This window comes from Scleropages formosus, chromosome 6, assembly GCF_900964775.1.
Source record: "Scleropages formosus chromosome 6, fSclFor1.1, whole genome shotgun sequence".
NCBI classification, from domain to species: Eukaryota; Metazoa; Chordata; class Actinopteri; order Osteoglossiformes; family Osteoglossidae; genus Scleropages; species Scleropages formosus.
The window spans coordinates 22,226,317-22,695,205 of NC_041811.1; the positions used below are offsets into that span (position 1 = coordinate 22,226,317).

Here is a 468,889-nt window from a genome sequence, read left to right on the forward strand (position 1 = left end):
ATAATGACGCCACTCGCAGATTGTTTTTATAAGTGTGCCGTAAACTAGAAAATACAGAGTAAAAGTGAAACAAACACATGATAGAGAGACGCACAGTGTATCCTCACGAAGGTGAAAAGTGAATCACGAATGTGTGAGTGGGACATGAATATGGAGGTTTGACGAAGTACTGGATTGGAACCCTGGACCTGGACAGGAGCACAAAAGGTAGATGTAGACAGGACAGACACTTGGGACTGGAACATAAACACCTATGGAACAAGATTTTGGAAATAAGTAACTAAGGTTTGTAAAGGAAATCGCAATAGAACATTGATTAAGAATCTGTGATATTGCCTTAGTGGTTTGCTCATTTTAAATGTGACTGAATATCATAACTGAACAGGTGAAAGGTGTACGGGTCTAGATTAGTGTAACTTGGTGGTGCCTCCTTTGGTCACTAGGGGTATTGCCCATTTCTTATGACAATAAGAGTTAATAAAAAAGGCTTTAAATTGGTTATAATACTTTTAATTATTACAGATTTTGGCATTTCTTATTGTGTTAAATTGTGGGAGAATGTGATAATGTGAAATATAAACCTTACAAATCAAAAGCAGATTTTTCCAACTACTTTCTCTCAATCTTTCACGCTTTGTTTATCAATCTATTATTTAATTAACACCTTAGGAACACCTCATTAACACATCATTTGCAGGGACTTTTTTGAAAACAATGGATTTTTTTTTTGCAACACAATAATTCCTTAAAGGGCTTACTTACCTGCAGGTTATTTCTGTCTTGGATTTCACCTCCTCTTCATTATATGACCAGTGAAACTCAACCACAAACAAGATCAGTTCAGACTGCATGTCACTGAAAGGAAACTTGTCTCTCCCTTTCAACAATATTGTGAAAACTTTGTCTAGTAAACAGGCAGCATGATGAGCTAATTACAAGTGTATAGTTTGTTAAAAAAAAAAAAAAAAAAAATATCAGAGAAAAGTATGCATTGCTCCATTAAAACATCGTAAAAGCTTTAAGGGTTCAAACAATCAGCTACAATACCTTGCACATCCCTCAACTCCTTGATTCCGTGTATACCTATGCCAAACAGCAAAGATATGTTCTGTGAAAACATCCCATTAGGTAAAACCCCATTGTATGAGGGGTTGAAAAAATGTTATTCCTTATGGGAAAGGGAAAAAAAATAATGATGATGATAAAAACAGTCCCCAGACAAAATTAAATAAATAAATTGAAAAAATGAAATATTTTTAGGTAATATGACAACACCTACATATTTTATAACTGTAAAAACTATTTTAGCTTCTCAAATGTTACATTTTCATTCTTTGAACATCAGTAACTATTTGATGGTTATTGATCTACCCAGTAAAGCCAGGGTGTGAGTTATGGTTCACAGTACACTGGATGGAGACATTTTGATAATTTGGCTCGTGAAAATAACAATACCATGAGGAAATAATGTTGCTCAAAACACGGCCTATGTAACTCTGCAAATCAAACAGATACTACATTTGAGAGAAAATGTTTGTGAAACCTGGGTTTCTACATGAATGGTTTGTAAAATGTTATCTGATCTTCATTTGAGTCATAATAATAAAGACAGTCTTTTTGTCACGGAGCAGTTGTTTGGCACACATAAAGTAACTTTTCTTTTTTTAAAATAAGCAAAGGTACAGTACTGTGCAAAAGTGTTAGGCACTTAGATGTTTCACAAAAATATTTGTTTTAGATGATTATTTAATGTGGGGGGCGCGCTGGTGCAGCGGGCTTGGCTGGGGCCTGCTCTCTGGCAGGCCTGGGGTTTAAGTCCTGCTTGGGGTACCTTGTGATGGACTGGCGTCCCATCCTGGCTGTGTCCCCTCCCCCTCCGGCCTTGCACCCTGTGTTGCCGGGTTAGGCTCCGGCTTGCCGCGACCCCACTCGGGACAAGCAGCTTCAGCCAATGTGTGTGTGTGTGTGTGTGTGTGTGTGGGTTATTTAATGTCTTCTACATTTGTGTCAATGGGAAAGAGCATATTTTAGATTTCCAAGCATTCCTTTTACAAAAAGTTACAGTAAAGAGGGGGGGGTGCGGTGGCGCAGTGGGTTGGACCACAGTCCTGCTCTCCAGTGGGTCTGGGGTTCAAGTCCCACTTGGGGTGCCTTGCGACGGACTGGCGTCCCGTCCTGGGTGTGTCCCCTCCCCCTCCAGCCTTACGCCCTGTGTTGCCGGGTAGGCTCCGGTTCCCCGTGACCCCGTATGGGACAAGCGGTTCTGAAAATGTATGTGTGTGTGTGTGTGTGTGTGTATTACAGGAAAGGTTTTGTATGTCATTAAAAAAGAAAGAACACACACTCACACTGTCTGAGACAGCTTGTCCTGAGTGGGGCGAACCTGAGCCTAACCCAGCAACACAGGGCGCAAGACTGGAGGGACAGGGGACACATCCAGGACGGGACGTCAGTCCAACGCAGGGCACCGCAAGCAGGACTCGACCCCCAGTCCCACCAGAGAGCAGGACCTAACCAAGCCCGCTAGGACCCAACTCGGGAGAAGTGGTTGTTGGCAATGGATGGTTACTAAGCTTTGCAGGACAATTATTAATTAAGAGCATTATTTTTGGAAGCACTCTCACTTCACAGCTTTTTTTCCCCAACCAAGTGCCTAAAGCTTTCGCACAGTACTGCATACAGTAAAAAAAAAAAAAAAAATGTTTTTGCTACATGTAAGGATATCTTGTTTCTAAGACTGTACATTGTAACTATGTTTTTAAAGAGTTGTTTGTTTTTTTTTTTTTTTGAGGAAGAAACCAGCACACACCTTACCTTTGGTCAAAATGGCAGCTTGATGTCCAAGATGACAAAAGGGGAATTGTGGGAATCTGAGTTCTTTAAGTAGCACTACGAATAATCCATTCACAAAAATGGGTAGCAGAAGAAAAGAAATTGATTTTGGGTTATTTGAATTAAACTGAAGACAACAGAAAGCACCATACTTAAATGTAGAGTGCTGGGGACAATGTTTTGGAGCAGCATGGAGGTTGGTCTGGTCAATCAAAACACAAAAGATTTTACATTGCTGTGTTTTTAATGAAAAAAAGTTTAAACAATCAAGGTCACTGATAAAAATGTGTGTGAAACTCTAGGATAATGACATCTTGAGGGTAATTGGTGTCATGTATTTCAATCAATTCATGTGTGGGTTTGATCAGCCCTGTCATATTAAAAAGTCACACAAGTTTGATTGCTTCTGCTTCATAACAGAATTTTGCTGGAGTTCAGCATTGCTTCATTAAAAGAGCTTTCAGAAGATTCTGAAGAAGACTTGTTGAAACTCAAAATATTGGGTAGGGTTACAAAAGTATTCTTAAAGACTTTGGCCTCCATCAGTCCACAGTCAGACATAGAGTTTACAAATGGAAGAAAATTAGTGCCATTGCTACTCTCCCTAGGAGTGGGATCCTGCAAAGATTAGTGTAAGGCCACACAATACAATGCTTGAGTAAGTCATAAAGAATCCTAGGGTGACAGCTAAGAACGTGCAGCCATTGTTTTCACTTGATAATACATGTGTTCACAAGTCTACCACAAGCAAAAACTATATGGTAAAATATAGTCTTCCCCACCTTATGAAAGTGTTCCTTTAGCTCTTTCACAGTTGTTATACCGGACATTTAATAAAAAACCAAATAAGTGTGTTTCAGGTGAACTGGTGGGACTAACTTGCCTCTAGTGTGTATGTGTGTTGCACTGCTATACTGTATAAATGGATGAATAATTATAGGGAGTTTATTGTACTACATCAGACATTGTAAGTCCCTTTGGATACAAGTGCTAGTTAAATACTAGTTGATAATAATTGTTACTTTGGAGAAAAATGTCTAGAAAATGAATAAAAGTAAATAATTTGCGCTCTTTAGCTCTCAGGAGCTGCACGAAATGGGTCCTTGTGAATACAAAGCAATACCCCATAAGATTAAGTCAAGGTATTAAATCACACACACACACACACACACACACACACACACACACACACACAGCTTGTCCCAAGCAGGGTCACGGAGAACCAGGACCTACTCTGGCAACACAGGGTACAAGGTTGGAGGGGGAGGGGACACACCCAGTCTATGACAAGGCACCCCAAGCAGGACTTGAACCCTTGACCAACCAGAGAGCAGGACCCAGCCAAGCCTGCTGTGCCAGCACACCCCACTCATCAGCTAAGTAAAGAATAATATATTATATGTATTTTTTTCATTCCTGCCTTTTATTATTTTATTCACATTTATTATAATGATTTCTCAATGATAAAAGTATGAAATGCTGGAACACAGTCATCAATGAAAAGCAATTATATAAGGATTTTGTCCCACTATCTCAGCATGGGGCACTTTTCTGAAACGTACACATTAATCTCTCATCATTTTGAACAAACTGCAGTCATTTGTCTAGTAATAGTAAGAAAATGAATGAATCTTGAATTTCACGTTTGTCTAAAACAATGGGAAAATAGATCCTTGACTTGACCTACAGCAGCAGTGTAAAATAGCAAATGTATCCATAAAATTAAGAGTTTTATACTGTATCTACTCTAATCAGGCCTGCTTTCTGATGGAAGAAAAAAAAATAGCCCAGTTTAATAAATAACAATTTGTAATGAGAGTTACTAAAAATTACTATGATAGTGTCTTTGTAGTATTTTACATTTTTCCTTTAGACTTATGTGTTGATGTATGCCACATTCCATATGTAATAATCTTATAATAACATGGGCGAGGCTGCACATACCCTTCAGGCTACCTCAATTCCTTTTCCTTGCTTTTCATCAGAATTCTAAGGATAACAAAAATAAACCTTATCGAAGAAATAGGTCAGTGCTGACTGCACTTATCACAATCCTATTCATTCAGACTTGTCTATATACTTCTTTTAATGTAGGCTGATGTCCACCCATTCAACTGGGGTAAAGCTTTTAAATTACTTCTTCCATAGCAAGTCCACAGAATGCTCATGATAAGGGAGAAACTTCACAACTAGGACTTTTCATATTAGAATTTCTAGGAGGACATGTTGAAAAATAATTTTTCCTTCACTGATCACTGGACACATCAGAAATATTTTGCTTCCAATTACATTAAGTAATAACACACAAACAGAAAGTCCTTTTTACTAAGTACAACTAGCAGTAATGATGCCTAACAGTATCTGAACTGTGCATTTGGATGTGGATTTCTTTGTGTAGTTGGCGTAGAGTTTGCATGATGCATTTCCTCTGGGTGTTCTGGTCTCCTCCTACAGACCAAAGACGCATTTCTCATGAGCTCATGAACAGCTGTAATGTAGTGGTGTGTGCATGTGTGTGCCAAAAAAAAAAAAAAAAAGAGAAGAAGGGGCGACTTGTTCCTCAAACGGTCAACTGTTCTCTGTTCTTAGGAGTGCACAGTGAGAAGAGATGGAGTCACCAGTCCCGTCGCAAGGCACCCCGACACCAATTGCACAGCACCAGTTGCTACAATGGGAAGAGTTTGTGAATGGGAATCTTGTGATATTCACAGCAGTGCTGCCCTCAGCAGTAATGTGCAATAAGGTTGGCTCAGCGAAAATGACTCCACCTGACTTCATGCTTTATGTGTTTCCATGGCTATACTGTATTGCACATGGTTTATCATGCATCACACTGAAAACAGTGCATTGGATTTACCCAAATGCAATGGAATGTTGATACAGTACTCAAAATGCTTCCTCCAAGTGTAGCATATAGTTGATATTTTGTGTTGCATGCACTATGACATACTAAGTAATGCTTAAAAAACAAAAAAAAAAAAAAAAAAAAAACTTTCATAACCCCCGAGAGCAAACTTCTGGCTGACCACCAGGTGTCCTTGCAGGAAATAAGACAGTAGGATTCAGCGCACCTGCTTTGAATGAACTCATCTGACCTATATTTTAAAGAAAGAAACACAGCCATAGAGTTTGTGGAATATCAGCTAATGCTCACAATCTTCTCTGTCTGCCTGGTAGAGTTTGTGGTACCCTGTGTCCTTTATCTGTTTATTCCAGCCCTTGGTTTACCTGTTTCCTTTGTGCCCTCTGTGCTTCAGTGTCCTCCACTCCTATGTATTCATTGTCCTTCAAGTCCCAGAGCCAGTAGAGGTTTCACATCCACCCAGTATCAATGCTTTGCCATTCACCTTTTGCACCTGTAAATAAACTGCACACTTGGGTTTACTCTGTGTGATCATGACATTAACCTTCTGAGTTAACTTTCCGACTTTTCCATCTTTTGGACAGATTTCAGATAAATTTCGTTATACTGATTTATTGTTCCATAAGTCAAAAATTGAGTATCCAAAAGCAAGAGCTGTTATACCAAATTTTCAAAGACAGTTAATATATTGAAGGATACCTGTATTTGAAACTGAGATAAAAACAGCAAATTATCCTTTTGATTCACTATGTTTTATGTTAACTTTTTTCTTCTACTCTAAATAATAAATGAAGAAATGAGTTAAAACTTTATACTTCTATAGTTGCTAATTTTTCTTTTTGGACCCTTTACTGCTGATAATGATGGTGTCAGGACTCCCCAAGGATGCACATTTTGGGTCTATGGGGTAACAGCATGCTATCAGAAAATTTCATTCATGAAGGATCTAGTATGTAACCCTTGGGTCTCACTCTCTGATGATTACACAGTACAATTTTCAAATAGTCTCAGTTTATTGCGTTGGACCAAATAGTGCAGCCCCAACCAGTAACAGCCAGTTGTATAAATGACATTCTGAACCTTTAAGTAAGTGTTAACAACCTTAGCCAGAGTAAAAACAACCAAATTAAAAAAAAAAAAAAAAAAAAACAAATATCTGGAGATTGAATAAAAAGGGTGGCTATACTAAGAATGTGTAAATATTTACATTTACATTTATTAATTTAGCAGACACTTTCTCCAAAGCAATTTACAATGCTAAGTTAAAAAAAACAGATGTGAGACTCATTTCACACTGGAATTTGATATGCACTCACTAAGTGTAAAACAAGGTGCTATGAGATTACAACTTAAAGAGCCATCCCTAGAAAACACCACAACCTCCACTTGATGTTTAAGAGATACACCAATTAACCTTTGAGTCCAGGGACACCCACAAGAATGGGATTCAAACCCACGCATCCAAAATACACCTGATCAGCAGTCCATAGCCTTAACCACTCAGCCATCTCATCACACCTCTAATATAAATGTAAATGTAATGTAAAATGTAAATAATTAACATTTTTTTAAAGCAGAGATGGTTTATGTCAATAGACATAGACATGCTGCTACATACCATAACATCACAGACTTGGAGGAATACGCAGAATCAGTGACTGGCTACATATACAAGTACGTAGATGATGTGACTTCCTTCAAGACCATCACCACACGTGTGGACCAGAAACTGTGGATGACTGCTGAGATGCGCTCACTGCTGAAAACCCAAGACACTGCCTTCAGGTCTGGTGACAAGGCAGCGTACCACACAGCAAGGGCCAATCTGTCCCGGGCTATCAGAGAGGCAAAGCGCAACTACTCAGTAAGAATCCACCATCATTTTCTAAACTCCAAGGACACAAAGCACATGTGGCAAGGCATTCAGGCTATCACAGATTACAAAGCTACATCACTTGTCTGTGATGGCGACGCCTTGCTCCCAGACGTGTTGAATGATTTCTATGCACGGTTCGAAGCACAGAACAACTGCCAGCAGGTAAGGCCACCCCAACTCCCACCGACTGGGTACTTTGTCTGCAACAGACGTCAGGAAGACCCTGTCCAGAGTCAACCCACAGAAAGCTGCAGGCCCTGACAACATACCTGGCCGGGTACTCCGGGAATGTGCTGTTCAGCTTGCAAATGTCTTCACAGACATCTTCAACATTTCCCTGAGCCAGACTGTTGTCCCTGTGTGCTTCAAGACGACCACAATCATCCCTGTGCCAAAGAAATCATCAGTGTCCTGTCTGAATGACTACCGACCAGTTGCACTCATGCCTATCATCATGAAGTGCTTTGAGCAGCTAGTCATGAAACACATAAAAAGCAGTGTAAGAGATGAGGCAGGAGACAGGAGACAAGAGGTGCAGTGCCCATTTGTGAGGGGTTTTATTTGCCCTTAGTGCAGGGAGAAGATAGGGGATGGAAAAGGGCAGCCAGGGAACAGGTACGATGGGGCTTTGTGCGGGTCAGGGGGGCTGAGAGCCTCGGGTTGGTCCGGATGCTGGCATCATCTGCAGGTTCAGGCTCGGGTTCATCTCTGTCTCTGTCTCTCTGTATTCGCTCTCCTCCTCTGTCTCTTCTCTCTACTACCGGGGACCGGGAAAGAAATAAGGAAGGTAATCATCCCCAGCTGTAGCTGCTTTGCCCCCATCTCCGCCCCCTTCCTGGGCCGCCTCGGCGGGCTACAAGCAGTCTTACAGTCACGTTGGACCAATTCCAGTATGCCTACCGTCCCAACCATTCAACAGGAGATGCCATATCTGCTGCCATCCACCTTTCCCTGACCCATCTGGACAAAAAGGACAACTATGTAAGGATGCTGTTCATTGACTTCAGTTCAGCATTCAACAAAATCATCCCTCAGAAACTGATTACAAAGCTGAGCCTGCTGGGTCTGACTACCTCCCTCTGCAACTGGATCCTGGACTTTTTGACTGGGAGACCATAGTCCGTCAGGATCGGCAACTCCACCTCCAGCACCACCACACTGAACATCGGTGCTCCCCAGGGCTGTGTGCTCGGTCCACTGCTGTTTACCCTACTGATTCATGACTGTACTGCAAAGTACAGTTCAAATCGTATCATCAAGTTTGCTGACAACACTACAGTTGTGGGCCTCATCAGCAACAATGATGAGTCAGCGTACAGAGAGGAGGTGAACCAGCTCGCAGAATGGTGTAAAGACAACAATCTATCTCTAGATGTTGACAAGACTAAAGAGATAATTGGTGACTTCAGGAGGACCCGAGTAGACAACTCACCTCTGCACATCAGTGGAACAACTGTGGAGAGAGTCAAAAGCTCCAAGTTTCTTGGTGTGCACATGACAGAGGACCTCTCCTGGACTCTCAACACTATGTGCGTAGCCAAGAAGGCTTAGCAGCACATCCACCTCCTATGAAGGCTGAAGAGAACCAAACCCTTCCCACCTGTCTCACCACCTTCTACAGAGGGACAATAGAGAGTATCCTGATCAGCTGTCTCACTGTGTGGTACGGGAACTGCACAGTCTCTGACCGCAAGACCCTACAGCGAGTGGTAAGAACAGCTGAAAAGATCATCGGAGTTCCTCTTCCCGCCATCGACTCCACATACAAAAACCGCTGCATCCGCAAGACCACCAGCATTGTGGATGACCCCTCTCACGCCTCTCATGGACTCTTCGCCCTGTTGCCATCTGGGAGGAGGTACAGGAGCATCCGCGCCACCACCAGCAGACTCCGCAACAGTTTCTTCCCTGAGGCAGTCAGACTAATCAACACCCAGCTACCTCCCAACGCTCACCTGGCTCTGCCAAGCAATTAACTCAACACTACACCACTCCACAACTGCCTACAGCTCGCAGCCATACTCGCGTCCACGTCCTGTCCTGTGTATTTATTTATTGTCTTGTGCTATGTCCTGTGTTGCACCTTGGTCTCCAAAGAAACGACATTTCGTTCCACTGTACACAAGCTGTATAGAGGAATGACAATAAAAACTACTTGAACTTGAACAAACAAGGTGAATTCTTAGTTCAAGTGATGAAATCAACTGGAGAACAATTGGTGAGCCCTCTGTTAATGCATGTGATTTAATGTGTTCTGAATTATGCAATACTTTTAAATAAAATCCCAATCAGGGCTGAGCAATTAACAGTTCAGCTGGGAAAATAAATGTAGCACATCCTTTGGCAAGCAGGGGCCAGGGTGTTGGTCCTTGTAATGCTGGATCATTATCTTAAACCCAGTGTTTACCACCACATTAAGCTGCACCATGCTCCACACAGCTCTCAGGTTACACTGTACACTGAACCCTGTAGTATTTCTGGCTCAACATCATACAACATCAAAAAATGTCATATGGATGGACATAAACTGTCAACAGCAGGGGCTTGTGAGATTATATAGTATATGTGTGAGCAGAAGAGAAGCACTTCTCAGATCAATATCACATCTCAAGCGTCAACAGACAAACAGCAACTGGTCTCAGTCTGGTAAATGTATTGCACTCACTACAAAAAAACAAAACATTCGGACATTAGATGAAATGCTTTGGTGAAAAACCAGGCAGTTTTATAAATTGGTAAATAAATGTACAGTATGTAGCTGAACATTTAAAAATGAATTCGTAAAAAGTGTCAGCTAAATAAATAACATGAACTACAGCATTTTAAAACATGTGACATAATTTCACTCAGAACTGCGGAAACTCTGTCTGCATTCAAGAAGGGTCTGAAAACTCACCTTTTCCGGACCCATTTTGCCCAAGATCTCTCCAGCTCATGTACGGTGTAAATGTTCATGCACCGTAACTTCACGAGCATCACCAGATTCAGCCACTACTCCGGCACTGTTTTTGCCTGCTTGTGTATCTTATAATATTATTAAAAAAAAAAAAAAGAAAAAAAATTTGGTATAAGGGTACCAGGATTGGGGGGCATGGTGGCGCAGTGGGTTGGACCAGGTCCTGCTCTCTGGTGGGTCTGGGGTTCAAGTCCTGCTTAGAGTGCCTTGCGATGGACTGGCGTCCCGTCCTGGGTGTGTCCCCTCCCCCTCCAGACTTCCGCTCTGTGTTGTCGGGTTAGGCTCCGGCTCCCCGCGACCCCGTATGGGACAAGCGGTTCAGACAGTGTGTGTGTGTGTGTGTGTGTGTGTGTGTGTACCAGGCTTTGTCTGTCCTGTGTTTTATGCACCTACTTGAACGATGAACCTCGGTGCAGCAAGTGGAAGGTAACAAACTAGGTTTACTTGAGTCACATGTCTGCAGCTATGTCTCTTTCTCGTAATGTAATGCATAAATTGTACTTTTGCTGAGATGTACATCGCTTTGGACAAAAGCGTCTGCTAAATGAATAAATGTAAATGTAAATTTAAGTTGCAAGGAATGACATTACTTAATACCATGGACAGTGCTGGAGTCCTGCTTTAGTAATCAGGGCTTGGTGTCATCTCAGTTGGGATTCAAGAACCAGCAACCATGCAACAACAACAACAAAGAGCTGAAATGGGCAAAAACTGTTATAGTACTCATGGTGCTGGTCATCTCAGGCAACAGCAATGAGGAGAGAGGATCCCACTCTGGTGATTGTCCCTGATCTACTGACTTTTTTCTAAATATCTGAACAATTACTAACTTCCGTTTATTGTATTAGGTGTTTTTTGTCAATGCTACTATACTGAGAACAATTTCAGTCCCTGCTATTAATTGTGGAAAAAAACAATAAGCCCAGGAGAGGTGGGCAACCACTGGCCTGTGGACCCCCAGAGGTTTTTTCTCCCTCAACCTTCACTTGGGAGTTTTTTTTTTCCTTTCCCCAGTGGCCAGTAGGTATACTTACAGCTCTGTAATAAGTTCTTCATTATGGTGGCCATTAGTTGACTGTCTTCTTTGTTTGTATCAATTTTTCTTGCTTTATGCCTGTGTTAAAGTGCTCTGTGTCACTGCGTGAGAAGAGCGCTCTATAAAAATAAAAATAAATAAAAATAAATAAATATTTCACAAACAAACTGCAAAGGCAAGATACTGGCAAAAGATTAAGGGGCAGACAGACAGGTGACGATTGCTTTTCCTCTGCAATAGACCAAGCTCATTACCACACACACAAACTCAATCACTGTGTAATCCTACACAACAAGTACTGAATTGAGTTAAATGAAAATACAAAAATTATTAATTTCATGGATTAAATGTGGCAGATATACAGATACAGCTACACTTCAGTCACAATACAAGAGTGTGATGTATTTATTTGTGTCTATTATTCACTATTTAGCTTTTTCCTCTATCACCCAATATATACTCTACATTCATCTGGACCACACTTACACAAGTTATCTTGAAAAATTTAGGCGTGTTTGCTCCATATTAACAAAAAAAGTTCAGATTGCTCTAACATCCCATGACAAGAATAGATTTGTTAAGCAATATTTCCATAGATAATGTTTAAACAGAAGTTTATAATCCATCCATCCATCAAATTTTTGTCAAATTCTGGTTTTAATCGAATTGCTGCTGTAAAATGCTACAGCAAGGTAGTTATATTGAGTTGATTCAATAAGAATACATATATACTGTAAATGAGTTCAGGACTGTCCAGAGACAGTCATGGGGAGCAAAGAGTACAAGACAGACTTCACCCTGATAGGATGTGTGGCCATCACAGGGTAATCACTTGCACAATCACATACTAAGGCCAGTATATGTTTCACCAATTCACCTGAAACGGATGTTTGAACTGCTCCAGAAATTGGAGCATCCAGAGGGAACCCATTCAGTCAAAATCAGAATATGTAATTTTGGTGTATTATGTATTCAGAGGGAGGGGGTGCAGTGGCACAATGGGTTGGACTGGGTCCTGCTCTCCAGTGGGTCTGGGGTTCGAGTCCCTCTTGGGGTGCCTTGCAATGGACTGGCGTCCCCTCCTGGGTGTGTCCCCTCCCCTTACGTCCTGTGTTGCCAGGTAGGCTCCGCGACCATGTATGGGACAAGCGGTTCAGAAAATGTGTGTGTGTGTCTGTGTATTCAGAGGTAGAAGTACATGTGTGAAATGAAGTTACATGACTCGTTATGGCTGTGTAGCTGTTTAGGATTGGAATTACCAACCCTGTACAAAAGGTTGAACTGCTGGTCTGCCCACTACAGAAGCTTGTTGAGGGTTCATCAAAACCAGCTGCAGCTATTTGCAATAACTGTCAATTAGTGGCATCTTTTTAATCTGACAAACACCAAGAGCACATTATTAACATAATTATAATTCCATATCTGATGGGCTCGTAAATGCATTTAAATAACCTGGACACCATTATACTGCTTAGAAAACACAATACCAAACACATATAAAGAAAGAAAAATATCTACTGAAAATGGGTAAGCAGGTACGATGCTCATGCACAGGCTTTTAAGCAAACTGTCATAAATTGAAACATAAATGGAAAACTACTCACTCACAGGTGTTCTTTCAGGCTTGGAAAGGGAGCCCTGTGAATTACAAGTGTGCTTGTTCATCTGCATCTTTATACATTTCAAACATAATTGTAGAAAATTAACATAACCTCATGTTGCTTTTCAACACTGTTGCTCAACCAACATGTCATTAACCTTCACTACATCCTTCTCATTTGCAGGACTGAATTTGGTTCATTCAGTATTGACCATTCTCTTCTTATTCCCAACTGGGTTGCTTCAGAGCATATGCCAACACTACATTCCTAGTCATTATATGATCTTTCCAAAAGATCATTTTTCTACAGTTAAAATCAGGATAGCATTAGTTTGGTGCTTTGGCTTCTTGCTGCTCTTACCCTTCACAATATACACACAAAGTCTTTAGAATAATTTAAAAGGATCAATCAACTATTAAAACCCGTAGGCTTCCGCGGTTGGTGTCAACTGACTGGGAGTTTTGTACTTCTGGATTAAACAGTGTCATGTGGGACATTGGTTCCAACATTTCGCTTCTCTTGTTGGAAGCATCATCAGGGAGCTGTGACATCTTCGTCCCACACAACACAGTTTAATCCAGAAGTACAAAACTCCCAGTCAGAATCAATAAACTCTTCAAACCAACCATCCATTGTCAACAACCACTTGTCCCGAGCGGGGTTGCGGTGAGCCAGAGCCATACCTGGCAACGCAGGCCACAAAGCTGAAGGGGGAGGGAACACACCCAGGATGGGATGGCAGTCCATTGCAAAGCACCACAAGCAGGGCCCGAACCCCAGACCCACCACTCAGTCGGCCCCATCTGAACCCGTTACGCTGCCACCACGCCCCCTTCTACCAACCAACCAATTACAGTCAAATTTATTTCAAAGCCCCCTTTCTTAGCAATTATACTGGAGAATGTTAAAATGCAAATTCAGATCATTAGCCTATTGTAGAGCCATTCATAATTGAAAAATATACATCAGAAGGATTTGCAAGAGAATGGAATCCACCACCAAACTAGACTACAGCATATTTCTGCTGCCAAAGACGCCAGCTACAGTGTCAGCTGCATGTTGTTCGTCAAGTATTCCAAGAGTAGGAATAAGGATGAGACATCCTTCCAGAGACATGGGCCTAAAAAAAACCACTTGGATAGCTGAACCCTGGACAAATACAGGCTGAAATGACATGTCATTCCCTTATAATCCTGCAGAACCCAGAGCAAGACAACAAGAATAAAGTGAGAAGAATGCTGAGCTGAGGAGTAAAAGTTTCACATTCCTAGAGCCAGCATCATTACGATAGTCCTTGACCCCAACCTTTTGTGGATGCTCTGCAATGATTCCCATCAATGCAGTACCATGCATGAGTTTTAAAGAGCTTATTGGGTATGCTGGGTACTGAAAAGTCACACTGGAGCTTCCTCCCAGACAGAGAACAATATGCAATAAACTCACACACACACATTGACCGAAACCAGTTGTCCCAAGTAGGGTCACGGCAAGCCAGAGCCAAACCCGGCAACAGAGGCCACAAGGGATGCCAGTCTGCCACAAGGAACCCCAAGCAGCACTCGAACCCCAGACCCACCAGAGAGAGTACACAGGCCAAACCCACCGCACTACCATGCCACGATATACTGGATGGTTTATATCATTAGTAAATTCTTTTTTACATCCCACCACAGAATACAACAAATTCAGCATTTTGAAGTAGCTATGCCACTCAGATGAGGTCTTCACAACCTGTAATATTATCTGCTAAGTCTGTATTTCACATTAGTGATGAACCATTCCTTGGTGCACTGATTGGGTTAGCAGAGTGACCTTTCCCTAATTCACAGGTTCTTGTTTCTCCAACCAGTTTGCTTCAAGGTTAAGCACTGTTGCAGGTACTTCTATTGGACTACTTTCTCCCTTTTTTGATGACCTGCCCTTCTTTGATATGGGAAAACTGGCTGCCACATCTCCTGAAGTGTAGGGGTGGTAGTGGTGGGAGCCATAAAACCTGAGGCAACATTGTCTTAAAAACTTTTCAAAACACATGAACATAACATTTCAGAGAGCATCGCAAAACAATGTGATTGTGAAAGTAACCACTCTAGCATTTCCCACAGCAGTAATGCGGACACTTTTTTTAAAACTATTTTCATTTATGTTTTCCTGTTTCAGGTTTTCAGCCATGATTTCTTCTACATGAATTGCTTTGTTACTGGAAAGTCCATGTGCATTTTAAAATGAATTTGGCCCTTGTCATCAAGCCAGGTTTTCAGCTTCTCTCCTGGTCATCAGTCATCCCATGTCTGGTTTCTGTTTGTTCATATTTCTCAGAACATCCTGCTGTTCAGGCTCCAACCACACTTTTAAGTTTGATTTTTTTAAATAGAGCATTTAGTATTGATGACTTACATTCAAAGGTTTCAAATCCTCATAGACAACTACATAACACGGAAAAAAGTCAATTACTCTGTCAGGGTTATCATTCGGCTGTGGTTAGTGCTCCTTCCAGCAAGAATGCATCTTCTACAGAGACAGATTCATACAACGATATAATTAAATGGGACAGAGAGAAACATTAAAACCTCAAGTTCATTTCACATTTGTAATGAAGAAACGCATATGCACTGTATTTAGATGCTGCTGCTTCTAAACACTGGTGACTTGACAGCATAGCCCAACAGAAAATTCTAAAATGAAGTAAAAAAGTTGTTTTAGTGTAGATAATGTGCTGTATGAACTGCCACACTGTAATGACATTCAGTGCATAAGTGGGAATTTTGATTTTAATTAGAACTCATTCTCATTTGTTTGAAAAATGTAGTTTGTCATTTGATGACATTATTCCTCTGCAGACAATAGCAACAACAATTCCAATGAATATTTTGGGCCTTACAATTTTTTTGCTTCCCATTTCCCATTTTGTCACATTATCGGTCTCTGTTCTTTGGTTAATAATTGATTTCCAAAAACAGGACCATTTTAAAATACATTAATTTGGTTTGTTTACACAACATGCAGTGACAGACTGCTAACAATGTCTTAAGCATTTAACTCCATTCAATAGCTGAATGTAGAGCCCCAATCATGCTGTAAACGTAACTTCATACTATTTCATAGGCACAAACTGTTATGATCATTGACAAAACAGATGCATTGTCAAATACTTTCTTCATTGTGCTGAAATATTTACTAATTTTTCCCTCATACTTCATGGGGTGTAGCATGCCTTAACTTCTTGCTCTAGTGATAAGCATAAGTATTATCCATCACTTCAAGAAATGGTGACTAGGTGTTGACTACCTCTGTGCGGGTTCAGAAAAACACAGTGTGCTGCAGCTCAAGGTGAATCACAACACTTTACCACATAACCTGATTATTGGAAGTTTTTTGCCACCCCTATTATGTATTTGTTTCAATAATAGAGCCTGTCACATACACTTATGGCTAATATTTGGAGAAGAACTTCAGTTTATTACATATGCATGTTTATGCTCTTATAACACTCTCGGTGTCAGAGCCATCAATGCAACAATTGCATTACATCTGGCTGATGTGTATGATTTATAATTCTGCATGATATGGCTTACTTTTTAATTTCAAGGGGACTTGAGGATAAGTAAACCTGCAGAAAAGTTACAACAACCTACAATGGTGCTTATATACACAAGCAGCTAAGAAGACTACAATGCAAGTCATGTAAAGCTGCAGTTAAAGGCAGAGGCTATGATGAAAAGTATTAACCCTATGATAACCTTCATCATTCTTCCCTTCCACAGACTGTTGTCTGCTGTGAAGACTAGCACAGATTTTTGAGATTAACTCAAATGGTGGTGCTCGTGTAGCTTCCTGTATGCCACGCATATCTATATGCCTATATTAGCTATTCTTACTTCGATCCATATCTGCTGATTCCAGCCACAGCTCTCAATTTTGGAAACAGTCTTTACAAGCTGAAGAAAGGCCAAGTTCAGAAATATCTTTGAGTGCAAATTAACAGCTCATCATTGCAGCGTTACAAAAAGTAGCACTTGCGCCTCAGCGTGGATGCAGGTTTGAGTTTGCATCATCTCCCAATGTTTGAGGGAATTCCTCTTCTAGATGTGTGGAAAAAGGCAATGTTCCTCCTTTACTGTGGAAACCATGTGAGTGGTCACCATGAATCTACTTTGACAGCAATCAATTAAAGCAATCAATTACATTGTATTTAGTGCAGAACATTACTAACTGCATGAAAAATGCTTACTGGTAATATCATAAAAGGAGCAAAACAGAACAACCATCTGCAAATATACAGCTAATTAAATTGTTAGCACTTGTTAACAATTTATAACAATTGTTATATTGTTACACATTGTTAGCGATTCCTTCTGGCTTGAAATCTGCACCTGCAGTACTTCAGTAATCCTGAAGAACATATGAAAGATTAATCATGTGTTTACTGCAATAGATTAGGGTTAGGGTTATCCAACATTCTTAGACAGATAGGTACTAGGTAGATAGATGGAGGTAGATAGATGGGCGGACAGACAGACAGATAGATCAGTGAAATATACTTATTTATTCATTTAGCTGACGCTTTTCTCAGTCAGTGCGAACCAACAACGTGAAGTACCCGCAATTATTTACAGTTTATGCAGCTTGGTCATTTTACTGGAGCAATGCACGAAATAAATGTTGTTATTTGACACAACGTACCAGGAAAAGGAGTTCCCGAAACAACCCGAGTGTGATCAGAATCAGAAGTGGTGTGAACGCACAGTGCGGAGTCGGGTTTCGCTCACTGTGACGCGCGCGCTGCGCGTTCCTTATTTTGCACCACAGCACCAGGCGCGCCGTGATAGGGGGAGGAGATAGCGGAGGACGGCGGAGGACGGCGGAGTTGGGGTTGGGGGGGGAGGCAGCTCCGGCACATAGGAAATAAACTGGTAGGCAGGCAAACCCACAGACCGCCAGCTCGTCTCCCCTGCCCTCGCGCGTTCTGGCTGCGGCCGCGGCGGCTCGCACTAACGGAAGCGCACTCGCGACGGAGGGGCAGAAAGAAACTGCGCCAGCCAGAGCGTGCAGAATAACAGCGTAAAAAAAAAAAAGGGGCACCGGCGGGGAAGTTCAGCGCTCCGCTGGAGCACAGGAATTTGCCTTTTGCTCCTTTGCTCATTCGATGATAAAGGCGTACGCGCGAAGAAGAAAGAGAATAACAACATAAGAAGCAGTGCACTTCGCCGCTCGGCTCAGCCTCGTGCGTCGCGCCCGTAAAAGTGGGACAGCGGAGAGGAGTCATTCTCACCTCACCACCTTCCTGGATCTTTTACTGCTCACCGACACGTTTCATTAAGTTTCCCCCACACAAATTTTATATTTTTATATGTATACATTCAGAATGACTATATTATGTGTGTGCAACATTTAGGTGACGAAGTATTTTCTTTTTCTTAAATTTAGACTGACTGAGTGGTTTTTTTTGAGTATGTACAAATATTTTCACATTTCTCTGACGACGTGTTAGAGATAAATTGCATATCTGAGGATATAATAATTTTAAAAATTCCGAGAGCGACGAAGCATTTCGCGTGTCTCACTCACCCGCCGGCGGTTGCTTTTTTTGGGGCTCGTTTTGTTCCGTCCCTTTTATCTACACAAGAAAGAGGAAGAAAAATGATGTTTGTCAATTGAGCTTCACCTCGCCCACGGGAAATATACAACGGAGGGATAATTACGAAACTAAGTGGATGAGAAGTGCTACAACAAGTACGTTTGAGATCAGCTCCTCCTCACCGGACCTGCTGCTGTCACATTCAGTAGAACTTAGTTGAGCATTTATTATTTATTTCTGTTTTATTATTTTTCCGTTTACCTAATCGTGGAATATTTTTTTTTTTTTTTCGTGAAGTGAAAGCCTTTTTCGTCTACAGGCGCTTTTTAAGGTTTCCTGGAGAATGGTATATGGGGAACCATGAACAGTGTTTCGGAACTCGAAGATGGACAGCGGAATAAAGCTCAGGTGAGCAACCCCCTGCCCCCAAGCCCCGCAGCCCCCCAGTCCCCCAGCAGGTGTTTCCCTCGCGCCACCTTTTGCGCACGTTCTGTCGTAGTTCGCGCTCGGGAGCTGTTCTCTGCGCGCGTGTACGGGGCATTTTCCCATTTGCCGTAAGAGCTGAACCACATTTCATTAAACGTTCCAGTCTGTGGTGTTTTGCGTGTGACGTAGGCGTTGTGTGCGTTTTTAACCCTGGTAAGCATCGTTTAGCCTCACCTTAGGCTAGGCTGGTAAAAAAAGGTTGTGAGATTCAGCGACACAACCTGTGTCCATTGGGTCACATGTGTCGGGGGGTGAAAGGTAATCAACTCTGCCAATTTACACGTGGAGATGACAGTCTCTCATTGGGCACAAGGTGGCGTAGTGGTTGGAGCTGTTCCCTTTGCACTTAGAGAGTGCGGGTTTGAATCCCCCCCGCCCCCGCTGTGGTACTTCTAAGCAATGCATTTATCCTGTTTCTTAACACTGCAAGTCATGCTGGAGAAAAGCATCAGACCTAAATGAATAAATGTAAATGCAAATTGAAGTTTGGTCATTAAAATTGAATGAGAGCTCATGTGCTGGTGGCCAGGATGGCTCCAGCAAGAGCTCCCGTCAGCCCTGCAGTATCAGGACCCGGGGACAAAGACCAGGCTGCTTTGCCTTGTGCTCAGTGGAGCCAAACTACACATAAGGCACAGATGTCCTCCTGGGCCATTTGGGTGCTACGCGAGGCTCCTTTCTCACTCTGTCTGCCCAACACCGCAGCTCGGGGTCTCACAGGTCTCACAGCTGTTACAAGGCTTCTTCTAGCCTCTGCTAATAAACCGACACATTTTCATCAGTTTGAGAGTGCTGTGGAGCATATGGGCCATAAGACCTTATATTACACCTGTGTTTAATTTGCACATTATTATTATTATTCTTATTATTATTATTATTATTATTGTTGTTGTTGTTGTGTATGTACTGTGCTTATATCTCAGCAGTGTGAGAGATAAGGCATTTCTCATGAAACCGATGAGCTCCTTAGCAGATGGTCTGAGATTCAGCCTCACTTAGGAGGGTCTTCATTGGAGGTAGAATGTTGAAAAAATATATGCAGCACATGATTGCAATTTATGTTTTTAATGAGGAGCTATTCGAGAAGGGGCCCTTAGGAACAGTCGCTCTTCTTTTAAGCTCGTGTTAATCAATAGACTGTTCCCCTGTGGAACATTGGAGTCCATGGATTGCTTAGGAGACTCTAGTGACTCACCTGTGTGGTTGACAAGAAGCATATGGTACGTGCAAGACACACAATACGTTTTCTGAGTCTGAATTTGGAGCACGTTTCATATTTTTTGCCTATTAAAAAGTGGCTTGCTATGCATCTCAGGTAGAATGCTCTTCCACTCATTTCCATGCAGGTACAGTCAAAGGTGTGATGTGAATAATATGAATTAGCCGTGTGACTGACTTAGTCTGGAGTCTGCCCTGCAGAATTAAATGTGAAATGTGCCATGCGATTGCATTCTTGTTACAGTCTATCGATGTCACCTGGTTTGTAGAGATAGTCTGTGTCTTTAACGTATGTTAAATATTGGTTTTGATGTTTTGGGATGTTCAGGACCACCAGCCTGTGATCCATACCTCTGGTGGAAAAAAAGTACATCAGAAAAAATCCCACTGTCAACATTCAAACATGCACAATATCTCTCTTTCTCTCTCTCTCTCTCTCTCTCTCTTACACACACACACACACACACACACACACACACACACACACACACACACACACACACACAGAGTGATATAGATGGTCTTGCTTTCCGAGCAGAGTGAACTAAAATAAATGCCTTCTTGCCTTAAGTAAGAACCAGGGAGACATGTATATAAAACTTCACACATTTTGCCTTTGCAGTCCCTGGTGCTTCTTGTTTGTTTGTTTGTCAGCATATTGGAGCTCAACAAAAATGTCAGCAGAGAACTCGCACAGCCTTCTGCGTTCTCTGTCACTGTGATGCGTTTTAAATATCACATAACACAAGGACTCCGCCGAGAACTGCACACTGCTTGTAGCTGTGTCTGTGGGAAGTGACATTAGCTTGGTTGATGGAAAAAATAGGCGCAGTACATGAGAAGACCTCTGTGATTTGAACTTGTTGGCGAAAGTTTGGGTTTTGCCTAGAAAGCCACTGAGCCGTTGTCTGAGTGTTGTGGAGAAGCAGACTGTCCCCTGACTCGGGACAGAGGCACTGTGGCTACTTGCACAAATAATAATCTCCCAGTAACTGTGTACCACTTTTGAGCACTAGAGGGCTCAGCTCCTTCCTTTTCCAGACTCTTCAGCTTTATTATAGGGGTATATTATAGGGGTGGTCACAGCATCTTATTAAATCAGAGGCTGTTCCGATAGATTTTTTTTGAAGAAGAAGATAGGTTAAATAAAATATATTTTATTTTTTTGTAAATAAACTGTATTAAATTTTGTCCCTTAATCATAATACAACTATCCATTCATCCATTTTCATTAACTGCCTGTTTTGTTCAGGGTCGTGGTGGTCCAGAGCTTTTCCCAGAATCCCTGGGTACATGGTGGGGGGGAAGGTAATTGTCTCAATGAAATATTTACTAAGATCAGTTAATAGTTCACGGCCACAGAACAGTTGACAGAATGCCTAGAAATATTCGTCTTGATTAGTTTAAATGCTAATTTCTACTGTTGGAGGTTGTGCATATGTTTACAGCATTGTTAATGTAACACATTAAATTTTCTTCTTCTATTTCTTCTTCTCTCAGTTAGACATATAAATAGGAATGTAGTCACACATTAGTAAAATATGTATAAACAGGCTGGCCACATTTAAAATAAGAAGAAGGAAAATGTTGGGGATAGTGCTTACTAGATAAAATCTGTTGTCTGAAAATGTAAAGTGATCTAAGGGAAGAGTGTGTGTTAAAGTGCTAATGGTACATGTAAAAGAAAAATGAAAACGCATAAATTACAGAGAGGAAATACTCTATGTAGAAAAGAGTTCTAAACAGATACTCGTTGCTGCTTAATGAGATTGAATAGTCATGTTCACGTTGTGTTTCTGCAATTCCTTCCTATAGGGTAGATTGTCTTTTAGTATGACTCTCACATCCAAAGTGTCGATGGCCACCCAGTGGTTTTATTAACATGAGGCAGATGTTTCTCCATATGCTATAGCCTTTCCAGTCACCAGATATGAACTCAGCTGTGCATTTTATGGTATTTTTGGCCAATTGCTGAGACAGTATTCCTGTTGTTGTTTTGTGCATGACAAGTTGATTGGAAGAACTGTGTCGTATCTGTTTTACAAAATTCCAGAAACCGATCGACTCTGTGCCACTCATGCACACTATGCGATTGATCTTAGTAAGTGCCTATATATTTTTAATGTTTACATTTTTGTCCATTCACTACAATTAATCATTTTAAATTTGGTGCAAATAATAATGAAAGAACGTTGATCCCATTTCTTGCAAAAATGTACAAGAGTCACAAATGATGTGACCTGACAGCTTAACAATGTTTGTGTTAGTGTCTGAGCAAAGTATTTTGGACATTCTTGGAATTGTGGTTGTATGTTTGAAATTGTGCTTATTATCAATTTGAAGTGGGGGATGTGGTGGCACAGCGGCTTTTGCCGGTGCCCGCTGTGTGGGGGGGGACTGTTGTTCGAGTTCTGCTTGGGGTGCCTTGCACCGGACTGGCATTCCATCCTGGGTGTGTCCTCTCCCCCTCCAGCCCTGCGCCCTTTGTTAGGCTTCGGCTCACCTGCGGGATGAGCGGCTGTTGACATTGGTTGGTTGGTTGGTTAAATTCGAAGACAGAGATGTCTGCTATTCACTGTGGTTTAGTGTCAAATGAGCAAATTTCAGTCTGCACAACCAAATTCTTAAAACGAGTTAGCCATTGTGTGCATTTCTTGCTAAGGGCTGGCAGTAGTTTACAGTCCAAGCAGGGCTGCAATTTGAGAGGCATAGATGAGTGATGCTGGTAAATGTACACATTCTTTGCCGAGTACTGGCCAAGTTCAAGAACTGATTATAAGTCTCACGTGCTGAAACTAACAATCTCTAAAAATCCTTATGTTGGTGCTTGGTGCTGGGAGACTGACAGGTCTGTTAGGCATTACAATAGATGTTTCTTACAGAGGCTAGTCTTATAAATCTAATAATCTAATAAATCTAATGAACCTGCTGAGGTGAAAGTCAGCAGGCCCTGGAACCATGCCTGGAGTACTCTGTGGTTCACTGAATCTCTGATTTCTCAAAGGGTTGTTGGAATAATGCTGAATTCATTATTATTCTCACCCAGTAGCACACAACCTCTGTGGCTGGCATGACTATCTCTCCTTCTTTGACACTGATATTAAATGAAAATTTTGAAGCACTGGTAATCATAAACCACAGTATGTGTACAACATCCTTCTTGAAAAATACAAGGGGAGAGTCTTATTGGTTTCAGTTCTTGATCATTTTAGTTTTGTATTTGGTACTCTGGCAATGCTTGGCGTAGGCGCGCGTTGGAGATGGGGGGGCGGGGTGATAAAAATGACCCCTGTTGTTATGACTACATTTTGAAAGCAATTTTGATTGTCAATAATAATAAAAAAAACTATTTAATATGTTGACAACAGTGGACAGCAGCTCTGGGAACATTCTGAGTTGCATAAAGTTCAGTTGTACAAATACGTAGGTGTAACTGGAGTATGGATTATGTATGTAAAGAACTGTATTTTGCAATCAGTAAATGTTAAGGAAACGGTGATGTGTTTCTCCGTTTAAAATCTAATGATATATAATTATCCAAACAGGCCAACCTCACCATTAATAGCAGGTTACTGAAAGCAATGAAATATTTGTTTTTATGTTAAGCTTTTTCTTTAGCTTCTCTTTCATTTCCTCTTGAGCTGGCATACATTCCAACATTTAAATCTGTGTATTAAATGGATTAGAGCCCTAGGAAGCTGAATACAGGTGAACTTTGTGTAAATAATAACTTTGTCTCAAAATGCTCTCAGGCCTTGAGCATAGTGTAGCTGCTCAATGATAGGAACAAACCAAGCCTTCTGGAGTACTGCACTTGCATTCCAATGAGTAGGAAAGTCAATTCACTATCAGATGCTGAAGATAATGTTTATTATATTTATCCAACCACAGGTAGTATTTTCATTTGCAGGTTACGTAACAAATGGATATGTGAACATAACAAGTCACCAAACTTCATTATGTCACATTCTTTTCAAACTCTTAATTTCAAGCATTTTAGTTATAGAACATCTAAAGCTGTTGGTAGCATAGTGGCTAGAGCTTCTCCTTTTGGACCCTGAAGTTGCAGGTTTGAATCTCACATTTAGCTGTAGTACCCTTAAGCAAGGAACTTGCTCTAACTTCCTCCACTAAAATCACCTAGCTTTTTCAATAGATAAATCACTGTAGGTAGCTTAACATTGTAAGATGAGAAAAGCATCATCTAAATTAATAAATTTAAAGCAGTTAGCAAGGGATGGCCGTGGGACTACTACAGCTCCTTCTTCTCTGATGTTCTGGCCTCTGCCATCAACCTTCTCTAGCTGATTCAGAATGCTGCAGCATCACTGTGCCCTATAGCTTCCAGTCTGTAGTTCTATGCTGGTTATGTCCTACAAGACAGTCAAAGGGTCTGCACCCTGATACCTACATGACCAGATCTACCCTGCAAGACAACTATGCCCCTCCACCTCTGGTGCCACATCAAAAGTATATAGGCTCTCAGTTTTGGTTTTGATGTGGTGTGATGAGTCCTCCCTCAAAACTGCTGAATCCCTTTCATCATTTAAGAACGGTTTCAAAGCACATGTCTTTAACACTCACTTTTCTAGTGATCACCAGCTCCAAAATTTGCATCACACCATCTCTAATGATGACTGAAATGATTTCGGCAGCTGTTTGTGTAATGTGCACTAGCAAAAACTATGGTATTGGACAATTGGACCAAAATACAATACAATAACTGTGTTTGAACAGTTGTATGTCTACATTTGAAGGCCTTTGCCTGTTGTGAGAGGTGTTTTTGTTTTCTGAGTTTTGGGCTGCTTTGGAAAAAAGTATCTGCCAAATGAATAAATGTAAATGTATCTTAAGGGCATTATAATCTCGCAGTTGTTGTTTTTGGTTTGTTAAGATAGCTAATAAAAACCATAACTCGGAACTCCGTCCTGTGCTGTCTGATCACTGGTGTGTCACAATCTAGTTACACTTAGTGCTTCCAAATTAAAATCCACTGAAACATAGCGCTCCAGAAGGAAAAAAAGGCCTCAAGCTTTCTATGCAAATTCCGTTCCAATACGAGCTGTTCCACGTACCTCCTGATTTTCTGCTTGAATCAACTGCGTGCACGAAGACCCGATGGGGACTTGGTGAGTTACGATGGAGCATGAGTGATGCTATGTCTACTCTGGCCGGTACACGATGAGAATAACACTGCCTCTCTCTGCAATAGTTGTCATGGAAAAGGGCATGCTTGAGCCGCTCACATCTCACAGTCAATATCAGCCAGTACTTAAATTGTGTCCAGCAGGTCAAACTGTGACTTATCTGTCAATAGGTGCTTCTCATTCAAGCGTTTGACCTGCCACATGCCAGTTTGCTGTCTGTCTCCACATTCACTGCTCTGGAGCTTTTCAATACTTGCGGTTCTATTAGTATGGATGCAGTGTCTGAAGCAGAGCTCAGAGATCTAAATAACTAGGGTTGAAAGGAGAGCATTGACGTTACGCTTTGATGTATGGAATTTTACTTGGAATTACTGTGCTATATCTTTCAGACTCAGGTGCACTTTGGTGTCTTCTACAGCTTGAGGAAAAAACTAATTAAGGGTTTATTTCAAATTACACATGTGGGTTTTGGATGTCGAAGAGTGTTGTGTCAAAAGCTGAAGGGACCCTGCTGCAGTGCTACTATAATTCTACACCCCTGCGTGTAAGAATGTACCTGCTGGAAAAACTAACAGCAAATGAAAAGTAAATTGCAGGCCAACTAAAGGAAGAAAATTAATATGACTCAGCATCAATTTTTGATGTCACATGGGAATAACAAAAATGAGATACTGTACGTTCAGAAGAATGTAACTAACATCTACATGGAACTAAAGATGAAAAAATTGTTTTATTGCCCTATTAATGCATTAGGATATTTATTCTACACAGCAGTTTGCTCACTCTCATTATCATTCATAACAGAACATTTGAAGAGAACCATTTGTCATCATTCAAATCCTGAGCTATAAGAAATGCTTTTAATGAACTCAACAAGAATGCAAACCTCTTGAATAATTGAGAATTCAATTTGAGATTAGTTTCCCATGAAGACTGCTAACTAAAAACCTATTGCAACCTATTTGGTTACATGTTCCCTTTACAAAAATGACTAAATATAAAGACCTGTGTTATCAGGGATGCAAAATGCCAGTTTTCTCATTTAGACTTTCTTTTGATCATGGTTTTTAGTGACTTGCACTCTTTAGGTATCATTATTTGGGTTCAAAAGTGCTCTGTTTGTGAGCCTCTTATATTTTGAATATTAATTTGTTCCCATTCATTACGAGGAAAAGATAATGCCATAATAATTAAGTTTGGTGTTTCATGGTTTACAATTTTAATTGACTTGGTGGGTTGTATTGAGATCTCTATTCTGTATTCTGTGCCATTATTGATGTCTGGAAGGAGTCTAATAAATGAATACATTTATGAACATAACACACAGTACTGAGGGTTTACTATAACACTCTATATGGCTAAGAATTCTGAGCAGCAGATTATAGCAAAAATAATTCAGCAATGTTCATTAACCAGTTTTGAATGTCAGAGTGGTGGCAGTCCAGAGCCTATACTGGAATCACTGGATGCAAGGCTGGGGAGGTATAGCCTGGAGAGGACACCAGTCCATCACAAGCTAGACATGCATACACCTATTCACACAGTACAGGCAATTTAGTTTTCTAACTTCACCTGAACTGCTTGTCTTTGGGCTGTAGGAAGAAACCAGAGCAGCTGAAGGAACCTCATGGAGAACATTCAAAGCAAACACACATTGAGCCAGTTTCAAAACTATGCCTGAACAGTGTAGGTGCAGTGAGGTGGCAGCACGACCCGCTGGGCCACTGTGCTGCCGTAGCAAAGAAACAAGTTATTTTAAAATTTTCAAAGTGACCTATCATTGAACTGCTCTTGTATGCTCTTCATCTGAGGAGTGTCTGAACTCAGTGATGTGCATCTCAACTTGCTGTAAAACGAACTGTGTGCTCCATTCTGTGAAAGGCTCAAGGTTCTCTCTGAGGAACTGCTCATTAAAAACAGATGGTGCGTCCAGCAAGTCTAACATCTGTTTGCGGCTGTGATTAACCATGAAGTTATTGTACATGTCTATTTAAGCTATATTGAAATGCAATGTTACAATGCAGAGGCACCTGTTAGTTTAACACCAATTAGATCACCCTCAGACCTCAGAAATCACAGGGAGGTGATTTGCTTTGTAAAACTGACATTCAGTTTGAACAGATAACACTTTCTGTGTGCTTACCTAGTACACAATAATGGACAATTAGTACCTTATACCCTTAAGACAGGAGACGATAAGCATCGAGGAAGAAGTACTGTATATATTTTTATTTCAATATATTTCATAAAAGCACTTTAAAGCATTAATCTCTCATCATGTATAAAACTTACAAGAAGCTAAGGTCTAACATACTTTGTTATATTCACTAATACATAATTTATAAAAACATAAAGTCCACCTTGCTCAGCATCATATTTCACTGTAGCTTGGGAAAATAATTCACAGTGACTCCTTTCGGATAAATCTAGGAGCTTAAGAAAAGAGTCTCAAAGCTTAAATGTATTTTGAAAGGCAAACTTTCATCAATGGAAACGCAAAAATGAATCAGACATATCAGGAGGGCACACATCCAATCTCAAGAAAGGTGGCAGATGCCGTTGCCACTTGTGAAAAATGCCCAGCCATTGTCTGCTCCCTTTAGCAGTCAGCAGGAGGGGAGGAAGGTCTAATGCTGAGGGGCACTTTGTCCTCCTGTTTATTTGCCAATCACTGTTGTCATGGAAAGGAAAAGCCTGAAAAAACAGCGTGTGTTCTAATGGGGAGAATAAAATCCTCGTTCTGACCTGCTTGTTGGGGCTTTCTTGTACACAGAGGCAGCTGGACTTGATTGCCGTTTTGGAGCAAATGGGCCACTTTTCCTGCGAGACTGTTGGCAGCACAGCATGAGCTCCTGTTGGTTTATCCAAGCCTTTTGTTACCCTGCTCAGAATGAGAACTTCATAGCATCGAGGCGAACGTAAATTGAATATGGAAATAAGAGCTCTGGCTTCCTTACTGGTCACTGCGCTTTTTGTGTGACACTCTTCACCACCGATGTAATTGCTTCTGAAAGAGATGTGTTGAAGAGTTCGCCAGTTATAAATGGATCTGCTTCTGCTGTGAGGATGGCGGGTCGTAAGGGGGTTGCCTTACTGTTTTGGCTGCTGTCTGTTTTCTTTGCACATGTAAATTCAGCAAGGCATAAGGTGGAAGTATGCCTGAAAGGCACAAAGTACAACTATCTTTGAGCAGTTACATTTTTTAGTTGTTTTATATTGCAAAGCAGGGAAATTACTGTTATTCTGTCAATGTTTTCCATGACGATTGAGGTCTTTTGTGCCTTTTCTACCCAGAGACTGCACTCCTTCCAGGTCTTTGTGCTATAGACTTGTGTTATTGCAAACATAATGAGATAACCAGGGACTGTTTGGGGAGGGGATAAGCTTTCACTCACTGCTGAATATTTGCCAAAATCTGCATTGTTTATCCATTAAATCTTTACACAAATAAACAACAACTTCACACGTACTGTTGCTGGCTGCTAATACTGCTGAAAAGTTGCAGAAATGTCACGTCACACACTTCAGCGACTAGCTTATTCCACCATTGCTAGTTTTTTTTTTTTTTTTTTTTTTCTTTTTTACTGTGTTGGGTTTTTGACAGACACAAGTGGATTTGTCAAAATGTGAGAAAGGCATCGTAAGTAGAAACCGATAATGCTCATGGCACAAAATACAAAAATATATGAGCTTTGGAGGTGCTTTTTAACTGATGGTAGCCTGTAAAATCCACTGTGTGTATTTTCAATTGAATTATGTAACTGAATTATGCAAAACGGCTTCATGAATACTGTTGTGTAAGAACATCCTGGTGGAGGTGCTTTTGATACTGGGCTGGTGGACACATAGCATTACTTTTAAAAATGTCATGTAAGCCTGTTAATGCACTCTTTACAGCGGTGCTCTGGGAGTTTAGCTGCCATGCCAGAAACTCACAGGTGGTTAATGAACATATTTATTAAACATGAAAAATGTCTTTTACCAGATGGAATGTGAGTCCTGCTGAGGAAATGGTGGAGGGCGCAGTGGTGTGATTCCTCCTTCTTCAGATGATCAGCTGTAAAGCTTCTCTTAGCCTGGAAAGAAATTTGGGACTTTAACTGGTTTTTGAGAAGGCTGTGGATCTTTAGCTGTTTGTAAAATACTTTGAAGACAGAGACATTTTTGCATTTATTCATAACATAACCCTCCGAAGGGATGAGTTAAACATTTTACTACATAAAAATAATCTTTAATAATATAAGTTTTTTTTTTTTTAAATTACATACGTTCTACTTCCTGCTTTACCTTCAGTCCACCAAGACTCCTCAAAAGAGCTCTTTAAATTTGGATCAAATTGGTAGCGCAGTACTGTAAAGACTTTTACTTAATGTCAAATGCCATTTGTGTTGTCTTTACTCAAGCATGATAACTGCTGCCTCTGATTTATACATATATAAATCCAAAGCAACACACACTAGAGTCCCACAGTGGGTACAACACCCAGTGGGTCCCTTACTTTTGAACTGTTGAGCAGTGAAGTTTCACCATTACAAACTTTTTTGACATTCTTTTGTGTTTTTCTCAAAAGAGAGCTAGAATACCAACTGGAATCATGCACCAAAGCTTCACCTAATGCACCAACACTGACTGTGAATAGTAAGGACTGCCTTGAATATTTCAAAAGAGTGGAGAACCAAAGAGAAGGTGAATAAGCTATAGATGATCCTATGGCAAGTTTACACTCCACACTTGAAAAAATTCCTCATATCTTTTAAACACACAGACATTTAGGTTCATGTATCAGAGCTGCTTTTGATATCCTATATTCAAAATCACTTTTACACATATCTCCTTTTAATATCCCTCTCCTTCTCAGCATTCGTGCTGCTATAATACGATTACAATATTCTTACTATTGTTGTAAAACAGCTCCTAAGTTGTGGATTCAGATGAGGCTCTGTCTATGTTGACATATTCCGCCTGCGTTTGCCTGGGTTTCCTCCAGTTGCTCCAGGATCCTTTAAGAAGTGTTTAAATTTAACTGGTGGCTCCAAGTTGCCCATAGTGTGTATATGAGTCTGTGTCTGTGTCACTGTCTTACATTGCTCTGCTCTATGACCGGTTGAATGATAATAGGGAGTTAATACACTCGATCTAGCCCTTTCAAGAGAAGTGTATTTTGAATTTAAATATCTGTTCTTCAAAAGTGTGTTTCGTAAGTATGATTAAGTATGTGACGCTTATTATGCAGATTTTTGGCTACAAATTACATTTGCTTGTTACTCTCAATTCTTGTAAAAGGTCCCTTTGTTGTACAAGGGTTACTTGTATTAAATCTGCCCCTGGGTTACAGAATACAACTGAAGAGCCAAGAGGCCTTATGGAAAACAAATATCTCTAACCAAGGATGCTGTAAGCAACCCAAAATGCTTTTGTTAGTATGATAGTAGGAAACAGGAATGAAAAAGGCACTTGGAGGGCTGTGGTGTAATGAAGCCATGCATGTTTTAGGTTGAAAATATGACTGATGCACTCAAAATGATGTTGTTTGCAACTCATCCAACAAGGAGATCACACATGTCCATTCTGTATTAGAAAAAACCCAGGCAGTCCATGGGGAATAAGAAACAAGCGAGTGGGATGCACTGACAGTGCTACACAAAAATCTCAATACCAATATATCAGCAGTTCCTGACAATGTATCCCAGAGTTCTCTGGGGAAAGGGTTTATAAACCTGTAAAAAATCTTTAGGCAGCTAAGGCTGGTAAGATCTATGAAAAATGAAAGCAAAACAGTGTTATTTCTGTCTATTAGACATGGGATGTTTTGATCCAAGAAACTGTAGGTCACTTTAGTGTTGGATGTTATTTTAAACACTATAAACACCTAGTACAAGACTGAGGTTTGAATTTTTCCTGGGGAGATACACACACAAACGTATATCAAATTTTGTAAGGTGATCAAAAGTGCTTTTGGAAAAGCCTTGCAGAAGAGTTGAGTCAAATCTGCTGCACAATATTATATATTTGGAGGTTCAAAAGGCTCCTGATGAAGTACTACAGAAATGAGTCATTATTAAGCTGACACCAGTAGGAGTTCCTGGTAAGTGGAGTCAGTACTGGCTTCAGTGCAAAACCCGGAGAATAAGAGGCAGACATCTGCACTGGGTGATACAGATAGCATTACCTCAAGTAGATCAGTGTTGTTAGCAATGTGTTTTGTTATCAACTGTACTTAAACATGGATAGGATATACATACTAACAATCAGAAGAAGTCAATCAGGCTATCGTAGAAAAATAATGGTGGAAAATTTAGTTTTCTCCTAAATGGGTTCACAACAGGCTAGTGAAACTAAATGCCTCTAAATGTAAAGCTATGGATAAAACTGGGATATAGTTTTAACTGGAAGATAACACTGGAGAACTGGTAGCTTGGAAATATTAGGTGTTCTTTGCTTTTGATAGGATCTTGACATAAAATACAGGCATTAAAGGCCAGTGGTGTACAAATGAGTGAATGCTGAATTATTTTCCTTCAGTACTCCAGTTAAAGCAGAATTACAGCCTAGTTTCTGCACTGTGAATAGGTCTTAAAAAGAGAGACAGATATGTAACAGAATACAGTGTATACTGTGTGCTTAAGTTAACAGTGAAGTAATATTAGAATTTAATTGAGGTGTCTTTTATACTTATTGATTTGTATTGTGATGATTGCTCTTACTTTAGAAGTTATAGTGAAAATAACACTGTTGTAATACTGTAAAAATACTTTAAAGTATGGATGCTACTCTTCCATGACAAATGCTTGGAACTTTCAGTATAAATTACCATGGTAATTGTTTTAATTCTGTCAGTGTTTTAATTTTGCATTGTGAATGCATATGCAAGGACCTGGTAGAAAAGAAAAGTGCAGTTTACAGTCCAATAAAGTGTGTCATAAGCAGGTTTTCCCTTTCTTCGAAATGGCATGTGTGACAATTAATTTACCACCTCTCTCATGCATTTAAATGTAATGCCACCATGTTTAAGACATTGTGACAATTGCAGCATGTTCAAGATCCTTAATGTTGCTATTCAGCATAAGAAGGCTAATATGCAGAAACTTAATATGTTGTATGACAAAGTAAATATTATTTTGCTATATTTTTTTGTAGTCCAATACAATAGTTTTTCTGATAGTAACATTAGACAGAGCTATTTAAACTAGAAAAAAGTAGCATAGTTCAGCATTACATTCAAAATTTATTTTGTATTCTCTTTCACTACACGGCTGAAATTTTTTTAGTCATCAGGATCTAAAATTTCATCAGCTGCAAGCAATGCAAAAATTTTACATCATTGTCATAGATTACACAACACTGGTGTCAGTCTATGCAGTTGATTGTGAACTTTCCACTTTGTTTAACAGTGCAAAATTCCATTGTCAGTACATGGAACATATTCTTATTAGATGTCTAACTTGCAGATTTCCTGAAAACCTAAACAGGAATTGTTTAACTAAAAATATGTTTGCTGAAAGGAGAAACAGCGTGATATTTGACTTGGTAAGTTTATTGTTAGCATCTGTCTACAAAAATAAAACCAAGGCATTACAAAGAAACAATGGTGTTTCTTGGGAAATTATTACTTGCAGCTTTTTATTTCATGGTATTTATTTTTTTTTAATTTCCATTCTCAGGCTACATTCTTTTTCTTTTCTTTTCAGCTGAAACTGAAATGCATTTGCCTCTTAGTTTCTGTTTTAATGCTATTTTTCTGCCCTTGTTATCTATCATCATGTATCTTTGGTTTGAAAAAAAATGAGGAAGAAAACATAACCCTTTGAAAAAATTCAAGTCTTTGGAAAGCTCATGATATGCTTACAAGTGCTATTATAATATTTCTCATGTAAAGTTAAAGTTCACAAGTTAAAATTAAAGGTCAGATTGATTTCTGTACTACTGTAACTTCATGGTAGTTTCCATCATTTTTTGAGATTTTCCTTCTTTTTTAAGATCTTATTTAATGCCTTGGAATTTAATAAATCTGCATTTCATGATATTACGTTCAGCCATGTTGAAATGTTTGTAGTACGCTCATTAAAGCGACATTGTTAATGCCGTTATATTTTTTCCCCATCTTAAAAGTGACTGCATAATTATCAACAGTTCTGAATTCAGTTAGTATTGTAATTACTTAAGGTCACACAAAATACATATATGAGAAAACACATGACCATATGATATGGTGTTATTGTGTATTCCATCTGAAGTCTCAGTCTTAATGACCTTTTAGATCTGAGGAAGCATGTTGAGTACATTCTGTTGATTTTTTCATCAATGAATTCTTATTTTTAAAAGAAGAACAGTAAAATGTTCATAATTATTACACTATTAGATGTAAGACTAGAAATATAAGGGATCATTATTAATTGTCTCCATAATTAATGGAGACAGATACACGATAATTCTGTATGGAAAGAGTTGTATTTTCTCCAATACGGAGCTGCATTTTAAAATAGGTGCTGGTGAGCTGAGACAGCCTAACCATCATCTGCGTCTGTGTGATGCCAGCACTTGCTTGACAAGGCCTGACAAGGCTGAGGACAGTGTACTAACTCAGTATGCCACTGATGCAAGTTGCCATGTTTTTGTCATGTTTTTTGCCTTCCCTTCTCAGCCTCCCTTCTCAAACTTTCTCGTGCTGTTAGCTCTCCAGAGCTCAGTGGAAACACTTTCAGTGAAGTCTCACATTCAGACGCAAATGTAAACCGGGGAAGGACTTTGAGTGAACATTTGTCATTGAGGTTTGACTATCGACATTAGTATTTGTGACCACAGTCTGTTCCTTTTGCACTACAATCTTTATTATCCTTCTTTCTTTATTCTGAATTGTTTACTTTTCAGACTGTGATATTAGAGATTTACTTTCAGAACAGTACTTTAAACAGCTAAGTAGCTTGGTAATGGTATCCTAAATAAAATAAAATTTTTTGAGTTCTTATTATTACTTATTGGTTTTCTTTGTGTTGGCTTTACTTATGAAAAATCTTCTGTCTTTTATCTCGTAATAAAGGATTCTCACAGGATCATCTTTAATTCTGATACAACGTTGTTCACGTGGGCTGCCTGGCAAATCTCATGGAAGAAGCATAAAACGTTCTGCCCCACTTTGAAAAACAGATCAGTGTAGGTCAAAAAGATGAAATGCATCTTCTAGGTCATTTTGAGAGACCTGCCCTGAGACATGATGAGGCAAAAACAGAAAGACAATAAATTAGTTCTTGTTCTTGTTTCATAATCCCATCCCATCAAACAACAACAATAATAATAGTTTAATGTGATCCATTCAAATGCACAATAATCCAAGTAATAAAATTATGCTGTGATACAAGGCATTAAAACCGCATAATTTACTTTGACAGACGAAAAGCCATTGATAGAATTTTTCTTCTCAGCAGATTTGTCACATGCCAGCCAAGATCACATACTGTCAAGACAATGGATGTGTGTGATGGAAACATTATTAGCTGCCAACAAGCTAATTAGGCTTTGTACACTGATTACTACACCATTATCAACAATTACAGTCTGTTTGAATGTTGCACATCATGTACAACATCTCTTCTGGCATTTCAGCAACAAATAATAAACAGAAATAATTACTGAATTTCTATCTCAGAAGTGTTTATGACAAGCACTACCAACACTAATGCTCAAATCCATGCCAAACACTCCAAGCTGTTAACTACAACCAAGATATCCTGCTGACTTTCAAATTAAGTGATAAAACACTGCAAACCATGTCTAACATACTTGCAATAACTAGTGGACCACAAAATTTTCATAAACATCAAGCTTATCAAAAGGTAGCATTACTGCAAATAATGTTGCACTACTTGCTTTCAGTCTCCATAGCAACATAAGGTAGAGAAATCAGTCACTTCTGCTGACAAATGGTAGATTAAGCGCTTCTAAATCTATAGAAGTCAGACTTAGATTTTTATTACAATCTTCCCCAACTTTACAAAAATAATGTGCCACTGAAAAACCCTTTTGAAAACAGAGACCTAGAGAAAGGAGCACACACACACACACACACACACACACACACACACACACACACACACACACACACACACACACTTTAGTTACATATACCCTGTATTTACACCATATTCTTCAAACCCTTTACTACTTTACTATTCATTATGCTTGTATAATACTGAATGTCATGGTCAAAGTATTTTTAACTGATGTGTTCACCTACAGACTACATTCATTATACAGCATGACCTTTTGTGCTGCAGTAGAGGTGGAGATGCTCTCTCGGATCAGGTTCTTTTAATTGCTAAATGTAGATCATTGCATAACTATCACAGACTGTGTATGCCCTATTAGCTACTGTATTTGAATTTGCATCTTACTGTAGTCAGCTTTAGTCTCAGAAGATATTCACTTTTGCATTCACAATATTTACTTCATACAGTTTTTTGTTTAATGACAGTCTCAATTCTTTCTTATACTGAACCTGCTTTTTTTACCTTTTATAATCACACACACATTTTCAGAACCGCTTGTCCCATACGGGGTCACGGGGAACCGGAGCCTACCCGGCAACACAGGGCGTAAGGCCGGAGGGGGAAGGGGACACACCCAGGACGGGACGCCAGTCCGTCGCAAGGCACCCCAAGCGGGACTCGAACCCCAGACCCACCGGAGAGCAGGACTGTGGTCCAACCCACTGCACCACTGCACCCCCTACCTTTTATAATCATTATTTTGAATTTTACACTGAAGCTTCTATGGAGTTTTCCAAAGATTAAAAGGAAAGTAATTCAACACATTTCTGTTGTGGTTTGTGCAGGTGATATTTTGCTGAAATAAGTTTAGCCAAATTTTACAGCATAATTCTAGTAATCTAGTTGCTCATATACAGGTTGTAACATATGCATTCATGGACCTGAATTATGTACAAACCATGTACTTTCTCTTGAAAAAGTATGAATCATGTATCATACTTTTTTCTGCTTAAAAGTATGAACTATTTCCAGAAAGTGAATCCTTTTGTTCTGATGGTAGCTCTTTAGAGTGTGTCATTGCAGTAAGGAACTTGAGTACAGAGAACAGATGTTTGGAGGAGGTAATAATATAAGGGATTTTTTTACTTTATAGAGCAAAGATTGTAACACGCTTCCACTCTGAATTGGGCAGAAAGGGTGGAAAGTAGCAAAACCGTCATTTTCGATTTGAGGCTTATCTGCATTTAAGGTCCTCCTACACAGAGTTAGGTAAAGTACCCAAACACAGTAGTGATGTAAAAGCCATGTTACTTGGGGGGGAGGTGTTAAATAAAAGTATTTACTCAAAAAAGCATTCAGTCAAAAAAACTACTCAAATACTGAAGTTACTTTGATTTACATGAAGCATTTAAATGTGAATCACTAATCACGATAGCTACTACACACACAATATATGGGTTTAATTACATTTATTCACTTAATAGACGCTTTTCTCCAAAGAGCCATACATTTACATTTATTTAGCAGACACTTTTCTCATGTAGTGTTACCAGCCCACGCACCTTATTCATCAAGGTGATTTACACTGCTAGATACACTACTTACAATGGGTCACTCATCCATATATCAGTGGAACACACTCTCTCTGTCACTCACACACTATGGGTAAACCTGAATAGCATGTCTCTGGACACCAGGCTAGGTAGATCTTGCACATTACAGGCAATTTAGGATTGTGGGAGGATACCAGAACACCCATGGGAAATGTGTGCAAACTCCACATAAACTGAGCAGGGACCTAGTCCCACACTGAGTCGTACAGCCCAGGTGAAGTAATGCTCCAGCATTACCCACTGTGTTACTGTGCTGCCCAGGAGATCAGTTATTTATATTATTTATTTCCTCTTAAGTGCCCAGAAAATGTATATGCAGTTCACTGATCCTCAGAGAAAGGGAAAGTATGTGATATGTATGAGTCCTTCCTAGTTTTTTTAATGTGACACTCCTGGAAACTTGTTCACTTGTATGCACAAATTAAATTACCCCTCTAACTAAGCTATGATGATGAATAGTTCATGCCATTATTTTCTTATTTTCCAGAGGATGCTTTGAGAAACACTTATAGGTCAGGCTCTGGGCAAACTGTTTCTGCTTCATTAGTTCTACCCACTTTATCCCTTTGCTCAAAAGCTCTTAACACCCAATACCAGCAGTCAAGCTTCTGCACTGTTGACATGGCAGCACCATGACCTTATCCAAGACATAATCGGGCAACATTTTCAAAAAAAAAAAAAAAAAAAGAACAGAGACAATTGCAAACTCACCTGTCTGAGTTCCCAGTGTTCCAGAGTGCCAAGCACAGCCATTCCTTAGGTAACAGGTTTAATTCGTTCTGTGGATTCACACCATTTGGCAGATACAATTGCGAGGGAGTCCTATTACAATTATTTTGTATGAAAATTTACCCAAAAAATGGTTCATCGACAAAAGATAATGTCACTTAAATTTAATTAAAATACCAAAATAAGATGTATTTCTGTGCATGAAAATGATAATATCTACAAAAGTTAAAATTTGTGTAAAAAAGAAGAACTTCTAACTTGCCTTTGATGTTATATTTTTGTAACCACTTGTCCCATGCAGGGTTGTGGAGGTCCACAACCTATCCAGGAAGCATAAGAAATTAGATAGTTTACACCTTTGATAAAAACATTTTTGTCATTTAGCTAATGGGTTACTGTAAGGAAACAGAATGCACAAGAACACAGCATATACTTTTCATTGTGCAAAGCACACAGACACTACACTGTTACAGGGTATATACAGTAGTCCTCCCTAATTCGAGGGGGATATGTTTCAAGAACTCCAGCGGATGCCTGAAACCACGGAAGGACCAATGCCCAGGTCCTCATAAGTGTTGATATTTTAATTTCTTTTTTAATTAAAACAAAATGGGATTATCTGAATACAAGCACTGCGATACCGCAACAGTCAATCTGATAACTGAGACGCTACTAAATGACTAACGGGCGAGTAGCGTATACAGTGGATCCACTGGACAAAGGGATGATTCACGTCTGTCACGTCCACACCCACAACACAAGCAACAACACCTGACTCCGCACTAGCTCAAGAGTAATCACTCACCCTATAAAGACCCTCTTCAGCTCCTGTACCGTTGCGGAATCTCGTTTGGGACAACCGCCCTTCCTCGTGTTACTACACTCTTGCTTTGTCCACGATCTCCGGTTTTTTGACTCCTGCTTCGTTCTCCGACCGCGTCCATGGATCCTCGTTCCTGTCCTGTTCGCCGATCGACTGACCCTTCGCCTGTCCCTAGTTTTGAGACCTTGCCTCTTCCCTCAACGTCTAACGGACAATGCTGCACTTGGGTTCAGCCATCTCGGCTCCCTGTGTTCCGCGTGACAACATCCCAGGTGGGATGCTGCGAGATTTCATCATGCTACTCAGAAGAGTGTGCTATTTAGAACTGAGTTGTTTATTTCTGGAATTTTCCGTTCAATATTTTCGGACCGCTGCTGAAGCGAACCCGTGGATAAGAGGGGGGACCACTTTACATTGTTACTAACAAATATTTGGTACCCTTGAGAAAGGCATTTACCCAGAACTTTTCTATTAAAAACTACTTAGCTGTATTATGGATAAATAATAGTAAGTGGCTCAACCCTGTAAGTTTAAGAAAAGGTGTCAGATAAATGTATTATTATTAATAATAGGCAGGAAGTATGCTGTTGGTGTGAGTGTGTTAAAATGTAGTACATTTTGCCAGAAAATTGCAATATTTATTGACAGCAATCAACCACAAACCCTTTTGAGTTTAATACTCCAAGTATGTCCTTCTGGTCCAAAGTTTCATAGACGCATTGGATACTCTCACGTCCACACCCGCATCACCATCGACAGCACTTGATACAGATCAAGCATCGGACACCAATCAGTACACACACCCTTAAAAGACCCTCCTCTGCTCCCCTTACCTTGTGGAATCTTGCTGAGAAAACCATCCCGTCTGAGCTATGTCCTCCTCTTCCTCATCCCTTGCTTCCTGTATCCATTCTCCGGCTTTCGACCCTTCGCATTGTCCCCTGACCACGTCCATTTATCCTCGCTCTCACTCTGACCATCAGTCGACTGACTCTTTGCCCGTCCCAACAGCGAGAACTCACCTGACCCCTTGGTTCCTGACGAACGATCCTGCACCTGGGTCCAGCTGCCCCGGCGTCCTCGTATCCATGTGACAGATACAAGCAGATCTACAGAGTAAAATACCCACTGTGGATGCAAAATGGGCACGGGCAAAAATATGGTTGTATGTGAATAATAAGGTCATTGTATAAGCCATAGAGGGGTGTTTTTCTTGTACAGGAAAATAGAAAAAATGACATTTATTCTAGCCAAAACTGGTCTTTAAATTAATTTTTAAGATTTCTTTCACTTGTTTACTTGAGTTTCTTATACAACAAAGACCTTTTTCAAGGGTACAACAAACAATGAACTTCATCTGACTTGACACAGAAATCTTCAGATTACAAAGCTGTGTCTTTACTCATTGTTGCTTTTTGCCATAATTCAGAATTCCATGGACTCCTGCAGGATCTGAAAGGGCTTTTTCATATTTGGGTTTCTGAGTGGTTTTAATTATCTATTTCACTGGAAATAAAATATAATTTAAAACTGAAAAAATGGCAAACATTACTACCCTGTCTGTAAGGTGTTATTGAGGTTTCACAGATATATTTGGAAGAGCGATATCTCCAAGCAAAGTGACATGTTTCGCCTTAAGTGTGCTGCATTTTTTATGATTGTCTTTGATGTGGGAGTAGTATCCCAAATGAGATTACTCTTGGTCTTTTCCATTGACTGGGATGACTGATCCCAGCTAAATTTGAGTGATCCTCACATATTTTTCTGTCTGCACAAAGCTAAAGCAGTAAGTATTGTATAAGGAAAGATGTTTGTCATTCTGGTCTGGGGTGCAGAGAAAACATACCATTCACACACTGATTTGTTTTTAATTATATCTGATTAAAATGTAATTATTCTTACATTTGGGGTGCGGTGGCGCAGTGGGTTGGACTGGGTCCTACTCGCCAGTGGGTCTGGGGTTTGAGTCCCGCTTGGGGTGCCTTGCGACGGACTAGCATTCCGTCCTGGGTGTGTCCCCTCCCCATCTGGCCTTACGCCCTGTGTTGCTGGGTAGGCTCCGGTTCCCTGCGACCCCGTATGGGACAAGTGGTTCAGAAAGTGTGTGTGTGTGTGTATTCTTACATTTCCTGTTATAAGATGTTAGACATTTTAGCAGAATAAATAATTTAATGTGTTTGTATGTGAACTTATCTAGTTTTATTTCCAATCAGATAATACCAAAACAAAATAAAAAAGAGGAGCATAACTATTTAATTAAAACTCATAAACATAAAATTTAAAAAAAAAGAAAAAAACATTACCCATAACCCCCTCCTTGAACCGCCACCTTACCGTGGTGGAGGAGATTGAGTGCCTGAATGATTTCAGGAGCTCTGTTGCCTGGGGCTATATGCCCCTGGTAGGGTCTCCCATAGCAAACAGATCCTGGATGACAGATGAGACAAAGTGCGGTTCAAAAGCCCCTTATGATGACAATTAAACCAAGGCTTTCGTTTACCCCGCCCGGTATGGGGCCACCAGGGCCCCACCCTGGAGCCAGGCCTTGGGGGGAGGCTCGCATGCGAGCGCCTGGTAGCCAGGTCTATGCCCACGGGGCCTGGCCGGGCTCAGCCCGAAGCTAAAACGTGGAGCCGCTCTTCGGTGGGCTCACCACCTGCTGGAGATACCGTAAGGGGCTGGTGCGCTGTGATTTAGGTGGTGGTCGGGGCCGAGTGCCCGGCCGACCCAAACCTCGGGCTCCAACTCTGGTTTTTGGGACTTGGAATGTCACCTCACTGGCGGGGAAGGAGCCTGAGCTGGTGCAGGAGGTTGAAAGATACCGTCTAGATATAGTTGGGCTCACTTCCACTCACAGCTTGGGTTCTGGAACCACTCTTCTCGACCAAGGGTGGACTCTCCACTATTCTGGCGTTGCCCAGGGTGAGAAATGGCGGGCCGGTGTGGGCTTGTTAATAGCCCCCCAGTTCAGCCACCATGTGTTGGAGTCTACCCCGGTGAATGAGAGGGTCATCTTCCTGCGCCTTCGGGTCAGGGAACGGTCTCTCATTGTCATTTGTGCTTATGCGCCTAGCGGCAGTGTAGAGTACCCGGCCTTTTTGGAGTCCCTGGGGGGTGTGCTGGAAAGCGCTCTCACTGGGGACTCTGTTGTTCTACTGGGGGACTTTAACGCTCACGTGGGCAGCGACAGTGACACCTGGAAGGGCGTGATTGGGAGGAACGGCCTCCCTGATCTGAACCCGAGTGGTGAGTTGTTATTGGATTTCTGTGCTAGTCATGGTTTGTCCATAACAAACACCATGTTCATGCATAAAGGTGTCCATCAGCGCACTTGGCACCAGGACACCCTAGGTCGGAGGTCGATGATCGACTTTGTAGTCATTTCTTCTGATCTTCTGCCATATGTCTTGAACACTCGGGTGAAGAGAGGGGCTGAGCTGTCAGCTGATCACCACCTGGTGGTGAGTTGGATTCGATGGGGGGGGAAAAAGCTGGACAGACCTGGAAGGCCCAAACGCATAGTGAGGGTTTATTGGGAACGTTTGGCAGAGGCCCCTGTCAGAGAGGTCTTCAACTCCCACCTCCGACAGAGCTTCAACCAGGTCCCGAGGGAGACTGGGGACATTGAGTCCAAATGGACTATGTTCCACATCTCCATTGTCGGGGCGGCGGTTCAGAGCTGCGGCCATAAAGTGTCCGGCACCTGTCGCGGCGGCAATCCCCGAACACGATGGTGGACACCGGAAGTAAGGGATACTGTCAAGCTGAAAAAGGAGTTCTATCAGGCCTGGCTGGCTCATGGGACTCCTGAAGCAGCTGACGGGTACCGGCGTGCCAGGCAAAAAACTCGGGCCTGGGAGGAGTTCGGTGAGGCCATGGAGGAAGACTTTCGGTCGACCTCAAAGAGATTCTGGCAAACCGTCCAGCGACTCAGAAGGGGGAAGTGTTCCGCCAACACTGTTTACAGTGGAAGTGGTGCGCTGCTGACTTCAACTGAGGATGTCCTCGGGCGGTGGAAGGAGTACTTTGAGGATCTCCTCAATCCCTCCGACACGCCTTTCGTAGAGGAAGCTGAGGCTGGGGACTCCGAGAGGGACTCGTCCATTACCCTGGCCGAAGTTGCTGAGGTAGTCAAAAAACTCCTCGGTGGCAAGGCTCCGGGAATAGATGAGATCCGCCCCGAGTTTCTCAGGTCTCTGGATGTTGTGGGGCTGTCTTGGCTGACACGCCTCTGCAGCATTGCGTGGAGCTCAGGAACAGTGCCTCTGGACTGGCAGACCAGGGTGGTGGTCCCTCTTTTTAAGAAGGGGGACCGGAGATTGTGTTCCAACTATAGGGGGATCACACTCCTTAGCCTCCCTGGGAAAGTCTATGCCGGGGTACTGGAGAGGAGAATCCGACCGATAGTCGAACCTCGGATTCAGGAGGAGCAATGCGGTTTTCGCCCTGGCCGTGGAACACTGGACCAGCTCTATACCCTCATTAGGGTGTTGGAGGATTCGTGGGAGTTTGCCCAACCAGTCCATATGTGTTTTGTGGACCTGGAGAAGGTATTCGACCATGTCCCTCATGGCATCCTGTGGGAGGTACTTCGGGATTATGGGGTTCAGGGCTCGCTGCTATGGGCTGTTCGTTTCCTGTATGACCGGAGCAGGAGCTTGGTTCGCATTGCCGGCACTAAGTCAGACCTGTTCCCGGTGCATGTTTGACTCTGCCAGGGCTGCCCTTTGTCACCAATTCTGTTCATTATCTTCATGGACAGAATTTCTAGACGCAGGCAGGGAATGGAAGGTGTCTGTTTTGGTGACCGCAGGATCTCGTTTCTGCTTTTTGCGGACGATGTGGTCCTGTTGGCTTCATCGAATCAAGACTTACAGCGTGCACTGGAGAGGTTTGCAGCCGAGTGCGAAGCGGCGGGGATGAGAATCAGCACCTCCAAATCCGAGGCCATGGTTCTCAGTCGGAAAAAGGTGGAATTCGCCCTCCGGGTTGGGGGGAGTTGCTCCCTCAAGTGGAGGAGTTTAAGTATCTTGGGGTCTTGTTCACGAGTGAGGGAAAAATGGAGCGGCAGGTCGACAGACGGATCGGTGCGGCGTCCGCAGTAATGCGGTCGTTGTACCGGTCTGTTGTGGTGAAGAAGGAGCTGAGTTGTAAGGCGAAGCTCTCAATTTACCGGTCAATCTACGTTCCTACCTTCACCTATGGTCATGAGCTCTGGATCATGACCAAAAGAATGAGATTGCGGATACAAGCGGCAGAAATGAGTTTCCTCCGCAGGGTGGCTGGGCGCACCCTTAGGGACAGGGTGAGGAGCTCAGTCACCCGGGAGGAGCTCGGAGTAGAGCCGCTGCTCCTCCGCATCGAGAGGAGCCAGTTGAGGTGGCTCGGGCATCTGTTCCGGATGCCTCCTGGACGCCTCCCTGGTGAGGTGTTCCGGGCATGTCCCACTGGGAGGAGGCCTCGGGGCAGACCCAGGACACGTTGGAGAGACTACGTCTCCCGGCTGGCCTGGGAACGCCTTGTGGGTTTCCCCAGGGGAACTGGAGGAGGTGTGCGGGGAGAGGGAAGTCTGGAGGAGTCTGCGGAGGAAGATGATGATGATTATTACCCATAACCAGTTGTCCAATCATAGTGGGCTGGGACCCACCTTATATATTTATTTTTTCATTTGTTTGATTATTTTATTTCATTTTATTTATTTTGACATATTTGTTTAGATGTCTTGCAACATTTATACTACAGGTAGTCCCCGACTACAAATGAGTTGCGCTCCTAAGTTTGTCTTTAAGTTGGATTTCTACGTGAGTCGGAACAGTTCCGTACAGTTCGTGTCTAATGTCAGTTAGTCAAATGTTTGTCTTAGTATATACTGTACCTTTTTCATGCACAAAAACATTAAAGAAACATGTCCAGATATACTAAAATATATTTAATATGACAATACAGTAATAATAATAATAGTAATAATAATAACTGTAACTATCTACAGTATTTATAAGAAAGAGACATAGAAAGAGATAATTGTCACGCGGAACTGAGGACGCGGGGACAGCTGGACCCAAGTGCAGGATCGTTTGTCAGGAACTAAGGGGTCAGGCAAGTTCTCGTTGTCGGGGACGGGCAGAGAGTCGGGCAATCGGCGGTCAGAGAGAGAGCGACGATCCATGTACAGGGTCAGGAGACGAGGCAAATGGTCAGAAGCCGGCGAACGAAGAATAGGAGCTAGGAATGAAGAAGAACGGGACATAGGCGTAAAAGAGATGGTTGTCTCACTGAGATTCTCCAAGTGTGAAATGGCTGAGGAGGGTCTTTTAAAGGAGAGTGCTTTGATTATCGTCCGGTGCTTGGTCTGTGTCAGGTGCTGTCAATTGTGGTATGGGCATGGATTTGACAGTACCCTCCTCTCTACAGGCGGCTCTGCTGCCCCGCGATGCCTGGGAGCGGGGCAGCCTCCTGGACGGGGTGTCGGCTTATCCAGATGGTCCCAATGGAAGTCAGCGAAGGGGGACGGGTCGGGGATATTGCGAGCCAACACCCAGCTGAGCTTTTCAGGGCCGTACCCCTCCCAGTACACAAGGTAGTACAGACCCCCACACCGGTGCTTGGAGTCCAGGAGGGGACAGTGTAGGCTACTTCCTGATTCACCTTCACCAGAGGGGGTTTCAGGTCTCCCCGGGTGGCTTGGAGCAGGGAGGTACTGTAGGGCTTAAGAAAGGAAACATGAAAAATGGGGCACATGCATAAATGAGGAGACAACTGTAACAGATAGGTGACTGGGGTGATTCGTCGAAGGATCTTGTAGAGACCTATGAACTGGGGGCTAAGTTTCTTGGAGGGCAGCTTAAGGGGGATGTCCTTGGTGGACAGCCACACCCGTTGCCCAGGTTGGAAGAGCAAGGTGCGGCAGTATTGGTCGGCCTGTTGTTTGTATTGGTGAACGCTTTGGCAAAGATGTTATCGCACTGCCAAGCCGCCTCGCTGTTCTGGAACCAGGAGTCCACAGCGGAGACCTCAGTGGAACCAGGGTGCCAAGGGAACAAGGGAGGCTGGTACCGGAGGATGCCTAGAAAGGAGACAGGCCTATGGAAGAATATGACAGGAAATTATGGGCATATTCGGCCCAGGGCAGGAAACATGACCACTGGTCCTGGTCTTGTCTGCAGTAGCTTCTGAGGAAGCAGCCTAGGTCTTGGTCGTTCTACCTGTCTGTTAGCCTGGGGATGGTATCCAGAGGTAATGCTAACCGAAACTCCAAGTCTCTGCCCATGTCTTTGCCCAGGAAGTCCACTGCTACATGTGACCAAGTCCTACATGGAACCGGAAGGGGCTCCAACAGCCCTGCAAGGTTTCTGGTTTGGGGTCTTAGCCTGAGCACATACCTTGGATGCCTCCACAAGCTCCTGCACATCCTCCCTAAGGGAGGGCCACCAGTACTTCTTTTTGAGCAGAGGAAGAGTCCGTCAATACCCTGGGTGGCTAGCGGCTGGGGCATCATGCACCCAATGGAGTAGCTGTGGGCGCATCCTGGCAAAGACATACTCCTTGTCTTCAGGACTGTCAACTGGACCAGGTTCCTCTGTTTGGGCTCTCTGGAGGTCCTGCATGAACTGCTAACGCATGGGAGCCACAAAGCAGGTGCTGGGCAGGATGGTCTCAGGTGCTTCTGGGGCCGGGTCCTTGTCTTACAGCCGGGACAGAGTGTCAGCCTTTGTGTTCTTGGAGCCAGGGCGATATGAGACTATGAACCGGAACCTGGTAAGGAAAAGAGCCTAACAGGTTTGTCGAGGGTTGAGATGACGGGCTATCCTCATGTACTCCAGGTTTTTCGGTGGTCCATAAGGACCAAGAATGGGCAAGTAGCCCCCTCCAAGCAGTGCCTCCACTCCTCCAATGCAAGCTTGGTCGCTAACAATTCCCTGTTACCGGTGTCATAATTGCACTCGGGGGACAACAACTTAAGTGAAAAATATGCACATGGGTGGAGCTTGACTGGACATAAGCCGGGTCCATTGCCATCTCATCTGGGCCAAGGATGAAACCCAGGAAAGACGCACGCTCCTGGTTAAACAGGCATTTTTCACCCCTAACAAAGAGGCCGTTCTCTAATAAGCAGCCGAACACCTGTCTCACGTGTATCACATGCTCGGTGATAGAATGCGAGAACACCAGGATGTCATTGGAGTACATGAGTGCACACTTATTCACCAAATCCCCCAGCACGTGATTCATGAAGGCGTGGAATAGAAAGGGAGCATTAGCTAGCCCAAAAGGCATAACCAGGTATTTATGGTGGCCTAGGGCAGTACTAAACGCTGTTTTCCATTTGTCCCTCTCCCTTATATGGATTAGATTATACACACTGCACAGGTCTAATCTGGTAAAGACCCATGCACCGTGGACCTATTCAAGTGCGACTATGATTAACAGCAAGGGATGAGTGTATTTTACAGTGATCTCGTTGGGACCTCTGTAGTCAATACAGGGGCGCAGACCACCGTCCTTTTTCCCCACACAGAAAAAACCTGCCGAGGTCAGTGCGGGACGGCCTAATACCCAACGACAGGGCCTCCGTCACGAATTCTTCCATGACCCTCTGTTTGAGTAGGGAAAGTGGGTAAACCTGGCCCCTCGGAGGGGAGGTTCCCGGCAGAAGGTCGCTGGCACAGTCCCATGAATGGTGCAGAGGTAGGGCAGACGCGTGTGATTTGCTAAAGACCTCTGCAAGATCCGTGTACTTCTCTGGTACAGTCAGACACTGTGTGGAATCAGGGCTCTTGAGCGATGTGGCTCTACAGGGCAGGGACAGGCAAGACGAGGCGTACTGCTCTCCCCATGATATCAGCTCCCCGGAACTCCAAGAAAACACCGGGTCATGTACACCGAGCGTTCATTAGTGGAACAAGACCAATCTCTGGTGGCGATCCAGAGTATGGCAGTGAAGCTCGCGTCATCTCAGGTCTTAGTTTTGTTTCCGGACGCAACAAACATTGGAGTGTCTTCAGAGCACTTTTTAGGTGTGTGATTGCTGCTGAGTCCATGTTTAAGGCGGAATCTTCTCTCACGGGGAACCGAGGACATGGGGACGGCTGGACCCAAGTGCAGGATTGTTTGTCAGGAACCAAGCGGTCAGGCAAGTTCTCGTTATCGAGGATGGGCGAAGAGTTGGACAATCGGTGTTCAGAGTGGGAGCGATGATCCATGGACATAGAAACAAGGCGAATGGTTAGAATCCAGGGCACGAAGAATAGAAGCTAGGAATGAAGAAGAACAAGACATAGGCACAAAATGGACGGTTGTCTCAGTGAGATTCCATGAGCGTGAAGGGGCTGAAGAGGATCTTTTAAAGGAGAGTGCTTTGATTATTGTCCGGTGCTTGATTTGCGTCAGGTGCTGTCGATTGTGGTGCAGGCGTGGATATGACAATAATAATAAATGTTACTACAGTATCAGTATTGATAAGAGAGAGAGAGACGACAAGGAGAGAGAGAGAGAATGTGTGTATGTATGTTAGTATAAAAAACATTAAAGAAACTTTAATGTTAGCTTTTCCAGTGTTTGTTCGTGTTTCACCTTTTTACGATCACTTTATTATTACCAGTTTAGTTTCAATCATGATTGTTTTCCTTTTCTTTGATGCAGCACAATCACTTGCATCACATTTATGCTTTTGTGCCATGGTTGAGAGGGTAAAAACAAAAAAAAAATTAAAGCCAAATACAGTAACACAGGAGACACTGTTAACAGCAACATGGTCCGTGTCATACTGAGCAGGTACGAGACTGAGGAAGGTGTCTAGACCCAATCACGGGAACTTTATTGTTGGTACACAAGGGAGTAGGTGAGATTCGTGGTCGGGGACAGGCGTGGATCGGTCGATGCACAAAAGTAGGTCTTGGGGAGAATTCAGTGTCGTAGTTGCAAGTGTCGGGAGATGTGGACATCAGGAGCCGGAACAAGGGACTTAGAAAGACAAGTAGCTTGTTGTGGGTTCACTCCAGAGCTCTGGAGAAATGGGTTTCCAAACCCACTTCCAAATGAGATTCCTCAACCCGGGTGTGCAGGTGTGGCTTTTTTATATCCTGCTGCTATTTCAGGTAGGTGCAGACGTTCCGGCCGAGGACATTGGTGTGACAAAGTCTTAGTCCTACCTCGGGCTCATGCGCCAACTAGCTGACGAAACGCTGTAGATGCGCAATGTTTTGATGCGTGTCGCAAAGTAGCGCCTATTTGTTAATATGAATTATTGTATGTAACTTGTCAGGGGTGCGATGGTGCTGCGGGTTTGGCCGGGGCCTTCTCTTTGGTGGGTCTGGGGTTCGAGTCCCGCTTGGGGTGCCTTGTAACAGGCTGGCGTTCTGTCCTGGGTGTGTCCCCTCCCCTTTCAGCCTTATGCCCTCTGTTGCCAGGCTAGGCTTCAGTTCACTGCGACCTCGCTTGGGACAAGTGGTTTCAGACTGTGTATGTAACTCAAATTTTTAATATAGTAGGCTTTATGGGGGACGGGATTCCTAACTACAGGTTTTCCGTAAGTCGGACACTTGTAACCCAAGGACCAGCTGTATATGGCGAAACAAACAAGTTAATTTGCTGGAGTACTAAGAATTACCTGAAGGAAACTTGAATTAGGTTTGTTATTTTCACTAAATTCAGTAAATTAGTACTGGTTTTGGTGATGTCCCTCCACAGATTGCTGAGCTTAATTTTGTCTCGGTGTGTATATCTGTCGACTTCTGAATCCATTTTAGGGTGACTGCCAACAATGTGTGGCAGCTAATTAATTATCAAAGTCAACTTTATTGTCATTCTGCCTATAGGTGAATTATGCGTATAGGAGAACAAAATTCTGTTTCTCTTTGGAACTCCTGCCCCACAGAACATACAGTGCAGTTTGTTAAAAAAGACAAATACAACAGATTAGTGCAGAAACTGATAGTGCAGTGCACAGGCCATAGTCAATCATATACACAACATTTAATATACACAGACAATGTACGCATATATGGGACATGTCATTTTGGTAATTTATTACCAAATAATTTGTTAAATTATTAGAAATACGGGGGCGCGGTGGCGCAGTGGCGCAGTGGGTTGGACCAGGTCCTGCTCTACAGTGGGTCTGGGGTTCAAGTTCTGCTTGGGGTGCCTTGCGACGGACTGGTGTCCCGTCCTGGGTGTCCCCTCCCCATCCGGCCTTACTCTCTGTGTTGCCGAGTAGGCTCCGGTTCCCCGCGACCCCGTAAGGGACAGGCGGTTCAGAAAGTGTGTGTGTGTGTGTGTGTGTGTGTGTGTGTGTGTATTAGAAATACTTATGGTGAGGTACTAAATGTTTATACTTTTAACAGTGAATATTAATGACATGTCATGCTTCTGTAGTTTATACTATTTTTAAACATAGCTGTAATATTTAGTCCTAGAGTAAGACTGATTATTGTTATAGTGTGGCAAACAGATTTTTAAAACACACACGCACACACACACACATCTTCTGAAGTGCTTGTCCCATATGGGGTCGCGGGGAACCGGAGCCTAACCCGGCAACTCAGGGCGTAAGGCTGGAGGGGGAGGGGACGCACCCAGGACGGGACGCCAGTCCGTCGCAAGGCACCCCAACCGGGACTTGAACCCCAGACCCACTGGAGAGCAGGACCAAAACAGTAGGAGCATATTTTAAATCAACTTTTTCAGGCATCCAGTAATTCCTCTCACGCAAAATCAGTAAACCCAAATCTTAATGCAAAAGCGCCTTTAATTGAGTCACGAGGTGAACTTAGCCGATGAGCCTTCTTGTCTTTCATCTCTAAACCTTATGAAGGGTGCAATTTAGAAGACATACACCAACACACACATACATACATGCATACATGCACATGCATCCACCAATCCATCATTATTAATTACTATTAATCTCATGGATGTGTGATCGGTTGAGGGTGAGAAAAATCTGATAAATGATCCTGAGTACCAAATTAGGCAGAACTTTATTTTTTCATTTTCTTTATTCAGCATATAATCCAGAAAACCATCACTGCTTGATGTGTTTTTGGTACCTTTTCCTTTGAAATTATGGATGTGTTACGTAAAAGAATGCTCTGCAGCAAGTGAGACTTAGAAGTCCCACATCTTAAAGAAGACATGTCTCTACATATGTTCAATAATATGTTCAAACATATTATTTCAAATTATTTTTACCATTAATGTAATAATAATAATAAAACAGTATAATTTCAGGACAAATTCAGTAATATGATCTGGAAAATTAAATTATTATGAAACGTTTGTTTCAGTGAGGATAGTCTTTACCCAATCTACTGAATTACTTCTTGATTAAATTTAAAATTAACACTCTCACTGAGATCTGAAGGCAACAGAAACAGCTGAATGAAATTTACCAGAATTTTACAGCAATGAATCCCGAAATCCTGAGACACCTTCTTACGCTTCCATGAAAGGGCGTGAATGTTGCCTATCAATTCTCTTGGGTAACTGAGCTGGTCAAAACTGTTGTCATGTGAAATTTTCTAGAGCATTAGGCAGAAGTTGGCGAACTACACTCCTCGGACTGAAAATATGCACTTAGGTGCATGCATATCTGAGGAGCTGTGTGCACAAGTTCACATTTCTCAAGTTGACATGGGTTTCTTGCTTTGATTGACAGACATTAGTATTTGGTAATTGGCCACAACTAACTGAGATAAAAATGGGTGAAATGCAAAAAGAAATTACTTTTAATCCTCTGTATATAAATGTCGCTCCCCAATTTGTCAGTGATAAAGGATACCGGTATTTGTCTGAATGTCACAATGATTCAGCTGCAAGGAAACCTTGTCTTATTTTTCTGTCAGTTATGTTCCATGGCCACTGCTAGCTGGCAATCGTAAGGTGTATTATTATAGTTCATTGAAGCAATATTTCAATGTGAGTTTTTGTCAGTGCCCATGCGTTTCTTTGGGCTGGAAGCACCCATCTTTTTCCAGGTAGCCAAACCTGCAGGAAGTTCCATGTATTTCAGAGGAAAGCGTGAATTATAAAGAACAATACTGTGAGTACAAAAAATGACAATGTCAATTACTTAACTACAGAGTCTCTGACTAAATTCACTTGGGGAAAAAAAGGAACTACAGTTTAATTGTAGCCTTATAGAGTAGTTCCCAACTGCTTGAGTGGATTGTGTTGTGTATTGTAGGGAGGATGGGGGTGGAGCTGCTGTCATCTCCTATGAAGAGCTCTCAAAGAAAAACATGCAATTTTGTAGCTGAAGGACTGCAGCTATTTGCTTTTTATTGCAGGGCTTAATTTGACAGTACTCCAATATAACATGGGGGTGGTATTTACAAAGCTGTTGTTCCTTTTTTTTCCTGTGGCTGAGATAGAGGAGGTACAAATGTTTGGAGAAAATAAAAAATTGTCAGGCATATATTGACTTTTGAGTCCTCATCTGTAAAAAAAGAGTAGAAGAAACAAGTTGCTATCATACATAGTTCAACACAAAGGTAGCTTATTGCATTCAAGGAGTGATCAGACAATGAGAATTCATGCCTGGACTTCCAACAGCTTTAATTTAGCAACTTCATTTAGACACAAGTTCATTTTATTTATGTACTATGTACTATGTAATTAAAAAAAAAATCTTGCAGCAAACAACTCCTACTTCCACCTTTCAGTCCACCCATTTGTAGATTTTTCAGTTGATTTATTGGCAGTATCTGGTGCATGTTATGCATTAATAAGCTGGTCCCGGGTGCAGCTAACAGTCTTGGGGAATATGTGTGGCTAGGCTGGAGCTCACCACACAGTGATATGTAATCATTGTATTTTTAAAAATTCATGATTCTGAGAAAAAGCTTGCAATTTAATACTCATTGAGTTTAGAAATAAGCCCCTGAGGTTTGCACGAATTGTACATGAAGGAAGATTTTTTTGGTTAAATACTGTCTGCTCTGAAAAGCTAAATAATTTTCTCTGAATGTGAATGCATGTCATTCATTTTTCATTCTCTTCTTCCCGCTTGCTACCTTTTCAGTTCCTTTCAAATTCATCTCATTCAGGTAGTGTGTGTGCATGTGTTTGTGTATTTTTTTAGTTTTATTTCACTGTAATTATTGCAAGTTTGAGAGGGGGTGCGGTGGCGCAGTGGGTTGGACCACAGTCCTGCTCTTCGGTGGGTCTGGGGTTCAAGTCCTGCTTGGGGTGCCTTGTGGTGGACTGGTGTCCTGTCCTGGGTGTGTCCCCTTCCACCCTGTGTTACTGGGTAGGCTCTGTGTGTGTGTGTGTGTGTGTGTGTGTGTGTGTGTGTGTGTGTGTGTGTGTGTGTGTGTGTGTGTGTGTGTGTGTGTTGCAAGTTTGGGGGGTGCAGTGGGTTGGACCAGGTCCTGCTCTCTGGTGGGTCAGGGGTTTGAGTCCTTCTTGGGGTGCCTTGTGATGGACTGGTGTCCCCTCCCCCTCTGGCCTTGTGCCCTGTGTGGCTGGGTAGGCTCTGGTTCCCTGTGACCCTGTATGGGACAAGTGGTTCTGAAAATGTGGATGTGTGTGTATTGCAAGTTTGAGCTGTTTTGAGTTTTCATGTGTGTCTCAGTGTTTATGACTGGTCACAGGTGGCAGTAACAGCCCCAAACTCCATCACCTCCAGCTCCTACCCACTACTGTCCCCTGCAGCCTCGCAACCTTCGGCTCTAAGGGTTTCAAGGGCAGTCATTTGTTTCTCAGGATCAGTGCCATGCTGCTGAGGACATTAGGAGAGAGCTGCTATAGCTCAGCCAGCTCTCTCAGACCAGTCCTAGACCTGGGTGAAAGCAACCCTTCTAGACACATGGACTTTCACGGCTTCCTCAGTGTCAGAAGCGGAAAGATGACTGTGTCCCTTCCTAGTTAACTAATAGACCCTTTTGTATTTCTTGGCCGTACAAAGGAAATGACAAAGCTGAGAGAAAATTCAAAGAACAGTCAAGATATATCTTTTGCTTTTATGACCATAACAACAGAAGTACAATGAAAAATGTGTGCTCATTAGAGGAAAGTCATTTACAGTGCTGTGAGGCTGGCAGCTGTTTAAATTTTATTTATTTATTTTTTTTGGTGATAATGTATGCTTCTGCCATTGATAATTGTATATTACAGAGGTTCTGATCCTTTCTTTTTGATTGCTGTGAACTGATAAAATCTCTCAGTGGGAAAACGGATAAAACCCTTCAAGTAAGAAATATAGATGACATTTACATTTATTCGTGTAGCACTTTTTTCCAAAGTGACTTGCAATGTTAAGCTACTTACCCATTTAGACAGCTGGGCAATTTTACTGTAGTAAGTGCCTCTTCTCTCTTCTGTTGTTGGTAAGATCTGAACCAGGAGCCTTTTGAGTCCAAAGGCAGCAGCCATGACCACTACGCTATCAAAAGACCCCCCCCCCCCCACAGATTTTTTTTTTGCAAATGATTACTATGTGTTTAATGTGAAGCTCTATCTATATGCCCATGTTGAAATCGGAGCCCCCAGGATAGTGAAGGTAAGTTTGAGAAAGTAGACTCTCATAATAGATTATGTTTGGGAAGTGTTCAGCAGCTGTGGGCACTACGAGACAGAAGATAGTGTAGGGAAGGGCCTGCCGAGGACAAGATGGATTGGCTGACTTGTCCTGTCATTCAGTATTTGTTGGCAACAGCTGCTTACTAGCAGGGGATGTCTCAAAGGCACTATTTTATCCCGCTACCCTCCTGATGCATCTTGACATGGCAGATAGAAACTATGTTAGAGAATGAAAGTTTCACACTGAGAATCATGTGATGTATTTGATTATAGATTTACAAATGTCTTTTTTATGGTGTGTTCCATACACGAACTTAGTAGTTTTTTCTCTTTTTTTTGGTGTTTGGTGACTTCTGAGGGTTTTTTCCTCAAATGTTGGTGTTTCTTACAATAAGGGCTCTGAAAGAAGTTCAGCCCAAAGTAGAAATACACACACACACACACACACACACACATTTTCAGAACCGCTTGTCCCATACGGGGTCACGGGGAACCGGAGCCTACCCGGTAACACAGGGCGTAACGCCGGAGGGGGAGGGGACACACCCAGGACGGGACGCCAGTCCGTCACAAGGCACCCCAAGTGGGACTCGAACCCCAGACCCACCAGAGAGCAGGACTGCGGTCCAACCCACTGCGCCACCGCACCCCCCAAAGTAGAAATATCTATATATAAAAAATATATTTTTTTTTCATCAGTGGGACCAGGGGTCTTGTCTGACAGCACTCATTTAGAAGGATGATATAGTTCATTTGGAAGAGTTGTTTTAATTACCCAGTCACTGGAGTAAACACACCGACATTGTGATGCACAGTCACACTGAGGTGTTTCTTAATGTTTCTCTCTTAGCACTAGATAATGAGGTTAATAAAGACACCACAAGGAGGCCATGGTGTATTTCTGTGATTTTTTTTTTTTTGTGTAGCTCTGGTTTTAGCTCAGTGGCAATGATGTGGCCTTATGAGCTCAAGGGAGCCCCCTGGGCTTTGCAGCTCACCTGTGCAGATGATTAGTGAGACCAAAAAGACACATGGCTGAAACCCTTGTCAAGATCAGCGCAATGCAGAAAAAGCCTTCATGCTTTTTACTCACTAAGCTTGCTCGCATCACTTGGTGCACTGACGAAATGCTTGATGAAAGTAGGCACTGGGAGTCATCGTTTGCCGATTAGCTTTTTCCCGAGAATGTCAGGACGAAAGACAGTTTTGGAGTTGAAATTCAGTGAACTTTTTGGTGGATCATCAGGTAGCAAAAATTCCACAGTTGCACTTTTGAATATGGCTTTTTCTGTGTGGATTTTGTACGTTTTCCCTCAGTTTGTAGGAGCTTATTCTGAGTGTTCTGGTATCCTTGCTCGGATGGAAATCGGTGACTCTAAACTGACCTTGGTGTTAGTGTCTGCCTGAGTACCCTGCAATGGACTGGTGACACCGCTTGGCTTTACCACACTTTACAAATTATTCTTCTACATTGGCTTGACTTCAAGCTACATTAAGACTGAAACAAATTTAAAATGATTGAAAATAAAGCTGTCTTCACAAATTCCTATTTAATGCCAGTTCTTGACTAATGTGTCAAATAAGCGAGTACAATTTTTATCTTGTTTTTATTGACCCCTAACACTCAAGAACAACGGAGAAAAACTAAATTCTGTAGAAGCACTTTGAAATAGTTGGTCTCACATTCCTACTCTTTTTAACAATTTACTGCTAACTAATGGTGGCTTGTGGAAATACAACTTGTGCTCACTTCATAACAAACACATATTTAAAAACATAGCTTGAATGTTTGTAAAATGAGGACCAAGTATGTTAAGAATGGGTAGCTGGAGTTTCTTTCTTTTTTACTGGAAACTGCCACTGTTTTGATTACTCATTGAGAGTCAGCTACTGGATACTTCTGCTTACAGGGATGCAGTCACTCTGAGTTTATTTGTCCTAAAGTACACCCAGGATTCTGATTTAATAACTCAGATTTGCTCCATCTCCATTCGGGCTTTTTTTATTTAAAAAAGAAAAAAAAAAGCTCCCGTTAATGATAATGATTTCAGCTAGTTTCAACAGAAGAAGGTTTGACTTTATGTTGTGGACTGTCACTAGATGCTAATAAATACACTGAAAATGTTGTTAAGCTTTGGCCGTTTTTAAATGTGGTTCTGCAAAACCGAGATTTTATTGAAGCAATGCCTTGAAATGTCGATGTGTATGACTAATACTGAGACTCAACACTCTCAGCACTCTCAGTGAACATTGATTTGTTCATTTTCAATTCAGTTACATTTTTAAGACCTAGTGCACTCGTTACCTTTACAACACCCTTGTCTTGCTGCATGTTAGTCAGGACGGAGGGAGAAAGACCTAGCCATGATTGTTTCTGTGTTGTTTTGTCTTCCTCCCTATGCAGACATTCTGTGATTGCATGCCTAACTCTGCTCAGCTCAAGCACCGCTGGTCAGACTCTGACACAGTCAAACAGACTCCACCTCAGGTAAGGGTTTCACTGCACGACATGACGCTGCACCCAAGCCTAGATAAGTGTTTCAGTACTCACTGCATGATACTGCACTGTACCTCAGGTTATGGGGCTGACATGCATTTCAGCTGAGGTAAGGGATTCCGTGCACTGGGTGATATTACACACTACCGAATAAAAGGGATTCAGAGCACTGCATGGCATTATTCCACTACAGAAAAGAGATTTAGAGCACTGCACTCCACCTCAGGAAAGGGTTTCAGATCATTTGAAAGAAAAATCTGATTTCCAGCCCATTAGGGCAACAGCAAAGTGTAGGGAATAAAATGTTAGCTGATACACTGGGTTCATAATAATGAAAATAATATTAAATACATGTCCGAAGATGTATTTCAAATGAACAGGTGACTCTAAATTGCTCTCATTGTGTGTGTGATTCCCTCTAAGTAGGGTACTGTAGTATATCTAGCAGCGCAAAGCACTTGGGCTGAAAAGGTGTCAGCTAAATATTGCAAAGTATTTATTATAAGTCACTTTGGACAAAAGTGTCTTCAAAATGAATAAATGTAAATGTGCTATTCAGATTCAATCACTCTACTATTATAAGGAAAGAGTTAAGACAAGATAAAATATTGAGAGAGTGACACACTGTGTTGATGATGGCTATGTTGAGCATATTGGTGTTGGGTCAAGATCTGATTTAATTCCAGGGCTGGGAAGTAACACACACACACACACACACACACACACACACACACACACACACACACACACACACACACACACACACATTTTCTGAACCGCTTGTCCCATACGGGGTTGCGGGGAACCGGAGCCTACCTGGCAACACAGGGCGTAAGGCTGGAGGGGGAGGGGACACAGCCAGGACGGGAGTAACATACACTCATATAATATAATAGTAACAATGAAACCATGTCAGAGGGGGTGCGGTGGCGCAGTGGGTTGGACCGGGTCCTGCTCTCGGGTGGGTCTGGGGTTCGAGTCCCGCTTGGGGTGCCTTGCGACGGACTGGCGTCCCGTCCTGGGTGTGTCCCCACCCCCTCCGGCCTTACGCCCTGTGTTGCCGGGTAGGCTCTGGTTCCCCGTGACCCCGTATGGGACAAGCGGTTCTGAAAATGTGTGTGTGTGTGTGTGTGTGAAACCATGTCAGATTAGATTTTTGCAAATGTGTCAATTGTCATATATAACACACACTGGCTATTAAAGAGCTCATTAATATCAGTTTAATTCTACAAAATTGCACAAAGAGAAACAGATTTCTGTAGTGTTTCAGAAAAAGTTAATGTGAAGCTTGTATTCAATGGAAGAAAGCTACTTGAGTGAGTTTTGTTTTATAATTACATACACAGGGATTATACTTTCTCTGACTGGAGACAAATAAGTTGTAAACCTATAAACAATTATTTAATTTGAAAAGCTATTACAATAAAGACCTGAATGCCAGGTCAGGACTGGAACAGAATGCTCATTAATAGTTGTCATGTCTGTATAGAAATAGAATACAATGACGTTGTTTAAATTTTAAATAAGGGGTGGGGATAAATAACTTACCACCTGAGTTCTGAGCCAAAACCTTACCGCGTTTCCCCTGTGAAGTTTTGTCTACTGTTTTTCTGGCAATTATAAAAATTATAATATTCCAAATAATATGATAAAAATGCCCAGACTGAGATTATGTGTCTTTAAATCAGTACTTTGAAATATATTTGATTGTGCTAAATGATGGCGTTGTGGTGCAGGTGCAGTGGGTAGCATTGGTGACTCGTAGCAACTGGGTCATGCATTTGAAGGTTTGACTCCAGCTCAGTCTGTCATTGAAGAGTATTATTTGTGTGTGTGTTTCTTTATGTAGCTGAAAGATTTGGCCAAAGTGAATGATGTGCTACAACTTTCCTATTAATATCTGCGAGGAAAAGTATTTATTAAAATAAACAGATGAACTCTCTTCTCCAGTATAAGAAATTATATTCACAAATATTACTTTTGAATTGTATTTCATTTGTAAGTTTTAGAAATGATTAAAACTGTAATTCATTATCTAATTAAGCACACTATTCCAAATCACACTTCAGTGTTCCATACCACTTATTTTTAGACTAAAATATGTTGAATCCAAATCTTCAGTTTGATTATATGATATATACTGTATATTGAATTTTGTTCCATGGAATAATCTCTTTCTACTGTGATTTTAGCTGTGAATACTAAATGTATATGTCTGAGTACCTTTTTCTTTTTATCATGGAAATGTCATTGATCATTCAAATAGAAACTTGGATTGTAGACATTTTTTCTGTGTTTCAGAGACATTGTTTATTTTTACTGAGTGGCACAGCGAGTAGCGCTCCTGTCTTACAGTGCCTGGGTGGTATGAGAGAATATGGGTTTGATCCCCACTCAGTCTGTGTGGAGTTTGCATATTCTCCCCATGTCTGTGTGGGTTTCCTCCCATAGTCAGAAAGCATGCTGTTCAGGTTCTGCCAGAGTGTGTGAGTGACAGAGAGAGTGTGTTCTGCTGATATATGGATGAGTGACCCATTGTAAGTCATATTGGTGAATAAGGTGTGTGGAGTGAGAGTAATGCTACATAGAGTTTGTTGAAAGTTGCTTTGGAGAAAAGTGTCTGCTAAATAAATAAATGCACTGCTATAATTCTTTCACAAAGCACATGTTTTTCATACATTCAATGATATAAAATCAAACTTGTCCAAAAGAGCCAGAAAGCATCTCTTAATTTCCACCACCTCTCCTTTCCCTCAATGAAATTATAGTCTTATGTACCTTGCCTTCTCTGTGAATCTACCTTGGTGACCTCTGTGTTTAGAAGTGTTCCTCAAGAGGGGCACTGGGGACAGTTGGCAGTTGATGCCATGTTGGTGTATAGAATGTACTGCCAGCTGATGTAGTCCAGATCAGTTCTCATTACTTGTGCCATCCAATGCACATTCATGGAGCCATCTGATATTGCTCTCTACTGGAAGTTTTCTTGGGTTGTGGAAGTTACCATAAGTGCAAGCACAGTCATTTCAACAAATCCCTCCTTCTAATGTCTGGAGGCCAAGAGCAGAAAGCTTTGGGGTCAAGATAGGAGAAATATTGCATTTAAAGTCAGTGGTGAGTGTCAGCATGCAGGATGCCTTCTCATCCTAGTCCTTCAAGGAACTGACACTGTGTACTTCGGTATGCAGCTATTTTCCAAAAAAAGGTGTCCGGGGTAACCAAAATAAATGCTGTTAATTCCTTCGTGCTGGAGGCATAGTTACTTCATTGGAACAAATCAGCGTTGGACTATTTCTGCCTATGTGGCTTTGAAAATGGGCTGGAGTCCTTATGTGTATTAATTATCTTTGAAATAAATATGACAGTGCTTGAAGAGACAGCCGGAGGGGCCAGTGGGAAAACACTTTTCCAAGAGGTTCTTCTCAAATATGAGATGTCTTGGCAACACAGTGAAGCACTCTGGTGACCGACAGCATCTGTGTCCATCTCCCATGCATCCCTCATCTCCTGGAGCAAACTTTCCATAAGACGATGGGAATATTAACACGCGACATCATACTGCATGACGTTATGCAGGTGGAGTGTGTGTCTCTGTACCCCCAGAGCACTGTTGGGTACTTTAGTGCAAAGTCCAGGTGGCTTATAAACTAGCAAACATAATTAGGAACAAGACACCCTTAGTGTGTGACTCAGAGGGTACTACACATAAGATTATCCTGTTTTCCCCCACTGTCATCCAGAGGTAGTCTGCACCATGTTTATAGTGGTTGTAGTTGGGGAAGGGGGGTAAACAGTCACACAAAGCTCTCGCTGTGTTCTGACCGATTTTCAAAGATGCAAAAGCCATGTCTGTGTCCTGAATACTTTCTGACACAGAGAAACAAGCTTTGCCAAGAATGGTGTAGAGGACTTCCTGTCTCTATCTAATTCCTTGCAAATGTGATTGCTCCTTTTAAAAGTATAGGATTTGGTGTAGCCAGATTTTGTTCTAAATCAAGTTGTGCTTCCCTCTAGTGATAAATTAAGGCCAGGATGCAGAGACTCTTCAAGTGTTTTCTACTTATGCTGTGGCTAAGCCTTGGATGTAAGGAGGGCCTGTCGACATGCCCAGGGTCATGCAAGCTCTCACATTTACTTTACATAAGCTCTCCTCCATTACTCCTGATAAATAATTAAGCAAGGATATGTCACGGATGGACATTTACTACTTAATGCAGCTGTGATTCCCATGGAGTGCGCTTGGCAATTCAGAATTAAAATGTTATATCAGTGCCGGTGTGCTTGCTGTGAACAGCAAGCTTTTAGAGTTCCTACTGGTTGACTCAGTGAGAAAACTCTGTACACTAATGTATGAAAATATTTAATAGTTTTTTTACATACCACAGGGCTGTGTGATGACTGGAGAAGCAGACCAGCTGATCCTCAGTAATGGAATTGTAACGGCCAGACATGACATAAACACGGATGTTTACGAATGTAACATCGGGGGGTAAAGTGTGAGGATTCAGATGTAAGGTTTATATTCAAGTGCGCAGTGAAGATTATAAAATGGAAGTGTGCAGGTTATATGATGAACATGGAATGAAGAGACATACAGAGTATTCTTACAAAGACAGTATGTGGACCAAGGATACTGAACCAGAGCTAGCACACAGAGACATGACGTAGACAGGGCTGGAACACTGGACCTGGATGGAAGCACAGAGGACCAGTGCAGAGAGGACAGGAATTCGGGACTGGAACAGATATACAATGGGAATGGAACTCTGGGAAACAGGAAGGTAAATAAGTTCATTCGGTCATCACAGGAAATGCAGCAGAGTGCTGATTTCGAATCCCCAACCTGGTGATACTCCTTCACCTCTTTCATAGGGCTGGAAATTAGTTAGGGTCTGGTGCGCTGATGGAACTGGGTGGACCTGGAGTGATGCCCCCTTTGGTCATTTTAATTGTTATTCTATAATAATAACAGCTGTAATAGGGACACGGTTAGCTGTTGCTTGTGGTCAGGAAGCCTGGTTGAATTTAGTTCTGCCAAAAGCACCTAGAAAGACTTGGCAAGTTATATTTTCATGTTGACTGTAGCATGAACCAGACCACTCAATAAACTGAAAACAGAAGTACAACTTAAGATGGGCAAAGGTAAAGGTTTGGCTCCACAAAGGCCATTTTTGTTTCTGAACTCTCATGTTTCCTTGAGGATTTTTTACTGAAGTGGTAAAGGGCCACATTCAAGAGGTAAGCCACTGTAACTATCTACTTGTGCCCACAAGTGGCTTCCCTCCTGGCACTTGTAATCTGCTCTTTGTAGGGGGATTTTCATGTGAAGAGGTATAACCACAATAATACATAATCTCCAACAGTTTCAGCCACTCCTCTATACCTAGCACCTCCCAACATGACTCATCCACCAATGTGCTGTGGGTAATCCTTATACAAGGAATCCACTTGATTATTTTCATGATACCCACTTCTGCTTGCACCTTGGGATACAGGAAGTTCCTGGGTTACGAATGTCCAACTTCTTCACAAATACAGTAACACTCATGAAAATGATCACGACTGAAACTAAAGTGGAAATGATAAAGCAATCGGAAAAACGTGAAATGTCAACAAACATTGGATAAGCAAACATTGAAGTTTCTTTAATGCTTTTTATACCTACACACACATTCTCTCTCTCTCTCTCTCTCTCTCTCTCTCTCCTCTTCCTCTCTCTCTGTTATAAATACTATAGTAACATTTATTATCTCTTTCTATGTCTCTATTATAAATACTGTAGTTACAATTCTTCTTCTTATTATTATTATTATTATTATTATTATTATTCTTACATCATTGCATTGTATTATTCTTACTGTATTGTTATATTAAAGATGTTTTAGTGCATCCAAAAGTGTTTCTTTAATGTTTTTTTATGCATTGAAAGGCACACAATGTACTATATACTAAGACAAACATTTGACTACTGACATTACATATGAACCGTACTGAACTGTTCCGACTTACGTTGAAATCCGACTTAGACAGACTTAGGAATGGAACTCGTTCGTAATCTGGGGACTGCCTGTACTGGTAAAAGTTTGAGAGCAAGGCTGATTTTTTGTTTCCTTTGCTGAAGTGTACTCCATCTAGCTAGATCGGTGCTTGAACTGCACATATATATGGACATTGTCACATGGCTGGGATGTAAATAAAAGTCTATTTAAATGATAAATGTCAATCTTTTAACAAGAAAAATCAACAGTAGTAGTTTAAAAGGAGCTCAGATGTCTGATAATGGCCAGACTGTAAAGGAAAAATAATGGGGAGCTGTTATCACAGCACCCGTTATATTTCCGCCCCCTCTCCATCCCTGAGCAGTCATAAAACAGCTAAGAAAAACAACATTAATCGACTATAAACAATCAAGCGTGTCCTAAAGCTGTCATATTAAACCTTCTTTCATTAAATGTTTCAGTGAAGAATGAAAACTCAGCTTTAATTGCTTCTAAGACATACATACCTGTCACAACTGAGAAGAATTTTCCTTATATAAGTACTGCAATCAACGAAGTACCTGTGTGTATACAGATTAGTGTGTGGTCTAATGACTCTTCAGAGGGAACGCTATAGGGAACTAGTATAAGCATGTTTACTGGATTGAGCATCAGTATGGACTGACGCTAAAGAGACAGATTGATACATATTTTTTCCCATACAAGTCATGTTTGATTTTTAACATGATTTTGCAATTTCTGTATTAACAGATTAGTAGATGAACATGATTTCGTTAATGTTGATTTTAAGGCTTCAGCTTAACAACTCAGGTTCATGTGCCTTATATATTCAGTTAATCGTGGTTCAAAAACCATGTTTGTCTATTTCTCCCTCTCTCCCTTGTCCAGAGGACGAGCTGCAGTTACCTCCTGTGCACAATCCTGCTCTTCGTAGCTGTGTTGCTGGCTGTCACAGTTACTGGCACCATCCTCCTCATGAACCACTACCATGCACCCCCAGTGTCAGATGGCCCCCCACTTGTCAGCACCAATCAGGGCGAAGGGAATGCCCTAGTGACAGTCGACCGTGGTGATGGCTCTCGCGTCAACATCTTTATTGACCCAAACTGCCCTGATTACAAAAGCAACTTCTTACGCCTGGAGGGTGTGCAGACCTCGCTGCTACATTCGCTTACTGACCATGACTCAGACCTTAAATCGGTCAAGGGTCAGGACCGTGCTCTGCTGGTGAACCTGGCTGAGGAAGTGGCCAAGCTGTCTGCACACGCTGGCCAACTGAGAATGGACTACGAGTCACTGCGGCGTGGCCAGGGGAACCTGGGACAAGAGCTGAACACCTTGCAGGAAGAGCAGGGTCGTCTCATTCAGGTGAGTTCATCCACTGCCTGCACATGATGCCCGTTTGCATTATTTTCATAGTAATACTACTCTCTTTACACTACAGCTTTTGTATGATATGCGGCACCTGTAGTTTTAGGAATTTGTATGAGAGTGAGCCTGCCTCAACTGCATCTAGTTTGGTGGAAAACCACCACTACTGCATGATAGTTGCAGAATAGTTTACTTTGGTTGGTGGTCTTAGTAGAAATTTCTGTCATCCAATTTGAACCTGAATACTTTATCTTTGTAACCATGGTTTTCAATGTTACATATGCAGCGCGCACACTATTTTTGTATCTAAGTTGTTTTTAGAAGGAAGGACTTATGATCCCATGTCATCCCATGGCTTTGTTCCATGTGTTCCAGTTTCCTCTCACAGTCCAAAGACATGTTTCAGGTGAATTGGTGACTCTAAACTGCTTGCAGTGTCTGCGTGAGCGTGCACGCGCATGTGTGATAGGTTCATATTTGAGTATACAGTATGTGTAGCTACTCTAGGATGGACTGGACTCCTACCACTGCCTTATGATTTACAGAATTTTTATATGACTCATTAACATCCTTCTCACTTTTCCTCCAATTACAGTCAATTGTATTAAAAAGCCATCTCATTATAGATGGACCATATTATATACGTAGCAAATGAGAAAGTGATCATAAACAATGTGACTCTTTATCTTATCACCACTGTTGAATCTAAATAAATGTTTTTTTTTTTTTTTTTTTTTTTTTTTTTGCAAAGTGAAGACATTTAATTGCATGATAAAATTAAATGGGAAGTTCTAGCTCATTGTCCTGTTTGAGGTATATTAGCTGAGAAGTATGTGGCTGCCTTGTGGTTTGACAGTGTGCTGTAAGAAGTGTTAACTGTGTGAACACAGAATTGCTTGCCTGCTGCCATCACCTATGATGAAATGCAATTATACATTTAAAGAGCACTGACTATTGAATCATTTTGTGTAACTACTTTAGGAGTGTGAAAAAATGCTGTTTTATTGAGGTCTCCAGCAGCTTTTTTACACATAAAATAAAGACTATTTCAAGTTCTTGTTATGTGGATTTCAGGATTAAATATGTAATGTTCAGTTATCACAGAAGGTTAATTTCATCACCAGAAGTTTTAACACACTTCCTTTTCTGTAAATAGTGGCATAATATATGACACTTAGAAGCACAGAAATAGTTTCTTTACACTATAATTCTCTATGTGTTTTTACTTTGTTATTACTTGGGCAGTAACATCTTCTTTTTTCATTGCTACACAGAAAAGAAGTAAATTTCTTAGAAGTTCACTGAGGGAGGCGATAATACATTGAGTCAGTCGAGTGCATGTCCACATCCTTTAGTGACATATTTTTCACTATTGAATTTTCAGAGGTTTAAGCAGAGAGATGTGATAGAATCTCAATGCAAACAGGATAATAGTCTGCCACTCTGCAGACATTCTTCATCTTGCTGCATTTGCTGCCAGCACTGCAGCACCTTTAGTCTTTCTCAAAATTAACGTTTTTTTTTTTTTTCTTTAGTGGGAGTTAGCTGAAGACATTTTATTGGAGAATGTTCGAAAAACAGAGCCATATCTTATAAAGAACTACCAGTGTGACTCTGTTGGTTATAGTGTTCATCCTATATGGAGAATACAGATAAGTCATGGGCAAAATGTGGACTGTGTAATTTTGCAATTTGTAACCAGGAACCCTAGCAGCAGAACAGATTGATACAGTTCATGAATATTTGCTCATTTCTAGTTACCCATTTTAGATACAGTACTCATTTTAGATAATAAACAGCAGAAATTAAGGTTAAGTACATTGCTTCAGGGTACTACAGCAGGGTTGCTTCTGGGTCTTGATCTAATAACCCTCAGGTTACACCCTTATTTTAATCCACTGTTCAACCTGTTGTACCTTATTGAAAGAGAAAAAAAATACAATTAGGGTGAACAAGTAATAATTTAAAAAGGGATAAATTCCCAAATGTTTAAAATTTTTACGTTACAAGCACCATGGGAAATAAATAAAAGTTTAATTAATGGAGGGAAAAATGAAGTCAGTTAGATAAACACCCATGAAAATTTGTTAAGTGCTAAAGGAGTGTCGTTCGTTAGGGTACATGAAACGCTGAAATACAGGCGTATTGCTTCTGACTGTGTTTCTTCAGCAGATTAAGTAAGGACCTAGGTGAAGTCAAACACAAGATTTTGTTGCCGTACTATTGATTCTTTTCCACCCTTTTTTAAGATCGCACACTTAAGTACTGGAATGATTTCATCGCTTTTCCCTAGAGCTAGTGGTGATTTCTCCCTGCTCTCGAAGGCAGAGCATCATTAGTGAGCACTAAGCTGCTCTCTTGTTATCTCAGCTGACAGCACCATACACAGGAAGTGGCTTTCTGAGGTGCTGGGTGAGGCTTGAGCTATTTAGGAAACAAAATTGAAATAAAAATACCCCAGTGGTCCTTGCTGTTTTAGGATGGAGAAAGTTTCACAGAAGGAATGTGGAGCACAAATGTTATTGTCAAAGTGAATAGAGCCAGAGATGTGGGGAGGGAAATGTTACTCTTGTAACATTCTAATATTCCAAAACAGCTTTACTCTTCAAATTGAATAATTTGAATTAAATGGTGCATTTGCGCCATGATCTGTGTTTTTCGGAACCCTATCCTTTTGCTCATGCCCCAATCTCTCTCCCTCTCTCTCTCTCTCTCTCTCTATATATATATATATATATATACAGTATATATATATAAAAAGTCTGCGGCTATAAAAACAAATGATGTGTTGATTAAGACTGAGTATTTATAGAACTGCTTAGCTACATCATGCATCGTTATTTGCTAGTCTCCCATTAACCATGGAGACTACTTTTAATGAGGCAATTTCCCTTATTTGTGGAGTCTCTCATTCCTGCTCACGACAGATTTAAGGTGTTTTTCAAACATTTATCACTCCTAAATATGTTATGCTTTCTCAAAATTTAAGCAATCGGAACTGTCAGGATGTGTGTCCTGCATTTGAGTAAAATGTAGTGATTAGATTAATATGCAGTTTGGCAGTATTCTCACTCAGAAGGTGCCCCAGGTCAACTGCTGTAGGAACATAAGAACAGTTTTTCTGTGATTTCTGAGTCTTGTGGTGAATTCAGTTATAAGCCATCGTAGTATAATCAAAAAGAAAGTTCCCTTCTCTAGTTTTGAAAAATTCACATTACAGACGATATGTACAAACATGAAAGTAATAACTTTGGTCATTAGGAGCACTGCAGTCGCTCTCTAAGAAAAAATCAGTAAGTTTCCAGCAGAAGGGAATTCATTATAAGTTATGAAAATATCTTTAATAAGTATTCTGCAACATATTGATGGTAGGCAGACAAACAGAAATTTAAGCATTGTGCTGTAACTCCCCCACTCTCCCACACTGTAGCTCTCTTACTCCCTCCATAATCACCGAACGCATACAGCACATAACTAGACAGACAGCGGCATTGGAAAAGCTTGTATTCATGAAGACAAATACCAATTCTTCAATATGCAATCATTTTAATACCATCTGAGTGTTCAGATGAGGGATTGCAAAACAGGCCAGAACTGAGTGAAATGTAGTGCTGCTGTTGTGAAAACACAGGCACATCACTGTCTCATTTAATCGAAGCAAAACCAATGCTAAAAAATAGAAGCAAATAAAACTGAAATGCTTAGTTGTAACGAATTACAAGAAGTAACAAACCGACATTTTGGATTACACTATATTGCATTTTTTTTTTTTTTTTTTACAGAAGAGCGACTGGGAGTGTAGGACCAGAAACTAGCTAAGGATGTGTCTTGCAGATGTTCAGAAGTCAGTTTACAACATGGCTTTCTGTGATACATCTTCATTACCCTAGTCTACGTTTTTGATTATTTATAATTTATTTTTTCTTTGTTGAACCGCGAAAGTGTTTTACTTTTCACAAATTTAAATTTCAGTCATTTAAATTATTGAGTCCAGAATGTAGGCACTATTATTTTTTACTATAATGAGAAAATTAAATAAGATCCCAGTGCCTTTGTTTTTGTTAGTTTTTCACACACATAAGCCTCCACCTCCACTCATTTACATGGAAGCCTTAAGATGAAGATGTCTGAGGGTAAAGGGCATGTGTTTGTGTTCCCAGCTGCTGTCAGAAAGCCAGGTCAACATGGTGAAGGTGGTGAACTCGGTGAGCGATGCGCTCAGCTCCATACAGAAGGAGTCAGGTGGCACTAAGTCACGGCTGAAGGCAGATCTGCAGAGGGCTCCTGTTCGTGGATCCCGGCTCAAAGGCTGCGCCAATGGTGAGATCTCTGTGGCTTTGCCCTATTGAACACAGCCATCTGTCATGCTAACTTTTCCATAACTTCTAAAATGCTGATAGACCCATTTCTTCCACTTCAGTGCATAAATGAAAACCAAATGTTCTGCAGCTACACCGGATGGGCATTTACATTTTCAGTCTAAAATGTGTTATCTTAGTAATATTACTTTTTCAGCTTATTGAATAAGGTGTACTTAGTAAGGTACCAAGTAAGGTGAAACTTCTGATAAAAGGGCGATGTTGGCCAGCTGTCTGCTTCTCCTTGCTCTCCTCAGTCATACACTGGCCTCACTGCTTTGCTGTCCCACTGCTTGCTATTGGTCTTCTTCTCGTGGTCTATGCATACCTGACTGCCCAGGGTTCCCTGTATTCCTGTAGTCCCCCCTACTTTCTGTTGCACTTAAGATGACAGCTGAGATTTGCATTCAGGTGAAGAAGCACTAATATCACCCAACACTCAAAGGCACTGGAGTCACATTCACTGTGGCGTGAAAACCAGCATCAGAGGGTAATATCAGCTGAGGTGTGAAGTAACCATCCTTCCTCATGCATATTTCATCAGAAAAATGTCACCAAGAATCCTACTATAGTTTTTTTTTTTAAATCTGGAAGTATGCACCTGTCATATCCTGGGCCAGAAGCCAAAGACAATGTCTTGAAAAATATTAGCCTGAAGCTAGAAGTGGAACAATCTTGTTCTAATCATCTTACAGTTTACTGTACAACACAGGCATGCTGTGCATAAACAGATTTTTTTTGTGTGTACCAAAACTATATACTGATTTAGTTCCAAGATCAATACTATCCATCCATCCATCATCAACAACTACTTGTCCCAAGCAGGGTATTCGTAAAACTTAAACTAAATAACTGAGTCAGAAGGTAGAGCGCATTGAGCTGTTTCCCTCCAACTGAAGGACCTGAGTTATAATTTCTAGGCCTCCTATAGTACCCTTCAACAAGGTATTTAACCTGTACTGCTGCAGTAAAATAATACCTAGTTATATAAATGTGTAAATAATTTTGAGTAACTTAGTATTGGTAACTTAGTAATATAGTAAGTGTATTTTAAGTAATTTAGTAGCTTAGTACTATGCACTCTGAATTACAACTTTTTGAGTAACAAATTGTTTGACATTACAAAACTCTTTTGTTTTCTTTATCTTTTTTGTTTTTTTTTTGGTCTAGCATATCAGTTTAAATAATGCATAGTAAGTGCTGACTTAAGTTTGTCAACACTCTACTGTGTCTCTGTCCGTAGTTCTTTGTTGTGTTTTCTTGTTTACAATTGGTCATAAATACCTAGCGGGGCACACCAACAAGGCATCCCCAGACAGGGGCTCTATGCCTGCCTGGTGTCCCTGAGCTGCTCAGTGGTAGAAAAAGAGTGAGAGTTTTTCATTCATTTAGCAGACCCTTTTCTTCAAAGTGGCTCACAACTCAGAATAAACAAAGTGCACTTGACCAACAGAGAGATAAAGATACAAACACAGGATTTTCAAAGTACTGTCAGTTTGTCAAGTAACACCATTTTTCCCAGCGCACATCACAGAAGTAAGTACACATAGAATTGACGATGAAACTCAACTTGCATTCAGCTAACAAATATTTTGTGTAATGCACCAATGCCTGGTACCAATTAATTTAGTAAGCAGGGGACCCACTGTTAATAATAATAATAATAATAATAATAATAATAATAATAATAATAATACACGATAGTGGAGCTCAGAGAACATCTGTAAATTGTACCTTTCATATAATATTTTTCCTCGGATCTCCTTCCTGTTCCATATGTCTTTCCTCCTCATACTCTTGTATTCAGTCTAGATTTTTGTCTTGTATCCCACCCCACAGTTTGGCAAACAAGAACCATCTTAGCATTATTAATGTGTTAGGTTGTATGGTCCAAGCAAAGGGCCAAAATAAAATGAATATGTCTTAAGTTTTCTTTTCATTAGCTCACAGAGGTAAATAATTGCTAAATTGCTAACATACTAGTTTGCTACCATACATATTCATTTTCCTCTCTCTGGCATGGTAAAAATTGCAGTACAAATTGTGTAATAGCACCTTATCCCTAAACTCTTTGCCAAATAGGTGCATTATTTAGGGACTTCACATGTGGCACACACATATGTAACATCCATGTAACACAAGAAAAAATTGCTTGTGTGAGATACTCTGTGTTTAAACAGCAAGAACATGCAAATCTTTCCATCTGTTATATCAGAGCACATTCTGGGTTTGAATATGAGAGCAATATTCATAATCAGTAGACATATGTAAATCGCAAAACCATTTTGTGCTTTGTAGTGGATGGGACATTGTCCCTTTTGACAGGAAGGCTTCCTCTAAGATGTTGTTCACTGTAAAATGTAGGGGTGGCTGTCTTCCTGGTAGAGGTTGCTGAGGTGTATAGTTATCGACAGAAGGGAAATACACTAGGTACTAGCGACAGGGGACGAGGGAGGAATGACATCAGAGCACAACAGGGAATGACATATTGTCTTGCAGCCTTTAGAAAGTACCTCCAGTCATATCTATAATCTGTGTCTCCAGTGATTTTTAGCCTCTTATCCGACGTTACTCTGCTAAACGCATCTGTAGCAAGTCACTGGTGGCTTCTGAACATTTTCTTTTTCCTTTTTGTTCTGTGCAAATTCCCCTGATTACTTACAACCTCAATTTCCTGTGGTCAACAAACACTTTTCCCAGCCTCCACCACTATGCACATATTTGTAAGAGTCATTCATGGGAATTTTACCCTGTGAGCGGTGCTGATGTCGTTATTGCCAAACTGCATTGACAGTGTTCAGGCTTTGGTTGGGATAATATCTGAAGCATATTAACCAAAGGATAAAGAATCAAAAGCAACAGCAGTGGATTTTTCCAAATATTATCATATTTTATTACACATTATAAATATACCATATATATATTTGTGAATTACAGTGGTGTATTTTCCATTTTACAAATGTAATTCATTAAATTTTGTCGTACTTGTAAAATATTTCTCTGTTTTCATACAACAACAGAACAGATTAATTTCTTCCCATCCTCCTCAGGTTCCAGACCTCGGGACTGCAGTGATATTTATGCGAGTGGACAGAGGGAGGATGGCATCTATTCAGTGTTCCCCACACACTTGCCTACCGGCTTTCAGGTCTACTGTGACATGACCACAGACGGGGGTGGCTGGACGGTGAGTCCAACCTGCTGCTTCATCTCACATTCACTCACCTGTGTATTTAGACACCTCGTTCAGTACAAAAGTTCATTTACAGACATAGAAAACTACTGTCAAAACACACACTTGTCCGCAAATGTGCATATGTTGCTCTGTGTGACTAAATTATTAAACAATAAGTATAAATATGCATTCTTACATGGCATGCTTTAGAATATGATAAAATTTTATTAGAGAATAAATTATGTAAACTCTACTATGGCTTAGATATTAATTTACTGTATTGTTTTCCACTTTCACGGTGCTTTAGTAAAGAATGGATGCAGAAGTCCTTAGTGCCCAAATATTTTAGACTATATAATCAATGTAAAAAAATGGTCCCTTCTGTTGGACCTCTTCACATGCTTATCCCCAGTTTCTTTTCACATCACTTCTGTTTTTTTTTCCATGGGCCAAAGATCATCAGCCACACAGTGTGGCAGCAAAAGCTGCCTCACTGTTGACAGGCACAGAACCACCTACTCTTTGTCAAGCGACAGAGGGGCATAGCTGTAAAGCCACCCCCTGGTTGCCAAAGGTTTTATTATTGCCACAGACTCAAGTGAATGCCCTTGTCAATGTAGATGCACTTGTGATCGAAACACCCACTGCTCTGGTTTCTCGGAAATTTAAATAGCAGTTTTGGCCCCTTGGCAGTCAGAAAGGGTTCGGTAAAAGGAGTCTGTATGGGCTCACTTCCTCCAAATTGCCTTAGTTTGATACACTGATGGAAAACTATGAATTTAGCCTTTACATTCATATGTTGTTTATTTAACAAGTGCTCTTACCTAAAGTAATGCATTGTACTCCTGCCATTAGTAAATGATGTTGGTGAAACAATGTGTGTGGTATTACTGCTTGTGCTTTTACTCAGTGCTGTACTGCAAGAGCAGACAAATTAGTATTTTCTCATTTGGTGTGGTTTACTCAGCCTGGGGTTCTCTAAGGCAAACATTTTGGTTGCTGTAAAACTAATAATACTGAGATAACTGTGGCAATAACAGAGAAAAAGCAAGCTTAGTGTTGATTTCTGGTAGCAAGTCTGTTAAGCATCTGTCTGTAAGTAATTGAAGCTACGTTGCACAGGTGAAGCCTCACGATCCCCTGCAGATAATGAGGTCCCAATTCGTATTGCTGGAGACAGTGGGAAGTGATCAGGAGAGGAGTGACATATATGTATCCAGGGTGGTGAAAACCCAGATTGGCATCTGTGATCTGTTGGAGAGGTCTGATGACAAAGACAGCCAGTGGAGCCCATAGAGACCTGGACAAGAAGTTGTGAGCAGAAACTTGTGAGACATAGACAGTTTTTATGGACAGTGTACGGGATGAACCTGTCCAAAGGAACTACCCTTATTGGGCAATCTATGTACTACTTCTCTCTGTAAACTTTAACTGTAAAAAGCCACTGGTAAGGTCTAGAACATAATAATGAACCTGCATGAACCACACTCTACTGTAGTGGTCTACACTACAGCACTACAAATGCATATGTATGAGCTTGCAAATTAAAGAAGGGCGATGACGAACGATCGGGGAGACACCCAATTTCCGGAGCTCTCCCATCGGCCGATGTTGTCATGAAAAGTTTCTGTGTGTCCGAGTGTATTTCTTTCAAGGTCTCCTATGGCTGAATGGGAAAAAGGAAAATTTCTTCCACACTCGCAAACATTTGTTACATTCTTTTTTTTTCAGAGTAGCTCATCCCAGCCAACAGCTGTATTAGACTTTGCATCCTTTATAAACTATTTCCACATATATGAATATGGTGTCCAATTTCACAGTGCTGCTACATGTTGAAATGAATCCAAACTTTAAACTATCATAAGCTTTCTTTTAAATATCAGGAACGTAGCCTGGTATCCTGATGTTGAGAACTCTGCATAGGAAATTTCTCATAGATAAATTAAATAAGTCTTTCTTCAAAGGATTCAGTTTCAATCTGTACAGTCAAAAGTTTTTTGTGGTATTAAATGTATTGATATTAAAAGTAATCAGAATAAACCCAACTGTATGTAGAAAGAGCAGATTTAAATTAAATAAAAAGTTAAAAATTATAATTAAAAAAGTATGATATTTTAAACTTCCAGTATGCCAGTTTGCAGCGTTTAACATACACTTTTTGCTTGATACAGTATACAACAGGATTATCCGCATGGCCTGTGGAGCAAGAAGGAAGTTGTTGCACGTGTACTATTCCACAGCTAGGATGGGAACATAAACGAAAACAACATTTGAGACAAAGGCATCTAATTTTATGACAAAATAGGAATTGAGGAGCAACTGTAATGAGAAGTGGCTTTGCATTTTCTAAAAAACAAAAATAATAGATGGCTGGTTTTAGCCAGATGTGACTTAAGATTTTGTTTTCTGTACCCTTGCTCTGATTGCATTTGATTTGTCTTGCTTGTACTCTCTGATTGCACTTAGTCTGCCATTCTTGGGTGAAAATCTTTTGCCCTCCATACCATAGCCAGTAAGAATTCTTTATTCTGCCCTTTTTATGCGTTAAGCACATCCCAGCGGTAGGGGTCTCGAGAGAGGAGAAAGCAGAGCTGTTATGGGGAACTAATAGTTTTGGGTACTTTATACATCATCTATTGCCTGCAGCAGTTTTCTGTTCAAGATGTAGACTCTTCTGCTGTCAGTATTGTGGGTCCTTTGGGGCCACGCAGCCTGTCATTCACCACTGCTGGTATCTCTTTAGAGCCTGCCACCTCCTCCCCAGCAAAAATAAATAAATAAAATACATAAATAAATAAAAATGCACAGGAAAACACACACACACAGTACGATCTACTCAAATACGCACACACAGAAACATACACTTGCAGACTGCTGTGAGACAATGGATGTGCGATACAGTGATTAGCATGGTAATCAGGAAACTTGAGAATCCAGCCGCCCCTGCTGTCCTCCTCCCCCATTTGCCTTACTCTGCCATCACTGTCACCGCCTCCTGTGGTCCCAGAGGGGAGTGACTCTGAAGGAAAAGTTAAGGAGCTGGAAAAGGCTTGAGCACAAACATTGATGAAAATGGGAAAGGGAGCAGATTGACTCCTCCTCCCCACCAGGACAAATGCAAACATTTCAGAAGCCAGTCTGAGGGGTGTTTGTGGGGTTAGCAAGGGGAAAGGTTGTCTGAAACAAAGTCAGTTCCCCTCCATTCACCCTCTACCTACCCTCCATTACTTCACACAGTGATCATGTCAGTACCAAGGTAACACCTCAGCAGCTCTAAACTCATGCTTATGCTGTGTTTTTCAGAAACAAGCAATTACTATTCATGGTACAATTCTGTATCAAAGGGAATGACTCTTGTTCTGCTGTGATTGCATATGGTTCTCTGGATGCCCACTAAAGGGTCAGTTTTGTCACTAGTGATTGGAAGATGAATCAGGAACTGATCAGTAAGATTCATAAATCTTTTTTGTGGCTTTCAAGCAAGATTGAGAATTTAAACGCAAACTACCCATCTGCCAGTGCTTATACATAAAGCACACATGGAGTATGAAATGTAAACAGCTTTAGTAAGCATGACTAAAAGGATATGCCAAGTAACTGAGATAATGTGTCACAGAATATAAATTGGATCAATATATTGGTCTCTACAACAAAAACTAAACCTCTTGAGCAAGATTATATGTAGGCACTATTATTACATTTATCAGCTCCGTATAATTTGGGACAGGTGTTGAAAAACCTGTTATCATTTAACAATATATATCTGTGGAGAGTGGAACAAGCAGCCCAGAAACATTCTTTGGGTGTAGATTCTTACAACATCTACTGCAGTTTGACTCCACTCCTTGAATTTCCCCAAGAAGCTCTGTCTACCATATAATTTGAACCCCTTTCTCACTGTCATGGTCGCGTCAGAGGGAGGCGGCGGACCCAAGTGCAGAGCGCTGATCGTGGTGTATTCGGGGAAATCCAGGAACGGAGGTCAGAGGACGGGCAAAAGGTCTTCGAGGTGCGAACGTCGTCACAGGGAGGATCCAAAAGGCGAGGTCAGTGTTCAGGCAAGAGGTCGATAATCCAAAGGAGGCAGTAGATTGGGGGAACGAGGTACGGGTTCGGGGAAGGCGTTCAGGAACAGGTAAAGGGCTGGAGATGGTCGCTAACTAGGAGGCAGATCAAGGTTCCGCATCAGCTGGCTGTCCGACGCAGCCTTTTATGCTGCGATCTGCGTTGAGTCACAGGTGTTCCGTGTTGGTCTGAAGGTGTGGGCGTGGCAGTACCCCCCCCCCGAGGATCGGTCCCGAACACTCGAGGGCGACCAGGGGGACGGCCTCGAGGCCGAGGTGCGGGCCGATCCGGATGACTGCTGTGGAAGTCGGAAACGAGGCTTGGATCAAGGATGTCCCGTGCCGCTACCCAGGACCGTTCCTCAGGTCCGTATCCTTCCCAATCCACCAGATACTGGAGTACCCCTCCACGACGGCGGGAATCCAGGAGTGCCCGTACTGCATACGCTGGTGCACCACCGTCCGGCAGGAGAATTGGGTCCGGAGGCGTGCTTGCGGGCTGGTGTAGGGAGGTGGCCCAGGGTTTGAGGAAGGATACGTGGAACGTCGGGTGTGCGCGAAGGTGTTGGGGCAGTTGCAGGCGATAAGAGACCGGGGTAACTCTGCGGATTATCTTAAAGGGTCCTAAGTACCTGGGGCTGAGTTTCTTAGACATATACGGTCCTTGGAGACCCCGGGTGGACAGCCACACCCTCTGACCGGGTGCAAGGGAGAGGTGTCGCCGATGCCGATCGGCTTGATGTTTGATACGGGTTTGTGATTCTTGGAGGTGTCGTCTGACAGCTGCCCATACCTCGCCGCTGGTTCGGTACCAAGAGTCCACAGCTGGCACATCGCTGGATCCCGGTTGCCATGGGAACAACGGTGGCTGGTACCCCAAGATGCACTGAAAAGGAGAGACACCTGTAGAGGTATGGGTGAGCGTATTGTGGGCGTACTCTGCCCACGGAAGGTATCGAACCCAGTGAGTTGGGTGTTCAAGGCAATAGCTTCTGAGGTACCGACCGATGTCTTGCTGTAGCCGTTCAACCTGCCCATTGGCTTGCGGGTGGTACCCCGATGTCATACTCACTGTGACTCCAAGTTTCTTCCAAAAGGCCCTCCACACACGCGATGTGAACTGAGGACCCCTATCGGACACTATGTCTTCCGGTATACCGTAGAGTCGGAATACCTGTTGAAACAGCAACTCTGCTGTCTCCAAGGCAGAGGGGAGTTTGGGCAAAGGAATCAAGCGACAGCCCTTGGAAAAACGATCGATCACGGTCAAGATGGTGGTCTTACCATCTGACAGTGGGAGGTCCACTAAGAAATCTAACGCTAGGTGCGTCCAGGGACGGTTGGGTACCGGCAGGGGTTCCAGGAGCCCGGCTGGACTCTGATTTGAAGCCTTGGACTGTGCACAGACTGGACACGCCCGGATGTAGTCCTGTACATCCTCCCGGAGGGACGGCCACCAGTAGAGCTGCTGGATCCTAGCCTGAGTCTTCCCAAACCCTGGGTGCCCTGCTGCTGGATGGTCATGGGCCCATTGTAGGAGAGTCGTCCTCAAACCTGGCGGAACATATTGTTTTCCAGAAGGTTTACCTGGTGGTTCGGGGTCCCCTTGTTGGGCTTGGGCCAGATCCTGGGTGAAGTCCCACTGAACGGGTGCTACAAAGCAGGACCTGGGCAGGACGTAGTCCGCTTCCGTTACCTCCTGCGTTTCGTCATGCAGCCGGGAAAGGGCGTCCGCTTTGATATTCTTGGGACCCGGTCTGTAAGTGACAGTAAACTGGAACCGAGAAAAGAACAGTGCCCACCTGGCCTGACGCGCGTTGAGGCGCCGGGCTGTTTGCAGATATTGTAAATTCTTATGATCTGTGAATACCAAAAAAGGGTGTTGTGCCCCTTCTAGCCAATGCCTCCACTCTTCTAGGGCTAACTTAATTGCTAGGAGCTCTCTATTTCCTATGTCGTAGTTTCGTTCCGCCTCCGACAGTTTCCTAGAAAAGAATGCGCAAGGGTATAATTTCATGGGCTTACCTTGCCTCTGAGAAAGGACAGCGCCCACCCCTGACTCAGAGGCGTCAACCTCCACCACGAATGGCAACTCAGGGTCGGGTTGATGCAGAATGGGGGCTGTAGAGAACTTGGATTTGAGGTTCTCGAAGGCTCGTTGGGCTTCTGGGTTCCACGGGAGACGAGGGGTTTTACTCACTGTAAGTGTTGTCAAGGGTGCGACGATCGTGCTGAAGTTCCTGATGAACCGGCGGTAAAAATTGGAGAACCCCAAAAATCGCTGGAGGGCCTTAGTTGTGGTTGGCCGAGGCCATTGCTGGATGGTCTGGACCTTACCCGGATCCATCGCAAGACCGTCTCGGGTAAGTATGAACCCCAAGAAGGAGACCTTCTGCTTGTGGAACTCACATTTCTCCAACTTCACATATAACCTGTTCTGCAACAGTCTCTGGAGCACCTGTCGGACAGTCAACACATGCTTGGACAACGTATCAGAATAAATCAGGATATCGTCAAGATAGACCAGGACGCCCTTGTGGACCAGGTCCCCAAGCACATGATTCACAAACGCCTGGAATACACTGGGTGCGTTGGCAAGACCAAAAGGCATAACCAGGTATTCGTAATGACCCAGGGTGGTACTGAAAGCAGTCTTCCATTCATCCCCCTGCCGGATACGAACTAGGTTGTACGCACTTCTCAGGTCTAGCTTTGTGAACCATCGCGCCTGCTGAATGTTCTCAAGCGCAGCCGAGATCAAGGGCAGAGGATGTGGATATTTCACACAAATATTATTCAACCCCCGATAGTCGATACATGGGCGTAACCCCCCATCCTTCTTCTCGATGAAAAAAAACCCAGCAGACGCGGGGGACGTGGATGGTCGAATAATTCCTGTCTTTAAGGCTTCGGTGATATAAGTCTGGAGGGCGGATTGTTCGGGTCTGGACAACGGGTAAATGCGACTACGCGGAGGCGTGGTACCCGGCAAGAGATCAATAGCACAGTCCCATGAGCGATGCGGTGGGAGCTCGGATGCGCGTTTCTTGCTAAAAACCTCCGCAAGATCCTGATACTCGGGAGGAACTGGCACCGGCCGTGCCGATTCTGAGCCTTCTATAGACGTAGCTCGACAGGGTAGCTGTAAGCAGGTTCTCTCACATTGGGGTCCCCAAGCCACTAATTCCCCAGTACTCCACTGGAACACTGGGTCATGCTTGGAGAGCCAAGGGAACCCGAGAATCAGGGGCAACTCCGGAGACGAAATTAAATAAAAACTCAACATTTCCTGGTGACATACACCTACTCTCACAGTTACAGGGGCTGTCTGGTGGTCCACAAAACCCTTCCCGAGGGGCTGGCCATCTAGGGCGGTCACTCGAAGACGCCCCCCAATGGGTTTGGAGGGTATGCCATGAGACCGAGCAAACCCAATGTCCATGAAGCACCCTGCTGCTCCTGAATCCACCAGTGCTTGCGTCTGTACCTGTCCATCTCCCCAGGATAACATTACAGGTACCGCGAGGCGGTTACAACTGAGGGTGCCACTCACCTTGATCTCGGGGCGGACAGGGCACTGGAGACGGAAGTGACTAGGGTCACCACAGTAAAGACAGAGGCGATTTTGTAGTCTTCGCTGTCGTTCGGGAAGGGACAGGCGCCCCAGCTGCATCGGCTTTGCTTCCTCCTGTTTGGGACCGCATCTTTCTGGAGCCGGTTCTGAGGCTGGTCCCTGGGTTCTGATCTGATTGTCTAATGTTACCGCGGTTTCTATGTACCGATCAAGGGTGCCTCTTTCTCCTCGGAACACCATTTCACTCCGGATGCGTGAGTTTAGACCACGGCGAAAACTAGCCCACAAAGCTTTCTCTCCCCAATCGCTGCGTGCTGCGAGAACACGAAATTCTAGGGTGTAATCTGCCACGGGTCGGTTACCTTGCTGAAGATTCAGGAGTCTTTCACTTAGCTGTTCCTCCGGTTGGGCCAGTCCGAACACGGCGAGGAACAGGCTCTTGAGCTGTGCATAAGTGTTGGGGAGGCCATTTGTCCAGACTGCTGTCGCCCATTCAAGTGCTCTGCCCGTGAGCAGAGAGAGGACGTAGGTGATCCGGCTCTGTTCTGTGCTGAAAACTAGGGGCATACTGGAAAAAACAAGCTCACATTGAAGCAGGAAGCCGTCACATTGTGCTGGGGTCCCGTCAAAGCGGGTCGGGGGAGACAAGTGAAAACCGCGTGAAGGAGAAGGAGTGGCGTTCGACGAGTCAGGCGCTGCAGGACCGGCTGCGCGTTTCTCGATGGGTTGTGTGGGCGCACGCGACGTCTTCAGCACGCTTACCACCTGGTTGTAAGAGGTGATGAGGTTGTGCAGCGTCTGTTCCATACCTGCCAAGCGCGCTTCACGCGAGTCCAACTCTGCTTGGAGGTAGTTCAGCTCCGCTGGATCCGTATAGATGGCGGAACCTTCTGTCATGGTCGCGTCAGAGGGAGGCGGCGGACCCAAGTGCAGAGCGCTGATCGTGGTGTATTCGGGGAAATCCAGGAACGGAGGTCAGAGGACGGGCAAAAGGTCTTCGAGGTGCGAACGTCGTCACAGGGAGGATCCAAAAGGCGAGGTCAGTGTTCAGGCAAGAGGTCGATAATCCAAAGGAGGCAGTAGATTGGGGGAACGAGGTACGGGTTCGGGGAAGGCGTTCAGGAACAGGTAAAGGGCTGGAGATGGTCGCTAACTAGGAGGCAGATCAAGGTTCCGCATCAGCTGGCTGTCCGACGCAGCCTTTTATGCTGCGATCTGCGTTGAGTCACAGGTGTTCCGTGTTGGTCTGAAGGTGTGGGCGTGGCACTCACAGAGTAATGTTTTGGTATCAGAGTCAAGATGCATGTCACCCAATGGCTCACATGCACTTTTTTCTAAGCGTGAATGGGGATGAGAGGCTGTGGAACCAAAAAGTGATGACACTAACCATCACATTTTTCGGACTTTTTATCCAAGGTTGCCTGGGGCCTGTTTCAGAACAGGTGTTGCTTAGCTGCGTGTTACTCTAAATGTCTGTTTTCGCTCTTCTCTGGTCTTTACCACTGTGATTCCATGTCTCATGTCACACATCTAAAGTCAGACAGAAAAAAGCAATTAAACAGCTGAGCACATAATTAGAGAAAGCAATGAGCCATAAGGAATTGTTTTCATCTGAGGAGCTCAACATGGTAGGATGGGGGTGATATTAATATCAATGTGCACAAAGAAGTGGGTGGCCTTTTTTTTCCTTTCATCTCAAATATTGTTAAAAAAGCTATAAGAGAAGTGCCAACTGCAGCCTGAGGCACGGACACTTGTTTGGCACTCTGTCAGTTTAGATCACATCAGTCTCCCCTGCCGTGCTGGCCATTAACAAGCTGCTTGCTGGTTTGGACTTATAATGTCTGGTGTGGTTCCTACAGTGTCTGTTTGCATCCTAATCAAGTTTATGCCTTCTTATGCCTTGATGTTATTGAAAGCTTCTCATTGTGTTTCTACAATGCTAAACAGTAGCATCACCTCTTTGATTCATCACCGGGGACCAATCATGTCGATGGATAACATGTACAATCTAACAAGACGTTTTGTCATGAACAACTTCCAGGGTTGAATAGTGGTAATAAATTCCTCACCACAAATGTAGATGTGTCATTTACTGCCTTTGCATTTTTTTCTTTTTTTTTTTGCCCTGGACTAATTTTGGTGTTGACAACAGTTGTAATAGAACATGACAAGGAAATAAGATACTTGAGTCCACTGAGCACTACAAATTTAAAAGTCTGTATTAACAGATCCTTTTCATCACAGTCTGCCAATAAAGAGAACTGTTCGTTCATGATCTGGTTTTTAAAAATTTTATTTTCAACAATCACGACAGACTCTAAAGAAAGTAAAATTAGACTACATTGGATGGTTGACTTAAAAGCATGGTGACAGATAGTAGTTACATTAATATTTAATCAGGTAAAAGTCTTATGTTAGAAGTGTGGATTTTGTTTGTTTAAGGTAGACTCTTTGCTTGATACAGTTGATGTTGAGTTCAGCAATTTCTTAGTTGTGCACAATTACTGTCACATAAAATGTTTTTTATTGCCGGATTCATTCAAGATTGAGAGCTGAATACGAGCCTAATCATTTTAAACAATGACCTGTTTTAAAATTTAAAAAAAATGAAAATGAAAAAAAAGATTATTCCAAAAAAGATTTTAGAATACAGAATATAGAATTTATAGAATAGGCTTTAACTTTATGAAGATATATAATATATAACAATCCAGGAATTCAGTTTTCTTTTCTGTTAGAGGATTTTAAATCACGGATGTATAGAATGCATACTATGAGAACAAGCAATACTTTACTAGAATTCTTAAATATTGACTGAGTATGCATAAATGTTTAAAGGGTAACAGAACAGCACTGCCACAGCATGACCGAGAAAAAAGTCAGTATTTTAGATTGAGGAGAGAGACCTGTCTTTGTTGTCTTCAGTTGTCATTGTTGCTATGAATTGTTAAAAAAATTAAATTGTGCATGGCTGTTTCCTGGATCATTCTAGGGAATAAAAACGCCGCTTGCCTTCACAACTACAATCCTTGCATGTAATAAACATCTGATTGGGATGTACCCTCAAGAGACTCTTTGTGCATTGTCCAGGATTAAAACAGTGCCAGGTTTGAGTACAGAAGCAGCAACATATTGCAGTTGCCCTGCTCTTATATTCTCGAGCCTTTTCTTTTAGAGCCCATTAACTACAGGGAATACAGTGAGAGAGACGAATTGGCTGTGATTCAGAGTCTCCTGTTGGGAGGACTGTTTGAAGATGGAGGAGATTTGTCCTACTGCGCTCAATTAAGGTTCTAAAGCTTTCTGCACATCTACAGGAGGTTTAGTAGAAAACTGGAGCATCTGGGAAAAAAGAGGATTTGGCTCGATAAGGCTTCACACTGTGGGAATTTAGTGCTGCTGGATCTCCTCTGCACAGCACAGTGGGTAAGAGGAGACATAGTAAATAAATATAGAAAGTCGGAAAAAATATAGCAAGGCAGAAAAAATAAGTTTTAAAAAGATTTTTCCAACTGTTGGAGAATCACCTTTATTACTTTATTCTGCTGGAATCTGCTGACAGTGACTGATACCCATTTTCCCCGCTCTCCCGGAAGTCTTGTTTGGCCAGTGTCAGCATCTGGAAGGGATGAAGGGGCCTACAGAGAAGTAGCAGGAGCCTGGTTTAGAGCGAATCCTCTGTGGTATATGAATTTTCTGTATTTCATGCCACCCATTCAGTCCGCTAGTGCTTCTCCACTGAGAATTTTTCTAATTTCAATGTTGGAAATCTGACATACAGCATCTGTGACTGAAACACAATTAAAGTAAATGTAGTGTTATTTTGTGGTCCTGTAGGATGTGTCCTGTCAGATGCAATTGTATTTAAGTAACTGTTAAGTCCTACAGGCATTTCAGACTCTGCTGTTATGCAGCTTTTCCTCAGAATGATATGGCATAGTAATTGCTTAATTTGTTGATTAAAGATCAAACATATGACTCTCATATTGATCTCCTCCTTTACTGCCAAAGCAGTAATGCTCAGTCTTGAGGTAAGACTGGAAACCAGAGGGATTTAATTCCTTCAGATGATTTAGAAATAACATTTCAGCTCCCGAATGTTAAATTTTCCCTCATTTTCTGTTTTTCTTGACTTAGGCAAGGTATTATAGCAGAAGCCCGCTAGCAAATGAACAAAACACATCTGTGTCTATGACTACAATTTCATGTAACTGAAAATTGGGCATTCTAAAGTCTTTATTTGTAATTATGACCTGTTTTATCTAAGCAGCTGTAATTATGATATGAAATTATCTTAAGAAATGTTGTTTGTTTAGAACCTCACTAAATTGAATACCTCTGATATTCATACCATTTTTTAAAGATGGTAGACCTTTTTCTGGCAGCAGAAAATAGAATTTTGTGTGTCGCAGTTAAATCACTGGGAATGGGCATTGTAAAGTGCTCTACTAATGAACTCTGCTAATGATGTGTGCAGAAATACTGCAGTTAATTAACTAATTTTAGGTGGTTACGAGGCCTGGCTGGTAAGGAATTCTGGTATCAGAATAACTTTTGTTCACTGATTTAGTTTTCATGAGCTGTACAGTATTTTGCAATTCACAACACAACCACTTAGACATTTTACAACTCATGCAATACTTCAGTAATGTTCTGCCTACCTCGATAGTAGCATATTATGAGACTTTCTTACATAGGTGTTTATGTGATGCTACACTTGTAGGAGGATATCATTTAGAAAGCACACGTTGTCCATAGAGTATCACGATTTTTCAAGTTTTTCTTCTGTGAAATTACCAAAACACTATATCTATGACAATATAGACATTACTGAGGATTTCATAAATTAGAACGTGGAATAAAAGCTATACATCAAAGAATATTTGAGCATCCTGTTGGAAAATACAGTTTTTTTCCTGCTGGGGTTTTTCTTTCTGACTTCATTTTATCCTCTTTACAGTTAAGCAATTTATCCATAGTTTTACAACCTACCCATTTATAAAGGTATGTATTTTAACTGATTGAGTGTTAAACCCAAGACATGTTAATTGGAAGGTGATACATTCTCACCACTACACTCCAACTTCATGTTACCTTAGGAGTATCTCACCAAACTAGCTGTTGCAAAACAGCTCACGCCGCACACAGGTGAGTCTTCGCATTTCCCCTAACACTAGATTAACATTTTTCTTTAAGAAAACCAAGAGGTTACACACAAGATACTGATACTGGAGAGGTTTTATATTGAATTCTAATCCATTGCTTATATTTGGAAATATTGTAAAAAATCTGCACCTTTGCCATAGGGCTTTGTGCAATATCAGTCCATAGCCATGTCACCACTAGAAAAGGGTAAGGTTATCACAAATGAACATGGATTTATGTGACCTCTGGTTCATCAATCAATCTTTTTCTCAAGTTCTCAAAAAGCTCTTTACAACACATTTTCCATAAGGAATCAAAAAGCAGAAATACTATTTGCCACAATGGAGAAAGCGAAAAATTATTTCCTATACTCCCAAACATTGGCAGAAAGTGATCATGTGTTTCTTGGTCCTAGATAGATTATTGTCAATTGATTTGGCTGTGGTGAGCAATAATCCAAATGGAGGATTCAAGGCAACCCCGCGTAAGAGAAGTATTCAGGGACTGTATGCAGAACAGTGGCTCCAGGTGTATCACACTGGACGTGGCTCCTTTCACTTGATACTATCTTTAAACTGGCGCCTGGGTCTCAGCCAGGATCTATGATGCAAGGATCAAATAGCCCCATGCATGAGGTAGTAAAGAACAGAATGGTTACAACTGTATTAATAATTAGTATGAGGAAAAACAGCAGCTGAGGTAGCAATACAACATAACCCTAGTGAGGTAAACTGTGACACACACACACACTTTAAGAACCACTTGTCCCATACGGGGTCGCAGGGGAACCAGAGCCTACCCGGCAACACAGGGCGTAAGGGACACACCCAGGACAGGATGCCAGTCCATCGCAAGGCACCCCAAGCAGGACTTGAACCCCAGACCCACCGGAGAGCAGGACTGTGGTCCAATCCACTGCGCCACCACTCCCTCCTGTAAACTGTGACAATACTATGAAAATATCTAGGAAATCACAGGCACTTAACATTGTTCTGCCTTTACACACACACATTTTCAGAACTGCTTGTCCCATATGGGGTCACGGAGCCTACCCCGCAACAGAGGGCGTAAGGCCAGAGGGGGAAGGGGACACACCCAGAACAGGACACCAATCCATTGCAAGGCACCCCAAGCGGGACTTGAACCCCAGACACACCAAAGAGCAGGACTGTGGTCCAACCCACTGCACCACCATGCCACCGCACCCTCCTTCTGCCTTTACATGTCAGGGATATTTATTTTTAAAATCTGTGAACTATTACCCATGATTTTCTTTATGTTACATTCATTACTGATAACAAACCTTCTAATCTCAAACATATCTTTTTCAGGGAATAAAACAGTTTATAGAATAAAGGTTCTATGTGCTTGTGAGATAAGTGGTGTAAAGAGGGCAACATTTTTTGAAGCAATATAACAATTGGACCCCTCCGTGAACTGCCACCTTACCGTGGTGGAGGGGTTTGAGTGCCTGAATGACTCCAGGAGCTATGTTGCCTGGGGCTATATGCTCCTGGTAGGGTCTCCCATGGCAAACAAGTCCTGGATGACAGACGAGACAAAGTGCGGTTCAAAAGCCCCTTATAAAGAAACTAAAACCAAGGCTTTCGTTTACTCCGCCCGGTATGGGGTCACCGGGGCCCCACCCTGGAGCCAGGCCTTGGGGGGAGGCTCGCATGTGAGCGCCTGGTGGCCAGGTCTATGCCCACGGGGCCTGGCCGGGCTCAGCCTGAAGCCATGACGTGGACTCACTTTTCAGTGGGCTCACCACCTGCCGGAAAGACCGTAAGGGGCCGGTGCATTGTGATTTGGGCGGTGGTCGGGGCCGAGTGCCCGGCCGACCCAAACCTCGGGCGCCAACTCTGGTTTTTGGGACTTGGAATGTCACCTCACTGGCGGGGAAGGAGCCTAAGGCTGGTGCGGGAGGTTGAGCGATACGTCTAGATATAGTTGGGCTCACTTCCACTCACAGCTTGGGTTCTGGAACCACTCTTCTCAACCAAGGGTGGACTCTCCACTATTCTGGCGTTGCCCAGAGTGAGAGGCGGCGGGCAGGTGTGGGCTTATTAATAGCCCCCCAGTTCAGCCGCCATGTGTTGGAGTCTACCCCGGTGAATGAGAGGGTCATCTCCCTGCGCCTTCGGGTCAGGGAACGGTCTCTCACTGTCGTTTGTGCTTATGCGCCTAGCGGCAGTGTAGAGCACCCGGCCTTTTTGGAGTCCCTGGAGGGCGTGCTGGAAAGCGCTCCCACTGGGGACTCTGTCGTTCTACTGGGGGACTTTAACGCCCACGTGGCACCTGGAGGGGCGTGATTGGGAGGAACGGCCTCCCTGATCTGAACCCGAGTGGTGAGTTGTTATTGGATTTCTGTGCTAGTCACAGTTGATCCATAACAAACACCATGTTCATGCATAAGGGTGTCCATCAGTGCACTTGGCACCAGGAAACCCTAGGTCGGAGGTCGATGATCGACTTTGTAGTTGTTTCTTCTGATCTTCGGCCATATGTCTTGAACACTCGGGTGAAGAGAGGGGCTGAGCTGTCAACTGATCACCACCTGGTGGTGAGTTGGATTCGATGGCGGGGTAAAAAGCTGGACAGACCTGGCAAGCCCAAACGTATAGTGAGGGTCTGTTGGGAACGTTTGGTGGAGGCCCCTGTCAGAGAGGTCTTCAACTCCCACCTCCGACAGAGCTTCAACCAGGTCCCAAGGGAGGTGGGGGACATTAAGTCTGAATGGACTATGTTCCACACCTCTATTGTCGGGGCAGCGGTTCGGAGCTGCAGCCATAAGGTCTCCGGCGCCTGTCGTGGCGGCAATCCCCGAACACGGTGGTGGACACCAAAGATAAGGGATGCCGTCAAGCTGAAGAAGGAGTTCTATCGGGCCTGGCTGGCTCATGGGACTTCTGAAGCAGCTGACGGGTACCGACGGGCCAAACGGAGCGCGGCTCTGGCAGTCGCCGCGGCAAAAACTCGGGCTTGGGAGGAGTTCGGTGAGGCCATGGAAAAAGACTTTCGTTCGACCTCAAAGAGATTCTAGCAAACCATCCGGCGACTCAGAGGGGGGAAGCAGTGTTCCACAAACACTGTTTACAGTGGAAGTAGTGCGTTCCTGACCTCAGCTGAGGATGTCCTCTGAGGGTGGAAGGAGTACTTTGAGGATCTCCTTAATCCCTCCGACACGCCTTCCGTAGAGGAAGCTGAAGCTGGGGACTTGGAGGGGGACTCGTCCATTACCCTGGCTGAAGTTGCTGAGGTAGTCAAAAAACTCCTCGGTGGCAAGGCTTCGGGGGTGGATGAGATCCGCCCCGAGTTTCTCAAGTCTCTGGATGTTGTGGGGCTGTCTTGGCTGACACGCCTCTGCAGCATTGCGTGGAGCTCGGGAACGGTGCCTCTGGACTGGCAGACCGGGGTGGTGGTCCCTCTTTTTAAGAAGGGGGACCGGAGATTGTGTTCCAACTATAGGGGGATCACACTCCTTAGCCTCCCTGGGAAAGTCTATGGGGTACTGGAGAGGAGAATCTGACCGAGGGTCGAACCTCGGATTCAGGAGGAGCAATGCGGTTTTCGTCCTGGCCGTGGAACACTGGACCAGCTCTATACCCTCACTAGGGTGTTGGAGGGTTCATGGGAGTTTGCCCAACCAGTCCATATGTGTTTTGTGGACCTGGAGAAGGCATTCGACCGTGTCCCTCATGGCATCCTGTGGGAGGTACTTCGGGATTATGGAGTTCGGGGCTCGCTGCTACGAGCTTTTCGTTCCCTGTATGACCGGAGCAGGAGCTTGGTTCGCATTGCCGGCAGTAAGTCAGACCTGTTCCCGGTGCATGTTTGACTCCGCCAGGGCTGCCCTTTGTCACCGATTCTGTTCATTATCTTCATGGACAGAATTTCTAGACCCAGCCAGGGAACGGAGGGTGTCTGTTTTGGTGGCCGCAGGATCTCGTCTCTGCTTTTTGCGAACGATGTGGTCCTGTTGGCTTCATCAAATCAAGATTTGCAGCGTGCACTGGGGAGGTTTGCAGCCAAGTGCGAAGCGGCGGGGATGAGAATCAGCACCTCCAAATCTGAGGCCATGGTTCTCAGTCAGAAAAAGGTGGATTGCCCCCTCCGGGTTAGGGGGGAGCCGCTCTCTCAAGTGGAGGCGTTTAAGTATCTCGGAGTGTTGTTCACGAGTGAGGGAAAAATGGAGCGGCAGGTTGACGGACGGATCGGTGCGGCGTCCGCAGTAATGCGGTCATTGTATCGGTCTGTTGTGATGAAGAGGGAGCTGAGCCGTAAGGCGAAGCTCTCAATTTACCGGTCAATCTACGTTCCTACCTTCACCTATGGTCATGAGCTCTGGATCATGACCAAAAGAATGAGATCGCGGATACAAGCGGCAGAAATTAGTTTCCTCCGCAGGGTGGCTGGACGCACCCTTAGGGACAGGGTGAGGAGCTCAGTCACCCGGGAGGAGCTCGGAGTAGAGCCGCTGCTCCTCCGCATCGAGAGGAGCCAGTTGAGGTGGCTCGGGCATCTGTTCCGGATGCCTCCTGGACGCCTCCCTGGTGAGGTGTTCCGGGCATGTCCCACTGGGAGGAGGCCTCGGGGCAGACCCAGGACACGTTGGAGAGACTACGTCTCCTGGCTGGCCTGGGAACGCCTTGTGGGTTTCCCCAGGGGAACTGGAGGAGGTGTGCGGAGAGAGGGAAGTCTGGAGGACTCTGCTCGGGCTGCTGCCCCTGCGACCCGGCCCAGGATAGCGGAGGAAGATGGATGGATGGATGGACAACAATTGGAGTTTGTGTTGCGGGGTGGAGGTGCAGTGGGTTGGACCAGGTCCTGCTCTCTGGGGGGTCTGGGGTTTAAGTCCCGTTTGGGGTGCGTTGTGATGGACTCGCATCTCATCCTGGGTGTGACACCTCATGCCCTGCGTTGCTGGCTCTGGCTCCCCACAACCCCGTATGGGACAAGCGGCTCAGACAGTGTGTCTGTGTGTGTGTGTCACGTAATCAGGCAGTGTTAAATGATCTCTTTGATCAAAATGTGACACAAGATTAATTTTTTTTTTTTTGCATTTAGCTGGCATTGCAGTTATATCTGCAGAACCCTTGTACTTGATTCATAACCTTCTTTGCAGCTTCTTATTTTCTTGCTGCTGGACTAATGTTTTCAAAGGTCTTCCTGCCATCAGCCTTTGCAGTGCACTATCCAGTAGGCTTCAGATGACCCCAGTAATCCCTGTTGACTCCCTTTAATGGGCGTGTACCTTCTCCTCTGTCTCTGCCCTTGCCGTGGTTTGCCAGCCCTTTGCTACCCCTTCTACTCCTCCTGTAGTTCACTTCCAGACAATCTTCCCAAGGAACTGTCAGCTTTTGTGCAATGAGCCATTGGAATCATCTATAAAACCAATCCAAACTGGGTTTTAGTAAAGTTCTTATGATTTGGCAAGTGGAACTTAGAATTAGCATAGCAGACGAAGGAATGTTAGCATAGCAGTTAGTGCTTTCTTGCTTCTCTACTCCTGTACACTTGGTCAACTCCCACATCCCATTTGTGAGGAAAAATAATTCTTTGTTCTTTATTCTTCTTTATTCTTTTAATTTGTATATCCTCAGTACTCTCATGGTTTCTTCAATTTCTTCTTGTAGTAATTATTATAATTTTGAATTAGAAGCATATCAGAGGAAAGTTGTTAAATCTGTGACTGTGGGACTGTATGTTTTACATTGTTCTTTTGTATGCTTGGGTAAATGAGTGTAGGTAATTTAATAATATAGCCACTTCCATTCTACATCCATTCGAATTACACACAAACACACATAAATTTGCTGAAGCCACGAACCAAATTTGAACTTTGCACAGGAAAGGAGGGGGGACCCAAAAACCCTGGTGAGGAAGACTGTAATAAAAATCATTGATTTCAGGGGACTGAACAATAGGCTAAGTCTTGTTGCCACAACAAAGGCATGTATTGAGGCGTTCTTCCTTTCCTGTTTCAACTAGACTTTGAGAAATAATGTAATGTCGAATATAAAGTAATATCCTAATTTGCAGTTCATGTAAATCAAATCTAATAATTTAATACATAAATTTATTGATTATAAATTGAAAATGCTATCTTATTGCAGTTTATACACTATTCAGCATTAAACACTTTATGTGTACTTAAATATGAGAGAGAAAGCAGTTGCATAAAATTAGGAACTGAAATAATCTGGTGCTGTTTAATTAGAAATTTCAGTAATTTCTAATTCCTTCTCCACTAGTTGGTTTCTTTGCTGATTCTCTAAATTCCTTTTTGTTATCTATGTTGTTGAAATATTCATGCGTTAATTATTCCAATACTAATTAGGTCAGTCCTTACAAAGCAATATTATTGTTGTTTTCATTGTGGTAAATAATCAATTTTTGAGTGAGGATGCATTTTCCCTTTTCTGCTGTCTAACTTTTAAGCACAGCAGTATTGCTTCTGAAATGGGACAAGCAGAGAATGCACAGGCAATCTTTTCCTCTAAATTGGAACTGCAGCTTTTTAAATTATTTTTTTCTAGTTTCTCTGACCTACATATATTATTTGGGAAAACTAAAGTGAACACTGTTGGATCAATGGGGCTGTTTTGGAACATTCTAACTAACAAGCTTCTGAAAGGCTTTTACCCAAAGCAACTTACATTTAATATATCAATGTGCAGAAGAAATTCTTCACTAAATATGTTTTTCTTTTTCTCCTGTCACTGTCCATGATAGAATTACAGGATCACAATTTCTTGTTTAGTGGTGTCTAGAAATGTGGCTGCACTCTAACTGAAATATATCACTCTTTCATGTCCAACAAGACGTTTTTCATGACCTAACCTGAGTAGGAACATGCAGTCTTCCGCTTCTTTGTCCAAGGATATATAGACAGTCCTACTCACTAAATGGACCAAAGTAGCAATGGGGATGGGGGGGTCCAGGAATGACTTACATTACATTTACATTTACATTTATTCGTTTAGCAGACACTTTTCTCCAAAGCGACATACATTTCAGCAAAAATACAATTTGTCCATTACATTAGGAGAAAGAAATCGTTGCAGACATGTTATTCTTAAGTAAACCTAGTTTGTTTCTTTCCACTTGGTGCACCAATGTTCATCGCTTGAATAGGTGCATAAAATGCAGAATAGATGAATCCTGATAACCTTCCTACAAAATTTTTTACATTGCATACATTACATTTATTCATTTAGCAGACGCTTTGCTCCAAAGTGACGTACATCTCACTAGAAAAACAATCAGTGCATTACATCAACAGAAAGAGAGACTTGGATGCAGATGCATGATTCTAAAGCACATTTAGTTAGCTACTTTCCACCGTATGAACTAATGGACATCAAACAAGTAGCTGCGTAAAGGTTATCCAAACAATCGATAATTTCTAATCTCAATTTTTCAACATTTTTTTTTGAAGAAACATTTACATTAAATGAGTAGCTGTGTGAAAGTTTACCCGTTAGTCTAATTGGAGTGTAGTGGATGATCAGGTCTTGTAGGTATCTGGGAGCAGTTCCATTGATGCTTTTGAAGGACATAACCAGAGTTTTGTATTTGATCTGGGCAGCTAATGGAAGCCAATGCAGAGAGACGAGGATGAGAAATATGTAGGAATGCTTCAGCAGGTCAAATACAACTTATGCAGCAGCATTCTGTATCACCTGTAGGGGTTTGATAGCAGTAGCTGGGAGGCCAGACAGGAGAGAGAGTCTTGATTTCATCCTCTCTTAAGATCGACAGTCACGTCTGATGGTCTGCTGTCAGACACCCCGTACTCCTGAACTACAGAACCACCACCACCACCGTGCAGTGTGCTCTCTGTTTCCTGTCAGATGGGGGTATCTTCTCTGACACAGAATTGAAACCAGTGCTCTATCTCAACAGACTTGCACCCAGGTAGTTTAGTCTTCTTTGTCTGAAAGGTAGCTGAGGCTGGTGGGGTGTGTGACTGAGTGATTTTCAGAGGCTTGCTGTGGATGCATTTTCATTTTTTGTTCTTCTAAAACACTGTGCAAAATTTTAAAATGGCATAACAGCTCAGTGAGCCCCAACTCAATACCCCTCACCCTACGGCACCAACACCTCAATGGCAACCACAACACAGAAAACCAACTCTGAGAATAAATTCTAATTTGTCTTGTGGAGAAATATTTAATGACTCGGTGAGCCCAAGACTTTGGCTGCAGGGGTCAATAGGCAATTAAAGTTGAAAAGATTGATCGATGTTGCTTCAAGTTGCTGAAAGGTGTACTAGAGTACTCCCTCAGTACGTTATTTTGTTAAAGTTGTGTGAGTGATGATATGTCAGCTACTGATAGGCAGTAGTTATGACTGTTCTAGCACTAAAAAAAACAAGACTATTGCTAGTTGCGAGATACATCACAAAACCATACAAATATTTCTCAGAGGCCCTTTGGGTGCTTCAAGAGAAAGTGACATTAGATAGTGGTGTGAAGCTTTCATGTCTAAAGATGCATCTTTTATTTTCATTGAAGTCTTCATTGTACTGTTGGATTTATTAATAAAAAGGAAAAATCTAAAGCCTTGGGAAATTACAGTCTGAAAGATCTTTGAAGACTTGAACGCAATAATTATTTCATTGCGTTGCATCTTTTTGATAAAGCTCAAAACATCTTACATTTGAATACAATATATTGTACTTTGTATTGATCTTCAAAAATTAATATCTTGTTAGGTATTCAGTTCAGTTCAATTTCATATAAAAATGTATTTTCCCTGCATCTGCAAGTGACTCAGACAACATCACAAAGAAAAGAATATTAAACAATGAACATACTGTGGCCAATTGTGGAGCAAAATAATACTGTTAATAGATGAGAAGTCAGTGTCTTGTGTCATAGATCAAAACGTGTATTTGAATTTCCCCCAGAAAACAGGGAAGTTGGTGTATACCACACTTCTGGTTATTCCTTGGTAGATTCAACAAGAATGTGGGAGCTAAATTGTCAACCCCTTCAATATGGTAAAAGTATGTACTCCTGTTTATCATATGGAAACAGACACACAGTCAGACAGAGAGATAGATGTGCATGCATACATACATACATACATACATACATACATACATAAATATATACATAGTGCGATAGATAACAGACAAAAACAATGTACACCACTTTTTCTTCATTTCTTGTGCTTTATTTTATTTGTTCATTTTTTTCTCTCTGATTAAAAAAATCCTCTGAGCTTTAGTCTTGAAATAAGGGTATGCTGAAATTCAAAGTGAGGAGAAAACATCTCGTCCTGCTCCAATATTCAATTTTCTTTTTTACTTTCGTTCTTTATTTCATGTCCATTTTGTAGAAATGTATTATGAAAGGGATGCCACCACTGAGAATTCACTGGAGCAGTTAATAATTTTCCACCACCTCACAAGAGGCTGTTCTCTGCTTAGCAACAAAGGCAGGAGACAGAGTGGTACACAGTTCCATTGGTTATAGAAACAAGAATAACTGAGTTGATTTTGTAAATTTTTATTTTTTTTTTTTTTTTATGTAATGGAGTCTGCTGCAGGAACTTCATACAGCTTGAACATGAACAGCAATTATCTTATTAACATCTGGGGAATTATTCTTTAAGCTTGCAGATTCTTTAAACCAGTGTACCTTCACAGCCACTGGAAAGACAAGCAAGGACCGATTCTGATCCAGGGAGACACAATAGCATGCAAGGAGCAGAGTCAGCATTAAGTACAGATGCATGGACTTTTCAGCAGAGCGACTGCAGCACAGACCAGCATTTCTGGAGGAACTTTTGTCAGAGGAAGGGCTGTTGAAATATCTTGGGGAGACAGGAAAATTGACTTTTATTTGTGTAACACTCAGAATAATTGAAACATTTGGTTCAAAACTGATTCAGAACACTTACTTAAGTTGGTTTCATACTGCCTAGAGTAGCATGGTTTGACAGAGATCTAAATGATGACAATGATGGCGGTTACAAAAGGTGTAAAGAAGAAATATGACAATGTTGCCAAAAATGTGGGTGGCCTTTTACAGTGTATTCCTTATATACCTTATCCCTGCACATCCTGGATGATATATTACAATAGTGTTTTATAGGCTTATGCACCCTAGTAATGTGTATTTGCTTTTGTGCAAATCAGATATGGCCATATTTGTTACAGGAAAACATGTCCATAGCATGTTTGCATAAGCAATACATAAGTTGCTATTCTTTGAGCCTTTCCTATACTTAGCATTTTTCTCCAGAATGTATTTTCCTATTTTGTTTACCTAGAGTTCAGAATTTGAGAATCAGCAGTTTTTCTTGGGAATTTTTAGTATACATAAACACACAAGCATGTGTGACATTTTAGTGAAATTTCTCTTTTATATTTTTTCTGGGTGCTTTTCAGTGTATTGGCTTAGGTATGAAACTGATTTTCATCTCAATGCTATTTGTGGTGGGGGGTGTAGTGGTGCAGCGGGTTTGGCCAGGGCCTGTTCTCTGGTGGGTCTGGGGGTTGAGTCCTGCTTGGGGTGCCTTGCGACGGACTGGCATCCTGTCCTGGGTGTGTCCCCTCCCCCTCCAGCCTTGCGCCCTGTGTTGCTGGGTTAGGCTCTGCCTTTTCGCGACTCCGCTTGGGACAAGTGGCTTCAGACAGTGTGTGTGTGCGTGCGCTATTTGTGGCTTTTGTTTTTTTTTATTTTTTTTTTTTTTGAAAACTGAAGCTTGGTCACCAAAAGAGGGAAAAAAGACAGGTACAGTTTTCCAATGACACACACTCTATGTGGAGATTACACTGTACTTACCTGATTACCCTCTTTCGAGGAAATGCTGAGCAACAGCAGATGTGATGTGTGTATGGGTGGTATGGTGAAACCTGGGTGGTAAGAGAGGATATGGGTTCGATCCCAGCCCAGTCTGTGTGGCGGTTGCATGTTTTCCGCATGTCTGCATGGGTTTCCTGCCACAGCAGAAAGACATGCTGTTCAGGTGTGTGAGTGACAGAGATTGTGTGTTCCACTGATGTATGGATGAGTGATCCATTGTAAGTAGTGTATCTAGCAGTGTAAGTTACCTTGGTGAATAAGGTGTGTGAGCGGATGACACTACACAGAGTTTCTCAGAAGCTGCTTTTAAAGAAAAGCATCTGCTAAATAAATAAGTGGAGTAATTAAAAGATTTCTGATTAAACTTAGGATATGAGACTGATAAAAAGCAGCCAGGATGGCATTCATTAACTGGAAAGGAACAGCAGCATGTTTTATCGAAAGGAGCAGAGGCAGCCTTTGCACTTAAGGTCAAATAAAAGGTATTTCTTAAACCAACTAGAGAGATAAGTAAAGGAATAATTAGGACATACCATGACTCTTTGAAGGTTCAGTACATCATTTGGATGGCTTTCATGAATTTCTGAATTTTAGTTCAGTCATAGCAGAGTCTTGACCCATCCTTTGTGGGTTGGGCATGTAACACATTAAATCTCTAACGGGACACCTTTGCCTGCACCATGGCATGGTCTGTGCTAGAACTGGATAATGTGTCCAGCTCATTTACATGGACAACATGTCTTGTCTCTGCTGGGATTTTCAGAAGCCATTGGTAGACTACCTGCTGATTACTCTCCAGTAAAGTGACTGAGTCTCAGTTATTGCTTGAAACTCTCTTTGCATGAAATCCCAGCAGCCCACCCTTGTGAAAGGGATAATAATGTGTCATTGCTTGGATATCAGTTATCTCTGAAAGCCTAACTCAGTATCCATCTGTATTTACATCCTCATAAAACATTTTCACTATACATTCACACAGACTCACAATTAATAAAATCTAAAAAGGGAAAAACTGGAAAAATGTTGGGTATACAAAATCTTATTGTTTATACTGCCCCTTTTGTTTTATTGTTGTGTCTGCATTTTTAGAAAGTGGAATAAACAGGGCTTGAAAATTGTGTGGAAATTACCTTTCAAGACAGCTCAGCAAAATGTCATTGACTTCACTTGAGAACCAGTATATCCATGTGATGTTAAACACTAAATTTTATTCAGTAGAATATGTACATTATCCACGTAGAAATGTAAAAAAAAAAAGTTAATTTTTATGCAACTAAACAAGTTGAATTTGGTCTTACAAATGAAGCTTTGAAAATTAACAAATAAACCTTGTCTTGGCATGTCATTTTTATAATTTGCTTTCCACCATCAGGTGATTCAGCGCAGAGAAGATGGATCGGTGAACTTCTTTCGAGGATGGGACTCCTACCGGGAAGGGTTTGGGAAAATCACTGGAGAGCACTGGCTGGGTAAGTCCAAAAGCCATGAATACTTAGCAAAATAAAGACACCTGTAATGTTCATCATGACTTCAATGAATGCTTTGATAAAATGTGTCATTATCTGCAGTTATAAGGTGAGTTTTTCTTTTGTCCTTTCCTTACACAGCTTCTTGCTGTGTAGTTATTTTTTCTTGGGGCAGAACAAGTGTCATAGCCTAAATCCTGCATCAGAAGTAAAAATGGAAAGTACTGTAGTGAGATGGTATAGGAACAAAAGGTAAAGAGAAGCCTGACATTCCAGCAACTTGTATGTTAACCTTTGGACCCAAAACAAAATGTAACATTTGCGGAATAAAGATCTGCACTGCTCGGAGCAACAAACTTGCTTTTGAATGCAGTCCAACTGTGATGGGAAGGGAAATGACATGAAAAATCGAGACAAAAATTAAGTAGCTGGTGTGTCATAAGAAAACAGAGTGAACAACCATTCTTAACCTTGTTCATTGTTGTTTTACTTCTTGTTGCTTTGTGCCATGCTCTCTACTAAAAAAGGTTTTCTAGTAAGCAGCAAAACCTGAAGAAAGAGGATTCATAATCCATTGCCTTTGTGCTCTTTGCCCCAACTAACTGTCTTATTTAGATAGAAGTAAATCATTTGAGAAGAAGTAAAAATTGATTATAGTTACATGCCTATTGCAAGTGCCTAACAGCAACTCTTTCTTGGTAATTCTCCTATAGCAAGCAATAGTCAAGCAAGCAATAGTTGAATGTCTTTTATAATTTTGAAATCTTTTTATAAATTATAAATATTATAAAAATTAGCAAAAGAATGTGTGGTCACTGCAGCTGATAAAAAAAAAAAATATTACAACGCATGCGTCATCATTTAAAGATAGCAGAAATAGAGTAAGACAGCATGCACAGTTGTCAATGTATGTTACTGTATGAAGTTTTAACACTGAAGTATTTCAGATCAAGTCCTTCTTCTGCTGCCTATGTAATATATACTGGTTTAAATGATGCCATGAGAAAAATTGTACTTTGAGAATTACACCTGCATCTAGATCTTTACATTTTTTGGTGAAATGCACTTTTGTTTTTGGTGTTATACATCACTTTTAGATAAAAGCATCTGCTAAATGAATAAAGAGGGAATATACAATATCATGTGACTCACAATTTCACACACACACACTTTCTGAACCACTTGTCCCATATGGGGTCGCAGGGAACTGGAGCCTAACCCGGCAACACAGGGCATAAGGCCGGAGGGGGAGGGGACACACCCAGGACGGGACGCCAGTCCGTCACAAGGCACCCCAAGCAGGACTTGAACCCCAGACCCACTGGAGAGCAGGACCTGGTCCAACCCACTGCGCTACTGCACCCCCTGCATTCACAATTTCATGTATGAGAAAAATCATTGGACAGAGAACATGATGATGAATAAATAACTCAAAACCCCAGATACTACATCCTCAAATAAGAAACAATGACAAGGGTGCAAAGGCGAGGACCATAGTAAATTTTAATAATTCACTTAAAAATCTGAAAGTCTCCCATTACCGGCAGTGACTTCTAGCTAACAGCCTTGGAGTGATCAAGCAGAAGACCAAACTATATTAAACCAAATTTAAACGGATCAAATAGTCAGAAGACTATTCCTCCTTTTACCAGATTAGCCTTAAGTTCCGAGGAGGTTCACTCACCAGACAGAGAATTCTGAAAATATAGATCTTTGGATTTGGACAACATGGAAAAAATGGTATTTTTATCAGCTAGTTAGAAATGTGGATTTTTCCTGAAATTACATTTTGCCCTGCAATTCTCCATGCTTCTATGCAAGAGAGCAAAACAGTATGTTTTATGTTTGCCTCAGCTAAGTCAGTGTGTTATCAAAAAGGATTTGAAAGGGCTTCCATACACTAAGTGGAGTTTTCAGATTCTAATGAACACTTGACATGCTTATAATTACAGTGTTCTCAGCCTTATAAAACTTTAAATTTATTATATGAAGGAAATATTCATAATTATTTCAGCATTTGTATAAATTTTAATGAACCACAAGTTAAAGGTCAGCAGAGTACACTAGTTACAACAAGTTGTGATAAGGAATGGAAAACGTATTAGGACATTTTCAGGTAACTTGCTGTCTTCTGAAATCTCAAAAACTTCAAGAAACATGTAATTTCTACTTTTCTGAACAACAACAGCATAACTGTTATGAGCGACACACATTGAATTTATTCAAGACATTTTTTACATAGTGATGTGACTTGCAAATCTCCAGTATCATCTTGATCTCCACCCTGGGTGTGATAGCTGGCAATACTCTGAGTACCTCAAGAGAAAGATGTCTCAAGACAAGAGGATAACAAGCCCAGCTCAACCCCATTGTCTTCCTCATTAAAACACTTTGGCGGGTTTAATCAACAGGAAAGAGAAATGTTGAGAACCAACACACCTCAATCTTTGGGCATTGAAATCAAAGAGGTTTGTCACACTTGAATTTTAGTTTGTTCCCTCATCATGGCTGAAAATGCAAATAATAGTCAACATGCAAACTATTATGTTCATGTCTCTAAAATTCCATGTCACTGAGTTTTGCCCAAGGTGTGATTGTTTAAATGGGACTAACGATAAGAATTCCTACCTTTAAGGTGCATTTACAATGGTTGTGTAGTTCTTTGAGTTAAAAAAATTGTTTTATGTGGAAAGCTTTGGTTGAATTTCTCTGTTGCCTCTATGACACTAAATGATGCTCTTCTTGTATACTTTATTTAGAAAAAGGAGTAAATGTCATCAAGGCACATTACAGAATTAATGAGCTAGATATACAAGGTCAGTTTTCTTTTTGCATTTTATTTTAGTTTGAGGATATTAAACAGCAATAACTGGGTACAGAGTGCCTGACACTGATGATGAGAGCAAGTAATGGAGGTCAAGGAGAAAGGAAAGTTTCCAGCATTAAAAATTGGACCCCAGCCTCCTGTTTCTCACCAGCATAAATGAATGCACTTCCTTCTCATTCCTTCTTTGCCTTTTATTTTTTGCTTTCAGTTTTCAAGTCGTGTGATTTCCATATGCTTAGATAAGCAGTTTTGCCCACGATGTATACTTCACAGTGGCTGCCCATTTCTATCCACTTGATTTTAAAAACTTGCAGTAACACAGAGCCTCTTCTGGGATGGTCTTCTCAGGGGATTGTACTCAAAGTCAGTAGATAAAGTATGAACTTTGTTAAAACTATGGTTTCTTGCTTACTTTGCAGACAAACCTGAGTGATATTCAGTATGTGTATTTTGTTGCTCAATCTCAACTTCCATCTGGTGATGAAGTGAAACTAATTACCTATGTCAGGGTTGACCAGTTGTAGTCCTCTGCAGCCAAAATTCTAAAGATTCATTAAATACATTTTAATTTGTAGCTGATCTGCACATGGGAATCCATGTGAAATTACTTACTATGAGAATTATTACTAAAATAAAACATTTTAAAGATTAAGAACACTATAAAACAGCACACCAGGGTTGGCCACATGCGGTTTATACACTTACTCAGCATGTAGCTGTGTCACTACAACAGCATCAGAAACTGGTGACCATAGAATAATCTTTTCATTTTTTTAAAACATGTACTGAATACCTTAAATTGCTTCACAGCTACTCTTACATAATATTTATCAATGATTCTGCAACAAGGCTTCAGATCCCAGCACAAACAGCCCTTTTTCCTCTGGTTCAAGCTTTTCCTACCCGTCCTTCTACATGTGATACCGTTTACATCATGTTGTATGACCTACTTTAAATCCCATTACTGTCAAAAAGTGTTCTTTCAATCTCTGAAATACAAAGAAAAGTAGAAAAAAACATTGGAAAAACTAAGTCACACAACTGTCAATGATCACTGCTGTAAAGCATTTTATTTAAAAGTCTTAAAAGACCCACATTACTTGCAGCGCTCTATTTTTGTGACACCAACAGTTTTGCAGTCCAAGAAGTCTCAGGCACAGCAGTGTACATTTCTGCTGTACATCTTGTATAATAATTCTGTTAAAACATCATTAGCTCACTGTAGATTCTTTCTTGCATTTGTTCTTTCAGGAGTCATTCAGTTTAAAATGAATATTTTTTCAGCTTTTGAAAAGGCCACAAAAGTGAATTATTATGGCTTTATATAAAGGCTTTTCCATGAACAGAAAAGCACCCTATGGACATCCCATAAATAACCCACTCCAAATAAATAAATAAATAAATAAATAAATAAATTTTAAAAAGCAACTGTGACAGGCCAGTGCCCAAATAATTTTCCAGACATGGAAACCTTTCTGAGATTTGTGACCAAAGCTGTGCTATTCTCCAGCACCAAAAATTATAAATTTGACACTTATGCTGCCTAGTGGGCCACTAGAAATCTTCCATAGCACCCAGCTCTTGCTCTGGTTTTAAACAAAATCCTTCCTGTCATCCATAATCCCTACTGTCTGTTTCCTTCTTCTCTGATTTATCTTATAAAACACTGCTTTTATCCTTGTCTGCATAATACCACCTTTCCTGTCCCACTTCTGTTGGTTATTGCACTAAGTCAAGCAAGCATTTATCAACTGATGCTATCCATATTTGACTTCTTAGATGTGGCGTGTTTAAAGTGCATATGAAAAGCCATCCTGGCTACAGGAAGCTCAGGTTTTGTGTACACATTTTATTATTCTTTGCATAATATGTGTAGGCATAAATATTTATTTCTTCCATCAAAGAAGTATTTTACTGTAAGTTTTAAATTAATTTTGCTAAGCTTTACAACATTACAGATCTTAGAGCAAGAGTATTAAACTGTAAACTTGTTGGAATAAAACCCAGAATACCCTCTTGCCCCCAGGTTATGGAGCTGAACACTTCTGCCCTAAAACATATACGTTTCCAGAATAATGAACAGAATGAGAGACATAAAAGATGACAGGAAGAGAACCTATAATTTAAAGAAAGCACTAGTGTTTTCAGCTAAGACTGACAAAAAACATTAATTATTTAAAATCTAAAACTGGCCTCCAGTGTTTTAACACCTTCCATGTGAGAAAGCAAAGCAGAGTCCTGCTCCAAAGCTTACAGGTAATGTGAGCTTCCCCTCTGTTTAGCCTTAGTTCAGAAGATGCCAATAGCACATACAATACAGCTGTATATACACTCACCGGTCACTTTATTAGGTACACCTTGCTAGTACCAGGTTGACCCCCTTTTGCCTTCAGAACTGCCACTCACTGGATATTTTCTCTTTTTTTTAACCATTCTCTGTAATCCCTAGAGATGGTTGTGCGTGAAAACCCCAGCAGATCAGCAGTTTCTGAAATACTCAGAGAAGCCCGTCTGGAACCAGCAACCATGCCACGTTCAAAGTCACTTAAATCATTTTTCTTCCCCATTCTGATGCTCAGTTTGAACTTCAGCAGATTGTCTTGACCATGTCTACATTCTAAATACATTGAGATGCTGCCATGTGATTGGCTGATTAGATATTTGCATTCATGAGCAGTTGAACAGATGTACCTAATAAAGTGGCCAGTGAGTGTACATACATGTTTTTTTTTGGTCAAAGCTGAGGTCCTGACAGAATAGTTTGAAGTGGACAAAATGCCAGCAATTTGCAGTAATCACAACTGTAATGCAGTAATTCTGAAATTTACGAGAATTGGAGTAATTTAGAAGCACTTCCTAGAAAGCAGTATCATAATTTGCTCATCTCATTTTTTTGAATGTTTCCAGCAACAGGCCTTTTTTTGGATAGTTTTTTTTTAAATTGAGAATTTGTGAATATGTTTTACTGAATTTTATCGGGGAAGTTTACCACAGACAGAACATCTGAATACAAGCTTAGTAAACATACACAAGCATATTTCATTGACAATTATGTAGGATGTTCTTTTGAAAAGCTTTTAATGTTCTTTGAAAATCTACAAAAAAAAAAATCTCCAAAGCTGTTGGGTCTTTAAATTAAATTTTGACAGTTAAATTTTGTTTGGCTCATCCATGCATAACCAAATCAAACAGGCAGATGTTTTTTTGTAATTATGGCATTTTCCTCATTTCAATTTAAAGCAGGTTTTAGAATATGATGAACAGCAACATTTATTTTACTCATTTATTTTTTGTGAGTGTATATACAGCTGTATTTTACAGTCCTTTTTTTTTTGTACCTTTTGTTCACTGAAAAAGTGTTTCATCCTAGGGATTCTCCAAACCATTGTTTCATGTTTTTGAACATCAGAGCAGTTCAGTCACTTGAGAAAAATCATAACACAGTCATGAGGCCAAAAAAAACTTACCTGTTTTTATTCAAATGTGTTAAATCATTAACAAATCATATAAAAGGACAAATCCATGTGAACACATAGCATTAGCTGTCATAACAAAACCTTTCAAAGCAGTTCTCTTAATTATCTTGAAAGTTTTGTTATCATTCATTGTTTGTCTTTTTTGCACATTACAATCAGCAAGAAAAGGGCAGTCACTGCAAAAATTTTAAAACAGCTAAAATCTGCTTTTGAATGTTCAGTGCAAATCTAATACACAAACACAGGCACTGTCTGAAACCGCTTGTCCCAAGTGGGGTGGCGGCAAGCCGGAGCCTAACCTGGCAATACAGGGCGCAAGGCCTGACAGGGAGGGAACACACCCAGGACGGGGCTCCAGTCCATCACAAGGCACCCCAAGCAGGACTCAAACCCCAGAAAGCAGGACCCGGTCCTGCTTTCTGGGGTTTGAGTATCTGGGGTTCGAGTCCTGCTTGGGGTGTATTTTTTCTCATCATGAGTGGGATGTGGTGAAGTTTTCTACTAGTATGATTTCAGGTACAAATTTCACATGCTCATTAAAATATATTCACATATATTAGGGTGTACACTGAAATAAGAGTGTGTAATTAATGTGTTATTTCCTTGGTTGCCACTCTCTGCCTTGGCTACTAGTGAGCCGTTTACCCTCAACATGAGCGAACATACCACACGTCAGTTTAGAAATCAGTCTCAGCTTTAAAGCTGAAGAGATGGACTAAGAACTTTGCTGATTCTTTCGCTTACCTATAGGAGATATAAAGAGTATTGGATATGTTTTTCTTCCTGTGTTCATGGTTGTTCGTCTGCATATTATGTTTGTTCATCCTGTTAGTGTTTGTGGTTAGTCGTCACATAATTCGCAACAAAAAATCTACTGGACTTGGACCCACAACCTACCCGTGTTTGTGCCACCACTGGATTGTATATCATAAGTCAAAAATGCATTTAATACACCTAACCTATCGAAAATCATAACCTAGTATACGTGCGATGGCCATTACAGGTGTCACGTTGTGAGAGGAAGATCAGGAGAGCACACTCAAGTGCTGATGCTAACTCGCTTTATTTGTATCACATGGGGTTGCACCAAGAGAACAGAGCAGAACAATCAGGCTCGGAAGATAGGTGAGGAGAACATCTCTTAGTTGGAGGTTCCACGGCCAGGTGTGTGTTTATACTGTGTCTCCAGGGTCGTCACCGGGGGGGTCAAGGTGGTCGTCAAGCACGCAGTTGCTAGATGCGCAGTCGTTGGGTGCGCCAGGTGCACCAGTACCAGTGACAATGGGCTTGCCGCCTTCGTGCTGGGCAATTGTCTTGAGTTTCTCCTCAAGAGTAATTGCCATCCTCTTCTTCTTCCCACCAATAGGCATGAGACACAGATGGGCGTTTATGTGACATTATGGATGCACAAAACACAACCGCGTAGCAGACTGGGAGATACGGATTGCTGCCGCTGCCCAGCATCACAAGAAAGTATTGCTCCTCATATCAAAATCTAAATTCAAAATTCAAAGTACGGTTTCTACTGAATGTCTATTGCCGGCTCACCATTGTAAAGCCGAAAAAATCGTAAGTCGAACCACTGTAAATCAGGGACCACCTGTATTAACATTGCATTATCTTATAATTTGGGCCATGCAGAAGTGTGTCTAAAAATTATTAACAGCACTGAAACCTTTAATAAGACAAAATCTTACGATTAAATTAAATCTTTTTTACTTGTACTTTTTGTCATTATTTATTTCTTGTGACTCAGAAGAACTGAAAAACAGATCACATATCACTCCAAGTGAGTAATTGCCATGTGTTACCATGGAAGGAGAGATGTTGTGGTTGTTAGTGAGACACAAATAAGCAGATGTTCATCCAAATGAGGGTTAGGATTTATTAGCAACTCTCTAACTTTCTCTGTCCTTACAGTCTTATTCTGAAAGAGCAGGACATCAGCAATATATTATCTGAAGTGCAGTTTTATCTGGCTTTATTATCAAAATACTTGTAAAAATGAGAACTACATGAACAAGATCAGTATCCATACATGCATACAAGTTGATTATCCATAAATCCGTATGACTTGGATGATATCTTTCTGTCTCAGAGGGCTGACAATTTCTGTCTCGTAAGGTCCATTCATGTGCAATTTATACAAATTATAGAAGCTGAAAAATTAAACAAATGAACTGAAAATGAAATTAATGAAGAAAGAGACAAGCAGAGTGACCCTGACTTCACCAAAGGCCACCTTCCTTTATCAGCCTTATCTTGATAATCCCACCTTCTCAAGTCATTTATGTGTTGTTAGTTCTGGCCAAAGGCTAACAAAAATGGCATTTTCATGACTTTAAAACTATTTGCCACTCAGGTATGTACAGTATGCATACACTATGCAGAGTGTTATAGCAACAAAGCAACATCATAGCAATCTTTCTTATATCTCTCATTTACTCGGTGAATGCAAATAATTTGAGAGAAAAGTTGGGGGGGGGCGTTAAAAATTGCTCACAATTAGGTCTATGGGCTCTTTTGTGAGCTATCATTCATCAAGGGTAATGCATAAAATTACTTTAAAGTAGCAATTACATAGTCTGTTTCACTGAGTACTTTTTTCATTTTATCACTTTTCATAAATTCTAAATACTTTCATGAATTTTAGTAATAGCGAAATACCTAGCTGTCAACATAATAATGACCCCGCCTGACGCAAATAGAGTGCTTCACGAGGTGTCCTGGTGATGAGGCAAAATGACTGATTCACTCATCACACCAGGAACATACATATTAAATGGTGGCACTGAAACTCATTAGGGTCTTGGTGATAATGTGTAATACGCTTTTGAATATGCAAAAGGAAGGATGTGTTATCATAGCTCTGTTAGAAAGAAATGGTATTCAGAATGAAATTATTTGACTGTTATTTGCAGTCAGCAGAATTTTATGATTTCCTCAGTAACTGGTTTTGATCTGCATATGCCTTTCATTCTTTTTTTTTTAACTGTTGTCAGTTTTATAAAATCTCAAATCTTCTTTTTACTCATGCTAATTTGGAAATTAAGCATATTTTTCACACGTGACATTATTCTTCTTACCTGCAAATTGTAATTATAATTGCAAGGTATATTTCTGTATATTTCGATGATTATGTCTAGATCCTGTCATTGGTTTTTTAGTGTTTTATGAGGCTACTTCATGAATTCAGTAGTGGAATTTTGCAGCAGAGATCCTGTGCTTTGGACTGAAATGTAAATGTTTGTATGAGTTTCCTGCAGGTGCTCTGGTTTTTATTCATTTATTTTTTTTGATAATATATCTGCTGGGATGTATCCCTACTGCCTTTGTGTGTGTTTCGTTTAAGTTCAAATTCAGCAGCTGAAGACAATTCTTCCAAATCAGAAATATTCAAAGATATCGAAATGCTTTAAATGAACTGCAGTACATTAGGTCTCATGTGTGAATCCACTGCCTTGTTCTACTGTATTTCTTAGAGATTCAGATTGTCTAACATGGGTTTTTCCCATGTGCCACAGAAAAATTATATTTTGAAACACAGGCTTTTAAAATGCTTAAAAATACATGAAGCACTGCTGCACACAGAGTTGAAGTAAATTTAATCAAATCACAGCAACAATTCCTATTGCTAGAGAACTACTATTTATCTTCTGTTTATCAGATAGCATCATGGCCATTTTTATACAACATATCACTGATAACACTGCTGCCCTCTGTACTTGCATACATCCACTGCTGTACTGAGATTTTATCAGGTTTCCTCTGCTCTCCAGTCCATCAGACAGGTCTCCACTCCATCGCTGGGCAGTGACACATTCATTCACTCAAACATTCACACACTATAAGTTACTTAAAGTCACCAAGTCACTGGAAACAAGCCTTTGGACTGTGGGAGGAAACTGAACCATTTGGAGGAAGGCCACATGAACATAGGGGGAACACGCAAAAGTGCATTCTGACTGAGCCAGATTTGATCACATGTCCAAACCCATAGCCCAAGAGCTGTAAGGCACCAGTGTAACCTGATGCACCACCATGTAGCCACAGTAATAGAATTTCATCATTGTATCTTCATTTAGAATGCATTAAATGATTATGTACTACATAATTGTACTTGTACAGTATACTTTAAGGCTGCAATTAATTGTTTTCTTAATGCACAAATGAAAAAGTAAATGTAATTATTCTGTAACTTGCTACAGTTGTGAAAGTATTTATGCAATCCTGATTCCTTAGAAATAACAGCATTGAACCACCAGGCTTTAAGTAAAGACTCTTTAAAAATGACACTATCTGCTCTCTAAATCTTTAAATGGTAACTGCTGGTAACAAAAGCATGAATAATGCAAACGGATATATAACTGTGGATATGTGGTTTACCCTTTATCTTTATCTAAAGGTCATTGTTACCACCTGGATTTCAAACAGCCCAAAATGAAAGAGCAATAGAAAGTAGCACAGTGCTTACTAGCTTACATAAAAGTTCAACACATCTTCATTAGCAGTATTTTGCCCATATTTTGCAGTCTTACAGTCAGTACTGCCTGTAGTTATAATAATATGCATGGATATTCTTGGTAAGCAAAATATGGACACTACTTTAACATTTAACACCTTAAGAGATGATATACATGATAGTCCTCATTAGTGCCTTTCTACCTCCTAAATCCTTGAAGATACTCAGTGAATACAGGCCTGAACATGTTGATTGCTTTCTCAGAATTAAGTCACTCTGTAGACATTGCTTGGTTATGAAAAGCAATCATTGCTACTTGATGGTTTCAGTGGAAATACTGCTCAAATTGCCTAACCAGCAAAGTCTTATCAAACCAGAGCAAATTTACAAGGTACCAAATAAGTATACTTATTTTAAAAAGCAATGTGATTGGATGACAACTGCCAAATTACCTCTATTTTTTCACTTTGTATTGTTTCATTGTCTGTATTTAACTGGTGAAAAGGCAAAACATAGCACTGAATTACTACAAACAAATAAACTGGAATTAATAATGAACCTTCAGTTGGTAAACATTTCTGTAATGTCAAATTCAGATTGTTTTTATTATGAAAGTGCATTGTCACACACACACATTTTCTGAACCGCTTGTCCCATACGGGGTCGCGGGGAACCGGAGCCTACCCGGCAACACAGGGCGTAAGGCCGGAGGGGGAGAGGACACACCCAGGACGGGATGCCAGTCCATCGCAAGGCACCCCAAGCGGGACTCAAACCCCAGACCCACTGGAGAGCAGGACCTGGTCCAACCCACTGCACCACCACGCCCCCCGCATTGTCCTTCATTGAATTCCTTTTACTCATACAGAAAATGAGCAATTCAAGATTAAAACTCAAATACGGACTGATTTATTTAACTGCTTTTTCACTTAATTGCAATAATGTATTTAAAAACATGCTTGTTGTTCTGTTCTTACTCTGAAAATAGTATCATCAAAAAAATTAAAATTTTCCTCTTCTTCCTCTTATTTGCTCTTAGATTGCAACTCCAGGGCTGCAGAAATGCTTTGATACTGATTATATGTATAGCAGTGCTGAACAATTTTTTTTTTAGTTTGAGTTGACTTTTCTTTGCTTATTAAAAAGTCTTGTGATCCATCTATCCAATCCAATTCATCCATCCATCTTCCAACCAAATCATCTGGAGGAAACCCACGCGTAAATATGGAGAACATGCAAACTCTATACGTATTGAGCCAGATATGATCTCACGTCCATATCCACAACTGTTACCCACTTTAGTAGCTTTATTGACATCCTGATTTTTAAAAATTTTATTATTTAAAGATATTATATTAACTACCCCAATTCATTGTCATTTAATTTAATAGCTGATGAATAATTGCCTTTTCTGACTCTAATTTTTTCCAGAGTATACTGAAACACAAGACACGTCAAAATGTGGTATATGAAGAATGATTACTAGTTTTGATCATCTACCGCTTTTTATAGCAGGCCAAATATGACACATAATGTCAAAAAGATATAGACTGTTGAAAATAAGTAGATGACAAGTAACTAATTTTCCTAACATTTATCTATCACAGTTTTACAGCTTACTACAAAATGTGATGCCTGAAACATGAAAAAAGTGGTGTACTGTCAAAAAGCAGTAATGATGAATAATTGCCTTTTTCAATCACTGCCACTTTTTGACATCTGAACATAATACACTTACAAAGCAGTAGGCTGTCCAAAAGAAAATGAATACTTGCTTTTTCTGACCAACACCTAACTACTGCTGTTGTATAATAAATTATTACTGGGTAATACATTAATTGAGCTGCTTAAAATAAGAGACTACTGTAAATTACTGTTGAGTACAGACAGAAATGGTTTTTTGGAAACTACATTTACAGTTGGTGACACTTAATGCTACTGAGTCAATATCCTAAATAGACAAGAAATTTGATCTCTGACTTTTTTTCTATGAACTTAAAGCATGTTTACTGTTCCTGCGTCAGTAAAGATGTTCAACCAGGGAAAACGCACAAGCTTTTATTGTATCAGGACAGCTGGGGTGTTAAGATGCCTGATACCATGGTAGAGAATGATTCTTCTGTACTTCATCTTAAAGTGGCAAGAAAAACTTTTTGTGTAGGCATATTTTGATCAAGTATTTTAATCCACACATATAAACTATCACTTTTTTCAAAATGACTTCAGGGTTTTATTTAGTTATACAGCTACATTTTTAGGGGAGTTATGTGTACATGGCTTTCTCAAACATATACTAATACAGAAGACCTTGAGGTTGAAAATCTATCATTTGCTTATTTTCTTGTGCAACAAATTGGAAATAACATACTAATGGTTTTTTTTTTTTTTTTAGTATGTGGTGTCTTTCTAATGTGTAAGCTTGTCCTGATTTAAACATGAGGGATTTTCAGGTGAGAGTTTTTCAGTATACACTTTTTGTAGAGCCTTAATAGCCTTTTAATCAGTGTTTTGATATATTTGTTTGACAAGATGGCTTGATCAAATTCCATATTCATTCACAAATGCTGTGATTTACCAACACTGTTACAAAGGCAAATATGGGGAAAAAATATGAAAGATCTTATTGTGGGATTATCAGATAAATCAAATGTGATGCTTCCTGAAATGCTGTAAATTTATCTTAACGAGAGATTATCTTGCCTTAACCCCGTAATCAGTGAGAGATGGAGATGAATGGAACTCGGAGATCTGGCAGTCCTTATCAGCAGCAGACATAGAAATACAAAAAGACACATTAATATTCTGCACAAGACTTGGATAATACAAAATGATGATGTAGAAAGAGGTTGCAGATAGAGCTTTAGAGGGCTAAAAAGACACTGTTGTTGGATGAGTCACACACTAACCATAAGCCTGGGAATTAAAATGAACAAATCCAAAAAAGCTTTCCAGCAGCAGCACACATGGGTTGCAGAGGTATCAGTGAATGATTAATGGACTTTTGAATTAATGAATTCAGCAGATTTTACAGTGAACTGTTCACCAGTGGCTGTTGGCCAGAAGGGCACCAAGACCCTCAAATTCACAAGGAGCCATCAAGGTTTGAAGAACAAAAAGCTTTTGAGGAAATCCTGAAAAAAAAGTTTAAATGCATTTTTGCAAGTGCACTGATTTTTTTTTAATTCTAATTTATTAACTAGAATTATCACACACACATTTTCTGAACCGCTTGTCCCATACGGGGTCGTGGGGAACTGGAGCCTACCCGGCAACACAGGGCGTAAGGCCGGAGGGGGAGGGGACACCAGTCCGTCGCAAGGCACCCTAAGCGGGACTCGAACCCGAGACCCACTGGAAAGCAGGACCCGGTCCAACCCACTGCGCCACCGCACCCCTCCTAGAATTATCATTATTAGCCAAAAAATTTAAACATATTTAATAATTCATTCCCAGCAAAAACATTTTGAACAACAGGTATGGTTTTCTTGCAGGGATATTTTTCTTTATATGTTGATTTAGTAAGTTTTTGTTAATTATGTTATGGTATATTAATTCAACATTCTTGAATTGCTTCAGTACTTCTGTTGTACTTTTTAAAATTTTATTGTTTTGCATCTAGAAGGTGTGGTGGCACAGCATGCTTGGCCAGGTCCTGCTCTCTGGCAGGTCTTGGGTTTGAGCCCTGCTTTGGGTGCCTTGCAGTGGACGGGTGTCCTATCCTGGGTGTGTCCCCTCCCCCTCCAACCTTGTACCTTGTGTTGCTGGGCTTGGATCTGGTTCACTGCAACCCCCCCCTTTGGGACAAGTGGTTTCATATTGTGTGTGTGTTTTTCATCTGAGCTTTTTACTTAACAATTGTGCAACTGTTTTTTATGTCAGAGTTATTTTACACTCCACCGAGGTTATCCTACTCTGCTGTTCCAGAGCTTCCTATTTTACCTTGAGTAACACATACAATACTTTATCAGGGATTTTTTTTGTGCATTATGCTCTTTTCAGTGCCCCAAATATACAACTTCAGCATGTCCTAGAAATATGACTAAGTTCTAAGATACTGATTGTTGAAAAATCTGTGTGCTTTTCACTCCACAATACCAATTGTTTTTGCTGAGTAACAACTGAGGGTTTATGGGCCAAATAAACAAAAACTTCTATTTATTTATTTTTTATCTTTATGTTTTCACACACACTTAGACATATTTAATATAATATTTAAGACTGGTGCTGTTATTTTTTTACACTTCTGGTACAGACAACTTTTGAGAGCAGAACTGTACACCTGAATTGATGGAGAGATTTAGAAATTCTGTGTCTTCAATTAATCTGTGGTACGATAAAAACCAAAGCAATTAGTAATCATGCATGGATACATTTTGTTTTTGATTTAAAATCTTTATCACTTATTTTTCTCATTCAACAGATAACTGTGTGGTTTTAGTACATGATCTGTTGCAATGTTGACAATGGACAGACTGTATCTTTCTTTATATATTTTGACAGAGCTAAAAAAGGAAATATTTTAAGTTACTACTGAAGGTTCATATATCACCAGTACCTTGTTTGATCCAATTCTGTAGTGGCAGTGTGATGTAATACTAAAATCTTTTCCCCATCATGTTCAATACTGTAATGCTTTGGCAGAGGGCACAATGTCTCTATGACTAATACAAACACAGGTCTTTACTGCTTAATCAAAGCCATGAGAAATTACACTCTATAATTTGTTTAACTAATTGATGAACTATTAAAAAGTTTTTGTAATAGAACTCCCTGTGTTTACAGTGTTAACCTGCCTAGTAACTGCTTGGCAGGGGAATTTAATTAATTTAAAGCTGAGTTATAATCAACTTTGGGGGCTATGATGTGTATGAAAATTATGTTCAGATTTTTAAACTTCAATGCAGCCAATATGTATAATTCATCCTGTGCAGATTTTTCCTCTTAATAAAGAATATGTAAATTTACCCCTTCTCTACCAGGTTCATGGTTTGTTATCAAGTATTTTTGTATAGTATGAAATTAAATGAACAAATGCACGGTATATCAGCATTTTTGTTTTACTGGTGACCATGCACACAATGTAGGAAAAGCTTGCAACAAAAAAATATGGGAGAGAGTAACCCTCTGCCTTAGTCAAAGCAAGGCTTGGTGTATGTTACCTCTGATCTGACTCTGAGAGATAATGTGCTAGACATGTTAAATCATCATCTCCACTGAATACACAGAAAAAAGAGAACAGGAACACAAAATGAAGCACCAGTCTAGGTCATGCTCTTTCTCTGATAATGGTCCTGTATGACAAGACAACCCATCTAGCCTGTTCTTCTTCTTCTTCTTTTCTTTTCTCTTTTGTTCTGGAGTAAGGTGAGCCATAATTACTAGAAAATATTACCTTCTGCGCTGGCTGTAGTCTTTTTAATAAAACCACACTTTATCTATCAAAAGTCACATGGCCTGGATTTCTTGGGAAAAAAGGTGTTCTCTGATCATCCCATTGCTGTTTCATTAGATGTCCTGAAATCCTCTGTTCTAGGTTTATTTAGAAAGTTCTGATGCAACATATATTAAAGGAGGGCTTGGGCTTGACCAATGAGAGATTTAGAGATCTATTCATAGTACTGATTCCTCAAGTGTTATTTACTCTCCAGACAGACGAAACACAAACGTGCCTTGCTTGTGGTGTACTGAGCATGTCATATGGTTTGATGGGTTTCAAGGGACGTAAAGCAAAGAGTGTTGCGAAAGGAAAGCTTTGAGTGGTTTGTTAACGCCTCCTGTCCCATGAGTTGTACGATGCAAGCCAGCAGAAGCTTGTCAGTGTAACAGGTTCTCTGTGTCACGCAGTTAAGAGTTGATTTCACACCATTCATTAGTGTTGTTCTCACACACTTAAAAATTGTATTCTGAAGTTGAAAGGTGTTGTTATTTAAATCCCATTTCAGTTATAGCAACACATATAGAGTGCCAGTACACAAACTAATAATTAATACCAAGCACAGGAGATCCATTTATGTGGCTCTTCTTCAAAATTTCCTATTACCTATAAAATTTGCGTAATAATTTGGCAACTTTTTTCTTTTGTTACAATCTATACACAGTATATAAATGAGTACATAATTGCATGTTCATTTGAGAAAGTAACAGTTACATTTTATTGCTTGTGGTTATTCCATGATCACAAAACTTACTCCAGATCCTATGACTTGCCTCATGAACTACTAGAACCTCAGTCTGCTCCAAGTAATCCTAGATGAACCACTTAATTAGGGAAATAACTGAAATCTGAAAGAAACACATTGCCTTCTGTCCATCACGTGACAAAGTTGAGGTGTTAGCGAACAGAGTTTATAAATGATTGTCTTTTGTATAAAAGTTTAATTGGTATGATAATTCAGTGTTATTCTTGTGTTACACTTGTTCCTTATGGCATCAGTCTGAGGCTGCTGAAAGCTGAAAAATTTGTGCAGTACCATGTGGACATAATATAAATTGGCAATGCAATTGAGAATGAAAGATTTTTGTAAGTTTAAATGCAAAACACTAAATTGAAATTAAATAACACCAACACCAACGTTTTAACCCTGGCTTTAAAATGATTGTTCTAATCATAGTGTTAATGTGCGAGGAGAAAGCATAAAAAGATTTTTTTTCAGATTAATTTATTACAAAGAACCATAAGATTTTGTTTTGTAGCAAACCGTGGACTTATGAATTTTCTTTTTATTTTTAAATTGCACATTGTCCCTAATAATATGGGCTTCAGCAAAAGTCAAGCAGCTTGGAAAATAAAGTTTTGTAGTGAGTAGCGCTGCTATCTCACAGCACTTGGGTGGTGCAAGAGGACGTGGGTTCAATCCCTGCTCAGTCTGTGTGGAGTTTGCATGTTCTTCCTGTGTCTGCATGGGTTTCCACTGGGTGCTATGGTTTCCTCCCACACTCCAAAGACATGCTGTTAAGATTCACCCGTAGGGTGTGAATGACAGAGAGAGAGTGTGTATGGATGAGTGACCCACTGTAAGTAGTGTATTGTAACAGCGCTGAGGGGAGTAAATGTGTAAATAGTTGGCATTAGTGTTTATGTGTGTGGGGTTTCTGATTAGTTGTCATTCTATTTATGTTCAGTGTTTAATTCTAGGGAGTCATGGGAATCCTCAGGTGTTTAGTATGATTTGTACTGTCTGAAGTGTCTTTGTTAAGACTGCTATTAAGACACACACACTTTCCAAACCGCTCGTCCCATACGGGGTTGCAGGGAACCGGAGCCTACCCGGTGACACAGGGCGTAAGGCTGGAGGAGGAGGGGACGCACCCAGGACGGGACGCCAGTCCGTCACAAGGCACCCCAAACGGGACTCAAACCCCAGACCCACTGGAGAGCAGGACCCGGTCCAACCCACTGCGCCACCCTGCCCCCGTATTAAGAGACATGTACGCTTTTAATAAAGAGCATGTTTCTTTTACCCTGACTCTGGAGCCGATTTCTAGTAGCTCCATAGGGGAACGCTACAGTATCTAGCAGTGTAAGTCACCTTGGTGAATAAGGTGTGTGGGCTGATAAAACTACATAGAGTTCATTAGAAGTTGCTTTGGAGAAAAGTGTATGCTAAGTAAATAAATGTAACACTTAAAAGGATATCAGTCTTTGTTGAAATTGAATTAACTAAGGTTTAATTTGTCATATAAATTTTTATTGCTGATCCACCAAAATACTACTCTGCAGGTGAACAGTGGCCCCAATACAAATCTAGGCTGTAAACCTATCCAGAGCTTATTTTTAAGAAAGCAAAATTACATGCTTCTAGTTATTCAGCCTGCTTACTCAACATTTCATTGTTCTTTCCACTTTTTCAAATATCAGTTATAACAGCTTTTAAAAGAATGAACTGATCACAACAGAAGTGGTAGTTGATGTAGATATTGCATGTCTTAAGGCAGGATAAAAATCTTATTCCAAAAGATTTAACTTGCATATAATTAGACTTAATTTGGCTTTCTTTAAATTTTGTTTTTAACTTTTAAACCTTTGTTGCCTATCTTTATACTGTCACCTATTTTCATACCTCAAAGCACCATTTCTGGATGGGAAATAAAGACACTGCTTAAAATCAACACACAGATAGCAAAGTGCCGAAAATTGTTTCTCTGATTGCCTGACCTGGATCTGACAGCGATAGACGCAGTTCACATAGCCAGTAATACAGGGGAACATGTGAGCCATTTTAAAATTGTGAAAGAGTAGTGTACATTTATTCAGGTTTGTGTTTAGACATTTTGTACACTTTATTAAGCAAGCACTTGATCTGGAGTGCCATCAGCTTGTGGCTCAATGCGCTAGCTACCCAAAAAAACCATACGACTGTACTGTACGTATAAGTTATATTACGAAGGACCTTTCAAAACAAACAAAAACATGCTTCTTGCTTTGATACCGCTCCACTGTCCTTTTGTAAATTCCTTTCAATATTAATGTGGAGCACTCCAGATCAGTTGTACAAGTTTGTTAGGGACTAACATATATGAATAACAAATCAGGGTGCCCATGTCTGAGTGAAGTAATAGAATAAGGCTAGCATATTTTTGAAAAGTAAGGATGCATATCTGTGCTGAGAATCTCCAATATAAATCAGTGATCATTTTACCTGAGAGGAATTTGCATAGCGGCCACCTGTCCAGCACACAATCACTCTGTGGGCTTGCTTTCTATTCTTCCTTCTGCTATATTCCTCTTCAGCACGTCAGAGGGACATCTGCGCAGTCACCACTGTTACCAAGAACAACCATAGACAAGTGAAAGCCTGCAGCAATGCTGAGAAAAAAGCATCATCAATAATTAATTCTGAGAAATGTCACATGCGTGAAAAAAGAGTTTAATCATTTTTCTACCGGATTTAGAGATGCGTGTTTTATTTATTTATTTATTTATTTATTTATTTATTTATTTATTTATTTTTCTTTGTTTCTTTCTGCCACAAGGCAAAATTCAACAGGGTTGGAATGGGACTTTCCTCTCTTAACAGCATCAAATAGATTTCCCCACCTACTTTTAAAATCAAAGCAAATAAATCATTAATATTTGAACCTTTTAGTTGCAGTGAAAGCTCCTGCTGAGACATTAAATTTTAATCATGAACACATGGATGCCAGGCTCATTACTTCGTAAATCAGACCTGAAAAATACAAATCTAGGGTGTTAAATGATTTAATCAATATTCAGAGTTGCATTTTACGTTATAATACATCCTCGTATTAACCCCTTATTTAAAAAAATAAATCATATTTTACATTCCTTGATAGCAACACTGTTTTGAGTAAACAGATGCAATATTTTTTGACAAAATATTTAGTTTTCTTTTGACTGATTGTCAGCCACTACAGTTTGCATGGTATTATACATCTGTATAGATCAGTAAATTGAAAAACAAATGTGTGTTCGTGTGTGTGTTTCTGCGTAATTTGCTTTACATCATCCATTGCTTCAAATGTTGCTCAGACATTCCAAAACCCTAAGCTTAAATTACTTTCTAATTTTAATGGAAAGACATTGTCCTGTTGACATTAAAAGCCAAAGTAAATGCATTCTTGTGCCAAACATTATCTTTAGAACTTTAATGTAAGTACAGTTATAATGAATACATTTTGTTTGATTTCAGATCAAAAGAACCTTCACATTCATTTACATATTGAGTGTTTGAATAGCTTGACAATAATGTTTTAATAACTGCTGTCTTTATCAGGATTTAAATTCTTAGAACAGACCCAAGGGAAATTCTGTGGCTTTTAATTAATGTTTATGTTAGAGGTACCTAAGACTGCTTAGAGTGAGCAGTACTGCAGTATAGGAATAATGATGATGGACAATTTTCCAGATGCTCATATTACTGAAGACACCAAGGGCAACATATCAGAAAATGGTGGCCAGAATTTTTTCTTCACTTACAACCTGTTTCCTCTCCCGAAGACATGTAGCAAAATAGTCAGCTGACACATACTGACCTGAGGACAGTGGGTGATATTCAGTGCTTTTTAATCCAGGGATTGTCATCTGTAGAAGGAAGAAACTGAGCTAGAGGCAATAAAAGCAGGTGGCTGTGTCATGCGTCCCCTGGTAGGCTAGGCTCCTCAGCACTGCAAGCTTTTTCAAGTGCAAGAATCCTGCCTCCATTTCATTGTCGAAGGTCACTCTGTCTCCATTGTGACTTGACTGCAGCTGCATGAATTATGAATCACATATGCCCAGGCAAGGTTCATTCTCATAGACCCCTGCTTAGTCTGGCACTGAGGGAGTCTTAGGTACAGTCAGATTCCCCAGAGGAGTTGAACAAAACATAAGAAAGGAAGTCTTTAAGGAGCTCTTAAGACTATATGGGTCTGGGAGAAAGACTTCTGTTCCCCTTTTTCAGTGCAGACTAAAAATCAACCCCGGTCACAGCAAGGCCATCTTGGCATTTTCTTATTTGTTTCCCTGAACAGGTATAGGCCTTGGCATATGCCACCCACCCCCCGCTCCACGGTATGCATGGAGTTGCCTGAAGACAACCACATTCACATCACAACACACAGCCCTGACTTCAGGGAACAATCGTTCAGGGAGTCAAGGCTAAGGTCAAAACAGAGGGCTTTTAATTAACAACAACGCCAGGAGCTGCAGGCCAGCGAGGAGTGTTGAGTCAAATCAAACTAAATTAAATGTCAGCATCCTCTATCTCGTTTTGCCTCCCAACACAAAGTGTTCCGCACCTCAATTAAAAAAACATCTAAAATTAAGTTAAAGATTCATGCATCCAGAGATGGCTTCCCAGTGTTTCGGGTAAAAGCATAAAGTCAAAGAATGATGGCTTTAATGTTCATTTATATACCAGCCTGAATGTCCAGTAAATCTTGGTATCTCAACAACAAGAACTGAGCTGTATTATTTGGCTCTAAAGTGAGATCCATCTTCAACATCCTAAGTCTACTATGTGCCTGATTTTTAGTTGTGTGCCATATTTGCATGATTATTTTTGCACTAAATTTTTTTCCCACTGTTTTTGATTAAAAAATATACATTTCGAAATTACTTTTTTCCTAAAGACGTTAAAATTTATTTACGTGCTGCAAAGTAGCTGCTGGTTACTGCTGTTGTCACACTGCTGTATATGTGTGGCACATATATACACAAAATAATGATCTGTTATAACTTTAAACTATTTTAAAATTTTTTTGTTAAAATGTGTTTTCTCAACTTGTTGGTTTTGTATTTTTAAGTATGTATAACAAGCAATCCTGAAATTAAACACAGACGACAGCTCATTTTTTACTCCATGTTTCTCTTTGTGTTGTTCAGTGGTTTCACCTTCAGTATAATTGTCTAATATCCTTAACATAACTAGGCTTAACTTGCTTCACACAGAGCACAAAGCAGCTATGTGTGAGAAATCCTGAATAATCACATTGACCCATATTATCTGTCAGGCTGGATTTAATGTGTATTTATGACCAAAACCTGAGAAAGAAAAGAGTTTTACACTGTAAGATATACCCTTAGTCTCTTACTCTATGTTAAAATATGGCTTTTAATTATAGGTGTATTGTATCATTACATCATGATGAATGGTAGAGTTGAAATGGCTGTAGGCCAGGTTTTGAGTCCATTAGGCAGCTGTGTTTAAAGGTATGCTTTTAATGACTCAGAAAGCCAGTAGGGCCAGTACATGATCTATTAACAAGATACAGCTAGGTGCCATGTTCTATTAAGTCTGCTCACCGCACAAACTGGTTTGCTGCCTGGTACCCTGCTGTACGTTAATTTGCTTCAGATAGAATAATTACCACTTGGGAATAGTACTCATCAATGTTTAAACAACATTGCTTTTGAAATCCTATTAAGTGTTTAAAATCTTTACTTTCCTTACTCCAGACACATTCGTCTCAAGCATGTTATACAAGGATATTCATCAATTCATCCATCCATCCATTTTCAGTAATCACTTCTCCATTACTGGGTTGCAGTGTGTGAAAGGATATACGGTATAAAACAATATTAAGACTACCATGATGCAGGATGATGTGGTGTTTGTTTGTGTCTTTGTTTGGTAGTGCTGTACAGCAGAATCTCAATTTAAGTTTTTCTAATACTAATTGAGTACTGCAAAGTTGACAAACAGGTACCTTACTTATCAATGTCTGTTCATTTATTACATTCCTTAAGTCAAACATAATGAATTTATTGCAGACTAAAGAGAGCTGGAAAATAATTTATTCTTTTTCAGGGTTTTCTTATTGTTATAAGTATCACTTTTACAAACAGCACTTTTTCTCAGCTCCCTCTCTTTTGACAATATATCCAAACGTTATTCTTTCTTTGAGTAAATGCAGCAAATTCAATTTATAGTCTGCCAATTCCCTATTACCTGCATAATTTAATTCATTTTGAACCAATGCAGTACAATGTCATGCTGTAATTGAATTCTGAAAGCCAAACTTCAGTTGTATTAAAACTGTCCTTCTATTATCATTGCTATAAAACTGCATAATTTTGTTACTGTTTGCCCTTTTGCTTGGATATTACTCCTCTATGGCTGTTATTCATTGCTGTTTACTCATAACACTGTGCATGTCTCCCTTGTGGCCCTGTGAAGTTCTTCAGGCAGGAATTTAAAATTAAAATTCTTCTTTTTACACGTCACTGGTTCTGTGAAGCTCAAAAGGCGTGATTATTGCCATCTTTCTCATTTTTTTTAACTGACAGATTCTGTTTGGGATAATATGGTTTTCTGTTGTATCATCTGTTTCCATTGTAAGTGATACCAAACCGCAAATAATTTTATGTTTTTCTATCTGCACATATGTTCTCTCAGTTACTTGTCTCTGTTCTGCTAGTAAGGGACAATTTTACTGTGAAGGACACTGAGCTAAATCACCTTAGGAAGACTGGTATATTTGGATAGGTTAACATTCCAAAAAAAAAATCATACTGGGAACATCTGCAACCAGGGAAATTGTTTTTAGTTTTGGGGGAATTATAGTGAGTGACGAAAGCAAGCACACGGAACAGGAGGTTCTGCTGCTGTGTAAGAGAGACAGATTAGATGCACTACATTTCTTCCCTTCTTTCGAAAGCTGAGACACCACTTCTTTTATCCTGCGCGGTTCACTCAAATGCCATCATTAGCTGAACATAGATGCTGTGCTCTGAGGTGTGAGAGGATGAAGACTTGCAGAGACACTTCCATCGGCTCTCATCCTTTCTATTGTATGTAAAAAACTAAACCGCTGTTAAAATGCTATTAATATCTCGTATTTTCATCAGAATCAAACTCTGCATCACTGAGACTGGGGGCATATCCAGTATGGCCTTTGCTATATTTGAAGAAATTAAAACATTTTAAGAAGTATTTAAAGTGAGTCGTGCTTGTATCGGGTCTTTTGTGGGTTGAGTGCTCAGATATACTGACTGTTACATCACAAAGATGATTGTTGCAGAGTTGATCTACTGCAACCACATGTAATAACAAGTTTAAATTATTTTTGTCTTGTTGCTTCAACAGAAGAATAGTCTGCAGTCAGTCGGTAGTCTGGAAAGGGAGAAAATAAGAGAAAGGTGCAGAAATGTGTGGCTGTAGAGTGACATCCTGAATAGGATGTATTTTTCCTTATGAGGGTATTTTGTTGCTTTGTTGTTTAGTTTTGGTTTTTTAGTTTATTGCATTAGTGTCCAGGAATCCGCAAGGGGAAACTGACAAAGAGTTTATTATTTAATTTAGGAAACTGCATCGGTATGCTGTCACACACTTCAAAATAATTGACAGTAAAGAAAGCAAAGCCCTGTCAAAAAAAAAAAAAAAATTCTCTACGTTACTTTTGAAACTGGCATGTCTTGGCCATGTTTGAAATCACACAGTGCTGCTTCAAAGTAGCTTTCCAGTTACTTATTTTCCTATACAAACAAAATTGAACAGAAATCATATTGTGGTGCTCTATATTCAGGGAAGTGACCCAAAAAACTGAATTTTTATATCACTCATATGAGTAATGTTTTCGAATTTTAAAATCTCTTTTATTCAAGGCGCTGCCCATTTTTTTCAATTACAGTGCTCTGAAAATGGAAAGTTGAGTTGTTGTAATGAGCTTCTCCGGATTATAACAAATGAATAAAGACATACTGTACTCTCGGTTTCATTATGATAACCATTATCCCTGTAGTGTCATGACGGAAAGTTGTAACAATATTACAAAAATAATGCTATTATATGTCAAAATAATATGAGTTGGACTTCCGTGGCCCAGCTGGTAAAAAAACACTTACCTAGCACAGGCTAATTTCAACATGTAAAACCACAGTTTGAACATGGACCTGTCCGGTAATTGTTTCAGACTAGTAGCTTCCTGGTGGTTGACCAAACAGCTCCACAGAGGTGTGCTTTAATTCAGTGTTCCTTGGCTGGCTGCAGTTTAAACTAGCTTTGTTGACCCGTCAGGTCCCTGGTTTCCAGAACTGAGGCTTGTGTCGCTCCTCTTGTCTGCTGTTAGCTCTCTGGCACAGTGCCTACGTGGTTTGAAATGCAAAAAGTAAGTGGTATGACAGGGGCGTAAGCCCCATACTGTTCATGTTGTGGAATTCATTGTAAAAAACTGTGTATGGCAGAGAACAGGAAATGAGTAACACTGGAGAGAAAATCGGTGCCAAAAAATGAAATTACTGTCCATGGAATTATACATTATGAAACAGTGATACATATTCAGCTAAAGGTGTCTAATTCTATGATCAAACAATGGCATTATGATATAACCTACACGATAGCATAATGCTTCAGAATAATGAGGTATGTCCAAGGCTGCCATGTGTACATGATGTTTAAAAGGTAAAGTGCAGTAAACCAAAAGTTTAAACTTACAAAACTATGGCTGAATAATATTTGTTCTATGATAAACAGGAAAATGTACAAGAATCATCTGCTAAGATGTTCCTGTAATAGAATACCAGTCTATGGTGCAAAGAGGAATGTTCTTTTACAACTTTAGACCATCACTCCAGGAAACTACGCTTCTTCATCTAACAATTTAAGCATTTTCATTAAAACAACATTTCAGGGTGTCTCTATAAAGGAAGGTCTTTTTTAAGTTTATTGCATTATACAATCTTGCCTTAAACTAACAGACTGAAAGACAGAATTCTAAAAATAGGGAAGAACATGTGTTCTTTGTTAATATTATTTATTCCATCCAACATTGCATCAGTTGTATTCAGTTCAAGGTCACAAAGTTAAAGAATTTAATAAACTTCAGTTACAGTTTAAGAAAGTGTATTTGCAGTACAATACAAATGCAAAGTTTAAATTATGCACAAGCAATACCTGTATGTAATGTTATCACCCCCCCGTACCATGACTAGAAATGTCACCTCTCTAATAAGGGACAATTCTTAATTCATCATTTTTTTCAGTATTTCTAAACATATGTTTCTTCCAGTATTGCCACCACTTGTACATTTTATGACTTGAAGAATTACAGCAGACAACTCTGCATGTGTGTGCTGTGATCACCGATTACAGACCTCCAGGCGTGTAACTAGATGTATTTCTTTGCCTCCACTTCCATTTATTTCAGCAGAATCTCCGCTGTGGCATTTATGCTGATTCTGCTCTATCGTATTCCTCGTTATAAGCCCATAGAGTGAGCAGACTCTTGTCCTCAGAGATGATGAGGGCTGAAATTTATTAGCTGTTTTTATAGCTGTTATACAGATTTTTGATTGTTCTAGAAATCCCTCTGTGAAAAACATAAAACTTCCAGACACGTGTGGTAAAGCAGAGAATAATCCCATATATGAACCATACACTGGGAAATATATAATATCTAATTTATTCGCAATAATTTCGTAACTTCCTGCATGTGTTTTGTTTTTGTCAACTCCACTAATATGCTTTTTTTGGTTGTTTGTGCTCTAATTTGCTGTCCTTCTATGCCTGTATGCCAGGTATGAGGCAGATTCATGCTTTGACCATCCAGGCCAACTATGAGCTGCGTGTTGACCTTGAGGACTTTGAGAACAGCACAGCCTTTGCACAGTATGGAACCTTCGGCGTGGGCCTGTTCTCTGTGAATCCAGATGATGACGGATACCCGCTCACCATCGCTGACTATTCCGGAACTGCAGGTCTTGTATCAATCTTTCTGGCTATGTTCCTATCTGTTTAATTTCAGTAATGGTTCACTACTGATTACTGATTACTAATCCAAATATTATTAAGTATTCCGTGTTCTGAACCTTGAACTGAGTATTTGGTGGAGGCACCGTTACTGTGTTATGGGAAGTCTCTTTGAACTTTGCAGGACTGCTTCAGCCCACCCTTCTTCAGTGATTTGGTCAAGTTCTTTCAGACAGCAGTTTTCAAGTCTGCTGCAGATTCTCTGTAGGATTATGTTAGGACTTTGACTGGGCCACTCAAGGACATTCTTTATTCACTTCAGACAGGTGAAACACAGTTGAGTCTTGCTCTGCACAAAAGACAGTTACTGGCAGGCCAGTATTTGATGCCAAACCTCCCATCAGGCAGGGTCAAATAAGTTAAAAAAGCAGGGGAGATGGTGAGTGAAATTAATTTCAAAAAGTCAGGATACTGAGATAAGATTTGTAGCATATTTTGCATTCATAGACAGTTGATATCTGATCATATTATGCTGAGACTGAAACAAATGTCCATTCTCATTAATTTCAATACTTGCTCTGGACTGATAAAACAATCAATATTAAGCAAATAATGTAGTAATTCTTCAAGATATTTACAGTTGATTTTTGTATGTTCATTTTTTTCTTGCTTTTATGCTTGTGATATTATAATGATTATGTTGAGATGAACAAAACAAATCTGACCCCAACATGACATTTCACCCTTATTACTCTTTATATTAGTACAGTACTGCAAAACATCTGTTTTCTAATGTTCAGAAGTTACCAGGAAATAAAATTGCTGGCTCATACCCATGGACCACAGGGACCCTTGTAGGCATCATTACTCTTTCTGATCCAAAACATTAATAACTTTCATTGTCAAGAAGCTACATTTTTAGGTGTGCTTTGAGACACAGTAGGTTTGTAAATCAGCATTGCAAAGGATACATGTATGCTGATGGAGAGTAATCAGTCATTGTGTTGACTTCCATGAGTAGTAGTCCTTTAACTTTATATATTGTCGTTATTTTTATTTCTGTGTTTCATGTCTTAGGAAATTATTATCTCACGAAACTTGGGCTGGAATAATAGGCTGAAAAAAGCGAGGCCCAAGTGCTGAGCTTGGTGTAGGTCATTGTGATATTTGTGTATTGGATGTACTCTGAGGGGCACGCGGTGGCGCAGTGGGTTGGACTGGGTCCTGCTCTCCGGTGGGTCTCGGGTTCGAGTCCCACTTAGGGTGCCTGGCGACGGACTGGCGTCCCGTCCTGGGTGCGTCCCTTCCCCCTCCAGCCTTGCGCCCTGTGTTGCCGGGTAGGCTCCAGTTCCCCGCGACCCCGTATGGGACAAGCGGTTCAGAAAATGTGTGTGTGTGGATGTATTCCTGAAATACCTTAAGTTCATCACTAGAATAGCAATGCAGAAGACCCCCCAACTTGCACCTGATTGACAGTTCTGATATCCCTGTGCTGGTTGTGCATCCCCTACAGTTCCAAATCACAAGTTATGTATCAAATGTCCTATCATTTTTCTGAAATATTTTTTTTCTCTCTATCAAAGAATTATACCTGAGCCTTTCAGAATCACTGCTGCTAAACTGTTCCAGTCTTGAGACTTGCACTGAACTTCATGCAATAACCACCATTTTGACCGTGATCTGACTTTGAATGGGCAACAGAAGAATTCCATATCTGAGGACTGTGTAAGAGAGAGGAAAACCTGCAATATCAGATCTCTGGTCAATTTTAGTTGAAGATGATATGTTTGCTTTCCCTTTGTTTTCTGTTTTCCCTATAACACAGTATTTATGCTTACTGACTTACCTATATTCAGATAAATTTTTACATTCACCTAAAGCTTTTTACAAAAGCAACTTACAATGTTAAGATATTTACCCCTATGTAAGTAATTTTACTGCTGCAGGGGAGATTCAAACCAGCAACCTTTGGATCCAAGGGTAGCAGTTCTAGCCACTAACCTATAAGCCATCTGCTGCACTGGTTTAGCCCTGCAATCTTTGATTTTACCACTGGAAAAGTTATACTATTACTCATTGTCCAAGCTATGGCTATACCCTAGGGTCATATCAATAATGAAGCAACACCAGATATAAATTTTTGTTAGCATTGTCAGTTACAGCCCTCAGATAGGCTCAAAATCACTTACTGCATGACTTTATTTGTGTTAAAAAAAATCCCTTTATGTCAAGTTATTTTGTAAAAATCAAGTACTCAGTGGGTACTGATTGAACATTTTAGACACATTGTTGTCAGTACGTGATTGTATTCAGCTGATGCAGTTCTTTTAATATGTAGAAACATTAACACTGATTCCTATGACGGACACTTAAGACCACCTATTTCAAACAAACTCGACTTCGGTTTCATTGGTAAGGCATGTTCTTTCATACAGCTAAAACAAACCAAACTTCAAAACGAAAAGAAAATCGGTGCAAAATGAAGAATTCAAGTGGCTACAAGTCAGCGTCACCAGCCACATTATGTAATTAATTCACGAGAGGTATGCATTGCCTAGTTTTCTATGCTAACAAAACCCAATCAGACACAGTCCACTAACGTTAAAATATGCAGATAGACACATTTATCCTAATACTCGATTATTTGCATTCATTTTATTTCATTTGCATTTATTTTACAGGGCTGTCATTCACAGCAGTGTGTGTAAAGAAATAATTTTGTCTCCTTTAATAAATTTTGAGTTCTGAGAGATGAGTAGCAGTTTGCAGCCAGCATTCAGAATCAATCCATTATGATTTTTCTCATAACTCTCTTGGAGACCTACTGAAGTGGTGGTACATTGAGATGATGGGAATGGATAGCAATTTCTGGGACTATATTTTGTATGTATAATGGAAATACTAAATGATGAAACAAAAGTTATGTTCAGGATCATAATACGTATTTTTCTTCCCCTTGACTACACAGTAAATAAATACATAAATCAGTGTCAGTAAGCTCATGCAGCCATGAAGTCAATTTTGCCAAAATATTTCTTTTCAATTGCCTTGCATAAACAGTTTTTAAGTTGAAAACCATTGCCGTTCCCAAAGCAAAATGATAAATAATTCAATGCATTAACGCGACCCTCTGAAATGTCAATCAAAAGTTGAAAGTGCCACAAAACAAAACGTATTCAGTCATTAAATTCGTGATTACTGATAAATAGTTTCTTTTGCTCCTGAGTAACTTGGGGCAGCCAGACTAGACAGTTTTTGTTCTATGATTATATGATCCGTCCCTGTCCCTCCTACAAGCTATATTATAGAGTTTAACTTTTTACCATTTACCAGTGAGACAGTGATAACACAGAGCATTAAAACCAGAGCTTCAAGCTTGTCACAGGCCTTCCCGCTCAGGTCTGTGTGTTAGAAGATATAGTACAAAATGTGTTCCTGAAAAGGGAGATTGCTTTCTGTGGGATTGTGTTTTGCAAGTCATATGGGAGAAGTAGTGCATAGCCACTGAGAATGACAGGATAAAAGAAATTCTTGCTGCTATTTTCATATGGATCAGAAATGACAGAAAACAACAGATGTGTGCAGATGTCTTCTTGCAGCAGTGAGACACTTCATTTTTTGTACTGAAGCACTTCCTGGCTGCAGACTGGCTCCTCAAATCCAGCCATCCGTGCATTTAGGTGGTCAGTTGGATGTTCCAACTCATGGCAGTACCCCAGCATCCAGGTTTAGTAAGGAGGTTTTACATGGTGCTGACAGAAGGAGAGGGGCTCGAGACAGATTTCTGCCTTATAGGCATAAACACAATTCTTTCAAGTCAGTCATATTCTTTTTCTCCTATGTCAACTATGTTTTAAAAAAACCACATCAAAGTCTAAACCTTAAATCAAGAGTAAAAAATGTTTTAGTCATGTTGTGTGTTATCAACTCTCTTTCGGCTTTTTGTTCTAAAATATTTCATTATTTTGAAAGTATGACGAAATTTACAAATTTATTACCTGGCATCTGAGATTCAACTGTCTTTTGAAGTTCCTACTTGACCTGATGGTGATGTTAAAAATTAACCAAATTCCTACATTTCTTGAATGTTGCAATCAGCAGTAACTTCATTTAATTGCATCTGTATTCTGGTCTTGCTGTTAATTTGGCAGTATTGGTCGGTCAGTGGGTGTTTTCATTCAGGGCCATAAAGAACACTGGTAAGCTGAACTTAGAGCTCATTCACACTACTCACAGAGTTTCCCTGGAAATCCATTAGTTTTAATTTTTGATAAAAATCCGTTTCTGCCACTTCCTATTAAGAACTTTGCAAACAAGGCAGTACTAACAGGAGGCAACAGGTAGTACAGTGGTTAAGGACATGGATGTTCAACATAAAGTCTGCCAGTTAGAACTGTGTGAAGGCCTTAGTCATAGAATAGTGTACTCAAATTGTTCCAGTGAAACACTTAACTATATATGGTACACTGGAAAGTAATTTTGCATGTGTGACAGGTAAGCAACTATTATTATACTAAGGAAAAGAATATTTTTTTTATTTGTCCTTTCCTTGCACTTAATACCTTTTGTCTCTAGCAGTTGAATTTAGATTCGTTTGTAAGGATTGTATTCACAAAAGTAGTTGTAATCTGTGCTATGAATGGTGCAGTTGTACATACATATTGATTGTGTAAATTTGCCCATAATTCAGTTGAATTTACTAAGGTGAATGATTTACACCATATTTAGAGTAATTTTAAATGCTTCTTTGTCAGTTGAACATGTAACATGAGAGGAAGGGCAGCCAGTCTTCAGTCACAACGCATTGTATTTTAGACTGTATTTTTTCAATTACCGAATGTCTTTTAACAAGCCTTGCAGAATATTAGCCCATATATTTTCATGCACATCAGGGCCAAAAATTTAATCAGTCAGTGAGATCAATGTTCATATAACCAATATACAGTATCATCAAAATGACATACTATAAAAAACATTGTAACACAAATGAGTTTTTCTCACAGATCTTTTTTGTCCACAAGGGTGAGAAATTAAGAGTAGCCATTCACCATACGGAGGTAAATTTTGATTTTTTTTTTCCAACAAATTGGGTTAATTTATGAAACTTACCAGGCAAAATGACAAGCAGACAACAGTAACAGATACCTCTCAAACACAATTTTGTGGTTTGCCAAATTTCCAAAATCACATTTCCATCAATTTTACTTCCATAAATCTGTTGTTTTTTAACATGTTCTCTCTGATTAGGCACAGCACTCACACAGAGAAAGTCAGAATATTAGCTATTTAAAACAAAATCATGTCACAATGTGGTTATGTGGCACACTGGAGCCTGTGCCCACCCATTCCCCACCTGGAGCATGAAGAAATGAGCACCAGGTGAAGCCAGTTGAAGCAAGAGACTCTTTATAATGAGAGAACAGGAGAAGCAAGAGAGTTTGGGGAAAGAGACTTTTGAAAAGTTGTATTTTGAAATGCTGGTTTATCACAGACATTTTGGCATTAACTGTAAAGTTTTAAGTTTGTCGCTTTGTCCCTTTGGGGTTAGTTCTGATGAGCTTCATATTTTCCTTTTAGAGCTAATATGCCATATCATTTCAATTTTCAGTTATTTTAGACTCAGGAGTTTGGTTTTGTTTAACTATGTTAATATTGGGAAGGAGTAAAAATCAAAAGTTCACACACTGCTGTCCCTCACTTGGTCACTCCCCTCCCTAAACTTGGCATGCTTCTGTTCCCCATTGTATCACAAAATGATGAGAATGGAAAAAAAAAAGAGACACAGTGTAAGAAACAAATATTGTGTCCTGCAATAAAAAATGAGTAGCTGGTAAATTTTTATCATCCACTGTAGCCTGTGGACCAAAAATTTAATTTCCTACCCTGCTGCCTACAAGTCATTTGGTTTAGCCTCTGTAACACTTGTTGCAGCCAAACCAGTAAGCTTACAAATATCAAATTCTCCAGATCTGGGTGAATACAAATTCACAAAAATCAAATGATCTTCAACAGGAGTATGTTGAGAGTGAAAGCTTAATAGCAGTAATTGTGGGCATAAAAACATTTGAAGTATAAAATCTTTCTCTGCAAAATCCCAATGTAATCAAAATTAATATAAGATGTTCTTACTATTGTCACTTCTCTACTGATACAGGATTGTTAAAGGATTTGATTGAACCAGTGAAAGTTCAGTCATAGTGTGTAAGTTACAAAGAGAGTGTGTTCCACTTATGTATGGATGAGTGACCCATTGTAAGTAGTGTATCTAGCAGTGTAAGTCACCACGGTGAATAAGGTGTGGGCTGATAACACTACATAGAGTTCACTGTAAGTCACTTTGGAGAAAAGTGTCTGCTAAATTAATAAATGTAAATGTAACTACAGTTAAGCACCAATATACAGTTGTGTCTATTTTACTGATAAAAAGCACACTGAATTATTGTATGCTTATGACAAACCTGCACTCATCTCCAGTTATTTTACATCCTGATATCCAATTTTTTATATATCTGGTCCACAATTATTAATGCCATTTATTGTTAATCAGTACAGATTTGCATTTATTTGGTGTGTCACATGTAGTCTTGCACTGCAACATTCAGTCCCACATGATAAACTGAGACTGAATTTGAATTAAATGCCAAGCGGCTACGTGAGAGAGACTGTGAGACAAACTGCACTGTGGGAATCACATTTGCAGGCTCTCTGTTCTGAGACCCTTCTGTCTCGTTTGTCTCTCCTGTCTCAAGTGTGTTTCCATTCTCCATTTTGCACGATTGTGCTTTAATTTTCAGATTAATCATTTATTTAAATCTGACACATTGCCTTCATCTTCCATAAACCAATCCACACAGACTGTCAGGGTCAGTTTAATTCATGAATTCATTATTATTGCTGTCATTTTAATTTTATTTTATATACACTAAAATAAACCCTTCACATTCACCTTTCATGAAGTTGAAATTTCTATGAATAGCTCACTGTTATAGTCCCAGAAACCCTTCAAACTAGTATAAAATAACAAATCTTTATATCTGCATTTATTTATATTATACAGTAGTAAGAAACATGTTAATGATAAAATATAGCAAAAAGAAAATTCTTCATTCTAACCATGTGCAATTCAAAAAAAAGCTTTACAGACACATGTTTGATTCAGGAAAGTGAATAGAAACATGATTTAGAAAAGCTTTTCTTTTCGAAACATTAACATCAGTTTCCCTTGGCATAGATCACTAATGTGATCTGAAACTATAGCTTCTAATCATTAACTTTGTGGTTATGATATAGAATAAAAATTACTACAATATCATTACTATACAATACAGTACAATACAATACATATACTGTCATTAATACTATGTATCATGTGAACTGTAATATCATCACTGTATTTTCATGGTCATAAACTCTACAAAGACCTTTTTAACTCTCTTTTATATAACTTTTTCTTGTCTATGGCTGTTAACCCATTTTAATTGCATTTATTTAAGTATAAGTAACTGTGCTTAAGAAATGCTGTTACTAATAATAAAAATATTGTACTCATCAAGGCTATGGGTGCATGCAGATGGGGGGAAATGAAGACACAGAGATGATTACTGTAAGACGAGGTTAATAAACAACACCAGGCAGTGTTAATAGGGTGCAGCCAAGAAGGATAAATAGAAATTTGCTCTTTACCACAGGCTAATAATTTTCCATCACCTCCCTCGCTCTTTTTCTCAAACCACAAAAGAGAATCACGCTAAACACACATACCCCTTTCATGTCTGAACACCCATTTACATGTGAAAGCAGCCCCTATGCAAACTATGTACATAGTAGTATCTGACCCTACTCCTACTGCCCCTTGAGTAGTGTAAGATGCTACAGTATTTAAATGTTTAATGGTAATGATCTTGCATCCGCAGTGATGATAATATTATTAATAATACAGCCATCTTGTTTCTGTACATGTATGGCTGTGGTAGTACATTTTGGGTGCTTTTTTGTTGTTATGTTAGTATGGTAACCTGTTATGAGAAAGCTAAAAAAAAAACTTTTCTAAAGGATGTCACAATTAAAGCATGTGTATAGTGAAATGATGAGTATATACGAGTTTAGAAGAAACTTCTACTCTTAAATCTCGTACTTTTCTCTTATAAAGAATTCTTACAATTTATTTTAAATGTACAGCCATTTAAATCATAGCTCTAGGTTTCTTTCCATTCAGTGTCCTCAAAGCTGTATGGGAATTAAGTAATAAGGAAAGCTACTGAAAATGGGTGCTTTCTGTCTTACCCTCCTCATACCAGCTGTTAACAACATTTGTATTGTGTAGTGGGGAATTTTCATCTCACAAGAGACCTCTCCTAGCAGGCAATAAATGCTGCATCGTGGGATTTGGGTTATAGCTCAAGACAGTAACAAATCACACTCAACTCTGCCTTCCAGTAGAATGAGCAGTGTTTCTCAAGCTATTACCACACACACGCTCACACACACTGTACACTGACGACAATGCTGTGTAGTGCCTTTAAGTTTGTTTCTATTTGTCAGTAGAGCACAGGTTCCTGCTGCAGTGAGTTATATAAATGGTAAATAGTACAAGTGTAGTGATATACAAAACACACCAATCACTAGGTACAGTTTTTTATCCACTAGTGAGTTTTTTTAGAAATGTATATCAACACTTCAAAGCAGCACTTAGGCAACCGTTTTTAATCTAAAAAATATTTTAATGGTAACATTATGGAAGTAAAAAGGGAAGGAGGATATATTTAGGACTTCTATATTAATGAACTGTGCTTGCTAATTAGAGAGATTGCTTCTTCTCTGATCTCCAAATAATTTAAAATTCAGTTTTATTTTCTTAAATATGTTACAACTGTGATTTGTTTTGTTTTCCCAAAGGTGCTTTCTCAAAGGGTGCTTAACTTTCCCTTGTCTACTCTGTTTTGTAGCAGGTATACATCAGGTAATGAATAGCATTTTTTTTAATCCTAGGAGGGGGAGTTACTTCCACACTTTCCTTGCTTTGTGGACTCATTAAAATTACCACAATGATTAAGGGTATATTTAATAAGGAAATCAATTGAGAATATGTTATGTATTGGAGGCAGTATTTGTTTTTCTTGTTTGATGAAACACTGGCAATGTAACTGACGTGTGTAATAACGTGTGAATATTAAGCTTTTAGAAGTGCCTGAAGCAAACTAGTTATCTGAGTAAAGGATATAGCCTAAGGGCAATATTTCAAATTATGGGAAAACTCTCTGCTGGCCAAAATTGGGTGAGCGATTTTTGTAACACTTTCATTAATGAAATTTTACATGGTCAGGCTGTATGACTAGTTTACTAACATGTCATCATAAGCATTTAGATTCACTACAGTCAATAACAAAAAAAGATTTGTTCACAGCTAGGTTCTGTAAAATCATCAGATAGAACTATAGTCAATTGAAAATGTATTAATTTCATTTTCAGCTGTCCCATTTGTTTTTGTCCAGTCCCATTCAGGGTATAAATCAGTACACAACACATTGAACAAGTGGTTATGGAGATGACATATTAACTTTTTTAAAGCTAACAGAAGATAATTAAAGTCCTGTGATGGACTGCCATCCCTTTCACAGAGTACTGTGCCTCATACCCGGAGTTCCAGAATAGGCTGTGGACCACCAAAGCTCTTCACTGGACAAGCAATTTTTGACAACGGATTACAGTACAGTATATATTACTGCTGTAACTACAACTGAGAAGGATTTTGTTTTTAAGCGCTTGAGCAAGCATTCCACTTTGTCGCCTTAATTGTTACTGAAGACAAATAGCAACATTTTTATAATATAACACCAGTTCCTCACCAATCATTTCTTGTTTCCACCTGTTTTTACACTTAAAAGTATAGGAACATGGGCAGGCTTTTTGGAGAAAAATGAGCTATAGCATCCATTCTTGACATCGCCAAGTGGGACACCATTTTTTAGAAAAACCCATGCTTATTCTTCCTAATATGTGCAACAGCGAGGCCCCTCGTAGGACTTGAAACTGAAATCTTTTCATCAGATCTCCAGGAGCTTTCTTACAACTTTATGGTGTCCTTTGTAAGTCTTATGACAGTTTTACAAGGTGTCTCTGTCACACCTCACATCTTGGTGTGAGGTGAATGTGTTGATTCTGGGTTTTTTCTTTAACCATTGATTTGGCACAGTGGCACATCAAGTAGCACTTCTGTCTCACAGTACTTGGGTAGAGCGAGAGGACATGGATTTGATCCTTGTTCAGTCTGTGGGGAGTTTACATGTTCTCCACGTGTCCGCATGGGTTTCCTCTGGGTGCTCTGGTATCCTCCCTCAGTTCAAAGACATGCTGTTCAGGTGGATTGGTGACTCTAAAATCATCCATAGTGTGTGTGATTGACAAGCAGAAAGTGTATTTAACCGCTGTATGAATGAGAGACTCACTGTAAGCAATGCATCTAACATTGTAAGTTATCCTGGGTGAATAAGGTGTGGGCCGATACAATTATATAGCATTCATTGGAAGTTGTTTTGGAGAAAAACATCTATTAAATGAATAAACATCAAGCTAATAAACATGATAAGTGACAGCTCCTTTGAGTACCAAAGGTGGTTATTAGAATGTCAAAGTAAGTGGGAAAAAGGAACTGTATACAAAACAAAAGTCCACTAAACTTCATATACAGCCACACAAAGAGTACATATCAAGACTGCCCTCCTCCAGGAGACTAATTGAATCTTTTAAATAGCCTCCCTTCAGTATTTTTGGAAGGATTGAACCATATAGACAAAAATGGAAAATGAAATATCATATTCTGCTATCCTCTCTTGGACAGCTTGGCATCACTGGAACTGCACAGAAATGGTTTGAGTCCTACCTATCCGATAGATCCTACAAAGTAGTCTGGCAAGGCTTCCGATTATCCCCTCAGCCCTTCTTAACTGGTGTTCCACAGGGGTCAGAACTGGGCCCTGTATTCTTCTCAGTCTACACCTCTTCTCTTGGCCCTGTCATTGTCTCTCACGGATTCTCTTACCATTGCTACATAGACAATACCCAGCTCTTCCTCTCCTTTTCCCCCAGAGCAACATACAATTCCTCTGATGCTGTTGCCTGCCTCTGAATGTCTGATCACCACCTGCAAATCAACCTCTCCAAAACAAAGATCCTCTGTCTCCCAGCTGGTCCTAGTTCCTTTCAAGAACGTTCAATCAAACTGGACAACTTGCTCATTTCGCTTACCTCTCACTTAAGACTCTGGGTGTAATGATCAAACAAAGTCTACGCAACTATTGGTCCAGGCCTCAGCAATATCTTGTGTAGACTATTGCAGCTCTTTCCTGTCTGGTCTTCCAGCTGCTGCAATCAAACCTTTCCAGTTGATGCAGAAGCAAGAGTCGTGTTTGCCTTGCCAAAGCATTCCCATGTATGCCCTCCTCCTCATCAGTATTCATTGGCTTCTTATACCTGGATCAAATTGAAGATGCCAATTATGGCCTACAGAACCTTAATTCCTGGGAATCTACAGGACTTTATCACTTTCTACACCCCAACCTGACTGCTGTGCTCCTCCACCTCTACTTGTTTGATAGTCTGAAGTACAAGAGGTCCAAAACCAAAAGCACAAAGGTTTTTGGTTGTGGCTCAGATGTGGTGGAAAGAACTTCACCATTACTGTACTCATTTCTCCCCTGATCTCGAGAGTGCTCAGTTAATGTGAACTTTTGTTATGCTTAATAATATTTAATGACAATTTGTTTAATAATGGAAAACTTATATGTACCTACTGTAATGTTGCTCTCTCATGAACACTGAACTCTATCATGAACCCTGCTCTGTCATGAACAATTTATGCTGTTCTAACATGAACACTGGTTCATATGGTGCTATGTGACAAATGGACTGTAGTCAAGAATCATGTGTCATTATTTAAATCTCTCCTTCCGTTAATGTAATGCATTTTTTTGTATTGTTCTCTGAGATGTACGTTTCTTTGGAGAAAAGCGTCTGCTAAATGTTATGTAAATGTAACTATTTAGGCAAAATGAAAAACACCTCTTCCAGTTACCCAGAAGAACCATGTGTCAATATCATATAAGTATACAAACATTTGATTCAGATAATTTCAAAGACAGATCACACTGTAGCAATGGGAGAAGCTAATAACCAACAAAATTTTTCACTTTGTTAAGTGAACTGTTTAAACGTTCCAATATTTAGAAGAGAGGAGGCAAACTAGATGGAAAGCCCAATAGTGGGCAGTGTTTTATGCCTTGTCAAATGCCATCAACCTGCTTGAATATATCACTTTAAGTTTGGCTCACTCCATGCAAAATTCACCTGAATGTGCCAAGTACAGAGTATTCAGTTTTGTGCTGATTCACGCCATGCTTCAATTGCAGTTTTTACTTCTTTTTAAAAAACCAATATTGATGTGTCGTAAAAAGTATGGCATATAATTATGAGTACTTTTTAAGAGCCATCAAATGAACTAATAGAATGACTGTATTATAGAACAGGCTATATATAGCACATAAATGTCACAACTAACTTTCTTTTTAACACCCATATTTATGCTGCTCTCACAACCAGTCTTGGCAGTTTTTCTCTTGTGGTTTGTCAAATCAGAATTAAATAAGCAATTAGAAAAAAAAGCGGAAAAGTCTTGAACGGCAGCTTGAGCAATAACAGTGTGTTCCTGCCAATAGTCAAAATCTCTGTGGAACCAGAGCCCTGAGAGCAAACCCACGTGGCAGTGAGATGAGATTAAATTAATATGGTTTCTTGGTGCAGCATTATTTCCAAGGGACATACATCACTGGGCTTAATAAGGGCACATTACATACCAGCCCACTTGTTCTCACATGGTACAGACCTCCACTCCCCTTCGCTGCCTTTGTACAAGACCCTAGGCTTGCTCCTACATTTTCTGTGTGTTTTCCTGCACCCTGCCAACCCCGCTTCATTTCAGACTGAAATATAATGTAATAAATCATATTTTCTCTCTGTGCTGGTCCTTCTTTCTTCCTTTCTTTTTGACGCATTTGAGCAGTACTGTGCTAAAATTGTATTTTCCCATCCTATAACGCAACCAGTCAGCTAACAGTGTTTGTTGCCCTCACCCTCTGGACATTCTGCTTGTCAGTGAAAGGGAGGCGCAGGAACCATTTGTGAGGTTCAAAGGATTATGGAGTAAAGATGTGTGACTTATGGATGTGGGATTGTTAACTATAAGTGTGGTGGGAGGGAAATTACATCTGATACCCCCAGGGATCATACACTGCTGTTGAAATACAACATACAAACAAATGTATGCCTGCAGCATGGGATTGTAGTAGGTTGAACTTTTGCCTTTCGAGTCATGGAAGGCCATGGAAGTCATGGAATTCTGCCACAACTCTGCCGATGTGTAGTTTGTGGGGGTTTGCTTTGGGTACTTTATCTCCCACATTCCAAATAATTCAAAATAATTCATTTGGGATCCCTGGACATACCCAATACTTTTCTGAATTGGCTTCAAATCACCACTGCTCTAATTAGATAAGTGACTACTGAATGGAACTCAATCCTTTCAAATTTATGTTAATATATGTTTAGGGAACTCACAAAAGAAACAGGCACAACTTTTAATTTTACCCATTTCTATGGTGGTATACATAAGGTGTGATATATCATTTATTTCAGTACTGCTTTCAGACTTTTTTTGTTGTTGTTAATCCTTCCCCTTTCCTTTCTGTGTGTGTGTGTGTTCGCACGGCTCTTTGTAGGTGACTCACTGCTGAAGCACAACGGGATGAAGTTCACCACAAAGGACCAGGACAACGACCACTCAGAGAACAACTGCGCCTCCTTCTACCATGGTGCTTGGTGGTACCGAAACTGCCACACCTCCAACTTGAATGGACAGTACCTGAGGGGTCAGCACACCTCATATGCTGATGGCATTGAGTGGTCCTCATGGACCGGCTGGCAGTATTCGCTGAAGTTCACTGAAATGAAGATACGGCCAACTAGAGAGGAAAACAAGTGATGAGGGCAAGAACAAAAGCCCAAGTGATGGATTTAAAAAACACTGGCCATTAGGTCATAGCCAGTTAAGACCTTTTCCCCATTAAACAAGACCTTTTCATTTGGCTCAGTATTATCTTTTGTTTACTGTGGAACTGACATTATCTCCAAAACATTATCCTATACTAGCTGTGCAGTCCTCTTCCTCAGCAAGTCCCTTGATAAATCAGTAGTGTGAATTAAACCCAACAAAACATTTAAAGGGACATGTTCCTGCCCAGGTCTGTGAATATCATCAGTCACTGGAGCTAGCAGTTGTCTTTACTTTCATTATTGAGAAGGCACCGAATTAGAACTGATAGATATGGTTATAAAAATTGCTTATCAGCAAAGTTTAGATATTTATCTTGTGAGGCTCTAAAGTTTTGACTTGCAATTAAATGGCTACAGGAGTCTGTCATATAGCTGAGCCCAGATGAAGTCCCAGTGAGGATGAAATGTTTTTGTCCTGTACTGGAGATATGCAGATGAAGTGTGGTAGAAGGTGAAAGAGCTGTTCTCATGCTCTTAGACTGGAGCAGAGAGCCTAGTGAAAGGGAATATCAATTCCTGCCTCATTTGTGCAGTGGGTATCAACAAGGGTTAAGGGTTAAGAGGTATGAACCAATACAAATAGCAGCCAAGATGTCAGACTATCAGAAGACTCTGATCCCATTTGCTTGACACTAGCTATTTAAAGAACTCATTGGCCATATTTCCCAAGTGGCAGATGACAGAAGATGGAGCCGGTCAGAAGAGAAAGTGGGCTGTACCCTGGGTTTTCTGAACTCATTCACTTTCAATTCCCATTGCAAAGGCATACATGCAAGATAATATCAAGTCAATTATACCTTAAGAGTGCTGTGCTCAAATGTTGAAGAACAAATGTTAGTTAATATGATGTCCAACCAACAAGGATCCTTTCACCTGTCAACACACATACATACACACAATACATGTGTGATAGACTGTGGTATAGCTAAATGGTAATTGGCTAGTAAGAGCACAGAGGATAAAGGAAATTAAACTGCTTTCATCTAATTGTTTTCTAAAACTGTTCATTGCGAATTTCTGTATCCACAATGATACATTGGCAGTGAGCTTCCTTCGTTCCATAGTTTCATAGTAAATACACCGTAATCTAAGAATTTAACATGATACGGTGCTCCTGTCTGCACGATAAATTGTATGGTGACCAGCATTATTAAGCTCCTTCAAGGCCACTACATTATTCTGGAATTTTGTCAACTATCTGTTACTTTGCATGGTTGCTGAATTATTATATAAGTTTCCTCTATACCACACAAAGAATGGGAATCACCAAGTCACACTTATTTGGCAGCTTTCTGGAGCCTGTAAAATGTTTGTCTTCATCATCTCTTTGTGTTGAGTATCACAAAAGAATGCTGTGAAGGCCAGGGAACAATAACTCTACTGACATGTGTTCTTTCAACAGAACATCCCCAAAAAATTGCCTTTTTTTCCTGCTGCAAATCTTAAGTTCCTTCTGCTGTGATTCACCAGGATACAGTAGCTGGTGTAAAACCTCATGTTATGAAGACAGAATGATACCAATTGTTCCATTGCTGCAGGACATCGGGTTACATTTGATGAATTGTCAGATAGAGTGCATATTTGGTGGTCCTTAAGATTGCCTGATGCACAACAATAATTAGCCATGTTTTGTGATTTCATAAATAAGATCAATATCTGGAAAACAATGACACAAAGGCCTGAGAACATGAAAGACAAGAAGTGAAATACCCAGTTTTTATGATGTACTCCAATAATGTGTTTTCAAAGTTGTGTGTTTTCATTCCTTTTTGAAAAATGGTGTATACAGAATTTTGTTGTTTTGCTAGAATAGGTCTGAGTGGTCAGTTTTGGTAGAAGGACTGACTACTCTTGCATCTCTTTCTTTTTAAGAAACATGGACTCAAAATATGTGAAGACAAGACGTTGAAGGGAAAATAATCTTATTGTGTTTCTGTACAGCATTTCAAAAGAGAAATTTCAATAAATTATTGTAAAAGATGGATTTGTGCACAGACATTATTTTTTCTGAATTTGTATCTGCTGTATGATTTGAACTGTTCACTGTTTGTGTTCTGAAAGCTTTAAAATAACTGTATATTTATTGTATAGAATGTACGTTTTAGAGTGTTAGAGCATGTCCGCTATAAACAAAAGAGCACAACTGGTATCAAAGCACACTGACCTTGAGAAAAGCTCAAATACAGGTTTTCAGTATTATTCTTTTTTATTTAACAATTATTTATTTGCATTTAATTGGATGAAGATTAAGGTTCTGTTGTGTGGATGTATTTTGAGCAACCACTGTGGGTTAAATTGTTATCTGTTTCGCTAGTTTTAAAGAAGGAACATCCTAGCCAGTGTTTGCTGAGGTCCAAAGCCCAAAAGCACCAAGAGAGTACCATCCACTTTGTCATCATAAGACAGTTATCAAAAAGTCACAGAAGTCAAACATATACAGCACTGTAAATGTGGCTCTAGTGGTGTCCTTTATCAGTTCAAATGTATTGCCATAAAGCTACACTGCACATCTAACAGCAAGAAATGACATCATGCAGGAAAGTTCAGATTCCAGATTTATTCAACAGAAAGAGATTGATGGATTAAATAGTTGCTCATGTAAATGTGTTCATTGTAATTTGATTAGTAAAAAATGAGGGTGAGGACTTGCGTTAGTGCAACTGAGGAAAAGTTGGTTTTGCGAAATAACGTTTTTCCTTGAGGTGTGTATGTGTGTGTGTGATGAATGCAAATGATTGGTGATTTTAGGAGATTGTGGGAGTTAGTCGATCCGTTTCAACAAAAAAGGGAAAACGATTTAGAGAATCCCACAAACTCTACTTAAAATCTTGCTCAAATTCAGAAGGTTACTTACAGAACTTTCCCCTTTTTAGGAATACATTTTGAACCTCCTTTAATACACCTGCTCCTGGGACTAAAGAGGACTTTTTATTGCCATGCTTCGAAGAACATTTACTTTCTTTCTGTTTTTTAAAGCCTTGTGACAAAAAAAACTGAGAAGTTTTAGCTTGAAAGAGCAAAGAGAACAAAAAAACTTTTTAACACTAAGAGTCATCATCGTTACACAGTATGGATTTTGGGTCATAATGAATTCCTGATTTGCCAAAATGTCACATAGGTCAATTTGCTGAATCTTGATACTGTGTTTTATTGTTCTTGTTGGCACTGAATAAATATTCCCATTTTGTAAACAAGCCATTTGCATGTGTCCTCACTTTGTTCTTCTAGCATGACTCTCTGCATGGTTAACACGCGGCAGTAACCCAACCCAGCATGTAATTCCCAAGGTAGACATGATGTAAATATGCTTAGAACTCTGGCAAGAGGATTCCTGAACATTTCTCAAATTCACATGGCATCAAGCTTTATCAGGTGCTGCAATAATGTGTTAGAAAAGGTAGTTTACTGCAAATAAATAAAAGGGAAAAGATCAGCTTTTGGACATGACATTCACCAGACTTTAAATAAACTGGGGGAAAAAAACTGGCAGACAGCAGCCTAGGTCACATGCTAAGCGATGGGACTGGGGAAAAAGCTGGTAAAGGGGAAAATAGCACCAGATGTGACCATTCAGCCTGAAAAAAACACTTCTAAGTATCTGGAGACATGGAGGAGAATAGAGATTCAGGGGTAATTTCTTTCATGAACGTTGAATTTTGAGGTCTTCTTTTTGGTTTTATTTGGTTGCCCATTGACACATAATGTTTTTTTTGGGGGAGGGGGGCTTTTTTTTGGGATATTTTTCCTTTGATAAGGGAAAATTAATTTGTGTTTTGTTAACAAGGGTTTCACAGACAATAACTGAGTAATCATCCATTTGCCACCTCACACCTTGCATTGTTCTGCAGTTTGTATAATTTTCGACAGACTGTGGTCATATTCAGTGTCTAGTAACATTCAACTGTTTCTCATTCTGTTAGTCTTCTGCTCATGGATCCTCAGAACTCATGAAACATGATTCAGATTTGTACATCAAAGAACTGCTGATGAGCCATACAGGATTCACAAGGCTTGGGGTCTGATTTTGACACACCTCTGAAAGATGACTGATAAGCTACCAAATAATAATAATACCAATTTACTGTATACTGTATGTGTATTTCAACCTCATAAACAAAGAGTTCAAAGATGCGACCTGAAAGGACAAATTTGTATCATGATGTTGGTAATTTTGTCACTAACAACTTATTGTTTAATTTTAATTTTTTTTTTATTTTCAAAAAGAAATTCAAATTGTATAACTTGCTCAGTGGCACTACAGTAAAGTGTATTCTGGGTCTTGCACCAGTTGGTTTCAGCTCATCTGTGGCCTTAACCATGGGTGTGCCCTGCTGACCCTTGACACTGATGAGTCCTATCTGAAATATGCACCCTTTAGCCAAGCTAATAATAGACCTGACCTATCTGAAGAGAGTGCTGGAAAGGCTTCTGCCTGAAATTTCCCATTTTTTGAAATCATGCAGTAAAAACAATGTACCGTCCACTGTGAGCGTATGTGGAGCGCTTGAGGGAGTCGGACCATCACTCCCACCAGCTTATCTAGTGTATGACTGTAGGCTCAGTCAGCAAGAATCTATAACATTATCATATGAGAATGAGGCTCGAATGACTGCAGAAGGACCGTTGTACCAAATGTGACTGAGATCAGATAACAGATATGCTAAATGTGGCGAATGAATCAAAATCCATGTTTTGAAAGAACAATTAACTAAAATGAAGATTCTCTTAACCAGAGCAATTCAAAAATCCACACGAAAATAAAAAACACATAACTAGGGCAAACAGAACATGTAAGTGCTACAGAGGAAGACCAGCTTTAATATTCTTTCTTTCATTTATCATGAACAACAACTTGCCCAGGACAGGGTCATAGTGGTATGGAGCATTTCCCAGAAGCAAAGGGTGAGAGTCAGGGCATCTTCTGGATGGGATGCTACTCCATTGTGGAGATGCATTTAATCATTTGGATTTTATCCATTTTTTTGCCATCTGTAACTGCAGATATGTGTCAAAACTCAGACACAGCACAAGTCAATGTCTATTTTCTGTTACCTTTTCTATTTATGTTCCAGCAAATTCCCAGTAAGATCAATACAGATAGAGTTCAGGTAAGTCCCAATTTAACGTTCTCAAAGGTGATTTGATATGTCTGATTTCAGTCTTCGTGTATAGTGTTAGTGCCTTTCTGCATAACCCTTTCAGTGATACAGTTTAATTGTGGTGGATTTCAAAAGGTGAGACTGTAGTTTGCATCACCACATGGGAAGTGATTCAGCAATTTTCACAGATGCTACAAGCTGTTTCCACACACAGTGAGGAGAGCTGGAAGAAGGTAGAGACAATTAAATACTGTGCTGTCACCAAGCATGGCCGTCCAGGTGGAGTGCGGAGGCCGACGATGTCATGCAGGTAATGAAGTAACAATTAAGTGGCAGAAGACGGTTGAACATGAGGATAACCAGATAGTAGGAACTTATGGTGAGGACAAAGGAACAGGCAGTCAAATGGAAAAAACAGATAGGCTGAGCTTCACTACTACAAATAATTGGCCAGAAATGATCACTTTACTTGTAAATTCCCAGTTGGAACAGAATTAAACAATGTTTTGTTTCCCTCTCAGATTTACTGCGACTTATGCAGTGTACATGGTGCAAAAAAGAAACAAATGTTTATTCCTAAAAAGTTGCCACTCGCAGTGACCAGCTCAGGAAAGCTAAAAGTGATCTTAAGGCACTGATGGAAATCAGATATTTATTGCATGACAGGCTTGAAAATTATTAACTTGTTTTTTTTCTAGGGGTGCAGTGGTGCAGTGGGTTGGACCACAATCCTGCTCTGTAGTGGGTTTGGGGTTCAAGTCCCGCTTGGGGTGCCTTGTGGTGGACTGGCGTCCCATCCTGGGTGTGTCCCCTTCCCCCTCCGGCCTTACGCCCTGTGTTGCCGGGTAGGCTCCGGTTCCCCGTGACCCCGTAAGGGACAAGCGGTTCTGAAAATGTGTGTGTGTGTGTGTGTGTTTATTCCTAAAAAGTTGCCACTCGCAGTGACCAGCTCAGGAAAGCTAAAAGTGATCTTAAGGCACTGATGGAAATCAGATATTTATTGCATGACAGGCTTGAAAATTATTAACTTGTTTTTTTTCTAGGGGTGCAGTGGTGCAGTGGGTTGGACCACAATCCTGCTCTGTAGTGGGTTTGGGGTTCAAGTCCTGCTTGGGGTGCTTTGCGATGGACTGGTGTCCTATCCTGGGTGTGTCCCCTCCCCCTCCTGTGTTGCCGGGTAGGCTCTGGTTCCGTGTGTGTTTGTTTGTTTTTCTAGAGATTGATGTAAAGGAAGCATCAGTATGAAACATAAACAGGCAAAGCTAAGAAAGACTGTGAATGCAGGTGCAGTACATCAAATGATCATTACAGCCAACCAACACATATATTAAAGGTATAATGATGAGTCAAAAATATAATTCATGATTTACAAAGTGTGCGTTGCTTTATATTCAGATCCAAAATTGTGTATATACAGAATATATACAGTATATATAGGTAGGTTTGGGGTTTGAGTCCTGGGTGTGTCCCCTCCCCTTCCAGCCTCGCACCCTGTGTTGCCAGATTAGGCTCCAGTTCTCTGTGCCCCCACTTGGGACAAGTGGTTTCAGACAGTGTGTGTTTGTGTATGTATATATACAGTGTGTGTATGACATATACATATATCAGTTTTCAAATGAGCAGCATATTAATACAGCATTGGACGTAGATCTGGTTTGAATCCTGCTCATTCTGTTAAGTTTGCACGTTCCCCTTGTGTTCATGTGTGTTTCATCTGGGCGCCCTTTTTTCTTTCAGGGTAATTTTACTGGAGCAACTTAGGGTAAGTACCTTGCTCAAAGGTATTATAGCCAGAGATAGGAATTAAACATGCATCCTTTGGGTCCAAAGGCAGTAGCTCTAAACACTGTGCTACCATTCTGTGCACTTATATCAAGGGCTGCACACTAGGCCCAGTTCCATAGACTTCACCACCTTGTTCATAAAGCCCCGGAGAAAATATGAGACAATGACATCATAAATCTCCACGACTCAGCACTAAGAGGCTTGATTTCCTCCACAAACACCACATCGACCCACATGGTGGCAGAATTAGTATTTCATTGAGGTTATCAAGGGAGTATCTCTCTTTGTCTGTGTTTCACTGAGTGAGGCACGCAGCACGTCAGAAAGGCTCAACAATGAGGTCTAGCGCCATAGACCCACCCCCTCCACATACAAGCCAGACACCCTCCAACCAGAGCAAACCCACCAATTGCACTAATCACCGTAACTCAAACCATTGTAACCAAAACCAACATCACACCTCCCTACATAGTACCAAAAAGCCGATCTACACTCCCCCCACTAACCACAAGTCTCCTGGCTACCTTAATAAAACAATAGAAATTGCTCTCTGACCTGGAGCCCCAACTAAACTGCTCCCTTCTCATCCACAGTTACTGACTAGCCTTCTCAGCAGCCCCAGACAGATTCTTTAATGTCAAACTTAATGAGCATACCGAATTCCACCAGGAGTCATGTAGCTGATTTAGCCACAAACCCCCTAATGCCAGCTTCAATTGGTCTAATATGTGCCAGCCACCCACAGTCCCTTCCTTTTGCCACCAAATCTACATACTTTAACATTTTCCAGTCAAATGGAATGCTTCCCAATAGCATCCTCAAACAGCGCTACTTTTTTCTACAAATACACAATCTGCTCGCTTTTTAAATATAACACGATATCGAGTAGCAAGATAGTAGCCACAATAGCCTGCAGCACCTGAAATTGTTTGCCCAAATCAGCCAGTAAGATGTAGTCCTGTGCCTTACTACATCTATCACAACCAAACTGCTCTTGAAATACATTACTCTGTCCCTCCCACACAAAACCAATTGTAACATTTATACTACCAATAGACAACGAATTCACCACAACACGCTTGCTCTCAAACACTTAAGCACCTGATTATGAGAGCAAGGGTAGCACCCCTGCGCCAAACTAACAATCAAACAAAATATGTCTCAGCATTGCAACACCGCTGCACAACTTACAGCTACCATTGCCACTAACCTACTGCTTAATGTTCTGCATAATCAGAAGCACGTCATTCATATCTCCAGTGACAAATTTAATGCATCTTGCCTCCATAGCCCGTATGTTTCGCCAGCATAACCTCCAACTCCACAGCATCCCAGATCATCCACTAACCCTGCTTTACCTCTAAGATTGCCTTTGCGTACCTATCTTCCACTTCCTGCTCCCAAAAACACTTTACAACCAATCGCCATTTATCCACTTATAGGACAGTCCACAACTATTACATCTAACCTGAAGTATACCCCACCCTCCTCCTTTGCAAGTGACCAACCCTGCCCACATCCACAACTTTAATTTCCCAGACAAGAGGGACACATCAGTACTCTCCATACCCTTCACTACTTCTTTCTTCGGTTTCATAACATGCTCCTTGTCACAAAACATGTAAGTAAGTTATCTACCCAGGCTTTTCACTGGTTACTCCACAATAGAATTGCCTTCTCATTAATATAAAACCTCTCCTGGACCACCTTTCCACCAACAATCTACAAACTTCTTAACTTACTATGTTTAACTGTCAGATTATGTCACAGCCACAAGATGGGAGGCAAGAGGTTGGATCCAATTGCGGTGAGGTTTGTTCAAGATTGCAGGGCAAGATGAGACTCGTGGTCAGGGACGGGCAAAGTTTCAGGAACCGAGGTGCAAACATTGTTCAGTGGGCAAATCGGAAGTCATAGTGGGAAGCGATGATCAAAGCTGGAGTAGTTAAGTCATGGGGCAAGGAAATTGGGCAAGAAAGAAGAAGCAGGGGACACAGAGTGAAGAGTTGTAGGCTGCAGGCAAGTGTAGAAGGAATGGTTGTCTTTGGGAGATTCCACAACCTGATAGCGTTGGTAGTGCTGCTTTTATACCCTGGCCTGGCAATTCTTGCCAGGTGCATGTGGTTAGGGTGCAGTCGGGGGCATGACAGCCTAGCTCATTTCAGATTATCATTCAGTTTAGACAATAGATGATGAGTACATGGGGCAACAGCCGAAACCTCACATCATCCATAAATACTTTCATAGGAGGGAGGCTGTTGCGCAAAGCAGACTGGAGACCCGGGTGTGGACCCAAGTGTGGGATCGTTTATTATAAAGATACTCAATACTCTCAGTCAAGGACAAGTGTGGTTCAATCCAAGATGTAAATGCGGTCCGAGGAGAGAATCTGAAGACGTGGTCAAGGGTGCGACACAAGGTTCGATGCTGTGGGAAACAGTAGGAGGGACAAGGAGACGGGCGAGGCAACAAGGAGTGAGGTACATGGAGGAGGACGGATAAAGTGTTGAGAAAAGAATCGTGGATGCAGGAGGGCCGGTTGTCTCTAAGAGATTCCACAACTGGGAAACAGCTGGGGATGGTTTTTATGAAGTCTCCGATTGCGGACAGGTGCCTAATCGGAGTCAGGTGCCACTGGTTGGGGTGCGTGCGTGGTCGTGACAGAGCCATGTCCCATCCTACAGTTTCTCACCACCAACAACCCTTATATGAAAGCCCTTATATGCTAGCAATGAAATTGTATATCCTGTCATGATTCCAACTTCCAACCGATGCCAAGACGGTGTGTATCTGCCTGTACTAATGGAACACTGGATAGATAAATATTTCTGAGCATTTAAAATGGATAAAGGTTTTTTCATCCTGCAATTTCACACTAGTGACATTTAGAAAACAGTGGTAATAGTAATATAAAAATATTTGTATTAACACCTTAAAGTTTAGAATAAATTTTTTCAGAAGTATATCAGCTCAATTCTGGAACAATAGTATAATTATGTAATAACCATAATTAACGGGGAAATCCATGTTGTTTTTGTATTATAATATAGAGCAAAACTGCATGCAATAGGCATAATAATATACAGGATGCCAAGTTGTGAAAATTATTTCTTGTGAAGCAATGATGTGGAATAGATATTAACCTGATGGGAAGTTAAATGTGTGACGTGTAATTTCTCCACTGTGCAGTGGAATTGAATGCGTGACGTTTCATATCAGAGCACAACTCAGTCCATGAAGTTACAGTAAGTATGGCAAATTCAGTTAAAAAAAGATTCAGTGTTTGCATGAGTAATTTTGAAGCAACTACCATGTCTTTTGACTCTTTGTGGTTGAATCTATATTGAAATATTGTAGAAATAATGTCAAAGCCAACCAAAGAAAAAATAAAAATTGAAAAGATGAACATTTCACCTCACAAAAGAAAAAACTGTCAAACAAATTAATTAATCAGAAGGTCTGCAAGCTACCCAGAGAATTTAGCAAAAGTGCTGCAAACTGCTTCCTGAAGATGAATGGGAAATCTAAAACAGAAATAGGGTCAGAGTTGAACCAGCACAGCTCATCTAACGGTACTTAAGCCTCTCCTATGTGATAATTGCAATTTTTTGTTGAATCCTAGATAAATGATTAAGGTTATCCATTTTTATAGCGTGAAAGAAAAAAGTTTCTCTCTCTTCTGAAAGAAAACTTATTATAGATACTAAAGTAGTTTAAAAATTAAAAAGGAACTTTTGGGTCATAATAGGAGACAGACATGAAGTCCCAGAAAAAAATAATACCTTTTGTTTCCATCTGACAGCAGCAAATGCTAATACTGTGTTTATTCTTTGTATGCTTTCACTATTTATTTACTCACAGCTTCACTATCACTTTTGTCCAAAGGAACTTTTAACCATTTATACTCTGAGACATTTAGAGTGGCAAAGTGTTGGAGCAGTCTGGAGCCTCTGCTGGTAGAAGAGGCAAAAAACTAGTCAAGAATACACTCTGGACAGAATGCAAGGCCACCACTGGACAGTTATGCACATTCATTCATACGCACATAGATATACTAAGGCCATTTTAGATTAATCTAAATTTAGAGTCATTCACCTGAAACATTTGTCTTTAGACTATGAGTGAAAACCAGAGATCCTGACAACTCCCACAAACTGAGCTGGATTCAAACCTCTGCCCAACAGCCCAGGCACTATGAGGCTGCATCACTACTGGATCACCACAAAGAGCAATCTTCAGGCTAGATTTCAGTGTCCTAGTTGCTCTTGTATGGAGTGTGGAAGTGGCCATAGTTGCAATTAGTGTCACATATTATCACCTTATGCCAGTCAAGCTCAAAGCATAAATATAAATAATGGATCATTGAGCCCACTGCTACAGCCTAAACTTAGAAATGGGTTGGATTCAAAATTATAACATTATAATGTTTTTCATCCAAAATCTCTTTGTGTAACAAAAACTGCTAAATTGTTAATATTGTACACTGGAATTCTTTGCTTTGTTGGAGTCACATTGTTGACCATGCCTTTTTAAATAAAGATAAAGAGTATGTAAGAAAAATCATGGCTTAGAAATAACTCTCAAGGCAGTTCCATGTATCATCACATACAGTACACACATCACCCTTTCAACAACAAATAAACCATGATTCTGAAATGCCTCATTGAAAGCATTAGGATTTGTTTTTCTTGTCTCAGTCATTTTATCAATTTTTTTTTTGCTGTCATTCAAACATATATGTCAGTAAGAGATATGATAAATAGAATGAAAAACAATGAAAGTATAAAGTAATATTCAAGAAATTTTAACTAATTTAAATTAAATTCCAAAGTGAAGCAAGGGTATCCACACACACACACACACACACACACACACATTTTCAGAACCGCTTGTCCCTTACGGGGTCACGGGGAACCGGAGCCAACCCGGTAACACAGGGCGTAAGGCCGAAAGGGGAGGGGGACACACCCAGGACGGGACGCCAGTCCGCCACAAGGCACCCCAAGCGGGACTCGAACCCCAGACCCACCGGAGAGCAGAACTGTGGTCCAACCCACTGCGCCACCGCGCCCCCCCTGCAAGGGTATCCAAATAATGCTAATGTGTAACTTTCTTTTGTTCCTTGTTTTCCTCCTTTATGTGAACAGCTAATTTGAATGTTTTAGTGGTGTTTATAAACATTTATGGCATCTTAGAATTGTTTTGAAAATATCAGTTATACCAATCACAATATATATCAGTGCTGATTTCATAACACTGATGATTATGAGGATCCTGCCTGTATTCTGCCTTAAAAGTAATGAGGTTGCACTTATTTACTGTTGTAGTTGAATTCATATTGTTCTCATAGCAACTTTTAGAGTATTACAAGGAAGTCCTAGACTAACTGAAAATTTGTATCCCAGGGTGCTTTCAGTGGTGCAGCCTATAGAAACATGTCATCAAATGTCCACACAGAAAATGTATGAGCCTACAAAAACTCACTGAAGTCCTGCACAATTACCCAGTGCCTCATCCAGTACTGCACTAGAAGTTAGGAAATGTGATTTTTTTTCTTGCATGAGGAACAGATATAAATGGCCAAAAATAATATGTATGTTAGAGAGTTCAAATGAGATTTTTTAACAGGCAAAGGAGGTGTGAAACTCATTGATAAAAGTCTACAGTTACTTCCATATTTAGTGTCTTCCTTGCATTTCCCTCTTCTCTGTTGTTCCAAGTCAGACTGCTGCATGACACCACTTTGATTTAGGGCAATTTCTGTAACTCACCTCTGAAAAAGTGAATACACTTGGCTAGCACTGGAAGTTGTCATTCAGCCCATGTCAGCTCACCCTTTCTAACTGCAAAATCACATCCTACTTTGATGTTTGAATTACAGTACACTTTAGTACCATGCTTTAAACAGCAATGCAAGTTCACTCTTTAAAGGTTTTACTAGTCTGCTGCCATGGTAAGATAGCAGTCCACAGAACTTTATCTTATATCTCCCTTTGAAGCTATGCAAGTTCACAATCATGGTCAAGTAGATGACATACTGAGAAATTACATGTATAGAAAAGATTTCAAAAGGAATGCTAAAACAGTTTATTCCTGATGAGAATACACTTTAAGCTGTGTGATCCCCAGTGTTTATTCACTGACTAGTAAAGCTGGCAATAGTTTGTGACATAAATTAATAGGTACATAAGTCACAAAATATAACAAATATAACATATATCAAATATAGGAAATTTGAAAAAAGGAACTAAACACATCATCATATTTTCACAAACTATAATGATAGGTATACACATTAGTTCAATATCTTGAATTCAATGTGCAAAACCCTATCTACCCAAAACCCATTTATTACAGCCTTTGTAGCTCATTTCTGCTCAGACCCTTGATCCACTGTGGCTGTTGCACCTGGACAATGGATGAAGTGAGACCTTTGGTGATTAATCTAGCTGCTGAAATTACAGTAGCAAAGAGGTGAACAATGGAACAGGTACACCAGGCGGTGAAAACCTCCACAATGTTTCAGAGGTACCTTAAATCATCGTTAAATATATTCTGTGGCTTATTCTACATCTTCCATTTGAAAGTCTCCACATGTGACATATAGTAATATGGCAGCAGGTCTGAGGAAAAAAACTAAATTATATTTACATAGTATACCTAATTGCTTACAAAATGGTTTACATATGTACCAAGTTTTACAACTGCAGGTGAAATCACAAAGCTCATATCACTTTCCAGAACGACCTGAAAAACATACAAATAATATATTTGCAACATGTTTCTCTCAAATACACATCTATGTCATAGATTTCAAATGTAAGAAATATGAACATTAGCATACTTCTCATTACAAATATAAGCATAATATAATGCATGTGTGTTGCATAATAGAAATACACACACACACACACACACACACACACACACACACACACACACATTTTCAGAACCGCTCGTCCCATACGGGGTCACGGGGAACCGGAGCCTACCCGGCAACACAGAGCGTAAGGCCGGAGGGGGAGGGGACACACCCAGGACGGGACGCCAGTCCGTCGCAAGGCACCCCAAGCGAGACTCGAACCCCAGACCCACCGGACAGCAGGACTGTGGTCCAACCCACTGCGCCACCGCACCCCCTACATAATAGAAATAGTATTGCATAATATAATATTTTATTGATTATGATTAAAATGTTATGCGGCAATAGTTTGTATCATGTGAGCTTTTCTGAGGTTATCTTATTATTAGGTACTTAGCTAAATAATTTGCAATTTAAATTCTTATCTATAATTATGTAAATGTATTTGGCACAATTAAAAAAAAATGGGCAGTAATTTCTCACTGACCTATATCTGTCTTCTTTGGTCCCAGAATCTGCCATCAGGTATTTTTCTTTTTTCCTTCACACTGGAATTTGATATGAAGTACAATGTTGTAGTTGCACTTATTTTACTGAATCTCTTTAAAGAAGGCATTAATATCCCCTGGGAAGCACACAGGCATTCCAGCTGTAATCCCACCTGGCACCTGAAATACTTTCTTTGGAAGATTCCATCTTATCCAGTTTAGCAAATGGTAATGATTGAATTATATTACCTCAGTTCATTTAAGAAAATGAGCAGATAAGCCTAAAATGTAGTGAGGTTATAAGGTTGTTAAAGTTAACAAGTAAAGTGATCCTCAGGTGGAGTTTGAACACATGCAGGTATTTTGTATGCTTTTTTAGATGAAAAACTTTCCTTAGAAGTTATCAGAGGTCTGAAACTGAGGTCTCACATCAATATTTGGATTTATGAACTTTGGAAACTAAGTCTTATTTCATGAATCTAATTGTTCCTAAAATATAAACTCACATATTTGCTATTTCTTCTATTATCTTTTTCACCAATAAATCCAAATATATGGGTAATATTTAGTACCTGAAAACCTATACCTCATTCCCTGACAGACAAACAGACACATTTATGGCAGCAGGAATCATCCCAGATCTAGTTCATCCCATAAGTGACAGATTTGTGTAACACAAAAAATGCCTTAATGTATCTGCCAGACATGTCCAATTCACAGCTGTCATCCTTGATCTGAATGAGCAGATCCCTTTTAAGCAAAAGAGCACTGGCACTTGTACACCATTTGCCCTTAATCTTAGAAGGCATGCCAATATGTCTGGATCGTATATCTTATCTATTTTCTCCATGGCTCTGAAATTTACTGGCTCCAATCCTATGCTTATTTTTATGATCTGTTGATTCTGAACATGGCTTTACATTGCTATAGTTTTAATGTTTTGTTTTTGGCTCTTTTTATTCCTATGTACTGTGAACAAAGGCAAAGGGAAAATTACTGGAAAACAGCAATTATTTTGTCAGACATGTTACTGACTAAGGGGGTGCGGTGGCGCAGTGGGTTGGACCGCAGTCCTGCTGTCCAGTGGTTCTGGGGTTCAAGTCCCGCTTAGGGTGCCTTGCGGCGGACTGGCGTCCTGTCCTGGGTGTGTCCCCTTCCCCCTCCGGCCTTACGCCCTGTGTTGCCGGGTAGGCTCCGGTTCCCCGTGACCCCGTAAGGGACAAGCGGTTCTGAAAATGTGTGTGTGTGTGTTACTGACTAAGTGGGTCCAAGTTTTTCGAGAAAGAGATGCTGAGAGAGAATGGTATGTAAATTCAAACTCAAAATGAGCTCAGCTAAGATTATCTTAGCCACAACCGTATGTGAAATGCTTTAAATGAAATGTTAAGGGACTTGAAACAAATGTTTTGTCTAGCTCTGAATTTACTCTTCAACATGAAATTAGTTGTTTGTGTAAGTACCTTAAACTTGCAAATGATGCTGGCATGAAATCTTCCACAATCTGAGGCAGCTTTGCACCCAATAATTCCTGGATAGGCTGTGGTTCACTGCAACCTTACTCAGGACAAGTGCTTATTGAAATTGGATGGATGGATGGATGGATGGACAAGCTGAGGTATTCGCATATTTATAAAACCCATTTTGCTTTTACTGGAAATAATAGGGAAGAATGCGTTCATCTCAGTCCTTATCATTACTTGTCTTGTTTTGGTACAATAATTCTTATCGTGTCATGGCTGGAATTTCTGGCAAGATTTTCATTACAGGTACTGGACATATTCCACAGGTTTTGGCATCTATGCTGGTTTGACAGCTTTGCACAGTTTATGCAAATTTTTGGTGGTATTGTCATTCTACTAACATTGCATTCCAATTCATAACACACACACATTTTCAGAACCGCTTGTCCCATACGGGGTCACGGGGAACCGGAGCCTACCCGGTAACACAGGGCGTAAGGCCGGAGGGGGAGGGGACACACCCAGGACGGGACGCCAGTCCGCCGCAAGGCACCCCAAGCGGGACTCGAACCCCAGACCCACCGGACAGCAGGACCGTGGTCCAACCCACTGCGCCACCGCACCCCCCAATTCATAACAAAGAGGCATTATTGGCTCGAGTGGTGGAACTCTACAGGCTATTGAATTAAAGTCTTTGTACTGTCATGTTTGTTGAACCATCCTGAAATGCTGTGCTTTAAGTTATGATACATTACCAGTTTTCAGAAAAGCTAGGCTGGCTATGATGCAATACATCTGGTTAGTGACAATATTTTGGTACTTTGTCATATTCCGTTTTGCTCATCATTACACTACCACCACCAATATGTGCTTCTGACACCAAGCAGGATGGATTTATGGGTTCATGTAGTTGAAGAACTCAGATAAAAGCAGCTCGTAACGTGGTGGTTAAAGCTACTGCCTTTGGAGCCAAAAGTTGCAGGTTTAATCCCCACCGTGGGGGATGTGGTGGTGTGGCAGGTTCAGCCGGTGCCCGTTGTGTGCAGGGGCTAAGGTTTGAGCCCTGCTTGGGGTGCTTTGCGATGGACTGGGTGTGTCCCCTCCCCCCTTGGCCTTGCGCCTGTGGTCCCGGGTAGGTTCTGGCTTGCCACGACCCCACTTGGGACAAACGGTTGATCCCCACCCTTGGCTGTAGTACCCTTGAGTAAGATACTCACCCTAAAATTGCTCCAGTAAAAAAAAATGACCCAGCTGTATCAATGGGTAAATAATTGTAAGCATGTTGTAACTGAACCTTAACATTGTAAATTGCTTTGGAGAAAAGCATCAGCTAAATGAATAAATGTGAGAAGAAGGGGCAGTATGGTGGTACAGTGAGTAGCACTGCTGTCTCAGTGCCTGGGTGATGCGAGAGGGCGTGGATTTGATCCCCGCTTCGTCTGTGTGCAGTTCGCATGTTCTTCTCCAGTCTGCATGGCTTTACTCCTACAGTTCAAAGAGATGCTTTTTAAGTTCAACCATAGTGTGTGAGTGATACAGAGAGTGTGTTCCACTGATGTATGGAGAAGTGGCCCATTGTAAGTAGTGTTTCTAGCAGTGCTTGGTGAATAAGGTGTGAGCTGATAATACTACACAGCATTCGTTGAGAGTTGCTTTAAGAAAAGTCTCGGCTACATGAAGTAAGGTAACGTAAATCTGACCTAACCATGAGCAAATCACAACAGAAACAGATTCCTCAGAATAGACAACTCTTCAGTTGTGCACTTCTTGTACTTAACTGGCAGGAGTCGAAATCAGCAAGGTGGTTTACTGTGCAGGTGTCTCACAGCACTTTTGGAGGCTGTACTTTTTAGAGTTTATATAATCTCTGCATGTCTGGGTTGGCTTCTTTGGTTTCCTTCTACAATCCAAACGCAGATGTATCAGGTGAACTGGTGATTCAAGTTTTGCAGAATAGCTGACATGAATATCGAATATAGCTTTAGAAGAAACTGAAAGATTTAGCTATATAGGTGAAAAAGGATCCCATATGGTGTTTCTATTTTTGATGTTTAACACAATCTGGTGTTCTGTAGTTAACCTAATCAGTTCTTATGAAATGTGACTGTACTGCTGGACCAGGGTGACCCTCCCCAGATGGGCAATGATACAGAGTATCAGTAACTGTAACCGTAGTATCACCAAAAAGAAGTATCAGTGATACAGACATAAACATGGTAAAACATTGACCAGTGTTCAGCATGATGCCAATGTAATTAAGACTATACAACAGGTTTGTACATGAAGATCATTTTGCAGTACATAACATTTCACTATTTTCATAAAATAAAATTATTAACGAAAACCAATTGATTACAAACTTTCCCCAGCTATGTGTTTTCCCATTTACATCCAACTAAGTATGTGCAACACTGAAACGGGCAATATTTAAGGCTACCTAAAACCTCTTGTTGGTCTTTAATCAGGCCTAAAAGCAAACAATGCTGCTGGGTAAGTAACAGTGAAACACAAGAATAACAGGGGAGCTGAGTGTTTCTATGTGTTAATTTAAATGAATATTGACATGAAAATATAGCCAACTCAGTGTGTGCATCCACTAAGTTATCTTAACTGTACAATGGAAGTGATTTGTTTTTTTCTTGACTCTTAACCTGTTTGTCACACAACTCTATTCAAAATGTGTAGAACCACAGACAAGTTTTAATGGTGTTTGACTGTTTATCTACTGAAGTAATTTTATAAGACACCTTTTCCTGGTTAATCCCATCTTAAGTGAAATACTTTCAAAAAGCAGTTTTTCCTGAAATTTTGTATATGCAATTATTTGTGTATATTCCATACCTTTACCTATCAATTTTTAAAAACTACTTATCCATTGCAAGGTTCAGGTGGTCCTGAGCCTGTCCCAGTAACACAGGGTGTGAGAATGGGTACAGGGATGCCAGTCTGTTTCAGGGCAAGACTGTATCATAATGTCTATATGTATGGTAACGTCACAAAACAAGAACAACCTCTTCCACTTCTATAGTTCTATAAATTAGGACAAAAATCTGTTCTTTACCAGGTTTGTAAAAAGTAGGTAAAACTTTCCTCACTTAATAAGCACACAACAGATTTCACAGGTTGTAAGCACACCCCTACTGCTCACACAGTAATTTAGAAGGTATTTAGCAGGTGCTGAAATCAAATGACTGTAATTAGCTGATTATCAGGAAGTGTGACCACCCTTATAAAAGCAGAACTTTTGACAGTTTTGTGGTTTGGAGCCTTGAATAAGGAGCATATATATTTGGCATTGATTATAATTGTATATAAAAAAATACCCTGCATTGCATTCTGCAGAGTAATCATGCATTTTCAATTTCACCACAGCAAGGCTTTACTTCTGTATAAATATGTATTTTATAAAGCAATCACTGCTGTTCACTATTTTCATATCTTAGTAATATGAGTCATTATTGCTTTCTGAGTCTTAAAAAAAAAAGTGGGCTTTATTTTATATGGAATGCTTGTCTATATAGATTCTATTCAAAATGTTTCTTTTCATCCAGCCTGAACATAGTATTGTCAAATGTCTCTCATTACTTGGACAATTTTATGTACATAGAACTTCATAAAGATGATCATAATGAGCTGGCATTTTTCTGTTCCTTCATGCTTTCCCTCCTTTGACAGTGCTCGCTGATATTAGAGGTATTCTATCACTCTGTAAAATAAAAAATATTTTATAAGAAAGGGGAGCATATCTGAGTTTGCTAGGAATAACAGGCATAACGGCCTAGTTTGGATGTTTCCACACAGTGTATGTAGCAACTGTCTCTCTGGGGCATAAAAATAACTGGTGGGAACTGGCTTAGAGAACATTAGGGGGTCTCTTTCAAAGGGGATTTACAGCTTCACTGATGGAATCTTTTAATTTGTGAGCAGCTTGCTTCTGAATTGAGGAATATTTTTCAGAGATTATTTTTTTCCTTAATTGTTGCTGTAAAATCTTACTCGCTATACGCTATATAGCTGTGAATTTTATGCAAAACTTCAAAAACCTTAGGTTTCTGACTGGTAGCTTTTGGTTGTGAACTGTGTCCTTTGCTGCTGGTTTTGTTTGTGATATTGCAAACCTGCTTAATTCTTTCCGATTATCTATTAGCCAAGATATTTTTGTGAAGATAACTTTCTCCCTCTCTTACTTCCTTTCATGAGCTAATGTGCTAACACAAATTTTGCTTGCTTTAACATACATTAATTTCATATTCTATATGAAACATTCAGGCTTTCTCTCCTTGTCTTCTGTGAAATCTCTGGCACCTGCTCCGGGCTGTCTGTGACCTCCAGATCTTCTAGTTGACGGTGCCATTCGATGTCCCATAACCTGCAGGCTTGTGTCCCTAGGAACTTGCTGATAATTTTGAACTGTTTGGTTTGGTTGAACTACATGTGCAAACAAAACTCAAACATCACTTTTCCAGGGTGTTAGAGAGTTTGTTTTATCTAACTACAGTATTACCCACAGTGAGTCATAACCTATTACATCTAAAGGTCAAAGAATATCAAGAGCAGATGTGGACTTACTGCTCAAACCAATATATTCAGTCATAGTAATGGGACAGCATGCTGGTGCAGCGGGCAGTACAGTGGTTGGGTATAAATTCAAATCTCCTTCAGTGTGTGGAATTTGTATGTTCTCCCTGTGTCTGTGTTTGTTTTCTCTGGATGCTGAGGTTTACTCCAACTGTCCAAAGACACGTTTCAGAATAATTGGTGATTCTGAATTGCCAGTAGTTCGTGTGTGTGGCTCCCTTGTGACAGGCTGGCATCCCAACAAGGGTACATCCCTCCTAGCTTAGTGCTCAGTGCTTCTGTGATAGGATCTAGATTGCTGTGAACCTGACAAGGACAAGCATTTGGGAGAAGACTCTATAATCCACAGTGAGCTTGTTAAAACCTTTCTTAATGCAGGGAATGAATGAGAAATGCTGTAGATAACTTCAGCTCTGATTTAGCTTAAAGGACAGATGAGGCTATCTAGAATGTGTGCTGTGCTTTAGCATGTCCAGTTAAGATGGCTGCAGCATAACAAAGTGATTTTTTTTCAGTTTCTTATCTGCTGCTAGAATGTACTGCTCTGTCAATCCAAGAGGACAAGTACTGGATCTCAGATTTTAGAGGTGTTATCTAGCTATTTGGTCATAAAATACACAACTAGGATCTCAGTTTTGTGCTTTTCAGATGCTAAAGTTTGTGTTATGATGTATGACATGCTACAATTTATAATCCTTGATTAAGTGGCATCATAAATTACATGAACATGAACACACTTATGCATTTTTAATCTTCTAACAGCAAACACACAACCATAAAAAGTCAATCATGTTCCTGTGATTAAATACAGGCAAGTTAACTCAGTGCACTGCAAAGAGTGGAAGATATGGAGTAAGACAGCTGAAATATTGCAACTGTATGATCCTTTGGGTAGTATGAAAGTGCTATAATGCAACACTCGTGTAAAATGTTATACAGAATAGCAAACATTTTTTTTTAATATAGGACCTTGAAAACGAAGATACTTATGACAAAAAAAAATTATATTTCAAACAAAACTTTTTTTAATGTCTTCTTTGTGATGGACATATTAAGGATTATGTTTCTATTTCATGTCTGACTCCTGTGAATTCCTGTCAGTATGTGCAATCATATCACGCAGCTAAAGAACACATTCAGTCCCTGGCTGAAGTTTTATCTTTCTTTACTTGTTTTTTATACATATATAGCTATATTATGTAATCCTACACAGAAAAGGGAAAAATCAAAAACAGATAATAGTTTCAATGAATGCACACCTCTTGTTTTACCGTCTGTAAAAAGATTAAGGAATTTAAGAGCAGCAGGGATGTGAATATTACAAAAGGCAACATAAAACAATAGTAATGACAGTATAAAGCAAATAATTGAAAGAGGAATTGAGGCGTATGTCTGACACTTTCAGTAAATGCATTTGCTGGAACATGCAGGCTTTATGCTGAAATAGCAGTGAATTTATGTTAACAGTCATCAAGACAAGACAAAGGGGTTCAGCTGCATATGAAGAACTGAAAAATTATGCTTAATTGTAGTGCAGTCATATAATACACTGCTACTGTTCTTTTTGTTTCCAGAACAAGTGCAAAACCGGGAAATTTCAGTAATTGCAGCAAAAAGACAAAGAATGGATTTTCTGGATTGTCAGACGTGTGAAAACAGAGGTCAAGCTATTAAAAATAAATTTGTGTAAGCATGAAATACTCAAGCAGAGATTCAGTAAAGAGGTTTGATGAGAATCAAATTTTATAATTCAATTTTTTTGTTTAAATATTTTCCATAATAAACAATTATACTCATCAACTGGACTAAAAATATGTTTTTCGTGTCTGATTCACATTGGCTGAATGTGCTTAAGGCCACCAGATAATTTTGTATCCAAACAGTAATTACGAGTAGCTTGTTTCAGATCTGCTTTGGTACAGTGGGTAAAGGATAAAATTAGAAAACGATTATTATGATTCCGAGTGTAGCAGAAATTTTTGACAGTCTGTGTTGGATTTTATTTCTTTTCTATTCTGTTGCAATCGTGTTGATGATTAAAAGGACACCAGGTGGTGGAGTTGTTAAGACACTGAACTTCTGACAAGTTCCTAACTTGTATCATTATCAGGGAGCTTCTGTGGAGAAGGTACTTAAACTGAAAAAATTCCTGCATCCTGAATTGCTTGTTGTAAATAACAGACTGTATGAAGTGATATGGTACATTGGATAACTCACTTTATGTCAAAATACTGATATAAAAAGATTAAAACAGGAATTGCTTCAGTGTGCACAGTGGGAACAATTTTTTTAGTGTTGGGAACTTTGCTCAAGAGGTACAATTTTAGCCTTCCATAATAAATTCTATTATTTAGTGCTTTGATGATGGTGTTGGAAAAAACGGAGCAGCTGCACTCCAGAATTATTCCAAATCTGCCATGCTTTTTAAACCATTTATTGACAAGTCATTCCCTGAGTATGGGAGCATTGCCATCCTGGAAGATTCTCTATGGTCTGTTCTTGATCAGGACTTCCTGCCCCCACCTAGTGACATTTGCACAGACATTACAGTCATTACATTAATGAGTCTGCCCTTCATCCACACTTGCCCATGCCAACCTCACCTTATGCACTGTTCCATGTGAAACAACAGCAACTTGAGTAATCTTCAGGCATGCCTCAGTAGTCAGTCCTATCTCAAAGTCATGGAGATCTCTTCTTCAAGCCCTACTAAACAGCACGATGAGCAACCATGTCTGCCAGGCATCTTGCTTTCTAATATGATTGGAATGGCAGAAAGTAAAGAAACCTTATGCATTTTACTGAAACTTCTCTCTATGTAACTACATGATTCGGTATCCATATGAAGTGCCTTGCAACCAGTACATGTTATACTAGCTTATAGTGCTCTCATTTAGGACATAAATAACATAAATGTATAAGAAGGTTTCATTTTTAATGCTACTACAGTGCTGAATTCAAGCACAGATGAAGGATAGTTCGCAAATACTCTTTGAAAAGTTGCATTAAAGTTTTGGAAATAATAAAAGGGAAACTTTCAGAGCTCTTTGCTTGTATGCAGATGAGTTGTGCTAATGGTGTTTGATCAGTTGCATGTGATGCAGAACAATAGCAGTTCCAAGAATAAAAAAATTACCATAAATTATCATATTTTCCTGCATTAACATAAAGTAGACAGTGCCAGCTATCCAACTATATATGTTGCTCAGTGAAAAGAATTTAAAATATCTGATAATAAAATGTTGCTGGGTCTTTGAAAAAATGGAGCTATAGAAAACAGTGAGGCAAAGGAACTGTAGACATTCTTTTCTGAAAATTCCAAATTAGCATCAGCTATGAATCACTGTAAAATGAATACAAATATCCCAAATACGCTAAGATTTTCTTTTTTTCTTAGTGTCAAAAGTAGTATGCAAGGTGAGCTTTCAGTATCTTTGTGGAAAGATACAATAACTAGCATTTATTCATACACAATATAACACAGAAAATTCACAAAAACAAACAAAAAAAAAAAAATGGTTGCAGCAAGTTTGTTTCAGCAATATTAATTACATTGGAAGGTGAATAAATGGATTTAACCTTGTGGCTGGGAGGATTTATTCACAGACACATTGAAGTCATAAGTTATTTATGCACAATGACATCAGTAGAAGCGATGGATAGTGTAGTGTTTAGGGCTCTTGCCTTGAAATTTGAAAGATGCGAAGGTCAAATCCCCCTTTTGCTGTAATACCTTCTATTAAGGAATTTACCCTAATTTTGTACAGGAAGAAAACCATTCTGCCTAAATGGGTAAGTCATTTATATTACAGACTGAACATTATGGGTTGCCTTGGGCAAAGGTGTTAGCTTAATATAGAATAATTAAGACCTCAGCCATTGCAACAGTCAAAATTTGAATTCATTAAATTGAAAATTAATTCTACTAATTGCCTCAATATGAAATCCATAACCTCCAAAGAAATTTCTTCTTTTTTTTTAATCAAGAAAGCCATTTTACTTTATTCATTTAGTGGCTTGGCTCCGCATTAGATTTAGCTGATGCTTTTCTCCAAAGCAACTCACAGCATTAAGGTATTTACAAGTATTTACCCATTTATACAGCTGGGTAATTCTACTGGAGCAATTTCTAGGAGAAGTGCATTACTCAAGGGTACTGCAGCCAGAGGTAGGGATCAAGCTTACCACCTTTGAATCCCAAGGCAGCGATTCTAACCACCTTGCTTCTAACTGTCCCATCACATCTCTGTCACCTACATTGACAGCCACACCTGGGTGCAACTTGTTAAGAAACAATCAGCACCTAGTAGGGCCAAAACAAATTCTGTGTAAAGAAATTGGCTTTCTTAAGAAAGACAATGTATGGAGAATCTAGAGGTTGGGTGAACATGCTTTCTCTGGGGGTTTCCTTTAATGGATGGTGAGTTGTAACGACCTATACAATGTCAAAGATATATTAAAGTGCGAAAAACAAATTAAATATAGGGAAGAGAGGCAACATCTAGAAATGGGAGTTGCACCTCTTCCCTTTTTTAATCTGTTTTTGGCACTTCAAATTTATTCCATACTTCACATTTACAGTTCACCAATACAGTATCACTCTAAATAACCTCTCTTCTTGCTTAATGAGACCTTGTAATGAGACATTAATGAGAGAAAACTGATCCATTTTAAACCAAAGGGATATCTGAATAAAACAGATTGTAAACTAATAAATAATTTCTTTTACCATGCAGCAAGGTATGCATGTAGATATTTCAGTAATTTTACTCATTGGAATATTTTAAATTCATGATTTAATCTACAGTTATTGAAAAGTGCATTAACAATTAGAAACCAACTTAACACAAAGCTCCCAAACAATGGACTTTCCCATTCACACCCTACTGATCGTGTGCACCAGGGAAACAGGCTGTACATAAGGCCCCCTGCAAATGTTTGAGTCTTTTTTTTTGTCAGACCTGAGAGTAAACAGTGTTAATGGGTGAGTAACACAAATTAACATGTAAAGATTATATCTTTTATGTGGAGTACAGGGGGGTGAGTGTTTATATGTGGTGCAAGGGTTTGTGTATAACATGCAACCTGCAGCCACAGAAGCGTGAGAATCTGCAAAGTTATCTTAACTGTTGAATAAATTAATGGATGAGAATGAAGTTTTCTGTAAATAATAATATGTGTTGGACAAACTCTGCCATAGAGTAAGTGTTGCGAGTTTAGTTTGAAATGGCTATAAAGCAGGTTTCCCCCCCCCCCCCCCCCCCCCCGCTGTTCATGAAATAGAGTTTAAGGGTCTTTTTGTATCTTTTGAAATTTTGTTAAAAACATGTAGCTTCCTGTGTAGTGTGTGCTGGTGCTACAATGCTATGAAACAAGAATTTCAAGAATCATGTGTCTGTCTGTAGAGCTCTCTGTTGGTGTATTGCCCGTTTGTATTGTCTTCTAAGATATGCTGGCCTTCGGAGAATGGTGTCTGCTAAATGAGAAAAAAATTTAAATGCCACGTTATTAGACTTCCTTTATTAGATTACTCGTTGTTGTTTATTTCTGTCTTCTGTTTTTAGTGGAAAAGAACAATGAAACCCCTGTGCTGCCCCATACCTGGTCATTCTCCACTCCAGTCATGTCCCTGCATGTCAAATGGACCCTTTGTCACTAGTCTTGGATTAATAATAAACCCATGAAAGAAGTATAAATACACAAAGAGTAAGGAAAATTTATTAATTACATGGTACCACATATTGCATTGTAGGAGGAAATAAGGCAAACAAATGGAAAAGGAAGATCATTCTAAATTGTATGTTCCATACTCATATTTCAAAAAGTATCATTTTTATAAACTAGCAAAATAATGTACCATCAGAAAATATCTACAGTTTATTTATTTTCTTATTATTTCTTTAATCTTAGTGTATTCTGACTGCATTCATAGAGACATATAGAAGTTCAATGATATAAAATCAAATTTATGTGTTGACATTTGCTGGGAAAGTCTGACTCAGCTGTTTTAAAAACATACAGTGGTGGATTTTTGAGAAAACAAGCCAAGCAGCCTCACCTGACGGTAATCAGCAAGACCAGGGATAAAGGCAGCGCCGTCCCTGCACAGGGTTGCGGAATCTTGCAATGCCTCCCTGCTCGGCTTGCGAATTCAGCGCTTTGTCCCCTACACCCTGTTCCTCGTTCCTGTTTTCACCTGGCTTTTGACCCCTGCTTGTTTACCCTTGTACCGAGTATTGTCTTGCCCCAGAAATGACGTTTGAGCCCCGGAACACCACCGCCTGTCCCTGACTACCGATTTCATCTGCTCCTGTGTTTTTGTCCTGGAATAAACGCACCCGCACTTGGGTCCAAAAAACCTACCTCCTATCTCTGAGTCTTGGCACTGACAATGTTATTTCTGTGAAGCTAATTTATTCATAAATCTCTAATTTTTCTGAAACTGCCGCCTTAGAGAAACATTAGCTGGTATATCCGCTGGACAGGAAGTCCATTCACTGTAGAGCAGTCACACAAACGCATTTCGTCTCATACAGTCACACATTAAGAATAGATGTGAATGCAAGGTTAACACACAGAGCACTCCAGCCAAATTTAGAACTTGGCCAGCGAGGTGTGAGATGCTAGTGGTAAGTCAAGCAGTCAAGAAGCAATGTATTAAAATGTGTTCAGTTGCAAGAAATTTTAATCCAAAAATACATGCAGGTTTAATACCTTGTCAGTTTATGTCATCACCTTATAGACATGCTAATTCATGCAGCTATGTAAATAAAACAAGAAGTAACAAGAGCAACTTTGAGTTGCAACAAAGTATCAACACTGCGACAAGAGGAAAAGATTCTGCAGTATGATTTCTACCGGCATCCCTTTCTGCCTTCGTTCTTGCATGTCTTACAGTTTATTTTAACCATTTCTTTTCAATTTTTTTTTTTCTGTTGCAAATTGAAAATGTCATTTTGACAGCTTCTCTGTTACATGGTTAGTTGTTTAATGGAATTTTCCAGCAGAAGACTCTTATTTCCTCAGCATCCTATATTTTGACCCTTGAAGAACAAATACATTCACAGATCAACCATTCCTTCAGAAACGTGACCACATGTATAATCACTAACATATTGTAACACATCGTGCTCTGGGTTCAGATGGGGCGAAGAAGGATACACAGACAGTGTTCATTACAAACGATTATTGGAACACAGCGAGAGGTGGAGGCGTGAATTCAAGGAAATAATGCTCTCGGTCTGAGGATCCTTTTATCCTCAAGGACCTGCATGCACTTCAGGCCAGTCTTCCCAGCCTACTCAGCACCTTTTACGCTTTCCTTCCTCCTCACAGTGGCCAAAATACTTACCCCATTATATTCCCCATAAGTCCCTGCAGTGGTTGAACAATTAATTCACATTGTACCCACAATTCTCAACTATTTACAATAAACCCATTTACCCTCTCAAACATGACACTCTCCAGTATCACGGGTCATTACAATATATTCTAATGAATTGTGAAACAAATTTCGTGTAAATTTTTCTGGTTAGTTTCTGTTTATTTATTCTGTTTAAGTCTCCCAAAGATTGCCGATGATAAGCAAAAAGTTCTGTTCGAAGTAACAATTCCGCATCCTCTCCATGTCATCAGTCTCTCTGGCATTGATTAAAGTTCATTTGAGTTTTTAAAAATATGTCTCATTTTACATATTTTTGATTCTTAAAGTGTTTTCCATTTTTTTGCACTTTTGAGTATTTTGTTTTTATTCAGACATTTGTAGTTGTGCATATTTTCAAGTAATCTTTTTCTGCATGCAACTCCATTTGTTTGGCAAAATGTTTGAAAGACAGAAATCCTTGAAGACTGTAGTACTCATAAAACAGGCTTTGATAGGTCTTTGAATGGCAGGAAAAGATCAAGGAGGATGATTCAATACCTTCAGTTATTTAAACGCTTGTGATGTTAAGAACATTTGACCCAGATGCCATTTCAACATCAAGAAAGAACTGAGAGGTTGGTGTCATCTTCACATGCTTTTTTTTGCAGAGCATAAAGGTGATTGCATGGGGAAACTGTCAACTGGACAAGTTTAGCTATGGCACCTTTATAGAAGTCATGTATTGTACTTCTCTCTGTTGCTGCATTTGTAACACTTGCACTGACAGAATATATGCCAAGATTTTAAAACCTTTCAGATTTACTGATATCTGAGCACATCCACAGCCTTATTGGAATGTTTTTCTTTTTCCATGAAAATTCCTCGGAGCGGACCTGGCATATCTTCGTTCATTGTCACATCATCTCCCTAAAGAGTCACTGGATGGTGATTTACTGAATGGCTGCCTAATCCAGTATGAGTCAGGTCAGAGCTAAGAGAATTAGGCTTTTTTATTCTGCCTTGGCTTGGCTGGGTCCCACTCTCTGGTGAGTCTGGGGTTCGAGTCCTGCTTGGGGTGCCTTGCAATGAATGGACTGGCATCTTGTCTTGAGTGTGTCCCATCCCCCTCCAGTCTAGCACTCTGTGTTGCTGGGTTAGGCTCCAGTTTGTTGCGACCCCACTCAGGACAAGCAGTTTCAGACTGTGTGTGTGTGTGTGTGTGTGTGTGTGTGTGTGTGTGTGTGTGTGTGTGTGTGTGTGTGTGTGTATTCAGCCTTGGTTGCATATCTTGGTGACATGTGGGATGTATGACCATCAAACATGATGATTCAGTAACATCTATACTAGCAAAGATTAAAAAACTGATTTTATACATTCCCCAAAGATATTATCCATTAAGACATGATCAGATGTGGACAGATGATTTAAAACTATATGATGCATTCCCAAAAATTATCCAGTAATCTGTTCTCTGCTATTATTTTTTAATTTTTTTTAAAGTGATCTCTGTGAAAAACTTCCTGGGATTAGAGGTCTGTGGTGACTCCAATCACCATTTTGTTCTGCAGTTTGTCATGGATATTGGGTTCATTTATTGCCTGTGAAAAGACCTCATTAAACTAGTGTTCAACGATAGCTTAATCTGATGAGAAGCTGCAGGGCACAATTAGAACAAGAGTAGGTGCTGATAATAAAGAACTAATTACTAATACTACAAAAAGATATATGAAAACAAATGATTGGTCTTGGAATATGGACTGTAAGCATTGCAGTAAATTCAGGCATCGGGTTCCTTTTGGACATTTCACAGGTGATATGAATATGAATGATTGGAATGACTGTTTTTTATACTCCCTTATGATCTTAATTTTTTTTAAAGAGATCAAAGTAAATTGAAATTGTAATTGAAACAGGTTAGAGCCGTGTGACTATGCTCGATGGCTGTGATTCTGTCAGTGACTGTCAGAACTGCTGTGATGCATCTGTCTTTATGTGTCTCTGTTTATTTGCATTACCTCTAGGGCCCAGGAGTTTGTATTATACTGCATTGTGCATTCCCAGCAGGCAAAAGATTAAAGTAAGGTAAGTGGGCTATGATGATTCTTTGATAGGTGTAATTAATTTTCATAAGACTGTAGGGGGTTTATGTTTCAGCAACAATGAGGAGGGTGCTCACTGATCTCCAGAGTTTAATCTACTCAGAAGGAGGCTGTGTGCTTTTGTTCAGTTGTCAGATGTTTGGTTTGGATTTCCAGCATTTGAAGCAGAAATCTTGTGTTCCATCTACCGCTGGTGTTAAGTTACCAACAGCAATGTCATTTTCCTTCAGAGGAGATTGATTGTTGCCCTTTTTTGTTTTACAGCAGGTGTATCATTGGCTTAGCCTTGCTTTAAATTCTCAGTTCACTAGTCTGTATTCACCTTCTGTGTTAGTTTTGCTATTGTAAGGGCATCGAGGAGCCCAACAGTTTTATCCTCTTTGACTCCTGAACCCCAATGACAATGTATCTACACCTGTATTTGTGTTTTCTTGCATAAAGTGTTTTAGCTAAGGAACTGCATGGAACAGCATTTCTCTTCAAATCTATTGCTTTCAGGTATAAAAGCCATTTCTGTTCTATGGAAGCAATGTTCTTAGTTCCATGTCTGGGAACTTGTCTTGGTAGTTGGTTCAGTGCTGGAAGTCTTTACAGCTCTTCCAGAACCAGGTACCAAGGCCATGTGTGAAACATTCTGAAGAGCAAGAAGGTTGACTAAGTATTTCAGTTTTTACAAAAGCCACAGTTTAGGATAACTGGCTTCTAAAATTGTAAACTTATTTACTTCTGGCAATAAGTGAACTTGAGTGGCATGTTTTTCATGTGCTATTCCAAGTCTCAGAGAAATGCACATCATAATTGAAGGAAAATTATATTTTTGAAACATTTCAATGATTCATTAATGTCCTTGCATGCTAGATGAATCCCTCTTGTTGTATGTTGCTTGATTGCCATACCAAATAACAAGCAGTTGTTTCCTGTTAATTTAGCTGATGAGGATGTCTGAACAACTGTTGTAATGCATGTATCATAGTCAGCTTTGCCTCTGTAGACAAAGTATGATTTGCTGCTGTTCACATAGAAACACAATAAGACCACTTTTGACTGTCGAACACTATATGTCTGTCGGAATTGGTTTATTATGCACATTCTACAGATGGGGAATAATGCAAAATTACAAGAGGCTGTAGGCAACGCTATATCAAAGCCTTGCTATGAGAAATGCATGATCCTTGCCCTATTGTCTCTTAATGCAAGGCAGACAGTCATCAAAGGCTTGTCATCATGGACACTCCTGCTATAATACAGTTAAATAGCTCCAAGGCTATGTTTGTGAAACTAAGAAAGCCAGTTCTTAATACAAAAGCATTTAGGAACTGTGTCAACCAATTTGAACAAGACTTTTGGTAAGGACAAACTACGTTGTCATTTGTTTGTATTCTTTATTTTTAAATCAACTACATTTTTTTCTCTCTAAATGATATTAAGCTAGTAAAGCCTGTCATTTGGACTGCATGCTCTTGGTAGTACATTTACAGCATTTAAATACTAATGGGAGGAGAGGGCCTGTCTGCAGAGTTTAGGAGGTAGACATTGAGGTAGCTGAGAAAAAGCTGACAGGTGTAATTTTGTTCAGGAGTGTCAATATTCTTGTACTGGGAAATGGCAGCTTCAAAATCTGTGTTTGATTGGGAGTGACTGGATCAACAAAACTATTACTTGTTCTGTATTGGGGGTGAGACAGCTCTAGCAGCTCTATTTTACACCACTTGCAGCTTTGCCAAAAGCTGAGACTGAACTTTCCCAAAGCAGATGTTGTCCAAGCCCTTCTCTGATGCTGATAAGCAAGAAATTCACCTTTTATTCTTCCAGGACAACAGCCAGTTGTATAAAATCCAATACCATAAGTCACTTTTAGTAAGTCAGTTAAGCAATTTTATTATTATTAATAGTAGTAATAATAGCTGTTTCTGGATTACTTTGACATGAGTCTATTTAGCAGACATGAGACCAACCTGATACTGAGACATAATACAGGATGTCATAAAAATATCTATGAAATATTTTACAGGACTAGTACGAGCAGCAACACTTGAATGAACTTTGAACATAATTCCAGAAAAATATGATGTGTGGTCCTCCTATTTGCTAACGTATTATTAGCCTGTGCAGTTTGATTAGTTCATAAGAAATCAAGTTACTGTGTTTCAAACTACACTTACATATAAAATACATTTAAGGCACTGCTTCTGAGAATGGAGATGATCTTCTGACTCCTGCTGTGTCTCTGACAGAAAGTAAGTTAATGTGTATTCTCCAATTGAATAGAACTTTTTGACCTTAACAGGCTATAGCAATGGTGCAGCCATTTTCCTTTCTGAAAAGACAGCCCAATGTTCCTTTTCTAAAGCAGCCAGGCAACCTTTTCATGCCCACTTCCTTATCTGTTTTCCATTAAGCACACCGCAAAGCAAGAGGAGAAAAAAAAACAAAAAATTTGAAAGGTGCAGGTGTATGTTAACCCACTCAGCTATGGATCCTGTTCCTCCTTTTTATTCCTTCCTTCCTCTATATAATATATACACATAGTAAATTTTAATTAATACTGACCAATAGTAAAGTTAAAATATAAAGAACAATTTTATACTCAGAACATATTTTATTACATCATACATTTTAGCATTGTCACGCCCTCCACTTCCACCCAACAAGTAACACCTGCAGCAGATCAAGAGACGCTTGCATAAAAGTCAGCTCAGAGCGCAACAGGACGTGGAACCTTAGTTGAGCCTTGCTAGCCACCTGTGTGGTACATCTGCTCTCCTCCTCACCCCGTTTCCCAATCTCCTTGCCCTTGTTCCCGAATCCTTCTCCCATGTCTTCAAGTCTTCCCGGTATCTTCTCGACCTACTGCCTGTCTTCTGGATTCTCCTTTTTGCCTACGTTCGTGCCTCGGAGACCCCTGCCTGTTTTTGGACAACGAGTTTTGGATTTCCCTTGATTAAAACATCCTGAGGCCTGCACTTAGGTCCGGCGTCTGAATTCCTTGAGGAAAAACATGAGAAGCACAATGTTTTTTTTTTTTTAAAGTATTGCTGTGTAGGGGGGTGCGGTGGCGCAGTGGGTTGGACCGCGTCCTGCTCTCCAGTGGGTCTGGGGTTCAAGTCCCGCTTGGGGTGCCTTGCGGCGGACTGGCGTCCCGTCCTGGGTGTGTCCCCTGGCCTTACGCCCTGTGTTACCGGGTAGGCTCCGGTTCCCCGTGACCCTGTATGGGACAAGCGGTTCCGAAAGAGAGTATTGCTGTGTATTATATTGTTTGAAAAGCAGCAATTTCCTTTAAATGCTTGTCTTTGCGCATGTAAGAAACACATACAGACCACAGCAAGAACGTGTTTGGAAAGTGATCTCTACCTATGAATTTCTATTATAGGTATTTTAAATTGACTGCGGTTTCTTCAAATACCTTGGATCTTTAACTATCTACAGTTGAAAGTTTGATCTTTGCAGAAAGCCAATGGAGTACTGAATAATTGTGATATATTCACATTCTCACTTTAGGGTGCATAAAAATAACTTTCACTTGTTTGGACTTTCAGTCATTATGTTACCTCTCCCATATTGAGCTAATCATTGTCTATTAACTAACCACACAAAAACCTTGCAGCCACTTTGTTCCTCCAGGTAGCCACATATTTAGGTTGAAATGCAGAAGGGCTGTTTTACCTCTGCCTTCACATCCTTGTTACCCTACCTGTCATCACTCACTCTCTTCTTACCTGGCAAACCTCAGCACACACCTGACATGGGCTGCATTAACATTATCAAATTACGGTGGATGCCATAAATTTTGAAAAACTCCTTTTCCGGCAGTGCCAAGGTGCCCTACATAATAATACACAAGATAAAGTTCTTGTTTACAAACTAGAGAATTAATTGCACACATGATAATTTAGAGAAGGTCCCCCCTTTAATTTACAAGCTCAGTGGACCTCTTTGGATTATGTGATGCCAATGGAAACTGCGATGACATCGCTCTTTAATTTAATCTTTGAAGACCATTTATGAGCTAGCTACTACGATGAACTAATCAAAATTATGACCATTACTTCCTTCAAAGGCTAATTAGAAACTAATGTCAGCAGGCCTTTAAAACTCAACATTTCTGTCAAGAGGTATTCATCTGTGTGCAAGTTAATGTTGCCTGTGCCTAGCACTTCAGCTAGAAGGAGGAATGCATAACAGAGTTGAAGCATGTGAAGGTCTAAGGACCTTAAGCCATTGCAGAATTACAGTAAGAGAAATGGGAGTCATTATTGTTATGAATTCTGCAGTGGCTTGGAACAGCGGCATCCTACACATTTTACCCAACTATAATCAGCTGTATAAACACAAACATTTACAAAACATTTTAATTTTACAATAATGTCTTAATCCTGATTATTTAAATGTTTGCAGTGGTACCAGGTTCATTCAAAAAAGGAATAAGTGGAATTTTTTCAGCATGGCAGTATATTGCCCAAACAGTGTCAAGCAATTTAAAAAACTGGGAGAACAGAAAAAGGTCTTTCCAGGATCTGAATTATGGCAGCATGTTGGAAAAAAAAGAGAGGAAAAAAAAAAAAAACAATTTGTGCTGTTCTTACCTTGCTGTCTTTTCTGTAAACAACTGTGAAGTAGTCTTCTGCTTTCCGAAAAAATGATAGCAGGGGATGACAGTCACAGTGAGAGGAAGTCAATACAGCTCACAAAAGAAAGAAAATGTTATTGTTGGTTACATTAATACACAGGGGCAAAAAGAATGATAGCTTCATAAATATGCATGAGAGTTTTGTTTTAAAAAAAATCTATTTCTTTTGCAAACATCTGTTTTTGTATCTTAGCTAAATGAAAGAAGCTAATTTGTTCTTATTCTTTCTTTACTTGTTTTAAACCAACTGCTAGGGCACCAACAGTCACCAATAATAACATGACATTATTAACCTCTGGTGTTGCTACATCCAGTCCATTGCTCTTAAAATATGTAGGCAAGTACCAGTTTTTTACTGTGGCCTTGCATCCTCTTTATCACAGTAGCATATTTCCAATTCAACTGTCTTTTAAGAATGTCAAATTAGCGACCATACCTGTGAGTAATCGCATTAGTGTGTCGTGAAAACTTGTATTTCATTTCATTTCATTTCCAGCAAATTTTTGGTTACTCTTGGAATCAACTGCTGTGAAGGTTACTGTAATGCCAAGAAGAGCTTTTTTTTCAGACATTGGGTTGTAGAAAATCCTGAAGTGCTGCTATGAATTTTTATAGACTTGTTCTTCAATCTTTCTTCACTTCCCAACAGTTGCCCAACAATGTCTGATCCTGTTAGCGTAACTAAATTAACGCGTGTGTGTGTGCACGCGCAAATAATGATATAAAATATGTTATTCAAAATTGGATGCAACTCAGAAGTCTGTGTGTATATACTGTATGCTTCAGAGTTACATCCAATTTTGAATCTTTGTCTTTTGAAGCACTGGAATAAAGGAAAAGATGTCTTTAGTAGGGTTGCGTATGACATGACTTCAGCCATTCAAGTTACCTCTTCTTAAAGTTAATATTAAAAATTACTTATTCATAGTTGTTGAAGGGATTTGTGAAGAGAAATGTAGCTACAGATGTCTGTGGTGACAAGCCTTGAACATCTCAGAAATAACCTTGGCAAATCTAATATTGCTACAGTATCTATAAGCCTTTACAATTGAGATATTTTATGGTAGAGGAGAATAGATTATGGATAGTGTTAACTAAAGTGGGGAAAAGATTATTTTTCCAGGTTGTTTCAGTGTACAATCTCTGCTCAATATGTTTTAACAAGAATGACCTTGACTTGTCTGTTAGTGTTGATGAAATGCATGGTTTCTGTATATGGTAAAGTCTTACAATCAGCATCCACAAACAAAATTTGAAGTTCAGTCATAGAACTTGATCTAGTAAGTATTCATAGAATATATCCAGGGACATCTGACCTGTGTTTCAAATTCCAGGATGTTCATGGGATTTTCATTCATGTATCCTGGGAATGTGATAGCTGAAATCTGTTTATTCAACTATTCAAAATATCTTTAACCAAAAGTTTGATCATCTCCCTCTTTTAAACCACAACCTGAACTCTGTTTTTGAAAAAAGCTGCAAAAACATGTGACTTTTACATACCTGGCAAAAAATTTAACTTTGCTTTAGACTACACTAGCAGTACAAATATGTGGTTGACTCAGTGTCTAACTTTATATCACATTTACATTTATTCAATAACAGACTCCTTTATCCAAACTGATGTACATCTCACAGAAAATGCAATGTGTGCATTACATAATCAGAGACTTAGATGCAGACGTGTGATTCTAAAGCACAGCTAGTTACTTTCCACCATATGAACCAATGTACGTAACACGAGTAGCTGCATAAATCTTTACCCAAATAATCAACAATTCCTAATCACATTCCTATATTTTTTAAATAACATTTATATTACAGGAGTAACTGTGAAAGTTTATCTGTTATTCAACAGTTATGATCTCAAAATTAAAGAGCATGAACACATACAGATTACGTAAATTTAAGAGATCATGAGAGAAGTCCAGAAGAGGTGAGTTTTAAGACCCTCTTTAAATGTAGACTTAGATTCAGCAGTCATGAGTGAGAAGGAGAGGTCATTCCACCACATTGGTGCCAGAGCTGAGAATCTTCATGCTTTTATTTTTGCACCTTTTGTGCATGGGACCACAAAGCAGGCAGAGGTGGAGGAGCGTAGCGGTCTGGTTGGGTGTAGCAGATGATCAGGTCTTGTAGATATCAGAAAGTGCATCGAGGAAGTCACTGTCTCCAAGACTATCACTACACACTCCAACCAGAAGCCACGCATGACTGCAAACGTGCATGCGCTGCTGTGGAGCTGAGACTCTGCTTTCAGAGCAGGTGACAAGACGGCCCTGAGAACAGCAAGGGCCAAACTGTCCTGGGCCATCGGAGAGGCAAAGCACGCACACGCCCAGAGAATCCACAGCCACTTCCAGAACAGCGGCGACATGCGGTGCACGTGGAAGGGCGTCTAGGCAATCGCCAACCACTGGACAAGATCACCTGCCTGTGACAGTGATGCCTCCCTTCCAGATGCACTGAACAACTTCTGCGCTCGGTTTGAAGTGCAGAATGATGTGACTGACAGCAAAGAAGACTACCCCTCCTCCCAATGTCCAGGTGCTGCGTCTTACCACGGCTGACGTGAGTAAAACTCTACGCAGAGTCAACCCACAGAAGACTGCTGGACCAGACAACATTCCTGGCAGAGTACTCAGAGGATGTGCAGACCAGCTAGCAGATGTTCTCACTGACATCTTCAACATCTCCCTGAACAGGACTATCGTTCCAACGTGCTTCAAGGCTACCACCATCATCCCCATGCTGAAGAAGTCTTCAGTGTCCTGCCTGAACGACTACTGTCCCATGGCACTCGCACCCATCGTCATGAAGTGCTTCGAGAGGCTCGTCATGAGGCACATTAAGACCCTGCTGCCCCCCTCACTGGACCCCCCTGCAGTTCACTATCATCCCAAGCGCTCAACAGACGACACCATCGCCACCAAACTCCGTCTGGCCCTCTCCCACCAGGACAGAAAGGACATGTACGTTTGAATGCTGTTCTGAAACTTCAGTTCAGCATTCAATACAATCATTCCACAGCACCTGATTGGAAAGCTTGAGCCTGCTGGGCCTGAAAAGCTCCCTCTGCAACTGGACCCTAGACTTCCTGATTGGAAGACCTCAGTCAGTCTGGATCAGGAGCAGCATCTCCAACACCACCACACTGAGCACTGGGGCCCGCCAGGATTGTGTGCTCAGTCCACTGCTGTTCATTCTGCTGACTCATGACTGTGCAGCAACGCACAGCTCGAACCACATCAAATTCATCGACTACACGACCATTGTGGGTCTCATCAGCAAGAATGACGAGTCAGCATACAGACTCATACAGAGCCAACAACCTGTCCCTGAACATGGACAAAACAAGAGCTGGTTGTTGACTTCAGGAGAGTAACGAGCGAAGACTCTCCACTGAACATCAACAGCTCCTCGTTGGAGATCATCAAGAGCACCAAATTCCTTGGTGTTCACCTGGTGGAGAACCTCTCCTGGTCCCTCAACACGAGCTCCATAGCCAAAAAAAAGTCCAGTAGCATCTTTACTTTCTGCAAAGGTTGAGGAAAGCCCATCTCCCACCCCCCATCTTCACCGTATTCTACAGAGGGACTATCAAGAGCATCCTGAACAGCTGCATCACTGCCTGGTTTTGGAACTGCACTGATTTGGAAGGCAAAACCCTGTGAGGATAGCTGAAAAGATCATCAGGGTCTCTCTTCCCTCTATCATGAACATTTACACCACTGCTGCAACCGCAAAGCCATGCACCCCTCACACATACTCTTTACCCTCCTGCCATCTGGAAAAGGGTACCAAAGCATTTGAGCCTTCATAACCAGATTGTGGAACACTTTTTTCCCCCCAGGCCATCAGAGTCCTCAATACCCAGGGACTGGTCTGAGACCAACCCACACACACATACATGCATGCACACACACCCATACTCAACTGAACACCATTCCATTCCCTTTGCAATTGTTGCACTTGTCTTTCTTAAATTGCTGCAGAAACACTGTAAACAAAATGCTGTACTGACCAGTTGTGTTGTTTTGCTGCTAATTAGTATATTTACACTTAGAGCATTTATTATTACTATATATTGTATCTTCTGCACGCAGTGGCGCAGTGGGTTGGACCAGGTCCTGCTCTCCAGTGGGTCTGGGGTTCAAGTCCCGCTTGGGGTGCCTTATGACGGACTGGCGTCCCGTCCTGGGTGTGCCCCCTCCGGCCTTATGCCCTGTGTTGCCGGGTAGGCTCTGGTTCCCCGCGCCCCTGTATGGGACAAGCGGTTCTGAAAATGTGTGTGCGTGTGTATCTTCTGCACTTTACTCCGCACTAGAACTGCATTCTGGTCAGTGCTGAACTGTCCTTTATGGTGCCTATTATCTTGTTTAGTAATTACAGTACTGTCTTGCACTGTTTGCACACATGAACTTTATGTAGTATAAAACAGAGTAAGTAGCTCTGTGTTTTATATAGCACCATGGTCCTGGACGAACATTGTTTCGTTTCTCTGTACACTGTACCAGTTGTATATGGTTGAAATGACAATAAAGCCACTTTGACTTTGATCTGGGAGCAGTTCTATTTATGCTTTTGTAGGCCATAACCAGAGTCTTGAATTTGATCCAGGTAGCTCTAGGAAGCTAGAGCAGAAAGACAGGAGATACGCAGGAACGCTTAGACAGGTCAAACGCAACTCATGCAGTAGTGATGTGTATCAGCTGTAGAGGTTTGATGGGACTAGCTAGAAGGCCAGATGAGAGTTGTAGTAGTCCAGGTGGGATGTCACCATGACCTGGAGTCTACTATAAAAGTTAAAATTTGGCTTGCATCATAATTCTAATGAATTTTTTTAAGATTTGGTCACTTTTCCTGAACCTCTTAAATAGTGTTAAATAACCACTTTAATGAAACGTATCGTTTTGCTCTTGTGCTGTGTTTGCTTTCATCTGTAGGGACCAGTATATTTGCATCTCCAGGATAGCAATTCTGTCTCTGTAGTGACCCAGTTCTGTACTGTTGTTAATTTAAATCTGTAATATTGTAATATATGGTATTTAACCTTTTAAAATCAGACTGCTCCCTGTATGTCAAATTCGATAATTCCAACTGGCACTAAGAGTTGCATATGCATGTGAAACCAGCACTGGGCCATAACTGTTTGATACATTGGCTGAAGATCTTTGTTGTAATTCCAAAGTCAAGCATTTGACATACCACTACTAAATGTTAAGAGGAATGAATATAAAAAGCTCTACATCGAGTGACTTGCATCCTCCAGCAATTTTATTAAAATTTATAATTTTAATTTGTTCCAATTTTATATCAAAACTGTCTTGCTTACAGCGCACTCTTTTTGGTACATAGTTATTTCATTTAGTATTTTATGTATTTGAATTTCTTTCTATTGTATTTGGGGGGTGTGTGGTGGCACAGCGGGCTTGGCCAAGTCCAGTTCTCTGGCGGGTCTAGGATTCGAATCCTGCTTGGGGTGCCTTGTGACATTGTGGGTGTGTCCCCTCCCCCTCCAGCTTTACGCCCTGTGTTGCTGGGTTAGGCTTCAGCTCGCTGCGACCCTGCTCGGGATAAGCGGCTTCAGCCTGTGTGTGTGTGTGTGTGTGTGTGTGTGTGTGTGTGTGTGTGTGTGTGTGTGTGTGCATGCGCATACATTTTGTATTTCTAACATTCAAAACCTTTTTTGTTCTATTTAGGAGCCATCCCTTTCTGTCTATAGCAGCCACCTCTAAGGAAACCCTGGGCTTGTTTTTAAATGTTCCTTCTGTTTGTACACTTGCATGGTCTTGTGTCCAAAACCCAACCTGTGGCTGTGATTCAGTCCTTTTTGCAGACTGGAAGCCTGCTTCTATCACAGGTGATTTTCTTATCATCGACAGCAAAGCAGTCACATTAATTTGCATCGATTTCTCCATGCGTGGCATTGAAAGGTACCCATTAAATTTTTTCTTCCCTCTCCAAAGGTTCATTGAAAGAGCATCATCAAGTGTTTTAATTACACAGCACTGTAAAGGTTATCAGCACCCAAACAGTTCTGTTTTAATAATGACCTAATGTGAAACACAGTGATTTGAGGCCATTTAAAAGCAAAACATAAATATTAATTGACATGCAGTGAAAAGGTGGCAAAATTAGATTAGAGATCGGGAAATTGCTGTTGTCTTACTGGGAATATGCCTGGAATGCATGTGTAACATATCTGCTGCCCTGTATGTACGGTATTCAGCATATCTCCCGTATCACATTAAGATCTTCCAAAATTTTAATCTCCTAGAGTTGGGTTACTCTTACACACAGTAGCTGAAGACATTTTATCTGAGATGGATGTATCTGGTAGGAAATGAAAAACCTGTGGGCTGCCACTGTTTTCTGTCATATCAGAATGTTCACAATTTCAGAATTACACATTAACAGTCCAAGGCCTCTTTTGAAGAGCTCTGTGTTCTATAATGGGTCAAGGAAAGTGGATTTTTTTTTTTTTTTTTTTTCTAACCTGTCTATGTGCTGTAGGCTTCACAGTTAATTTGAACAGAGAACTATCTGGCAGAACTGATTAAAATGTCAACTGCATTATGCAGTTACAACTTTCCACATTGGTTCTGCTCTAGATACGGGTTCAGTCTAGCCAGTGAGGGTTTCGGTACCAGTTCACCATTGATTTGTTCAGATCTGGACTCAGTACATGCATCACCTTTGCATCTGCCACTACTATGATTTGACTCCCAAAGGGACATCCTATCCTGTAATGAGCTGTAGCATGGGACAGACACTAGTACAGACCCTGATAAATGCAGAGCACTCACTGCTGAGGCCTTCTGGGAAAAGGGCAAGTGGCACTGGGGATCTGGCAGTAAAATATTGCCTTTAAAAGACAACGACCAGGGTGTGCGGAGGAAGACAGCACTGTGCAATGTGATCGCACAGCCATTCTCTAGGGAGCTGTAGCATTAGGGATCCATAAGTAGAGATGACGAAAGACTCATTTTTCTGTATCCCCCCCCACAACTAGTGCTACCCTGCTGCCTGCTGGTACATTTCACTTAATCAATAACCCACTAGACTGAAAACAATGCAGCCACAGCTGTCAGAGGTAATTTTCTCACACCCTGCATACCTGCAGATAGGGCCTTATGAGCAGGGAAGGAATGAAATTTTGTTAGTGACAAAGGCAGGATGAAGGTCCCCATTAATGAGCCTGAAGACATATGACGGGGTGGGGAGGTTTGGGGGTGGGAGGGTGACTCTCTCTCTTTCTGCAGTGTGTGTAGCCTGATAAAACAGAGGGAGCGCTGAGGATGTACAGCTGCCATCGTCCCCTTTGATGGACAAGTTGCTTTGTGTCGCTCGGTCTCTCCACCTTTTGTTCATTTCCGGCACAATCGTAGGCGTCGCCAGATTGACACGGGCTCCTGGTGGTGGCTCTTTAATTAACCTGCGAGCAGAACCCGACTGGGCCATCATCAGCAATCACAGCCTGGGGAGGGAAGCCTTTTCATCAGGCCGTCTGGACGCGCTGACCCTCTCACTGGCTCTCAGGGAAACAAAACCCAAGCAGGGCTTCAGAAGTCCTGCTGCCTTGGAATTAGTTTCACCTTTTATTATTTTCTTCTGAATAAGCTGGGTCCAAGACTGGTTCACCGCAGAATTACTGGAGATGGAGGGAGTAGAGCTGCTTCAAGAGTTGTCCCCCCATCCAAAATACATCAACACTGACAAGGGCATAAAACACCTTGCCTGAATTCTTCCCCGATTTTTTTTTTTTTTTCCTCTTCATTTCTGATTTGTTTTTCACTTTATATTGCAGTGTTGTTACTTTACATCAATGATGAAATTTGGACGTAGTTTTGGATGGAGTTTTCCCCTTGTCATGTCATGGTCCCATGGTGCCCCCTGCTGTTAGATGGATGTTGGAAGCGGCCCTGAGGAAACTGCTGGAAGGACAGAAGTGAAGAGGGAGATGCTGCACACTTTCTTTTACAATGGCTCATTTCAAACTGTAAACATCTGAGGGTAAAAGAACAATGTTACTGCAGGCCACAGCACCACCAATGGTGTGAGAGCACTTGCGCCACTGGCTTTCTGCAGAAACACACAAACTGTACCTCTCTGGAAGATAGTGCATGTAATACCGTGGGATAATTATTTAGTGAGAAGTGCATATGGTTATTTCAGATTAAAATACGACTTTAGCACTGTAGCCCTGTAGCACTGACATCAGTCATCATGAAGCGCTTTGAGCGTCTCGTCAAATCCCACATCTGCTCTTCTCTACCAGACACCTTGGACCCATACCAGTTTGCTACCGCTCTAACAGATACACTGATGACACCATCGCGATGGCCATGCACTCTGCCCTGGAACACCTGGAAGAAAGAGACACCTACATGCGGATGCTGCTCATTGATTATAGCTCTGCATTCAATACCATCATCCCTACCACACTCATAGCCAAGCTGAAGGATCTGGGTCTTAACAGTCACCTGTGTAACTGGATCTTGGACTTCCTGACAGGTAGACACCAGGTGGTCAGGACTGGCAGCCACACATCCTCCACATTCACACTCAGTAGTGGTGCCCCACAGCGATGTGTGCTCAGCCCCCTCTTGGACTCCCTGTTCACCTATGACTGCTCTGTTAGGCACAGCTCCAACATCATCTTCAAGTTTGCTGACAACACAACAATCCTAGGACTCATCACCAACGGTGACGAGACATCCTACAGCGAGGAGGGCAGAGCACTTTCAACATGATGTGATGACAACAATCTCTCTCTGAATGTCAGCAAGACCAAGGAGATGACTGTGGATTTCAGGAAGTCGCAGAGAGGAGGGTCACGCTCCTATCCACATCAGTGGGGTGGAGGTGGAGAGAGTTAAGAGTTACAAGTTCCTGGGTGCGCACATCTCCGAGGATCTCTCCTGGAGCCTCCACACAGACACAGTAGTAAGGGCAGCCCGTCAGCATCTCTACTTCCTGCGGAGGCTTAAGAGGTTTGGCATCTCCTCTGGCATCATGTCAAACTGCGACACTTTATTACTGACACTATATTACTGCCTCTTCCAGACCCCTGGGCATTACTACTCAGTATTCACTGCTATTAATTGTACTTGTATTTATTTGTACTTGCTATTTATACTGCCTTACTTATTATCAGTACATCCTTGTCTAAATACGTGTTTGTTCAAATATGTAGTTGTTTATGTCTGTTTACATCTTATACGAACCTCGTCACAAGCATTTCAATGCCCAGTGTACCCAGCGTAACTGTGCAAATGACAAACGACTCTGACTCTAACTTTAGCGAACAGTATTAATGATGAAGAATATCATACAATTAGTCAAATAAGTGATATTTTCAGACCTGGCTGAAATATACGTTTTCAGTATTTAATACTTTATAACTATTTCATAGTAATTTCATAATTTTTCATTCTGTAAATCAATTAAGTTGTATGTATTTTTAATTAAGAGCAAGTAAAGCAGCAGCTAACATCATAATTTGAGCTGTCTTACAATGTGAACTTCAAGTCCTACTGCAGTACCCTTAACCGAGGTATTTACCACAAAGTGCAGGTGGTGTGGTGGCACAGTGAATAGCACTACTATCTGACAGCATCTGGGGGGTACGAGAGGAGGTGGGTTTGATCCCCACTCAGTCTGTGTGGAGTCTACCTCTTCTCCCTGAGTCCAAAGACATACTGTTCAGGTTCCCCCATAGTGTGTGAGTGACAGAGCGAGTGTGTTTCATTGATGAGTGACCTGTTATAAGCTGTGTATCTAGCAATGTAAGTCCCCTTGATGAATAAGGTGTGTGGGCTGATAACACTACATAGTATCCATGGTAATTTGCTTTGGAGAAAAATGTCTGCTAAGTGAATAAATGAACTGATCCAATTAACAAAAATATGCTGTTCCATAAATGTGTAAGTTAGAGAAAAGTTTGTGAATGTTACCTTGGACTTAGTATTTGCCAATTATATGTTCAAATCATTGGTTGTTTTTAAAATTAAACCTTGCTTGAACATGAGCGCCAAAACTTGCAACAAAATTAAGGCTACAATATGCAAACGCAACACCCAGGCAGTGGAAAAACAAAATTTGACACTGCAAAATGCAAAGTAAAATTAAATTCCTTTTCGAGACTAGAAATGACAGGTATCTTAAAGTTGTTCATGCGTTTCAAAATAATAATTTGTCTCCAAAAAACAGCTGGTCAACAGGAGAGCATGTGTGACAATCTGTACACCTTGGGCCAGTTGTACTTGATCGGGTGCTGCCTTATGAATCTTCTGGAGGAAAATATTTAGATGCACCTCAAGCTTCATTTAGATAGCTTGTTAGCCAAATGTCAGTCTTCTCACCTCAGTGATGAACTAATGTAAAACATGGTGAAACTTATTATTGTATTTGTTATTCCAGCTTGAGCTACTGAGTGAAAATGTGTAAAGTGGAAACTTTAACTCGCAGGCAAATTCTGCAGAAATGTAATAAAGCAGATGCAAGTTATGAAAATGTTGTTTTCAGTTATTTTCAGTATCTGGATATTTGGGGAATTATACATTGTGTCTTTAATGGTATTTCAATGTTACCTTTGTCTTGCATGGGTGTGGCTACATGTGTCAAATAGAGATACTGGACATCATTACAAAAAAAGTACTAACATAAAGTAGTTGAATTTACAACTGAAACCAATTTAATCTTCATTACAAAATTTTTGGGAAAAGAAAAGAAACGTAAACAGTCACACAAAGCCCAAGCGCGAAACGTACAACCCTCACGCAGTGCATGTCCTTGCAGCTTCTACATTTTTTCAGCCTCAGATCAGCTGTCTTACACAAGCCTGAGCTGCGTCATTAAAGACAGCTTGTTCTCTTTATTGGGGAGAATGTGCACAGGCCAGGCCTTGGAGAACAGTTTATCGAGTTTGCCCCACCCAGTGCCATATTCTCTATTACTGCATTAGCTCACATGTCATTGTGCTGGTTTCACATTCACATGATATATAAACACAAATAGAACCTGTTCAAATTATGATTTTAAACTTAAAACACTGATTTGAAAAATAACTAGTAACTGAATCAACAGATATACTGTATACTGACTAGTGCTATTTGACTCACATCTGTTTTAATTACCATGTTTGTCCTCGTGAAAGGAAAGTTCTTGCCAGTTCTTGTATCCCACCCTGAGATACACCAAGACTGTGCTGACGTATCGTTGAGGCTGTGCAATTTTCAGCACTTTAATCATGTTATGCAGGATTTTGCTTCCCCACTAATGAATCTTTAACTTTCTGAAAAAATGACGTACTGAGCCAAATGTTATTTCAGTGTCAGCAAGAAACACCATCCAGCATTTACTTTGCAATGTACACAATTGCTTTTTAAAAATATGTGTTTACTGAAAAAACATAAAAGCAATGCTGTGATGAACCTGCCAAATGAATATTAAGCACAAATATGATGCACCTATTAAGATCCTCTATTCACTGGCTACATGGGGTTTCAGTTGTGTAAATGTGCCAAAATTTTCTGTGGACTGTAGTCTAAGACATTGTCAAAGCTTGGTTTTTTAAAACTATGACTAGATCACAGGGAAATGATAAGCTGCAGACAATGTAATGTTTAACAAGATGGACTTTCAACCAAAATATTATCAGCTGGTTCAGCAAAGTGGCTGATTCGTCACAGTAAAACATATTATTAACTATAGAAATGAGAGAAGTGCAATGCTTGAAGGGGGTGGGAGGTGGTGCAGTAGCACAGCAGTACAGTGGGTTTCACCTGTGCCTGCTCTTTGTTGGGTCTGGGGTTCAAGCCCTGCTTGGGGTGCCTTCTGATGGAGTGCTATCCTGTCTTGGGTGTCTCCTCTGCTGCCAGGTTAGACTCTAGGTTGCTGCAACCCTGCTTGGAACAAGCTACTCCAGACAGTGTGTGTGTGTGTGCAACCCTTGAACAGCGTTCACAAGTGGGTTTTTTTAAAGATGCTGAAATTAAAACATACGGTATCACTATTGTGAGCCTTTAATATTCTTTGTTGGCCTCATAGAGTGCTGCTTGAAAGTACATGAACCCTATAGTGATGGTCATTATTCTTGTGTAAAATATTACAGTAAACCTATTAAATGAATAAATTAGTATGATTTATACACCTGATTCTACTTACCTAATGCAGTTTGGGGTTCACTTATTTTTGCACCTGCACCACTTCCATTTTTCTACAATACGCATGATTTCCTCTGAACCAACAAATGGAATTGGTAATTAATACAGGTGGCACAATGAGTAGTGTTGCTGTCTCACAGTGCCTGGGGGGTGTGAGAGGATGTGGGTTCAATACTTGCTTTGTCTATGTGGAGTTTGCATGTTCTCTCCATGTCTGTGTGGATTTCCTCCCACAGTCCAAAGACACGTTGTTCAAGTTCCCCCATAGTGTGTGAGTAACAGAAAGACAGTGTGTTCCATTGCTGTATGGATGAGTAACCCATTGTAAGTTGTGTATCTAGCAGTGTAAGTCACCTTGGTGAATGAGGTGTGTGGGCTGGTAACACTGCATAGAGTTCAGTGGAAGTCGCTTTGGAGGAAAGCATCTGCTAAATAGGTAAATGTAGTTACACACCTATTGTGTCAGATGAGAAAGGCTGACTCCCATTAAGTGATGCTTTTGTCTAAGAGATAGAAGGTTTAAGCATACTTCCAAGCAGCCCTGTATTCCTCTTTAAAAAAAGAAAGATCCAAACCTCTCAATGTCTATTCTCCTCAGGGGGGAAATTACTAGAGTCTCATAACACCTTTGCTGTGCATTCATGTGTGGGTTTAAATCTGCCTCAATCTGGATGGATGTTTAGGTGAACTGGGCTCTAAATTACACATAGTGTGCGCACTTCTTGTATAAGTTATTCACTATTGTGGTCACAGTTCTTGATTTTAGGGATTGGAAACACAGATGTTCCTAATTTCTGCGGCACCCAAAATCTTCTAATGCCTACCATGCCCTCTAACTATGGCCTTGACTTTACGATCAACTCAGTTTAGAGGAAAGGTGCGAATTCATATTATACAATTACTATGGATCCCCAAAGCTCATGTCAAAATCACTGATTAAATCAACAATGTTGTGATAATCAGCAGGAATCATGGCCACTAGCTGTAACTAATTTTCCAGCTTCAGATGATAATTTTCACACAGGCTGCACATCACCTTCTGAAGTTTCATAAGCTTAATTACATCTTTCATCTTCAAAACTGCAATGCTATAGAGAAACATTGCTGCTCCCGTTTATGTAACTCTAAGGCCCTCTTCCTGCTAACAGTCAGCAATCTTCAGATCAGTTCTTGGTTGGCTTCCAGCTGTGTTGCCTTTCATTTCTGTCAATGAGCTTTCTAAATGTGGTATATAGCCATAGTAGCACAGATCTGATGGAGAGGGGACTAATCTGACAGCATCATGGATGACCACTACAAAGCACCTTGGCTGGTTTGTCTGGTGCGTCTCACGTACCTGTTGTGAGGATTGAATGACATAAATGCTCATTTGTAACATTAAAAATGAATGAATTCTTACAGAAGGATGAATCTAAATAGCTCTTTCCCAGCTTGACTCATGGCACATAACAGAAAGTCATTTAAATGAATGTTACAGAGAAATTCAGGTAAAGCACAAGAATATATTATCTGGATACTGCTTTTGTCATAAGTCCTAATATATAACAGCTTGACAATGATGGTCATCTAATTTTATCCATTTGACTTTCTTTCATCAGAAGATTCAAAGATCTATGCCTTGACTTGAGTTCTGGTGGAGACATTTGTGAAATCTGAAACATCTCTCTCATGGGATTTTTGATTAATTTATGACATGTCTTGAAAGCTTATTGCATCTATCACATTCCAACAGTTTCGCAACCTATGTACCCACCAAATTTCAGCATGTTTGGCCTTGATATTTCCTTTCAGAATCTGTAAATCCCACCTGCAAGTAGATTCTTCTTGTCTCTGGTGTTTCGGAGAAACTTCTCACTGTGCTGCTGAGTTTATAGACAGTCACAAAGTCTCAGTCAGCAGCTGATTCAGCATACAAGCATTCTCTTCCTCAACCATAACTCGCTGTCAGCATTCCTGCATTGCATTTTCACAAAGTGTGCTGATCCAAACCACAGAGCATATGGTCAAAGGGTAATGGTGGCAGTTTCAACTAGGGAAAAAGAAGCAGCTGAATGAATGCTGCCAACATTTTACATTCTGCAGTAGTTCCAATGGCCTGCAGGAAAATCTCACTTTGTTTCCTTCTCTAAGTATTTATTATCATTCAAAAAGCTACCGAGTATCTTTAAGCAGAAGTCCAAATCAGTTTATGTTGTATGAAATAATTATACTTCTTCGGCTATTCTGAAATTGATCTAATACAAAGTGTTTAAATTCATGTTGTGTCATTTATTGAACTTGAAATCCTTTATTTTTGGTTTTCAACAGAATTAGTGTTGCAGTAGTAATGATGAACTGTGCTCCCATAATAACCTTAGTGTGGTAAGGGGTATCCAGTGCTACGAACAAATATTCCAGACTGAGGGCTGCACATGGGGAGGACTCAATACAAATTAACAAGAACCTGGTGCAATCATTGAAACCCTCTGGAGGACCCTATTTGGAGAAGTGAGAAAGTTGGCTGGTTGTGAGAATGCTTTGTGGCTTCTTTACAGTTTTGTCTTTATTAACTTTTTTACTTCAGTATTTTTGGCACCTGATGCTTTTTCTTTTCTTTTTCTATTTGTGTCTGAGTAAAAATGCTGTTTCAGCAGTTTCAATAGCCTTGAATAGTTATCTAGTGGAAGGGGCCGCAGTGGTGCAGCGGGTTTGGCCGGGGCCTGCTCGGTGGTTGGTCTGGGGTTTGAGTCCTGCTTTGGATGCCTTGTGATGGACTGGCATCCCGTCTTGGATGTGTCCCCTCCGGCCTTCCGCCCTGTGTTGCCAGGTTGGGCTCGGGTGTGCTGTTACCCCCTCTCAGGACAAGTGGTTGTTGACATTGTGTGTGTGTGTGTGTGTAACTGTGATGTCATTAACTTTTATGTTTTTTATTATTTAATTTAAAGACAATCTGTTGCAGCCTTATACCCGATCACTTCCCAAACCAGATATGATCTGATTTGTCACATCTGGCATCAAAACCTGGATACAGGATACATATGCCCAAGAGAGGGATGCATCCCATGAAAGACTGCAACTAGTGGCAAGATTTACATTTGGTGTACAAGGAGTAGTTAGGGGAATAGTTCTGCCTGGTGCCAAGTTGGGAATCCTGACTTTATGTAATGTGAAGAAGTAGGCTATGGTTTAGATAACTGTCTTGTCAGTAAACCAAAAGCAGTTCCAGCTGCTCTGCTACAGTCCTAATCAATTGCAGGTTTGCCAATGGTTGTACGTCAATGCAGCCAATTGAGAAGCTATGAGTAATAGCGAGGTGGGTGAGCATAGAGCTGCTGAGACAGAGGTTAAGCAATACTAACAATCGGTCTGGATTTAGGCCCACATACCCATCTGCTCACCAGTGTCTGGAATAGGAAAAGGTTAAGATTCCAGCAAGCCTTCATGGGCTAATCTTACTTCTACTGACTAGATGGGTAAAGCACTCAGCCCTACATTGCTTCAAGGCAGTAGATGTCTCCTGTTAAGCCAGTGGAGGTGGTTACTAAAAGGCTGTTGTCCTGGTCAGTGAGATCCTTGGATTTTCCTCACCTTTTCTGATTGGACTCTTACTCTTATGGTTATTTTTTCAGTGGTTTGTTGTCCAAACAAATCCCTGTGATAGGATCCAATTGACAGTACTTGCATATTCCTTTCACACTGTTCTTTCTTTAAGGGACACTCTTGGTTCTGCTGATGGAGTGTATGAGACAACCTTTTGCAATTCCTCATCCTTCCATTTGTGTTTTCCCGAAGCCCTGAACATGTTCTAAATCACATCCCTACCTCTTCATTGCATTACCCTTCCCCATCTGATGGAAGTGTTCACAATCGCCTATTGTGGTTGATCTGTGCCAGTTCATAGGGGCATTGGCACAACTGAAAGTGTCAAGCTGTCCTCGCTTGTCCCTGAAGAGCCGTGATCGCTAGAACCCAATCCTTAACTGGTCCCTTGTGTTTGTCTCACTAAGTCTGGGAGGATATGTTATAGGGGAGATCTAAGGAAGGAGGAGACTAATAGGCAGTAACCTTGACCACCCCCAATCTCAAAGAGTAAAAGTGATACCTGAGGAGGGCTCAGTATGAAGAAACATAAGGTGTGACCATTATGACAGACTCTGCAAAGAGACCAGAAGCGAGCTTTTTTTTGTGTGTGTGTGTGATACTTTACAGTTTGTTTAATTTGTAAGGCTTAAATTTTTTTTTTCCTATTGTTGTCTATTTGAGCTGACAATGTTACTATCTGAAAAGTAGCTTATGTTGCATTGCCTATTTATTTAACAATTTGTTGAACGGCGTTTCCTTGTTTCTTTAGTTGTGACCTCGTGGGCCATAACATCAATAGCATCCATAAAAGGCTCCATACCCAGTCCTTTATTGCTCTATATATGCCCTGGTGTGTTTTTTAAAAAAAAAAAAAAAACACAAGTGTCTTGCCTGTGCTGCAGTGACAGGACAATAGGTCACATATGCAGATACGTGGTGTCAAAGCACAAGTAAGGTAAAGCAGAGAAAGACACTCTTGCAAAGACAGTCTTGTCAGCATATATCCACTTCAAAATAGTGTTCAGGGCCTCAATATTATGACAGATGCCAGTTGTGCTGGTCTTTCAGTCAGTGTTTCCTGGCTGTGGACGGTGTTGTGTAGTCCTTGGATGCCCCATATCCTCATACAGCTGTTTGAATCATGACTGTTTGTATGCAGTTTACATCACTTACCTTCTTCATTCTGTATCAGATATACAATACACGTGATCTATGTTGAAGGATGTTATAAGGAATAAATCCATGTATTGTCAAATTTTCAGTGGAGTGTTACATATATACTAACCATGCATAATGCAAGCAATGCATTTTGCAATGTATACAGTGTATACACAAATGTCTTAGTCATTTCTTTGTTCTCAATGTGACATTGTTACATTGAATACGTTCTATAGTTTCTGTGTTCTTACACTTACTTCCAGTTTGCTAACTTCTTCAGATGCTGAGAAACCAGTTCATGGTGTTACAGTGGCTATATCTGTGTGCAGCAGCTTGATACAAAATCTACTTGGTCTCTTTAAAAAACTAATTGAAATTTGCCTGTTGTCAAAGCTAAATTGTCAAACTGTTTAACAGCAATATTTTGTCCACTTTAGAAAAAAACCTAGGTATCACTATATTTAACCCTATTACATTAATCCCATTTAAACATAAATACACCATCTATACTGGTTTACAAATAAAGAATGCAGTCAGTGTAAAATGACTTCCATGTTATTTTTGCAGTTTGCACTTGTATTTTAACCATATAGGTAATATCTTCATCAGAAAATCATCTTGTCAAAATCCAGAACTATTCTCCAGTCTTGTCCAAAGAGTAGATACACCTCTGAATTGATCAAACACAGTATTTACATTGCTTTACTACTTCATTGAAATGTGAGCTAAATTCAAGTTTTTATGTTTTCCTCTAAGGAAAAGATACATTTTCAATATCAGTTATTGCACTACTATATAATATACTTATCAGAACGCTACAGCCGTCCGTTTGAATCTGCTCTGTCATTCACTGACACACGACAACAGGAAGTTGGAAAGTGCAGTTTCACAGTACGGTTTGTCTGGAAGCGTATTCTAATTGGTGCAGATTCTCAGGAACAAAAGCTTTACTGCCTGCATGCGTGTGTTCTGTTGTGTGGCCCATTGTGAAGAGCTTGGCATGAAGGGGGGTTTGTAAATACCAGCTGTCATGTTACCCACCAGTACCAGTACCACCAGATAGGCCCAGAGTAGTCACTAGTAATCTAAAAAGATATTCCTACTGTTTCTTCATTTTAAATGCAAAAGCTCAATTTGATTTTCACACAAAGAGTAAATTTAAGTGCGACCTCATGTGTATCACAGTGCAAATGAAAGCTTTAACAAACATTCAGTCTGACAAGTAACCGTTTTACAAGATTGCAGAATTATCCCCCAGAGGTCTTCTTTGGCGGGGGGGCGCAGTGGGTTGGACCGGGTCCTGCTCTCCGCTGGGTCTGGGGTTCGAGTCCTGCTTGGGGCGCCTTGTGACGGACTGGCGTCCTGTCCTGGGTGTGTCCCCTCCCCCTCCAGCCTTACGCCCTGTGTTGCCTGGTTAGGCTCTGGCTCCCCGTGACCCCGTATGGGACAAGCGGTTCAGAAAGTGTGGGTGTGTGGGTCTTCTTTGGCCATGTCACAATATTACATTGTTTCTGAACATGCTGCATTAAGACCTTTCTAAAAAGTAGCTTTTCTTCCTCTGTTCTCTACCATCCCTATTTTTGGACAGCACTAAGCTAATTATGAAGTTCAGTTTTATTGTACTGTTACAGTATAGACAAGAATGGCTCAAAGCTGTTTTTTCTTTGAAAAGTATACTGTTTCAGATTATTGGAGAGATCTATGAGGAAAAGTAATTTGCCTAAATTACTGCTGTCAATACCAAGTGGTAGAGACGAACGAATGTAAAACTGTACGTGAAAGTATTTTCCAAGCAGAAAACCGTGGAATTTTAAGTCTAACAAAGAAGTGCTGGCACACAACAAAAGCCGCTGTAACCAAGGTTAGGCTTAGGGTTAAAGTCACTCTGGTGGTGAATTTTCTTTTAAATGCAAGACATATACAACCTGTTATGCAAAGCTGCAAGCTCCTGCACGTAATCATACCAGGTTTAAAAAGACAGTTAAAATACAGGGTATTTCGGAATGGTTACAGCACATGGAGGACCCTTATTCCTAAGAGTCTCACACAGTCATTGCCTACTTTCTTTCAGTTCGGTTTACCTCACACATCCCACCTTTCCCAGCACTTTAGTTTGCAGCACTTTTTCAAAGCTCCACTATATAGCTGTGCCATTTGCACGTGAGCACCATAAAATTTACCCAGTGATACGCTCAACAAAACGTTTTTACATACATAACTAGCTACCCCATACGGTATGTCAGCGTTTGCAGTGTAAATATTGACCATAGAGAATTTCATGACAGGGTTAGTAACCAGGTCTGGTTTCAGTACACCAGTGCATGTTTGTGTTTGAAACAGGTACAGCTTTGTCCTTGCGTGCCAAAGCCAGTGTAGTAGAGTAAACACTGGAACCTGTCCATAATGGAGAACCACAGACTCCACATTCCAACTGGCTCCAGTCTCCCCACAGTTGACCTCCCATTGCATTCAAGCACTACATTAAACAAGGGCACTTCAGGGTTTAATTAAAAATACAAGGTATTCTTAATATACAAAGTGATAGTATTAAAGTTAATTTATAACTTAATCGGACAAAAAATTGCTGTGGTTATTTTTCCCATCTAATATTCAAAGGAACAGAATGTTATTACAGCAATGAAAACAAGGTGTTTCACATAAATTACAGCTGAAGCTACCTCAAAATACATTCATGTAAAGAAATCCAGGATGGGAAAACATTGATGAAGAACTCCACTGTTAATTCAATGTTATATCATACTTTTTGATCTGACAACCTTCAGTGGATGAAGTAAGAGAGACCTTCCTGTTGAGGCTCAGGTTTTGCTTCCAGAACAACTGAGTAACAGCTAATGCAACAGTGTTAGAATCTTCACCTCTGTTTTCTACCATTTCTATTTTTTTGGACAGCACTAAGCTGATTATGAAATTCAGTTTTATTGCACTGTTACAGTATAGACAAGTATGGCTCAAAGCTATTTAGATCCCACCCTGCATTTTGATAATTATGCAGCTGCGCGGTAGCTATGACTATTAATATTTATTTAGCTGACATTTCACTCCAAAGGGACTTTCAATATTAGGTTTGTATACTAAGCTTCTTACAATGATTTACCCATTTATACAGATGGGTAATTTTTATTGGTGCAATCCACGGTAAGCACCATGCTCAGGGATGCTGCAGTGTATGGATTCACAGCAGGGTCCTTGTAATGCAACACACTGACTCCAACCACTACACTACCTGCTGCACCATAATTATATTATTATTTTGGCATAATCAAAAATTTTGTATCAATTTCTTAAATCCTGTTAGAATTAAATGTGCACACAAATGGAAGTGGAAGAATAACTGAATAATTCCCTACATTTTTTTCTAAGCCATGCTCTTTTAATACAGGGAACATTATGGCGATGCTGACCCTAGACAGAAGTTATGTGCTGGTATTGTTACACTTTGGAATACCTTCTCACAGTTAACAGGGCAATGCAAGGCTTCCATTTGAACCTGTGCTGTCAAAGTGCACACCTGAATTTTCCTACCCTAAATCACTTTCATTTCAATTTATGGCACCCCTCCAAACACTGGGCATTAGGATGCTAAGCAAATCATCACCACAAAGGATTTTGTAACAATATCAATCATCAGGGACAGCATCATCCATCCACTTCATGTATGGTAGATTGCCTTGTTCCACAGGGATGCTGAGGACCTCAGGAACCCCATATGGGTGAACTGACCTACAACGGTGGAAATATTCATTGTTCAGAGAACATTTCCTGATGATCAAACAAACCAGAATGCAGAAATAAGTAAGTGTTTTGTTCCAGTACAAGCACTTCAGTGGAAGGAAAGAAAACTATTTAAAATATACCAGGGTAGTAGAAGAGGCTGATGGCAGAAATAACTCACTTTATAAACTCTGTAAGCTCTTGAATTTTGGAAGTTCTTGTTTTTGCCAACTATAAGAAAAAGAAGAGTTTTAGTTGCTGTTTCTTTGTAGCAATGACAAAAGGATAGGTGTTAGTTATCTAAACTCACCAAAAGGATTTCTGTGGCATCCTGAATTTCACCCTTCCAGAAGTACCTAAAATATACAGTTTACAGGGTGAACTGATATACGGTGGCGCAACAACTTGACAGATATGAGGGAGGGGAACCAAAAATATTAACAATGGTACTTGCTATACACAAATATTGAGACACATGTCAGGGTTGTTTGAACTTTAGGCTTACAACTGAGTACAGGCAGTCCCCCGGTTACGAACGCCTGGCATACGTACAACCCGTACTTACGAACCACCCCCTTACGGACTGGAAGTTAATTTTGTCACATTTAAGTAACAATCAAATGAAAACTTCATAATTAAGCCTAGTAAAAATTTGAGTTACTGTATATACAATGGTTCATAACGATAAACGGGCCTTACTTTGTGATGCCCATCAAAACATAGCGTGTCTACAGTGGTTTGTCGGCTTGTGGGTGGGGTGCGTGAGCCCGAGGTACGACAGACTTCCTTCTTTTCCTGTTAAGTGTCTCGTGTGTTACTGGATTTGGCTTTTTTTTTTTTTTTTAAACCCTCTGACCATGGCACCAAAGCATAAATGTGACGGATGTGATGGTGATGCATCCAAGAAAAGGGAAACAATCACAACTGAAACTAAATTAGAAATAATAAAGCGAAAGGTAAAACGCCAACGAACATGAATGGAAAGCAAACATTATTTCTTTAATATTTTGCACACACGGACACACTCTCTCTCTCAGAAAGCACACAGTTACAAAAAAACACTTCTTCCCAGTTGCGGAATCTCACTCCAGACAACCCCAAACCACCTCTCCCCCTCTATTATAAATACTGTAGTTGCATTAATTATTATCATTACATTGTGTTATTATTCTAAGCGGAGGAAGATGGATGGATGGATGTATTATTATTATTACTGTATTGTCATATTAAAGATGTTTCTGTGTATCCCAAGTATTTCTTTAATGTTCTTATGTATAGAAAGGTACACGATATACTATATACTAAAACATTTCACTGACGTTAGCTATCAACCATACTTAACTGTTCCGATTTACGTCAAAGTTCGACTTAAAGACAGACTGAGGACACGGAACTCGTTCCTAACCCGGGGACTGCCTGCACCTACAAACAAAAGCAAGATTCTGTAACATTCCTATATTCTATACTTTTCAATAACTTTTGACTAGTAAGTGGCTCAGTCTTTCAATCGCCGTTTCAAAACATAGAATTTTACATCCAACACTCTGTATATACAGTCCTGTAGCAGGGAGAACCTAACTAACCATCTCATCTTACCCTATTAGGAAGTTTAGAAATAGGTTTCCAGGAGACTAATAAAAGAACAATTGTTTCCCAGGTAACCGTGCTCTTAGAACATGGGGAATGCTAGGTTAACCACCGATGATTGGTGCTGTTACTAATTTGGAAAGCCTCTGGCAGGTCATGCTGCACTTACATGACAAAAGCCCTGGGTAATATGTTGATGGAGGCAGCCAGTCTCTTCTCCATTATGTCTCTAAAGAAAAGGAATAAAATAAAGGGAACTGAGTGTTGACAGCTGCTGCATTGTCACAGGATAAAATGCATCATGCTTACAAATAGTAATTCCACATAAAATTTTCAGTGGCCTCAAAGTAAATTGTGCTGCTTGGTAAAATGTGAATTCCTTACTCTCCACTACCAGACAAATTGTCAACGTTCATTGTATTGTATAGCAATGCCTCCAGCACCTATAAACAAGTACAGTCTTTTGATGGTCAAATCCCGGATGACTGGTTTCTCAACGCAAACACCAATTGTATAAGACACTTTCACTTTTTTTAACCACAGAGCCTTCCTTCCTGGACAGTATTTCAGGACATCCTTGCTCATGGTTTAAGTTTCAAAACAGAAGGATTTTTTTCATAATAAATAGTAACAATGGTAAATTCAATGTGCGTAGTTAGGCTTTTTAAGGCATTTTATTTCACAAACTGTAAAGCTGCTTTCAGATCACAGAAATGAGAAGAAACATAAAATTTAGTAGAAGGTAAAAACTGGATCTTCAGCTTACAGTTTGCACTGGAGGACTAATTTTCTTTGCAACTCCAGAGTTACCCCCCATATCACAATCAATGAAAATAAAAATAATCAACTGAGAATAAAAATATTGTCTTCAAGAATATCTATTCAGTCCTGATTGTTGCCCAATTCATCTCATAAACATGTGCAGCATTTTGTAAATTCTTGCAACTTTGACTTATTTCTACTTTGGTCTCAGTGGTAACTTATTGTCACTATTAGAATCACCAATAGTCATAAACAGTAGACACAAACTGTAAACACTCTGGAAGCAACTTGAATTAATGCAGCTCCATGCTCCTCTTTTGTTGGTGTCAGCTCAGCAGGTAAACTCTGATCACATACATGGCTACAAGCAAAAATTTTAGAGAGAAATTAAAAAAAGTTTGAGAAGTCTTAAATTTATAGCTAAATTTGTAAGATGAGGAGAGTAGTGTATTTAGTAATTACGCAAATGCAGTTGCTGTAAGGGACCCTGTCTCCCACTGTTACTGGCAGAAATGAATAGATCCATGCTAATCTAGACACTGCAATACAAGATGAATTATCAAAGGGACACACTGATATATCAATACAGAATTATGCTCGCACCTTAAAAAAAATTCGATCAGAGTTCTTGTTATAGGACTTCATGAAGGCCTAGCTTGTATTGGCTAGAATTATTTTGAGGGGGAGGAAAAAAAAAAAAAAAAAAAAAAAAACAACAATCTAGAACACCAGAACCCCAGCTCATAGGACTAATTCCATGAAATCACCCTACCAGGTGAATTCACTTGAGGGGACTTACCATTATTATCATTATTAATAGGGGAATGAAAAGAGTGTCAAAAAAAGAGGCTTTTAGAATAAAGTGTCAGCTAAAATTAAACTACCAAAATAAAACACCAACATGCAATATTAATAAAAATTATTGAATTCTGTCAGTTAATATTAACTATTTAAATTATCCAAATTATTTAAACTAGTTTCATGAACTGTGCAAGAGAGTGCATCATTTTTAGACAAAGTGTCACCTTCATATCTCAACTTGTAAAATACAGAAGAAAAATGAGTTCTGAAATGAAAGGCTGTGTGTGAGTGCACTTCAGAGCTGGTTTGTCTTTTTTCAGCACTCTTTCTTGTGCTTCTCCTCCTTTGGTATTCCTGTACTGCTGCTTACAGTAATATACATCTGCTTTTTACAATGTTCTTAATGATTTCTAACAGTCCATTAATTGTGTGGGGGTATGTATAAAATACTTTTTCCCTCAATTTAATGTCTCATGAAAAGGTCACAAAGGTGGACATTTTTATCATTTTGCTCAAGGAAATGTATAAGATCATACTTTTCCAATGGACGAAAAATGCAGTGTAAGGTTTGACACTAAACGATCTTCATTTGACTGAGATTTACGCTTTATTTACAATAGTATAAGAGTATTCATCTTGTAATAGTTTAGTTGATTTCAATGAGTTACTGTTTACATGTTTATATAGCTTATTTTTAAAAGGCTGCATTGAATCTTATTTTAGTTGTGAGTTATATTTGCCATAATTGCTGTAACTGTTAATATGAAAGGAAGTATGTGCAACTGATATTGTTTTGCAAGAAGCTTAGTGTCATGACTTGCTGAGCGAAAGGCATAGTAGACAGTGAATAAAGCACCTGCTGTGGAAATAAATTGATTGTATATGGGTGGTGTGGTGGTACAGCAAGTAGCGCTGCTGTCTCACAGTGCCTGTGTGGTGCGAGGCGATATGGGTTGAATCCCCACTCAGTCTGTGTGAAGTTTGTATGTTCTCCCTGTGTGGGTTTCATCCCACAGTCCAAAAATAAGCTTTTCAGGTTCACCCATAGTGTGCGAGTGCCAGAGAGAGTTTGTTCCACTGATGTATGGATGAGTGACCCATTGTAAGTAGTGTATTAGCAGTGTAAGTCACCTTGGTGAATAAGGTGTGTGGGCTGATAGTAACACTACATAATGTTCAGTGGAAGTCGCTTTGGAGGAAAGCGTCTGCTAAATAAATAAATGTAATATAACCAGGCACAAATTCGACTGTACTGAATAATAAGCATGTTGTATGGAAACTGAAATGGTGTTTTATTGTACAAGTCCCCATTCTATGTTTGTCCGCCATATTTATCTCATACAAAACCATATACAGTACAGACTCTTATTGGGCAACAGTGGAGACAGACTGGTACCAGAAAAGAGATTTTGTCAGTTCTCTCTTCTGTTGTCGGAAGACACCTTCACAGCAATCCCGTCCCATCGGCACTGTAAATTTGCCCTGCGGTCACATTATGTTCCACTACTAGCTTATGAAACTTTTCAATAAATTAACTAGCAGACACTTCACCAGCACTTTTCTGTTTGCTAGAAATATGGTGTTTCCAAATGACATGACACTTTAAATCTCTCCAGCCAACCAACAGAGAACGCAAAATTGCCCAGAATCACAAGTTTCTCATGCAACTCTAGCCTTTCCCTGCAGCACTGGTCTTGAAATACAAGCAAACCACTTGTATAACACAGAGACTAAAGCATCATAGCAAGACTGATAAAGAGTCTGCTGATTTGAAGTTTTGGGAAGGGGCTGAGTGTAGGGTTCAGACTCAAATTCGAAAAACTCACCATTCTGAGTTTACTAGTTGTTTGAGCACTAGTTATAAGAGTCTGTACTTTTATATTTAGTCATTTAGCTGAAGCTTTTCTCCAAAGTAACTTACAGTGTTGAGGGAACAGTTATTTACCCATTTACACAACTCAGTAATTTTACTGGAACAATTTAGGGTGAGTACCTTGCTCAAGGGTACTACAGCCGGCGGTGAGGCTCAAACCTGCGACCTTTGGGTCCAAAGGCAGTAGCTCTAACCACTACACTACAAGCTGTCCCTTTTTTCAGAACATACTGCACACCTGGTGTTCTCTACACTTCTGTATCACCGCTCCAATTTATATCTGAGACACGTTCCCTATCATACTCTAGATCACATTCAAGACCCTGTTCAACACCCATCATCATCACTCCACTGTTCAGCTCCTGTCCATCTTTAACTCTTGGGCTCATCATACATTCCCCCAATACCCTTTGCTCCTCTATGGCTGGTCTCATGGTTTCCCTACTCTACGCCCCTGCACTCTAAATCCCAAATAGTGGAATTAGCTGCCAACAATCATGCCAGAATTATATATATATATATTAAATATTCTAATTTGCCTTGGACAAGATTTCAATTAAACAAAACACTACTGCATTTCAATTAAATGTCAAAGTAATTTAAAATAATTTCTGCTTCAATGATATTTATATATCATGGGTAATTACATTCAGATGATCCATGAACAAACACAGAATAATTTTCTTTAAATACACATGTGGACTTGGGTAAGTCTCAATGTATTTAAAGGATGGATTATGCAATATACTATAAAACCAGTAATTGGACAACATTCAGGTCATGAAGCAAAGCATCAGCTGTTGACACCCTGAAATATGGTAGTCAGAAAAACAGTACCTTCAAAGGTAAAACAGGACCCACATTAAAATATGAGCCTCTAACATTTTCACTACAAATTCAGAGGCCGGTGCATTATAATACTTTATTTAGCTAGCGCACGTTTCCAATAATCTGAAAAGATAAAAAAAAAAAAAAAAATTCAAAATTCCATTCTGCTCTTCACATTATTGGGATGAACCTATGAATGATTAGACAGTGGGAAAGAAGCTAATCAACTCTTAACATCAATGACAACACAGGTTCAAATACAACTATGGGGGGTGCAATATGCCACTCATACCTAAACTCCAAAGCTTACTTGGCCTCTTGGCGCTAATCTATGATTCAAGCACGGTCTCGTTAGAGAGGAGAAATACCTGGCGATGCTTTTGGCCACTTGCTCATTGGGGCAGCTGACGAGGAGAATGGAGTGGTGGCCTGGCACATAGCTTCCTGTCAGTGCTGAATGTAAATGGAGTCCCAGACTCTTCAGCACGGGGTACATAGTCAGGCTAAGCAGCATTGCCTAACAAGGCAGGCAAAGCGCAAGAAGAGTAAGAACACACTGTGATATACAACACAAGCACAAAGTCTACAACTAAACAGCCACATCTGGTTCACTAAATATTGCCTGTTTCATTTATTTTTTGTATTGTAGTGTGTACAGTTGGATCTGGTCAAAAATAGGAAATAAATGAGTGAGACTATGATAAAGAGCAAAGAGTATCAAATGCCAAATTCAGGAACAAACTAACACACGCACAAGGGGTATAATTTAAGGTAAATGAGGTCCATACACCATTAATTTTAAAAAGAAATGTAGAACGTGATAGTGACTGGCAATGAAGCCAATTAAAAGGTCTAACATGACATTAGGCAGTAATACAAGTTTTATAATTGATTTATGAACAATTATAATGGGCCACCTAATTTTGAACAGGAATATCAAAAACAGGAAGCATCTGAAACTCAGGAAAGTATGAGATACTTGTTCTCCCAAGGATGAAGGACACGGATACTCTGCAATCCAAACTTCCAACTTTTCTTTACTATAGCTCTCGTAAATGAGCATACCATGAATAGCGTTTGACTTCATTCTGATTACTTGCAGCAATACAAGTAAATACAATCTTCGAAAGGCAAATATATGACAAGCTTGTTAAGGTAACTTTGTCACCTAAACTAGCTTCCTATTCCACGGCTGTTTATAACACACAGCGAAACCAAGATGAACGGCCTTCACAGATTGACCACAACGATTAGACGCTTAGCAGGGTGCGTAAAATGATGATCGCGCAAAGATTAAACTCCATGCATGTTTCCTGTACATAGTAGGAGTGCACAGACTAGTCCGTTTTTCAACTTTATTGCTGTGTGATGAGATTTAAAGCTTGAAGTCGACTAGTCGCTGATCATGTCATTATGACACTAACAACACGGATGCCTCCGAGAGTCCACCACAGCCGAAGGAGTCCGTGTTTATTTATTAACACTGCATATTCCCACCATGGAGAACCTGCTGCAGTGATGGGCTCACCAACAGGACAGATTTCCCCATTTGGCCAAGCTATGCAAAAGCTACTTGGCTGTCCCAGCCACCAGCACCCCAAGAGAGAGAATTTGTTATCTGACAGGGAATACCATCACACAACAGCAGATGAGCCTTCATTTAGCCCATGTTGATGCCCTCATCTTCTTACACGCAAACCAGGATCAAAAAGTAAAAACTGACAGAGCAGGACTATGACACAGAGTAAGCTTACAGGCTAGATCGTGCGTGAGTTTTGTCTCCCTCCCCAAGTTTTATACCATTCTTTATTTTGCACCGGTCATTTTTCTTTTGCAGTTAAATGGGAGTTGTTGCATCAGCATACAAATGTTACTGTTGCATAGAAGTGTTGGTGTTGCTGCTGAGTTGCAGCCTGTTTTATGTACAACCTATGTATGAGCTGTCTGTTGTCAACATATGCATTCAGTTTGAGAATATAGATTGTCAATTGTTGCAAAACATTCCTTTCGCCTGTGTTTTTATTCATGACATCATCAGCGATTAGTCAACGTCGACTCGACTTTTAAAAAATCTAAAGTCGTGCAACCCCTAGCACACAATGCATGGATACAGGCCTGGCATGCATGGGACTTGTGTCATTCAATGCATCAAGACTGGGTCAAAGAGGTGTCAATTTTATCCTGGGGTCATTTCCAAGGCTGCTGTTTTGCAGCTTTCAGCGAACACTCCGTTGTGTGCGTATGTATGTGTGTGTCAGTCATGGCAGCCAAACATTGACTTGTGACCTCCATTTTCTTGTTCCAGCCCGCTGCATTGTCGTTTGCATATGCATTTATCATCCGACACTTCCTCAAACTGCCATGCACCTGGCAGTGCTTTTTGTCTTCTTTTGAACCCTTAACTGCCTCATGTTTTCAAACAACCTGGCATGGTTCAGTGCTGACAGTCAGGCCTCTTTCACACCCAGTGCATGACCCCACCACCACCACCTAAGACACCAGGTGGCATAGTGGTTGGAGCCACCACCTTCCACAGGAAGATTAGAGTCAAACCCCATCTTGAGTAAAGCAAGTACCCACAACTGCTCCAGTAACAATTACCCAATTGTATCAATCACAGAACAGGCAAATATTTTCTCTCTCTTTGGAGAAAAGTGGCAGCCAAATGAATACACCATATGTGATTCACTGTACCCACAAATTCACTGTTTTCATGGGGCTTTTCCTTCATTTTGTCCCACTTTTACAGGCTGTGTTTTTCCAATTAATCTCAGCTTTAAAAAAAAGTGCATTTTGGGGCCCAGCACTGTATATCCTCTTAGCATTTAGGCCTCATAAAGCTAAAAGGGTGAAGAGAATTGTTCCACCATGTATAATCTGCTCTTCAGCCCTGGCTCAGTTCCACCGTAATGGAAGGTGGGAAATAAGTCCTTTAAAAAAAATAAAATAAATAAAAAAAATAAATAGAGAAAAAAAAAAAGGCAGACTATGCTCGGTTAAATTACCATGAGAGTAATTTTTTTTTTTTTTAATTAAACATTAACATCCCGTTGCGGTGTACTCTTTTTACGAAGAGAAAAAAAAAAAAAAAAAAAAAATCTAAAATTTACACCGAGAGCCGCAGAACCTCAGAAACACAACATCATGTCATGACTGAAGTTGTTGTAGGAAAGGAAGCGCTCAACACACCAACTGGAAATAAAAGTAACAAGAAACTCCTTCGGTCAACACGTGACGTGGATGGATGGCGAGGAGTTTGGTGACAAACACACTTGAAGCTAACGTGTCATACTTCGCAGGATATTTCATTTGCGGACTCTACTAGGGACAGACCCCTCTGTTCCGCTCCGCTCCGTCCCGGACCCCTCCGTCCCTGTTGCGGGAAATGAGAGTGAGTGACACACAGCTTTCCACGGGCGGCCACTGCGACTGTCACTAACTCGCGGCAACCTGCACTTTCCCCTCGGAATCTACATACATGCAGAGCGGGCGCTGTGGAGAAAAAGAGGTATATTAAGCGCGAGAGGTGAACAAGAAGTACGAAAAGAAGCGGAAGCCGTGCGCTCACCAGGAAAACGAGTACGAATGCGGGGCGGCACAGCGGCTGAGCTATGGACTCCCGCAGACAGCGCTGACAGACCCACTCCACTCTGCCGCTCGGCACGCCCGCCATCCCTCAAGCTTCGACCGCTCGTTTCCCGCCACCGTGCGCGAGGACCGCGGTACGGGCGGCGCAGTTACGCCGCTGCGGCGATCCAACTGTGGCTTGTCCGTCTCGCGCACACGGCTCTTCTTTTGAAAACCGCGGAGAATGCTGGGAGACTTCCACCGCGAGCGACTCGAGCGCCCGTGTGAACTGCGCTCGCTGCCACACAGGCTGCGATCCCTCGGGCTGCGTGCCACCTGCGCGTGCTATTGACGCGTGCATGCACGCACCTGCATTATAACAATGAATGTCCTGTCCTGTCTCGGTTCGGGCCCCACCACTGCCTCAGTCAGTACCCACTGTGATAAGCGGATTGCGAGCGTTTAGTCATTTAAGCCCCTTTCCGGGACACGCCCGTTTTCCGGCTCGGCGGTGTGTAAGACGCACCCAGCGCTCCTCCGGTACTGAGCTCTGAAGGGACTCTTAAGTGCTTCAGTTCACACTGGAGTTTCACCCAGTTTATTCACTGATTTTTGTTTAGTTTATCCCCTGAAAAAACTATCAGTTTTAAAATCGGAGGCACTGTGTTTAAATAGCTGTAGGACGAGGATGAGTTCTACGCTAGGAGTGGTATTAAAACCCAAGACTTACTGGTTACACGGCCGACTTTATGCACCAGTAAATCTATGCAAGAAAACTGGCGCTATGGGGAAACCTAAACCAAATTGCAACACAAGTTTTTTTTTTTTTTTTTAATTTTGTTTCTTGTTCGTCATACTTGATAGAAAAATAGTCTTTCAAAATCCCCCTCATGGATAAGCAGCTAATTAGCATAAATCCAAAATGGCCACCAATCAACCTGTTTGAGTTTCTCTATCTCATTAACTATTGCCTTTAGACCTTCAATGTAGCAAGTAGACTGGAATATCACCCTTCATAATTTAAAGATCGTGTCAAATATTGCCTGCGATGTCATAATGCCACTTTGATATCGCGCTACATCATCGCACTTTCACGCAATAATAACAATCTAATCTCAGTTAGTGGAGGCAATTTTAAAAGCATGTGGTAAGAACCATTTATCCAAAGTTAAACAACATTAAGACTCTTATTCTGCCTGGAGTTCGGTCAAACTGGCCACGTCTTATCTAGTACCTACTGCAGACATCTACTGTAGCTCCATAAAACTAGTGTAAATGCAATTTTGCGAGAATGTAAATACAATCTTTTGTTTCGTAAGTGTGGCGAATCAGATGTTTCGATCAGGAATTGATCCCTCCGTGCTCCGTTTCAGAGTACACAACACGGCCGTCGTCCCATCTGAAAAGGTGGAAGTGACCACGCAATTTGTCATGTATGAAGAAAGCCTGGACAATAGTGAAGAAACATTCAGTGTTATGGAGAGAGAAAGGTGTTGCAACAGTAAATCAAGCTAGTATTGCCCGTGGAACTCCTCATTAAAGCGTTTTTGTCAGACAGCAGTTGCATGTTAAACGCACAAGGAAGTCAAAAGCTTGAAAAAACATTTTGGTGGTGATGTTGTGATAACGAATGTAAATAGGAGGCCTGATGTGACCTTTCGGTCTACTTTCGCAAAGATACTACAGACATTCTATGAAGCAGCAAAACTGGAGGATGAAGAATCGAAGAAACGCCAGAAGAAATGCCGAACAGCGGCAGCACCAATCAAAGCTGACATCAAGCGTCATTTTATTTGTGACTTATTTTTGTATATGCTGTATGTAGGCTTGTTTAAAATGAACTGCTCCCACTGAGAATAAAGTAAAATTAATTAATGGTCTGTTGTGTGAACCAGCAACCTTTTATAGGTACAGGTCTTGTCTTGAACCATTATACAACCAGTTCCAGTTGTTATGATAGATACAAGGCTGGTAGTGCAGTGGCTTGAGCTGATACCTGTGGGCCCAAAGGTGGCAGGTTTGAATCTGACCTCCAGCTGTAGTATGTTTTGAGCAAGCTACTTAACCTAAATGGCTCCAGCAAAATTACCCAGCTGTACAAATGGGTAAATAATTTTAGGTACGTTAACACTGCAAAATGCTTTGCAGAAAAGCATCAGCTGAATAAATAAATGTAAATGCGGAGACTTGCAGCTTCTGTACTCACTGATGCCTTTTTTTATGCACAGGTTTACATGGGTCATTTGTTTAAACAAATTCTAATTGGGCGGTGCAGATTGAGAGTTATAAGGATTATGACATGTTTAACTTTCCAGTGAGTCCTGGAGCACAGGTAGATGGGGACTGTGCAGAACGCAATGTAACCACTAGATGGCAGTGCTAGAAAATTCATACTGCACCCAGTAAATAGTGAACAGTATCAATTAAAAATGAAATGGTGAATCTGCAGTGATTATTGGGAGTTTATGTGAATCAGTATGAGTGCTGCTGAGCTGTGTTGGCCTGCCATCACATCCAGGGTGCACTTTCTCATATGCCCTTTTTTCCCAGCCTTCGGTTCCAGGTCACTGTGACCCAAAATAGATAGATGGGGAATATCAGCTGGACTCAAGAACAAAGAGGCAAAATACAATGCAGAGAGAATGTACAGAATCTGGCCACGTTCATAGTACGACCTGTGTATATTTGCTGAGTTGGCCTAATTGCTGGAAATGTTTAGTTTTTAGGGGGTGTGGTGGCGCAGTGGGTTGGACTGCAGTCCTGCTCTCCAGTGGGTCTGGGGTTCGAGTCCCGCTTGGAGTGCCTTGCGACGGACTGGCGTCCCGTCCTGGGTGTGTCCCCTCCCCCTCTGGCCTTACGCCCTGTGTTACCGGGTTGGCTCCGGTTCCCCGTGACCCCGTAAGGGACAAGCGGTTCTGAAAGTGTGTGTGTGTGTGTGTGTGTGTGTGTGTGTGTGTGTGTGTGTGTGTTTAGTTTTTATGTTTTTTCCTAAAATCTACAGTTCAAACGCTATATTTTGTTAATGCACAACTAAAACTTTTTCGATCTTTGGACTTACTCACTTGTGGCAAGTACTGGCAAGTATCAAAATGATGCTGTTAATGAGTTAAGGGCAAAGGAGAGAGAAAAACCTGCTATTTTGAGACTCAGTTTAATATTCCTGAGCTAAATGGTGTATTTACTGAGAAACATGAAACAACCCTTTGAACATAAAATGTATGCGTGACATTTATAAGATTTTAATTTGTCTTTGTCATACTAGATATTGGGGGGCACGGTGGCGTGATGGGTTTGGCTGGGTCCTGCTCTCCGATGGGTCTGGGGTTTGAGTCCTGCTTGAAGTGCCTTGCGATGGACTGGCGTCCCGTCCTGGGTGTGTCCCCTCCCCCTCCAGCCTTGCACCCTGTGTTGCCGGGTTAGGCTCCGGACAGGCGCCTTCAATGTGTGTGTGATAATAGATATTTTAAACAAAATGGAAACTATACCAGTACCCTTTCTGAAGATGGTCAATTAAGCATTGAGCAAATATTAAACTATGATGCTGAAGCTAAAATGTATTGGTTTTTTTACTAAAACCACTGTGTGTAGTTTATTGTTATTTACAATGTCTTCATATCCCTAACCAAGAGGTTTTAATGACAGTACAGTAGAAACATACCAGAAAGCACAATATAAAGCTTTTTTCCATAAGTAGTGTGCCAAATTTAGATGAGTCATTCCCTGTGTATAACATGTATTTTGTTCAGCTCGCCTGACCAGATGACACACCTCTATGAATATCACCTTCTTGTCATGAGTCCTGAAGGCTGCTGTTTAGTGTCCCTTTGGGACTCCATGAAATTAAGAAGAAAGGTTAACTTGGTCATTTTCATTCAAGTGGATCAGCAATAGATGCAGCTTTGGTATGAGTCATGAGTTTACACAGAAGAGTTATTCAGTTACTAATGATATTTCAGAGATCTGGGAAAAGCTTGTATCCATTATAAAAAGGCTAAATCATATTGATTAAAAAAAAAAATCTAAATAAACCATGTGCTTTTGTAGGCTACATAAAAGGCTCAGGTACCCCTTGGATAATTTCCATTTTAATTTGAGTTTTATGACTGGCAAATGCAGGAGAGATTTAGTTAAGTTCTTCATTTCCTCTTAGAAGTGTTTCTAAAAGTCCTATGAGGGTGCACATATAATGGTGCGTGGAGGAACTGAACATTTCTGTAAGACAAGTGTCAGTTAAAATCACGGAAGATTGGCGCTCTAATTAGATTGTGTTCTCTGCTAATTACTTGCAGCCTTGCAACGAATCAGTCTACAATTGTTAGAGGTAAGGCACAGGACCACCCCATCATCTGCACTTACTCTTGTTTTGCATCCAAACTGTGTATAATGTCTTTTTAGTCTTTCATGTCAGTTTACATTTCTCAGTATTTATATAAATAAACCTGAAGACCCACAAGGATACAATAACGAAACACAGAATACAAAGAAGCACAATTTCTTACTACGTTTCCTCTGTATTATTATTATTATTATTATTATTATTATTACATCCTCATACTTTTGTCTGACTTTTCTAAAGTTTTTGAACAACGACATAAAACAAAACCTGAAACCACTTGTTGCAAGCAGGGGTCATGGCGAACCGGAGCCTAACCCGGCAACACAGGGTGCAAGGCTGGAGGGGGAGGGGACACACCCAGGACAGGACGCCAGTCCATTACAAGGCACCCCAAGCGGGACTCCAACCCCAGACCCACCAGGGAGCAGGACCTGGCCAAGCCCACTGCGCCACTGTGCCCCCCCCACCACCAACAGTATATTATTTTTTCCATTTTTTTTAATTTTTATTACATCGTCCGTTCTCATGTTAAACTCAGTTAGTGTTCAGTGTCTAATGTTAAACTTTTCCATGCTGTTGCTTTTCTTCCAACTAGTACCCCACTGGTTAACTCACACTGCATTTTCACTCTTGCATTTTTTCTTTTAACTCAGCAAAGAAGTCTAGTGAAGACTATAAAAATCACATAGCTGGCTTCTGGAAAGAGACCTTTTATTTGTTTTATTTGTCTTTAAAGAAAAGGACGAGATAAAAATGGATTATTGATTGCATCCCCGAGGCACTTTTGTCTAGGTGGACTCTAGCTGACTGCCCCGTTGAAAGCTGTTTACTTTCTGATGGTCCAGTGGAGGAACAATAATGTGTAATTATATTCTCTGTGGGGGGGACGTTTTGGCAAACACTGGAATTGAACAGTGTAAAGCCACCTGAAACTCCGCCGCGTGTTCCCACCGAGTCGGTTAATAAAAAAGGATGAACAAACAGACAGATCAATTACCAGTGATGTAGAGGAAGAAATCCCACAGTGTGAAAGGTAAACAGATCGCTGTGGAGGGTGACCCTGCGGCTGTCACGGACTTCCTTTCACTTGTGGCTTCTTCAAAATTGGACAGACAAGAGCGTTCAAGACACCACAACACCTTTATAATTTTCTCCGACTGCAAGTGTGTCAAGCGCAATCGAGAAAGGTAAGTTTGAGTAGTATTTTTTCAGTTCTATAATGAGCTGTATATGGCATGTCGAAAAAGTCGGGCTTATTAGTTGCATTAAAATATTGCTGTTTTTAAGGACACAGCCAGGGAAGTGATTAAGACGTGATCACCAAAACATGATCGCTGAAACATTGGTGATTCTTATTTCTTATCTTGGACAAATACCTTACGGCTGGGTTTATAAGTTGCTTTGCTCATTCTCCATACTTGGACCCACCGTTCCTGTGCTGTGAGACGGTGGCAGAAGCCACTGTGTGCTGCCAAGCTGAATATTCAACCCTGAAATGTTCATTAACCTTTTCAATTAAAACTAAATGAAAGAAAGTGAGGGGGTGCAGTGGCGCAGTGGGTTGGACCACAGTCCTGCTCTCCGGTGGGTCTGGGGTTCGAGTCCCGCTTGGGGTGCCTTGTGGCGGACTGGCGTCCCGTCCTGGGTGTGTCCCCTCCCCCTCTGGCCTTACGCCCTGTGTTACCGGGTAGGCTCCGGGACCCCGTATGGGACAAGCAGTTCTGAAAATGTGTGTGTGTGTGTGTGTGTGAAAGAAAGTGTAAAGAAAATGCAAAAATAACATTCAAAATTACATTTGAAAACTGCTTGTTCACTGCAGGGTCACGGTGGTCCGGAGCTCATCCTAGAAGCATAGGGTATGAGGCAGGGTACACACTGGATGAAACTCCACTCTTTAAAAAAAATGTAAATATTAAAACTGATAACTGGAAATGGAACTTCAAAGGCATAGTTACTGACACTTCTCTGTAGCATCTCTCCAATACCCATCTTCTTGACTGGTGTATGTATAGTTTAACTTTATGGTCAAAAAGAAAAACAGTAAGCTATTATAAAGAGCAACGATAACTGTAATGCACAGTAATTACTGATTGAAGACAAAAGAGAAAATAAAGGAAATTAAATTCTTCCTGTATTATGAACTTTTTTTGTATATTCTAGGCTGATAGAATGCTTTGTTTACATGTTGGACAAATCCAATCAGCATTTTCAAATCTGACAGCAAGACATTACAGCTAATAAAATCCAGATTTTGACAATGAGAGACAATAGTTCAGGTAACAGCAGTACTGGTCTCACTTCATCAGAAGCACTGTGCATTAACTGTGGTCTTTGGTCAAGCTATAGTTTCGACAAATGACCATTCATTGGGTCATCAGAAACCTTTCAGCAACATGTTCAGTCTATTATTAGTAGATGCAAATTTGTAAGTTTTAAATTTCTATTATGAGGAGATGTGGTGGTGCAGCGGGTCTGGCTAAGTCCTGCTCTCTGGTGGGTCTGGGGTTTGAGTCCCGCGTGGGGTGCCTTGTGACGGACCGGTGTCCCATCTTCTCCCCCTCCAGCCTTCTGCCCTGTGTTGCCAGGTTTGACTCCGGTTTACCAGGACTAGCGGTTGAAGACATTGTGTGTGGGTGTAAATTTCCATTTCTAATTCTTTTTTCTCCTACGTAGTTCTTGTTCAGTTTGAATAGATCGTAACCATTTTTAATTTTGACATTTTAATTTTTTGTCTGAAATTTTTGGACATGGGTTTTCCTTACAGATAAAATTTTAAAGCAATTCCATTTTTTTTGAATTGCATGAATTTGTATTTATTAATAGTTAACTGCATGACTGAAGTAACTTAACTGAACAAATGAGTGAATGATTGAATCCACAGAGAGTATAAATCCAGATCAAGTTTGGGAATCAATTTTAATTTTCACAAAAGTACCTTTGACACTTGTATTAAAAATCTTTAGCATCTACCCATTAGCACATGTGGCCTCTATATCAGTACTTTTGGATAGTCTCCATTTTAGCCTGCTAGTCTTCCTGGTGTAGCCTTTTTCAACCTGTGAAAAGAACTTTTTTATAGCATGCACAAAGCAGACAATCCATTACGCTTCATTCCTCTCACTGCAAATATGCCATACAATACATTAAGCAGCCCACATGGCTACAAAAGAGGTCCCTATTGTGACAATGGTCACGTAGCTCCACAAGTCCACTATTTTTCTCTACATCCGTAAACAAGTGAGTGCCAGCCTCCAGCTGGGTGCTGGAAAACAGCCCCCTCAGATCAGAAGAGAAAGCGGCTTTTATTACCCAAGCACTACAACTCCTATGAAGCAAAGCTTTATCATTTTTTTATGTTAAGATTATCTCTACTTTTCATTAGGAATTTCCTTCGGGTTCCGCATTGAATTGTTTTTTTTTTTTTTCCCCAAACAAAATAACCAGTGCATGACAGTTAGTTAGATTCCCATTCAGTAAGGTAGACAAGGACTCTCAAAACTGGTGAGCTCAGGTAGAAATACGTTTTCATCAATAGTTACACATTTCATAGGACTTTCAAAATACGAAGTAAGAAAATGCTAATGGATCAAATTTACTGGCTTACATCTTTCTGGCATGGGTTGATTTCAAAGTGAGTCTTTCTGGCTGTCAAAGATACCAAAATTTCACACTGTTAGCTAAAGCCTTCCAAAGTGCTTATAAAGTAATGTATATGATTCAGAAATACTATGATGAGCCATGTGGGCACCATGGTTCCATACCAACAAGATGACTGGCTAAATCATGGCATCATGACACTGTTTCCCTCTAAGAACCGAGGAATTCCACTGCAATTTACTGAAAATCTTAAAGGCAACAAACAATGCTGGAAAAAAAAAGAATGTTCCCAGGAGCAATATGCTTCCACTTAACATCTAATTGTCTGTTGATGTGTTAATTTTCCTTTACTGCATTAAGCATCAGACCACAGAGTTACAGATTCATACTGACTTTACAATATAATGCATAAACTAGATAATGGATAAGCAGAGTCAGAAAAAATAAATTAGAGTTTAAAGGTTGTCCCTGAAGGACTCACTAAATTTCTGATCTGAGAACTGCGAGCGGGATTATTACGCCCTGAAGGCACGGTTTGTGGCAACTTCAGTGCTGCTTTCATCCTTGGAATGAAAGCCAGTGAATGAATGCCAGAGTCGCGAGCCGTCATCTCAAAAGAGCAGGATAAAGCGGCTGTGCCTTAAATCGAACCGAGTCTCGGCAGTTCAGCCGAACTAAGTTTTGCACCGAACAGTGTGTTTCCTGCGATGGACCCTTGATCATTCTCTCCGTGTTTTGATGAGCAGTCTATGGATGAATTCCAAAGAAACTGAACGATAATTGAAAGATCACATGGCACTTTTTGACAACACAGGCCCCGGTTATGAAATACAGAACGTGACGTTACCATGGAGGACTTTAGCTTAATTACTTTTACTAACATGGCTTGCCCTCAGTGGGCTGTTGCACATTTTGACTTGTGAACCCTAAAATACGGAAGGAAACGCGTCCGACTGCCAAAGCTGAAGTCTACAGCTTTTTGAAACAATCCAAGGGGCTTCGGCACCGGAGGAGACAGGTTAGGGGAACGGTGAGCTCCGCAGCGGAGACGCAGGCAGGATGCACCACCCAACAGTTTATTGAGAAATCCAACCCAAAGAAAAGGCCAACATGGTGCACCTGTCACTCTCTGTATCAGTTATACCTAAAGCGTTGCGGCACTTCCTCAGATTTCCCTCTTTTGGAGGTTTGCGCAGTTTTTCTCTTTTTTTTACCTTCAATTAAAATATGTGTTTATGTAGCACTGAAACACACACTAGAAAAAATGCACCATAAATAATATTTCCAAAGCATTTTGCAGGTGTTGAGCACTACTTTAAGAAGCTCTTCCTCGAGTGTATTGTACCGAAAAGCACCACACGAAACCAGTCATTATTCCTCTGAAAGGTGAAAGGGGTCGGGGACGTCTTCTTCACAATATTGATCTCGCTTTCTTCAACCAAAGGTAAAAAGGGCTGAATCCAAAAAGCTAAACTAGCGCGATGGCTCCCCATTTTGCAAAAATATTTATACTGTATTTTTTTTCTAACGGATCATCGGGATGGATTACCAAAAGTGTCTGGTCCAACACACTGTCCAACTCGACAGATATAATAATTTCTCCATTCATCACTTCCGCCATTCAAATCTTTCTCTTCGATAAACAAATAAATCAAACCCGGGCCAACCAAAAACAAAATCAATAAGACCAACCAATATAACTGCATGACGGAATCTTTAAAAAAAAAAGCATACCAAGACTAAAACAATAAATACGTTTTTTGCAAAAAAATCTAATTAAAATGCAGAGTAACGCATAATTAGCATCTCTTACGATTATCGTACATGAAGAACACATGGCATCCGTTTTACCACAAGATAAAACGCCTCAGGGTGACAGCAACCCTCTTACAGTTTTTATATTGCGCGGTTCCGCCAATATAATGCTGTGATTTTGAGCCGTCTAATGCTAACGGTGAAATAGAAAAAAGAAAAAAAAAAAACTAACATTAAAACATCATACGCGGGAAGCACACTCCTCGCGCTAACCCCTCGCAGCAAGACGCTGACCAAGCAAATTTCCCCATTGTAGTAAAACAGGGCTCGGCACGAGCACTTCTTCTGATTGGCTCATTCGGTACGTCAGAGCCCGCCCTTTTACTGTCCGGCTCCGTTTCTCCGAATATCATTGGTTTACTTGTGTGTCAATCTCAGCGAAGTCAGCTGTCAGTATGTGCGGTTGGAGGTGCGGCGTGCCTCCCCGCAGTTCAAGATATTTAAATAAACTGCCCTTGGTGAAACCTGGGACGAGCGTACAGGCGTGTCAGCTTGCAGGGAGAACGGACTGCGAATAAAATTAGGCGGATAGTACTCATACCTAGGGCAACAGGTGCACGGTTTTGGATTTTCAGCATGTGTGCTTTTTTTTTTTTTTTTTTTTAAAAAAAAAAAAAAAAAGGTTGTCGTTTTTTAACTAACCGCACATCTGCATGAAAAATAACCTGTCAACCAGATTCGACCGTAAGCTAGGTCTTAAAGTGGTGTGTATTTATTTCTGGTACCACTACGGGTTCAGAAGAATTTGTGCCACTTGTCCTAAGGCACGCCGTTGTAATTATGTTTATTAATTTATGTTGAGGTGTAATTTCTCTACTGTCGTTTAGTGGCTATTTTTTGCCGTTTTTTTTCTACTTAAGGAAAGAAAGCAAACTGCAAACTGTCAGCCAGGCTGGCATGCTGCGCCAGCGTGCATTTCGTGTGGGCGGTGCAGAAAGTGCGATGTGACCCTTTTCACCGGAGCAGAGCGGTTATGGAGACGTACCTCGCCGTCATTTCTTTGGGAATACAATAATATCGCGTAATTGGCTCTTAATTGCTTCTTGATTGCCTCTTAACTGCCGATTACTGCTCATGGAACCGAGCGAAGACTTCGAGGACAAGCCCTCGTTTTTTCTGTCCCCCGGTCACCACCAGGGATGGTTAAGGGTGTCAGGTAAGTACCCGCTTATTTACACAACTTGTTGGGAAACGAGCTCTTGTCTAATTTCCTGGCTCGGGTCTCTTCACTTTTTTTTTTTTTGTTTTTGTTTTTGTTTTTCGTTTCTGTCAAAATGAGTAGTCAGAGCCAGGTTTGTCATTTGAACAACTGTAGGAAGAAGAAGAGTGACTAAGCGCTATTGATGGGAGGAGTGAAGAGCAGGGCACGATCATCATCATCATGATGTTGTTAGTTCATAAAAACTTACTGAGCGTAAAAATACACACTTTTCTTTGTATAAGTATAAATAATGAGATCCGAGCTTTTCCCCAGTGGCTTTGTATGCTTTACAGCGAGCGCTGAGTGATGTAGGCTACTGTTGTTCTCCGCTATACGTCGTTTCGCCGTTAGTTACTTACGTCGCTCCTTGTTTGCGAACATGTGACATGTCGGACGTCCCGCTATGAGATAGTTTTACCCCCCCGAGATGTCGATAGGCACTGGATTCAAAATATCAACACTAGTCACTAGGGAATATTTTAAGAGGAATCTGAAACTTACAAAAAAAGTTTAAAAAAAAAAAATTTTTCTAATGTGAGTTGACTTTGACTCAATCAATGCACAATGGTACTACCTATCCTACCATAAATAAATGGAGGGACATATGAATTGTGTCACTTTTACTGGTTGTATTTTAGTACTAAAAGTTACTTTGGGATTACAAATTGAGTTAGGAAGACTTCTGGTCCCAGTTGTGATTTGTAAAGTGAGAAGCCAGTAAATTTTATAAATGTAGAGGACAGTGCTATATATGTTAATATTCACTGCCCAATTTTACCTTTGAATATGAATAATAATAAGTAAAAACTATTTAAACCACACGATAGTAGAACCTCGTCCATCATCAATATCCACTTGTCCAATGTAGAGTTGCGGTGGTCTGGAGTCTTTCCTGAAAGCATGTTTGAGGGATTACAGTGCTATCACCAGGGTATTATAAATTGCCAGCATATACTCTGGATGAGACACATGTTCATTGCACAACAATCACACATACCCAGGACAGGTTAGTGTCAGCTTTGAGTCACTAACCCAGCTGAGACACTTGTCTTTAATTTGTGAGAGGAGATTCGTTCAAACACAGGAAGAACATGCATTGCCTGTACCACCTCGGCCAGATTTGAACCCAAATCTGTACCTACAGCCCATGAGCTGTGACTACCAGCTGTGGCACTATGTCATTTATACGGTCAGAGTGATTTATTATTCGACTGAGTCTCATTCTAACAAGTAAACTATTATTGTATGAATTACCTAACATTTTAGTGTTTGCATTGGAACCAGGAATACATCTAACTGTGTATATACTTCTACAGTATAGGAAAGGAAACCACAAATTCAGTAAAGTACTTTAAGAAAATAATGCACTGTCATCCCCTGTTATTTAGACCCCCAATATCTGGTTGTGCATGTATCCCATGCAAGGTTATTAATACCACTTATTGGTTATTGGTCTGGGTTGTTACTTATGCGGTCTGCTACATCCAGACTGATCTGTCCCGTGACATTCAGTGCAGTTCCACATACAGAGCCCTCGTATGAAAATTGAGTCAAGCAGCTGTGCGAAAGACTCTTCTTTAATTTTCTTATTATTCATTTATTCACTTGTGAGATATAGCCTTCATCTTCCTCAAGCCAGTCCATACACAGTTATAGCAATTTTACTTTATCAACTTGTAATATATTATATAGGTACTATATATCCTGGGCATTTGAAAGAAATTTCTCTGAATAGCCTTCTGTTACCCTTTAGATACAGAATGAGTACTCTGCAGGTCAGTCCTGACACCATCCACAGTAGCAGCAGCCATGGGGAGGCCAAGGAGAAAAAAATTGCAACTATAAAGTAAATTTTTCTACTTATAAATGAGAACGTAAAAGGTAATGAAATTAAAAAAAAAAAAAAAAAAAAAAGAATTGTTCTTACCTCTGTGTCAAAGGGGGATTTAAATTAGTCCTGAGATGTAGAACGGTAAGGATTTATACATACAGTAATTGATACGGTCTCTCCATTTCTGTTTTGTTTATATGTTCTTATTTTACACAGTCCATAGAGGGAAATTCTGTATCTATCATATGTATGTAGTTAATCTGAAACTAGTGCTGTCCAGTAGTTGTAGGTCTTGGACAGGTGGCCCATAGGAAAGTAATCTGTATCTGATAAAACAACATGTGTTTGCTAACTGGTTATTGTCCGTTCATTCATTATGAGAAACTGCTTTTCTAAGTTATTTTAGTGGTGGTCCAGAAGCATATGGTGCAAGGTAGAGTATACCCTGGGTGGGATGCTATTCTGCTGTAGAGCAATCACACATATTTACTCACTTACACACATGCAGTTTAGACTCACCAATCCTTTTGAAACATGTCTTTGGACCAGAAGAGACCCAGACAAACATGGGGACAACATGCAAACTCTACACAGACAGTTTCATCGTATAAGCATGCACCAGTTGAGTGAAATTTTATTTAGTTTTGGGGAAACCTGGGAATGGCAATAGGACAGTTCAAGTGAAACCAGGGTCTTCTTTTGACTAGTATTAGTAAAATGCAGCTTTGTTTAATGTGTTTCAAGTTGCACTCTAAATATCATAATTTTAAGTGTGGAATTCTCTATACCTTTGTTAAAAGTATTAACATGGTGTCATAACCATTCAGTTAGCACTCCATTGTGTGAGAGTTGTATATACCCCTTCTTAACTACTGCTTAGGTTGCTCATTTAAGTGGGGGATAGAGAAATGACAGCTTTAAGAGGATTATACAGACACTGCTATCCACACTTTTGCGATGAATGCAAGAACAATAATAACAGATGCAGAGTTTACTCTGAGCTTTTAAAAGCTTTTTTTTCCATGTAGATGTCTGCAATGAAATTTCTAGAATGTTTTCTTAATCTTGATGATGAAAGGAGTCTTCTGTATTTTCCATTGGGATGGAGATAAGTTGTGAGGCTGATGTGATTTTGTTTTAATTTTTAAGCTGTGGCAAGCTTCACTTGGGTAATCATAATAATTTACTTTCCCTTACAATTCGGTTTTTTATTTGCACTCATCCTGTGATTCCTTTCAGCGAAGTGTGACTTGTGGAATAATGGGTGCAGCGTTGCTTTATCATTTTGTCGAAAATAGGGTGCGACTGTGGTTTTGTGGTCCAAGCTACGAGGTCCAGTGACGGTGAGTTCTGCAGCAGTGCAACTTAATCGGAATTGTGTTTGCTGGGAGAAGAGTGCAGCGCAGTCTGGGTGTCTCTGCTGACCCTTGCACAAACCACTTCTAGCGGCCAACAGCAGGGGACGAGTCACTCGAGTCACTCAAGTCACGCAAGTGGGCACACGCTCTCTTGCGTGGAGCGGCGTGACCTTTAGTGTGTAAAGAAAGTAATCAGCTTAGTGGGGAATGTGCTGCAGCGGAGCACACCTTGTCATCAAAGGTGTGGGGGTGTTGTGTACAGCCGACGTTGAAGTGGAAAGTCCAAATTCAAAACTTTGTTGTCCATCTGAGTTATATAAAGTGGAAAGTGGTGTTTTGGCATAGCCCGTGCACAGTGAATGCAAATAAGTAAAAGTTTTAACATTGAGACGGAATGGAGAATGAAGCGTATGTTGAAAATAAATTGTGAACGTAGCAAAGCCTTTGTTTCTTATTTTGAAAGTAAGGTCAACTTGAGCTTAATCGAAAGGCACATTCTGTTTGAAGTGTTTCCTGTGGAGTGGATGAAGGATTTCTTGTATGCGTTCTTCTTTGCCAGAAGGCTTTAGAATTGGGGTGAAAATCTTGGGGGGGGGGAGAGTTCTCAATGAGTAGACATAAATATTCACCATTTCTGGTCTCGTACTACTGAGTAGAAACAAACTGCCTTTAAAAACGGTGGGAAAACATGTTATTTCAGATACTATTGCTTAGGAATTCCCAGCAGACAAATAACAAGCTCAGAGGAATGAATGTGAGCAATGAAAATGCTTGTACAGGGTACATTTTAATGAATGTGAGCCTCCGGAGACTGCACCTGTGATAAAGTATATCTGAACCACACGGCACTGAGCTCCTTTATACATAACTAATTTTCTGCTTGGGATGTCACCAAGGCATTTCTTTCATGTTGCATTGCATAGTGGCACATATTGTACAGGTTGCTCATTCCTGTTCTAATACTGCAGTATTACTGGGTTATTCTGGGTCTTTCTTTGCTGAATCTATATTCTATATTTTGCCTTTAACCATGAAAGCATCTGAATAAATAAAATTTTGTTTTTGTTCTCCAAAGTGACTTACAGCATTAAATTTATGCATGAAGCTGCTTACCCAGCTGAGTTACATTAAATGCAGCAATTTGGGGAAAGTACCTTGCTCAAGGGTACTGCAGCACAGATTCAAACCTGAGTTCTTTGATTGCAAGGTGATGGCAGTAACACTACACTGCCTGCTGCCAAAAATTTGTAATGATGGCCACTTTATCCTTGTCAAGGGCAGTGCTAGCATTCTCTCCATTTAGACAACACATGAAATGTTGACAAAGAATGAAATGTGTAGACCAAAAATGAAATGTTGGTATAAAAATGCACAAAGTTGTTCTCAATACAGATTTGTGTTGGCTGTTCACATTTCTTGATATAGTGGACGCTTGTCTCTAAAGCAACATATAACTTGGAGTAAAGAAAAGAGGAATTTCTCAGCAGGCAAAGAGCTTTAGAGGCAGGTACAGCAATTGTAAAAGTGCAGTCTGTTTGTCCAGTACTACTGTTTTTGCCTGCAGTTATTACACAACTAGTTGCATATAGAATTGACTCAAACAGAAAATACAGAAGTAATTGTGACAGATGGTGTGATGCAAATTTAGGGAACTATTAGTTGATCAATAGAGAGGTGGGTCTGAAGGAGAAGCATTTTGAGACCCTTCTTGAATGTCGATTCTACAGTTCTGAGATTATTCCAACATATTGGTGTCAAATCTGAGAATACCCAGAATTTCCACTTTGATTTTGCAGTTGATATTCATTTATTCTGTTTGTCTGAAGTCTTCAGAAATTTACTTCAGGTAAATACTGGATACTCTGTTTTGCTACTGAAATATCTGCCTCCCCTTACAGATTTATAGCCCACCTTTATAGAGGAGGTCAGTTTCAGATTCACCCATATTAGTATGCATGACTGTGTAGATATTGAGTGATAATGTCAACCACAGCCCAATTTTTTCTTTCCGTTCTGCAGTTCAGTAGAGGTTATCTGGAATGAATTAGCCTCATATAAACTTGCCATTACTGATATGCCACTGAACCCCTTTAATGTGTTCTTAAGGGTATGACCATTTAAATTGAATTTCTGGGAGTTTCTGTGTGAGCCTGGGTTGTGAATATATGGGTCAATGTGTTTTGTCAGCAGGTAGCGTAGTGATTGATAGAAGAGGATTGAATCACCAAACTTGCTATAGTAGCCATGAACAAGGATCTTACATATTTGCTGATCGCTTCGGTAAAACATGCTGTAACGACCTGCGTTACCATGAGTTTGGGCAGGAGAATGTGTTTATTGCTAGCCAAATAGTTGAATTATGCGTAAAATGGAATTGTGTTTAACAATTGTGGGAATTTACAGGGAATATAAAGGGGTGACTGTGTATACCAGTGGGAAAGAGAAAAAGCCAGAGGGGCACTAAGCAGGCTGGCTTGAGGTGCAGGTCCTTGAGGAAGAGGGGTCCTTGACCCAAGAGCATTATTTCCCTTATGTGCCAGCATTCTAATAAATGTTTATAATGAACGCTGTCTGCGCATCCTTCTTCGCCCCATCTGAACCCAACGCGCTATGTTGGTGTTAGAAGTGGGATGGGGCAGGACGATGAGAAGCTGGATTCAGGAGCTATGGAACACCGAAGACAGAGAAGGGGGAATGAAGAAAGAAGTCAGCAGGATGACAGAAGTGCGACCAGCGAAAGAAGAGCCTGTGGCGGGAGTCAAGGCAGAGGAGCTGTTGCAGAGCACAGGTGTCCAGGGGGACCCCGTGAAAGTGCACGCTTTGGCAAAAATGGTGGAGAAGAGCTGCGAGGTACCGCTGAAGACGGGCAAGCAGGTTGAGTGGGGTCTCCCTGCATCCGGGGTAGAAGCAGCTATAGGAGGCAGCGAACCGCCACCGAATGTGGGTGTTTGGGGAAAGTCCCCCTGCACCCATGGAGAGCAGCGCTTTCCTGAAGAGGTCGGACGACATGCTGAAGGCGTGGAACAGCGTACCTCATCTATGGACAGGCAGGGATTCATAGCCGAGGTGAGTGAAACCTCAAACACGAATTCGCTCGCATTTGAAGATTTCACCCCTTTCATGAAGAAAGCACCGAGCCTGCCTGAATCCCCGACTAGCTTTCTCAGGTCCTGCGAAAGTCTGTCAGCTGCGGGGAGCAAAAGGCAGTCGATGAAAACCATGTTGGTGCCACCAGGCTTGGCTACGTGTGTGAAACAGCTGTGCTGGGACCAAGGCCGGGTGGACAAGGGATGAGGATGGCTGCCTTGGACCCCGGGCACGCCACCATGGTGGGCTGTTTCAACTCTCCCTGCCCCAGCAACCAGCACTGAGCATCCGGGACCTGCACTCGTGACCGGAGACACGTTTGAGACAGCGCCAGATAGTGGGACATTTCTGGGGCAGGTAGCGGGGACGTTGCATTGCGCCCCATCAAAAAAAAAAAAAAGTAGCAACCTCTGCTACCGTGAGTTTGGGCAGGAAAATGTGTTTATTGTAAATCATTGAATTATGGGTAGAATAGAATTGTGTTTAACCGTTGTGGGGATTTATGCGGAATATAAGGGGGTGACTGTTTGTTTGCCAGTGGGAAAATGAAAAAGCCTGAGGGGTGCTAAGCAGGCTGGCTTGAGGTGTAAGTTCTTGAGGAAAAGGGGTCCTTGGACTGAGAGCACCATTTCCCTTGTGTGCCGATATTCCAATAAATGTTCGTAATGAATGTGTTCATACGTCCTTCTTCCCCCCTCGTCTGAACCCAGTGTGCTACAAAACCCTTCTGTGGGTAAACTGGTAAATCATTGTAACCTTCTTAGTATATGAAAACCTTACATGTATATATCCTTGAACAAAGGACCTGGCTAAATGAATAAATGTTAGGTTCAAACAACTATTGATGGATAAATGTGCTCATATCTATATGTTATTAGTTATTTAGCAGAGGCTTTTGTCCAATTAGTCCAATTAATATTTAAGTATAAGTACATATATAATGGGAAAATCCCATTTAAAAAGCATGCTTTCAACATTTTGAATGTTATGAAGTAGGAAAGATATGTTTCAAGTTCAGTGCGTGTATCATTATGAACCAAACTCCACTGCAGAGAAACACTCAAGTAAAAAAGAGAATGTTTGTCACACATTGATAAATTTTACTGCTCTAAGATTATGAACTTTGAGTCTAGTTCAGGCAGACTAATGACGCACTGTAGTTCAGAAAACTATGTTATGGGTCCATGGACACACAAAGAAACTACAGGTGATCACCGACTTACGATGGGGTTGTGTTCTGTGAAACCCATCGTAAATTGAAAATATCATAAGTCGAGACTGCATTTAATACACCTAACCTACCAAGCATCATAGCGTAGCATATGTGCGATGACCATTACAGTCTTGCGGCCTTCATTCTGTGCAATTATCTTGAGTTTCTCCTCATCTACTGAATGTCTATCACCAGCTCACCATCGTAAAGTCAAAAAATCGTGAGTCAAACCATCGTAAGTCAAGGAGCATCTATAATTAAAAACCTAATTAACTAATTAAAAAGTATACATCCTAGCAGTGCTGCTAACTAGCAACATATGTCTACTACACAATTTAAATATGCAGGGGAGGAGGTGAGAGGCATCAGTTTTACTACCTGGCAACAATGTAATTCTTTTAGACAGAACACATTACATTCACCTGGTGAATTCCAGTGTAATCCTGAGATTGCTGCCTTCATTATCTGTGGAGAAAGGCTTGGCCTTATGTATGTACATAAGGTTTGCATTTGCATCAGCCACAACATTAAAACCACTGACAGGTAAAGTGAATAACATTGATTACCTCATTACAATGGCACCTGTCAAGAGATGAGACATATTAGGCAGCAAGGAACAGTCAGTTCCTGAATTTAATGTGTTGGAAGCAGGAAAAATGGGCAAGAATTAGGATCTGAGCAACTTTGACAAGGGCCAAATTGTGATGGCTAGATGACTGGGTCAGCTTATCTCCAAAACGGCAGGTCTTATAGGGTGTTCCCGGTATGCAGTGGTTAGTACCTACCAAAAGTGGTCCAGGGAAGGACAGCCGGTGAGCCGGTGACAGGTTCATGGCTGCCCAAGGCTAATTGATGCGCGTGGGGAGTAAAGGCTAGCCTGTCTGATCCGATGCCACAGAAGAGCTACTGTAGCACAAATAACTGAAAACCTTAATGCTGGCCATGATAAAAAGGTGTTAGAACACAAAGCGCAGCATATGGGGCTGTGTATCCGCAGACCGGTCAGAGTGCCCATACTGACTCCTGTTCACCACCAAAAGTGCTTACAATGGGCACGTGAGCATCAGAACTGGCCCATGGAGCAATGGAAGGAGGTGGCCTCGTTTTGATGAATCACGTTTTCTCTTAGACCATGTGGACAGCCGGGTGCGTGTGTGTCATTTACCTCGGGAAGAGATGGCAGCAGGATGCACTATGGGAAGAAGGCATGCCGGTGGATGCAGTATGATTCTCTGGTCAGTGTTCTTCTGGGAAACCTTGGGTCTTGGCATTCATGTGGATGTTACTTTGACATGTACCACCTACCTAAAGATTGTTGCAGACCACGTACACTCCTTCATGGCAATGATATTCCCTGATGACAGTGACCTCTTTCAGCAGGATAATGCGCCCTGCCACACTGTAAAAATTGTTAAAAAGTTCAAGGTGTTTACCTGGCTTCCAAATTCCCCAGATCTCAATCCGAAGGAGCATCTGTGGGATGTGCTGGAAAAACAAGTCCGATCCATGGAGGCCCCACCTTGAAACTTACAGGACGTAAAGGATCTGCTGCTAACGTCTTCATGCCAGATACCGCAGGACACCTATAGAGGTCTTGTAGAGTCCATGCCTCAAAGAGTCAGAGCTGTTTTGGCACGAGGGGGACCTACACGCTATTAGGCAGGTGATTTTAATGTTTTGACTGATCACTGTATTTGGTTACATTTACTGATATTTAGAAGATTTTTTTTTTAAAAAAAAAAGTATTTTGAATGTTTTTCATAACTTTTATAAATTAACTTGAATGTATAAATAACTCAAATGCATTCCTGTTAAGATGTAGCATACTGTAGTGGTTTTAATAAATCTTTGAAAGATGGGTTCCCTCATCGACTTTCGCTCTGCGTGAAATGGCCACAGGCTGGCAGGAGTGTGAATCACACCCATTTCATGCAGGTGTTTACACTATAAAATTGTGTTTTTTTTTTTTTTTTTTAAAAAAAGAAAAAAAAAGCCATACAGGGTACAAGCAACCATTCCGAACAAACAATTGCTTGGGAATCTCAAAAGGTTTCAGAGGTGACTGTTGTAATACATAATGCAGCAGTGATTATGTGAATACTATTCATTTATTCTGATTTGTAGGCAGTAGTTCTTCCTCAGTGATGTGCGCCTTTTCAGAAGCAATATGTGCTCAGTGATGGATATAGACAAGTGTACAGACACATATGCATGTATAAATGCATTTACACACTCGCTCAGCTCAATCTCAGCATAGTGGACTTAACCTGAGACTTGAGGTTTCTGCATTGGAAGAATACTATGCAACATAGGTGTGACAAAAATTAAGGCTTTTGCAGTGCTTTAGCTGGCAGAAAATATGAAGTTTGTATGAAAATATTAAAACATACTGCTTAGAATTCATGTGTGTGTGTATGTTTCATGGGACAATATGAAAACAAACTTCTGTAATGTGAATTCGGTGATATTGCTCTGAATTGTCTGAAAGTCTTTCTTGTGATACAATGAATGCAAAACGATGTACCAAACATAAAAAAATCCATTAGATTTTCATTTCTCCTTAGTTTTTCCACTGTACAAGTTGTTATTAATTAAGGTGTCATGCTTTCTCAGTATCATGTAGCTTGTAAATATTTCAGTAAAACTTCAGGTATTGAAAGTGAATGGAATGAAAGTGAACAACTTATCTTGTTATAAAATCTTTACTGCTTGCACTGATAACTAGGAGGTGAACAATATTATCATGAAAGGAATTCCTTTAGACTGAAAGGAGAATCTCTGACAATGAACCACGTGGTACCAAAATATTCTTTGTCGTGTTCCAAAAAAACCTCGAAACTGATGCATTACATTGGTGGCAACCATTCCTTCTCGAGTCTTGCTTTAATAAAACAAAATTGAAAATGCTTAACAAAAAGATCAAATACCTACTTAATTGATATGAGCTTTTGAGAGTTGTTCAGCTGAATTTCATCAGGCTGTCTTGGAGAATATTGTTGTGACTTGCCATGCAGTTTGATTGGTGTGTTGAAATTAGGTATTTGATAAGTCCCGGTACAGGGTGGTATGCTGGCTCAGAGGGTATTGCTTATATATAAATCTCTTTGGCTGTGGGTTTGGACATGGGTTCAAACCAAACTGATCTGTGTGGAATTTACATGTTTTCACCATGGTCGTGTCACTTTTCTCCTACAGTCCAAAGACGTGTTTCAGGTGAATTCGGGTATGTAAATTACCCTTAGTGTATGTATGTGTGAACAAATGAGTATGCAAGTATTTGTCCTGTGATTGGATAATGTATTCTGCCTCATGCCCTGTGCATCAAGTAGGCTGCAGACCCATGTGACACTGGACATGTGGTTATGGGTAATGGATGGATGTACCAGTATGATTAGCAGGAGACACATAGGAGCTGTTTTTCGTGCTTATCATAATCATATCTAATCTGCAGTGCTGTCTCCTGATTCGTGTGGTAGCCTCAATAAGGGTTTTTTACAAAAAACATTCATGTCTCCCTTGTGGTGACAAAGGTGAGGAAGATGCATGTGGATTCACTTAAGAAGCAGGGAGTCAAGTTGACTGACATGGACTGAATATCCTGAGAAAGGTCAAAAAGTTACTTGAAAGAGCATCTTTGCAAGCCATCTTGGCATCCCTTAAGATTTTATAGCATTTTTAAGTAGCCTACTGTTCTTGTAAATACCCTGAGGCAAAGCATCTTGGTGTCAAAATAACTGTTGATAAAACAAAAGCTCTCAAACGGAACTCATAACATATACAGTACTGTTCATGAATGTTGGTACATGATTCTGCATGTGTATGGGTGCTCCCTCCAACATGCTGCCTCGTAGCACTTCACAGAGAATAAGAAAATCATAAATTGTATAGGGTGCATCCCCGAGAATATCTTGAAATGATGTTTAGTAGTGATTAATCTTGTCATCTTGAGAATGAAGACCTGCTTGAATGAACAAGAATTTATTACCAGTGCTGTGTGAGAATGAGGTGTGAAGAACTGGAAGACATGTCTCTGCACTCATTCTAGCTAAGCACCAGTGTCTCCTTAGTCACTGGTGTGAGACTGTTTCAGGACGGACAGTGAAAACAAAGGCATTTATAGTGTTTGTTTCCTTGACAGGATAAAGGTCAGTGTGCATTTGGAAATGATATGGAAAATGATCCCAAACAGTTCGATAGTGATGATTCTGTAATGCTGAGGTTGTGACTCAGATTTAGAGGGCAACTGGAATCCACTTTCGTTGAAATGCTGCACAGGTGCACTGTGCCCTTGCTGACTTCCCATGGTTTATTAGTCCAGGTGCACTTTTTTTTTTGGACAAACCTGCACGGAACACAGCCCAATGCTTAGTGTGTTCACTTTTACACCATCTGCAGGGTTTCAGTAAAGTACACAGACACCCTACCGCACCCCCTTTCATAAAGTAATTTTGCACAATCGTAACTGCAATTTTAAAATGCATATTTTTTTGTTGTTTTTATAATTTTTATTATATTTTGGTTTGATAATTTAGTCAGATTTTGTCTTGTTCTCATTATGATTTACATATCTTCACATATTGTGGAACTGTGCAGATAGGCAGTTGCATTAAGTCAAGGTCTCATATGACTTATGCCATGTCTTTTTTGGCTTCTTGAAACTCTCACTTAGGTGATAGACAATGCTGTGTATGAAGATATGATGGTAAACTGTTTTTTCAAGTTTTTATTGGGAAATGAGGTGTAGTCTTCTGTTGCTTGTAATATAAATTGCTAATTTGGTATATAAATTGGTTTGTATAGATAAATTGGTTTGAACTCAAACTAGAAATGGCTTGTTTTTGTTTTAAAATGTTTAGCATGTATTCTTTGAGTTAGCTAGGTTAGAATGGTTTTCACAAGGAACTGTAGAGCGCAGCTGGGTGTGGGACTCCACAGTATTGGTTCATCGAGTAAGTGCTGACGTTACGGTTTTCGCCATGCCAATTTGTTTTGTTTGTCTCATCAGCCTGACAAAAGGCTTACAAATAGATTTTGTTCCCCGCCCAGACTGCTAACTCAGGGAATAGCCCTCACAGGGCTTACTGAGCCATTGGGACAAAGCTGATTATTTTCATTATAGAGGAGCATAATGTCAGTTCCACAAGTACACATGTATTAAAATGTGATTTTGAATAGCTTCTGGGTTTGTCATGAGGGATCAGTACTGATCAACCCCACACTCATAACAATACTAAAGTTGCTGACAACATAAACTAGGATGTTTTTTTTTTTAAAAAATGTAAACACACACACACACACACACACACACACACACACACACACACACACACACACTTTCAGAATCACTCGTCCCATACAGGGTCGCAGGGAACCAGAGCCTACCCGGTAACACAGGGCGTAAGGCCAGAGGGGGAGGGAACACACCCAGGACGGGACACCAGTCCATCGCAAGGCACCCCAAGCAGGACTCGAACCCCAGACCCACTGGAGAGCAGGACCTGGTCCAACCCACTGCGCCACCGCGCCCCCCTAATAGTTAAGCATTGAACCTAAATATTAAAAAGTAGTTATTTTAGTTATATACTTTGACTAGCCCTGGTGTACCATTTAATCATTTAGTGGTATAAGTTTCTAACTTGAAGTCTGCCAGGACTGCAGATCAGGTGTAGTAGTGTTAAGCCAGGTCTTTTACTTGAATTTGTTCCTCTAAAGCAACCAGTTGTTAAAATGCACAGAATTACTGGGCTTGTATAAAACAGTTGTTTATGTAAAAAACTGTGTATTGCAGCCTTGCCTTAATGTTTCTTAAATTTCATTTACTAGTTACTGGATGAATTTGCATATTTGCCATATGCAGCAATAAGAATGGTTATTTTCGACATGGAAAGTGTACGCAAGAAGAAAAACAATGTTTTAGCTAATTAACAGAAAAAAACCCCAAATTCTTCTGAACACTATACATTTTTTCTTGGTGGCAGACCATGGAACAACCTTTAAAAGGAAAAATGAAAAATACTTTAAAAAAAATTTCATCATTGTGTATAGTGTTTGGGTGGTGCGAGAGAACATAGCTATGATCCCCACTGTGTGTGGAGTTTGCTTGTTTTCCTATATCTGCGTGGATTTCTTCTGGCTGCTCCAAAGAAATGCTGTAGAGGTGAATTTGCAACTTTTTGCCCATATTGTATGAATGGGTGACTGTGTGCATATGTGGCTACCCTACGATGGGCTGGTGTCTGGTTCACCGTGGCTATCTCAGGAAAACGGTTATTGAGAATGGATGGATTGAATGATTGTATGGTGGAGTACATTTGTTTAACCTGTTCTTGTTTTATTTGATGACAGTGGTGTAACTGTTTAGATATATTGTTGTAATGATGAATAATGTTTTTAAAATGCTTTTTGTCTTTTAATATCCTGTTCCATGAAGGACTGATGATCAGGATTGCTTAAGTTGCATGAGGGTAATGTGATGAGAAAAGTAGAAACAAGGATTTAAGATAATCTTCTCTGAGTTTTGGGATGGAAATATAGATACATTCACCATTGGGATTCTTCTGAGGTGAAAAACTAGAAATTTTTTTTTAAAAAAAGAAAAGGTAAAATTGTCATATTTTTATAAACATTTATGCATTGAGCAGATGCTTTTCTCCAAAGTGATGTACTTCTCTGAGAGCAATAGAAATGTGTGTTATTACATCAATGGAAGGAGAGACTTGAATGCAGACGTGATTTTTGAGTACAGCCAATTTGTCTGCATGAACCAGTATACATTACATAAGTTACCGCCTAAAGGCTTTTCCGTTTTTTTTAGGTTCAAATTGTGTACCTTCAAGAATTCCTCTGTACAGGATTCTAAGAAAGCACAAATTTGTGTAGTCTACCTCCTCCTCTTCTTCCAGTATAGAGCATGAACCACAGTCTTTATTTGTTGGACAAGTGGTTATCAATGATGAAGGGATAGATTAATGCATTGATTCAAAATATTAATGTCAAACTATGTCCACAAGCCACGCATGGTGCATTTCAAGGAAAAAAGGTAATTCAGATAATTCAGTAATACAAAAAAAAACAAATCTGGTTTACTCTCTTAAGACAGAAGTCTGCACACAAATGTAAATGTAAAATGTGCATCCATGTGACAGCTCATCTTGTCTGTCCTTGGTTTAAATCATTCATGCAATTATGCAGGTTTACAGTAATTCCAGCCCAACAAGATTTGTTTTCCTCTCGCCTTCATGATGGATTAGTGATAACCGTGTTTGCAGAGAGGGGCTTTTAATCAGAGAGTATTTGGGAGCTGTCAGCTGTTGCTTTCTCTCATTCCGGCTGCCTCATGCCCTCCTTCCATCTCTCAGTCTCTCTCCGTCTTCCTCTTTGTCCCTCCGTGACATTGGCTTCTAATGTGAGATTGTAGTATAGGAACACTGCTAATCTAATTTTTACATGTAGGAAGCAGAAGGAGATTCCGATGAAGATTTTATTGAGTAAAGCCATTATGATGCGATGGCATCGAGCTAGAGGTGGTGCTGAGCATGTATATTAGATATATTTAAAAATGGCTGAGAAAAGATTTTTATGTTACCTTTTTAAAGAAACTGCAGGGTCTTTCTCATATTCCTTCTGAATCTTGAGATTTAACTCTGTTTCACACATATAGTCCCTGCACATTAGTGTGTAGGATTGAGTACTCTCATTCATTCAAAGTCATGTCTGCATCAAGAGACTGTCAAATAGATATTCCAGACCAGTAGAAAAAGCACTGTAATGGCTACTTTGCAGGTGTTTTGTAATCTTCCTTTATTCACAGGACTGTAATAGCTGCAGTATCTCTTGATTGCTGTTGTGTAATTTTTGAAAATCAAATAAAAGAAAACCAAGTTTTGAGGAAGGAAGATCGAAGGAGACCTTTCTCTCTTTCTCTCCCTTATTTTTCATCCCATCTTTTGTGTAACCCCCCCCCCCCCCCCCCCCCCCCGAAGCTTTTGAAATGGGTTCTGCATCACTGTTAGGGCTAAAATTCCTTAAATCCTGTTGAAAAATAAGCCCTCCTGCAAGGTTTGTGCTACAGTCTATTTTTCTTGTTCTATTTGCTCTAAGGAGTACACTGTGCGTCTCAGTGCTTGTGCTGCTCTGAATGTGTGCCTATAGGTTTTATAATTCAAGCTATACACTATAATTTTGATACCACCCAGGTAGCAACAGGTAGTTTTAGGTGCTGTTTAGTTTTGGAAAGAAAATGTACCAAACAGTGCATAGTACCAAACAGAATGGCCTGTGTGGTCAACACTGCCCTGTATGCTATTATGTAATGCCTTGAAGTACTGTATCATTGCCATAATCCTGAAAACATGTAATATTGTTGATGATAGTTCAACAGCTATTGGAATCCATATAAGATGTGTCATGCCCTGTAATGAAATAATGTGAATGCTATTCATCGATAAAATATTTTAACAGGTTTAATTGTTTTTACAGCAGTCAGATGGAGTTAAGAGATGGTTATGGTGCTGTTATTAAAGTTCAAGACCAGTGTCTTCAAATAAAAGAAATACTGGTTTCCCCCAAGCTTAAATTTGTATACAGGCAATCCCCGGGTTACGAACGTCCGACTTAGGTACGATCCATAGTTATGAACCACCCCCTTACTGACCGAAGGTAAATTTTTTGTCACCCTTAAGTAACAATCAAATAAAAGCTCCATCATTAAGCCTATTATATTCAAAATTTGAGTTACATGCAATGGTTCATAATAACAAACAGGCACTACTTTGCGACACTCATTAAAACATTAGCCTGAGGTAGGATAGGTTTTGTTATGTTCAGTCGGGCCACGTTGCTGTTAAGTGTCTCGTGTGTTACTGTATTTGGCTTTAATTTTTTTGTTTTTACCCTCCTGACCATGGCACCAAATCGTAAATGAGATGCAAGTGATGGTGATGCATCAAAGTAAAGGAAAACGGTCACGATTGAAATTAAAGGGGAAATTATCAAGCGAACGGAAAAAGGTGAAATGCCAACGAACACTGGAAAAGCAAGCATTAAAGTTTCTTTAATGTTTTGCACACGCGCCCATGCACACACACATACTCTCTCTCTGTCTCTCTCAATTATAAATACTGTAGTTGTCACAACCATGCCCCACACCTCAACCAGCAGCTTCAATCGGAGCACTCGGCTATAAAAGACACTTCTCAGTTGCGGTACCTCACTCGCTTCTGCGTTCTCAAACCTACCCCGCTTTGCTGTTCCAAGTCCTTTCCTCATTGTTCCCCGGTCCTGTTCCACGTCTCTTTGATAACGACCGCACACCTTGTCCCTCGACCATGGGTTCAGATCCTTGCATCTATTTAGTTCACCGATTGACTGACCGTCCCCAGCCATAAAAACACGTCTAGTCCTTTGATTTGGAATAAACGATCCTGCATTTGGGTCCAGTCTTCTCCGTGTCCTCTGTTCATCGTGACAGTAGCAACATTTATTATCATCTTTTTCTATGTTTATCTCTCTTATAAATGCTGTAGTTACATTTATTATTATCATTATTTTCATTATTATTATTATTATGTTATTACACTCTATTATTATTATTAGTAGTAGTAGTAGTAGTATTATTATTGTTTTTATTACTGTATTGTTTTTTTTTTTTAATTGTTTTAGTGGTTCCGGAAGTGTTTCTTTAATGTTTTTTATGCATAGAAAGGTTCACGATATACTATATACTAAGACAAACATTTGACTGACTGACGTTAGATACCCACCATACCTAACTGTTCTGACTTATGTCAAAATTCGATTTAAAGAGAGACTGAGGGCACGGAACTCATTCGTAATCCGGGGACTACAGCAACTCTGATGTTATTAAATGAACAGTTTTAATTTACAATGTTTAAGTGTAATAAAAATACATAGCAGTATCAAATATGTGAACATTTCTGGTAAATTATAGCAAACCTTAAAGCTGTACTATATATATATATATGTGTGTGTGTATATATAGTACCTAGCTGCATGTATAGCTGTGCTCAATCGAATGGCTATTGAGGCTATTGAGGAATGTTACTAATAGTGCTGCAAGATAATTGCAAAAGAATGATCATACAGTATATTCATTTGGTTCTGTTTTATTTCCTCAGATTTTTTTTTCATATCAGGATACAGGATTAATTCACAAAAATCTTTACCCTGTTCAGACAGGAATATTTTGTGTAAAATTATAATTTTTCAGCAAGCTAATTTTAATAATTAAGAAAAAGTTAATTTTATTGGAGGGGGGGGCGCGGTGGCGCAGTGGGTTGGACCGGGTCCTGCTCTCTGCTGGGTCTGGGGTTCGAGTCCCGCTTGGGGTGCCTTGCAATGGACTGGCGTCCCGTCCTGGGTGTGTCCCCTCCTCCTCCGGCCTTACGCCCTGTGTTACCGGGTAGGCTCCGGTTCCCCGCGACCCCGTATGGGATAAGCGGTTCCAAAAGCGTGTGTGTGTGTGTGTGTGTGTAAATTTTAGTGGTAAAAGGGTTATTTTTTATTTTGTAATGTCTACATTTTACCAGACTAACAAAGTTCAGATTGCCTAGTTCATTTTTTGCTTTCTAATTAGAAAATGTTTTAAGTATTTTGTCATAGATTTAAAATAAAATGTATGAAAAATACTGCTTAAAATGACTGATAGACTTTTAGATGTCTGTGAAATATGTACTTTCTTAGTTATATCAAGATGTTACAATGAACTGCCAAATTAATGTAAAACACACTTTAAAATAGGTGCCCATGGTAAAAAAAAAAACAAATTTTTCAAGCATATTTTCAACAACACTACACCATAATTTAATGTAATTTAAAGGGGCTGTGCAGTGATGCAAAACAGTTACACCAGCTGTGATAATAATAGGTTTTATGCCAATTAATGTAGTGCTATTCTGTATTCATTTTGAAATCTACAAAGTAAAGCTACACTGTTACAATACAATATCTGAAACAAATTGTCATCTAGAGATGAAAAGCTAGGTACACTGGATTTCGTTTTCAATAGAAATTCACTTATTATTACTTTTACATTTCTATAGTGGCAGCTGTCCAAAAAAAAAAAACTTTTCCTTTCGTTACCTTTGCTGTTTTATTGCTTCCTGAAGTGAAAGCTGTAGTGTGTCTAATAATTCCTTCAACCCTTTGAGTATGAAACAGGAATGCTAAAAATATATATTTGTTTGTGAATTTGTCATTACTTGCTGATTAATTAGTTTTTAGTTAATTTAAACCATTCTGAAGAATTTTGATGAGTTAGTAAAACAATTGGGAAATTACTGTTTAATGTAAAACTTTATAATGGATTTAATGAAGGTTTAACTGACCCTTTAAGACAGTGATGCTTCTACTCCACACTTGTACAAATGTGGAGAATTTGACATTACATTTACTTTTACTAATGTTTTTTTTCTCCAAAGTGGCTAATAAATGTTAGATGACTTACTGAGCTTTTTTTAACTGCAGTTATTCAGGTTTGGAGCTTTGATCAAATGTATCAGATGGTTCAATTTGAAAGTGGGTCTTTCAAGTGCGAGGCAGCAGCTCTAACCACTATACTACCCACTGCCTCTATTAAGCCCTCTTAAATTGCAGGAAAGTATTTCTTTTAAAAACATTGTTTCTCTGACATGAGTACAAATTGCCTACTCTAAACACGCATTTTGCTCAACCTATTTTCTTAAATATACAGTCGAGAAATATTCTGCACTAACCAAATATGTACTTATTTTCTAGCACATTGGGGAAACAATTTATTTTCCTAGAATATACCATGGTAATTTTCAGATGTTTTTTTTTAATGTATACACACACACGCACATTTTCAGAACCGCTTGTCCCATACAGGGTCGCAGGGAACCGGAGCCAACCTGGTAACACAGGGCGTAAGGCCGAAGGAGGAGGGGACACACCCAGGACGGGACGCCAGTCCATCGCAAGGCACCCCAAGCGGGACTCGAACCCCAGACCCACTGGAGAGCAGGACCCGGTCCCACCCACTGCGCCACCGCACCCCCAATAATACTACTACTACTACTACTACTACACTGTTGCATTAAAAAAGTTGTGACTTTCTGCAGTAGTAATAATTATTATAATTATTATTGCTACCACACACACACACACACACACACACACACACTGAAACTGCTCTTACCAAGTGGGGTCGCGGGAACAGTTTACTCGGTGCCAGTTTTTAGGTGGAATGATTTTTGAAACTTTTTTGTGACATCTGTGCAACATCAGTTCAGCTAATTTAATAAGTTAATATTTTATCACTGTGGAGGGTTTCAGAAATACTGAAAAATATTCAGATTATCCTTTTGAATCACATGCATACAAAATCATGCATTCACGCTGTACAGAAAATGGGAATATATATGAATCTGAACTGATCTTAATGTGTAAACACTTTTTCTCTTAATAGTAGCATATAATGTGTGTTCAATGTTTGAGATTTTTGAGAATGAGTGATAGCGTGGCTGAATAAATCCAAGCATTTTATTGTGCATATTTTTAACAAACAGTTGTGATTCACAGAAATTATAACAAGATAAATTGGATAAAACATTTGAAACTTTTCCATATCTTTCCATGTGGAAGTTTTCCATATCCAGCAGACCATACCTGTAGGTCTGTGCTTCTATACAGGCCTCATCAGATGAGACCTCAGGTTTTCAAAGTGGGTTAAGTTCAGCGATCTAGATGGCTGTTGCAGATCATTCATTTTATTTTCAGTCACTATAGATAATATATTTGGAGTGTTGTCTATGTGAAGGAGGCAATTTTAAGAAAACAAAAGCGATTAATAGGAATATTAATATAATTGCTTATATTAATTGGCTTTGCAGGTCCTTCTAGAAGTGAAATAGAAGTAGATGTCAAAAAAGATGAGTGAGTGATTGAATGCTGGATCTTTTTTTGTTATTTCTACATTATAACACACACACACACACACACACACTGCCTGAAACTGCTTGTCCTAAGCCGGGTCACGGCAAGCTGAAGCCTAACTCGGCAACACGGGGCATAAGGCTAGAGGGGGAGGGTACACACCCAGAACAGGATGCCGGTCTGTCGCAAGGCACCCCGAGTGGGACTCGAACCCCAGACCGACCAGAGAGCAGGCACAGGCCAAACCCGCTGCACCACTGCAGCCCCTACGTTATAACAATAATATCAAATTAAGATGTACTAAACTGGACTGTATATGTGCATTAGTTATTTATTCATTTAGCCTGTGCTTTTCTCCAGAGTGACTTACAGCTTTAAGCTGCTTACAGTAATTTACCCATTCTACACCAGGGTTATTTTTACAGTAAAAATGGTAAGAACCTTCCCCAAGGGTACGGCGTTAGGAGGTGGGATTTGAGCATGAGTGTTTCGAGGTCAAGGGAGCAGCTGTAACCTGTATGCTACCACCTGCCCCAGTAAAAGGATTATTATTTTTAAGTGCATTGTATATACCTAATAGTCTGTATCCCTGCTGAAATCATCTGGAGTTTAACACCATCAGAAGAAATATTTAGTAGGATGATGAATCATAAAAAATATATGCATTTAATTCCATTTGGTTTAATTAGCATTTAAAGAAAAACGCTTCCAAGCAAGGAAAGTCAAGAGCTTCTTGCTAGAATCCCTATGCACAAAACGGTGTCAACCAAGTAAAGAAGGGCAAGAAAGAATTACGAATTTAATATGAGATATAAATATATAGTATAAGTTCTACTGATCTTCAGAAGCAGTGGTGTGGTTGAATACGTACATTTAATTTAGTACGTTGACCAATGATACATGCTTTACAGCCCTGTTTATTGTAACCACAGTAGGGCACGAAAGGGACTGTAGGCAAGAGAAAGCCTGATGCGTTGACATTCCAGCTTGAGATATTTTAATGAAATTTTCATCTAGGCACGCTGGAATATTCTGAACGAGGAGCCCGGAGGGAGAGACCACAATGCATGCACACACACTGACTTGCGAGGAGCAGGCAGGCTATAGCATTCAGTCGGCACGGCAAGGTTACGTGGAAAGGAAGGCATGGTAGCAACCGAAGCCTAAGCGTGTAACTGTGTTGAGCGGTTCTTCTCGCTCTCTCCCTCTCTCGCTCGTTCTCGCTCTCTCTCCTGCTCTCTCACACTCGCACCGCTGTTGATTTCCTTCATATGTGTGTACCAGCTCGCATGCGATGTACAGCGCGGTCAGAGAACGGGGTACGATAGCCCCTCCGGTAAAGTGGCCGCCACTTTTGTGTCATCGCAGCTCTGGGGAGACGCTCACTGTGCGGTGGAGGAACCTACATTAGAACGCATTCACAGAGAGACGCGTTCGCGCACACATACACATGTATACACAAGGAGCCTGGAAGGAGATGCAGAAGCACAACAGCATGTCCTCTGACTCCCTGGCAGGTAAACAGCTTTTCCTCTTCTCCTGTTTTTCTCCCCTTTTCCCTCCGTTTCTTCTGCTTTCCGTGCGTCTGCTGCACGCAAGGCTTTGTGTAGCGTGTAACCTCAGTTCATCTGTTACAAGTGTGACAGTGTCTACATGTTGCTTTGCAGAAATATCCATCCTGCTTGAACACAGCCTGCTTGGTGTGCTTAAATAATTAAGTAGCTTTTGGATCTTACAAAGATCCACTTAAATTATTGCTTGTGAAAAATGTATTCTTACTTTTTTCCTCGTCTTTCAGTTTTGTTATTCCCTGATTACCCTTTGCTGCATTTCGCAAGTTTCGTAGTGCAGCATTTTCATCCGTCGGCGTAAACACCGAGGGATGTAGCCAGACGGGTGCTGAAAGGGGAAGCGCACAAGGGCAAAAGTGCAGAAATGAGAAATCCGCCACACTTCTTTCTCATTGCCTGGCGAAAGTGGGTTTATGGGTTGCCCATGGCTACGCTGGGAGCCAGAGTGCACGATCCCAGTTGAATCATATTGTGTAGCGCGCAGCACAGAGAGGGACCATGAAGCACACGCTCCAATGGTGCGAGAACTGAGGTCTGCTGACTGAAGTTCTCATTGCAAAAGCAAAGCGTACCGCTACGTGTGAGGAGTGCTCCTCTCCAAAGACCCCTTGCTTTTCCGTTTAAGTGGAAATACATCTGTAAAGGGGTCCTGTCTGTATGAATGGGAATTTGGGTAAGCAATTATTCTGTTTACATATAATAATCCTACAACTGTAAAGGATTGTCATTATTTATACATTAATGTCTGTCCTGCCTCTTACTCTGCTAAAGTAATCTCAGTCATGAAAGCAAACTGAGAAAAACAGGAATGACCCAAGCGAAGGGGGGAAGCTGGTAGCGCAGTTGTTAGAGCTGCTGCCTTTCAGCCCAAAGGTTTGAATCCCACCTCCAGCTGTAGCAGCCTTGAGCGAGGTACTTACCCTAAATCGCTCCGGTAAAATTACCCAGCCGTATTCTGTAAATGAGTAAATAATTATAAGTAACTTAACATTGTAAGTCACTTTGGAGAAAAGCATCAACTCAATGAGAAAATATCAATGGGAATTGTATCTGAAGAGAGGAATGAAGAGAGGACATTCTCTTAGCTGACTCCAGCTGGCTCTTTAAATATCCAAAGTGTCCTATATGTGCCAAAAATGTACTGTAGTCAATATAGATAAAAGTGGACATTTGACACATCAGCAGTATTTGACTTTATAACATATTTCATCATTTAATGATCATATGGTTGATCAAAGATGTAGTATAAACTTGCCTGTTTGGTTAAAGTAATGTGGGCATCTGATTCAATCTGGGATGACAGTTGCAGCAGACTGTAATTTTAAGCACAGCAGAAACGTACTTACTGCGGGAAACTTTGGTTCACTACTTCTAAGACAAGAGGCTGCATGGATGTATACCAATAAAAAGGGTTTCATTATTTGGTAAAGACACCACAATGTTTTTTTTTTTTTTTAAAAAAGGAGTGGTGCTATTTACCCATTCAGCACCACAGCTGTCAACAGCAACAGGTGGCATAATGGTAATACCCTGTTGTATAAACTGGTAAATAATTCTAAGTAGCTGTAGTGTGTCTGAATCACATTGAAAAACATCCACTTTTTAGTGTTGGCTAAATAAGTAAAAATGTGTTATTGCTAACCTGGATCTGTTTCATCGCAAAGGAATCCAGTTATACAGTTGGTTACGAAAGTGATTTAGTGTAAATGCCAAATATATGTAATTGTTTTTTAAGTTATTTATATTTTTATTGAAAGCATATCACTGTCACTGATGAAAGCATTTATAAATATTTCACAGGATAATTTAATACATCTTAATGGCTGATTTTAAAACAAAAAAGTTATTGTAATCATTTAGTCACCATTTAGTTGCATTATAAAGTTGGTTCTAAAGTGACTGTACAAAATGCAGTAGTTTTCTTGATTATTTTCTTTTTCTTGTACTGTAATCCAGTCTGTACCCACAAAATACCATAGCATGGAAAGAGCGCAGAATTTTATGTGAATTTTAAAAAAAAAAAAAATCATAATTACTTCCCTTGGCATCACGATTTTATGTCAGATCAAGGCAGTCTGCAGAAATCTACATTTTTATTGATATTCCAACATCATTCCCCACAATGGAATCAGCCAACTGTGGCTGTTGTGATTTTGAATTAATGATGCCTGAACAATGCCACGAATTCAAATGCAGAAACTACCAAGTTAGTTTCAATGTCTTGCACACATTTTATGTATGTTATTTTTTTTTTTTTTTTAAATTTAAATTTTGTTTTACACTGTTAGCTGGCAAATAATGTGGAGGAGTTCAGTAGCTGCCCATTTTCCATATTTGAGACAGGAATACACTGGATGTATAAATCAATGTATAAATACCTTAGTACAAGATGTGTGTCTGGAAAATGCTACTGTCTTATCAGGTGTACACACAGTCTTTCTGCGTTAATGGTAAATGCCCAGAAAGTTGTCGTATTATTTTGAGTCAAGCACTCAAACGTGTCTTTGCTGTTTCTAAGCCCAAGTGGCTATTCCATTTGCATGCGTGCTTCTGCAGCATCACATCTCTGTGGGAGAAGAATCAAACAGGTGCACAGCATCTGCCACAGTCTGTGTCTATGTTTGCACATTAAGGAGCATGTTATGATAATGTGAAGTGATTTGCTTTGCCAAGAAGACCCCATATGGTTAATTATAATTATATACTGTTATGTGAATATAATTTTCTTTTAAAAAAGCAAGAGAAAACTGTGAAATGCAACAGTGATCTTAAACTGATGTGGTGTATAAAAAGAAAATGTGATTAAATTTTTATTTGAATGTCTGCAAGCCCTGCATTTAGAGAAGAATAATACAAAAATGTGTTGCCTTGAAATCTGCAGCTCTTCGGCACTTGTAATATAATGCCGTGTTTGATATCAGCCCAAGAATGATACAAAGGTGCTGTTTATGGATTCTGGTTGTTCAAGCGAGGTGAACGTGCAAGGTATTATATCTGTGACATGCCGTGTCATGCCTCACAGCTTTGGCAAACTGGAAGGCTTTGATATCTTCAGGGTCAAATTAAAAAGTTGATTGAAACTTATTTTGAGCAGGCTAAAACAAATGAAGTGAATAGCAAGTCTAAGCTCTGCGTGTCTATGTGTGTGTCCTTGCTCTAGGGCACTTCATGTACAATTTTGTGTTGATTCTGCAACGATAAATGTCTACAGAGGGGGGTTTCTGCCGTTATTGTAAGTACTCCCTGCCGTTCTGTTCTTCCTGCCTGCATTCTGCTGTTTCAGTTCATTGTTCTTTTTCGTCTATATTGCACATTTCTAAGAGCGGTTCGGCTCGAGGTCCCCTGGGCCAACTTAAATTTAACTGGAACTTAAATGCTTTTTTCTGAACGCCAGTGTGGGCCAAGTAGAACGTAAACTGAAGTGTATAGCCGCCCCGTATAGCTCTGCGCACAGTTGCTTTGACAGCGCATCCTTTGTGCCATGTTTTATTGTTGACTCACAAAGTAAAACGGCTGTCAACCATCACGGTGCTCCACATTTCTCAGCAATATTGCAGACTTCTTCAGTGATTCCCATCCCTGGTTCCTAAGGGTCTGTCTTTGCGGGTGAGCGGAGAGAGCCGAGCAAACACACGACCTTGAAGTAAAACCTTTGCCGTGTCTTTTCCGGGGAAGTTCCTTTTAAAAGTTAAAAGTTAAAGGTGTCATGTTTCCGTGAAGTGCTTGTCGATAATTTGGGTTTTCAGCTCCCAGTTTCATCCTCCCATAATAACAGATCGATGGAAAGATCCCTACCCAAAGGCCATGGAAACATTGCAAAGTGGTGCATTTGATCTTTTTAATTATTTGCCCCATTGCACAGCTTGGTAATTTTCACCAGAGGACTTTTGGGTTACTTCCTTGCCCAAGGGTACTGGCTTTGACAAAGGTTTTACATTAGAAAATGAAATGTATTTTGTAAATAAATAAGTGTAAACGTATGACAACGGGACTAGGCTCTTTGCTACCTGTTGGTAGTGGTTCTCAATAAAATAGCACAAGATAATTTGGGTATGTTGACCCCTCATCTTACAAACACAAATGGAACTGACTTTGTAACTCCAAAGTCACTTTTACCAAGAAAATCTTAATGCATATGTCCCTTGGTTTATTCACTGGTTAGGTACAAAAATGGAAATAATAATAATAATAAGAAGAAGAAGAAAAGGAAAAAAGAAGAAGGAAAAAAATCGCTAATCTCCACAACCTTCTAATGAATACTGACATTTGACAGATTAACGCAATGTGACCATTGTCAAAAGATACAGACATCTCTCAGTTTGTTTACTGGTTAGATTCTGTAACAGTCTTGCATGTAGGCATGATACATTGAAGAAAAAAAAAACAACTTTTTTTGATTATAACAAGTTTACTAATATTGAGCTGCATTAAAATTTCAAATTGCTGTAAAATAAAAATACCGTTTCTCCACAGTCACCTTTGTAAAGTTGTCAACACTGTGCAGGTGAACTGGATGAAGGGGTCCCACAGTCATATTCTTAGTGCCAACTGCTTGGCACTCAAACAGTGGTATCTTTTACTCTGCAACAAAGAAAATACTAGAATGTATATAAGAAGAAAAAACTGTTAAATAAACAATTTTAAAAATCTGAGAAAAGTAACAGATTGTAATAAAAGTTTTCTTGTGTGTTTAACCGCTTGTGTATTAGTTAAATGAATTTCAGATCTGTTACAATCACAGTCCGTGTTGCAGAAAGTCCTTCATCTTCTCGTACTGTTGATCCGATTTGCCCTGCAACATTGTTATGGTTCCATTTACATTTCGTTTTAATTTTATACCCTTATGATGTATTTTTCCTTAATGAGAATGCTGACGCGAATGAGCCTCCCATTACAGACAATTTCAAGGACTTGAACCAATGAGCGTTTGGCTCTCATTTGTGACGCAGGTCAGTTTTGTGCGATTCCTCTCGAAACGGAGCGATGCTGTGTTAGGAAACCCACTCTCGTAGCCGCTGTCCTCCAGCATATGGTTGTCTGGTGATAAGAGGCCTGTTCTGGCAACTATACAAACTCATCACTCGTTTCATGTGGTCACTTCAGGAGCACAAAGATGTGATTGAAGGCCAGTTACTAGGAGCCATATTTTAAGGATCATTGTTTATGCGAATAGGCTTGTTTCACGGTTCTCATTAGTGTGTGACTTTAATGGCGGTACACAATTTAAGATGCTGCTCTTCCACAGTATTGTGGCTTAAGTACAACTGACATCTATTCGGTAATGTATGTCTATGAAATTTTGAAGCCTTGAACCAAAATTCCACACAAAGAAATGTTAAATAGAAATATTAATGAAAACATCATTAATAGCTAAAATGCATGAATTTTGTACGATTCAAATGATTTCACAAATTGTCAGATTTTGCATCGAGCACGTAAACTTGATTTTTGTAGCTTATTTGCAAAAAGGCACAATCTAAAATGTAAATATCTGCTCATAAAATACACGAGAACTATTTTGTTTCAGTTTTTTTGTTTTACTTGCTTTTAAATTTTAGTAAGAATGTCTGTTTTAGTAAGTGTGTTGCACATTAGGGGCCTTAAATTAATGCAAATCCAATTTTTTGGGGTATTATCTGTCATTTAGATGACCCACCTACACACCGCCACAGTCTGATATCATTACCGTTCAGACGTGACACAGGAAACTACAGTTGGTTTGTTGTTAGCACAATAACCACATGTTAGGCTTTCTCGAATAATGACTTGAAGAAGTTTTATACGCTAAACGCTGGGTAGCCTGTCGGTTTACTCTACAGAATTGCGTTCATTAAAAACAATTAGTGTCTCCAGGCTGAGAAGACACTGTTATGCTGTTACCAGCATCTAGAGGAAAATATCTATCTACTGGCTGTCTATGAGAGATGTCATTGCGAATTGTGTGTGTCTGCTGCAATGTTATTTATAGTAAGCATAATGAATTCCAGCTTGATTACAGTAATTCCACTTTGTAAATGTCAGTCATCAGGGCCTGGGAAGTCAGCAGTCGCAGGCAGTAATGCATTGTGACAGTGTTTGGTGTTGTCAAAATTGCAAAGGCAGTCCCCGTTCAGCCCTTGAAACAACCGGCCACATGTACGTACTCCATTGTGGGTACACTTGCAGCCCAGAGATGACTATTACTGCTGCTGAAGCTAGGTTTCAGCCTACTGCCAGCTACATGTTTATTATATGGGCGTTACATGATGCACTTTTATACTTTTGAAGAAGTTATGTGTGGTTACTTGTTTTCCAGCAGGGAGGTCAGGAGGTTAAGATGCTGGAGGCTTTCGGTTTAATTCACTACTAAACAGTGCTGGTGTTTGTGAGGTTGTACTGGAGCCAGGGATAGATTTTTAGGAATTATTCATTTTTTCTGAGCCAGTGTAATAGGCTTGGAGAAGCTTGCTGCACATGTGACCCACTGACTGACAGCTTCTGACATTTGATTTCAGTTCTGATTCATTTGATGGAACTGGCACTGATCCCATAGCTGAGGCTCATTCCTGGACGGAGCCAGTTCCAATGCACGGTTGCCGACCTATCGTAACTGTGCTCATCATATGCTGGTGCTTTGATGGATTGTGCTACCACATTACCATCCAGATGACGTGTTAGGTGGTCCACAGTGTGAGCCCCATGATCAAGGTGACATAACTGACAGCCTAAGTGATGAGTGCACCCATCAAGGCAAGCAATTATCACTGCTTGTCATTGAGGGAGGGAGGAAATGGTGATGATGCATTATTTTCCCAACAGTGTTCATCATTAAAAGAGTTAATGTTTTGCCAGTAAAAGATGTTTGGTTCACAAATTCTGAACCACCAGAATGCCTTTTAGAATCACATCGCTAAGGGATGCAAATCATAATTCCACGACAGTTTCTAAGGAGTTGCAAAAAAGGAAAAATGTTGAGAGATATTTTTCTGTCTACACTTAACATATCTCACTTTTCCGATTTTTAATTTTGCAAAATGGGAATTGGCCAGGGGTGCGGTGGCGCAGTGGGTTGGACCGCAGTCCTGCTCTCCGGTGGGTCTGGGGTTCAAGTCCCGCTTGGGGTGCCTTGCGGCGGACTGGCGTCCCGTCCTGGGTGTGTCCCCTTCCCCCTCCGGCCTTACGCCCTGTGTTGCCGGGTAGGCTCCGGTTCCCCGTGACCCCGTATGGGACAAGCGGTTCTGAAAATGTGTGTGTGGGAATTGGCCATGCAAATGCATGCATATTTAATTTCCACTGGATGTGTATTCAAAGCAGACCTGTTGTGAGACTGGCAGAGAAAAAGGATATATGTAGTGGCTGCTGAGAGAAATGATTTTCCACATCTTTCTGTGCATCTGCGTTCTCATCGCAGGCTTTGTTATTTACATTGCTGCAGTTTTTTTTTTTTTTTCCCCCTAAAGAAGTTCCCAAGGGAGTTCATTAAGCTACATGTTAGCCAGCTAGAGAACTGGGTCATTCTTCTGAAGTAGCCATATGATCAGCATGGAAGTAGATTTTTTTTTTTGATCGACTAGTGCGTTGTTCAGAAGGACTCTTTCCGATCACCTTTAGCATGAATGTGATTTCCGGTATCGGCCAACAGCTGCACATAGTTATTTACTAGAGGAAGTTATTTTTTCCGAAAGTATTGTAGATGACATTCGAGTGGAATTTATAGTAATATGTAATTTCTTTGCTTTGTTTTTTAATCTGTGTTAGTACCATGCAAGCCAGTGATACAGGGCTGGATTTCAGGAGATTCCAAAACGAGTCCTTGTCTCCCAGTAATGGGGAGTTACCTCCTCCTTCTAGAGAAGATGCTGTAAATTAAACGCTCCAAACCTGTTCAGGCTGATTTTTGGTGACTGGGAGTGATAGAGAGAACCTGTTGAGTTTGAGATTATCTGCCAGCCTTGTGGTTCCATATTTACTGTCGCTTCTAGTTTGTATAATTAGTTTGGATTTCTGAGATGCACAGATTTCAGTTGAGCTGTGTACTGTATACAGTACATTGCACGGTGGTGCAGCAAATAGCACTTTTGTCTCACAGTGAGATGATGTGCCAATCCTCCCTGCTGCTAAATGAATAAATGTAAATGTACATTGAAAAAACAGTATACCTTGCAAATATCAATCAAATATACTGTATATGTATGTATGTATATATGCACAGTTCAAATTATACTCTGTTTTCAATTTACAGTTCACAGAGTATGCTGTATTTTCAGTGTACTGTATCTTTACAAAGTGTACTGTATTTTTACTGTATTTACAAAGTATACTGTCAAAAATATATTTTTTAAATTTAAAAAAAAAGGTTTGCTGGCATGTTCTGTCGCAAGTGTCAGTTCCGAAAGCCATTTCTGTGTTTAAATGCACTTTGGATGTCACTGTTGGAAGCTTTCAGTTTACATTGCTGAGCTTAGAAATTTGAGTATGACATAGCTAAGGACTGGGTCTGTTGTTTTTATTACTACCACTGATGTCTTAAAGAATGAATGGGTCTCAGGTTCCTTACATTATGACTCGGTATCCCATAACTATAGCATACTGCTGTTCTGTTAGTGACTTCTCACTTCTGCAAGATAATTTCTTGCTTCCAGCTGTGCTATCAATGTCCTGGCTTGTGTAATCCTTGTTTTTTTTTTTTTTTTTTTTTAATTATATATGTGTGTGTCTGTTTGTATATATATGTACTCTATATAAAATATATATTTTATATATCTTCAGAATGTGCCTTCATCCTGAAACATTACAAGAGGTAGCACCACCAACCAGGTAGACATCTTAAAGTATTGGCCTGTCAAGTCCTAGAGAACTCACTATAGTATGGGTGACTTTTTATATCAACAGTTTAGATCCCCATCTATAATGCACATAAAAAAAAAAGTTACTGGGGAAATGAAATTTTGCAAAATTCACTTAATTTCTTATTTCTGTTCTGAGAGCTTTCTGTGTGCTATCACAGAGGCATTATTTATGGTTTCTTGTCATTCTTGTTTATTGCCTCAAGGGTATTTTCTTATTATCATAAGGATATTTCACTTCATATCAAAGTCATAACAGCTGATTGATGAAAAATACCCAGACGTTTTGCCTCTAGCAGGTGATCTTGTGCTTGACGCATAACAACAGACAAAGCGTCTGATTTCAGCAGGAGAAGTGGCAATAAGGCGGAAACAATTTTGCCCTAATGTACTTGTGCTTCCTTTGGAATTCTATATTAACAGTGTTTAGGCTGGCTAAGGTCAATGATTGAATGAGCTAACAAGTGTTTTTCCCAAGTGTAAACGACATCGACAATTCAGCTAATGTGCATAATGTTAATGGGATCTGACTCGGGATAGCTTTCTTCTTCTTAAACTGATTTTCTAGAATGCTCCTTTATGTTGCTTTGACTTTGTAATGTAAGCATTTTAGCTTCTTATCAGCAGAGTCAGGGGGCCTAGTCTTTTGAAACCACTCATTCTTGTCTGGCGTCTTGACAGAATGTGCATGAGTCCAATTTTAACTGAAGGTAATAGGACAGAACTTGCTGCTATTTTCCAACTGGGTTAAACCACTGAACTCATTGTTTCTGGCCTCTTGTGTGTGTTATTGTCATGGTAGGATAAATGGCTTTTTTTCTGTAATGAAAACTTCCATCTTGGTTATCGCCTTGGAGAATACGCAACATACGCGATACTGTATACGTCTAAATGCAGTCATACTAATAAAGCTAGAAATCATGAAAACTTGGGAGGTGCACGGTGGGGCAGGCGTTAGGTTAACAAGAACCAGCTGGCGGGTGGTGTAGCAGGTCTGGCTGGGTCCCGCTCTCTGGCGTGTCTGGGGTTCGAGTCTTTCTTGGGGTGCCTTGCGATGGACTGGTGTCCCGTCCTGGGTGTGTCCCCTCCAGCCTTGTGCCCTGTGTTGCCAGGTTAGGCTCTGGCTCCCTGTGACCTCACTTGGGACAAGTGGTTTCAGACAATGTGTGTGTGTGTGTGTGTGTCTCTGAGATCGTAAAAACTCTTGATGGTAAATAGCTGCCTTCATTCATAAAAGTTTGAGCCGAGAAAAAATTGTGTTATTTCTATGGCCACAACCCTACAGTGGAGTGGGTTAAATAGATCTGTTCTAACTTCTCATTACTGCATGAGTGTCTGTTGTGATGGATGTTTTCATTTAGCTGACACTTTTCTTGAAAGAGACGTTCAATACTAAGTTTTTATATTAAGCTACTTAAAGTGATTGACTCATTCATACAGAATTCTAATTTTTACTTGAGTCATTCAGAGTAAGTGCTTCGCTCATAGGTGCTACAGTGGGAAGTAGGATCTAAGTCCAGGTCTTTTTATTGTAAAGCAACAGCCCTCCTTTTAAAGGCTCTAAGAGGAGTTGCCCTCTCGGGACAGCTTATCCAGATTTCTGCATGGCACTCTTTTATGTGTAAGCCCACACGTCCTTCTTCATTTGTTAATACAATATGGTTTAGATTTTTTCCCACCATTATTTTCACCTTCAGTCACATCTAACAGTATGATACAATGCTGGGTAACACTAATTTGTCTGTCTCTGCAAGTCGTGTTTTCCAGAGGTATTAGTCTTGTTATGTGAAAATTAGTCACAAATTGAAGACTTCACACTAACAGAGCTCATGTTCCCCATCCAAATTATGTTGGTCAGTTTTTTCCACATAATGATTTTAAAAGTCGTGGGCGCAGTGGCGCAGTGGGTTGGACCGGGTCCTGCTTTCCAGTGGGTCTGGGGTTCGAGTCCCGCTTGGGGTGCCTTGTGACGGACTGGCGTCCCGTCCTGGGTGTGTCCTCTCCCCCTCCGGCCTTACGCCCTGTGTTGCTGGGTTAGGCTCCGGCTCCCCACGACCCCGCATGGGACAAGCGGTTCCAAAAATGTGTGTGTGTGATTTTAAAAGTTTGGATTGTAAACTTGTCAAAGTAGCTTATTTCAGCCTCTGTTTTACATTAGTTTGGTAACTGATTGATACAGAATAACCAGTGCAGCGGTCCTTTCGTATAGCCACTCAATGCTCACTGAACCGAAAACCACTGACCCTTTTGTACTACTTAGTCTTCAGCTACTCCTTTGGCGTTGCACTGCATTTATCTGTTATGTATTGCATAATTTGTTTATCTGTTGTTTTTGTGTTACATTTTGTAGTGCCTTCTCATATAGATGTGTTTAGGAGATGGTTTTTACTCAAGTGCCTCTGGGCAGTAGATTTCAACATGGGTTCAAATCTGGCTCAGTCTGTGTGGAGTGTGAAGGTTCTTCCTGTGTTTGTGTGGGTTTCTTCTGGAGTGCTTCTGGTTTCTTACCTCCGAAGTGTGTGTGTGAGACATCCCGTAAGTATGTACCTTACTACACACTCCAGAACACCGCAACCCTACGCTGGACAGGTGGTTAATGATGATGGATGGATGGTTTTAAGTCAGCTTCCTCAGTGTTATTTTACCATTAAACGTTCCTCTGTTTTTTCTCCTTGCAGACATGACGGGACAGCCGACTCACTGGATGTCTTGTGGTCACCCCTTTACTGAGTCAACTCTGTGGAACCCCAAGTTCTGCATAGTCACTGACTGTCAGCTGCTTTTACTGAACAAAGAAAAGGTATTTATTTCTCTCTGCACCTGGAAAAAAAAAAATGTAACAATTTTTCATCCATCAGGTATTCCTGTACATGCTCTGACACGCTGTGATGCACAACCTGGAATTTCAGTCTGACGTTGCAATCTCTGTATGGTGGAAGACCAAGTTCCCACTGTTAGGATTAAAGTTTAAAACCAGTAGAGGTAAATTTGAAATTATTATTTCTATAGCTATTATGTGGATATTTTCCTTGAGTCATGCAGATGAAGTAACAGCAGGATCCATATTGACTCCTTCATATCCCTTTCTGATATCTGTTCTTGTTTCCTCATCCTCTGCTCTTGGTTGGTTATTGTTTCTCCCCATCTCTCCTACACGTTCCCCCTCTTTCCTCATTTCTCCTACCTCTTCTTTCCACCTTCCTTTTCCTGAGCTAGCTAGTAAAATAAATCCAGGACCATGTTGCCTCATTGCCATAGTTTATCATACTGACATGACTGCAAAATCCCCCCTGACCCTGAAATTCCTCCCGTAAACACTTTCTGGGATTATTATGTTGCAAGTCCTGGTTAGGGTCAGGGCAATAATTTTACCCTTTTGAAGCCTGTGATGTGGATGTTTATACATCTTATACTTCTGCCTCTGTCCATGCATCGTAACAATGAATGTGTTTTGGCCATTCAGAAAGGATGTTGGGTTCCTGATAAGAGCGCACACACACACACACACACACACACACACACACACACACACACACACACGCCCACCTTCACTCTTCACTATCTGACGCAGATACGTGCTCTTCAAACATCATTTCAGTTTATTGCTGATTGCCTGCATTCGTCCTTCTGATAAGATGGTTGAGGTGGGGTGTCATGAATACAGACTGATTGGCAACATTGAATGCAGACAGTTGCTTCACCCACCCCTGCTTTTCCCTAATGCTTCAAGGTCATGTGACAAGTACCTTAATACAATGCAGGAGAAGTGGGATGCTTTGGCACAGGGTGTGACATATTCAAGAATTACTTGCATTTAACAAAATATGGCATGCCGTGTATGAATTTCTTCATAGGTGAGCTTCGATACATTTCATATTAGACTCTATAACATATAGTTTGGCTAGATGCAGAATATTACTAAAGAAATGTTAATGTTAAAGTAATAATTCAAATGTTCCCAGGCAACCCGAGAAACTGCCTAACTGGGCTTACTGCAAGAAAACTGCAGATCTTTAGAGCATATTTGTTTCAATAAGGAGCTCCTTTTTATTGTCACTCTCACTTTTGACATTTTTCATTCAGTGAAAGAAATAGAAGGAAAACCCTTTGCTCTGCAGTCAGACAGGAGATTGAAATTTCAGAATCGTTCCATTTACAGTGTATGCAGTTCTGGAAATGTAGTGCCTTTGAAGGTTATATTATATCTCTGTCAGGAGTGACAGTACTTTTCTTGTAATTAGTTTCTCCATGGAAAAAATACCGGTGTGTGATATTGTGTTGATTTGTTGGTCAAAGCTGCTTGATGCTGTGCCACCTCCCAGCAGCTCACGCGAAAGCTCCCAGCAAAAGGAGGACAGTGGTTTGCGTTCAGGCTGGAGGGAGGGAGGGAGGGAAAGAAGGAAGGAGGTCTCAGAATTCTAGGTCCACCAGACTCAGCTTTTCGAGCTCTTTAGTTTCAGCTGATTGATTTCCTTCCCAGTAAGGCACTGAGAAGAGATGCTGAGATTTATGAAGGAGTTAAAGTGGTAAATACAGATCAGGCATACTATGCGGAAAGGGCTCTTATAGCTGGTGCCATTCTGCTTGAATCCAGATGTCGTTGAACTACTAAGGCTGAAAGCAGCACGGAGCACAGTGCTGTTTTAATGACTGTTCCAGCGAAGAGCTGACGACCACAGAAACGTTCCAGCACCTACTTAGCGTTCCCTCAACGTGCTGACGTAGAAGAATCCCATCCACTGTGCCACTGACAGGAGACAGATTGGCCCCTTGGCAATTTTTTCTATGGCCAAGCAGGCGACCCCCAGGCAGCAAGAACATCTGTAACGCATTTGCACATCTCTATCGTCACAGTCTGTGGCCGTGATCCGGATCACACACGAGAAGCACAGAGGAAGAAAGAAAGAACGGCAGCAAGCCGTACTACAGAACACACTCAGACTGTCACTGCAGCTCCAGCGCGAAACATCTAACTGGTGCAGAGTGAGAAACGTCAGTTCCTAACTAATTCAGTTACATGTACTGAATAGACTTAACTGTTGGGGATATAATTAAAATTCAGTGTTGGTCCCTGGAGCTTAGAGAAATTAAGTGAACAGCAATTAGAAATACTCCCTCTCCATTATCTGAAGGAAGTCGGGAGGTTGCAAGGAAAAGGCAATTTGTCCTAAGGACATGGGTTTTCGTACCTTAAAAGGGAAAGGACGGTGCTGTGGATGAGCCAGAGACGACACGGACTTTTCACAACTTGCTGCTGTCATGATTTTCTTTATTTTTTATTATTCAATTTATATTTAAAACAGGGTTTGGAATTATTTTCCATCAGGGTATGCCCCGGTTCCTCCCGAGAAGGGCATCGAACCGAGCAGGACGAACTGGCCGCCAACCCAATTTTCTCCTGTTTCCTGATGCATATTTTATCAGCCGGAGAGGAGATTTTTTTTTTTTTTATTATTTCTTCCCATTTTTCTTAAGAGTAAATGCTGGTTTTAACCACAAAGCATCCCTGTAGATGATCTGTGACAAAGCACATAGAGTGTGCCTCCTGCTTCTCCCTTCCCTCCTCTCCCACTCATCCAGAATGCTGCTGCTCGTGTTCTGTGTGCTGTTTATGCTACACTTCAGTGGTTCGCAGCTTCAGTCTCTCCGCTGGCTTCATATTGCTGCAAGGATCCAGTCTGAGACTCTCAGTGTGACCAACAGCTCTGTGCATGGCTCTGCCCTCATTACCTCCAGTATCTCAGCATGTTGTTCCTCCCTGCCTTGCTCCACAAAACCTCTGTTCTCTCTGGCTGCCTGCTCCGTGCCTCCTCTAGACAGATGGACTTGAGGGGATCACTCGTTTTCTCTCCGAAGCTGAAAAGGAATGAGCTTCTCCTCAACATCACCTTTCTTCCCAGTCTCCCGACCTCCAAGCGCCTCCTGGAACATTCACCACTTCGCACCACTTGACTGCTTAGCCTCACCTCTGCTGAGACATTCTACAGCCTTCAGCTCGCTGTCTGTCTTGCTGTGATCTTGTTAATACGTACATTTTGTTAATAGGTTGATGTTCTACTAGCTGCAGTGTAAAACATTATCTTATAAATCATGAGATTGCAGTCATTGTGCAAGTACTATGTGATTGTTATTATTTTTTTTTGTATTCAGATACTGCAAGTTGCCTTGATAAAGACATCTACAAAATAGCGAAAATATTAAAAACAACAATGACTATAAATAAAGCAGGCATGGTGAAAATGAAGCCAGATGTTACAATAGAGTTTGTTTCAGTACTATGCATAACTTAACTTTCTGACTTCTGAGTCTTCCATACAGTCTTTTAAAAATACTTTAAGAGCTATATTTTATGGCCATTTCTCATGTTAAAACACAGGATTGCATGGTGCCTTTCAGCTCTGGGGCTGTGAGTTTAAATTTGGCTCTGTTTGTATGGAGTTAGCATGTTTTCCCTACGTTCTCGTGTGTTTTCTCTGGGCCATCGGGCTTTCTTCATCCTTTCCAATGCCGTGTTTCTGGTGAATCAGTGACCACATCGCCTGCACTGCGTGTCTCGTCTGTCTGTGTGTATGAGACGTCCCTGCAATGGACCGGTGCCCTGTCCACGATGTATTTTTTCTCATGCCCTGTGCTTTTGGGATTGTCTCCAGAACACCATGGCCTGGATTTGGACAAGTTGATAAAATTTGACTTTAAAGTATATCACAGTTGTACTGATATATTTTAAATAAAAATTAATTTTTAGCAGATTTTCATCATCTTGGATAGCTAATATTAATAAGGCATTGGTCAAGGTTTGATTCCACTTTGGCTCAGCTGAATGTATAAATCCAGACTTACCTGAAGCTGTTAATTATGGATTTAACCTTATTTATTTGAGTATACTTGGAAATCAATCACTGAGTCATGTTCAAAGTCAGACAAGTTATGATTAAGCAGGATTTGCATAGAATTTGCCTTGTTGTCCCCTGAAATCCCTTTAGTCCACACAAAGCAGTATTCATTATTGTCACTGTGGTGATTAGGCTTGGTCATTTATGTAATTATTTTTTGCTCTTCCAGATTCTCTAAGCAATGGGTGCATTGTGAACAAGGCTGAAAGAATGTGTGTAATTTGCCAGGGGATGACATTGCGAATGTACTTAATGCACAAAACTCTCTTTGTTTCTCTACTTATTGCTTCCTGTACTAAACAGGAGGTATTTGAATGCTGCAATTTTAGCGATTGGTTGTGCACACGGTTTACACTCGGGTATGATCATCATCGACATGCACAGGCTGTATTGGTGTAATGGCAAATGATCACCTTATGAATCTAAAGAGACAGAAGCAATTTTTAAAAATGGTTGAAGCATATTGTTTATTTATTCTTTAGTTTTGACTACCAGTGCAGGAATGTGGTGTGGTACTTTGGGTCTTTCCTCGGCAAAGACTGGATAAGCAGTTTTTTGCAACAGTACTATTTGAAGCCCTTCCATCTTACTAGTCACAGGTTAATCACCCAGAATTCCTCTGCCTTGCCCCAGTCCAGCCCAGCCCATAGAAACCGCTGCTCTGAGTTATTACCTGCATCAGAACCCAATTAAGTAATTGCGGAAGGTGTCTTCACAGAAGTTCTATAGATAATGTTGAAACAAGGGCTGAGTGTTGACCAAGGCCTTAGCAAGCAGTTAAACAAGCAATTATGTCTCATCGAGCACCACATCTTTACCCCTTAACGCCAGCTGGGGCAGAGTCAGTACGGCTTAGGCTGGTAAAGACCACCACTCAGCATCTCCTCATACTGACCTCCTAGCGCAGCCATGCCTTTGATGCTTCTAATTTTAATTTATATTTAGCCCAGACATTCATCTTCCGGTCGATGCACAGAGTTAAAGGGAATCCATTGCGTCCTTGACTGCTGAATGAATCATGTAAACTCTGGTCCTTCCAGGCTCATTTTATCTACGGTGTCAAGAACAGTAACTCTTCAGGGGATTAAAAAAGAGCACATTGGCTTGGTCACTGGAAAAAGGCAAGGTCAACTGACAAATAGTCTGGTGTGTGTGTGGCTGGGAGGTCTTTGAATTGCATTTACAGTAAGATGCTTTGGTTTTAAACCTTGAATTGGTGCACCTCCTCTACTGTTGAGGATGTGAAAGCTGCTCGGGATTGAAGCAGTTGACAGTACTGTGAATAAGGACATGGACTTGTAATCTGAAGGCTGTCGATTCAGTTATACTATAGGTATACCCTGCAGCAAGATATGTAACTTTGTGTGCCCAAGCAGTCTAAGACCCTGGATTTGCTTTCCAATCTCTTTGGAGGCATAGGTTTACAACCCACTGGCAGCAGTGTCTTGAATCTGATGTCTCTATAGAAACATATTCTGTGTATGGTTCTTTCTTTTCCTATTGTAGTAGCAACAGGTGGTGTAGCTAGAGCTGCTGCCTCACCTAAAATTAACCCAGGTTCAAAACCCTTTCCTTGTGCACTAGCTTTGAGCAAGGTATTAACCCTTACTTGTGCCAATAAAAATTGCTGTGCAATGTGTAAATCACTGTAAGTAGATGAATGCTGTTAGTCATTTTGGAGAAAGCATCAGCTAAATTAATAATGCAAATGTAACTTGATTTGCTCCAGAACTACTGTATGAATGGGCAAAATTACGAGATACCTTGGTTAAAAGAATCAGGAACACATTTTGATAAGCCTGCTGTAAGATTGAGGTTTTCTGCAATATGACGTGCCAAAGAAGGTGACTAGGATTCACCCCAATGTACTGTGATTACATTTTCTGACACCGACAAGTTTGCCGACCAAAATGTTACGATTTACTACTCATTTTGCTCATGCTATGTTTGTCTTTTTTTATTTATCTCTGCATCTGTTCCTCATTGCTCCCCCAACCCAGGCTCCCCCCTTCCTGCTGCAGGACCCCCGGACTGGGACAAGCCGCACAAGACTGCTGCGGCGCACCATCAGCGTGCCAGCTGAGAGCCACCTCCCTGACTACCAGGAAGATTTGTCCCCGGGGAGCGGTGAGTGGCACTCCGTTGACCAGCCCCTGAGTCTGCCACTTTAGGTGCTCTCGTGTGGATGGGTAACGGACCATTAATCTCAGATTGTCACCGTGAAGAGCAACCACAACCGAGTGCTCAAAGTGCACCAGGCATCCCTCAATCCAGTTGTGTCAGGTGTCTTTAGCTCTGGGTAGAGCTTTCATCATACCTGAAGTTTTATCCTGAGACCAGCAGTAAAAATCAAAACTGGGTATGAAGAGAGGGCCAAGTTTAAGACTAACCCTGACTCAGTTAAAATTTTTGGAGTGTAATTAAAATGTGAAATGATGAAATAAATGGTTGCAATTCATTTGCTGTTTTTCCCCACCTTTTCATATTCAATTCAGGGACATATGGGTTAACAAAGCTGTCATAAAAAAATCACTTATGTCCATACAACGGCCGTCAGTATATTTCACACGTTGGACAGAACATAGAGAAAATTCAAATATCGTAAATATGAAATTTTGAGCATCCACCTGTGGAGAAGATGCTGGGTTTTACTGCCGTCTTTAAATAATCTGTATTAATTCCATGTCAGTAGCAGTGTTGAAATAGCTCCACATTGCAGATTTACCTTGTAGGGTGTTTGCTTAAATCTTTTCTGAATCAGGTTCTTGTGCTGTTAGCTTCCATGCTTGTTACAATATTACACTGGTGCTTGTGTATTATATTCTTTAACATGTTATGTGCTCACTGTACCTAGGAATGGTGTTGGCCTATATCATACATCAAAGAGTAAATCCATTCGTACCTAACCTCTAGGGTTTATTATGAAAACTCTTAAAACTCTTAGTTATGGGTTTTCACAGGTAAAAGCAGTGTATCATATGCCAGTTGATTAAATTTCCATAAGCCGGTTGTGAAAAGCCTAAGATGAAGGTTGCAGACACCGTGCAAGAGCATGGCTTACAAAGCAGGAATTTCACGTCTTGCTTGTTCTGCACCTATCTAAAAGCTTCCATTGATACAGATAGACGACTAACCACATAAAATAATCATAAATTATACAAGTGTGGCTTTTGGAAGTCAAGTGCTGCAGAGCAGGGAGTTTGCCAGCTACTGGATTAGTGATCTGGAGAGATTGTCCTGGGGACTGGTTTGCTGTCATATGCTCTAGGCTTGAGCAACTGCGGTAATCCCCAGCGGTTTGTTTAATCAGCACATCCCTGATGGTTTTAGGTCATTCTGTGCCATTTCAGTGTCCCTGCTGAAGGGCCTCCTTTCTGCTGTCAAAATGCATACAAGTCACTGTGCAAGTAGTAGGTGAGGTTCTGCCAAACATGTTGGAAACAGAGATAAGGCTGGATAATGAAGACGGCTTCCCTGTATGTTAACGGCAGGCGCATGTTCTCTAAATCGTGCCCTGGGGTATATGTATGGATGGACGTTTGTACAACTGTGTAAATGTGCATTTCAAATTGGATCACATGGCTATGTTGCCAAATCAGACACGATTCAGTGGGCAAAATCATGGAAGCCAGAAGCAGGCAGTGGCGTTTCTAATTCTGTTCAACCAGCAGAGGGAGAACTTGTCTTTCTCACGCTTCCCTTGGTTCTGGCAGTGCTCCGATCACTGCGGCGGAGCCCGACGGTTGTCCTTCACAGCCCTTTACGCCACCGCTTTTGTGCTTAACATGTCTGCAAAGTCTTTACATTTTAATACTTTTGTGTTTTATGCACTTAAAGTCCAGTTTCTATTCAGTAAGATGCTCATGGATGTTTTCTCAGATCTTGTGAATATGCTGTGACTCTTTGTTTTCTTTAAAATAGATTGGGCATACACAAAATAGACTTTCCACGGTGTGCTATAGTCTCACACTCTAGTAATTCCTATAAATGCTGTTATATAGTGAAAGGACTACAGGTTATAAGACTTTGAGACGTAGGACTGTGATTTTCCTGGGATGCAAATGTGCTGTACACACGTTCAGTGATTTATACACCCTGCAACATCAAGCTTCAATCATCTTTTAGTTCAACAATTCATCATTTTGTCTTCAATATATAAAAACTTTAATTTGGTTCTGTTCAATGACAGAGTACCATTCTGTGAGTTAAGTTTATATTAAGTTTATATCGTTGTGTTCAAAAAATTGGGACGGTGTGCTTAACATTCTGATGTGAATGGAGGGAGGTTAAAGACCAGGATTTATGAGAAAAGTTTACAGGTTCAAGTTCCAGGAAGAGTCCTGTTGCTTTTCTTTCGAGCAAAGGTAAGTGCTGCAGTAAGATGTACAACTTTGGAAACGCATGCAAGGAATTTCAAATAATTATCCACCTGTTGCATTTATTGTCCCAAACTACACACCAAAAACTCTCCTTCCTAAATTAGTTATTCCCTCTTTGCTGCCTTTCTGTTTTTTAAATGGTATAATCTAGTACATCTTGTATTAACACAGTAGGCTTTCCTTTTGTTATGTATATGAGGCCTAACCCTAATAAATCATTTTACTTCTCATTTTAGAAAATTGTGTTAAAACATTTACTTTGAACCGGACTTTACCGAGTTTTGGTTCGCTGATGTAATGGCAAAACTGAAACATTTATATAAAGCAAAAATGACACAAAACCATTTGTAAACTATTTTAAAATGGTTGCCATTCTTCAGATTGTGAATCTTATACTCGCGTTCGTATACTGGCTTTCTTTTTTGGAGCTAAAATTAGTCGGTGTCATTAAGTATTCAAGAGTCCATGTTTACAATAGCCCAGAAAAGTTCTGCTCTTTATACTTCCAAACTCTCTCATTCACATCATTGGAGAATCTTTGAAAGTGTACGGCAGCACAATTACTGGATGTCATGTCAATTTTGAATTGGCACAATTGACCAATTGTGAAATATAAATGCAAGACTAGTAGTATTATGTGGACTCTTTTCTTATTAATCTTTATTCAAAGCATTTCATGGCTTTGTTTTCCATATCATTGTACCTCTTCACAGTGGTGAATGAAATTAACATGAATTGGAAGAAGTCAAGTTGCATTTTTATAGAAAATAACTCGCAAAAAGGAAGCACGGATGAAAAGTAGAACATGAAATGTTCTGGATAATGAAATGGTAGAAAAGTGCCTTTTGTTATAATGGAAAAAAAGAATATATCTTTCTTGTTAATTATAACTTCATAAATACAGTATGTGAATATAATTATACAATTTTCTAAAGGCAAAAACAAGCCCTTAAATAAAATGAGTTAAGTGAGCATATTCAGGCTCTGCATATTAAGACTTCTTTTTATGCATAAGCTTTAAAATCTTGCAGTGCCTTTGCCCTCTCCATTACACATCTCTTTCTAAAGCGTAGAGGTTTTCCACCCTCGGTCCGTGGGTGGTATAATTATGCGTTTCTTAACTTCTCATACTATATGCATTTGCAATACAGCTTATTTAAAATTGAGCTAATTGGTTTATGCCATCAACTTAATTATCGGTATGATCTGCAGTCTGTGGAGAGTAACTGGAGTGCGAATGCCTACTCTTACAACAGTCTCGCTGCCACGGCTCAACTGGCAAAAGCTGCATGATGCTCATAACAGCCAGAACCCATTTTAAAGGGTTCCTCCACCCTGAAAGAAATAGCTGGGACAGGCGGTGTTGATTATAGTTCCTGGGAACGTCTGTTCTTGCTCTCTACACAAACCCCTAGTCCTAACCATGATACTGATCTGCAGTGTATAAGCTGAACCATTCTTCCTCAAATGTCCTCCCTCTTTGGCTAAGCAGAATTGGAGTCTGGTTTGTCCAGAAACAGCAGGTAATTACAAGGGACCTGTGCTGTGTAGGTTGGGTACTGAAGATTAAAAGGGACTTTTCCCTCTGGAAGTACCTGGGTTTGACAGCCCTTGGAAAGATCCCTGGCTAATGTTTCCTTTACCTTGTCATATCCTATGGCAATCATAGGATCAAGTCCTGAGGCCAGAAAGTATACAGGCCATCCCAAACCTCTGGCATTCTTTCTGGTACCAGATCATCACTAATAAGTGTTCAAAGTAAACTTTTTGATTTGTCTCATCAGTCTTCCTTTTTCTGTGTACCATGTTTACATCCCTCTGTCCATCTGAAGAAATTAGGCTTGAGCAGTGAGATGCTTCTCATTTGGGGAAGCAACAAATGAGAATCACTTTGTGGCAGCTGGACACAGACCCTCCACTGTTTGTCTTAAATGTAAGACTGGCGGTAGAGGAGGTAACTATTAACGCACGGATGAGCCGAGAGGCTTTTCTGGTAATTCAGCGCTTCTGTGGATAATAGGCTTAGGACCACTGTAGAGCTATCAATGGATGCATGGAGTGTGCTAGTCTATATCCTCGTTGGCACTCTGATGCCGTACTGGAAACAATACTGAAATTGCACATTTTTTCTCTCCGGTAGGATTTTTGCAGTCTTGGTCTCTTTGTGTCTTTGGCAGTGTTTGTGCGCGGGGGAGATGACCTCGTCTGTTTCCTGCGCGTGGGATGTCTTGGGCTGCACTTGGCCGATGCAGCGCTATCCTTTCCTCAGATGAGTAATCTGTGAGATGAGACAGAGATACACCGTGCTCCTTCAACCGTATGAAATTGTTTGTGTCAGTCAGTTGTAGCTGATCATTTTCATTTGCAGCATATATACAGCTGCCCCATCCTTTCCTTTCGGGACCTGGGTTTGGGGACACTGAGGATCCAGCCATAAAGAGAACAGCCTCACACCCCTTGATAGTGGGAAAACTAATTCAGTCAGGCCTCTACTGCCTTCCCACATCATGGCTCTCATTGCATGGCTCACGCTCTGATTAAATCCAGAACCCATACGGTTCTGTGTTCCCCTTGATTCTTCCTGACAGGCTCCACTCTGCTGGGCTGGAGAGCTACTGATCTCCACAGACATGCCCCGACCCACTTTTCATGCCTCTCCACATGCTTGAGACACAGTCATAAACATTCATCACACAAATATGTCTTCATCCAGTATGCTGGCTTGGTCCAACTGGTCTTCTTTAGTACCTTGAGTCTTAACGGAATTTCTTTTTTTGCCGTTAATTGGTGATGGACGGTCCCATCATGCCACAGTGAACAGCTGTTTAAAGTGTTTCCCATCTGTGTGTCCCTTCCTTTGTTCTTCCACATTTCTCTAATAAGATCTTCTGTACCACAGATGTCTAAGCTTTATACAGTTTGCCACTTCAGGTTTTTTAATAATTTGCTGTTTCTCTTTTCTGCACTCTCCTTCTACATGATATTAAATCCGTCCCTTCATCTTTTATTTTTGCATAATTTTTATTCTGCTGTTTCTGATGTATTGAGTTAGTCGCATTTGTTATTGCACAAAGCATAAAATCTGATTAAAGGGTGATTAATTTGCAGCTGTAGACATTTTCTTAGTTCAGCAAAATTCAAATTAGCACTTGAGCTGCTAAACTCAGGCCACTGTGGGCACTCCGTGTCTCTCTGAGGGTGGAGCGTTCGGACGGTTTCTCATGCGTGTGATGTGCACACTGTCGGCAAATTCATAACTGGCAGTGTCACGGCCTGCTGTGGGTCAACACATGCAGTGAGGGCTGAGTTAGCCTGCGGTACCATGCCACAAGGATAGTCTGCATTCAGCATGAACATTTTTCCTGCTGCAGCCATGACTTTGTGCAGTTCCACCCTGATCACGGGGGACCCATTTGTAAGCAGATGCAAACTGGAGGAGGGAAGTCTAAAAATAAATGAAAGAGCATTAACAAAACTTCTTTTTGTGATCAAAACATAATCAAACAAAAAAAAAAAAATTGCTTGGAAAGTACTATAAACTGCATAAGAAAGCTTGTTTAAGCTGACCAGAGGCGTATTTTTCATTTAAGGGAAATTTAGATAAATTTCTCTGTTTTATACAGGCCCATGTAAAAGTTTACTGTGAAAATGTTAACTGATACCAGGTATACTTATATTGTATTCAGTATATTTTTTTCTTATGTATGATTATTCCCTTTTGGGCCATCTGTTTTAGATGTTTGATATGGTGAATAGAACCTTATTTATTTTGATGTTTAAAATAAAAAAAAATAATAAAAAAAACAGACGAATCTCATACATGGTGCATTTTAGATAGAAAATTAACATTCAGGTCAACTACAAAACGTTACTGTACATTCCTAAACAAGCAGGAATTGCTTGTTTTCATTTAATTTCCTGAAATAATAGGATGACATATCTTGTATTTTTGTTACTTTTCGGTAACATTATTTTGCAAGGAAAATTCATCATAGATTAGATCTGAAATCATGTGAGGAGCTTTTACAGAAGTTGACTCGCGGTGGTTTACTACCCAATGCACACTTGACTTTGACATGACTTTGTACTGTACAATGTACTTTTCCACAATATTGTTCTTAAGTGCTCCTGAGATTCTGTCAGATCTTGGAAACCACATAGAGATCGCCTTCACAAGACCTCCGCTTGATGAAAGGAGTAGATCCATCGTTGTGGTTATTGAGTCTGTCAGTCTGGTTTGATGGTTGTCATTTTCTTCTTTCTCTTCCGACTGGTAGCATAGTGGTTAGAGCTGCTGCCTTTAGATAGAAAGGTCACAGGTTCATATCCATCTCAAGCTCTAGTACCTTTGAGGAAAGTACTTACTCTCAGTTGCTCCAGTAGAATTACCTGGCTGTATAAATGGGTAAGTAATTGTAAGCAGCTTAACATTGTAAGTTTCTTTGGAGAAAAGCATCACCTAAACAAGTAAATGTAAACTTTTCTAGGCATTATCATCTTTTATGAGAAGACTGCAAGAGAATAGTCTTTCCATTATGTGTCCAAAACATGATAACCTCTGTCCTATCAGTTGTGCTTTCACTGAGATTTTTAATTTGAATTCATTCCAAGAATAGTTGCAAACCATGCTTATTCTTTTATTTTTCCTGCTGAGTTTCATTGAGAGATTTCTAATTAGAAATCCTGTTATGAGGCTTAATCACCAACTATAGATGTGGCCATGTTGCTAAGTAGGAGAAACAACTTTCCAAAATTCCATCCATACCTCAGCTTTTTGCACTTTTGGGTTTTACTCAGGTAGGTTAGATGAAACAACTTTGGGTACTCTCTTCGCTGCTGACTCAAAAATCATACGATTAAAGTTTTCTTAAACTGGCATCAGCAATACTGGAGCTTAACATAATCAGATTTTTGTGAAATCCCTTAGATTTCTGCACTGCTGTTAATGAAAGGTGATGTTTAGAAGTTAAATTATCCACTGAAACATTATTATTGGTAGTTCACTATTGGACTGAACAAAAGATTTGCACCCGTGCATGCGATCATGTGAAGGCTTTTACTGAGCTCCCAGGAACAGTACACAAGTTGTTGTTCTTGCCTTCCAGGAACATAAATTATCTTAACTGGCATCTTGTGTTGCAGCTGATACCATGTTTCATAGCATGATGGGGGTAAAATTTGTGGGAATGAAAATGGTGGAAGACATCCCCTAGAAAGTGACATGATTAGGATACATAAACACTTGAAAACATCTGGACACCTTTAATACCTCAAGTTTGCTTCAAATCCATCAAGTTGTAGAAGGACTTGAACAATGTGTAAGACAGATTTCTGGAATTTTGTTCTCCGTCTTAAACTTTGTTCTGAAACACAGCTGAAAAGACTAGCTGTGTCATGTATAAAATGCATTTACATTCTGGCATTTCTATTTTTTCCTCTAATAATTTTCAGGGGGCTCCTCAGATGAGCTGGACTGTCACTGCTTTACAGAAAATCTGTTTGCTCTGCAATACCCTATGCAAACTGTGTTGGGTCAGACTAAATGAGGTAGACCAGTCTGATGGTGAACATAGTTTTCCCTTTGTAGAAACAGGCACATCTCCCTCCACCTTTTGAGAACAACAACATGACCAGAGTTCTTCTGACCAAAGAGCTTTCTACCAGGAATTTTTGCTGAAATGTGAACTTCAGTAACAATTGTTGGACAGATGGACATTAACTAAGATGTGCGCGCCAGAAATAGTCTGTACAATATTAATACATCTGTATTTAATCTTCATCTATATATTGGTGTGTGCCTTCATCTGCAAGAAAGACGTAAAAGTTTCAGTGTGTGAAATGTGGCAGCAGTGTTTTGAATGACTGCTTGTGTAGCGACAATCTTTAATCTCCTGTTCGATGGGTTTGAGCATGAAGCGTCCTGTTTCTGCACCCTGATCCTTTGTAACAGTAGCTGACAGTGATGGAGAAGCTAGGGCTGCTGTTTGTCATAGTAGTGCTGTCTTGTTGGAATGTTCGTTATTTTTCTCAAAGTACAAGGTTTTGTACCATGATCAAAATGAAAAAAAGAAACACCATTAGATTGAAACATAAAGTATTGTCACCACTTTGTAATACTGCCACCTTCTACTTATATAGTGAAAGGTCACTCAGCTCCTGCAGGTTTGGAAATGACCCAGTGTGTTTGCTCCATAGAGGTCTCTTGTGCAATATTCAAGGTGCACATGATAACCAAGTCGGCAGTCAGTTTGGGATTGAACTTCTGCTGGAATACATAAGGGGGGCAGCGGGTTTGGCCAGGGCCTGCTGTGTGGTGGATCTGGGGGTTCGAGTCCTGCTTGGGGTACCTTGTGGAGGACTGGCATCTTGTCTGGGGTGTGTCCTTTCCCCCTCCAGCCTTGCGCCCTGTGTTGCTGGGTTAGACTCCGGTTTGCCGCAAGCTTGCTCGGGACAAGCACTTCTAGACATTGTGTGTGCGAAATACACTGAACTCCCCAGGAAGAGATATATCCAGTTGCTGTTCACAGTGTGAGTTTATGTCAGTGTGTTTCTAGTTTCGTACCTGGAGCTGGGTCTCCTCAGCTTTTTACAAGTGCCCCACACCCTTGCAGTGGAGACAGGACCATCCCACCAAATTAGTTAAGTGCCATCGAGTTGACTGTTGGTTACCACATCAATAACATCTCCAGAAATCTCTGTCTTTCATTTGTGTCTTTCATGTTGAAAGGAGTATATCCAGTATTTGTCTGATTGAGTTAATCCATCTGACTGTTTGTCACCCTTTTGTTCTTTTTTCTTTAATCGTCTTTAATTTTTAGAACACGATATGTCCAAAGTACTGTAACCTCAGTCTTAGCATTTGTGCCTGTGTTGATATTTCTAGCCTGGATTTATCCAGTATCCACAGAGTATTTTCCTGTCTGCACACGGTAACGTTAAAACACATCCAGAGTCTTCAAAATGGGGAGCACCGTAGTTCCAGACGATAAAGTAAAAGCAAGGCTCTGAATCAACAGACGATTCGAGCAGAGGCCGACCAAGGAAAAAGGGCACTGCGTCTTTAAGAGCCGACAGCTGTGGCCGCCGGAGAAGGGCCTACGTGTGGCTTTAGCCAGTCGTCCTGCTGGAGCGCCAGCCAGATGTAGCGCGGTGGGCAGGATACAGGCAGTCCGCCCTCGGCAGAGCAGCAGGCAGATGCCGTGCAGCAGCAAGAGCCCCGGCAGTCCGGCCGTGGAAAAGGTGAAGTCCAACCCCCTGGCACCGTCACCCGCCCCGGCTCTTCTACCCCTGCCCGGAACATGTCTGAATTAACACTCTGAAGTTATGGAGCCATACAATGTGGAGGAGCAGGAGAGCTACAATGGTGAGTAGAGACAAGGGGCACTTTCTTCAGCGCACCATCGAGCACTTTGAAGACAGATGACCTACGCTGTTGCGGATGAACTGCTGCTTTTAAGCTCTGATTTCTTCTTTCAAGTTTGTTCTTTTTGTCAAAAGAACTGTGCACATTCTGAAACTTCTCAGTACTTTTTTAGCAGGAAGAGTCTCGAGTCTTTTTTTAAACTTAGCTCAATTCTTCTTTGTATAGACAGCTACCGTAAGAGCTCTAAGTTTTGCCGATGACAGTCTAACAGACAACACTTGGAGTGATAAAGACTGCTTAAATTGCACTGTTGTTAGGTGTGTCAGCTATTTCCCCCCTTTCTTTTTGATGTGGGAGACAACACCGTTTTTATGGCAAAACCAAAACATTAGCGGCTCAGGTCAATTCCTATGATGTTTACTCGTTTGGTGCCTTTTTGAATAGGGTTTTTTTTTTTTTGGCTTGCGGTAGTAAATCTGCCATCCGAAAGAGTATCTTTCATATGTGAAATTTAGTCAAGAGTGGTACGGGAAAATGTGGTAAAAGGAACGTTTAGGAATCGACGTTTCATCAAGTAAGAAGCGACGAGAGATGCACTGTGAGACATCGGGTGTGTGCAAGAGTCAATTAGATTATAATGGCTTTTTGTAACAGTACTGGAAATAATATAGGATGTAGTCCTGAGAGCTTCCTGCCTCTGTTTCTACAGAAACTTACATTTTAAGGAGTGTTTAAAATTTCCCCAGGATTTATTTGTTCTTTCCACGTAACTGCCTAGCATTCTCCAGCTGTAGTGTAGAAGGCTGTGCGTTCATGTGAAAAAAATGCGGTTAGCAGAATGAGTCAATGTCAGAAATATTTTAGAAGACCTATCTTTGCTTGCCAGCTCAGTAAGCTTAGCTTTTTTTTTTTTTTTTTTTTTTTTTTTTGGAATAAACTGGTAAGAAAGATAAATGAATACAGTTTTGAATGTTTTTCTCATCAATGTCATTGCCAGGTTAAATTGTTGAGGAAACTTGTACAAAGATGAAAAATTCTTCGTTAGTGTAACCTATTTTAAGTTCTCGTGTCTCTTTTTGTTTCTGAATTTAAGAGTTGAATAATGGAGTCGATATTTTTATGTTAATGATAATTGTTTGCGCTTAAATTGTTGCTTTAGTCTGAAATTGGATTTTGTTTGTGTTAAACTCAATTTATTCACAATTTGAAAGTTCATGTGTGTGCTGCTTTAACTTATTTTACGAAAGGTTATAATATGACACATCTTATATTATCAGTGAATCATTCTGCCTTTTCTGATCCATGAGCTCTGCCAGCCTCTGGAGGCAAAATCAGAGACAGTGTCACCCACACGGGAGGCTGTCCTACTTTGTACAACATCCTTGTACTACCGTACTGTAAGTAGAAAACTGTATTACTGTTGCCTATTTCATTTCACTCACTGTATTTTGAGGTGGGGGGCATTGTGGTGCAGTGGCACAGTGGCGCAGTGGGTTGGACTGGGTCCTCCTCTCTGGTGGGTCTGGGGTTCAAGTCCAGCTTGGGGTGCCTTGTGATGGACTTTTGTCCCATACTGGGTGTCCCCCCTCCAGTCTTACACCCTGTGTTGCCGGGTTAGGCTCCGGCTCCCCGTGACCCCATATGGGACAAGTGGTTCAGATGGTGTGTGTGTGTGTGTGTGTGTGTGTGTGTGTTTTGAGGACTGATGATGTGAAATATATATATACAAATAGAATTTTTTTTTTTTTTTTTTTCTGGGAGGGCTAAATTTATATTTCACAATGGCCGTCTTAGAAAGCTATTCAGTGCAGTTAATTGTGCAGGTTCGACTGGATCATCTTGGTCATTCACTTGCAAGCTGGACTTAGCTGCCCTGGAATAACCCCCTGGACTCTCATATGTGTATGCCAGACCTGTCCAAGTTGTTATTTGTGAGACCAAAGACAGGCAGACCTTCTGGATCTGCTGAAGTTCTTTGCTTGGTAAACTTCAAAGGATAAATTTTCAGAAGCAGACTTTTGATTTCATCATTTTCTGATTCAGCTTATTGGTGGTTTCAGTAACAGAAATTGAGGGTTGTCATAGGTATAAACTGAGATAAATTGATTAGTAATTTATAAATTAAAGACAGCAGCACTCACCTGCTTTATCTTAATGTAATAGTGTAATGTGAGGAATACCCTATTTACCCAAATGCCGGTGAAGTCAAATAGACTGTCTTTGGTTTGTGGGCTAAAAGCACAGTGTACAGCAGTTCAGACACATCTGCACAGATATATAAGCATGAGCACCCAGTGTTGACCTGTCTGGTAGCCTCATGTTCGTGGTTGTCAGGAGTAACAGATGCACTGTTCCTTCACTGAGGACTGTTTGTCTCCTGTATATTTTTGTGTCACCACTTGTCATTGGCTCTCTGATGCACACACTCCGGGCATGCTGGGAGGCTGATAGACACCTAGAAAGGACGAAACTGAGCCGAAATTATTTGAATAGATTCACTTGAAAAGTGTTCAGATATGTTTACCCAGTTGCTGTTTACTCAGTAACTAGTAACTAGTGCGACTTCGTCTGTCAAACCCAGAAGGAACAGTCAGTGAAACAAATACTTATATAACACTTGTTAGAATTATTACAAATATTCACACACACACATTTTCTGAACCGCTTGTCCCATACGGGGTCACGGGGAGCCAGAGCCTAACCCGGCAACACAGGGCGTAAGGCTGGAGGGGGAGGGGACACACCTAGGACGGGACGCCAGTCCATCACAAGGCACCCCAAGGGTGACTCGAAGTTAGAAATATAACAATTAACAATTTCCTTCTGAATCTCATTCTGTTCTTTTTATCATTATTTCCGCAGTGCGTTTCCTTTATTAGTGTTGCTTTGAATCTTCTGGGCTGTTGCAGAAGCTAGTCTCAGTACCCCTGTAATGCCCGTGATAAATCTTGATTTCTGAAATACATTTCGGTACATGCAGTATAATGCATATGTATACATATATGCCCAGGGATCTTCTTAGTTTTGTCATTTTAAACTTTTCTATTTAAACCCACACATTGTTTTTCTTCACTAACATAATACATATATCATAATCCATCTATCCATCACCAGTAACTTTGCAACAGACAGAGGCGGAACCAGGTAGGTGCTCGGATTGCTCGTGCTCTTTTATTGACGCTAGTGCAGGGGAGGTGACGCAAAGGGAGGGGGGAACCAGGAGCAGATATTCCGGTGCAGTGCTTCGGGAACCTCCGCGTCGTCCGGGGGCTCGGGACCGAGGGCGAGCTCGCGAACGGGATCTGCCGTCTTCTTTTTGGCTGGCGTCTCTCTCCTTTCTCTCTTCCTTCACCGGCGGACCCGGGGGAAGAAATAGAGCCAGCAATTAGTCCCAGCTGCAGATGTCTGACCTCGGGCTCTGCCCCCCTTCCTCGCCGCCTCGACGTGCTACAAACTGCTTATTCTAAGCCAAGTCATGGTGGTCTAGAGTCTGTCTCAGACATGCAGTGCTGCACAAGGCAGAGTACCCGCAGGATGGGACCTCAGTCCATCTACAACATAATTATGATGTTAAAATACTTCTTGTTGATAAAAATTATCCTCTCCGCTCACAAGTTATGAAGCTTTGACATTCTTTGAGGACTATTCCAACTTTCTGCACCTTATGAATTTTTTTTTTTTGTTGAAATTCCAGGCACTGTTCTTTGGTCTTTCTCGGTCTGTCATCTGAGAGTGTATCGTATTTGATCTGCTGTTTCCTTTGTGAGGCATTACAAAAGCAATAACATTTATTTTTTGCTAATGTAGTTAAAACACAGGTGCTTTCCAAATCACCATAGTTGGATCTTTTGTGTTTTATTAGCATCATCTCTCAAGAAGATACAGTAAGGCTTACCTGAGTGAGACTGTAGGTATAAAAAAAACCTTAATGCCTCATTTAATTTTTAGAAAAAATTAACTGCCTTTACATGTATTTTAAAATGGCACTTCATAAAAGTCAAAGGCATAATTAATGGGAAGAATTTTCCTCAAGGCACTAATATATATACATACCCATGTGTATGTGTAAATGTACATCATGTGAAAACATGGTAGATCTCAATTGCATAAAGAGAAGTGGTCGAGGGTAAAGTTTGCATTTTCTTGCATGACAGATTCTTGCTAAGCATCGACTCTGTCATTTACCAGTATGTCTACATCCGTTACATAAGTTGGATGTAGTGAAGGTCTTTGATCCTTACTGAATTACATAAGATTTTTTGGATATGGCCAAGCACAGGGTTAACATGATGCTTTTACATGAACAGTACAGCAGGCGACGCCTGTGTCGCTTTGGAGAAAAGCGTCCGATAAATGTAATATTGTTAAAAAGGGTGTTTTAGTGGAGAATAATGTTTGTGGTAATGTTGTTGCCTGGCACTGGTATTATACCAATAGCAAAGATAAAATATAAAATAACAAAAAATATGCAAAGTGAAAAAAATAATTCAAAGTCTGTTCTTGACCTTTAGGTGATCTCTATATTCCTGTCTATAGTCTGTGTGTATATATGTGGGGCAATATGAATAGTGGCTTTCATGGGCCATTGAGAGAACGTTAGTGTAAAGCTCAATTAGAACAAATTTGTCTGGATTTAAACCGAATAAAAATTCATTTAATTAAAATGATGAATTATCCTTCAGTTCATGTGAGTCAAGGTCTTTGGGGCAGTGGAATTATGTAGACTTGCTTTAGCTTTTCTTCTTTCTCATCTTTGTAAAAAAAAAAAAAAAAAAAATGGCTAGGTGGGCTGAATAGCATTGTGGCTGTGACAAAAAATACTGTAGAAATTTTCCTTAGGAAAAAGATATTGGTTACATGGATTTACATGAATGTGCTGATGGCATAACATCTTTACATTTCTGTAATATTTATGTAAATAGTGTGCATAGCGTTTTTACTTTTTGTTACATCCCTGCAAGCCTTATGAATTGCAGTATTCACTGTATATAGTTGTTCTTTTTTCAGTTTTGGTATATCTGTCATGGGCTGCCTCAATGTACTCTGACATATAGTGAGAAATTTGTTGCGTTGTATTTTTTCCAACACTAGAAGAAAAATACACTTAATTATTTTATGTAGATGGGAACTCCTTTTTCAGGCTGTAACTTGTAATGTTGCCTGAATACATGTGTGCATGCATGAGTGAATGCAAATTATACATTAATTATAGTGTGTGAGTGACACAGAGAGAGTGTGTTTCACCGATGTATGGATGAGTGACCCATTGTAAGTAGTGCATCTAGCAGTGTAAGTCACCTTGATGAATAAGGTGTGTGGGTTAGAAACACTACATAGTATCCATTGTAGGTCGCCTTTGAGAAGAGCATCTGCTAAGTGAATAAATGTAAATGGAAATTATTTTGCAGCACACTTTTGCATTGAAAATAGAATATTGAAATATTGACATCTTCTAAAGAATGCAAGCAGAACTTTATATACCCCAGCAACAAAATGTTTTGTTCTGTTATGGTGGGATTTTGGGTTTCAGTTCTCACCGTGCTGCCCAAAGATGGGACATTGGTTTGTGTTCTCTAGGGAGATACAGGTGGCTGGGTTTCCCTCCTTCTCATTACCCACAATGACACCTACGGCTCTGCAGGCCTGCAGCTGGAGCAGGTGAATTGCGTTTTCCAAGTAACATCCTCTGACGAAGTCTGCAGCCTGAGTCACTGTTGACCATTACGTACATAGCGTATTACTTGGGTTAAAATGTGGAACTGGCTAAACTCACTGCAGGTGATTGTTTCTTTTGCTAAACCAGTTTAATTAGCCTCTTGGAAAATCTACATGCACAAACACAATGTAATTTTACTGGCTTAAGAAAGATAGTGGATCACCTGGAGAATAGAGGGGAGGAAATACGTGGCGGGGGCTATGTAAATGAGTGTGTAGTGCTTTGGCAGGTTTCTAACAAGCATTTAACCTGGTTACAGTTTCTCTCCATGGATGCTTGGTTTCTAACAAGCATGGAAGCAACTATCAGCTTGCATTTAGAACCGTCTTTGAACTCTTTGAAAACGTTCAAGATCATCTTGGTTCATTCCTGCCAGTTAAAACGTAGCAGTTTATCCCATGCAATAAAAGCAAGCAGTAATGAATATTTTTTACAGCTTCATAGGGAACCACAGTGTGTTCGGGACTTTTTACAATCAGCTATCTGTTCTGTTTGCTCTCATTGAGGCTCCTGCTGTGGTTGCATGTGCATGTGAAGAGTGAGCATGTGTAGATCACTAAAGGACACCAGCAATGGCCTGCAAAAGTTGTCTCTGCTCCAAAATGCATTTATACCTCCCCTGTTTCTCATTGGATCCATGTGAGTTGTTTCAGCAGTTATTCATACTCTGTTGCCTGTAAAACGTGAGAATCGTTGTGCGTTGAGCTTCTCAAGATGGCGGCGCAGTAGCACGCAGCGGCCACTTCGGGTTTTGTCCTGTACTCCCGTTCTGTGTTGCACTATGGTCACCGGAGAAACGACATTTCGTTCCACTGTATATAAGCTATATAGAGGAATGACAATAAAAACAACATGAATTTGAAGTGAAAGTGGTGATTTTTCAAGTATTAAATTAAGGGTAGATAAATACCGAAGATAAGTTACCTTTTATGAAATTTTTCCACTAAGTACAGCAGTTCTTCAATTTCATATTCCACAGATCTTCCAGAATAAAATGAGCAATGACCGAATGGACCCCATAAGCCGTTTTATGGGTGCCTTTCTTAATTAATTTATAGTTTGAACTCAGAAACTTGTGAGTGCGTTTAGTTTTTCTTACTTCAGTCAGTGCAGGGAGCAGCGTACAGAATGGGCTTCTGGGAGCTGAAGAACTGACATAAAGGTCTGGTTGAAGGAAATACAAAGGCTGTTCTAGAACAAAAGCAGTCAACAACTGTGCTTTGTAGTCATTTTGAATATATTCCAAACAAGCCAAATGTCAGAAGGAACAAGACACTCCTGGAGGATCAAATCACGATGAAAGTAATATATCTGGTAAATCTAGGGTTTCTTTGTGGTACTTGTTTTTTCTTATATTTTTGCTTATGTTGTTCATTGTTTGTTCCTTTTCATTTCTGTCTGAGTGTGCTTCTGTGGGTGGCACAGTGGGTAGCACTGCTGCCTCACAGTGGCTGGGTTCTTCGGGGTTACGTTATAATCCAGCTCAGTCTCCGTGTGTCACGAGGAACCGATGACGCCGGGACGGCTGGACCCAAGTGCAGGATCGTTCGTCAGGAATCAAGGGGTCTGGCGTGTTCTCGTTGTCAGGGGCGGGCAAAGAGTCAGTCGATCGGCCGGCAGAGTGAACTCGAGGATGCAAGGACATGGTCAGGGGACGAAGCGACGGGTCGAGAACTGGAGAATGGATACATGAAGCAGGGGACGAGGAAGGGCAGGACATAGTGCAGGAGGACAGTTGTCTCAAGTGAGATTCCACAAGGGAATGGGAGCAGAAGGGGGTCTTTTAAGAGTGTGTGTGTTGATTGGTGTCCGGTGCTTGATTTGTGTCAGGTACTGTCAATGGCGGGTGTGGATGTGACATTGTGGAGTTTACATGTTCTACCTGTGTCTGCGTGGATTTCCTCTAGGTAATCTAGTTTACTTCCACAGCCCAAAGGCATCTGTCTCAGGTAAATTTTGATCCTGACTTGCCCCTGGTGTGTAGCTACATGTGGCTACCCTGCAATGGACTGATGTCCCATCCAGATGCACCTTCCTAGTCTACAGCCCAGTGATTCTATGATGTGCTCCAAATTGTCAGAACCCTGACAAGGTGAGGTGGCTACCAAATATGAATGAGTGTACCTGTCTGATCTAACTGTCTCATACATATAAAGGTAATAATATTTGAATGAGTAACACATTCTTGTACTGATCTGTACTTTTTTTAAAAGAATACCTTGATTCACCTGTAAAATTTATTTTTCCAAGTATAGAATGACTGTGATATAAACACACACACACAAGCTGAAACCGCTTGTCCCGGGTCGGGTCGTGGCGAACCAGTGCCTAACCTGGCAACACAGGGCGCAAGGCTGGAGGGGGAGGGGATACACCCAGGACGGGACGCCAGTCCATCGCAAGGTACCCCAAGCGGGACTCGAACCCCAGACCTGCCAGAGAGCAGGACCCAGCCAAACCTGCTCTGCCACTGCACCCCCCTTTGATATAAATAGCATTATACAAATTCTTTACGCTAAGACTGCTGAGTTTATAATAGCATGAAGAGTTGAAAGGATAAATTCAAAAGCCATGCCGTTTGTTGGAGGAAAAAATGAATCTGTGTGATCCTTAGCAAACTCTTATAGTACAACTTCAGTTTTCAGGATGAATTGAAGGAATTACGATTATGTTTTCCGAATTTATCTTGAAATGAATGTAGATGATATAGCACCCAGTGACTGAAATATTTCAAAAATGAGATTTGCAGTTCACTTTTTTCATGTTTCACATACTATATTTCCATTCATATATAAAAGGTGAAGGATTATCTTGTATATCCTTATGAAACAGAACATTTCTGTGTGCTTTATACATGCTTTATATCTTCTTTTGCTGTGGTTTTTAAATGGCAGTGTTCCATGCTAAATTGATTGCATTTCAAAAACATTTTGTGGGCCAGTAACAATTTGAGAACATAAGAACTGACAACATATAACCCCATGAACCATCTCATGTGAAAACAATGCCATTTAGGAAATCACTGCCATGACGTGTCAGATGGCTTTTAATGATTATCGTGGTAGGAAATTAATAGGTAATTGCTTAGTAAACTACTGGATTTTTAACAACCATAGAATCTTGAGCCCAAAACAGTTCCTAATGTCACAGCTGGATAGTGCAGTTTTGTCAGTGGCGCTAATGTAATTTACAGTGAAGCCTGAAGTCAAAGCTACAGTATTTTCAGGCCAGTCTCATTTTGGGTTTCGTATTTGAATGTTTCCAGGCTGGTGTTATGTTAGTCATATCTGTACTTTTCAAAAGCCTAGATATTTCTTTACTATAAAAAGTAATAAACATTGTATTAGTCAAATGAGTAAATTGGGTCACATTGAACTGATTCTTTTTATTTTTTTTAGCCCGTTTCTTCTCTAAATTTTCATTTTCAGTTTCACAATTAAATTGCTGTCTAATGGTTGCCGTGTTGTGTTCATCCTTTTTAATGCTGGACCAACTTGATTGCCATGACCTTTCTCACTGGTGTCTCTCATTGTTTCCTACCTGTTTCCTCATGGACAACCCAGCTTGTCCAGTGTCTTCTGTCCTCTTAAACTGTCCAGCACTGCATATGTGGAAAACTGTGATCTTCACATTAGACACGTTTCTAATTTAGAGCTTTCTAATTTACATTAATAACCTGTGACTGACTTCGTATACGAGACGGGGGTGCGGTGGCGCAGTGGGTTGGACCGCAGTCCTGCTCTCCGGTGGGTCTGGGGTTCAAGTCCCACTTGGGGTGCCTTGTGGCGGACTGGCGTCCCGTCCTGGGTGTGTCCCCTTCCCCCTCCGGCCTTACGCCCTGTGTTGCCGGGTAGGCTCCGGTTCCCCGTGACCCCGTAAGGGACAAGCGGTTCTGAAAATGTGTGTGTGTGACTTCGTATACATGACCAGTATCTTATACACTCAGTTTATACCATTTTTTTTTACTTGTTCAATAGAGTAATGGATCATACGTATTGCTGAATACTTTGGTTCCTGTTAACGTTGCAAAGTGTCTGTATTGTGTGCTTTCAAAATTTTTGTGGAATAATTCTCTGCAAGAGATGAAAATTTGAGCAAAGATTACCGCCTGTTATTATGTATGTATGATATGTTTGTAGGACTTTTACATTAACCCTACTCTCCTGTGTTAACTAACATTAAATTTTTGTCACCAGTATTTTTAGCATTTTGTAACCAATTTAATGCTAAATGTACACAAATGCTGAAGTTATGTTTAGTGTCATATTTTTCATCATTAATTCAATTTGTGATGCTGAGTCAGCATCCTACAATTTCACATTTAGGACAAGTCGTGCTGCAGCCTCACATTGTTGTCATCGTTTGAAATATTCCTCAGGCCAGGTGTTGCCTGTAACACGCAGTCGTATTTTGTTACGAAGTTTGTGTGCATTCACATGCATCAGTGCAATGAGTTGGTTTACAACATCTGTCTAATGGGATTTAAAACATTTATTTGGAAAGATCAGCCTTTTGAAAAACAAGACATGTTTGCTATCAAAGCAAGGGGGCTGCTGGGAAAGATGACACTGGATGGTAATTAAAAACTGTACATATTGACAAATATGGTTAATTTGCATAATATTTTGCAGTTTTTCTCATGTACACATATCCCTCATGAAAATTTACCAGGTAGGCTTATCGTGCAGCAGTTGGGGAGGCCCTCGGAAGTGTTTGGTTTCTAGACATCTGCTCTCTTTGTCATGTAGTGAACTTCTTAATCATTACACATGTTGATGGTTTATATAAAAGAATTCAGGTTTGTCACTGAACATGAGTCATACTGTTGAAATGATCAAATTTGGATGGAAATATTAGAATCCAATTTATTATTAATCCTGTCAATACTGAAATAAAACTAAACCTGGCAGTCATCTGAATTCTACAGTTTTAGAATTATTTTGTCACCAAGTAAGAAAATCACCAATCATAAAAATCTAAAGTATCGATTGAAAGTTATTTCAATATTTTTCTTATTTTTAAGGTAATCTTTTGCTGTCATTTAAAAAAAAAAAATCCTTCATTAAGTTTAATCACTTTTTCATTTGAACTTTGTGTTTAATTTGATTTACAGTGGCATTTTCCTTATTGCACTAATCTAGCCTTTCTTAATATAGTAGTCCTTTTTTCTCCATATAATTGGAAAAATATCGTCACATTTTTGTCTATAGCCATCAAGAAGCACTATAGAATTAAGTTTCTTTAACTGGAGGTTCAGCTCTCTAACAGGTAACAATTCTGTTGAAAACATCACCAGCAATAATTTCTGATTGCATTTAAGATATTTCTCCTGAAATATGACATATGCTGTCAAACATACAGATATGCTATATATTAGACTTTAGAGATTTACTGCGCAAACTGCACTGATATTAGTCAAAATAGACAGTCCAGGTGGCAATGACGTATCATAGTTATCACAATCAGTTAGTGAGTACAGCATGTGAGTTTCTGGAAAGACTTCCTTCGTCCAAATAACTCCATCCAGATGTGTGGCCATATGACCAGTATGTGACAACAAAAGACCACCCCTGCAGGTGGTTTGGACAGACAGCTAACTCTGTGCTCCTCACTGCTGCTTGCAGAAGACTATATTTAACAGTCTGTGCTCTCGATCTTTGCAGCCCTATCAAAGTATCTGGTTTTAATTTGAACTGTAATTATTTTCATTTTCGGCCACCCAGGCCACACTGAGACCAGAGCCACATCCTGAATTTGAGATGAACCCTGACATGGATCTCAAAACATACCGGCCCCTCAAAGACACTAGGAGAGAATTTCCAGATAAAATATGTGAAAACCTTTTTTGTTCTTGATTCACAACCTAATGAGTGATGCATTTATTTTTGAACACACTTAATTTCTAACACACACACACACACTTTCTGAACCGCTTGTCCCATACGGGGTCACGGGGAACCGGAGCCTACCCGGCAACACAGGGCGTAAGGCCGGAGGGGGAGGAGACACACCCAGGACGGGACGCCAGTCCGTCGCAAGGCACCCCAAGCGGGACTCGAACCCCAGACCCAGCAGAGAGCAGGACCCGGTCCAACCCACTGCGCCACCGCACCCCCTTTCTAACATACAGCATATGTCAATATATTCATGATTTTCACACTTAATTGTTGAATACAAAACAGAAAAATCTTCTACTGAAAAGGGGTACTGCGATGGACTGGCATCCTGTCCAGGGTGTGCACACCCCCCTTCCCACCTTGTCCCCAATGTCTCCGGGATAGGCTCCGGCTTGCCGTGACCCCGCTCAGGACAAGCGCTTCTTGAAATTGGTTGGTTGGTTGATGGCTTGAAAAGCAGTACATGGCTCAGAATAAACAATTACACAAATTTATGATCTCATTGAATTGCACGCAATTATTCAGTGCTCCTTTTGAAGGATTTGCTCGCTTGCAAGGTTTGATTAAAAAAGCTCATAGCAGTCTTTCAGGTTATTGCAGGACACATTGCACGGACCCAGAAGCTTTTCTGCTTTTCTCAAAATGTGGATGTCAGCATTTTCAGTTTGAGGTTATTTTAAAAACTGACTGTATGAATAATAAAAGTAACGAAAACGGATAGCAAAAAGTTTGTCAAGTAGGAGTGTGTTATCACTGTGCCCAGGGATTGGCTGTAATTTTATATCCTTGCTACTCATAAGCAAGATGGCATCATAACAGAGCTTTAAATTTGATTCAGCTATTTATGGGGGGCAAGATTTTAGCAGAGCAGCCTTTTATGTGTCCTGTTAAAGAGGATGTTTCTTTGCAGTGCACACCTTCCTCATTTTTATACCATATATACTGTACTGCATAGATACTTGGCTATACAAATGGCAGGTGTAACTGAGTAGAGATTAAAGATGTGCGCTCCCCCCAAAGTGAAGGGTTCCTGTACAAGTTACGGTGAATTCCAAAACACACTCACTGTCCCCCAGTGCACAGATGAAAACTGCACGCTCACAAGTCCTGAAATACTCAGTGTTCAAATCTCTTCCTAAGAGAGGTACACAGCAGTGAGATGGTCCTGGCACCGCACTTCATGTATTCTCAATGCCAGAGTCTTAACAGCATGCAAATCATAAGTGATAAGCAGCTGTTACTCCCCTGGAGCTAAGTACTTCACCTCAGTTACTTTGCTGAACTGAAAAAAAAAATGCAAAGAAATATAGTGGTCAAATCTCTTGCACTGGGTGTTGGAATTAGTGCTGTAAAATGTACAGGACTAAATAAAAGAAACACTTACTATATTAAGTGTCTCATAAGGAGTACGAATCCCCTTTGCTTTCAGAAAGGGTTCAGTCTTTCTTGAAATGCTGTCATCACAGTCCCGAACAATGGAAAGTGGGATATTGCACACCTCTTGAACAAGAAAAGCCTTCGGTTTTTGAGGGATGAAGGAGGTATAAATCTATATTACACTCTGCTCACCAGAACTATCCATAAAGGCTCAAAGTGTTTATTTCTGGTGATTGGGAAGGTCATGGAAAGTGTTTGAATTTATCCTGGCCTTCGTGAAGCTGCATGACCACAGACAAAAACCAATAGCCGGGAGGAGATCGCACAAAGTTAGCTATGGTGTGGTCACTCATTTGAAGGCTCCAGGAAGCTATTGTGAGCTCACAGACTGACAGCTTCCCTAGAAAGGCTTTGTAGTCAACAAGCACCCTTAAATTTAGTGCGTTTTGTCCAGTTTTAAAGGGATTGATTAAGGTGGAGCTTTTTTGGGGCTCTTTACATTTTCTTGGATTTTCCTGCTTCGAAAACCAGGTCAAATAAATGAAAAGTGATTCAATGTCAAAAGTAACCCAAATTAACACTGGTTACCATCCTCCAGGCCAGACAGAGCTCTGTGTCCTGAGAAGATATAAATTATATGTTACAAAAGGAGGAAACTGCTGGTACATTCTAATTCACATGTAATTAACTTTTTAATTGCTACCCACAACTATAAATTAACAGTTTTCTGAATGCATTATTCCCTCTGCCGCAAAAAAGTTAATATGCAGTACTGGACAGAGTGTCTTTACATAGCCGGATGTTTATGCTTTGTAGTTGTTTTGTAGAACTTTTAATTGTCATTCTTAGAGTTCTTTTCTGCTCCAAATAGTGCCAGAATTGCATTGTGTGGAGCCTTTGGGATTCTCATCTTTGCAGACGGGGCAGCGTCCCAGGCAGCCAAGCAGAGTGGCACCGCGTCTTGCATAGACAACCACATGGGATGGGAGGCATGAAATTGGCACCGGGGGAACTCTGGGAGGGGAGATGAACTGATAGCGACGTCCAGATGAAGCCAAGCCACCGCCCACTGCTTGCTATGTCTGTCTTGCAGAGAAGTCCTATCAATCTTTGGGCCTCCAGAACCGTTCTCTTTCTTATCTTGGGACAGCAAGTTGAACACCCCTGTTTGGGCCAGAGGTCAACCGCCTTTGGCCTTGTGTCCCATCTGCGACATCTTTTTGTAACCTGTAGAATCTGACTGTTCTTGTAGAACTCTAGCAGTGCGGGCATGATTAATACCACTTGTTGAGACTTTAATGGCCCTCTGATGTGCGTGCACACACACACGCACACACACACACGGGAGGAGTCAAAGAGAGAGATAAAGAGAGGTCATTCCCAGCCCAGTTCTTTATGTGTCAGAGCACAATAGCGTTTTACCTGCAGTGCCTTGTGGTTCCGTCGGCCGCCCTCTGCTTCTTAGCTATTCTTACGTTTTAAATCACCTAAACGTCATGAGGCTCCGAGTCCGCATCTGTCATTTTGGAATGGTGGGGGATGGAGCATTTTGCACTGCTCTCACATTGCAGCAGAAATGCGAGAAGGTTGATCTCCCTGGAGCTGAAGGCTGATGGGGGAAACTTTCTCATGGGGTGAACACAAGATGACTTCTCTCCAGGTGCTGATCTCCTCCATTCTGAGAAAAGAGCTTGCAGACATTCCCCGGCAATTTCGCCAAGTTCTAGCACCTAGGCTCCCGTGGGCCCTGGGACATTACCGGTGTCCCCTCCCCTCCTCACTCTTCGACACTCCTCCACATGCTCCGCGCTTGCTTCTCCGCTCCAGTCCACGCTTTTCCCGAGTGAGGGAAAGTCAGGGCCTCCCCATAGCCGCCAATGCCATTGGTCGCTGCTCTGCCAGGAATTTGGCTTTCTGAGTGAGCGCATTCAAACCCCCCAGCCCTCCCCAGTCTGCTTGTGAGTGCTGGAGCTGAGAGGCGCTGTTTCCTCTGGGAGGGAGGAACCGGAGTGAGAATGGAGGAGGGGGGGGGGAAGCAGGGCTGGGGAGAGAGAGAGAGTGTGTAAGCAGTGTAACCTAGCTCTCGGTGTGGACTGACTCTCCTCCTGCTGTCCTGCAGTCATACAGTTTTCTCCAGTTATTCAGTCTTTTCCTGCTTTAAAAAAAGAAAGGGGAGGACCTATGCCACGCTAAGCCCGGGCTTCCTGCGGGAGTCTGCACCTAGCAGGGATATATGTGGCTCTCGGACCGGGAGACCGGAACGCGGCGGGGGGAGCCAAGGAAAGACGGAAGGGGGGGAAATTACGAGTCCTTACAACTTATTACCCTTGGCTCTGTGAGAGGAAGATGAGAAGCGTTTCAAACCCGGAGCCGAAGCGAGCCTGAGGTAAGCGCTGGGCTGAGCCGGGTCGCAAAGCGGTGGTGGGACGGGACGTACGGCCCGAGCCCCCTCTAGCTTTTGGGGTCTACGGAGGGGAGGTAGGAAGAGTGGCCTTCGTGTGCCCCGGAGGATCGCGGACACACTTGTTAGGCAGAGCGCTCTGATCGTCTGGCTTGTGGGAACTTTCAGAGGCTTCCCAACACGCGGTGTCGCCCCCCCCCCCCCCCCCCCCCCCCCCCCCCGGCTTGTTTCTTTATTACATAAAACTTTTAATTTCGGCAGCAGAAGCAGTGCAGTTAGTGTAAGGATAGGAAAAAAAAAAACAAAACATACTTCTGCAGCTCAGACTGGACTTTCTGCTGCATGTAGAGCAGCAGAACAATGTTCTGCTTACAATACACTGGGGCACAAGGTTGCGAGCAGAAGGTATTAATGTGCCTTTTATTTATAATACAGCACGGGGACCCACATTCCAGTGCACTGAAGCAATTTAGTGAAATATTTAAGTGCTTTAACAGTAAGGGGGTTATTTAGCATACAGCAGGACGCCTCCAAGTTTAAATTACTCTTATTTAACAGCAAGACTCTGCGCTTTAATGGCTTTAGTAAATGCGTGCTTTAATTGTTTGTTTGCCGTGAGACATTTTATGGCGGTGCGCGGCATCAGCGCTGTTGCTGCTGGTGGTAGTGTACATTGCTCAGCTTTCTTTCCGAAGCTCTAAGTTTGCGTCCTGTTTCCGTGCCGTTCAGCTGCGTCGCTGCTGCTGGGGGTCTTTGGCGGTCCAGGTGCAGGTCTTTGCATGTTCCCGCCTCAAGTTCCAAGGGTATTGTTGTTCTATTAATAGTGTCAGGGCAGTAAAGGGACGGGGAGGAGGAGGAAGCACCCGTGGAAGGGTCATTGCTGGGATGCTGATAGCAGCAGTGTGTGGACCCTCGCCAAGGGTTGCACACCGACCCTGGTATCGGTTGCGGGCTTCTATTGATCTGATGTGGCCTCGGTCAGCAATCAAGTGTCCCCAAACAGGACTTCTCAAGCCTTAGAGGCTGACAATATATATACAGAGTGCACTACACACACACACGCACACGTGTATACTATATGTAAAGAGAGGGAGAGATTATATATGTGTAAGGTATATATATACCGTGAAGTATGGAAGTTGTCTCTTTTGTAAGCAATTCTGAGTTCTGCATTTGCACAGTACCGGTGAAAAGTGTGAGTACACATGCTGGAAACTAGTTTTGTTTGCCAGGCATTAGGTTAACAAGAACCAGCGCGGTGGTGCAGCAGGTCTGACCGGGTCCCGTTCTCTGGTGCGTCTGGGGTTCGAATCCTGCTCGGAGCGCCTTGCGATGGACGGGTGTCCCCTCCTGGGTGCGTACCCTCCCCCTCCAGCCTTGTGTCCCGTGTTGGCGGGTTAGGCTCCGGTTCACTGCAACCCTCCCCGGGACAGGTGGTTTCAGACAATGTGTGTGTATATTTACAAATCTGATTTGGAAATCGGGTGTCATGTCCAGCCCAGCTCTTCATGCAGCAAGTTCCAAAGATGTAAGGTTGCTTTGCTTTCATTCTTCTGTTCAGTGCATCCCATACAGGTATTTCACAGGGGGCCCAGGTTACTCCCGCTTTTATCTGATTTTGTCGTTTTCATCTGCAAGTGAACTGGCATGCAGCAACTTATTTTAAACATTTAGCTATCGTTTTCCATTTCAGAACTGGTGGTGCTATTAATAGCTTGGTTTAAATAGCTGCAGTAAAAATTGTATTAAGTTGTATGAATGGGAAGTTATTGTAAGAAGCTTAACACTGTATGTTGTACTGGAGAATGGCATCAGCTAAAAGAAGAAATGTAATACAAATGTGCGCATGTATCAGCAATAAAGAAAGTAGGGATTGCATGTGCAGGACATGAAGACTGAGAGTTTTTTCATTTGCTCTGCTTTTCCCGTAGTGACATGTTGGTTCGAATGACCTGTCCCATATAATTGTCTTCTTAGATAAATGCACTTCTGACAGCTTCTATTGACTTGTGTTTAGTGACTTACATGCTGCGCTAAGTGTTTGCGGATGCAAAACTGTTTAGAGGTGGTGTGGTGGACTCATGGCAGCCCTCTACATGGAGGTGGTGTTCCGTATGTGTCGTGCTGCAAGGGCGATTTTGTTCATCTCCATGCAAACCCAACTGCAAAGCCACCAGCGGTGTTGTGTCCCTGGGCCACGAAGCTCATCCTGAAAGTCAGACAACAGGAAGAGGCTCCTTGGGCTTTCTCGATGACCTGGAAACTCCCACTAAACACACACATACACCGCGACACTGTGGAAAGATACGGATGAGAGGAATGAGCCAAAGCATCTGCCCCAGACACACTTGTTACTGACGCAGAGTGAAAGTCACTTATAAACTAATGCAGTTAATTGATCCATCAGATTTTATTTCGTTTAACAGATCTGTATATCCAGATTGCCACGTTGTCATTTTCCAGAGTGGAAAAAACGGAGAAAATCAGATTTTGTTGGTAGTGACAAAAATGAAGATTCGCTCCGTAACCTCGAAAAAAGCCAATGAGGCAAGACTTCTGAAAAATAGTGTTTTACCACACTCTGAAATTTAGCTGAGCTATGCTGGAGGTGACTGTGACTCTGAGCATTAATCATAAATGTTAAGGCAGGATTCAGAGTACTCAAAGTGCATGTGGGCAAAACAGCTGTTTCAGCTTAGTGTCCTTTGATGAGAGGAAAAAATGTAATTAATAATAATTTATATCACCTATATCACCTTTATATCACCTTCTGATGAAGTTATTTTTAGTATTAGTTTTTAGAGGTTGTAACTGAACATAACTGGAGGGCTTGTCAAATGTTGCAACTATGCATGTCCAGTTTACATCTACGCCAGTTATGTTATGGTAAATGAGATATCACTGACAGGGCTGATGCAGTCACTTCTGTTAAAATCTTTAACATTCCACAGCAGATGGTTTTGCTTTCCCAAATATTTTTAGCTGATTTAGGATTTATTGTTTTATTGACGGGGGTGCGGTGGCGCAGTGGGTTGGACCGCAGTCCTGCTCTCCGGTGGGTCTGGGGTTTGAGTCCCGCTTGGGGTGCCTTGTGATGGACTGGTGTCCTGTCCTGGGTGTGTCCCCTTCCCCCTCCGGCCTTATGCCCTGTGTTGCCGGGTAGGCTCTGGTTCCCTGTGACCCTGTATGGGACAAGCAGTTCTGAAAGTGTGTGTGTGTGTGTGTGTGTGTGTGTGTGTGTGTGTGTGTGTTTTTTTTTTTTATTGACGGGGGTGAGAAGGTGCAGCGGGTTTGGCTCGGTTCTGCTCTCTGGTGGGTCTGGGGTTCGAGTCCTGTCTGGGGTGTCTTGCGGCGGACTGGCATCCCGTCCTGGGTGTGTCCCCTCCCTCTGCAGCCTTGCGCCTTGTTTTGCCGGGTTAGGGTTAGGGTTAGGGTCAGCCGCAACCTTGCTCGGGACAGGTGGTTTCAGACAGTGTGTGTGTGTGTGTGTGTGTGTGTGTGTGTGTGTGTGTGTGTGTTTTGTTGGCATCCTGGGGTGTAGTTTTTCTATTTTGTGTGTGATCAGCACACAGTACAACAGAAATTAAACTGATTTTATTTGTTCAGCTTACAATATCAAATCAGGATGTTACCCTTAACCCTGCAAAGGCATTACAACTGTCTCATTACTTCCATTAAGCCTCCGTTTGTTACGTATGACATGGAATATTTTCAAAAGTATGTGGCTGCTGCATTTTTACCTTGTTCTTGAAATACATGGGGAAATGTATGCTTGAAAATGTGCGCCGCTGTGAACGGATTGGACCAGTGAACCCGGGGTATTTGGTTTGAGTACTAGCAAAAATGTTGAATGGTTTTGCTTGTCATAGCGATTGCATGAAATGTCAAATTACTGACATTTTTTTCCTCTGAACTGCTTACCTAGATGATTATTATTTTGACTGATGGTAACAATTGACTTTTTTCAGATTTTTATAGTTTGATCTACTTCTATAAGTTGCTAGTACCTTTTCTCCTGGTTGTTTGTAATTCTCTTCTTTTGTTATAATGTTCAAAATGACTGTTTTTTGCTCTACACGTGGTTCACAGAACGGCTATGCACACAGTAAGAGGAATGTAAAACAAACATGGGAAACAGTGATAAAAAAACCTACCAGGCTTCGGTGACCCAGGGAAACAAATATTTAGGGGATGAATGAGTTCAGTACCAGGAGCTAAGAGGGTTGCGGAATGTGTGTGTGTGTGTGTGTGTGTGTGTGTGTGTGTGTGTGTGTGTGTGTGTGTGTGTCTCTGTGGATTGTGCATTTTCTGAAGGTGATTTGAAGGCATGACAGACTCTTATCTTTTGGTGAAGAATGTCAAACCACATGGAGAGCTATTTGAAGGACTAGTTCACCTCTTCCCAGTGCCATCCAGAGGTTTCAGCTGCGTAAAGTTGGCAACCCCAAGAAGCTGGCTTTTCCGTCCTGCTGACCAGTGAGTGCAGCCGTTAGCGCTAGGCAACACCAGCCTGTCTGCCTCACTCAGATAGGAAAGGTCTCTAAGGCGGGCAACTGATCTGGAGAGGCGGAGGTGGTGTTGGGGAAGCTGGAAGGATGTTCTGTGCATTCTAGTCCTAAACAGCAGGAAAAAAATACACACACACACACATATATGTATATATTTATCCAGTCACACAGGCACTCATGTTTCCACCTTGATAGGGTGGCAGTGGGCATTCCAGGTGTGGTGAGCCCAGGGGTAAAGAACCCAGTGACGAACAGTGGGGTGGTACGGGGACAAGAACTAATTTCCCACACATCCTGTTTGACTCGACACCAGACTGCAGGACCCCAACTGGGTGGTTTTTATTTCTGACCGCCACACTAAAGATAGCCAGCAGATGGTTTATGGATTGGGACAGATCAACTCTCTTTTACAGCTTCCTGGGATGAGCACAGTGAAAATATTTTGAAGTTTTATAGGACATTCTATAATCACATGAAGAAGAAAAAAAACCCTGTGGCAGTCTTTTTTTTCTCAAATATATATTGCATGCCCTGAATTTTATTGTACCAATCACTTTTATGTTTTTCAGTCCTCCAGATATCAAGCAATTAGGCATTTTTAGGTAAATCTGTACACAAAAAAAAAAAAAGAATTTTAAAAATGAAATCCCGATTAGCAATGGAGAGTGAACTCACCGTGTTCTATGTGGACAGTGTCTTAAAGGACACAGACTTACAAGGGCTAGAAGAGACCTGCTGATGTACCCTTGAGAAAATTGTTAAGGTGAAATGCACCAATAAAACATCAACCTATGTACATGGGCAAAATCAGTAACAGCCTTTGAGAAAAGTACAAGATAATCAATGAAATTATAAGAAACAAAGTCCGTTTAACTTTTGCCATAAAAACGTCCAACTTTTGAGTAAAACCATACTGTATTGTACATATGTGGATATTATGTTATACAACTGACAATGCATGACTGTACTTGAAGAAACAGAGTCATGTCCTGTTGAGTCATTGTAGAAAGCGTCCCGTTGGCGCTGTTTGGGTCGTTCCCAACGGGTGCGGGAAGCGTCCCAATTTGTCATTCCAGCGGACAAGAATGTGTAGAATCCCGAGGACACGCGGTCGAGGTCACAGCACCGTGGGCTCACTGTGCGTTTAACATCACAATAGGAAAGTCCAAATTAGTCACGCTCTGAGCACAGGCAGGGGTGGGGGCTGCTGGGAAAGGCATCTGTGCTAGTGAACTTCCTGATCACATCCACACTCGCCCTGATCATTGAGTGTGGAAACCCACCAGATCATGCAGGGAGGGGCCACTGAGAGTCTATTCTTGGGTGGAACAGAAAAAAACATTTGAAACTGAACAGTTGTAATTGTCCGCATCGTTGTTCAAAGAGTACACCATTTCTGCGTACGTTGTTGTTTTAGTGTTTTTTTCATTGTTTTCCTTTAGCAGATGGTTTTACTCGAAGGTTGGATACTTTTACTGCAGCAGTTAAGGTCAACCAAAGGTTCAAAAGCAGGATCTTCACTGGACTTTAAATGGAATATTTTTGCTACATTTTCACTATATGAAGTACATGTAATTTTAGGTAGAGAATGCCTCCATAGAAGAAATTCAGAAATTAATAATATAAATGGATCAGATGATTAAAATTAAATCTTAGGAATTATCTAAACTTTATCTATATCTATATCATTGTGCTTGTAATATCATACACATTTGAACTGTTTTTACATTTGCTCTGAAATTGTTTCGAGGAAATGAAGTCTCAAGTAGTGTTGGTGGAAAGAAGGTTAGTATGGGAGTGGCTGATGGGGGGCTCTGGAAGACTTGGCGTTCCATTATGCGTTTCTGAAAGCTTAAATTAGATTAAATAATAAGGCCCCTGCTCAAGAAAAAGCCCTTATTATTCAGTGTAATATGTTACAGACAGTGTCTAATGCTACAGTGCTATTTCCTGTCTGTTTTATTCATGCATCTCGTATGCATCATTTTTAATGGGGGTGTATAATCAGGTCTGTTCAAAAACAGTGCTTTTATTGTGTACATTTTTTGAGACTGAGGGCTGACAACGACGGAAAACACTTTTTCTGTGGCGTCTTCACTCAGCTCCGGTCACTGGCTCCAGGAATGAGTGTTTTGGCTGTTCTGCAGATGTTCTCATTGACCCTGATATTGTTGCTCTGTACAGATTCCCTTCATTTCATGGACCAGAGGACTCCGGAAGACCACTAACAAGTTGGGTTTTTAAATGCAGTGTACTGTGTGGGTTGATCAGGAATGTGCATTTTTTTATGTGTGAGCATTGCAGACAGGTTTTCCAAAAGTTTTTTTGCATTGTTGGTACTGTTTTTGTGTTCTATTGAGCCTAAAGGTGGAGTGTGTAGCATTGCTGTGTTGATAGGTGTACACGCACATTTTTGTTGGTGTAGCCTCCATGGCGGGTGTATTCCCTCTTTGGCTATGTTGTATCAAAGGTCCTCCTGCTCTTTAGATGCTCCTGTTGCTCGCTGTTTCAGCTGTGCGGACTTCTTGATGTTTCTCCTCATAGATGTGAGACTCTTATGTGTTCCCAGTATTTGTTTATAAAAAAAGCCAAGCTAGATGTACGCTTCCACAGAATGGAATCTTATCAGATGAAGTGTTTCAGGGCTTGATAAATGGTGTCAGACCACCAACAGTGCTCTGAAGGGGTGTGATGGGGCGGTTGAATAGAGATGACCCTGGCTTCTCAGTTTCCCTCTGCTCTCAGAATGAAAAAAAAAGAAAACCTTGGCCACCTTCTAGAGGAATCATTAAACAGAGTGGCCTATTCTGTGTGCTCCCCCGTAGATATGTTCACCTCAACATGACATGTTTTCTGTTTTTTTTTTTTCTTCTCTCTTCCCCAGAGAGGACTGACTCTTAGATTCTTCATTCCTGTAATGATGCTGTCATTGGTGTTGAGTTACACATTTTTACAAGCACTTTGCTTGTAAGAGTAAGGCATTTAGTGTGTGCTCACCCAGGGTCTGGAGTTCCATACAGGTTTCACAAGCCCACTTCAGTTTAAAGGCCCTGCTCACGGCCTCTGTTAGATCATGGTGGTTAAGGCCCCGACGTTGGAGGTAGCAGGTGCCGTTTGCCACATTTCATTTTCCTGCACAATGGAGCAAAGACCCTTTTGTTTGGCCAAAGAAACAAAAGAAAGCAATGAGAAGTGCTGCCTGCCAGGCGGCTCAAGCTGCCCTTGCTACCCTCCGTCGTTACCGCCTTGGAGATTGGACTGAGGTTGTATTGCGAGTTGGCCACGTTTTTGGGTCCCTAACAGAAGGGCTGCTGCAAAGTCATCGTACCCGTCACTTTTCATCCTGTTGATGTGACTGTCTTGACAGTGCACCCAATTTGTGAATCCAAGTTATTTCATAGGGTGGCAATCTGTGTCCTATTAAATTTCCTTTGTATCTTTTTTGCAATCTTGTTTAGTACACAGCAGTAATGTGCCATGTCTTAGATTAATCAGATGCATACATTTTAATATTTTAAGAATTATTTGTTACTTGTCTCACCATTTGATTAACATTAGGTGACCTACACTGGAAATATATAAAAAACAAAAAGTTATATCAGACAACTAGTAACACAGGAGTAATAAAGATAGATTAAGCTTTCAGATTGCGAAATTTGTTAACAATATGTTATTGTTCTGGGCAAGTTTCCGCACTGGAGTGTCAGGGAAGGTTTGCAAGCATGTGCAGTATCTTGTCTCTTTGGATGGGACTTTTATCTCAGTGTCTCTGAATACTCATGTTCATCAGAATGACTCATCCATGGTTATGATATCTATTCAGTGTATTAAGAACGTGGTTCTGAGCACGCCCAGTAATCACGGCGATGGTTTTGATCCCAAATTGATTTGATCACTTTGCATCATTGCTTTTGATCCTATAAAGCTCATTCCTGCTTTTTAATGAGGGGAAACAACCAGAATCCTTTTCATATCAGTGCTTTAATTTGTTTTGTCAGCTTCACAGGGATTGTAGCACCTGTGAAATGTGGAATAAATGAGGCTGTCACTAGGAGTGATGTATGCTGTTAAAGCACAATGCGTCTTTTCCACTCTAATGTGGAGGGACATAAAGAAGGGAAGATACAATGCCTCTCAACTGTTGATACCACCGATGCATAAATCTGTCACAAATATTGATCACTGGAAGCTTCTCTGCCTTCTGTATTTTTCTGAAAGTAAACATTTGTTAGTCAAATTATGTTTGCGTCTTGTTTCACAATGAATATTTGACTTTGAATAAAATATAAATTAAGTATAAATTGTGTTAGCGAGTTATGTGTTGTTAGCTCTAATTGAGACACAGAGCCCTGGAAGAACTGGGAAAAGCACAGCAGGAAAACATGCTTTCCACTGAAAATTCTCCGGGTGGTTTGATCACCCACATTTCCTGGGGTCAGGGATTCATTTGGATATTTCTGCTTTTTTAAGAAAATCCCTCTGGAATGAGTTTTCTATGACTTTTTTTCATGTGACATAGACTACTTGTCTGCCACCAAAGCGCTCAGAAAATATGTATCTATTTCATCATATAAAATGGAATATGTAATACTGTCTAGTATTTTCGTTATATAAAATGAAAACATCAAGTGTCATGGTCAGTCAAGATCACGACTGCACTAGTGCTGTTTAGTGTCCCAGGAACATTTTGCTTATTGGTGAAAAGTAGCAGAAAATTGAAGTTTTCAGGCCTCGGGCATTTTGCTGATCAGTTCAGAGCCCTGGGATCTGCTGAACGGAGCCCCTTGCAGTGGCATTCGAATTAACAGCGAGGTTCGGATGCAAGGGGTTGGAGGAGAGCGGACCTTTTAATGAGCGCTCGTTGAGTTGCTCATCAAAAAATCTTTAATGAATAATTAACACTTCCTGTACCGGCGTCGTGCAGCGGCACGTAGCACGTCGACGGCAGCGAACGGAGAGCGAGCTGTAAACACGGAGCAAGCGAGCTGCTTCTGATGCAAACTGGGTCAGCCCTAACGGCACATCGGGGGATTTGAATTCTGGGTAAATTCGCCTCAGGATCCGTACACAGCGCACAGTTCTTGGCGCAGAAGCCAGATTGTTGTGGGAACTGGATCTGGATGCTGCAGTACGTCGAAGACGACGACCGGAACTAACAGAGCAGAACAAAGTATGTCCTTTTTAAAGGCTTTAGGCTTTGTCTGCCTATTTTTTATAGTTAAGAAACATAAAAGTCACCTCAACAATTTTTATGTTGCCTGGAAACAAATATGTGTTCATTTTTGTGGAGGGACTTATTATTATAAGTTTTATCTATTCACTGCGTTGATGAAAAATGAATTAAAAATTGTACACACTAATATAGCTGGATATTGTAGTGATGCAGTAGCGGGTTCCTTCCTGGGACTTACACTAGCAACCTTCAGGTTGTAACACCACGGTGGTCAGACACCAGTACCTGCAGCCAGCTAGAGTACGCGCAGACCAGCTACCTTGGGATCGAGAGGCCATACGGCAGGTCGATATTTGATTCGTTGCAGGTATGAGTTCTGGTCCAGCGCACGTGTGGCTTAGGTGCTTGTGCAATAAAGGAGTATTGTTGTGCTCACAGTAAAGAAGGAAGTGCTGTGATTTGTGCAGTACCCGAGAAGAACGCATGCCCATAATACCGCTGAGTCAGTGTTATCCAGTACAGTGTAAGGTATTGTTTTACATTTGCTTTCCCTTTCCTGTGTTTTTGATTTGTTATTGAAAGTGGAGGGGGGGTGGTGCCGAATGTTCCCTCTTTCCCGCATTTTAAATCTGACACTCATTCACTTCGAAGAGACAAATTCGTCCTCGCTTCCACGTAGAGGAGAAATTTCCTCATTACCTGAGATGCCTGCATCATTAAACACAAACCACATGCTGGCCACGGTCTGAAGAAAGCTGAATAAGAAAGGCTCGCGATGTCGGCTTCCTTCACGATTCTGCCTCTTTTTTCAGCTGTGTGGATTTCAAGCTTTGGAACCTCGGGTACGGTTGGACTTCGCTTCGATTTGGGTTACAGAACGTGACGGAGCAGACCAGCGACGACCTGAAAGTTTTATAGATGGCTTGGGTTTTGTACTCTGACTTGGCTGAAAAGCGTTGACCAGGCTGAGAGCTGCTATAAGATTCTGAGAAGAGGCCCACACTCTTGGTCCTGTCAAGACAGACCTGAGGCTGGATTCCATTCGAGGGCTGATCTCTTCTGAGGTGAGATGATGCAGTGTGACGACATCGAGTTATGGAGAAGACAGGACGTTAGACAAAACGGATTTTTTTCCATAATCATGCTTCGGGCTCTATTTCTACTCTGATTTCAATTGCACTCTGGTTTCTGCATCTTTTTTAACGGTAAGGCCATAAGAATTGTACCACGCAAGTAATATACTTGAGTATCCATTCTGTATCTTCTGTCATTTTTTATTTTCCCTTCCTTTAAAATTGCCACTTTTTTAATATAACTGAACAAAGGTTCATAATGCTTCAATTATGCATGTTTTTTTTTTTTTTAAAAAAAAAAGGTGTTTGCTGTTTTGCTTTTTGAGTAATCTCTTTTTTTAGAGCACATTGATCTGAGGCAAGTGGATGTACATTTTTCGTGTTAGAGAAAGATTATTAATTGAATCTCGCATACTGCTGGCCACGTCTTTTGATTGCTTCTGAAAATAAATATATGTTTTCTCCTGCAGCCACATTTTATGTTAAGTGATTAATGTTAATTTTTGTGAGTTTTTTTCCCCGCAAAGGATGATATTGCATATTCAGTTCATGTATGCAGTGTGATAACATAAGTTAATAATTTAATATTAATAGCTGTTTATCATTTTTAATCATCCTAGCTTTTTAATGGGTATAAAATTGAATTAAAGATCTGCTGTTAAAGTCATAGCAGTCTGAAGGTCACTTTTCAGCTGATGGTGAGCTATTTCATTTGTGAAACCGGCACATTTGAAGCATTTACTTGATGTGATTACTGCACATCACTATCTTGTCAAGAACTGCTGATTAAAATTGAAATCAGGTCTCTTATATTACTTTGAGATGCTCTACTTTGACTTGAAATCATTGCTTTCTGTGTATAATTCAGCATCTCTGCACAGACTGTACCCGATGAATTAATTTCTCTCTTGTTTAAAACCCTTCAAAAAACAGAGTGCCGAAGTAGTGGAAATCACAGTGCAGCCTAAATGTCTGCTTCGAGTCCCCGAATGTGCCTTGTTGAAGCAAAGGACTAATCTTGAATTGTTCCAGGAAAAATACGCTGCTGAATAAATGCGTAAAATTGTCAGTTGCTTTCAATTAGCTCCTATGTGATGTTTGTCTCCGAGGTCCACATTCCTTCATTATTACACACCAATATTAAGAGAGTGATATCAGCATCAGAGTCATTTTACAAACGCAAGGGCATTGCCTGTCTGTTGTCAGCTAAAAAAAAGACATTTTACCTGAGTGTTTTATTCATTGATCAAGTACCATCTTATCTTACACCCCTCCAGGCCCAGAGCATCAGTACTGCCAGTCAGAGTATTCTGTGGTTCATTTTACTGCAGTGCTTAAAGGTAGACACAGTTATCAAGGGACAGACCTAGCGGGAATTCAACTTCCAAGCAGCGAGGTCAGCGAAGGCAGAGTATGACCTCACTGCCAAGCAATTGCATGACAGCACGTTTCAGCTTGTTGCTTCAATATCTCATTCATTCGAGGGGTCCTCACAATGATCTGGTTACCTTGATCATTCGTTATGCTGTGATTGCCTGTATGCGACTTCTAGTCATACAACTGTCACATACAGAACGTGTTTCAGCACACAATATTTTTCAGTAAAAATGTATAGGGCATGTAAAGCTGCAACTGCTGTGTTCAACTATAGTATATTTCTATTTCAGTGCTTCTTTATTAATGAAGCTGTATTGTATATTGATTCAGTTCTGAAATTAACATCAACAATCCTGTAGATTTTTGTGCACTTTTACTGGTGAGCACCTTTTTGTCGCAAAGTTCTTAAGGTAATGAAATTCATGCAACTCAATTACTCACCATGAACAGACTTTTAATCGAATAAATTGAGATAAGAAAATAAGCTAATACTGTGAATCCCTAAATGAGATTCTAGGGGAAATAAATAACAAGAGCTGAATGTTTCATATTAAACAAATTTGCCACTTTACTATGTTACGAACAATGGTGTAGCTGTGTTGAAATTGGACAGATGAGCTACTCCAACCCAGCCTTTTCCAATGTTTACCAATGGTTGGAACTAATGACTTGGCTTTTGTTTTTGAAACACACAGGGATAGGAGAAGCATATTTGCTTATGACTAGTGAAGATCAACTGAAAATCCAACACAGCGGTGCAAAGTGCTACAGTGTAATGTAATATATAGCAACGTGAAGCACTAAATTATAAATTCTTAGTAGTTTTCAATAATTATTTCATGTCATACTTTGGGACCACAGATGTTACATATTTCTAGAAATATTTCTTATGTGGTAATGTAAATATTGGCATGCTTCCAGATCACCAACTCAAAGGACCTTAGTCATGATGTAATTATGAAGTCACTGATGTTAGAAACCCAAGAAGCAGTACATGAAGCATTTTTTTCAAATGTCTGAAGTTTTCTTTGTTTTGGTTTATTGCAAGTTTCACACACCAGTTTTTATATCAAAAGTATGATTTCATGCTATATTCTCTAAAGGACATTTGTTTGAGCAGAAGATTGAAAACAATCAATTTTTAGAAACTGTTTTAAATCAGATAATCAGTTAAGTTGATTTTTTTATTTCTGTGTATTTTTTGTTCAAACACATTCGACAACGCCGTAATGCATAATGGCATTAGAAGTTGTGCAGGCGTGTCTAAGTATGTACTGCAATTTCGTAATCGGTGCATTAGATGCCGGGAGGGGCCCACAGTTCTAAGATTAAACAAGGTCTCAGAGCTTTTAGGTCCTAAATGACCTACTGGCATGTCACAAAATGTATGGCCAGCTATACCCCAAGACTGTGTCAGTCAGAATCTGGTTATCAGCACTCCTGAATAACTATATGCAAACGCTGCATTTTACCGTTTGTTTTCTCTCGTTCTTTCCTTCAAATTTTCCTTACTCTGGACAAGTTTTGACAGGCAGCTTATTTCCATTTCTGTTCATTCCCTACAAGTTTATTATTACCTTCTAATCACTCATCTGTGCAGTTCTTCAAAAGCTGGACTGTTTTCTTTGGTAAGAAATTGCAATAGTACAAGTTGTACTGTACAAGTTGTCAACAAACCAGCTACCCTGATAACCCTACTTCTTCAGCCTTCAAATATAATTAAAAAATGTACAGACTTGCTCCAAGGGATTTTATTCAGAACTGACAGTCCACTCAGTTGTGTGGTGTTTAGCACATTATATTTTTAAGTCATTATATTTTTCTAATCATTTAAACTTTTACCCATAAATTTAATGAAAATGATGCTGGTTAATGCCGTTTATACAATCAGAGATTCAGAGATGGGATTTAAGAATTCATTCTACAAACTGGGGAGTAACAAGTAAAAGTCGTGTTTAAACATGAGAGACTCTTTGTGACTGTTAAAAATCACACTGAACTGTTTGTTAGAGTATCATTCCAAACAGTAATAGATCTAAACAGGCGGACAACAACGGCGTGTCCCCTTTGACAGACCTCACATATATATGGAAATGTTTGTATTTGAACTTGACATGTTACCAGAGAGATGAGAGATGAAGCAATTTAGTCACGCCAACAAACAACCAGACCTGATTTGGCCTTTCTGGTTTTTCTAGACGGACCATCCAGAGACAAAAAACCAGGGTGTTTCTGGGGAATGTTATCCTTTGTTACAAAACCGTGTCATCTAGTTTTATTAGCATTGATGGATACCATCAAGTCAAAGCTGACTCCATGACCTCGCACGGTTTTTGAGGTAAGGGAGCAAACAGAAGTGCTTTGCCAGTGCTGCCTTTTGTGCAACATTTCCATTTCCATTTCAGTTGAAAGTAATTGGTGAGCTGTATGCTGGAAGCAGGTAGGATAGTGATAAGGGGGAAGTTGGAAATGTGTGGCAAATGTGTTAAAGTGCAAAATGCAGTGTAAATATCAGCATGGCTGAAGACACTGAGTAGTTTCAGCCTGTAAGTGGGGCGTAGTGTGTCTCTTAACTTCATGCTGATTTCACTTCGTACAAAGATCTCACTTTAGGAGGAGGTACCACTGTTCCAACTCACACACACACACACCATCTGGAACTCCCATACAGGGTCACGGGGAGCCAGAGCCTAACCCAGCAACACAAGGCGCAAGGCTGGAGGGGGAGGAGACACACCCAGGACAGGACGCCAGTCGGTCACAAGGCACCCCAAGCAGGACTCAAACCCCAGACCCACTAGAGAGCAGGACCCAGGCAAACCCACTTCACCACTGCGCCACAGCACCCACCCATTCCAACTCTCCCGTCTCTAATTTCTGCGGAGGTGGATAAAAAAAATCAACTAAGCATAATAATAACTCTAATAGGAAACAATAACACAAATATGAGACCAGAAACAATAACAGAAGCAATAGCCAAGTAATGACTATTCACTACATGTATGTCTTGGAAATGAAGTAATCAGGAGGACATCCCTTTTAGGACCCTCTGGATATGTACAATACAATAAATTGTACAATAAACATCCAATTTTGCTTATTAATATTCTCCAAGATTGAATGATCTCCTTTTGCATGACTGTGCCTTTTTGAGAAATTGACCGTTGATTTTGCTTGATGCTCTTGCTGGTCTTCGTTAACAGGTGTTCCTGTGTTGTACGCACCATTGGATTAATCAGGTGGTTTTGCTGTGGTCCTGAAGCCTTGGGACTTCCTTTCTTTCCTGCTGACGGAGCTGCTCCACCCCTCCAGCACACTTACAAGAGAGAACAGCTGTTTTTGGGAGTGACCCTAAGTGAAATTCTCTTTACTAAACTTTAATCAATACTGCAGTAGATCTTTGATGGATATGCTATGCGTCAGTTGTTTGTCCTGCTATCAGGGGGTTGATTTAGTGAAAACCGCACACAGCAGTTGTTGGATTGGTGGAGACAAGAGGCTCTGTGACCAAGGTTCCAGCCAATGCTGATCTGCAGGATGGTTTAGTGAGATGTCATCTTTTACTCTGTCTATGCACTCTAGTCCTCGAGAACTTGTGGGATGTTTTAGCATCTTAGCAGTCATGCTTTGTAATGGTGGTGGTGATTTGCTTCTCATATCCTCTTATTCTGCACCATCACAGGCACAAGGGCCAAAATTTGTGAACAGCAGTGAGATGTAACATCATTTCTGACAGTAAGAGTCCACAGTGCTGAACTGAGAGGTTGAGATTCATCATCTCACAACTTCCCTAAGACAAGGATTAGAGTCGGCCCTCTGTGTAAGCAGCAAAAGTTAGCTGTTCTCTGGAAGAGTGGGAAAATTTAACATGTTCTTACTGAAGATTTGGATGCGTGACCGTCCTGACTTTGGATCTTGGGTATGATTGAATGTTTATAGGATATATCTCCATCAGCTGTCACTTTATCACTTTTGTGCACAGTAGCCCATGCTCCAGCGTGTCACAGACATGCGCTTCCTAATTCAGAGCTCTACACATACAAGAGATGAAAAGCAGAGGATTTAGGGCAGGCAGTTGCATCAGTCAAAGCATTCATATCTGTGTATTTGTGGGCATCACAGATTCAAGCTTCTTTGTAGGGAAGAATTCTCAGTATCCTGTAGAACTAAGAGTGAAATTCAGAGGATTATTTATTTTGAACTGATAACTCTGTGGAAGTTCTGTTTGGTAGCCATGGTAACCACCTTTATAGTAGTTTTTAAAGTTATTCTTGTTTTCTGATTGACCTAGTATACAATGTGCTAGAGGAAAAGACTTTAAATGTATGTGCCTGCACAACCTCTCAATTATGTACTTGTTTATTGGTAGGTGTAGAGGCATGAAGGGCAATATGCCTTAGAAACAAATTTGTTGCAGTTGAAAACCTTCAGGAGTAGTTGTTGACGCTTAGCTCAACATGTCAACCAGGATTTCGGACATGTATCAGTGTGTTCCTAGCACTGAACACATCCCTCCTTTCCCTGTGTCATGTTTTTCTCCTTTTATCCTTTGTGGAATTGATTAATAAATATCATCAACTCTCATTGGCAAACTCGTTTCCTGTCAAATCCTAAGATATTTGTTTTAATCAGCAAGGCTTCATTAGTGGTATGCAGCTATTCTCCTCTTTGTTTTTTTCTTTTCTTTTTTTTTTTTTTTTTTTTAACTCTCCCTATTGTTTTTTTTAATTATTTATGAAAGGCCTAGTTCCACAGCCAGAGGAATATAAAACCCCTATTCTTCCCCCCACGTAACGAGTTTCATTTATTTCCATGCCACAGCTCACACAAAGTATGTTTCCAGCTGCCCTGGTTTGCAAAGCTGCGTTCTCACCAATTTGGGTAAGACAGCTGAGATTTAAGAGCCGCAATGTCATTTTGGATTGCTTGTAGGAAGAAGGTGCAAAAGTCAAATGTACCATTATTTAATATTGATTCATTGCCTCAGTCCATGGTGAATTATAATATATGGTTTGTATATTAAGCTACTTTCAATGATTTTCATTTAGTTATGCAGAAGGGTATTCCTACAGTATCAAATCACAGCAAGTAGGCCTCCAAATACCACAAATCAATACCAGACCAATATGGATAGGCAAGTCAAGGAAGTGTAACGGCGTGGGGGGGAAACACAGCGATGCACTAATAATTATTCCATTGTATACATTGTACTAGATATCAAAGCCATTGTTTTGCAGGGAGAAGTCATAATGCTTGAATGTCAAAACTGCAGCTGGAGAGTCTGAAATTATTTGACTCTATGTAGACCTGATTTTTTAAAAAAAAAAAAAAAAAAAGCCCACAACAACTATATTTAAAATCCAATTGCTTGAGCTCAAAAACTGCAATGTAATATTGGTAATATTTCACAAATGGTGTAGGTTTTTAAATAAGTACTGGAAAACATTGTCAAGAATGGATTGGTGACTGGGGGACGCAGTGATGCAGCGGGTTTGATCTGTGCCTGCTCTCTGGTGCTCCAGCTTGCCACAACCCCACTCAGGACAAACAGTTTCAGTCAGTGTGTGTGGATTGGTGACTTTTTTTCACTTGTGAGTGTTTTTTTTTCAATGCACTGTTGAACTATTGTATTAACTGTGAAGGATCCTACTTTAGGTACTGTTTTTAAGGACCTCTGGCTTGTCCATTAGGGATACTTTCCTTGTTAAACAATGAACCTTAACACATCCAGCTGTATAAACAGGGAAACTCTAGACTGCAGTGTGATTGTTTTAGTTGCATTTACTCAGTTGCTAAACAAATACGTCCTTTTTCGTAGATCAGATGGTGTTCAAGGTGTAGCGTATGTGGACTGAGTCCAGCCATATGGGATTCAGAGTCAGGTGGACATAAAAGCAGGAGAACTTTCCCTGCCCCTGCTTTCCCAAGGTCTTGTGTGGTGGATGATTTTCTTGGCTATGATCCTTTCTCCCTTCACAGGTTGGGTAGAGGGCGAATGTGAGACCTGTTACTTTGGTGGTTATTTCTGAATTCTGCTGAGCACCAAGCAGGGGGTTGGTGCTCCTGTATTGTTGCTGAGCAACACTCTCCTTCCCTGTTACATTTTTACGCCGATTATTATTTGTTCTGCTGCTGTTCTTTTTCAAAATGCACACCTAACCATTGGGTGAAAGCACTGTTTACCATTTTAAAAGTCTACACCATAGCACAATTTCAGTTAATACAATATGGCATTTTCAGGTGGCAGCTATTAGAATACTACAGTAAAATGTTGTACAAAAGACTGCAACTTGGCAGGGTGGAATTATCATTCGGTTATACTACATGGTCAGTGCAGAACCATACGAAAGAAAACCTGTGTAGCAGTCACTTGGTTGTCACTGGCATAAAGTTTACATGAACAAATGCTTGTAACAGTTTCTTGTTTATGCTGTGCTGCACTCATGGGAGAGTAAACTGAAATTCCTGTAATATTTTGGGGATGGTCCTGCTCTCTGGTGGGTCTGGGGTTCAAGTCCCGCTTGGGATTCCTTGCGACGGACTGGTGTCCCGTCCTGGGTGTGTCCCCTCCCCCTCCAGCCTTATGCCCTGTGTTGCCGGGTTAGGCTCCGGTTCGCCGTGACCCTACTTGGGACAAGCAGTTTCAGTAAATATGTGTGTGTGTGATTTTGGAGGTGTGAGGGGTGAAGCAAAAATTTTCACTTCAACCCAGTACTTTTCTGTTAATGGACAAGAAACCAAAATGCATAATCTATGCTATCAAAGATAATCAGAAAGCATCCATCACGGCTATTTTGGTGTCATCAAAGAGGACCTTCTCCTGACTGAAGGTCAAAGCTCAGGAATCTTCCCATCTTATGTAAATATGCTGGTTATCTTGAACAGGCCCCTTTTACAATGTATTGCCCAAAGGGTTCATAATCGATATGCAGATTTATTTAGCAGGCTCCTTTGAAAAAGGGGACTTGCAGTTTTGCCTTGTATACTAAGCTATGTACAACGATATATCGCTTTATGCAGGAGGGTAGTTATGACAGGGACAACTGAGGGTGTGTAACATGATCATGGATTCTATAGCAGGACTGGGGATTCAAACCCAGGACCTTCTAGTTGCAAAGTGATGACTGTGCCTGCTCTCTATGCATCCAGTGTTACATTATATGAAAATATAAAAAAGAAACTGGTTCTGATTCTAGCAGATATTTACAGTTTTTGTCTCTATGATGAACTGAGTTCATAGTGCATTGTCTAAATGGTTGCATCTTTAGTCTTCACTAAGAAGAGAAAGAATATGAATTTAACAGCTCTTACCTTCTGAAATGGTCAGTGAGAATCAAGTGCACAGGTACATATAGACAGTAAATAATTAATTAATTAATTAATATAAGATTAATTAATAAAATAATTAATTAAAGCTGCCTCTTGAAACCAGTTAGATAGCCCAGTTGTTCTAACTACAGCAAACCCAGATATAGAAAAGTGAACCAGCATAAATTCTTTTGAAGTTACCAAGATTCACTGGGGAAGATTCTAGAACATCCCAAAGCTGCTAATTTCACAGAGCCAAGCTGAAAATATACTATAAAGCTCTGAAGCCATTCTCATCTCTTTACAGTATACCCCCACCAATTTCCAAACCTGTTCTCTCTGTAAATTGTCTTAGTGGAGCATATTGGCATCATTGTCCATATGGCCATGTGCTATTCCACCAACAAATCAAATCCAAACAAAGCAACCATGGACACACCTAGTAGTCCTTCATTCTGCATTACCCAAATCACTTAACGGAGCAGAAACAAATCATTCTCTCTACTCAGATGTAATTACAGGGAGAAATATTGTTGTGCTGATTTAATATGAAAACAGATCTAACGGACTTTTATGGTCTGAATCCTGTGTATGCACTCAGCAGTCGTCCACTTCGTATAACCAGTTCCACTTGTTCTCCGTGACCGTAGGAGCTGGTCGAGTAATAAATGTCTTCTGCAATCATTTGGTTCAGTGTTTTGTCACAGAGCAGCTGTTTATATTTAGCCCTTTCCGCACAACATCTGAGGTTTTTCAGGGATCTTATTCACCCTGGTCTGCTGCTTTGCCTAGGAGCGGTCTGCTGCCTGGCAATTTTCTCCACGTTTAGAGAGAAGTTATAAAAAGAACCTTGGCCATGTTGCAAACCAGTGCATTTATACCCCCCCCCCACACCAAAACAAAAAATTGTCTTCCGAATAGAAGTCAGATGCAACACTGCCACGTCTGTTGCAGTTCATTTCTTCTGTAGGAAGTTTACTTCACTGTTTACTTCATATAAATACCAATTAAGAATTGTTGTGGCTTTCTAAAGATCAAACTCTCTGATGAGACACACTTTCTTGCACAAATGCCATACATGTACGTGCCAAAGGTTTTAACCTTTGGGGCGGATTTGCCTTTGGTTTCATTTCAGTAGAATAATACATATTTAACTTGTGCTGAGTTTGCTTTTCAGCAGTTTCCACAGTGATGAATCAAAGGCCAAACAAGGATTGCAAAATATGCACATTACTTTGTCTACTTATTTATGTGATGATAATTTAAACCGCTAGTCATGTTCTCATTTTGTCTGCATTACAGCCTTTTTGCATTTGAGGTCTGTCTAAAATTTTTTAAAGATTTTTTTGCTGAGTGAACCCTAAAGGTAGGACATTCTACGGTGATACATTGGTATCTCAGAAAACATGAGCGTCTAAATAGGTTGATGATATATTAGTTACTTGGGATGGCTTTCCCACCTCATTTTTGACACCTCATCAAGCCTCCATTTATGCCATGGTAGGGGTAGCTTAGTGGTACATGGACGTGTAAGCAGAAGGTTAGCAGTGGAAGGCCCATAGCCCACTGCAGCTGTACCCTTGAGCAAGATACAGTTAAACCACCTAGCTGCATATGTGGGTCAAATGCTCTAAGTCACTTTCGATCGATAACATTAACGATGGTCTTTCTAAGCATTTTAATTGTTAACATGGAAAGCTATAATAAAGATGTTTATGCGGAAATATGGCATATTTCATTGTACAGTTTCCCAACATTTTTGTTTTCTTCAGCCCTGCATTTCTTTTTATCATAATGAAGTTGCAAGCTCTAAGCCAGTGCCGAGTGTGTCAGGGGACACAACCTGAATGAGATTGTGAAGATAACTATAGAACTCTATAAGTGGACATTCCTTGAGGTTTCGTGACAGCTTGTATTTACAGAGTTGATTGATAGGTCCTCAGCCTTGTTGCAGTGTCTCTTGGAAGAAAAATACGTGGCAGAGACTGCAGCAGCATCCAGCTTGCGGCCGCACTGGGATAGGAGTTGAACCAGGATTACAGGGCGGTTTGGGGCTTGTCGATAGGTACCCACTAGCTGTTGGCTCATAAAAGCTTCTGGAAGAGATCTGGAAGGGATTAGAAGCTCACTCTGGGAGTATTTCTTCTAGGGGAGGCTGGCTTTTTAGATTCTCAAATCCAGCAACATCTGTGCTGTAATTACACTAGCATGGCCCTTACTGGAATCTGCACATTTTAATGGCACTGTAAAAGCTGACCAGTAAAGCTCAGAGCCTGGAGATTTCTGGAGAGCCTTCCACTACAGCATCACTCACTCTCCTTCATATACCACCCTTTGTCTTCACAGATCAGTGGGGTCCAGAGTGAATGCGTGTCATGGTTTCCACACAGGAAAGAGGTGTCGGACCCGATCGCGGTGCACAGGGTGGTTTATTCAAAGGGGAATCCAAGCTCGTAATCCAAAAAACAGGCAAAAGGTCACTGAGGCGCAGACGTAGCAACAAGGAGAATCCAGAGACGAAATCCGAGAGACAAGCCGTGAGTCGTAGAAACCGGAAAGACGAGGAGACAAAGGACGAGGGTCAAGGAGGATAGGTTCTAACGTTGTAGTCAGGTAAGGCTGAACTAAGGTTCCGCACGCTGTTGCGTCCAGAGCCGCTCTTTATACTCCCGTCCCGTGATCAGCCACAGATGCCCCTTGTGTGGAAGCAGCGGGTGTGACAATGTGGAAGCTGGTTGGAGAAGTTTGAGGCCAAGACTGTGAATTCTTACCTTAAAGCATTTGGGGAGTGTTTTAGGTGTCACCCTGTTGACAGCCAGCATTCTGGCTTTGGCTGTCCCCTTATTGGCAAGATGTCCCCGCATCAGGGTGAATAAATTTAATGCACCCGAAAACTTCTTTCAAATGTGTGGCACAAAGCAGCTTTCTAGGCTTATGTCCCCTTTCCTAGGCTTTTGTTTTTTTTTTCAGTCATCCGTTACTTAGTTGATGGGAAAGAGCACACTGTGATTTTTTTGGAAGTCCAAAATGATCATGCCTTAGGGAAAATGCTCTACCCTTATTTCAGAGTTGTCTACAATTCAAATCTCACTAAAACTGCCTAAAATGTTAACTTATTTATCAAAGTCTGTGTTGGTAAAGCATGCCATTTATTTTCCACTTTTACTGTCAGAGGTGGTAGTATACTTTTAATATTTTCATATAACATGAACACAAAATTGAATTTTATACAGCAGGGCAGGTGAAACTCACACCTGAAATGGATTCACTCGACTAATTAATTGCAGCACCTCACTCCAATTACCCTTTTTTCAAGATAGCATTACTTCAGTGACCTTTATTGTTTAGACAATTCCAGGGGGTTCACAAACTTTTTCACACAACTCTGTGCTTAGTGTAAGGCAACATGCGAGAACATCCTATATTGACATTTTTCAGATTATTACATAATTACTTAATGGATTTTGTTTCCGGGCACAGGACTCAGGACAGATTCAGGGTGCGTCAGACTTATTTTCTTTGTGTTTTGTTCAAAATAATAACTGGTCAGGGATGACAGCGAGGGACTGAACACAGGGAACGTCTGAGAAGTAGCCTGTCTCCTTGTCAATGATGTGGGCATCATCTTTCTCATTTTTTATTTTTGCAGCCACAATCACATGAACAGCTTTAAGAACATGAATGTCTTTACACTAGCATGAATAAAGCAGTAGTCTTGCAATCAGATGAAGATGTAGCATCAGACAACGGTTTGTAATAATACACAGCACCTCTAACACGATAGTGCACACATGCTTTTCAGGGTGACATAGAAAGTGTTCTTGTGAACTTCTTTATATCATGAACACCATCAGCTAAATTACCAAAATATCGCTGTCCGGTGTACCGTCGTGTATCGTGTTTCACACCCTGTGCTTATGACGTAGGCTCTGGAACATCCCAGCCCTGCTGGACAACTGGTTATTGGTACTTAATGAAAGAAAATATAACATTAAAGGATAAACTTGAAAAAAAAATTGTTACAAGTATTACAAAATGTGTTATTTTCATACATGAAAATATTTCATATTGGTTTTGTAATTAATTTAAGGTAACAATATTTTTTGTCCAAGAACCAGTTATTTTCAATAAGAAATAATGTTCAATCCCTTCACAGCAGGAGTTTGCCTAACAGTAATTTCACGGAATGAATTAACCCCATTAAGGAAGGGATTAGTGTAACTTACTCAAGGGCACTGCAGCAGGAGGTTTGATAGCCACGAAGTTTGACGTATGTGTCCTTAACTTTTACTCTCCTTGCTTCCCACAGTTGTGCAATATTTATGAGTACAACTATGCTGCACGTTGGTGTAGAGCCCTTGTCACACTGTAACTAAGGTTATCTGTTATGGCTTGTGTGTAGAGTGCGCTCCTGACCTCCTCGTAGGGTCATGTATAGTGGAAGCCCTTTGCCAGCGTGCTCTCTTCTACATTTCCAACTTCTACCTAGCAATTTAGGGAGTTGTTCGTTGCCTCTGGCAGGCCAACTTGTAGGCTTTCACTGAAGAGAGGAGGGGAGGGTGGAGGGTAAGGTAGTGCTGCATCTGCTTTTCCAGTCTGGTTTACACCCCAAGGGCACACAGTAGAGCTCTGGATGGTGGGCCTGCTTGGTCTAAGAAGATGCAGGATGATGTTTTGAATGCTCCCACTGAAAGGACTAGGGATGTCTGCCTCTCTCATGCAGTGAGAAGCCTTGATCATTCCTCACTGCCTGCTTGTGGAACTTTTTCAGTATTCGCAAAGGCACTCAGTGTTCTTGTTTTGATGGCAAACCGTTTTCGCACTCTCTGAAGTCGAAGCAGATGAGAAGGAAGTTGTTTATTCCTCAGCATGTTAAAACCGTGTTACTTTTTGCTCATGGTTTCCCTTGCAAGGCCAGCTGACCGTCTTCTGCGGCCACATTTCTTTATATGAAAATCATCTTAATAGATTAAATATAAATAAATAAAATATCTTGATATTGACAAAGCAAATCAACTACATACTAAAACCAATGATTCAGTTCAATTTATTCTGAAATATCTGCAAAGGTGTTCTTAAATAAGCTTAAGCATTCTATTATTATTATTATTATTATTATTATTTATTTGGTAACTTTAAGCATTTTAAGTGCATTTTAAGTCAACAGCTACAGGAAACATTTAGTTGCAAAAGTTCGTTGCTGCTATGTTACAGACTATGAAAGGTTAAATACTTTTTCACTCCTACAAGTGCACATTTCATCATTGTTTTTTTCTGTCAGGCTTCAGTCTACAGTACTAGATTTATCTGACAAATTGATCTGATCCAACTTAATGTCAAAAGCTGCAAAAACAGAGCAATGGATATGGAAGTACTTTTTCCATTTACTAGACCTCCATAGTTGGTACAGTTTGTCTATATCTTTTCTCCATCATGTCTACCTTTTCCTTGGCCTATCTACTTATAAACTCCTCCACAAGCTGTTCCACAGTTTTTGCCAAAAAAAAAAAAAATCACTTCTCTGACTCTTTTCATGGCCAGAACATTAATTGGAAGGAAGCACTTGAATTACGTTTTTTTAGTTGAATACAGTTACATTTATTCACTTAGCAGACACTTTTCTCCAAAGTGACTTCCAGCGGATATTATGTGGTGTTAGTAGCCCACACACACACCTTATTCACCAAGGAGACTTACGCTGCTAGATACACTACTTACAATGGGTCACTCATCCATACATCAGTGGAACACACTCTCTCTGTGTCATGAACCTGAACAGCATGTCTTTGGACTGGGGGAGGAAATCAGAGCACCCAGAGGAAACCCACGCAGACATGGGGAGAACATGCAAAGTCCACACAGACTGAGCGGAGATCAAACCCATCTTCTCTCGCACCACCGAGACACTGTGAGACAGTAGCGCTACTTGCTGTGCCACCCATTAATATTATTATTATTATTATTATTGTTATTTATTTAGGTGACATGTTTCTCTAAAGCAATGTGCACTGTTAAGCTACTTACAAACATTTTCCCATTTATGCTGCATGGATCATTTTTACTAGTGCTATTTAGGTGAAGAGTGTGGTGGTGCAGTGGGTTTGGCCGGGTTCTGCTCTCTGGTGGGTCTGGGGTTTGAGTCCCGCTTGGAGTGCCGTGCGACAGACTGGTGTCCTGTCCTGGGTGTGTCCCCTCCCCCCCTCCAGCTTTGCGCCCTGTGTTGCTGGGTTAGGCTCTGGCTTGCTGTGACCCCACTTAGGGCAAGTGGTTTCAGCCAGTGTATGTATTAGGTGAAACTACCTTGCTTAAGGGTATAGAGCAGAGTGGCATTTCAAACAACAGGGCTACCCAGTGACCATGTGGCCAGCCTAGGCAGTACCTTTGTGGGACAAAATGAAGAAGGAACAAAGGATCCCACAGGTGCCCTCATATCTTGCAGCAAAGGAAGACTTCAGATGTGAAATCAAATGATTTCCTGTTGAAATGTTAGTTGAATGCTATGTGAAGAGTATTAGAGGAGTACTAGTGTACTCAGACTTTTCACTGGTACTGTATAAACGTGTATATACATGGTATACCTTTTGGCTCAGATTCATTCCCTTTCTTTCATTAATCGTCAAACAACAACTTTGACCCGCCCTGCTTCTGTTTGTGCTGAGGTGGCAGACTGTTCAGTGCCCAGCCCTAGTTCAGGATCTTACTGGAAGCAGGGCTGAGGTTTCAGTCTGGTTTGCTTTTCCATATTTGGTTTCTCATATAACTTTTGCTTTCTTGCAATTCTTGGAGTAAAGCATACATCAGCATTTCAGTGTCTCCCTATGACTGCTCTTGGATTTCCTCCTATACAAACACACCAAATATAGTATATGCTGTGTCCATTTCATTATCGAAAAGTTGAGACGATGAAGGGATTATACTTTATGATATCAAAGTAATTCTTCTGATACAGTCTTCAGATAGTTATAAGAAATGATAGCTTTCATGAAACCTACAGTGAAACTGCCAGTGAAAATAAAAGCAGTTTCCTCTGCTATAACATTACTTATTACACCATGGGAAGTTTGAATGAGACTCACAAGGCTTTTATAATTCTGACCTTGTGCTTTTATGACATTTTTTTCAAAGGAACATCTGTTCGAGGATTCACACAGTCCACCTGAACGTGCTTCTGCCTGAGTAGTATAATTTTTAAAGGTCAGGCAGAACTACATTAGAGGCAGTTGTACTGACCTTTACAAATTACAGTTTTCTATTCTTGGCTGCATGTGTGGTGTGTATAAAAGTAGTGGAGAAAAAATGAAAGATGTAACAAGATGTGTTCTTGTTATCCAATACATATAGTACCAGTCAAAAGTGCACTTTAGGGAAATTATTTTTTTGCTCCTAACTGACAAAGACTCAAACTCATGATGTGGATGAAAAACTTTCCTTCTTTACCAGTTCTAGCACAACTGTGAGGTGCATCGTCATCTTCCTGTAGACCTCTAACTACCTAAATAGCCATAATCCTATTAAAATGGCCTCTGCAGTACGGTAACCATGCTAGTTGACATTGCCATGAGCTTGGTAATGACCACCAACTCTGTCACCACCAGCAATTCTAGACTATGACCCCTCCATGCTGGACAGACGGAACCACACACACACACACACATTTTCAGAACCGCTCGTCCCTTACGGGGTCACGGGGAACCGGAGCCTACCCGGCAACACAGGGCGTAAGGCCGGAGGGGGGAGGGGACACACCCAGGACGGGACGCCAGTCCGCCGCAAGGCACCCCAAGCGGGACTCAAACCCCAGACCCACCGGAGAGCAGGACTGCGGTCCAACCCACTGCGCCACGGCACCCTCTCCAGACGGAACCACACATACACAACTCATTCGCACAACCTCTCTGTTTCCTTGTTTGGACCCACATTTTTCACACTTTCGCTCATCAGTCTGTAAAACCAACATCAACTGCTCAAAAGTGTAATTTTAGTGTTTCTTGACCAAGCAAGTCAAGCTAGTCTTAAGCAGGTGTACTCAGACATTTAACTGGTACTGTATGCATGTAAGGGGGGTGTGGTGGCACAGTGGGTTGGACCGCAGTCCTGCTCTCCGGTGGGTCTGGGGTTCAAGTCCCGCTTGGGGTGCCTTGCGACGGACTGGCGTCCCGTCCTGGGTGTGTCCCCTCCCTCTCTGGCCTTACGCCCTGTGTTACCGGGTAGGCTCCGGTTCCCTGTGACCCCGTATGGGACAAGCGGTTCTGAAAGTGTGTGTGTGTGTATGCATGTAGAGGGGGTGCGGTGGTGCAGCGGGTTTGACTGCTTCCTGTTCTCCAGTGGGTCTGAGGTTCATGTCCCACTTGGGGTGCCCCATCCTGGGTGTGTCCCCTCCCCCTCCAGCCTTGTGCCCTGTTTTGCCGGGTCAGGCTCCGGTCACAGCGTCCCCGCTTGGGACAAGCGGTTTCAGACGTGTGTATATGTATGTAAGGTTTCCTCTCAAATGACACCATAAGCTTTTAGGACTTTAAACCCTGTGAGGATTTTATTCAGCATGTTCCTGAAGTGTCAGTTGGCTGGAGTGCACATGAGTACAGACATGGCAAGTTTTTTTTTTTTTTTTTTTTTGCTTGTGTTTTCGGTCTTCTTTAGTGGATGATCAATATATCAAATTTGAACAAGCTCAGACTGAGGAGGACTGAAGGGTTAGACACTTTGATGTTGCTTGTATTTTATAGAGGTTTTCATTAGACCCATCAACGAAGGTATACAGATAACAAAGGTCTTAAAATCAAAACAGACTGTTAAACATGAATGTCACTTAAACCTCCTGTCTGCAAACATGAGTCCTAGTATTTAACAGTATTGATTTGTGCCTGGACTGTCAAGATTGATTTGAGATTGCTTTCATGTTATGAAGAGCCGTTGCTTTGTATTATGAAATAATCAGTAAGACTTTGCTTTTCTGTCACTCACCAGTAAAACGGGTATTTTTGACATCACCTTGGTTGCTGCAAAATTATTTTACAGGTCTTTCATGAATTGATTTCACTGGGGAATCCCTGAAATTCACTTTGTTTACTGCAAGCCTGGCAACTCAGCAGCAGCAAACATGAAACATAAAACAATGAAATTGCTATGCTAGATCAATCTGTGGTTTGCCCAGCGGTGTTAGGGATGATGAATAATTTTACCGATGCTATCATTGGACATACTGTATATTGGACTTTAAATTTGTTGTCTAGTTAAGTTCATCTGTTTAATTTTAGCTAGCTAGTGAGCTCTTGGGGTGGCATGGTGGTACAGTGAGCAGCACTGCCACCTCACAGAACCTGGTCTCTTCTGGCATCGTTTCAAATGAAACTCAGTCTGTGTGGAGTTTACATGCTCTCCCCATGTCTGTGTGGCTTTCCTCTGGGTGCTCCAGTTTCCTCCTACCATCCAGAGACATGTAGCTCAGGTGAATTGGTGATGCTAAATTGTCTGTAGTGTGTGAATCGGTAAATGAGTGTGTGCATGTGTGTGGCTACCCTGCGATGGACTGTCGTCCCATCCAAGGTGTGCCCCCTCAGCCTTGTGACCAGTGATTCCAGGGTAGGCTCTGGACCTCTGTGATGGTTACTGAAAATGGATGGATGGATAGTTACTTCTTTGGATTTTGAAATTTGAGAGAAACAATACAATTTATCATCAATGAAATGTAATGATACAATAACAACAGAAATTTATGTCTATGGTTTCTTTAAACTTGAGACCAAGCCAATAGATGTAGTCTTCAACTCTAGTCATTAAATAACCCATAGTATGATGGCTTTTGCAAAATAATTCAAGTTTATCAATGTGCTGATTAAATGTATAGTACAACTCTGTTAAAAGACCTGAAGCTTTGTTAAACCGAGTTGCATTTATTCTTTTAGCTGATTCTTTCCTCCCAAGAAAGTTACAGTAAGTTTAAGGTTCTTGATGATTCTCTTCTTAAAATGTTTCACAACTTTAGACAGCTTTTTTATATGATTATTTTTTTTTTTATCAGTTAAGGTTTAGTAGGGTCCTGTTGGGAAGGGTGGCTTGAACCTGTGTTCTCTGAGTATAACACAGCAGTTCTAACCACTACTCTACCGCTTACCCCAGAACTTTTCATGTCAGTGAAAGATGTGACTTTTCATGAAGGACTCATTAAAGACAGAGGATGACCTCCCACCCAATTTCAAATTAAGTTGCAACCACTTTGAGGGCCTGATAAGGGCATAAATATCCAGTACTCCACATATCTTTTCAGTGAAGTGTTAACAGATGACTTGATGACTTCAAATGGAATTTTGCTTACTGACAAATACCTGGCTGAAGCCCTAGTGGCAAAATCATGGAGGCGGTTAATGCATTTAAAGCTAGTCCTGATGGGGAAACTAACCTGAAAGAAAATCAGTGGTTTGAAGTGTCAGAACACAGTAATGCCTGTGAGGGAATGAATGGTGTATTTTCACTTTGCCTTGGAGTCCCTTGGAGGTGCTATTGGGGCTGAGCCATCTAATACTTCTCTCACTTCAGTTAAAAAGTTGAATTAATCTTACCACAGAGTAGATCTGTCCTTTCACTCATCATTGCATTTCGTTGTCAGCTCACCCATGGCCCTGGATGGATGTTTGATGGAGGCTAGCTGTTTGTGGGTTTACATCATAACATTTAAATAAAGCTATACTGAGCTGGTTACATTAAGCTTGTCTTGTTGGTAAACGGGTACTTGTCAATTTACCAATGTCTAATAAAAGACTTTTGTTACATAGGCTTTCATCTGTTTTTCATAACAATTCTACGGTGTAGAACATTGTGGGACACAGAAATTTTAGTTTCAATGATGTGTTTACCAAGAATTGCATCTACAAATGAATGCTGACCATTGCAGAAGTGTAATACGACTGGAAATGTCATCAGTTAAGCAATGAAATAATAATAGCAGTAAAAAAGTAGAACATATGAGCAGCACTATCTCAGAAAGAGCACTGGGTATAGCTCTATGTCCTGCTCTATGAAAGCCTCTGCCTTTTTTCTGGGCAGTTGGAATGGCTTTACCCCTTCTTTCTCTTTTTGGAGTGGTGTCCAGAGCAAAAAAGTATGTTAATCACTTTGTGAAAGTTGAAGGAGAGAAACAGAATTAATGATCTTTTGACAATGGTGATGCATATTTACTCTCTGCCTGAATGCTGGCGGTCTCTCATGGGCGTATTTCAGGCTGTCGTTTCGTCTCTTTGCTCTTGTTCATTCAGCACATAATTCAGGTCTTCACTAATATGCTGGAATCCCAGGGATAATTTTGGTATGCGATGTTTCGCAGCCATGCTTCCAGAGGGGTGAGTTCAGAGGGAAAACAGACCGTGATTCCCTTGGAGATACACAAAGGCTCCAGTAATACCAGGCCGGCCTGTGCCTTCTGCTGACTGCCTTCTAAACGTGTAATGGTACAGCTCAATTTCCTGCCTCCCAAGCCTAATGCAGTTATGATGTAGGTGAAAAGGTCAATGTCGTTATCGCGTCCTGGTGCCTCTACACCCTCTGCAGCATTGGAGGCTTCGGTGGAACATTGACTTGTTCACAGCTCCCTCTTCTGGTGCACTCAGAGAAGAGGTGCTTCTAAACAGCATGACACAAGTAGTGAAAGGTACGTTGAGAACAGGTTGTCCTCGTCTTTCTCAGATTGCCCTTTATTGCGGCGAACAGCTGTAATCGATTATTAAAATAAAATGCTGTTTAACTTCTGTATCTCCAGAACTGTCTGTGGGACGAGGAGAAGTAGATGATGTAATGGGTGCTTGATGAGGACTGGCTGGGCCTCTGGGAGGCAGTTTTTATGTCTGTGGTTGGTCAACTTTGGAGATGGAGCGGTGAAGGTGTAGGAGGGGCGCCTCCGTGAGAAATACTCAAGGTGTTATTTGACAAACGGACCCTTGCAAGCAGCCCTTCTCAAGGGCTCATAGATAAGTTCGAGGCACCCATTGTCAGCGCCAGTGTCAGTAGCAGTGGTCTTGCCTTGGTTACTTGTGTCTGAAATCACTGCACACACACTCCATGACTGCTCCTCTGTGTTGCCGTCTGTCTAATCCCCCCGGCTTCGTCCCTTCTATCCACAGACAGTGCTGTTTGCCTTTTGGCAAAAATATTTGCATAAGAGTTGAAAGTTACGGGCAGGGAGAAATCGTAGCCATCTGTCCGTTAATCTAAAGTAAGCAAACAAGCAGCACTGAGTGGAAAATCCGCCTGTGAAATTAACTCGATCTTTGGGAGGACGTGGGCTTGTGTTTTATCAGCAGATTCGCTGGCAGGGGAAGCTGCGATAGGGACGGTACGGCCTCCCTTGAAGAGCCAAACCTCTTGTCTCGCAGCCGGGACAAGGGACTGTACTCTGGCCCCATCAAGAAGCAGAATATTTTTCCGAAGTCTAACTGTTCCTGTGTTCCTCTTATGTGACTGGCGGGGTCATTCTGACACCCAACTTGCTGAACCCAGAGGTGCAAAACAAGGAAAATTGGTAAATTTTGGTTTAACCTCACTGATAGGCTGTGTGTCTGAAGTACAATGTAAGGAGAGTGCTTGGGTGGTGTGAACTGTCAGTTGTGAGACACGTTCACTAAAGGGACCCCTGTCACTTTTCCTGCAGCGCTCCCAACCTTAACTATCATTTTCTGTCTCATGTTGCACTTTCTCTCTCGTCCAGGTGGGGGCAGGACATATATAGTTTTCATTAAGTGTAGCTTTACCGGGCGTCATGAGAAAAACTGCATAAATGCCAAATTATAACATAGTTTTTTTTTTTTTTTTTAATTAAATTAAATTAAATTAAATTAAATTAAATTAAACGTACCGAACGTCGACTTTAGCTGACAAATCTTCCGAAAGTGTGTCCGTGGGCTAATTCTTAGCAGTAGGCTTTAAACCCACCGTGAGACGGAATTGTTGCAGTTTTTCTCCAGACTCAACCCATCCAGATCTACTCGGATGTACTTGTCCGGGGTGGGATTTACATGAGAGATGTCTGAAGCGTGACTGATGCGACTGTCATCCCACAGGACTTAAATGGTGGTCGAGCAGGCAGGAGGCGAGATGGAGGCCCTAAGGGGGCGGTTTTTTCCTTTACGTGAACCTCCCTCTATACTAAAGGTCACTCGTGGAGAGAGGACTTGCACGTTAAGATGAAAAATACACACTTGAGTGCAGGAAGTGCTAAGTCGTATGTGCAGGGGACATGTTGACATTCCTCTTAGGATGAATTTGATTTTAACAGCTCCATGCTGGCGCATGAAGGTTTGCTGACTGATTACATATGGATCTGTCACGCTGAATGCAGGACGGAAGGCACAGGCTGCTCTCTCGTGCTGGGAAAGACGGCTCTGTCGCGTTTGCATCCGACTGGTACCGTGCTTCCACTCTGTCCGTCCTTGGCTTGTTCCATATGCCTCCTCTCTCCCCCAGCCCCTCAGAGCTGCTAAATCCCTTTTCAAACTTCAAGCAGGGTCTCAAAACACATCTGTTTTGGAATCGCTTATTCCGGCTCTCCTAACTGCTCCATAAAGTTGAATGAACATACATGTCACAATCAGCTCTGCATCAGCAAAAATGGTGCTATTGGACTAGCTGAGGGGGGGGTGCAGTGGGTTTGACCGGGTCCTGGGTTCGAGTCCCGCTTGGGGTGCCTTGCAACGGACTGGCGTCCCATCCTGGGTGTGTCCCCTCCCCCTCCAGCCCTTTGCCCCGTGTTGCCGGGTTAGGCTCCGGCTCCCCGCGACCCCGTATGGGACAAGCGGTTCCCACGATGTGTGTGCGTGTGGACTAGCTGACTTGTGAGAGTTGTGTGTCTGTTTCTGTTTCTCTTCATCTGCTTGTGAAATTCACTTTTATTTACTCCAAGCTGATAAGTAAGAAGTAATTCTAAACTGGAGCACGGACGGGCGTCTGTTTTCGTTCCGCGCAGCTCATAGCCATTTGCTGGGACGTGCAGAATGCCTTTGTCTCGTGTTTGACTCTCTCCAGGTCGCGCACGCACCGCGGACCGAAAGACTGCATCGTCTGCGTCTCCTCAGCGTGTTTCGTGCCTCGTGTTTAATCCCCTGCCCTCCCGTGGAGTCCAGCTCTCGCGTTGCCACACACTAGGCTGGGATCGCGGCAAAGAGTCGGCGCTGTGTTTTAGTGTTCCAAGAGCCTTGTGTCACTGAAGGACTTCTGTGAAGGACAAGCGGTCCCTCGTGTTGTCGGTACCACACAACATCCATTTGCGAGCCCACGGAACGAGCACGTCACGCTGCGACATTCGGAGCACGGGTCATTAATTGGATGCACTAATAAAAATAAATGGGCCACGGAGCCATCGAGCCAGGCTGACGTCATCCCCACGGCATCTCGCTGCCAGACCCCGAGACGGATCCAGCAAGGGAAGGCAAGAAGGCAGAGCGATCGGCTCTCGATGCAGCACAGGGCCGCGCAGCTCACGTGAATCGAACAAAAGCGCCCGGTCGGAGGTGAGACGATGGCCGAGACAAGGAGAGCATTTGGAGACCCTGTTAGCTGCCGCTCGGCCCGAGGGCAAGGAGCATCGGCTGCGGCATCGCCGCTGCTGAGACGGAGTTCGCGCAGGGGTCATGGCACACGGAGGGGGTGCATCGCTTCAGTCTTTCAGCCGCGGTCCTTGTCACGGGCTGGCCGCAGTCCCCTGGATGTCACCCCTGTGGAAGAATGAAATGGATGAACGCAGGCAGAAGCTTACATGACATCTTTTTATTGACAGCTCTACCTGCCTTTTCATATTTTCCTTCCTACTACTGTCATTGGAGTTAAGGTTGAAATGAAATATCGCCATTTTTGAATCGATAAGCCAGAGATCGCACACAGGAAGCGCCCCTATAACCTCGGAATGTCAGACGCGGTAAAACAGTGACGAGCAATCGCTCCTTTAAATGCCAAAGACAGTTCGCTTTATTAACGTTGTTTGTTTTTGCAGCTATGTACAAAACGTGATGTCGTTGTAACAAATGAGGTGTTGAAGGGCGTCATAAAGTGGCAATATGACTATTTGATTGACACTATTCTGGAAGAAAGTAACAATGATGTTCGCCACTATTAATTCGACACCTTTATCCAAGGTGATTTACGAAGGCAGATATGCTACAATAAACACGCTACAAGCATTTACACATTTATATATGTGCAACAGTATACTTATTTTCTTTTTTATTGGGTTTTTGTCAAGTACAGAAATTAATTCATTAACTGTTATTACACTTAATTAAATGAGAGAACCCCTCCCACGACCGACTTGAATTAGCAATAAGGTGACGATGTCTGCGTTTAATTACGATATTACCTGCACCCCTTCTCTGACAAATCCCTGAACCTTCGGTAATAGTGTTTGCAGTCTTCTTGCTGGAGACTTTCTGACATTCTGGCCTGGAAAATGGCGTATTCTCTTCCGCTGAAATGTCCTTCTGTTTCCGATTCCCTTCAGCCGATTAACGTGCCACATGTTGTGCACAGTTGAAGAGGTGTGTTGTGTGCGACAGAGTTTGGAATGTTATGCAAGATCAATGCAAATATAAATCACTGTGGTAAGAATTGATTTTTGGGCCACGCTGTAATTTGCTTGCTTTAATACAAAAAATGGAAATGTTTCAATTTACTCAGTTTAGGGGATGCCACACGTAGGCTCGCTAGGAGTGAGGCCATAAAGAAGACACAAACACGACACCGATTGGATTTATCGACTTTATGTTGGGAGGTTTTAATGGAATCTGTGTGTTTTGTTACACCTCTCAACAGTGTTTATGGGAGCTTTGCGGAGAAGGCCTCTTGTCTCTTGGAACCAGGTGCATTAGCTGTGTGTGTGTGTGTATACATGTGTGCAGAGATCAGAGCGCTGTTGAAAGATTATAGAGCTCGCTGGTATGAAGCTATGATAACAGCTGCATAGCAACAGTTGCTCTGGAGCAAGTCCATACAGGTGAGGTGGATTTGGCAGGTGTTGTCCCCTTCATTCACAGTGAGAACACATTGTTTACAGGCCTTTGTTTTCCTGTCCAAGGACTTAATTTAGCAATGTTTGATCTCAAATGTCTCGGCTAAAAATGTCTAGATTTTAAGTGAAGAGCCATGCTATCAGCTGCAGTGCAATGACTATTCAGTTTGCTCTCTTCAACAGACATTTGACATTTTACCAGTCGGTCACAGAACACTGCACTTTACCATAAATTGCTGATGGCAGAACATTTTCTGGAAGAAAAATAAATGTAACCAAAGCACCAATATAAATAATAACAGGTGGTGTGGTGGTTAGAGCTCTTTGTTGAATCCCTGTTCCTGCTGTTGTACCCTTGAGCAAAGAACTTATCCTGCATTGTTCCAGCGAAAATTGAAAGCTCTATAAATAGGTAAATAATTGTCAGTTACTGCTGTAAGTACCTTTACAGAAAAGTATCCACTAAATTAATATATAGTGAATCGTAAGGGGAGCGAATGCTTGGTTTGGAGTAGATATATCAGGATGCCGTTGAGGAAGGTTAAAAATGTCATACTAACCTTGAGTTGAAATTATGATCAGTCTATCGTCTCATTATTCCTCTCTGACTAATACTGTGTTGTACCGTGTCCTTCTGCTTCTCTACTGTCCCCTCTTCTGTTGTCCCCTTTTATGTTCTCTTGCACGCAGTAAATTCCTACCGTTCAGGTTCGTCCTTTCCTGGTACTTATCCTCATTCTGCTTTTTTGCTGCCTCATTTGCCTCTACCCACAGCAAGCAGTATGTAGTCCTTAAAGAACAAGGGCTTGTGATCTCGGGTATACCATTTGAAGCTTCATAAACGGCTTGTTGTATCACTGGCAAAGACACCTCAACTGCATTACCTCAGTAGCTCTGTCTAGCTCTATATATGACCAATGCCCATTTAATGTAAAATTGTGACTGTAGTGATGCATACATAGTATGATATGTTACTCAAAATAACCAAAATGTGACAGTTTTTAGCAGAGCAGTTACCACTTTGCTGTATTCGCTGTACAAATTGCTGCCTAAATACAGCTGCCTGAAGACTGACAGAACTGTACGCTACAGAGAAGTGCTTTTTTGTCATAATGTACGTACAACGGAGTGTCAACTCGCACGGGGACTGGGGGACTGACAGCGTATAAAGCCAAACATAAGGTGTCACAACATAAATCTTATGGGGTATGTGAGCATAATAAACAAAACAATAGTAGTACATACTGTATAATAATCATGTTTATGAGAAAGTGCAATGTGATTACTGACAAAGACATAGAATGAAAATGTGGAAAAAAAACAATGAACGTTATACACTTACGTTATTCAAGGGGAAAACACACATGAGCTTAGGAAGACTGAATGCTCATAGGGTAGTGTACAAAAAAAGGTAAAAATATAGGGAAGCTTATTTAAAGCTGAGTCTTGATAAGTTAAGAGTCTGTGAGATGGGACTGCACTGCACTGGCTTTTTTTTTTCCCCAGAAGCTTGCTTTTTTGTTTGTTTTCCTTGTATTATTGCTCTGAAAGTCTCCGCTGCCTATTAATGTGTCAAAGGCAAAAGCAGGGAGTGCTCTTCGTGGAAAAAAATATCTCTGTTGCGTGAAAGTGTCCTTTCACTAGGTGTCAAAAGAAATGTAATGTGGGTTTACAGAGATTTCGTGATGTTCTGTCCAGCCATGCAGGGAAGAAGGGCTCAAGGGGGAACTTTGTGAACACAAACCGTTAAACAGTGACCCCTCCTCTGTATTTTTAGAGGAAAAAGTAGAGATGAGACTGAATTCTCCAGCAATAGGTGCTCATCTACTGAACCCTTGTAAACTATCCATCCATTGTCAACAACCACTTGTCCCAAGCGGGGTCCCGGCGAGCCGGAGCCTTACCCAGCAACGCTGGGCAGTGAGGGAACGCACTCTGAAGGGGATGCCGGTCCGTTGCAAGGCACCCCAAGCAGGCCTCGAACCCCATACCTGCCACACAGCAAGCACTGGCCAAACCCACCATGCCCCCCCTAGTAAACTAGTGCAACTTCAATCTTCCTGGCATTCTCTATTTCAGCCTAGAGTATAAGAAACTTGTTGATGATTGAAGAAACCTCAGTTACCATTCCCAGTCACTTCCTCATTCATCCAGATTCTTATAAGTGGCTTCTCTCAGTGAAGTGCTTTATTATGGTTATGTGGATCTGTTCTTCCGCGCCTGTCATGCCTCCCCCATGCCCATTTTGACCCTATGGCACATGCACATTTTGCACAGCCTGGAATTAGACATAGAACAGCTTTGGAATGTGGTCAACCGATCCGTTGTTTCTGACGTTGCAGTATCTTGGTGTTCACGCTCTCCCAGCTGTGTTACAATAAATGACATGTCCAATGATAGTCAGGTTTCCATGCAGCCTACAACATCTTAGACTGTAAAAGTGGAGAACATTCAGTGTTTGAACAAGAGTCACATGGCATTTGTAGCGTGCTGCGCAAGGTGTGGAGGAAATGTGGCCACTCTCCAGTAACACAGTGGAATTGAAATAAAGAAAAGCTCAACCCTTTCGCCTACAAGCATACTGTTCATGATCCAGTGCAATATTTTCCTATTAACTACACTACAATATTTTTATAAGATTGAGAATTGCACTTACATTTGTGACTTTTATGGGCATTTTTACTTGCACGGCCTGCGCACAGGTTCATACATTTTCGGGAGTTTGAAACTGAATGAATGGATGATATGTACGGCCAGGCCTCCTGCAGCTGCTCTGACATCTGGGAACTGTAATGTATTAGCAGCGCCATAGTACACAAAGCGAGCGCATCCAGCAGACATAACAGAACTCCTACAAAAAGGCTAACTGCTGTCAATCACCATTACTCACATTACACACCAGTTTCCACCAAACATTTGTTTGGTTAAACATGCAAGGCTACGTGGCATAGGAAAGGCTCACCACCTAATTTAATTAGCCTTACAGGACTGTATGGAAAAATTGGAGAAATATACCTATTGCTTCTTGTATAAGGGGCACGGTGGAGCAGCAGGTTTGGCCTGTGCCTGCTCTCTGGTGGGTTTGGGGTTCAAGTCCCCCTCGGGGTGCCTCGCGACGGACTGGTGTCCCGTTCTGGGTGTGTCCCCTCTCCCTCCGGCCTTATACCCTGTGTTGCCGGGTTAGGCTCTGGCTCCCCGCGACCCTGCTTGGGACAAGTGGTTTCAGACTGTGTGTGTGTGTGTGTGCTTCTTGTATGCATCTGTGTGTGTTAGTTCCTTCTCGAGTGTACTCGTGCTGACCAGCGTGGAGAGTTTGCATACATGGAATGTGGTCTTTCTGAGTAGTAGAGTCATGGGAACAGGAAGTGGCCTGAAGTCCCACAGATTGACCTGCCATTTCTCACCATGGCAACCAGCATGCTCAGATGGGCTCATCCAATTATTATGACTTTATTAGCCAATGTTTCTGTCTAAAATACGTAGATTCTTAAGTACCTTCTACAATTACATGTAAATATGATTTGGAATTACTTTTTCCTATATATTAAATAAGAGACTTCTTCAGATTGAGACGTTACTAATAATTCAGGAAGGTTTGGAAGACGTTTCTAACATGTCTTAAATAGACTCACTCTAAGCCTTAGATCAGAAATAAGGCATGCGTTTCAGAGACACCCAACGTGAGGGAAAATCACAGCTGTGATTAGAATGTAGGGCTTTCTCTAAATAGCCTCTTGATGCTGCCTTCTTTTTGGGGTCAGGTCACAAAGACTCTGGTACGCAAACAAATGGACAGTTGTACTAATGGCGTGCTACACTGGTAGCTATGCTACAGAAATGTCTAGCTCTTGACGATAGGGAATCTACAGCTTAACTACTGTGTTATTTCAGCCCAGGCCAAGAGATGATCGTGTAAAGCAGTTGGGAGAGGAAGAGAAATGAAAAGAAAAAAATGTCATTTAAGCCAAGGGACTCCAGGGGCAAGGGATATTTCCAGGGTTTACCTGGCAACCGGCTCCACCGACTGCAAAGTTTCAGCGCTCTGGTTTCACTGCATTTTTATGCCTTGTTACAGCCCGCCGCAGAGTTTACGGTTAAGACCGGAATCCAGAACAGGCCTCGAGGGAAGCGTTTCTTAACTGGTGTGCAACGTATCCAGCTGTGCTGTGAAATCCTTTGAAAAACAACACTGAAACCGTTTATTCTCGTTACAGCCAGTCAATTAACAAAAACATGATTAATATTGCCTTCTTTTGCACCAGTCAGCACACAGAGAGTAGTAATAAACAAGCATCTGAGAAGTGAAAGAATTTCCACGAGACCTTCTTAACCTCGCTCTCCTCTTCAGCACTCCTTTTTCCAGTAATTTTTACCACTATGAAAATTACATTATCGGTTTGCAGGACACCTACCGAACTCAGGGGTCTGTTTGGGCTTATTGTGAATTAGTAGGTGACACTATAAAAGGAGAGCAACAAGTGTGATTAAAGCAAAAGTGCACTGAGGGTTTACCATGGTGCACACTTCAAAATGACCTGGTGCTGAGCTTCAGATAAGGATGGGGAGCATCGGTGAAGACTGGCCCAGACTGGCAGGAGGGCCTGCGCTAATGTGTTGTGTTTATATATGCAAGAAGAGGCTCTTGTGGAGTTCCTCGGATGGTGATGCTTGGGGGCTGGATGGGGGTTGCACTTCTGTGCCTAGGGCAGCATGCTGAGGGGGACTGGCCGCTGCTGGCAAGGCCCACGCCTCCCTTTGTTTCCGCTGCGTCTGCCCTCCAGCTGCGGGACCTCAGGAGCACGCATAACCCCCAACCAGCCACTCGGGTCCCCCCTGAACAGGATCCCGTGAAAGCGTGGATTCTGAATGAGGGCATCTGATGTGATCCGGTAAAGTGCCCCAGGACATGTGGAAAATGTGTTTAAAAAAAAAAAGCACCGCCAAAGATCACCCTAAAGGTCAGCGGTAGCCTATAACACCTGTGTAGCTGCAGTAGAATTTCAGATCTGGCAACCTTTGGATCATTTCTCAGGAATCCCTGACAGATACACCAGCTTCTTGTAGAAAACAAAATAAGGGTGTTTTCACCACAATACAACTGACTTTACAGAGTCACGAGTCAAAAAATAAACACCAGCATGTTTCTCCTGAAAGCACATTTTAAAATTATCCGTAAATGTTTATAAGCATTTATTTAATGTAAAACTAGGTATTTATTACTTTTACCATGCAGGTTTCTGTAAAAATTCAACTGTTGAATGCTCGTCTGTTGGCTTGAATAACTTAGAAAATGGTTTGCACATGTCTCGAATGAGTTTGGCCTGCGCCTCATACTCCTAGTCCGATCCGTGGGAGATCCGTGCCACGTTTTGTCCCGAGCCCAACTTTTGTTCTCTCATCAATGGCATACCAACTGTTCCTCTCCAGTCCAAGTACAGCACACGTATCTGTTGGAAGGAGGCCACGTTGTCGGCTTCCTCCTGCAGTGTAGCCAGAGTCTGCAAGTATTCGGAGCCACTTGGCCAGACGCTAGCGGTTGTAGCATGGAGCGCGGGGCCACCCCACTGTGATCCCACCGCGATCCGAAGAACTGGAGCAGCAGCCACAAGTTGTACAACTTTCCTGGGACTTTTTTTTTTTTCTTTTTTTTTTTTTTTTTATCTGGTCTTGGTGTCGGACAGGGGCTGAGCATTTTCAGTACGGGACCATGTCGACAACAGCGAGGAAAAGTTCTGGCAGACCGTCTTACTACTACAGGCTGCTGGGCCGGACGCGGCTGCAGAGGCAGCGGAGCCGTTCACGCAGCAGGAGCCGTCCGCCAAACAGGGGTAAACTGCCAGCATCTGTTACTCTTTCCACTCTGCTTTATTAAAGTCATTTTGCGGGCTTCCTTTGTTAGTTTTCACACTTGTAACTGATGCATTTAAACATGAACATTGGACCCTCCGGGATACCCTGGAAATAATTGTCCCATTTAAACTGTACAATTGAGGAGCTCAGTTTGAATAACGTCAGGGATTTGGGGACTGTATGTTGCGCAGAGCTGCTACAAAATGAATAAAGTAGGGGGGGGGGGAACTTTAAATTGAATTGTGTTAGTGGACATTTAATATTGATTAAAGCTAATGCACTGACGTGTTGCATTTTGCAGCGCGTGCCCATGCAAGAACGGTCTCTGCAGCGGTCGTGACCCCAAGTTGTTAGGGAATAAGAAAACACAAACAGGAACAGGGCAGCCCTGGTGGCGGGGTGTTTCAGCATTGCTGTCGGTAATGGGGACAACCCTGTCTTTCTCCTGCAGAGTATGTATTCCCCAGTGGCCAGCGTGTGTGTTCCTGCTGAACACAATGACCACACTACAGCGCCGCGGCATTTCCCTTTGCTTGTTGCTGTAAATCCAACGTCCCAGCTAAGCCACGAAGCAGGAACGAACTCCACCGACGTTCTCGCTGACCTCTGTCCTCTGTATACAGTAATAATACCGCAGCTCGTGACTCTGCTCGTTCCTGGGCGCCAAACTTGTCAGCCTCGTGTGGAGTCAGCAGGTTTCCTTGCTCCTGTTGTAGCCCGCTTGAGTCGACGCCGCTGATGGTGCCGTTTGAAACATTACAGTGGACTGAAAAGGACCTGTGGGGACGGGGGGTGAACGGGGTCCGTCTCGAGGTCGGGTTTAACTAATTGGGAAGAACTTACTGTGTCAACCAGAGAACAATAGCTGAAACTAATGGCGTGTGAAGATTGGTTTGTTAAATAAATATCTGCTCAGGAGTGCTTTTCAGCTTGGGTGCCCCCTGGATGAATGGTGCACGTAATCGAAAACGACTATGTGTTTTCTGTTTCGTCAGTGGCATCGTGACATGCCCCCTAACGCTATGTTACAAAGAGAGGGAAGAAAATTTAAAGAAAGAGATATTGTGGAGCCAGGGACACCTACAAAGGATGAACTCACCAGGCGGTTGTCATCTCAGGGAAATTACAGTCTGTTTTCCCCCATGGCACGTTGTTACCTCACTGCTACAACATCTCGCCACGTTTTCCGGTTATCTGTCTATTGCTATGGAAAGATCGCGTCTCTGGTCGTGGTATGAGGTCATGGCATACAATGAGAGCCTTCAGTAAGGATTTCAATATTCAAAGCGTAAAAGATAAAAGAATCAGTTTTGCTTCTCTAGTGCTACAATCGCGACTCAGCAAAGGAGTCATTCTTCCTGCGTCAACATTGCATTGCGAAAGCAGATAAAGATATAAAGGTAAGCTCAATCAGCACTCCTTTTGTATATTTACTTCAACACAGAGGCGGAAATACTACTGCTACTAATGTCGGTTTGCATTTTCAAGTTCATTGTATGCTATGTAGGGGGGTGCGGTGGCGCAGTGGGTTGGACTGGGTCCTGCTCTCCAGTGGGTCTGGGGTTCGAGTCCCGCTTGGGGTGCCTTGCGACGGACTGGCGTCCCGTCCTGGATGTGTCCCCTCCCCCTACGCCGTGTGTTGCCGGGTAGGCTCTGGTTCCCCGCGACCCTGTATGAGACAAGCGGTTCTGAAAATGTGTGTGTGTGTATTAGGGGTTGCATGACTTCAGATTTTTTAAAGTCGATAGTTATGTGATGAAAGTCGAATCGATGTTGACTAATCGCTGATGACATTGTGAATAAAAACACAAGGGAAAGGAATGCTTTGCAACAACCATCAATCTGTATTCTCAAACTGAATGCATACGCTGACAACAGACAGCTCATACATAGGCGATATTGTATATGTACTGTACATATATAAAACAGATAAGATGGGGCATTGTATCCGGGTTCTAAAAAATAGTTTTTTTTTTTTATTGAAAAACAAATGATGAATTAACTATGTTTAAAAACCATTTCTTGCTCAAAATGTAAACTATTTAAAATATGCCTCATTTATAGTTTCTTGCCGTCTGATTTTTTTGACTTTGAGTTATTTAGTTTTGTGGTATTCTTTTCAAAAGCAGCAATAGAGTGTCCTCTTTTTACAATGTTGGGCCGCACGCAAAAATCTTTGGACACTCATTGTAGAAGAACCCCACACAGCACCATGTTGTACTAGATTGTCTGCAATCTCTTAATATGTTACCCTAGTTTGTATCATATTATTTATCATTTGGCCAAATGGCTCCAGAATGGACATTTTTTCCCCAAAGAAAAGAGTCAGTGAAGCTCACTTTTACATCCAGGTTAGGCATTCACTTTTTTGGCAGACACTTTTCTCCAAAGCGACTTCCAATGAACATTATGTAGTGTTACTATCAGCCCACACACCTTATTCACCGTGGTGACTTACACTGCTAGATACACAACTTACAATGGGTCACTCATCCATACATCAGTGGAACACACTCTCTCTGTCACTCACACACTATCAGGGAACTTGAACAGCTTCTCTTTGGACTGTGGGAGGAAACCCACCCAGACATGGGGAGAACATGCAAACTCCATACAGACTGAGCAGGGATTGAACCTGTGTCCCCTCATAGCTCCCAGGCTTTGTGAGACTGTAGTATTACTCGCTGTGCCACCGTGCTGTTAGATTGGAAATATTGCGTACTTTGGGGCATTCATCAAATCTGCACAGTCGACTAGTCTGTGCAACCCCTAGAACGTGTACTCCTTGTTTCATCTTTATTCTTTTGCCATTTGCTTTCAATTGGACACTCATTTTTACTGCAAGGGTTTAAAAAAAAAAAAAAAAAAAAACGAAGCTATCCCCTGAATACCTTCAGCGGCCGCATCCAAGCCGCATCCGTCACCACTCTTTTCAGAGAAAGCCCCCAAAGTATATCACAATGGGTTTGAAATGAGTACAAACCAGGGGGAATAATCTCTCAGTGGTTCAAAAAGACAATATCCTCTGAGCTGCCCTGTCAGCTGCTGCGCCATCAAAGTCAAAACATGTCTGCGAGAGGATGACAAATCGGCCCCTCCAGCAGCTGGCCCAGAGGTGGTGTAACACAGCACTGCTAGCCTTTTGCAGAGGTAGGCTCAGAGCAGCCAAGTCCTTGACCCCCGAACCCACGAAATCCAGACCTTCCTCAGTCCCCCTACCACAGAGCGGTGGACGAGTACTGCATACTTAGAGAAGTGCATTATGGGGCACAGGGGGCTCTCCTCAGATAAAGTTAGGCATTAACTTCATTCCTTTATTTCAGGATGAATAGAGATGGTGCACTGGTTTGCAGTCTTATCTTGTTCTCACACGCAAGTGTGTGGGTATGCAGGCTGCTAATTTACAGCAGAGGAGGGTCAAACCGACTGGTGTAATTAGTGTGGTATTGAAAAGCTGCCGAAAGTTTAATTTAGCTATAAATATGCGGGGCTTTGAATAACCGTCCTCAGAAAAACTGTTATCGCTATCAGCTTTCTGACCTCTGAATACATGTAATTGTACTTTATGCCGATGAAAAGATTCCATAAAATGAAAACCTGTAATGCATGTGATATTGTAGTAGATATAAGTACAGTATATCATTGTGCTCTTTCTGCTCCTGGCGAGGCAGATTCCACCGTGTCGCAGGTGCCCACATGCAGGTTCTCATTCATGGCTCAGTCACTCGACTCTACACAGCTGGCATCCTGGGTGCACTTTTTACTTCCCATGAGGGTTACCAGGCACCATCTAAGCTGAGCAAACGCTCCCTAGTAGGAGGAAAAGCAGGCCAACATTGCCTGTCTACTTCCCGAGGCAGAAGGACTGTGTCTCTTATATCAGCAGGTTCTAAGTAGGAGTCAGGCTGTGCTGGGGTTGATGGATCTGGGAGATTTACCAATGCTTTACCTTTAAAAAACACAGTGAGATAGATGTACCTAGATTATCGCTGAAGATTGTTGCAAGGAGCCTCTACATGTCAGTTTTAGCGCTAGGGCCTATGAAAGGAAAAGTTTGTTTTCAACCTTTTCCCGCAATTCTCCATGCTGTTACCTAAGCAAAGTTGAGCGCCTCTAAATTTATTTTCTCATTGACTGTTGTTAAGAGCTTGTTCGAGTAACTGCTGAAGTGGTCTGGAGCCTATATCGTAAATATAGAGTGCCAGGGTGGTCAAGGTACACCTTGAAGGAGGCCAATCTTATTGCAGAGTAGCTACACGCAGGCATTCGCTCGCACATACCCCTGCTATGGGTAATGTAGAGTCAACCTGAAACACATGTATTTGGGCTGTAGGAGGAAACCTACAAAAACACAAAGAGAATATGCAAATTCCACACGGGCTGAACCGGATTTAAATGTACACCCAATCATCCCAGGAGCGGTGAGACAGCAGTGCTGCCCAGTGTGTCACCATACCACCTGGATTTATTTATTTAAAAATCGGGATATCGGTATTTTGGCCCCATAGACCCCACTGGTGTGTGTGATAAGTGTTATGTTTGAAAACAAAAAGTAGCATAGAAAGTGAAAAGCACAGTATGAGATCAAAGGGCTAACCCTCCTGGAAAAGGTTCAGAAGTTTTGATAAATCATACATGAATGAATTATGGTTTTGCTGTATCTTGCAGAGCAGCACTGCATAGCTGGCCCTCTTTCCTTGTGTAATAGAAGCTCCCAGAAGTGGGTTGTATAAACTCAGCCTCTTCCAGGAATACAAGGGTCCATTTCATCCACTGTGGAAACACCAGCTTCCTCCTACAGACTGTTCCCACAAGTAATTTGAAGACAAAGAAAAGTATTTGCCAAGCAAAACAAGGGTTTTTTTTTTTTTTTTTTCCTCTGTCTTTCAGGAAGTGCAAAACTGTTTTTAAAAAGTCCTCTTAACTAATAGAAGCACACAACAGCAGGAAACTGGAAATTCAGACATACAGTGATGCTGTAGTACCATAAGTGCGTATTGTTTGCTGTTAGATGGTAACCGTGTTTAAAGAAAATGGCAACACGTTGTTGTTACAGGCCCAACTGGGAATTCGTCTCATGTCTTCAACAAAATCTCCTACAAGACAGGAACAAATATGTTTAGTTTTTGGAGAAAAAAGGAAAAGCCCAAGGATAGTTCCATTAAAATACTCACTGTTGTTCCAACAGGTCATATCATTAGTGTAGTAAACCCACAATGGTGCAGCGTGCATCACTTAGTATTTACATTTATTTATTTAGCCAAGGCTTTTTTCCCAAGGCAAGTTCTCATATTTGGTGTGTTAAATTACTGAAAATGATTTAACCATAAGTACAGCTGGGTGCTCTTACTGTGTCAGTATAGGGTAAGTTCCTTGTTTGGGGTTACTACAGCAGGATTGAGGATTTGAACCTAGGACCTTCAATCACGAAGCAATATTTCTAACCATTACACTACCTATTGCTCTCTAAACACATGCAATACAAAATAATTGAAGCCTTGCAGAAATTTTTCTTTTATTTTTTTTTTTTTTTTTTTTTTTTTTTTATTGTTTATTTTTACTGAGTCCTGTGTGTTTCTGTGGTCTGCTCAAGGTCTCCTCTAGAGAATGCCATTGCACACACAGTTTCCAACTTAAAGCTGCCTTTATTGGCGTTCGTTTGTTAGTTATTTTTCTTGTGCTGGTGTCAAACTGAGCACAAGGTATAAAAATGTACCTGCTCAGATATTGAGAATTTGGATTACTGTTGAATAAAGATAAATGACAGATAAGGCCATATACTTTCCTGTTGAAATAGCTTTGTCAAGAAAAATGGAAGAATAAAAAATTGGCTGATTATGTACACTCCAGTGGTCTATTTATTTACTGTGGTGTAGATTAATCGAAGACTGCCAACGCTGTAACCCTGAGATGAAAGATGTCTTCTGATGCCTCAAACCTTCAGGAAGTGTATTAATTAGCATCTGTTTTCAATGCTTTGTGGCTGTAAGTAGCAGAATATAGCGATCACTTTGAAAAATTGCTGGAGGAATCTTCTCCTTCTGCTTCTTTAAAACGGTGGAGGGCATGTAAGATTGCAGTTAGTTTTGCTGTAAAATAGTGTCATATGATATGGCGTGACACCTTCATACAGACCTTTTTAACCTTCATAGTCATTATGCTCTTCATTATTGTCACTGGTTTTCACTGGTTTTATTATGCTGTACAAAATTATTATTGCATCATTATAAGCAGCAATGAATTACAGCTGATGCATAAATCTCTAAAGAAACTGAGAAAAGTCCACAGATGAGCTTATATTGTTCGTTCCAACCCTGTGGTTCATATATAATTTTTATTGGTTTGAAGAAACTTAATAACTTTTTCCTTCTTCTGAAGATACATTTTTGTGTAGCTTGGTAGCAGAAACAAAGTTAATTCATGCTGCCCTAAAAAATTAAATAAGTAGACAAATAAATAAATAATGTGACTCTGCCTTGGCTGACATGAAGCAGTATTCATATTCCAGCAGAGAAAACTCTCTAATAGAATGTCAGTTAGTCAAGGTAAACATTGGCTGTACGTAAGTGGTGAAATAAAAAAAAAAAAAAAAGCTTAAAATCCTGAAAGACCATAGTTTAATTGTAAGTCCACTGCAGAGATCTGACGGGCAGCGATTTTGACCATCATCTTATTCCCCTTTGACAGTGCTTTTGCTGGCTGTTTCCATTGTTTGACAAGCTAACACTGTTTATTCATTCAAAAAGTTGAATGGACTGTAAAAGGCATTCACTTAATTCAGTCAAAATCAATGGGACTACGTGTTTATCAGTGTTTGTTTAGAATGTTGCTTAGCCCATCCATCATTTCTATGTCAACTTGATATTTACGTTTTGTATTGTAACGACCAGCGTTACTGGGAGTTTGAAACGAAAAATGGGTCTATTGTAAATAGTTGCATTGTGGGTAAAATGGAGCTGTGTTCAATTGCTGTGGGAACTGACGGGGAATATAAGGGGCTGAGCGTGTTGGCCAATGAAAAGAATGGAGAAAAGCCTGAGGGGTGTTAAGCAGGCTGGGAAGGCTAGCTTGAGGTGCAGGTCTTGAGGAAACGAGGTCCTCGGACCAAGAGCATTATTTCCTTGTGTTTGCGCTGATAGCTCTCGCCGCGTGCTGGTGTTCCGATAAACGTTCGTAATGAACGCTGTCCATGCGTCCTCCTTCGCCCCATCCGAACCCAGCCGCGGTGTTACGAATGCAGACAATGTAAAGTCCAGAGTGAAACATGCAAAGTTGTTCTTTGGGATTTTTCAGGAAATGAAGACACTGCTGTGAAATTACATGCAGGAATGACCCGTAGATGCAGAAAGTGCACTGCGAGGAATGCGGTGTAGTGTCACACAATGTGAAGAATGAGCCCTGCTGAGAGAATGCAGTCTATTGCTTTGATCCAACAGAGGACTAGTTCTGATGTTTGCATGCTGTTAAGTTTCCTTGTATTCATTGTCTTTCATTGCATGATGTTACTGCTATATACAGTGACAGATGTCTGGGGCATTAATCCTGAATGCAAAAATGTTTACAGTTATACTCAGTACAAAGTGTACAACTTTGTCAACAGATTGAAAGGCACATGTGCTAAGCGCTCCATTTGGATCCACACTGTAAACATTTTTTGCTGTTTATACCTGTTTTCAAGATAGAGTAATTCATGATCAGTTTACCCCAGTAAAGAACTTTTGAATATAGGCTACACTGTATTGTTTCTCCTGTAAGGTTCACACTGATGATTTACTGCTTTGCTGAACTTTTTAATGGAGCATTAAACATACTACAGCAGAAATTCAATATGTGCTTTTATTTTCATTGATTCTATTGTGAGCAATGGTCTGAAGTGATTCCTGCAACAGCCACTTCATCTGCTACATATCAATAAGAACCATGAGCCCACACATCATAGGCAGTTTAGATGGAAATTGGCTCAAGAAGATGCCCTGTGGAGTCCCAGAGAACAATTTATGGAGCAAAAATTTTCAGCAGCTAGTATCTGATTTTTTTTTTTTTTTTTTTTTTTAACAAACTGTTGTTTTGGCATTAGAATTGCAAATGGGAATAAAATTAAAGTAAGACATAAGAAACTAAAACCCTGACTGAAGGGTTACAGCTAGAGCTCCCAGGAAAAAAGAGGACTGTTGGATCTTAAAGTGAAATGCTACACTCAAGAAGAGTTTTTTTCAGTAAACTACATAGCTGTGCTAATGGACATAGCTGCACATTTTACAAGTTTCTTGGGAAAAAAAATGTGTGCTAAGCAATGAAACTATGTAGTATAATTTAAAACATTCATTATGGATAAAGATGCTGCTACAACATGGCATTTGTCAGGCATGTGGTTTTGCCACTGTGTGACAAGTGATAGCATGTCCAGGCATGCAAGGTAACCTCCAGCGGATGGAAATGTCCAGCAAGTGATCGAGTTAGGACTAAGGTAATTACACTGCCAGTGTGCAACAAATTACAACCCAGTATTGTCTGTAATTGCTGAACAGTAGCGATTTATGAACTAAAATATCTGAAACCCAGCTTCAGGAAATGTTAGCATTATATATTCAATTAATATGGTATCTGATTGTAGACAGTGAATACCGTCTTTTGTTGAAACAGTATACATATTAAAGCTTTGCATTAGTGAAAATGCCATGGTAACCTTGATGAGCTGTAAGCTGCTCGATAACTTTTGTTCATCTTTGGCTATCTAAGCGGTAGAATGTCAACAGGGATCCATCTTCTGGCTCTTTCGCACCCTCTTTGTGTAATCCAAGCAACTGAAAAAATACCAGGGCAGAGAGCAGAAATCGCACCCAGAGGCTTTTTGCATGCGAGTGAGAAGCATCCGCGTTCCTGGCCCGTGACTGTTCCCAGCAGACTGCCGGTCAGAGGGGAACCTGAGGTGTTGGGAGCTCTGCTCAGAACACCAATACCAACTGGCTGCATGTTTTTGGCTTGCTCGTTTCCTACGCATTTGCCCGATTAAAACCTGGACGCGCAGTGAGACAGAGCTGCGCTGGAATTATAAATAGAGCAGGGGTCTCATTTACGCTGAGCCACATCTCCATATGTGACAGACGGTCGTGCTGTTGACATCGGCTGAATTGCGTTGCTTCCGGATCACGGAGATCTGGACGTGTTGACAGGGAATCTGTATGAGAGCGGTGCCTGATTGTGTAAAAAGGGAATCAAGGGGACGGAACGAACAAATGCTTTGCATAGCAGAGTGACATGTGGGGAAAAGCTGATACTCTGTGCTTCATGCTCACATATTCCCAACTGCAGAGGCGAGAATTGGTAAAGAAACTTGTACCAGCATCATTAATTCAGCAAAGGGTACTTACCAGATGTTTCCTCTTCTCTGTCTGCATGCTGTCAAAATTTTGTTTCCATTACGAGGCAGTAGGACACATCTGAAACATCATAAGCCCTTATGTATGATTTGCTCTTTCTTCTGAAGCTTCAGGGCTGGTGGGCATTCAAGAGGCAAGCAGAGGATCATCAACAAGAGGACGAGATCTCCATGTAGATCTCATTACCCCTGCTGCCGCCTACCAGCCAAATGCTCACTTGCTGCCCCTTCATATCAAATTAAATCCACAAAACAAATATATTGATCGGTTCACGTGTGCGTTTAGATGATCTTGCAGGTACTAATGTTTCGGCCTAACCGAGCCGCTCTCCCGTTTTCTGGCCATCCCAGTGTGTCTTTGCTCAATGCCGCAGGGGTTAAGTGCGTCTCCCTCTTCTGCCCAGAGACTGTGTGGAATACTGTGAAAAGGGAAAGGGGGAGCCTTCCTGAATGAAAACAATTCCAGATGAGCGTAGGAAGTGTGTTGTCTGACCCCATGTTAATAGAGGTTAATTTGGTGTTGGACTCAAGAATACGCTGGGTCAAAAGAGACAGATGTGTCTCTCAGTTGTGACAGATAAGATGTGATGGGATTTTTTGTGCGTGTGTCCAAAAGCTTGCAGGAACACAGTTGTTGTTCTCTGTTCTGTTTTTTTTTCTATGTTTTTCCCAATGTTTGTTTTGTGTCGTACAATTAGAAAAAACATCAGTAGATTCATACACCCTAAGATCTGATAGGCCCATGAGTAATTTTCCTTGTACTGAACAGCTCAGTCCTGTTTTCTGCTGTAACATAAACATTTTTGAAGCCAGTTTAAATAATTTTCAGTTCTTCACGGAAGTATGACTGTACTTGGTGTTATTGACTTGGTGCGTTTACTTCCTTTCTGAATTGGAGTATTCATCAGACAATACACTCCAAAACCAGTATAGAGGTTATAGCACATTGGAACTGTGTATTAAATGAAATGAAGGGTATAAACACTCAGACTCAGTACAGTAATATAGTGAAATGTTGTTTGTACAACACAATCTAGTGTATCCAGGTTCACAGAGAACGCATCTCATCGTCATACATGATACAAGTTATAAATGGTGGCATTAAGTCTTTTTTTGGCCTTTAATTGTTGATTCACATTTGCATACAATTGTAGACATTTTTCTGTCCATCAGACTGTTTTTGGAAGAAATAAAGTCTACATGTCCTCTTACCTCAGCAAGTGGTTGACTGCCTCGATACAGACCTATGTTGCTGGCATGTCACCCTTACCGACGTCATACAGCCTTTTGCAGTTAAATATGGTTACATTCATAATTTATTCATAACTTCCCTGTAATTTAGCTACTGATCCGCTTGTCTTTGAGTAATGATCATTATTTAATGTATAAATCAACCTACTGGCAATATGACAATGTCTGTTATGAATGAAATATAATTCCTTTGAATTCCAGATTTGGTTGTATTTAACTGTTTATTTTGCAGAGATTAACATCTCCAAATTATTGCTGTTATTACTTTGAACAAACATATATCTGTCACACAATGTATATTGTCTTCATTAAATTATGGTTTATATTGTTTTTTATGGATGTCTTCGATCAAACTTATCAACACTGCGCTTTTAGTATAATGAATTCCATTTTTTTCGTGAGTTGTAAGTAATGATTCACAAGAGCAACAGTTCCCGTTTTTACATGACTTCATGACCAGGCTTCCACTGAAGGAAAGTGCAAGAAAAGCCTTGCTCATTACAGAACATCTTTTCTCATTGAAAGCTATGTTCCCCCATTTACGTATGCAAAATTACTTGGAGCAAGTAAACAAATATTTACATTATGTGTTGGTTCTATAATATTTTTTTATCAAAAAAGGTAGATTTTTGTGCATATTTCCCTTGTTTCCCTGTGAAGTAAAGGTAAAGAAGAAGGACATATGGAGTTAAAGGATTTAGACCAGAATTTAAATTGTCAGAATAGTATTTCTGGGTTTCCATGGGAACCCTTGGAAGAAAATTGTCCTTGAACATCAGAAAAATGAAAGCTGAGTTTTAAGGAGCTGAAGCAGGACACAGACAGCAAAAAAAGTCCAGAGAATAGTTTATTTTTTATAGCAAGCCGAAGCTGTGGAATTACCTTCGGTCCTCTAGGGCCTGTGGTGTACAGAACCAGCTACTGAACTTTTGTTAAATATTTGTTTTGTTAAAATCATTGGTTTATGTAAATGACAGTGTGTGAGAGAAAATATATTCTAGAGTGTATTTTATATTTAATATATGAAACATTTTTTTTTTTTCCTCAACACAAGGACTATATACATGGCTCCATGAAGATTATTTTAAAATAAATTCAGCACAGTACAGTTTCTCCTGAATATGCTGTGAGTGTATGAAGATTAAAGAGTAAATCCTAATATGATGGTATCTGAGTGTTGATATACTTTGCTCTAGTGCACTCACTGACTGAGGACTGGTGTTTTGGAATATGTGTGCAGGAATATGTGCAATATGTACATTATAGTAACGCTGTTGTAACGTGGAGCAAGACATAACACAATCCCTTCAGCAATATTTCCTACAAGATGGATGCTCAGTAATGTATAAAATTATGTTAACTCATTTAATGTCATTAAGGACACTGAGCTTGCAGTGTCTAAACCTGCTTTTCATTTTAATATTTATCTGTCTGTCCAGCTGTACCGTACTGATAGAGGAACCATGAAGAAATTTGCTGTAAAGTACAAGAACAGATATCTCAGGAAATTAGGATTTTTATAGCCGTGAGAATAATTACATGTAAATAAATGTGTATATAAAAGTGTGCTTGTCTTCTCTCCTCAGTCCTATCCATAGGAGAAGTCAAATGTTCAAACTGGTACAGAAGCGAACAGATTTTTGAGGTCTCTCAGTGCCAAATAAGTTCTACTTCAGTAGTCAGATGTTTTGTTATGACATAGTTTACTGCTATTTTAATAAGCACACAGAGTCACTTTTCTGCAAAATATTTTTCTGTGGTCACATCATAACAATAAAGAAGGAAGGATGCAGTAGCTCCATGGTTATCACATTGTTTCAGCACAAATAAACCAGGCGGTGGTTTACTGACTTGCGAATGAAGATGACACGTTTCCTGCTGGTGTTCCTTGTGGAATTTCTCACCTCAGTACGCAGTTCCTTTGCTGAAGGTACGACTTCTGTTCAGCAAACGTTGGCCGCTTACAGCCTTTTATAGGCAAACCTACCTCAATGAGTGCGCTTTGAGGACGTATGGCAAAAGACATTAAGCTAAACTAGATGTGTCATGGTACAAGTCTTCCCTCCTTGGATCAGGTTTAGATTTGATTTCTTTTGATACATTGATTGAATATATTACTAACAGTCATATTGTCAACAACCTTCTGTCTCAAGCAGGGTCACGGTGAACCAGAGCCTAACCCAGAAACATAGGGTGCAAGGCTGGAGGGAAAGGGGACACTCCCAGGACAGGACTCCACTCCATCACAAGGCACCCCAAGCAGGACTTGAACCCCAGACCCACCACACAGCAGGCACTGGCCAAATCCACAACACCACAATACCCCCTCTTACTTACAGCTTTTTCAACGAACTTAATTATGCAAATTTTTGTGCTGTTACAGAAGTAACAAAGAAAACAATGCCTAATTTGTACCATGAAGAAGTCTGATTTGCAACAGAGCAATAGGCACATATGCAGGAAATAACATGTTTGATAACTTTGGAAATAGGGTAAAAGATAAAATATGTTTAGGTGGTATTTTCTTCTGTATCTTGGACTTGCAAATAACTTCATTTCTTTACCAGCAGAACTGCAATCCCTCAGGATATTCGCACAAAGAATTTCAGTGCCCTGAATTTCAGGACAGATACCCCAGCAGAATTACAGAATATTCAGATAGGAAATGCCGCTCTTTTTCCTGCAGAAAAGTTGAATTGAAGATAGCCATAGACAAGATGTGAGGTGTGGTGCCGGTTTTTCTCTACCAAGTTAAACTGAGGTGCCTTGGATAAGTAGTATCGGTACAGCCAGCTCTTAGTTTTGCTGGACTCAAAAATCCATTAAATCGGCTGTGGACCTAGGAAGCTGCATCTGTCTTATTGTCATAATGTTTACTAATTACTGTTTGATAGCTGTGCTAATGGGGGTTATTAGCCTTTTACCATGTTTTCCCTTAAGCACATGAGAAGAGTCCGGGTATAAATGGAGCTGGACAGCTTGTTGAGGAGCACTAAGGAGTTAATCAGAACGTTTTAATTTGCATTAATTAAGGCTAATCAGTAAGAATTGTTCGCTCTGTCTCTCTGGGCTTGATGAAACCATCCAGAATGCAGATTTGAAAAGGAATAACTAAAGCTTACATTATTGGTCTCTCAATATGCTTGTGTGAAAGGACCGTTTTGAACATTAGCATGTGGGCGTACTTTTGATGGCAAGAAGCAGCAGGTGGTGTCGTGGTTAAGGGAGGGCCATATGACTAATATGACATCAGGTTTCCAAGAGGTGGAAAAAAACAAGATTTCTATCTGAATAAACTAGTAAAAATCTAAAGATGAATGTGGTGTTAGACATTTCCAGCCCAGCATCTTCTCGTTATTAGATTTTTTATTATTATTATTGCTTATGTGAAGCATTTACCATTATGAATTACAACTTTTTCAGTGCACCATCAAGGTTGTCCACAGCCTAATCCCGAGTCACAGGGTGTGACACAGGGTATACCCTGGACGGGATTCCAGTTCATCGCAGGACATACATTTGTAGTGCAGTGAATTTTTATTGTATCATTTAAATTTAAATGACTTTCTTAATGATATAACAGCTTAGACCCCTGCAGAGATATGGTAAACTTTATGCCCTTAACGCACTATTCTCCATGCTGCTGTAATTGTAATAGTTTAATCATTTTAACAAAGTCAAGGATTAATGGTCTGAACTTCTGCTGCTGGTTTCCAGATTTAGATCACTGTCAGCATTCCTTTTTCTTACATTAACAGCCTTGACGTCTGTAGGCATTTGAGGTAGATGTTGAAACTGTTGGTGACATATGTCACTGCAGATCAGGGTGCCTGCTAAACAAATGGTAAAGTTAGGAACTTTGAGATTCATATCAGCTGTTCCATTTGGGGACTGAAATCTCATGTTTGGTTGCTTATTTAAAAAGGTAGCGTCTGGTGCTTTCCATCTTTAGACTCTACGACCTTCAGCAGGAGGAAAGTGTACCAAAGCCATTCTTCACCCAGTTAAGCTCCCCCCCCACCCAGATTTGCCTGGTATCTCCTGCTTCCTTTCCCCAGTAGTTCTCCTTTTGTCTTGAAGCGCATGTCTGAGATCAGGCGCCTCCCCACCGACCCATCCATCACTCTGACACCTCCTCTGTTCTCCTTTTGAGATGTTCTTTTTGTCTTCCTTTCATTCACTGAGGTTTAATTAGTGTGTGTTTGTAGTACACAGAGTCCTGATCTCTGTCAGGATCTCACCATTTATCTTGTCCCACTCTCCCTGCTGCCAGGTCTCTCAAAGGCAATTTCCCCAATAGCTTAACTTGAAACTAGCAGCAGGTTTATTCAGAGATGCATGGAGGGATGCCTGTGGTTTTACCACCTGGGGTGAACAGAATACTTGGCCTCTTTTTTGGTAGTTAAGTTTTCCTTTATATTTAAAGCTTGTGCAAAGTCTTCTGCCTCACACTTCAAGGAGAATAAGACCTTTCTACTGCGGGACAGACGATGGCGTTTGGGTCTCTGAAGGCCCTGATTATGCTGTTCCCTGTCAAGCCAGGGCTCTCAAGCTGGCACCATTCTTGCATCAGCGCTTGCACTGAACTGTACATTCTGGAACTTTTTTGGGACTTATTAACAGATGGTCTTTGTGGCTGAAACATCTTAATGACTCTGGAGAAAGTAGCAAGTCCAGTGAGCAGTTCAAGTTGTGGAAATGCTAGTTTGTAGAGGAGCTCATTTTTTTCCAAGTTCTGTTTACAGCGTTCAGCTTTAATTTGGTCTACAGTTAGACGTTCTGTCACTTTTTTCTCTAAATTATCCACTGCACCTGCCTGCACTGTGTGTCTCCACTTGTAGCTATCTGGCCAAAGGACAGGGTTCTCATTAAGGCTCGATGTGCATGCTAGTTGCTAATGAATCCTGCACTTTGGTGGCAAGGAACTGTGAGGAAATTAGTTGTTCTCAGTACTTTTTTCATAATTACACTCCTTTTTTTTTTTGTTTGTGTATTGACCAAACGATATTTACCAGGTACACTTGAGCTGCAGTAGGAGGATGAGTTTGTCTTTCCCTTACCTGTAAACACATTTTAAAACTTGATGCCACGATTACTCACCACTGCCTTTGACTGGGACCTCTGGTGTCAGAAGGTGGCTTAGTGAGGCCTGACTGCTTTGCTCTGCAAGGTGTGTTTATTTAGCAAAGCTTTACCAATGTGTTTGTACTGACAGTAGTAAACCAAACTGGGCATAACATGGTTGTGTCACTAAGAGGGATGAACGCAGTGCTTACTTGTGGATGGATCTGAATGTCTGTTCAGACGCATGAAGTTCTTCATCACATTCCAGGTATATGGACAGGTATAGGGATCAGCAAATGAGGACAATGAGATCAACAAGAAACGTCTTAGTCGCCAGCCTCTCACTTATTATGCACTAATCTTCCGTCTAATGAGGTTACATACGTTGAAATCACACTGAAAGGAAAGCGCACAGCAAGGTTTGCAGTGAAATTGCTGTTTGCTCTTGATGGTGATTTTGCACATGTGCTTTTTGATGGTAAAGTGATACAGTGAAATTCATAAGAGCTGGTTTCAGTTTAAAGAACTAGAGATAATATAAAAAAGTCTCTGAAAGTTGACTTAATGGTTTATTATTTACCCCATGATCCAAGGTAGCAAACAGTTATCTTTTCACTCCTATTGTGAAATGTTGTTATGCAGCTGTATTGACTGTATTGTATAGTGTAGCTCAGCTTGTGAAGGATAGTTGACTATTGTTGTACAGGTGCTTAGAACAAGACTTATACATCATCTGTTTCCTGCAATTTATACAGCTGGGTTGGTTACTGAAGCCACTCCATTGCAATACTTTGCTCAATAGTACACGTACAGAGCACATCATAGAATTTGAAACTCAAAATTTACCTCCTCTGCCACTAAGTTGCCTGCAGCTCTCTTGACCGAATATGCAAAACAAAATTTCTCCGATTTAAATGGATAGATCTTTATTGAAGTAGCTGATGTTAAGTTCATTTTTGTCTTTTTGTATAAAAGTCTCTAAACTTCTGCTTTTGCTTGTATACACTCACTACTGGTTTATTTCAAAATACTCCAGTCAGAATCCAAGCAGTCTTAAGTGTCTGTGAGCTACAGTACATCATCTAAGCCTATTCTCTCCTCTTTCAGAGTCCCCTCCTGAGCGACCGGGCCGGAGACGCAGCATGCCCGGCAGTGCAGGAGATAAGACCCCCACTATGGAGCCCTCTGCATCCACACCTTTTCGGGTCACGGTGAGTATCCATCATCAACTCAGCACAGAAAGCAATGCACTCGTCACAGTATCACATGCTGCTCATCTACTGTGGTGTGTGAATCAAGCGTGATACAAGTCATCTGGGACACAAATGGCACTGGCTAGAATGGTTTTCTCAGCATGAGTTTCTCTGTTTTGCATAAACCAAAATCTGCAATACTCTTTCACCCATGCATATTCCACAAAGAACCTACTTTGGCGATTGACACTTTGTTTTGGAGAGTTTCTGTCTACAAAGCAATATATAGATTAATCACTTTTAGTAAATCTGTAAAATGTATTCATTTTCTATCATGTCATTTGTGCCCAGAACCTGGGACAGCATCTGTTGCACACTTCCTACAAGGACAAAATCTGGTAATTGGCTGACTGGTGGTATACAGAAGCCTTCTGTCTGAACAGCTATGAGAAAGAGGCCTCCTTTCTGCTGGTTAGCCCTTGTCAGAGGGTGCATATTTTGTTGAAAAATGTAAACATCTTAATAGCAATGTAAAAATGCACCTTGACCTCTGGCTAATGCTCCTGTTCGCTTGTCCTCTCCTTAATGGGTGCAAACTGCTCCACAAGAGTATTACAAAACGTTAACATCATGTACTACAGAATATTAACTTTAACCACTTTTTTTCCGTGCAGCAATTACCTAATGAAAAGTGATTGCATTTTTTGTGACTTTCCTTTTTTCGATGTTCTTTCAGGGATTTTAATAGAGCAGATTTATATGATCTATAAAACCAGTAACTTCATTTTCAACACTTTTGGCATGTAGTTGCAAGCAAATAAAAACAAATTGATGTTCATAAACCCTTTGCAGACCTCCCATTGAGTTTTAATAACATCTATGTTACAAACTGGAGATTCTGTAGACTGAGGCCAAAACCAGATATGAAGAGAAATATGTGTACAATAAAGTTTGGTGTGTTCAATCAGAACCAGAGACATTTGGCTCACTGGAGCCTTGGGAATGCTATGATCATAGTGCAGCACATGTTGTAGTGAGTCACAGTGATTATTTTGTGGGGCGGGTGCGGGGGATTTGTTGCACTGGACCCTACCTCCATGACTTCCTGTTAAAGTGTGGTTTTTTTCAAAAATGGCTGATTATAAACAAATGCCACAGTATCTGCATGTGCTACACATATGTTTAACTCATAGGAAAGGCTTGTTTTGCTGTGGAAAACATGTAATTTTGACGATTTTATTCAGCGCACGGAAAGTAGCATTTTCTTGTTTACAGCTCAACTTATTTATTTTTTGTCAGTTTGTATAACATTTTTTCCCCATTTACCAAATTAAATATTTATTTTACCTTATAAATATTAAATTAATTGTTGTTCTGAGATTTAAACCTGCGTCTCATTGGTACTTCTAACATTGGGTTCAGGTCTCATTGTTTTTATGCCAAATTACCATGAGGCGAGCTTCACTTATCATGTGACATACAGCCAGCCGGTGGCATCGTGGTGAAGGAAGAGCACCTGTCCTCTTCAGTCTGAAAGGTCACTGGTCCAAGCTCCACTCCACTGCCCACTGTTTCTGTAGTAGCTACTCGCGATCAAGCAGTTTGCACTGAATTGCGGCGCTGACATTACCAACAATGGACTGAAGTACAAGTCGCAAGTAGGATAAAAGTACCGTACCATCTAAACAAGAGATGAATGTTAATAACAATGACAAAATGAAGAGGTCCCAGTCTTGTCGCAGAATCAGCGGGTGCAAAGTTGTGGGAGGGTACACTGGAAAGGGCACCAGTCCCCACGGGGTAGCCCCACACACTCACTTTCAAACTATGGTAATTTAGCATCGCTAATTTGCCTGAACTGCAAGAGGAAACGCGTGGTAGACACAGGGAGAACATGAAAACTCCTCCGAGACTAAGCCAGCTTCAAACCTATGCCCGAACAGCTCAGACGCTGTGAGGCAGCAGCACTACCCGCTGCGTCCCCACAGTGTCCTGTTCATGTACTCTCAGCCATAACTCGGTACGTATTGGTGTAGGACTGCCAAGACTGCGTTGTGATTCCACAGTTGGCACAACGCAGCCATATTTTTCACAGTATCAATTCGCAGTGAGTACCTTGATCGAGATGGGAGGTAACAGCCAGAGGAATCAGTAAACAGTAGGTTTATGGTCCACATTGCTACATCAGTGCTGCTACACTTAGCATAACTGGTCCCATCTGAGAAGCTCAGTGTATTCTTTTCTTAGCTGCGTGGTAAAGGAGGACATAAATGTGAAGACTGCTAACATTACTACCTTAACGTGTGTTTTATTATTTAATGAGGTGGGAACCGCAGCCTTTTTCGGATTTCCCGCAGTGCTTCACGTGACTTCATTCCCTCGCCAAGTGAAGCATTCTGGGAGCCGGCAGCGTAGCGCCGGTGGATTAACTAGCGCGGCCGTTGCTCCTGACAGAAGAGAGGCGGCATGGCGAGCCCCTCCTGCAGGATGACTAATCCCACTGTCACTTCTTCGTAAGGAGCAAATGGAGGGACAGAGCAGAAATGCAAGCTGAGGACGGAGCGCTGGGAACCTGCGAGAGAAGTTCAGGGTCCAGTGAGCAGACACACCTGGTTCACTCTGGTCAGATGACACTGGCTTTTTTTGGATCTTCATCTTCGGCTGCCTGTCTACCGAGGAGAATAATTGTTCAGCAGGCCTCTGGGCTGCTACGTTTCATTAGGCTCGTGTCACCAAAGAGAGGAAGCTTAATGTGCCCATCGCCGTATCCTCACCCCACCTGTCCCACCCTACGGGACATTACTCATCATTAGCGCAACAGAGATGAGGGTGAGGCCGCGGACACATTGCCATGCTTCCGTTCTCAGAAGCGCATACGTTCCGAGTTGGCGAGTTTCCCTTCTGTGGGGTTAGGGTTCGCACGGATGACATCACTGCACCAGCGCCTATAAATTGCGCATGTGTGCCAGTACCGTGTGGCTTTATTTACAGTTCCCTTGACTTCATTACCTGTTGTCATGGTGATCATCATCCGGCCCGAGTCCCACTTCATTCTATTTCACTTCTGCAGGCTGTATATTTCATTCGTCCATTACAGCTAATGATGAAAATCCAGGAGATTCATAAAATGGAATAAAGATCCGAGTTGCGCAGTCTGTTCAAGTTCTTCAAGACAATTAGAGGAATGTTATGCATTAATAATCACAAAAAATATTCAGAATTATTGTAATAATGGTATGCAGATGAATAAATGTTTCAAATACAAAAAAAAACTGCTTTAAGCCATTTGAACTGCATCAGAGATTTTCTCTTTTTTTTTTTTTTTTTTTTTTTACAAATCATACAGTTCTGTCTTGTGTAGTGATTAGAGCCATCGCCTTCCACAGAATCAGGGTTCAAATGCCTCTCTTGCTGCATTAACCTTTATTGCTGTTCTTACCCTGAACTGATGCAGTGAAAATTACTCAGTTCTATAAATAAACCATAGTAAGTAGCTTAGTGTACAAACCTAGCATTGTAAGTTTCCTTAGAGAAAAGCATCCTCATTAATTAAAAATAAATGGGAAATAAATGAAATACAGCTCCACGTGTCTAATTTCTATTTTTTTAAGTTAGATTTTTCATTTCTTCTTCTCCTAAGCAGCAAAAACTAATTCCAAAGAGTCACCTTCCTTGCCCAGTTGTCAATCACTGATGACCTGAGGCATAATCATTTAGTGTAATAGAGCCACATAATCGATGCAGGAGTGTAATTGGGGGTTGAGATGGAACAGGGGCCTGAGGGTCTTGGGGTCTTGCAAGCATTCTACGTCAATAGCAGAAGCTCCCATCCCAGAAAATGCCTATTTATCTTTGCACTGCCATCTACTGACAGCCTCAGGAGCTGCAAATACACAGAACAGTAAACTGCCAGTTCTCTCCATGTCACAGTAAACTAGTACCCGTTAAAGAAAAGTGGCCTTCAAAAACACAGAATGATTATTATTATTATTATTATTTCCATTAACTGTATTTAGCTGCCCACAATGTGAGTTACATTGATATATAAGCAACTATACAAATATTTCCCTTTGTAAATAGTACAAAATTGTTAGTAGAGCTATTCGGGGTAAGCATCGTGATGAAGGCTCCTACAGTAGGACCCTGATTCGATCCTAGAACTTTCAACCACTACTGCTGCCAACAAAATGAACCCGCTTGGGGTCAACTTATCACTGTTTTTTGAATGTATGATCATTAAAAAAGTTCTTAAGAAAAACAGAGATTTAACCTTAAAAAAATTCTCAGTTATGGACTTTCATTAATTAATGTTTAAGTATGGATTATAGAAAGTCATAGGTGTGACGAAAGTTGTGATTTTATCTTCATTTACCTGTGATTAGGTGTGATTCCAGACTAAACTGAGGACTTTTGCGATTTGTTTGATATGGACACCCGTGCATATTGTACAGACTGACAAGCAATCTATTTTTATTGATTTCCATGTTGAGAACCTGTGTCTGTTGCATATTGGTTAATGGTTATGGAACTGACCATCTGAACAGCCTAGATTTCAGGTAGAGAATGGCTACTGCATTATTAAAAGTCAAAATTTGGAATGCCATTAGGTACAGTTTTATATATCTATATAAAACTTATGAAATTTCTGGCCTCTCGCTGAGAGAAATATTTTCATTTGTTATCCATATGTTCTCTGTGCATTTATCCAGGTAGTTTAAGCTTGGTGAGGTAACAAAGAGCTGAAGAACTATATTCAAGACAGAGACGACAAAGTTTCTGTCTACTGTTTTTTCTCTTGTACAATATTTTGCATGGGGCATGGGGGTAATTTTGGAGTGAATTTCTAAGGGCTTCCTTTCAATCAAGGGTGTGAAGCTCAGTCAACAAAAGACTGTAGATATGTAGGTCTCTACTCCTCCTAATCTTTGAGTAAAATTAGTTTGATATTTTGTTTTTTGCTAGTGATGTTCTGTTGATGACTGAGGTTCTTTGTGACACATACCTAGTGAGTACTGTATGTTACTTCGCTGAACGGTGAAGTGCTTTGTTGAAAACTAGGATAAATTACTAACTTGATTGTGTGACTTGGTCTAGGGGAACAGGCCGTAGTGCAAGCCTGGACATACATCTCTTCTGGTCTATACAGAAATTTTAAACAAGTAAAACTGAAATTTTTTGTTACCGTCTCTGTATTTTGGCATAATCGGCTTTCTCGCTCATTATTTCTCGCTTGCCCTGTTACATAAAGGATATCATAACCAAAGCGTTTTCTTTCCCAGTACATTTCCTCTCCCCTCTATCATTGTCCCCCGGTCAAGATGAGATTGGCACCGATCAAATTCTTGTGAGTTTATGGTCAATATGCGCTAGTGGAGCTTTCTCGAAGTTGACATGGGGCTCTTTAAGTCTCTAATGGACCAAATGCTCTAAAATATGTACCTAAGAGGTGTGAGTAAGTTAACAACGGAGTGACTGCAGCCAGGGAAGGCAGCAGGGAGTCTGGATGCCCTGCCGTGACGATGAGTCAAGCCTTCCTGTAAGGGGGTGGAAAAAACACTGCAGAAGGAAGGCGATTCCAAGCCTACACAGGGAGATCCTACCTCACACTCCTTGCCTAGTTGCCCTAGTTACAGCTGTACTTCCAGGTAGATGTGGTCCAGCTCCTTCCAACTCCGGTTTAATATTTCCACGTACATATCAATAATGTTATCACATTATGTAAACTTTACAAATTAATACAGCTGTATTTCTTATTATTGTAATTCACATTATCCACCTTGCACAAGAGTACTTCTACTGGAGGAATCTTCTGGGGACTCGAACTGAAAGTCTTCAGGTGAAAAGCATGTATTCTTAACCACTAGGCAATGAACTTGCATAGAGAGGTAGTTCAGATAAGCAGCTCCTCACTTCTTAGCCATGTGTCCAAATGCAACGTTGGAATCAATCAGGTGAACTACAGCAAGCTGACCTCAAGGGCTGCATCCCCACCCAGCAGTAAAACCCACAGCACACCAGTCGTTAATCAAGCTGAGAGTCTGACCCCTGTTTCACAATGGAGCTGCTGTGCTCCAAGGCTTCTTTCTCGAACAGTGGGGCATCCCTCCCCTCCCCGTCCCAGAGAGCTACAGAAGAGTCACTGTGTGCCGGCACCTCATCAAACACCACCTTCTCCGCAGGTCTGACGGGCACTATAAATAATTCCCCTGGAAGTCCCGCTGAAAATGCCATGTGGAATGAGTGGCTGAAAATAGAGGAGTTGCAAGGAAAGAGAAACAAAAACGGGGGGAAAAAAAAAACTGAGGTATGAAGTGATCCCTTCAGTGGGCCTCCAGTAAGTGCGTTTCTGATATATGGATCGGTAGGATGTAGTTTTGGGTCGGATGGCTAATGCGTTTTTAACTATTGTAGTTTGTTTTTGTTGTGCATCTGTCAAAAGTAACTTAGTTTTGACCATTTGCACATACAGCTCATTTACTATGGGAAGGTACCTTGTTCACAGGTACTAAGGGAAGGCCCACCTAGGACCGGCAACCTTCAGGCGATGTACCCTTTTCTGTCCGTCAGTCATCTGATCACAGTCAAGGGTACACCCTGACCGTGATGCCAGCTTATCACAGGACAGTGACACACACAGACATTCCTAAATTCACACACTGCTGGCAATCTGGAGTCACCAATTCATCCGAAACACATGTCTTTGGACTGTGGGTGGAAACCGGAGCACCCAGAGGAAACCTACGCAAACACTGGAAGGACATGAAAACTGCACAGTACCTGAGCCAGAACCGATGTCCAAACCCAGAGCCCAGGGGCTGTGAGGCACCGGCATTGCCCACTGTGCTACCTTCACATGCCCTTGTCCTCAGCTATCATGGTATGAGCCATGCTAGCAATGGATGCCTACCGAGAAGCAGAAGCTAAAGGCTCAGAGACAAGAGTTTGTACAGAAAATGACTTGAGGCCTTATGTACCCAGTATGGCATGGAATAAAGCCCATCTGAGACATGTGTCACCTGTACAGAGACGGCAGGCCTCTGGGATGCACTCTGCCTTTCATTGAGCTAAAGGCCGCATCATGCACTTCACTTGGAAGCGCTAATGATTACACTGAAGGAGGCAGCACATCGCAGCAGGACTGTGTGGCCGGGTGCTCTAATGAGCGATCGATGATCGGAAAAGTGGCCCCAGCTCCGTGGGTCGCTGTGCTGCGGCGTCACCACACAGCGCAGAATTCAGTCCAGGTTTGCTCAGAATACAAATGTCTGTTTTGAGAGCCCTTGCAAACTTACCACTTGCGAAGAAACAGAAGCACATCGAGAGCTAGCGTGCACATTACTGATGCCTCACATACGTGAGAATGTTTAGAAGGAAATAACTTGAGTGCTCTATAAAAATGAAGTGAATTGAAATTTAAATAACTCAGGAAGGTTACATTTCATTAACCTTTTGCATTTTATTTACCTTTTATTATACTTTTGGTTTTATTCCTAGTGGGGATGATAGAGACAGCTGGTAATGTGGTGCTTAGAACTGCTGTCTTTGAACCCAAAGGTTGCGGGTTTGATTCCCACCTCTAGTTGTAGAAACCTTGAGTAAGGTACTTACCCTAAATTGCTCCAGTAAAAAAACTGCTCAGCTGTGTAAGTGGGTAAATAATTACGAGTAACTTCACGTTGTAGGTTGCTTTGGAGAAAAGTGTCAGCTAAATGAGAAAATGTAGTGGTTCTTAGCCACCGCTGCTGTAGCTGAGATGTGGAGAGCCGTTAAGAACGCGCTCCAGCTTTGGGATTTGGATTTATTACATTTTGCTGCGATGGCTTTGTTATTGGCCGAATATCCTGTATCTGCACAATATGAACGCTTACAAGCCAAGTGAGTAGGTAACGCAAACAGTCTCAGTTTTCAGTGATTGATGTGTGGTCAATAAATGAGAACCACTTTGAATCTATAAAACAGAGCGCTGCAGTGCGATTTCGGCCAGTGATACACTTTCGAATCCGTAACATAGAAGCGAGGGAGAACAATCATTTTAATCCCTCTTTTTCTCACTTCAGTGCTTCTCCCTCTGTCGAGCAATTATATCCCGACCTGACAATTGTGGAGAAACCTGTAATGAATATTCAGCAGGCCTGTCTAATCCCCGCAGATGGGCCTGTTTTTAATGGGGCGTGCTTAAACCCCTAAATGAAGGAGGCTGTAGGCTGAGCACTTGCTATATCTGCAGGACATCTCCCAGCATCTCCCGAAATACTGTCACAGCACCCTGTTCCAACTAGTCCCTTGGTCGAGGTGAATATATGTGCTAGATGCCACACATCATGTCTGATTGAGCACAGCTTGTTAGCTCGTATTTTATAAGGTTTTGCTGTGTTTTTCTACCCATCATGTATGTCAGTCAGGCAATCCCTTCTTTGCCCTCCATTTGTTTGTCAACTCTTATATTGTCTCAACAAGCAAACGTGTCCTGTAAAACCGGCGGGGTTTTCAGCCCATTTCTGCCCTCTGGCTCTTGGTTGCAGTGACATCTAGAACTTGGCACCGCCCTCCCGCTCCACACAGAGCTAAATCTGTCAGAAAATCTTTTTTTCCTCGCTCAACTTGGTAGTCTCAACTCTTCGGGTCGGACCCGGGAGTCTGGCTCGATCCATCGAACGCTCTTGTTTGTGCTTCTGGTCACACATGCAGCACCAACCCTCTCCTAGCGATGTCAAAACATCGAAAGACTCAGAACACCAATACCCAGGGACCATGCTTTGTTTTTAAATTTAAGGGGCTTGACAGCAGAAAGAAAAATCCCGCTACTCCAGGACCGATACATTGAAGTTCACCATCACTTAATTCACAGTCGTTGACTACCAAGAGAAATCTTTTTTTCTTTTTCATAATTTCACTTGTCGGATAAAAGAATAATTTTTTTTTTTTTTTTTTTTTGCTTTGAGTTTTTGCTTATTACCTTTCGATGTCTCCATGTTATTAACAACGAGGGCTGCTTCCAGGTTTACATTCATTTATTTGTCATCTGCAAAAATCATGTGCGAGTGAAAACTTTTTTTTTTTTCCAGCAGAAAGTTTCAGACTGCTCTGATTCTGTTCTAATTCAGTGCAAAGGGGCTGGAACCAACTGTACTTTTTATAACCATCTTTGTTTTATTGTCAGAGGGGAGCGTGCTTTCTAACACTTGGCAAGCTCTGTGTTCCCGCATTGACAGCTTGTAGGTTTAGTGCCTATTCCGATATCTGTGTCGCAGCTATTTATGTTCCGGGTCCCCCAGATAGACTGCCTGTCCTTCGCAACACCAATTACCCTCCATCTCCCTGGTTAATTCTGGGAGTCAGGGAGAAAGAAATAATGAGTTTGGGTTGTTGGTATTTATGTGGACTTTACAGCCACCCAACATCTTTCAGGATCACTGAGCCAGTCATTTCTTCTGGCATGCAGCCATTCCTTTATAAATCTGTGCATGGCACATCTCTGCTGAGGGGTCTTTACAGTTCACTGTAACTTGATTTAAGTTGCATACCTTGGAACCCCATATAGCCACCAGCAAGGATCTGATACCATTAATTATAGCGCTGCTAGAGCCCGGGCAGCTAGACGTAGCTCTCTTCCTGTTTTCCAGCAATGGTTCAGACAGAAATAGCACCTAAACAAATGACAACAGGCTTTTTTTGAAGTACCTCTGAGCAGATCTGTGAAATAATGATGTGTTATTTCACTTTTTGACAACGTCAGTGTGTGCAATGCTGCATGCAAAATGTGCTGTTTGAACCTGGATCAAGCAGTTATTTCATAACACTGGAGCTGAGCTGGAAGGGAGAATCTCCTGAAAGCACTGGAAACAAGGCTGGCCCCGGGACACGTGTCACTGTCCCACACAAACACGTCCTTTGTGGATTTGTTTTAGCATCTTAGGACTGCGTTCAGTCGAACACATTGCCTCATATCGTCATCCAGTCGCATACTTTGGGTGCAGCGCACATGTCTGTTAAATGGGATTTATTTTCTGGTGAGAAACAATAGAATATATGTATTTCCATGAAATAAGATCCTTGCCTGGAACACAATCATATTAGATGGCGATGTGGCTTGCCCACTCACAGAACATCGAACCCCACCTATCCCCCTCTGAAGTCATGTCCCAGGGAATAGAGTTTAGGATGAGAATTTTAGCTATAATTCCCCATGAAGACAGAATTCTTTACCAAAAAAGAAAAGATTGATCAATAAAGTGCACATGGGAATTTTAAGACATTTACCCAATTTCTAAAAATGGAAAACTATAATGACAACCCATGTTTGATATCCTTTTGTTTTATACGTGTTGTTTTTATTGTATTCTTACTCTCTTCCATGCTTGTGGGCTGCCTTACCCCAGGCTGCCTTAAAACTGATCTCAATGGGAATTCACCTGGATAAGTAAAGGATGAATAAATATACGAAAATACCTGAAGGGCAAAGCTCCAGAGGATGAGCGAACAGTGTGAGGGTGACGGCAATTGTGTTATTCAGAGAGCCGGCAGAGCACAAGGTCATTTCTGTCAGGTTAATACATGCAATAGTTTTGTAGTCGTACTTCTGAATCACGCACATCTTGGTCTTGGCCTCCATTCAGCACCTGACCAAAGGATGCAGGGAACATGGCTCCCCTAAGAGACGCCTCTTCGCCAGCCAGATCCATGAACATTATGCAGGCTTTATCTGTTAGATGGCATTAGACGGCAAAGAAGACAAGATGAGTGTGGAAGATAAGTGGAGGAAAAAAAAAACTTGTGTGTGGAACTGTCACAAGTGCCTGTCAGTCAAAATTGGTCAGCGTCACCTTAACTGTCAATCACATCTCCCGCTCCCTGTGTCTTTGTTCCAAGCGGAGGAGCGGAAGCACTGCTGGCTCTGTGTTTCCACGTCTCTCTGCTTCTCCGTGTCAGCTCCAGTATTCTGTATGGACAGAGCAGTGCATGGAGGAAAATACACAACTGGCTCTCTTCTGTTATTCATCCAAAATGGATTTTGGAAGGATAAGAAAAAACTGAGAAATTAAAAATGTAACAGAGCTAGCCTGAGATCCACCACGGTTTGTGTCGACAGTGACGGAATTAACAATCGCCCGGTGTATCGATTCAGAATTAACAGTTATCTCCATCTCAGTCAGCCTCTGCATAGCAAGAGCTGCTTGTTCTAATGGTTGTAATTGGATTAGTTGGCCTGGGTTTCATTAATGGAAAGCAGGAGAAACAGGTTGATGCAATGCGCCAAGGACCAGGCTCATTACTGGGGAACAGTTCCATCTCGGTCCATTATGGCATCTCCGAGAAAATTAGTTGCTCCATCAAGTGTCCACCGTGGTCGTCTACCCTATAAATGTCGAGATTGCGCTGTCTCCAGCCTTCTTGTGACGGCACGCGGCAGAGAATCTGCAATGAAGTCACCTCGCTGTCCTTGAGCTTCTTTTTGGAGTCACAGTCACACTCACTTATAACATCAGTAGATCGTAGCACTGCATCATATTTTCCATGTTAAATCCTACCGTAGTTGCTACCAGATAAATGTACACATGACCCACTCCTATAGTAACCCGCTAATGTCAACACCGATAAGTTTTAAGTGTGTAATATCAATGTGTTCCCCAGTGTAATGTGGAATAAACGTAAACATTGCACATAACGTAATATGAAAAAAAGTGCTCTGGCAGAATACTTGAAATAGGAAGAAAATATAAAGGTTGTATAAAAATATGCAAGAGTTACCGTGTAGTGAAATTATGTCTCAGGCTCATGGTAGTGTTGTCATAATAGCCTCATACCGCTTTAGTACATGTTTGCTTCAGGTTTCGCTGAACTTGGAAAAAAGGCTTCATGACCTTTAATTGTAACACGTATGTTGTACAGAGTGAATCACATTGTCTTTAGTCATATCTTCTCCAGGTGATAATGAGACCATTAGTCAATGATACATAAAAAGTGAAGGGAAATGCTAGAGGGCACTGGCACGTCAGCTGAATGGCACAAGCCTAGTGTTTGTTCGCCCTGCGGTTGTGCGACACAGGTGATTTGTCTACGTTTCGGCCGCACGAGCTCTGCGTGTCGGCCCGCGCCCAAGGTTCCGCAGCTGTCTCTGGAGACACAACATTCTGGTGTAAGCCGGTGTCGTCATGGCAATAAGCTTGTCAGCTCCCATGAGCCAAAGCAGAGCGAGGCAGCGACAAGACGCCAGCATTGCGTTGATGAGTATTTTTCGAAACATCACCCTCTCAGTGGTCCCGTTCTAGCATCTTAATTTTAGAGGGGTTTTGTAATCATGTACTTCTGCATTACTGGCTTGATACGAAGCACATATTGCTCTCCATGCAAGTGCATGCACCATGATTATGATGTGAAAATTCTGCTCTGTGTCAAGGTGGTTGCAAGTAATCTTGTGCTTGTTACTCAATAATATATTTTGAAGTGGGATAGCGCTTGTTCTAGTGGATCTGGACTTTTTAAGAATTCAGACCGAGTAGGCGCTGCTGTTTTACGTTCAAGAAAGGCGATTAAGCTATGTTGCTATTAATCAATAAAGTATAGTACAATATAAAGTATGTAAAAAATTATTGTATGCTATAAATGAGTAAATAAATACATATTAAACTAAATCTCTAAGCTACGTTAGGTAATTTTGGATCAATACAGAAACTAAGCAAATAAATACAATCTGTTGGCACACAATCCTTGCTGAGCATTTTGCTTCATACGCTGCAGTGAACTTATAGCACCCTAGAGTTATTACACCAGCGTAGAGAAGTTGATATGAATACTATGAACCCTGGTGTGATTCTGATCGGCTGAGTGAGCTATCACGTTCTTACATGACACAGAACAACCTGACAGAAACGTCCACTCTCTAAATTTGCACTGACTCCTCATGAGGTTAGAAAAAAAGGATATAAAATGATTGTCATGCATGGCAATATCTATTGTAAACTGGACCAAGTATTTCAGCAGCTGAGTTTTCTGGCCATTTGAAAAACCGCCAAAATGAGGAACACATCGTATTCAACGGAGGCTATGAACAGCAGAGCTGGGCCTGCATTTCTGCTCTCTGTGAAGTTGCTTTGCCGGTAATGCAGTTTTCAAAATATGCCCATAGGCCAGGCTTTGTGTTGGATCCGTTTATCAGGGGAGCTAAAAATTTAACCTGAAACCATAAACTGGCAGTAATCCACTACAGTGCAACATGGACATTTGTTTTCTCACTTAAAGACAAAAAATTCTTTTTTCACTTAAAATAATGTTCCATGCCTACAGAGCCACTACAGTAGTTGTAACATAAATCTCACCACTGTCTCGACACGCTGTAATTTTCGACAATGACGTAAACACTTCATGCCAACATATCTCACCTCTCTCTCCCTGAATATCTGGGCAGCATCATTTTCTTGAGCCTGAGGATTCATTTGGGTTGTCAGTCTTAGTGCTAAAGAGTCACGGGGGAGTTATCATTTCTGCAATAGAAAAATACATATACAGAAAGTCTTGCTTGGTCCTGTCATGAGAATTTCTTTTCTCTTTTTTTGATTAAGTGCCTTTCCATTAATCGGTTTTGTAAGGTAGGGTGTTTGCGGTAGTAATGTTTCATAAATAAAGGTGGTCCCGGTGCGGGATATGTTAGCTGTTAAGTAAGTATGTTTCCCTATTGATGGGTTAACTGGATGTCAGACTGTTATTTAGGGCAGCCTGTGCTGAAGTATTTGTAAGTGTTTTTCACACGCACATCACAAATACACGTGTCACTTAAAAAAAATCCCTTCAGTGTTGTTTTCTCAGTGTAATATTAGCGCTAGATTTGTTGTTGACTCTTGAGTGGAGTTGTAATGGCAAGCAGAAACCTTTTACTAATTAAGAGTTACACTACATTTCCGCTAATATATCATTAAGGTGGTTAATGAACTTTAATGCTCTGCTCTCTTTCTGTTTTACATTTTGTCATTAGTATCTTAAATACATCTGGGGAAATTGTACTGAATTTACCTTTCCACTACATTTAGCAGCAATACCAATTTGGCTGTTTTAATGGGTATAATGGTGACTTTTTTTTTTTCTTCAAACCCACTTCAAATGATAAATAATTGCGAAAACCCACCCGTCTCTAATTTAGCCCTGTACCAGGAAAAAAAGTACCTGTCATGTAACAAAAAGAATTTGAGCAATGGAAGGATAATAAAAGAGCTGAAAATGAGTAATAATGATTACAATATGACATTATACTTTACTTTTGTTTTTGGTATGAAGTTCATGTAATTAAATATAAAATTTGATATTAAGTGTCCAGTTCCGAAGTCTTTTCCGTTAAGATGCCCTAGGCATTATTATACGTAACTGAAAAAACCTTATAGAAAAAACCTTCCTAAATTACAAAAATGAAATGTATCCTTAACTAATTAAGTATTTTTGACTGTTCCGTCACATTCTTTTGCCAATGTTCTAGCTGAAGTCAACCTTATTGATTTCTTTTTGAAATGTTAAAACCTCAATTAAATCGTCTTGTCTTTCTTCCAGATAAGGAGATGAAGTGTTTTGAGCCTACTTCTGTTCTCACATTTCTAGGTCTTCCTTATCCTTCCTAGAGTGCAAACTCCATAAGCGTATTCTCGATGTAGTAATAAGGCCTGGTTTACCGAATATAACTTGAACTTTTTTGAACTTATCCCATTAGCCTGTTAGCTGTTTTCCATGCAATGTTTCGATCCTGTCAGAGAAGAATCTGCTATTACAATTCTTATTGTGCACTTTCTAAATTGGTATCCCTTATAAAATTGCCCTGGCTGACATACAACTTCAAATTTAGTACTGTTGAATTTAATTTGTCAGTCGTGGGTTCTCTTTACCATTCTTATAGCACCTGACCTCTCTTGGCTTGGGTCTGTATGGAATGAAGAACTCTGAGCCCCATTTTTTTAATCGTTTCTGCCTTGGGATAAAGTTTTTTGGAGACAATGTAGATTCACCTCGTTTTCCTTTGTTTTTTGATCCTGCATTGTAAAGTATAAGCTTCTGCCTTTTACAGGCCTAATGACATGCAATACAAAGGAAGGAGAACTAAACACTGCTAACTCAGGGACCAGCTACATACCCACACTCCATCTGGGCAGTCTTAAATTCCTTATCATTAAACCTTTACATACTCCCTGTATGTACTCTATATGTATTTATATACAGTACAGCAGAAGTTCTATTACTCTTTATCAAAGCTAGGAACATTGAGAATGAATAAAGGAGGAGGTTGCACAGCTGGACAGATGTTCATTAGACTTACCCTATACTAAACATGATCTTTCTCTACATCATCACACACGCCATCTGAAACCTCTTGTCCCAGACGGGGTTGTGGGGAGCCAGAGCCTAACCCGGCAACACTGGGCATAAGGCTGGAGGGGGAGAGGACATACCCAGGATGGGATGCCAGTCCATCACAAGGCGCCCCAAGCAGGACTCGATCTCCAGACCCACCAGAGAGCAGGACCCGGTCAAACCCACTGCACTACAACGCCACCCCCCCCCCCCCCCCCCCTTTTTCTCTACATGGTCCTTTTAAATTCTTTCTTCACAGGTATGAATAGAGGGGATGAAAGCACTAAAGTGCAGAATGTACTAGAGCTTTTTGCTTTTCATTTTAGAGAACAGCATTTAGGGCACTATAGAAAGTGCACAGTCTGTTCTCTGTAGTTTAGCAAACAGAGATGTTATTCATTCATTAAATAGGTATTATTAAGTCTCTCTGGAGTTACTGCACTGTTTCTGTGTGTGACACTAAAGTTTAAGAAGAAAACAAAGAAAATACTTAATTCTTCTGTAGTTTGCTGTCAGTTTGTCCTGACAAGAATAATTGTTTTTTCCCTTCCAAGATCAGCCCAAGTTCGTATTACTTTGTCTTGAAAGTAACACTGTAGAGTTAGAGCACACTGTTAGAGTTGCCACCTCCGGACACAGAGGTCACAGATTTGAATCCCTCCTCAAGCTTTAATACTCCTGCGCAAGGTACTTACCCTGAACTGTTTCAGTAAATATTACCCAGCTGTATAAATTGGTAAAAATATTACAAGTCACTTTGAAGAAAAATATCAGCTAAATTAAATGCATGCAAAAACGTAAATGTAATAGGCACATTTTTATTTTTTTTTTACCTGTCTGATTTCTTATTCCCAAAGTTGGTCGAATAGAAAGAAAGAAACCATAGGCATTTCTCTCCCGGTTCCTCTTCTTAACCTTGACAGGAAGAGGAAACTTTACAACAAGGCTTTTCGGCTCTGGTACCAGAGGGCTCTAGGCAAGCAGGTTGTCCAGCTATTTGTAAGCCACCGACTGTTTGAGAACACAGGAATGGCATAGTGGAGACAACATTAGCTGAAGCCTACAGATACTGGTTCCCCTCAGGGGCTTTTTTAATATCTCTGCTTTAAAAGAGATATTACATAATATTTATATGCTGCTGAGCAGGACAACATCTAGTTATAACATTTGTTATTTATTAACATATCTGCTTGCAGCCAATTCCTGGCCTCCCGTTTTAATAGGCAGCACTATGGGTGTGTATCCGTTTGTACAGCTAGGGATCTTCTACCAAAGAAACTTAGAGTACATAGATAAAAGGCATAGATCAACTTAGTCCTTCCCCGGGGTTCAAAACAGGAAACATTTCGATCACAGAACGTCCAATTCCTTATTCCCCAAATATTGCAAATAAACATACCCTGAGTAGTACATGATGTGGTGTTTAAGTTGATTAATGTAGTCAAGACAAGCTGTTGGTATTTTTACTGGAGCAGTCATGGTTGAATACCTTGCATGAGAGTACTACAGGAGGGTCCGTCCTGGGTCTCGAACCAGCAAAATCCAGGCTATAAGTCTTCCTTTTGCCACTACAGGCATTTTCATCCCTGGATGAGTCAACCCTGCTTGTTACCAGGTTTAAAAATCTCATTTTAGGGTGACATTCTTGTGTGGAGGTGTGAAATGAAGAGTTAGAGTCACTCAAGAGTTTCTTACATGTAAGTGTGGCACACCAACTTTTTAAGTAAACACATATTTTAAATTACTTAACAAATGACTGACCACTTCTCTACAGGCAATACTTTCTGGGTGTGGCAAAAACAATCATTTTTTCAACTTGCTGCTGTAGCCATAATATGCTTCATCACACATTTACTTCAGATAGAGGACAGAATTGTCATTCTCACAAATAAACATGCATACATTAATTTTTTATGCCACTTTTGCATAGAAGTAGTATTAGTAGTAGGGGGGTGCAGTGGCACAGTGGGTTGGGCTGGGTCCTGTTCTCTGGTGGGTCTGGGGTTCGAGTCCTGCTTGGGGTGCCTTGCGACAGACTGGTGTCCCATCCTGGATGTGTCCCCTCCCCTTCCAGCCCTTTGCCCTGTGTTGCCGGGTTAGGCTCTGGCTCCCCACGACCCTGTATGGGACAAGCGGTTCAGACAGACAGTAGTAGTAGTAGTAGCAGCTGGAGTATTGTTAGTAGACTGCTATATTGCTACTCCACAGTGTAGCAACTGCACCGCCGTTGTGTTTTAAACGTTACAAGCACTTGGCAACTCTTGATCGAAGTTGAGATCATGCTGTGTGACGTGATGTTGTCTGACCTCAGGTTGAATTCAGCTCCAAAATGTCCCTTAAGAACAAGGGCGCTGTGAAAACGTGGTGGATCCTGGTGGTAATGTGTGAAAGGGCCTTAAGCTCTCTGTCTCCTGCTGTAGACACCAGAGAAGATGAGAATGTGCTGGAAGAGCCTGGTTTTAGGGCTTCTGCAGATCTGTGACCCTGGGACCTCCCCCTGCCACAAACACGTGCAATGTGATCCGGCGGGAGAAATTAGCAGAGCCGTACATTGAAATCGCAGCGCCGTTAATTATTGTGATGTGTTAATTGCAGGGAGGAAGGTCTGTTTGTGGTTTGTTTGTGGTACTCCAAGCCTGTCATTATTGCATCAGCGCCTGACTGAGTCCGCCACACGGTGATGCCACCAGGCTTTTTTTGAGCACTAGCTTTATGGACCACATTTTTTTTACCCTATTTTTTACTTTCTAATCCAGAGACATTTTTCAGGGCGTGCTTTAAAGGAAATGTGTTATTAGTTTTGCCTTTTCTATTCACAAATGCCTTACGCTGTGGAGAGCATCCCTTCGAAATCAAATCTCACATGCTTTGTTCTGTCTCTGAACTTTCAGTATATCAGTCCTCTTCTACTCCAAGTCTCTTTTTTGTAATGCCAGCCAACTGTTTCCATGGTAACAGGTGCTTAGGGGAGCCTCACATCGCCGTTGATGCTTTGGCTGTGTGTGTACTGTGAGCAGATGTGGCAGCCAGATTCTGAAAACAATGCACATTGCACCAAGGCGAGAGGGAGAGAATGAGAGAGAGAGTGGATCAATCAATTTAGCGTCTTCCTGTAGACCCGCCTGCAGCTCTTGTTCAGCTGCCCTGCGATCTCTGTTGTAACAAGCCCTTGACTGATACATCTTGCTCTGGTTTTGCTTCCACGGCCCCCTTTTCCTGACTAGGGGTTCCTGAGCCGTCGACTGAAAGGTTCCATCAAACGCACCAAGAGTCAACCCAAGCTTGACCGCAACAGCAGCTTCCGACATATCCTTCCCGGCTTCAGGAGCGTGGACAATGACGGGTAGGAGAAGCGCGTGTGTCTGTCACTGTGTGCATGTGTATGTCTTTGAGCCATAATTTCAGATGCACAGATGGTGGTTGGGTGAGTTCGCTGCAGGATTACCGGCCTCACAGTGCATCAGTGGGCTGGTTACAGCTTCTCCGAGTTTGACTGAAGGAGGAATATTGAAGTCATTGTAGATATGCTTACCTATTTAATGGAAACCAGCAGAGCTGCACCTTCCAATACGTTGTTTCCTCTTCTATTCTTTGAACAAAAAAGAATGCATCTCCACTTATACATTTGTTCAGAGATCCACTTTGGCAGTTATGGCTCTGGATTGATGCAATCCAATTGTTAAAATGGTTTCTGACTACCTCTGGTACGTGTGTGTGTGTGTGTGTGTGTGTGTGTGTGTGTGTGTGTGTGTGTGTGCGCGCGTGTGAGAAATATTCTTCACTTGAAACAATTTTTGGGTAAGGTCAAATAGATATAAAAGTTCACAATTTACAAATGACAGTAAATAAAAGGAAGTTAGAGTTATTAAAAAGGTAGTACAGCAAAAAAAAGGAAAAAATCTGTTCCACGTTTGGCACATGGAAAGTAAAATAAGCCCTTTGTCCAAATTTTTCACCAAATATTTATATAGTTTTATATTATCTACCATACTGAAGTACATTTCAAAGATCACAATTAACAGAAACTACTCGTCAGAATTGCACTTCGATTTAATATGAATTAACGTAGTATAACAGCGCAAGATGTCAGTGTTAGTGTTCCACAACCTTCTCTGCAGCCTCTATTTTCAGCCCATGCCAGCCGTTTGCCTGGAAACAATGCACATTGCAGTCATTGTACCATATTTTTAATTACACACAAGTATGCTCAATCCATACACATGCTGAACTTAGTCCCAATGCGTGTCAAATGAGGTTTATTATTTCCTGTTGACACATCTGTTCACTAGCCATCCTCCTTTGTCAAGCTCCCTTTACAGAGAGCTTTGAAGACAACAACGTGTCAAAGCTAAGACTTGTGGGAAATCAACAAAACATAATCCTTTTTTGAGATTCATTTTGCGTATGGATTAGAAATACTAATTTCGCTTTCGTCTAACTTTATGCTGGGAGTGTTCCAGCTTTGGAATTCTCTCTTCGAAGAAGTGTAAGCAGATTAGGCCCAGTTGTTCCTTTCTTCATTCTCTTACTGAATCTGTATGCTGGCAAGCAGGTGCTACAAGCACCAGCCCTGTCCTCCTGCTCAGTGCAGATGGATGACATTTAATTCAGCCATAAATTATTTTGTGTCTCAGCGTTCGAGGTGAAAACACTGCTTGTGTCAAATTGACGCCCCATCCCTGTCCAGTAGTGTTTAATAATGGATTGAACACATTGTCTTTGCTGTGTAGCATGGAGGTGTGCTGGCAGATTGGTCTCCAAAGGCTTGCATAGCCTTCGTATTGCTCTAGTTCACTTTCACCCCCTGCGTTTATTAAGTGCTCATTTTTTCGTTACATATAACTGAATCCAACAGCAATCTGCTCTTTGCAAAGGTTAACTCTTAAACGAAAATTATTTAAAACACACAGTACGTAACTTAAATACAATGTCACATACAACTCATGTAGTGTAGTATAGCAGTTCAGATCAAGAATCATTTTCAGTGGTACAAGAACAACACCGTCAGGGATTTGAGAAAGCAACCTTTCTGTCTCACAGACAAATACATGAAAAAGGACTCGAGCCTTGAAGTAACAAATGCCAATTATAAAGTCAGCTAAACAAGTGAGTCATATTATGTTCAGTATTGATTACCTGAGTTTCAGGTATTTAAAAAGATGTCTCAGTCAGCATGTTCTTAAGAGTTTCTGAACCAACATGAAACGGCTAAATGAGTCCAAATGATAGCTAAATAATTTGTATTTCATGGGGCTAGGAGAACAGTGCTAAAATCATGACAGAACATGCCAAGTTGAAGCTCACCAATATTCATAGATAGGCACTTAATAGGGTATTTGCTAAAAACACTGACCTTGAAAATGACCTCATAATCCTTCATCCACAAAGCCATTGTATCCAAGGGAAATGGGAAAAACCAAATACCCTGGAGTAATGAGCATTAAATGTAGAGTTGAGCAGCAGAAAGGTCTGATGTATCATCTTTTACTTTCTCCTGCATCCTGATCAGCTAATATTTGGTGAAAAAGGACTGAACTTGGTGGTGAATCCACAATTGTATAAGCAGCCATCATACTGGAGTTATTGATTGTATTGCCTTTTCAAATGATGGCCTTGGAATATGAAGTCCTTTTACAGCAGCAGGTGCATCTTCATTTTCAAATATTCCAAGATGGTAACAGCCCAATAAACACTGCTAAACTGATATAAAGAGTAATATGAACACAAAGATGACCTCATGCAATCTAAGGCCCACTAAACACCAAATCTATACAAATGTATACTGGACCTTCCGGAGAACTTCCGAAGCTCAGAGTGCAGAGTAGGTTTCGAGTGCTCTCCCTGTGGGGAATGATCTAGTGTTTCACTACTCACTACTCATATATGAGAGTATAACAACTGTGACTGGAACCATTGCTAGTTCTTTGATACTCATATTGTCTTTGGTCCTTCAATTATGTCCACCGTTATAGCAACACAATACTGTATTCATTTTAAAATGGAGAATTTCCTGAACAATAGGTACATAAAATTTTGCTCACTAATTTGAAAACGAATTGGAACTCATCAGACAATACCATGCTTTAGTTTTACATACTTTTGGCCGTTCGACATTTCGCATCATCCCTTGTCACAAGATTTCAGTTCCAAATGTTTCCCCCGCTAGATTGCTGCAGAAACTTTGTCGCCAACCACCGTGACAGAACTAGCACATCTGTCGAAAGGACAAATTAGTTTCACAGCGGCATCAAATTGGGAGGAACTATTTGCATTTTATATTGTTATCTGTGGAGCGACAATTATCAGGGAGCAAACTGTCATATATTTGTTGTTAATACATTTTACAGTGCTTAATTATACTTCTTAAATGAAGAAACAGGAATAAAACATAAGCGATCTTATTAATGTGCCACTATAGCAGTACTCTGTGTATAATTTGGTCAGAGGTATCATAAAAACAAATGTATCCAAAGTGGGTAATGGGAAAGCATGCACTGTAACCTCTGTATCATGAACGCAGTAGGACAGAGTCAATTTGAATAGAATTCTGCTATAATGTCTACATTGTTACACTTACCACATCTCATGTGTTTAATGTTGTGCTGCTGTTCACTTTGTTATTCATCATTAAATTATTTACCCTATCAGATGTTTTATTTTTCTGACAAGGCTACACAATTCTCCAGTCCTTTTCCGGACAAATATGTACAAGAGATAAGAGCAGGCTGAAATTATGACTACATGAAGTGGCTTCACTCCTTCCTTACTGAGGCTGGGACATAACAGGTTTGTTCCTTGTCAGAAATGAAAAGAAAGGAGATTAAGTCTCTGGTAAAATCATTATCACAGGGGCTGCATGACAACCAGTTTACATGAACTGATGGGCAGGAAAGCTACCATTAAGAGCATAAGCTGCAGTTATGCACTGCCTGCAAATAAGAAGCAAAGTCTTTATTACATGGAAAACAGGACACATGACAGCGGTTGGTCTTTATTACTCAGCACTGGAAATAGTAGAAAAGTGGCTACATTTTATGGAACCCAGCCATATCATGCATTGAGGGTGGCGGCACAACAATCAGCCATCACTAAGAAAAAATGAAAAAGCACTAGTGTTGTCCAACAGTGTTTCTAACATATATACTGTAAAGTGATCACCGAGAGTCAGCTTCAACCCCACAGCACTTACCATCAACGACGACGATATATGTAAACTGTCGTAGGAGTCAAGGTATTTCTTTCAATGCCTCGTCGCCTTTTTTTTTATCTGAGGCTTGTTGAAAAAGACTAGTATGTTTTCCCGCAGGTTTTCTATAGGGATGCGGGTACTGTCACGTGCAGTCCCATATGGGAGCAGAAATTACACACCACCTGAGGCTGCTCTTTTTCAGCATATGGGGATTGGACTGGGATCACAAGGAAGCTTTAGGAAGAAAAGGGCTGAGAGGTCTGGCGGTTAAAATACACAACCGTGGTTTTCTACTTCTGTGCTTCGGAAAAGCCGGCGAGACGTCTTCACCTGCGGCTGATTTGTCACACAAATAATAGCACTCACAGCTCAGCCACCTGTGTCGATAGAGCGGGGCTCGGCTCAGGCACGAGGTCAGCGGCGACGGGCATCTTCCCCAGGAAAGTCAGCCCACCACGTGGCCGAGCCGCATGCCATTTTCATAGCTCATTACACCTGCATTACAATCTGGGCGTCATTGCAATGTTTCCTGCTTTTCTTGTCACCACTCGGATAAACAGGTGCTGTCGGCCGACCTTTCCAGGCAAAGTGGAGTTCCTTTGCAGCTTTTATGGAGAAAGCATCTCTGAGGCGACAGGGATAATATACCAGCTATCAGCCTGCCCGACTGTTGGAAAATAAAATCGACAGGGCATAAAGCTAGATATTGCCACTTTTACACTGTTTTTGGAGGGCCATACATTGGTCAGTTGCAGTGTTGTGTGATGTGATCGATCAGCAAGACAGCACAGGATTTTGTTTTGTGTATTGCAGCAGCACAATTCACTACTTTAAAATAGTTAAGAGTCCCTTATATAAATACAAGGAATAAACAATTAACTATTTTGAAGTAGTTAGGTATATGATATTATCTGTGTAGTCACAATTTTAATTTTTACTTTCAAGAAAGTAATTCTTAATTAAAGCAGTTCACAAATTATGTTGTTTTACAGTAAAGACAAAAACAGGTAAATCTGAAATTATATACCACTGTTTATGTTATCTTCCTATGCAAATGTGCACTGTGCATTTCAACAAGGAGTTTCATTACATTCTATTCTTTTGATTGAGTTTTTCGCTGTTTGACCTCTGTCGTAATCAAAAAGTAAAGAATCAATGTACCACTAAGCACATTCTCCTAAAAACAGAAAATAATTTTGAAAATGCATTCTTTGCAACTTACATGGATAACTACTTACTGAATAGCATTTATTATTGTTATAATGATATAATTGTATATAATTAAAATGAAAATCATCAGTGCTGCTTGTATGTGAACCCTGTGTGGATCATCATTATTCTTGTATAAAATGTTAAAATAAACTTATAAAATCTAGCTCTTAAAATAACAGTAAATGATTATGATTTACACACGTGATTCAACTTACCAAATTGGTTTAACCAGTGCAACTTGGAGTTCACTTATTTTTGTACTTGAACTACTTAAGTTTCTCTTCTACATTCATGATTTCCTCTAAACCAACATGTGGAGTTGGTAATTACACATCTGTGTCAGAAAAGAAATACTGGTTCTGATTAAATAGTGATTTTTGTGGTAAAACTAAGGGACGCAATGGGTTCACATATTTATAAACAACACTGTATATAAAGTTATCTATATCTAGAAAATTTCTAGTCATATTGATTTTGGCATGGTGGCACAGTGAATAGCGTTGTTGTCTCACAGCACCTGGATTGTGCCAGAGGAAGCGGGTTGGATCCTCACTCAATCTGTGTGGAGTTTGCATGTTATTCCCGTGTTTGCGTGGTTTCCCCCATAGTCAAAAGACATGCTTTCAAGTGAACTGGTGACTCTAAATTGCCTATAGTGTTAATGAGCGTGAGAGGGAATGTATTTCACTGGCGTATTCACTCATTGTTCGTAGTATATCTAGTCTTGTAAGTCACCTTGGGTGAATAAGGTGTGGGCTGATACTCCTACATAGTGTTCATTAGAGGTTGCTTTGGAGAAAACTGTTTTGTAAATGAACAAATGTAAATTTTGCAACTTACTGACAAAATTGACTGGGATGGCGATGCGGATAGACACTGAACAGCACTGTAGAAGGCAATATACAGAACCAAAAGCTGGGTAGTCTAAGGGCAAAACCAGGCCACTGGGTATGTGTGTGCCCGTAGTACTCAAATGTAGGACTGTTGCAACAGTTGCTAGGGCGTTTACAAGTGCGAACTCCACTATGATGAATGCACAGGCCGACAGCCCTCCGTTCCAGCAGGGTCTTGGACTCGAGCACCGGTCTGCTGAGACAAGCACCCGGCCAGCCCTTCATCAGTCTGCTGTGTTTAATTAACCCAGGTGGCCTAACTCACTATGATCTGCAGATCTGAGATCAGTTAACTGTGGGACTCATTGATGACTTTGGCATTGGTGTATCATGAGGTTTTACAAGGTCAGGTGTAAAAGATATTAAATATATATAATATTTAAATTATGAGATATAATACCTTAGGGATACAATTTCATTTAATGTCTCATTGAATATTATTTAGTATTGAACATTTTCATGATAACTTTACAGCTGTTTATTTTCCCAAGGGAATTTCGAAATGAACCAGGTTTCCAGTAGTGTAACAGAAAACAGAAATTATTGTCTTGTAAAGAAGACAATGAAATTAAACTCCTGGAAAATAGTTATATATATAAAATGTATATATTTATAATAGTGCCTATAAATGCACAAATCACAGACTGTATTCATATGGTGCAAATGACATTGACTGCATTTTCCTTGCTATGGTCATATGATCCCAGTTGGAGGTGGAAGAATCTAGGCAAAGTGTTGAATACAGTGCACTGGATCAGTTTCAAAACAAGGTTGATGTCCGCATGCCTACAAGACCAGTGTCAATGGCCTGTGAGCTCAAGGCCAGATGGCTCCATGCAGGAGGTAGAACAGACAGCACAAGGAAAGGATGGGCAGGTGGAAACCAAGGTTTATACAACATAATAAAGAGGAAAATACTGACTAAGTAAGTACATGACTTTTTAACATTCCACTCCTGTGTGGGAGTTAATTGCCACTGCAATATGAGACACTCATTCATCAGCAGAAGCCACAGAACCTAACATCAACTGACGTGAACGGTATTGGATGACAGCACCATCAAAGGTCACTTGATGCGGCGCCTGGGATTTTGTGTTAGAACATTGACTGAAACAGAACTGTCCATGGCTATGAAACATTCATGAGTATTTCTCAGATTTTAAGCAGCAAATGGGTTTCATTCAGTGCAAAGTTGGACCCCCCCTCCTCCACTTCCAGAAACATAATGCATTTTCCCATATCTCCACCTCATTGCCAGATAGATCCCCAAATTTCATCTAATATGCCTTACAGAATTCCACAGACCAGTCAGGTTTTATTACTGAAATTTTAGTGAACCATATAGATGATCATAGTAGACATCCTCATCAAATCAGCAGCCTTTCAGTAAATATCACTATATCTGTGGAGTAGTAAACATCGCTTTGCAGTAATTCTTTTGTGTTTTAAAACATATTCCAGGAATGAATTTCTTCATGGCATCTGACAGGAGCCCAGCCCCAAGCACCATGAGACTGTTATTTATGTGAAGCACTCCTAGCAGCACGAAGCAAAGTCATGAACGGCAGAGTTTGCACTTTGGGTCAAAGGCGGAGTTCAAAGAACTCTGAAGAGGAGAACCCTGAAGCTATCGTGGAGGTGTTCGAGCAGCTCGGCAACCCATGCTGTGGTAGATAGCTCATTCCAGCTCTGAGGAGCAACTCTGACTGTATAGCGGTATGCGGAATCAGGACAGGAAGGGAAGCAGTGAGCAAAGCACTGGGGGGAGTGGTCTGTGCAGACGGTATGGATGGATGGCAGCCTGAAGCTATCATGGCCATGAACCACTCTGTGCTCATTGGGCAAGCAGCAGGCCATTAAACACAGAGAGATAAATATACTGTAGGTACACGTCAATCAGTGTCTCCCACTTGACTTGAAATGGTGCTTTTTCTATATTTTCTGCATAAGGGTGTACATACATTGGAAACTTGGTTTGTTATATTATACTTGTAATATCTTGTGATTCCCGTCCTGGGTGTGTCCCCTCCCTCTCCGGCCTTACGCCCTGTGTTACCGGGTAGGCTCCGGTTGCCCGTGACCCCGTATGGGACAAGCGGTTCAGAAAATGTGTGTGTGTGTGTGTGTATCTTGTGATTAATGTATACATTCTAGGAATCAATGAAAATCACAATTTCTTATTACTTCATATACAGAGATCGTGTAATGAACTTGACCATGAACTCCTCATGAAAATGAGGAAGAACATGTTTTATTATACAGTATTGGTATTTAATTGTGTTTCTTTTCAGTATCTATGTTTCGTCTTCTGACATTTTTTCAAGATTTCCAGTTTTATGTATATAAGGTGATTTCAAATTTTTGCACAAATGAGAGTGACGAGGAGAGAAAAACAGTGAGCCAAAGAGAGATCTAGGTATAATCCGTATTATCTCTGTACTTCACATGATCTATGAGAGTGTAATGACTGTGTAGACATTTTGCTGGAGACCCCCCCAGTTGTTATCACTTATTGCATTTAGTGGGTGACAGTTCAGTTTCAAGTCCTTACCTGTCATTTATATTCCATTTTAACTATAGTTAGAACAGGCTTTAGGGGATGACATGCTATTTGGTTTTCTTAAATATTACAACCTCACTAGTGTTTTTGTAGTTATGGTCTTTGTAGTTGTGTTAATTTGTAGTTAATAATGTATATTTTTAATATTTCTCAAGTCCAAAAATATCAGCATTATCCATCTTTGGAATACCTCAACATTTCAGTTTGACTGGACATAGCACTGTTCCAGATGTATGAGATTGCTCCCTATTAGTAGTGTAAGGGCGTTTTGATGAGATGCCACGTCACCGCGGTAAACGTAGCCAATTAATATGAATCTACTCATAGCCACTGGTTAGGCTATACGAGGGTCACTCACTCTCCATCCGAGGGGCTGCTTCTGCTGCTGTAGGGCAGATGTGATGAGGCAGTGGAGAGGTGGGAGACTGGCTCACCCAGGAGCGCTAAACCATCAACTCTTATCGGGAAAGAAATTATCTTCAGGCTCCTTATACAAAAAAAAAAAACTTCCCCAACCTTTCCCACCTTGATTTTGAGATTCTTTCACAATGCCAATTATAAGCTCTAAACTCCTTTATTACAGACATCATTCTGAATCCATTATTTGTTGTGGTTGATAAATCTTGATTTTACTCATTAGCACTGCTGAAAACTATATGCATGCTATTAGACACAATGGTCTTAAAAGTACAGTTATGGGATTGAGGTCAAGGGCAAAACCTGTTTTAAGACCAATTTCTTCACATATAACCAGAGTACACATACGTAGAGAAAAAGAAGTACATGTACGTACTGTAACTACATATGCTTTCTTAGCTTAAATGGTAAAAAAGACATTAGGGGAGTCAGAAACTGTATATCTTGGGCCGCTATCCAGATATCTCAGTTTTGGTCTTTACTTATAGAGATAAAGATATTCACAAAAATTAAGAAGAAAAATGTAATAAAAAACAATTAGGGGTTTATGACATCCATATGGTAGGGGGCGCGGTGGCGCAGTGGGTTGGACCGCAGTCCTGCTCTCCGGTGGGTCTGGGGTTCGAGTCCCGCTTGGGGTGCCTTGCGATGGACTGGCGTCCCGTCCTGGGTGTGTCCCCTCCCCCTCCGGCCTTACGCCCTGTGTTGCCGGGTAGGCTCCGGTTCCCCGTGTCCCCGTAAGGGACAAGCGGTTCTGATAATGTGTGTGTGTGTGTGTGTGTGTGTGTGTGACATCCATATGTGAATGCTGTCCACTATTGCATGGTTTTTTTAGTGCATGTTCATACCTTCAGTAGTCCCACAAAAACAAAATCATCTTCATCATCTTAAAACAGTGATTTGCTGAAGGCCACTGAGTGCTAGTCAGGACTCTGCTTCCCTGCCGTTAAAGCCACTACCTCTGTATATTAAGTAATGCAATGATCAGGCTGCAGTTTTACACCTCTCCTTGGATAGCGTGGCATCAATTATAAACCAGCCTAATGCAAGATGGAAATTACGCAGTTGTTTAAATGATTGCAGGTTATTTCCAATTTGCAGTGAATCTCAATGTTGAAACAAGATTCTCAAATAGGGCACAATGAGTTTATGTAAACCACCATAAAATCTGTCCTGTGCCCTGTAGAATGCAGGCCAACAGACAGCACTGATGGTAAGTTATCCATCTCCAGCTGTAAGTACCTCAGGACTGTTCTTGCCTTTAGTTTTTAAATCTATTTTTTTATGCATTCTTATGCATTTGCCCAGCATTCATTATAGCGCCATATTAATCTTTGTCTGTATTATGCAAAAGGGTGAATGAGTGGTGAGTAAAGATATATTTTCTCTTCTGTGAAGTAGTTCAATGAAGTTAAATGCCCCAAAACATGTTTAATTTCCTGAATGTGTCAAATGTTGCCATAAATGTCCCAGTTGTTCGATTCACTTCTTTTAATCTGAAAATTTTAGAATCACAACCTTATGCAGTAAAGCATTACACCATGACACCAGTCTTATCATATCTCTACCAATTTATGTATTCATCACGCCTTTGTCTCTGGCAGAAGAGCCCTTATAACACATTGAAATAGTGTGTGTGTGTGTGTTTTACACATATGTTGCTTTGTACTGGCAGACTGTTTGGTTGCTCTTTGATTTTTGTGAAACAGATTAATACAGCCAGAGTTTTAACAGCACATGTAAATGGAGCTCCTCGCTCAAGGGTACAATAAAAGTATCGAAAGGAAGGTTTTAATCACCATCCCTCCAGAATATAACTTTACTGGGAATTGTTCTGACAGTTGCTCCCTGTTAAATAAATTATATAAGCCATTTCAAGAAAGCAAGGCTGGCAGTGCTGTTGGGTAAATCTAGATTTTCTGTCTACAGGTACTGTACTTAACATTCTGTTTAGAATAACCGTGACGCCAGTGCAAACAGGTTGAGCTCAGCCACATCCACAACCAGAAGCCACACAACATTTGAGCTAGAGATCTGATTTGCTATGGACTCCAGCCCTTTGCTGAGGGAACTCAGTGAATTCATTCCTTCGGTGTTGGGGGTGACCTCATCATCATCATCATTATACTGGACGCTCAAAGCAGCTCCAAATCACACAGATGCTTCTGAAAATATCTACACATGGGAAACGAATGTTCAATGAATGCATGTGCAGTAGGATGAATGCTGAATTGAAATGTCTTATGAAAGCCCTGAAAGTATATTCATTAATTATAGGGTGACATTGCACTGACTGGATTCATGATCATTGCATATAGCATGTTTCATAATGAAAATGGTTATGATTCATTTCTCTCAGACCAGGAAATCAAACGGCTGGTGCAGCGTGCCATTCAGGGTTCAAGTGCTATCAGCTGCATTCCGTGCGCTGCTGATTGGCTTTCGTTACTGTGGCAACAGCCTCTGAGACTCCATGAAAAGGCCCTGTTATTTTTTATATATAAATTGTCTGCATGCAGCGAAGATTAACGTGAGTCGAGACTCGCTTGCAAAGGAAAGCGTGTCGTCTGTGAGAGCCCTGGTGCCTAAGCCCTGTTTCTCCGAGGGGAGCCCTGTGATTGGCTCCTTAAGAGTCATGTGACCGAGCCACCAAGGAAGGCATCTCATTGGCTGTTCACGTAGACACCGCTGTGTTGAGCAGCTTGGTCCAAGTTCCAAATTGCTATTGTTAGGGCACCATGAAACAGAACCTAGGAGTACTCGTTTTTTCTGGGTCAAGTATGGTGTCGATTCAAAAGTGGAACAAGAGGATGGTGTTAAAATATTACATGTGTGGAAGGAGAGGAAAGGTACCAATTCCTAATGGGGTGTCCCTGGCAGTGAAGAAGAGCAGCACCTGATAATGAATCCAAATCAGGTCCCACAGTGCATTCAAGTGATTACTCTTACATGTGAATTTATTCCATTCCCGTTATCTGAAAATACACTAAAAACAGGAATGTTTGTCTCGCAATGAGATGGGGAAGTTTATTCATCTTAGTTCAGTCCTATCTGACAGACTGACAGTGTTTCAGTTCTCTTCATTTCATTTGCTGATCCTCAATGCAAAAATCACTGGGGGTTTTAAGGACAAGAAACAAATGAATTATTTTACCTTTTTACCTCTGCATCATTTGCACATTATAATCAATACACCTTTGCTCTCCTTTCACAGCATCAGTCAGTAAATCCAATAAACAGATGACATTTTGCGTTATTAAATTCTGTAAACATCCTCCAGGAGGGCTTATTGTAATTTTCCAAGCTTTCCTGCCCTCCAGACACTGAACCTCGCACATTGACCATAGCGCAAGTCATCACAGACCAAAGTTGAATGCCTCCATGCCGTAATATTTGACTCAGTGCCACACTAGTGCCCATTTGGAAATTACATTTCCTCCTCGGTCAACCAGGCAAAAAAGAAAATCTTAATGCACAAGCTATTGCCTATATTTGCATTAGAGTTGGTGCTGTCAGAAACAGACGGCAGTTCCTCCCACACATGCACAGGTTCCGTTTGGATTTAATATTAAATCTAACACCAAATAAATGGAAAAACTAACAGAGAGAGCTTTGATATGAGAGAATGGGTGGAGTTTGTGCTCACCTTTATCTTAATAATAAAATGAGACGTTTCCTGGTATATACGAGTATGGCAAGTTGTTTGTGGTGAGACCAACAAAAGAAGAGTGTATTTTCTCACCTGAAATAGCAATGTATTTTGGAAAAATTCATGCTGAACTGTCGAAGTTTTTAAAAATGCTAGATGAGAATCTTTGTTTGAAAAGTAATCCTGAATTTCATCTGCATCAATTTATTAAAGCACATTATATGCTTTTGCAGAAACTTTTGAAAGAAATTGTTTTCAAGTAAGACAGTATGAGTCATACTTCAGCATTTCAGTTCTTCAAGCAGTGTCTTAGTGCTGCAAGTCAGGAGTATTTTTACATTGATGCTTTTTATGTTGATAAATTAGAGCCATGATAACGCCATTTCTGTCATGATAAATGGTTTTGTTAATGATTAAATGCTGCCTGTTTCATATCCTGCTCAGTGATGTGATACATCTCCTGGACATTCAGTGTTGTCAGGATGATGACTGGATACCTGGTTGCTCCTCTGATAGAATTTAAACATCACAAGATTGGTCAGTCTGAACAGTTGAATGTACTTGTTGGCTTACCTTTCTATTCCCCTGCACGGGGCACTGAAGGTAAAGCATCATTGTTCTTAAAAGATACAGGTTATTATTATCAACCATTACATAGCCATTTCTGATGCCTTGAGCCAAGGCAATTTACAAGCTTAAGCTTGTATAAGTTTTAATTGCTATAAAATTTACATATTTTCTATAGCCATGTAGCCTTTGTATCAGATACCTATTTTCCACACATTTTGTCTCTTTGTTGCCCTTCTGCTAATAACAGAAAAGCAACAGTAATAACAGGCTGTGTATAATAACAGTAATATGGCTATGATGCTTACTGGGATTTGTGTGTGTCACAGAAGAGAGTAGGTAAGGTGGTAGTTAGGGACATTGGAGAAAACTGTTTAATTTTGAACTGGTCCAGTGCAACATCCAGCTACATATATGGGTCAGACTGTGAGTCACTTTGGAAAAAAGAGCCATCTGACCAACAAAATAATAGAGGGCAAGCCACAGCAACACAAAGCGGGAGAGCAAATTGTGGTGAGATTGAGCGATGCTGCAGGTGAATCGCTGTGTTTCCGACGCTGCTAAACTCTAGTTGCTCCCTCTTTGACAGGTAGTACAACAAATAATATATTCCGTCAGACAGTAAGGAGCGTGTGATATAGTGTAAGTCTTTATTTGCAAATTCTGCTTTTCAACCTATGATTGTCTTTTAAACACATGGTGAATGGAAATAGTTTTTCCATTGTTTTGAAAAGTGTATAATTTGCAGATAATTGCAAAGGAGTTAGTGGGGGTGCGGTGGCGCAGTGGGTTGGACCACAGTCCTGCTCTCCGGTGGGTCTGGGGTTCGAGTCCCGCTGGGGGTGCCTTGCGACGGACTGGCGTGCCATCCTGGGTGTGTCCCCTCCCCCTCCGGCCTTACGCCCTGTGTTGCCGGGTTAGGCTCCGGTTCCCCGTGACCCCGTAAGGGACAAGCGGTTCTGAAAGTGTGTGTGTGTGTGTACAAAGGAGTTCCCTGTTGCTACAGTTACATTGCACTACTTGATGCTGAACAATTTTTTTCAGGAGGGACATGATCTTGTCTTCTTCAGGGCACTGTGGAGATGATGTAATAGATTAAAACTGATGGCAAAGAGGCCCCATTTGGTTGAAGGCTAAACTTGTAGCAAAATAGATGTCCGGATGTGTCCTAAGTGACAGGAATGACTGAATAAGGGCAGCAGGGTGACTCAGCTGGTAGCACTGCGACGTAATGATTTGAAGTTTTAGCTCTTCAAATTTGGTCTCATTTGTGTGTCAGAAGTTGTCATGTTCTGCCCACATTCCCCAGCATTTTCTGACTATTTTGGTTTCTTCCCAACATCCAAAAAAGTGTGCCGTTCAGGTGACCTGGTAACTATGTACGTGACCGGTATCTGTTCTAGGCTGTACACCCTCTTACTCCTGCGCATCCAGGGATGCGTTCAAAATCCATTAGTAAAGATGGATAGATGAATTATATATGACTATTATGTTCTCCGTATGGATCTCACAATAAAAGGGACCTGAATACCAAGGTGGCCAATGTGGTATTACAGCTCATCCAGTGTAAGGAACTGCATGCATTGCATACCTCATATATTTTGAATAAGAGGTACACTTTGAGTTTACCCTTGTTTCTAAAATTATAATTGTAAGTTAACTGTGATAAAAATATTCTGGTTTAAAAATAATAGTAAATATAATACTTTGCAGCTGGCAGACAAATAGCTTTAGAGTTATAAACCAGCTTAAAAAGAGTAAGGGTGTAACTGTAGGACTATAGCAGGCCATATTTTAGTGATAAATAAATAAGATCAAGTTTTGCACTAGCAACAAACAGAGGAAACAGGGACTCCAACTGTCCTCAAGCCTCTTCATGTTGTAGCAAGGTGCATAAGTAAAGGCACCTTGCTATTCTGCAAAATATCAGACATGGCTGGCTAATTTCAATGTTGTTCATGGAACATATATAGTATTTTGTGTCCCATATCAGTCACTCTGATCTGCTACCAACTGTTGCAACACATTAAATACAGACACATAGTGGCTGAAGCGACTCATCCCAGGTGGGGTCGCGGCAAACCCGGCAACACAGGGCACAAGCCTGGAGGGGGAGGGGACACACGAAGGACACGACGCCAGTCCGTCACAAGGCACCACATGCAGGACTCGAACCCCAGACCCACCAGAGAGCAGGACCCGGCCAAACCCGCTGTCCCACCGCACCCCCGCATTAAATACAGAATATATCTAATGTCTTGTGTATGTAATATTCAACAGGTATTGTGATATTGCATACATAATAATTAGATATAGAATATGGGTTGCGCAATGTAAACAGCTCATATGTTAATTAGATCAGTGAGCAGTATATGCCTTCGTTATCCATAAAAAACCTCAGCGATCTGAAATTCTATCCAGCTGTTTGCAAAGCAACACCTGTGTGAAAGTCAGTCGCGGCACCACTGAGCCCAAATATGCAAACACTCGCCAGATGGGATGCGAGCGCAAGGATTTTATTTTATTTCCTAATTATCAGGCAGATTGAAACGCCATGGGTTCCCAGTAGAATTATAATGAACAACTTTATCAGAACGGCTCAGCCCCGTAGATTTCAGCCTTTGATTGAATAAAAGGCGAAGGAAAACCTTTTTCATTTTAAAATGCGGTAAATTTGCGTGATATAGCCTGTGCAATGAGACAGGTGAAACTCTTGCTAGAGGCTGGTCCAGAGGTGTTTCAGTGAGCCGTATTGACCTCTGGCTGTTGGAAGCAAATCATGTTGGAAAGGCAGTTTAATACGGAACAGCTGACCCCTTTGAGTTTCACTGAGAGACTGAAAATAATTAAAGATGTTATTTTAGGAATACTCTTAAAATAAAGCTTAGAATGATTCCTTGTTATTCATTGCTAGAATTGACTGTTTATATGTATAACTCATGATTACATGGAATTTTTCTGTCTTGACGGATAAAACACCGATGCTGTTTAGGACACTTTAAGCAGATGGAATGTCATTGGATAATAAATCATATCTGAACTGATTCTATGCTGAAAATTCTGCATTTTCTAGAAGTAAGCAGTTCAGCATGTCTGTTTCATTCATTAATATACATTAGTTTAATTACAGTTTTCACAATTTTGTCATCATTGACATGCAGTGTGGCCTTTTTGATTTATTATGTCGAGAGCACATTGCAGTAGTGAAGCTCAGGTCATGCATTTTTTAGGCATTTCAGAAATTCATGCTGTTGAACTCCTTGCATGTTTTGATTTAACTGAAACTTTTCTCCAAAGAAAGTTACAATGTTCAACTAATTACAATCATTCAAGATTCAAGAGTTTATTGTTATGTGTACAGTAAACAGTTCGTTATACCATACAATGAAATTCTTACTCTGTGAATCCTCTCAGCAGCCTATGACATAAATTGTAAGGACATAAGGAAAGAAAAACACAAGGATCATTTACCTGCTTATACAGCTGAGTAATTTTACCGGAGCAATTTATAGTAAGTACCTTGCTCAGGAGTACTGGAGCAGTAGGTGACATTCAAACCAGCAACCTTTGGGTCCAAAGTCAGCAGCTCTAACCACTGCACTACCAGCTGTCCCTTTCCTTCATACAAGTCCTCTGTTTTTTTTTTTTTTCCAGTCAAGCCTGTTATAACAATGGCGTTGTTTTCTTTTATCAAGAAAATTATCCACCTATTATTAGATACTGTGGCGTGCAGCGCCGTGGGTTTGGATGGGGCGAAGAAGGATGCAGAGGCCGCGTTCATGTCGAAAGTTTTATTGGAACATCGGCACACAGGGGAATAATGCTCTCGGTCTGAGGACCCTGTTTCCACCAGGACCTGCGCGTCTAGCCAGCCTTTCCAGCCTGCTTAGCGCCACCAGGCTCTCTCTTCTTTTTCCCACTGGCAAATGCAAACACCCCCTTATATTCCCTGTACGTCACCAAAAACTAACCAATTACATTTAACAAGTTTCCCACCCAAAACACGGTAACGTGGGGTCGTTACAATACAGATGCCACCGTGCCTCTTAAATTTACACCTTGTGGATAAAGAAATATGATGTGAACAGTAATGGATTTACTGATAAAAGATTCTTAAAAAATGTTAATCCAGTCGCTAAGTATAATGCAAAAATGTTGTGTAAATAGTAATAAAAATTGCAGGTATTTATTTTTATTTAAAGGATAAAAATTGGGCATGTGTGTTTGCTAAGTGGGGTGGGCGTGGTGGCGCAGCAGGTTTGGCTAGTGCCTGCTGTGTGGTGGGTCTGAGGTTCGAGTCCCGCTTGGGGTGGGTGGCGAGGGACTGGCACCCAATCCTGGGTGTGTCCCCTTGTTCCCTGGGTTGGGGTCCAGACCCTCTTTGGGACAAGTGGTTGTTGACACTGGCTGGCTGCTTACTAAGTAAGGGGTATTCCAGTCATTCAGAAATAACACTGAACACAATTGGGCCAAATAATTAACTGAACCAGCAAAGGCAAGCAAAACAATTTGGGCGAAAGGCATTAGACATACCAGCCATTCATGACTTTGGTTTGACATACCGATTCTAAAAGGATCAGCACTTATTTTAGTCAAAATCCTGATCTTGTGATAAATATGCAGCTGAGACGGGTCTGAGAAAGATTCCCTACTGCTTTTCCAGTGTGAAAGGTACTTTGCAGTAAATGCTCATGCTAAAATGTGTAAAAGACTTAGCTGCTGTAAAGTATTATTGCTTTAACTTTCTCATTACATGCTTTGTTACTAATTATCCATTTTTTCCTGTACAACCTCCTTTTACATTACAGTTATACATTAAAATTGCATTAAATTGACTTACAGGATAAATATAAAAATATTGAAATTATAAATATAATTGCATTGTTGTTACATTTATAAACTTTCATCACACGTATTCTTTCCAAGTCAAACACCCTTGCAATGCATTGCAGACGTGGTGAAGCCCGCCACCACGATTTCTGTTACCCGACTGCCACAGCCTGAAGTTACCATCCGAGGCTATTATTGGCCGTATCAGTACGAAACTGCTGCACTCTAAAAACAGATATGAGTTACTTTAACTGACATTTGGAGTTGACAAAAGGTGTGGTTTTTTTTTAGATTTAAAAGCAAAACCATTAGTCAGCATCTATACTGGACAGGTCAGATGGTTGAAAACTGCCCAGCAGCTAAACAAATTCACAGTCGCCAGCTAAACCTCATTCTGTTGTCTCTCCCATATGGAACCTGGAGAGCGTTGTCATAGAAACAATATTATCTAAAACATGTTCTGAAGGCTTTATTGTTTAATATATTTTATTTGATAAAAGAGAAACCAATACAGTGAAATCTATTTTTATGGCCATGTTATCTCACTTTTGCCTTCAGTGTGCCATATTCAGTAAAGCACCTGTTGAATATTTGTTACTGGACATGTTTTGTTGACAGGACTGCCTCGTTTGCCCTTGGTGAGTGACCAAGCTGGTGTACTGAGTTAATCCTGTGATGAAATGCTGGCTAGACTTGAAGATGCATTCAGAACGTCTTTCAGCACCCTGCCCTTTGTTTTCTTCTTTTGGTCTGCTACTCAGGCAGTTTGTCTAAGGGACAGGTTCTCAGTTAAATAATGCTATATTTTATTTATATTATCTTAAAATGTATATTAGGTCTTTTAAAAGTCATAATAGCAATATTACATTTATGAGCACTAATCATGGCCTTATTACATCAGTGAATGGGATTTCTTTATGAAGACTAAGCGTCTTTTATGGCAGATTTCCAGACAATTTTGGACTAAAGGCTTGAAAGATGTACTCTTATCCATAATGCACAATTTTAATAGAAATAAGGATTTAATGGATATAGCAATGTAATACTTTTAAGTTGTATGTGAACCTAACCAGAGCTATGAATGGCAGATTACATTTTTAGCAGATGGTTACTTTATACTCCTTTAGTGCTCAGTCTGTTATTTTCAAAGTATTTTAAAACATTAGCTCACAGGAGGGGGTAAATTGAACTGTGATTTACCAAATTCTCTTCCATTATTAGTGAGACATGCAACAGAAAATGCCTCGAATCCAGATATTATAACACTAATGTGTTATGTATTACGATGTGGCTTAGCTACTTCTTATATTCAAAACAGATCAAAATTTGTGTATCCAGGTATTGTACAAAAACAATTAACATTCAGTACTTTTATCAAGGATACCGAGGCTGAGTCGATCTGGCAACGTGTAATGACGTAAAACTGTATATGAAATAAGACTGCATTTAACTCTGTGACTTTTTATCATGTGTTATTCTCTTGAAAACATCTGTTTTTAGTATACATTTTATCTGTATGTTATTTTGAATGAAAATGTTTAATGCAATGGTGAAAATGTCATTGATGTTGTAAAGTTAGGAGATTAATATGGTACAATGAAATAACAGCTGGGTAGCAGAGAAGACCTAAGGGTAAATGTTCAAAGGGTTACAGTATGACTGTGCATCTATTTCAGAGAGGAAAAGGGAACTTTTCAGAGCCAACAAATCCAGAAATAATGATAGCATTACTGCAGGTACTGTGGGTCTTCAGTATGATTTCTCCTGTCTTGCTAACCCTCCACCACACACTCAGACACAAATTCACATATTACCCTTTCCCGTTCCAGCGTAACCCTCACTGTGTTTAAAGAATTAGTATAATTGCAGTGCTGCAGATAAAAGCGTAATTACGAAAAATAAAATAGAACTGTAAAATACATTTGTTAGGCATGGCTGATTGTTGAAGAGTCCTTCGCAGATTGGAAATGAAAGAATGTAAAGGGAAGTCTGAGACACTAACACTATGGCAATGAGGGCTAATGATCCAGGTTCTATGTGTGTATAGTACCAAATGTGGTCCTATAAAAGGTAAAAGCATGGTAACTGGAAAGCCTGCAATGTTCATAGTTTGTAAATACTCTCTTCTCAAGTCCTGAACAATGATTTGAGATATATTTGTTAGCTGTCTCCTACAAATCTGCAGCGATGCTACGGACCGTTACGGGCATTGTCCTAGCGTCACGGGCAGGAAATGGGGCCTTAAGCTTTCCACGTGAGGCTGTTTGGAGAAGCACCTGCGATGTGCCCGCTGGCAGCGGTGCGAGATGCTCGCCTGTCTGCACCCGCCGAACTGCCCGGCTCCATGTGACCTGCAGCATGTCAGTAAAGCAGCTGTCCAGGCAGCTGCCACAGCCCAGGAACACACACCTGCTTACAGGCATGAGGGCATGTGTGGGGGTTGTTGAGGACGGCCAAATCCGAAACCAAAGTGAAAACAGCCAAATTGCGGGCGAGAAACTAGGAGAAAAGACGCATGAATAAAAGAAAGGGGTAAAAGACATATTAGCTACGTAAGTCAATATGGAGGACTGGCTAGGGAAATGAATAATATAAATGATGCTAGTGACAAAGCAGCCGTGGAGTAGTGACTCCGTCCGCCGCTGTAACATCTGCTTGTCACCATCAGTTGAAATCCACCACCAGATCATATTTTCCCCCTTCAGTCATGGCAACGTGTTAAGCTAGAGAAAAAATGAAGCGAGCCACCCATTTGGAAAGTCTGCGGACGACAGCTCCTTATCTCGAACCCTGGAAAATCAGAAGCATTCTGTCTTCTACTCACTTAGAATGATGGCTTTGGTCTTGTTTGGTTTGGTTCCTTTGTGGAAACATTTACATTATAAATGCCAGCATTAAGAATTTGTCAGGCTTTTGTCTGCTGCAAAAAAATATATGCCAGGGCTTTCTTTCGCAATAGTTTAGAGCATTGCAAGATAAAATGCTAATAAGTTATTTTTACTTATACTGTATTAAACAAGAGTAAGTATGTTCAACAGGAGATTTCATGCTTTTAATTTTTAAAACTGAATAAAATTGCTTGATATCTAGGCAGCACATTTTTGTACTTGTATTCCTTATCAAAAAAATACTGTAGCCAAAAGCCGTGGATTGTTCTGAAACATACACAACTCTCCAAAGCATCTTAAAATCATCTAAACAGAGCTAAGTGCTTTGGTTCGGCTCTAAAGAGAATCGTTTGTGTTTTGTATGCATTCTGTGTTTCCGTCTAAGAGCTGAGGTGTAAGGTCTTAGCACAGATGACTGGCTGGAGAAAAACACAGGGTGCTGATGTCTCTGAAACATCTTGACCAATTAGCCTAAGAGGAGAGAGCACGAGAATCCCTCAGAAAACTTTTATGCTTTGGTGTGTGCATTATATGGAACCTTCACAAAGAGCTGCTCAGGAAGGGTGAAAAGATGTACTTTTTCATCACCATGGTGACCCCTTGGATGACGACTGCTGTTGTCCAATTAGAGCTCGGTTTGAAAAGTTATGCTTTCTGATTGGGTAATTAGCAACGAATAGCTTTCTTAGAGGCACCAACAGTATGGTATGCATGGAGACATGTAGGTACCGTCAGTGTGAGCTTGTCCTCACCTCACAGAAATACGTCCTAGTATATAGGCTCTGCACAATATTTTAGGATGAAATTCTACACATTTAAAAATATTCCATAAACTTGCACTACATTCTCTGTCAAGAACTCTCCCTATCAGTTGTTTATACAACTTATACAACTATTCGTAATGTAATGTATGCTGTTAAAACAGTGGTACTGGACTAAGTGACCGTACTTTGTGAATCGCTTCTCTGCATCTCTGTCTCACCTGTCTGTTGATGAGATGCACTTTTGTGTACTCCGAGTTGTTTGTGGCTTTTATGAGAAAAGTGTCTGCTAAACTAATAAATGTTCAGTTTCCTGGTCCAAAGAATGAAATTATTTCTCACCAAGATATATTGTCACTAGTCATTTACATTTAGCTGATGCCCTTCTCCAAGCAAAGTTTTAATGTTAACATACCAAGAATTCACCCATTTATGCAGCTGGAAGAGAGGAATTTGAACATGCAGCTGGCCTAACCAATACGGTACTGATTGTCACTATTTGGAATTGGGAGTATAACTTAGATTTATATTTATTCGTTTAGCAGACACTTTCCTCCAAAGCGATATACATTTCGCAGAAAAATACAATAAGTGCATTACATCAACAGAAAGAGAGACTTGGATGCAGACTTGCAATTCTAAGCATGGTTGTTGTTACATTCCACCGTATGAACCAATCGACAATTTCTAATCGCAAAATTGTAACAAACATGAACATCGCACGAGTTGGTGCATAAATGTTTATCTGTTATCCAACACTCAGAGTAAAAAAAGTTAAGCAGCAACAATGACACATTAACATGCACTTAAGAGATCATGGGAGAAGTGAGTCCGGAAGAAGTGAGTTTTAAGACCCTTTTTTAAAACATCTCAAACTGGACAGCACAAAGACCGACTTTGACAGCAAATCAGAATTTCGAAATTTTGCTCAGAACCATATGTTGTAGTTTGGAAAGCAAGTAACAGTACGATTTACGCTGCGAAATTTGAGTATTTTTGCCTGTCAGTGAAAGAGAACATGGTGTCCTTCAGATGGGACGTTGCACTGAATGGTACTTAATTGCCTGTAGCTTTTTCCTACTGATAATGCCCCAGGTATTTGAGGCACACCAAAGGGCACAAAATTGCTTCCTGTTCTTCTTTATATCAAATGTTTTGTCACATTTAGTCATTCTGCGTGCTTTTCGATGTGAGCGCCTGTGGAGGGGAACAGTGCAGGCTGTTTCGTGGAGTCTCCACAGGGAATCTCTAAATGGGAAGTTCCAGGTAACGCGCAGGCGAGGGTGTGAAAAAAAGGGAAGGCGCTCCCTCGGTATACAGTGACCTACTTTCCATTAAACACTTTAAAAATACAAATGCACCACTTAAAAATGTGAGAGTCACTGCCCTGTGTTTTCTGTTCTTTTTTAGCAATTATCCTTGTAGTGCTTCACACAATGGAAACAGCCTGCGGTAGCAGGTTCGCTGTTATTTACGTACTCGTTCTCACCTTATTGTACACACTTGTCATTTTCCCCTCGACAGAAATGACCAGATTCCTGCGATTTTAATGGTGGCGAATACAACAGTTTTCTAACAATATTGCTCCATTTCACCATCAATTATGGAACAATTTCTTTGCCTTTTTTGTCGTTTCATTTTATTAAAATATGACCTGAAAGTGGGAACCAAAATTGGCTATTTGCATTTCTGACATTGGGTGAATTTTAGGCGTGGCTGATTGGTGAAGTTACAGTATATTCTGTTCATTGCAAGAGCATTGCATCTGTAAAGTCTTTACAAATAAATAAATAAATAAATACATGTATATTTTCTTATTAGTTTATTGAAAACATCTTTCTTCAGAAAAATTTCATGAAGACCGCAAGCGAGTCCTTTCGATACGACACTTTCGTTGTTGTAACTTTGTTGTACCAGTTCAGGATGTTTGCATGGCACTGTTCCTGTGTATTGCCTCTGTGTTTGTGTTGCGTTCTGTGTGTTAAGGCTAATTAGTGTTGTAATGTGCTGTTAGACATTCCCTTGCCGGCACACCCTGTACACCATAGCTGACACTAGTCAGCACAACTGCAGTACAAGCAATTCTTCTGGGGTCTCATCATTGCCGAATAGCTGCAGCGCAACGCTCTCACAAGTCAGGACCTCTTGTTGAATCAGTCTGATAAAACCCCAGGTGGTTCCTTCCGTTAAATTTTTAATATGCTTTTCTTTTCTTCTCTTTCGCTGTCACAACCGCAAGTTTTTCTTCTTATTTATTTATTATTTCACTACTGAATTTTTTTGTTTGTCATTATCATTGCCAGACATTCATGAATACTGAGCAACGGTTAATTATGCTTTCCACAGATAATGGATCTGATTAGCTTTTTTGTTTCGTCTCTGCTTCTGCACTTTGACTTGACATCTTTGCGGTTGGCATTATTATTGTTATTACCTCAAAGTGGCCACACAAAAACGGTGAAGTAAGCGGCGTGTGATTAATACCCTAGGCGTCTCTCTGAAGTCAGCGCGAGCTTCTCGGGCTGCGTTGATCGCTGGAGTAATGGCCATAAACAACACCCTGAAAGCTTTACGTCGCCTGACGGAGTGCAAATTTATTCAAAGGTGTGAGCAGATTTGAGTGAAGGGGGACTGTGGTGACTGTGTGGGAGGTGGGAGCATATGATAAGTAAAGAGAGTGATGAGGATCTATCCTTAAATTATCTCTTACCTGTGCTCCCCCACTACCATTTACAGGACACCAACAACTCTCTCACTATTGTCAGTGTGTAAGAAACCCTTATAGGACCATGTAACATCCACCTGACTCTACCATCCAATCCCAATACATATGATGGGACAAAGGCCATGTCCTCTAAAGGACTGGGGTAAGCATAAGGGGATGGGTCCAGACTTGATGCTCCCCACCTCCATCACCCTTGCTTGGGTCACAGTGGCCTCTCAGCCATCAGCACAGTGAGGATGAGAGGCTGCCAGTTCTGTGGACTCATGCGCTGAGCGAGGGAAACAGTGCCCCACTTCAGGGAGGATCTAGGCCAGTTTCTCACTGCTGCTGGGGAAGAAAAGGAAAAAATGCATGGGCAATAGGGAGTAAGAGGGAAGGTGGAGTGGAGGAAGCTTGCTTTCCCCGCAATGCCCTGTAAGTGGCAGAAAAGCTGGGTGAATAGAGAGCACAACATGGAACTGTGAGAAGCTAAGCTTCGCGCTCTGCATTCTACCACCTCTCTTCAACACAGACACCCCTGCACCTAAATTGTTCTTTGAGATCTGGACAGTGCTTGGTGAGCATTCTGCTTCTGATCTGCCTGAAGAGCTGTGTGTGTGTGTGTGTGTGTGTGTGTGTGTGTGAGAGAGAGAGAGAGAGCGAGCAAAATAGATGGGTTCTGATGCTTCTGGAAGCTATTATGTTCTCTCTTTCACCACAAGGCTGTGGGATGCTACTGTGTAATTGCCTTATTTGAGATGCCTTTTTGCAGTCAGTGCTACTTTGAGAAATGTAAGACAATAGCCTATCCGAGTCATAACAGATAAGATGTCTTTTAAAAAGAGAAAGGTAATTACACCGCCTAGCTCAATGCACACCACTGAGTTGTCAGCCCAGTGGCATTGGGGGGTGTAACTGAAATCATCTGACTTCTAATTTCTGAGGTCATCTGCAAATGTGACAGTGGGTTTTTTTTCATGCACCACTCAACATGTATGAGGTCGAGCAATTAAGAGATAAAGAGGACTTGCTGTCCTTCATACCCAGAGCAAACGTAAGACTCATCCTAATTTTGTTTTCAACTGACTGTGGGCCTGAATTCACTTCCTCCTTGCTTTTTGACATGCAAATTCTTTGGAGGGCTTCCTGTTGCTTTGATGCTGTTGTTTTTCCTCATAGACTTGTGCACTACTTTAAAACACGAACTTGATGTGGTGATACTGTGGGGGGAAAAAAGAACTACCAGCTAGTTATCCATGGCCACGCTGTTTGTTTATGCACGCTACATTTATTTATATTCAGACAACATGGGATTGGCATAATGATTCCTGGTACTGGTGTTTATATAGCTACAAGCTGTGCATAAATATCCATATGCACTCCTTTATACATTGAATATGTTATGAGAATACGTCTGAAGGCAAGACATATGGAACCTTTTTGGGCTTTGCAAGTCACATAGAGCATTATTTTTGCTCTTTGTTACACCACAGCTGTAAAACTTTTAAGGAGGGCAGCACTAACTTCCTGCTAGCCAACCACTGTAACGCACCAACCCCTAGTCGCATGAGTTCCATCAGCTCCACTGCTTACGGGGTCAACTGTCAACTTTCTCTGAGGGAAAAAACAGTATTTTAAACCTAGAAACCGGCAATGAGGAGCTGCGTTCCAAGAAATGGAAAGCACATTTGCACAACTCGAACACAGTCATGCAGAGAAGTTGAGGGCACCTCCATTTGAAGTTTACAGCCTTATAATGTCAGATGACACTGAAGTACAAAGTACAGACCTGAAAGAGGGCATAATATGTAAGGGTATAAACACTATACTGTATATGATTATTTCTGTGCTGTGTGTATGTTTGTGTGTGAATCCCACGGAATTACTGATATGTGAAGGGTGCTTTGGAATAAATATTTAAATTAAATCACTAATTAAATCTTAGGAGATTTTTGAGTGATCGTTTTGAACACCGTATGATAATGAAGTATATTTATGAAAGCCTTTCCCTCGTGTTAGGATAAAGAGAGGTCCTTATAAGTTACTGTGCGACAGTGTGCAGAAGACGTGTCTCCATAGTCACTGGTCCTGCGCAACACGAATGTCACACTGGCCCTCAGGCTGAAGCACCTCATCTTTAGAATGGCTTCCATAACACTGCCTTTGGGAAAGAGGAACAGAAAAAGAAAACAGACAAATGGATTGATAGTTTCTTCTGTCATGGTATCATCTGCCATTCTGGTCCATACAGGTAAAATGTGGGTGACTTTCCATTTTTCCTGAACTTGTTGTTTGGTCTTCAGAGCCCAGCTGACCTCCTGGAAAACTCCTGCATGTTGGGATGTCACTGTGGCTGTTCACACACATTTTAGAAGAATGAAACAATAGGTAAAATCGAGCATAATGCTTGACAAAGTAAAAACAGCTGTCCCAACATATTTCTGAACTATTCTGATAACTCCTAAGCAGACAGCATGGATATTACAGTACTTTTTGGCTACTGACTCTCTTAATTTGATTTGACTGGTTTTGTCTTCTGCGGGTTGAGTTTCTGCTGCTTTTTGCTGGGGCAAGCTTGAAGTGACATGCATAGCTTCTTCTGTCAGGCTATTTTCAGAGAGGAGAAATGATGGGATGAGCCATACTAACTTTTAGAAAAGCAAGGAATAGAAAGAGGCAGGTACATGTTTAATAATTAAATAAATAAAAGTAAGAACTTAACCCCTAAGTTCTAAACATCTGTTTATACCAAACAAATTTGGCAAATGAAACCTCATTCTGATTCTGAATTTCATCACTGGTAGGACAATGGCATCATGAAATTCCACCCCCATTGACTTCTGATATCAGTTGTGGAAAAGCAAAAGTATGACAAATTCTGCCAAAACAAACACTGTCCTTCCTGGCCAACAAAAAATGTAATAATACTAACAACAACAACAACAACAATCATCATTATCATGATGAAAACAAACAAACCTGGTAATACGTGGCATGTTGAACACCAAGAAAAGTGAGAGAAGAATCAGTTTGCATTTGACAGACTACAGTAGGTCGATGCACATACAGAAACAGACACACAAACTGTAACTTTGGAGTGTACAGCTAAACAGGAGCATCACAGCACTGGTGAACAAATGCTGTTCACAATTCAGAGTAAGGAATGAGAATCCAGTATTGTTAAGATTACAGAACATCACTCTGTGTGAGAGGACACCAAAAATGATTACATAAAAGCAGTTTGTTAAACTGTTAATTAAATCATCCTCATGTATTAATTTACCTGATGCTTTTCTCTAAAGCAACATACAGTGTTAAGCTATTTACAATTATTTATACAGCTGAGTAATTTTATTGGAGCAATTTAAGGTAAGTACCTTGTTCAGTGTACTTTCGCTGGGGGTGAGACCCAAACCTGTAACCTTTGGGTTCAAAGGTAACAGCTCTAATCACTATGCTATTAGCTGCAGCAGTTAGGTATGAGGAACTATCCAAAAACTCAACCTTCACTACATTTCTTGGTAATGGGCCCAATAATGCATAATACCAGATACCAGCCTATGAAGCTGTAAAGTCCAGAATGCCTGTTCCCGACAGCAGTAGATTCTGTTGTTCCAAATGGATGTGGCACCAGCTAATCTGAGATAATCTGAGAAAGGAACAGATTCCCATAATATTAGCAGGAAACATGGGGTGTGGAGTGCTGCTGTATGTGATATCAGTGTATTCAGCACTGGTTTTTATCATTAAATTCCTAGAGAAGAAATGTCTTGCATATTTATTATTTCTTAGCTATGGACATTATTAAATCCAATTGAATCTCGACATTGTAAATTCAATTGCACCATAATTATTATTATATTGAAAAAGAAGTGAATGACATAAAAAAGAAAGACAAGTCACAACCTCGGTGCTTCATGGAGAAGATAGAAAACAAAGAGATGCAGACACAAGCTATGTTAAGTCAGTTGCCTTTCCTCTCGTTTTTGGTTTAATTAAAATTTCCTGTATTTCCTATCTGTGGTTTCCATTTAATTTAAGCCGTTCTTCATGGTTCTGTCGCACAGATAAAGCAAAATTGGTTATTGTTCTTCGGGCACAGCAGAGCTTCAAAAGGAGACAGACGATTGATGTGGTCAGGGTTAGCACTTCCTTACTATAGGACACTGTGGTGAGGATATGTCACTTAGCTATAACGTATCTGAGGACCATATCAGAATGAGATGTTACTGAATTCTATGCATAGATTTTGAAGTTAAATATTGTAATGTTGGGAGTGCGGTGGCGCAGTGGGTTGGACCACAGTCCTGCTCTCTAGTGGGTCTGGGGTTTGAATCCTGTGTGGGGTGCCTTGCGGTGGACTGGTGTCCTGTCCTGGGTGTGTCCCCTTCCCCCTCTGGCCTTATGCCCTGTGTTGCCGGGTTAGGCTCTGGTTTGCCGCAACCCCACTTGGGACAAGCTGTTTCAGATAGTGTGTGATATTATAATGTAAATAAATCACAGCCAAGATTAGCCTTGACTGAAAGCACATTTTACAACCTTAACTCTGACTAACTTTCAGTGTGGTGGTTCATTTGTGTTTTGGAATCTCTGGCAAACATGATGAGAAGAGGTACCCAACTCATTGTGGAACAACACTATGATCAAAATCCTCTTACTTTTCCCAGCTGTATAAATGGGTGAATCACTGTAAGTGACTTAACATTGCAAGTCGCTTTGGAGAAAAGTTAAGTGAACTAACTGAATAAATGTAAATGTACAAAAACTTATTAGGGCATCAAATGAAAGGTGACCAATAAATGTGTGTAAACATTCATGGGCGTTTTTTAAAAACATGTTTTGGGTGATATACTACAACTTACCCTCTTATACTGTCCTCACTATTGTTCAGGTGAAATATGTTTACGTCATACATAGTTCAGGTTAAGTCCTTTTTTCAGGGCACAGCAGCAGAGTCACAGTTTAGGACAGAAACTATATTGTATGCATAACATTATTATTCATGCTGCTCTATTAATACAGAAACTTCTTATTTTTCTCTTTGAGAAAAATTGTATGTTTAATTGAGTAGGGAGATGAGGAGTTCAACAATTACCTAATGCTCACAGTCACAATGGAGGAAATGATTGAAAGGAATATTTGTGGATGTTTCTCTCCGTCAGTCACTCTTCCCCTCATTTCTCATTCTCTCATCGTCAGACGTGCTGTTGGTATACTTGATTTCCCAGGTGGTGCTTGTTGTGAACCGTGAAATTGGCTGTCAGAAATCTTGGGTTTTTAGTTTGATGATATACAAGAATGATACTTAAGTAAACTTCTCAGTGGAGAAGTAAACATCGATTGATTCCTAATTAGTTATTTTGATTATTTCGTAAATCCAGTTTCTACACTTCCAAATGGTAAATGAAGCTTGCTTACAGTGTCTTTGAACACAAATATCATAATCCGGTTGCATATCTTGTCCATACAAAGCATCTTATAATTCACCTTTTTATATTGATCATTTTACTTGAGCAGTTCAGGTTAAGCACATTACTCAAGGGTACGTGAACAGAGCCCCACCCGCAGCTCGGCAGCCTCCATATTACAAATCCATGTCCTTAACCACATTGCTGTCTATCTTTGTTCTGTATTAAGCATGTAATTTAATATAGTGCTGTGTTGCATTTCCCTGAACCCATGGACTCTGTTGTTAGCTTCAGTTATTTTACAGTCAGAGCATTTGCTCGGATGTCTGTTTACTTGTTTTAAGTGCATGAAAGAACTTGACAGAAACGCCTTAGTACTTGTCTTGGCTCGAGGGTATCAAGTCTGTCATTCACAGGAAAAACTAGGAGTCACTCTAAACTCAAACGAGGTTCGCTATACAAAACCAGGCCTCAAGTTACATTTTCTTTTGTTCAGTGTGTTTTTTCCCCTATAACTTGACCAGTTTCCAAAGAAAAAAAAAACAAGCCCGGATAAAACCGTAATACTGAAATTGTCTGTTTCGGAATGACCAGTGTATACTGTAAGTCTCAGTGTACTAAACTAAATTTAACTAAGACTTGGAACACAAGGAAGAGAAGAGTACTTCACGTGAGGACTTCATCTTGACATTGTGGTTACTCTTTAACCATTGGGCCATAAATTTCTGACCCTTAAGCTGTTTGCCTATGATAAAATGACTTTATGTGAAGCAGAGTAAAAATTCTGTACTTTGGCAGAGAAAAACAATGCCAGTCTACGTACAAAGTGTACATTACCTCAAATGGTTTCTTCTGTTGTACAGAGTTTCTGCCACAAGTTTTGTTTGTCTTACACATCCTTTTTATTGGTGCTTAGCAGATCCCAGTATTGGCTCTGGTGAGTCTCACATATGTTGTTGTACCCATAACACAACAGCAGTATTAACACACCTAGATGGAATCCGCAGCCGTGCCATCTGTGAACCTGCCGACAAATTCAGCCGCAAGAGATGAGATTCCTGTTTCAAAGTGTGACGGAATATTAACATCTCAGTGCAGCACAGCTCAGATGTGGAGATAATATTTATCTGAGCAAAGCAGAGAACCAAACCCAAAGAGATCAGTGATGTTTGAGGAAGCCATATCATATTTTAGTGTCATACGTATGGGTTCAATTAACGGGCAGCACGGTGGCACGGTGAGTAGTGCTGCTGTCTCATAGCGCCTGGGTGGTGTGAGAGGGCATGGGTTTGATCCCTGCACTGTCTGTGTGAAGTTTGCATGTTTCCCCATGTTTGTGTAGGTTTCCTCTGGGTGCTCTGGTCTCCTCCCACAGTCCAAAGATAAGCTTTTCAGGTTCCCCCATAGTGTGTGAGTGACACAAAGAGTGTGTGTTCCACTGATGTAAGGATGAGTGACCCATTGTACGTAGTGTATCTAGCAGTGTAAGTGACCTTGGTGAACAAGGTGTGTGGGCTGATAACGCTACATAGAGTTCACTGGAAGTTGCTTTGGAGAAAAGCGCCCCCTAAATAAATAAATGTAATTGCAGTTCCTGATTATTTATTTATCTATGAATATTTCTTTGACCATGTTAAACGTGTAAAGACCCTGCATGCTAAACAGTTTATAAGCATTGCAAGTTATGCATGATCCTGGGCAGATGAATTTGCTTTACAACATGTACAGTCAGTACCCACACTGATTCTCAGTCTACGGAATGGAATTCAGGTGTATATATGCAGCAGCTTTTCTGTGGTTCGCGATGAGACCATAAACCCCCCGTGAACTAGCGTGTAACAATTTGTGAACTCTCTTATAGCCTTTACTTCTCTTATTTTGTTTTTGGACGTTCCTTGGTGGCCCAAGACCTTCCCATTTTTTTCCAAAATACATACATTTTTCAAATTTAAAGTCATGTTCTACAGAACATCTCTCAGCATGTGAACAAGCAGCTTAGATTTTCTTCAGACGTGAGATGTCATATTTCTCTCCCTTTCTTTTTTGGGGTCTTATGCTAGCCAGATGTCTTTTTTTCCCCCCACATGTGCCAACTCTGTTGTTGCGCCCTGACCCCATGACCCCTTGTCCCCGTTGGAACGTATGGGTCCTGAGGCAGGCTTCCAGTGGTCTGAGGGAGTGTGGGAAAGCAATGTAGGCGGCCCAGGCAGGCATGGGTCCATACGGGGGAGATGAGGACACCTAACTGAACCAAAGAAACGGCACAGTGGATTAATGGGAAGGCACAAAAAAACGAGGAGAGCGCTGCAGTGTTGACAATTAAGAAATTTGTTTAGTTTCATAAATGTGCTGAAAGACACAATTATCGTCTAGACTACATGCTTCGCCAGATAAATAGGATGTCACTGTACTAATGTGTGCAACACACTGTTATTTAGGTCATATTGGTTTCTGTCATTTGCAGAACCCGCTATATACTTTTAAAACAGTTTCTTGGCAAATGAAATAAAATGGGTGACAATCTTGAAACAGCTTTGGAAGAGTTTTTTTGGTTAAGCCCCCAGGGTGGGTTTGTGTCACATATAACTTAAGGCAAAGGGAGAGAACAACATCAATACTAGGCTGCCCCATTTCCTGTACAGCAGGTTAAAGTTTAGATGTGTTTTATTTAGAAACACTCGATTTTTTTGTCTTAATCCCTTTATTCTGTCTTCGTCAGTTTTTGGCATGAAAATTGCTTTCGACAACTGTGCTCTTTGAAAAGCACAGAGTCAAGGTCTGTTGGACCGCACAGGATAACTGACCAGACCTGTGATTAATAAGACATTCTGCATCACATGCCAAAAAAAGACCACAGAGCTCAGGGCTTATCCAGGTAAATCTTCCAGCTATCATCGCACAAGTGGCCGGGTCTGAATTACAGCCTACATCAAGTTAAATGTTTCACCCTCCGCTCCATGTAGCGATAATTTTTGTTTTGATTTGCAGCAACTGAATGATTAGTTGTCACTGAAACTGCAATTACACGTGCAGCATGTGTGTATCAGAACAGCCTTGACAGGAAGACCCAGGTAGCTGAAAAAGGGTTCAATTATCTAAGTTCGGAGTCTCTGCGACAGTTAGGTTGCGCAACACACTACTCTTCTGTTGATGGCAAGGCAGATTTTCCGTATATATTATTTCCCAAGTTGACTTCTGTATTTTTATCATTTTCCATTTTGAATGCCAACCCGAGCTTTTTATAAACTCGGGTTCCGTACCAAGTAGAGAGATGTCCTCAATCTTAAAAAAAGCCTCTGTGGTGGTGTCATCAGTGAGTCATTAAGCAACTAGGATGTGTGTGCCATTAAGGAGATCTGTCCCCTGACTCCAGCCATTTGTACAAAATACAGACATACTTGGTGATTTAGGTAATTGGTCTTCAAAGCTTGTTCTTGCACCATAGATGGCTGTAATTGTTTCACCGACTTGACAAAATGATTTTTGTAAAATGTGAATCCTAATAACCGTGATATGCAGGCAATCACAAACCATTTTATGTAATAGGTGTTTCATAACAGCATTACTTTAAACAAACTCTTTAAATAAATAATACAGTATCTGGTATGAGTTTTGCTTACATAATGTGACAGCTGGTTCGGCTTTCTCTTTATGGTCTCACACCAGTCTGCATCACAGGATGACAGGGCCTCAAGCGTATGTTTCTTTCTTTTCATTTATATCTTTTTGAAAATATTCCACATTAATTTATTCGTCTGAAATTCGGTGTCTATTCTCGGCTGCACACAACAGCCTTGTATACGCCAGAAGGCAGAAGGCATTTAACTCGCATCCCGGCCGACTCTAGCCTTTTTTCACACTGTGGATCTGATTTTGTTTTCAAAGAGACCTAAGCCCCTATTGCTGAAAGCACACGACTGCCACTTCCAGCAAGTAGTTACACACAGACACCTGACAGACTTGAGGCTGCAGGGCGAAGGCGACGACGGAGTTGGCCCTAGCCTATCCCCTTCTACCCTCGATGTAACAAAATCAGTTTAGGCAACAACTAGGTGCTCCCCATCTCCGAAGGTGAACAACAGTCCTGATTCAAATAATAATACTAACATTTCCCTCATAATTAACCTGTTCCCAGGCAGTTCATGTATGTCCCAACAACACTGGCTGTGAAAAGGAGCTTTAACAATTGATGTCTCTGCAAAATTACACTGGGTGGAGAAGAGATATATGCATTTGTCCTTTGGTAGTTTTCTGCACAGAGGATGGCGGTTGTTCCATGACCAAACTGTACTTCTACTGACATCTAGTTATGAATAAAGAATCATATGCGTTGAACAAAAGTATGTTATCTCGATTGCTGCTGCTGTTCTTAAAAACAGGTATTTTAGCAAAGTGTGGAAACTTGGCAAATGGTCTAAAATAATGCTAAACCATAGCAGGCATTCATTTCAACTTAGCACTGTTTCTAGGTTTTCAGAATGAATAAGATGTTTTTTCTTAAATCAGCTTCAGTCTTACATGGTGATAACTTATGCGGTTAGCAACACAAAGCGTCACGTACTGCAGCAGGATGCCACTGTGCCAGACTTGTCATTTCATGAATATTTTCCTAAGGACACAGTTTTCATTTGTGCTCAAACGATGTGGGCGATACACAGTGGCTGGAGCTTTTAAGCATGTTTGCCACAGAACCATTGACTTCTGAAATGCTTGAATCAGCTCAGAGTGCCAACACAAATCATTGTCTTTCTTTTCACCGCTTCTCTGCAAGGAAAGTGTGAATTTCATTCCACGGTGGGTGAAATCTGCCAAGCATCCTCTCCCTGGATGTCCACGGTTCTTCTTTTGAAACTACCTGCTGGGCCTGCTTAGAGATTCAGCACCACAAACATTTTACAAAAAAATAAATACATAAAAAATATTGTCGACAAGCAGTACAGCTATTTCAGTGTGCCTAACACACAATATTTTCTCTATATTTTTGCCTTCTCAAGACAGGACTAAATCAAATGACAAAGCAATATGCCTACGGAATTTAATGCTGGAAGGATTCCTATAGAATTAAAACAATAAAGGAATGAAAACTGCTCAGGAAGCACAAGTACTGTAAATTGAATGATACCGGCATTATGTTTGCTGTCTGTGAAATGGCAGGATCCAAATGCTACTAAATATGCCAAAATATAATTTTCAATTTCCTAAATATTTTATGCAAGTAGGACAAGGTGTGAATTAATAGAATGAATATCTGCATTTTTCTGTATCCATGCATATAATGGTAATGTTTTTCCCCAAGATCTGCATTAGTATATACTAAATTCAACAAGCTATTTTATTACTTAGAATAATGCACCTAAACATGGTAGTGGGATTATCATCTAAAACAAAGTGATATGAAAATGTGTTCAGTTTCACATATTGAGCAGGGTAACATTTGCATCATCGCCACATGAAGACTATCCTACATAACCCAGGGAATATATGGCTTTTTGTAACTCTGATCGATACCATGTATGATTTGTGCAAATTAATGACTATGCTGTTAAAATAAACAATAAAGATTTAATCAATAAGATGAAATGTGCCAAAATGTCTAAAAATGAGACTAAAATAATAACAGAGGTAGATGATATAGTGAATGTCACATGGATGTAGGTTATCTCAATTTAGAGAAGTCCTGGCGGGAAATAAGTTTAATTTCCTTGCTTGAAGTGCTTTTCGGGCTCTTTAAAAATGTGTTGCCAGAAAAAAAGTGCAGTAGCAATTGATGATAATCTGAGTGTATACGATAGTCAATAAGATAATCAATTACTTGCTTATTTGTGTATCTTAGGATATTTAAAAAAAAAAAAAAAAAATGGTGGGAGGGTATCGGTATCAGGATTTGTCTATTCTGTGTTTTATGCACCTACTTAAACGATGAATCTCAGCGCAGAACTGCCAGAAGTGGTAGGGAACAAACAAGGTTTGCTTGAGACTCACGTCTGCAGCAATCATGTCTCCCTCTGTAATGCATAAATTGTACTTTTGCTGAGATGTACGTCGCTTTGGACAAAAGCGTCTGCTAAATGGATAAATGTAAATAATAATAATCATAACTAGTGAGACGAAACCGTAAGGGCGGTGGGTGAATGGACGGACGGGCGGACGGACACCCCACAATCTTGAAGCTCCTTGGATAGTGTACAATACTGAGTAAAGCGTATTTATGTGGCGATACAACGTGACACTGTATCGAGCATCATATATACTGTAGACGACTAGTCCAGCGCGTAGTGTGGAATTACCCCGGTGCACTTTTATAATTCACGGGACAAAAGAAATGCAACATGACGATTCAAAATAACCCGTACGCGCGTTCTTACTTCTTTTCGCCCTCATATTTTTCATTACAGAGAAGTCGTTCAACAAAAAATTAGCTGGGATTCTTGAAAGAGCGAGGGCACTTCAGGTTTCCACAGTAATAATCGGGTATGTGTGTTTAAATGCGGAGCGCCGCGCCGCGCTCGGGCGGAGGGTGTGTTTAAAGCGCAGCGCACAAGCCCCCCAGGGGTGTGTGTGTGTGTGTGTGTGTCGGTGGAGCTTCCACACGCAGGGCCAGGCTCGGCACGCACAGAGATTCCCAGTGAGAGCGACCGTGTGGACGGCAGGAAACAGTCAGGGCTCTGCTCTGCTCTGCTCTTCTCTTCTCCGCCCCGACAGGGAGAGATCATGGCCGCGAAGCTGGGCGCCGGAGCGCGCCGACACGAGCGGAACCACCATGCTGCACCGCTTTAGTCAGCAGTAAGTGTCTCTTCTCCTCCGCCCGGCCGGCCGGCCGGCGCTCCGAAGCGGTTCGTTGTGTTTGTCCCGCATGATCCCCAGGCTGCGGTGTGTGTGCGGCGAGATCCCGCAGCGAGCGACCGTGTCTGGGATCGTGAGCGACATGACCGAGTGGACTCTCAGTATCGAATCTGGTCGCTGTGTAACAATAATCGACTCGCACGGTCCGACCTGCCCCGCCGAGCTGCTCCCCTCGGCTGTCGTCCACATTATGGAAACAAAGTCATACAAATGAAGCCAGAGCGGTTCGTGCGAAAAAGCGTCTGCTAAGGCTTGGGGGGGGGGAGGAGAAACAAATGTAACGTGGATCACTTTGCGCTTCAGCCTACTTGTGCCGCTTTAAACAATGCGAGGCAGGAAATAAGATGGAACTGGCTCTTTACTTGGCCGGTTTGAACATTTCCGACGTCGAGACCTCGATAAATAATAGAGAATGACGCGCTTTCCGAAATGCGGTCTTGTTCGCTGGATTAAAGCTTTCAGCGCTGTAATTTTATTCATCCTTTATTATATCTAATTTATATTAGGACTATCGTCGAGTCCACTTCTTAGTTGGACTCGCTCGTTTAAATCTTGCGGCTCCGCAGAAACCTTTGCCTCATTTGATTTGGTAGAAAAGTGCAGACTACTTTTTTTTTTTTCCTTTTTTTACGTCGAGCTCTGTTATACTAGAGACGATCCGGACACACACGCTATATATATACGCACCGCACCGGCGTGCTCACCCACACGGTGGGGAAAGAAAGATAATCTCCGGCAGTAATCAGGTGCAAACGGCCGTGTCAGCGCTATGATGCACGCCGGGCTCGGCGCTCACTTACCCGGGTGTAGGATTTATTAACACCGGAATATTGGTTCGGGGTACCGGGGCCGCCGGGCGACACACTCAGCCATGTCGGCGCTACAGTGCAGCCTGTGCTGCGGCCAGTGCGCGCAGCTGTGCTCGGACGGCAGCAGCAGGTAAGACGGGAACGCGCCTCAGGCGGGACTCCCAGCAGCCCCGCTCTCGCCACACTGTAGCGAGTTAAAATACGAGCCATTTGACGATTGTCCCGCCTTCCCCTCATGTTTCCGACTTCGCCTTTGTGCCGCTGTGCGTCTCTTAACGTTTATTCGTCATTTTTTTGTGCGTTAAACATTTTCTACCTGCCAACTCGTGCAACCGTAATGTGGCTATAATGACTAGTCTAGTGCTGTTCTTCGCTCTGCTTCTCTAACCTGAGGAAAGTAATTTTTGCGAGAATCGTTGGTAAATCTAGTAAATGTCTAGTCCTGACAGTATTCTGTGTTTCTCGTATGACATTCTTAATCTTTGTGTCTTGTAGCTGGCTTGTCTTGAAAATAAGTTTATTTGGCGAATAGCGTTTGGAGTCTTCCGGTGTTTGTGGATTATAACATGATTTTGCTCAAATCAGTGCTTTCAGCTGAATATGTGCCGAAGACGTAGGCAGGGGTGTTCATATTTGCGTACAGTACATTCATTGTTTGTATTGGAGAAGATTGCTAAGAAAATGTCAGGTGTTTTAGTTTGAGACACGGTTGCATTTAGGCGCACACCTCCTCAGCCCCCTTCTTCTCTGTTGCGGTAATCTCGACTCTACATTCACTTCTTAATCTGTTTCCTCGGGGGATTGAACATGGCAGCCCTTCAAAGTGAATATGTGTTGCTTGAGAGCACAAATGTCATTCAGAAAACTATGAAAGAGGGTAAGGATGGCTGCCCCCTGTCGCTATTTTACTGCCGTGTACTTGATTCCAGGTTTGTACCACACTTGACCGTTGTGCCTGCGTGAACATCCCGAAGACACGGTGCCCACCCCTGCCAAATTACTCTGCTTCTTTACACACTGGGGGGCTCTGGCTCTGACTGAGTGCTGCTTCTGGAACCTGAATGTCTGTCCTGGACTCCGGTACAGTTTCCAGTTGGTGTACCTGAGCTGATTGCCCCTTCATGGCTTGGGTGTGATTTTTTTTTTTTTTTTTTTTTTTTTTTTTTGTTAATTTCAAAACTTAAACCTAACTTTAAGATTCATAACCTGCTTGTCAGGTGAGAGCTGTGCTGTTTTGAAGCATAGTATCTTCTTCTTTAGCTAGTGAGATGGCCAGATGAATAATGTTAGATGTTTGTCCTTCTACCTGACATTCTTTTTCCAGTGTATTTTTAAAAAATATTAAGCACATTTTTTACCAGTTATGGTCTTACTAAAGAACTTGAATGGTTCACTGTAATAGGCGGCTCATTTGCTGAAAAATATGGAGTGGAAAGGGAAATGTTTTTAATTTTGTCTAAGTCAAGAATGGTATTCAGTCTGTTCCTTGAAAGCAGTTTCATGTAGTGGTTTTCAATTCGTTTGATAAAACTGGCATAAAAACTAACACAACAGATGCTGCCAGTTCATAAAAATGCTGAATATTGGTGAAAAAATTGCAGTGGAATCATCATTTTCAAGAAGTACTTTCTAGCACACTGCATAAATGCTGCAAATGGAATAAAATGTCTGTCTAACCTTTTCTCCCACCATTGTGATCCGTGGCCTCATTAAGTAAAAAGGTCTGTAAGCTGGAGGTCAGAGGTCAGTATCTTGCTTTAGGCCCCTCATTAATAGATCTTGCTTCAGGAGGAATATTAAGATGCTAAGGTCTTGTAACAAAATGAAATTGTGTATTTTGAGACTAAGTGGGGGGGAAGAGTATCTGCAGTAATGTTTTCACTTTTTGTAAACGTTATTCCAAATGCTTTTTGATTTGTCGATGTACCTCAAAAGCTAGTACATATCCTTCTTAGACCAGCAAAAAAAGTTTTTGAAAATATTTCTAGGATATAGGAAAGTTTGATTTTAAAACCATAGAATGTCCTCTGTAAGATGCACTTGGACTCAGCATTGTAATTTTTTTTTTCTTTTTTTTCTTTCCTTTTTTTTTTGGAAGGCACATATTAAAAATGTGTCCACTGGAGTGGACAGGTGAAAGTTTTACTAACGATGCAGAGGTGAGGCCATCATTTCTTGAGGCAATGCATTCTTCTGCTCTCCTTCCCGCCCCCTGTTTTAATTGAGACATTGCCTGTACTAACACATCTTTTGTGACTCAACCCTCACTTGCGCAGAAGGGTGGTACCTTGCTAGCAACCAGCTTTCTGGAGTATTTCCCTTAACATCTCTCTGTAAGCACACTGATCCCAAAGAAATCACACACACACACACACACACACACACACACACACACAGAAACGGCTTGTGGCGAACCGGAGCCAAACCCAGCAACACAAGGTGCAGAGCTGGAGGGGGAGGGAACACACCCAGAATGGGACATCAGACCATCGCAAGGCACCCCAAGCAGGGCTTGAACCCTAGACCTGCCAGAGAGCAGGACCTGACCAAACTCTCTGCACCACCACGCCCCAAAGAAATAGTAATTCCCCAACAGCTCGTTCTTTTGTCCGCTGGGCCTGTTATTTTATAATCATGCCCCACAGGGTCATTTTCCAGTGTGTTTGTCATACTTGTGCCCTGGAAAACTTCACCTGGCACAATATCGTGTAATGCTAACAGCTTCAGTAAGGGTGAAAATTGCAACTGCTATCTTTTACCCCCAAAAAGGCCAAAAGGGCACGTTCGCACACCATAAAGACTCTGGCAGTGAAAATAATATATTATGTTTTATGAAGCTATTTAACCAATGATTTTCCGCTTACTGTAGGTACCTCATGTTAAGAGATCCGTCAGTCTGGTTTTTTTTTTTTTTTTTTAAATTTTGTGGGAACTTTTCCAGTGTCCAAACTCGTTTTCCTAAAATCAAGTTAATATTTAAACTGCTGAAAGCAATTATAAGTAATCCCAATAAAATCTTAGCATAATTTTGTCCTGTTATACCTGTCAAATATTCAGCAGTAATATTCAAATATATATTTAAAGAAAATATGAATAACAAAGTACATTTATATATTCTGTGGTGCGTTGCTTTATGCAACTAGGTTGAAAACCTGGGGGAAAACAGCTTGTACCTGGTACTTGTCAAGTATTTTGACTGTTCCTTCCAGGCAGATTGTCTGACAGGGTATCACTGTGCAAAAATTCTAAATTGGATACTATTTTCACATTCCTATCAGATAATAATTTTGTTTTCATCTATTGTGGCATGATATGCCAGTGGTATTTATTTAACATTTTTCCACACTGTTAACCGTTGAGTACAACTGCCTTCCACTTTCTAAAAAGGCTCTGGAATGTGGTGTGTATCTATTAAAATATGGATCCTATAGAAGTTTAAAATATTTTCAGCATTTTAATGCCTTCTGCAGTATCCTGAAGGAAAGTCTTCATTCTTGTAGCATCAGCCTCTTGTTATGTCTGGTGGAGTTCCCAAGATGCTGTGCAGATTTTATTCAGGCTTAATGTTTCCCATTGGGCCGCTAAATTCGCTGGCGCTGAGACTCAATGGTCCCTCTCAAGGATGACATCATTTATATTCCAGAACAATTTGGCTCCATAGCTACTTATGTCTGGCAGTCCCGTTGTAAATGTTACCAGGGTAGTCTGGCTCCAGCTGCTTCCTCATTCTTCATGTTAAAAAGGCAGGAATCAGTAATACCATTATTGTGTTTCTGTTGCTGCTCAGAGCATCTTTTTTCCCCTTTATATCCAGTTTCTGCACTTTCTTTTTATTAAAGTAGGTCTTGTAATCTTCCACAGTAGAGTAGACTTTTCCTTCTCACTCTTTCTTGCCAGGTTGCAACAGTTCATACCAACAGCGGAGCCGTGGCTGTGCTGATGTTTTGTCCAGTTTCAAGGTTAATTCATTGACTCCAAGGGAGTAGATGTAACTTCTCATTCTGAAGGGTGGTAAAGCCAGGTGCCACTTCACTCTATCTCAATGCCTGATGTTTCTTGCCTCTCCCTTGGGTGTGAAAGTGCTTGCTGTGGGGGTTGGCAGTAACTGGTGCATATCTTCCTCATTTACAAAGCACCCATAAGTGAAATGGTCTACATTTAAAAACTGTGTCCTCTGAGTTCTTGGATGCAGGTGTTCCAGTTGCCATTGCAGAGATCAGAGAAGGTTCTGTGAAGCGAGATGCAGTTTTTCTCCTGGTGTGCAGAAATAGATGAGGGCTCTGGAACACAGAACCCCACAAATTAAGCCAACTTTACTCTTGGGTAGGGGGGATTGCTGAGAGCCATTGAGTTCCTTGGAGACTTATTATGTTGAATACACACTGGCATGGTTTAGCCAATCAAGTCCTTTTGAAAGCCCTGGAAAAACAGCATGCAGGAGGCGCCATGCCAGACGTGGCGATGCCGACAGTCGGCAGCTCTGCTCATCTTCTAGCAAAACCATGGCTTGCTGGAGGCACAAACACTGGCACATGGTCTGCTGAAGTCACCAGTTATCCCTTATACAGGATGCATGTTTCTCCCAGTCTGAGCTTCTTGCATTATAGCTGAATACATGAAGAAATGTACATTTTAGTATTTAGCTTCTTTTTCTTATGCATGTCTTAGTGTCCAGGTGCTTGTAGTGATTTGCCTATTTATACAGCTGTTTATGTTTCACTAGAGGAGTTCAGGGTAAGTACCTTGATCAGGAGATGAGATTCAAATCTGGATTCCTCGAGTGGAAGGCAGCAGCAGCTGTAGCCACTAGTGCACCTCCTGCACACTAATATGGAAGAAACTTTTTACCTTTAGAGCACTGTTTTGACTGGCTTGTATGCTCCTGTGCTTTTCTGTGTTTGCCATGAGACTGGGGGGAGGGGACTGAGAGCCGTACTGTCTGCATAATTTCAGCGTTTAGGGTTTTTAACAGTCCCAGTGTTTGCAGCAGTTCTGGCAAGTTTGCTGCGGAAAGGACATGCCGCGGGCCATAGATCGAGTGATTGACATAATGAAGTGTTCATTGATTTCTCAAACGCATTAAAAGCATGGGCTGTGTCACTGAGAGGACAGGGTGCTATCTTCAGCAGGAAAGTTCATAGTGGACTAACAATGATGGAGTAAAACATGATCTATAGATGGTTTAATATGAAATTGCATTTGGGGGCTGATTCTCAAAGGTTGGAGGAGAATGTAAGAATTTGGTGAACGTTTCATGTGCATTTGACAGGGTGCGATACGGATGCCTGGATTTTTAAAAAAAAAAAAAAAAAAAAGTGAAACTGTTGCCTGAGGTCAAAACGGGTGGCTGGTGATAGTGTTCTGACACCAGCAGTGTGGTGGCTCAGAAATTTGTGTAAGTGCTTTCATTCCCAGGCTGCCCGTCTGCCCTCCCTCTCCTGTGGAGAGCAGCGGTGGTCAGGTCCTCGCTAGCCTCGGATCTCAAATGGGCGTAATCTTAGACGCCCTGCGCAGCACCACAGGATGCAACTTGAGAAATGGACTGGCTTCCTTTAAGCCTTTTAAAACCTTTAATTCCCTTTGATTTCTGTCTGAGATATTTACACGAGTTGCCTAAGTTGATTAAGTACCTAACTTATGTGAAATCATTTTCCTAATAGATGCACTGGAGTATCATTTATGAAAAATCAAAAAGCATTGTCTGGTGTTCTGAGAGCGCTTCAAGATGTAAGTGGTCAGACTTTTCTTCAGTACAATTCACTCTGTTCCAAACATTCAAGAGTCTCTAGGTATGTAAGGTATCGTTTGGATGATATACTTCACTGTTGTTCTTCTTTTTGAGGGGAGCATTGTCTTAAGATGTTGAAATTCTGTATACAAGCGATTTAATTGTGACTGAGCAGTGTTTTTGACAAACTCAAATGCATTTATTAATGAATTAAAATGTTTATGCACATTTTGTCACTGACCCAAGAAATTAGACTTTGGATGTGAAATTTGTGTTGTGCAATGAATATACCCTTGTCCTTTGGACTGCATCATAATTCCTGCAATCTGTTTGCATTACTCTTTACAGGAGAAATGCTACGTTTGTCTTCCTCTGAGAAAATGGTCAAGGGGGAATTTGATCATTTCTGCTCTTGCTACTAGTCAGAATTATTTTTTTTTAATTAGAGATCATGACACAGCTCAAATCAGGTATAATCAGTTTACTACATAAGCACCATGGGACAGGGGTTTAGTTCACTCAAAACAGTAATTCTAATTATTTCCATCAAACTGTTTAATTTTTTCACAGGAATAAGGAATGTTAGCAAATGCACTTCCAGCCAGTATGTTCGGCCAGCCCCAGTTAAGTATGTGACGGTAAAGCACGACACCCATGAGGTGAGGAAAGGGTGAGATGTTGAAGGGTTATCTGGGTGTCTTGTGGGAGAGGGGTAGGGTCACCAGCTCAGCTGGCCTGGGGGTTGCCTTTGGAAATGTTATGCTCATGCTGAAGTCTTTTTTTTTTTTTTCTTTTCTCCCCACCCCAAAAAAAGTTAGAACTGAACATAATGTGTATGAAGTGGAAAAAAAACTTCTTCCTTGTACATGGCAAAGTAAAATAACATACCCTGTGTATCGTCATTGTTTACTCACTTATTATAATTGCCATTTTTTGTAAATAGTTTAAAATTGACTTTTTTTTTTGGATGTGTGGGTTTACTCCCGTAACACTGGTCTCATGATTGTAAAAAAAAGAAGCACAGGATTTACAACCAACAAAGGCCATTTTGAAAACACAACAAGCTTGGGCAAAATCCTACATCTTCATTCTCTCCAGTGTGTCAGTGTGTTCATCAGAATGGCTTCCTCAAAGTGTTGTTCTCTTGTTTCTGCACCTGCCAAAGAGTGGCTGCAGACATCACACTGCTGGAAATCTGACCATCGAAAATGCTCCAGGATCTGTGGAGAGTAGGGCCCTGGTCCTAGGTGCACAATTGAGATTTTCTCTTTTGGTGAGCTCTGCTTTGGGGATCTCCAGACCTTTTAGAAATCCCATGACGACCTAAATGGATCGATCCATCAGTATCTAATATCAAGCTTTCAAAATATGTGTAGCTCCCTCTTGTCTCCCAGACTTTTCCTCTAAAAGGCTGTACTTTTTTTCCAGTGTAGAGCCTAGATATTAAGATACTGGTCTCAAAGATTTACTTGACACACGTGGGGAAATCGATTTAAAATATGTTTAAAAGTACTACCGATTATGGCTGGAGGTCCATGGGGGGCAAGCTCTTTATAACTTTGTGGAATATGGAGAAGCACAGCATACAATAGAATATGATAAACAATACATAGCGGCAGAACCAGTGTACTGAGAAAATGCAAAATAAACATGGCACACGCAAGGAGAAACAACAATGGCAGAAGGTTTGTGTTCAGTCGAAGCAATTGTACTATCTAAAAAGTTCAGAAAAGGTGAGCAAATGTTGAGAAATTTGTTAAAGCTGTGATGCAAGTCAAATGTCATTCTTTGTGAATAAAGAAAGTTAGATGCTTGAGTCCACCACATATTTGAAGGTAATTTCTGGTGTGAATCATAGCAGCAAGGTACATTTTCTAGCCATGTAAGAAAAATCAGCATGCATTCCATATCCAGTGTGCTTTATTTCCTCCTGCATGCTACCATGTCAGCTCAGAAGTTCAATAACACATTCCATTCAGCGTAGGCTCACAAATGCACGCCTTGCCCTGGCATGTCGACTCCCCTCACCCCCCACCTCATACCCGTGCCTCAACAGGCTACTTGCCATTTTATTTTTGGATTCTTTTTGTTTGCTTCATGTATCCATCCTTCCCGTCGCAGCATGCCGTCCTCCCAAAACGGCACCAGATTGCATCTCAGCTCCCCCCCCCCCATCACCCATCAGTCCAGGATGCCAGGAACAGGCGGCATCAGCACCGTTCAGCTGAAATGGGCAGTTACGGATTGTGATAATAAGTCCACTTTAATTAGATGTGCTGCAAAGATGAGTTAAGAGTGGCTGACAGCCAAGGCCCAAAAGGCAACAGACTGCTGATTCTCAGATTCTCTTCCCTCTCCTCTCCCTGTCTCATCCCCTTGTTCAGTTTGTTGCTTCTTTCTCTCTTCTTTTTTTTCTTTCCCACTCTTGGCACAAGTAAAACTGAAGGAAGATAGAGGGTACATGCAGAGACAATAATTGGATATCACTGTGTCCAAATATGCAAGGAATAATGAAGGCCTACCAAATGTCATATGGAGTTTTAACTGTCCTCTAGCTAGGTGTCCACACGCAGAACTACACTACCTGAAGGTCTAGTATATGCAAACTTCTTTTGCTTGAAAACTGAAAATTCAAACACTTTATACCCCCAGGTGATGTGTTATGGTGTAGAGGAGCTGATCACTCCCTACACCCCACCAAGAGCAGTATGCTCCTCCACCTCTGGCTATTGAGTCATCCTCCTCGTAAGGGGTCCAGAAGTCCATAGCATCTGTTCTATGATAGAATCTGATCTGCCCATAAAATCTGTGCAGAATCGGTGGTGATAGACAAATTGCTTTGACAAGTCACATGTCTGCATTTAAAGCTCTTCATCTGTTGTGAACAGCACTTTGAGTTGCATGTCACTTTATAGTAACATGTCAGCAAAGTGAATAAATGTAAATGCAAAGAGCACAGAAATACCATTTGACTGCTGCAGCTTTCTGAAGGCAGTGACCGTGGCATCCACCTCGCAGCTTGCATTTCTGCCAGTCGGGTGGCTGAGACGGCGGCTCTACGCCGAGCATCCATGTGGAGGCTGGTCTCACCAGCAAACTTTGGCAGACGAGCTCAACAGCAGGGGAGCTGAGACACCACGTCTCCTTGGAAATACTGCCAGTCACAAATTTACAGTCCCGTAGTGGGATTTGTCAAGTTCTAGTAGTGAGTAGTATAGACATGTGGCACTTGACTTCACGTACACGCATTCCACAAGCATAGTCGTTACCCGAAGCGTGCAGGAACAAACGCATACCTTAACATAATACAATGTACTGTGGTCCCTAAAGGCAATTTTACAATTAAATTAATGGTGCTTTAATCAAATATTGTAGAGTTGCAAGTTCCCGGTGCCATTCTTTCGAGTGTGCGAGGCAGGTGGACTGCTAGCCATGCAGGTGATTTCTTCAACTCGCGGTATTTCTCTCTTAATTGGCAAACCACTCTGTAACGTCTATAATAATGTCGCTGCCCGTCTTTGTTCATGTATCTTTCTGTAGAGCTCCTCTGTCCTTTCTTATCCCGCGAAGAATGGTAACGCACGTTTGGTTTACTTTGGTGCCGTTAAGCTACAACACCGGGGAGTGTAAGAGGGACTAATTGATACCAGCAAATACAAAAGTAAGTAGCTTGGTACAATCCCAGCCAAAAGTTTGAGTATGTCAGAACAACCTGGATGGAATAGTGAAAGCAAGGTGTCCTGCCTCGCTGGGAAGACATGTCAACTTGGTTCCCGGTCAAATTTCATGCCCCGGGGGGGAAAACAAACTATTTTCCACCAAGTGTGTTCGTTCTCTCTCTTTCTCACACGCGCACAATGTCTACAACAGCTTGTCCCGAGAAGGGTCACTGCGAACCGGAGCATAAATGAAATATTTAACGGGTACTGTATCTGCATTCAGGATTATTGAATGCACTTCAGATTTCCCCCATAATGAGTGTTAGGTTCTGCTTTACGCTAATGCTTCATTGACATTTCTTCATTGTTCTTTTGAACGACCACTGTTGTAATGCTAGTACTTTTTTTCTTGTCTTGTCCTAAGTTGTACCTGATATGCAAAACCAATGACTATGACATAAATGGCACTTAAGTACAGAAATAAGCGTGAGCCCATTTCCGAATGCATGAAGATGCGACTTGAGCGTGGTCGTACAAAAATTTGGCATAACCGGTCTCGTGCTCGATGTTCTCCGGCTTGCCGTTAAACTTCCACGCAGCTGGAGCATCAGGATCCTTCTGAGGCAATAAGAAAAACTGAGTGTGTGCTGTCAGGGAAAGTCTTTCACAAGGATGAGCAATAAAATAAGATTCTTTATCAGCTCAGCAGGTTGAAAGCTTATGTTTGTGAATGAATTTTTTTTTTTTTTATTGCCCTTATTTGCTGTTGTATGCTCCATTGTTTTCTTTTCTTTTTTGTAGTTATTTTGCTTTTTACCATATATTTTCTAAATCACTAGCAAATTTACTTTAATTCGAAGTCCACACTCACCTTTTAAAATACATATTAGGTGAGGACATTTAATTCCTTTGGCTGACACCTTTGTCCAACTCGGCAATGTTAATTTTATATATTAAGCAACTTACAATTATTTGCCCATTTATACAGCTGGGTAATTTTTAACTGGAACAGGGCAAGTACTTTGATCAAAGGAACTACAGCATATAAGCGTAAGCTTTTATTCATGTGGGGATATTCCTGAGGTTAGTTTTATTATAATTATTCCTTTTCTGGGAATAATGCAAAGTACAGCCAAAAATGTTGAATTTTGAATGTTTTATTGCTGTATTTTTACTCTAAAACCACAAGGATAATTGGTTACGGAACACTTTGCTCAGAGATTGCAGACGTTTTCAGTAAATAAGCGTCGTTAATTTAGTGGGTAAATTAAGAATTCTTAATCTTTCTGGTTATTTTGCCTTGGTGAGGAATATAGATGTTTCACCAGATGTTTTGTGCTAGAGCTGATCCCGGAGATGACTGATGTGCTTTGCTTCTACATCTTCATGGGACCATTGCAGCTTATAGCCTCAAGCACAGGTGACCATGCAGTCCTCAGCCTTCATCCTTTCCCCTTTCTTATTGTCAACGGTAGCATCTAGGAGGTCCTGACCCTCCTTTTTCTCCTTGTTCTATAGTTTGCCAGGAGGTCTGAAACCCAGAGCAAGTCATCTTTTCTGGTGTGTGAGAGACTAACCCATGTCCAGCAATGACCAGGTGGAACTGTCTATATAGCATAGAAGCAGCACATCGAAAGGGGCTGCTGTGAACATCCAAGTAATCCGTGGGAATGATGCTACATGTATTTCTGTTCTAAGTGGATGGTTGGTTTGTCGTTTAAAAAGGATTGTTGTGGGAAAGAAATTGCTTAAATTCAACTAATTATTTTCCTTTTTACTAGCAGAATAAAAAGTAACTGGATCAGTTGCAATCATAATTAGATATAAAGACTGTTCATAGTTTAAATGATTTGCACATTTCAACAGTGCACTAGAGCAGACTTCTTGTTTTGATTTATATGCAGTTATTTTCAGTCATGATATGAATTTTTGAAAATACAAATATTTTCAGTTTTAGTTGTAACGTTTTCTAAAATTTCTAGATCAAAGCCAGCCTGTATTTCTGCAGCTAGCTGATGGTCAGTAAGATTCACCCAAACAGGACGCAAGTGCAAAACGGACTGAACTCACTTGCACAACGATTAGAACTCATGTTGGTGGTCATTAGTAAGGTAGTGAGCGTTACAGGTGTTTCTGGAATGAATCTCTCAACAACTAGCATTTAATAGTAGTTTGTGTATTCAATGTATTTTGAAGGAATTTTAAGTTTAAATGCAACTTGAAGATAAATGTATTAAAATATCTTGAATGCATTTTTGATTATTGTAGGTATATCAGTATTTTACTGAACCTTCAAAGGAATAACTCATGAGACTTCTATAGTGTAAAGCTTTTAGTCATTGCGATTTAGTGGTTAAAGTGACTGGGTTTACCAGCAGGACCAGTTACAAACTAAATTTGACTTGATGACTAATGTGCTTGACTTGACTAAGTTGAGCAGCCAATAGAGTTGAATGTGGGAAGGCTGGGTGAAAAGTTGAATGTTTACAGTTGAAAGCTGTCGTTCGTGTGTGTGTGGCTCCAGAAGTATAGCTCGGTAACACAGACTTGTACCTGTGATGATATGTCGTCGGTGAATGATCCAGTAATCCAAGCGTGACAGAACTCTACCCCTGTGCTCGTGCCAGTCCAGGTGTGTCCTGGATCCCCTGGTATGAGTCACCTCTCGGGGTCGAGCCCCGCGGCCACCAGAGCACACTGCTCCGAGATGAGATAGCGAACAGCCGCTGTGTAAACGTTCTCTCCTGAGCTCGACCCTTGACCAGTGACGTCAACCTAAGGATGGAGTAGGTGCCAGAGTCGAGTTCACCGACCGCGTACAGAGACTTGAAAGTCAGGAGCGATGATAAATATAGGTGAGAAGTGCCTCTTCAGTCAGCGGCGCTCTTTTTGTTCTCTCCTTGGTATGTGTGTGTTCTCATCTTGAGCGTTCCACCGGGCCACGGTCTTAATAAAAGCAGATGGATTGAAACATTGGGCAATTTTAGATAATTTCAAACAAATTATGCACAAACCTTTCATAATGTTTCCTGATTTACATACAAATTGGGTTCTTTTTTTGGCACAAACAAGGTTCTGTGAAATGCCTATTAACATCACCATTAACTCATTTTCTCAATAAAAAGGCCACACATTAGAAGTGTTGAATATTCAAAGTGTATATTCTAGATGTCTTTGAGTTACATTACATTGTTTATTTTGCACTCTGTCCTGTTATGCAGGTGTACATATAATAATTGTAGTAATCAATTAATATTAAACCAATTAATAGTGGCTTTGAAGGTTGCCATTTCAAATCCCAGTCCTGCTGTCGTACCCTTGATTGAGGTGCTTATCCTGAATTGATACAGTAAGAATACGCTGCTGTATAAATGGGTAAAGTTGTCCAACTTTGAAAGTCACCTTGGACAACAATTGTGATTAATAATAATATGGTTTTGTGTACTGTAGTTGAACTGTTTCTGTGTGGGGTTTTTTTTTTTTTTTTCCCCCCCCATCCCTGCATTGCCTTAGTGAAGCCTCACAGCTTTATGTACAATGAATGGGGAAAGTGTTTTTTTTTTTTTTTTAAATCAAATGCTTAAGTGGTTCAATGGAAAAGTCAGCATGGAGGGCTCTGGGACTGAAATCCAACGCTTTCGGTCCTTCTGAGACATTCTGAGATTTGAAGTGTCCTCTAAGGAAACTCTGCGGTTAATCTGTTGATCGTGGATAATGGGGAGACGGGAATCTGCTGGAGAAAGAATGTGACTCTGTCTTCTCACGTGTGTTTGTGTGCAAAAGACCTTATGAAAACATTCCCATGAGGGGAAATGTCTTTTTTTTTTTTTTTTTTTTTTTTTTTTTTTTGAGTTTACATTTGTTTGAAAGCTAAAATTGCTCAGGAATTGATACTTATTTTCATGTGTTTTGCTGAACTTTGAGTTGGGCAGGGTTGGAAAGTTATTGTGGAGCTGCCACAGGTGTAGGTAAATGGGTCAGCGGGTGGCGTAATGGTTAGGTCCATCACTTTGCTCTCAAAGAGTTGAGGTTCAGCTGCTTCGCTGTGAAGTCCCCATCAAAACAGGCATTCCGGTTGGTCACGGCACCCATCTTCTTCCCACCCTTAGGTCCCATCTGATGCCGAGGCTGAAGGAATCGCGGTCCCACGAGTCGTTGCTCAGCCCCAGCAGTGCGGTGGAAGCCCTGGATCTCAGCATGGAGGAGGAGGTGGTGATCAAGCCAGTGCACAGCAGCATCTTGGGTCAGGACTACTGCTTCGAGGTGACCCGCCACTGCATCGTCCCATGCGCAGCCTGATCCATCAATCATCCACCCGCAATTATACACCCGGTGCTTGCGGTGTTTCTCTTAAAGCAGAACTCTGGCGCATGGCAGCATGCGTCTACCCCCCCCCCTCCGTTCGCCGGCTGCCTAATTTATACGTGGTGAAGATTTATTGGTGTTTGTATTGACCCGGTGCTCCGCTTGCCTCCAATTATTATCAAACTGCAGAATTGTCTGCTCAAGGAAACAATTTACCGTTGCTGTAAAAGTATTAAATATTTATCGCATGTGGACCTATTTCATAACTGTCGAGATTATCAGCATCAGCAATTTGTAAGACAAATACACAAAAGTATGCATGTTAAGCCTTGTTTATCCACAAGTCGGGTTCGCGAAGCAAGACGCGCCGTGAAGTAAAATGGCTGCCGCGTCGTCGTGCTTGCAGTTTCTATATCGAACACCTCTTTCGCGTCACTTTTTTTTTTTTCTTTTTTTTCCCCCTCTCCTCTTCACTCCTGAGTGCCGGTGAGTCTACGTCTCCATTTAGGTTACAGTCCCATGTGGACAATGGAGCTGTTACAAATAATGGAATAATTGAATTGGGTGGTGGCGGGGGGGCAAAACCTTTTCTTATTTCCAAAAAAGGTATTTTTCCAGACAGGCTATTTGACAGGAATTATTTAAGACCAAAGAGGAACAGGACCCAAGTGCTTTTGTTTGTTTTTCTATGAGATGTACATCGCTTTGGAGAAAGGCATCTGCTAAATGAATGAATGAATGTAAATGTTTACTGGAGGCTCTTTATCAATTCTGTTTGGTTCCCGGTTCTCCACGAAACGCGTAACCGCTTACGGGAGCACATCTGCGCCGACGCTGTTAGTATTCTACACTTGTTAGTCCCGACCGAAATAAATCGAGCCGTTGGACAGGTGACTGAATGGCCATTATCGCCGCTGCGCGATAGCGGCTTTGTCCTTTTCTTCGCGTTTCGTGCACTAAGCCGAAAAAGAGAAGAACGAGAAGTTGAGTCGCCCCGGTGCGCTGCGGCAGCTCATCTTCATCAGGCCTCCAGTATGGCAGCCTCACGCAGTCAGCCATTAACCGCCGGCCTGGGCGCTCATTATTCCCACCTGTCCACTCCCGTCCTCTTGTCATCCATCAAGCCACGGCCAGAGATCTTTAATACCGTTTCATCATCCGCCGGCGTTGTGCGGAGCGAGTGCTTGCTGAGGCATGTGCGATCGGGAGTGTCAAATACCATGCTGAAGTTGAATTAGGAGTTATCACCGTTGGTCCAATCAGGAGAGACATCGCATAACGCTTCCTTTAAAGGGTTCGGTGGTATGTGAGACCTTCATAATACTTCCATAATCTTTTTGTCATTTATTCGTGTTTATGCGCTACTTGGGAAGCAGCGACGCGTTTCTTACGCAGGGTCTTATGCAGGACACGTCTTGGAATGTGGTCCCGCTCGATCGGCAGTTGTTGACCTGAGCAGGCATTTATGAATGTTTGTGTACTGCTTATCAAAGTGCAATGCATACTTTATGGACGCGTTATGAAGCGTTAAGCCCTTTAACTAAATTTTTCCAGCCATCGCTTGATTATGTGAAAATGAATATGAACACAGTACATCTCATGTTCATTAGCTTAGATGATTTTGTTCATATCTGTATTTCTATGCTGTACAGTTTAAAAAATCTGAACTAAAGGCCTCTTCTTTGCAGCAGAGGTTAGTAGTATAAAGTATAGCACTTTCCTTGGTTCAGCCGCACTAATTTCATTGCTGCGTTAATCAGTATGTATTTATACCAGGGCTTTTACCCTTTGTCCATGGATGAGCTTCGGAGGTCTACGAAGTGGAAACTTTGGAAATAACACCAGTTCAAAATAAAATTATTTCTATGTATTGCATAATTCTGCTCAAAGGTAATACATTCTTGGTGCAATAAATTGAGTGCAATATTTCCTCTCTTTACTGGCCCCTCCTACAAAAATGTCCATAGTGTTCCACAGATTCGTAAAGGGGTCTGTGGCCTAGTAAAGATTAAGAACCTCTGATTTAAATGAAACTGAATGATAGTAGAGGGGAGAGAGAATTGTTTATAAATAATGTTCTGTAAACTTTCTTTGCTTTTCGGATCTCTGTGGTCTTCATGTGGTTCTGTTTATAGAATGAAACCTGCCGCCGTCAGAGCAGGGGAAGTTCTGAACAGCAGGACAGCATACCAGCATTCACCCATCCTTCAGTTATTTACATTAGCCAAAGTGCCCTCCATCCACACTGTCTCCAGGTTCACCATTTCCCCACACGGAGCGGTCCACGAGCTTCTTGGCTCCAAGCATTTCCCGGAGCGTTCCCCTCGATGGCCGTTTACAGGAAGTGGACTCCGAAAGGGCCGTTTTTCGGGGATTTAAGCACTATTAGAATAAAGACCGCTGCCAGCTGGACTGAGCGTTGTGGTCGAGCGCTGGGGATTGAGCGGGCCGCTTAAGCTTTGCAACAGAATGCAGGATCATGCTGGAATTACCAGAGACACTGGAATAACATTATTGTTAATACCACTGATACCATTAAATGCTATTGCAAACCAGTCTGTGCACCCACGTGCAGCAGATTAACATTTACCCTGTCCCTTTTTGTCTGCTTAAAAGTTGCAATATTTATGTGTCTGTTTCAGTAACAACACTAATGTTTAGGGGCATAGAATTATCACACATGTACCAATATCTACAAGCAATTACTTTACTTTTTTTTTTTTTCTTTGTTCATTTTCTTTATACTCTTGGTGTGTTTGGTGTGAATGTTTACATGGTGAGGAAACATTCAGTACATAGACAGTGAACCAGAGGGGAGTGAAAAGAGTATTTATATACAGGTATAACGTGGTATACAGACTCACGGTTTACACACTTTTTGGTATAATGGCCCTAGAAAAGTTGTCCCCATGTTCGGTATATGGACCAGCTGCTCCCGATATTGGGGACTTTTTTGGGGGGTTTTGAGGCAGACTTTCCCTGATGATGTAGCAGTGATGAGCCAATGAAGCACAGACTGTTCACCAGTGTTTGATAAGCTGCTCTTAATTTTGCATTGTTTTCTTAGTTTTTTTTTCCCCCTTCCCTTTTTTTCACATACCTTTCTTCAATTGAGGGTCACAAAACTCCCTTCTTTCTTACACACTTCTCCCCTAATCTTGTAAGTGCTTAATAGAAGTGCATGTTATGTTTAATAATTTTTAAAGCAATTTGTTGAATAATGGAAAATCATATATGCGGCTACACATGTAATGCATACTGGTACATACAGTGGAATGTGACAAATGGATCGAACTCTAGAATCACATGTCTCATCCAAATCTCCTTATGTTGGTGTAATACAGTTTTTGTATTGTTCTCTGAGAGGCGGTATGGTTCTTTCCAAAGGTCGCAGGTTCAAATCTCACTTCCGGCTATAGAACCCTTGAGCAAGGTACTCACCCTAAATTGCTCCAGTAAAAGTACCTAGCTATATAAATGAGTAAATAAATAATTGTAAAATAGCTTAACTTTGTAAGTTGCTTTAGAGAAAAGCATCAGCTAAATGAATAAATGTACTGTATGTGTTTTTCTTATGTTTACATGAATGTACTGCACAGTAGAGTAGTAAACAAAATGCCCTAATTTAGTCTTAATTCCATATCACGCCGGTTACCTGCCATCAGTTAAGTGAACCTGATTACTGGATAATTGTGATTGGTTGAATTTTTAATTGACCTTCACCCCCAACTGTTGACTTTCTTGGTTTCTGGATATGTTGATCCCTTTGTTGCCAGGCAAGGCTTGGTTGTGCAAGTTACTTTGCTCTCATCAGCTCAAACAGGGCATCCAAATCTGTGTGTCCATTGGTTAAATTGTGCCTGGAGAACCAGCCCTTGAGAGTTCACACCTTGCAGGCAGCTGGATTGCACCAGAACCTCTTCATTTTCCCAGGCAGTGTGTGACTAGTGTTATCTTTATCAGCTAAAATGAGTGATGGTGGATCTGGTCTTTTCTCAGCCAGCTTGCATTCATGTTCCATGGTTGAGATTTAAATTTCCATGCCTAGATATCTTGAGTCTGCTCATCTATGAGTTGCTCAAGTCTTTTTGGGTTGCTAATCAGACTGGTGCATGATTCTTTCCCGATCAACAGGTGACCACCTCAACAGGGAGCAAATGTTTTTCCTGTCGATCTTCAGCTGAAAGAGACAAGTGGATGGAGAATCTGCGGAGAGCTGTGCACCCCAACAAAGTAAGGACTAAATGATCTTGGGAAAACATACTGCAGCAAGGAAAAGCAGCCTGGGATAGCAGGAACGGGAACCGCAGGCAATGAGGCACAGTAAATCGTAGCCCGATGGTACAGATCGGAAGCATCCCAGACAAGCTGAGCCATCATGTGTTCTGTAAATAGTGACACAGTCAAAAGAGCTCCTCTCCATATGGGGTGTAGTATGCACGCTCTGCTAGCTTTCAGTTAAACACGTCAAGTCTGCTTTAGTCAAAAAACAATATGTACTGACAGTTACCCAGAGATGTATAAACATCTTGAATCGCATTGGTCCGTCTGTTGATCTCAAAAATAACATCCTACAGCGTGAGGTTTTTTCCTTCTTCAGTAGTATTTATTTTAGAAATTGCTGGCTAATTACAATAGTGTTTTATTCTGTCTGCTGAATTATGATATGACTTGCTCTCATTAATCTTCCCATCTATGGCCCTTTTTTAATTTATGTTAGTGCCATTTTGCTACAAGATTAAATTTTTGGGCTTTATTGCATTTCACTGTCCTGACATTTAGGAAAATAAAAGTAATATTAGGTGAGCTTTTTGTTATTATGAAATAACTGTGTCCTCCTAAATAAAAGAAAGAGCTTTTGTTGGGAGACAAAATTCAAAGTATATTTAAACCATAGGATGTCCAGCTATTCTCAGGTTCATTTGCTAATAATTACTGAATTGAAGTTCCCTTAAACAAAGGCAGCCTAAACAACTATTCGTTCTGTCTCCGTCTCTTTCTTGCGCTGCCTTCCTCAGGACAACAGTCGGCGTGTGGAGAACATGCTGAAGTTGTGGATCATTGAGGCCAAAGACCTCCCAACCAAAAAGAAGTACTTCTGTGAGCTGTGTCTGGATGACACTCTGTACGCACGGACTACCTGCAAGCTCAAAACAGACAATGTCTTCTGGGGCGAGCACTTTGAGTTCAACAATCTGCCGGCCATCAGGAGTGTCACGGTGCACCTGTATAAGGAGACGGATAAGAAGAAGAAGAAAGACAAGAACAACTACGTGGGCTTGGTCAACATCCCCATCGGGGCAGTGACAGGACGGCAATTTGTGGAGAAGTGGTACCCGGTCAGCACACCCAACCCTAGCAAGGGCAAGGCTCCCGGACCCATGATCCGACTCAAGTCCCGGTACCAGAGCATGAGCATCCTGCCAATGGAGCTGTACAAGGAGTTTGCCGAGTACACCACCAACAACTACATGCTGCTTTGTTCTGTGCTGGAGCCAGCGCTCAGTGTCAAGAGCAAAGAGGAGATGGCCTCTGCCCTGGTACACATCCTACAGAGCACGGGAAAGGCCAAGGTAAAGGCTGCAGTAGGCTTCGCCGTCTAATGCTGGCAACCAAGATTTCTGAATTGGCTTCTGGAAAAGTCTCTGGTTTTGCACCTTCAAGTAACTTGCATATGTCAGTTTGTTTCCATAAAGACTTCCCACCTTATTTTTTAAACTGTAAGTTACTTAAGTCATTACAAATAAAAATTTAAGATCCTAAAATGAAATGTAATTACCACAAGGCCCTGTATTAGCATGCTCCAGTCTTTGCCACAGCTGTAAAGGGGTGGAGTGTTTATTAATTTTAATTACCCAAAATCCTGAGATTAATAAATTTGTGATGTTTTTGCCCTTAGCTTTGCTGTGTGCACAGACAGGATCTGTTTGGGTTTAGATGTTTGGTTTTATTCAGGAAGTCTGGTGGATCCCCTACCAGGGTTCCTTCTGCACAGGAACTTAGCTTTTTAGACCAGTCTTGTTTAAGGGAATCTGAAGTGCAAAATCTAACATGATGTTTGGCAACGGATAGTCAGCTTAACTTCCTGGAAGGCCAAGTCCTGGAGGATTTTGCTTCAGGCAGGCAGTAATACACCACTGAACTGCTTTTCTGAGCTGAAAAACCTGTGGGACTTCTCCCTCCAGGGCCGTTAGGCTTGGAGCTGAATGGTCTGGACCCAGAGAATTAGCAGTCTGCTGAGACTCGTGCTGCAGCTTGTTTGGTTTTTCTGCAACGGAGGGCAGTTTTTTTTTTTTTTTTGCAGGAAGGTTCTTGCACAGGAGTGCGGCAACGCACCCTCAGCCCTCCGCAGTCAGATTAAACAAACTCTTCCTGTTTTTGTAGCCAAGCCAGGGAGCACAAACATTGGCCCAAGACTGGAATTCTGACTGCACTGTAAACACCAAGGGAAGTGGCCAAACAAGGAGAAATGTCACTACTCTCATAATGAGGGGGTTATTAAGAGCTTGTTTTGGATAAACTAATAATGCATATCCTGCTTGTCCATGGGCTATGGAGCACTGTGGAAGGAGACTGATTAGGATGAAACACTGAAGTTTCTGCAGGAGCATATTTAAGCTGCAACCTTTCCTTATCTCATTCTTTATCGTCCTCTCAAGGGCACCTGCTTCGCGCAACTTTACATTCTTTATCTTTGACATTGGATGCTAATTAATTATTCAGGCCATGAAGTACGAGTTTTGTGAGGGCAGCAGCCTGAGCTTCTAGTGTATTGAGTGCTGTCAAGAGTAAATTCTATTACTTTTACTTTAGAATGGATATTGCTTTTTTTTTTTTTTTTTTTTTTTTTTTTTATAAATTCCCCCCTTCCCCCGATTCACTCCCTGATGTAACTAACAAAGGTAGCTTTTCTGATTTAAGCCTTTCACTGCCCTGTGGGCCCCTGCCCATAATGTACCACCCTCTACAGAGTTCATTCTCATCATTGGCCTGTTGCAAAGCAGAGATTCAAAGCAGGACTATCTGTGTTACAGAACCTAGTTTTTAGCACCTTTACTGTCTGGGAAGCTCAGGATTATTATTCTACAATGAGAAATTGGTTAGGAGAATGAGTCTGTGTCATGTACGCTGAGCCCGTCATTTGTCCTTTTAGCACTATGTCCTTTTAATCTCACTTAATTCACATCCATACCCAAAAGAAAGCGTATGAATTGACAAAAGTTTTACAGCATGTACATCTTATTACCCTTTTTGGAAAGGGGAAAAAAAAAAATCGTCTCTGATTTTGCTCAGTCCTTGGCAGGTCAAAACGCGCCTCTGCGGCAACGACAAATGCATCATCCCAGATGTTAGTTTGATGGCTGCGTACGGGGCCAGAGAGGGGGTTGACATGCCAGCCACTGTTCATAATTAGCCGCCTTTAATTGGCTCTCTCTTAGAAAGAACTTTTATAGCTGCCCACCCTTCCCCACCCCCTCCCTAGACATGTTGGCAGGATGATGGTGTTGCTCAAGGTCGCTTTTTATGTCCGTGGTCCACGAAGATAGAGGTCAGGTCTGATCGCTGTGTTGGCATGAAGAACACTTCCCAGACGCAAGGGTATAGCTGGCCTGAAATAATCCTCCTGATATCTTCTTCCGATCAGCCCCCTGCTTAGAAACAAACTCAAGCAGGGGGTTGCTGAAAAAAATGAATTAAAATGCCCCCCCCCCCCCTTGAACCTACAACAAAGGGTCATATTTTAATGAGTATTTCTTTTCCAGATAAGTTTACTTCTCTTGCTTCCACTTAGTCATAAGGTGGAAACAGTAGCATTTAGTCTCTTGTGCTTGATATTAAACGTAAACATTGCCATAGCAACATAATATTTAGCTTTTCCCCCTTCAAGGTCATTTTTGTTAAAAATAGATTCAGTTCTTCTGGACTACTTCCTAACTCATTTTGCTACTGCTTTAACTTAAATCAGTTTGCGTTCTAATTAAGCCCTAGTTGTTTAATATGCCCGTTGTTTGTACCACAATGAAAGTTAGAATGATGCCTGAACCTGAATGACCAATAGTTGAGTTCTCAAAGCAAACAGTGGATCCCCTACCATACCAGAAGATCTTACTATACAGTTTTTTTTTCCCTTTCCCCCCCCCCCCCCCCACTCAAAATCACTGCAAAACTTCTTTAATCTTTGTAATGATACATTGAAAACAAATAGTCATCAGGTCAATGGTCACACAATCTTATTGTTTAAATCTTGGAATTTTGTGTTCTCCCCCCCCCCCCCACCTCAGAGCTGTGCTGTCAAAGCTATTTAGATATTTGAATTTTGTACAACAGGACTTCATTACAACAAATATCGAGGAATTTGTCTTTTAGGGTTTGTTTTTATTCCTTTAAAAATGGCTGCAAGGAACAGAAGCGCAATGTGAAATTGATTTGATGTCTCTCTTGGCTGGGGGCAATGAAATAAGTCTTAGAAAGTAACAAAAGCTGAAGATCACTGCAAAGGGTTTGACTATTTATATTCATGAAAAGTTGTTCAAGAGATTAAATTTTTTGCAGTGTCTAGTCCTACATAGCTTTTAGCACACCTTCTTCAGCAAGGCTAATTATGATACTCAACTGGTTTTGGATGGGTTAGAATATCCTATCATATTTGAAAACGAATTGAAACATTCATTGTAACTGCTCTTCCTCTTTGTAAGGGAAGAGCTTGATAGTTTGTATTGCAAATGCACATGTCAGTAGTAGCCAGTAGGGTCCTTATGCCTGCGGCATGGTCCATTCTCTAAACTCTGATTGGCTGAACTTGGAGCACATCACCCAGTTTTGTCACAGCGGTGAATGAACTGTCATATCAAACACGCATGTTTGGGAACGTGCTCACAGACTAAACAAATTAGAAGTGTGCCACTGTGTTTGTTCGGGTTCAGGCTGAGGTTAGCTACAATGTGGAAATGGTTATATCCTCTACACACCCAGTTGTTCATTTTTGTCCACTCTAGGGGACATTTTTATTTCCCAAGCTTTACGTTCTAAATGTATCTTAGAGAAGACAGCCTGTGCTTTCCAAATTGTACCTTTTTCTGGGTTGGGTCTTAGTCTGCTTTCTAGAAAAATGCTCCAGAACCCTTTTTTGCTGGGATTTAAGAGGATATTCATAGATTTTGTATAGAACATAAAATGTAGGTCTTTGTTGGGTTGTTTCTACAGTCGTTGAGTGCTCTAGTCATATTTGTGCTAAATATATTTGGCATTACACCAGTTCATTTGCCTTCATTTCTGATAGAGTAGCTTTAACACAGAATAGACTGAAGTCTTAATGACATTAAGAAAGACAGGATGAAATGAAATTATATGTTGGGGGGGTGGGGGATCAATGCCTGGGTAGGAGTCTAATTTGTCTCCTTTGGACTCAAGAACTTCCATCTAAGTGATCTCAGATGTTTCTTTGATCACAGTCTTAGAACATTATTACTCATTACCAGTAGCAAATGAGGGATCTGCCAAATACAAAGCAATCGCACAAAGTCTCCATGTCCTATCAGAAATTGCAGTAGGATGTTCACAGCAAAGCATATGCTTTCAGGTGGGAAATAGCTGAGCAGAATTTTTTTTTTTTTTTTTTAAAAAAAAAAAAAAAAAAAAAAAAAACTCCAGCAAAAGTAGTTCTCACCTGTCTTATTTAGCTCAGCTCTAGGGTGATGAATCAGTATATATCCTTGGAGGTCACAGTCTTCAGTATGTCTTTGGAGTGTATTAATAGCATTGGAGGCAGCAGGTGGCGAATTGGTTACACCCTTACCTTGCAATCAGAGAATCCAGGTTTCACTCTCTAATACCCCTGAGCAAGGTAATTATTGGTAATTATTTTGATTCATTTAACATACACTTTTCTCCAAAGTAATATATAAGTGAAAAGTGCATTTCACAACTAATGAAGGGTTTTGGATGCAGTCAGTTTGTCCAATACCAGTGTTTTTACCAGTGCACATTACACGAGTAGCTGCCGGTAGAATTCATAGGGAATTCAAAGGTGATTATGATGACGTGATATCAGTTTATTGGGCAATTACCAGATCAGGAGAGAAGTGCCTGAAAAATTTGAAGTCCCTTCTTGAATGTTGAAAGGGATTTAGCAGTTCTGTAAGGCATAGTTAATTCATTCTGCTCCATTGGAACCAAAATCAAGAGTCTCTGCACTTTTAATATTGGACATGTCACGAGTGCGACCAACAGTCAGCCAAAGGAGCATGGCGATGTTGCTGCACTATAGGAGACAACCAGGTGCTGCAGGTATAGGGTTGTAGATCTTTTCACCATCTCGAAGGCCCTAACCACAGTCTTGGACTTAATGAGGGCAGCTACAGGAAGACAGCGGAGAGATACATGGAAATGCTTTGGCAAGTTTGACACAGTTGTGTCATGACATTATGGATCAGCTGAAGACAGGAGGGAATTGCAGTTGTCCAGGCACTATATCACCATAGTCTCAATTAAAAGCTGTGTAATGTGTGCTGTGGGGTGTAAGTGGATCCTGTGGGTGTTATAGGACAGCTGGTAGTGTAGTGGTTAGAGCTGCTGCCTTTACCTCAAGGTAACAGGTTCAAATCCCACCTCCAGCTATGGAACCCCTGAGCAAGGTGCTTACCCTAAATTGCTCCTGCTTTTAAAAAAGGGAAAAAAAATACCCATCTGTATAAATGTGTAAACTAAGTAGTTTAACATTGTAAGTTACTTTGGAGAAAGTGTTGGTTAAATGAATTAATGAGAAATGTTATACAGTAGGAGGGGGGCAGGTGGTGCAGTGGGTTGGACTGGGTCCTGCTCTCTAGTGGGTCTGGGGTTCGAGTCCTGCTTGGGGTGCCTTGCGACAGACTGGAGTCCTGTCCTGGGTGTGTCCCCTTCCCCTCCAGCCTTATGCCCTGTGTTGCCGCGTTAGGCTCTGGCTCCCCACGACCGTGGATGGGATAAGTGGTTCAGAAGATGTGTGTGAAATGTTATACAGTAGGTGTCTGCAGGACTGGTTTATGGCTTAGATGTGCTGGTACAAACAGAGATTTGGGGTGAATGTTACTTCCAGGATTGACTGATGTGAATGAAAAGAGCAAATTGCGAACTTGATACATCTCCTGAGTGATGAAGAGTCTCTGCTGTATATCATGGTTTGTCTTCCAAGCAAAGATGTCTGTGAAGCCTGCTAAAACATAAGACCCCCATATGTCTCTGGTGGTTTGGGAAAGGAGGAGCTGAGTAATGCCAGCATACCACTGATAGAAGATTACAGAAGGAAAAAAGAATGGGGCTCAACACTAACCCCTTTGAGAGAGACCTGTTCCAATAAAATATACACAAAGTAGCTTAGAAATATTCTGTCAGTTTGGAGAAATGTGTCGATTAATAATAATAGTTGCTACCACAGGCCACTCAAACTTTGTTAATGTTTATGTGCATTGGCAGTGACATGCATTGTTAGTATGGTAGTCTACATTTCTTCCTTGTCCATGTAATGTGGGTCTAAATATTTTAATGCTTTGGAATGCATAGTATGTTACCGTTCAACTACATTAGGAGTTGCAGCCAGTTGTGGAGTCAGCCACTTGCTTTAATAAGCCAAACCTTTGGTGACTTTAAGGCTCGGTAGGGGTGCCTCAGGCTTTAAACTCAAGAACTTTTTCAGTTCAGCATCACAAGATCACTGGCACTTAGTGTTGATCATTTAAGAGCACAATATAAAATTCAGTGTACCGTTTAGGAAATGCCTCATCTTGTCTGGCGAGTTGGCTCTTCTCGCGGAAACACTGTGGCATTCCATTTCGGTCTAACACCTCTAGTCATCCCGGAGAGCCTCTCCACTTTAACACCTCGGCTAAACAAATTACCGAAATGCAGGGGTGCAGCTATGCCTGGGTGGTAGGTTGGGGGATGGGGAGCGGTAGTGCCTCAGCACCGACAAACCATTTGAGGGAGAGAGACCGGAGGGAGGAAAGGACGCTGCTTCAGCATAATTCTCGAAGCAGGCCTACCTGAGATGTAGGAGGGAGGTGTCCTCGCATCGGTCTTCAGATGCCATCAACTGGGAGCGTTCACTTCCTGTGGCTCCCAGCCAGGCATCCTCTGTGAAGGCCAAGCTTTCATCATCCCTTCATCATTCTCAGCCTGTTCCACCACAAAGAGGTGGGCATCGATGTGGAACAGCCCCCCTCTGACGCAACGCGGCAGATGACGACATGCCGTGAAAGCGCTCCGCTCTGTTGCTGTTCTCGATCCTCTGCTTTTTTGGTTGAGAGTGGGTGAAATCTGACATTTTTATCTGTCAAAAATAGTTCCTTTTTAATATCCCTTTGCTGGATTTCTCACTGTAAAGCCATGTGACCGGAGTCAAGGTGGAAGAAGATGGTTTGTTTTGGTGTGATCAAACAAATTTCAAGAATGTTCTACGATGAAGGGGTGCGGTGGCGCAGTGGGTTGGACCACGGTCCTGCTCTCCGGTGGGTCTGGAGTTCGAGTCCCGCTTGAGGTGCCTTGCGACGGACTGGCGTCCCGTCCTGGGTGTGTCCCCTCCTCCTCCAGCCTTACGCCCTGTGTTGCCGGTTAGGCTCTGGCTCCCCGTGACCCCGTATGGGACAAGCGGCTCTGAAAGTGTGTGTGTGTGTGTGTTCTATGATGAGAGGTCACACCAAATCCTCAGAAAAATTAGAATCAAGAAAGGAAAGCCATCTTTCTGAGAAATAAGTCTTTTGGCATAATTCATAAAGGCACAAGAAGATGGTGCTAAAATAATTTTCAATGGATAAGCAGCTTATTCTTGGTATTTCAGTTCTTTTAAATTGGTGGTTTGGTTAAAATATGCATTCACAGACAATGAAAGTATTGGAAAATGACCATGATGCAGCTTTGTGCAGTAGTGGAAAAGGACCGCAGTGGGACGAAACAATGCACGGAATCTTGTTTGTCTGTTTTCCCTCTTTTGGTCAGCACCGTGTACAAAAGATATCTCAATTTAACAGCAAAGTGAAATATACCCAGCAAATGTAAAAACATGAATTTAATTAAACATTTCTACAAAATGTAATTGTAAAACATATTGAAGAACACTACATAGATTTCGTTGGAAGTCGCTTTGGAGAAAAGCATCTCCTAGCTAAATAAATGTAAATGTGGAACGAAATACAACATGGGGTGGGCATGGCGGCGTGGCGTGGTGTGGCAGGTTCAGCCGGTGGCCACTCTGTAGTGGGTCTTGGGTTTGAGCCCTGCTTGGGGTACCTTGTGTACCTCTATTCCCCCTTCGGCCTTGCGCTCTGTAGTACCGGGTAAGGCTCCGGCTCACCGAGACTCCGCTCGGGACAGGCGATTGTTGACAGTAATGGAAGGAATACAAGATGTGGCACACTTAAATATTCAATTTGAACTTATAAAGTAATTCAGGTCATATCAGTGTGTATGCCAGCAAATTTTTAGTTTTCTTGGTTTTTTGTTTTTTTTTTTTTTTTTTTTTAAATGAAGTAATTTTCGGAAAGTGCGACTCATGACATACTCTCCTGATTTTCGGTAATCGGACTTCTGTGAGGTAAATCTGAACATGACTGTTTGAAAAATGCTTAAATTAAATTAATCAATCAACAGTAGTTTAATGATAGCAGAAGTACAGTAAAGAAATACATGTATGTCACCGTACCCTGGCACTTCCATTATAAAATAAGTTCCCCAATAGGGTAAAATTTCACAATATGATGCAAATATGATGACGTTCTTTTGAGCTTGCGGTAGTGACAGTGGAGCCAATTGGCAATAAAGATGTGGGTATTCTCCGCCAATGAGCAGCTGCCAAGTGCATTGGTATATCTTGGTGGCTCCAGTTGATGTCGTGGGTGGAATTGCCTCAAGGTTTATTTGACTCGTGGTGAAAGTGGAAGTACTCCGATTGTGCTTAATGTCGGCATTGGTGAAATTTATTGAAATCGCGTTTTATTTTTTTTCATTAGCTGCTGAAGAAAATGTCCATTGTACTCTATTGTTTTTTTTTTTATTTTTTTTATTAATAATAGTACTTTATTAATCCCCATGGGGAAATTTGCTCTGTCACTGCATGAAACCTGTTTCTTCGGGCTCTAGAAGGAAACATCCAAACACCACTTAGACATACCAGGGATCAAACTCCCGTTCTCTCGAACTATTGAGGCACTGTGAAACAGTTTTACCCACTGTGCCCCCAAGTCTGCCTGTGTAGCTTTACTATGTTTTTGTGTTAATGTAATTGTGGTGTTTTTATAGCTGGATTGTTTTTTTTTTTTAATATGATTAAAGACTTCGCCATATAGAGCTATGTGGGAAGATATAAAAGTAAAGTGCGGCATCACTTCCCTATCCAAACGAAGTCGACCTACTTGTCTGAAATGTCACATTTGCTTGCTTATGTTCACCATGACTGGGAAAAGGACATGCACAGGATTTTTTTTTTTTTTGTATAGTTATTTACTGCTACAATGGCAAAATTATTTCTGATGCACTGGATGATTTTATGAAGTCAAATGAAATAAGTTGGGCATTGGCGGGTGTACTGACTTCAGCTGCAACAAATTATGTGTTTTGGTAACTACATTTTCACTGTATCATTTCTTTATCTAGCCTTAAAAATGTTATGATTAAGCAATTTAGGCACTAGTAAAATATCTTTAATAAACATGGGCTCTTTTGAAATGCCTCTTAATTTACTGTCGTGTGGAAAAAACAGAGGCAGTGTAATATCACAAGCTAATACTTGTTATTAATAAATATAAGTGTAAAAATGAACTTAGTGAAGATTGTTGCAAAAGTACAAGAGGGTAGATGTCATGGCCTGTGTTGGTGGCCCTCTAATATTCTCGTGGACACTAGATAACCTTGGAAGAATAAAAGTTGAGAAACGCTGATCTTGATGACAAATCACATTAGGTTTGCCTTTAGGATCGAACTTTTCCTAGAAACAAAACTAGCACCTAAAGACACCATGTAGTACTATTAAAACCATGATATGATTTTGTACAAAATAAAGAATAAATAATAGTCTGCTTCAAAAATTGTATAAATTATTACCCGTTATTTAGCAAACTCCCTTGTTCAAAGCAAATCACATTAAGTTTGAATACTAAACCACTGACACTGATTGAATCCATTTGGTCAGATGTGTAATTTTTACTGAAGTAATTAGGTGTAACTATCTTCTTAAGGATTCAAACTTGAGTCCTTTAATTGCAAAGAGATGGCTGTAGTCACTGTATTACCCAAGGTATGATTTGTGTTATATCTTTGTGTTGTGCGTAAGCCTGCTAAGGTGGTGAGCTGTATAAATCCATCCAGTTTTTAGTAAGCAGGGTGACAGTTAAAATAGTTGCCCGGCATGAAGGTGGCAAGCTCGTAATGACCATTGCACGTAAGCTGGGCTACGATTTTTGGGAGGTTAGGTGTATTAAATGCATTTTCGACTTAACGATGGGTTTCGCGGAACGTAACCTCATCGTAAGTCGGGGACCACCTGTATTAACCTTAATATATTAATTTTATATGTGTAAGGTATGTATAAATTTTTCTGGAGTTTGTCACATAATGTAAAGGCTACGCTTCTGCAGCTAGGCGTGATAGAGGACAGGTGTCATAACTCCACCTGAGTTTTCCGGCAACATGCTTTTATCTTTATCTTGACCTCTCTGACACAGCTAAACAATCTCTGAGATTAGAATATGGTGTCACTTTGTGAGATGCCATGTGTTCCATTCCCTCAGTGCTGACACTGGGAGACACTCCGGCTGTTGCCTGAAGTAATCTCTAATTTGTGTTTCTTTTTTTTTTCTGTAATACAGACCCATCTCTTTGGCTGAGTAAGGCCGATAGAATGTGCGCAGGTTATTATCCCAGTGTTTTATAGCTTTACAGCTACCATCACGGTAATGAATGTGAGCCCTTACACATGCCCGGAGCCGTGAGCTGCCCCGCGGTGGTCCATCGATAGTCTCTAATGTCCGTTGCTTCCGAGGTACCTTAGGCGTGGAGCCGAATAAGACCTCTAATGGCCTGACAACATTCCATCCCCTGGTCCACTTTGCCCGGCTCCTCAGAGTCCAACAGACACCAAAGCCACCCCAAGAACTCTGTGACTCCTCCACACACCACAAAGCTTTCACCTCTTACCACTGGAGGGAGGGGTGGTGCTTTCCTTTATTTCATCATTCCATTTCATTCAGATGGACAGGTCTATATGAGCTTCAGCTGTCAGCCTAGTTCTAGGGAGCTTGTCTATTCTGGAGGGTTTTACTTTTTAAAATTATTTTTCACTCCCCTTTTTGCCCAATTTATGATTTGCTGATGCACCGCGACTCTATCTTCTCATTCCTCGCTTGCCGGTGAGGTCCGGCGGCTGGGATGCTAATGACGCTGAGGTATGGCCCTTCTGATCTAACGTGACAGCGTCTGAGCCAGAGCTCCACTTCTCATTAGTGCGCAGACTGGGGAGGCGCACATTCCGTGGGGAGGGCAGACAGAAGCACAATATTCAGCCCTCCAATCATAATTGAATATAGAGCAATTTAGCTTCTATTAAGCCACAGGAGACAGAAACTGCATACAGTGTCTATATTATGAGCAATATCAGAGAGGCTGCGGGTATACTGTAATTATTTTTCAGAAATGTGAAGAGCAGCAAAAAATGTCGGGACTGAATGACACTCTTTTGAAGGCTCTATCTCAAACTATTTTACACCTGCTTCTAAAACACTACTAACCCACAGGTTTTGTCTATTTTGTGGGAAATATAAATCCTGTCTGACAGGCTTGTAATAATTCAATATGTCTTATTTAATTTTGCAATATTTTTGACGTTTTTTGTGCTTGACATTTGGAACTTCTGTTTTACTCCGTTGGTCCTACAAGGGCCAAAGATAACTAGATTTCATTCCTCCCTGCCTCGTATTTATCTAATTAAACTACTTTGTTGATTAGTGCAAGGCTTCCTGTGCCCTTGCTCGAGGGTAAATCTTATCAACGAAGGGCCATAAAGCTTGCTGGATTGCAGCCCTGCAATTTGGGACCCATTCCGTCTCTCGGAATAACAGCAAATTCCCACAGTTTCAGCCCAGGGACTTTGCTAGAAAAGCAGTGGGTGTTTCATGTCGGATTTCACTTGGCATGAGTTCCCTTCCCGTGCCATTGTGAAGGAACTGGAACAACATTAATACTTGCATGATCTCCCCAGAAAAGGACGCGGAAGCAGAAGGCCAGATGACGATGGTAATTGTTCTGACATTCTCTCCGGGAACGAACATCCCAGCTAATCATACAGCGCTACGCAAACACGCTGGCAAAGGTCAGGGTTGAGCAGACACGCCGAGACCACTCCTTCAGACCAACAGTGCTTTATTTTTTCAATGCTTATTTACAGATTCTCTTCAGACAACTGCTTGGCTCTTTAGGAGAAGACATTGTTGATATTGCAAAAGTGTACGGAATTCTACTGCAAATATGGAGAAGGACTGCAAGATCGGAGGGCCCCTAACCCTGTCTTCATGAGAATGAAGAAAAAAGACAATGTAGCTCAATTTAAAAAGAAAATTGTGGTGGAGAAGGAACCGGGGGGGGACTGACCAGTATGTATCATACCTAAAGGGGAAGGTGGGGGGCATGAAGACGGAAAGAAAATGTACTAAACACACACAGAATTTCAGCTCCATGAATCACAGACTCATTTCGGCAAAGATAGTGCAAGGACCTGATTACTGGTGCCTTCTAATGGCTTTTGGGAGGGTTTAACCTCGGTGGGGTTTGTGTAGCCTGTGGGCTTGGTGCTATTACACATGAGATCAGTAAGGAACTGGAATTCCAAATTAAATAAGTGCATCTTAAATCAAATTCACATTTCCATAAAGTCATCTTAAATTAACAAGTACTCTGCTCTCAAATGATACAAATTCTGTCTACATAAAAAGTGCTAAATTGATATTAATTAAATGTGTCATCAGTCATGATTTTAAGTTCAGTTCATGTGAGATGTGTAACCATGGAGATAAATATGAAAGCATTCAATGAGAAAGCTTTATAAAAGCAAAGCCTGTAAACGTTGTGACGGTAAGGGCAGCTTATTACTTTTGCGTTACAGGACACTTTCATTTATCAATTTAGCATACTCTTTTCTTCAGAATGATTTCCAGGGAGCACTATGTAGGAGTATCTGCCTGCACCTCTTCACCCAAGGTGACTTACAAGGTTAGATATACAGTACACTACTTAAAGTGAGCCACTCATCTACACACCATTGAAAACATTCTGTCGCACACATTCAGTAGCAATTTAGAGTCACCAGTTCACCTGAAAAAAATTTATTTGGACTCTGGGAGGAAATTAGAGTGCATCTATATAAGGTACAGAACAATTAGTAAAAAAATAAAAAGGGAATTTACCAACTAATGTTTTTTTTTAAATGCTGTGCATTATGTAAGATGAAAGGTTTCTGGTGAGTTGCAGGTTTTTGGGAGATGTAGATTGTTTATTGGTTGGTTAATCCCCAGCCAGCCAGAATCTCTTAATATTTTAATAAAACTGAGGGTATAATTACTGGCGGTTACAGTGAACTGAATAAATGAGCATGTTGTTGATTTGCAGAACAGTGCACAGATTTGTGGTCTTCAGCTGTCAGCAAAGTGCGAATGTGTAGTCCACATCCCTTTTATAGTTGATAATTGCACTAATATAACAAAGAGCTGTTTCGTATGAAGTTGATTAGCTGGCTGGGGGGTTTGGATGCCATCCCATCCCTTCACTCACACTGTTGGCAGCAGCTGTGTTTATCTTTGGCTCAGAGATGTCGCATCCCATGTCACGTGCAGTGGATGCAGTGAAGAAATGAGAAGTCTGCATTGGTTTGTGTATAGATGGACGTATTCCTTTGAAGGTGACATTATGTCTGCTTAAGTGGCAAAGTAGGAGTCTGTTAAATTTAGATTTGCATTCTATTTTTGTCCTGTTGTGTATAAAACTTTTTCATTGTTACAAACTTTCCAGATTGTCTTTTTCAAATGACACATTTTAATATACATCATATTACTGTATTAGTCCAGGGAATGTAACTTGCATGGGGTACTACACTAGTGCGGCTTGTAACACTGTGCTCTTAGGTTCTACATACAGGCTGTGTGACGCATCACTAATTCTTCATACAGGATGGCACTTGGACTGCATAGCTGAACTCAACACAAGGCTTTGTTTTCAAGAATATGGTCCGGAAAGAGGCAGAATAAAGGAAAGTCTGTCACAAAAACTTGAACTTTCGAACTGGGGTCTCTCTCACCCTTTTACGCATTTGTCAGCTTCAGGCTGTCAAGTAGTGGTTCATGGGGAGTCATTGCAAGTAGGGTCTTGTTTATTGTAAATATATGAAAGTGTTAGGAAAGCATTGTAACCTGGGTTAGGGTTCCAGGTGTTGGTGTGTGCTGTTGCGTGTTGAGGTCCCTCCTCATGTGCCATAGAATAAATTAACCTATCTATCATATAGAGCCCCACCAAAGTCCTATGACTCAATCTGCTAAGTCCGGTTGTGTTGTGTTCTACTTTCTACCATGGCTGTTTGATTGTGGCCTTGTCTTCCGGATCCACCGACCTTGAGAAGTTTCTCCCTTGTGAGTGGCAAGGCTTTACCTGGTCCTGAAAACGTTTAACACAAAAGGCTTTTTTTTTTTTTTCTCCTTACACTTTTTCCCAGGTTCTCCCTATAAGTGTTGAACTGCTCTTTTTTCTTTTCTTTAAAAAAAGATGCATGTGGGTTCCTACTGCTCATACAAAGTATGTCTTCTCTGGAAAACTGTTTAATGAGGAATTGTTATTCAATGACAGAAATGGCTGGGCAGCTTGTGAACTATTCAGAAAATGCTACTGATGCCCAGACAGAGCTACTACTTACCCACACCCAGCAGCCTCACATTTTGTCGCCACATTTAGTCGTGTGTTTTTCGTCCTTCAAAGTATTTTGAATGGAGGCGAATGTGACACTCAGATTTTTTTCTGGAGCTCTGAAATGAATATAATTGGAAGCCAAGTTGTGCTTCTCTCTTTCTTTGTAGCGCACTTCAGCTCTGGCTATTCCAAAAGGAGGTCAGACATCTCTTCTTGGCTGATGGATAAAATTATCGAAAACGCTGGCTCTAATCAACGAATCAGCACTGAGCAATAACATTATAAGCGAACAAACTTCCACTCCAAGCTGCTTTGCTCTTGAAGAGACATGTTCCTTGGATAGGCAGGTGAAACTGAAACAGGGCAGCTGTGTTTAGCTGTTTTGAGCAGACTTGAAATGGCCCAGTTTCAGTTTACTGAAAATTGGAGTGAGTCATCGTTTCGTCCTCAAGACAAAGCCTCGGAAGCACAACCTTCTGAAGACACACCTCGAAAAAAGTGCACTGCCCCATCCATATAAATAAGGGCCTTTGTTCTGAGAAAGTGGAAAGAGTAGGTGTTTGTTTATTCATTTACTGAGCTTAATAGCTTTGTAAACCATAAAGTTTTGCAGATTCTGGATTAGTGTTCCATTTTATTGTACAAACACAGCACTAATTTGTGGTAATGGGAAAAGCTGCAGGAATAGCATGACCTTGGCAATTGTATTGGATGCTAGTAGGTCATTTCTAGACAGTCTTAAGGGACACAGTGAGTCTGTTGGTATAGATTTTCTTTGTGTTTGTGGGCGAGAGAAAGACAGAAAGGGAGAAAAGTCTTCCAGTTTAGAGCTTTTTAATATTAGAATTTACTGGCCATTGTGCTGTTGTGTCATGTCTGAAAAATCTTGTGTACCTTTTTTTTTTCTGGGTGTTCATAATGGACTCGTGGCAGGATGTATTTGGGGGTCAGTTCAGCAGCAGGGTTTTTGCAAACCAGAGTGCAGGAAAGGGAACCCACTGGAATCGAATGCTCTTTTTTGGAAATTGATTGCATATATTTACATATTTACAAGAAAAAACATTTGTCTGTGCTGCACCAGTACATCTGAGCTGAAAAATATGTGCGCTTTACCAGAGAATTAAATTCAGAGGTAGCTTAGTGGTTAGGGCCATTGTCTTGAAATCAAAAGACTCAGGCTTGAATCCCCACTCCTACTGTAATACCCTCAAGTAAGGCACTTACCCTGAATTGCTCCAGTAAAAATTACCCAGCTGTTTAAATGAGTAAACAGCTAAGTACCGTAATATACAAATGTGACACTGGATAAAGGCATCAGCCAAATGAAAAATGTAATCTGAAATATCCATACTTGTTGTTCTTGCCATGGTTGAAAACATCTATTGCAAAAAACATTCTATAAACTATATGTGTTTAAAACATTCATTCCCCCGTGCACAGTTCTTAAGCATATTTTGTGTACAATTTGTTCTACTCAACTTGATTTCAGTTGTTCATGCTCAAAAAACAAAGGTGAGTATTTGTATATGGAGTGGGCTGCAGAGGTGGTTCAAGTACCAGGTTAAGAGTGGTGGGATGGAATAGCTTGTAGGATGTCACTGCACTGCCGACCTTACCGTTTACCTCAAGTAATTGGTCTTCTAACTTGAATAACTGTTGCCTGGTGACTGTAATTACAGGTAAAAAATATTATGAACATGTTTGTTAGAAAAAATCATACACCGAACACAAGCTAATATGTCAGGAATAGCTTGACATTCTGTTGATTTAAGGGTTGTTAACTAAGAAAACGGTCAAGCTTGAATTGTTGAAGAACCAGATACCAGATCTGTATTTAGCATTGAATTGTCAAAGATCTGTATTTAGCAGCCTTTCTGAATAAATGTTTTTGCTTTTTTATTTCACTTTCACATGTGGCTTAAATAAAAGGTCTTCAGTGCCACATGTTCAGATGGTGAGCTTTTTTCCTTCTTCCTTCATATTTTGAATTTTCCCAGCTTGTCTGCAGTTTATCATCTAGTTGTGTACTTTCGGACTGTAAAATACTCTGGCAGAAATTATTTTAACAAGTCTAGCCACAATGCTAACAACACAATACGGATGCTAAAGAGGTTCCACATAACCAGAGAGACTTGCTTACATCCAAAATCCCCAAAGCTGTTTATAAAAGGCTTGCAGTCTACTAGACGAGAAAAGGGTTTGAAAGTGTCTCTGAGATGTTAGTACACGGAGGATGTATAGTGGGTTATCCCTCAGCACTGTGGTGCAGCAGTTAGTGCTGCTGTCTCACAGAACCTGGGCTGTGTGATTGGATGTGGGTTTGATCCCTGTCCAGTATTTGTGAAATTTGCATGTTGGTCTGGGTTTCATCTCTTAGTCTGAAGATGTGTTTAAGATGTTTTTGTCATTCTAAATTGGTTGTATGCTTGTATGGACATCCATGTGTGCAATACATTGCTCTACTGTAAAAATTGGTTAATGACTGTATGGAGTTTAGTGTTGTGTATCTAACACTACAGGTCACTCCAGGTAAAGGTCTCAGCTAAATCCTAGTTAATAACCATTGCATGTTGCTTTGGAAACAAGTACTAAATGAATAAATGTAATTGTCACGATACCTGATATGATTGCAGGACTTCCTGACTGACCTGATGATGTCTGAAGTGGACCGCTGTGGCGAGAACGAGCACCTAATTTTCCGGGAGAACACACTAGCTACCAAAGCCATTGAAGAGTACCTCAAACTGGTGGGGCAGAAGTACCTGCAGGATGCACTTGGTACGTAAGTGGAAGGCTGTGTCCCTCAAACTTCTGAGAAATGGCCACTGTAATCTGCAGAAAGGAAGGATAAATAAAAGAGCCTCTAGTTCTGAGGTAATATCAGAGGCTGAAGCTCTCTTCTCCTGTCTTTATGCTTGGTGACATTTTCGGCACTCCCCTAAGGGTCTTGTACAAGAGAGAAGCAATAACGTTCATTTCTGCTGTAAGTGTCCTTAAGCCCCCTTCTTGGACCACAGCTGCCCCGTTTTTTCATTTCTGTTTATATTTAGACACCAACTTCTCATGAGGTCCACCTGATTTTAAGCCTGATTTCCCACAATACATTTGGTAGCTGAAGCTGCGGCAATTCTCTCAACCAGCCAGATTCTTGATGCCTAAAACTTTTTTCCTCCCACGCTTGAGAGATTGATTAAGGATCATATATAATAGAAAGGGGGGTGGCCACAGAACAAATTCTTGCCTTTAATGTGACGTTTCCGTTATGGTCACAAAGGAAGATTTTTGCGTTTCAGGCCATACGCTGTGTATGCAACCACTCTCATTTGGATGTCATGTCTGTGGCATGTGCTAAGGTGACATTGTCTTAATTATAAACTCTCAACACATGCAAAAGCAAAACCGGCTTGACAAGGATAAATTGTACAGCAGAGCGCAGTGACTTTAATAATAAATCCAGCTTAAATCTTTGCATATCGACAATTCCCATCTTAGAGATTTATGAACTCTATATTAAGTTTTCTCAGTGCGTATCAGTGGATTGCTTTGGTGAAATCTACTCTCACTCTGTGACCATGCCTGTTACATTGCACTCTGATCACATACTTCAGGATTCAGTGATATTAAAAAAGAAACGTATGGGTGGAGGTCATGTGGCCTGAAGGAAAGAGGGCTGTTGAACTTCTGACTCTGCTCCAGAAACCCACGATTTTCATCTTTTTCCCCTAATAATGATATTAACAGAGTGCTTTTGAAACACTACAGCTATGTATCTCCCCACTCCAAGGGCAATAAAGATTATCAAACCTGCTTGAGGAGAGGTAATTTAACCAAAGGAGTTAGTCATGTCCTGGTTCACAGTTCAACGATGTTGCTGTGAACATTGCTATAGACACGACCGAAGAGATGGCAGCAGGTACATTGAGCTGCACCGGTTGTTCATTCAATAAAGAATTTGTTTCAAGGATGAAGGACCAACTGAGTAGTGTAAGAGCTCAGCTCACAAACCTGAGTGGTATGGAAGTAAAGCTGGAAGATGTTAAGGTTCAGTTACAGAATGTCAGAAGGGAGTTAAGGGAGCTTGCAAACACGGTCTCTATCATAGAAGTAAGACATGCATACTTTACTGCTATTGCACTGGTTCCCAACACTCGCCCAAGTAATATAATGGTTCAATTTGTGGAGCTCTCTAATGAAGAGAATATGCTAAGAGCTGCTTTGGAGAAACGTGAGATCAGCTTTGGAGAATCCTGTCTGCAGTTCTACCCTGATCTGCCCCCAAAAGCAACACACATTCAGCGCTGTCACACCCTCCATATGGCATGTACTGTGAGTTAGCTTCTTCTAAGTTTCAGTCAGGATCTTCTCTTTGTTTTGATGGGTTTTAATGTATGTTAATGTCTGTTGTAAGTTACTGCATGGGGGCTGTTTTTGCTTTTTCTTCCCTCTCTTCATATTTGGTGAGTTTTGGGGTATGGGTGTAGCTCGAGATGTTAGGATACAGGAGGAGGATGGAGGTGTCTCCACCCTGCACACGATCCCTATGTGGTAATCTTCAGGTTGGGGATATCTGGATTTCGCCCCCCCCCCCCCCCCCCCCCCGTCGCTTTGCTTGCTATTGCACTGGTTCACGTTTCAGTCTGTGTTCTTCTAATTCATATGGTAGACAGTATTACCGAGGCTATACTGTAATTGTACAAAAAGGTCACGAGTTGTCCACTTAAAGTGATTACCTGGAATGTCAAGGGTATGGGTCAGATAATTAAGAGACCGAAGGTTTTAACATTCTTACAAAAAAGAAAAAGTAGCAATCGCTGTACTGCGAGAAACCCATCTTTGTCCAACGGGGCATTTAAAACTGAAAAGAGACTGGGTTGATGAAGTTTACGTTTCTTCATTTAGCTCGAACCAAAGTGGTACCATTATTCCAATTAATGAGGATATCCTTCATTCTTGATTATAGGACCCAGAAGAAAGATTCATTTTAATTTGTGGTTTACATTCTGGACAGCATATAACACTTTTAAATGTTTAGGCCCTGAATGTGGACTCTCCACAGTTCATGTCCCATATCATGTTGTTAACCATTACTGTAAAGGACTTGGGTGCTTGGACTGTAATTTTAATTGTACATCAGACAGTAATCTAAATAAGCCATCCTCATCTTTTATGTCAAGTTTAAAGTCCTCTGCTACTTGTGAGAATATGACTTCCAGTCTAGGTATGGCCACTGTCTGGAATTGCATCCCAACATATAGTATTGCACATTTTATTGTAACCCCCATAAATCTTGTACCAGACTGGATTTTGTCTCCATCGCTAATGGTTTTATTCACACGGTCAAATTTTGCCGGATTGACCCCACCATGGAGCAGTATTTTAGATATCTCCTAAAGCTAAATAATACAGGCTGAACAGCACTTTTTTGGATAAAAAAGAAAAACCTTCCTGTTCAGAGATTTGAGAAAATATAGGCCTGTATTGTCAAGATAATCAGCAGCCTACAATTTCAGCTGCTTCTGTTTGTGTTGGAGGTAAAGCATTTATATGGGGTCTTATCAATTCCAAAGCCTTCTACCAGAAAAAAGTGAGAGAAGGGATATAAAAAAACAGAATTAGAAGTGAAGGTCATAGAGCAAGAACATAAAGAACTCAAGAAACTGGAACTGACTAAATAAGGTAAAGGTTAAATAACAGCTGGTTTATACAAGTGAGAGGTTGTTTAAGGCCATATGTATACCTTCAGCTCTAGTTACATATGACCCATTTGCAATTAACACTTTTAAAGAATATTGTAGGTCTCTTTACTCCCTTCAGGGGCAAGGTTCAACAGATAAAATTCAATCATATTTATCACTGCCTCATGCCTCAGATGAGGACTGTTCTTTACTAAATGCCTTTTTACATTGATTCACTTAGCAGACACTTTTCTCCAAAGCAACTTCCAATGGATACTATGTAGCATTACTAGCCCACACACACCTTATTCACCAAGGTGACTTTTACACTGTTAGGTACACTACTCACAATGGGTCACTTATCCATACATCAGTGGAACACACTCTCTATGTCACTCACACACTATGGGTGAACCTGAACAGTGTGTCTTTAGGAGGAAACCAGAGTAAACCCTTGTAGGCATGGGGAGAATATGCAAACTCTACACAGACTGAGCAGGGATCGAACCCATGTTCTCTTGCACCACCCAGATGCTGTGAGACAGCAGCACTACTCACTGTGCCACCCTTTTAGTAATGAAGAGATCTGGGATACTGTTTAATCAATGCCTTCCAATAAAGCACCACAGCCCAAAGGCTTTCTCATTGAATTCTATAAGAAATTCTGACTCGAATCATGTGCTGTACTAATGCCAGTAATTAATAGCATACTCGGATAGGCTCATACCTCTCACCCTTGGAATTCAGCTTCAATTAGTCAAAAATTGAAGAAATACAAAATTCCTTTAGAATACTTTTCCTTCTGACCAATTAGTTTGCTAAATGTGGATTTTAAAATTGTAACCAAAACGTTGGCATGTAGACTTGAGTCTGGATTTCCAAAAAAATCATTAAACATCATCAAACTAGATTTTGTATATGCTCAGATGGAAAAGCTGGAAAGCAAGAACCTGCTCTACATCCTGGCAATGTACTGTTATACCTGATTAACCCTGAAACATCGGTCTTAGCAATACTAATTAAGATATCCTATTGTAGTAGACTTTCAAGCCCTAAAAATTAATCTCTCTAAGTTTTTGACCATGCAGCTGAATACTCTTCCTAATTCCATTTGGAATTACAGAAATGAACACAAAACAGCACAAACAAATGACTAATTAGTTCCCAGGCAAGACCAGATTCATTGTGGGATGATATAGAATGTTTTGTGCTACCTAAGACTGTTAAAATGTCTGCCTGTGATTCAGAAATTTGTTAAGATCCCATCTTTATTAAAAAAATTCATCATATTCAGAAGTCTTCTAGTTTGGAGAGATATTAAGAGATACCTAGAGATCTTGAAATGGTATCACTATGGTCTCCTTTTGCTCTCAACACAGATCCCCTAAACTATTTGCCAAATATGGCTCCAGAAATGGCTGTCTAAAGGGGTTTTGGACATATCATAAATCAGTGAAACACTACTTTTCCTGTCAGTCGTGCTATAGGTGACCTTTTTCAGAGTCACCAATCCACCTGAACAGCATGTTTTAGGACTGTGGGAGGAAACCAGAGCAAACCCTACACAGACATGGTTAGAATATGCAAACTCCACACAGATTGAGCAGGTATTGAACCCACATCCTCTCACTCAGCCACTGTAAAACAGAAATGTTACTGGCTGTGCCACTGGAGTACACATAACTGTCTAAGAAACCTTTAACTAAAAAAAAAAAATTCTCCCCAGCTATTCTCTTGTTAATTCACAGCCCAAACTCTTTCTTGATGATGTTATGGTACGCATGCTAACTACTCCTGCATATCTGGCAAGGAAATTAATTTTAATGTTGTGGTCCACACCAGAAGTCCCCACTACAAATATGTGGATGACTGAAGTGTTCACTTTTCTCCCACTTGAAAAAGAGACATTTGATTTGCAGGATAATTCTACTGAATTCTGCAGTATCTGGATCATACATGTGATGTATTGTAACCTTTCACCCCTGAGCCCTCACATTTTGTAAACACATAATCCAAACTCCTTGGTGTACTGTCACTACCTTTATGTTTTTATGACCCTGTACTGTTTATAGAACCAACAAAAAAATTAAAGACATATACAATTCTGAAAATACTACATTTGTCCTTCTTGTGCATATGACTGTTTGATATGAATGGATGCATACTTCAAAAGGTGTATGTGTAAAAAATACAGATTTAAAAATGTATTTAAATGTCACAATCAGATTTATCGTTATCATTCGTCATTTTCTGTGGACCCATATCAGCAGTCCAGCGCTGGAGTTGAAAAATATCTAAGGGTTGCACTGAAAATATATTCTGGCCCGTGAATAATTCATGGTTGTTTTTCCAAGAATTAACGTCTTTTTAAGCTGCATTGAATTATTTAACGTGCCTGAAGATTGCCTTATTTCAGCAAGAGGCAGTTTGCAGAGAGATTTGTAGACAGAGGCAAAGTCTGTCCTTGATACATGTCTTTAAAAAGTCCAGGATGGGAATAAAGGGTGCTTTCTCGGCTCTTTGTTAGGGTGGAGAACTTTGCGTCTCAGTGTGATAAACTATTATGATAGCTTTAAGAGCTGTATGTGTTGATGATTATAATAAATGGGTGAATAATTGTAATTAGCTGAGTAGTTGCTTTGTGGAAAAAGTGTCAAAAATGACAACTGCGAAGTTATCCTCCAGTGAAGTAATCTATGTCGTTTTTGAGGAGACGTTACCGAATACCACTATTACTGCTACTACTAATAAATAATTTTGAGCCTAAACATTGACTTACTAACCCATGCCTATCATGGAGTACACTAGTATTCGTGGTGGTGGACTTAGGGAAAGGCAAATGAGATGAGAAGTAGGTTCAAAGATCTTTCACGGTAGTTCAGTTGGTCAGATGTGCCAGAAGACCTAAATGCAAATGTTACACACTTTAATGAACAAGAATACATTTGTAAAAGTGCATTAATTCAGTGCTCTACATATGCCCTTGGATAAAGGCATCTGCTGAATAAGAAATTGATAATAAAAATAGCAAGTAATTCATCCTAAGAACTGGAACAACGGTCTTTCTGTAGTGCCCTGCAAATGCCAGAACTGTTGGCTCATAAATTTTGCTGCTGGAAAAGCAGACTTCCAGCTAACATGTTAAAATAAATCTCAGAGCGCATTAAAATGACTTGGCCTTTATACTGTTTTCACTTACTGAGATTGCCTGCAACCCTTACGCTGGCAGCGCTTTTTTTTTGAGAGACAGCCAGCGACTTTTCTACATACTCCGGGTTTGCTGTGTCTCGCTATGACTTACGCTGATCATGAGAAGCTTGGACAATAGCAAATACTGTACGCAGGTACGTCGGCTTATAAATACAGTTGAGACCGGAAGTCCGTTTGTATATGGATTTGTTTGTAAATGAACAGTCGCTTATACAACCGAGTCACAATCAATAAAAACATGATTGTACATTAAATTTACCACCTTACACTGTTAAGCTGCGAACAATTGCTTATCCACTTATTGGAGCAGGGTATCAACCTTGCTGAAGGGCACAATAGCAGGGGGTAGGTTTTGAACCTAGGTTATTCAAGTGTAAGGCAGTGTCTTGAACCACTGTACATCTCAGGTATAACTAGTTTGACTTTTTATTTTAAAGTTTTTTTAAAAGCTAATTACTGAAAATAAAAATATCTGCTGTTCACAATGTCCCGTTCAGACCTGATTCATCCCATCAACATGTGCAACTTTCCTCATCTCGCTACTGATCAAAAACCGACCAACTGCGGGCACGAGCCGTAAACACCGTGGCCTCAGATGGAATTGCGGCGTCCGTATTCCTGTTTTGTTTCAATGTACTTTCTGACATCTGCTGACTAGGTGCATTGACAGAGGTCATGTTTGCTCCAGAACAGACATCAATCAGGAAATATAAAGGTAAATAAAATAGTTAAATGAATAATCTGGGAAGAGAAATGTATCTTCAGAATTTTGTAACTCAACAGTTTGTACTCTATTCCATTTTTAGGGTGTTTTAGGGTCAGTGGAATTTATTCTGCTTTAGGCTGTAGTCCCTCTGGTACATGTAACAGATTGGCAATGGATCCTGTGTTCATTTCAGACTTCTGTCTCTCTTCTAAGGCGAGTTCATCAAGGCGCTGTACGAGTCAGATGAGAACTGCGAGGTAGACCCTTCCAAGTGTTCTTCAAGTGACCTGCCTGAACACCAGGGCAACCTGAAGATGTGCTGCGAGCTGGCCTTCTGCAAGATCATCAACTCCTACTGGTACTGCCACCCAACTGTTGTCCAGCATCCATCTACCTGGCTTCAGTGTCTAAGGCTCTACTGACCATGCACTTTCACATTCAGATCTGGTGACATTCATGTTTGGTCATGTGGTTGTACTGTGGCATAGTGGGGAGGGTCCTGTTTGGCCTCGTACCCCTAGGGTCCTGGATTTGAATTCTGTACATTTCTGGATGGGGTCTGAATATGTGTGTGTACCCTGCCATGGGCCTGAGGTAGTCCCATACTGTAACCTGTGTCTCACCATACCACTCTCCAAATCAAGAGGTTCAGGTGATGGGATAGAGAGTTGCATAGTAGTTGGAGTCATCATCTTGAGATCATAGGAAGAGGGCCTGAACCCCCACTCATGTCATATTTATCTAAGTTGCTCTAGTAAAAATTGCCCTGTAATTTTTTAAAAATGGGTAAAATGCTGTAAGTAGAGGAGTGTACAAACCTAACACTGTAAGTCGCTTTTGAAAATACATCAGATGAAGACGTGATAATAACGCATGGCACCATTGATTATTGTGCCGTTGCATCTTGACCTTTATGTGAAAGGACAGGAATGCCTTTCACTTATCCTGAGCTTCAGCTTTTACGTTTTCATTGTGACAGACATCTTTTTTTGTGCTGAAAGAACTGCGGCATGTCTGTTTTCAACAATGCTGAGAAATGACCATAACACCTCTCTGACTTGCCTGTGCCAGGAATTCACTCAGAATCTGCGCAGACTCTCAGCCTTGGGTTATGGGAGGTTATATCCAGGAAGGTGTTCTGCGGTTTCTGCACATCTTTATTGTCTTTGAATTGCTGACGAAGACAGCACTGTTTGCCACGACATATACCGTACTTTGGCTGTGTGCATTCTTCTCATTTGGTGCCAAACATGTTGCTTATATGAAGAGCCTTAAAGGGACAAGGTCAGTTAAATAAATCCCTATTTTCTGTGAAGGTGATTAGCACTCACTTGTGTTCTTTCTAAATATTACCATCTATGGTAGCCAAAGGGTGGTATTTATGTGGCTGACATTGTCGCCAGCAGTTAGATATGGTGGGGAAAAAAACTTTGTGACTTATGCATTTTTTTTTTTTCTCCTATTCATTTATTTATTATGTTAAAAAATCTCAAAAGCTTGTTTGTGTCGTTCTTTTGCTTATTATCGTTCTCATTCTTATGCTCATTCTCCCGTCCCTTAATAGTGTGTTCCCTCGGGAGCTTAAAGAGGTGTTCGCATCATGGAGACAGGAGTGCGGTAACCGGGGGCGACCCGACATCAGCGAGCGGCTCATCAGCGCCTCCCTGTTCCTGCGCTTCTTGTGTCCGGCCATCATGTCCCCGTCGCTCTTCAGCCTGATGCAGGAGTACCCTGACGACCGCACAGCTCGCACGCTCACCCTCATTGCCAAGGTCACGCAGAACCTGGCCAATTTCACCAAGTGAGTCTGCATAGGTGTAGCGGTGCAGTCAAATAAAGTGTCATTTTTGTCATCTGAGTTTCACTGAGTTAATTAAGCATTCATTTCATACGACTTTGTTAGTGGGAATTATTGTGAAATCTTAAGCGCGATGGGGAGACCAAATGCGGTGTATATTCTCCCGCATCTGTGTTTTTATGGGTCGATCTGTAAGCCTGCAATGACCGCGCACCGTCCGCCCTCCCCGTGCCATCCCCGTGCAGGTTCGGCAGCAAAGAGGAGTACATGTCCTTCATGAACCAGTTCCTGGAGCACGAGTGGACCAACATGCAGCGCTTCCTGCTGGAGATCTCCAACCCAGAGACCATCTCCAACACGGCGGGTTTCGAGGGCTACATCGATTTGGGCCGCGAGCTGTCCACCCTGCACTCCCTGCTGTCGGAGGCGGTCTCCCAGCTGGAGCAGGTACGCCCGCTCCCTTCGGCGGTGCGCCGCCGGGCAGGAATCTCCGCATCACGTTTCAGCTCAGAGTGCAAGTACTGAACGAAAAACGGATATTGTTCGGCTTCAAAATTTTTGGTTCGCGACAAGCAGAAAGCTGTCCGGAGGTGCTGCATCTTGTCTCCTTTTAGTCTTCACCGCTTGTGAACTCATATATGCTTTATAATTTTGGCAAAAAAATTCCATGTACTTACATGTCATCATTTTACAGCTAGTAGAGTAGTAATTAGAGCTGCTGCCTTGCACTCCAAGAACCCAGGTTCAAGACCCTTCTTGCTGTAGGACCCTTGCACACGGTGCTTACTCTGAATTGACGCTTGAAAAATTACCCAGCTGTGTAAATGGGTAAATCGTTGTAAGCCGCTGTAGAGGAAAGCATCAGCTAATGAAAGCGTAAATGTAAAGACACGGATATCTGCTAAACTTTGCTTGTGCGGGATTCCATCACGAAATTAAAAACGTGGGAATGGCAGGTAATTCAGTGCTGAGAACTCATTTCCAACTTGAAAATATTTTAAAGAACACAATAGGCACTAGAAGACAATGCTTTTGGCAAGCGTTCAAATGTTTTTATTTCGTATTACCTTTCCAAAGGACAATTTCACCGTTCCATCACCAAGCTCACAGACAAATGAAGAAGCAGTTTGAGCCTTCGTCTCATTGTTGCAAATTGTCTCAGACCTCTTGTCCTCAAGCCGAGGCTTGATTGTGACACGGAGTGCGGTGCGTTATGCTTGCCTTTATTACATTTGAGGTAATTGGCCTGAAAGTGCACTTCCACTCTTTATCGGTGCGCTGACTGAGACGAGCCCCGAACCGCTCTATGGCTTTCTGATAGAGAACGGCAGAAGTGTGCTGAGTGCTCCATGGGACAGATGCCAAAAACTGGAAAAACACAAGGGCAGGAACATTACAACTTACCCAGCTGTATAAACGGGTACATGAGTGTTAATAACATCGTAAGTCACTTCGGAGAAACGTGTCGGCTTATTGAATAAACAACAAAATAAATAACATGTACTAGTATCCTCTACAAGTTTCCTCCAGGTATTTCTGTTACAGAACTGTCTTGACAGTTTTAAATTATTAGAAAATTTATGAAAAATATATTCAGCGGTATTTAATTAATATCTTCAATATGTTAAAATGTCTGGCGGATGCGGTGGCGCAGCGGGCCTGGCCGGGTCCTGCTCTCTGGCAGGTCTGGGGTTTGAGTCCCGCTTGGGGTGCCTTGTGATGGACTGGCGTCCCGTCCTGGGTGTGTCCCCTACGCCCTGTGTTGCCGGGTTAGGCTCCGGTTTGCCGCGACCCCGGTTGGGACAAGCGGCTTCAGCCAGTGTGTGTGTGTTAAAATGTGTGCATGCAAAAAGCAGAAGTATTGTAATTTTTTGTAATTTGGTTGAGTATGCTGCGTTGCTAACAAAAGCAAATTCATAATCCCTTCCAAGCCGGTAACTTGTATGATTAATACTGGTAATTCAACATTTTGTTCCTATAAGTTTTTCAGCGCTCATTGTAAGGTGGAGGTACGTTTTTGCTCATGTCAGAACTCATTTTCTGGCAAGTCTTTAAGCATCTACTCACAGATAAAACACATTATGTGTTCAGTAATGCAAATACACTCCTGTACAGAATGAACGTGGGCTTCCATTTTCATGACAGATTGCAAGACTATGAATCTGACATTTATCATTGTTAAAAAGAAAATTAATTGGCCACAGATTCAAGCACAGCTGTGGATTTGAAATCCTATCGGTGTAAATCTTATTTAGAGAAATTCATGCATGGGTGTTCATTTATGTGCTCACAGAGAGATCAGTTTGAAGTGAAGGCTCACCTTTATATTATTTGGGTTGAAAAATTATTATACCTTTCCGAATAAAAGTACCGGGCTCAGCAAGATGTAGGCACAGCTCCATGTTTAATTAAACCACAGGTGCTCAAGGTTCCGATCAGTTAATTACATTTTATTTGTCAGAATCCCTTTTGATATAAAACAGACAGCAAGTGCTTAATTTTAGTGCCAAAAATTAATGGAGGAATGAAGGACAAATGAGTAGCACTTGACCGGCAGCCTCTCTTACAGTTGATTGACCTGCCCTCTCTCTCTCTCTCTCTCTCTCTCTCTCCCCAGAGCACGGCCTCCAAGCTGGGCCCACTTCCTCGGATCCTACGGGACGTCAACGCGGCTCTGACGAACCCCAGCAGCGTGCAGATGTCCGTTCCCTCGGGGCACGTGGCTTCACCGTCCGGAGCCAGTTGCAGCATCTCCAGCGGCCTTCAGAAGATGGTCATCGACAATGAATTGTCCGGGTAGGCGTGGCATTAGGCTGTAAGGGAACGCTGGGAGACCAACTAGGGAGGACCGTAAGCTCGATGACGCAGTGAGCGTACCCAGGTAGACTGTGGAGGGCAGCCAGAGGTGACCACTTTGAGTTACAGGATGGGACAAAAGTAATGGACATATCTAGAATCACAAAGAAATCCCTAATTTTGAAATGGATGGCAGCGTAACTAGTAGTTTAGTTGCTGCACATTGTCAGAGGAACATGTCCTTTTCAGCCATTTATTTGCTATGAAACATGAACATGACTGAACCTGGTGTTGTCACATTTCATTCAGGTGTGAGATGATGGATGGAATCAGTCCTTTGCCCACAGGTATATTGTTGGGTATTTCTTGGTAATTCCAATATCGGTATAACTTTCGGTTCACCACTTTACCATCTCATTCTTAGATGCGTAAATTTGGTTTAGTAACAGCTTGTGGTTTGTGCTGTTAAGCTGACTTGAAGTGTTCACTGTGGCCTTATTGTTGACCTTGCCACTTGAACGATTGTGAATGTGAAAAATAGCTGCTGTGGGATGTATTTGACAAATGGCCTTGGAATCATGTTTCTGAAATATGAACTTCCCCAAACATTACCAAATCTCCCTTAGCCTCATCTTTTAAAGGCACCTCCACTGACTGAACAACCTCTCCCAATGGTCAGCTGAGAAAAATAAGAACAGTTATGCTCTTCTTCAGCATCTTCATTTCGCTATTCAGTCTCCCCGCATCAAGTTGACGCCCTAGAAATTTATAGAGGACATTGTGAATACTCTAGGAATCCCTCTTAATTGTGCACTATTTACAGCGAAAAGAGGCCTCAAGGGAGACAACTGGAGGAGGTCGAGGGTAAAGGGAAATAAACCACCCCAACTGTGTAATTGCTTTCAGACAATAAAGACATAGGCTACCTCCTTCGCATGAAGGTAAGGTGTTATATGACAGATCCACAAATTAGGAGGTCTGCTTGGAATGCTAACTCTGCTTCGGTGGCTCATGGTGTGACAAATCTTCAATGCGGCCTTCAGCTCTCTTATCCCAGTAAGAATCGCACCTTTTCACTGGCTTCTCCTCATATACTGGATTAGCATCGAATGCCATTCCTGATCACAAAGTCACTGTTAGGGGAGAGTAACGCTGTGTCGGAGTACAGATGTGTTAGGATTATATAAGTAAGGATCCACACTTTAACCTGACACGCCTGTGCATGCAGCTGAATTTAGCAGTCTCTTTTTAACATAACTATAAATTAGTTAACTGAGGCCAAAAAGTGATTTAATTAAGCTTTTTCCAGAAGTGGAAAAATGATGTAAAACAAGCCCATGAGGATTATATTTGAAGAACCGTAGCATGCTTCTGCTCAGGTTAATTCCTTTCCTTTCATGGTGTTCCTCCTCTCTCAGTTTGGTGGACTTCACTCGATTGCCTTCGCCGACTCCGGAAAACAAAGACCTGTTTTTTGTGACGCGGACCTCGGGGGTGCAGCCGTCGCCTGCCCGCAGCTCCAGCTACTCGGAGGCCAATGAGGTTGACGTGCAGATCCCCAATGGCAGCAAGAGCCTATCCATGGTGGACCTGCAGGACAGCCGCAGCCTGGAGAGCGGCCCCAGCGCTTCCCCGGATGCCCTCAACGACAGCCAGTCACCCCTGGGCCAGGCCGGTGTCGGGGCGTGGAGCGCCCGCACGCCCCAGGGTAGCGTGGCCGGTGGGCCCACCATGAGAAGGCAGGGCCAGACCCCCACGACGCCAAGCTCGGAGAGCGCATCCGGCCGGACGCAGCTCCTAGCGCCGTTGTCCTTCCAGAACCCTGTGTATCAGATGGCGGCGGGTCTGCCCGTGTCACCGCGGGGGGTGGGAGACTCGGGTTCTGAGTGCCACAGCTCCGTCAGCTCGCACAGCAACAATGAGGAGATGCCAGGGGGCAAGCATGGCTTCGTAAACCACGGTGGGGGCGGAGGAGGAGCAAGCAGCGGTGAGGACTACGCCCGGCGCTCTGGCGAGTTCTCCCGCCGACAGCTGTCCCTCACAGAGTCCCAGCACCAGCCCGCGGTTCCACGGCAAAACAGTGCCGGGCCCCAGCGCCGAATAGATCAACCTCCTCCCGCCATCACAAGGGGACGCACACCGCCCAACCTGCTCAACACGGCACCCTACCCCCGGCCCTCTAGCGGCAGCATGATGTCCTCCTCGTCACCGGATTGGCCAGGCAGCGGGGCCAGGTTGCGCCAGCAGTCATCCTCCTCCAAGGGTGACAGTCCTGAAACCAAGCAGCGAGCATCGCACAAACAGGTGTGTAGATCCACCTGGGTCACCTGTGCTTTACAACTCTGCAGATCACAGGCAAGCTTTTTGCAAGACCATCCATGTAATTGTTCATCTGCTCAGGCTATTAATACATTGCTGAGAATAATCCTGTGAAATTCAGATAGTAGTGCTTAAACTCTTCACATATGTGTATATGTATGCTTTCATAGAGGTCCTCCCATGCAGTCACAATGACTCATAATGCAGACTCTGTGGTGACACTGAATGCAAACTCTGCATAAACACCAGACATGAGGACAGCTTGGAAAGTATTCGGAGGACACTCGGAATTCCAAACCGTCGTCATATACCGCACAGCTGGGCTCATATGTTATTTGATTCTATTGATTATGTTTTTTCACTCAATTTGCTAAATTGTGTTTTTGCTGTGAATGATACAGATTCTTTAAAATTTATTGCAGTCGTTATTTTGATGACAGCGGCCGTGATTGTTCTCCTAATTTTTTTAACTAAAGGCTATGAAATTCTTCCTCACAATTAAATGCAGCAGGTTTAATCTTTGTTGTAGAAGAGTGGACCATTAATTTGCCATTAATCATTTGTTGTGTCATCATCCCCCCCATCTTCCTGCACTGTACAAACTAGGTGTGGTTGAAGGGGTCTGCATCACACAGCCCCTCATAGAGCTGCCATTCTAAGTGAGGGGCTTCATAGCCTGATATGGTAGTGGATTTATTCTCATATCTATTAAGAATCCAGAAGGAGAGGTGGGTTTCAATGACCTCCGAATCCCTTGGGATCACGCATGCAATTGGTTATTGAGTCTGCATTTTGTTGTAAATGTGTTTTGAGTACGATCAGTGAGTGAGTGTCCTCTGCTTTTTGACAGAACTACGTCTTTCTCCTCACTACGTTACGTAGGGGAGGGTAACTTTGGCAATTGAGCGTCACGAAAAAAAGCAACCCTTCTCGCCGCTACTGCTCGCAAATGAAAAGACACAGAGAGATACTGCGTATAGCGTCGGACAGAGAAAGGAACACCGCATCACACGACATATGAACGGCCGCTGCCGGCTCAGCCTGAGCGAGCTGCCAACGTTGCGAAAATGTCCCACGTTTGCCTCGTTATGGAGTTGCCGCGCGTTGCGCTACGGGTCATCACGTTCGAACCACGTCATAACGTTGACGTCGGCGCGTCAGGGCGTCGCTAGAGAGCCGTGCTATCGGACACGTATCGCGCCGGCAGGAAAACGACAGACACCAGCCAAGCAAGACACCGGCTCGGTGACAGCGTGAGCAGCGTGCGCGGGAGGCTGCAAAATCGCCTCAGGCGGCCTCGGAGCCTCAACCATCGACTTCTCGCGCGCCCGACATCACCACGCTGCACGAGCCTATGGACGTGGATGCAGCAGCGCCCGGCTTGATTTGGTCGAGTGGGTCGGGGCTCACACCCACACGTAGTTCTGCGTTAAGACATGCGGCATAGTAAAGCTATGCACCTGTGATTTTTCGAGCTTCATTGTTAAGGTTGATGAAGGTTGCTGGAAAGGCAACTATCTTGTGATTCTGATTTAACATTGTAAGTGTCTTTGGAGAAAAGGGTCAGCTAAAAAAAATATATATTCTTTTTACATGATTTTTGAACATCAGACATCCCCTACACTCAACTAACAGTGATAGTTATAGCTTTTTGGTTTATCGTAGCAAATATTGCATTTAGTTGGTTATCGGCTGCCAAACGCATTCTTCACGTGAACATCAGTAACTGGAATGTTTCAGGATTTCAGGTTTTTTTAAGTTACACAAGTATTGTAATCACCTTTGCTTAAGCAAATGTCATTCTGGTCATAAGTGAAGCAACAGAAAATGTGAGAACATGAACCTTTCCTCTTGCTTTATTAGAGAACGGCTGTATGCTCTACTGTAGATGTCGTCTCCACTGTGTTCCTTTTGGGAGGCTTTGGCGCCTTTTCTCCTTCCTCCTGCCACATCGCTCTTGCGGCCCCTGCACCGGACAGCTCTAATGGTTATCGTGTTCGTTCCACCAGGCCCCCTCCCCGGTCAACCCCAACGCTCTGGATCGCACCGCAGCTTGGCTGCTCAACATGAACGTGCAGTATTTAGAACACGAGGGGATTGACCTGGATCCCAAACACAGGGACGACCTCAGAAACAAAGAGGATCTCACTCAGGCCGAAAAGGTACCTTCCTAATTCCCTTCCTTACTGCCCTCTACCTCACGCTCTCCCACCCCAAACACCCCCTTGTCTCCCCTCCCCATCGAGCTCTACCTCTCGTATTAACTGCCCCCGTTTGTGTCTTTAAAGCCCCGTGTCCTCAGGTGCTACCTCACCCTCATCGTCTCCACTCATCTCATTCACACTAATCGACACCTCAAAATCTCCCCCCTTCCTCCATCTGTCCTTAAAATATTATGTTAGACCTGCATTTCCTCAACGAAATGCAAAATTAAACAATGGTGCAGCGCATGGTCCTACTCAAGGTTTATCTCATTAGTGATATTTATTGATTTCAGAGAAACCATTGTTAGTTGTACTCAAAATTAACATGAAGAATTTATCGAGTTGTTGATATCAGTAATATAACTGTTCTGTCTTTAGTAATAAAATCAGGCTTTTCAGTCAGAACTTAGATTAACTGTCAGTTTATTAATAGCATAAATTTTTGTTTATGGACTTCCATGCAGTTAAGTAGCTGAAATAATGACTCCCAGGTTAACCCATAGATCATACGGTGAACCTGTGGATGGACTGTCTTTGTTTGGAAAACTGTGTCATTAATGCTGACCTTCATCAGCCTCCCATTAAGTCCCAACCTAGTGACCACAAGTTCCACGCCTGCGGTTCTACCGCTTCGCGAAACACCTCTAACCCACCCCTGGAAGCCAACGTTGAGTGTGCACACCTTCCCTTCTTTCATGCAACTGCCTACTCGGTGAGGAGCGAGTCTGCGGTCGAGGTGTTGCGAGACAGAGATGTGCCATATCGGGCACCTTCTCGCGCCAGGGAGAACCCGGGAGGCGTTAAGGATGACAAAGTGAACTCGAGAAGCTTAATCCGCTTCATTGCCTTGTTATAGCAGGGGGAAGAGCGCATTTAATACGTTCTTTCCAAGGCGATATGTGTGGCGCTTGTGCGAAACGAGCGCAAGGCACGTCCAAACCAACAGCGGAAGAGCGGAACGAGGGACTCGTTCCGAGCACATCGGGTTCGAACCGGCACACAGCTGTTCGACAGGCCAGGCTACGAGAGCAAGAAGGGCGTGCGAGCAAATATTTATAATTTGAATTTGAATGCCGTACTTGTCAAAGTCTGTTTTAGGGATGCGGGCCTGGTAATTCAAAATCAACAAGATGAATTAAAAAGAAGCAAATGCCTCTTCAACATCTGTTTGATTTCCTTCCTCGTAGTTGTACAGACAGCTGCCTATGTGGCATCTGCCGCGCTGGCAGCCAGCTGAGTTTTGCAAGAGCACAGCTGAAAAGAGCGAGGAACTGAAACAGGGCGTCTTTATAAATGAAAGATGAAGGGCTGCGAGTCTGACACTGAATTATCCCACTGTTGTAATTCACGCCGACGGGCCGCTACACATCCAGCTGCATCGTTGCCTTATAAGCAGAGAGGAGCTTCTAACGATTGCCTGTGAAGGCTGGGCAGCCATGAAAACATCCCCCCAGGATCCCCTAATTAATTATTTAACCGCTAATACAGCACCGTCTCTGGGATAGCCAGTGAAACATCTAGCTCCGAGTGACCAGCAGCGCCTCGTAAAACTGACTGTGCTCTCGACTGGTGTTTCCTCTTGTCGCTCAGAACAAAAAACAAAAGCACTGATTAATGGGGAGTTGTTGAAATTAGTTTAACTACTATTAATAAACTAAGCTGAGAATATGGGGACAGTTGGTAGTGTAGTGGTTAGCGCTACTGCCTTTGGACGCTAAGGTTGCAGGTTTGATCCCTACTTCTGGCTGTAGTACCCTTGAGCAATGTACTAACCCTAAATTATTCCAGTAAAATTACATTGCTGTATAAATGGGTAAATAATTATAACATTGTAAGTTGCTTTGGAGAAAAGTGTCAGCTAAATGAATATCCTTAAACAGCCTATAAAAAAGAGGACAGCCATGGTAAGAAAACTTCCTTTCATGACCCCTCTCATAATGATGATAGTAAAAGTTTAATCCCCTAAACCCTAGCAGGAGCACTCTTCTCCTCTGGCTTCTTGGTGGTTCTACACACAAAATCTCAAAATCCCAGTTTGCTCTCTGGTGTTGTGGAATGAGCTCCCTGTGTCTCTTAGAACTGCTGAATCCCTTTCAGCCTTCAAGATGGGACTCGACTCATCTCTTTCAGACCCACTTCTCTCCTGATCTCCTAACAGTTCATCATATCTGTCATTGCCATTATATTACTTCCTTTCTAGATTTCAATCCAACGTGCAGTAACGTTCACCAACAAAAACTGTGATATTGGACTTTGGCAATCACGTCTATATCTAAAGCTCTTTGTTGTAAAATGTGCTTTTTTTACCCTGAGTTGTACGCCCCTTTTTCAAGAAAGTTCATTTAGCCCTCCTTGACCCACGTGATTGTCCCCACCCCAGTACCAGCAGGAGATCGCCATTCTCCAGGAGAAGCTGCGGATCTCGGTGCAGAAGCTGGAGGAGTATGAGTCGCGACTGAAGGGCCAGGATGAGCACACCCAGAAGATGCTGATGGAGTACCAGGCCCGGCTGGAAGAATCCGAGGAACGGCTGCGCAGGCAGCAGGAGGACAAGGAGCTGCAGATGAAAGGGATCATCAGCAGGTGGGCTGTGTCAGTGTACAAAATGCAGATGGCTGATGGGAGCGCAGTTTCCAAGATGAGGAACGTAGAGAATGCCTGTACCAGCTTGACAATTTTGTGAAACTTATTCCCTCACTTCAGGATGCTTGAATACCATCTGATACAGTTAAACATTTAATGTCTGTCTTTTGTCCGGACCTAAAATGCTGCTACAAGATTATGGCCTCGAAAAGCTGCCTTCAACACTAGCGATCAGCCCTAGATATTGATATTCTCGTCTTCAGCCGAATTCCTTTTGCTGCGTGCCGTCGGTACGGCGTATAGTGTATAAATATTCAGAAGGGCTGCTGTGCGATCTGTGTTGCGATTGACACAATCTGCACCGGCGATGTCGGGCGACAAGCGCCTCCCTGCTCGCGTCAGATTCCTATCAGGAAAGTGTTGTAATCTCCATTATCAGAGCATCGGTGTGAGGATGTTTCTAGCGCTGCATTGCACTCACCCAGTCACGCATGTCAAGCAATGTGTTCCTTTTCTCCCGTGAGAGTGTGCGGTAGGGTGCTCTCAGGGTGGTCTCTTGCCTTGGCCAGTTCCTTAGCCTGAGTGGCATGGCAGAGCAATGCTAAGATGGACAAGCAATGCCAGAGTCAAAGAGTTGCCCTGCGGCACCTTAGCACTGGTAGCAGAACACAAAGTCCAGATCTGTCATTGGAACAATGGGACAGACATGGGTGCAGTCAAAGGCCCAAGTTGCTCCATGGAACCCAGCCTCTGTAAGAGCTTTAGAGGTATAGCGGTACACCTTGTTAAACAAGCCTAAGGCCTCCTGCACCGGGGTGAGCCAGGGGTGTATGAGCTGCAGAGAGGGGAGAACCTTTTCCAGACTGTACAGCCATGTACAGAATCCCGAGTGAACCTCTTCTCCCCTCCCGTCCCATTCGTTCCAGGCTGATGTCCGTTGAGGAGGAGCTCAAGAAGGACCACTCGGACATGCAGGCCGTCGTGGACTCCAAGCAGAAGATCATAGAAGCGCAGGTGTGTGTTTGCAGTGTTGGCTGGTAACGGTATGAGTTGCATCTGCGATGTTCCTCTCAACGGCTGAGTGGTCTGTTCTCGCAGTGGTTGCTGTCAGACCAGTTCAAGAATGATGGTTTAAATGAGCTGCTTCTCCTACTGGACTGTGAAAGAAGTCAAAATACGAGGTATTAGTGGAACGGATCATGTCGTAGTAATGGACCGGAATTATTTTTCTAGCAGGCTTCCTGTTTAATTCTTCACAGGAAAAGTGTTTTGGTTGGACGTAACCCGGTTTAATTAAGTTTAATAGTGAAAACTAAGGCGGTTTACTAATAACTTCAATATGAATTACAAATTCTGTGAAACAGCACCCTCTGGTGGCCAAAAGCTGTAAATGGCTCCCTGGCTTCCTACTCACATGGGCCCAAAATGCAGTACTTTACTGTGCTCTGAAAAATACAGCCTTCCTAATTTACAGGTGAAGTATTATAAGAGTTTGAAAATGAGTGTGGTCAGAGTGTTGAGATGTTGTTTCCTATATAGAAGGACCATGAAATCACGAACTAGGCAGTTTCCTGCAGTGGGTCAGTCAGTAAGCAAGCACACAATCCTAGTCGTGGGAATGTTCTTCTGTGAGCCTTGTACACTAATTATATTAAAAGGTAATTAGTGTAATTGACCGTGGTAATAAGTCGAAGTTTGTCCACTTTTCATGGTATTCCTTGTTAATTTAGTTCCAGACCTGTTCGCTGGAGATTTGCCTCTTGACAAGCTGACACAATTCTGCTCCAGTTAACATCTCCCAGGCTAATTGATGTTTGTACAGTACATTTAACATCTCTCTAGCTGGTGACCTGATTCACAGTGACCTGCATTATTATAACCTGTGCACGGCTGAAAGTTTACTGTCGCATTGAAATATGTCACTTAAGCGGGGGGGATCGTTCCCGCAAAGATTTTTGTTAGTGCAAGGTGATATAATGGTAGACTGAAGACGGAATGATTCTTGTCACCGACTTGAGGGGTGAATTAGTCATTGTCTGAAAGGCATTGGTGGTGCGTGATCGGAACGGAGTACGGGGGACAGAGGACGGAGGCGGTTCGCTGCCCTGGACTTGAGCCAGACTGCCGTTTTTCAAAAAACAAGAAACGATGAGAGGGAAACCACGAGAAGCCTCCGTCGGTCTGAGCCCCAGTACGGCCGAGACCCTGGGCTGAAAAACGTAATTCAACCTTGTGCTGCTGAATATCTGAAGCGGAGGATGGTGGGAAATAGCTGAGGTCGCCAAGGGACTGAGTGAATCACTCGGAAGTCCGAGGCGCTCGCAGCGGTGCGGAAACGGCTGCGAGGTTTGCCCGTGCTGTCGCCTGACTAGCGTCTCTGTGTTTGTCTATGTGTCTGGCAGGAGAAGCGCATCGCCTCCCTGGATGCAGCCAACGCGCGACTCATGAGCGCCCTCACTCAGCTCAAAGAGCGCTACACCATGCAGACGCGCAACGGCATCTCCCCCACGAACCCCACGAAGCTGCAGATCACCGAGAACGGAGAGTTTCGCAACAGCAGCAACTGCTAGGCCGGAGGGAGGGCAGGGCTACGCGAGACAGCGCCCCCTGTGGGGCCGGGCAGGGAGTGGCGTGAGCGAGGAGGTCTTGGGTGGCAGACTGGAAGGATCGACGGCAAAGGGGTGACGGGGCGCACCGGCGAAGTGGCAGGAAAGACGGGTCGGATGAGGAGCGAACACGGTGTTGACTGATGATCGCCGCTCTTAGACCGTTCGTTATTAAGAGTCTCAATCTGTTCAGTTCACTGATTAAATACTGTCCCGTTCCTGGACTCCGGTGACAAAGCGAGATTCTGGTTACTGTACCTAAGGGCAGATGGACTGCAGATAGACGGGGGGCCGGGGGGGAGGTGGGCTGTATGGCACTGAGAAAACAAATGATGGCAAGTCTGTGTTGAGGCCTGAATAGCTTTTTAAACCACTATATACTTATAATGTGTTGCCCAGGTTTACTTTGTTCCGGTTTCTTTTCCATCTTGAGTACGTACAGGTGGAACAGATGTACAGATTTGCAAAAAAAAAAAAAAAAAAAAATGTAATTCTAAAATTAGTCGGTTTTATTTTTTATGTGGTTGGGAGATGCAGCATTTCCGTTATTGCTTTTTTCCATGCAAGTTCTCAGCCGTGATACTGGCAGCGCTTGCGGTCTTAGCGCATATCGTGGGCACCCATGTAAACGGTGTGCACCGATACTGGAGGTTAACCCCCAACACTAAGGCAGTGATGGTTGCACTTTAGCTCTTTCAGGTTGCCTCATAACATTCGTTTGTAGAATAATGCAATTTTTTCAAAAGCCCTTTGCCTACCAGACAGCATGTAGTTTCACCGACATCCATCGCCGTGCTGCCTCCCTCGGTGCCGCTGCGTGGAATCGCGCAGATCGCCGAGGGCCGTGATCATCCGCACGCTTCTGTGTGCGTGCGTGCAAAGAGGTACTGGTAGGTCACAGGAATGACTTCATAGCAAAATAATAAGAGGGGTGTTCAGAGAGGGACTAATGCATTATTCTGTAGGTACTCAGAGAAGCCTTAAGGTTGGAATGCAGCAGGGTTGAGTTGTCCGTTCTCGGCAGAACAATACAATATGTACCTAAAAACAATATTTACAAAAATAAGTTGAAAGTATACTCTCGTATTAAATAAATATACTGTGTAGTGCTATAAAAAGATGAAATGCTAAGAACATAATGGTTTTTCTTTTTTTTTGAATAATTTTGGAAGAAAAGACATCAGTTTTTTCTTTCAGTGTTTAGACATGCAAAGCGAAGAAACTATTTTTGGATTATATTTTTCAGAGGGTTGACATTTCACTGTAATTATTTATACCTCATATAATGGTAATGCAATGGCAGCATTCAGAACATTAGATTTATCCGTGTTGACTTCTCAAATCGTCTTGTGGAGAATGTACTTTGTACATTGAGATGGGTACGCTTAAGGGCATTCATACGTGCACTTTGCTTGCACCTTAACAATTATCATCACACGAACATTAATTCATTTAAAAGGCTTTTGTCAAAAGCGACCTGAAGGCCATTCACATACACTAAATGTAGCGCAATACAATAAGAGATCTAACAAGCTTGCAAATACAGTAGGTACACTGGCTCCTCAAGTTATGAATGGTCAAGTTACATGTTTTGAAAGGCACAAACCTTTATCCGATCTGGACTTTTTTTAAATTGCAATTGTTTCGCTAGCAGAGGGACTGACTGTGACCCATGTTGGCCTGCCAATCCAAAGTCTGGAAGTATAGTACCTTAACTCCTCTCCTTTCCACAGTGTTTACAGCTTGCGTCTGGTGTGTCTGAGTATTGGTGCTTCAACTAACACTATTAAGAAGAGGCTTGCTGTTACCATGAAGAAAAAGTGAAGATAATACATTTGTAAATGGAAAGAAGAAGATGAACATGTCTAAGGGATGAGTCAGTTGAACAATTGGCACTTGAACGGGAGCTGGTGGAGACACGTATTAGTGGACTTTCATTTAGAGGTTCATTTAAATGTAGCTAGTAGTAATTTAATAAGAAACAATAAAAGTTCTTACACAGTATTTTATTTATTTATTGCGGCTATATTCACGGTTTTAAATGCACAACACAAGAATAAATTGAGGGACGTCTCTATTAAATTCAGTTCAGCTCTCGCTCACTGCGATGGTAGGCAACTGAGCAGGCAGGCCCAAACCAACCTTTCGCCAGCTGCGTTGAGTTCTTTTAAATTGAATTTGGAATCACAAACAAAACAGGTTGCAGATAGATTTCTGGTCCCATATGTGTTCGTAAATTGAGGAGCCAGTGTGCAGTCAGTTGAAAACGAACCCTAGCCCTAACTTGAGTAGTGTGGCTACTAATGACCGTATTCCATATGTACATCATAACAAGTCAAAAGTAAGTAATCTATAGTGATGTGTTTTGCCCATTTCAAATGGTGTCCTACAAGCTAATTTACAATTTGTAACACTGCTCCGCGAAACATGTTTGACTCCGTTAACCATCCAGGTTTTCGCAACAGAAAAATCCTTGACTCGTTGCAATTTCGATATTTAAAAAATCGAAAATCTGACTGGATTTTAGAAACTTTGCATTTGGTTCAGTAGTCAGCAAACATCTGATTGAAAAGGTACTAAAGGCAGTATTTAGTATGTTTAAAAATACATATTTCGTATATATAAACGAATAATCCAAATTGAATTAACGGTTTGCATAAAAGCTAGTCATCCAGGCACTTTGTACACATTATTTCCCATATGATAGCATGCATTCAGTACCCATTCTGATACTTGGGACTCCGAAATAACATTTTATTATGGGCTCTGAAAAGAAAAGTCTGGTAATTCTTGCCACTGTCAGTGAAATCGTTCAGTCATTCAGGAACCTGTTTGATCACACACACTTTTCCTCGTCTTTTTTATTCATTTCAGTCTTTTCCTAAATGTCAAAACAACACCTTTGGTATTTCAAAACCAGTGAACTGTTTGAACGTGTATGTTGGATAGTCTCAGCGCTGAAAGAGAGACACACTGAAGTCTATGGGCGCTGGGTCAGTGTTGTGGCCACTGAACGAACGCTGGTTGAAGGAAGAGTTGGACTTTTTTTTTTTTTTTTTCTTCTTCCACCAGTATTAAATGGACAAGTGAGCCCCCTCTTTGAGGCCTGTTTTGAGTTTTAATCAGAGTTAAACTCTGTCATTTTTATTCCACAGTCGCAATACTACCGGCCTTTTCATTTTTGTATGTTTCTCACATGCTAATTGTTTTGCCCTGCAAGAGTCTTGCTCAGCGCTGTGCTGGAATAGCACAAACGCTACGGTTTCTTTTTAGTTGCCAATGGTAAGGAAGAGTCATCTTCCACGCTATTAATTGCTGCATTCTTAATTCTAGAGAAGAGTGTATTTAGAGGTGGTTGTGTAAATAAAATCTTCACAATATTTTTACCTAATGTTATAAGAAAAAGCCTTTTCTTTTTTGTAAATGGTCCTCGTGTTTAATTCTACTGTACGTATATCGCAAGAATATTGTAAATAGTTGATTTTTTTTTTGGTGCTGCCTCTTCAGACAGTTCCGGCTTAATTATATTGCTGTATAAGTACTTTTTCAATATTCCTTTTTCAAAGGAAAACACTGATCACACATGCAAAAAAAAAAAAAAAAAAACTGCGGTGTAAAGATGTGATTTATTCTTGAATGACAGATATGTTTCTGGGGGGGGCGGTGCTAGAAATTCAAGAAAGCTCTTCTCAGTAAGTTATTTTTAGCATTTTTGTAAGGAGGCAAAAACCTTCAGAGAATTAAAAGCACAACACGTGTGCCAATCATTTTCTCTAAGCCTGCGTTTCGTTCGCGGACGTTTCCGTGCACGTTCACTTCCCGTGGTCCCCACATCCGTTTTCCTTGGCTCAGCCCTCGACGTGGAGAACTTCTTATTGCAAGAATCCCGTTTGGATGGTATGTTATTAGAGACAGGTTGGTGTATAATGAGGGCCTCTCTGTCAGTGTTTTGCTTTGAAGAGCGAATGCGGTGTGTGGAGGTAGCAAACTGAAACCACTAATCTAGGCAGGAATCACTGCGGTGTTGCATTCTGGTTCTGTCTTCTTGCTGTGTGTGCAGATATTTCGGCTCCAACCAAGTGAGATGTTTCTGATTTTTGCTGGGTATAAACCCTTGAATCACCTTGCTCGTTCACATACAAAAATTAGAGGTTGTGGTCATCCCTCATGAAATGGACTTCCATTCTGCCTAGCCAGATGGGAAGTGATTGCGATACATCCATTGTGTTGACATCAGTTTGAATTATTTATTGATTATTGTACTTCTTCACAATGCACAATTCCCCATGCAGAAGAACAATCGTCAGAGCTGAAATGACTAAATATGCTGTTGGAATTCTGTCAGTATAAACTAGCAGTTCTTGCAAAAATTGTTTTTCTGGTTAAATGGTAATATTTATCCTTCTCATTTGTCCAGATTTGTTAGTCTCTCTGTTGGTATCTCCGTTTACTTAAAATAAATGCAAACATAACTATAAAAACATAAACGATCTATATCTGGATCTGCTATCGTATACACCATATAACAGAAGGATGAAATATCGTAGCTTTTTTAATTTATTTTATTTTTTTTCTTTTTTTACATGTTGAAGTCTTTTGTGTAATTTCCGTTGCATTAGAGAAATGGGGAGTGAGAGATCCTCACAGTGTTGTGGAAGAAGTGTAACCATCAAGACTGTGGCGATATATATGTGTGTGTGTGTGTGTGTGTGTGTACACACACACAAATATATCTGCACACTCTTGATGGTTACATAGAGTATGTATATGTGTATATATGTGTGTATATATATATATATATATACATATATATAGATAACTCTCTCTCCCTGCTTTTCTGACCTGTGTAAAAAAATGACTGATTTCTTCTTTTTTTAAAAAAAAAAAGCTGTTGTATGTTTTATAAGCTCTTCTAGAAACTCTTTTGTAAGTATGTTGAAAGTAAAGTATTTGCTGGACTATGCTTCAGTTAAAAACAGTGACAAAAACAATAATGTACAGAGACGATTGTTTGTGTTTCAGAAAATGTGGCTGTGCAATTTATGTACATTTGCAACTAGAATTAAAGTTTTATTTAGCTATTTTAACTTTGAGCCTTTTGTCTTTAGTTGTAATTTCTTAAATATTTTGTGTATTGTGCATTTTGTTCAGCCAAGAAGCAAAACGGAATTTATATTTGCCTATATAATTAAAGTATTTTTTAATGCAATTTGTAACATTTTATCAATACTATATATTTAAATACAATTTTCCCTTTAAAGGACAATATTTCACATTCAGTGCTATGTAATAGGAGGACAAGGTAAGGGGACTGAGAAGCATGACTCACTTGGATAAGAACAACTGTTTATCTTTACAACAGAGGCTTCCCTTGCAAAGCAAGCATAATTCCTTTTTGAAAAAGTGCTCATAAGGCGGACTCTTCTGAAGCAGATGCAGTCTAAATGAGGAAAAATAATTCCAGCAAAAGCTCATCGGTTTTTTTAACCAAACATGCAAAATAACTGCCTTATCTTCTAAACACTGAGAAAATTAATTTGAAGACAAGTCAAAAAAAAACCAGAACTGCTGTGGACTCCCTTAAATCCAGGCTTAATACTCCGATTTGAACTTGTTGTTTTGCTGTTCTTCGTCCTCTTCTATTGTTCTTAGGCAGCATCTTGGCACAGTATGAGTAAGGGAGTAAGTGTGTAAGTGTGTGATTGCACTGCAATGGAATGGTATCCCATCCAGAGTGCAATGCTGTATGCTTCTAGCTGGACCACCACAACCCTAAATTGGAAAAGAGGTTATGGATCAATGAATGGATTATAATTATTGTTATAGCACTACCCAATGAGGCAGTTCTTACAGTGATTTTACTGTAATCACTCATAAGACTCTAATCTCTTTCCTGAGCAATCATTATAAAGTGCAATTCATCATAAATGAGTTGAAAATCACACATAATTTGTAGTCATGTTGCCTTTCAAGAGAGTTTTATCACTTCAAGTTTTAAACTTGAAGGATTTTCTTTGCATTTTTTGCCTTTACAGTGTCTTTTTACACACATAGTCTGAAACTGCTTGTCCCAAGCAGGGTCGTGGCAAACCAGAGCTTAACCCAGCAACACAGGGCACAAGGCTGGGGGGGGAGGGGACACACCCAGGACAGGATGCCAGTCCATTGCAGGACACCCCCAGCGGGACTCGAACCCCAGACCTGCCAGAGAGCAGGACCCGGTCAAATCCACTGCACCACTGCGCTCCCCCTGTGTCTGCTTACACTTTCTTCAAAACATTTTTGCTTTTAGGTCTCATTATGCTAGATGTTGGCTTTAGACTAATATAAAAAATTTATAAGACATGTTTGCAAGCAGACACGCCTATGAGACACCTGAGTTCTGAGGGGGTTATGTGGTGTGCAATGACACCAAAGCTCATATTTTGAACTGAAATTTCAGTTCTCATCTTGTTTCTCATAAGTGATGATAGCTTGTTATGTGAATCTTAGGGTAGAACTACATGTGCTTTCAAATTCAAGGTCTTGTAATATTAGCACTTACATGGGGGAAAGTAATACTTCTGAAAAAAACTGAAACATGAACAAGAAGGGAAATCAGACAATTGCATTGTTGTTGCTATTATTATTGTCATAATCAAGGAACTTTTGTACATCACATAAAAATATACATAGTATTGGATTTTTAAATAGGTTGTGCCAGCTTTACAAAGAATAGAGTTTAACAATTTAAAGCCCACAGTTGGCCTGTAGCGTAACGAGAAAGGCTCGATAGACCAATGAGCGGCAGCATCCTTTAAAGTCTGCACTTTCACAGTGTCGTGTTTTCACTTTGTTCGGGGTGGAAGAACAATCGGTGAACAGTACGAGGAAGCAGCAGTGATCTTGGCTCTCCACTTTGAAGATTAAAGCATAGAAACCTCTGGGGGCTGTAATAAAACTGTATGAGGAAGAACACAGTATTTCAGGTGACATCACACACACACACTTTGACAACTTTTAAGCTTGTGTCCTTGAAACGAAGAAAATGTGCTTATGTTCAGCATTAATCAGGGCACAAGAAGTTTTATTACAAAGGCTTCTGTATTATTGATTGAGTGCATTTTTCCCTGTCTGTCATCTACAGAACCGCACACTATCATAATATGCTGCTGCGGAAGAGATTTTATAATTCATTTTGGAATGATAAAACTGAAGTTGTACTGAGTGATTTTACTTAAATCTGTTGAAGAAGTAATTGGAGGAAGAATTAATGAATATTATCTGTCAGTGCGCATTTTTAACACAAAGAAGTGTAATATGAACAAGGATCAGCCGGAATGGAGGGAGAGGTATCGGGTAACAGACATTAACACGACTGGACAAAACTACTCCTAAATGGGTTTTCTAACAGGAATAAACCACAGGTTATCAGAGTAGCGATAACCTCAATGCCCACTTATGCAAGGAGCTTAGAAACACCTCTAAGCAAGACAAATTCATTATAACAGTGTCTTGACTTTTGCCTTCATTAACAGGGAAAAGGCAATGAGAACAGACAAGTTAAAATGGGAATATAAATAGACTGTAAATGGCTGCTTGAACATGCTTTACAAGATGTTAGCCTTCCTTATAGGCAAGACTTAACATTAGTAAATCTGAACATAAAAAGAGGATTTGAGTGCCGGAAACTAGCAGAAGTCCTCAGGCCAGGGAGACGTGAACAATTATTGTTAACCTTTATTGAGTCGCCTCCTTTGTCCACGGCAACTTACAACATTGATCAATTCTACTATGCGTAACTTTTTTACGCAGCAGAGTGTTCGTACTGTACAATCCAGTGCAAGTACCTTGTTCAAGGCGCTACAGCAAGAGTGGGGATTTGCACCAAACACCTTCAGATTGTAAGATGACAGCCACGGTGACAGCTAAATACCTGCTGGTAATTAAAAATACATTATGGGAGTAATACAGGGATCATTTTTCTATTCTAAACATTCATAACGAGGGTCGGGATAAACGTTTAAAGAATAACATGAGGGTCATGAAACATTGAAATATTTTTGTCCCACAAAGCCAGTTCTAATTATTTATCATTATTGAGTTGCGAAAAGAAAGATGTTGGTTATGTCAGATTTTAATGTAAAGTAACAAAACAGACCTGCAAAGGTTTACATTATCAAGAGCTCTAAGTGCAGAGTTTTTACCCCTACGTATATTAGTACTACAGTAAGTTTAAACAAAGGTTACCGACCTCAGTCCCAGGCCACTTGGTGGTCCCCTTGAAAGAGTGTCAAAACATATCTTTTTTGACCCCCCCCATCTCTCCTGACCTCTTAAATACTACAGAAATTTAAATGATGCTATCTATCTGTCATGATTATTTTAAACATTCTGTCTGAGTCTTAATTGTACAAGCAGCTATTTCAGTAATGTGCAGTAAGAAACTGGTATCAGACAAACTACACTGGTAACTGTGGTTGTAGTTAGTTCTTTATTGTGAGATTCTGGATCCAAAGGTTGTAGGTTTGAATCCCACCTCCAGCTGTAGTACCCTTGAGCAAGGTACTTACCCTAAATTGCTCCAGTAAAATTACCCAGCTGTTTAAATGGGTAAATCATTGCATGTCACTTTGGAGAAGAGCTAAATGGATAAATATAGATATACTTTTGTTCGCCTTGAGTGTGGAGAAACAGGTCCATTAAATGAATAAATGTAAACATACAAGTACTTCAGAAGCTTGTAAAATGGACAAGCATTTCATCACAAGGACATGATGAAATATAGCCTGTCTTTTCCAAGAAGACCTGGCAAAACAAGTCCAGAGTGTACAGGGACATCAGCTCACTAAAGCAGAAATAATAGACACTATAACGATCAGATTAAAAAGGAAAATATATATATATATGTACTGTATGTATAGCTTAGAGTAAGGCAGGGTACTCAGTCGGGTGTCTACTTTTACCTTTTACTGTTTTTACAGAACAGGATGTTTACATCTAATTAGGAGGAACAGAAAATTTTTGAAAAGACCAGAAAAGTAGGAAATTACATTACATATTACCAAAGGATTAAACTTTCAAAGGTATTTGTTTTTTTAAACCCTTGTCTCTTGTGCAGTTCTCTCTAAAATCTCTGCCATATGTATAAATGTACATTTATATTACACCTCAGTGGGAGGAATGGTTAGTAAAATTATGATGCTAGCAAAAGTGTGGTTTTGTCGAGTTAACGTGAGCAGCAGTGCTTTTCAGGGAAGGGGAAAAAAAGGAACATTGCGGAACTAAAACTAACAGAAAACATTTTATCAGTGAATAAGTTAGAAAGAGCCTTTGAAACAGTTATAAAGGATGAACAATCCAGGGTGTACAAGATGTGAATTAGTTCCGTACTCCAGCGTACAGGCTGTCTCTAAATTGGGATTGTTCCATTAACACAAGGTGATCCTTATCGTCACCTTTTCAGCCTCCTGTGAACATTCATTTCTTCTGAATTCAGCCGGCGAAGGAGCTGAAAACACAGCGCAAGGCTAAAGGTGAGAGGCATTCATCGAGAAAAAAAAAACCTTGCTGAAAACAAGACATGTTCATTTTTAAGTCACAAAGTGAGTGGGGGGGTGGAGGGGGGGAGAGAGCGAAAGGGAGGGAGGGATGGAGAAAGAGAGGGAGAGGGAGGAAGGGAGAGGGAGAGGGAGGGAGAAAGATGGAGAGAGAGGAGGGAGGGAGAGAGATGGAGGGATGGAGAAAGAGAGGCAGAAGGAGGGATGGAGAGGGAGGGAGAAAGAGAGGGAAAAGGAGGGATGAGAGAGGGGAGGGAGGCAGGGGGAGAAGGAGGGAGGGATGGAGAAAAAGAGAGGGAGAAAGAGGGATGGAGAAGGAGGAAGAAAGAGAGAAGGAGGAGGAGAGATGGAGAGAGGAGGGAGGCGGGGGGAGGAGGGAGGGATGGAGAAAGAGAAAGGGAGGGAGAAAGAGAGAGGGAGAAGAAGAGATGGAGAAAAAGAGAGGGAGGAGAAGGGGGACGGAGAAAGAGAGAGGGAACTGGCGAAGGCACACGAGGAAGAGAGGGTGAATTATGCAGTGCGCTTGGCAGGCTTGACCTAGATACGCCGCAATTGTTATTCGCACGCTGAGGAAAGGAAGACGAAAGGGCAGGTAAAACACAGAAGGGCTCCGCATTATCGGGGATGACTGACACTCGGGTGGACAAAAATACTTTTTCAACAGTAACCACGTCCTAAAAGCACAAGAGTGACCCTCAAACCTGGAGACAAAGCGGGTGTTTTCAGTTATGTGCTCCATGGCGCGTTGGTCAGAAAGAAGAAATTACAACCAGGGATGAAACATTAATTCAGAACTAATCTATATGATGCCCGGAATGATGGTGTATATTAAACACACCAAAGCACATATACATTGTTTCTCCTATTACTGACACCCTGTAATACACACACATTTTCAGAACCGCTTGTCCCATACGGGGTCACGGGGAACCGGAGCCTACCCAGCAACACAGGGCGCAAGGCCGGAGGGGGAGGGGACACACCCAGGACGGGACACCAGTCCATCACAAGGCACCCCAAGCAGGACTTGAACCCCAGACCCACCGGAGAGCAGGACCGTGGTTCAACCCACTGCGCCACCGCACCCCCCACCTTGTAATATTTTTATAAAAATATCTTAAATTTTGATCAGAACAGGAATATTGCGCCACACTAGATTTTGTGTAGCTGCTACTTAATTATGGCAAAAAAATTAGGAATTTTAAAAAGACGTTATGCAGAATCTCTCTGTATGTTTCAAGATGACAAGTAATAGATCAAACTGCTACGGAAGCTAAAAAAAGGAAAGAATAATGTCTTTAATGGTATAAACTGAAACCAACCATTTATCTTTGTGTTTTGCGTATGTAGAAACGGCAACTAATATATGATGAATCAGATTTTTGGAATTTGGAGGAAAGTGAGTTTGAAACCTCCAATCCTTCAAAATAGTGCTCTCCGCCTTGATGCTTCGACAGCGTGTTTACAACGTCTAGGACTGATGGAAAGTGTAATTAATAAACATGTATTCATGTACATTTACCCTGTTGAACTGCCATGTAAGAAACTTATTACAACAAAATCCAGATTTACTCTAAGAGTTTGTTGATGCATTTTCTGGTACATTTGTAGGGGGTGCGTGGGGAGGGGAGTTTTTTTGCTCATAGAATTTTGGTGCTCATTTATTAATCCATAATGGTTCATTCCACCTCTCTTGGGGTGTAGTGTTGCATGTGCTTTGTTAATAAAAGATCCACATAATAAATTCATAAGGAAATTACTCTAATTGCTGCCCCCGAGGTTCCGCTGGGCATGTGTAAAGAAGACGTCTCACCGAAGTGATTATTTTTGACCATAACGTCACGTATGTCTCATCGTTGTGTGCATTCGTTACAAAGCTGTCGGCAGAGCTGCAACAAGACTTTGTTTTGTAATTTAGCGGAGCTCATCGTTTTAAAACGTTTCCAATCCATGAGGGGGAGCGATGCCCTTTACAGAAAAGCTTTTGTGACTAATTCTGCTTTACATTAGAAAGTAATATGACTCACGACTAAGAAAATAACCACATCATATGGCCCACAGAACTTTTCACACACTGCTGCTACTGATGATGAACCAGAGTTTGCTGTTAATGCAATTACTTTTAAATAATGCTATTAAATGTGTTTAACCCTAATTCTAGCCTGACCCTAATTCCGTTGCAGAAGGTGATGGAATTCTACCAGGTATAATTCTACCGAATCAATTAGTACTTTCTTTGTTTATTTTTTTGTGCATGTCAGTAATAGTTTGAGTTAATAATAGTTTGACACTGACATCTGAGCTTTAACTGTATCCTTTGTTGGGCAGATGGACCTTCAGGAAACATTAAAAGCATTAAACAATAACAAGGCTGCATTTGATTTCTCTTAGATCTATTATTGTCCCTCCAGCCATTATTAATAACCGTTTTTCAAACACGGGGTTATGATCATCCAAAGTCCCTCCCGCAAGCATAGGGCCGTGTGCACCTCAGACAGGACACCACTCCATTGCAGGACAATCACACACGCACACTGTAGTCACAGGTTCATCTGAAACATCTTTGGACTGTGGGGGGAAACCGGAGCACCAGGAGGAAACCAATGGGAACACAGAGATATCATACAAATTCCACACATGTTGAGCTGGACTTGAACTGTGGTCCAGACCCCCAACTCCATAGCTGTGAGACAGCACTCCTCGGGGTGCCAGCGTACAGCTGTTACTACGACTATTACTAACCCTAATATTTGACTCCTTTATAGAGAAACAAAACTTATTATGGCAGAAAAACTGCAAAAATACAAAGAAAGACTTAATAATGGTAGAACTAACCTAAGAATGTAATAAGACCACACGCCCACAAATCAACAAGTATAGACTTCCCTCACATAAAGAGCATAATTTGTTCCCGAAAATATGAAGACAAGTATTGCAAAACGAAATCGTTACCATTAACACAAATGGATCGAACGGATACTTCTTTTCTCAGTCGTGGGATTGCCATTCTTGAGGTGAAGTCCAAAGACATAAGTCATGATGTCGTCTTTGAACCTCCTCGGTGGTGGGAGCTTCGGAGAAGAAGTGCGTTGGCGTAGTAGCACTGAGGGTAGGAGGGGCACCACAAGGTGAGAACTGACCGGTCCTGTATTGATGGTGGGCGGAGGGCACACAGGGAGAGACCTGACATCAAACATAGGCAAGGATGATGGTCTTGAAGGCAGCACAAGATGCTAAGGGTGGGGAGTCTGTAGGCAGCTGCTTTTGTCCTTTGATCTCACCCTTTCAAACTATGACACTTCACCGTAAGAAGGTTCTCTTTTTCCCTTTTCTGCAGCTCATTAGAATGTATGCAAAGCTGTGCCGAGGCTCTTTCCCTTCCACGATGACACCCATTGACGTGCTTGTATGGGTGTATCTATAGATGTTCTCCCCTACCACAATGTATATCATCACCAACCGCTCAAACTTTTGAGTTGCTGTTTCAAAGACTCAAAGCTGCCCCGCTGCTGAGGGGACAAAGATAAATTCATCGAGGAAAAAAGTGTCAAAAATCAATGAGTGAAGCAGGAATCATTCGCCGGAATTGTTTGAACGTTAGCAAGTTAGCAGTTAAATTTGGAGAACCTTGGCAATGGTGTCAGTTACCATGGTAATTGTATAAGACCTTGCTGAGTACCTAAGTTCTTGTCAAAACATGATGCATTTCGGGCGGAACGAGCAGCAACCGCAACTATCGCACTTGCAAAGACTATCGAAATCGGTCTATGTAGTGGCTGCTTTGGGCAGCTTATCATCCCTACACTTGTCTGTCTATAATATCACTTTAAAGCTGATGGTCATCATGGACTACGACTTTGGAAATGGCCTTCTCGATATAGCCTTTTCATATTTTAAAGAAAATAAAGGCCATATTTAACGGTAAATTTGTATGGATGTAAACAAATAGTCTAGATAATCTCCTTGGATGATGCAAACACACTTACATAAGCTGTCCAGCTAGTAAAAGGCCAAGTTTTTAGGCTTCTAGAGTTACTTAGACATTACTTTTTTCTTACGTTTTTAATGATTAAAAAACACATTTGGGAAATGTGTAGTATATGTATGTTTTTAAGTTGGAACACTTTCAGTAGCTGTTGCACTGTCAGCTGCAAAATATATGAGAGTATTCTAATCAAAAATTAACCATTCTTTCACAGAAATAAACAACACAGACTGATAGGAAAGAGTACAGATCTCAGATACTTCCAAAAGTTTGGAAAAAATAATGAAGGGACTATCTATCTTTCAGGGATGTATAGTTAAGCTATTTTTCAACAGGCCCAACACAAATCTCCAGAGGAAGCTTGAGGATTCTAAAAAAATAATATCATCGAGTGTGACCTTGAAAATGAATTAATTAATTGAGTGAATGAATTGCAGCATTTGCATTTAACTGTTTGGAATTCATTAGTACCGTGGAAGGTCTTAATTGACTGGGTTGGGCTACTAACACATTCTGAAATTTTGGTTTTTGAAGAATTTTTGAATTTTATCTACAATGACGATGGCGTTTCTTTGCAATTTTTTTCATACAATAGATATTTTTTTCAAATAAAAGCAAATCAGTAACTACAGATAATAAACATAACAAACTAATATTTTGAAGAACAGGATTTGCAAGACACAAAAGAAAAAAAGCACAATATTCTGCGAGCAGGCTATTCCACATTACCCACGTAAGTACTGGACAAAGATTACAGCAGAGATCTAAATCAGATGGAGGTGTGTCCATCAACAGAATCTCTGAGTCCTTAAGTCAGGAAGAGATTTCGTTATTTCTGCTGAATAATGAAAAACTTACACTTCCTTCATTAATCAATAAAAACTAATAGTGCAGGAGTAAGCTGTGTTAGTGTGGATTAAGTGCGACGCTTACAGTCTTTCTTTTAAGCTTTTCAACCTTATTAAGCTGCAGTAACACTGCATGGGCTTTTTGCAGAAAAATCATAGAACAAATACAAAGTTCAGTGTAAATTGAAATAAAACATCCATAATCTGCTTCATAAAATGCAAACTTTATAAAACTAATCATAAGACAATAATAGACACATAAAGCTAATTCATAAATTATGTTTTTTAATACCATTATAATACTATTAATTAACTCGGGCTGTATTAGACAGTGATGATGGTGGTCGTGTCATCAAGTTGACCCCAACTCATAGTTTTTACATGCAGTTTGCTCTTGCATGTCTGTGGGGTCCAAATATGGCAGTGGGGATGCAAACCCCACACCCACTGAGCAGCTCAGGGGCTGTGAAACACCGACTTTTCCCGCTATGCCACCGCATCTCCGATACGTTAACTAGTACAATACAGAATTCAATATGCTGCTGGAAGTGAAGCATTATTCTTAGGTTGGTAGTTGATGTTTATAAAATTGGTTTTACATTCAACAACGCACTGGCAATATCCTGAAAGCAAAAACTCTAACAAGTTATAAAACTGTCTTCCTTACTCATAAAGCACTGCAGATGCCTTTATAAACATCCACACACACTCCAGAAACATGGAAAAAAACAAGAAAGTAACTAAAGTAGCTCATATCCTATGTTCGTGGTTTGCATGTGGCAAGTCTTTTATCACGGCCCACTGAAGTTCCTTCAGTTCTCCATGCCTTTATTTCGCACAAATAAATGTGTATTCATATAAAAAGTTTATATGCTCAATTATTGCTGCATTTGTGTTTGCTCAGCAGTCTCCGTGGTTTATTAACATTGCGTCTGCTCACAACATTTACAATATTACACTGACTTTGAGAACTTTTTAAAAACTTTAAATTGGACTCGTTCTTCCTGTAGAGCCATATATTGACATTAAAACCAGTAAATCAGTCTTATACACTCCTATGAATTGTGCAATTATTTGTTACTTTATCAGCTCATTAAAGTATTTATATTTATTTAACTGACATTTTAACCAAAGTAACTTACAACGATAACTGACCTACTGTGATTTCTCCACGAATGCAGCTGGATCATTTTTATTGGAATTAGAAAATTTAATACATTGTCATCGCAAATGGACTTCCATTTTGTAAAGAAAAAAAGAACAATGAAGTGCTGTAATGTAACTTCCGCCTTAACTTCCATTCTGAACAGCGAAAAGGAGCCATCGTCTTGCAATGTGATGGACGCCAGTCGCCCAATCAGTCTTAATGTTCACCGTTTTTTTTTTTGGTCCAAAGATCTTCCCTGTTACCTGTAATTATGAGTCACGTGAGTTTGTATATCTGTTACTTACGTGCATGCCTCACTAAATTCTGCTCACGCTGACCATGGCCTGGGGCCGAAACACATCCATGTCTCAATTTCTCCTTCGTGTCTACAGTGCAATAAACAAATAGCTAAATTTATTTACGTATTTAGCGCACACTTTTCTCGAAAGCAACTTACGGCTGTTTACCTGTTTACACAGCCGGGTAATTTAAGTCAAGCAATTTAGGGTAAGAGCCTTGCTCAAGGGTACTACAGCTGGAGGTGGAATTCAAAGCTGCAGTCAGTCCAAAGGCAGCAGCTCAAACCACTATGCTGTCAGCTGCCCTGTACAGTAGAGTACAGTCAGAAACATGAATGCTGCCCTAGATATACTCTAATTTTTAGCAGGGCACATCTGGGTCAGTGCCTTGCTGCAGCAGAAGGTGAGATTTGAACCTGTGTCCTTCAAGGCCAAAGGCAGCAGCTCTAAGCAGTACCCCATGCGCTGCCCTATACGGCTCTTCCGAAGCAAGCGAACAGGAAGTTTTCCTCAAACCCTAGAGATTTAAAAGCAGCCTCACTTCCAGCAGACAACTGGTCCACTTTGATTATTAAAAAAAGGGAACATGGACAGATTTCACACTTCACTTTCATGCAAACCTGTGAAATGTATCAAACAGACAGCGAGACACAGCACTTCAAAACCAGGCCTTGCTCCGATGCGGCCTCAACCCACATACCATGGCTCCGGCTGTCCCCTGCAGGAAAAAACGGCCATTGTGAACTGATATGAAAGGGAGGGCTGCAGGTCTTAGGGGTCCAATATGATTTACAAACAGAATAAAAGTATAGGAAAGTGTGGGGTGAACATTGGGCCTCTTATCAGCTCTGTAGCTCCAGGTTAGAGAAACATCTATCAGAGATGCAGTAAATTGATGTGGCAGAGAAGCCAAACCCATATCCTTTAGCGATGGGGATTGTGACAGTAAGAGTCTCTGATTTCTAAAGGTCTATTTATCTGAGGCTCATGCTGTTTATCTGAAGATAAGGACCCCTGAGGGGATGCTAACTGGCAGGGGATTCATGTTCAACAAAAAACAACTCATCTGCATTTCTTTTTGTTGTGTTTTTCCTATACAGGTGCTCAGTCTTGCTTTACCCCAAAAACATGACTTTTTTTCTATCCAAAGCTATTTATACACACGAGTCGCATTTGCAGCTATTTCATCAAAGTGCAAAAAGTTCTAATAAGTCCCAATTAACTAGCTTTATTTTAGAAAAAAGGAAAGTCTGAGTAAAATCTTTGTATGCGAGCACATGAGGATGGCTTACAGACAATTGTAACTATAGTGGGAAATACGCATAAAAAGTAGCTATATTTATATTTGGTTTGCTTTGATCAAGTTTGCCCATTGGTCAATACTCAATTTTGTTTCAGTGAAGACAAAAAAGAAAAAAAAAGATCTTGTTTCCTCTTCTCATGGCCATTCTAACCAAAATATTTTGTTAGGTTTATCACAGTACACAGGAATTTCTGAACAGAAATATAGCTTTGAAAATTGCACACTTTTTAATGAAGACCACATATGTAGTACTCTTCAAGTAAACTGAGTTTGAATCTTGTCACAATTAGAGCAATGTTGATATTACACCACACTGTTTGCTCAAAAATCCGCACGAGAACCTTTGGGGCCAAATATGCAAAATTTACAACTTCCCTATTTTATTAGCACTTCCTGAAATTTTGTCTACTGACACACAGTGGATATTTTTTCTGTTTTGCCATCAGTACATGTGGATATCTAATATAGAGCAGTACAAAATAAATGTATTATGGTTACTTAATTACTGATTTTTTTAAAACTAAAACTCAATGTACCCTCCTAGAGATGTCTCCATAGGCGTACCTCTAGGATCAGTGCAGGGACCGCTTGTCTTCTCTACACACTCCAGGTCCCATCTTGGCTTCTCCTGTTATCTTGATGCAGATAACTCTGACATCTATATCTCATTTTCTTCTGTCAAGGCTCAAAGCAAGATCTCACACTGCCTTTCAGATGTGTATTCACGAATCTTACTTGAAACCTAATTGCTCTAAATGTGACATCCTTCACCTACTCACTGCAAACCCTTTCACAGATCTCCCATTAAAGTTCTCTCTTTATGACATCATCCTTTCACTGACTATTCAGATGACTCAGTACAACCATCACAGTACTTTCGGGGTGCGGCATAGTGGTGCAGTGGGCAAGGCTGCTGCCTCCCAGTGTCTGGGTGTTGGTCTGAATCCAGAACAGTCAGTGTAGAGCTTGTATGTGTGCCTCATGTCGGCTATAGCTTTCTCTGGGTGCTCTGGTTTCCTCTCAGAGTCCAAACAAAAGCAGTTCAGGTTAACTGGCCACTCTTTGTGTGCATGTATGGCTACTGTGTGGTCCAGAATCCCATCTACAGTGTACCTCCTCAGTGCACACAGTGATTCCAGGATAGGCTCCAGACTGCTGTGATCCTAACCATAACAAGTGGTTATGGAAAGTGAGTAATTCATATGTGAGAGGCCAAGACCTGTCGCTTACTCTTTTTAGAACATCCATAAAATTCTGCCCTTCTTCACTATCTCTGCCATAAAACCCTGTGCCCAATCTCTTATTCTGTCTAGGCTGAATTACTGAAATTCCCTTCTGAAGGGTCTTTCTGGATCTAGCATCCACTCCCCACTGCTCATTGAAAACACTGCTGCTCTATAACTATATTCCCTGTACTCACACAACACTCTTCTGCTTCAGCATCACCACTGACTACCATCACAGACAGAACCCAGTTTAAGACCCTCATCGAAACATACAGGTCCCTGCATGTCTTATCCCCTCCCCTCATTACCTCCAGTCTCTGATGTCTCATGACATACAACATTAACTTCCACTCGGCTTCTACCTGCCTTTATGCTTTACCCGCTCTCCACAAACACAAAAAAGAATCGCTCATTTTCTCCTCACTCCCAAACTGTGGACTGATCTTTAGCTTAACATCAGGTGTACGACTAGTCTCCTGACTTTGCATAAGCTCTTGAAGACTCATCTGTATTTGCCATCTTGGAACTATGTATAAAGATCACTTGTTTCTATGTTACTTAGTCTTTCTCGTAGTATTTCACTGGGTTCTTCACCCTGGCTTCTTTGCATTAGTTCAGCTTTGCTTTAATCTGTTGCTGTTTTATTTTTCAATAAATGTTCTAACCCAGGGTTATCTTGTGACAGGGACAACATAAAATTTTGTCACGGATTGCTACCTGATCATCTTTTGACCTTGTAAGCACTTGCTTTCTGCTAACCTAAGTAATAAAAATGTGAGCAAAATAAAAGAGTCATTAAAAAGACCAAATAATTACCTTTTAAACAGAAGCCATACAGAAATTTCCAACATGGTACATTACTTGCAGTAACACAGCAGCAAGTATGTTATGGCTACCAAAACATGCACCCCACACATTGCATCAAGTATCCACT

The 468,889-nt window shown here is 41.0% G+C and overlaps 3 protein-coding genes and 1 non-coding gene across 12 annotated transcripts; 2 read left to right on the plus strand and 2 right to left on the minus strand.

Annotated features, from left to right (window-relative positions):
- The first annotated feature begins 18,826 nt into the window (after positions 1-18,826).
- Positions 18,827-137,967, plus strand: fibcd1b (fibrinogen C domain containing 1b). The gene is made up of 9 exons (XM_029252989.1): positions 18,827-18,894; positions 19,059-19,147; positions 56,662-56,745; positions 63,639-64,118; positions 68,282-68,441; positions 71,530-71,666; positions 96,633-96,729; positions 123,447-123,626; positions 137,388-137,967. Exons 2-9 carry the CDS (start codon positions 19,100-19,102, stop codon positions 137,648-137,650), a joined length of 1,449 nt encoding a protein of 482 aa, XP_029108822.1. The 5' UTR covers positions 18,827-18,894; positions 19,059-19,099; the 3' UTR covers positions 137,651-137,967.
- A 53,113-nt stretch (positions 137,968-191,080) lies between these two features.
- LOC108927255 (protein CutA homolog) lies at positions 191,081-202,604 on the minus strand. The gene is made up of 6 exons (XM_018740434.2): positions 202,123-202,604; positions 198,923-199,071; positions 194,460-194,519; positions 193,014-193,059; positions 192,885-192,934; positions 191,081-192,712 (listed from the first exon to the last, which is right to left on the minus strand). Exons 1-6 carry the CDS (start codon positions 202,225-202,227, stop codon positions 192,610-192,612), a joined length of 513 nt encoding a protein of 170 aa, XP_018595950.1. The 5' UTR covers positions 202,228-202,604; the 3' UTR covers positions 191,081-192,609.
- A 10,281-nt stretch (positions 202,605-212,885) lies between these two features.
- Positions 212,886-451,234, plus strand: dab2ipb (DAB2 interacting protein b). Of its 9 annotated transcripts, XM_029252910.1 has the most exons (18): positions 212,886-213,025; positions 246,546-246,667; positions 252,761-252,887; positions 335,966-336,069; positions 354,603-354,721; positions 405,605-405,758; positions 409,935-410,033; positions 410,819-411,373; positions 428,345-428,489; positions 435,516-435,660; positions 436,867-437,103; positions 437,346-437,547; positions 439,718-439,896; positions 441,315-442,200; positions 444,225-444,377; positions 446,800-447,002; positions 447,929-448,016; positions 449,405-451,234. In XM_029252910.1, exons 1-18 carry the CDS (start codon positions 212,944-212,946, stop codon positions 449,570-449,572), a joined length of 3,768 nt encoding a protein of 1,255 aa, XP_029108743.1. In that variant the 5' UTR covers positions 212,886-212,943; the 3' UTR covers positions 449,573-451,234. The 9 variants fall into 9 exon arrangements, with proteins under 9 accessions (XP_029108743.1, XP_029108745.1, XP_029108746.1 ...); XM_029252915.1 differs by lacking the exons at positions 212,886-213,025; positions 246,546-246,667; positions 252,761-252,887 and adding exons at positions 288,074-288,102; positions 288,387-288,638; XM_029252912.1 differs by lacking the exons at positions 212,886-213,025; positions 246,546-246,667; positions 252,761-252,887 and adding an exon at positions 262,277-262,502.
- Positions 217,499-217,569, minus strand: LOC114910800 (U6atac minor spliceosomal RNA). Its single transcript, XR_003797805.1, has one exon. It is a non-coding gene; the product is annotated as a U6atac minor spliceosomal RNA (small nuclear RNA).
- Positions 451,235-468,889: the final 17,655 nt, after the last annotated feature.

Bases quoted from the DNA above. Each gene is read 5' to 3' on its own strand.
- fibcd1b (XM_029252989.1), top strand. From the start codon at position 19,100: ATGAACAGTGTTTCGGAACTCGAAGATGGACAGCGGAATAAAGCTCAG. The intron at 64,119-68,281 runs GTGAGTTCATCC...TTGTGTTCCCAG, and splicing joins AGCAGGGTCGTCTCATTCAG to CTGCTGTCAGAAAGCCAGGT. The intron at 96,730-123,446 runs GTAAGTCCAAAA...CCTGTATGCCAG, and splicing joins CACTGGAGAGCACTGGCTGG to GTATGAGGCAGATTCATGCT.
- LOC108927255 (XM_018740434.2), bottom strand. From the start codon at position 202,227: ATGGCGGGCGTGCCGAGCGGCAGAGTGGAGTGGGTCTGTCAGCGCTGT. The intron at 199,072-202,122 runs GTGAGCGCACGG...CTGCCTTGTTAG, and splicing joins CATTCGTACTCGTTTTCCTG to GCAATGCTGCTTAGCCTGAC. The intron at 193,060-194,459 runs GTAAGTGCAGCA...TGTATATTTTAG, and splicing joins TTACCCAGGGCTTTTGTCAT to GTACTTCTGGAAGGGTGAAA.
- dab2ipb (XM_029252910.1), top strand. From the start codon at position 212,944: ATGGAACCGAGCGAAGACTTCGAGGACAAGCCCTCGTTTTTTCTGTCC. The intron at 213,026-246,545 runs GTAAGTACCCGC...TTCTCCTTGCAG, and splicing joins GGGATGGTTAAGGGTGTCAG to ACATGACGGGACAGCCGACT. The intron at 435,661-436,866 runs GTACTGCCACCC...GTCCCTTAATAG, and splicing joins AAGATCATCAACTCCTACTG to TGTGTTCCCTCGGGAGCTTA.